This window comes from Python bivittatus, unplaced genomic scaffold, assembly GCF_059951505.1.
Source record: "Python bivittatus isolate LINGU-HERP-01145 unplaced genomic scaffold, Pbiv_v1 ctg000980_np1212, whole genome shotgun sequence".
NCBI lineage: Eukaryota > Metazoa > Chordata > Lepidosauria > Squamata > Pythonidae > Python > Python bivittatus.
Window position 1 is genome coordinate 24438482 of NW_028277125.1, and position 576716 is coordinate 25015197.

General features: G+C 38.8%; 13 protein-coding genes and 1 long non-coding RNA gene across 41 annotated transcripts; 8 read left to right on the top strand and 6 right to left on the bottom strand.

Annotated features, from left to right (window-relative positions):
• Positions 1-26145: 26145 nt before the first annotated feature.
• Positions 26146-51483, bottom strand: LOC148213558 (uncharacterized). 2 transcript variants are annotated; one of them, XR_015794399.1, is made up of 5 exons: positions 51418-51483; positions 41236-41283; positions 38864-38937; positions 35457-35488; positions 26146-35129 (listed from the first exon to the last, which is right to left on the bottom strand). It is a non-coding gene; the product is annotated as an uncharacterized LOC148213558 (long non-coding RNA). The 2 variants fall into 2 exon arrangements; XR_015794398.1 differs by having other exon boundaries at positions 26146-38937.
• Positions 51484-88277: 36794 nt separating this feature from the next.
• LOC103063271 (uncharacterized) lies at positions 88278-110154 on the bottom strand. Of its 2 annotated transcripts, XM_088132056.1 has the most exons (3): positions 109752-110154; positions 90066-90172; positions 88278-88553 (listed from the first exon to the last, which is right to left on the bottom strand). In XM_088132056.1, the coding sequence occupies exons 1-3, from the start codon at positions 110152-110154 to the stop codon at positions 88536-88538; spliced, it is 528 nt and encodes a 175-aa protein (XP_087988182.1). In that variant the 3' UTR covers positions 88278-88535. The 2 variants fall into 2 exon arrangements, 1 of the variants encoding a protein (XP_087988182.1); XR_003085071.2 differs by lacking the exons at positions 90066-90172; positions 109752-110154 and adding an exon at positions 109450-109723 and having other exon boundaries at positions 88424-88553.
• Positions 110004-117333, top strand: PFN2 (profilin 2). The gene is given in 4 exon segments (XM_007431489.4): positions 110004-110499; positions 113434-113626; positions 115322-115405; positions 115408-117333. Coding segments are annotated over 4 exon segments (447 nt in total). The 5' UTR covers positions 110004-110367; the 3' UTR covers positions 115446-117333.
• Positions 117334-121237: 3904 nt separating this feature from the next.
• RNF13 (ring finger protein 13) lies at positions 121238-195018 on the bottom strand. Of its 4 annotated transcripts, XM_088132396.1 has the most exons (11): positions 194883-194998; positions 188311-188907; positions 168701-168827; positions 164544-164624; positions 153720-153845; positions 149496-149583; positions 145433-145523; positions 144795-144900; positions 139573-139666; positions 125910-125990; positions 121238-124696 (listed from the first exon to the last, which is right to left on the bottom strand). In XM_088132396.1, exons 3-11 carry the CDS (start codon positions 168812-168814, stop codon positions 124302-124304), a joined length of 1176 nt encoding a protein of 391 aa, XP_087988522.1. In that variant the 5' UTR covers positions 168815-168827; positions 188311-188907; positions 194883-194998; the 3' UTR covers positions 121238-124301. The 4 variants fall into 4 exon arrangements, with proteins under 4 accessions (XP_087988522.1, XP_087988521.1, XP_087988523.1 ...); XM_088132395.1 differs by lacking the exon at positions 188311-188907 and having other exon boundaries at positions 194883-195018; XM_088132397.1 differs by lacking the exons at positions 168701-168827; positions 188311-188907 and having other exon boundaries at positions 194883-194917.
• Positions 195019-195076: 58 nt separating this feature from the next.
• On the top strand, positions 195077-218755 carry ANKUB1 (ankyrin repeat and ubiquitin domain containing 1). 2 transcript variants are annotated; one of them, XM_007437519.4, is made up of 7 exons: positions 195077-195192; positions 201762-202024; positions 205208-205351; positions 210534-210750; positions 211382-211496; positions 214344-215276; positions 217779-218754. In XM_007437519.4, the coding sequence occupies exons 2-7, from the start codon at positions 201935-201937 to the stop codon at positions 217861-217863; spliced, it is 1584 nt and encodes a 527-aa protein (XP_007437581.1). In that variant the 5' UTR covers positions 195077-195192; positions 201762-201934; the 3' UTR covers positions 217864-218754. The 2 variants fall into 2 exon arrangements, with proteins under 2 accessions (XP_007437581.1, XP_087988519.1); XM_088132393.1 differs by lacking the exons at positions 195077-195192; positions 201762-202024 and having other exon boundaries at positions 205213-205351; positions 210538-210750; positions 217779-218755.
• Positions 218756-223762: 5007 nt separating this feature from the next.
• COMMD2 (COMM domain containing 2) lies at positions 223763-232910 on the top strand. Of its 3 annotated transcripts, none has more exons than XM_088132081.1 (5): positions 223763-223980; positions 227742-227819; positions 229897-229979; positions 230428-230526; positions 232215-232910. In XM_088132081.1, exons 1-5 carry the CDS (start codon positions 223914-223916, stop codon positions 232410-232412), a joined length of 525 nt encoding a protein of 174 aa, XP_087988207.1. In that variant the 5' UTR covers positions 223763-223913; the 3' UTR covers positions 232413-232910. The 3 variants fall into 3 exon arrangements, with proteins under 3 accessions (XP_087988207.1, XP_025028538.1, XP_007437582.1); XM_007437520.4 differs by having other exon boundaries at positions 223773-223980; positions 230353-230526; XM_025172770.2 differs by lacking the exon at positions 227742-227819 and having other exon boundaries at positions 223768-223980; positions 230353-230526.
• A 1959-nt stretch (positions 232911-234869) lies between these two features.
• WWTR1 (WW domain containing transcription regulator 1) lies at positions 234870-334572 on the top strand. The gene is made up of 6 exons (XM_088132255.1): positions 234870-236209; positions 293341-293477; positions 307575-307780; positions 323507-323640; positions 324835-324947; positions 329488-334572. The coding sequence occupies exons 1-6, from the start codon at positions 235785-235787 to the stop codon at positions 329670-329672; spliced, it is 1200 nt and encodes a 399-aa protein (XP_087988381.1). The 5' UTR covers positions 234870-235784; the 3' UTR covers positions 329673-334572.
• Positions 334573-335146: 574 nt separating this feature from the next.
• TM4SF4 (transmembrane 4 L six family member 4) lies at positions 335147-360631 on the bottom strand. Of its 3 annotated transcripts, XM_088132257.1 has the most exons (6): positions 360497-360631; positions 358758-358847; positions 353695-353784; positions 351700-351845; positions 349915-350104; positions 335147-335296 (listed from the first exon to the last, which is right to left on the bottom strand). In XM_088132257.1, the coding sequence occupies exons 2-6, from the start codon at positions 358794-358796 to the stop codon at positions 335162-335164; spliced, it is 600 nt and encodes a 199-aa protein (XP_087988383.1). In that variant the 5' UTR covers positions 358797-358847; positions 360497-360631; the 3' UTR covers positions 335147-335161. The 3 variants fall into 3 exon arrangements, with proteins under 3 accessions (XP_087988383.1, XP_025031515.2, XP_007442367.1); XM_025175747.2 differs by lacking the exons at positions 358758-358847; positions 360497-360631 and adding an exon at positions 354436-355670; XM_007442305.4 differs by lacking the exons at positions 335147-335296; positions 358758-358847; positions 360497-360631 and adding exons at positions 346297-346386; positions 354436-355490.
• Positions 360632-360745: 114 nt separating this feature from the next.
• Positions 360746-413688, top strand: LOC103065035 (uncharacterized). Of its 14 annotated transcripts, none has more exons than XR_015794435.1 (14): positions 360867-360984; positions 363366-363490; positions 363607-363760; positions 369412-369565; positions 370310-370516; positions 376680-376832; positions 383461-383548; positions 386130-386301; positions 388338-388500; positions 391564-391734; positions 392730-392814; positions 407038-407163; positions 408045-408246; positions 413554-413685. XR_015794435.1 is itself a non-coding variant. In XM_088132249.1 (12 exons), the coding sequence occupies exons 2-12, from the start codon at positions 363394-363396 to the stop codon at positions 399357-399359; spliced, it is 1677 nt and encodes a 558-aa protein (XP_087988375.1). In that variant the 5' UTR covers positions 360746-360874; positions 363366-363393; the 3' UTR covers positions 399360-400666. The 14 variants fall into 14 exon arrangements, 7 of the variants coding, with proteins under 7 accessions (XP_087988375.1, XP_087988378.1, XP_087988374.1 ...); XR_015794436.1 differs by lacking the exon at positions 413554-413685 and adding an exon at positions 413188-413316; XR_015794437.1 differs by lacking the exon at positions 408045-408246 and having other exon boundaries at positions 413554-413688.
• TM4SF18 (transmembrane 4 L six family member 18) lies at positions 413325-421918 on the top strand. Of its 2 annotated transcripts, none has more exons than XM_007441000.4 (5): positions 413325-413502; positions 415637-415726; positions 417106-417248; positions 417595-417775; positions 420204-421918. In XM_007441000.4, the coding sequence occupies exons 1-5, from the start codon at positions 413326-413328 to the stop codon at positions 420216-420218; spliced, it is 606 nt and encodes a 201-aa protein (XP_007441062.1). In that variant the 5' UTR covers position 413325; the 3' UTR covers positions 420219-421918. The 2 variants fall into 2 exon arrangements, with proteins under 2 accessions (XP_007441062.1, XP_087988384.1); XM_088132258.1 differs by having other exon boundaries at positions 417732-417775.
• Positions 421919-421986: 68 nt separating this feature from the next.
• Positions 421987-456371, top strand: CP (ceruloplasmin). The gene is made up of 19 exons (XM_088132246.1): positions 421987-422174; positions 430204-430448; positions 431220-431432; positions 432135-432308; positions 432832-433086; positions 436200-436365; positions 441754-441893; positions 442558-442698; positions 442858-443069; positions 444588-444738; positions 447614-447826; positions 448667-448871; positions 449110-449249; positions 450472-450600; positions 451707-451813; positions 452895-453111; positions 454336-454475; positions 455222-455385; positions 456215-456371. The coding sequence occupies exons 1-19, from the start codon at positions 422020-422022 to the stop codon at positions 456240-456242; spliced, it is 3195 nt and encodes a 1064-aa protein (XP_087988372.1). The 5' UTR covers positions 421987-422019; the 3' UTR covers positions 456243-456371.
• An 89-nt stretch (positions 456372-456460) lies between these two features.
• Positions 456461-484431, bottom strand: HPS3 (HPS3 biogenesis of lysosomal organelles complex 2 subunit 1). 2 transcript variants are annotated; one of them, XM_007437406.3, is made up of 17 exons: positions 484139-484431; positions 480903-481403; positions 480136-480310; positions 476606-476694; positions 474902-475094; positions 473875-473956; positions 471078-471232; positions 470773-470881; positions 470492-470673; positions 469146-469320; positions 467363-467593; positions 465669-465854; positions 464299-464487; positions 462938-463045; positions 459177-459383; positions 457879-457969; positions 456461-457603 (listed from the first exon to the last, which is right to left on the bottom strand). In XM_007437406.3, exons 1-17 carry the CDS (start codon positions 484347-484349, stop codon positions 457479-457481), a joined length of 3009 nt encoding a protein of 1002 aa, XP_007437468.1. In that variant the 5' UTR covers positions 484350-484431; the 3' UTR covers positions 456461-457478. The 2 variants fall into 2 exon arrangements, with proteins under 2 accessions (XP_007437468.1, XP_025028474.1); XM_025172706.2 differs by having other exon boundaries at positions 464278-464487.
• A 1302-nt stretch (positions 484432-485733) lies between these two features.
• On the top strand, positions 485734-511732 carry HLTF (helicase like transcription factor). The gene is made up of 24 exons (XM_007437407.4): positions 485734-485888; positions 487186-487381; positions 487970-488136; positions 490330-490463; positions 490579-490676; positions 491286-491360; positions 491718-491909; positions 492065-492157; positions 492646-492679; positions 492922-493012; positions 494688-494764; positions 494849-494893; positions 496145-496239; positions 497972-498115; positions 498911-499049; positions 500309-500444; positions 500705-500884; positions 502783-502907; positions 503172-503344; positions 504687-504806; positions 506359-506471; positions 506706-506886; positions 509173-509253; positions 509864-511732. The coding sequence occupies exons 1-24, from the start codon at positions 485758-485760 to the stop codon at positions 510005-510007; spliced, it is 2964 nt and encodes a 987-aa protein (XP_007437469.2). The 5' UTR covers positions 485734-485757; the 3' UTR covers positions 510008-511732.
• Positions 511733-512029: 297 nt separating this feature from the next.
• GYG1 (glycogenin 1) lies at positions 512030-534886 on the bottom strand. 3 transcript variants are annotated; one of them, XM_007437410.3, is made up of 8 exons: positions 534756-534886; positions 528934-529069; positions 526520-526694; positions 525821-525983; positions 520357-520483; positions 514832-515051; positions 513066-513116; positions 512030-512839 (listed from the first exon to the last, which is right to left on the bottom strand). In XM_007437410.3, the coding sequence occupies exons 1-8, from the start codon at positions 534760-534762 to the stop codon at positions 512657-512659; spliced, it is 1062 nt and encodes a 353-aa protein (XP_007437472.1). In that variant the 5' UTR covers positions 534763-534886; the 3' UTR covers positions 512030-512656. The 3 variants fall into 3 exon arrangements, with proteins under 3 accessions (XP_007437472.1, XP_025028472.1, XP_025028473.1); XM_025172704.2 differs by lacking the exon at positions 534756-534886 and adding an exon at positions 533736-533942; XM_025172705.2 differs by lacking the exons at positions 513066-513116; positions 534756-534886 and adding an exon at positions 533736-533932.
• Between the last annotated feature and the right edge of the window lie 41830 nt (positions 534887-576716).

A 576716-nucleotide genomic window follows, 5' to 3' on the forward strand; every position in this document is an offset into this window, starting at 1 on the left:
CAGTTCCAGGAGTTGAAGTCCACACATCTTAAAGTTGCCAAGGTTGAGAAACACTGGTCTACAGAGACATCTGCAGCTCTTCTCTGAGGCAGAATACTAGATTGGATGGTCTTTGAGGACTGGATAACCTTTGATTATATTCTTACACACTAACAAAATCTATGGGATTGTGAATTATATGGTAAGGCAGAATCTGTCTATGTTTGAGGTGTCCCTAGGCATCATTATTTCATTTTCCCATAATGCCCTAGAATTATGTTATGTCAAAAGCATATTGCAAAAAATCAAAGCAATGGCTAGACTCAGCTTTTTATACTAAGCCAAATATTTTTAAAGTAGGTCACCGTAGACGCTGTCATGAAAGTCCTCACAAGTACCCAAGAATGTCTCATGTTGATGCCAGCCCAACTCCAGGAAGCTCCCAATGATTTCCCAATATCATTCTGTCTCAGCTCATGCTTGAGATGTATGGGCTTCAATCCCATAATTCTTAGCAATGGACGTCCATGTATGACAATTCCAGGAGTTGAACTGTACACATCCAGGTGCTCAACTTGAAAGAGGCTGCCCTATATTATCTATGTTGCCCACTTATTCAGTGTATATTATTCTCCAGCATGATGATGTCCAAATATGTTGGACTATAATTCCCATAATTCCCAGGTTTTCTGGCTGCTACTAGCTGAATTGCTCTAACGTTTGAAAAGCCCAGAGCAAGAAAAAAGGTCCAAGCAAGACATCAAACAAAAGGAAGTTGGAGAGTTAATACAGAAGGTTCCAAAAATTCATGCAACAAGAGAACATCAAGTCCAAATATAGGGAAGCAAACTTGGAATGAGATGAACAAAGAAGCAAACGCATAAGACTAGACAGCTGCATGATTCCGATCACCAGCTATTAAGATTTTTGTTATTGACTCAATTATTCTGTTCTTCTCAATCCATACATAATAATTAACCAAATACTTAATTAAAAGATCACTAGATATTTAAAGGAGCTTTTTCCACTATATATATATATAATGTGTATTATATTTATATATATATATATATATATATATATATATTGTATCATATGAATGCTTCCATTACCACTTTTCTTCTCCCCGATTAAACATTCCTTTGCATGAATTTTTGACTACATGGGACATGTGGTCACCATATCTTTGTGTCTCACAGTAAGAGGATGGAGCATGCAGAGAGGAATAAAAAAAAGAAAATCAAAGTGGGTGGGAGGGAAGATTGTGACGCAGAAGCCTCTGCTGATTCTCTCTAGTCTCTGCTATAAAGCAAAAGAAAAAAGAAAAAAATCATTGGCATTTTTCAGTTCTGTTTATTGAATTAATGATATTTTCTGCCGACTGGATTTCTTTGACTGGTTAAATAATCTGACGCCTCTTTTTCAAGCAAACGTCCATAGCATTCTCCAGTGCTGTATCATGGAATGCCTCAAAATATCTTCTTACTAGTGTTCACCACAAAGGAAGGCTTTAAATCTAAAACAGAAAAAACCTCAACCCTGCTGAGATCCAGTGATACAGAAGCCAACACAGGGTATATTTCTAACAAAGGGTGTGTGTGTGTGTGTGTGTGTGTGTGTTTGTGTGTGTGCATGTGTGTTTTAAAGAGTGAGAGAAAAGCATTTTCAATCTTGGTTAGTGTTTCCAAAACTGATAATTTCATAGAAAAGTAGACTGACTTTTATATTTTTAGCACAGATGTCAGTACTGATTCATCTATTTAGTGTGTGACAGATTTATTCAAGAAACCAGACGTTTTGAAAAAGTGTGTATAATTGTTTTAGGTTTCATTTAAAAGAAAAAAAATGTGGTTGCAGGGGAATCCTTGACAACATAATTGCACTGTACACCCTAAGCAATTTCTCAGCTGCACCCACTATAGCAACATCCAAGAGCAGAGTCATGGGCACACCCAACTTCAGCTTTTCTTTGTATGAGAAGCAGCCAAACATAAAGTGTGCATGACAGGATCATCTGAACTTTGCAAATGGAGGAGGGGAGCTTCTTTTCTTGAGCTACTGGAAGAGACAAATAAAAAATAAGAAATGTACAGCAGAGACGCTAGATTGGTCAGCCACCAAGAAGGGAAAAAAAGGTAGATAAAGGAATGTAGATTTTAGAATTCAGGCACTTTTTTTATACCAGCTTTTCAAACCTATTGTCCTCCAAATATATATACATACATACATACATACATACATACACCTATTAGTTGGATCTGATGGGAGTTATAGTCCAATATTCTGGATGGCATCAGATTGAATAAGACCACCCTATGCTATCAGGGAATCACTTACAGTAATTTTTCCCACTCTGGTATCTCCCACAAATATTGGGGTTAGAACTGTCAGAATGTCCAGGCCAGAATGGTCCCTGGCTAAGTTGTTTGAGGAATTTATTTATTTTTATTTATATATCCTATGTATATAGCCACCCACCTCACAGAACATGACTCTGGGTGGCGTACAATATCATAATAAAAACTAACAATTAACAAACATTCTACAAAGAAGACCACCAATGGGGATTACTAGTAACAGAATAGCAGAGAGAGTTATTACTAAAGGCAATACAGCCATCTCACTAATTCACCACTTCCTTGAGGTCCCCAAACCTGATGACACAACCACGTTTTAAGGGACTTCCAGAGGGATGCCAGGGACAGGTCCAGTCTCACCTTAGGGAGAATGATGTTCCACAGGGCAGGTGCCATGGCAGAAAAGGCCATCTCCTGGGTCCCACCAGATGTAACTCCTTCGTAGATGGGACCTGTAGCATACCCCTTCTGTCAGACTTAATGGAATGGGCATATGTAATTGGGTGGAGGTGATCCCTCAGATAACCCAGCCCCATAGCATGAAGGGCTTTAAAGGTCAAAATCAGCACCTTGAGTTGGAGCCGGAAGTAAACTGGCAACCAATGCAGCTCATGGAGCAGAGGTGTAACATGTGCCATTCTAAAGGCACACATAACTGCCCAGGAATAACAGTCTTAACACAGCTGGAGGACAGCATTTTGAGAAAAGCTGACTTACATAGAGGCCCTTTCCACACACAACAGCCATATCAGTCTGAGATGAGTGACACCACTCTGTTTCCCTGTGATGTCATGGTGGCTGTCTATGTCCTGGGCATCTGAGCCAATAAGCTTTTGACTCGCTTTCTGCTATGTAAGAAATGTGCAGACAGTTTTGCAGAGTGGATGGGTGGGGAAGGTTAGTGTCAGGGCTTCATCATGGACACAGCAATACAGCTCTCCCTAGCAATATAAATATGTACAGTTAAGCAAAAGAAGATTCAGGAACAAGGCTCAGATAAGTTGCTTTCATGAACAATATATGAAAAGAACTTTTACAACAATAAAGATCAGCAAATGCAGAATCTAAGATTTTAGCCCTATTGTTATGTCATCACCGGGATTTAAATCTGGTGTCTCTTTTTCCTGCCCTTACATGGTAAGAGGCTTTTTGCTTTCCATTTGTCAGCTTTGGATGTTGATGGCACCTACACAGTGTTTTAATAATGATCTGATCTGATCTTGGACTCTTTTCTTCTAGCCTTACCATCTTTCAGCCCTCATAGTTACAGCAGGAACTCTTGCCTTGTTCAACTTCCCATCTCCCAGAATGGCCCCACTCCACTGCAGCTAAGCCCCTTTGATGCCTCATCATCATTTCCCTTTCTTTTGTCTTCACTCATTGCAAGGGGTGGCTTTCAACTTCCCCTGCACAATGCCTTTTCTTTCTTTCCCCCTCTCTTTTTTTTATTGTGAAAAGCAAATGTGGGAAGAGAAGAATGGGTACCAAATCAACTCATGGCCATTTTTCGCATCCTTGTAGCTGGAGGAAGCACAGGCTGGCTCCATAGGAAGATGAAAGGTAGCAGTAGGGATACTTGTGCAGCAGCAAATTGTTGCTGAATAGTAAGCAGTATTGCTAGTAGCTGTTTGTCAGTGCCCAGAGAACTTTAGTGGCCTGTTATTTGCTGTTCTGCATTGCAAATCAATAATCAGAAATCAGCCCAGCCAGAGTATGTGATCTAAAAACTCAAGAATGGGCTTCAAATATATATTGCTGCTTCATGCTTGGTTCTTAAGTATGACCAAGTTGGCAGTGATGTACAGTCCTTGGAGCATTCCTTCCTAAGTTCCAGGTTTATTAAATATATAGCCATGCTATTATGTAAGGAATCCACAGATCAAGATTCAAGATAATCAAGTTAGTTTTCACTGAGTCTTTCCCAGATTGATGCCTTCAGGTGTGTTAGTTTCAGACAATTCAGACTTTGGCTTGAACTCTAAGAATTATAGACCCACACTTTTATGCTATGCTAGGTTGGGGAAGGATGAATTAAAAGCTTCCTGAGAAATTACTGCAGCACTTCTGATGGAAACCAAGACAGAAAGAACAATGCACCAGAAGCAATCTGGGTACTTCCAGGAGAGAAGAACTAGAAACGGATCAATTCATAACACTTTATAATATTACAAAACATTTTAAAATAAATGTAGAAAAAATAATGCACTTTATGATTATATGAACCTCTCATTGAGGGATGCAATAGGATATAATCCCACCAATTCATGGAATGGGGAAATGGCCACACCTTAGCTCTATCCCTCCACATCAGAGGCCTATGTTTAAATTTTTTCATGTAATGAGGAACACAGGAAAAGCTACCCTCCCAATATTATGAAAACTGTATTCTCACAGTCTCAGTGGAGAAGGGAAGCTGCATGTTTTTCTTCCACGTATCCCTTATGCCTCTGGATTCATCATAAACTGTGTGTTACACCACTACATTATACTGGCTCCCTGCAAGCTTTCCTGTCTGATGCAGTAGAGGGGCATGTCCTGTGGCCCTGGAGCCACAAGCAATTGTCCTAAAACCTTGGGTATGGTGCCCCTCCGTCAAACACGGCGGCCAACTTGTAATTTTTAATATGGCAAAGGATAATATAATTAAATAAAAAGAGGAAATGGAGGAAAACACTACTCAATAAGTCTATTTTTATTTTAATTACACGTTAATATAATCTAAATTAAATAAATTTAGAGCCAACTGTGGTCTTCTGTCCCCTGCCCTCCCCCGATGTTATGAATCCCTGTTTTTAAATTATTCCTTCACTTATTTTAGATTCAGTCTTTTCTGTAGGTGAAAATATAATACATCTAACAAAACTTCACATTGGTTACATGGTTAATTCTTTTATCTACAAAAAGTTTGGGTATAGAGAAGCCCCAATCTAAAATAAGTAAATGCTTTGCCTAGTAACAAAACTCTGTTTTTTCTTTTAGCTGCAGGGGGAAAATCATCCTTAAAGCAAAGAGACAGTGTATTTATCAAGATGGCCTAGCCCTTCCCAACAGGATCATTTCTCTTGGACAGGAATAAAGCAAAATGAAGGGCAATGGAGCTCAAGGACATCCAAGTGTTTTGAAGAAAATTCTATTCCAAGGGCGACTACTTTGTCACAGGCAGCATCAGGCCAGTCTCCATATCGATGGTGCAAGGCTCAGACACCCTGCCAAGAACACGACCTCATCTTACTTCTTTCATCAGCCCAAATAGTCATCAGGAGATCTCTTGCAAAGAACAGCCTTCAAACTATCTTATAAAAACAGCAGCAGTCATCAGCAATCTGATAAAAGTAATGGCCTCATCCAAAAAACCCAGCAAAAATGCAATAGCTGGATGGAAGCCAGCTGTTATCCCCACCTCACTCAAGTCCAAACATGCTTGGAAGTTAAAGCCGGTAGGTTTCAAAGGAACTTGCCTTCAAATAGATGTGATTATAGGCACATCTTTGGTCCCCCTGATCTCATGTCAGTTTGGTTCTATTAAAAACTAAGCATGCCGGCTTAATGAACTGAAGAATTGGGCTATAAAGTATCTTTTTAATACTTTGTCATAGGCAGTTTCTTCATTCCTGTGTTAAATGGGATTTTAAAAGGAGGTTGGCTGAAATAATACCATAAAAGTTAGAGAGCTGCATTGTCATATATAGGATTGGATCAGATATGGCCAATTCCTAGTTTGAACATCCTGGCCCCATCACCCACTTACCTGCCTAGTGAATAAGGACCAATTCATGGCATTGCTAGTCCTGGACCTCACAGCACAGGTCCATAGATGTAGAAGGCACATGGCGTTGAACAACAGGAGGATAAAAGTAGTCTTGATCGATATGGCATTGTTTTCTTAGTCTGGTCTGCCTTATAGGGCTGACAGTAGTCCCAAACTGATGTGCCTAGGGTAGCTGATCTATCTTGGAATACAATTGCATGGCCCACCACTGCAATATTGGCTGAGTGCTACATGATATTCCAGCTATTCTGTTACTCAGTGCATACACTATGTGTACCTGCAACAATTCATGTGGTGGAAGAAAGGAAAGAATTGGTCTACAGATTGCAAATACTCAGATCAGAATAAGTAGCAAGCACCTGGCCTGATGTTAGGTGCCCCAGCACAGGCCAGCCACTGTCATCTGATCAGCTTGGAACATAACAGAGAAGAAGGCAAGCCACGTGTGTGTGTGTGTGTATTCATTCATTCATTCATTCATTCATTCATTCATTCATTCATTCATTCATTCCATTTATATCCTGCTGAAATCCACTCTTGGCAATTTATATGATATAAAGGAATTTAAAACATAAGAAGTATCCAAATGAAAACAGTTAAAAATGAACACAAGCATTCAAATATGCAATAAAAGCCAAGAGTAACGAGATAGAAGATTAGAATGCCTTCTGGAAGAGTTTGGTCTTGAGGATCCTTCAGAATCTTATCAGGGAAGAGGCCAGTCTGATGACTACCAGGAGACTATTCCAGAACCAAAAGGCAGGGCCTCTTAGCTTCAGCTCCCTTTGCTTCCTCAAAGTGGGGATCTGATGAATAGGTCCTCCTGAGATGCTCTCGTAGGTTGGTCCAATTCTGGTTGGAGCAAGTGGTCCTGCAGATAGTCAGGTCCCAAGCCATAAATGGCTTTATGGGCCAAAACCATCCCTTTAAATTGCCCCCCAAAGTCAATCCTGAGACCATGCAAGGCCTGTTACTTAGGTATAATGAACACACAGTGTTGGATGTCGGTTAGTACTGACGTTTTCAAACTTTTTCAGGCCAGGATCCTTGATACAGAGGCAAAGCTCTAATAATAGAAAATTGGCTGTTATTTTATTCCTTTGTTTCTTTGTTTCCTTTTAGTCTTTCATGGAATCCCATCAGGTTCTCTTGGGCTCCGTTGAAAATAGTTTGAGAAACTCTGAGTTAGCAGATTGCCTGCTACCTTCTGTACTAACCATCAGCTTCCAGGTGGTCTTTAAGGGCAGACCAATGCAGATTGCATTGCAGCAATCTAGCCAAACTCATGAACCTTATGCTCCCATTCTTGCTGTGGTCCCAGTTTTGCTCCTTTTGATAATGGCTAATGTTGCTATGCTTTCTTTGGGATTATTTTTTTAGGATTTCAGAATGCATGAGAGATAATAGCATGAACAGGGAAACAGCCAAGTGACAGTAAGGAAGAAAAAATAATTTGAACAGAGCCTATCCACACATGTAAGAGACGTAAAAGGTAGGAAAACAACAGTAACCACCAATACCGCAGTAGCTAAGATGTTGGGTTGAAGACTGAGGAGACCCAGGTTGGATTGAGGAAACCCACCCTCAGCCTCATTGGGTATCTTTGGGCCAATCATTTTCTCTCAGATCAACCTACCCGACAGGGTTATTGCGAGGAGGAAAACATTCTGTGTATAACACTTTTAGCTCCTGGAGGAAAGGCAAAATATAATTTTCAGATAAATAAAGTTATGTAGGGTGATCATAACCAAGATTTAGCTTCAAAGAGAAGGAGGAATTTAACGGTTAAGGAAATGGATTCTTTAAAGTATTTGATAATTTTAGGACCTTGGATGGCTTTAAAGGGGATTAGACAAATTCATGTAGGAGAAGTCTGGGAGCACTTTTTCAGACTAACACATTTTATTAAAAGGCATAAGCGTTAATGAGTGACAGCTCACTTCAGATGCATCTGATAAAGTCAGCTGTAGTCTGAAAAGGTGCTACCAGACTCCCTGACTTTTCTACCATAGATGAATGGTTCTCCTAGAACAGTGTTTCTCAACCTCGACAACTTTAAGATGGGTGGACTTCAACTCCCAGAATTTCCCAGCCAACAGTACCTACCTTCAAGATCAGAGTCAGTATACCTGTGAAATATAACTTAGGGCAAATCCACACTTCCAACTTTCCCTAATGTGAGCCACCCACTATCTCTGGAAGGTAAGAATTCATGATGCTGTCTTCCAACCATCCTCAATCCACCACTATTACAATCACCACCCATGTTTTCTGGCTTCAGTATGGTTTTTTGTCTTCTGCTTCTTCAACACACGCTATCAGTTTGCATGCTATGCTTCAATTCTTTGTCAGCTCTCCCCCCACATCCAATTGGTTACTGCAACTCCTGTGGCCCATGGTGGGATCACCCCCTCCCCTTCGGTCACTGGTCTCCACTGTTTTCTGTTTTGTTTTTTAAATGGGAGTCACCTGTGGAATGTTGAAAAGCGGATTTCTGTTGTTTCGGTTTTTTTACAAGTTCATTGATGCTGCAAGGATGGACCTCCTTTTGTTTTTGGAAGTTCATTGATAGAACAGCAAAACAAGGGGCCTATGAGAGGGGAATTCTTTTTAAACCAGGTGAAATTGACAAGAATTTCTTCTTCCTGCCCAAGTGACAGACAAGAAGTGATAAAACTGGTGTTTGGGGGGTTTATATTTAATGAGTCAGGAGCGGTAAAAAAACGGGAATCCATAAATCAGAGGTTGGGGTAAACATGGCCCAGACGGAGCACCAGGTCATCACTGTTGCCAAAGCAAAGGAAAGGGTTGAAATCCAATAAAGGGTTTCTTAAGCCAGCTTCATTTCCAGATGGTTCTTGCATAGCAAAGAAGCAGCTGAAGACGCAGTGCTGCAGGAAAGCCCTAACAGTTGCTGGGGATCTCAGCAGGATAGGGCTAGTGAATCTTGCTTGTGAATTTTCTGTAGGAATTTGCTTAATCTGCTGGATTAACTAGGCCTTTGTTCTGATGCTGTGTTTATATTATTCACTGGAAAGGATCTTATGAAATCATTTATCCAGTTAGAGATCATTCAGGACAGCCCGTAAGTCACTGCTAAGGAAAGAGTTTGGGGTGTAAAGCACTTTGTGTCTTTTTATGTGCAACTCTTGGTTATTAAATTGCCCAAGGGTCTAGGGGAATAATCTAACAAATGTTTGCCAGCCTCATGTGACTAGTTATAGCAATACCGCGTTCTCTCTCTCTCTCACACACACACACACACACACACACTCCAGAAGACATAACTACATACTGTACATTTCTGAGAATGATTCCAATGTGAAGGATCTAAAAATTCAGATATTTAATCAACAAAGTTACAGAATCAGAAATTCTATAGCAGTAGTTCTGAGACACTTAAAACACAAGATCTCTGTTTTGCAAATATATACTTCTGATCTTTTTTAACTAGCTCAAGCTAATGTTATATTTAAATATTCTCCCCTTCTCTGAAACTGATACATGCTACATTAACAGCTTGAGATACTATCTGGAAAGATTCCATTTTTAAGATCAGCTGCACCCTGAACTGAGCAAGCCTCCAGCATGCTACTATAGCTTAATTCAGATATCACATTAGCAATACTTAACTCTAGTCCAAATTAGGTTTAGAGAGCTGAAAGCATGCCACCAACTTATATTTCTTCCCACCAACCAGCATTTCGTCCCTTTCCCACTTATCAGTTTGCTGAATTATACTTTTTTTTGTCATCCCAACTGATCCAACTATGGTATATCCTATGAACGACAACAATAGTTCCAGTTGGGCTTTATTCTATTGGATGAGGGCAAAGGATGCACACCATCTGCTCTGAATGTTACACAAAGCTATCATTAGATAGACTGGGAAAAGGATAATTTTTTGTGGCCCCTAGAAGTGGCATAATTTCCCACTTAATGGAGTTATGGCCACAATAGTTTGTCCAATAAGTTTACCATAGACAAAATAACTCAAAGAAAATTCTCCCTAGCCCATGAGAAAGATAGTATCTTGGATCCCATCATTTTGTATCACTGCCATTGCCCACTATGATAAGTGTACTCCAGAAGCATTGAGTGCACCTCTCATCACCAAATGATTGCCCAGAGACCTAGTGAAAAAATTAAGGATGTAAAGTTAGGTCACATTTCCAGTTCTCCTAACTACTTGAGTCTATGAACCATTTTACACAATGCAGGGAAAAAACCCTAGACATTGAATCATGTAGATAAATAATAACTGATTAGTACAGTTTCCACAATGCTAGATTAATCTGCACTGTTTGTATTCTTAAAATGGATGAAGGGATAAAAGCATGCATATTTGTACAACATAAATTGCCTGGTCATTTTTTTATGGATGGGTTCACAAGTCATCTCAAGCTTTTTGTTCCCAAGAAGGAATATGCTTACCAATATAATACCTGCTAGGTATCCCCCCCCCCTTTTAATTAAGAGTCCCTCCTTGTGGGGAAGTTGGGCGGTGATATAAATTTGATTTATAATATATATATATATATATACACACACACATATATATGGACTTGTGTGTGTATGTGTGTGAGTGTAATGAATGGGCAGCTAATAGGTATTTTCAGCCTTAACCATAACCTGTCTTTCCAATGGGGTGGGGGGAACTCTGCATAATCTCAGTAGCATTCTTAGAAAATAACTTGGTAGATGGCTACAACCTGGTGCTTTGTTTGCCCACAGACATCAACGTGTTTTATAACTGGCCACATCCACAGTTTGCCATAAGTTGCTCTCAAACTTTCACATACTTACTAGTGCACAAGATGGGGGACCACTGCACTAAGTAAATGTATGTTTGTTGAATTACCTACAACTGGCTGGGTTTTCAACAGAGACAGTTTAAGTGGACAGCAACAAATCCAGCTGTGCTCAGCCCTTGAAAAGAAGCCCACCCCACCCCACCCCAAGAAGAGCTCTTCCCGCATGTGCCTTCTCCCTTCTGCTGCCACCTCCCATCTCCTCCACCTGCCCTGGCCCATTTTCTCTGTTCCTGGTGAGCTAGCAATGGCACCTGCTCCCGCCTCTTCCCTGTCCAACCCAAATGCAGCGGAGAGAAGCTGAGCAAGGGGCAGCGAGGGATTATGGCAGTGGCTGCTGCAGAGATGGAGAAAAAAGTCCTCTGCTCTGGCAGGCAGCCATCTCACAAGGGACATGAAGCAGGCATGCTGTCTGCCTATTGGAAGTCCAGACAGTTTCCCAAGGCCCACTGCACCTAGGGCCATGAGTAGGGTGGTCATCCCAGACCTCCAGAGTTATGCTCACTTCTTGTCTGCTTTTTTCCTCTGCTTTGCTTCTGTCTCCTCCTGAGTGATGTGGGGTGGGATATAGCTTCTCTTTCCTGCCATCTAGCAGTTACCTGGATTCTGCAACCCAGATCTGGGACCTTAGTAAAAACAACTCCAAATCCCTTTGTCATTGCCATTAAAGTCTTCATCCCCTTCCAACATCTTCCTAAATCACTGCTGCCCAATATAGTGCTTGCTTGCTTTAGCTGGGCAGCTAAATTGACTTGAATTGTGAGTTTTAAGAAATGGATGTGGATCAAAAGTTATGAGTCAGTGAGATTCCTGTTCCTGAATAGTTCTGAGAGCAGCATGAAACTGCTGAATCATCTCTTCAAAACTGGGTAAGCTCAACTAGGCAATTTCATAAATCAGGAAAAAAGCTCATATCACTTGTACCCCCTTTCTCAAGAATATCATTAAGTAGGACTCAGGGCTAATTGCATGTATATGTTCCACACTTTCTTTTTTCCCCATTCTGAAGTCACTCACCCAATTATTTATTCCAGATCCTTAGACACAGTTATTTTTCTCATTAGCTCTGTTTCCCTAATTTTTACTTGTGTACTGGAAGTCTGGGAAAGTGAGAAAACGTACTGCATAATTTTGAGGTTTTTGTGAAAGGCACACGATCAATGTATTTTAGATCTTTGCATGATGCCCATTCCTAAAACCAGAAAACTAGCTGAAGACAGCAAATATGCCAAGATTTTGTTTGACTTTTAGAGCATGGTATATATTAAACATAGTGTCATTTCATTTCAATTTATTTCAAGGCTAGGTGAAAGAGTGTAATGATATATAAATTCTCTTTCGGGTCTAGCTTCACTCTTGGTGACTTCATGGACCCATCCATGCACTTTTCTTGGCATGATGTAGAAGTGGTTTGCTATTGCCTTCTTCTGGAATGTTTTTTCGACTTCCAAATCTAGATTGCAACCCTGATATTCCCTAAAGTCTCCCATCTAAGTATTAACCAGGTTCAACCCTGGTTAACCAGCCCAGACAAGATCAACCAGATGTTGCCACATGCTGTAGATAATCTATATCTATAACCCAACATGGAATTGCCATTTTGTGTATATTCAATAGAATGGCCAAATCAGTCATTTTGGTTTTCCTCTGTTTCTCCACGTAAACTACAGTATAAGCGATGGCCTATTTTCATGAATATATGCATTTAGAGCAGACTTTCTTTATAGATATTAGAGAATTAGATTGCAACTACAGCAAACTATTAATTTCAAAGGATAGCCATCTTCCAGGTTGTTTGTGGATTGTTTTGAAAATGTTGAGCTTTATTGTATTCAAATATAAACCAATCATGTCCAGTAAAGACTGAATCAGCTCTGCCTGAATAGAAACTGAGAAAGTAACTATGAATTTGCTCTCTGTACAAAATACAGAGAGGAGGGTACGGTGAGTCAGAGAGCAGTGACAATTCAGCATATGATTCAACTTAGCCCTTGCTGTTCTTTGATCCTGCACAAATTAAAAATGCAACTGTGACTCCTACAGGAGGCAGAAATTCTCAATCAAAAAGAGTACGATCTGCTCAGGCCTGCCACCTCTCTGTGTGTAAATAAAGGCAGAGTCTAAAGAGAAGAACTTGCTTTCTGCCAGCAAAACAGGAATTCACCCTCTACTTCTTCCCACTTATTCTTGAGCAGAGAGATGGAATAGAGCAGCATCTGGATCCCTGTCTCCTCTCCTGTATCTGGTCCTCACTTCATCTATTGATAGGAAGGACGTGGCTCTCAAAAACACATTGATGGTCACCAACTGCAGGTCATGCTCACCCTTTCTTGACATCTATATTGCAGAAACACATGCATTACGTAGTGAATTTCTACAGCATTTCTAGAGTACAGAGTGGTTTAAAATGCATAAATCCTCTATATATTCTGCAATGGCAGCCCTCTGTTAATCATGTTTTGATCATGTGGAAAGTAAAGCAAAGAGATAGGAACATGCACAAGTCAAACCAATACTTACCTGGCTCAGCTTCATTCAAAACAGACTTCCTCTTTCCCCAGGCAGAAGATGTAAGGTCTTATAAATCAAACATGGGCAGACTTTGGGCTGGTAGGACTGACTTTATTTTGTCCTATAGTGCAGCCGGTTAAAATGGTGATGGGGCTAAGGGCCCTTCCCTCTTTGTACGTAACCATGGCACAAACATGTCTGGCAACATGCATCTGTTGTCTTAACATGTTGAAGTAGTTTTCCCCTTTAAGCAGGCAACAAGCCGTGGCACTTTTGCTATGTGGCCATTGATTGTTGTCCCAGTCCAGTGATGTCTAGGGAGGTGGGATCAGCCTGACACCAAATAGCCACTTTAGGGTAGTGAGGGCATGGCCTTTCCCTCTGGCCCTTGGGCACAAATGTTTTCCATAGATGTCTTCAAAGGGTTCTGACAATCAGCTGGACAGTGGTACTATTCTGGAATAGCACCATTCCAGAACAGAGCTAAAGCCCTGTCCAACTAACAGCCAGGGTCCCATTGAATGCACCTGTGCAAAACACTTGCACAAAACCAGAGCACGTTTTGACAGAGGTTAAACCCATCTCTCAAAACTCACCTCCTCCTTAGCTTCATCCGCATTCTGTGCTAAAAAGAGCGATTGGTCCATGATTTCAAACAGTGTGGTTAAGGAAGGAGGAAAGCCAAGCTGAGGGAATCCCTGTTTTCACTGTGCCCTGTACATTATAAACAAGGACAGCGTCATTTGCTGGCATTGTGCCTGCAGTCGGAATCATCAGTAGAGGCAGCAAATTTTATGCTGATATCATTTTCTGTTAGCTCAAAGACTGGAAAGTTGCACTTTCATTCAGTTGTAAGGAAAGATATTTGAGTCATGTGCAAAATTGGGGTTCAGGGGATGAACTTAATTGCCTATTGTGCCCTGTGAGAAATACACAAAAATTGCCTACATGTGCAAATATATCTACTGGGGCTGTGCAGACTTCAAAAATTATTAGGAACATTGCTTTGGACTTTGCATGAGCATAGCACTTCTCTGCTATTTATTAAAGCACCACAAGCTTGAAAAATAGATACTGCTGCTTTAATGAATACACTCAGTAATCCAACTCTTAAAGCAGCAGCACCTTTTTTTCCAGACATACTTCTTCCAATCATGTTCAAAATATGCATACCTTGATAACTGTGTCTGAGTTGCTACAAATCAAGGGTTGCAATTCTGACCCATATAGCTGCACAAAGACCCAGGAAAAACTGTTTTCAAAAAGATACAGCGTAACTGAGAGTTAAATAGCAACGGCAAGAGAACTGTTTTAATGTGCAATTTGACTTGGTATTGTTAAACTCCTGGGAACTACTATGGATCAATTGTATATCCACCAATAGATCTACCTTTTGCCCAAGGAACTCTTTTCAAAGACAGATATTTGATACCTGCCTTCCTGAAGTTTATACAGAGTTGCTTATATAACTCATCCTTAGCATATTTGGATAGTATCTTAGATTTTAAAAAAGCTGGAAGCTGCATCTCAGAAATGTGTAAATAAAATGACATTTATGCAAACCTTTGCAGACCTCTGCACAGCCAAGAGGAGAGAATAGAGGGCCAACAGGGTCAATCTTTTTACCAAGCGTTCCTAACAGTAGGAACCAAAGAGGAGAATGCTACTTGCTAAAAGAAGGGCTTTTGCAACAAAGAAGCTGTTTGGCAGCCTTTCATATCTAACTGTAAGAGAAGCTCATATGCATAGCGCACAATAGCCAAGGCATTGTCTGCTGTTTTTTGTGCATGGACCAATTTCCTTTGGATCCTGCTGACACAGCTGTGATATTACTGTGAATGGGGTCAAAACCTGGCATGGCAACACCACTGAGTCACATTGAATGTGTCACTATATTTAGCCAAAAGAAGCCCTGCAATCCATAGCATACCAATTGCCTAACAGATGGAAAAAGTTGGAGTATTTGTCAAGTGCATCAAATTACATGCTACCCTAGATCTTATTTTCCAAACCTTATTGCGTCAGCTCCCACTGAAACCCAAAAGGTATCCCCTAACAGAAACATTTGGAAGGATCAGCACATTCTACACGCACACGCACACACACACACACAAGGTTTTATATGTGTGTGTGTGTGTATAAGTGTGTGCATGTGTATTTAATAATAATAATAATAAAAATAATAATAATTTATTAAATTTATATACTGCCCAACTCCCAGTGACTCTGGACATTTTATGTGCATGTCATGTGGTCTACTAATGTCTAGATCTACGGTTAGGTACACACACACACACACACACACACATATATATATATGTACATACATACATATACACTTACATGTACACAAAATATCTACTTTCGAAATGAATATATTAAGTTTTAACATAAGATGTTCTTACAGCTCCTAATATTCATGATTTTTAAAAATAGCATCCAAAACAGAACTGCCAGCTAAATTATCCACAAACATAGCTTTGCTTTCAGTGTGCAAGAAGAAAAGTTCTTTGTTGCTACCTTGAACTGTTGACAAGAGAAGGAAATATTAATGTGGACAATTTCTCAGAATAAATGAATATTTCTCTGTTGCTGTCTCTCTCAGACACAGAAGACTTTCAAATGATAAATCAAAGGCCTAACTGTATAATTGCGCTGAAAGATGAGGCTGAAAGTCTATCCTCTATTAAAGTGACTATTTACATATGGCTTATCCCAAATGGAAGATTCATGCAGAACTAATTAACCAAAACCATTCTATATTTTAAGACATGTAAAACTTAAGAGAGTCAGTTGTACAGATTGTGAATCAGGATCTGTTGAAGTACTTGGTTTTGATCTTATCATGAAATAAAACATTACAAGTGATCTGCCTGATTGTACCTAAATTGTGTATAGCATTTTCATTTGCAGATGCAACTGCTTGGGATATTATAGTGGGGAGGGAAAGCTGTCTCTAACTCTTCTTATTGTTGTTATAAGTAAAACTCTCCTTAACGTTAATTTCAGATACATCCTAGCACCCAAAGGATGCTATTACAGTTTAGTTGATTTAAAACAATATTTTAAATTATTTTTAAAATAAGAATTTCTAAAAGAATTAAGAAGGTATAAAAAATTGAATGCAGATAATCTTTCTGCTTTGCACAGTACCTCTAGTTGTTATTAAATTATTTCTAAATTGATTTTATAACCTCAGAGCTTTCCCAACCAATGTATAATATTTAAAAATACAATTATACAACAAAAAACTATCACTCAAACAAAAATCTTATTTTCAGTATTTCAGAAAGGACATCATACTGCATATGAAAATAGTAGTCCTTGTCTGCTAATACTATGTGTAACTGATAATCAGAGGCAAGTAACTTCCAAATTTGGACATTTAGGTTCATATAACTATCAAAGCCATTGATACAACTTTATGAATTTGTTTTTTTCTCTCTTTCCTTTGAGTCAAAATTGATCCCTGCTGGCTTCATATCTCTACCAGATCATGGTAATAATATAGAAGTTGGCCATTGCTTTCTTCCAGAATCTTTTTTCCAATTTCCTAGTCTAGCCTATAGCCCACCTATCTCCTGGTGGTCTTCTGTCCAAGTATTAAACAGCGCTAACCCTGCTTAACTTTTCAAGATCAGCCAAGTTCAAATACTGCTGCCTAAATTCTAAAACTATCTTTCTTTAATTTTTTTACTTTTCATTTCACCTTTCAAAGCATTACAATTAACATTTCTTTTTTTAAAAAAAACCTGAATAAATTGTGGTATTAAATAGCAATGTAATATTAGTATTTGATAAAAACTGTGTAGTTTAAAAAAGAAACCTAATCTGTTACATATTTTTAAGAGCTATAAGGTAAAGAGGAAGAAAAATTAAAATCCTATACTAAACTACCTTTAAAAAAAGGAGGAAAAAATATAGGAAATGTGGGAAATGAAAAAAAGAGCTACAAACCAAGCTAGAAAGTCAAAATAAAAAAGCAAAATGCCTAAACACCATATACCCACACACACATGTATACACACACAGAATATATACTCAAATTCACACAGACATGCACATATATAGCCTTAAAAATAAAAGATAATCAAACTATAAAAATGACATAACTTGTTTTAATTTTTTCAGTGTTGTAATCCAATTTTTAAGCAATTAATGAAACCTAGAATCATATTTGGTCTTACCTCGCTGCTCGTACAAAATCCTAAAACTATCCCCAGAGATACAGTTATTTTAAACATGGATTATATTCTCTCTAGGATAGAGCCTTCTTTAGATGGTATTAAAAATGTAGCATATTTTCTGAGCTGTATTAGGACTATTTCTGATCATTCTCTTCAGCAGAAAGATCCTCAATATGCGTAAATAAATTAGCAAAGTTTGGCCCACTTTTAATTAAAAGTAATCCAAAGCAAAGCATATGGAAACAAATGTGACAATACACTCAACGTTCAAAGTTAAAATCCTACAAAATTACAGAAGTAAAAAACCTAAAACAGAGACACCCAATAAAGGGTACAGCACCATCAGTTTAGCTAATAATGTGGGCAAACTGGTGAGTCTATATTTGATGCCAAAAGCTAACTCAATTCAGCACCAACCACAGAGGGACAGAAGAGGAATTCCACCATTGAGGTCAAGAAGCCAACAACCATTTGTAGGAAAATCATGGACTGAACCATAACATGGGAAAATCATGTATTTGCAGTGCAGATACATACAGAAGAATGTATTTGTATGGGGTGGTTTCTTTGTGGGGGTGGAATGGTTTTGTAGGTGTTGTTTTTGATGTTTTTCACCCCTGTACAGATATTGTAAGGTTGAATGGATATTATGCAGCCGGACAGGTTGTCTAAAACTTTTCACAACTGAATACTTCCAAATTTAAACAAGGTCAAGGCAATTCCAGCAAATACAGGAGACACTTTCTGCCAAGTGTACAATGCCTTAATGGCATATTTCTCCTATGAGAGTAAGTCTGGAACTTCCTTTATTGATTCTCCTCTATTTATATAGACTGAAATTATAAGTCCTCTTACTTCATATTAGGAACCAAGCAACAGCATCTAAGCCATGTTGCTCAACTTTGGCAACTTTAAGATGTGTGGACTTCAACTCCCAGAATTCCCCAGCCAGCCATGCTGGGTGGGAATTCTGGGAGTTGAAGTCCACACATCTTAAAGTGGCCAAGGTTCAGAAACACTGATCTAAGCATACCTCCTATTTGCACATCCAGTGTCCTCACTTCTTATAAACTATGGACCTGGATTCCAATTTCATAAAGTCTTCTGTGAAGTTCAGGATATAACAACATTTCCATGTCACTTTGATTTTCCTTGCAAGGAGGTCACTGGGACATATATTGGTCTTTGATAGTATTTCAACAGATTTCAGGATTTGGCAGTACTTGTAAGGTGGCAGCATGTGGTTAGTATGGTATCAGAAGCTAACCAGAATCAAATATGGTTAGTGTTTGGATGGGAGACTACCAGAGAATATGAAATTTGTAGGCTAGTCTGGGAAAGTGAAGAAAAATATCCCCAAAGAGGTAATGGCAAACCACTCCTGTATCCTCTAAAGAAAGTTGCACATACAGTACAAGAAGCTGAGCTTGATCTGAAGATTTATTATTATTATTATTATTATTATTATTATTATTATTATTATTATTAAAATTAAATCAGAGCACTAGTGAAGAACCATCACTCTGCTCCCACAACATTAATACTATGCTCCACCCAGGAGACCCTCTCCAAGCTTCCCTTTTTCTTTGAAAGTAATTTCAAAAGCTACTTTTCTTTCACAAAATTAAATTAGAATTAATAGGAAAATGTTTAGAAGAATTTCTCCACCCAACACTGCTTTAACTTTAACACAAGATAATGGGGACTCTTGGAAAGTTAATTAGGCTTCCACCTAATCTCTTTTTCAGCCTGTTCACTTAAAGGCATCCCATAAGCCAACTTTCCTTCCTGCAATTTAAATCCATCGCTTCTCCTTCCAACCAGAGCGGTCAAGGCAAACAAACGACCCTTGTCCTCTTTATTGCAACCTTTCAGAACTGGTCAGGAATCAGGTTTCCCATCCCACAGGAAATTCCACACTCCTGACCTGAATTACGTTTTTTGTTCTAAATCAGGAAGAAAACTTGACGTGCCTGCTTTGCAAAAGAATCTCCCCTCCTCCCCGCAATGCCCCACCACCACCACCAGAGAAATTCACTGCAGGCAAGTTTGCCGAACCCCAAAGCAACATTTTCATGTCCATGCTGGCCCAGAATACTGTGAATATTCTCAGATTTCTATTAATGTGGATTTTTTGTCAGTCAAAATGCAGCTCCAGTGGAAAATTCTGGAGGTGGTGTTGGATGGTGAGGTGGGGAGGAGACGGTTTCTTTCCTGTCAAAACATTGTCATTCTAGGAAAATTATTTAAGTTGTGCAATACCTTTTCAAAGAATTTCCTGCCTGGCCTCAGTTGTACACCAAGAGGATTCAATTCTGTACTGATAACAACTAACACTCAAGAAAAATATGCTAAAAGCCACCATCAACTGGCTTAGATACCAGATGCCCAAGGACAGCTGATTCTCATATGTTTTCATTCACACAGGAGTTCTGAAGGCCAACTGTCTCTGTAGTATCTGCCCAGACTGACATCATTGTTATACCAGCCGTTCCTGACCAGATGTGTGTGTGTGTGTGTGTGTGTGTACACAAATGTGCACATTGTATGCAACTATATTTCCTCTGTTTTCTTTCTTCCTTTTGCAATGCATTTACCTTTTAGAGTTCTGCAGTCCTTTATATTCTATCTCTAAATGGTACTTCAGAGGTCATGGGAGCACAAAAGGAGCCCCTGCGTGCATTGCCATGAAGGAACTGCATCTTTTCTCGGTGGAAAAGTCACAGGCAGCAGATAATTTTGGGCTAGTGAGACAAATAATTAGACTGGATTTCAGGCAACTGATTGTTTTGGGTGCTAAAATGTTCTGGATTTTTTTCAGGAAGTTTCATTTACCTTTTTTCCTTGGGAGTTAAAATTTATCTAAGAACAAGCCAAATAATGCTTTATTTTGTCATCATAACATTTATGCACCATTTTACTGTCTATGCAGATTGTATCAGATTAACAAAACTGAACCATGATTGTATTTTCCAAACTATTTCAAAATGTCATGTATAGTACCTTGGGGTTCTTTTTACAGCAAGCTTTGGAGATATTTAACCACAACTTACGTGACTCTGTGCCTGATAAGAACCGCTCTGCAGGTCTGAAGGCTCTCCATCATTCAACCAGGTCAAAACCTGGTAAGGGCATGGCCCTGAGATCAGCTACATTCCTTCCCCACTGCCTCTTTTTTTTTAAGCAAATAGCCTGATGAAGAGTCCTTGACTCTCAAAAACTTGCAGTGATTTTATGGACCTTCACTTGGCTTAATAAAAACATGGTTTTATACATTGCGATGCATTGTTCGCGTATTAAGGGTTTCTCAGAAATCAGTAGCTGCAAAGAAGCTTCCTTATCCATTGCTCCTGATCTTCTCTTTGCAAGGCCCAGTTCTATGAGAATCTTAAATGGACATGCATCCTCAGTGCAGATCAGGCTGTGTGCCGATTCAGACAACCTAGAATCTTGTAGAGGATAAGGATATCTACTATAGGGCTGAAAAACCTTCGACCTCTTGGCCTAATTTCAATGGCCGTCTTCAAAAGATCAGTTTAGATAAGCAATATTTGTCCTTCTTGCCTGGTGAGTTACTTGAGAGAGATAAGAAGGTGTTAAAGAAAAGTGGGGGTGGGAGTGGGGAAGAGGAGAGAGCAGAAGGTCAAAAGGAGAAAAATTGTCAGAGAGAATGGTACCCGCTCACAACTGTGGCTCTGACCCCACCTATATCTTGCTTCAAAATGCCCACCACATGGCCCCAGCAGTAGTTCCCAGCTCTTGGTGCCTTCAGTCCCACCAATACTCTGTCAAAGAACCTAGAGCCTTCCAAAACAGGAACAAAAAGCCCACTTTTTTCCTGGAAAGAACATATATACGTTTAGTGGGATGCTATTATTACACTGGCAGTTAAAGGATGGATTGTTATAAAAATAGGAAATTTTATTTGACAATAATTTCGTCCTCAAATAATGAGTGAGTGCTAACTGTGGTTGAAGCCTTGCTGCAACCGTAGAAGCAATCTTCTGTGCCCAAACCAAAACCCACATCCCAGTAATAAGAACTAGAGACTGGAAAATGTCATTTTACTTTGATTCCTATGTCCAAACCTTTCAGATGCTGCTCCAGTCCTGGACCCTTAAGAAATGCATTACTAAGCAGCTTGCTTTGCTTTGGCTGCTCTGCCTTCTTTTCTTTCCTGAGGTCCTCTCGTTTCCCAGTTTGGGGGTGGGAATGGCATTCCCTGTGGGCTGCTTCTATATCCTACCAAAAAAATAATAGCCCACAGCAAATTATCCCTGGGAGAATGGAGCTTCCAGTATAAAACCAGTTACCCATCTCTGTTCTTTACTTTCCAATCCATGTCCAGTTTACTGAAATGAACTATTAGAAAGGAAAGCTAGGTTAATAGTTGTCCATCCACAATTATCTGGAGAACAGACTGTGCAGACACATAAGTCACCTGACTACAGGTTTCTCCACAATGGTGAACTGTATTCTCTTTCTGCTAAAATTACAGTAATTATGTCTAAATTTATTTCTGTGCATATGAATCAACCCGTGCACATACTGTATTGTGCAAGATGCATTCCTTTTTTATTCATTTCAACCCAATGGAATGTTGGAAAGAAGGAATGTAAAGTGAAGTTGCTCAGGATTCTGGCTGTGTCTCTGCTGGCTGGCAGTGAGTCCACCAGCAGGGTAACTCTCTGAAAACAGAACCAAATAGGACCAAATCTGATGCAGAAGAAGGAGGAGGCAGAAAAAAATCAAGTTTGAAAGTGGACTGGATCCAACTGGGCTAGAGAGAAAAACATACCAGAAAAAATGTCCCCAATACATGGGAAATACAAACATTTCTCCATGGGAAATGCAGTTGGGCATCAGCTTGGGAAGTGGACAACTCTGCCATTCTAAGCCCTTCCCTCCTCCCTCCTGTCATGTGACCGTACATCCTGGGTATCCCGAGACTCCTAATGCATATATGCAGACAGATACAGAAACCACAGGAAGGGGGAGCTAAATCACAGCTACAGATGCAATCCTCCCCAGATTATACCCTACACAGGAGTACCACATACGTACCCGCTTTGATTAGACCCTCACATAATTGTATATGCACACTCGGACACATACAGCCAACACCTGCAAACACACCTTCATTTGTCCCTGGGGAGAACACGCAGGGATGTACACACACATGCACATACATGATATAATGCTACTTTGTTACACAGAAGAAAATACAGACTTCTCTTATGACCACTCCTGGTAAAGAGGCTGGAAAGAATGCCTAAAGCCATGCTCTGCCTGCTTTCACAACTTTTTTTAAAACTCTGGGTATATTTTCTTTAGGATCGCAAGGTAATCAGCCATTTCTAACCTTGCATGGAAACCCCAGGAAAATGTTCAAAATTCCATCTCATGTCCTGAGCAGATAAATTCATTCATGGAATGGAAATGTTTCTTTCATGTCAAAAATTTTCCAACTATTGGACTGGTCATAGATAACTGAATAAAAGAACATATAAATGAAAATCAGCGGTCAGCCAATATTTATTTATTTAGTGCCTTTAAGACAGTATCAGCTCCTGGAGACTGCCTGGACTAGACCCTGCCATTTTCTTGGCAAGATTTATGGAAGTGGTTTGCCACTGCCTCCTTCCTAGAGCTGAGAGAGAGTGACTGGCCCAAGGTCACCCAGCTGGCTTTGTGCCTAAGACAGGACTAGAACTCCCAGTCTCCTGGTTTTTAGCATGATGCCTTAACCACTACACCAAACTGGCTTTAAGCACCCAATATTATAGAAATTAAAAATATTGAAATACTGAACAAACATTAAATCAACATTACATACATACTGAGTACAATGGTAGCCATGGATAATATATTATTACGTAATGAGAGATTATATTTTAATGCTTAAAAGCTAGTTTTTCTGGTTCCAGAAAGGCTTTTTAAAAATTCTTGCTCCGTATTTCAAATATGTATAACTTAATGCAGGTCAATGCATTTATAAGTATAAGGTGCAAAATTATGAAATATTCAAATTACGTTTGGACAATGCACCCATAAACATTTATTTCTTGTAAACAGTTAAGACTTTAGCTCTTTTATTATGCTATCTCACATGTCACACAAAACTATTTTAAAATGTGACTCTAAATCATAGTAAAAACTTGAAAAAGATTCCACCATAATTATTCATTTTACAAAATGATTTATTACTGTCACACTAACTGAAGCCAAATCTTCAAGTCCAGAATTTTAACTTATGACTAGCAAATAAATTTAAAGATTTTCCTGCTGTAAAACTGCAGGATTTTTCCTATCTGTTTTCCATTTTCAGAGCCAAAGTGCAGGCTGATTTCTTATTTAATCATTCTAAATTCACCCTCCATTGTTAATTTGAATAATTAATTTTGCTTGGATTTATCTCGCCTTTTCCCAATACCGCATAATGTTGCAAAAGTTTTGATGAAGGCAATTCTGCATTGTGGATATTTTTCCCTCCCCCCACCCCACCCCCTAGAATCTTACACTTCCTTTCAAAACTGCACTTCTCTTCTGAGAGGAGCAAGAAAAGGACATGAAGATATTGCATCTGGGGACTACCCAAAATGAAACCTTTTACAGCCAGAAAAATGCACCATTTCCCAGATAGCATATTCACACTGTTAGGTTATGCAGCCAAAGTAGTGGTGGTCTGAGGTTCAGAATTTCCATCCATCTATGACATCAGAGCAGTTAAGCCAATCACTTGTAGAGAATCACTATTATTACCCCAATCATTACATTTCTTAGAATTTACCTAATATTCTACTTTGGAAAAAAATTGTGTCAATAAGTCATATATTGCTTTGTTTAAAATTGCATGTATTTGGAGACCGAATACTTGTCTTCCATTCTATCAGAACACATAGGCAGCCAAAGTTTTGAAAGGAATATGTTTGAAACATTTATAATATATATCTGAATCTCCTTGACTTATACATGTGGACTATTATGTTTCATCCCTTTTTTTAGAGGGTGGGTTTTTTTGTTTTGTTTCATTTGTTTTCAAATACTCCTAACTTTCTATATCTTCAGCCATTATTCTATAATGCTTTAGTTCTTCTTAAAATTCTTGGTTATTTGCAAAGCTTCTTCTTTGCCCAAGTATTAGTATTATCCTTACAACTTACATATGTGTGATATTACTTTATCTTGGCTAACACTTACCTTCAGACAAAATACTGCCATCTTTGAGACAAGGCAACAAATCTAGTAGCTTATCTACTCCTGCTGCTCAAGACAAATGATTCTTTGTAGAGTCCTCGGCCTTTTGAGAAGGAATTATCAATGCTCCCTCTAGTGGAAATTACAGAGTGAAACTATGCACATTCTATCCAAAGAAAGAAATCAGACCAGATATGTAATACCTTTACTTTTTAAATAGCATAGATGAACATTTGTGGGCAGGGTAGCTCTACCCTTTAGACAGTGAATGTATCTGCAGACATTAGGTGCCTGGCAGGAAAAGTTAGCCTGGGAACATGGAGTTGGGTTGGATTCTGATTTCATGGATAATACTTGCCATCTTAACTTGTCCCCAGAAATAATCTGTAGCAGCTCCAACAATAATGCTGTAATCTGTGATCCATCCAGTCATCTTATCCGTTTCCTTCTTCTACTTTCTCATCCTTGCTAAACATAGTCATTTCTGAAATCCCTCAGCCACATGCCAAAAGCATGTGAGTTTCTGCTTGCCTCATGAGAACAGTCAGTCAGTCCAGTTTGGTCCAGAGTCAAACGACTGATATTCTTAGTATCTATCTAAGAATATAAGAATTTGAAAGTATCTATCTTCTTTCCCAAGATTCAGCTTTCATAGTGAGGCATTACAAGGGACAGCATGGCTTTCACTATTTTAATGTTCACTGAAAAAAACAGCCTTCATTATCTTTGCTAAGTTTGCATGCTTTCCTGCCTAGAATTATTCTCCTCTGTCCTTCCCAGCACACTGTCCATCCAGAGGCCAAGAAAACAAAACTTAACTTCTTTGTCGATTGATGTTATCTTTTCTTAATATTTAATGTTAACCCTGAGTTTTCACTTTTCATTTATACATTCATAATTAACTTTTCTAAGTCTTTTGCTTAACTAAATGGTGTCAAAACCCCTAGGCAATTTTCCTCAGTTTTCACAATGTCTCTTACAGTATATCTTTCCATAGCTCCTCTGGTTCTCTTTTGTGCAGGGTTAGTGTACTAAATTAGTTCCCTACATGGCTCTTATATTCTGACCACAGGTCTTCCAGATCAATTCGTGATAGCATACCTACTCTCTTTAATTTTCTAAGATCAATCTATATATTTGATATCAGTTATGGTCTATCCCACAATTTGCACCTGGAAGAATCTGGATTACGCTTCTATATCTTCAGTATTCTCTTATGTAGTCAGTTTATTTTTTTATAGTAATTTTATTAAAAATTACAATTACAATGATAAAAACTAATACAAACTAAATAAAAGGAAAAAAAAGAAATAGAAAAAATAGAAAGTGCAAAATAGAAAAAAATAGAAAGAAAAATAGAAAAGAAAGAAAATATAAGAATATAGTAAAGAAAAAGAAATATATAAAGAAATGACTTCCCCCTTCATCAGAACAAGTATAAACAATTTTAGTAACTTATCACCTTCTCTTAAAATACAACAAATGATCTCTTCTTCCCATATCACATCTCTTATCTATAAACAAATCCTTAAAGCCTTGTCATTTCAGTCCTGGTCAGCAAAAGTCCTTAAAGGGTTACCAGAAATAACAACATATCTATTTTAACCTTGATCAAATAAACCAACTTTATATTTCTTCCTTTTACTTTTAACAATCTGGATCTTTAGTCCCTTCAAATAATGTCCTAGAACTTGATTTCTTTTCATTTTTTCTTTGTTCCTTCTCACAAAATTCTTCAAAGCTTTAACAAGCCTCTTTTGTAAATCTAGTATAAGAAAATTATCCAGGTCACTCTCTTGCTTTGTTATTTGTATTTCCCTTTTTATTATTAAGACATCAACTGGTTTCTTTTGTATAACATCTTTTTCCATGACGTAGCCTGTCATTTTTAAATCTACTTTCAGATCAATCTCAATCTTGTCAGGTAAAACTTGTTCCTCTTCCATAATATTTTTTAAACACAGTCTAGCAATAGAGGCAGACATTCTTAAAATTAACTTCTGGGTCCATTATTCAAAAATATCCTTCAATATGTCCAATGTTAATTTTCTTTTTTGCTTCATTCTGTATTTATAAGTTGATTTTTTAAAAATATTTTTTATCCTGCCTTTATTATTTTTATAAATATCTCAAGATGGCAAACATACCTAATACTCCTTTCTCCTCCTATTTTCCCCATAACAACAACCCTGTGAGGTGAGCTGGGCTGAAAGAGAGTGACCGGCCCAAGGTCACCCAGCCGGCTTTCATGCCTAAGGTGGGATTAGAACTCTCAGTCTCCTGGTTTCTAGCCTTACTAGACTTTTAATTGTAATCTTTAATTCCTTCTAGTTCCCTCTAGTGCCCAATTTTTAAAGTCTTACCTTTGTTTTTTATCTTTAAAGTCTTATCTTAAAAAGAATTCAAAACAAAAACATTTTCCCATGGGAAGGATTCTTTATAATTAATTCCTAAATCTTATTTCAAATTTATTTGGACATTTGGTCTGTTTGCAATTTTCTAAAATTAAAGTTTTAATTGGCCTTTTGCTGTTTATTCAAAAAAAAAAAAAAGATTTTTTTAAAGTCCTTAAACTTGTACTTAAAACTTCTTGCACTAAGGATTGAAGGAAATTCACCCACTGCTGTAAAACTTGTCAATCCAAAGGTTCCTATAGCTGAAAAGCAGTTAACAAGCAATTTCCAAAAGGAACTATGCAAACCCTGTGTCCTTTCAAAGGTGCTGACCATGGTTTGAGCAAGATGGCTATTCCCTTGTCTCTCAGTGCTCTAAACCTGCCAGCGACCACTGTCTTGCTGTCTCCTTGGGAGGAGCAACTGTCTGGAACACTTGTGGGTGATCTCAAGTCCTCTCCTTGTCCAGAGGAATTATGGAAGAGCCGGTCTACTTGCTGGCTCTTCATTCTACTGCAATCATCAGCTCCGTTTTTCGTGGAGCCATCTTCAGTCTGCCATTTCTTCCCTGCAAATCCCATGTAGACAGTTTAATTCTGATGTGCATCCAGTGATGTTCATGTCTAGAGACTGCATTTATGTTAATTGATAGATTTTAACAATAAAGATTTTTCTTTGAAAAAATCTATTATCTTAGCTCCTGCATGATTGTATTTAGCCAATCCAACTTCCTGTGATTCTTCCATTTGTCCCAACATTTACATTCCAATCCCCCATAAGCAGTACTTCATTCTTTCTTGAACCTGCATTGAGCAATCCTTGCAATTTGCTGTAGAATTCTTCAGGGTCTCCCAGTATTGAATCTGTAGTAGGTAGATCTTTAAATATTTGCATTAAGGCCCTGATTAGGGTATGTGTTTAGATGTGTTTACACAGGTCAAATGCTGAAAAAGATACGTCTTTCACAATCCATCCTGGTCAAGACCTCTGCTCCCTCCTCCCCCCTTCACAGTTATCTCTGGCAGATAGTGCCCTGGATGCAATTTAGACTCAGCTTTTCCATTTTTCATACTGCCCAAAGAATAGTTGGTGTCTTTTAAGATATTTTTTCAACCACTCTTGCCAAGACACACTAGTCCACACATAGAAGCTGTTTGGGCTGGCAACGGAAGAGCATCTTTCTCTGCCTTTAAGAGCACCAAGCTTTGCAAGCTTTGGGCAAAAGCAGGCCATGTGATGTATATAGATCCCCCTCCAAAGCTGAGGGTAGTCAAGTGATACTCCCAGTCTTCACTACCTGAGGTAGCTATCCTACTCTGCATAATAATAGAACCAGCCTTGCAGGTATTTATAAATCAGGATTGTAAACATTTGTATGCATCATAACTAGGAGGAATGTGGAATAAAACTAGCCATTTCCGTTTGAATGTGTGCTCCTTTCTGGAGTTTTGTTTTTTTTTTTTGCTATATAATGCTGCTGTTTGGGCTAAATGGTTGAGTTTGGTGATTCTGGGAAAAAGCAAATTCAGAATTACATAAGCAAAATAAGTACATATTTCCTCAATCAAAAGTTTACTATGATTCCAGACATATGGAAGAGGCACTTTTCCAGAAGCAACATGTTTAGCCAGCTCATGGATTTTATTCACTCCTTTGTAAGATTTCTATTCCACTTTTTCTTCAGGAGCTCAAGGTGGTATACAGTACATGATACTCCTTCCTTCTATTTGTCCCTGCAGCAGCAACCTGAGCTGAGATTCTGATCCAAAGTCACTCCATGAGTTCATGTGATTGAGAGTGGACTTGAACCTGAATCTCTGTGGTCCCAATCCTGCACCTTAAGCACCATACCACATTGATACCAAGGCTTAGCTATCAGTTTCCAAACCATTTTAGAAGCACTGTTTGCCAGATGTATTGAAAATAGCCCATATCTGTGGACAAAATAGTGCTTCTCCACCCAGAACAACCTGGACAATATTTCTTCAGGAAATGCAAAGGCTACATTTATGCAAGTTTAAAGTAGGTCAATGCCCCTTTTTTGGGTTCCCCAAATGCATTGGTCCATAAGATAATTATTCTGGGTTTACACAGCACACTAGGCCACGAAACTGAACGAGATTAAAGATGAACTAAACTAAAAGTGTGAACATAGCTATTAGGTTTAACTGGCTTGGTTAAACCCATGGGGTGAACATGGACAAAAAGTACTTTCATATGTACTTTTTATTTAGCTAAAACAAGTGCTAAGAAGAAAGCACTTTATTTCACCTTTGCTGTAGATTAAAACTTGTAGAGGCCCCAGATGCCCTGGTGACCCCCATGAGTCAGCTGATTCAGAGTAGAAGGCCATTGGACTGTGCCAGCTGTCTTTCAACCAAAGGAGATTAACAGCATTTACTCAGGTCCCATAAATAGCTAGCTTGGCATGAACACTTCCTGCCCCAGTTCAACTAGCAATTCTGATTTTCAGTAGGCATCTTGATTACAACGTGATCAGCAGTGATGGGTGCTAAAATCCCTGTAAGACAAGCTGGCCCCCCAGAGTGGGTTTTGTGAACAAAGCCTTGGCTTGCTCTAGGATGATAAATAGTGACTACATTACATCACAAACTTAAAACTGTATACATAACGGGCGCAAACTGCATCACTAATTGTACGTATGTTGCAGGACTGGCTTCACAATTTCTCTAATAGGAAGAAACAATGTGTAATTGGAAAATTGGGTAATCCACTCAGAACAAAGAACTAAAGCTGATCAGTATGTAACTGTATCATGCCCTGTTTGTGAATAATGCTGCTATAGTGCAACCCTATGAGTGCCTCTTCAAAACAATGGCTCCTAAAATCAAATGAGATTTATGCCCAGCGTGATTAGGATTGCAACCCTAGGCATTAAAGAAGATGAATCTGGTAATGTGTGAGTCTGAAGGAAAGTTATATAGTTTTAGCCCTATTTGCGGGGGAGGGGGAGGGGGATTATTAATTTTGGCATATCATACCCATCACAGTCTGCAATTTTGTTGGAATGTACAGCTCAGTTTTGCAAATTCCTCCCTGACTGAAAGTTGCTTCACACGATATCAGTCTTGGGAGTTACTTTTCTGCTACTAATGTTGAAAAATGTACATCAGCTGCCTATTTCTGAAGGGTAACAGGGTGGGAACAGTGGAAAGCCTGTCTTGAGATACTTGCATACTGCAGCTTCTTGCCATTCCCAGGGTGGGGAATAGTACAGGTTTAATCTGCTCCTGTTAGGAAGTCTGAAATGCTTGACAAATGCACTGAAGGTATAATTTCATCTGGGACCTGTTGGAAACAGTGGAAACGAATCAGAGTTCTTTTCATTCAGCCACCAATAAATTAACTATCTACAGCTGCTCAGATATTTCAGCTCAAACTGAAGAAGTCTGAACATATGTTTTCCCATGAACATTCAAGAGGGACTGGGATGTGGATTCTGTAACTCTGAAACATTGTTTAAAATGGAACTGCATATATTTTGGTAATTTAGAAAGTGTCAGTCAAATTGTCAGAAGTCACATCCCCCTGACCTATCAACCTATGCTTCATATGACCTTCATACTGCAATATTTATTGTGTTCCATTACACAATAATGTCTTGGAAAGTCAACTTGTAGTTCTAGATAGTGCAACTAATGTCATATCTGAGAATTAAGGTAATAAAGTCTACAAAGGTGCTGCAAAGCCTTTGTCAGCTGTATGGCTTCTACAAATGTTGATCCAAAGTAATCCAAGTTTGTAATTTTTTTTTTTTTTTTTTAGCACAAGCCTGCTGGTTGCATTGTGTATTACAGTTGAACCCCAAAGGCATTTTCAGTTATCGCCTTCTGGTTTGAAGGCAGAGTTTAGAATTGGGCTAGTGCTGGATATTCAAGCTCATCTGGAATCAAACTACAATTCCAGGTAGGACTGGAATTCCAGAACAAAGAACTGGAAGAAACTCAGGGAAGATCCTTAGTGGAATTAATTCAGAAAGAGAGTTGTCTGTGTGATAGAAAGACTCAGAGACAACAAAAGAAAACTACAGCAAGGCCAGACCATGGCTCTTGTCTATTAAAAAGAAAGCCTTAGCCTGACCAGGGGATATTTATTGCTTTATATAAAGCTTTGCTTTAAAAGTCTGTCATGTTAAGAGAAGGAAACTCCTGCCTACAGGAAAGAGAGAGCCAGAAGGAAAAAGAAAGAAGGAGTTGCAGAAGGAGGCCTGATGCCGAAAGTAAGAAAAATGACCTTGACAGAGATATGCAAGCTCTGTTGCCAAGGTAACAAGAGGTAAAACATTCTTTAAGTCCAGAACATCCAAATAATGTTTGGAAGAAGCTCAGATACAGCCCCCACCACCCAATTCACTGAACTATGAGGAGGAGGAGGAGGAGGAGGAAGAGGTACAGCAAAATTGATTTCTGGGTCTGCTCACTAATGCATTGCAATGAAGTCAAAGTTTCACTGTATGTAACTAATATATTTATCATTAAAAGTGTAAGTAATGGAGCACTTTAGACAAAGAATCATGGCTGTCTTGGTTTATGAGTACTTCTACAAGGATTGTACCTGGTTTGCATTACAGTTATATTTTTACTACCTCATTCCTAACAAACAGGATAACTTTGGGCAATTATAAAATAAAGCCAAATTTAATAAAAGGAAGTTATTATTCTAAATAATAATGGGGGTTACATCTGAAAAAACAACTTTTCGTGCTCATTTCTCAGGCAACCAGAAGTTGTCCTGTTAATTTATTCCTAAGTGCAGAAGTTTCCAGAATCCTGTTGTTCATATGAAGTAAAATAAATAGTCTTCCTGAATTTTTCCTTTACTCAACAAGCCTGAGTTTGTCAGCAGAAATTAATTTTAATGTAGAAAAACTCTACTCCACACAAAGAGCAGCCAGTTAAGGGATAAAAGTACACCTTCAGTAAATTTAACCTGCAACCTACTCAAATGGCAAAAAATTAGTAAAAATATCAATTATAGACCCATGTGGTAAAACCTCACATCTTTTGGTGCTGCTAATGCATCTGATGAATCACTGGTTTGGCTCATGAATAATCTTAAAGCAGGTTTTATCTTACCTAATTGTGGTTTGCTTGAATACTTGACATTCCATGGGATGTTATTCCCATCCCATGGAAATAACAAATGAGAGAGAGAGAGAATGAGCTTGAGTACTGATAAGATTCTGGCTTCATTCAGACATAACAAACTTATATCCATTGTTTTTGTGCTCCATCCAAGCTTTGTATTAATCACTAGAGGTACAAGGGAAGACCTGATTTAAAAAAGGGAAGGGAACAACCCAAGGATTGATCAAGCAAAGTCTGATTCCTTTGCTTGCCTACAAGATGGAATCTTAAAACAGAAATAAAAGGATGGCAAACATAAAATATATCCCATCTTAGCATTATGCATGCATGCATGCATGCACTCAATCGACCCCTATTCCAGCTCCCTCAGACTGGGAATCTAAATCCCACACATCTGGAGAGCATCAGATTGGAGATCATCAGGTTAATTCACACTTTTCTGTTTCCTTTTGATCCACCTCAGTTTAGGTGACAACACATTTTACAAATGAGGCCACTTGGCCTTACTTTATAGTGTATATATATATATAGCAGGCAAAGAATACAACATATAGCTGTGAACATCTGGACAACTGCTAGACAGCAGCAAAGGGATACAGAAAACTCTTTCCTGCCATCTAGTCTAAAGGTCCCACAGATATTTGCAGCCCAGATATTATACAACTACAGTGGTGGGTTTTTCCCTCCCCCAACTCAGACTGTGTTAAAAAAAATTCACAGCAGCAGGATATGAAAGCAGGTGCTAGAAATTTGCTAAAGAAAAGTTGCCGTTAACAAAAACATTTGGAGGATTTAAAAAAAGCGTCTACTCTTGACCACGTGCTTAACAGAAAAGAATAAGCCATGGGTGTGGGAGGTGTCAGGACTGAAACTTACTCTGAATTCCAGCAAGGCAGTAAATCTGGATTGCCTATTTCAAGCTGCAAGCAAAAGTTCATAGGATGGGATTTTATTTGGAAAAACACACAAATCAATCAAGTCCCTGCATCTGTATTGCAAAAATTGGGCAGTAAAATTATATCATAGTCATCTTCTTAACAGTGTCATGTCCTCTGCTTGCAGGCATCATTTTCTAGGAGGGAGTATTTAGGCACAGCGAAGCCTTACCTGAAGTGATACAATCCAGACACAGTTTGCTGCTTCTGGGTGGACCAGGCCCAAACCTTGGATTGCTTACTTCTGACATTTCCACAAGGAGCTTGACTCTGCTTCTGGAGCCATGCTGTGCCCGTGATCCCATTGCATCAGCACGTCAGTTTCTTGCCAGCTCAGCTGCAGCCTAGTTCTAATTGCAAAATGGAAGCTAGCCCCTGAAGGCCTTGGCAGTGGGAGGACTTCCCATTGGCAGAAACTCCTGCCAATCCCTACATCTCCACTCCTTAACCCTTTTCCCCAACAGTTGCTAAGCTGACATAGCACCTTAATGTCCTCACACCAAGCTTTGCAGCAGCTTTTCAGTTACTGATTTTTTTTTTTATTTGCAAAACCAAATGTAGTAGAAGGCATGGCAGGGATGAAGAATGGGACCTTGACTGAAAACCATTTGTTTCACTTCCTTATTGATGAGCTGTAGGGTTGGTTGGCTGGTTCTGGCTAGTTTATCCTGAATTCTCACAGTGGCTCAAGTGGACATAATTGCAGACTGTTTTGACATGGGTTCCATGGATTTAGAGAGTGTTAGGAAGTAGGATATACTTCAGCTCCCCTGAAGATCTCAAAGGCCTGGTGGTGCCTAACAGGAGAAAAGCTCTAGCAAATGCTTGGGCCCAAAGTCATTACCAGTATTACTGACTGATCCAGTTGTTTGATTTATACTTTGCCTTTCTGCCCTAGTTGAGCAGTCATTAGGCAACTAAATAAAATTTAAAAACAAAACTATAAAAAGTTTAAAGCACAAATAAAATTAACAATAACATAAGAATACTAAATTAGTTTAACAGTTAAAGACCAGTGAAAGAGATGTTCTAAGAGAGAGTGGGCCAAGTACAATTCCCAAGGGAGTTGTATTCTGTAGCTTGGGAGCAGTGCAGAAAGCCTTTTCCTGCATGCCAGAGAGGTGAGCTCTGACAATGGGGACATCGCTAAAAGTGTCTCTCCTGCAGATCTTAACAACATGACAGTTTCAAAACAGGAAGGGATGCCCCCAGATAGGAAGTCCCTAAGCATTACAGAGCTTTAAAGATCAACACTAACACCTTGCAGCCAGTGCAGATCTTCCAGGCCTTAAATTTCCTGCTCTGGTTAGCAGTAACTCCAACTTTTAGACATTTTTCAGAATTGTCCCATGTACAGTGTATAGATAGATTTTCAGGTCTTCCAATGGTGCACCCATCACCACTATAACTGAGTTCATCCACCTTACTGCTGGTCATCCTCTTCTGTTTCCTTCTACTTTTCCCAGCATTAGAACTAGGTCTTTGCATAATGTGTTCAAAGTAGGATAATTTGAGCCTGGTTATTTGTGCTTCTAGTGAGAACTCTGGATTGGGTTGTTCGATGATCCATTTGTTTTTGTTTTTGTTTTTTCCCCTTAGGAGTCTTCTCCAACACCAAAGTTCAAAGGAGTCCTATCCTGCTTCTTTAAAGTCCACCTTTCGCTTCCTTAGAATGTCACAGGGAATACCATGGCTTGCATGATTCTGATCTTTGTAGGTATACACACATCATGGCATTTGAGTATCTTTTCCAAGGCCTTCATGGATGTTCTATCAAGTACTAGTCCGTGGCATATTTCTTGACTGCTTGTTCCTTTATTGTTCAAATGTACTGAATAGGATTTATGAAAAATTATTTTTTGGTAAAGTTGCCCATGGTTACCTGGAAAACAGTGTGCAGAATTCAATAAATGCATAAAGAAATGGGGGAAATGCAATAGAGAGTAACATTAGTAATTGTGATGGAATGTATCTATGAGGAGGAAACTGATGTGGGAGATCAAGGCTATCAGGAAGGGGGGTGCATTCCAGGAGGGGAAAGGAAAGAAAAGAAAACATAGTCTGCAGGGGGAGCGTGGGAAGAGTAAGAGGTTCAGGGTAGCCACTCCCTAGAATCTCCCAGGGTATATCCACTAGTTGCTATAGTATAGATTTAGTTTGGCAAGATTCTGTCAGTAAGGTGTAAGCAAATAAAGGAACTATACTCAACTGGACTGTTTCTTCGTTGTTCTTGGGCTGGGCCTGACAGTAATACACAGTTTAAAAAAATACACCAGAGTAAGTAAACAAAATCAGTTGCTTTTTTTTTTTTACAGGTTCCACATTTTTAAACAGCCTCTCCCCATAACACCATATAGCTGCTCCAGCAGCACTACGACGACCTTGGTCAGAACAAAGGACAATGTCCATCAAACTGCTTAATGAGCCATCAGCTGCTTTGCTCCAACAAGGGTTTATGAACTTGGAAGTTGAAACTTATACCCAAAGCTAAAATTACACACCAGTCTCTCTTGGAAAGTTTTTCAAAAATCTAATATGAAATCCTTCATCGAAGCAACTTAATCTGTTGGCTATAAAGAGAGCCATTTGATAGGAATTGGCATGCCATTGACTATCACACTGATTACCAAACTATATGATTCTAAATATAGACTTAGCCCAACACTATTGTCAAGTTTATTTCCTTCCTCCAAAGGCCAAAGTTGCTTAAAGAGAAGCAAGTTTCCTGTTTCTCTTTGTCACCATTTTCTCATCTGGTTCTTGCAGCTGTTGGAGATTAAAGGGCAACACAGATTGGTTTATGAAACACAATTAGGCAGTCAATTCACTGTAGTGTGGCCATAGAGGCTGGCTGAAAAGGAGGATTTTGTGAATTGAACCGAACAGCAGAGAAGTAGGAAAGTTTTGTTAAGAAAATCCTGGAAATTAGCACTGCTTGCTTATAAAGACTAGCATAGCCCAGTAAAGAGACATATCAGAGTTAATTGCAATAACCTGAGTTTAATTGAATCAGGAAGGCTTTTCTGGGTATATGCAAGGCTGATCAAAGCATATTTAACTTGTATTGTTTTCCACAGAAAATTTAAACAGGCACTTAACATTCTTCTACCACACAGCAATGAATGCAGAACTTTAACTAAATCATGACTTCATATATGTACTACATAAGTGCCCATCATTACAATAAACAAAAGGATGAAAAGAGACACACACCAGCTGTTAGAATCCACACGGGATAATAACTCACAAGGAAACCTCTTCAGATTCCATGTGGAATCTGTCAGTTTAGAAGCCACAAGTGATGATTTCCAGCTGTGATGTCAGAATATTGGGTACAGGACCAAGTCCAGTAGTCTGGAGGATTTCCAAATTTAGCAATGATTTGCCTTTTCAAAAATTGTGTCCTAATTTGTTCCCCTCCTTTGCAGCCAGTCTAATCACTTTCAAAAGTTAAAAGAAAAAGAGCTACAAAGTGTCCAGTGTTACTGTTTTCCAACAGTAGAGATAAACAGTGTGCAGGACATCGGTTAACAGAGAGTTAGAAAGAGGGGATTGGAAGGAAAGAATATTGGTGTGCACTGCTCAGAAAAGTGCAGGCATGCTTTCAGAGAGCATACAGTCAGGATATTCATCAATCTGTTAGTCTGTTACAGCAACAACAGAAATATCTTGTTTCACTCTGTAGGGTTTTTTTTTTTTAGATTTTTTAAATCCCGCCTTTATTATTTTTTATAAATAACTCAAGGCGGTGAGCAAACCTAGCAGTCCTTACTCCTCCTATTTTCCCCACAACAACAACCTTGTGAGGTGAGTTGGGCTGCACATTGTAGATCATCAAGTTATAGGTCAGTGATTGCCTTATATGGGTGACACATTTTTCTGCAACTGGATTGAGGATTCTGATTTATAAGAACCCATTGGTCTTATGTCTTTACAATACTTATGTCCCACTTTTCAACTAAAAATAGTAGAAAGGGTTCTACTAAAAAAAATAGGGCTTAAAAAAGGGAAATCAAAATAATCAGATCTCTAGAAGTGCTGCTCCAGTATTAACCAACTGAATTTTTCAATTGGTGTGAGCACAACTTCCTGAACAGCTTAATATACACTTTTTAAAGAAGTTCAGAAAATTGGTTTTGTTTTTTTTCTGCCTGATTAGGAATTTGATCTAGTGTATCCTGTTTGGGCCTCAAACTGCTGCTGTGGCTTCCTTGAGCTTGGAATTTGTATGGCTAGCTATTCCACAATGACTCATGTGGAAGGAATGAATCTCATCTATACTCTGTTCATCTTCTCTGTGTCACAAGTGAAACTCGAATCTCGAGCACTCTGTCTGCTCTATAAGGGGTCGAGTCTGTGCTTGATTTTTATCGGAATCTACTTGAGCTGTCTGGACAGTATACAATGTAATTCTGAGGCCAGCCAAAGGTCTAAATCCAGACCACCATGTCAGTTCTATATAGCATGACATATAACTGTGTTAACTGATTCCCACCAATTTTTGTATTCCTCAACTTCACTTTGATCCAGCTTTACCCCACCCCACACCCAACTTTTTTTTTTTTTCATCTGCAGAACTCATGACTGTCCTACACTGCATGATTTTTCTCTGGCATGCTTTCTAAGAAGCTTTCTAGGAAAAGCAGAATGCATGATGATGCAGCCACTTTGCTGTTAAATGTAAAAAAGGAACATAGAAGTGTCACATTCACATGATTTGCTTGTGGACTACACAGAAGCATCTGTGTAGATGATCCCATTGTGGATCATCTTAACTGCATCTAACATTTGAAAGGAAGGCAAGGGCCATGGAGAACATGATGTTGATACAAAATGTACAGGATACTCCCTCTCTCTCTCATACACATACAGATACACATACATGCATGTGTTGTGTCAGGATTTTTTAATGTTTTTTTCTGGAATCTTTGAAAGGAAGCTGGGGGGGGGTCTTCTTTTTCTCCTTTCAAAATTATATTAGGCTATTTTAGAGCTTACACCAGTGAATTGCATGTTTCTCATCTCACAATAGCAGGAAGTTACTTCTAATTGTTGGCAGTGGGGGCTGAAGGAAGCTCCGGTGATAGACAGGGTATCATATGGGGATTGCCCATCCCTGAACAACAACCAAAAAACGAAGAAGCCTTTCACTGGTATGTGTGGGAACTTCACACAGCCTGTTGTTCTGCCAGTGGGGCTATATTTATGTTTCCTATGCACTATGAACTTCCAAATGGGCTTGAATTGCAGCCTTAATTATTTGTAATAATCGTCAGGATGGAAAATCCATGAGATTATGGACAGCAGTTACATGCATCCAACATTTTAGAGGTAGATAATGAATTGTCTGCATTCTCTAAAACTGGTGCTCTTGTAGCTAATTGCAATTTAATCCATCTCTTAATCCATGATGGCATTGAGGTGTGAAAGATCTCTAGTAGGTCAAATGCCACAAAGATACAGTTTTCATCCACTCAGATATTATATTTTTGGAAGAAGCAATTCAAACATTAAGTTGTTATCAAGTGCTAGTTCAGATTCTTTGATGTGAGCATAAAACTTAGGCATATTTGTTCAGTATAGCCACTAGGCTGAAATCAGTACTGTATGCAGTACCTTTAGGTAGCTGCTACATGATGATGATGACGATGATCTCATCTTCCTTTCTACCCACAGGCCACTCTAGTCAGCTAACAATGAAAAACATATACACAGTTAAAATCTGATAAAAAGACATAAAATCACTATTAAAACTGAATGGGCCTGATTGAATGTAGAAAAGAAGAAGAAGAAGAGGTCTATCACATATACATGGCTAAAAAGGATGGTCTGAAGAGCTTTTGTAAAAGTGGAGCACAGCTCTTGAAAAAGTGCACTCCATATTTTGAAGAAAACCAGACTTCTTTTCCACTTTAATATTTTTCCTAGATAGTTGCGAGAAGGAGCTTTTTTAATTTCCGACAAGGCTGCAGAAAGATGCTAACTCAGAACATTGTGGAAATTTAAAATAAAGCCCCAGCTGTGTGATGCTCTCCTGTTGCCTATTATCATCAGCTCCGTGGGTGGCTGAAGAAAAACTAACACCTGAGGCAGGAAGATTTGCCACCCCTCTACTGATTCCCCCTATTCTCTCCTTAGCACCTTCCCTGGTTGTAGCAGTATTGCAACTTACTGTTTCCTAACCAGCTGACCATATGCCATTTATGCATCACCTGAGAAGGTGTCCTCAGAATAATACATTATGGGATGGCCCAGTGGTAATCTCACAGTGCATTGTCTGAAATTAGGGAAGAAGGCAGGGAGTGCTTCATCTTCCTCCTATCAGACATGGTTTTGAATTCCTCCTTTGCAACTTCCACGCTACATAACCAAAGAGAGATGGAGCTGGAAGAAAAAAGGATTCTTTTGATCTGATTTTTAAAAGCCTACCTCTCAAGAACCACCAAAGTTGGGTACTTTCTTTGCTTTTTCTCCAGAACCCCCCCCCCCGAAAATTACAGTTTATCTTATAATATGATATGATTGTCATATTACAATATTATAATTTTATATTATTATATTTTTATCTTACAATATGATAGTAACAGAAGTGTTTTTTTTTAAAGAAATCTAAATAAGGAATTACCCATCTGCAAACCCAGATTTAATTTTGTGCCAGAAATATCTTTTGTTGCATATTGCTATAAAAGCAGAATCATAAATATCTTGCTTATTAAAAGTGAACAGGTTTTGTTATGCTTTTTAATTCTTTACAATGGCAGGCAAGGATGCCAGACTTCAGAACCTTATCAGATTCATATGAATTTTTCATTCTTTTTATTCCTTTCTGGGCAAATATTCCAAGAATATTATCTTCAGTTAGATACAGTTCATGTAGCATGAACTTCCTCCCACAGGACAAGATCTTCTCAGAGGTGGCTGCTGTGAAATCCTGCATGGATACTACAATCTTATCTTTGCACAGGCGTTTCTTGAGAAATGTTTTAACTCAAAAAACAACAATGGTACAATGTTTTTGAAAGCATCTCCATGATTCATCAATCATCCAACAGATGTCATCATCTCTATGAATTTTTGCCCAAAACCAATGGGAATTGCCTCCATGGTGAAGATCTGAAAGCAATTAAATCCTCTTGATGCTACACGCAGGTGAGAAGCACATGATCTTTTTGTTACCAGGAAACTGCTGAAGGAAGCAAACGGTCTCTGATTTAAAGCAGTTGTTCTGCCACTGCATCTTAATTCAATACTTGGCACTTAAAATTCATAATATAACAATACAAATATATGCAAGAGTTGACTATATGTAAAACTAATTACTATATTAAGGGCTCTTAAGTTAGAAATATATCATGAATCAGATAATGCATTGATTTTTCACATTTGAATTTCATTGAATTAACATAATTGAGATAATTTTAATGTATTTTGACTATTTTGATGTTATAATAATCAAAATACATTTATATACGTGCAGGTTGTTATGCTTGTCCTCCTCCACATATATCTATTCCTACTTGGTGACTTCTTTGGAGTCCCTGGACTATAATTCCCATGATTCTCAAAATATAATCATGGGAGTTATAGTAGGACATATTTGGAGAGCAATAGGTAGTTATCTATAGCTATATTTATATCTTTATATAATCAGTAGACAAGACTAAAGCCTGCAGCCAAAGATCTACTTGATTAAGAGGCAGCTAAGTTCAAATCTTCTTGGCTCTTTGCAAACCAGCTCCCCAGCTCACAGCTCCTTAACCCTCAAGGCACATAAAATTCTACTACACCATCAGATGGAACTCTTACCTATGCTTCAGAAGTTTCTTATACCAAACAGCATCCTCTACATTTAGTGGCATTGGGGGTGGGGGGAGAGGGAGGTGTCAAAAAAGTCAAGATGATGGTCAGGACTGTGCTGCTGAACCCCCAGCCCCACCTCCGTTTATTTGCATTGCAGATTACAGACAACCCAGTCTGGTTTTACTAACCTTCCACCTTATTTAGAGTAGATTTCTTGATGACTGATATCTCTCCATCTGCAGTAGGTACATTAGAAAACATTTTAACATTATGACAAGGAATTGGAAAAAAGTTTAACTATGTGACATAAGTAAATAAAAGCAGTATTACTAGTTAATACAATAGAATTGGTTTGACATAATACCTCCAGGAATTCATTCAGGAATATAATACACCTATTTTAAAAGAGCACCAAATGTTTAAGAAGAGCTAAATTAAGTATAGGATTACAGCCTCTCCAAACTGATGCCTTCTAGATGAATTGAATTATACTATTTATTATATTTTTAAACTTTCCAGCAAACTTTCAAAGAGTTTTGGTACAACTGTATACCACTTCTAATATCTGATGGGATCCAGTTTGGATATCAGTCAAATGCTCCATCTAAAACAGTAATTTGATGCTGACATAATAAACTGGCCATATGTTTTTCCTTTCCTCCTTTTTGCCCCTGGATTTTTCATTATCTTGCCTGATGAAGAGTTCTTAGAAATCTGAATGCTAGCATTCCAAAGCTACTATTGTCATAATAAAGATATAGCCTTAGTACAACATTGGGTTTTTCCTTGGTCAACATGGTAGCTTGTCTGTAACTTGGGAAATATCAAATTTAGCTATTCAACCGAGATCCTATTCAGGACAAGAAGGACTTTCTATCACATATGTTGAGTTTGTAATTTCGGAGCACGTAGCTCCTAATAACCAACTTCTATTGATTCTTTTAATCTAGTGCAATTTCCTAAATGATACCCAGCTTTTTTATAAATATTGCCTTGCTGACCTGGGATGAGAGCTAACCAGGAACTTCTAATGTTACAGGTTGGATTGGGAAGTTTAAAAAAAATTACAAAGGGAGGCAATGGTCCCCCACTTCAGTATTGCTGTCAAGAAGACTTTATAATCTTGTTCATGAAATCGCCAAGCTGGACTTAAAGAAGGCTTTAACTTAACACTCTATACCTCCAAATCTGTACCTGATAAGATTCAATTTGCATACCTGTAGATTATTCCCATGTTCCACCTTATACTGTGATTTGATGCAGGTGTGACATAAATACCAGCCTCAATATGGATTTGGGTTTTATTTTGTTTTTACCTCCTGGGGAGGACAGCTGCTTTTGCTTTTAATTATTTCACATAATTTTCATGGGAAGTGGTTCAAGCCTCCAATATTATTATCTTTTTTCCCCTTAAAATAAGATTTGGCAGCTTGATGATTTGAACCATCAATTTGCATTTGCTTTGCCCTCACTGAGCACTAGATGGCACTCAGTTTTCATCTTTCCCCTGTCCAGTGGTTCATGGGACTAATTATGATGCCAACACCGGCTACTGCTGGTCTCTGTTCTACTTGTCTAGTAAAGAACTGAATCCCCAGGCTGTCAGCCTGACATCTTCCATGTCACCACATTCATTATATATTCCAAAATATTCCAAAGAAAAGCGACTGATCCATATTCCAAAGAAAAGCAACTGATCCAGAAAATACTCTGGTATATATCTTCTGGTTGTATGCATTCCTGATGGCTCTGTGATATGAAGTAATGGCTTGAGGGAACAAATTACTGATCTTCATTTGGTTTGCCAGTTCTGAGCATATCTCCACAGGACTGTGGATTCCTATAACTGAGAAGAATTGAGAAATGAGAAGACCAATCAACTGCTTTATTCAGCTAGGATAGCTAGGGACCCACCTTACTGAAGCAGTAAATATGTGTTGCTCTTTAACAAGTATTACTATTGGGCATTAGTTGACTCTGTGTCTTAAGGAGATCTTGCAGTGTGCTCTTGGCTTCAGTATTTCAAAGCAAAGGTCATTTATTTACAGATAACTTTGCTGTATATATGTATAAACAGGGCAGCTAAAATCAGTTCATGGGCATCCACCAGGGTGCGGGGGGGGGAGAAGAGTGAGTGACAAAACGTGTAGCATGACACAAATCAACTTCAATCCTTGCTTCAGATATCAGGATACAAGTACGTGGAGCTGGGATTTGCCTTATGATGACATTGTGTGCATGTTGTCATGTCTCTGTCATCATGGCCTGCTATGGATGCCACTGTATCAAACTGGTAAAATATAACAATTATACCAAAAATCAGTTTAAACTTTCCACAAGAAAGGTGGGCCTGCTCTGGGTTCCATCTATTAAACAGTGCCATCTGGTGGGATGCAGGAAAGGGGCCTTCTAGATGGCAGTTCCATTTGGAACACCTATTCTTGAGAGTCACTTGGCTCCAACCCTTGGACATGGGTCTGGAGGCTGGGTAAGCCTGTTGATGTGACTTTTCTTAGTATGCTATCATTGTATGGCTTGTGTTAGATTGTTCTTGGTGCCATTATGTTGTTATTGTGTTGTTGTTGATATTAATATTATTATTATTATTTGCATTATATTTCTGTTGGTTTTTAATCCTACATTTGCAGCCCAGAGTCACAACTACATGATGGGTGGCTACATAAATTGATATAATTAATGGATGGATGGATGGATGGATGGATGGATGGATGGATGGATGGATGAATGAATGAATGAATGAATGAATGAATGAATGAATGAATGAATGAATGAATGTAGAACTGTTAGCCCTGCAAGGTAGTCCAGACAAGAAGTACAACCAGGAGTACTAGCTCTATCTTTATAGTAAGATTAAATTAACAGAATCTTGCAAGACTGAAAATATTTCTTCCCTCCTTTCCTTTTATTCTCCAGAAAACTAGGGAGGGTCTCTTCTGAAACGTTTCTCATGCCATCCCCACTTTTGTGAGCTGAGACATCTTTTACATGCCGGTTGTCCCGTCTGCCTCTTGCAGGTGGATGTATGATGTTATAATGCATGTACAAAAGGAGCACCATACATGTTGCAAAAGTGCTTTCATCAGTCCAGCTCCCCCCTCGCCTTTCCCTGGGGACTGCTATATCAAGCTCTTACAAGCCAGCAAGCCATTAAGAAAATCATCAAAATATAAGCAAAAAATAATCAAACTGGTCACAAAGCACATCAATTGCCAATTACACAAAGTAATTGTAATTAATAATAAATTGAATTAATGATAAATTTATTGAGCCTAGGGGCAAATCAAACAATTTACCCCTAGGCTCAATAAAAGACACACAATCGTGTACAGCAACAACAAAAGCAAAGAAATAAGAGCAACCCATGAAAATCTGCTAATTAGGCTAATTCATCAATCAGCTGTAGGAGCAGCAATTAAGATTCCAGTATTTATACCAAAATTAATGGTGAAATATATTGTTCTTACGCAACACAGAACAGTGTGGTCAATATGTCTGAAATCCCAGTTTGTGACTTAGAACATTCTATAATGAAGACATGCATGTTTGGGCTAAGGTGGCAGGGATTCGTACCTGTTAGTCCACACATTATATGCACACGGAGACATATGCACCATGCCAAGGAGAATACTGATTTTTCTTTCAGTGCAAATCATGAATGTGTAGCCCTTAACTGAGATCAAGACTGTGATGAGAAGGTGATCATTACCTAGTTCAGTCCCTCATTTATATATTCTCTACTAGCTTGCTCAGCGCATGAATGGGGTCAGACCTAGATTCATGACGCTTTGAATGAATTACATATTCTCAGGTACTCTTGAAAGGGCAGTTCTTCTTTGTGGCCATTGTACTAATCACACTTTTTTATTTGCTTATGTGCTCAATATTCAGGGAGAAGTGAATTTAAAAGACTGAGAAAATAACACAGTGTTTATCTCATGTCTGAAACTTAGAAGAGAGAGGTCTCCACTGGAGACAGCTATGTGAAATGACCACTTCACTTAGAGTAGGCAGCAATTAAAGAATTTCCTCAGCCTTAGAGAAATTGTTGATCTCCAACTATATTGAGATTGCAACTGGCAGAACTCCCCAGCCATTTTTAATTGTTTACCAGCGATTGATTTTACTGAATTACATTATTGCAGTTTTGATTATGGTAAAACATTATGAGGTTTTTAACAAAATGAAAAGTGGGACATATTTTAAATTAATAGCAACAGTATTTGATTCTGTGGACAATATTCCTAATACATAGGGCCAGCACCCTGTTGTCCATCCATATATCTTCCACAGACAAGAAAAGATTTTTTTTTTTAAGGGTTCATTAGATGAACACAGAATGGGTATTAATTTAACCCAGGTACTTTGGCAGTTGGTCAAGCAATTTTAAAACTGATGAGTTATGCAACATATAGCCTATGCTCAGCTTAGCTGAGCTACTTCATATAACATCCAAAGTGAGAGAAGGCCTTCATTGAGAGTGGTTGTGAAAGCTCTCCTATGCTTCTGCTGAGCATATCTGTAACTCTATGGAAACACCCAAACAATTAGAAGGAGATCGTGTAAACTTCCCCAACCTGGTGTCTCCACATGTGTTGGTCTACAACTTTTCTGATCCCCATCCAGCACGTTGATAATTATGGGACTATAGTGTAGCACCTTAGAAAAGTTGGAAGAATGGAGAAAATTGGAAGAGTAACTAGAACTTGCATTACTTTTCTTGCAGAAATACTTCCTAAAAGTCCCTTGTGGAGATTTTTCTGCTACACTTGTGTTTTTTTTCCACAGAATACATTTCAGGGGGCAGGGGGAACCAGCAGGTAAATGGGCCTCCATTACTCTTTCTAATCTTCAGGGAAGGAAGAATAAAAACATGGTTCTGTCCATCCCAAACTGCACTCCCATCCCCATTGAAAGAAATTTTTATTCACAGAGCTTACTGCCCACAAATTTCATTAAATATGAGTTTAATTTTTGACACATTGTGACCATCATTTTTCTTATACAGGTAGGTTGCAATTAATGCAAGTTCAAATAGGGTGAAATCTGATTTAGTGCGATTTATAAATTGATACCAGGTTGTGTTTAACGTGAGCCAGAATTCAGTTAGTGCAAGGCTAGCACGTGCATGGCTGAGGCTAGGGCGTGCGCAGTTGCTGTTGGAATTTCAGACGTGAATTGTCGTTAAATGGAGAAAAAATGGAGAAAAGGAAAGCTCAAAAAAGAAGAGTTATTTTGAAGAACTACAGCAGAATAAAGGAGATGGCAGGTACACTTTGAATATGGGTTTATCCTCTTTTACTATTACACAGTATTTCATTAATAAATATATATATATATATATAAACTTTTATGTTTAAACATTTTATTTGCCTATTGAATAGCTGGAACCAATTACCCTATTTTCCATAGACATATCACTTTGAATAGTCCAAATTCTAAAAATGTCACCATTTCATGGGATTCATTAACCATATTAATTGAGACTTACCTGTATTCTTAAGGAGGAAGCAACCGGTGTTGGTGGATTTAGAAAGTTGGATGTGTGATTACAGACAAATTCATGGAAGATATACACACACATACACATACCACCTCCAGGTGTGTGAGTGTATACATATATAGTGTTGGTGGATTTAGGAAGTTGGATGTGTGATTACAGGCAAATTCATGGAAGATGCACACACACACACACACTAACTCCAGGTGTGTGTGTGTGTATGCTTGTAATAATGGCTATATACTACCTCCCAGTCCAAAGGCTGGAAAAGTGAGGTAAAACCTGTTCCAAATCCATCCATCCTTAGAGCCACACAGAGGCAGTGTTAATGCATGCAAGCATGCACAGTTCTAGTAGAATATGGCTACTCTACTTAACCCCACTAGGTGTCTCCATAGGAGTCATTTGGATTGCTTGCGATATGCAGAATGACCTGGGCTGAAGCGTCCGCAGGAAGAAAGGTGGTGTGGTCTTAGACACTGGAATCACCACTTCTAAGAGTGGCTTTGAACTCTGCTTTTCCTCCACTCCAGCAGCATTGCTGTGCTGCATTCTCATTCCTTAAGTTAGCCCCTAAACTAAAAATAAGTGCAAAATGAATCTTTCAAACTTAACCTTTTAAAATCATTCTGAATCAAAATGATTTTTAAAAGCCTATTTCTCTCATCTCCAGTATAAAGAGTGGGTTGCCTTCCATACTCTCATTTTAAGGAGCATTTTAAATTAAGGTGTTTTAAAGTAAAACAGTCTAGATTTTTACATTTCCACTCTGAGGCCAATTTTTAAACAACTTGCTCAACCCCAGAGGATACATCACAACCACTTTCCAGATCTCCATCTCATTTAATTTTGTCAAAGATCTACCTGATGGAACACAAGCATGAAAGTCAAATGATTTATGTTTATACAAAAGGTTCTATAGGAAATTGCTTGCACAAGCAAGCCCTGAAATGCTTCACATTTCCAGTCTAATGTTAAATAATTAGAGCCCTCAAGGAGCTAGATACTTATTATTCCAGTGCACCGAGTAGGAATGCCACCCAAGAAGTGAGGATACATTCCTGAAATAAATTGTGCCAACCCATTTGTTCCTGCTATTTTTAGGACTGGAAGTCCTCTGGGTTTTCATTCACTCTTAGAAGTTGGATCTTTGAAAAGCCATTTGCAAAAGCCAGAGAGAAATCCTTGCACTGCAGTGTGATAAGCACAGACCCCCCTGCTAGGCTGAAGCCACGTGGGTGGTTCAAGTTGCTATTAGTAAGAAAGACAGAAGCTATTTACAAGCTAATGCCAAGGTGATCAGTGTCACCCAGAAGAGTAAATGGCAAGCTAAAAAAAGTATCCCATATCAAAGTAATAAGGGAAGGCTTTATCCTGTTCACCTTTTGATTTCAGAAATCTCTTTATAGCAGGAGTTTGAGCATAATCTGAACAGATGATAAATCTGCTGTAAGGAAGGAGGCAGAGGCTCATATGAAATTGTGCAAGTCATAGCCTTTTTGTGTTTCTTGTCCTTTCATCATTCCAACATCTTATTTGATATTTATCATACAAGTGGGTTGCCTTTCCCTGACTCACAATGACAGTCATACAGGGTGGGGCAATCCAGTGCCTTTGGCTTGTGGAAAATGAGAATGAAGGGGTCGGGTATCATCATTTCCCGCCTTTCCTTCAGTTGATGAGGGAGGTTGGACCAAGAGAGAAAAATAGACTCAGAGTAACTCACTGAAGCTGGGCTGCAACCTGGGTGTCCCCCATTCCCTAACCACTACATCACACTGAATATGTTAAAATAGCCATTCTGAAGAATGGAGAGAGGGGAGGTGTAGCCTAGTTGAAATTCCATATTTTTCAGTCCTTGGGAGGAGATCAGAAAAGTCAGATGACAGCCTCAATCACACATGTAAAAAAAAAAGGGCAGGACTTCTCATGGTTGCGGCTGCCATCTTGTCTTTCTTAACCTTCCCCCATACATCCCTGATATTTTTCATAATACAGTAGTTCATTCATTTGGTTCAAAGTCTGAGGGATAGGCCAAGATTAGAACCAACATCAAAAGAAGGTCCAGCCTGGCATTTTGGTTTTCTTTGCTTTGTTTTAAAGCTCTTAAAACAGCCATGGCAGTGATGGGAAAAGTTCAATCATTTCTCTCCCCACAAACCATGTCCACAACTCACTTCTTCCTCTGAAGCTACTATTTGTACTGGAAAAAATAAACCTAACAAACCAAATGGAGACTACATCCCACCCTCCCACCCCCACTCTTTTGGATATGACCAAGGTCAAACCCAATTCATCTCTGCCTAATCCCATTGGGCCCAAATTGACCTTCCCTGCCCCAGACAAAGCCCCCAGCAATCCCAACAAAACCAAAGAATAGAAGCCTCCTCACCAGCTCACAGCACAGCCCAAGGGCAACCATTACAAGGGAATTGCAATCTAAAAAAACCACAATGTGCTATCTCCAATCTGTTGATGACCTCAACGTTCTACCTCCTTCAACAACGGGCTTCCTCAGCAATGCTGCCCTCCTGAAAGGCCCATTTTGCCTAACAATCAAACTCACCCCAAGTATACTGACAAGGATCTGCCTAGCTTGCCCAAACTGGCCAGCAAATCAGAACTCTAGGATTTCCCACCTTGGAGCCCTCAACGTCTATAAAAATCTTTGCTTTTCATTGTTCAGGGTCCCTCTTTCTTGTAAAGCAGGCACCCAACAATAAATGTGGTTCTTCTCAGTATTGTGCTCCTTACTTTGGCAAAATTCCATGACAGTTAATAACTCCATGGAACAAAAAGTACAGGCCTGTTTTTGTTTTGTTTTTTTGTGGAACAAATAATCATTAACAACTTTGTGAGAGGGAAGAGTTAAATACCCTCCCTCAGCCCTGCTGCCCCATTCCAGTCCAGAAGGAGGCATCATGATTTCTTTTGTTTTCTTTTGATATATTTTCAAGGGATCTTCCCATCATATCTGGATAGTCAGGAGATTAGTTAACTACATTTTACAACTAAGGTGAGGAAGAATGGAGAGAAATAAAACCCCATGCCTACATATCTCCATGAGTTTATGGCTGTCAACCCAGCATATGCTAAAAAGTTAGCTGTTTCAGATGTACTATGAACGATGATTCACCCTTTCTTCCTCTGTAGAGCTGTTCATCCTGATACCAAATGCTGACAAGGGATAATGCCTTGAGATCAGCTTGAAGACAAATTGCCAGAAAAAAGGCAGAAAGGAAAACTCGCTAGAAATTAGAGGCTGAGTGCATTCTCCAGCTCTTCTCTCTGCTGAAACCAACTGCCTTCTGTTGGCTTGGTTGGTGCAAACCTGGCCAGTTAAAATCTCATTGCTGCAAGTATAGAACATGCTGAGCTTGGTTAGTTTAATATTGGTTAGGTTTTTTGGCCCAGCATCTTCTGCAAACTGAGACTGCTTGGGCAGTGTATGGAGTGTGCAAACACAGAACATGGGCTATTTCAGTAAGTGGTGTGTGTAATGTGGAACCTTCCAACACATTGGATCATGGTTTATTCAAGGGACGGGTATAAATGTTCATGGCCAGGGCTGCATTTGATCTTTAGACAATATGCAAGGGGATCCACAATGAAAAGAGATGGGTAGAGAGAAATGAAACATGGTTAATGTACTTATTTCCCATGTAGTCAATAATTTCACTTTCTGTCTTAGTAACATTTATGATCCAGTGGCAACTTTTGGAAGGACTCTGGGTCTTATCCGTTGCTTTCAGAGCCAAATGAAGCCACCTACAGCCCCAATTTTCCCAGCCATCTTTAGCAATGGCAAATATTGGACTAGAGAACTTTTGAGTACAAAGTTTGACACCCGGTTTTTGCAGGGTTAGGGAGGGGTTAAGAGTTTGGAGGCCACAAACTTTCCTATCTAGTCAGGGCACAAACATTCTTGTTTTGTAAATGCTGTTTTAGATTATGAGAGCAATGTAAGAATTTAGAGCTCAGGACTGGGATAGCTCTTTCTTCCACATACCTTACTTTTTAAATTTTTTATTTTTCATTATTTGCAAAACACACATATACAAGAAGACAGAAAGAAATAAGAATATATGTGTGTGTTTTATGGTATATTATACAATTAAATTCTGAACATTGAAATCAGTTTATTTAAAAATAAGAAAAGTTGCATATTAAGCATATAAACAGGATATATAGTGTAAATTTCTAATCTTCCAAAATGAATTAGGGCAATAAAATTTTTGTTCAAAAATAAGAGAGGTGTTTCTCAAACATTTATATAATCAACTAAAAATGCATGTCTCTCCAGCATTGTAGTATTCCTTTTTTGCACAATCTGTTTTCATATCAATCAATATTTCCCTTCTGCTCTTGTTAATTTCTAATAGCTGGTTTATAATTCTAAAGAACATAAACATTAATAAAACTGATGAGTCTTTCAGAATAAAATAAATAAGTGAAGATAACTTTCATCCAAAAATAAATCACTAGAGTAACAACAACATATGAATCCATGTTTTACTTTGAGCCATACTTCAGTCATTAATTGAACCTACCAATTTATTCCTTAAAAGATTCACACATATCCATTTGATGTAAAATAATGTTTAAGTTGAACTAATTGTTATTTTAATTCTATAGAAATGTAACATATAGATTCCAAAACAGTTTTCCACTGATGTTCATGTACTGGTGAGAAATTTATGCGAAAAAGGACCTCCGGAGCATACACAACCCACAATTTGTGGGCTGATTGGTTGATTACCTCTTGATTACAGTTCAAGGGTCCCTGAATAAACCATAGTCTGTTTTACAGCAGCAAACTACAATTTGAAACCATGAGTTATTTTCAACTTACTGTATGCATCTCTAGCATAGCATGATACACAGATGGAGATGCGATATTTGTTTGTGGTTATTCCTGACTTCTTTTGATGCTTCCTGTAATCAAACCCAGCAGGAAAAGAATAGTCTTAAAAGAAGGCAAAATTAATATGGAAAAGGCTAAATAACCACACAGTTCAACATACTAGCTGGGATTCATACATTGCATTAAGCCCTAGTTACTTCAGTCAAGGTTTGTATACCACCTGGAGTCCCTTGGGATTCAGTAAATCAATAAGCCTAATAAATCAATAAATAATTTACAACTGATTAATTCACACATAATACCAAACTGTAAAGCATAGTTTATAAACCATAATAGCTGGGTTCACATTTTGCCTGAAGCCAAAAAAAAAAAAAAACCCAACAAGCAAACCCCATTATGTATTAGGATGTTGTGTGAACCATACTAGTTTTATATGCACTGTGTATATTCATTTTCAAGGATGAGAACTTTCATGGTGCCAGAACTTACTTAGTATTCTATTCCTTTGGAAAAAGGTTATATGGTGCTACTGCGATATAAATTGGATTTGCCCATAGAACCAGGTCAGGAGTTCTCTGCTCTCCATCAGATTGCTGAAGTAACTCAAACCACTATATGATTTGTTGCAGAAAGTGAAGTTAAATAATAAAAATGGAAGAAAGGATTTAAATAAATAATCTGGGACATGAAATCTAAATCCTGGGTGCTGCCAAAAAAAAGGTCACATATATTTACTAATCTCAGCAATCAATGAATTGGTATAATGATGAAATAACATACATTGAAAAAAAATTAATTAATCCTTCAAATTTGCAAACCTTCCCAAACAGAATACATTATTTCTAAGAAACCCTGGGGCTGCTAACATCACCCCCTCCACAATGTTCTTTATTGTACTCTTAGCCCCCCCCAAAAAAATCATTTCCCTAATCTGTTCTCTCGGTCCTAAACCATTTCACTGATTTTGAGTGAATGATCAAAGATCCTTAGAATTGTAACGTAAGGAGAACACACACCAATATAAATATTACTCTTTCAAAACATTAAGAACATAAGATCAGCCTTGCTGGATCTGGTCAATGGCCCATTTCATCTTTGATTGTTGTCATACAATGGCTAAACAAAATGGGAAACTCAGAAGATTGAATCAGAAGGCAATAGGTCTTCATTATAGCTTCCCAGGAATGGATAATTAAGGTGGGCTGCTTGTGATTCAGGAGGTCACATAAGGCCTTCAAGACTAGCAACTTTTATTTAGCCCACTTTTCAAATTTACCTAAATCGGTGACCTTCACTACATTAAATGATAGCAAATTCGACATTTTAATTACAGCATTTTACATTACTTCAGATTTCCCAGTGAAAGGCAGGTGAGGACCACAGTTGGCTGTATAGAAGGGGCAGAGATCAGCATAGGCACATCTGGACATTTCATGATGGTAATGCTGAAACTTTCCATGTAAGACCTGAAATTGGAGCAATGGAGACATTTGCCCTTAGTCATCCTAGCAGACAGAAATACTGAGTTGATGAGAGGAATGTGACACTTTGCCAGCCTATCATGTTTCCTAAAAATGAAATGCCTCATAAGGCACCACTAGGTGACTCATGCTCAGGAACAGTTGCTAGTGATTTTGGGGAGTGACCCAGTGCCCTCAGAAGCCATGCATGGATATATAAACGATTCATCCACAATGCTGTATTCCCCCACCCAAGAAGGTCTCCATGACATTTTTCATGCTATCTTGGTCTGACACTGCATGTTATTTTTTCTGAAGTGTCCCATTCTTCTAGTTCTCTGGTATTGTTTTATAACATTTAGGGACACACATGTCTTCTAAATAAAGAACATTTGTCATTGAACCACAGAGTCAGGTGCTCAGCAAAGTACCAGAATAACACTGTAGGGGATTTTGTCATGAATACTGAGACAGGCAGCTCAAATGTGTTTTAGATCAAAGCCAAGAGAGCAGAGCCAAAGTATTGTTTGTCTTCCAATAATAACTGTCTACAAAACAAAGAAATAAACAAGATATGAAAGTCAGATATTCTCTTATAGGAATCAGGGAACCCACCTTATATGGAATCAGACCATTGGACCCTTCTACTCCAGTTCTGCTGATTTTTCAGCCCTATCTGGAGATGCCAGGGATCAAAACTGGTATCTTCTCTATGCTAAGCATGTGGTCTATGATTGATTTATGTCTCTTCTCTTATAACTCTAAGGGCAAGAAGTGAAAGCTAGAATTGCTGTCAGGAGCACCAAGTTGTATAAAATTGTATTTTAATCAATATTCATAGCTGGATTTAATGTGTCTTTTCTTTTTCTACAATATACATCTTTTATCTTTCTACCGGGAGAATGGTTTCATTCCAGCTGAACTCTGTAAACTAAGGTCCATAATTCTGGGACCTACTTATGTTCCCTAACACCTAGCTTGTGGCTATTATTGCTTTAAAACAAAACATTAACAGAAACGTTACATTCAATATCTAGATGCAACATTCCAGCTAACATGATTTTGTATATCAATAATTATTCTGAAAGAAGAGAAAGCTCTTTTAAAAAGTGAACAGAATGCACCTCTCTGTAAATTCTAGAAATTAAAATTGAGGGGGAAATGGTAAAATGATCAGATAATCCGGATTTCCCCACTCCAAAGAGAAATTTGCACAAGGTGGAATTCATCCCTAATAAAATCTTTCATTGCATAATTTAGGCGGCTTCGGGTGTTTGATGTAGGTACAAGGGTCACTCTGCTCTCCTTAGATATGCTCCTTTAGGCTTTAAAGGAGTGATGTGCAATGCGTTGTCACGGAAACTGACATAGAGACAGACCAAAGTTGTCAAGCCAGCCCAAGTTGCATTTGAAGTACAACTTGATCCTTTATTTATTTAAAACATTTGTATAGCTGCCCATCTTAAACCAAACTCTGGGCACTTTACAACCAAGAATAAAACAACATATACATAATAAAACCAAACACAATAAAACCAATAACCATATGCACCCTAAAGCCATTTTGGAGAAAGCATTCATTCTTATGCAGAGGCATATGGTGGGCCCTTGGCCCAATTATTGGTAGTTCTCATTTAGCAAATGCCTCATTTAGCAACCATTCGCAATTATGATGGTGATGAAAAAGTAACTTCACAACCAGTCCTCGCAATTATGACCTTTGCAGGTCTGTAAAGCAAAGGAAAGCTGAAGTAAGATCATAAGCACATTCGCGGTTTCACTTAGCAACCACTTCGCTTAATGACTGAGTTGCTGGTCCCAATTGTGGTCACTAAACGAGGACTACTTGTACAATTTTAAAAGTTAGTAAAATTTTGCCACTTAAGGTCTCCTTTGCACATTCCATGTAGAAAATATGCTTTCATTGAAACACTGTTCAGATATGAAGGGGGTTGCTCCCTGGTAAGCCTTAGCTGTGGTATGTGAAGGAATTATTTTCTGAGGAGATTTTGCAGCACTAGCATTATGATTGTCCCTTCTGCTTCTCCTGGATAGTTAATATAGGTCTTCAGGTCAGTCTGAAAATTGTGACTAAGCAACAGATAAGGTTTCCTTTGAAGGCCATTTGGAAATTATGGCACTGGTACAAAAATGACAGACTGAGAAGTTGTGTGGGTTTTTTAGAGAATATCCTTTCATTTATAAGCCATCTTCACTGGTTGGTGCAACTGGTAGGTAGATCCTTTTCAAATAGTTGAAAAAAAAGGTAGGAAAGGAGTATTCCCATATTTGTTGCTACTTCCTTACTTTGTACTTATTCCTTCAAACTAGAAACTTTGGGAGGTTTTGCAAGAGAAAAGCAAAAAGCAGTTAAAACCTGTTCACTTCTCTTCTCTACTGTCTAGGTTCCATTTTCTCCCTGCTGCTTTTCATCTCCTCAGTGTTGACATAAGTTCCTAGACTCTTGTTTGCTGTCAAGTCTCTAATTCAGTCATCAGAGAGAAGTGCAATATACCAATGATCTAATTTTCCAAAGCTCTGGATATCTAAAGTTGAATTTACTTTTGGAATAAACATATAATTTGGGACCAGTGTTATTTCTCACTACCAAAGGTCATTGAAGCAAAGTTCCTTAAAATTATTCTTTTTCTGAAGATTTTGTTTTTGAATTTTGCTCATCTCATGGTACATTTTGAAGATGGCGCTTAGTCCTCTGATTTCAGTCAGCTAACTTAGGTTTTCTTTCTTTCTTTCTTTCTTTCTTTCTTTCTTTCTTTCTTTCTTTCTTTCTTTATTTTTCTTCCTTCCTTACTTCCTTCCTTCCTTCCTTCCTTCCTTCCTTCCTTCCTTCCTTCCTTCCTTCCTTCCTTCCTTCCTTCCTTCCTTCCTTCCTTCCTTCCTTCCTGTTTTATACTTTTCCCCATTGTTATGCATCTGAAAGTAGTTCACAATGAATAAAACAAAATATAAATAATATAAATGAAACAATATAAAACCATATAAAATACTTAAATTTTAAATTTAAGGGAAAGAACAAAATAATATAAAGCAAAATAAATATATAGCATTCATACTGAGAATGCCTGAATGAAGAAATGGGACTTTAAAGTGTGCCTAAAAGATATAATTATATGTAAGTATATGTTGTGAATTTTAGGAGGGAAAACATTCCTGACTGAAGGCATCACCACTGAGAAGGCTTCCCTGCGAGTAACAAGAGGATGATAGCCTCTGTTTGTCATATACAGGATGACCTACCCAAATAATCTTAGCAATCAACTCAGAATGTGATCTATCAGTTATTCCAGCTTGGAATTTTGGGGAGGTTTATACAACATGAGCAAAACTTGAACCTGGCTTGGTAGCTAATTGATAGCCAGAGCCATTGCATCAGCAAAGGTGTAATATGTGTATGCTTAGGTGCCCTACTAAACTAACTGGCTGCCATATTCTGCACCAACTGAAGCCTCAGTATCAAGCACAGCCCATATAGAGGACATTATAGTAGTCTTTGTAGTAGTAGGTGTCATAGTAGTAAACTTTATTACCATCATTGACCAATTCAAAAGCAAAAATAAAACAAATTCTGAGACAGCATTTAAAACCATAGTAAATAATAATAATTATAAAATGGATGTGGTCAAAGTATGGCGTATTTTACAAATAGCAAAACAAAACTTAGCCATGTTCAGATAAATAAAATCACATTGATCAGACAGTAACAACTGTAAATAAAATGGATCCAGGTGGTCTAGAGATCTGACTAGATGGGGAGTTGTTAGTTGCAACCAGGTATCTTTATAGTAAGAGCAATATAGCAGAATAAGGGTTAATGTTTCAGGAACTGCTTTACCACAGGGGCAAAGTCTTTGTTTGAATGGGATACCCCATACTTTTCCTGCAAAAACAGCTATTGGAAGGACATTAAATCTTACATTACTGTAATCTAAATACGGTGTTAACCTTCAGTTGTATAAACACAACCCTCTCATACACCTTGCCCCCAAAAGGAGAAATTTGGTAATGTGTGCATATACCCCTCCCAAATCCATCCAATTAGCTCCACTCAGGTAGCTGGAGTAAGGCAATATGGGTAGGAATCAAGAAAGCATATAGTAGGCGAAACAACCATAAGCATTTTATTCACATTCTCAAGCGTGATGTATCCAAATGGTTAAAATACAAGATTTAGAATCCAATTGCGTCCAAAGGAGACTATTAAGTCCATAGAGAAATATTTGGACTTGACTTTTCTGGGTTTTCATTCTATAATTATAAACACCAGTATCCATAAAGAAATACAAAATGAAATAGCTATTACAGAGATGATCATCTTTCTTCTTTCTTCCCACTCACTTTGGCCAATTCTCTGGCCTTTCAGGGATATATATGCAGGAGGTTCAGTGTTACCAAAAGACAAGGTCTAATTAGAATGTAACAAAATTAAGTAATTCCTAATTCCAAGAACCCAGATACTCAGAGATTCTCTTTAGCTGTAATAAGAGCTATTTATGATCCAAATGATTTGTTTGCTTTAGTGGTCTCATCATGCAGGTTAGGTAGTAGCTTACTCTTCAAGAGAAAGAACAGAAAGCCCCCCAAATCCAGCAGGATTTGTTCACCACAGATAATATGTATTACCCGTTGAAAATGGAGGTGGTGATGCAGTCCAGTTTATAATTACCATCTGTTCCACAGTTCATATTAATGGAGAAAGTGTAAATTTAAGATATAAGAATAAGTTTTTCAAGAAGGATACATATTACATCTGTATTTCATGGTATACGGTTTATTCCTTACTTCATTTTCCTCTTATGTTTTAACCTTTTCTACCCACCATTGTCATTCTTTGGGTATTTTTATTGGTTCCATTTTTTTCTCCCATAATTTCCTATTTCAAGTTCACTTGCCCCTTAATATCCTCCACATGGCTAGATGGAAGTTCTTCTGCCCTGCAACAGAAAGTTACTAGATCATGCATTAGCTACAGTTTACAACAGTCATGTCAGATATATAATTACACAGTGATGATAGACAATACAGAATATGGTTTAAAAGTTATGACAAAATATAGAAAATCCATTTTTAGATTAGACATTTTACCCACAGTGAACATTGTGTTTTCTTCTGACATATACCATGAACCCATTTTGGATAATATGGAGTTAAATTGTTAAAATCCCACATCCAATCCTATCATGGTTGCAGAAAGGCCAAATATCTATTCTTCAGGACTGCATGCAGAGAATCCTTGCCTGCACTGTCATAGCCTAAAATAGTTGAAGCACCACATTGCAGACCTCAGTAATGACTGCTAGGAGACAATCAATAAGAGGTTGCTTCATGTCACTTTCAATACCTTATTTGCTCTCACACTCTGAGTAATTTGCAGCCTTTGACATTTGCTTTCAAAAGCTTCTCTTTTCATTCTTTTCTTTTTATTGAACAAAACCTAAAAAAAGACAGAGTGAAAAAGAAAAAGAAAACAGGAAAAAGCAAATAAAAGACAATAGAAATGTCTCTATTATGGATAGATTTTAATATAGAAATATAGACATAATACATATGTGGTCTTAAGAAAAGGCACAGACTTTTAAAATAAATTCAACAGTTTATTCATTCAATAGTTTTATTCAGAATGACACATGTACAGATGAAGGTAAACTATCTGGAAAAACAATGTTAATATGAGTAATCAATTGTGAAAAAATATAAATAAATCCTTTATTATAGGTTTTTCTTGTCTTAATTTTTCTGTTAGAGCAATTTCCCCACACATTTAAATTCCCCTGGGCTAATGAATTTTTTATTTTTATATTTTTGCAGTGTTGTGTAATAACAAAACTGGCAGCTAACTAAATTAAATCAATTTCTTAGTTGTGTAATTTGAATGCCTTGGGAAATATGGACAAGATTCATTGCAAAAGATTATTGGACGATCCTCCCAATTTCTTAAAAACGTTACGAGCAAAATAACTCATAATTGGTCATTACCACCAAGGAGAGTAATATGTACCAATTTGTTTACATCCACACCAACACAATCAAGACTGAAATTTAGATGGTATAACATCATGATCAATTCCTGGTAACCTGTTGAAACAAATTTAAATGGATTTCTATGCCACAAGAGTTGTCAAATCTCAAATCATTCTCCCCAAACATGAAACATTTAATATGAATTTTACATATTACTGTCAAGATTCCCATGTTTTTAAATGAAGTAGATGTACAAAATTCATGTACATCTACATAGATGTTCATATATGAAATTTTTTTTATGACGTTTCTTGAAGCAGCTCTTTGCAGCTGCCTTTGTCACATTGCTATTCTTATGCCTGCTAGGCATGTTGGTATTCCTGGTCCCTCACTTTGGGTACTTAATAAAACTCATAAAACTCTAAAAACTAAAACATCAAACAATATAACTGCAAGATGAGGATAAAAGGAGTGGGTTAAAAGATAAGTTAATAGATCTAACTATCTAACTAACTAACCTAACTATTATCCTAATAGTCCACAAAAGCATGAGGAGCTTAGGTGAAGAGCTGCGTCTTCTATGTCATCTTGGCTCCTTCCCCATTCATATATGAAAGATATAAGGTCTAGATAGTTTATGAAGGGACAGTTGAATTTGACTCAACCAGATTGGAACTTTGTGATCTAACCTTTTGCAAAGCATCTTCAACAGTAACAATTACATAATTATTACATCTCTAATTCTATTTGCTCACTATGTTTTGAGATAGGAGATATTAACTCCTCAATGTCAGGGAGTAGTAGTGTGCAAAGCATTTAAATCTGAACTCTTTTGAATTTGAAATGGCCTGTTTCAAGTTTGAAACAGTTGTTTTGAGTTCAGAACTGCTATTCAACATTTGAAATGGACTAATTTGACTATTTTGAAAGTGTTTTGAGATTGAAAAAAAAAATGTTTTGAATTCAAAACAATGTTTTGAGAGCAAAATATTATTAAAATTACTGAAACAACCTGTTCTGAATGTAGAATATCTGTTTCAAAATCAAAACAACTGTTTGGAATTTAAAATGGGATGTTTTGCAGTTTCTTATAAGGAGAAAGATATCACTGTAACTCTAACGGTGCCAATTCAGTTTGTATTCATTACACCCAAATTTATTACATAAATTCCTAATTATATGATATGGCTAAAACCCATCATGTTTATCTTTATAGTGTGTGATGTGTCTAATCCTAGGTTTTTAATAGTTATATATAAATTAAGATAAAAAAATCATTGCAATATATAAAGCAATAAGCAACAGAATTGAGAGTATTGGAAACAAATTAAGTTTTAGACAGTCATTTTAAATACAGCTATTTTACCAAAAACAATATACAGAGGGGATGCTGTGATGGTTCTAAGTTCGAGGACCAGTTGTAAAGCTACTTTTTCAGCATTTTTGTAAGTTTGTACAGTCACTAAACAGGGCAGTCATTAACCAAAGACTACATGTAATGAAAGATATTGTGACTTAAATAACATTTTAATCTTGTATACAAGAGGGTTATAATTATGCTTTCTGACCGGTGCCAATTCTTTGTCATTATTATGTCTAAATATCTGTATCTGACTCAGCCAATATGGGAATCTTTATTTGATATAGGAATAATCAGAAGTTGAATTTGTATCCAAAAGTCAAAATTTTTTGCAGTTAATTTTGCAATTAAATCATTGACATAGATACAGTATTAACTTTTACATCAAAACCAGTCAGACCTGGTGCTTTACCAACTGATCTTTTACAATTTAATTAAGATAATATTTATGCTCATTAATTAATTTTGTGAGTTTAGAGTTTATTAAATAGTCTGTGATCTCACCATTCTCAAGATAATTGGATATATATATGCAGTGAAATATTCTATAGATCCTTTTTCATATCTTTTTTCTTGGTCAATGAGATCAGATTTTTGTCAATTATTACTAGTAGTAAACTCCCTTCCCCCTCAATTTTCTTTTCTTACAACAGCACCTAATATTTTAAAAGACTGATTTCCAAATTCATAGTACCTATGTTCCGATATTTTCTGTTCATGTCTTCACTGTTCAGGGCTAATAACTACTTATGTTTTATATTTAAAGCAGCAAAACTGCAGCATTTCCAATCTGAGTTTAGGCTGTAACTTTAAAAATAACTTTTTTTTTTTTTGCTTTTTAATCTTTGCTTCTTATAAATTTAACACTTTCATTATTTCTAATTCTAGCTTTCACGGCATCTTATACAGTACAAGGTTCAGATGTTGCTTGATTATTACTTTAAAAGTAATGTTGTATTTCTTTTGAAATGGATATCAAGTCCTTTGTTATTATCTATTTAATACTAAAAGAGACAACAATTGGTTATTACAGTTCAGAAATTGTTATTGTTCCTGTTGTGCATTTTTCCTTTTGTTTGTGAAACCAGCTGAAATATGATTGTGTTCATTTCTAAGAAACACTGTATTTTCCCTACATTATCATTAGATTTTTCAATATAAAGGGGAGGAGACAAATGGCTTTCTTCATCTTGGGAATCAAAATGATTGTGGATGGGCAAACGGGTTGTGCAATACCCTGGGAGGAAAATTAAATGGGAGCAAGAAAATCCTTAGGAAAAATATAGCCACGGAAGTAGAGGCTTGGTATTTTTCTTAAGAGTTTCCAACTTCTGATCAATTAAGCCTCTAGGTCAGAATCTAACCTGGAATTCTCCAGAAGCACCGATCTACACCTCACATAATACTAAAATCATGGTAGTATCAGCTGTGAACCATAGAAGTTGAACTCAGAATATCTGGAGGATGGGAAAGTTCCTCTAGGTCAAATCTACTTACGATCAATACTTAGCACCAGTCCAAACATGATTTAGGTGCCAGTAGCGGGGTGAGCTCCTCCCCAGTTCCTGTAAACCCAACAGTTTGAAAATTCACGTGAGTAGATAAATGGGTACTCTCCTTCCGGTGGGAGGAAAAATGCTGGCGGCACCTTGCAAAAAAGGAGTCGGGAGCAGTTGCCGGTAAGCGCGAAAAACCGTGCGCGTCCGAAAAAGGGCGCGAAGCAACAGAAACCCCGCCTCCTGTGCTCGCCAGCTGGGCTCTGCCCTAGGAAGGAGGCCATGGCAAACCACTTCCGAAACAACTGCCTTGAAAACTGCAAGGACTCGTCCAAGCAGTCACTGCAGAGTCGGTAACGACTGAGCGCAGATTAAAAAAAAAAAAAAAACTTAGGCTGATTTCACACAACATTCTTAACTGGGTCAGTAAAGCATGCAGCATATTATATCAACCTCCAAACTAGTCTGTCCTGGGGTAAGAGCAGTGTACTACATGAAAACTGTAGAGGGGAACTGTGAGTCTAACTCCTCTGCTCAAGTCACCTGTTTTAAGTGAACCAAAAACCCAGACCCAGGACCCAAGCTCCAAAGAAACAGGACAGAGGTGTAGAAAGACTGAAAATAAAAACATTCATGCTAAGACCTACAGCTGTAGAGTATAACTCCCAGACATTGATTGGGAACATATTTAGCCTTGTATCTTCTTATTTGATGGAGCATGCAAAGGACTGACGCTAGGGAACATCAGTAGGCATAAAGAAAAGACAGAAACATCTTGTTAGAAAGTTTTCTGAACACAGAAAGATGAAATGGAAAGAAACTGAGGGTGGGGAGGTGAAACCGAGGGCACTAGCACACCACATTACCTTCAGTATTCATTGACCTAATTTGACATATACCATAAAGCAGGGTTCCTCAACCTTGGCAACTTTAAGACAGGTGGACTTCAACTCCCAGAATTCCCCAGCCAGCCTTGCTGGCTAGGGAATTCTGGGAGTTGAAGTCCACCTGTCTTAAAGTTGCCAAGGTTGAGGAACCCTGCCATAAAGGTATTGGTGAAAAAAAAACACAGAGACTTGGAGAACAGCTTAAAAAAAATTAAAAAGAGAAACACGGTGGCCTAATTTCTTCCAGAAAGCATGATGTTGAACCAAAAACTCAGACCCACGAGCCAAGCTCCAAAGAAACAGGACAGAGGTGTAGAAAGACTGAAAATAAAAACATTCAAGAGTCAAAAGGCAGCCAACGTGGATACCAAATGGCCACAGTTTGCACAACCTTGCAGAACACCCGCAGAAAACCTTGATTTGATTCCCCGTCAAAGGGAAACTCTGAAACTTTCCTTTGCAACAAATGTAATTCATTCTGAAATACTATATGCTTGTGTTCCATTACTAAGAGCAGGACTTTTTGTACATCTCTGAGTAATAAGCGCTGGAATTCTTCACAACAGAGAAATATTCTCTCCTTCCTCCCCCTTCACATCCCAGGTTGTCTTTTGATTTCTTTGACCTTGTATTTTGCTACATTCATAAAATGCGAAGAGAGAGGAGAACACAGAAAAGAAACCAACTTTCACACAAGAAATGTGCGCAAATTTCACACATGTGCACACAAGAAGAAAAGCCACTGTGCAGATGACCTGTTTCTAATTTTAAAAAATGTTTATTATATTTATTTTAAAAAACAATAACATCCAAAAAGACAATATTATACAGCAAAATAGCAAAACAAAACAAAAAACCAACCCTTTAATAAAGTGACTAAATCTTCAGTAGGGATACAGGAGACATTCATTTAGTTAACATTTGAATTTGTCTAATTTTGCTTTTTCAAACCAACAAATGCATTGTAAATTATCAACATTTGCAGTTTTCTAATTCTGCAATGCAGTTTGCCAACAATAAAAAGTATATTTGGGAAAGTCTGTGTAAATGTATATATTTATAAAAATGCATCATAAATTATTTGTTAAATCTGTGTCAGGAAGATTGCAAACAAAATTGCATATATTTGGAAATATATACTGTATACCAAGATTATATAAATTATATTGAGATCTTTAAAACAATCTGGTTTGACAATCTAATTTGATATAGTCCTAAAAATGAGAAACAGTAGAAAACAAATTCATATTCAGAAAAAAATAGGTTGAAAGAAACTGACAAATTCACCTATTTCTAAACAACAACCCTTTCAATAAGCCCTACTAACTTCAGATCTCTTGCATGTGCAGAAAGAGGAAAAGAAACCATTGAAGGAATTATGATTAAGCATGCCATGTGAATAAAGGAGCAAAGGAATGTAACAAAGAAAGAAAGATGGATGAAAGGATAAGGTATAATTAGAATATACAATGACATTAAATTGCAAAGCCTTAATACCACTGAACATCTAGGATTTTTTTCCCAAATGAAAGTACTTTTATTTCCTTCTGCTATGATAAAATGCAAGTTATTCTTGCTATCATAAGAACAACATTCAGCTTTCATCCCAAAGAAGTAGCCAAACATCTTTTACAACAAAGATCTCCTGAGGCCTCAGCAAGAATTTTTCTGACTGCTTGCTATAATGGATTAAACCTGGAATTCTTTGCATGCCATTGAGTTATGAGCCTCCTTCCTATTTTTAGTAACAAAGTTGGCAAGCAATGCATTTTGTAAAATAATGCTTTTTGCATTATTTCATTGGATCTCCAGCTGACATTTTTGTGATTACCTGTGAATTAACATAATTCCCCTTCCCACTTTGGCTTTCATATCCAAATTATACATACTTTATTATTCCATTTGCCAAGAAAGCCATTATTGCATTTGGTTTAAAAAATGGAAAGCTTTATCAAGAAGGTTTTCCCCGTTGTTTATGAAATAGTTTTCCTAGGAGCTGTATAAAGTTCTAAAATGTTGAAACTGATATTGTATCATTTTACCAATTACGTTGGTTTCATTTTTCCCTAACATCTTTTAGCATAATATACGGTATAGCCCTGATTCAATGCTATTACTCGTACAGCTGAGTATTATTGTTTAATTCTTTTGGTTTTGGTCTTCCAGTTGTAGACTTACTTCCCTCTGTTTTAATTCTAGATTAATTCTGTCCAATCCCAAGGGACTGGAACAAGATGGAGCTTGCAGACGTTCTTGCTGGCTGATCTATGCACCATTTCCCTGTGATGTGAGTATGCATAGATCTAGGGCAAATTGTCACACTAAGGAGGGAGGTAAATCACAGCACTCCAGATGCACCACAAAACAACAGCTAGACAGTTACAGACATCCCCACACATGCAATTCAAAGAATCAGTCAGAGCTTATATAAAGCAGAGCTGAATTACCTGCAAGACAGATGAAGTGGAAAAGCATTCTTTTTCTTTTTGGCTGTTGCAGTTGCTTATGTTTTTTAAAAAAAATCTAATTACTTTGCTCATATGCTCAGGGTGTGGGTTAGCTTGACATTTTAAGGACAGAGAGATTTTGTGTACTAAGAAGAAGCACTCCATGTCTGGGGTGACCAGATGTCTATGGGAACAATTGGGGTTTTTTTTCCTTTCAGATTTCTGTCCAAATGTTTGAGTTAACATCATGAGCCAATGCACAGTGTGGGACAATGTTTTATACTTGGCAATACTTTGGTAGTACTTTGTGGGGTTAACCGTACACTAATACAGAAAAATTCAGGAATAAGCATCAAAGATTTGGGAGATTTAAAACGCTCTGGAATATTTTTGGATGGATACAGTTAGGTGCTGAGATTGAATTGAGGAATTCTACTACATTATCAGGATAGGTCACTCTAGGCAGTTCCCCACTGATGAAATGAAGTGCTATCTACCCATCTTTGAACTAGTAGAAACTACATCAACATGAAATTGACTGTCCCCATTGCTGATCCCTGTTCTCCTCCTCCTATATTTTCATAAACAACACATGATGAGCAAAGTGATTGTTCGATCCCATTGTAAGCCAGCATAAAAAAATCTGCCCATCATGGCACTGGAACATAAATGGGGCATGTCCGGTTACAGATCTTTGTTTACCACCTCTAGCCTCTCCCCTGAGCCCATCCTCCTCCTACTTCTTTCATAACTCAAGCTGAATAAAGTTAAAGAAGAAAAAGCTGAAGTCTCAAAAGGAGCTGAATCATTTGTAAGACTATTGGAGATGGGCTTGTCCTGTTATTTCAGAGTTACACGAATTCAGCCTGTTACGCAATTTCTGCCTGTTGCACTTTTTCAGTGTTATGCCATCTCACTGTTACGTCGTTTCAGAGTTACACTATCCCACAATTACAGTACAAGAAAACCTTAACTTGACTAGCTCCCATTTAGCCACCTTGGATATAACAGACAAAATTTCCATCTGGACTTCCACCTAAAATAGCAGACATGCCCACTGCATCTGAAATAGCCTGGACAAGATGATGTGACTGAAATAATTTGGTATTTAATGGACACTCTGGAAGAATGGAACCCCTTCCCCCCTAAATGAGCTACTAAACTGAGGTCTTACTGTACCATTTTTATGAATTTCATTATTTTTTCTTTACAAAATTTCATTATTAAAAGCAATCTCAAAGCCGGGCAAATGTCATATATTTTACAATGTAATGTAGCATATTAACCGAATAACAAATCGAGAAGGAATACTCTGAGACACAATTAATAACAGATTCTCAGGCACCATTTCTATCCATTGCAAGTGGTATTTGATTTTTATGTAGACATTTCTCATGCAACCCCCAATGGCTGGACTTTCTCATTAAGTGCTACATTTTCTTCTGGCAAACCTATCTGTTGTTACCTAGAAACATCAGAGTAATGGAGGATGGTGCAACCTGGGAAAGATGAGCTGAACTGGGTCTCCTTACTAGGCGTCCAAAGGGAGCCATCCATCAGCATTACTGCCTGGGACTCCCAACTTCTAATTGCTTCCGTAAATTAGACTGGCTCAGGCTACCGGCATCTAAGTGTTTGGTCTGCAGCACAGCAGCTCATGGGGGGAGAAGTTAATTTAGCACCAGAGACCATACCTATCTAATTCATTAAGGATCAGATTTTGTAAAATTAAGTGCCTCTCTGGCATGAGACAATGGGAAGCAAGATAAGGCTAATTAATATCACATAAATTCACCCATTATGCACTAGAGTTGGTTTCAACATACCTGGAAGAAGATTCTACCAGCTGACATCTTTCCATCTCAGGCTGACACAAAAATATGGAAAGATTCATATTTCAGTTTCAAAGTTGTGCCTTCTAGGAAAGGATGTTAGTTCTGAGTAACTCAGTTAGAAACAATTTCACCCTTATTCCATCAGCATTGCTGTATTTGTACTTGATACTAAATGTTCTTAAATTTAAGAGGCAAGGGAATAACTGACACAAGTTTAGCAATCAGCCCTAATAGTATTCATATATCAGACAGTTCAATTCCTTTTATTGGAAATCTCCAATTAAGAAATCTGCCAAAGAAGCAAAAATCTAGACCCATTTCAGGTTTCAGGCTGGGATTTAGTACCAAGAGTTTTGGTTGCACTTGTAGATGATCCATGACAGAGCTGGGATGGAGGCGGTTTCCATCCTTGTGCTCCTTGATCTCTCGGTGGCTTTCAGTACCGTCGACCACAGTATCCTTCTGAGCTGGCTCTGTGGGCTGGGGATAGGGAACACCATTTTAGGGTGGTTCTCTTCCTTTCTCTGGGGCCAGTTGCAGTTGGTGCTGGTTGGGGGGGATTGTTCCCTATGCACGTCCTTTGTGGGGGGCTGCTGGGTTCTAATCTCTCTCCCCTCCTATTCAACATCTACATGAAATTCCAGGCCAGGAATTCCTTTGCACAGCTTCATCTGGTCCACCAATTGTGCCCTTTCCTAGACTGGAAGCCCCTTCACACAGTCACTCATGGCCTGGTCACCTCACAGCTTGACCACTGCAACATGTTCCACATGGGGCTCCCCTTGAAAACCACCCAGAAACTTCAACGGGTCCAGAATGCAATAGCACAAGCAGTGATGGGCATCCTTGCTATGCCCGCTTAACACCTTTGCTTTGTGAGCTGCACTATTGCCAGTTTGCTTCCAGGTGCAATTGAAGGTGCTGGTCATTACCTATAAAGCCCTACATGGCATATGGCCTGGCTACTTGAGGGACCACCTGTCTCCCATATCTGCCTAGCCGATTTGATCTGGCAGGGTTGGCACACTCTGGGTTCCTTTGATTAAACAATGCCATTTATTGGGACCCTGGAAGTTTGTCGTCTCTGTCACAGCACCTGCCGTTTGGAATGAGGTCCCCCCTGAGATCTGAGGGGGTCCTCCCTGCTGCTGTTTTAGATGGCCCTGAGGAACCGGCCTTTCGCTCAGGCCTTTGGCTAGGATGGGTGTAACCTCTTCCTAGGAGTAGGTGTGTTCTGTTGCTGCTCAAGTGGGTTTTTTGCCATCTTTTGTTCCTGTTTTTATTACTGTATTGGTTTTTTTGGGGGGGGTCTGTGTTGGGAGTTGGGCAATGTACAAATTTAATAAATGAATAATAAATAAATAAGCAATCAAGCAAGCAAACTTCATCGTCCTGAGTTTCCTATTTTCTCTCTTTTTCTTTTTTAATGGAAGTGATAGGCTATTTGGGATGAAATCCTTCTACTGCAGGTGACTAGAAAATGATGAAAGACTGTACCACTGGATTCCCCCCCCCGCCTCCTACCACTTCCTGCCAGTTCCTTAGCCCATTTCAACTTATCTTCCCCTGCCCCCTTGAGAGACTCTGTGTGTGTGTGTGTGTGTGTGAGAGAGAGAGAGAGAGAAAGAGAGAGAGAGAGAGAGATGATCTGTTCAGAGAGAGAGAGAGAGAGAGAGAGAGAGAGAGAGAGATGATCCAGAGAGAGAGAGAGATGATCTGTTCAGAGAGAGAGAGAGAGAGATGATCTGTTCAGCTATTTGCCAGACTCAGATTTTCAGTCACAAGTATAGACTGTATGTCATGTGGTGGCAGGACGGCAGACAGTGTCTACCTTCTCTATTCTGCCAAAGGCTCACTGTCTGCAGATTTGATCTGTGAAAGTTGCCACTGCCTGAAGGGAGCCTTTGCTTACCTCCACCAATCTACTGATATATTTGTAAATAAATCAAATATAAGAATGCCATGTTGTAACTTCTCACCATTAATGGAAATGAGCATGGCTTGCTTATAGTCCATTATTTAAAATCCATCTTTCTCAAAGTCACCAATTATTAGAACCTGCAGCAGACTATAAACTTGGCATCCTGAAAAATAAAGAATGATCTGACAGAAGCAGAAGCTTTCTTTAAATTAAATATTGACACTGTTAATACAACAATATATCATTCTGGATTATATGATCTCATTTTCTAAGTATTTCTTCTTGCCTCTCAGCCCACAATGTGCCAAATATAGAATCTAGCAGCACAGAAAATTAGGAAGCTTTTATAATTAAAGTTTAGAAAGCACCTATCTGGGATCTTGGAAGGTAGGTGGAAGAAAGATTTATACCAAGGCTCTTTAAATAGGCAGGAGGATAAAAATGAGGTTTTTTTAAATCTTGCATAAGCACTGCTTAATAATAATAATAATAATAATAATAATAATAATAATAATAATAATAATAATAGGCAGCCTGATAATTTACATTTTCTGACATTATTCTAATTTGGAGCAGACTGTACATTTGACCAAGCTTAAGTCTTCCATGTTCAGAGAAGAAGAAGAGGAAGAGAAGGATATAGATTTACTTCAGGAGCTTTTATAGGGAGTTCAAAGCATTTGTAACTGATCCTATACATCCCATACATAGGCAGTGGTGGTGAATACTCTGGTGCACTATTCTAACTACATAAATTATTGTATTATTCAACTGATTTCTATAAAATGGGCAAGATTCCTTTCCATCTATGGGAAACTTATGATCCAAGAAATGATTTATTCAGGCAATGAACATCCTCCACACCTTCTTTCAGCTACACATTTCGTCCTCTGTCCTCCTTTTTCTGCCATTCCACACCCTTCCTATCCAGCCTTCTCTTTTCATATTTAGCATGCTTAGTTCTGAGATCTTGCATCTATTAGATTTGGTTGGTTATTTCCCTGAAATAGATTTTCCTACTTATTCAAACTTTGGAATTCTCAAGAATCTACCAGTATTGCCCTACACAATTGTTGACATTTCCCCTGGAGAAGTGGAAATTTCTTACGTCATAATAGCCCCATTAAATTATTTAATCCTTAATAAGTAAGCTAGGGGTTATCACCACATCTTTAAGCAGTTACTAGACTTCGTAAGAAAATTTTACTTTGTTTTTCTTTAATCTACTGCTGATCAGTTTAGTTAGATGAGTCCAAGCTCTAGTATTGAAAGGGGTAATAATGTTCACTCTCACTGTAGCATTTACAATTTTAATTTTGAACCATATCCAATCTGTATACACTGCCATCTTGCCCTGATGACCAATCCCTTTACGAACTTTGATCATTTAACACACCACCTATTCACATAGTGCAGTGTTGTCCAAACTTGGCCACTTTAAGATGAGTGGATTTCAACTCCTAGAATTCCCCAGCCAGCTGGCTGGGGAATTCTGGGAGTTGAAGTCCACTCATCTTAAAGTGGCCAAGTTTGGACAACACTGACATAGTGGCTGGCTAAGTCCTCCAGTTTTTAAATCCAGTATTATGGGAATAATGGATTGCAATGATAAAGGCAAAAATATGCAGGCTATCAATAACCAAATGGGCAGAGTTCACAGAGGGTTACTGCAATTCTTTGCCCCCCCACCCCCAGCTGGGCTCTGGATTTGAACAGGTCCTTGAGCAAATTGTCCCCAATACTTTTCCTCCATACCCGTGGGCTGTTGATTGTAGCTTACTTGGTACAGTGGTAGACAACTATAACATTCCTAAGGAATGTTGCTCCGGTCTAGAACATTGTGGGAAATTCTGTCGGTCGGTCTCTCTCTCTCACACACAAATACCTACCCACAAACTTTCATAACAACAGCCATTCTAAAATATTAGTACAGTGGTACCTTGGGTTATGAACACCTCTGCTTACGAACTTTTCGGGTTATGACCAGCTCTGGCCGCAAAAATTTACCTCAGTTTGCGAACTCCACCTCGGGGTACGAACCGGATCCGCGGCCATTTTCCGCCGTGACACGTGGTCCGCGGCCATTTTTCCGCCCGTGCCACGTGGTCCGCGGCCATTTTTCCGCCCGTGCCACGTGGTCCGCGGCCATTTTCCACCGTGCCACTTGGTCCGCGGCCCTTTTTCCGCCCGTGCCATGTGGTCCGCGGCCATTTTTCCGCCCGTGCCACGTGGTCCGCGGCCATTTTCCGCCCGTGCCACATGGTCCGCGGCCATTTTTCCGCCCGTGCCACGTGGTCCGCGGCCCTTTTTCCGCCCTGCCGCGCGGTCCGCGGCCGTTTTTCCGCCCTGCCACGTGTTCCGCGCCCGTTTTTCCGCCCTTGACGCGTGGTCCGCGGACGCCGGAATGGATTAACGGTAATTACATTGAACCTTATGGGAAATTTTGCTTCGGGTTGCGAACAAATCGGGTTGCGACCAGAGTCACGGAACGGATTAAATTCGTAACCCGAGGTACCACTGTATCTTAATTTGGATTTTTGGCAAGTAAGCATAAAGCAGGAACTTTCTTTCTCTTCTAGTTTTTGGTTCTGTTTAGGGGTTGTTGTTTTTTCAATGGAACTTGGGGACAGGCTGTTTCCCCACTTGTGTCACACATCTTCCTAAGGTTTATTGGCCTTAACAGGTCCTGTAAGGGGAATGCTGGCTTGGCAGCTTCACATCTCCCTCTCAGGCAGTAGCTAAAGCAAAACCAGCAGTAAACTGGTTAAATTTTTCTCTGTTTCTCCCTTTTCTTCCCCACATTTCATGGTGTGAAAAGCACCATGCTGTTTAGGTTTTTGAAAATGTTTCTTCCTCTGTTATGTTAAGGAGGGCAGAAAGGATTTTGAGTGGGTGTGACGTTCTGCAGCAACTTGGGGCAAGAAATAATTTTTGCTCCTTGTTCTCATCATGCAAGGTTTTGATGGCAGTGAAAACAATTACAGGACATTTTCAAATTGCTTTTGAGAAGTAAAAACACTGACTGTGGAAGTGTTTTCTGCTTGTTGATGTCAATAGTCTTAAAACAGTTCTGTGCTGAGGTAACATTGATATTTTGGTTACCACAGAATTCCCCCATCAACATCATCTGAACCATTGAACTGAAAGGAATTCAAGGTCATCTAGCCCACTCCTGCCAATGCAGGAAATCCATTGGTGTGACATTGCTAAGTGCCCCTCTGGTCTCTTCTTCAAAATCTCTAATGAAGGAGATTCCGCCACCTTTCAAGCCTGTCTGCCCCACTGTCATCAACAGCTCCTGCTGTCAGGCTGTGTCTGAAATCTGAACGCTTTGATTTGGACCAAGTTATTCCTTGTTTCCTCCTTCAGGCATTCTGATGCTAAAATAAACAAGGACAGTGACAACCAGCAAAGTATTGGCAGTGAAAAAGTGTAACTTAATACTTGCATAGCAGCTGACGCCAATCAAAAAGTACAAAAAGTCCAGCCCAGACTTTTGTTACAGAATATTTTTCCTGAAGTGTAAAAGCAAGAGAGGAGAGGGAGGGGAAAAAAAAGTGGGGGGGGAGGGGAGAAAATGATTCCATGCTTATTTTAGGATATCACTGAATGCAACAATAAGTGTTCATGTATTTTGTCCCTTTAAAACACAATCCTAAAGAGGGAGAAAGGTTGCCGAAGTGGAAGGGATGTGAGACACTGTTGTTGCACAAGTAATTACCTAAAGCTAAAAGTAATAAAATGTGGAATATGTCATATGACAGAATCATAACACTTAAGGGAACTCTATGGAGCACACCAACTCTCTTCCTTTTGTATTCTGCTATAACGTAACAGTTGTCTTGTTCCAAATCAGTCATTGATCCATCTAGCCCTGTAATGTAGCATGTAGTAATGACTGGCAGCAGCTCTCCTGAATTTCAGGCAAGAATTTTCTAGTCCTACCTGGAGAGGATATAGGTTGCACCTGGGATCCTGCAATCAAATGATATGCTTTCCATTTGGCTAAGGCCTCTTCCAGTGAGGGAGACCCAACACCTCTCCAAGGCTTATCTCAGAATGGACAGGAATGAAGATCCTGATTTGTTTAATTTAGCAGTACCAAAAGCTCATTTACTTTGTTCCAGGGGTAGGAACTGGAGTAATCCCCTCTCTGAATGGCATGGCTAAGAAAGCTTGAAATAAGAAGAGGGCACCACTGTTTATCTCTGGAGCAGCTGACCTTGCTTTTCCCCCAGGCTGCTGAAAAGGTGAATCTGTTGCAGGCAAAGCTGCAATGTATTTTCTGACTCGGTGCATTATGTTGAGTTACATGTCCTCCAGGATGAGGGTAAATTATAAGATAATGCAAATAATATAATAAGTCCAAGAAGGACAGAATAGGAGGACATTGCCATAGGAGAGATCAACAAAACTCACACTTTTATCCACAACTGTTAAACTGATAATGGTCATTGAAGCAATCAACTATATAAACATGGTTGGCACAGTATAGCATTATAGAATCATAAAGCTGAAATAAGCCAACTGCCTGCTCAGTGTATGAATCCAAATTAAGTTATGATCATTTGTTCAATTTTGTTTGCAATTTGGGTGAAATCCAGTTACTCTAGTATGCAAACCTGGATTATGTCCTAATATGTTGTGTGAACTCAACCCAAAATTTTAGAGGTCTACCAATCTCCAATCTTCCCTTTTTAAGGAAAGGTTGTTGGACTACAGTTAGAGAGAGCTCTGGATGAAACAGATTATCTGGACCATTTTCAATCAGGATTGAGGCCTAGGTGTGAGGCCAAACTGCATTAGTCATTCTTGTTGGTGACCTTTGGCAGGACCAGGGTACAGGGAGTATGACTATTCTGGTTCTCTCAGTGCTTTTCAATACCATTAACCATGATATCCTTCTGTACTCGCTATAAGTGTTAGGAGACAGGATAATGTTTTCAGTTATTTTCCTCCTTCCTAAATGGCCAGTTCCAGTTGGGGATGGCAAGTGGGGAGAGGTCAAATCTTTTGGCACTCCATTATGGTACACTACAGGGTTCAGTCTCCCTCACTGTTTAATGCCTGCATGAAGCCTCTCAAAAAGGTCATCTGCTGGCATGGGATGGAGTGCTATGAATATGCTGATAATACCCGGTTATATAACTTTGCCCCAAGCTGGACAGGAGATATGGTGGAATCTTGACTTGGTACTTGGCAGGTTTAGGATCTGGATGAGGAAAAATAGGTTTAGACTGACTCCTACCATGACATAGTAGCTATGGCTTCGGATGCTATCTGAATCCAGAGATTGTTTTATTTTGACTCTGAATGAGGTAACACTTCCCCAGATGGAGCTGGACTGCTACTTGAGGGTTCTCCTAGACTCATAGGTGCCAGCACATGTATCTTTTGTGCTAGTTGCAGCCTTTCCTGCATCAGGAGGCTTTAGTCAGTCATTCATGCCCTTATCTCCTAATGGTGGGATTACTGCAATGTGTTCTACATGGACTGCCCTTGAAGACCATCTAAAAGCTTCAGCTGGCATAATATGCAGCAACCTGAGTAGATGAGTGTACCAAGATTTGCCTCTGCACCACCACTATTACAGAAGCTGCACTGCCTGCTTCCAGGTGCAATTCAAGGTGCTAGCTATCACCTGTAAAACTCTATATGGCTCAGGGCCTAGATAACTTTATGATTGCTTTATGACAAACTTTATTGAATCTAATAAGAACTGAGAGAGGGATTGCTGACAGTCCCACCACTGAGGAAACGTCCTCTTTAAGGACCCTGGACTCAAGCCTTCGAAGTGACGGTCCCTTCTTTTGGAACAGCTTATTTCTAGATATCCAGACCACTTCCTCCTTAATACTTTCAGAGAACCATAACAACTTGCCTCCTCAGAAAGGCATTTGGGATATGACCATGCTACTCCAAATGGTGGCCTATTAGACTGATTGGTTATGACTGTATTAGTTAAATTTTATTTTTAAACTTCTGGTATTAATACCATAATCCACTCAGAGCACCTGGAAATGGATCAGCCTATGTTGTATGTATGTATGTATGTAAGTATAAATAAATAAATTCCAGCTGGTTGTAATTTATTCAATAAACCACTGTTAATGAAACTATGGCTTAGAATTTCTTATTAGAGCAAATAAAAAGCAAATTATCAACTGTACTATGGGGAAAAAAGCACGGCAGTGATAGAAGCTTGAGAGAAATGGAATTGGTCAATTAATTAGGTTTGATTTTTGATTTGTGGTCTGGTTGCTAAGATTCCTATGGAAGGATGCAATTACTGGGGGGAAAAACGTGGATCAAGACCTGTTAGTTACACTGTTAATCCCCCCAATTTGATATGTCCAAGGAAATGGTTAATCACATTGCAAAGAAAAAATGTATCCTGGCACTTCAAGCATTTATTAGGTGTAATTTAAAATGAATACAGACAGTTTGGAATGCCTGAGTGCTTCAGTGCCTGCTGAACAGATGATTTACCCTTTTAGATTGACTTTGTGGTGTGGGATCCAACTGTTTTTAAAAATTCTGAAGTAGCCATTGCTTCGTATGAACAAAAGAAGAATATGTCTCCCCTTGCCTTTGAAGGAGAACATCTTTTTCTGAACTGACAACAAATATGCTTTTAAACCAGTATCCTGTCTTCAACAGGAGCTAGCTGAATTTCCTATTCCAATAAAGGAAATTATTTCTTCTGATCCAGAATCCTGTGAAAAGAAAGTCACCTGTACATAATTCTCTCATGTCCCATTGGCTGTGTTTAATTGAATTTAATTACTGTACGATAGCAGCAACTGATGTGAAATAATGAACCTATATACAGGACTCAGTTCTCCATTGAAAAGCTGCTCTGTTTAGGAGAATTTTCAGGATCCATATTTTCAATGTGAAAAAAAACAAACAAACCACTGCATAGTTGACTATCAGAAAGTTCAAGGATTATCTTTGAGCCATCAACAATCTTAATGCACTTGAAAAGCCTGGTGTGAGGGTAAAATGAATGAAAGAAGGATGACATGAATATCTAACACTGATCACGTAACTGGCTCACTCCCAATCTAAGGTTGTTTTGATGCAGGATGATTTCCTGGTGGTCCTGTGAATGCAAATTGGAATGGGTGAAATAATCACTCAAAAGGGAATTTCCCTTGCTACTGTGCATGGTTGACCCAGCACAATTCTCTTTGTGTCCCTATCTTCTTTATTACTGGTGGCATCAGTTAACTTGGTCATCTCACCTCTCATTCCTCACATTATGTGATTCATAAAGAAGCACCAGTCCCAGCCAAGCTCTTGGAGGATGGATTTTCTTCTATCTTCCATTGGAAAAAAAAAAAAGGCTACTTACGTTTAATCCTTAATCAGTTACTGATTCATGAATTGTCTACCCTGAGTATTACATCAGTTATTAGTGATTGTTGTACAGTATCTAAAGTATTACAATAGCAGAATTTACTTCCATGACAGCATATCCCCATTAGTTCTCTTTTCTTGATGCATCTGTTCACGCAGGTTTTTGAAAGGCAATGAAACCTGCAAAAACTGTGAGTTGGGATGATAGGTAGATGGAAGTACATATAACTGGGAAAACATATACAGTCTACTGTTATGTTTATATACTGCATTAAGTTATAATGCAAGGCTTTGGAGGACAGAAAAGCCGGATACAAATAATCAGCAAAACTATCATAGCATTTTTAAAAATTTTGCTTAACAGGTACTTATTCAATAAACCATAGTTATAATAACCATGGCTTAGTAGCTTAGTACAGTGTGTGAACCCAGTCAATATGTTTGCTGGAGGAATTATATGCATTATGTGCTCCACTAGCATGAATAATAATAACAACAACAACAACCATCAAACAACAACATCTGCCTATTCCAGGTCCTTGGGAAGGACTTGATAAGTGGATAAAAATGCCAAATCCAGTCTAACCATCTGGCTGACTGTGCAACCAACAATAATAATACTGAAGAGACCAAACTGGCTTACAAGAAAGACCAAATGAAGAACAGAAAAGAGACCAATCTCTTTTCTATTTGGTCAGCACCAGATGAAGATGAACTATATGGTTTTTCGTTGAAACATCTGATTGGTCTGCACCCACACACTGCCACGCAATTTAACAACATACTGCAAGGAGGTGAAATTGAAGATTGGTTAACATCTGGCAAAACCTACATGATAATGAAAGATCCAACAAAAGGGGCAGCACCAGGCAATTACAGGCCAATTACCTGGTTGCCAACAACTTTCAAATTGCTAACTGGTGTGGTAGCTGATGCAGTCCAACAGCACCTAGTTGAAAACAAGCTCTTTACATCTGAGTAGGAAAGAGAAAGGAAAGTGCCCAAACAGCAGAAGGACAAAAGATCAGCTCCTATTTGACAAGATGATTTTGGAAAACTGCAAGAGAAGGAAGACCAACTTGAATGTAGCTTGGATTAATTACAAGAAGGCATTTGACACCCTACCACAAGACGGGATAATCAAGTGCCTAGAAATAATAGAAGTCAGTAGAAACATCAGAAGCTTTGTGCAAAGATCAGTGGTGCAATGGAAGATACAGTTGCTGGTCAATGGTGATAGACTGGGAGAGATTAACATCAAGAGAGGGATTTTTCAAGGAGACTCACTATCACCACTACTGTTTGTCATTGCATTGATTCCTCTGTCAACAATACTGAACAAGTCAGGCCATGGCTATCAAACATCAAAAACATCTGCCAGGCTACCCCACCTACTTTACGTGGACGATCTGAAGCTATATGGAAAACCACCATCTGAAATAGAATCACTGCTCAATGCTGTCTGAATATACAGCCAAGATATTGCAATGAAGTCTGGACTAGACAAATGTGCCACTCTTACCATCAACAGGGGAAAAGTAGTTAAAACTGAAGGAATCAAGACGCCCTATGGAAATAACATCAAGAGTCTGGATGAAGATCACTACAAATATCTGGGCATCCTTCAAGCTGACAACATCAGGCACACTGAAGTAAAGAAGAAGGTTAGTAGTGAACACATCAGAAGAGTGAAGAAGATCTTAAAAGTCCAAACTCAGTGGAGGAAATACCATCAAGGCAATTAACACCTGGGCAATTTCAGTCATTACATACACAGCTAGAATAGTGGACTGGACTCAAGCAGAACTAGAAGCTCTGGATGGGAAGACCAGAAAAATAATGACAAGGAATCATGCCCTTCATCCATGCAGCAATGTTGACAGACTCTACTTACCAAGGAGCATAGACGAGCATGGAATGTTGCAAGTACACGAGACAGTTGAAGAAGAAAAAAGGGCATTAGAAGAATATCTGAAGGACAGTGAAGAAAATGCACTGAAGCTAGTACACCATGAAGGCTTACTGAATACTAAAGAGACCAAACTGGCCTGCAAGAAAGACCAAATGAAAAATAGAAAAGAGACATGGCAAGGCAAAGTATTACATAGTCAGTACACAAAAAAACTAGCAGGCAAAGCAGATAACAAGAAGACCTGGCAATGGCTAGGAGCAGGAAAGTTAAAGAAAGAGACAGAGGGGCTAATTCTGGCTGCACAAGACCAAGCCTTAAGAACAAATGCATACAAAGCCAGAATTGAGAAGACAGCAACAGACAGCAAATGCTGCCTCTGCAAAGAAGCTGAAGAAACAGTGGACCACACAGCACAGACTGACTACAAACAGCAGCATGACAAAGTAGCAACAATAGTGCATTGGAATATCTGCAAGAAATACCATTTGCCTGCAAGCAAGAACTGGTGGGACCACAAAAACAGACAAAGTAATAGAGAATGAAGAAGCTAAAGTGCTCTAGGACTTTAGAATTCAAACAGACAAACACCTGCCACATATCAACAATTGTTAAGTCTGGGGTGTTAAGAAAAACAAAAAAGTCTGGATAGTGGACATTGCAACACCTGGAGATACCAGAAGAGAAAGAACTGCAGAAAATCTCAAAATATAAAGATATGCAAATAGAAATAGATAGATAGTCATTACTGTGGCAAAAGAAAGTATAGATAGTACCAATAGTAATAGGTGCCTTGGGTGCAATCCCAAAACATCTGGAGCACCACTTGAACACCATCAGCACTGACAAAATCATCACCAGTCAATTGCAAAAGCTTACATCCTGCGATACCTTTAACACCACCAAACAACATCTGCCTATTCCATGTCCTTGGGAAGGACTCAATAGGTAGATAAAAATGCCAAATCCAGTCTAAACAACTGGCTATGTGACCAACAATAATAATAGCTTTAACACCATCAAACATCTGCCTATCCCAGGTCCTTGGGAAGGACTCAATAGATGGAGAAAAAAGCCAAATCCAGTCTAAACATCTGACTGTGTGACCAACAATAATAATTATATCCAACCTTTAAAATATATTTTTGGTCAACTCAAGGTGGTGAACATACCTAATACTTTCCCAACAACCCAGTCAGGTGGTTGGGCTGAGAGTGAGTGACTGGCCAAAGTCACCCACCCAGCTTTTGTGTCTAAGGGAGGCCTAAAACTCACAGTCTCCTGATTTCTAGGCCAGCACCGCGTGCAATTGCACATGACTAGAAGCCCAATTATAAGCATTTTATTCAAAGATATTGGGGACAATACATGCAAAAGCTTATTAGCCAATAGTTATAATCCTTATCCCCCTTCTATATATAGGCAAAAGATTTTAGCAATGAAAATATCTTCAGATTAAGAGGTAGAAGAGCAGTGTATGACTTGGCCTCTTGAAATTGGAATGGCTAGTTTTGCCTATGAAATATACCCTCTGCAGTAGCCCAGAATAGTACCTGACAGCCCTCAATTCCTGCTTTCTCCTGTAAACTATAGTCTATAATTTTATGTGTCACAATTTTAAGATGTAACAGTGAAGTGTTACTGCTAGCTAAAGCAAAGCTTCCCATAATTTATCTCACTACAGGTTTAGATAGGTTTAGCTCAATTAACCTCACTAGGGTTCTCACAGACTTATACTGGAGTGGGAGTTAAAATCAATCCCAGCATGTTTCACTAGAGAATGAAGTTAGCAATGTTCCAACAGGGACAATGGAAGAAAGGATCTCAAAGAAAACTTTCTCCTTAATAAAAAAAACATTGTTCCCACACAGTGAACCACTTTAAATAACAAGCAGCCAAGTCAGTGCTCTTTGGATCAAGAGAACTTACCTATTAAACAAAACAGTGAAGATCTACTCTCCTTTATTTGCTCTTTGACCAAGGAACAAAAGATGTGGATAATCTTTTTTGGATAAACAAACTATACAAGAGCTTTTGGATAAAAATATTCAATGGGAATAAAAGATTAAAAGTTGGAGCCAGAGGAAACTGTTCATAAGCTAATCAACAGGATCAAATAAGAAATAAATATTCCATAATGAAACCTCTCTGATTTAGGGGGAAAAGTATTTAAAGGTTTATTTATAGCAGGACTATATTCATCAGATACTGCCTTTTTTACACTGAAATGCAAAGATACGGGGGGCTTCATTTGCCATGAACTATTAAGAGCACTGGACATCAGCAAAAAAGGGGGGAAAAGGGTGTTGTTCATGATGTCTACCTGCTAATTTAATTGACAGGCATTCACGGCATCAATGATGGTATCTCCTTGGAGAGTGCTGTTCAGGAATAGGACAAAGTGCCTCAGAAAATGATGGGCTGTTCTTTGCTGGAGGTGTTTATATAGAAGCAAGACAGTGAAGATGTGCAAAACATTCTGTTTTATTTAGTCCAAAATGGGCCATTCAATCTATTTCTAGTATTCTGGAAGTGGTCCAACTTCAAAATAGGCTGATGCAACTCACTGGACTACCTCAGGTTATAACCCTTCCAAAACACTTACACCGGGTTAGAAAGGCCTGTTACTTGGTTGAAACATTTTATGATTTTGCACATTCCTACTAAGCATGTTGGAAGATGTTTGTAGGGCATCCTAAACTACAGGTCTTGCGTTGAACAAGGAAGTGATCTAAATTAGGGGGGACAAACTTTGGTGGCCAGGGGCTGCATTTAATATTTGCAGAAGGCTACCCTGGGTGACATAATGATGCATTGCAGGAAAAGCATAGATACCTAATACCCTACCAATATATATAACTTTGGAATTCGCTATGAGAGATATGGTGCTGGCTGCCAGCTTGGCTGACTTCAGAAAAGGGTTGGACCAATTCATGGAAGTCATGGGGTTCAATTGCTATTAGCCTTGATGGCACTGTGCCTGCTCTGAAGGCCATCTGCTGGGAAATTAGTGGGCATCCTTTTACAGTTGGTTGGTCATTGTGAGAACAGGCTACTGGACTAGATGGGCCACAAGGCCAATCCATCAGGGTACTGCTTACTGTTAATATATTATTGCAAATATCTGAATTTGCTGTAAAACATTTGTGTCAAATATATGGGGAAAATTGGAGAAGACCGAAATGTGTCTTGTCAAATTGGTTAAAGAAGAAAAAAGTTGGAAATATTATTACAGCTATTAAAAATGAAGAAAAGACATAGACCTTCTTTTAAATTTTTATTGAAACCAAATTGACAATCTGTGAATGAATCTCATGAAGTTACAGTATATAAGCTTTTTTAAAATTATTGTTGCCAAAACTGATTTCCTACAATTAGATTTTTTTTACAGCAAATACTAATAGTCCCTTTACTGTTGATGAAATTTTTAAAATATTATCTTAACTTTGATTAATGGTAAAGTATGAAGACTTGATGGATTTCCTGTAGAATGTTATATTTTCTGAAGCACTTGTTCTTAAACTTTATGACTTACATAAAATACCCTCCTCCAAAATACTATCTTTATCATTTAATGAAGCCCTCTATTACAGTTATGTCAAAACCAGATAAAGATCTTACAATTATAAACCTCTCTGATTAATGTAAATATCAAAATCCTAACATTTCTTTTAGCAAACAGATGGCAAAAGGTGGTTATCTTTGGTGGTCAAGAATGATCAAATTGGTTTTGTTAAAAATAGCCATGGATCAGACAATATTTGTCTTGTAGATCTGTTTGAATAACATAAAAGGGGCTCAGGCTACAGTTTTATCAGTGGAGACTTAAAAAGCTTTTCGCAAAATGTATAGACAATATATCTGTTTAGTAATCTAGTTAAATTTGGATTTCCTGAAGAATATATAAACTAGATCTGGATTTTATATGCAGTTCCTACATACAAAGTGAAAGATATGCTTTCAGCCACATTTCCACTTAAAAGGCACCAGGCAAGGATACCCACTTTTGATTTTTAATAATCATTTAGAACCCCTAACTTCTAATGATGATGATGATATATTAAACTTGTATGTCTACTATTAGACAATATTACAATATTCATTATCTAGGATTTGCCTCTTCTAAAATAGAATATATACAATGTAGTATATTCAGTTTTTATTGAGGAAAAAAAGTCTACAGTACTGTCATAATGATGCATGAGGATCAAAACAAAGTTATGACCAGGAGGAGGGATTTTGTGAAACTTCTGTTCAGACCATTTGCAATGAAGTTGAGTCTCTTAAATAACTTTCTTTACAAACAAGTTCAAATGAAATTCAACGGACTTGTTTTGCTGTGATTGTATTTGCCTTCAGGCTATGAAAGACTGTTTAGATTTCTTCACTGATAAAAGCCTCAGAAATCACCCACGTTTCAACTCTTGCTTTGCAGAAATCTCGTTTGAATACCTTCTATTTGTAGGAAATGGTTATGTCTGTGGTTTCATGAGCATTCCAGAGCGTGTATTAATGCATACCAATGTTTCTTCTCACAAACTATATCAGGTAATATCTGCATCAGTTTTTCCCATCAGGACTGAACTTCATGCCACATTCATTTAGTGCAGCCCTTCCCAACCCAACATCCTCTGAATGTGCTGAGACTTCAATTCTAAGAATTATTGGCCAAAATGGTCAAAGGCAGTCCAAAATATCTGGAAAGTGTCAAGACTGAGGACAGCTGGTCAGTTTTGGACACCACAAATGTCAAAATTATCACAGCTTGCTCAATTATAGGCACCTGACTCGGTAAAATTAGGTGGACTCAGTAACGTGAGCTAGAACACTGCATTATCATGCCAATATTTTGGGATGAACAGCACAGATATCTCCAGCCTAGCAACCAGTCATTATGCTCTATGGAGATGAGGGTATTATAGTCTGACTCCCTCCCTCACACTATCTTGATGTAATGAGAGAGTTGAGTAGCCCCAATGACCCTGAGTGATGCTGGTGGGAATGTGAACTCCTAGTAGGATCATCTTTAGCTTCAAAAGGGAAGTTAAGAATAATCCACAATAAGGTAAGAGCAGGTAGGGCTCTGCAGCTGTTAGAGAAGTCAACCCATCTAGGAAAAGGCACTCCAAAATCAAACTTGGAAAGAATGCAATGACAAAACACTATGGCAATTAGATGACTTTGACATCTAACAATGAAAAATCCTGGTAGGAAGGTACTTTGCTGGAAAAAGAATGTCTGCAACAGCAAGAAAGGATATAATACTATTAATGGGTAATTGGAACCCAAGAGTTGGAGAAATGGAGGAATCTGGAATTGCTGGAAGCTTTGGATTGGGTAAATATAGGAAACAGATTATGTTTCTAAAGATAATTATTTGTTTATTGCTAAGATTGATTCCAGCAATATAAATGCAGACTATAAAGGGACATCACTAGATAGTCAACCCTGGAATCAAGTCAGCTGCATAAAAGAAATGGAAAATAGAGAATTGCAATCCAGAGTACAGTTCGTGAAACATTAGAAAATTGAAGAGAGTAGGATTGCCAATAAGATACAACAGAACAGTGAGAATATAAAATCAATGTAAGGAACAGATTTAGGATGCTTAAGTTAATGCAAAAGGCAACCTGAGCAGCCATGGGGAGAGGTAGGAGACATCATGAAAATCAAAGGAGAAAAAAGAATCTCAAAATTTCAGAGAGGAAAAGATCCAAGTGGCTTTGGAACAAGTAATTAGGATGGTCAGGGAAAAATGGAAGATGAAAGCTTTGCAATGTAAGAACATATGGTGACTGAATGCAATCACTGTCAGTGTCAAAGAAGGACTAGGAATGATATCTCAAAAATGTAAAAAAAATGAGGAATAAGAAAAATCCAATATTTTAAAGATCAGAAAAATCACAGAAAATTTGCTGTAAAATAATCATACTCGAGAAGAATCATGGAAGAGATATGATATAGACAAGTGAGATTAGAAGAAAATGGAAAGACTAGTTAAACCCTTTACAAATTAGGTTTGTAAATACATATAAAAACACATTTGCAGAGAGAAATGATTACTCAGAAACGGATTCTTCTACAAAGTAATATGCAACAGGCAACAGACAAGCAGTCAACTAGGAAGGCACCAGGCACAGATGAAATGCCCATAGAACTATTTATAGCTGTAGCAGAGGAGACAGTTAAAATCCTGACAAACATTAAAAATATGAATTCTATGGCCTGGAGATTGGAAAAGACTGGTGTGTATATATACTTATGCCAAGAAAGAGAGAGACAGGAAAATGTACAAATTACTGAACCATTAAACTAATTCCTAATGCAACGGAATTAATAGGTATGATTAATTCCTCGTGCATAAATAATACTTACAGAGAGGAATGCCAAATGAACAGGAAGGTTCTAGAAAAGACAGAGATACATAAGATCAGGTATTTAACATAAGGGGGATAATGAAGAGGCAAGAGAATACAAGAAGGAGCTTTATCTTTGTTTCACTGACCACACAAGGCCTCTGACTTTCAGCAGGGAGTTTTATTTTCTTCGGCTTTAAATACACATAAAGATGGATGGCGTTCTGAAGAAGTAAAGAGATTAATCCTAGAAAGGCAATGACAAACTTAGGCAAGATCATGAACATTTCTATGTCAACAAATACCACTTTTTAAAAATCATTCTGCTCTAAAAGCTGGACATTGACAAAGAGCCAGAGAATGATGCCTTTGAATTATGGATTTGGAGACAGTTATTATGAGGACTATGGAGTGCAAGAAGAATGATAAATCAGCCCTTGACCATATAAAGACTGACTGCTCCCTTGAGGCAATGATCAGCAAGCAGAAACTCCCACATTAAATGTGATACAGGCAAATGAACTTGGAAAAAAACGATGATACTTAGTAAGGTCTATTTATTTATTTACTTGCTTACTTACAAGCCTTAACTGACTTCAGGCAGCATACATCTCTTCAAATCCAAAGTCAAAAATTAAAACTAGGATCATATATTATAATGGCTGACAAAAATATAGGTAGCGTTCGGCTTAAGTCCATTCATTCAGCGACCATTCAAAATTACGCTGAAAAAGATGGATGTATGACCGGTCCTTGAGGTTTCGGCCATTGCAGCACCCCATGGTCACGTGATCACGATCCAGGCACTTGGGTGCCCGGCTCGTGATGATGACATAGCAGGGAGCCACAGTCGCATTTTCTGCTGGCTTCCCACAAGGAAAGTCAATGGGGAAGCTGGCAGGGAAGGTTGCAAGTCGCTCTGGTTAGGTTGCTCCTGCCTGCAGCACACCCATATGCAGCCTCCAGTGGCTCTCCCAGGCCCTCTCTAGCCTCCCCACCCCCCTGCAGCACCCCTGCATGCCTTACCTGGGATTCCCACCGCTTCCCGCTTAACAACCCACATGACTTGGGGTTATGATGGCAACTGGGACTGCCAGGATTGCCATCACTAAGCGACACAGTCAGGTGACAAAGTGCTTTATGACCGCATTGCTTAGTGACAGCAATTCCGGTCCCAATTATTGTCATAACCTGAGGACTACCTATAGAGGGAACAAAGAGATTACTCCAAAGTCTTTTGAAGAACAAAGAGTTATTGCTAAAGACAGACCAAGATAGTTAGCATTTGTCAACAAAGTCATTAATCCGGACTCAGTGGTACCTAGCCTACCATGCAGAGAAACCAGTTTGGGAAAAGGCTATCTAAAGTATTGTATAAAGGAAGTGGTGGATTTCAAAATAATGTAAACTGTAATGCAGCAGTATTTTGAAGCCAGATACTAATTCCTTTTTCTTCCTTCCCTACCCCTCATTCCTCCTGGGTTGCGCATTTAGATAGTAAGCTTCAAGGCGAGGACTACCCTGGTTTTAAATAAAACAAACAAACTGTAAACTGCTTTGGGAAAGTGAATAAACGCTTCAAATAAATATTAAGAAGTTCTTAAATCCCTGCTCCTTGCTGGACTGTCCTTTTTAAAATAAAGCAGCTATGGATGATCAGAGAAGAATACTTTCAACAAAATTTTATAGCATTTTTTCAATTTAGCCTTCCAGCCATGTCTCCTTTCAGAATGCAATAAGCTATTAGGTGCAAAAATGTATTTCATTTTTTTGTTTCTTGAGTTTTTTCCCCACTTGCAGCCAACGTTTTATAACTTATGTTCATCTTAATTTTCTTTGGGCTGTTTTTCTGATTGGGGTGGAGTGAGATGGGATTATCATTAGGCTGAGTCATTTTTCATTTTTATATTTCTGCAAACCTTGAGGGTATCTAAATCAAGTGATGCCTCCCATTTGTTTTTCAGTAGCCTATTTTGGCTTGTTCCTGAGGAATTCATAAACTCTGCTGGCTACTGACGCAATTAACAGTATGCCATCTGCATTATTCATATGTCTGGAAATGACTTATAAGACATTACTCTGACAGTTAGACAAACTTTTCATGTGCCTCCTTTTATGATATCAGAATTTTTTTAAAAAAATCTGTGCTCCAGGCCATAGACTTCCAATTCTTTATTGCAAAACTAACTTGATTAACTTCAAACAGAGTTTCAGGTTATGCGGTTTGAGGGTGGAGCCCCAGATTGCATTATTTTTAACAGGGGAAAGTTCAGCTGAAATGCTGGCTGTAACTTTTTTATAAATGTATTTTGTATTGCTGTACATGGACTGTTATCTGCAAATGGAGACCTGAATGGACTTGGGACTATATCTAGATTTGCCACAAGCAAAATCTCTCTAGCCAAGGCCTCATTTACTAATCAGCTGACTCACAGGAGTATAAAATGAATAGGTTATTTCATCAACAGATAAGTGAAAGCTGGGATCCACCCAGCCCAAGATTTAGGACTATTACAAGCCAAGGAAATGCAGCTTCAACAATCACACAGCACAAGGTTAAGTGTACTTCATAATAGCAGGATCTCACAACGAGCTAAAATTCTGCTCTAAATACATGCTTTACAATAATCATGGCATGTGAATGATCAGGACTTCTAGTATACTTCTCTAATTAGTCTATAACTATGACTGTAGATGGAAACCACAACTTATACATGATGACCAGTTTTGGAAGTTTGTATCTTAAAATGAGGTTGGAGAACATGTAGACTGTAAGCTGTTAATAACTACCTCTCTCCCATCCTGCCTCCCCAGCAGCACCAGGCCAACATGTCCAGTGGTAAGTGATAGCTGGGGGTATAATTTGGCCAGAGAGTTCCCACCTGCTCTGAAACAAAGCTCACGAAGCGTATCAGGAAATGGTATCTTTTGCAGATTTCTATCTTTAAGAAACGATGCCTTTCAGGGTAGCTCCAGAATTCCTCACTGTACCACATCTTCATGATGCTGTTCACCAGACCCCTCAAGATGCTATCATTCAGTCATATTTTTCACAAATGCAATGTGTGCATGGTTATGTTTATATGTATTGTTTAATTTCTTAATTCAACATCTTTATTTTTTATTATTTAAATGTTTCCTACTGTAACCAAGAATGAAAAACAATAGTATGAACATTCTATAAATAAAATAAATATACCTGCAATAAATAAAACTTTTAGGGGTAAGTAAGTGACATTTCTCTACAGGAATAATTTTCTTAGAAGCTGGACATAACAATGGGAGAAGATCAATTTCTCTTGCTATCAGTGTTCTTCTGATCACAGGTTTGATTATTGCTATCACAAAGACCACAGCAACTCATCTCTGATAGTCTATTTTCAAAGTATGAAAGACTTGAAGATATAGTAGAGAACAAATAAACTTAGGACAGGGATCACTGAAAAACCATCCACAAAGAACTGAACATTCTCAGTGACTAGAGAATCCTGAATGGTAAAAGTGGTCCTGGATTACTAAAATGCTATACAGTCATATTTAAATGCAACTAATTGTTGCAGAGCCCACTGGTAACATCTTGTTCCATCCCGAAGATGATTTTTTTTGTTGTTTATCTTTTATACCCTACTGCTCAGTCTTAAATCTTGCTGCGTCAGCATCAAATCCAGCCTGCCCATATGTTCAAGAAACAAGATCCAAATACCAGTACTGCAGGCGTATTATAAGGTTGCCATAGGGACATGCGAAACCTAGAACCTAAGAGGCAGGCATTTCATAGTTACTCTCAATAAAAAAATCTGAAAAGCATAATGTTAAAAATTAAATCAGAAAAAATACAAAGTTCAAAGGTTTTATTCTGTGTAAAATATGAGCAAAGCAAGAATTGAATTGGATTAATAATTAGGCATCAACAACAATTCTTACAACCCTGAAATTATTACACAATGATTTACTGTATTTATATATCACATTCACAGAAAGGTCAACATGCAGACAGATACAACATCATTTCAAACGAGAGATTTCTTATCACTTGCTTTGACAAGTACAGTACATCTTGAAATTCTAAGATATGTTGTTCTTCTGTCAGGTTCTCAGTAAAAGAAAAAAATCTAAAAGAGAAGCAAAAAAGAAGCAACGTGAGATGACTGCCATTTAATGGTACATGCTTAACACTGTCAGCAAATTTGTCACAGCAGTGTGTTTCACACAGGTTTGGGGTGGGACAAGTTACCTCTTTTCTTTACTTGCTTGTTACCACTTTTCTTTAGGTGTAAACAAGCAATCAGGAGATCTGGATTTTATCTCCAGGTTAAAATGTAAGCTCCTGGAAGAGTGTTCAGTTGATCAGACAGCTGCAGTGCTGAAGGACACTGCCAGCAGCAGGCAAGTAGGCGAAGCAGGAAAAAGGTCACAAAAATCTTCCCCAGGGTTCTCCTTCCCTCCTACTTGCAGCAACGAGAAGGATACTTCCAGAACACAGCCACACAGCCTGGAAGACCCACACCAGCCATCGAGAAGGATACTGTTTTAGCCAAACAATGGATTTAAATTTCCCTTGGAGGAATGGACAAAATTGGGGAGGGGGCAACATCACTGCAATCTCATGCCCTTCCACTGTCACCATCCCTTTTGGGGGCTTTCCAAGACTAGGATTCCTGAACCTTGATTTTGCCAGCAGCAGAAGCTGGCAGGAAGGTGCTGACTCCATAGTAGGTTCTCTGCCTTTGTTTGGGAACGTTTGCAGAGTCAGACAACACCAAGGGCCTTTGGGACAATGTTCCAGCAGCCATCGATGGTGTTTTTCAAGGAGCTGTAGCTATCTTTCCATAAGATAACAAAAATGACCTCTCAAAAATGTAAAAGTTTCTAGTAGACTATTTCACATTCATCTGAGACTAAACTGTTATCAGGTTTAATAGAACATATTTCTGATTAGGCACATGCAAAAAAATACTGCAAAGAGGAAAATAATGTACTCTAAATGCACCTTAACGGTATGAGATAGTGTTTAAGAGCCACCTAATACAGACATACCTCAGCAACTTTGGACATTTGGAAATACAGAGTAAACAAGAAGGATTGTCATTTTAGTTCCTGCATTCTGTGTGTCATTCTCTAACAGTGTTCCTCAACCTTGGCAGCTTGAAGATATGTGGACTGCATGGCTGGCTGGGGAATTCTGGGAGTTGAAGTCCACACATCTTCAAGCTGCCAAGGTTGAGAAACACTGCTCTAACATACCCGAAACAAACCAACTCAACACCTTATGCAGAGAGCTGCATAAACTGCATTAGAAGCACTCAAATTTCACCACATGGAGGGTGGGAGAATGAAATGTTAAAGTAGAATGCAGAGGATATACATTTCACATCCTTGCTATTATCTCTTTGAATATCTGAAGATTGGAACTACCTTTAGAAAGCTTTGGTTAATATCTAACCAGCATGTGCCTTCTTGTAACTCAAGACCAGTATACCATATCCCAAATTCTGAGACAGCACAGAATGGCTCTTGACCTCCTTCTGACATCCCTTCAGGTATTTTAAGACTATAATATCCCTCCTCATTCTTCTCAAGGCTAAACATACTCAGTTCCCATAATCTCTCTTTGTTGGACTTACATTTCCAGTCTCTTGATCATCCTCAGAGTCATTCTTTGCACTTGTTCCATTTCTCTGAATTCTTAAAGTGGGGTGCTCAAAACTGAGCACAGAACATAAGTCTGAATCTGATCAATGCAAAAAGAATGAACTATTCACTTCCAGTGATCTTGAAAGTTTATTGTTGAATCCTAAAATTGCATCTGCCATTTTTGGTGCCGTATTACACAGTTGATTCATATTGTGAGCCATTACAGGTAGTTCACGGGTTATGATGGCAGTTGGGACTGGAATTTCTGTTGCTAAGCAACACGGTCATAAAGCGTGATGTCACATGATCACATTGCTTAGCGACGGCAATCCCAGCAGTCCCCATTGCTGTCGTTAAGTGATGATTCCGGGTCAGTAAGCGAGGACCTCATGTAACCGCGACCTGGGACTTCCTGCCAGCTTCTAACAGGCAAAGTCAATGGGGTAGCCAGCAGGAAGTTGCAAATGTCGATCATAAGCTTTTCCTTAGGCGGCTCGCAAGCAGGCCGGCAGGTGCGTGAGTGCTACAGAGTGTGGGCAGGTGGGGGGGGTGCTGCGGCATGGTGGGAGTGCAGGTGGGTGGGTGCTGTGGCATCAGTGCAGGCAGGTGAGGGGTGGGTGCTACAGCCCACAGTGGGCCCGGAAGGGTTGCTGTCTGCCTGGGGCCTGCACTCACTATGCCACCTAGGAGCTCTGTGGAGAAAAAGCGGTGGGAGGAGTGACTTACTAGAGCAACTTGGGACCCTCCTGTCGGCTTCCTCATTCACTTTGCTTTTGGGAAGCTGGCAGGGAAGGTCAGAAATGGCAATCACATGACTGTGGAACTGTCAGGCCCAGCCCAAGAACAATGATGAAACAGTCCAGTTGAGTATAGTTCCTTTATTTGCTTACACCTTATAGACAGAACCTTGCCAAACTAAATCTGTACTGCAGCAACTAGTGGATATACCATGAGATTCTAGGGAGTGGCAACCCTGAATCTCTTATTCTTCCCACACTTCCCCTGCAGACTGTGTTGTCTTTTGTCTCCTTTCCCCTGCTGGAATGCACCCCCCCTTCCTGATAGCCTTGATCTCCCACATCACTCTCCTTCTCGTAGATACATCACAGGAACGCTGCAACTGTCGTAAGTGCGGGCCAGTTGCCAAGTGCCTGAATCACGATGATGTGACCGCAGGGATGGTGTGATGGTAGCAACTTCATGGACTGCTTGTAAGTCACCATCATTCAGCGCCATTTTAACTTTGAATGGTTGCTGAACAAGTGGTCGTAACTCAAGGACTACCTGTACAATTCCAAAACTTCCAAGACACCAATTATAATATTGTCTTCTAATTAAACAATTGGTTCATCTAGCTCAATGTTGCCTATGTTGCATATCACTGGCTCCCTTGTGTCTCATCATCATCTTAATGTCAAAATCTGAATTTTCTACATGCAAAGCTTATGAGCAACCACTCAATCTCATTGCCATTTCTGCTTTACTTCCAGCACCAAACAGGACTGTGATAGGGCCACAGGCAACCAACCCAAATTACACTCACACATATTGGGCAAACTGTATACATTTAGAAGTCTATGGGATTCTTACATATCAATCAGCAGCAGCAGCACAATACCACCACTTTGGTAAAGAAAATACTACCCATAAGCAAAGTATACTTAGGAGAGTAATTAAATGTGGATAATTAAAATGAGTACAGTATCAAGAAGTTGACACTTGAATTTGAAACTTTCTCAGTAATTTTTGTTAACATGAACATTAGAAAAAGAGAGTATTTAATTTTCCCTAGGGGTCCTCAGTCATTCCCTCCCCCTGCCCCACTCCCAAACACACACTGTTAGAAAAAAGCACCAGTAATAAAGATCTTATTTCTTTGATGGATGAAATCTTTCTGTAAGAAAACCTGAGATAGTATAAAAGGCTTTCAGAAATAATTTGTCTTGCAATAATAACAAAATTGGGTCTCCCTCACTCAGAATTGTCAGCACTGACTGAAAACTTTCCAAGGCTTCATAAAGCCCAACCCCAAAATTTTGATTACTGATTGCTTCTGCCACCTTCTGCTTGTCAAACACACATTCCACTACTGAGTTAAATCCTGTAAAATACAGATATGCAAAAGGCACATATTCCAGAGCAACTCCTTTTAGGAGGACCATTTGCGTCCATGCAAATGCAACCGATGTCTTCCAAGGTACAGCAGGCAGATTATAACAGGTGGCAGACTGGCTTGTCTGCAGACGTAAACCTGTCTGCCACCTATCTGGCTTTGGAAGAACAAAACGTCTGACAAAAATATGTATGGGCTCTTCCCATTTCCTCATCAGCAGAACAGTCTGTCATAAGCAAACAGGCTAGTGTTTTCCCAAGTCATTTTCAAGTGATCTGTTTATCTTTTACGAAACTGAACTGCACAAAATAAGTTATGATTGTTCATGCTTATGAGAATGGATACCAGAAGGAAACAGAACTCCCTAACAGAGTTCATGTAGAACTTTCCTTTGTATAATAACCTTGTGCATCTGCTGTTTGACCAAACACCTTCCAATCAGTACCGTACAGATGTCTTCCCTCTGTAATGGGCTACTGGTGCAAGCAATTAAAGGAACACTTCTATTTGCATATATTTCTTGTTTCCCTAGATTATTTGCTTTGCCATCAAGCTGGAAGTAGAACATTTAAAAGACCTGCCTTGAGCATTTCCTCTTGTTGATTAAAAGGTGACTTACAAGACCGATGCTGCAATCCTCTACACATTTATCCAGAAATAAGCCCCCACTCAACACGGTATTCCTGGATAAGCATGCATAGGATTATACCAGAGTCCCTACTGAACCTAATAAAAATCATTTCCAAACAAGTTTGCATATGATTGGTTTTAACAACAGCTAAGAGAAGAAAATTAATTCCGAAAGAACTTAACCACATAACGCATTGCTGATTCAGGCAGTCGCTGTAAACAGAACCATGGAGACACTCTTTATTATGGAGTTCTTCTGGCCAGAGAAGAATATTCCTTGTGGTTTCGAGGATTTATTTACAGGCTAGACTTTAACCATTTAATAGGATGGGAAAGCAAAAGAAAGAAACAGAGCACTTCATCAGACTGTGCATTCAATACCCAAGGGATCTGAACCATGGGTATAAGTGGGCTAGAGTTTCATCCCATGAAATTCTGTGCAACAATATATCTCTGCTCACTTTACTATCCTCTTCCCACCCCTGCTGCCAAAGGCAGTCAGAGATAACACTGATTAAGCAGTATTAAGCATCTGAGTAGCCATAAAAACTTATTACTGCTGTTGTTCTTTAAGCTAAATGAGGTTTGGGAATACTGACTGATTACAGATGAATTGTTGGTTTCAGCAAGACTGAGCGGAACTGCATTAGCCATGGTAATAAATGTAATGATATGCAAAGCTGCCTCCAATACCCCTTTAATTCTCAACTTCAAGAAGAAATTCGGATTGGAAATTGGCGTTATCTTTGTTAAATAACATTTAATTGCACATGCAAGAAAAGCTGTCCAAGCCTTGCATTCACACTAATGTATCATTTGAGCAGACGGATATGGGGAGAACAATGCAGCTAGTTACGAAATTATAAACTAAGCTGGAATATCAAGAAATCTCTGGAGTATTTAATTTCAGTTATACCATTTGTTGGCCAAAGAAATCAAGCTGTTCAGACAAAAGACAAATGCATGCTCTATTTATTTGTCCGTAGGACCACAGAGCAGGCTATTGAAAGGCACACTAAGCAAGTCTGAAGTTATCTCTAGGAAACTGCTGTTCACTAACAACCTATCATGGGAAACTTCTGAAGCATCTCTTCATACATTTGCCAAACTTCTGCTCTCTAGACATGTTGGACCACAACTTGCCTGATCGTTGTTCATGCTGGCTGGAGAAGTTTATAGCCCAATGCATTTTAAGTATAACAAATTGGAGGTCAATATATTTCTCCTGCACTTTATAATGAGAAATGAAAAGATAAATGTGAAGGTTATGTTATTATCCTTAAGCCTTATTTCTTTCTAACCTACTGCTATTTGTTGTTCATATCTCAACAATAATGAGATCAAGAAACATGGATAATTCTTGCTTTTAAAAAAAGAGAAGGCATCTAAACTCAAACATCTGGGGGGGATGAAGAGAGGTACATATAAATCTAACACTATAATAGAGCAGTCATTTCAAATCTGGGTGCAGTCCATGTGTGAACGTCTGCTGCCAGAATCTCCAACCAGCAGATCCACTACTGAGAATTCTGAAAACTGAACACCACACATTTGGAAGATGTTCAGGTTGGGGAAAGCTGTAATGCTATGTTTTGAATTACCTTGGTTTCCACAAAAAGATCACCCAGCTATGTGAGTCAAGGCAACAGATATTCTATAGTAATATTGGCTCAGTTGTATTGTGAAGTGAATGTTGACCAAGGCTCTGTTTCATTTTCAATACATTTGCAGCTCCATAAGTTTCAACAAGGTTGCTGGGAGAGAAATGGCAACAGGACACGACCTACGAACATAGCTTTGCATAGTACACATATAATACTGCTCAAATATATATTATTTAAAACAAGCTATCAAAGACCTGGAAAGGAGCTTATTTTCTCCTTCCCTACTATGCTGACTGATTTGACTGATTCAAACAGCCATGAAATATTTTGCAAATACTGTAAAACACCTATTTGAGTTAAAAAAGGGAATTTACCATATGACATATTTGATGGTGCATATATCCTACCGTACAATAGCTAATCTACTAGCTCAAGCACTCATTCTGCTAACGTGCTAGCATGTCTATGGCAATCATGGCATGAATTTTCCTACATTCACATTTGCCTTTCACCAACCTGGTACAGTCCATAAGAGCTGGGATTATAATTTTCAGAATTCCTAGCCAAGGATCAGGCAGATTAGGAACTCTGGTCTCTGTAGCACCAAGACATCAGGGAAGGCTGCCTAATTATGATATACCGGCATGTTGTGATCAAGAGGGCATCTTCCCAAGCCTGTCAACATTATCATCCTAAAACACTGGTTTGGTAACACACTGTATTTCATTAAATAACCAGATTAATTTGGCATTAGCTTTCCCTACAACATAAATTAAACATTAATGTTTACTTAAACTTTTAATAAGCATACTACTTTACTTTTATCTCATGCTCATGGTTCCTAGTACTGACTTGGTTGAGAAAACCACAGGCAGCACATGGCACTCAGCACCTGTCCTTGTTAGTAGGCTGCTGGAACAGCCTTTCTTGTTGAGTGGTGTGAGAGCCTATTTGCATCTTGACCACATGTCCGAATATGAATTACCAATAAGATGAGAAACAGGCAGCGGGACAATTTCAGAATATGCACCAGCTGCCAAGTCATTATCCATGAGAAATCTGGCCTTTGATTTTTTTTTTTTTGGCTTTTTAAAAATCCCGCCTTTATTGTTTTTATAAATAACTCAAGGCGATGGACATACCTAATACTCCTCCCTCCTATTTTCTCCACAACCACCACCCTGTGAGGTGAGCTGGGCTGAAAGAGTGTGACTGGCCCAAAGTCACCCAGCCAGCTTTCGTGCCTAAGGTGGGACTAGATCTCAGAGTCTCCTGGTTTCTAGCCTGGCACCTTAACCACTAGACCAAACTGGCTCTCTATTAATAATTTATTTATTAATTATTAATATTATTATTAAAAATAATTAATAAATTCAATTTAACCTGATCACTCACTACTTTGTGTGCATATATTTTCATCCAAGACAACAGAGCTTCAGAAGTAATTGAAATGTGACTTCTCCCTTGAAGAAGCAGAATGAAAACTGATGTCTTTATTCAGGACACAATTCTATATTTGTAGTCTAATCCCTAATTTGATTCTTGTACATACTTTCATAGGGTCAGGAAAGGTTTGGCACATACTAGATGCACTACATTGTAATGACAAAACACAGTTTCTTTTAATAAGCATGAATACTTTCTTTTCAATGTCTCTTGCTCATCGGGGTAGAAGACTGTTTAGATGAAAACTATATCTTGCCACAAGCCAGGAATAGAAGTTTCTATTCTCCTCATGTATGGTGAAAGAAAAGTATAAAAAGAAGCAAAGCAAGCTATATTTTATTTTATAATTAAATGCACCACAGCACAAAACCTCTCCTTAGTATTATAAACTATATGAAGAGCTTGACTTGCGCATTTACAGGTAGTCCTTGTCTAGTGACCTCATTAAACTGCCTCGTTTAGTGACTGCTAGCAGTTACGACGGTGATGAAAAGGTAACTTTGCATGTCTGTAATGCAAAGGGAAACTGAAGTAAGATCATAAGCACAGTTGCGGTTTCACTGTGTGACCACTTTGCTTAATCACTGAGTTGCTGGTCCCAACGGTGGTTGTTAAATGAGGACTACCTGTATAATACAGTTCTTATTCAGAACAATAACTATCAGCTCTGCTCCCATCAGTTTTCAGAGTGAAGATTTCAAACTAGTGTAATAGGATGACTGAAGCAAAGTCATTTGAAGAATGCAATATATTTGCTTTTTATAAAGTTTGGTCCGAATCAGATAATTTTCTCTTTTGGATTCTGCTTCCGGTCCTAACGTAACAGCCTTTAATTATGGAATTAGAAGCACAGAATCATCCTGAATAGTTACAATGTTCTTAATTGTTAATTCTTGCATGAGATAACTACCACTTCAAAGTAAAACCACAGTGAAAGCAAAAATGTGTACAATCCGTTAAATCTACTTCAACTATCATGGTTTGAAAACCACTTGTGGTAAACAATATATAGGAAATAGGAAATAGTGTGGTCTAGGAGTATCAGATGCTACACCACAAACTGATGTAGGAAATGAGGTAAAACTGAAAGCACGTTGGCTTCCACACAAGGGTGGAAAATCCCGTCTATGAACCTTATGCCATCTGGCTTTTCAAAGTTCAAGGATGTATTAATATTCTCATAATGTTAACTGTTTTTTTAATTTTAACTCAGTAAATGCTGGGCTTCAAACTGACATGGGAGGCCTGATTCCATGGAAGGAAAACTGTGATGATAAAAATAGGGAATCAAGAAAAAGAAAAAAAAATTGGATTACATTCTGACTTAAATTCATGGGTATTTTTAACAGGTTTGTTCATCTCAGACCAGCTCAGGTACAGTTCATATACATTTTAGCATCATCATCTTACTGTACTGTTATGATTTCTAAAAAATCAATATTTAAGGCAAGAAAATTATTGATTTCCCCCCATTCCACCTTGATGTTAGATACCCTGGCCCCAGAACTCTGTAAGTTATGCATGTCCCAGAGGGTAGAATAAATTTCACCTTTTAAATATATGTTTACATTGACTTCCATTGCAGAAACAGAAAACAAAAATTTCAATCATTCTAGTCCTTTTCTTAATTTATCTCTCCCAGCCACAAAGAACGGTAACTATAAATACTGTTAAGTATTATAAATATTTAATATCTAAAATTCATGGCAAAGAACTGGAACTTTAATGCCAGCATAATTTTAAAAGATATTGCTCTTATTTGCAGAATTTACAAGGACAATCCAAAGGAAATACAGACAGTTCTAGTTGATAATACCATGCCATCCATCCAGTACAGCTAAATCAGATGGCTTTACTTTCTACAACTTACATTTTTTAAGAACCATAATTTTATTCCATTCAATTTCTACAGCCAATCTAACAAAATGCCAGCAGGAAAATTGGCATATTTAGGAATGGTTTTCTTCTAAGCTACATATTTTTATGTGCAATTTGATTTATTATACATGGTTTTGCAAGCATTTCTCTAATATATGCATGCATTTTTGTGCTCACTTTTTAAGTGGAAAACTGTGATGCAAAATAAGGAATAAATGAGAAAACTGGAGATGAATTAGGTTTTATTTCATGCAGTTATCCAGAATGTGCAAATTTCTCCCCAATCTAATTAAAACACAACAAAGCACCACACAAACTTACACATTAAAAGTACAAAGCAAAAAAGAGAAGGTTCTAATTCTAATGTACTCAGTCTTATTATTTCAGCCTCCATTATAGAGGGGACTCAAAAAACAACATTCCCAGGCTGAAATCATAAAGAAGCTTGCAGGAACTTCAATCATTAGGAATCCTACCCCAATTCATTTAATGCACAATTGCAATAATGATACGTTATTTGCTTCTTAGTTCAAATACATCCTGAATAAGCAATTTCTCCATTTGCTTTAACTTGGCTGGTGAAGCAGCCAAGAGCCTGGTGATGAGATTCACAATAACTACTTTGGCTACAGTGACCGAGTTCACACATTACAGACAGTCCTCGATTTACGCCCACAATTGGGACTGGAACTTCCCTTGCTAAGCAATGTGGTCATTAAATGAGTCACACCCAATTTTATGACCTTTTGCCATGGTCGTTAAGCGAATCGTCATAGTTGTTAAGTGAATCATGTGGTTGTTAAGTGAATCTAGCTTCCTGCATTAACTTTGCTTGCTGGAAGCCCCCTGGGAAGGTCACAAATGGCAATCACATGACCCCAGGACACCGCAACTGTTGTAAATACATGCCAGTTGCCAAGTGCCCGAATTTTGATCATGTGACCACGGGGATGCTGCAATAGTCATAAGTATGAGGATCAGTCTTAAGTCACTTTTTTCAGCACTGTCACAATGACGAACGGTCGTTTTAGATACCCATCATCTACCAGTGTCTATGATGATGCAAAATAGGCAGCACTTACTTTGATTTTTGATAAACCATGTAACATTATGTGAGAACTCAGATAATGTGTAACTCCTTGGTAGTCTCAAGTCCCCAGTGACCTCTGAGAAGGATGAATATCATCCACATCTCTCCCTCTGGGCTTCCGGGAAACTTACATCTTAGAAGACAAGCATATCAACTTCTCTACAGATTTTTTGTTTGTCCAAGTATCAGTGAAATTGACAAGAGTTTCCCACAAACCTGAGTTTCAACAAGAGACCAGAATTTGAGGAGTCTGTAAAATGGATAAAGTTGCCAACAGACGCCCATAGTCAGGGATACAGGAACAATCTTTTGTCTGCTAATAAATACCAAATGATATTATTACACAAGGAAGAAAGACAAAAATGCATGGAATCCTTTGAAAAAGGATTAAATTTGTGCTTCACAGAGCACACATCTGTTCATAGCACAAAAAAATGTATGGAGACTGAAAGAGTTGAAAAGTCACCATCCTTCAGAATCTTCAGTTTTTTATACACTTGAAACTAGTCCATTTCAACATCCAGAACTGCTATCTGGATTGGCATGCTTTTGTCTTCCTTCACCATCCCACTTTTCTGCTGTAAGCCTAGGAAAAAAGGCTGACTTGTCTTAGGTTAATAATAATCGCCATGATATAGATCTGAGAAACAGCTACCTTTAGAATACTGTGTACAGTTCCACCTATCCTTCAGGCATATGTGCTTGAATACATCCATACGTCCTTGTATGAATTCATATAACAGAAAGCCAACCAGAGAAAAATAAAGATGTTGGGGAGGGCTTTTCTTAATATAGCTAACTGGAAACATGACAATTATTAAACTGTACACAGATCAGATAGAGAAAAGTTATAATACTAACAACTTGACAAGCAGTAAGATTATTTTCACACAATATATTAATTTAGGGAAACAAACATGTTGACAACCACTTGCTTTGATGGCTTTAAAAAAGATTAGATTATACAAAGCCCTAATTCTCACAGAGAAGTCTAGGAATGTTTCATCACAGAATGATCAAACCAGAAAGGGCTTAGAATGGAATTTGGGAGTTAGAATGGAACATTACAAAACATAACTTTTGCATAGTCCTGCTTAATCAGCAAGTGAGGGTTATGATCAAATGCTTTAACATGAAAAAAAAACCCTTCAATGTAGAAAACTGAAGTTTGCATATACAGTAACATCAATCCACACTTCAGAGTTGCAAGGACATATGGCAGTCATTTTGTGCTGACTGGCCAAAGCGAACACCATTTATGATTAAGCATAGCTTATTGTATTTCTTGAATCCTAAACATCTTAAGTATTTTTTTTCCAAGAAACCAAGGTTTGTTTCCCAAACTGTTAAGAATAACTGTGGCTTTGTTACATTTGAATGACACATAAAAGCACAATAAAAAACAGAAGTGAATACTTCTGAGGCTGTTGTTGGGTTTTTTGCAACCATACCAAAGGATAAAGTGGAAAAGTCTGATATGAAAGTTTGCAGTGGTTTGTTTTATAACCCTTAACCACTATTCAGCATTATGTGCAAACAAATTCCTATTTTAGGGAGAAGAATTCTAGTTTAACAGCTTGATGCATATTACAGTAACTGCACCAGAACAATCTTTGTATGCAAGCTCTTCAGTTGTTGAAAAGCATCAATCTTCCCAACCAATAGGCATAAAACATTAGAGGGGAGAAAAGCACAGAGTTACGAAGGTATTAACAATATCTGCTTTTGAGCCATCTCCACAGTTAATTGCTCTCAATAATTGGGAGGGGAAAGAGCAAGGAAAATTATACTGGATTTTGCTCTGAGACCAAACTGTTTTTTAAGTAGAATGTAAGTAAGTAAGAATGGAACACATTCCAACAAAAAGGCACGATCAGGACAAAGTAGTGGGTGGAATCAGGCAAAAACTAAATTGATTAATTTTAAATAGTTATGTTGTTTAATTTAAATAAGTGCAGTTAACATGATTATTCCCCACGTAGTAAGCAACTGTCCTTTTTTTGTTCCCTTAAAAATCACAATTAGATGACCATTTCTGAAGGATGTATTTCTGAGCTAATGAGACTGTTCATGGGAAAGAGAGAAACTATCTTCTCTAGCTTCTGTTGAGTCCTTGGGATGAAATAACATATGTATCTTAGAAGTGGGCCTAAGCTTTTGGCAGGAATCTTGAACAGTAGCTCTCTTCACTGCAACGTTTTCTTACAGATTCTGTTCTGGTGGCAGATGCTACATGTAATCAAATGATGGTGTCCACAGCCTCTAATGCTTTTCATCAACATACCGAAAGTACTGTTGCACCATTGTAACATAAGATCCTCCCCTTCTGAACAACCATGTAATATCATGATGCATATCCAAAGGGGAGGAGAAGGTTGCATCAGTGCAACACTGTTTTTGTCACTGCCCCCCCCCAACACTCCTGCGGACTCCTCTGGCCCGGATTCGTGCAGTACAAACTGGGCCAAATAACAAAACGTTCATAATGACATAATGACACAATGCCACAACTTGCAAACTTGCACCTGACTTTGCAATGCATGTACTTAATTGTGGTATTTGGATGATGATGTCATGGGTGTGGTCATTTTTATGTCACTGCAGCTTGTTTTGGCTACTTTTGTTTTACCAAAGATTAATTTGTACAAACCTTGGGATTCTCCACAAGCCTGCCGATTCCACATTATGCATGTGGCTGATCAAAGACAGAAATATAGCATGTGCTATTCACAGATATGAATATATTACTGAATGTCAAAATAACCGCACAGTAGCCAGGATCTGACTATTATGAATTTCAATGTCCACTTCACGCATGCCTAGAATAAGGCTGTAAATCACGTGGTGGAAGAAATCACAGTGAATATCTGCATGTTACCTTGCCTTGTTTTTCTCTTATCTCTCAAGGAGAAATAGCCACAGAGGAAAGATTAACTGGAGGCGTTATAATGCTGGATTAATGTTGTTGTGAAACAGACACAGACTACAGGGAAATACTGAGATGTGTTTAAGCAAACGGGCATAGGCAAAATTATATGAAAAGAATATGTGTGGGGGGGAGAGAGAATGAATGAGAATGAGAATGAGCAGACATTTCTGTGTATTTTTAACTTTACTGGCCAATTTAAAATATCTAAAATTGTTTTCCTATCCTGGATGTAATGGCATCATATTATTGAATGAAAAGCAGTAACCTAAAACAATTCTTCAATTTCCTGAATTCCTGTGAGTTACCATCCCTCCCTTGACTGCTGCGATCTGTTGCTCTCTTCCAACCCCTTCTAAAAATGTCTTAGGGAAATCAGCAGAGAAACACATAACAATGTCTCCAATTAGCACACTTACGCAGTATAACATTCAAGTTAGCAGAACAGGTACAAAGCCTTAACTTAATGACATTTTATGTAAAGTCCATTGTACTATATTGTATTATGTATTTTGAATTTTATCTCCTGCCTCACACACTGAGTTTGGCTTTCTCTTTGAAGCCAGCTTTGAAAGCGCTCGTGTCTATCTGTCTCTACATCTCTTGTAGACAAACAGTTTTAGGCTCTCACTTCTAGGCTGCGCTTTATTTCTCCTTAATTTATCTGAAAAGCACAGTTGAAAAAGCATGTTTTTTGTTAAAAGTTACTGGAACATTTTTGGATTTTAAAAGATATACAACATGGACAGACTTCAACTACAATTAAAGCTCTAAAACATTTTCTTTTTGTTTTAGTGAGCCCAAAATAACCACACCCAGTGCCTCTAACGATGACAAACATAGCTGAGATGTGGCCACAGATCAAAGTTATATCAACCTACTCCTGAGGTATAACTTTTCAAAAGCACTGATGAAATAATTACATTCATGTGTACAGTTAGAAATAAACTTTGGAGCACTGTTACTAATCCTCTCTCTGTACATACCAACTTACTGTATTTTTGCTGAATTTTAATTTTTTTTATTGGACTACTCCAGCCTGTTAGGTTTAACCTAAAGTTTTTGTTTTTTTTTAAGTAATTTAACTTTCTTTTCCTTCTCTTTCCTGCTGTTCCCTGAGATTTGGTAAGTCCTTGGGCAGCAATGTCAAATATATTCCTGGACTGGCCTCCTCCTCTATGGCTAGTAGGCTTTTAGTTTCTTACCAGCTCCACTACAAGCCATGATATGTACTTTTTAGATATTTCCTATCTGCTTCCAGGAAAGGAGAGGGAAAAATTAGAAATTGGTGTTGTTCCAACTACTTGGCAAAAGACAAACAGTAAGACCCTTTCCAAATGACTGTTTTGTGGCCTGTTTGAATTTTCTTTTGTTAAATTTTATGCTGACAAAAAAGGCAAGGCTTATAAGACTCAACCACTGGTCTGCCCACATAACTTCCACAGGGCTAAATGCTTTGTGCTGTCCCTGTTCTATAGCTACTTTTCTAAAATCGGTGCCTTTCAGATGTTGTTGATCTAGAACTCCTTTCAACGTTCTGGTGAGGAATTCTGGAAACTGTCGCATATATCTGGATGGCACTAGATTAGGAAAAAAGCCTTAAGGCCATCTACAGAAGCCGTCCTCCTGAGTATTCCCTCATTCTGGAGCGGTACTATTTGAGAAAATTCCTTCTGAATATGGAACAGTTTCTTCTCAAGAAATTCCAACTGACACCCCAAACTGTTTTCTTTCTTCTTAAGAGAAATCCTAGCCCTTCACCACTTTCCTGTTTCCACCATTATCACTTGAATGAATTTCAAGTTTTCATTTTCAGCTTTGCAATAGTAGTTTTATTGACCTGGTTTTGAACTGCTGTGCTTTACGTATTTGCATTTTACTGTATTGCTTATGACTGAATGATCCCGAGGCAAGCTGTTCACAAGCATCTTATAGATATTGCATTGTACTATCTGTACATTCCAATAAGCCGTAATTCAGTTTGCTCAATTCTGGCTTAAAATATCGGGTGAACCCAGCCATTGTGAATTATTCAACAAATCACAGCTTAAACTAACCATGGCTTAGTACAGTGTGTATTCAGGTAAAACGCTGGATCTTATAGCTCAATAATTCCTACCGAAAACAGTTCTTCAGGAATCTGACAACAGTCTTTCTGAATTCTACTTGGAAATGCCAAGGACGGAACCTGGGACCCGAAGCCTCTTCTTCTTCAGGCAATGTGTACAGGTTCCTGACAAAGGAGTACAGTGGTACCTCGGGTTACGAATTTAATCCGTTCTGTGACTCTGGTCGCAACCCGATTTGTTCGTAACCCGAAGCAAAATTTCCCATAAGGTTCAATGTAATTACCGTTAATCCGTTCTGGCGTCCGCGGACCACGCGTCAAGGGCGGAAAAACGGCTGCGGACCGTGCAGCAGGGCGGAAAAATGGCCGCGGACCACGTGTCACGGTGGAAAATGGCCGCGGATCCGGTTCGTACCCCGAGGCGGAGTTCGCAAACCAAGGTAAATTTTTGCGGCCAGAGCTGGTCGTAACCCGAAAAGTTCGTAAGCGGAGGCGTTCGTAACCCGAGGTACCACTGTACAAGGAAGCACTACATTCACATGCACGGCCTGTGTAATTCTCCAGCCCCCTTTCTCTGTGCTATGCAAGTTATTCATATTCTCGAGCTGTATCCCAACATGGTGTTCAAAGGTACCAAATATGTTGTTAGAGGCTTCCAGGTTCCCTACTCCACTCGATGCTTTTAAGTAAATAAAACTACAATGAAATTAGCCTGCTGCAAAACAAAGCAATAGTCTACAAAACCAACTTTATTTCCAATACTACTTTTGGGTCTTGCAGGGCAACTATGCTAGTACTTTGCTGGCAGCTGTGCCCATCTTGCTGGTGGACACCAGGACATGCTCTCAGAATTCCAAATACAGCCACCCTTTTTGGAGGATTGTAAGCAACTTGCATGGCATTTTGCTGGAGCACTAGATGAAGATATATGAAGAACATTTATTGAAATGCTTCTTAGCGCAATGTGTTTAAGCAGGTAATAAGTAATCTATCACATTTATTTTGTCTGTTAATTAAACAGAAGCTATTAACATGACACTTCAAAATAGCTATCATTTATGTAAGACATTTATAGTTTCAAAGCACTCCATGTCTATTATCTTAGTGATTCTTAAAACAACCTTCTAAACTATGTGACTATTGCCTCCATATGGCAGATTGGTGAGGGAGGATGAGGCCTCCCAGATCACATACTTCTCTAGCATGTAACACAAAGAACAGTATAATTATACAAATTGCTCTGTAATTGGCAGCTGTGTCCTTTCTTTTTGGACAAGGGAGTAGGTCTAGCGGCTACGAGCATTTTATCCAATGCTACATCAGAGCAGAAAAGAGAGTTTGTCACATCCCCCATCACCAATTGCTACAGTTGATAAGATTACTGGTGGTACACTCTGCATAGCACCAAACTCTCTGCTTTGCCACAGCACAGGATCAAGCATCAATAATGCTGATTATTGGAAAGGTTCAGAGGAAGACCCATGTTTAAATGCAGAAGGGGCCCAGGTTGCATCTGTGGCATCTTTAAATAGCGAGATAAAAAGTATTCTGTGTTAAATTCCAGAAACCTGCCAATCTAGTAATATAATAGTGATTTAAATGAACCAACAGTCGGACTCCATCTTTCTTTCTCAAGGCTCTCAATCAAAATTATACAGCTTTACCTAGGACTAGCTATTAGATCTGGGCTGCAAAAACCCAGACAACCTCCAGATAGAAGCAACAAGTTTTCTCTGTGCTGCTACCTGAGGGCAGCCCAGACCTAGTAGCCCTACTCGTATCTATATCTTACCTCTGATCATTTCTCAAACAGTAATCTTCTAAATGCTTGCTTCCATGAGCAGTACTGAGAACTAGTGCTTACACGAATAAAACATAGTAATTAAAAAGAAAAAAACCCTATACTTGGCATGCTAATGTGTGTAAAACAGCCTTAACACTTAAAAAGAAAAAAACCCCAATGTTTGGGAAACATAGCAAAGGAAGAACCAGGTAAATAAACTCCAAACAGTCACAATAATAAGACTTCCAGTCCAAACAGAATCCAAAATCTGATGTAGGGACATGTATATTAATAAGACACCCCCCCCCCCAGTAGCACCCATTGTACTTTCTGTTCTAATACCTCTCTTCTTTCAAACTGCTTCCCATTATCTTTTAAAAAACGCTGGTGTATCGTGCTTTTATATGTCATGTGTAGCTTGCATCTCAGAATGGATGATGCAAAGTCCACGGTTCAAATTTTATCTCAGCCATGCATTTAACCAATGGCTTCAGTGGCAAGTTAATGATTCACAGCCATATGTAACTTCCTTCTTAGATTTTGTTTTGTTTCTTCGGCTAGGGAGCAATACCTAAGTGACCTTGGTGAATCTCAAAATGCCAAGCAGAACTGGAACCAGAGGGCAAAGATGTCCACAGGATCTGCTGTATTTGTCAAAATGATGAAAGTTAGTGTCAACTGCAAGCGCTGGCTCTTTTGTAAGTCCCAAATGGGCAGGGCTTTTGGCACACCAGTACAAAACTGGGAAGATGAAAAAGCATCCCAGAAGGGGCTAACCACTCCAACAGGGCTGCCAAGAAAACTAAGTGCCTGTGCCCATGGTCGCCAGGCTTGACTCAAAAAAGCCTTAACCTGCCAGCTCTTCAAGGTAGGCCAGGTCAGGAAAGAGACAAAAGTTCTTTCTCACTCCTTCCCGTCTTTCCAATCTAAGCCAGTGTTTTTGTAATTACTGTTGCATACCTTCTTAAAAGCTATCTCCATATTACATTTTTCTTTGTTTTTATCTAGGTTGATATGTGAATGCAGCCATTATAGCAGCCTTTCTCAAATGGCCCTCTGTGAGAGGTCACTAGGGGTTTCACAAGACAGCATGATTAGGGGTGGGGAAGCATCTTTTTTTTCTAACACTGTGTAATGCTAGTGCTCAGTGTGGTGGGAATGTTTATGCATCACAACCGAGCTGCCAGCCTGCCTCTTTGCTGCGGCTGTAAATGTTGTTTCAGCCCCACTAGATAGACCAGACCATGAAATCAATTCTACAGGAAGGGTAAAACTATTCTTATTGAGGTTGGCTATAATACAGAATCTAAGTCTGATTGTGCAGCCCCTCCTTCTCACAGTTCAGCAAATTAGGGAGGTGTCTGCCTAAGCCGCTTCCAAATGTTATCTGGACATACTGGACTTAAAAAAATGCTTTAGCCCTTTTTGCCTAGGCAACAACTTCTGCATATCTCCACCAAGGTCATCTTTCTTACTCTCTACACATTGTAAAATGTGGATTATGTAGAAGTGAATTGTTAAGTTTTTGCATTTTTTGGTGATTTTTATGCAGGGGTTCCTTGAGACCTGAAAATTATTTCAAAGGTTCCTTCAAGGTAAAAAGGTTGAGAAAGGATGCATTATAATATAGCATTACTTGTGAACCACACTATAGGTAGCTCAATCAGTCATGTTTTTAGAAACTCTGGATTTGAATTGTTCTTGCCTACATCTGGGACTAAGTACCAGTCTCATCCCGTTTTCTACTTTTTGAGGCTCATGTTATCATTTCTGCTGTCATTTAGCCCAGAACTTCCACTGGATTCTTACAGGTCACTGAGCCATAAATTTAATGTAGTATTTCTGCACCGCTGTTATGTTATTATTAAACTGTTTTAAATTATCTTTTATGTAGACTTTAATGATATGTTACAGTTGTAGCATTCCTGTGAACTACTAAATGTATTAAAGAGTGATATGCAAAAAAAGTGCTATAAATATGAACCTCTCTGAGCACTGAAATCCACTATGTAAGTGGTACTATTGTTACTGACTCAGGGGAATATGATGATTTAAGTTTATGAATAAGAAATGGTTGACCTAACTAAAGTAAAACTAACTATAGTAGCTGAAATCGAAGGGATATTTGCAGGAAAGAGCCAGTGTAGGTTTACTTACATACTAGTCCACACCTTGAAAGTACTAAGTTAGAAAAATTAACACTGGGAAATTCATTGGTCATTTTGGGGCATAGGATCCCTATCTCATCTATGCTTTCATGAGCTCTTTATGTACCAGTTTAATTTCTAATGTTGCATAAAAATCTACTGTGTGAGGAAACATTGCACAAAACACAGCATAGATAGCAAATTATTCATGTATTTTTCTATAGGTTCTTCCTTCTTGAAAAACACTTGGGGAGGAAGGGAGGAATAGCTCAAAATAGCTGCTTGAGACAGAATATCCAAGTTGAACCCTTTGTTTTTACCACCTGCATAGTAGTAAAAACAAATAAATAAAAGGATAGTCTTTAATGCCTGAATTTGCTATATAGGGTGAGTCAACTCCCACTTCCTAATAACAGGATTGGCCTTGGGAGACAATCCTCAATGTTTCTAAGTGAGAGGCAACAGCTAGAAATTATAGCCTATGAAGTTAGTCTTAGGTGAAAGCCTTACATGCCACTCTTTTGGTTTAAATGGTCTGTGGTTCTCACTAAGTTATCAGCCTAATAAAGACTGAGGCCTAGATGTAATCTTAATTAATTCCAATGGGATGTATTTCCAGCCAAGCTTTAAAACCACAATTTACTTAAGTACAAAGTATTTAAGTTTCACAGAGGAATCTAGCATTCTTTCACAATCAATTGTGCAAATGCTCTGAGGAAAGTTGGTATGACAGAAAAACAAATCTACAAATGATTTTTCTTACTTTAATAAGAAACGGAAGATGAAAAAACACATTAATCTGGGATAAATCAACAGATGTTATCCTGCAAATATATACAACTTCTGTTAATTGGGGGGGTCATACTGTGGAGGGGGCCAAGACTCATTTTTAGATGGGATTTCAAGAGTTTTAAGGGATGATATGGGAGCCTTAAGCCTCCCTAAGCCTTATGGCACCCATTTTGGCTCTTGTACTTCCAAATGTAAAAAGGGTACCACAATGTTGACCCCACCTACTCTGGGGCCCACAAAAGGAATGGTGGCAGGACATGTGCGGTCTTCTGACTACCCTTCTGGCAACCCTGAGATATATAAAACAAATCCATCTATATTTTCCCATTTTATAGGGATCCAGAATTCTGGTTTGGTTCCTGAAGGCTGAAGAGTTTAAGCAGCAACAGATAAACAATCCAGGCTTTCTCTCTCATTAGAGATTCCCCATTTATTTATGAAGGAAAGTTAAGAAAGTAAACAAATCTCAGAATTCATGAAGCATGCTCTTCGGTTATCTCCTGCTATTACTGGCTATTAAGAATAATCATCTAGGGATTCTGGCTGTTGACAGTTTCTCATTTATAAACAACTTATTTTGGGAGCAATCTCCTTCGAAGCCTTTCAAAGAGAAATTCACATTGGGATCCTTCAGCCTGCAAGTCAACACACCCTTACTTGGAACTAAGAGCCTCACCTAAAGTTGAACAACTTGTTTCATAAATCAATTAATTTCAAGTCAATATGCTTTTTACAGAATTAATACGAACAACAAAGAGATTTAGAAAACAAAGATAGCCAAGCTTAAACATCGGGTTTTTGCATCATCCTAACCAGCGTGTCCACGGAAAGCGCCGCTGAATTCAAAAAAATTCCTATGCAAACATCCACAATATTGCACTCTCAGTAATTACTCACTGTTCTACTTGGATTTAAGATCTGCGCTTTCCCCCCAATGCTTAGTCAGAGCTGCTCTAACAGCTGCAAGCCTGCAGAAAAACCTCCACTGCCACACGGAAAACTCCGCAAGAATCTAACTTTGGCCGTGCAGCTGTCAAAGGGCAACGAAGCTCTTACGAGACCACAACCAACTTCAAACAGCGCTGAAAGGGAGGAGGAGCGCTGCACAGCAAAGCCTGAGATCAAAGCTGATCCAGGTAGAGTTCCACCCCCGAAGCGACACAAGCGGCCACCCCACCTTTTCCTCCCGGCCACGTTACCCTCGCTCAGTTGCTCTGCAGCTGCCACGAATCCTCGCCCGCAGGAGCGGCCACCGCGCCGACAGCGCCAGCCGGGGTCCAGCAATCCCCTCCCCACTAATAATACCAACGCGACTGCTCCTTCTCCTCTCCCGCGCGCTCGGCACAGCGTATCCCTCCGCTCAAGACCGAGCGTTCGGAAGCGGCGGCGGCGGAGGGATCCTCGCGAGCGCAGGCTCCGCGGTACGGCAAAGAGCGAGCGGCAGCCCGCACTCTTTCGGCTGCTCTCCCCCTTCCCCGTGCATCTCCCCCTCCTGCGCCTCCCGACGCCGTTCCTTGCTGCGGGGCCGGTTGGGCGCTGCCTGGTGGCCTCGGCTCCGGCTCTCTGTGGGAAACGGCCATTAAAAAGCGGGCGGACGGCCATCGCGGCAGTCGCCAGCGCCTCAGGTGGACCCACCCCCTCGGTCCCCTCCCCCGCTCCCTGCCTCGCCGCCTCCCCGCCGCCGCGCAGAGAAGCTGTCCGCTGCGGGGCTGCTCGCTCCGGCTGCCACCTCCGTCCCCCCTGCTCGCCCACCCGCCCGCCTGCCTCTGCCGCCGAGCCCCGGCTTCCGCCCCCCCGTCCCCCCACCCACCGAAGATGGCAGGCTGGCAGAGCTACGTGGATAACCTGATGTGCGATGGCTGCTGCCAGGAGGCCGCCATTGTCGGCTACTGTGACGCCAAGTACGTCTGGGCAGCGACGGCCGGGGGCATCTTTCACAGCATTACGGTAAGGGACAGCCAGCGGCGCCCGGGAAGAAGGGAGGGGAGCCCTCCCGGAGGGGCGGAGGGGAAGAAGGGGAAGGAAGCGAGCCCGAAATTTGGGAAGGGGGACCGGGGGCCTTCCCCAGAGATGCGGGGCTACGATCACCGCGTCTCATTGGGGAGCGAGAGCCCGGCTCCGCGGGCGGGTGGGACGGCTGCAACGGAGCCGGAGCTGCGGAGGGCTCCCGATCCCGCGAAGCCCGGCGGGGCAGCCTCCCGTCTCCTCGCTCTTCCACGCGTTCCCGCAGCACCGCCCGCCGAGAGGCTCGCCCTCCCTTCCCGCCGCCGGGCCGGGGTGGGAAGGGCCGCCCGCTGCCCCGTCCAGCGCTTCCCTTTCTCTGCCTCCGCTCCCCTCCCCCGCGCTGTCCTTAAAGAAATCCTTGGAAAGTGGCGAGGGAAGAGGCGGGGGGCGGGGAGTTCCCTCGTGGAAGGGTTTTGCTCCCGGCCGCGGCGTCAGCCTCTTCCCGCGGAAAGACATCGCCCGAGAGAGCCGGTGGGGTGAAGGTGTGAACGGGAGGCGAGTCCCTCTCCTCCCTCCCCCGCCCGGCTCACGGGCTTTAAGGAGAAGGCTCCTCGGGGAAGAAAGCAGCCCGCGAGAGCTGGGCCCTGGAGGGGGGCGCCTTTCTTTGCCGGGATCCGTTTCCCAAGTCGTGACTCAAGGCGGGGGATAAAGGGCCCCAGACTGGGAGGCGGGGGAAGGCTGCCGATGGAGGCGTCGGGGTTTAGCCCCAGATTTCAGGTGCACGTGGGGCCAGGTGGAGGTAGAAATGCCCCGATCTTTGTGGGGGGACCATTTTCTACGCTAGGGTGCGGGAGCTGCTTTACTACCAGCATTGGACTAAGTCATGCCCGGCAATAGAGCGGGAGGAGGAACAGGGAAAAGGCCGGGCCCTGGAAAGGGCGGGCGCGCGCGCGGATGATTCAGGGGGAGTTTAGCGTAGGAATCCCTTAGTCTGCTTCGCGCTCTTGGAGAGGGATTTGCGAATGCAGCGTAGGAGGCTTTTGTGAATCCGTTCCTCGCCAGTTGCTCCAGGTTTTTTCGCCTCCAAGATGGCGCATTGCCGCTGATTTTTTTTTTAACCCCTCCTTTTCTCACTCCTCTCCCAAGATATTAATCACCTCGGTTCCTGCACTGCAGTCTTCGTTTTCTGGCCCCTTCCTACACTCTCTCTACCCCATCCTGGCTTTCGGACTTATTCTAAAGTGCCCTGGCCCATCGAAGTAGAGCTGATAAAGAAGAGGGATGATCCCTCTAAGAAGGTTCCATATTGTGTGTTGACCAGCCGGTGTTTGCAGGCTGAAGTACTGCAATTAATTTTTGACATTATATAAGTGTTTGTATACATAATCTTCGTCTTTTCTTGCCAATGCATTTGATGTGCAATTTGGTATTGCATTACAGTCCTGATAATGGCTGACTTTTCTTCTCCAGAATGCCATTTTGGCTAGCTGCTTGCCTGTCTTTGCAGGCATATTCTGAATTGAAAAACAGACTGTACAATATTGAAAGACCTTTTCCCCCCTTTTGTTAATAATCTGTTCTTAGAATACCGAGAGTTCTGCTCTAGGTACCAGTAATGTTAGGATGAGGCTTAAACGTTGCCTTATCTGCAGCAGGTATAGGATGGGTTAAAAAAGCAGTGCCCTTGGTGGCTGCTGAGCTAGTCTTTCTCTAGTGTTGAGATGGTAATCATGATAGGTAGACTCCTGGCCTGCACTTGGGAATGACTAGGGCCTGCTATGACTCTGCAGTTCCATTGGAAGGATACGCCTTCCAGTGGAAAAACTCTTCCAGTGGAAAAACGTGTGGGGAACACATTTTCTCCCTGCGCTGCCTCTTCCTATTGTTATTCCGTGTACTGTTTGAACAAAACACTGGATTTGGCTTAGAGAAAAAAAGGCTGATTTGTAAGCAGCCTGCTGCTTCTATTTCCAGCTGTTAAAAAAGGCTGTATTTGTTGCTTCATTTTCCTCCTGCTTGTATAGCTTTGTATAACTATCCAGTTCCTGAGAGTTCTGAAAGCCTATCCATTATTGTCTGTGAACAATCTCAGTAGCCTTGGAGTTGCTGAAATACATTATGTTTGGGAAAGAACAGAAATTCACAGTACCTTACATTTGAGAAACCTGGTTTAAGAATCCCTAAAGCTCCCAAAAAACTCTAGATCTAAATAATTAAGGATATTCTGCATTTTGTCCCTGTTCAGTATTTAATATATACTATTTATGCCTTAAAGGTCTAATTACATTATACATAAGAGAGAAGGCTTGTGGTCAGCATAAAGCTGTTAATGGTTTAGTTCACCTTCTGTGTCTCTGATATATGCTTAGTCTAAAGGTAGCGCCTGTTCATATATACTTGCCTTGATTTTTTTTTTAAAAAATAGTCCCTAACCTGAATATTATTCTGTTAGCACTCAGAATTACTTTATTCAAGTTACACAGTAGACTTCCAAGCAAAAATGTATGACTTGAACCCCAAGAGTTTGTTATCTCCCATGAAAGGCTTGGATGCAACCTTAGAGCCCCTCCAAAAGTTGGCATCAACTTGTGATTTTTAAAGTGACTAAAGAGGAGAATTATTGAAAACACATCATACATTAAGTAAATTTAATTTAAAATTATTTAAAATTATGTTTCATTTATTTAAATTTTTGTTCTGGGCTCACTTACTTTTCAGAGTGCACCTCTTGGCGTGCGACTCAAAATCAAAGTGTGCTTTCTGCCTAGAAAAGACTGTGTACCCTATAGTTAAAAGAAAACCCCTTGAATTCAGATTTCCCACTTTATTTTAGATTGCTGGGGCAGGTGCTATTAGATCATATGCAATCCCTGCATAGGTTCTTCAGTGTACAGCATGAAAGATTCAACTAAAATTCTGGATTTCTCTCTTTGACAGCCTATAGAAATAGATATGATTGTAGGAAAAGACCGCGAGGGTTTTTTTACCAACGGTCTGACTCTTGGTGCAAAGAAGTGTTCTGTGATCAGAGATAGCCTGTATGTGGATGGTGACTGTACAATGGACATCAGGACAAAGAGCCAAGGTGGCGAACCAACATATAATGTTGCTGTAGGCAGAGCTGGACGAGGTAAGCTTTCACTTCCAGTACTGTTTGATTGGCTGTCTTGTTAAATAGTAGAAAATACACAGGCAATAAATAACTCCAGTTTATGTCCAATAAAATTTGTTCATAAAACTGTTTTGTCCACACTGTTGTGCAAGGTTCACACTATTAAGGCTAGATGTCCAGAATGTAAATGGGTTGGCTAAATTAATTACTTTCAAAAACACAACCTAAATTTTTAATTTTGGGGTATAAGCATGTGGCATTGGAGGGCAAGGGCATCCTGAACCATCTAACTACTCATTTAAATAGTTCACAGACTTTTACTAAGCTCACATGTATTCTATTAAATCATTTTCTGAATTTGGAGTAGGTATTACTTTTGGCTTCAGAGTTCAAAAAGCCAGTCCAAACACTTCTGTTGATTATATTTCTAACATAAATAAATGTATACTGAAAGATATGTTTACTGTTTATTCACTACATTTATATCCTGACATCTCTGGAAGTTCAAGATTCAGAGGATGGGTGTCCTACTTTTCCCCCCCAATAACAGTCCTCTAGGGTAGGATACGCTGAGAGAGCAACTGGCTAATTGTCACTCACTCTCAGATGTGGACTTGAATATGGTTCACTCAGATACAAGTCCAGCATCTAACCAACTTTAAGACTTTATGTATACACTTTGCAGAAGAAGTAAAGTAATTTCTACATGGACACTCATTTGCAGTGAGAACATAGGGTTATCTTGAGAACAGAATTACTATATATTTTAGTGACATCTGCTGGCATACAGGAGAACATACATACAAATATATTTCTAAATATTTCAGAACTATGTAATTCTAAGTTACAGTGGTACCTCGGGATACGAACTTAATGCGTTCTGTGACTCTGGGCGTATCCCGAGTTGGTCGTAACCCGACGCAAATTTCCCCATAGGGTTCAATGTAAATCCGGTTAATCCATTCCACCCTCCGAATTTGGTCGCACCCCGAAGCAAATTTTCCCATAAGGTTCAATGTAATTACCGTTAATCCATTCTGGCATCCGCGGACGACGTGTCAGGGGCGGGAGAACGGCCGGGTGCCACGTGGCGCGGTGGGAGAACGGCCGGGCGCGGCGCGAGAACAGCGTGGCGCAAGAACGGCCAGGCGCGGCGGAAGAACGGCCGGGCGTGCTGCGGCGGGAAAACAGCCGCGGACCACGTGTCCGGGGGGAAAAATGACCGTACCCTGAGGTGGAGTTCGCACATTGAGGTAAATTTTTGTGGCCAGAGCTGGTCGTAACCCAAAAAGTTCGTTAGAAGAGGCGTTCATATCCCAAGGTACCACTGTACTTTTATCGTGCAAACAGTTCTGAACATGTTTGAATCAACTGGTTTGCCATAAAAAGTTTATTGTCATTATTTCAGCTATAATTCCATGTCATGTATATGCTGCTTTATTTATTTGCAAGATAATTCCTGAGGTTTCCTATCCCAGAAGATATCTTATGAAATATTAGACACTGAGCAGACATTAGAAAGTTTATCTGTCTGCAAACATTATTTCTTATTAAAACTTTGATTTTGGAAAAGAAATGTTCAAAACAAAGAATCCTATGTAAATGATTGTTCTAATGTGAAATGTCTGAATATTCTTATTACAGTGCTTAATTAAAATTTGGAATAATTTCTTTCTAACACACTTTTTTTGTAATTTTTCTCTTCTCTTTCAGTCTTGGTCTTTGTAATGGGCAAAGAAGGGGTCCATGGAGGCGGATTGAATAAGAAGGCATACTCAATGGCAAAATACTTGAGAGACTCTGGGTTCTAGTTGCTAGGCAGACTGTTAAGTATTAGGGAAAATTGCTATTAAACTTTCCTGACAGTAAACTACATTGTGGAAACTTTATTAGCAATGCAGGGTGATGGGGAATGAACCTGTGTCTCCTTTGTATCCCTCTGTTGGTGGGGAAAGGTGTTATTCTTTCTTTATTTCTGTTCATCCTTGTTTCCTTGTGTACTCCAGCATTGGTTATGGTTATGGGAAAGAGATACTGTCCAAAGAGGGACACTCAATAAGAAAGCTAATGAACTGGCTTTATACCTGCAGAGGTTTGATGTCTAAGCAACCTCTCCCCATTCACATAGCAACTCTCATCACAACCCTCTTGTGTTCTCCGTACTACCAGCCTATAGATGGCAATTTATTTACACATCTTTTCCCTAATGTCATGGCTTCAGTTACTCTTTTTGTTGATATGTTAATCACTGTTGTATCCATATTCTGTATCTGGCACCATCTATTGCAAACAGATGATATGCATGATACATTGAAGCCTTGGGAAGAAAATCATGCTAAGTCCAGACTTTGCTTTGTCTTAGCGATTAATGTGACATTGAGAACTGAACCAATTTAAATGAAGTGAAATAAAGGTGCCGATTGTACAATCAAGATTGATCAATGCCTCTTTAGCACTTTGAGCATTTACACAGCTCATTAGTCTTCCTTTGTAGAGCATGGTTGGGAGGGGTAAAGTGCATGCATATCTCTACTTTCTTCCCCCTTGTCCTCATCCACTTCTTTTTTGTTTCTTTGCTTCCATCTTCTATCTATAAATACATTTTTTAAATACAGTGCCTGGTTTGTTTAACCAATTTGCTGCTTGAAAGCTGTTAAAATTGTTGCTCTAGTTTTGTTGTTGCTCTTCTGTGTAGACTTGCAAACTTCATGATGTCTGAAGCACATCCTGCTTTTAAAAGGGTAACTGCAAAACTATGAAAAGGTGCCGATGCACTTCTCCCATCACCTAACCACCATCACCATCTTGAATGAATCCCCAGGGACATTCCATCACCACAATAGCTCAGGCACGTAACTTTTTTTGCCAGCTCCTGTTCTGTAGTTGAACTGTAAAAAGGCTGCCATCATGGACTTTAGATATCCCAGTGTAACCATCTGGAGTGTGTCCAGTTTCATTTTTTTTCATAGGACCAATTTTGATTTGCAGCTTGGGTTTTATATGATACTGCAGTGTCAATGTCAGCAAACTGCCACCTTTGGTTATACAGGTAGCACCTTGACTGACATCAGTCTGTTGGAACATTGACAGAGAAATTAAGACATGCTGCTTTGATACCAGTATATGTTTTGAAGGTTGGTAGTTTTAAAATAAAACAGTCCAGATAAATACCATTTCAAATCTAATTTTCATTTGGCCTGTCATGCCCTAGCTGCAGAAATTGTGAAGTAAATTGCCTTGTGCACTAGTCATCTGAAACATGTGTAACCAAATTGTCAGTTTGAGCACGGTACTAACATGTTTGTCCATTTAAAAGAGAACTACAGAACTCTCTATACAAAAGAGAAAATGAGAGATGGTCTTGGTTGGAATAACTGAGTTGGCTGTCTTGTGATAAATTTTTAATATGTATTCTGTGCCATACTAATGTTTAAAAAAATTGATCTGTTGCTATTGTGAGATGGATTTTAACTACAAGAATGGCTTCTTCTGAATGGCACTACTTTAGGGACACTCTAGTATTTGCTTCTATTGTTTGAGCCTTGTTGATAATGTACAGACTTAAACAAATTCTTGTTGCTGATTTGTTCATTTATTTCCCTGCACTTTGTTACATCTGGGATACAGTCTAACTCATCTGATTTAATATGCATTTCAAAAAATGCCATAACTATTAAACACCTTGTTTACAGACAGATGAAATAAATTTATTCCAACCAAATAAAGTAAGAGTTAGTGTGTTATGTGGCTTTTTTTCTCTTCATTACCCTTGTGGTGACATATCTACCCCATCAATTAAAATGCTGTGTACGTTCCTGGGCCTTGGCTCACATTTTAGAGCTACTCATTGGTCATAATGGCAATGACAGAATTTTGAATTTAGCATTGTAAAGATTACCTGGGCATCTTAGCTTTCAGCAATAAAACTTGAGGTAGACTTACACCAATAAGGCTTGAATTCTGTAAGGGAACTGCTTTGCAACAAAACCAGTAGCTTGCAACTGTTTTTAAAAAGCTTATATTACTGTTCAAGATTTCCAACTGCAGGTATGGTACTCACATTCTATTCCTGTCCAAAGGATGCTATTCTTGACATAAAATTCTACTAATTTTCTTCTTTTTTCCTTAAATTGCTTAAACAAGTAGTGTTCCAATTTTTGTTACACAAGAGTTAAAGTTTGGGGAGGAGAATAAAAACTACACGCGGTCATATAATTAGATAAGCTGTTGAAAAATTGGCTCTATTCCAGTGTTTCTAGTTTTCAGCCACTGATCCATCCTTGTGAACCAGTGATCAGGGTGCATACAGGGAGGCATGTCAGCTGATAGCGTGCATGAGGAAGTGATAGCAAGTGGGTACTTGCCAGTTAATGGTATTCAATGTATGTGGCTGAAGTAGTGAACAGGCTCTAGTATGTGAATGTGCGAAGACTACAGCAGGCCACTTGGTGGATTTCTGTATTAATGTGATAATTGTTACCCTTTTCCAGAACAGAGAACCACTAAAACTGTTTTTTTTTAGCCTTGGACTGAAAATGGCATTTTATGATTCAAGATTGCTATGTTATAATCCAAGATTTGTAGTCTATGGAATACTGAATTATGTGTTAAAGATGGTCTAGGAAAATTGCCATAACATTCTGGAAGTAGTCCTAGAATTAGGAGTTTTTAATAGAGTAATATTTGATGTTCATTCATGAAGTTGTTTGCTGCTGCCTCCCTCTTAGATTTTTTTTAAACTTCTCAGACTAGCTTACAGCCCTAATATTTTCTCCTCATCTCTCTCCCATCCCAATAGTAACCAGGATCAAGATCAGCTACATGGTGTCACTAAACTGGGTTTGTATAGTAAAAAGTCCAACCATCATTTCTGTTTTTAGATTCATGTGCCTTATAACTGGCGTAACTTGAAAAACTACTCTTGTTTCCAGTTCAAATTTTCCCTCCATTGATTCCACTGAGAAAATAGCTCCATCTCCACTGCTTACTGTTTGGGGATCCAGGGATGGGATAGATGATCTTTAATTTGTCCCTGTCATGCAACCTTCAGTTCTTACTGCTCGTTGGGCACCCACAGCATTGGAGTTTCTTGCTCCCAATCAAGGGAAGACCTTCACTACATACTTCCCCTTTGCTGAAATGGAAAGCCTATATCCCAGAAATAACTAGGATCACACCCATAATTTTTAAAAAAATTATCTTCTTTGAAGAGAAAGGGAGATGAACTTTTACTCTGACACATTCCAGCCTGTATTTATGGGCTGTTTGTCCTACATGTGGCAGCCATAATGACTCAATTTATCCTCAAGAATATTAGTTCTTAAAATTCTGCTTGTCATTTCAAGATAGAGGTTTTTAGAAGCAAGTTGTTCCAAATATTGTGAAATTTGTATCTCTGGTCAGTTTAGCTTAGGTATAATACTTATGCAATATACTGTAGATTTTTTTTAAAAAAGATGTGGGCTATTTTTGTAACCATTTCAAGCATCTTGAACACTTGGCTTTGCTACTAACAGAATACATGTCCTATGCTTACGCTAAATTTTTCTATTAAGGTCAGTATAAATTTAATTACCATGCAATCCTGTTGAGTTTAAGCGAGTAATTCCTTTTCTCTGAAGGTTCTTTAGTAAATATCACATTTTTCAGCAGGTTTGGGAGGGAGAAGTAATTTGTATTCAATATTATGCCAATGTTGCTTTTGCTTTGCATTGAACTGAAACTCTCATTAAGCCAGTTTGATCAATCAGAAAATAGTTGCTAGATATTCAAATGTAGAACTATCACTGCATCTTGATTAGTATAGCCGCACTCTGAAGTTTACATTTTTGTTCTGAAAACTCTCACTATTCAGCTTCAGTGGAAGACCTTGGTTTCTAGCATTATCACTCTTCCAATGTTTTATGCAATCCCAACTACCACCTCTCAATTTTTACTGATTTCTGGTAAGTAACTTGGTGGCTTTAAGATTAGTTATATTACAATTAGAGATGATTCCAAGTATTGCGGTAATACAGGGATGGACAGTCCATGGACCACGTACAGCCTGATATTGTATACGTTTTCAAAATAAGGAGTGGGAATAGGAGGAGGAGACCCAAACACTCTAAATCATATTAAAGATATTTAAGAAATGGAATTTGATAATGAAGCTCAAGCTCAGATACTTTGGTCACCTAATGCGAAGAGAGGACTCTTTGGAAAAGACCCTGATGCTGGGAAAGATTGAAAGCAAAAGGAGAAGAGGACGGCAGAGTATGAGATGGTTAGCATCACTGAAGCAATGAGCATGAAACTGAGCAAACTCAGGGAGGCAGTGAAGGACAGGAAGGCCTGGTGCAATATGGTTCATGGGGTCACGAAGAGTCGGACACGACTCAACAACAAGAAATGGAATGGCAGCTACTTCCTAGAGACTTCCCACTCCCATCTTTAAACTCCTCAAAAGACAAAAATAGGGCTTTACCCTTTCAGTGATGGAAAGCATTCTGTAGTTCACCAGGCAACATATGGCTATGCACCATTGCTCAAAGTCCTTTTATTTTTCAAGGCAAAACAATAATCCATTAGGCCTCATAATCTAAAAGCTGTCTAAAGTTTGGTGTAACTGATTTTAATTCAGTAAATCACTTTGGAATACAGCTGTTCTCTACCATCCCCTCTCCAGTCCTTTATTGCCTTCTTGAATAAAACCAAACTGTTTCCACCAGACATCATGCTGTATTTCACAAGGCAGTTCTATAAATGTGCTATACTGTTATTTTTATGTCTAATAGCTACAGGATTACCTCTCCTTTCCCACTAAAATATTGTACTAACCGTGTAAATAATGTCTTTTTCATTTTTTCCCTTAATTTCATACAGTGACTAGTTCTTTTTAAAGTATTCACACACTATGGATAAATGATCTATGCTTTGAAGCCCCTTTATATCCATGGATGATAGAATAGTTTAACTCTGTACAAATACATATAGGTATCTGTGGAGTCCTCAGTGCTCTCTGAGCTTGGTTGTTTGCTTGCAGATGTTTGATTATTCAACTAGGTAACATCATCAGTGCTAGTGTGTGGTTTGCTCCTTGCTTATATACAGTAGCTTGCCCTGCCCATGTTGGTGAGGGTGTGGTTTTCTCCTTGGTAGTTCCTTGATTAGGGTTTTGTTTTCTGCTTGATAGTTTGTTTGGGGTTAATCCCTGTTTATCTGTAATGGAATGGAATTATGAAGGCCAGACTCAGGGAGATAAACATTTTCTTAGCTCGCCAGAACAGCGTGGGAGGAACAAGAGGATGAGACTGGCACCTCCCTCAGGAATTCACACTGTTGTGGCTGGATGACTTTGGGAGCTGGGGTTTTAGCCTGGGAAGATTCTTGCTAGAGGTTGTAGCTAATAAATATAGCTGGACTGAATTGGCATTGTCTCTTGGAGTTCCTTGGGCTAGGCCTGACATCAATCTTCTCAGACTCAAACCCTAGCTCCCAAAGTCATCCAGCCACAACAGCGTGAATTCCTCAGGGAGGTGCCAGTCTCATCCTCTTTGCTAAGAAAATGTTTATCTCCCTGAGCCTGGCCTTCATAATTCCATTCCATCACATTATCTGGGTGTAAGCTGCTGGTCTTTTTGTTTCCTTCTTAACTTTTTTATTATCTCTTGAATGGTATGTAAACGTGGTTTATCTCTGTCTAATGATGGCTGATTTGTCTGAATGCCAGGCTTCCAGGAATTCCTTAGTGTTTTTGGATTTAGCTTGGTCTAGGATGCTCAGTTTCCCAGTTGAAACTATGACTGAGTCTGTCCATATGTTGTGAGATTAAGGAGTTTTCATCTTGTCTTCTGGTTGCTAGTTGGTATTCATGGATGCACTCTGCTAGTCTTCTAGGAAACAAAAAGACCAGAACACATCCTCTCCAGCAGCCTACACCCACATAAGCAGATTAACACCGGACAAACAATCAAGCAGAAAACAAAACCCTAATCAAGGAACTACCAAGGAGAAAGCCACACCCCCATCAACACTGGCAGGGCAAGCTGCTGTATATAAACAGGCAGCAAACCCCACACTCACTAGCACTGATGATGTTACCTAGTTGGGTAATGAAACATCTGCAAGCAAACAATTAAGCTCAGAGAGCACCAAGAACTCCACAGTTCAACCCTAAATTACATATATTCTCTTCTATTGGAACATAAAGGTATCTGTCAGTTGGATGAAAACTTGACTGCCAACTTCACTCTCTCGCCTAAGAATGCTGGGATGCCTCAGGATTCCAAGCAGCTTGTCAAACAGTAATTTTGAAGTCAATGCCTGCCATGTTCTTCAAGTAAACAATATTGTTCTTTTTTTTTTTTTTTTAACTTTTTAGGATGAATATTTGACAGTTCATTGAAAACAAAAACATCAAGTTTAAGAGCCATAAATTCAACAGAGGAACTGTTTTGTTTCAGACAAATGGCAAAGCACAGACTAGTAAAAAAGTGATGAACGGCTACCGAACTGTTTACAAAGGAAAAAAGTCATCTTCATTAATTTTCTTCAGAGGGTGAATTGAAGAGCTTGCAAAACAGTTGCCTCAATAAATTAAGAATATGTATTTGCTCATTCTAAAGTTGTCTCTGCTCATAGGCAATACATAAATGCTGTTGCACATTTAAAAAATGAACTTTAAAGATTTCAATCCAATCTTTAGATAATATCTCACTAATATCAATAGGGATACTGTGAAATTAAAGAATTGTAGGCTTCAGTTAGTATGTTAGCATATATACATATACTAGCAGAATACTGGTACACACACAAGCACACGCACAAAGGGAAGGAGCCATAATACAATACATTTATGATCCTCCAGTCAGATATAACCATTTTTACAACTTAACTGCAATTCATCCACCAGAAACACTTTCTTTTCAATGCTGATGGACAGATATATTGTCAGTATCAGCACTTCCTAAATCAGCAGCCCCTTCCTTAGGACAAGGTACAGTATTTAAAAGTATGATGAAGCATAGGAGCCACTCATGCTGAAGAGTCACAGTGAAGGATTCTTTGTTAATTGTACAAACCCTAATGTGAAAGCTGAAGTAATTTATAAACAGTTTGTGTTTTTCTTCCTCTTCTTGTTCGCTTTCTTGAACCTATTTAGCACATTAGGCTAAACTATCTGAGCAGCTTTGGCTATATGTGAAAGAGAAGATAGTGCTTACTTATTCAGAGAGGCTTCCAAAGGAAGCCATAATAAGACTTTATCCTGAAATATATTTGCTGCAATGAAGGTTAATACATATGGAAAACTCAATATAAGTTTTCAGGTCTGTGGCTGAACCGAACTGCATTCAGTAAACTAATATGTTGCACGCAAAAGCTTCCCACTATCATGCTAGTTAACAGGTCCCACTCAGACGCAGCTTCTTCCATAAAGTATTTATTTATTATTTTCCAATAAAAAAAGCATGGTAAGAGCTGCTAATTGAAATTTCTGGAAATCTGCTGCCTTAAACACCAGTAGTGCAGGAAAGGGTATTATCATTTTATGAAGGATAAAGGAATTTACATAGTCTGTCTTAATGCAGATCCACATATACTGGCAAAATGGCTATTAAAGTGGAAAATTGTTTATTAACATCTTTTCAAACTTTCCTGTACAAGGCCATATAAAAAAAATCTCTGTATTTTGACTATACAGAAGCATGGCTACTTTTTTTTTTTTTTACATAGTTACACTTCTATATAATTAAGTTCTTTTCATGATACACTGTAAGTAGAATCCTGTTAGATAGCTATGAGCACTCATTTTCAAATTAAATACTTAGTTTGATTTCTTTATGTGCATAGTTTTAGCAAGCTAATGTAGTTTCAATGTTCTTATATACCTCCTTTGTGAATCTGTACTGCACACAAAATGGTTTCCAAATATGGCATACACAAAATTAAATGCTCTAGTAGGTGATGTGCTCTGAGGTGGTCTTTATGCATTGGTCCCAATCTCCGTCTGAAGAAAGCTGAGCATTAGCAAAGTGTGCCAATGAACGTGGGGTTATCCTGTTTATTTCCTTAGAGATGGGTTAAGCTAAGTCATGTTGAGATTTCTTTACCTGGTCCTTGCAAGCACAATAGGATAATGGAAAAGGCAGTCAAATTCCTTCTCCATAGAGCTCAAAGCCCCAATTCCTCTTTGTTGGGAAATACTCTTGACAGATGAATACAGAACAAGCATATCTTGTTCTTTAAAAGGTGCTGGTTCTTCTAGGGGAAGCCTTCAAAGACGTACACCCATGCATGTTTTTGGTTGGCTGGATATTTAGGGTAGTACTTACCATACATTTAATAAATAACTCTGAATAATTCACTGCTTACTTACACCCTTGTAGCAGGGAAAATACATGTACTGTCCTGGTTCAACTTCATTTTAACAAGATGCTGATGTAACCTCTTTTGGGGGGGTGCATTATATCTAGTGATGGAAACCCCGTTACTACCATCGTGAAGTCCCGTTAAAATGCTTGTCTTCAAAAGACAAATTGAATGAACAACAGAAAAGAAACCTGTAATGAGATTAAACTATATAGAATGCTATATGAACAGTAGCTTCTAGTGAAGCAGTGGAAGGGTTGCAATGCACTTCTCTTATGTACAGGTACATAAGATTAGAGGTCTCTGGGGAGAGGAGTTCATATAACACTGCTCATTTTGCAGTTCAAACTGTATCTGCTGCTCTGTAATCCTGTTCATCACTGGGCTGTAGCTGGACTATTACACTTTCTTCAGTCACTCCATTCTCTGCATCACTACTGTCAATATCTTCATTTTCTTCTTCTTCTTCCTCCTCCTCCTCCTCCTCTTCCTCCTCATAGTCTGAAGACTCAGTCATATTTGGATGAGAGTAAGACTCTGATAATGCACCAAAGGACTGAGTGCTAACTGAAGCAATTGGCCTGAGCAAAGGGGTATTCTCTGAGACTTCGTTCTCCTCCTGACTACTGTCTGTTTCAGAATCGGAATCTCCCTGAGAAGGGACCACTTTCTGTTTACAGACAGGACATGTTTTCTTTGTTTTAGTCAGCCAAGGATCCACACATTTGCAATGATAGGCTGCCAGGAAAAAAAAGAGGCGGGGGGGAGAGAGAGAGAGAGAGAGATTTAAAGGAGTCTGGGGAAATGGGCAGTTATAGGCAGCGTGGGGGGTAATTTTACATGTATGTTTTATGATAATACACATATCTGCCCCACCCAACTTCATACCATTTTTTCTATAGAAGCTAGTTCACTTCTGAAGAAATCATAGATGCTACTTGTAGTGTTTTTAAAAGAAGTGCTTGCTGCTTAGACGTTATCCTCTATGGCAGAGCAGTAGCCAATGAAATGTCACTGCTGAATTTAAGAAATGTGAAATGATGTTGGTCCCTTTGAATATTCTTGCATTTTTAGGTGATAGTGGAAAACATCTATTATTATAGTGCCTACAACCCTAAGATGCAGTACAAAAAATAAAAATGAAACTGGTCCTACCTAATTCTGTAATCAAACACCATATACTAATTTATATGTGAACTTCAGCTATTATGAGAAATTAAGCTCAACAAAAGTTGGTGTTTGTGGAAAGCTATAAAAGTGGAATTTACAGATAGTGAACCACACAGAATCCACTACAGCAAATTATTTAGCTGCAAGCAATGTCAGATTTTAGCTGCCAGCAAGCCACTGATCTATACTTTCAAATAACACACATGACCTGGATCTCCTTGGATTATCATTTCACAATGCAAACTGGAAATAGCATAATTGAGTTTTGAAAAGGTAACAAATGCTGACCTGCTGTATCAAAGTCTAATTAGTCCAGCCATTCTGTTAATTCTTTTTAGAAGTTACAAACTGTCAGCCAGTACATATTTTAGAAATATGAATTTAGATGCAGCCATATCATTATTTAACACTTAAAATGTCACCTGTTTCAATCCAAATACTAAGATCAAACCCACCAGCTAGATGATACTGATAACGCTGTCAAAATTCATACAAACATAGGAATAAGTTTCTTCTCTCCTACTCCCCACTCCCCTATTTTATTATATTCTAAATGGTTCTTGAAATAACAGTAATACATCATTATATGTCTTTGACTAAGATGGCTGGAAATTCTGGGAGATGTAATCAATTCTGGAGGACCCAGGCTTACTAGTTTAGTCTAATAAAAAGAACTGCATTTACAAATATACAACATTTGGTTCCTTATGTATAACAAGCAAAATCCTTGTTTCCCTCACCAAAGCAAGAATTCAATAAGTAATCAAATGTAATGACTTACCATGAGAACAAGGAAGAATTCTGAGTTTATCTCCATCCTCGTATTCATCCAGACAAATGGCACAAACATCATACTCATCTCCTGAAGCAGAGAGGTTTTGAATGAAAGAGGCAGTACAGAAACAGAAATAAAAAGAATCCATGCACTGTAGAAATTTCTTCTGAATGCTTCTAGGTGGCTGTTTGAGATCTAAAGCATTATAAGTAATGTGAGTCACCCGGCTGGACTAGAACTTACAGTCTCCTGGATTCTAGCTCAGTGCCTTCAACCACTACATCAAACTGGCTCTCTTATACAGAATATTACCATTTAAATAGTTATACTAAGAATTCAGAACATCTGCTATGGAAAAGCTATAGCTTAATGGAAGAGAATGCTTTATAACAGTTCCTATGACCAATCCTTGCATCTTCTGATGGTTTTAGATTAAGATCTGTGTCTGAAAACCTGAACTGCTGCCAGTTTAAAAGTTGCACTAGATGCACTAAGAAGGAACAATTATAATAACATGCACAGTTGTAATTATTTTAAAACTTGCCATATCTAGACATAAATGAGAGCCGCCCAGCTCAGGTGGTGCTCGTAGCCAACACTCACTGATCCTGAAAGCTAAGCAGGATCAGACCTGGTTAGTACTTGGATAGGATACTCCAGAAAATCATAAGACTGTAGGCCAGACTTGGAAATTGAAAAAAACATCCAAAAAGGCATCTATATATACTCTATATTGTTCTCCAAAAAAGCAAAACAGATATGCCACGTAGTCCCCTTGAGTAGAGTGTACTTCAAAAATCTTTATGTAATAGCCTCCTTTTGCCTTATTTAAATGTTTAGCTGGTTTGTGCTGTTTCATATTACTGTAACTGCTCCCGGATGTTAAAATGCTTCCTATGAACCCAGCCAATTGCACAAATGACAGGAGTATCTTACAATTTTATAGGATTCTAATTCTGTACTAGGATGGCAGCTTCAATACAAGAGTAAATGTAGCACTTTTGGTGAAACATGTTTCAGGGTATATGTAATACCAATAAAACAGCTATGTGCAATTCCTTACACCAAAGCTGTCTTTTCCTAGTGGGCAGCTGCAAAAGCCCAGGAAAGACTAAGTGCCAAAGTGTTTAGAGCACCATCAAAGTACATTTACTCTTCAAAAATAAATATGCAGCTAAAATAACAGTATTTGCTGGCTTAAAACAGGTGCTTCAAGTCAGTTTTTTGACTCCTGGCAACTGCCTGGATAAGTCCCTGCAGTTTTCTTAGCAAGGTTTTTCAGAAGTGGTTTGCCATTGCCTCCTTTCTAGGACTGAGAAAAAAGGACTGGCCCAAGGTCACCCAGCTGGCTTTGCACCTAAGGCAGGACTAGAACTAAACAGTCTTCTGGTTTCTAGCCTGATGCCTTAATCAGTACACCAAACTGGCTATTTCTCCCTATATTTAGGCAGAAAATAAACCCCTTCCCCAAAGAACTGATTTTTGTGGGGAAATGAGGCATAGAATTGAATAGTCCAAAAGAAGGTACATATGTAGGGTGAGAATCTAAGGGGAAACATTCCATATTCTTCATGCTGTGGCCTAAGATCCTGGTCAAATTTCCAAACCATTCCAAATAAGGTATATAGAGTACTCCAGTCTTTAGGGCACTAAAATGAGACACTATTGTCAGATTTGACTTCAGAAGGTACCGATACAGCTGGCACCAACAAAGGGCCACTGCCATCCTCAGTATTGTTCCTCTAACAGAGTTTAGGGTCATCCAAAAGTGTATGAAATTTCATTATCTGGTCAGCTAAGTGACTTTGACAAGGGAGTAAAATGTGTGGCTTTTGAATTTGCAGTTGTCATTAAGTCAGGAGGCTGAGCTAACCATACAGAAAACAGACACATGATTCAAAATGGTATTGACAGGTTGGAACAATGAGCTGAAACTGATGTGAGCTTTAACAGAGCTACAAAAATTAAAAATTGAAAGCAGACTACAGTTGCATTCGTGAATTGGGCGACCATATAAACTGATTTAATAAATAAATGAATTAAATGAATAAATATAGCATGGGGTCTTGACTTGCCAGTACAGGTAGTCCTCACTTAATGACCACTCATTCAGCAGCCATTTGAACTTATAATGGCACTGGACAAGTGGTACTTATGACCGGTCCTCAAAGTTCCAGCTTTCGCAGCATCCCGCGGTCATGTGATTGCCATTTGCGACCTTCACTTCTGGCTTTTGTCAAGCAGTCAATGGGGAAGCCAACAGGAGGTTGCAAATGGCAACCATGTGATTCACGCTTAACAATGTCGTGGGATTTGCTTAACAGTGACAACCAGGAGTGCTGGAATTGCCATCATTATGCAGCGCAGTCATATGATGTCACGCTTTATGACTGCGTCACTTAGTGATGGAAATTCTGGTCCCAATTACCCCTTGTTAACTGAGGTCTACCTGTAAACATGAAAAGGATTTGGGATATTCTAAATAGAATATAAGGTGAATATGATATTAATTTTATCATTAATTAGTGCAATCATAGGCTGTATTTCATGGGAAATAGTTATTCAACTGTATTTTGCTAATCAGGCTTCAGTTAGAGAAATTATGTCAAATTTATGACATTGTAAGAAAGATACTGATAAACTGAAACATGTCCACAAAGAGGAGGAACAGCCTGGAAACCAAGCCCAATGAAGATTCTCGGAAAGTTGAGGTTAAGTCCAGATATCTTATCTCTAAGATGCTAATTTGCTTTTGTTGTTCCAGAGGACAGGACTAGAATCAGCGGGTGGAAATTGCAATGAAACAGATCTAGCAAAACATTAGGATGCACTTCATAACAGTAAGAACTACTGTGTTAAAGAGGAAGAGACCCTCAACTAATGATGCTAAAGAGTTGTAATCAGAGGCTGGGTAGCTATTTGTCAATGATGCTATAGAGTGAGTGGTCTGATTATTAATATATTTTCATCCCACCAAAGCACAGCAGAAACCATAGTGCAAGTTCAGATATAGAAAAAAGGTTCACCAAAATTACTGCTGATAACAATGCAAGCCTATCCTCAAACTCTTTCTCATCCTAAATACTAACAAAGCTTTAGTTCCCTTCTTTCATTACTGTGACACAACTGTCAGGACATTTCCCTGTTCCACCCCCCAGTAAAGCTAGTTTTTATACCAGATACAAGTAGTCTCTGTGTTGCCAAGATACAGCCTAGAACCTGTTGGCTGAGATTTAAAGCAAAAATTCAGTTGGGAGATGAAAGAATCTCTCTCTTTTTCTAAAAAGTTTCACTAATTAGTCTCATCTGAATGCAAAGAATGGCAAAAAGTTTGCAGGCAATCAGAAGTTCATAGCTGAAAGGAAATGAAGGAATGCCTAACACCAAGATCATACTCCTCCAAAGCTGCCATCCAAATATGAACAGAAAAGGCATAAAAAGTTAACCCTTCAGTATCAATGGAGTTTGAGCAGCTGTAATTGGTGCTAATGGATTTTGCATTGATGCCCTGGGAAATTTTATCTTCAATAAACAGCAATTCTGATTCCTCTCTTGCCAAATATGACAAAGAGCTAATTCTGAACTAGATTTTCTAAGGTACAACTTCTATGCCAGGAACCACAGGGATTATGTAGGCTTGCTTTGTTTAGATGCTGTCGTTCTCATAGCAATGCCTTTGATTAAAGAAGCTTAAAATCCTTTTTGTGTTCTATTTTTCCACAATCACATTGTTTTCCTCTAGGAAGTTAGTATACACAACTTTACAAGCAACTTAGTTGATATTTTAGCATTAACAACTGAGCTAAACTATTAATGGGAGAGTAATTCTGCCCTGATGCTTCTGAATTAAAACTGTTGGAAAAAAACTAAAGACTTGTTTTTCAGATTAAGTAGAAACCACCTTGCAAATACTGTGAAGTGGCAAGAAATCTGCCTAACTATGCATAAGAGAAAAAAATGCCTCACGGAGCATAAGCAATTAAGTCCATAAGCATCCAACAAATCACATTAAGGTTATAAAATTATTCCAGTATTATTCTTGTAGCTCCTTTTACATATAATGTAATCAATGGACTTTTACAGTAAGTATAAGCTGCGTTTCACACATTAATGTGAACATTTTAATTGGGAATTTATATTTCTAAGCTGGGAATGGTAGAAATGTGCAACTAATGCCAAATGTGCGAACTAAACCTTTGGTTTAATACAACAGAAATCAAGCTATGTCGGAACTAGAGTTTTACAAAACCTTTTGTGAGTTAGCCCTGGAATTTGTTAATGCTGAAACATAAATTGTAAGTGGTACACGTAAACACTTAAGGAGTTATATAGCTCCCATGTTTCAGGTAATTATATATGTAAAGTAATAATAGTATCTGCTCTGCCCTTCTAAGTCAGATAAATTGAAGAATTATAATGTATACCAGTGTTTCTCAACCTTGGCAACTGTAAGATGTGTGGACTTCAACTCCCAGAATTCCCCAACCAACAGTTGAAGTCCACACATCTTAAAGTTGCCACTGGTGTAGACTATATAACTATTACTTGAAAAACAATTACCACCATGTTATTAGAATGTTTGTTTCAGGGGATTTCAAAGAAGTCATTCTGAAAACAGGAGTCCAAAGCAGTTCAACCATACATTGTTTCACACAAAATAATTCCTTCAAGGGCCCTGCACTTAGATCACAACCTGCATATTTCAAACACTTTGAGCACCGAACAAAGATGATTCTTTTGTTACAGAGCACTCCCGGACTGCTGCTTGAAGGGTTCAGTACAGCAGTATGACTGGTGGCCTCTCTTCCTCTTACAACTGGAGCATTATCTTTCCAGTTTTCCTGCCTGGACCAGGACAGGAACCGGGAACCAGTTACGGCCCTACTGCTACTGGTTTAGGCTGGGTAGGGTCATCTGAAAGGTAGGGATTTGGAGCAAAGCAGCAGGCAACAAGAGTCACTGCGGGAGATTTTCTACAGCTCATGACTATCAGAAAAAGATCTAGGCAGAAGAAGTTTTCACCACTGTCCTCTCATATCTTGTTTTTCAAATAAGCCTCCTTTTGAGGTTGACAGCCATCTCCCTCAAATAAAGCCTTGGGGGAATTAATTCTTATAATTAGGTGTTGTAGGTATACTGGTACTGATAATGATTATACTACTGTTTCTAGATATGCACATATATCTAGATACAGGTAGTCCTCATTTAGCGACCACAAATGGGACTGGCAACTTGGTTGTTAAGTGAAGTGATTGCTAAGTAAAAAATCATGTGACTGCGACCGTGCTTACAATTTTATACAGGACGTGTACTAACTGACTATAATGGTGAACACATGGCTGAGAGAGAGACGCTGCAAAGGTCATAAATGCAGGCATTGGTTGCAAAGCTACTTTTTCATCACTGTCATAACTGTGAACAGTCACTGTCCAAGGCAGTCACTAAGTGAGGACTATGTGTATGCACATTGCTTAATAGGGCCCCTTTTTCTACAAGGCTCACTTTTTCCCAACCATCCACAGTTTAAGACCAGCTAAACACATCCAAACATTTCTTTCTTATAAAAATCTCACTCAAACAAGCCATGTCTGAAAGAGGTAGCCCAATTATAGAAAGGGGGCTAAGTGAGAAAGAAGGCTAGATCAAAGTCTGCTAGTAAAGAGAGGGAGAGGAAGATTGCTGCAAGGAGCTTGATCTGAATAACATGTTTGTTTCTCCTGCAGCAACACTGGTGCCACCAACTGGAATTCTGGCGAGGCTGTGCCAGGGAGCAGTGCCAGGGAGGGACTCTTTCCCTGGCATATAACAAAGAGGTGGCAATGTTGATTCTTTAGCAAATCAGTTTGCTATTAGCAAAGCAAAGGCAAGGACCCAGAGGAGGAGTGTCCTCTTCTGAATCTGAACATTTTGCCAGTCGCTGTGACTCATAGAATCCAGGAGAGTGCCCACTACCAAAGTAGGCACACTTGAAGCTTGTGAGCAGTTGTGATATGTGAGCATTTCAAACTTGAACTTGAGAACACATATTATGTAGTTCCTTGCCTACAACTATTGCTCAAAACAGGGGAACAGGAAGATGCCCAACCTTTTCAGTAACAGCCCACATACTCTGAAACAGGTTCCCTCTGTCTGGACAAATCTTTCTTGCATTTCTCAAGACTGAAGAGCATCCTGTTTCAACATGCCTTTGAAACAGGACTGTGGGTGAGCATCCGTTATTCTTGTGCTATTTAATATAGTTTTACTGAAGCTCTGTTATTGTTTGGGTTTTTTTCTTTTGTGACTTTTACCACCTTGTACACTACCAGAATCCAGAAACTGCAGCTACATACAAGTATCAATCAATCAGTCAATCAATCAGTGCTCTTATCACACTAACAACCTTGAACTTTATATTTGTGCAAAACATTCCGTAATTCAAACCAAGTTTTTATTGTATGTGTTATCTAAATCAACAAGTGAACAATAAACTAACTTTCTCACATTTCATTAATTTTTCCATGACACTGAAGAACAAAAATATTGTCTTCCTCTCTTTTGGCTAGCATAAAGCTTCAATGTTCATCCTAATTGTTGCTCATTATCACCTCTGATTCTCTTTTGAGTAGAAGTCTGCCAAACACCTTCCTTGGCACATGTAAGAAACTAATCCCCCTGTACTTTTTGCATTTCATCCTGCTATCCTTCCATAACAGCATTCTTCCAGTTGTCAAGCACAAGTGCTACGAGAGTTATTTCTCATATTGATAAAAGGAATGAATTACCAAAACAAAAAGCAGATGCAGTTTGTTCCATCCTCACAACAAAGGCAATTCACCTCTCCTCTACGCTAAAAAAGTGGGATAAAAGTAATAAGAATTTTGCCTTCATAGGGCCCCTATTTACAGGTGTATTATTTGAAAGCAGAGTATTTTTAACCTTTCTTTTAATAAATACCATTAATCAGAGCTATTAGATTTTCATTCCTTGGATTACCTACTTCCAGTCCAGACTAGAAAGAGGGAAGTCTGACAGATGCAGACTTCATACACACATTAAACAAGTTGTATACCTACTCTATAACCAAACCACATTGATATTTTAACATTTCTCCAGTTACATCATCTATACCAACATCTTTACTGTTTTTAAACATTCTCACAGCATTTATGTGTTTCATCATTATAACCATTATGATATACAGTATAATATAATAAAATATTATATAAACACAGATATTGTTTCATCAGTCCCCACTCTGCTGTTGTTTAGAAGAGCCGTGAAAACCTGGTTCATTTAAAAAAAATCTAAGAAGGAAAGAAAAAGACCAGAACACATCCTCTCCAGCAGCCAATACCCAGATAAGCAAGGATTAACACCAGAGATCAAGACACCAGAGATTAACACCAGAAATCAAGCGGAAAACAAAACCCTAATCAAGGAACTACCAAGGAGAAAATCATACCCCCATCAACACTGGCAGGGCTAGTTACTGTATATAAACAGGGAGCAAACCCCACCCTTACTTGCACTGATGATGTTACCTAGTCGGGTATGAAACATCTGCAAGCAAACAACCAAGCTCAGAGAGCACCAAGAACTCCATAAAATGGTCCCTTTCAACTTTATGATTCTATGATTGCCTTAAGGTTGTCCATAGGAAGATTCAAGTGGAACCCAAACTTGGATTTTGTCAGTCTGCCTGGCATTTCACAAATATTCATCAGCAGCAGCATTTGGTGCAGTGGGCTTTCCTATCTCTGACAACCCTCAAACATTCAGTGTTCTTGGCTCCAAAAATCTATAGCTAGACACTTCCCTTTTCATGCAATGAAAATGGATAATAAAATTAAAGCAGTATGACTTCCAGTGCAGTAAGATTTACAAGTGATTCTTGGGACTGGACTTACACAGAAATACATCAAACAGTGGAGTCCTTGGGGTTCTCTGAGCTTGGTTCTTTTCTTGCAAACATTTCATTACCTGGCTAGGTAACATCTTCAGTGCTGGAATGGGATGGGGTTTGCTCTCTGTTTATATACTGTGGCATGCCCTGGCAGTGTTGGTGGGGGTTTTGTTTTGTTCCTCTGGTAGTTCCTTGATTAGGGTATTGTTCACTACTTGATTGTGTGCCTGGTGGTAACCTCTGCTTCAAAGGAACAAAACAAAACCCCCACCCCCACCAACACTGCCAGGGCATACCACAGTATATAAACAGAGAGCAAACCCCATCCCCATTCCGGCACTGAAGATGTTACCTAGCCGGGTAATGAAATATTTGCAAGAAAAGAACCAAGCTCAGAGAACCCCAAGGACTCCACAGTTCAACCCTGAGCTACACATATTCGCCTCTACTGATACATCAAACAAAATCCAGAAGAAGTTAGTTGTAACTAAGTACAATTAAAAACAATGGAGTGCAGAAAGTACCTTACAACTAACCTAGCATGTAATATGAAAACTAAGAAACATTCACCCTCAGTTCAAAATCTCCTTCAAACCTTGAAAGGTTGGTAATATGAGGCTAGTTCTACTGCCAATTCTACTATTATGCACCACCAAAATGAAAAGCTCTGTTCTACAGACTCCATCAATAATGGATTCAATATAACACTCACCCTTGATCAAATATTTATTACTCTTCCAGCTGTCTGTAGCTCAAAACAATAATCTGGCAGTGATTTTGAATTCAAATGGATTGGATGTTACACGTTAGATGTTGTATATTGGAAAGTCCATGTATAATTAACAAGTATTAGCAATTATTAAAAATAATTTCAAATAAAAATACAATTCAATAATTTACAAATCTCCAAGAAAAAAGCTTTCTTAGTTTGTATCCTGGGATTTTCAACTGGCACACAGTTTTATACAGCCAGCTGATGTGTAAATGGAAACACCTAACCCAACAGCTTACAGGTGCCTGAAAGGAGCATCTTGGCAAGAACAGCTATTCCCCCCCCCCCGCCTCAAATTTGATCCAGTCAGTTACAGTGGAAGAGAAGGAAGAGGTAACTCTTTCTGAAAGTCACTTTTATAATGGAATTATATCATTCCAAATCTACACCAAAGGAACCCACAAGTACCCCCAAATGCCAAGGAAAAGGGTTTAGAGTTCTCTATCTGTACAAACAGTTATGATCTCTTGAGTTGCCCTGGGAGTAAGGAATTAGATCTGGTGTAGGGGCTGTATCTAGCCATCCATTTACTTGGACAACCAAATGAAAATGGGGGAGGGGCAAGACCTCAAGGAAGGAGGCCACACTCTGCATGGCTCCTTCCTCTGGTGTTACTGACTCTATATGAGAAAGCTTTTGTCCACGTCAGGTGAAGTGGGGAGCATCTATCTCCTTGTTTTGTCTTGTACAGGCAAAAGCAATCCTTGCAGGACCAAATTAAGAGCAAGCGCTAGTCCTATCTTACTCTACAGTGAGGAAAGGGCAAGGTAGCCATAGCAAGCTTCCTTCCCAGGTAGTCCAAGTGGTACCCCTACAAGAGCAGCTTTGCTCATAGTCAGCTGCTCCGCAATTGTCTCCTTTTCAGCAGCCAAGGCAGCAACCCCAAAAAGGCTGATTAGACAGAGTAGTTAATTACAACTTGGTGAGAAAGATTCTTCAGTTGTCTGGGATGATTTCCTTCTTTATAACATGAAACAAATTGCCTCAACTAAATAGTAAACATTTGTAGAGAAAACTACCCAAACTTGCACTACAAAATATACAATTACAGAAGGAAGCTATAACATGCAAATTACTCCTATTTATGGGGTTGCTTCTATTAAAGGTAATCAAGTAAAGGCTAGAGGAATGAATGGATATGAATATATATAATTTATATTTATAAAAATAATATATAAATAAAATACCAAAGTTTTGAATGGGGCTAACTCCAGATTTTGAAGCTGGCTTGGCATAGAGCCCTGAAGTGGCCCCTATGCCAATTACTTTCCCCTTAGTGTCTGGGTGCGATGGCTCTAATTTATGTCCACTTTGTAGAGACAGAAAGGTAGACTTATCTCCAAAGAACATCAAGAGAGGGACTTCTCTGTTAAGTGCCAAAGGCTCCATTTTAACCGCCCACTACATTGAAAGTAACAGCATGGTAGCTCTCTAAAACAGGACCTGAATTAGCAGTGTAAGAAGTCAGCAAGCAGCATCTGTTTAAAAGTTTGATAACATGGGGTCTAGGGACATTTTTCAACTTAATGTTTCAATGAAACAAACAACTCATGATTACTTTAAACAGATACAAATTTTTATCTCACTAGTGCACTATAAACCAGGATAGTCTCTGTGTGCGTATATATCCTATAAATTCAATGCAATGTAAGATACATATTTAATACAAGAGCAAAGTAATACTTGTTCTTTGTAATGAATGGACAGCTAAGCTCCCTCCTACATTTACTGACAGGCAGATGTATTGGAATTTCAACCCACATTCATTCATTGCAGACACAATTTCATCCGTATGAAGAACAATTTGCATGCCCTGCACCACATATAAAGTTAGATTACCAACCCCCTCCCTTTCTGACAGAAGGGAAATGGTTTTGTTCTTTTGAGGACTGCAGGCAGTTCTCCAGACAGAAGGACACAAGCAAAAACTTGGGTAACAGGGCTAGGAAAGGTTGTTCCTGAGCCTCTGATAATGCATTGTAATCTATAAGAAGCTCAGAAAAAGCCACAAAAAGGAGGAGACTGTAGCTGCAGAGATAAGATCTTTCCAGGAAACAGGTAACAACAGAGCTGCTGGAATGGGCGACTATAACAATTTTAAACAGACACACAAATAACAACAGATTATTCTTGGTCACACAGTCAGCCAGACATTTAGACTGGATTTGACATTTTTATCCATTTTCAAGTCCTTCCCAAGGACCTGGGATAGGCAACTGTTGTTATTTGACGATGTTAAAGGTATTGTCGCAGGATGTAAGCTGTTCCAAGTAAAGCTGCCTTTTGCAATTGACTGATGGTGATTTTGTCAATGCCAATGGTATTCAAGTGGTGCTCCAGATGTTTTGGGATTGCACCTAAGGCGCCTATTACTATTGGTACTCTCTTTGCTTTGTTTGCCACAGTTGTTCTACTTCTATTTGCAGGTCTTTGAATTTTGTGATTTTCTCCAGTTCTTTCTCTTCTCTTCTGCTGCCTCCAGGTATTGCAATGTCCACTATCCAGACTACTACTACTACTACTACTTCTTCTTCTTCTCCTGTCTTTTTTATACATAACTCAAGGTGGCGAACATACCTAATACTCCTGCCTCCTATTTTCCCCACATCAACCCTGTGAGGTGGGTTGGGCTGAGAGCATGACTGGCCCAAAGTCACCCAGCTGACTTTCATGCCTAAGGGAGGCCTAGAACTCAGTCTCCTGGTTTCTAGGCCAGCAACTTAACCACTACACCAAACTGGCTTCATGACTAAGAGCTAGTATTATTGCATAAAATTACTTTGACTGTGTGTGTGATTTAATCTAATTTATTGTCTTTGATGTAAATTTTCTCTATGCAAGCTCAGTGATTGTGCATCTTAGACAAAAGACCAACACAATTTTATGGTTAGCTTAAGAGTCTTACGGTTGCCAGTCTACTTTTCTATTGGAAGTTCTGTTGAGATGCTGCCTATATTTTCAAAGCCTGTGTTTTCCTCCATTTAGATGTAGCTACGTAAAGTTAAAAGGAATACTAACGTTCCCTCCTTTTAAAAAAGAAGTTTGATTCTGTTTATCTTTTGTATGATTAGTCTCCTCACATATCAAGAAGAGCTGATTTCCCTAGGAAACCATGCCTACAGGGCCAGAAGGTGGTGTTATGCCATTTATTTTCTTTTTATCATTTTTTTCCCCCTTTTACTTGTGCCCAGGTGATGGGAGCCCTATCTCTTTTACACGCTGGGTCATTTGGAGGACACGAGGTAAAGGCATCGCCCTGGAAGAAGGGAAGTGGCAACGAGAACCACCAAGCTGCCACACTGATGCAGGAACTGGAGCTAGGATGTGTAAACCCAGAGATGTTCTGTGAGGAAGGGTTTGAGAATTCCAGCTTTTCACCCTCTGGGCTCAGTCCTGCTGCTACATTTATGTATTTTTTTTTCTCTTAATTAGTTTCCATCAAAAAAGGAAATGGAATTAACCTTAGTCTGCTTCATAGTCCTTTACAGTCCATTTTAAGCCCTAATGAAACAAAACTATTCAGCAAAGATCACTCAACTTTGTACAGTTAAATCTCATTAATTATTTTAGGAGAAATTACCTTTGCAGATCATGCCAAATGAACTTTTCAACCAAACATCTGCTTTGCAGTAGTTCTACTGACAATATCATCAATAATGCAAGATGGTTATCAAGGGCAAACAATATGCAGGCTAGAGCTTTGCCATGAATCCATAACATGTCCTGCATAGTTCTTCTGTTGAGAGTGGCGTTATGCAGTTACTCAGCTGTTTATAAGCTACAACAAATGACCCACTGAATTATGCCAAGCTGTAAAGCAAAACACCTCCAAAACTAACATCTCCACTCCCCCCCCCCCCCGAACAGTACATACTGATTCTGGAGAAAAAGTTACAAGATTGTACCTAATGAATGCAAAATACAACGGGAAAATTCAGTTCAAGCACGTGTCAAAGGAAAGACCCTATTCAGCTTTTTTAATGACTGATTTCTGACAATTTAATATAGACTTTCTCAATACGATGTCCTTCAGATACGTGGAAGCATATTCTTTGAACTGGCATACTAGCTGGAAATTCTGCAAATTAGAATCCCAAACAGCTGTCAAGACACTGGGGGAAAACAGATACAGTGTTTACAGCAAGAGTAAACTCCTTTTGTCTCTTTTTGACAGCAAACATTAAAAGTTTGATGTCCTGAGCTGAATATTTAGAAGTCATCATTCTGTACTTGAAATATAAAAGAGCCACTTTATTTCTTCTAAGAGTTGTTACTGCATGATTGCTGACAAATAACTGCTTTTGTAAGCTATTTATATGATCCATAAACTGTAGTACGACAGGGCTCACTGAATTAGACTGTCATAACCCATGGAATAAAGAAAAAAACCATGATCTCCTTTATTGAAATTACTATATTTATCAGAATTGGCCATTTTTATATTTTATTTGTAGTACCTTTATAGCATGCTTTGTTATGTCATGGAATTACGTTCTAAGTAATTATTAAAAAGACTGAGTCAACTCCAGTAATACATCAATTGACTCATTAGTTTATAAATCATAAATTCAGATTACTAGCAGATCTTCAAACTGGCTACAAAGGAATATTTTCTCTCCTGTTAGTTGATGGTTTAAATGGAAAGCTTCCCACTGGAAGATGATAGACCATTTTTGCTGATTTGTGCCTCTCCCAACTGCCCACCAAAATGCTTCTTCCCATATGACTTCTACAGAGCAGTTTTTAGTTGAGGAAGTTGGGCCAGGAGGCTGAAAGGGGCAATCATGTCCTCCATTCCTCCAGTATAGGTTCTACTCTTGTCTACTCTAGACCTCAGCCAGGAACTCTGCATCCCAATCATATATTCTGAATCAAAGCTGTCCATGTCTGAAAGCATTATAGAGTTTGTCAGTGTGTGAAACACTATCCAGTTGTTTTCTGCAGCTCTAACATAGCATTTAAAACTAGCCAGGGTAGAGATTATTTAAAAAGTTCTAAAACATTCCACTTACCTTTCTTGAACTTATGTATTGGAAGCTTCTTAAGCTGATCTTTTTGAAGGCGATTCCTTCTTGCTCTATGTCTGTCCTGAACAAATTTTGTTATCTTGAAAGACAGAGATAAATAAAATAGGAAAAGTATGAATTGGTAGAAAAATGATTTTATTATAGTTTCAGTAGTAAGTTTTAATGAAGATTTTATAGTTTTATTGTTCTGTGAACCTATATAAACTGCAAAGAGTGGGTGGTATGCAAATAGGATACATACAAATATGGCAAGCAGATTTAGCTGGTTACTGCCCAGCAACTCTTCTATACTAAAGGCCAGTTATTCCTTTTGGGTCCTTGCACAATACTCTTTTCTTACAGTTATGTTCCAGGGCCATGATCCCATGTTGAAACTGGATGCGTTTCTACTCTATGTGTGCAGAAAACCTCCACTATGCACTTTCATGGATCCCCTTGCTGTCAGGATGCTTAAATGAGTGCAAACAGACTGCAAGCCATGTGTCCTAATTGCTCCCTGGCAGCTAAGACAGACACGTTTGCCACACTCCTTCCCGTCATGAGCAATCGTCCTCTCTCTTACTGCCCCCATCTTCTCTCCATATGAAACTACCTGTGCTCCATCCCAATCTACAGTTTCTGCATCTAACAGTGTGGATAAGATACAACCACATCTCTTGAATTCTATCACAGATGTGCTCTGAAAAGCAAAAAAGCCTCCTACCTATCATTCCTATATGAGGAAGTAAACTTACATCAGAATTTGTTTTCTCCTATACTTGCACTTATTCCTTCATGGAGTCTGTCAATAGTTCTTTCTTCATTAATAGTCAAATCACTTAACTTTTAGACACTGTAGACATTTTTCAAGGTCAGGTTTCTTGTGATCATCACTCTACAGCTCAAAGAGTGAATAAAATCTGTGTCCTAAGAGAAGATTTTTCTTACCTTCAGGTCCATTCTAGTATGCTAATATTGAAGCCAGATACTTCAGTCTTACTTACAGTAGTTTCATAATCCCATATAAATCAGTACTGATACTTATACTGATTAGGTTTTCCTAATCTTTCTGTGCTTCTATAACAGTCATTTTATGCTTCTGCATTCTATGTGGTTTGGAAGAAATGTTTTCCACAAGGCTCCTCTGTTATTTAAACCAAAAAAGAATTACTAGTTTCACAGAACAGGGCATAAAACAGCACCCCACAAGTTGAAGGAAACCAAGAACTACTTTGAAGAAGAGGAGCACTATGGTGATCAGTGTTTCCTGCTGAGAGAAACAAAAGCTGCAATATGGAAGACCTGGTATGACTTTGGGGGAGGCGCTTCCAAGTTCCTGTATCCAGGACTGACAGACAGCTCCCAAGACTCTTTAAACCACTGATAAGTACCCCTTCCTACTGATAGGATATAACTTATTTAAAAGGAACAGGCACAACAGAAAGGAAGGGGATATTGCACTGTGCATAAGTAAACCATATGCTTGCACCGAAATTCATGAATTGGAACACAGAAATCCTGTTGAAAATATTTGGCTAGGAACAGGAGGAGTGAAAAACAAAAATGTTACCATTGTGCCTAGACAAGTAGAAGACATTTGAAGAACTTTCTGGTCAGATGGCTAAACTTTCAAACAAGCATGTGAAATATAACTTTAACAAGAATCAGAGTTGCAATAAATTCCTGTCCTCTCTAGCCTCTAACTTCATTTGTCAGAAGACAGCAGCAGCATGGGTTCTGTTATGCTGGACCTAATCCTTACCAACAGAGAGAAATTAATTGAAGAAATGGAAGTGATTGGAATCTTTATTATTATCTGTGAGTTTCTAGTATCAAGGGAAGGAAGATAACAAAAGAATCAGACTTGAATACAGGTAGTCCTTGACCTACAACCATTCGTTAGCAACTGTTTGAAGTTACAACGGCACTGAACTTACAACTGGTCCTTGGAGTTCCGGCCATCCCAGCCCACCTGTGGTCATGTGATTGTGATCTGGGCACTTGGCAACTGGTTTGTGCTTACGACTGATTGCAGCACCCCACGATCACGTGATCACCATTTGCAACCTTTCCTGTAGCCAGAAGCTGGACATCTGTCTGGCCAAAATGTTTTGGCAATTGTGAACAGGGAGTTGGACTAAATGAACTCTGAGGTACTTCCTCCAGCTGTGATTCTGATCCTTAGGCTTTTGCCAGATGAACAGTATAAACTATAAATCTTTAATGCCAACAGGAACATCGCCCTATACTGATTACAGTCAAAAGAATTTGAATGCTACTGAAAGGAATTTATACTGATACATTTACAGTGACGTTAACTCCTTTACCACTAACCAAGAAAGCTAGATTCACACAAAGTCTCATTAGCCAAGCTTACTGCAAGGAAGAGGAGATTTTATTACAGAATCTTGGAAAGTGACATATGTGTACTTAGTCCTCACCCCACCCTACCCCAAATCAGTAAGTGCTTTACTGTTCCTTGGTGCCTTTGTTCCTCTTTCCGCTTCTCTTTTTATTTAAGCTAGCCATTTATAAGAAATGAACAGAATGTCCACCTAGTTTTGTTTTGCAGTGTTTTGCAAACAGTCATTCTCACTTCCATGCTGAATGTATGTAATGGAAAATCCCATTACAACTGAATTCAAAGGAATTTACACCATTCAAAAGAATTTCTTCTAGCATTACCAATTAGATGTCAGGGTGTGAGTCCATGATTTGCTGTCATTTCTCCTGTCAAGTTGGGTACCTGCCCTACTGCTTAATATTAAATTTACCAATCATTCAAATGTAAGATGCAGAAAATTCAAAAAGAAATACAGATTGCCTATCTATAACCAATTCTTTGAGCAGTTATCTGTGCATTCACACAATTTGCTGAACTTTCCCCACTGTAGGAGCCTGGTTTTGGGGAATGCTGTGGCAGTCTTTGAACTATACCAGCAATTGGCTACAATCATTCAGAGCTCACGGAAGATTTTTTTCAAGAGATGGTTGCACAATCACTTCCTGTACTGTAGTTGAGACTAGCGGCTCTCATACAGAAATAGATTTAAGTATTGAGGATTAGACTCTGAAAAGCTAAACCAATCACTGATGTAAAGATATAGGGATGACCAAAAGCATAAACCATAAATAAACAAGAAATGCAAATCCTTCTGCAGGGGAGTTTACATTTTGCTATGTTTATTTAGTTTCTGAAGTACTGTCCTATATGTTTACCCTGGGTTATTTTTTAGATATGAAAGTAAAATTTATTCCCAGGGAAAAACATCCTTCCCAGTTCAACTTTGTGTGGCCAGTATTGCTTTAATAAATTTGTGGCACACCAAAAATTATCTTTTACTCTAAGTATTAGCTATTTTTTTCACTTGTTTATATGAAATAAATTTATTAATTATCACAAAAAATGCTCCTCCCAATTATAAAAAAGAAACTTCTTAACAAAAGTCTGAGGTGCTTTTTTTGCATAATAAAACCCTTGTACTACAAATACATTTATCTGCAGTTATATAGTTTTCTTAACCTGAAACATAAAAGTTATTTTAACCTATTTAATTTGCTTTTATAACCTACTATGATATTCAATATCTAGTCTACCCCAATAACTAAAACAAACAATAAAGAAGAAATGTGACAAAAACTACATATGCCATCAAGAAGCCCCAAGCGTATTTTAATTAATTAAAAAAATTAATTACACTAATTCTAATTAAGGGTTTCAAGGAAGCAACTAGGGCAGCTTCTGTTTGCAGAGTTATACACAGAAAACTTTTAAGATGCACAAGGTATTACTTTAAACTAGTTGCCTAACTGCACTATGAAAAGGTTAATTTACAGGTGCAGATTAATTTGAAGTGTGGTTATGGAAAAATAGATCACATAAACAAGGCCCTATTGTAGATAAATTACATAAAATGTGCAGCAGTTTTTTAGAACTTTTCAATTTGGTTTTTTAAATTACTGCATTGTTTTAACACATAAGCGAAATTCAAGAAGTCCACTGCGTATTGCTTGAAAGATATGTACTGCCCTATTTAAAGAGATTTTAAACTCAGTTCTAAAAATACATTGTTTCTTCACAGTCCTATGGAAAAGGCCTCTTCTTGGAAGTGAGATTAATTCCATCAATAATAGTCTTCTGCAAGCTAGTTATTCTGGGGGTCTTTGGGGTGACTTTGTCAAGGCTTTGATATGTAAGTCTATTTTCAACTTTAATTTACTATCAATATCTTATTGTTGAATTGTATTTGTATCTGTGAATTACCCAGAGTCATGAGAAGTGGCACTATAGCAGATAGTTAGGTAAGATAGATATTATCCATCGTTAAAGCAAATTTACCAAATCATAGTTGCACATGCTATCTCCAATCAGTAACCTAAAAAAAATTAACTGGATGGGGAAAGGTTTAGGTGCCTTCCCCTGGTACAGATGATAGTATGTGGGGAATGCACTTACTGGCACTATTTTGCTAAACCCCACTTCCTCCTCTTTAAATCTGCCAACAGAAAATGAATAAATCTATGGTTTCAAATATAGTTGTCATTCACTCTAAACTTGGAATTTCAATTTCCAGAGAGTGAGCAACTTATTCCTGTATATATGCAAATTCAACTGCCAGGAATTTTCCTTAACTTGTAAAAGCTCATACATTATTGTTGCTTCATTGTCATAGCTGTTTATTTACCACTTTTAATTGAACTCTGTTTGTTTGTTTAGAAAACTGTGCATTGCTTCTGGCCTGCTGGGACCCCCACGCATACAGAAGCTGCAACCTTACTCTTGGGCGCTCTTTTTTGTTTCCGTACAGATAAACACTTAAAACCTATAGAGGATATAGATAAATATGAAAAGAGCTTTTTTTGGAAAGAAGACACCGGTAAGCTTCCTAATTCACTTCAACAGGTAGGGAAAGTTCAGTTTTTAAGTATTTGCCCATGAAACTTTGTATGGGGCATGCATGAGCATTTAAGTTCATATTAAAGTAAATATAAATACTATCCATAAAGAAGCTCTTCTTAAAGTGATACATCCACGGAGACCTCAACTGGAGTGATAAACCAAACAGCTTTTTAAAGCCGTGCTAAAGATTCTAATGTACAGTTTACATAATGCCACCAATATATCTCATGGTTAAAGAAATGCCCTAACAAATAAACATTAGAACAAACTGACTTCAGCAATAAAAATTTTGTGTTTATGCGTGTAGAGAAAATATAAACATACCTACCATGAATATAACTATAAGGATGAGACAGATTCCCACAATAATTAAGAATGGGATTAGATAATACTCCAAAGGAAGGCTGAACTCTGGGATCAGCACAATATGGCCTCTATGAAAGAAAGGAAAGACAATTTATTATTATACCCAAGAAAAATTACACAGAGAAGAATATCTGTAATATTGCATATAATGGAAAGAAATCTTGAAATACTTCATTTTTTCTTTCTGCTAAGCCACTTGATTGTTATATTTGGTTGTCTATTTTCTTTGAAGTTTTAAATTTACAGAGATGATATCTAGGGACACTTCTACACTGTATACATTCACATGTATTGCCCATAAAAGCCAGCGTATTTTTTAAATAAAATCCTATAACTTTAGGTGGTGGCTAGGATAAAAACCTTGTATAAATCTGTCTAAAATTTGAACACTCATATCTACAAGTTTCATCCAATTCCTCAAGAAAATATAAGGGTTTGAAATTTCGCCTATTATAATAATTGGGGAAGATACTTAAGGCTTTGGCAATCTCAGCAACAAAAGCTAGGCAAAACGTAATGTTATCCTTACACTCAAAGTGAATATTTCTTTCTGTATACCACCACAGTAAACATAAAGTTTGTGATGTATCTTGTACATACCCTTTGTCATAGGTAAATTCTTCTTTAAGAGATTTAGCGGATGTTTCACCAATGAAAACTGATGGAATGTCAATCTTCTTTAAAATATCAACTGTTTAAAGAAAGAAAAGATGACAACTACTAATATACAGGAGTAACATCTTGGAATACTTCTTAACAGTTGCTGAACTTAAGTACATCACTGTTCTAAGCCATTTTAATACAGAAAATTAAATTGTAAATATGGGATACACTTAAATAGTTTTGCCTATCTAGGCACAATTCATTTTTGTTTTTTGAACCTGGTAAATCATAGATTAAGAAGCCCTATTAAAGCAATTCCTACAGGTATCCATGATTGAAGAGACAGAATATTTTTAAAAATGAAGAAACTATAAGGCAATATTTACATCTGTATTTATAATACAAATAGTTTTATCTGTATTTAGGGAATTCTAACTGTAGTGCCAAATTACATTCTCTAATGTGAATCTGCATTATTCTCTTTTTCAGAATGTCTCCCCGTTTCCTTTTTAAACCCTTAACTCAGACAACCCTCCCTCCCTTCCTCCTCCTTTTTTTTTTTCTTTCTTTCTCAAATGGTTCATTTCTATCTTTCATAGATTTTCATGTGTATCTATTTTGGGTGTGAAGAAGAATAGGGTTGGACAGGGGAATGAGTAAGATGCTTAAGTTTTGTGTGCTTTCTGTTTGCCTCCCAAATCTGTCAAAGATCACCCTCAGAGCAGGAAAAAGAATCTATTTCCCTTTATACGTATTATAACAGATTTCAAAGTGGTGTATAAAGATAAAACAGCACCATCAGCAGTAAAACAGAATAAATGTTTATCAAGTATAGCAAAGATTTAAATATCAGTCAGCAACAATGAAATCTTGAAATTAAATCCAATTAAAATGTGTAAGCAAATAAAAATTTGACCTGGTACTGAAAACAATACAATACTGATGCAAGATTAACATCACTTGAAATGACATTCCAGAATTTTATAGAAGTGACTAATCCTCAGTATTTGTTATCAAAAAAGCGTTCTCTGCAGGACTTTTTCACATTAAAAGTAAATTTTTAATATTTTGTAATACACAAAATCACTTGTAAAGTATGTACATCCACTTTGAGATACAGTGGGCCAAAAAAGTATTTAGTCAGCCACCAATTGTGCAAGTTCTCCCACTTAAAAAGATGAGAGAGGCCTGTAATTTCCATCATAGGTATACCTCAACTATGAGAGACAAAATGGGGGGGGGGGGAATCCAGAAAATCACATTGTCTGATTTTTAAAGAATTTATTTGCAAATCATGGTGGAAAATAAGTATTTGGTCAATATCAAAAGTTCATCTCAATACTTTGTTATATATCCTTTGTTGGCAATGACAGAGGTCAAACGTTTTCTGTAAGTCTTCACAAGGTTTTCACACACTGTTGCTGGTATTTTGGCCCATTCCTCCATGCAGATCTCCTCTAGAGCAGTGATGTTTTGGGGCTGTCGCTGGGCAACACGGACTTTCAACTCCCTCCAAAGGTTTTCCATGGGGTTGAGATCTGGAGACTGGCTAGGCCACTCCAGGACCTTGAAATGCTTCTTACGAAGCCACTCCTTCGTTGCCCGGGCGGTGTGTTTGGGATCATTGTCATGCTGAAAGACCCAGCCACGTTTCATCTTCAATGCCCTTGCTGATGGAAGGAGGTGTTCACTCAAAATCTCACGATACATGGCCCCATTCATTCTTTCCTTTACACGGATCAGTCGTCCTGGTCCCTTTGCAGAAAAACAGCCCCAAAGCATGATGTTTCCACCCCCATGCTTCACAGTAGGTATGGTGTTCTTTGGATGCAACTCAGCATTCTCTCTCCTCCAAACATGAGGAGTTGAGTTTAGACCAAAACATTCTACTTTGGTTTCATCTGACCATATGACATTCTCCCAGTCCCCTTCTGGATCATCCAAATGCTCTCTAGCAAACTTCAGATGGGCCCGGACATGTACTGGCTTAAGCAGGGGCACACATCTGGCACTGCAGGATTTGAGTCCCTGGCAGCATAGTGTGTTACTGATGGTAGCCTTTGTTACTTTGGTCCCAGCTCTCTGCAGGTCATTCACTAGGTCCCCCCGTGTGGTTCTGGGATTTTTGCTCACCGTCCTTGTGATCATTTTGACCCCACGGGGTGAGATCTTGCATGGAGCCCCAGATTGAGGGAGATTATCAGTGGTCTTGTATGTCTTCCACTTTCTAATTATTGCTCCCACAGTTGATTTCTTCACACCAAGCTGCTTGCCTATTGCAGATTCAGTCTTCCCAGCCTGGTGCAGGTCTACAATTTTGTTTCTGGTGTCCTTCAACAGCTCTTTGGTCTTGGCCATAGTGGAGTTTGGAGTGTGACTGTTTGAGGTTGTGGACAGGTGTCTTTTATACTGATAACAAGGTCAAACAGGTGCCATTACTACAGGTAACGAGTGGAGGACAGAGGAGCCTCTTAAAGAAGTAGTTACAGGTCTGTGAGAGTCAGACATCTTGCTTGTTTGTAGGTGACCAAATACTTATTTTCCACCATGATTTGCAAATAAATTCTTTAAAAATCAGACAATGTGATTTTTCTGGATTTTTTTCCCCATTTTGTCTCTCATAGTTGAGGTATACCTATGATGAAAATTACAGGCCTCTCTCATCTTTTTAAGTGGGAGAACTTGCACAATTGGTGGCTGACTAAATACTTTTTTGCCCCACTGTAGTACTTTGGAACTCCATAATCAATTGAGCACTGCAGTGGATCCTGGACTCTGAAAAATAACTACAGCAAAATCTCAATTCAGCAAATCCCCATTAAGCAGCCTTTGGACAACAGACCAAATTTCTCTCTGGATACCCACATGAAATAATGGACAGGTCCACTGCATCTGAAATAATCTGGATGATGCATTTACATTAATGTTTATCTTAATTCACATTATTTGTGTAATAATGTCACTGTGTGAATGATATAAATTATGTTATTTCCGATTCTAGAGTTCTAATCCAGCCTTAGGCACAAAGCCATCTGGGTAATGTTGGGCTAGAAAAGTAGAATTTAGAGGCACCAGGTCATCTCACAGTAAGGTCATCTCACGTTCTTATCAAATGCTACATTCTGGCTGTAAAGATCATGCTATAACTTACATTGCTTTTGTAGTTCTAATATAAGATTTCAGAGGGTATATAGCCTGTAACCTTTTGAGCTTCGGGGCTTTTCTGCATCCCTTTGGTGAAATGCCCAGCAATCTCTGTAGTTTTGTATGCCAAGAAAATATACTTTCTTGCAAGTATCTCCAAGCATGTTGGTTCCTTACTTAAGTAGCCATTTTTCCCACAACCTTTGATCTGTCCTAGTGTTTGACAGATTTTCAAATGAATCCCAGTTACACTTTTTTGTTTTTGGAAGTGTGATTGCTTTATGTTAGATCTCATACAAGTAATCCCTGGTTAATGACCACTCATTCAGTGATCATTTGAACTTACAACGGTGCTGAATGAGTGATACTTATGACCAGTCCTCAAAGTTCCAGTGGTCGCAGTGCCCCTGCAGTCATGTGATTGCGATCTGGGTGCTTGGTAACTGGCCTGGATTTCTGATTGTTGCAGCAGCCCAGAGTCACGTGATCATAATTTGTGACCTTTCCTGCCAGCTTCCCACAAAGTCAATAGGGAAGCCGTCAGGAAGTTGGAAGTCATGGTCACATGAGGTCCTTGCTTAATGACTCAAAGGGATTTGCTTAATGACAGTATCCATGGATTGCAGGAACTGCTGTAGCTAAGCAGTGCAGTCACGTGACATTGTGCTTTATGACCGCAATGCTTAGTGACAGAAATTCCAGTCCCATTTACTGTTGTTAAGCAAGGACTCTTGTATTCCCAGCCTAAAAGATATAATAACATCTTTGTGTACTTGGCATAATACATCTGATTCTTATTAAAGCAGAAAAATCTATTTTGTTGGAATTCTTATATTGAGAACAAAAAGATGATATTCCATCACCACTGAGCAACAGAATAGTTTTCAAACAGGAGAGAATTAATACCTGTACTTACTGTCTTGAGATCCCATGCTAATGAGGTCATCAGAGTCAACATTGTGAACAATTGCTGCTTTATATCCAGCTTTCTGTGCATTCAAAACCTGCATGCCAAATGCACTTGTTAATAAGTACTAGTTAGAAATACGACATTATTCACTCCTGCCACCCACAGATACTTTGTAAAAGTATTATCAACTTGAACTAACTTCTCATTTTATTTGTGTATTGTTCTGATAATTTGCAAACTGTACAAAAGAAAGTGGCTGTTACATATTTGCCTTTTTGCCAGCCTCCTGACAAAGAATCTGGATACTGGAACTCTGGTAAACGTAGCACCACTGAGGACAATACTCCCCCCATTTACTTATGCTTATATGCAGGAACACCACTGAAACCTCCTTTTGCCCCAAGGGACTTCAGTGTGTTCTATAAAGGACAAGTTAGCTGTTTCCAACACATCAGTCTTTTTACTTTACAGTTTAATCCAGAATGTAACAGGATCCTCTGAGAATTAAACCTGATTGTGGTTCTACAGTCCCACCCCGAGTTCTCTTGATCAGGCTCAATATTGGAAGAAAACAAATTTCACAGATTTTAAGAAGTCTGCTATGAAGTGTTGGATCCAGAGTAGGAATAACTTCATTCTTCAGATGAAAAAAAAGGCTGAAGGCCTATACATGCCACCCCTGAAGACAACCACTAAGCAGTGATAGGAAAATGGGTTTAAACCAGAAGTCTACAGAAAAATGCAGTCTCTCAGTACTTTGATCACAACCTGAATACTTCCATAGTTAATGCTATATACCCAATGCTGTTTGTTTAAAATTTTCACTGATTCATCCACAAACATACTCTCACAATGTAATAAGCTGCTTTAATGGACAACCAAACCTCATAATATCTGTTCGGAGGTTTGGTCTGACTTTAATGGGAGAGAAACTCAGACAAGTTTGTATAAGATAGCAACCACTCAGATAATTCTGTAAAATTACAGATATTGCACAGTTTCAGTTCACAGTTTTCATATGCCTGGATGCTGCTCTTAAACAAATGGAAGGAGTCAAGAGCTCCATTTGAAAGCATAATACTACAGGAGTTATCTGATTGATGGCTTGTTCCAGAAATATTTCAAGCAACTTTTTTTGTTGTTGTTTAGTCGTTAAGTCGTGTCCGACTCTTCGTGACCCCATGAACCATATTGCGCCAGGCCTTCCGGTCCTTCACTGCCTCCCTGAGTTTGCTCAGTTTCATGCTCATTGCTTCAGTGATGCTACCTAACCATCTCATACTCTGCCGTCCACTTCTCCTTTGCCTTCAATCTTTCCCAGCATCAGGGTCTTCTCCAAAGAGATCTCTCTTCGCATTAGGTGACCAAAGTATCTGAGCTTGAGCTTCATTATCGATCTTACCAATGTGCTTTTAAAATCATATGTAAATTTGAGAGGGAGAAGGTCAAGTTAGCTAAAAGTCCATAAAGATAACCAGTAAACGGGTCATTTATGTTTATATAATTTTACCTAGAAGTAAATCTGAGCAATTCTAAGTATTCCTATACAGGATTTAGTATGTTTCTAGGCAATACTTTCTTGAGCTCTCCCCCCATGCATGCCATTTCTTTTAGTACTTGATTTAAGGCAGTATTACTCATCATGCAGCAAAAACGTATAGAAGGAATTGTGCTTGCTCAAGTCTCTCAACTTGTTATCAGCAGTCTGTAAAAAGCCCAAGGGTCACTCTGCTAGTTTCAAAAGGCAATATGAGATGGCCAATATATTTATGTATATATTTGCTCAGTGTTGCAGAAGCAAGGAGGGAAGGCCTACGCTCCTAAATCTCAAAAGTAAGGTCTGCTATAGGACAGGGAATGTGCAAAACTTTCCCAAACATGTTTACTCAAATATAAGTCTTATCAAGCAGTTCAGTAAGCTTTATTCCCCAGTAACTATGTCTATTTTGGATAATTACTATAATACACTAGATTACTGCAGAGATATTGAAGATAAAAATTATCTTCAAAATTTTCATTCACAAATTTTCATAGACTGTATAACATGTTATTTATTACACACAGTTTCATAAATAAGTACAACAGGTTATTTAACATTTGACTACCATGCTGTTTACTTTCTCCTTCTCAATAATCATTCCATTAGATCCACAGAGTCTCTGAATACAGCCTACAAGGCTGCTGCCCACATTAGGCTAAGTCAGAGCTTAAAAGTCCTATACTGATACAACCATTAGACTTGCTCCTTCTTCCACTGTGGTCAGCTGGGAGAATTATTTTAGCAGAGTTAATTTCAGTATTCAAGAAAAAATTGCTTGCACATAGCAATTGCAATTTAAAACAGATTATGAATAGGTAAACTACCAATGTTTGCAGCTTGGGAAGTGGTCAGAATTTATTTCAAACTATACTATCTGATTTGTATGCAACAAGCCAACATCTCTAGAAAATAAAACTAAGCTATGTCAAAATTCTTCTAGCCATGGCAATTCATTGCAACTCAAGCACATTCTCCTGGGTTTAGCATTATTTACACAAATATATCTTTATTGGGGAAAAGTATGGTATTCATAAGAATATTCAGAATTGTTCCCCTCTAGCAGTCAGATGTAGTTACAATCCTGAATGCAATTAACATATGTGTAAACAGCAGACATAGGGGAAGACAACTGACTTCTCCAAAGATGCTGTTCTGCATTTGTAGAGTTAAGCTCTCCTCCATCTTACCCCCAAGCTGCTTAGAATTCCTGAGAGCTGCTATTTAAATAAAAACAAGACAAAAAAACACTTTTAATTATGCTCATACAAACATGCTCAGTATGGCACCCTGTTAACTGTGGTGGGAGGACCCACTTACGCTCTTTTTGCATTCCACTTTTCTAGCAACATTACCATTCATCTACCAACTTCCTATTATATAAGCACTGCTCTGAAATATGTGAGTGGCATCCAGAAAGGAGGTGCATAGTAGGAAGCAGGCAAGGCACCCTTGATCATATGAACACACTATCGTGCACCTAAGCTTTACAACACTTGCCACTTCTTTCTTTTATCCTTGCTTTAGATCATAAACCACAGCAACAGATTTTGTCCAAACCACAGCTCTGGGTGTTAGGAATTGTGATATACTTGGAAGTGTTTAGAAAAATCAGGATTAAACCATAATTTCAGATCCTGGGTTATTTTCACTTGGGATGAGAAAATATAGATAGGGAAAAGGAAAATAAGCCTAGGACTGGCAAAGTGTATAATTTTAAGCCTACATCACCTTCACCATCTCTGATCACTAATCCCAGAAGACCCTGAGCATGCTCAGCATGTACCAGCTGTTTTGGATTCTATCTTAAATTATATATATATTTTAAGTACAACTTGTGAGTTCCCCAAGCTATCCTATTTCTAGACAGCTGCATTTTACTGTCCTGCGTGATATGGGACTTCCATGACTTATGAGCACAAGCTTTCAAGTTCTCCAAACTGCTTAATCAGATGTAATGGCAAAAAAAAGGAGACCAGGAAGTAGTACAAAATTAACACATACAAGGACAGTTTAAATTCTATCTCAAGAAGACCTAAAGAATGAATCGCTAGCATTCTGGAACAAAGCACTAGTGGCAACCCTTCAACTTCTGAAAATATAAAAACTAGTTATTGTCAACTCTACTAAAGCATATAGATTGCTGGTAACCACAAGAAAAAAGAAGTCCCCAAGCCCTGCAATATTCAAATATTGTATATTAAGTGGTGGCAGAAGGAAGCCTTCAGAAAAAGAGTTTCCTGCCATGATGTTTGACATACTATATAAGCAAATTGCCATAAACAGAAGAAATTGGTGGATAGTCCCAAAATCATTTAAATTAGAAGTAGGCAACGTTTTTTGGGCTGGGGGGGCACATTTAACATTTTCTGGCAGCTTGAAGAAATTACGTCTGGAGAAAAATACAAAGAAGGGGATTTTTTTTTTCTTTTCTGGGTGGGTTTCTGTGTATTTTAAATTACATTAAGCCTATTATAGTTTTCAAGATGTTATCTGTCTCAAAATGATGAGACATAGTTCCAAAAATCTTCAGCAACAGTAATAAAAAATTTGGGGGGCCACAACTTGTCCAAATTTGATTTATGCATATGGACTCAACAGCATGACTCTTTTCAAGCAGCATATTTAAATATAATTTTGAAGCTTCAGAAACTTCACACATTTCTGAATTGTATAAATGAAAGGTTACTTACCTTTATATCAAAATTGCAATCAAGTCTTCTGATTAATACAATGAATTCATGGGATGAGTTATCCTTCAGAGGTGGAGGAATTATAGGCTCACAAGCATTCTCAGGTTTTGAATTTATTAGAAAGCCCTGAAAACCATTTTCAAAAGATACGATCAGCACTTTGGCACAACATGGGAGAATTAACAGAAGATACAGCTTCTTCAAGTAGGCACCAACAGGTGAAGCATGCATGCCCAGGGTCCCTCCAAGGCACTTTTTCCATTTTGGACCTAAATAACTACATATCACTATAACCCTTAAACCTAAGTTTATAAAAATCCAATCAATCAATCAATAAATTACAAAGGTTTATATACAGACCCAATCTCACAGTTCTGGTGGGTTTTGCAGCATTAAAAAAAATGTAATATAGTCAACAGGAAAGTAAACTGAATCTTAAAACAGTAGTGCAGGTCCCACAGCCATTCCTATCTGAATAAAATAATGTTGATGGCATTGTAGAAAGCCAATGACATTTCTCTCCAGAGAAGATGTTCCAAAGCATTGAGGCTGCCCTGAAGAAAGACTGCTGTTAAATATAAGCCCACCCTCCATCCCCCTCAATCAGGCTAATAACCTTAAGCAGCAACTCACCTGATTACAACTCACAGGGCAGGAAAAACCATTTTGAAGGAGATGGTCCCTCCAATTACCCATTGCTGCATCACATAAGAGCTTTGGAATTCTTTGGATTAGGGTTGGGATCTTATAGATAACCAGTGCAGTAACCAAAGAGTAAGCGTTACACTGTAAATGCTTGGTTGCTGCAGCCTGTGTTAATTGTAGCATCTCAGTTTCCTTCAATGGCAACCTCATTTAGAGTGTATTGCAGAAATGGAAATATACAGCAATGAGGGTGTGAATAACTGTCATCAGGACTTCATGGTCCAAGGGCAGGACCTGTCGCTGGACAAAGGCTCCCCCTACCACTGCTGCAGCAGGAGCCACAAGTCAAGGAGGACTTACTCTTGGGAGGGAGCATGACCCAGAGCTATCACTGGAACTGAATTAGAGCTAAAGAGTTCCTGAAAGACAGTACATCTATCTTGCTAGGGTTTAATCTGAGCTGGTTTTACCCCATCCATTCCCTCCCAGGGTCCAAGCACCAGCTCAACCCCTCCACATCTCCAGCCTGGCCTGGCCCGTGATGTATAACTGAATATCATCAACATATTGATAAATTAATAAAATTAACATGTTATACTAATATATGTGGAATCTAAAATACATCAGCCAAATATAAGCAGCATAAGAAAATAACACAAACATAGTTATCTCATTCAAAATATCTGTATTAGCTTTATTTCACAGAAGTTGTTATGGTACCCTCTAGTGGATAGTTTTAGGTGGTTAGCTGGCATTAGCTTCAAAAAAAAAAAAAAAGCAGTGGGCTCTGGCTCATTATATCATGGAATTTCAGCTCTTGGGAGATAGTTTCTTATAGCCTGACTCAGCTTGGAAAGAGAGCAGCAGAAATGGAGAAAGCCATCTGGCAGGTTTGTTGTGATTCTCTGTACTCTCCGATGAGAAAGAGAAAATTGTGCTGGAAGGAGAACCAGTATTCTTGTATAGCTGCCTTCATAGTGCTATCAGTTACAGGATGTTCATCATCCAAACCATCATGGCCAGGAAAGTGCCCTTGCAACACTTGGGATTCTCCAAATAAGCACTAAATTTATTTAATCTCTTGTATCAGTTGCTGGGAGGGGATGTTCTTCTAAAAATTCCTTTCCCCTTTTTATGAGAAAAGACTCATGCAGCACAATGGAAGAGAACACATTCTATCTGGTTTTGTGGAACTACATCAACATTTTAAAATCTAAATTACAAAGCTTCTAATACAAAACATGGCAATTAGCTTCATAAACTGAAGCTAATTGCCATGTTTCATATTAGAAAACATGATTGCCTATTTTAAATTCTTCCCTTTGGGGCTAAAATATGACAGAAGTTTAAAATTGTTAATGAGGCAGTTATGTCATCATTCTATCAGCCTTCTTTGCCAGGTAAGGAAGAAATCAGAATCCTAGTATCCTAAAGTCCAACACCTATTAAAATATTAATCAAATGTCAAAATGCAACGTAACTTATGATGACAACTTGTCAAGTATAACTGATTTATGCTTCCAACTCTACTTCACGTGGCATTGATCCAGCAAAGCACTTAAGTATGCACTTAGCTTTAAATATACAGACAGGCTATAAAAGCTAAAATTTAAAGTTAAGCATATGTTAAAGAGTTTTGTTGGAGCCTGCCAATTTTATAGTATTGAGTACATTTTCATTAATGCATTTTCCAACTACTTTCATCATGAGCAGAATAATAAGAATTTTATTTAGTCTTCATTTTAAATATACCTCTTGAGAAGGGAAAAACATAGAGAACGTCTTTCCCTCTCGGGATCTTTGTCCCTAGTGGGCACAATCACCAGAGAAGACAACAGTATACAGTGCAACAATTACATAGGTTTATTGAATCAAAGCTTAAATACAATGGTCCCTTTAGTACAATTCTCAATTCCAGCACAGCTAATTAGAAGTACACATCACTGATTAATATATGGTATTTCCAACTAAAATAAGCAAAGGAGTTACTAAAAGTAATAATCAGATAGTTACCAAAAGTTTCCTTGCAGCTCTTTGATTCCAGATAGATTTCCCAGTATGAAAAAGGCAGCGAAAGCAGGAACAGATAAAAAGCAGCAAATAGCTATCTATAGAATAGAGAAGTTCTTACACACTACACACAAATACACACTTCATTCTTTTCCCAGCATATACCCAGATCTCTTCATCTCCTATTTTATATTCCAAAAATTTGGACTGATCAGCTGTTTTTACCAATTTTGTCATGCAATGCTATTAGAAGACAACCTGGGGATGGGTCTAGCTGTTCTTGGTCAGTTTTTGATCATGGAAGCTTATGTCCTGACTCGTGGAACTTTTATTCCATAGGCATATTTTGATCTTCTCCTGGTCTTTGGCACATCATTGTTTTAATTATCGCATGCTGTGGTACTTCCATGCACCTGTGCATTCTGATGGACTGCATGTACTTCTATAGACAGAATATGCATAATATAGTTCATAAATCTCATTATTTCATCATGATAATTAGAAAGGGTCATTTGCTGAGCGAGGATGCAAACAGATTGCATTCTGTTCAAGCATGGGGTTCTCTTTGGTTCAGCTAGCCCTTGGTTCCTGTGCATCCAAAGTCCCCTGATAACAACCAGATACTAACATTCATTTGAATCAACTTTCAGTTTGTAACCACAACTACCACCCCCTTTTCCAAGCAAGCCTTTAAAATCTGTATTGATTTTTCAAATTATCTTCTCTCTAGGAATTCATTCCTCAACAAGTTTCATTCTTTTTTTCCATTCCCTGAAGTGTGCTTTCAACTATTATTGTAAGCACTATTTTCCTATTAAGAATTTATGCCCAAATTTGCTTTTTTCTTCATCCTGTCCCACTGCCTGTTTTATTTGTTTTGCCTTTGAGTTAAAAGACTATAAGAGGAGCTTCTATTTATTGACTTAGTAACTTTGGGGGTTTTTTTTGCCTGAACAGCTAAATTAAACCATGTTAGAATTATTTCTCAAAATAAGTCTAACTACTTACACAAGATTCATCCCTTCCTCCTCTATGCAAATAAAGAATTTTCCTTAAATTATTAATGTGAAAGGTAGCTATTATGGATCAACATAGCTGGAATTGAAATAAATAGAAAGTAAATACAATAAGGATGGTCTTGTTTAACCATTCAAGTCTGACTGATCAGAACCAGACATGGTCATACAACAAATCAATTCAATTACTTCTCCAGAGACATCTGCTCCACATCAGGGGTCCATATGCATTCCAGTGTTCATGTGGGTCTGTTCTATGACTTTGCTCAACTGTAGAAAGGCTATATACACCACAGATTCTTAATCTTTTTATGCCATGAATTCCTTTGATGGTCTGGTGAAACCTACAGACCCGTTTTCAGAAAAATGTATTTATATGCATATGATAAAATACATACAGTACAGATTATATTACAAAGGAAACCAATTTTTTCAGATGCAGTTATCAAAATATTAACGACTTAAATGAATATTTAAGTACAAAAAAACCTTTAAAATGTAAATTGTGTTTACCATTATCAATTACATGCTTTCAGAGAAAGAGGTATTTTATACAAACAAGTGTATTCTGGTTTTGCATTTTTAGGGCATAATTTTAATAGCAAAATGTGTTAAAGTTAACACACATTTTTGGAGTCTAAACACCATAAAGTACCTTGTTGCTTATATTCATTATTGAATGAAAAGCTAAATTTCAATTAGAGAATAAGGAAAATAAAATTGTAATTTTTTTTTCTATCCAAGTTCATGGGTCCTCATGGGGGGGGTCTGTGGACTCCAGGTTAAAAACCCCTGATTTGGACAAAAGATTTCTTTACAGATACAAAAACATTAATGGCATGGAAGTGCCATAAACATTCCTTTTCCACAAGGAATCACTGAAGTGGAAACATGGTATAAAATCCCAATTTTATGAATGCATGTTGTGTTCACTGGTACATAAAAAATATTCACATCAATGCTTCCAAAATGAAGTGTCTTCCAATTGCATAAAAAATTTCAGGGTAACACCTTTTTATAGAAGTATATGCCTAGAGCCAATCTACCATATATTCAGAAATCCTGCTACTCCATAAGCACAATACCGAGGAGAGAGCTGTTTAATTGATTAGCGCGTGTAAAATAAAATGTTCTGTGGCAAAGCTAAATAAAGGTTAGCATTTAGGCACAAAGTGTACACTCCCAGCTGTCCACTAGATAATTTCAAAATATATTACTTTTTTTAACTTGTATGATTCTTCTTTCCATACTACTCTACAGTACATTTTTCCACATTACTTAGAACATATAACTTTCTGTCACCTTTCTAATTGTGAAGACATGGGATTCAGCTCCTGTCAGATACTACAGTTCAAATTTGCCTGCCCTTTAAATTTATTTAATTATACCCCCATATTTTGCAACTGTTTAATTATTCTGTTGCTTCCAATTCTTCATGAAACGATGGACATCAGTTTACCAGGATTGCCTATCAATAAGTGCTTCTTTCAATTCTTATAAGCTCAATAACAGTATTTTGCCATTTTGTTTTCTGTCAACCTTTTTACCTACTGTTTCTGATTCTACAAGCATTGGGGTCTTCTCCAGTTACTCTTGTCTTCATGGTATATGTCCAAAATACTTAACCGTTATCTTCAGCTCCTGGTGAACTCTGTAGCTTTATCTAATATTGAATTATTTGTTCTTCTTGCAGTCCAAGGTATTCTCAATTTTCTCCAGTACCACAATTCAAAGGCATCATTTTTTTCTTTGTTCATCCTTTCTGATAAACTAGCTTTCAAAGCATATGTTACATTTAGAAAAACCACAGCCTTGACAAAATGTATCTTTATTGTTGGTGTGATGTCTTTGCACTTTAGTATTTTGTCTAGATTTGCTACAGCAGATGTCACTATTTCATGGATACCCCTGCGAATTTTTGAGCCTAAGAAGATAAAGTCTGTTACTACTTCAGCTTCCTTACTGTCTATGCACACTGGGCTGGCATTGCTTGTTGAAAGACTCTTTTCTTAAGAAATATTGACCAGGCAGACTGGCTTTTGTACTCCTTTACCTTCAATACGAGATTCCTTAAAACTTCCTCACTTCCAGCAATCAAAGTGGCATCATCGGCATATGTGAAGTTGCTGACGTTTCTCCCAGCAACCTTAATTCCAGTTTCTATTTCTTCTTCTTGGGCATTTGTCATGATATATTCCGCATATAAATTAATTAAATAAAACTACAGTATACAACCTTGGCATATTCCTTTCCCAATCTTGAACCACTTCATATTCCCTTCTAATAGTTATTTCCTGGTGATCATATAAATTATTCCACAGGTAGATGAGGTAATCCAGTACACCTTATTTTTAAGGGCTATCCACAATTTGTTATGGTTTATAGAGTTAAAAGCATTTATATAGTTAATAAAGTAAAAATTAGATGTATTTTGGAACTCCCTTGCCTTTTCCATTATCCAACAAGTGTTTGCAATGTAATAATCAAATGCTTCTGCCTCTTCTGAATCCAAATTATACATCTGGTAGCTCTCTTTCTGTGTATGCTAAAGCCTGGATAAGAAAAAATTGAGCATTTTCTTACTGCCACATGAGATAAATGCAATTATTCCATAGTTTGAGCATTTTTTAACACTGCTCTTTTTAATACTGGATTAAAAACTGACTTTTTCCATACCACAGCTGGCAACAGCTGGGTTTTCCATACTGGTTTACAAGCAGCAAGTAGCATTTTAAGCATATCATCTTCTAAGCTTTAAACAGTTTGGCTGTTTTTTCATCAACTTTCACAATTCATTGTTAGCAATATTTCCTGCGGTCCATTTAATTTCATTTTCCAGATCCCTGGCTCTAGTTCAAAAATCAAACCTTCATGTACATCAACAATCTAGAGATCCTCTCATACAATTTTTTCATATATTCCTACTATCTCTTCTTTATATCTTTTTTCTTCAGTAGATTTTTTATCTTCTTTGCCTTTTTTTATGCTCTTCTTTGCATGAAATTTTCCTTGACTTATGTAATTTTCTTAAATAACTTGCCCTTCCAGATCAATTGTTATCCTCAATTTCTCTGCATTGCTTATTTAGATATACCTCCTTGCCTCTTGCTCGTCTCTGAAACTTGTTTAGTTTGGCAAATTTTTCACTATCACCTTTTGCTTTCTACCTTTTGCCAACTCTTTTCAATATACTGGCAAACAGACAGTTCGTCTTCTTTTGCTTTTTTCCATTCAAAGTATTTTTGTTTGTTTCATCTTTAATGATGTCATGAATTTCAAACATAGTTCTTCAAGCACTCTATCAAGTCTAAATCTATTCACCTTCATTGCATTACCATAAAGAATACTAATAAATTTTTTATCTTCTTGGTCTGATTATTTTGTCTGTTTTCTTTAGTTTAAATTGTAATTTTGCAAGAACTATTTCATGATCCAAACCACAGTCAGCCCCAGGCCTTATTTTCATGACTGAATAGAGCTCCTCCATCCTGGCTTGCAGAGTACATACTTAATTTGATTTCAGTATTGTCCATCCTGTAACAAATGCACTCATCCTGTTGACTTCTAGAAGAAAAAAATTACTATAATACTCTGCTAAAACTTGACAAAACACTGTTAGTCTGTGTTTTATTTCATACTTAGAGATTAAATTTTCCTATTAATGCAGATGCTATTTGATCCCAATTTCAGCATTCCATTCTTCTATAATTAATATAGGATCATTTTGGGATGTTTTTGCTGATTCCTAGAATGTCAATGGTGAACCCTGATGCTTCTGCTCTGACATTGTTTGTCTTGACTCATAGTTCTGACCAGCAGCTGCATGTTCTTTTGGTGTTAATCCAGGCACATAATTCCTACTTGTCCTCTGTTCTTCCTAGTTGAAGACTTTCTCATAGAATACTCACTGAATACCTTCTAACCTATGGGGCTCATCTTCCAGTATTACACTGACATTGTCCTGGCTGTGAATATTTATTTGGTTTTCTTGACAGAATTTTGGAGTAGGTTCCCGTTCCTTTTCTAATGGATTATATTCTATCTGATCCATTTTCTATGACTGGCCTATCATGGATACCCTTCTGAAATTATACACTCCTAATGGTATAGCTCAGTGTCATTGAGATATGCAAGCTCTTTCATTGCTACAAGGTAATGTTCCATGGTTGATTGACTGTGTGCCATCTAGCTGTTTTTGATTCTAGTCACCACACAGATAGATTTTCTCCATGAACATTTCTCATGTTCCATGAGGGGGCCTATATTTTAATTTCTTTTAAAAACTACCATTAGAGCAGTGTACAATAATTCCAGCAGCTTTTTGATAAATGTTAACAACGTTTTTACAGCATTAGCAGAAGTACAATCTGATGTTCACAACTAATATATACTGTATTTACCTTAAGATACTAACTGGCCAATTTTCTTGCAATTACTGTAGAAGACAGGTGACAAAGATCTCAGTCAATACCGAAAGAAACCAAAACGTTCTCAAAATACATCATTCTACAAATATAGATACAACATAGGGCAACTTCCTTTTGATTCTCGCATTAACTATTATTGCATATTAAGACCTATAAAGAAACAAATGCTGTGAAAACAAGTATAGAGTTTTGACTGCACAGTGGCAATTTAGATAACAGAATCCTCGAACTGTTTATTCTAAGAAATACTGCCTTTCTAACTGTTATCAAAGTAACTTAGTAGTGTAGCCAGCATTACTGTTCTACTCAAACCAAGAGAAAAATATGTGCAACAGAAGACTATATGTAGACCTTGACTTACGACAATTGAGACAGCAATTTCCATCACTAAGTGATGTGGTCGTAAAGCACTACTTTACAAAGGGTGCACGGGTTGCACAGGTAGTTGGTGTGGCACAAGCTCAGAGGGGCTGGGGAGGTGCATGGGTGGGAGAGACTTACTACACTGACTTTCTGGGTGAGCTGGCAGGGAAGGTTGCAAATGGAGATCACGTGATCGCGAGGTGCTTGGCAACCAGCTGTAAGTGCAAATGGGTTGCCAAGCATGCAGATTGTGCTCACGTGACTGCGGGGCAATGTGATGGCCGTAACTTTGAGGACCAGTCAAAGTCCCTTCATTCAGCACCGTTGTAACTTTGAACAGTCACTGAATGAATGGTCGTAAGTCAAGGACTACCTGTAAATGCATGATTTGTTCTCATAGCTGGGAACAAGGTATTTCATAGGAATATCAGCAGAATATATATCAACCCAATGTTCAATACAGCCTTGGATACACTGCACAGGAGCCTAAGAGTTACCTTAATCAACAGAACTACATGTAGAACCTAGTTTCTGATTTTAAAAGTATTCATGTAAAAGATTGTAACAGACATCATGTTATGAAAGACCCTTCTATAGCTGGAACAGTTAAAATTCTCATTCACAAAGACAAGGTGATTTAATCTTGGAGATCAGGGGACACTAGAGAAAATTATAAAACATACATGGGCTTATTATTTTCTAATTTTCTACAATGACTTGCATTCAAAGCAACAATCCAGTCAGAGAATCAAAATTTAACAGAAAGATGCTGAAGCTGTTCATTAATTAGAGATCTAATAGAATAGTTAAGATTAAGAGATGATGCACTCAGCTACAGTTGGATTACGTTACTGTCACTACCAGCCCAAGAACAACAAGGATACAACCCAGCCAAGTTCAGTTCTTTATCGCTTACATCATATAGACAGAATCTTGCCAGACTAAATCTGTACTAAGCTAACCAAATAGATATATACTGGGAGATTCTAGGGAATGGCTATTCTAAGTCTCTTACTCTTCCCACACTCCTGCTCTGGACTGTGTTGCCTCTTTTCTCCCCCGCTTCCCTTCCTGGAATGCACTCCCTCCTTCTTGCCAACCTGGCTCTCAACTGCATTCCATCACACCACCTCTCCCTTTATAGATACATTCCATCACAGTTAGTTTCCCCAAAGCACTCAATTAGAGTTTTAGAATGCAAGAACTTAGTATTTGTTTAAACAAGAATTCTCTACTTTCTCTTTCAGTAGCAGATGACAGTTTGTATACTCAGTAAGCTACCACTGGGGTAAAACAGTCAGTACAGTGTTCCAGACTCAGTGAATCAAGCTCCAAGAAGTAGTTGGGATTCAAGAACATTTCAAATTTACATTTACAGCGATATCTTCTCACACTGAGCACAGGGTTAGATTCAACAGCCTAAATTAGCCATTTCAATTTTATGTTTTTAATTTTGGCTACAGTTTTGGAAAGAAAAAGATGAGACATTAGATTCTTCAACAAGAAAATCCTAAATTCATGACTCTATTGCAGTGGGAAAATGGTGTTAGGATAGACAAGTATCCCCTTCCCAAATACACTTTCTCAAGGAAATAAAACTTTCTCATCCATAAAACATTTAGACATGAATCAAATCAAGTCAAATCTTTATTATGGTCATAGACCAGCATACTTTAAACATGAAAGAATGTTAGTTAAGAAACTAAGGGATAGTAAAAGCACTGAGAAGGACAGCAGAAGATAACACCTAGAGGAAGCACCATACCAACAATAACTTTTCTTAAAGAAAAGTTATTATTTAACTCAATAAATCATTGTATTTTCAGTGCTGCCCTTATTACCTCACAACCCTAACCTCATTAACATGCACATGCTGAAATAATCCAATCAATTATTCTCCTGCACTAATTAAATGTATATGGTAATTTGCAAACTCTATAAAGAGTTTGCATCCTTGCTCCTTTTTCAGATTAGCCTTGCTGAGTCCAGTATCATAATAAAAACAATCTATATTTCAATGGAATTGTGCTCTAATCTCCAGTTTAAAACAAAATCTTGGGGACATTTGGGAAAGGAATTTTTCTTACACTGTTTTGAGAGTAAATGTCCAGGATCAAACTGTAATTAATATATCCATCCTCATACATGCTGTGTGACTGAATGAACTGAATGTCATAAATTTTTGTGCTTATATCAATAACTGTTCAAAGCATAGCCAAAACAAATTTGTAACAGTTAACGCTGGCCAATAAATCACAATTTGTTTAAATTTACATTGAGTCATAAAATGCCATATATTAATGTGTATGTGTTTGTGTGTTCTAATTCCATTCCATAATCTGTTTCAAATCATTACTTCTTACCTTCAAACCTTCTGTAGGCAATCTGTAACCAAATCTTGCTGGTAAGTCATCAAATGTCTGTGTGGCATTTTCAAAATTAAACTATAATGCACAAGAAACACAAAAACATGTAACATGTATTAAATTGCAGAATTAGCCATATAAAATATTATCACATAATTGTGCAGTAAAATACAAATAGCATACTCTTGAGTTTAGCAACAGATTTCTTAAAATACATTTTTTTTCATGTTGTGCTCCAAGGACTAAAAAACAAAGCCCAGCAGCTGCTATCACTATCAGAATTCCCATAATTCCTTCATTAATCTTCAATTTCAACTTTTACATAAAGTTTCTCTCAAGTCAAGGTCAACTCCGTGGATTTTTTTTAAATTAAAATTTTATTTAGCAATAATACAGTGTATATAGAAAGAGATAGATGCTCATTTCCCTCTTTTAAAAAGTACATAAACGGTAGTCTGTGCTTGCTTTATTATTAGTCTTATTATAATAGAGTGGTACCTCGGGTCACGAACGCTTCTGTTCACGAACAATTCGGTTCATGAACAGCACCGTTCGCAAAATTTTGTTTCCATTCGCGAACTCCGCATCGGGTGACGAACAGGATCTGCGGCCATTTTCCCTGCCGTGACACGTGGTCGTGGCTTCCTGTAGGGAGGGGGACTCTCCCTCCAAACAATAACCGCCTCCCCACCCGCCTTCCTGTCCTCCACGCCAGAAGTCGCCTCAAACAAGGTTAGCGTTCTCTCTCTTCATACCGTACTGTACTGTACCTTGTTTCATATTTTTGTGGTTTAAAAAAAAAATACATATGGTTCAGAACGGATTAACCGTATTTACATTGAACCTTATGGGAAAATTTGATTTGGTTGGCAACCAAAATCGGTTGGCGACCAAATTCATAGGGGTCAGAATGGATTAACCGTATTTACATTGAACCTTATAGGAAAATTTGATTCGGGTCGCAACCAATTTAGGTCGCGACCAGAGTCGCAGAATGAATTAAGTTCGTGAACCGAGGTACCACTGTACTTTCATTTTATTTAAAACAAAGTTGTAATTCAAAAAAGATATTATCTATGGATGAACAAGTAATTACTAAAGTTGTACAATTATTAATCAATGTAGCATTAGTAAAAGATACCAAGCAGAGTAAATTAAGTTTTTTGTATATATACATATATAAAAGTATAATTTTTTAAGTCTGATGCCAAAATCTCCACTATATTATTGTTTATAAGTGTTTAAAAAGAGAAAGGGAAAAAAACCCCCAAAAGTAATATAGGTAAATATTTAATTTCTGACTTTGTGCTCTAACCAATTTATAGTACTTGCTGGTGTAAGCTTTAAAAACCATACTCTATATGTTTGTTTTTACCTTGCTGCATGTGAGAATGTATCTTAATAAATTATGGTTATTTTTATTAATGTGTCCTGGAATTATACCTAATTAAAAAATAAGTGGTTTCATTTCAAATTTGATCCCTAAAATTCTCTGAATAATGTTATATATCTCTGTCTTTTGTTGTTTTTTTTACATGTCCACCACGTATGATAAAATGTTTCATGGCATTCTAGGTTTATTGCTCTATGATTTTGGCAATTATTGATAGAGTTGTATACCATCTGTAAAAAATTTATACCAGTTCTCTCTCAAACTATAGCCTGGAGTGGATTTTATAAATTTCTTCCATGGTTCTTCCCACTGCTATATTGAGACTGTTTCTTTGAAGTTTTGCATTCAATTTATCATACATGTTTTTATTTGTTCTGTCTCCATATCATATCTAAGTAGCAGTTTATACATATGTCCTAATAAGTGGTCTTGATTCTATATAAGCATTTTAAATTCCGTCATTTTTCTTAAAGTCCCTCCCTCATTTTTGAGGTCAGATTTATTCTTCCAACAATTTGAAAATATATCCACCATGGTATATTCTGGCCTTCATTAAGTAGTTCTTGCTGTGTCTTCAATCTATTAATGGGGTCTGGGTGGACCACATTTGCATGTGTGATTACGCTTTTGTTACTGTAATTGTCTTCAGCATTAAAAACATTTAGGGGAGAGGGTAATGGTGAAATTGTTGGGCTTACTGTTCTTCTCATGGAGTTCCATACTTTTATCAAGCTTTGTCTTTTTAGGTTTTGATCCTCTTTTGTGCCCCTATGCCATAAGTATCTGTGGAGCCCATTAGCTAGGCCAGCTGCTTTCAATATTGACGTTCTACTATTCAGGGCCTTAATTCATTCTGTTAACCATGACAAACAGCTTTCTCTGTGATACATTTTGAAATTTGGAACAGCAAGGCCTCCTCTATCTTTTGAGTCTTGTAAAATTTTAACTTTGACTCCATGGAATTTTCTAAACAATACAGAAGTATCTTGCCATAATCTTCTAGGGTGGTTTTTTCTCCTTGACTTCCCAGCCTATAGCACTAGGATTTCATAATAGTTTCTATCCATATATTAACAATTCCACCCAATTTTTTTGACAACCATCCAAGTTTTTTTAGGTCCTATCATTTGTTATGACAGCTTTTACCCAGCTCAGAAAGAAGGGTTGGCAGGAAAGAATATAACTAAACCATATTCACAATGAGCTTAATTCTGTACAAGTATTTCAAACTCCTTTAATTCCTTACACATTCTCCATATAAAAACTTTTACTGGAACATTCTGTTTCGAGTAAACATACAAGCACAAAATGAAAACTCTTGTGGGACCTTAGACTAGCCCACCAAAAACTATACTATACCAAAATTGTTAGTTTAAGATGCCACAAGACTCTCCTGATTTTGCTGCAATTTTCAATTGCCACAGAGATCATTACAAAGTACAAATCAAGAAACTTCTAATTTTGAAATTTTGAAATAGTCCAAATACAAAATGTTCTTTGCCTTCATTTATTAAGACTGATGTTTAAACCGAATCCATGCATAATTGTAGAGAATGTAAATTAGTTTCCTTTTAGGGAGGTCAGAGTTACAAAGTGTCAGAAAGGCAGAAAATCTCAACATTTAAAAATTCAGTTAACTTATTGCTTGTTTTCTTTCTACTGCACCCAACAAAAGTGAATTAACAATCATATAAAAGATACTTAAATTTTATATATCACTTTTTCAATATGAAACTTAAACTAGAACAAGTTAAAATATTACACTACAGTGCACTTACAGCAGTATTATCAGCAGAGAATAACTGAGAGATGGAGAGAAATCAAAGCACATTTTTTTGTAGAGAAATGTAGAAGACTTTTTATTAAGTAGAAATTTCTCTACTAAGACTTGGCTTACTTGGCAGGCATTGAAAAAGCAAAGCACAGAACAGAGCAACAGAGAATCTTCTGGGATAAGAGAAATTGGAGAAAAAGACTTCCACAGAGGTTACTAAGTAAGGTATCGGCACACACGCTGACCCACAGACTGCTCTCTGTGAGGCTCTCCAACTCACTGTTCATATACCATAGGTTTGTTGTAAGTTACAATTAAGTTAGTGCTTTTAAGACTTAAGTTGGGAGAAGATGGAAGAGAATCAATTTATGGGAAAAAAGTGGATGGTTTGAACAAAAATATTTTTGTTTTTTCTGTGGATAAGTTTGCCAGCTGTAAGCAAACACAGTTTCTGCTTTGCTCCAGCAGCAAACAGCCCCTCAAAAACATTTTGCAAAACCTGTATTTGGCCATTGATTTAAAACAGCCTGTGCATCTGTGAAATAAGACTTCAGAAAAACAAATTGGACTGAGGGCCACACTGACCTTTGAATAACATATTAGGACTGTATTCTAAATGGGGTAAAGCCATTCTGCAAACGTGGAAGCCACATCAGATTAGAAAGATGGACACAGGATTTTAATTTTTTTATGAACACAAGAAGGACAAAGGCTCATAAAAGGAAAAGCAAGAAGATGGGAAAGAGAAAGCTGGAAAGACAAGGGAGGGAATAGCAATATAAAGGGTTACTGCTTGAGCGGGAAGCAAGATGAGAGAATAAGGCAGTGGACGTTGCAGTTGGGTGAAATAGTGCAGATCAGTAGGAAATGTCAGTTAGGATATGTGCTATAAGAATTCAGCCATAGGATCTAATATGCACGTAGGTTTAAAGGTTGAGTACCATTTCTGAAGAATATTTTACACAATAAAATTCTTATCAAACTTACCGCTAAGATATCAGCCTCTACGGGCAATAGGTTTAAAAAAGCAAACAGCTGAACTGTGAGAATAGTGTAAATCTGAGTGGCAGACAACATTAACATTCCTATTGATAGCAGCATCTTAATGAAATTCCTAAAAAAAAACAAAACAAAACAGAAAAGAGAATCAGGATATGCAAAAAGCATTCACACCCTGATCTAATTGAAACATGTAGCCACAAATGTGTATTAAATGGTTTGGGATTATCCAATTATAACCACAAGTTATGAAAGCAAACGAAATATTCAATTGTTAAATAAATAATACACAGTCTAACAAGCTATTGACAAGGAATATTTTAAGCAGCATATGGTGACTGAAATTTAAAGGTAAAAAAAGAAGCTATTTTATTATGTTACTAATAGTATCATAAGAACACCTATCCTTTATAGGCATAGAAGTGCGATTGTATTAGGTGGAATCTATCACAAATGAGAAAGTGCAGTATAGGTAGTCCTCGTTTAGTGACTATTTGCAATTATAACAATGATGAAAAAGTAACTTTATAATCAATCCTCGCATTTACAACCTTCACAGGTCTGTAAAGCAAAGGAAAGCTGAATAAGATCATAAGCACAGTCACGATTTCACTTAGCAACCGCTTTGCTTAATGACCAAGTTCTGGTCTCAATTATAGTCGCTAAATGAGGACTACCTGCATGTTACTATCCCTGAATTATAAGGAACATTTGATCACAGATTTTGTAAAGGCTAAGGTTGGCAAGGTGGAAACCAATGGTTTCCAGGCCAGAGATAGGTTAATTAGCCAAGCGTGCAGGAACTGCTCAGCTCCAAGACCACCAAGTACAACACCAAGAATCAGTTAATTCATGAAGGTAGGAGGAAGAAGCCTGAGTTTAAATCCCTGAAGGTATGAAAGTCCTTTACATTTTTGCACGGGCAGTGGGCAATCATGTGTTGCATATGGCTTTGTCTGCAATAAGTATTCTAATCTAGTCAAGATGTATTTATTTTACAAATTTACATGGCTACCAATCTTAATTAAATAACTTTGTGTGGCTAACAAGGAATAAAAACAAAAACATACACATACACATATACATTAAAACAGCAAAAATAACAATAAAAGACTCCAAGTAAAATAATCAACTCTTCAATCAACGCAGAGCAAAACACATATATTGGTTTCCACTATCATCATGGCTCCCTTTTTAAGGACATCCAAAAAGCCAACAGAGCTGAAGCCTGAACCTCGGGATTGGGGATGAGGGCTGTTCCACAAGGCAGACACTGCAACAGAGAGGACACACCTCTTAGGTCCTATAAAATAATATTGTTTCATAGGATCTGGAGCATGGCCATCTTTCTAAATCAGCTGGGATAGGCAGAAACAGGCAGTCCCTTGATTATCCTAGCCCTGTGCTTTAAAAGTAACAACCAGTATGTTGAATTGCACCTGAAAAACTATTGAAAGCGAGAGCAGTTCACATAGCAGTGGTGTTACATGGACATAACATGATGTACCCAAGATGGGTGACACCACCATATTCTGGATGAACTGCAGCTTCCAAATGCTTTGCAAGGGCAGCCCCATACAGAGTTCACTGCAACAGTCCAACTGGGAAGTGATTAAAGTGACTAAGGCATGAGTGACCATGAGCAGAATCTCTCAATCCAGGAACAGGCACAACTGGTACACAACATGGATTTGGGCAAAGGCCCTGTTGGCCATGGCCAGTTTGGTCTGGGAGAGGGGTACTATATCTGGACTTAACAATAGACACTCTCCAGAAATGCAGGGGAGGGACACTAAACCCTATCTCTGTGAAGGTCATCTTCCTTACTCTCTACAGTAAGGTTAAGTCAGAGCCTGTTCTTCCCCATCCAGATCATCACAGCCTCCGGGCACTGAATGGCCTAAGGGAGAGATATATAACTAAGTATCATCAGCATACTGATGACACTTAATCCCTTGCCTGCAGATGATCTCACCTAGCAGCTTCACGTGGATATTAAATAGGAGTAGGGAAAAAGTTGAGCCCTGAGACAGCCAGAGGCTTATGGCTAAATCTCTCCCCCACATCACCAACTGAAACCTGCCCCCAAGGAACGAGAACTGCTGAAGAACAGCACATCCCACTCCAAACCCCCAAGCCAATTAGAAGGATACCAAGACCAACTGTATCAAAAGCTGCCGAAAGATCAAGAATGACTATGACACAGACACCAATCTCATCCCGAGCTTGCTAGAAGTCATCCACAAGTGTGATCAATGGTGTATTGATAATATAGCAGCCTGAAATGGGTACAGATAATCTGTTTCCTCCAGGGCCCTTTGGAGCTGCAAGTCCACCATATTTTCAACAACCTTCCCCAGAAAGGGAATGTTGGAGATCAGACAAAAGTATCCAGTACCATTGGATCCAGCAATGGCTTGTTGGGGAGAGGGTGAACTACCACTTCCTTCAAAGCAGGTGGCAGCATCCTCTCCTACAAAGAGGCATTCTCTACCACCTGGATCCAATGACATCAATTCCCAGGGCCATAGCCACTGTTTTAGCAACCACCTAACACACCATCCTGAAGCTTTTCTCCCCCAAAAGAGGGCAGTCAGTTGCACGTGTACTCCTAAGGAAGATTCTGGATCTCCCTCAAGGCACTCTTGTTGCTTATTTTAGGAAGAAGTGGGGTTACCCTCAATCTCTGTTAAAATTCACCTTGCTAAGGTATTAGAAGAAATTAGAAGGCTTCCAATATCCCCACTTATTTACACTCTGTTTCTTGCATTATATGAGTGGAAGTCAATGGACCAAACTCTTATGCCCTATCCTATAATTATATTCCCTGCCCCTTTGGGGCAACTTAATCCTGGAGCAGTGAAAACATTACAGATATACTTTTTAAATGGGATCCCTGTAGAGATGCTATTGTGGTACAATATCAATTTTTTCATCTTGGTATCACCATTATTAGAAAAATAGAAGCCTCTCTCAGTATCTGGTCAAATCACTACTGCTTCACCGAGGAAAGCTTTTATATCTCTTTGTTTTCAGACCATGCCCACCATATACCTTGAGGAGAAATTTTGCAAATGTGCAGTGGAACAGTGCCTCTGCCACTGAGGTGTTGGGCATTGTCCTATCTATGATAAAATTAGGAGGAAAATATTGATGATAAACAAAATTAAGGGGTCAGATCCTGAAGAACTGAACTACCTTCTTGCAGATATGATTTCAACTATTAGCAATCAAGTTGCTACTCTCACCACGTTCTTTTTTAAACACAGAAATAAACTTTTAAACTCTTAATTTTATTGTTGGTTCCCCCTTAACTCAATTCTCTTGTGACCAAAGGTCATAACAATATTTCAAAGGATAAAAAAGAAAGAAATACCACCACCACCACCACCACCACCACCAACAACAACAACAAAAAGCATCCAAGAGAACAATGAACTTATTGATACTTGATATCTCTGTAGGATTTAACCAATAAGGAAAGACATAAAACAAAAATGGCAGGACTCAAACTCCAAAGGACCCTGTCTACTTCTTTAGGACCAACTCCCCCAGACAACTGAAGACTAACCTCAGTCAATTCCACAGGATCTACAAAGCTAGAATCCAAGTCCAAGAGAATCCAAGCAATTTTATCTAATATAAGCCAAGAATAACCCTCACAATGAGTCACCCAATACAAGGCACTGGCTGGCTATCAGTGCAGCAATAAGAGAGGAGAAACAAGTTGTTTTGCCACAAGGTAATCCCTAATAAATGCTCTTACCTGTACCCAGCTGGATCTGCTTTTCATCTTCTTCTAGTGATGCTCAAATGTCTCTTGCTGCTACTGAATGCAAGGTTGATAATATATACCTAGTCAACCCTTTCACACCCTTATCACAGACTGACTTTACATTCAGTTGCAGCATCTGGAAACCTGCTCCAATGACCAGGCCTTGGGACCAAGCGCAGGAGCTGGAATGTAGCACAGTACCAAGCATTGAGGCCACCTTCTCTGAGAGCACATACTCATTTCCCGCCATATCTCTCTGCTTGTCATCACCATGATGTCACTGCCTGCTCACTCCCCCCTCATCACCCGCAATTTTTGCCTCCCTTTCCACGTCAAACAGCTCCATCTTCTACTAGAAACCACACTCCACCAAACTGATGGACCAATTCAAGCACCAAGAGTGCTTCTGCAAAGCATTCAGCACCCAATCAACAAGCCATACAACCCCCTGCCTATTTATTCATCACACCCATAGAGTACAGAGATAACCTTGAAGAAGAAATCCAAGAACTATTAAGTAAATGACAACTCAGTCCTGGGAAAGATGAGGTGAGAAACAAACTGAAGGTAAACCGACCTTGATTCTGCTTCATGTAAAGGGAAACAGGAATACTCTGGGAGTTTTTCAAGATTCTGTTATTATACCCTATAATAATAAAGTAGAGCTCCTAACTAGCTCTGACCAATACCACCTTCACCAACCATCCATGACATATGAAAATCAGTTTTAGCAACAAGGAGCCTGCCAGCAACCACTTAATCTTGGTGTCATGTTTAAAAGAGAGCAAGAGAGAGGGATGTGTCTACATTTCTTCTCCCAAGACAAGCCAAGATGTTGATCTAAGCCATAAAGTACTAGACCTTGTTTTACTGCCTATCCCAGGTTGGAAAACCTGACAAGTTGATTTAGATACAGCCTAGATCCCATACCCTTTAGTCCCATAGGCATATCAGGAATTCTGAAAAGTTAACGTGGGCATACTTACAAAATGGCTATTAAGTGTGATTAGTCACAAAAGATCCACCTGCCCAAAGGCAAGCTGGTGAGAATGCTCTCAAGTCTCTGCCTTATTAATATTTTGTTTTTTTAGGCAGACAGACACACAGAAATAAACACTAGGCTACAGAAATTCAGAGAGGCTGTTGAAAATTAAGGTAGTGCTAAAGACCATAGCTTTGCTCTTGATATTTAAAATACTGTTTAAAGAGAGAGAGAGAGAGAGAGAGAGAGAGAGAGAGAGAGAGAGAGAGAGAGAGAGAGAGAGAGAGAGAGAGAGAGAGAGAGAGAGAGAACTCCATTAGTATTATAGGTAATCGTTGACTTACAGTGGCAATTAGGACTGGAATTTCTGTCACTAAGTGATGCAACTGTAAAGCACAATCACATCGCTTAGCAACAGCAATCCCTGCATTCCTGGTTGCCGTCATTAACCGAATCCCATGGTCATTAGGTGAGGCAACTTCCTGCCAGCTTCCCACAACCAAAGCCAGTGGGGAAGCCACCAGGGAGTTGCAAGTCCCAAGCCAGCAGGCAGGTGGGGAGGGAGCGAGGGGGTGCATGGGAGGCATGGCAGGGGTGTGGGGGAGGTGCAGCGAGGTTTGGGGTGTGGGAGACATGAGGTGAGGGTTGGGGAGGGTGCATGGGGTGCAAGGGGGTGCACAAGAGATGAGCCACGGGTCGGGGAGGATATGTAAAGTGCAGAGCAGGCCAGGAAGGGTGTGCAAAAGGCATGGCATGGGTTGGAGAGATGTGCAAGGGTGTGGCGTGGGTTGGAAAGGGTGTGCGAGGGTGAGCAAGAGGTGCAGTGCGGATCAGGAGGGTGTGCACGGATATAAGGGGGTGCATGAGAGGTGCAGTAAGGGTGGGGGAGACATATCCCAGCGACTTGTGACCTTCCCTGCCAGCTTCCCCATTGACTTTCTGGGGAAGCTGGCAGGGAAGGTTGCAAATGGCAATCACATGATCCTGAGGTGTTGCAACCGGTTTTAAGTGCTGGGACAGCCGGAACTCTGAGGACCAGTCATAACCACCATTTGTTTAGCACCATCATAACTTCGAATGGTCACTGAACAAATGGTCATAGGTCGAGGACTACCTGCATTTTATGAAAGAACGGCAGGAAATCTATGGAGCTCCACAGAACGTGTTCATGGCCATACTAGTACCCAAAAGAAACACCATGGAGTCTCTGCTGTTAAAATGACACAAAGACAATAACCATATATATACAGGTAGTCCTCAGTTACTGACTACAATTGGGATCAGCAACCCCGTTGTTAGGTGGCATGGTTGTTACGTACGTCACGTGACCACACCGACTTATGACATCAGTTCCAGCTGCGGTTAAGTGAACCACCCGCGATTAAGTGTGGCATCACATGACCATGACTCGCAACTTGTGTTTGTCTTTTTATAAATTTTAATTATGTATTTATTTGTTTTAATTTGATGTAAACTGTCCAGAGTCCCCCATTGTGGGGAGATGGGCAGGGATAAGTCTATGTATAAATAAAAATAAAAAAAATAAACTTCCTACCAGCTTCCCCACTGACTTTGCTTGTTGGAAGCCAGCTGTGAAGGTCACAAATGGAAATCATGTGACCACAGGACCCTGCGACTGTTGTAAATGCACACCGGTTACTAAGCACTCAAATTGTGATCATGTGACCACGGAGACGCTGCAATGGCCTCAACTTTGAGGACCGAACGTAAGTATTGTTTTTTCAGTGCCATCATAACTTTGAACAGTCACTGAATGAGTGGTCGATAAGCAAGGGTTACCTGTATACAAAACTGCAATATGACTGAGCATATATACCTCTATAATCAATAGAAAACAGAGCGAAATATATTTTTAAAAATAGAATCCAACAAGTCAGACTTTCAACAGAATGTTGCTGCATAGAGTCAAGTTAAGAGTTCTGGCACTGAATACTACTTTTTTCCTGCAAGCTGTAGGGAAGGATAGGGATTTATTTTGGGGAAATAATTCACTTTCTTTCCCTTAGGATTTTTTTTCCCTAGAAGATTTTTGTTAGATCAGCAAAACTTAATTAAACCTTAATGTTCTAATCTTATTAAGATTTTCTTCATTTGCATGGGTGGTATTGCCACTTTGGCTACATAAACAATGGCACTCACAACTGAATTTTTGAAACTGACAGTATAGCTCTGTGTGTGTGTGTGTGTGTGTGTGTGTGTGTGTGTATTGATTTGCTCAATGATCCATTTGTTTGTTTTTTCAGCTGACCACGGTATTCTCAGGAGTCTTCTCCAACTCAAGTTCAAAAGCGTCAATACTCTTCCTATCCTGCTTCTTCAAAGTCCAACTTTCATTTCTCTAGAGTGTCACATGAAATACTATGGCTTGCACTATTCTGATCTTTGTAGGTATAGACACATCATGGTATCTGAATATCTGTTCCAAGGTCTTCAAAGTACCAAGTGCTACTCTCCAGTGTATTTCTTGTTCCTTTACTGTAAATGGTTGATCCTAAAAGGCAGAAGCTATCCACTACTTCAATATCTTCATTATCAGTTCTAAGGTTGCTGGTTGTACCTGTTGTCATTAATTTGGTGGTTTCAATTTAAAAAAATATTAAATGTGCTTAGTATGATCTGAAGACAAAATTAATTCAACAAAATGTTTTTCAGATTTACTGAATTCTCCACTGGATATTTCAAAATTATCATTCTTCCTGTATTCTATTTGGAGGTACAATAGTATATATGACTTGGTCTTGTTCATTAGTAGTTCCTTTTTGACTAGACATCAGTGCTATTGTAAACCATGTTCTTGGGAAGAAGTTTAGGTTTAAGTATCCTCCAGCTCTGAAATCTGTTTATTTATGAGGAGCTTTGCACATACCTGGAAAGACATGTGCAATAGGAATGCAGTATTTCTCAACCTCAGCAACTTTAAGATGTATGGACTTCAACTCCCAGAATTCCCCAGTGAGCATGCTAGCTGGGGATTCTGGGAGTTGAAGTCCACACATTAAAGTTGCTAAGGTTGAGAAACAATGCTCTGATGGATGGCTTAATTAAATTTGTCAACTCTCAGCATTTTAATTGGCTCTTTATCAAAGAAAAGGACAAACTGGGCAATATTCTGTGTGGACTTAATAGTGGCATTAACTATTACGCTTGCACTATAGAAAAAATAATTCTACAAAATTTGGTTTTTTCTTCTTTTTCTTCTACTTTTTTTACTTTCTTTTCCTCCCATTTACATTAGTTGGTTGTTTTATTTAGGCTTTTTATATATAATTTATTTGGAACTGTTTAAAAGATGGAAGGTTTTTTTTACTCATAGTTTTTAAGAAAACAATAACAATTATTATAAAAATGTCCTGTATATTTTATTTCCATCATATACTTGTAGTGGAAGGCTTGTGGGAGGAGGATACTGGAATGGAGGATCAAGGTTATCAGGAGGGAGGGGGAGCATTCCTGAGCAAGCGCTTCTTCAGCCCGCAGCAGGACCGTGAGAAGGTGAAGAAGATAAGGCTGGCCCCTCCCTAGAGTCTCACGGAGTATAACCACTAGTTGCTTTATCGTAGGTTTAGTCTGGTGAGATTCTGTCTATTAGGTGCAAGCTAATAAACGAACTATACTGGACTGGACTGCCTCACTGTTGTTCTTGGGTCTGACAATACTGTTCTTACTGCATTCAGCAGCCTATCTTCACATTCACAGAAAACAATCTATAATTCAAACTATTCACCTACTGTACATATTTGAACATTTCACCAGATACACCATACTTTAAAATTTCTCCAATTACACTATCTACCTTTGCAGCTATATATCATTTTTCAACATCTTCACAAGATTTCTGACTTTTTTCTCTTGGATATTAACTTTACAGCATTCACTTCAATTCCATTCTTCCACATATCAGTGTCATTCCCATATAATCTCTAAAACACTCCTTTCACCATTCTCTTACTTCAGTTTCATTCCACATCATTTTTATTTTTGATTCCATTCATTCTGCTGGAGGCCCTAACCAAAACCTGCTCTTTGCTCTCTTTAACTACATTCTTTGCAACAGCCTTTTTTCTCTATAACCACGTTATGCAGTTCTTTCTCTCATCCTCATTTTATGCAGCAATAATTCTTTTATCTTTTTTTATCCACAACCTCCTGCACTTTGTTATTCTAGCAAACATCCTTTTTCGTATTTCCAAGTAGTTTATCTGCACATGCTTCTGTGGCACTCTAACAGAATTCTTTTCACTGTTCCAAGCAACTTCCCATCCTTGTTCTTTATATCAATTTTTCATTCACTGTACAGGTAGTCCTCGGTTAATGACCATTCATTAACGATCATTCAGCAATCATTCAAACTTACGACAGCACTGAACAAGTGGTACTTACTGTCAGGTTCGGTCAGCACGGGGCTTCGGGGAAGCTCGCAGCCAGACCACGCGAACTCCACCGGCGGTAGCTAGCGAGGAAAAGAGGAACTGAAAGCGCCGCTAATTAATGGGCCACCTGCGCCCAGCCAAACAGGAAAACCGCAGCGGAAGCTTTAACTATACACTGATAACGGCGTGAGCCAACAATGAACGGGGCCGCAGGCAGCGAAACAAGATCGCCGCGCAGCACAGAACCCTCGGGCTTGCACGTAACGGGGAGGGACCAACCCAAGCCGGAGGGGACTGCCAATCAAGGACAATGGACCCTGACCGAACCTGCCATCATGGACAATCCAGAGGGATTATTGGGGGGCCGATAATCCGCAGCGGTAACGCGATCGCGGGGCGGAAAAAAGCGCGGGAAGGGGGGAATATAACGAGTGATGCAATTGTACCAAGCCAGTCCTGGCTTTGCTTGTGACTGCTACGTTACGCATGAGTAAACCTCTTTTGTGAACCACACGTGTCACGGGAGTTTCTCTGTCGAACGGGGCAAACCTTACATAAAGCCAGGACTCACCGTTAGCGCTGCCCGGTACCACCGAGGAGCGTTTCCCTTTCTAATACAGGCATGACCAGCGACGAGGAATCCGTGGGTCAGCTGGAGTACGAGGAACCCAGGCTTGAGGAGAGACAGTCAGAGCCACCCGGGAGCAATGGGACAGCGGCCAGGGCCGGGTACCCTCCAACCGAGCGGTGGTCGATGTGCGTGAACCAAGGGCCAGACAGCTCAGGCATCACGATGACCCGGGGTTCGGGGCCCCGGAACCGCGAGTGGGACGAGAAGCTCGCCCAACTAGAGGAGAGGGTCGAGCGGCGCCTAGACGCCGTGGAGGCGATGCTCCAGACCTTGCTACAGAGAGTGGGACCATCGGCAGTGAGCGATGGCACGAGCAACAGGGGTGGCAGTCCGGCACCCCAGCCGGCACCGCCCACGATGCCCTGGTCGGTGGACCGACGGGCGGCGGACGCCCTGAGACTTCGAGGCATCACCGGGAAGTTCTCAGGGGACCCTGAACAGCTGCCGCACTTTTTGATGCACGTCAGGGGTTTTATGCAAAGGAGTGGTCACTTATTCGCTAGGGACAAGGATAGAGTATCCTACGTGGCCGAGCTGTTAGACGGCCAAGCGGCTAGCTGGGTGATCGGACTATACGACGCCAACGCGGCGGAACTGCGGAGTTTCCCGGACTTCATGCAGGCGCTCCGGGACAGATTCGAGGACACATTGAGCGCCAAGCGGGCTGAGGACGACATCCTGCAGTTCAGACAGCGGGACAAGTCGGTATCGGAGTACGCCCTGGAGTTCCGGAGGTTGGTAGAGAAGCTCACGGACTGGCCGGAGTCCCTGAGGGTGAAGTATTTTAAGAGGGGGCTCAATCCAGAGATCCTGGAGCGGGCACTGGGACGGGATGACCCGTCCACAGTGAAAGATTGGATCTGGCTGGCTGGAACAGCGGAATCGGCGTGGCGGCAGATTCAACAAAGCGCGAGGCGACGGGACCAGACGAGGGACCGGCCGAGGGAGAGACCCCCAGAGGAAAGGCGGAGCAGTCGGCGGCAGTCCACCGGGGGGCGAGAGGCGACCAGAACCCCGAACCTGTGCTTCCGGTGCGGAGGCAGAGGCCACCGAGTGGCGCAGTGCCTGACGGAGCGGGAAGGAGCCTCACCACGGCCCGAAGTCAAGCCCCTGCGTCCTACCGGGAAAAGGGCCGGCGACCGACTGCGGAAGAGTGCAGTGGCGGCGGTGACCGAAAGAGGACGGAGGGGGTGGTCGACCCCGGAGACGGTGTCCTCCGGAGAGGACTCGGAGCTGGCGGGAAACGAGGCGCGCTCACACTGAACGGCGTCCCAGTGCGAGCAGGGGAACCGAGGCGTGCGGACCCAATCGGGGATGAGGACTGCCCTCCGTTCCGGGTGAGGATACACATCCGGGGGGTGAGATCCGGAGGGGAGGCACAGCTGCGGGCGCTGCTGGATTCAGGCTGCACCCACTGCCTGATGCACCCAGCTGTGGTCTTGGGACTTGGACTACAGCTGAGGCGCCTCCGGGAGCCCATTGCATTCAGCCAGCTAGACGGCACGCTGGCGGGGGGGGCAGCTCAGTATTACACCGAGCCGGTCCAAATGACGATCGGGAGCCACCGGGAAGAACTAAGATTTGTGGTGGTCCCGGTGGCCGACTACGCGGTGGTGCTCGGCTTAGCGTGGCTGCGGCGACGGAACCCACGGGTCGACTGGACGGCGGAGGCAGTGTGATTCGGGGTCGACAGGCCGGCGGAGTGCGAGAGCAGAGGGGACCGGGCCGTGGCAACGGGCGCGACCGCAACCACAGACAGGCAAGTGGAGGATCCGAGGCACAGGGAGGCGAGGCGAGAGCAGACGGAGCTCGAGACCCGGGCGGCAACAGGAGGAACAGCAGCGCCAGAACCCCGGAGACTCGCAACGATCCCGAGGCGTGGGGAGGCAGCGGCGACTGGCGGAACAACTGCAAAACGAGAGACAGAGTCCGGGGAACCCACGACGAGCGGCGGAATCCCGAGGCAATATCGAGACCTGGCGGCGGCGTTCGGGGAGAAGGAGTCCGACCAGCTCCCTCCACACCAACCCAGTGATTGCGCCATCGAGTTAGAGCCAGGGGCAACGCTGCCCAAACCGAAAATGTACTCCCTGTCAATGAGGGAGATGGAGGCTCTGCGGGAGTTCATAGACAAGAACCTAGCGCGGGGATTCATCCAACCCGCGAAGTCACCATTAGCGGCCCCGGTACTATTCCGGGAGAAGAAGGATGGCTCGCTCCGGATGTGCGTGGACTACCGGGGGCTGAACGCAATCAGCACCGAGTACAAATACCCCCTCCCCCTGATGAAGGACTTAATGTCGCACCTATCTAAGGGGAGGGTGTTCACAAAACTGGACTTGCGCGAAGCTTACTTTAGGGTCAGGATCCGCGCTAAAGATGAGTGGAAAACGGCGTTCAACACGCCGCTCGGAAGCTACCAGTTTTCCGTGATGCCGTTCGGATTAAAAGGGGCCCCGGGGGTGTTTATGCAGCTAATAAACGAGCTGCTGCACGACCTACTCTACCGGGGCGTCCTGGTCTACCTGGACGACATCCTGATCTACACCGAAACCCTGGCGGAGCACGTGAGCCTGGTGCGCACGGTGCTCCAGAGACTGCTGAAGGCGCAGCTGTACGCAAAGCTATCAAAATGCAAGTTTCATCGGGAGCAGCTAGACTACCTCGGCTACCAGATATCCAGTCGGGGAATTGAGATGGACCCGGCGAAAGTAAAGGATGTTCTGGGCTGGGAAGTGCCGCGAACCCGGAGGCAACTTCAAAGCTTCTTGGGGTTTGCGAACTTCTACAGACAGTTTATCCCGAACTTCGCCCAAATCGCCCTTCCCCTAACAGACTTGCTAAAAACCAAGGGCACTGGAAAACCCCCCAAGCCCAGCATGACACTTGCGTGGACTGCAGAATGCCAGGGGGCATTTGAGGAGCTAAAACAGCGGTTCACAGCGGAGCCGATCCTGTGCCATCCCGACCCAGATAGGCGGTTTATCATCCAAGTAGATGCGTCAAACGTGGCAACGGGGGCGGTCCTGCTCCAGCCCAGTCCGGAGGGGGCCATTCACCCATGCGCCTACGCCTCCCGCAAATTCACAGAGACAGAGAGAAGGTGGATGGTGTGGGAGAAAGAGGCGTACGCCGTCAAGTGGGCGCTAGCCACGTGGAGGCATCTATTGGAGGGGGCAGCTGAACCATTCGAGGTGTGGACAGACCACAAGAACCTCGAGGCCCTGAAGGCCCCGCGTAAGCTATCCCCCAAACAGGCGCGGTGGTCCCAATACTTCGGGAGGTTCAGGTTCACCCTAAAACACATCCCCAGGAAGCGCAACTTCCTAGCAGACGGGTTGTCTTGCATGCCCTAGCACGCCAGCCTACGAGAGGAGATCGTGGACTCCATCATCCCTGCCAGCAGGCTGGCTGCAAAGGCGGTGACCCGGAGCCAGACCAAGGGGGAGCGACGGGACACGGCGCCTGAGGTAAAGCAAGGGTTCGCAGAGGCAGCGGAGCGGGACGCTTGGCTCAAGCAAAACTGAGAAGCGCTAACCAGCCAAGAGGGTTTGTGGTGGCACGAAGGGAAGTTGTACGTGCCCGAGGGGTGCCGACGGGAGGTCATGGAAAGAGCCCACGACAGCCGGAACGCGGGGCATTACGGCTTCGTGAAGACGCTCCACTTAATTCGGTGGCAGTTCTGGTGGCCAACGCTCTGGAAGTTTGTGGAGGCATACTCGGGGGGTTGCCCGGTGTGCGCGACGGCGAAAGGGGCCAAAGGCAAGCCTAGGGGGTTACTCCAGTCAGTAGCGGAACCCGACGGCCCATGGCAAGAGATCGCCATGGACTTCATAGTAGAGCTCCCGGAGAGTAAGGGGAAGACTGCCATTTGGGTGGTTACGGACTTATTCTCTAAACAAGCGCACTTTGTAGCATGCCGGCGAGTCCCCACGGCAGAGAGGTTGGCGAGGCTGTTCGTGCAACATATTTACCAGCTGCACAGCGTGCCCCGACGGGTCGTCAGCGATCGGGGTGGCAACTTCATCGCGCGGTTCTGGAGGGAGTTCCTGAAGCGGGTGGGGACAAAGCAAGCCCTTTCCTCCGCAGCGCATCCGCAGACGGACGGAGCCACGGAACGCCTGAACGGGGGGCTCGAACAGTACCTGCGCTGCTACGTGGGGCACCAACAGGACGATTGGGCGGAGCTACTGCCATTCACGGAAGTAGCATACAATAACGCTGTCCACAAGAGCACCGGCTTTTCCCCATTCAAAGTAGCCACCGGGAGAGACTTCGTCCCCATGCCGGAGTTGCCTCAGCCGGAATCCCAAATCAACTCCCTGGACGCCTGGTTCACCCAAATCGACGCCACCCGGCGAGCGGCGCACGCGGCATTGCAAAGAGCCAAAGTCAGTTACAAAAAACACGCGGACCGCAAGAGACTCCCCGAGGGGCAGTGGAAAGTGGGGGACCAGGTGTATTTGTCAACCAAAAACCTAAAGACGCACCAGACATCGAAAAAACTCAGCCCGAGGTTTGTGGGGCCGTTCCCCATTGCAGAGGTCATCAATCCAGTAACCGTCAGGCTGACGCTCCCGAAAAGCCTTGGGAAGATCCACCCAGTGTTCCATTGCAGCCTGCTAAAGCTGCACCAGCCGGGGAACGCCTGGCACAAGGCAGAGGGGGTGCCACCACCCATCATGGTCGGTGGGGAGCAGCATTTCGAGATCAACCAGATACTGGACGCCAGGAGGCACAAGGGGCAGGTCCAGCTCCTAGTGCAATGGAAACATTTTCCCAAGTCCCACAGCGAATGGGTAAGCAAAACCCACATAAGAGCGCCGGACCTAGTGCGGGACTTTTACAATAAATACCCCGGGAAACCGAAATAAAGTCGGGGGGGGAGTTGTCATCAGGGGGGCGGTATGTCAGGTTCGGTCAGCACGGGGCTTCGGGGAAGCTCGCAGCCAGACCACGCGAACTCCACCGGCGGTAGCTAGCGAGGAAAAGAGGAACTGAAAGCGCCACTAATTAATGGGCCACCTGCGCCCAGCCAAACAGGAAAACCGCAGCGGAAGCTTTAACTATACACTGATAATGGCGCGAGCCAACAATGAACGGGGCCGCAGGCAGCGAAACAAGATCGCCGCGCAGCACAGAACCCTCGGGCTTGCACGTAACGGGGAGGGACCAACCCAAGCCGGAGGGGACTGCCAATCAAGGACAATGGTCCCTGACCGAACCTGCCATCATGGACAATCCAGAGGGATTATTGGGGGGCCGATAATCCGCAGCGGTAACGCGATCGCGGGGCGGAAAAAAGCGCGGGAAGGGGGGAATATAACGAGTGATGCAATTGTACCAAGCCAGTCCTGGCTTTGCTTGTGACTGCTACGTTACGCATGAGTAAACCTCTTTTGTGAACCACACGTGTCACGGGAGTTTCTCTGTTGAACGGGACAAACCTTACACTTACAACCAGTCCTCAAAGTTCCGGCAGTCAAAGCATCCCCGCAGACATGTGATCGCAATTTCTGTTGCAGCATTCTGCAGTCATGTGACCACAATTTGTGACTTTCCCTGCCAGCTTCCCACAAGCAAAGTCAATGGGAAGCTGGCAAGAAGTCAGAAGCTGCGGTCATGTGAGGTTCTCGCTTAACAACCCATGCTGATTCACTTAATGACAGTAACGGGGGACTGCTGGAACTGCCATACACTAAGCAGAGCAGTCATGTGACATTTATGACTGCATCACTTAGCAATGGAAATTCTGTTCCAATTACCATTGTTAAGCGAGGATTACCTGTATTGGGAGATTAATCTACTAATACTTTTTCATATGAGACTTTCTCTTCCTCCAGTGCCTTTCCTTTCATTCAAGTTTCTTGTACTTTGTTCCATGTCCATGTTTTCCTAAGATCTACTCTTGATACTACTTAATACTGATCTGTCCCATATATAAAACCTTTTATTAGCACCTTTGCACTCTTCTCTAATGCACTCAATCTTTCATCATAATCAAATCAATTGTACTTTTTAATTTATTAGTTTTGCAGGTATATAAAAGAAAACTTATGTTAAAAGCACGTATTTGAAATAAACCTTTTTCTAAGCAGTATTAGTCTTTGAACAAGTACCATTCCTTTTCTAAATTCCCTTGTCTCATTCCCACCATTCATATTATTTATGTCACCTAACAGAATTATTTTTTCCCAGATTGCATTCATTCAGAATGATACCCCTCACACCCCACACATCCCTGTTTTTTCCATTATCACCACTCACTGGTGTCAACATGCACATATAATGCAAAGCCATAATGTAGTCTGGCTTTACCTTATTATGTTGTGTTAATTTACTTATTTAATAACTTAATGGGTGAGACTACAGATAAGTCTATAGTTAATCTTACTTAATTTGTACAATACAGTGAACATAAATTAACCATACTATTTCAGTTGGTGTAAGACATTGTACCACAAATTGACAACTACAATGTGAATCAAGTCAGTTGTGTTTTACTCAATAAATCATTGATAAACCAAACATGTCTATGTTTGTAAGACATTCTTCTTAGGAAAGTGAATCTACAGCAGTAAAAACATAGTGAGTAAACTGACAACTTATTTTTTATGACAATTAAATTTACTGTGGCCATGTTTTAAGTGTTTATTCTCATTATATAGTGCTTTCTAAAATAACTTTTGTATTCAGGATGATACTTTTAAAATTCAAGCACCATGTTATGCTTTATATCAGATGCTAAGCAGAAAGAATGCATGTCTTGAGGTTACTGGACCCAGAATGGAAATGTATACTCAAGAGTAAAAAAAAAAAAAAAAAAAAAAGTAACTCCTCAGATATCTTACATACATCAACAACAGAACGATCTTTATCAACCTGCTATTCAAGTTACCTTGTAAAACAAGAATCCTGCATTTCAACCACACCTTTCTGATTTAGGCTAGGCTATTTCTAAGTTACCTAGCAAGCAGATAACAAAATATGATGGGTTTTGCTTTAGAGAAGGATTGCACTGAATTGGTAAGTCTTGAATCCTAGACCTGGGGATACTTTAAAATTGTCAACTTTACAATGATTTTGATCATATTAGAAATATACTTCTCCAGAAAACTCAGATGTCTCAAGTCAAGTGTCTCACGTGACACAGGTTCCAATACTTTGTAATTTCCCCTGATTTAGCTCCTTATATAAAATTAGGCATATTGGCCAGACTTGTATTGCTTTTCTATCTGTATCCTACTCTATCCATCAGAGAAATTTCCAGATTAGAACTTTCTTCTTTGCCAATAAAGGATAATTCTCCTGCACTATATTCAGCTAGATCTGAGAACTGAACGCTTAGGTCAAGAATCAAACATTTAGGGGCTTCCGGTGGAGGAATCATGGCGGACGTTTCTTCCAGCTGAAGCTGGAGTGCTAAATGCAGTATATTCAGTGTCTCAAGAATTTTTTCTGAGACACGAAGCATTCTCCGGGCAAGGAGAAGCCATTGAATTGTGCCTCGCATCTTCCGGACAGCTATACCGTATCGATCGAATGTGGATCACGAACAAACGGTGAGCAAACGGCTGGGAAGCGGGCAGATCAGCTTGTCGGTGCTGTGTTTAAAACCTCTTCAAAGAGACATTACTTCTGACCACCTCACCTCTAAAATCACTTTTGCTGTAAGTTACTTAAAGAATTTAAAGAGGCTATCTCCACTATAGAAATATTCCTTCTCTTGGTTGGATTTTCATTATTTTTTGGGACTTTTAAAGTGCGCTGTATTGGATTTGAAGGATTGAAATAAGAGCATGCAATCTGGAAGTTTTAATGTTTTGTAGGAAGTTTTTTACACTTTTAGGAGACTATTTTTATCTATGTTTTACTTTTGCTTTTAAAAAGGAAGATTTTTATATAAATATTTTTTCGTGGAATCGAGAATGATCTATTTTTAGACGCTGTGGGAAAATTTTGGTTTGGGGATTTTCTTAAGTTATGATTAGCTGCAGATTTGACCCTCCCTTGCTTTGTTGCTAGCTGTGAGAAAGTTTTGGTCTGCTGATTTTTCTAAGTTGTGATTGGTTGCTGATTTGACCCCTCCCTCATCTTGCTGTTTGTTGAAATTATCCAGTTATGTTTGCATTTGGGAAATATTACTTTTGGCCACAAGAGGGAGCGAAAGTATTAAATCGGAAACTATGGAAAGGAAGAAACAGTTTTTCTTTTCTCCTGTTTTAAATTTTTAAGTAAGGGGGGAAAGAAGAAGAAATAGAAATAATGGCCACCAGAAAGCATATAAGGTGTGGGACTGGTGAACTTGACTGGATGAAAGGTATGTTTGAAGAATATACTCTTAAAATCACACAAATCATTATCCAAAGTGTTAACCAAATATTTAAGATTTGCTGATTTTGACAAAAGGCTTGACCAAAAATTGGAAAAAATTGAAAAGGAACTGGAAGAAGGAAACAAAAAAGTTAATGACAGAGTTGATTCGCTGGAAAGTGAAAGGGACAAAGAGTTGGATAATGCTGCATTACTGGAATTGAGAGACAAAGAATTTTGTTTAAGGTCCAGGGAAATTCCTGAGATTAGAGAAGAAAACTTAATAGATATGATTGATGAAATAGAGAAAATTCTTCGCATAAATTCTAAGAATGCAATTGTATATGGTAAACCAAGAGATGTGTTGGTCTTCCAATTACACTCTGATTCTAAATTTAACACTGAAAATGTGGATATAACTGTGCCTAAAGGAAGGGAAAGGATTATGTTGTTTTGACAAATGTTTTGAAAAAGAATAAAATTCTTTTTCATTGGGAAAAATTAGAAGGGATAGGGTGAACTAAATTTTAAAATAAAAGAATAGTTAGAAGGGTTTATATGTTATTGGTTTACTTATATGCAACTGTTTAAATGTTTTAAATTAGATAAAAACAATCATAGATTTGTTAATGAAATAATTTACTTTGAGATGCAACTTTGTATAAGTGATGAATATGGTATTGTTAAAATGTATAAGATGTTGTTATAGATGAATCTGGAAGATGAACAAGTCAAGAAAGATGGAAGGACCTACAAACACCTACAGCGGAAGAATGGACTATTAAACTAATGGACTTGGCTCAAATGGAGAAACTAACAGCATTAATAAGAGATAATATTGTTTCTAAATTTGTCTCCTCATGGCAACCCTTCTTAGATTACATGCTTATATGGGGAAAAAAATGAAAGTTTTGATTGTGGGTTTTAATAATTAGGTGGTTTGTGTTGATAGAAATCATGTGAATTTGGATTAATTAGTGATAAGAGATTAACTTTTTTTTAATCTGTATTTATATCTGTTTGGGAGATAGTCCGAAGTCACTTTCCGTTTCATCTTTCTATCTATTTTCACCATTTTAGTTTTTGTCTTTTTTCTTTTAGTTCTATTTTCTATCTTTACCGTATTCTGTTTTGTTTTTGACTGTACTTTGTAATATAATATAATAAAGTTCTTATTAAAAAAAAAGAATCAAATATTTAGTTGATTCGTTTCAGTAACGTATCAAAAGCAGCACTCAGGTACATTGTAATGATCATGCACCAAACTGAAACATTAGTTCTGTTGTCTGTAGATACTGCCCAGATATGAAGCTTTGTTATTCAGGAAGGGAGTCTGGATTTGTGAGATGACTTTTCAGAGAAGACACTTCTCTGTTTTATGGGTTTGGGGATTGTAAGGATAGATGGAATAGAAGAATGTCATAAATGATGACAAATATGTATTATGAATAATTTCCTAAAGATAAGAACAGTCAATCAGGGAAGAATCATGAAATGGTAAGTTACCTTTCACTGGAGATCTTCAGACTGAAAGTAGAAGGCTGTTTGCCCGAAATGCTTTAGCAGATCCTGCACTGAGAAAGGGGTTCGGTGAGATGATTTGTAAAGCCCTTTTCAATTAGAAGATTCTAAGAGAGAAAAGTCTGAAGAGTCCAACTGCAGAGTTGGAAGGAGGTCAGGTATAAGTGACTGGGGGAGGGGATGTTGGAATACAGAAACAAAGGAGGAGTTGCAACTAATCCAACATGGAGTTGTTGACAGAGCTAGGCTATCCCCAGACAACCATGGTGTCAGTGAAACATAGCACAGTTGGTGTTAGATCCCCCTTGAATAACAACTGTTCAAGAGTGGAAGAGAATGGTAGCTACCATTCTCAGGCAACCACAAGCAAGACAAGGGCGATGGTGGAGACTATTTGGAAAAATGATAGAATCTGAATCTTGCCCAAACGTGGTGAGAGGTGAAAGTTGAGATGAAGAGGGAAGGACATATGGCACGAACAATGAAGGCCAGGGCAAAAGTGAATTGGCAGTTGGGAATTGCTTCAGTGCAGGATTTTGGAGGTCATCTTGATAGTCGTGTCTGGAAACAGTGACCGTGAAGCTGAAAGAGTAGAAGAATGGACTAAGCTAGCAAATATCACAATAATACCATTTTTATGCATAATTTGGTGGTGATGGAAGTCATAGATCTGATGTGTGTAACTAAGATCTGGTTGGACAATGATGGGGATGTACTCCTGTCACAGCTATGTCCTTCCAAGTTTTAGGTACTGCAGCAAGTATAACATCAAGGCTGGGAACGAATCACTGCAATCATTCAAGAGACTTTGCAGTGAACTGCAAGATGCCAGAAAGTAACTAAATGCAAGTGCCTGTATAGGCAGCCCTTACTTTCCAACCACTTGTTCAACGACCATTTGAAGTTACAATGGTGCTGAAGAAAATGAGATTTATGACCGGTCCTCAAAGTTCCAGCTGCCCCATCACCCCTGCAGTCACATGATCACAATCTGGGCACTTGGCAACCAGCTTGCACTTACAATGGTTGCAGCATCCTGCGGTCACAAGATCATCATTTGTGACCTTCCCTGCTCGGTTCCCACAAGCAAAGTCAATGGGGAAGCCAGCAAGGAAGGTCACAAGTCTCTACGGTAAGTCATTCACACCCTCCCCTGCCTAGCAGCAGCCACCCCTAGCTCTGTGACACTCACGCTACCTTACCTGATTGCTGACCTGCTTGCAAGCCACCTGGGACTTGCTTAACGACCTGTGATCCTAGCTTACCAACGGCAATGGGAAGTGCCAGGATTGCCATCGCTAAGTGATGTGGTCATGTGACATAGCGCTTTATGAACGCATCACTTAGCAACAGAAATTCCAGATCCAATTACCATCATTAACCAAGGACTACTTGCATGTGAAGATGGGACACAGATACAAGCCAAGGTTGTTCCTGGTGTGCCAACTACCCTGCTGCTCAACAGCCCTCAGTGAGATCTTTGACTCATCTTGGGGCTGACGTTGGAGAACCTGAAATTTGGTTTGGGGAGACTAGAACTTCCATAACTTGGGGCAGAGAACTGGATCAACTAGAGATTTCACAGCCGCCATGGCAACTATGGGCTTGTCTCAGATAATTTCAGCCCCAAATCATAAAACTGGGCATATGTTAGAACTCCTTTTTAGTCTAGAGTAGATGAAATGATCCGAATATAGAAGCTACTAACATCTGTTTTCTGCTGTGATCAGATCACTTCCTAGTAAAACTGCAAATCATGTGTATCTTGGATCTCTGCAAGGGTATGGGATCTATTGGGATGGTCCATTTCAGACATTTAATTGATCCCAATTATTTTATGGGCTCACTTGGGCATTTTCTTGATGATTTGGTGAGCAGTTCTATCTTGCACCTGGTTGAACTCTAGTACAAGAAGAAAACCATGGTACTTGATGAGTCTCCTCCTATAAGGCCTCTTCCCAATTGCTGATCCTAGGAAACTTCCCAGTTTTCAAAGGCAGTATGGGAGATGAAGCAAGCGAACAGATACCTAGAGTGAAAATGGCAGAACACTCATGAATATGACCAAACCAGCCACAAGCTCATATTTGAGCCTATACAGTAGCAATGAAACCAGCAAAAAATGTATACACTTCTCTACAGAATATGAAGATTCCTAAACCCTTTTGGGAAAAGACAGGCAATACAAAATGCCTACAATATTTCTGCAGGTAAAATTACTCATATTCATTGATATCTGATCTGATGGGGGATGTCCAACAATGTTATTTAGGATTCTTCTGAGCTTGTGGAGCAAGAGAATGTGGAGGCCTCTCTAGTTGAGGCCTGACACCTTGCTTCTCCTGGCTCCTTTGGACAGCTTGGCAGGATATGGGTAGCTAAATTTAAGAGGCAATAAACACCCTTTTGAGGGAGTGTATGATGCCACTTGCTTTCAATTCCAACCTTCCTTTCTGTGAAAATTAGGTTTCACATGGTCAGAAAAAACAACCTGATATCAGACCTGTCCATCACCAAAAGGCCTCTCTCCTCCTGTACACCCTAAAACTCGCCCTGGTTTACAGAATAGCTAAGGGAGATGAAATGGATGAAGAGAGCACCACTGAATGATAATGAGAAAGCAACCCAACTGAGCACAACTTAAGGCTGATATTAGGGCCCAAGTCCTGGCAGTAAGGACAGCAAAACATCAGTATTTCTCCACCTTTATTGCACTTGCAGATAGCCGACTGGCAGCCTTGTTTAAGGTCATCCGGACCCTGTTGGGGAGAGAGGGCTCAGATTTGCTCCAAGTTGGACTCTAGGAGACACTGTGTGGGAAAAGCTGCAGGGTCACTGTCAAGGAAAAGCTAGGCACGCGTCAGATAAAGTTGCTCAGATTTGCTCCAAGTTGGACTCTAGCCTTGAAGCAGGTCCTATGGAGATGACTGCTCAGTCTGGCAGGAACCTGATCCTATTAGTCCTGATGTAGTGGACAGGGTTGTTGGGACTTGGTCAGCCACCTGTATTTTAGAACTATGTGCCACCTGGTTGGTCAAGGCTTCCCAGGAGGTGATATGTGGCTGGGTTATGGCAGTGGTGAATTTGACCTTGAGACAGCGGGTAGTTCTGCTGTCCTCTAGAGAGACTCACTCCTCAATAAGCCATTGCTAGACCCAACTATGCTAAACAATTTTAATCCGGCCTCCAACCTACCCTTCTTAGGAAAGGTTGTTGAGAAGGCGGGTGTGTGGCAGCTCCAGAGAATGCTGGAGGAAGCAGATTATCTGGACCTTTTCAGTCAGGATGCAGGCCTGGGACCAAGACAGCACTGATTGCGCTTGTGGATCAATGACCTCTGGAGTGAGACGGGGATACTGTGTCCATCCTTGCACTTCTTGACATCTCAGCAGCCTGCAATACCATCCATCATAGTATCCTTCTGAATCATCTTCAGGGGCTGATTCTAGTCAGTACTGATAGGGGAAGCATCATTTCCCTAATTATGTCTACCCATCCCATCATTTCTGGCAGGAGGGGTATGCTACAGGTCCGGTCTATTAAAGAGTGCCATCTGATGGGACCCAGGAAGAAAGTCTTTTCTGTTGTGCTGCTTGCTCTTTGGAACATCATCCCCCCAGAGATTAGCTTAGCTCCAACCCATAGCCTTTCAGATGGCTTTAAAGACTTGGTTATGCCAGGATATATATAGCTAAATTTACAAGACAATAAACACACTTTTGAGGGAGTGAATGATGTCACCTGCTTTGCAAGAGGCAGTGGTACCACCTCTCTTGGAGAGATCAACCTCTGCCCTGTTTCAACCTTCCTTTTGTGAAAATGAGGTTTCACGTGATCAGAGAAAAACAACCTGATATCAGACCTGCCCATTACCAAGAGAGCCACCTAGCTTAGATGAGGGAAACTGGCACAAATATTTGAACACAGACAAGTAGCTTGGTGAAATGATTAAAATACTACATTAGAAATTGGGGGAGTAGGAATTCTAGTTCTCTTTTAGGCATGGAAGCTGGCCAGATGATTTTGGGCCACCTCACACGGTTGTTGTTATGGGAAAAATAGGAGGAGGGACCACTGTGTGCACCATCTTGCGTTGTACAAAATAAAGGTGGGTAGGAATCTAGTAATTAAACAAGCACTGATTACATTAAAAACAGGATTCACATTTGATATACAACAATAACTGGAATGCTTCTGTAATGGCTTCTTAGCTTTTCTACAATAAACTACTTATCAGAAGTTTCAGGATTCTTGTGTATGCCTGTCTAATTGGTACCAATCCAGCCTCCCAGAAGAAACCTAACATCTTCTTAGGACTGTTGAAAAGATTATTTTCTTTCCTAAACCATTTAAATTCAAGGGGATTATTACAAGATTTATTAATGTTCAAGAACTACCACCTAAGTTTACTAATGCTTATTCTCCACCTTTGTTTTTCCTTTTTTGTAATACATTGTATTGTTCTTCCATGAGTCAACACTCTTGTTTTTGATATGCATATATTGCTTAGTAAATATTAACCACTTTATAAATAATATCAAATCCTATTGTAAATCAATCTGCAAAAGCAAATAATATTTCCAGCATCCACGGCTGACAAATGTTATCACAAACACACATCTAAGTGTAAGGAGAAAATTTGCAATGTAGACAGTATCTTTTATGTGCAGAATCAGACGGTGAGATTCCTACATTTTATGACAATGAAATGCCAGTATTATCACATACATACACACAAATATAAGGCTACTGAATCTGCCTAATGAGCTAGGAAGTTAATAGTATCTTATTAGGCAAGGGAAGGAGAGATGCAAGAATGTTCAAGACGTCAATAATCACCAGCACAAACAATAATTGTTTTAACATATCTACACTGATAGTATATCACCATGATAATGTGCAAAAAGAAATGGACTTCTGAAGCATTTCTTAAAGGGATATAGGCCCATACACAAAGTACAATGTTACTTTCATCTACTCCATAGTCATAGCAATCTAATTCAATATTTACAGGATTGTAGCTTTAGTTGTAAAATCCACCCCATTTCAATGGTGACAAAAATTGAATATAAATTATCCCAATACATTGTGAAACTTTGTTTAACTTTCAATTTACCCATTCATCTAATCCTGAGCAGCAAAAAAACCCCCCGCATAATTCTTAAAGGATGCCCAGGCTTTACCAAATTTCTAAGCTTGGTTCCTGATAGGTAGAAAACCTTAAACTGAAAACTCTTCTCTTTCTTTTCTGCCTGAATGTTATATTGAAAACAATATTACTACAGTTCGGGAACAATTTCAATTTCTTTTGAAAAAGCACATGAAAGAAGGCAACCACTCACTTTTTGGCCCCAGGTTATTTATTAATAATCTATGGGTCAAAACTATGAGACATAGAGACAGAACACAGAAACTGACTTTCAGTACAATCACATCAGAAGTATACCCCAAGATTTGATAGCATTTGAACTCTCCAACCCTTCTCCTTGGCCAAAAAAGTCATTGGCCACTGGAGCTCAACAATCTGAAGGCACCAGGTTGGGGAAAGCTGCATCACAGATTGCTCCAGGGATAAAATTAATTTGAGATCTCCCAAGAATATTAACTTCAAACTTTTGTACGTCAGTTTATATTTCTGGAACTACTCAAACCTTTATCTCGCATAAACACACAGAGAAATGATTGTGGCCTCAAAGGCCACTCCCTTATTTGAAAACCTACATGAAACTTTAGAAGCAAATAACTGAACAGCTACATAACGATATCCAAAGTGTACTGGATTTTTTTACTCGCTCTTGACTCAACGTGGCCAAAGTTGGAGAAGAGACCGAGGCAACCCATACCAGCTGCCCCAACTAAGCTCCTCACAAAGTGGCTGTGAATGATCTGCTTTGACTTTCAACGCGCTGTTGAAGAGCGTGCATAAACTATCCTGCGCCTGCTAAGCCCAATAGAGGGCCCTAAAAAAAGTCATGTCATCACAAACATTCACTGCATCACAAAGACACCAGAATCACACCGGCAACCGTGTTCAACTTCTGCTCGTTGGAAAAATAAGCGAGAATCCACCCGCGCGTGGGGAAACTTCAGCAACCCCAAACGGAGCGATTTCGAGGTTCCTCATCCAAGGCGCTGCGGGAATTATTTTGGGACGGAACTCGCGGGCTCGTATCCACGCGGGGCTCGTGGTTCTCCACGAGGACCCACCTAAACCACAACATGAGGAAGCAAAGAAAGACGAAAACAAGCAGAAGAAGTCAAGCGAAAGTTACCCAGCCGGTTTCTTCGGAGATAACAGCCCTAAACCGCCCTCACTCCTTTTAATCGTGCACAACCTAAACCGTGCAGCAGAAGCTCCAGCGCTTGGAAGGACGAACAAGGAAGAAGAGGAACCCACGGCGGGGGAGAAGAGGCAATCAAATCACGCCCTGGAAGGCAGCAGATTCCCCGCCTCACCCAACGAATAACCCCACACGCTCAATCGCAGGCCAGTTCCGGGAGGAAACCCAGGCGCGCCCACGGCCCCAAAGCCCCAGGCCGGAAGGAAGGACCCTTACCGAAAAGGGGGACAATTCCAGGCCAGAGGAAGGACCGCAGGGTAGCTCAGCCAGAAGCCATAATCAAACCCTCCCTCGGTCCGTCAGCAAGCTAGCCCGACAGCTGCAGAAGTCCCACCTCCGTTCGCGGGCCAGCCCGCGCATAGGCACAGAGGACCAAGCGGATGGCCTGGATTGGCTTTCTCTGCCTGTCACTCACAAACTGGTGTTTGCGCACGGCTGCTCGCACGTGACGATTACTGGGTGGGGTGGGGCTTGAGTGAAGCAGCCACCTCCCGCGGGATGCTGGATTGGCAAAGAGAGGAGGGAGGTAAGGATAAATGAAGGATGGGGAGGAAATTAGGGTTAATTGCAGGTGTCTTGGAATCTGTTGTTTCCTCTGTGTCAGAATTTAATTCGGGAGTACAACGATAATGAACGCGATTTTTTTTTTCTTATTGAAGGCAATGACTGTGCTCACAGATTGTGCTAAACGGTAGCTTAATCCTAATTTACTGAGTAAAGTGTAATTGGTAGAATTCATGCAAATATTAAACTATAAGCCGAAGTTGAGAAGCAAGAATTAATGAGTGTAGCACTGTGTACCGTGCTTACACAGCATGCACAGCTGTGATTGACTGAATCATGTTTTATTTGTTTGTCTTTGTTTCTTTCTTTGGTCAGGGTTCGCTTAATGCACCTAGCTATAAACAAACCACAGGGGCTGGCTTTGGACAACATAATAAGTCAACATAGAATAGGTTCATATATCAGGCTAAGACATACTTGGTTTTATTAAATAATAAAATGATGTAAATCATTAACAAGCCATCATTAATTAAATAAAGTATAATTAGCTATGTTTACACAGTAAAAGTTCTCCATCATAGATTATGAATTGTAGTGGCTGAGTTCATATTGCACTAAATCATAGTAAGGATTCTGCATATTGCATCATATACTCTCAGCTATTATAATTGATTGTTTCATATAATGTTCTGTATTAGTAAATACTGTAAGAGTTTTAACAGTATGCCTTCTTGAACATATAGGGTTTCTTTTTCTTTTTCTTTTTTTTTGGGTCTTCAATATTAAGCAATTCCCCCTCCCAGCATATTTTAAGAGTCATGCTTTTATATGAGAAAGAATGGCATAGATTATAGACATTTTCTAGAAAGTAAGCCTAGTTACAAGGAGTTTACTAATAAACAGTTTCCTTCCCAAATCTGATACCTTCCGTTAAACAATAATTCCATAATTTTATCACAAACTAGGAGTTGAAGTCCTTCAAGTCTGGAGAGCGCCAGGTCAGGAAAGGTTAGCTTTGGAGATAATGAAATTCATTATAATGATTAAAATAAAATATACCTTAAGGGGAAAAAGATCGATATAATACAGTATTAGTAGAAAACAGAAGCAGTCATTATTTTGTGGATTATTAATTTTCCATTGAATTAGTTGTCTAAGTAACATTTAATGTTTGCTCTGCAATTATTTCATACAGTATTTAATTCAGTTCTGTTCCATGTTTCTAGTGCAAATATCTCATCCAGATAATCATAACAACAACAATATCAAAATGCACACGTGCTAAAGCCATTATAAATTGTGCAATTTCTTGATATTCCTGTCAGGAATTAATTATAAGAACAATCTATTAAGGTGTCATTGCTAGTCTGAGCCATGAAAGATGTTGCTTGCCTTTTACAAAATTTGGGGCACAGGCCCCTTAGGACACAACATTGCACAAAACATGCATATGTTAATGTCAATTAGACTGACTGGAATGTATTTAATGTCACAGAAGGCTGGCAAACTAATTCATTTCTCATCATGAGATACAACATAACAACTTGTTCAACTTAAATCTGCCCTACAAAGGGAAGTAACATACCATCTGTTTTCTTACTTCTGTTAGTTGTGTACTTGTTTTATGAAAAAAGAAATGGCTGTCAAGAAAAATAGACATTTTCTGTAAACTAGTATCCCAAGAAATATTAGACTGCCTACATATTCTTTCCTTTCCTAGCTTTCAATAGTAATTTTATTAAACATTACAATTAAAAAGATAAAAACTAATACAAATGAAGAAAAAGAAAAGAAAAAACAGAAAAAACAGAAGTGAAAAAATAAAAAATAGAAAAATAGAAAAGAAAGAAAAAATAAGGATATAGTAAAGAAAAAGAAAAATATATAAAGAAATGACTTCGCCTTTCATCACAAGTAGTATAAACAATTTTAGTAACTTATCATCTTCTCTTAAATACAACAAATGATCTCTTCTTCCCATATCCCTTCTCTTATCAATAAATAAATCCTTAAAGCCTTGTCGTTCAGTCCTGGTCAGCAAAAGTCCTTAAAGGGTTATCAGAAATAACAACGTATCTATTTTAACCTTGATCAAATAAACCAACTTTATATTCCTTTTATTTTTAAGAATCTTGATCTTTGATCCCTTCAAATAATGTCCTAGAACTTGATTTTTTTTTTCATTTTTTCTTTGTCCCTTCTCACAATTTTTTTCAAACTTTAACAAGTCTCTTTTGTAAATCCAATATAGGAAAGTTATCCAGGTCACTCTTTTGGTTTGTAATTTTTACAAACTTTTAATTATTAGGACATCAACCAGTTTCATTTGTATATCCAATGCAGCATCTTTTTCCATATTATTCTTGTAGCCTGTCATTTTTAAATCCACTTTCAGATCAGTATCAGTCTTGTCAGATAAAACTTGTTCCTCTTCCATAATATCTTGTAAACACAGTCTTATCTATAGAGGCATAGACTCTTAAAATTAACTTCTGGGTCCATTGTTCACAAATACCCTTCAATACTTCCAATGATAAGTATTTTGCTCCATTCTGTATTAGCAAGTCAAATTTAAGTGTTCTTCTCCTTTAATTGTAATCTTTAATTCCTTCTGGTTCCTTCTAGTGTCCAACCTTCAAAGTCCTATCCTATCATATTTCTTTTTTTTTTTTTTAAGAATTCAAAACAACATTATTTTCTCATGGGAAGGATTCTTATAATTAACTCCAAAATCTTATTTCAAAACCATCTGGACCCATAGTCCATTTGTAACTTTCCAAAATCAACATTCTAATCACCCTTTTTCTGTTTATTCAAAAAAAAAATTGTTTAAGTTCTTAAACTTGAATTTAAAATTTCTTTTGCTAAAGAATTGAAGGATACTCAGCTGGTGCTATAAATTGGTTGTTCTGAAGATTCCTAACAGCTGAAAAGCAGTTAACAAGCAATTTCCAAAAGTGATTAGAAAAGGAAGTGTCAGACCCTGTGTCCATAAAGATGCTGACCTCATGTTGGGCAAAGATGGCGTTCCTTTGTCTCCCAGAGCTCTAAACCCACTGGAGATCACTGTCTTGTGGTCTCCTCACAAGAAGCAACTGTCTGGAGCACTTGTGGGTGATCCCAAGTCCTCTCTTTGTCTGGAGAGGAATCCCGAAGAACTGGTCCACTTGCCGGCTTTTCATTCTGCTGTGGTCATTGGCTCCACTCTTAGCAGAGCCATCTTCAGTTCGCCATTTCTTCCCCAGAAGTCATATTCTTTCCTTTCCTGGTGGCAGATTAGCATTCAAGTTTTAGGAATAACTGGTGTCAGCAGGCCATGACAGCCACATGCTGGCTTATACACAAAGCAGGAATGAGGAGTTTATTTTTATAAATAAACTGAGCTTGCAAGAAATAGGATTTTTTATTCTTCCTTAATATTGCATCTCTACTGCTTGATTCATTTTTTCCAACCATTAAAAAATGAAGCAGAAAATGCACAAAAAAATTGCATTGCAAGAGGTTCACTGTCTTTGTTCTCTTTCTTCTTCTCTTTCAGCAACAGATAGAAACTTCTCTTTCAGCAACATTGGTTTGGCTCCTTAAGGAGGCAAATCAGAAGATCAGAGAAGGGATGATTTGGACCAATTCTGACAACACACATTTCAGTGTTTGAAGGCAGGATTTCTATTTTCAGGGAAATCCTTATGACTGCAACCCCACCATCTGCATAGTATCATATTTTACAGGGCTGCTAAAATTCTTGGAGAAGTTTCTCAGGGGCATTCATTGCATTGGATATGGGGAGGAAGTGCTTTTCACTCATGTAAAAGTGCCTCTGGATAGAAATAACTGTATTCAGCACTATGAACACTTATTACTTTGCTATGGCACCTTTATTTTTCTGTTGAGCCAGTTCACACCTCAGTAAGGGGAACTGACCAAAGAATGAGTAGCTATTGGCAACACGTTTTCACTCCCATTTCAAGATAATTTGTCTTCAGTCAACAGGTTCTCTAGGACTGCAGAAATTGTTACTAGTAAGAGTACAGATGGGCAATGCAATGCCCAGAGGCCATATCTAACCAGTGGAAACAACCAATGCAGACTGCCCCAGGTCCCATTTCCCAGTATGGTCCTCAGATAGCCTGCTGATCAAGTAATTAGCAAGCCTAAAAGTACTGCCTGTTGTTGAATGAAGGACTTGTGGTTTCCCTTCAGTAAAAAAAGTTGGAAATTTTTTTTTTAAAAAAAACTTATAACAGGATTTCTTTCATTTTTTTTCTTGGTTGTGATATACTTGGGAAGACTCTATCTCTCGAAAAAGTGGAATGGAAACGCAGTTAAATAAAAATAATTATCTAGTATACAATATGCACGAACCACGTTTTTGCAATCTGTTCCCACTTGTTGTGCAATAAGACCTTCTTAGGATTATTTTCCCAGTTTGGTCACTTACAGGAGTTAGAACAATACAACAAGATCCAAAATGTTCTTTATTTTTTATTAAATTAACCACCACAAAAATATCAATCAAAACAACAAATGTACTTCAACCTGTTCACCAGGAGATTAGAAATGCTTTAAGGAGTTAAAAAAATGATTGTAAGGATTTTTTTCCTAATGCCAATGTTTACAATAAAGCAATACATTCTAATTAGCACTAGAGACACAGCTAAATAATAACTGATTTTTCGTATTTTCCAGTATTTCTTATTTTTTCTTGCCAGCCACCCTTGGTGCATTTCAAAAGCTTTGTTGGTATTTAGCCCAGAGTTTCCGGATATAGTGCTCACAACTATCACTGTGTCTACAGACACTTCCCTGAGCATCTCTCAGGCTTTCCTGTTCCTCAATATTTTAGGGATGATTTTAAAAAGAGATGCACAGAGAGAAACTGGGTTAGTGAAAAGGAAATATGTTTGGTTGTTTTTACTATTTTTTTCCTTATTCCTAATTTTAATTATCTGCCTTCATTCATATTCTAACTATGCAAACAATTTTTGGTGTAAGCTGTTATGTTTGATATCAAGTGAGATGTGTTCTGTGCATTTTTTTTTAATTGCTGCTACTCCATTGAGATGAGCAAGTACTCTCTTGTGGTAGTCATCAAGTGATAAAACAAGCATTGCCAGGTCTGAACAATAAATTCAGCTTATTACAACAAGAGTACCTTAAAGAAGCTTTTTAGTCTTTAGATTTGAAGATGGACAGAAGAGTACAGTATTGTTAAAGTTACTACATTTTGATTCAGCAGATGGAGGCAAAATCTGTACTGGATAAAATTTATTAAAGAGATCATTTTTGAACTAGAAAATAGAGGATTGTGCTTGAATCTGTAAGTGAATTTAATCTCAGGAAAGGGAAAATGCTAGGGTTGTTGAAATATTCTCATTTTCAGTGATTCACTGGAGAAATAAATGCTGCCGATATATACAATGACTGAAAAAATGTTAAAATATGGAGTGGCTGTATGACTTATTTAAGTGTAAGTGAAAATTACATCTGGGTCTGACAGTTGGAAGAATATCATTATTGTTTCCCTATGCAAAGGGAAAAATAAGTGAATGTAAAAAATGAAGCATTAATTTATTTAGTGTACCTGGGAAAGTGTTTGGCTAAAATCTGATTGAAAGACTACAAAAGATGGCAACAAGCAACATTTAGAAAGTGCTTTATACTAGACATTGGTATGCAAGCCATATTTTTGCTCTTTAGCAAGTCACTGGGTAATATATGAATGTGAGAAAGTTCATTGTACATTTTCTGATTCAGAAAAAGCCTGTGGTAAATCGAATAAGCCTGCATTATGGAATGTTTTATGTGAATGTAGAGCTGAAGGTTGATTGGTGAATTCTGTAGAAACAATATGTGATTGAAGTAAAGCATGATGAAAGTAAACAAAATGTTTCATAAATGATTCGGCATTGGGCAGGGAGTAAGAAACTGTTTGATCTCCTATGGGTTGTTGAATGTGTTTATAAATATATATTCTGTCATGGTGCCTGCCCTACAGAACAGCTTCCCACTTGAGAACCAGGAGGCCCCAACTCTCTTGGCCTTCCAGAAAACTGTGAAGACTGGGCTCTTCCCCCAGAATCTGTTTCCTCTTTAGTACACAGGAAAACATTTACCTTTCCTAGAAAACAATAGGAAACGAGAATATAAAATAGTTGTGTATTTCTTTTTTACCCAGCTCTCATTTCACTTGTTTAGATGACACTGAAAATCTCAGGCTGTTGGCTTGTGTATTTCACTAAAAAAGTGCTGTTGGTTTCCAAATTAAGCTGACAAGTCTAGCCACATTAATAGGTTCACAAAGTTGTTATGGTAACATGAGTATGAAGCTTAGATTTCTCTACAGAAAGCTTAAAGACTGTTGTGAACAATTAAGTAAACATATACTAATTTTGGTCAAGATATTTTGACCTTTGATTAAGGCCATTGAGCAAATACTGCTGGTGTGATTGGCTGGGAACAAGCATATACATGCTGAAATCTTGTTTGTACTTGCCTTGGTCAATACATGGTTTGAAAGTTTAATTAGATTTGTAAAGCAAACTTTTTCTTTTCAACTCAGCCTATAATCAAATTCTTCTTATTGTTTCTCAGACTCCATGGGCTGGCTGCTTCAGAGGTTTTTCCAGGCTACATTTTGCTTTTAAAGGAGAAAATGCATGTTTAGACTGATACTTGCAGCACAGAATTAGGATTTTTTTTCACCTCTAATTTGGTAAGATGAGCTTATTAAAGACATTTGAGGATTGTTAATAACATCTTTCAAAATGAGGATATTTATAGCTTTTGAAGGACTCTGTGAATCTTTTGACATTTCATCAGAAAACACTGTGCAAGATGTAAAACTGATGATAAAGGTAAGAGCTTGATCTATCAAATTGCTTCCTTTTTAGAACTTTTGATTTTCTGTCCATGTGAAAAATTAAAATCAGTAATAATATTCACTACCAAAATGAAGACAGATCTCTTTCTCTCAGGCATACACAAAACTTTTCATAAAACAAGGAGCTTTTGTTACTATGCTTGATTTAGGCTTCTTGTTTAAGTTAATATCACCAAGTTATATCAAAGTAGAGTTGCCCCATGACTCCCATCTGAATAGTTATTTTTTAGAAAAACAGCCTTTACCTAATCTGAAATTTCTCTCTCTCTCTCTCTCTCTCTCTCTCTCTCTCTCTCTCCCCACATACATTATACGGGAGGGTTGTTTATTTTGTTTGAGTGAGAGCAGTTGAGTTAGAAAAAACTAAATAACTAGTAACACAAGTTAGATGACTAACATATTTACACAGAATTCATTGGAGTTTATTTGCAGGCTGATGTACATAGGACTTCAGCCTAAGGATTCTTGTGTTTAAGGTTCAGTACTATTCCCTTTAATTGCAGAATACAAACCAGATAGGGAAAGTGTGCAGAACATGACTTTTGGGATATATTTTTTTTCAGCCCCTTAATAATAGCTCTGCTCAGTCATGTGGCAAAGAGGGAAGAGGATTTAGAAAGGAACACCTGGTAGTATTCCGAGCCACTGGCCAACTGTTTCTGTCACAGAAATGCATTGGGGGATTTTTTTCTAATTGTTTTTCTCCACAGCCCCAATCCTGATCTTGCTGATTTCAAACTCAATTGTTCTTTTTTCAGATTCTCTCCCTACTAAATTTTGTCATGTTCTATTCAGTTTTTGCAGAGTTATCTTGCTGATAAGCATACAGTGGGATGAACAAAATCCTGAGTCCCTTGACACAATTTCTTTGCAACATTCTGTTGGGTGGGAAAGAATAGAAAAGTAAAAGATCATCTTTTTCATCATCATAATTTATTATGCCACCATTAAACCCATATCTGTATGATGCTATAAATGAATGTGGCATAGCAAATAGCTACATACAAAGAATATGCACACTCTGCATTCCTTCTGTACTGTACATGTTTACTCCAAAGTATGTCCTATTACATTCAAAGGGATTTATTCCCAATGAAGTAGGTATAAGGGCTGAAACTAGCAAGGAGGGATGGTACACTTCTCAAGCAGGAGAGAATAACTAGGTAAACGTTTCTCAACTGCAGCTGCTTTCCATGGCCTTGAAGAGAATGCCACAGTATCTCTTGACTCCAAAAGGTGGAAGAAAAACAAATCTAGGACTTAAAAACTGGAGCATACAACATATATGTAAAACTTTAACTGCTGTGAATTGCATACTTTCTGTTTGTATATGGCTCTTTTCTTCTCTGCAGTAAAACTACCTATTCAGCGCTCTGTGAAGGCTCCACTGTAGCTGTTTAAAGAGTAGAATTTCCAGAGAACTGAGATTTATTGTTGTGCCTAGGAAACTGTGGGCATAGGATTGCAACTAAAACAACTCAGTCCTATTCAGCTTTCCTTGTAGAGTAGCAGAACCAATTGAGTTAAAGGAAATAAATTAGATTTAAAAATAGAGTGCCTATAAAAAGTTCAGACCATTAACAGCAGCTACTGTTAGTTAGCTACTCCTGGTGCAAGCTACTCCACGCAGAAACAACAGAGTACAGGATCTGGTACTGCATCATCTTCCACTGCAAGTACAATGGGGCCATTCACATTGATTCCAGTGCCAAAGCAGAAATAATTTGTTGTTACTGATTCAGATTTTTAGCTAAATGCTATGTAGGTCTGGAATTGGAAGGATCATTGGAAGGATCGATAATGAAGCTCAAGCTCAGATATTTTGGTCACCTAATGCGAAGAGAGGACTCTTTGGAGAAGACCCTGATGCTGGGAAAGATTGAAGGCAAAAGGAGAAGAGGACGGCAGAGGATGAGATGGTTAGAGAGCATCACTGAAGCAATGAGCATGAAACTGAGCAAACTCAGGGAGGCAGTGAAGGACAGGAAGGCCTGGCGCAATATGGTTCCTGGGGTCACGAAGAGTCGGACACGACTTAACGACTGAACAACAACAAGGTCTGGAATATTATTCAGAGCACTTTGGAGGCAGAGCAGAACTGATAAGCGTATGGGATTCTGGACAGCCATTGCATTCCATTGTAAACAGCTTGTCCAGTTTATCTTGCAGAAGATGTTAAGCTGTCTATTGCAGCATACCTCCCGGCTTGCAGCATAACGTTTATCAAAGGGAATGTAAAAGGCAGTACATGTTAGATCAGGCACTGAAATAACCACCATTAGACTTGATATGAAAAATCCTGTCTCACTGAGTGACTTGAAGCAAACATCTTTGGTTTCATTGTAAACCATTTGGGGCTGCTCTAGGAGGAACAGCAGTATAGAAATAACATTAGATCTTCACCCAACTTATAACCTATAGGCGTTTTGTAAAGCAAGACTAGGGAACCTATCATTACATGTTGCTCAGCTACAACTTTTGGTATCTCTGACCAATAAGTAAAAAATCTATGCATAGTTACCATATGCCTTTGGATGTGCTTGCTCAAGGTACATAGTTCCACAGTATAGTTGCACATGCTGTTTTCATATAAGACTTCTAAAACGTAAACCAGTCCTTAACTATGTAGACATGGTATTGATACTTTCCATTCAATGTGAGAGTCTCTTTTCAGCCTGCTCTGCTTAAATTCTGATTAGTTTTATGGTGGACTGTGACCATGTTCATATTAGTTAGGAACATAGGAAACTACCTTATGCCAAAATAAACCGCTGATTTATCTAGCTTAGTATTTGCATTAGCCTCCCCCAGTCTGTTGGTCTCTGAATGCATTGGACTTCAACTTCTATTTTTCCCATTGAATGCTATCTGGGATAATGGGAATTGAAGTCTAGTGCACTAGGAGAGCAGCAGGTTGGCGAAAACTGATTTACAGTGACTGATAGTTGCTCTCCAAAATTTCAGAAAAGGATTCTCCCACTCTATCTTTTGATGCCAAGGATATAACCTGAACCCTCCATATGTAAACCATAGTCCTGCTATTGAGCTCTTCCCCATAGTTCCTACAATTATGGTTATTGAATGATAACTTGGATATTTACCTTGAAATTTTAGTGTTTGCTGTTTTTTATAAAATAATCTGTTTCTCCTTATTAAGGATTATTTTCATGTTCCACTATCCGAAGACAAGCAAGGCAGGAGATACTTGGAGCTGATATATGCAGGAGCAGTGCTAAAGGACAACTGGGTACTTGCTGATGTAGGCATTACAGTTTCTTCCACAATTAAATGTATCATCAAGGTATGATTTCAAAAAGAAGAAAAAGACTGACTAATTAATACAGAAATCTGAATGCATGCTGTTTTTCTATCTAGTTTATAGAACTTGTGCTAGCATCACTTAACAGTAATCAGAAGAATCTGATCTTCAAATGAAACACAGTAATCTTCAAATAATGAGAGCAAGAATGTATGAAGACAGTGAGAACCCTTAGCCTCACTCTGATTGCAAGGAAATTTTAAAGGTTTTAAAAACCTCTTTCACGTGAACAATTCATAGAGTATGCCATATAATTTAATATTTGATTTTTTCATTAGTTTTTCCCATTTTTCTCCATCAATGTCTGTGGTGCATAGCATGATGCTGTGCCTAATAAGAGAGTGATTGGGAATGGTGGATGGAGGTCTATCTTAGGTTTGATGGTATCGTCAGCAAAAAACATTCTTGGTGGGATCTGATAGACTTTTTTTTTTTTTAGATTTTTTTATCCTGCCTTTATTATTTTTATAAATAACTCAAGGCGATGGACATACCGTATTTTTCTGACTATAAGACGATACTTTTTTCTAAAATCCTTATGCTAAAAATTGAAGGGCGTCTTATTCAAGGAAGTCAGCCGAGGAGAGAACCGCAGGGTTGCAAAACTGCCCATACTTTGTCTCTGCAAACAGGCTTCCTCCTATCACTAGCCTCCAATCACAAGTGAAATAGCTTGACTCTGCAAACAGATTTCCTCCAATCATGAGCCTTATGTAACTGACGTCAGCTAATGCTGAACAAACCAATTAGAGGAATTCTGTTTTTTAGAGACAAGCTATTGGCAGTTTCACTCGTGATTGAATGTAATCAATTATGCAAAAGAGCATGGAAATAGAGCTGCAGAGAGATGGTTTAGACCTCCTCCCACCGAGTGTATCAGGTAAATGTTAACTAATTACTAAATAAAAATCTGTTCTGCACTATCTTTAAAACATTGATTTCTTAATTTTGGGTTGGAAAAGTGGGGGTCGTCTTGTACATGGGGGCGTCTTGTTGACGGAAAAATACGGTACCTAATACTCCTCCCTCCTATTTTCTCCACAATAACAATCCTGTGAGGTGAGCTGGGCTGAGAGAGAGGGACTGGCCCAAAGTTACCCAGCCGGCTTTCATGCCTAAGGCGGGACTTGAACTCACAGTCTCCTGGTTTCTAGCCTGGTGCCTTAACCACTAGACGAAACTGGCTCTCATTTGATGGCAACAGCAAGAATAAATCAGTGCCAAGCAGCCAAAAGTTACTATTTTGATTTTCAAAAATGTTGCACAAACATGGCTCATCCTCACATCTCTCTAAGTGCAGGATGAAGATACCCACTAACTGTTTTTAGAGATTTTTAGAACTGTTCTCATTCCACAGCATGCCCTGCCCACTATGGAGGCAGTTTACATTAATCTTTAGTTTTGATTTCAGAGTAGTATTTTTCCTCTTTTTCTGACCAAGGCTTGCGATATGAACATTCTACAATGCTTTATTAATGATATTGGAGACTGGCCACTTCAGTAGCTGCAACCATGCCCCCTTCCTTCTAGTCCTTGGGGCACTGCCCTCCTGGTTTGGGCTACAGGAAAGATTGGGCGCCTGGCTTCCAAAGAGTCATCTACCACATGTTTTACAAAATGTCTTTTAGCTATCCTGCAAGCTCTTGATATACATGTATCCGGTGTTCTTCTGGAAAAGCATTAAACCCATTTTTAAATATGTGTATAGCAGTCTTTTGAGAGACCTGCATTTAAAAACCAGGATAATGCTTTCTTCATGGAAAGTTGATTTAAACTGGCAAAAAAACCAGATTCTGTCACTTATGGATTGCTGGTTTTGTTCCTTTGTTTTTATATCTATAGTTTTTATTAAGATTTCAGTTACAATAGTAAAATCTAATACAACTAAAAGAAAGGAAAAAAATGGGGAAAAAGTTAAAGGTGTAAAAGAGAAGGAAAAAAGAACATAGAAAATAGAAAAAAGAAAAGTAAGAATATAGCGAAGAGAGAGAAAAGAAATATATAGAGAAGTAACTTCCACCTTCCATCACAAGTATAAACATTTTTGTAACTCTTTACCCCCTCTTAGTTTACTGATTCTGTTCCAAATAAGAATGTTACAGGTTTTCTGCTGCATCTGCCAACAAATAGTTGAGGGGCTGCCTTACTCCCATCATTTCTACCTGTCCCATTTGGTTGGGCAGGAGGGGCACACTCCAGGTCCCATCTACTAGGGATTATCATCTAGCGGGACCCAGGAAGTGTTCCTTTTCTGTAGCTGCCCCTGCTTCCTGGAACACGTACCACCCAAAGCCCCAATTACGCACACCTTTCAGAAAGCCTTTGAAGGCCTGGCTGTTTTCACAGGCATGGGAGTGAGGAAAGTAATTGAGCCCACATTATTGGTGAATGGTGTGTTTGGGAGCCACTTTGTGTTAGTCAGCTGTGAATGGTGTTTTAATTTTTTAAAAATACACGCTGTGTTTATTTTATATTTTGATTTCTATTAGCCGCTTAGAGTCATATTGATGAGATGGGTGGCCATATAAATAAATACATTCTGTTTTTATTACATGGCAAGGATGGCAACTCCATAGGATATTTATGGAGGCTGCTGCGCATGGCCGCTCATGGTCAGCAATGTAGCATTTGCCATTTTGGGATTATTGGGAGATGGGGTGAAATATGTGTCATGTACTTCTGGCCCCAGTAATAGGTTACAGCCAAGGTTGCATTGTAAGGCAAAAAGGAACACACCCAAAACATCTCACAATCTTTCTTCCTCCCCCACAACCAGTCATTCAAACTACCGTATTTTTCCGACAATAAGACGCCCCCATGTACAAGACGACCCCCACTTTTCCAGCCCAAAATTAAAAAATCAATATTTTAAAGATAGTGCAGAACACATTTTTATTTAGTAATTAGTTAACATTGACCTGATACACTCGGTGGGAGGAGGTCCAAACCGTCTCTCTGCAGCTCTATTTCCAGGCTCTTTTGCTTAACTGATTACATTCAAGCACGAGTGAAACTGCAGATAGCTTGTCTCTGCAATCAGCCTTCCTCTAATTGGTTTGTTCAGCATCAGCTGACATCAGTTACATCAGGCTCGTGATTGGAGGAAGTCTGTTTGGGAGACAAGCTATTTCACTCGTGATTGGAGGCTAGCAATAGGAGGAAGCCTCTCTGCAGAAACAAAGTATGGGCAGTTTGGAACCGCGTGATTCTCGGCTGACTTCCTTAAATAAGACACCCTTCAGTTTTTAGGGTAAGGATTTTAGAAAAAAGTATCGTCTTATAGTCGGAAAAATACGGTATTTTTGAACACAGTTCTAAACATAGCCTGGCGGGGTGGAAACTGGACTTACGATGAAGCAAGTCCAAGTGGGAGGGTGACAGAGGGGAGCAAATGATGAAATATGTATCATGACATTACAACACAAATCCCATGATAGTGTGTCTTATGTACTTGTGTCGAACACTGGGAAACCCATACAAAAGGCCAAAGTTTGTATCATGATGTCACAATGCATATTTCATCATTGTTTTGGTTATCATTGCTGTTTGAGCCAAATGTTTATGGGAGGGAACTTTCCTCATGTGCCTTGTGAACTTCCTTCTGCTTCCCCTTATACTGTATCCCTCTGTTGCCCCACCAACCTTCAGCTATTTTTGGACATGGTTTTACTGGTTTTACAGAAGACCAATAGACCAGTGTACAGAAACAATTTGAATGGCAGATTATGAGCATAAAGCACGTTGATGCTTATTATTTTTCACTCAACTTGAAAGGTAGCTAAAGCCTTCATCCTAGGCACTTATACAAGCTTACCCCACCACACACTGAGACTGACTGATGATGTTTTTTCCTACCAGCTGGTGATGCCAGTTGGGAGTCAGACAAAGCCAGGGGAACCCACCAATGACTGCCTTTAAATTGTGTCTCCCTAAAGCTGTAAAGATAGGACCACTTGCAAGTTTTGTTAGGGAGCTGAACTGTCAGAGCAATACAAATTATGCCAGCATATTTTTCTGCCTACTTAAGGACCAGAAGGATACATATAACTTAGGTGGGAGGTAGAACCTTCAGTAAATTGTGACTGTGCAGTGTGAAAATGTCATATGAGTTATGTGCCATAGATGCACATTATTTTTCTAAATGTAAATGGGAAACCTTGCTGTGCTATGGTGTGAATGCTGTTTCACTCCAAATATTTGCTAACAAGTATTTGTAGATAGCCTTTTCTTTTTATGAGGAAGTCTCATTTTCTCTTTGAAGTATAAACAGGGAAGGGAAAGTTTCTGAATGCACTTGCAATTAACTTGAGAATCCAGAAATGCTTGATCCTACCTTGCTTTATTTTCTCAATTCAGGAGTTAGGTAGCCAAAATTATTGTTTTTGCTATGGTATTACTTGGTATGTAGGACATAAAAACAAGGGAAGCATTAGAACTGCTGTCTTCTTCCCAGTCTAGTCAGTGGGGCTTAATTTCTAAATAAGCAGGCAAAAAATTAGAGTGGAAAGGAACTGCATTCATACAAGTTCATTAGTAACTATAGAAGCACATAGCCAAGCCTTTAGATCCCATATGAGAAACAACAGCTTCCATTGCTATACAGTAGCTCTTTTGATTGTGTAAAATATTCTATATGATTTCTGTTTGCATGCTTTTGTGAAGCATGTTAGTAGAATTATTCTCATTCCATAGATGGAATTAAAGCTGAAAAAAATAATGTTCAAATTATCCAAAGACTACCAGAATTGATCTTAGGAGGGCTGTAATTTTAAACCTAATTCTCAGAGCATATACAGCATTTTTCAAGTCTAGGGCTGCATTTGGTCTTTGAATAGCTTGGTGAGGATTACACTTCATAAGGTGGGTAAGGAGAAAAAATGAAAATAAAATTTAATTTAATTTAATTATAGTTAATAACAATTAGTTACTATAACAAATTGTAGGACCAACCTTAGCTACCTTATATATGTGATGGACATTTCTTGCACATAGATTTATAATTGCCTTCTTCAACCCAGTGTCCTCCAGATATTTGGACATAGTGACTAGAAATTTTGGGTGTTGTAGTTCAACAAATCCAAAGGGAACTAAATTATTGAAGGCTTGTCATATACAAAAGGATTTTCTAGTGGAGTACAATCATTATTGTTATTTTTCCCCCCAGGAAGAAGACAAACCAATTTTCTATGTATACAACGCGGTCACTCATGAAAAATTGCCCATAATGGGAAGGATTTATCTTCTTTCATCAGAAGTCTCACAGCTGAAAACTTTGGTGACCTTGAAATGTGGTTTCCCAAGTAGCATTTATTGTCTCAGGACTCCAGAGGGCAGGGAGATGTATGACTGCAATACCCTGAATGATTATCAGTTAGATATAGGTATAAGACTGTTTGCATATTTTATCTGTTTTACTTGATAAATATAAGACCTTCACATCTTGTCTAGGTGACTCTAAATTCTTGTCTAGATGTCTTATCTTAGATGGCTTAGGAGTCACAGTGAATCTAAAGCAACCTATTTCTGATTATACATATACAGAACTACATTGTAAGAAATACTGTATTTACAATTTTACTGAGAGAAAATTAAAAAAAGGTTTTCATATTTGGCAGTGCCATATTACTATGCTGTTCAATCTTCAAATCCTAATACCTGCATGTGGCTGAATATTTTAAAATGTTAGAACACAGGCAACTGATAACAAGCAAATAAAATTGAACATTTTGAAGGAGATTTATAGTTAGATGATTCAGCTATTCTTCAGAGTTAGTGTTGATTCAATTTTACATTGTGTCTCTACTACTATGTGCCCTCTGGGGAAGATGGGCGGCATATAAATTGAACAAATAAATAAATCTTTGTCTAAATCTACACTTCACTTTTCCTGCTGTTGTTCAGCTTCTCTGTTAGTATAGATATTAAAATCTAGTAGTTCAGAAAAGAATGAATGTTATCTTCTAGCTAACAAAGCTAGAAACAAAAATAAATGACAATGTTTTCTGTTGACAGGCACAACTCTTCGTTTGGATGTTTGGAATGGATGGAGAGAATTCCTGACTAGCTGTGTCTTAGGAAACAAACCCAAGATCCAATACTATCTGTCAAAGGAAGAACCAATATTCAAGTATGATGACTCAACATACGCTTTTCAAAATTCAGTTTTATTTTAGATGAGAATGTCTGTTCCAAGAATGCTCATTAAGTGGTGAGAATTGAAGGATAGAGGGAATAGGTGAAAAGAAAGTGAAAGTGAAAATCAAGAAAGTCAAGTCTCTCAGGAATGCTTGGAGATCATTGTATTTTTCTCCAGTTATAAATGTTCTGCTCAAATGTATATTTCATATCAGGAATGGCTCCACAAAAATCCAAGAAGACACCAGATTAGTTAGTAAGAGGAGTTAGAGATACTATTAGACGTAAGAAGTATTCCTTGAAAAATTAAATTCTTGCTCAGATAAAGATAACATACATACATATATACATATACATATGTAAAATTTGGCTTTAAAAATCAGTCAAAAGATGCAAAAACCTACAAACCTTTAAGGAGTATATGACAAAGAATATTGAAGCAAAAGAAAACTTTTAAATACACTTGAAAGGGGAAGTCAGCTAGGGAAGCTGTTTAGCCACTGTACAGTAGGGGAGTTTAATGTATGGTGAAGAAGGATAGGGAAATTACAGGGAAATAGAATAAATTGTTTGCCTCTGTTTTCATTGCTGAGGGCATAGGACAAATACCTGTACCTGGGCTGACTTTTTCAGGATGGGAATCAGAAAAAGGGGGATAAAAAGATGAATTTAAAAGTGTAACTGCTGAATGAAAGATAAATAAATCCTTGGAACCAGATGATATCCAATGGGAAGTTCTTAAAGCATTAAATTGGAAAATTTCTGGTTTCTGGAAAAAAAAGCAACTTTTCTTTAAGGTCAACATACATTTCTATGGACTAAAAAAATCCCATTCTAATTTTAAATTAATTCTGAAGATGGATGTAATTTCTATGCCTTACCTTTCCTACCATTTGGAGTAAAATCTTAGAATGTATTATAGGAAAGAAATTAAACATAGATGAAAGACTTGTTAAAAAGAAACCAATGTAGCTTAGTCTTGTATCACTAATGTTCTAGACTTTTTTCAGGATATCAACAAATAAGTAGACATGCATCATCTAGTAGAGACTGTATATCTGAACATTCAAAAAGCCTTTGACAAAGTTCCTCACCAAAAGAACCTGAAGAAATTGAGCCATTGTTGGATAAGAAAACAATTTCTGGGACTGGTATTTTTTAGTGTTTTAATATATATTATGACATTAGGGATAGGCAGGATGTGGCTTGTGTTTTTTGTTTTCTCTGAATCTTTCTTAAAATACAGTGCCTAAACTGGACATAATTCAGATGGATTATAACCAATGCAGAATTGCTTTTGAAATTGTACTCCTGTTTATACAGCCCAACCCTATCCCTTTTAGCAGTCACATTACTCTGCAGACTCCAATTCAATTTGCAGTCTACTATTCTGAGATCTTTTTTTTACAAATACTATTACCAAGCCAAGTATTTGACATATTATACCTATGCACTTGCTTTTTCCCCCCTAATGAACTACTTTTTATTTGTCTCTCTTACTTTTTTTTCCCTGTTAATGCTAGCCCACTTCTACAACTTATCAAAATAATTTTAAATTGATTGGGTGCTCTGTACTATGAACTCTCCATGCTCAGCCTAGCTCTTAGGGGCAGCTGGGGAATGTGACTGAATTAAGGAGGCTGTTAATGCCTCTTCCAGGGAGAATGAGGCAATAGTATATTTCTTTCTGAAAAAGCTGTCTCTAGATCCAGCCGCATTGGACAATTTCTGCCCAGCCACCAAGCTCTCATTCTGGGAAAACATTGTTGAACAAGCTATAGAGAGTATGGTACAGAGGATCCTAGATGAAACAGATTATCTGGATCTTTCCCAGCCAGGATTCAAGCCTGATGTGGGATGGAAACAATATTGGTTGGTCTGTTGGATTACCTTCATCAGGACTTGATAGTCCCTTTAGATCTCTTAGTAGAATTTGGTATCAACCATATTATACTGTTAAATGCCTGTTTTACAATGGTTCTACTCCTATCTGAGCGAGCAGTCTGCAGTCATGGGGAAGGAGTAATTGAGGCTATGGTTCCTCCAGGGTGCAGTATCACAAAGCTCAGTTCTCTTTCCCTTGCTTTTTAACATTTATATGTAACTGCTTCATGAAGTCATCTATTGGTTTGGAGTGATGCATCCATATGCAGATGATTCTCAATTCTACATTGCCATCCCAGGCCAACCTGGAAATGTTGTGGAAGTCTTGAGTCAATATCAGATAGCTATGAGGGACTGGGTGGGAAGAAACAAGCTCAGATTAAACCCTAGCAAGATGGAGATACTGTTCAAGGTGTAAACATCTAGGCATTCCGGAAATATCAGTACTGGTATAGCTTTATATGAGGTAGCACTCCCCTGAAAGAGCAGTTTCAGGTCTTGGCTTATGCTGGATGAGCAGGGTGAAGCTATGGCCAGGGGAATATTTGCCCAACTTCGACTGATACACCACTACCAGCATTACCTGGACCAGGAAGCCATAGCAATGGTAGCTCATGTACTTATCCACATGTATTTTAACTACTGCAATGTGTTGTACACGGGGATGCCTTTTTGGATCGGATGCTACAATTGGTACAGAGTGCAGCAGCCAGACTGCTAGCAGGTAAAACCCACTATTGCAAGATAACATCTATTTTGCATTTGCTGTATTGGTTACCAGTAGGCTTCCAAAACCATTTCAGAGTGCTGGTTGTTACTCATAAATCACAGTGCTAGGTTACATCAGCAACAACTTTATGTAAATTCATAGTGTCTTCTCTACTGTAATCGTGATTTTGGAAATGACATATCTTTCTTTACATGGCTAATTTATTTTGCACACACTTTCTTTCAGATATCAAAAGAGGGTAGCTCTTTACATGGCAGCCTTTTTTGGACACCTTCAGGTTTCAATCTGGCTCCTGAAAAAGGGAGTGAAGCCCACTGAACCAGTTGGTATACATCCTTATCGTGAATGGTGCCAGGAAGACAATTATCCCAACATCATGAAATGTCCCATTCATGCAGCTGCAGAAGCAGGCCAACTTATGATACTGAAAGCATTTGTTAATTACAGTGCCTTATCCCTTGAATGTCAAAATTCTGCAGGGCAAACTCCACTGCAGCTATGTATCCAGCACAGACATAAGGACTGTGTATTATATTTAGTCACCAAGTTATGGTCAGTGGTTTCTTATCCTACATTCTCTCTGCCCATGAAAATCTACATTAAGTTAAAGCTGTGGCTTCTTAAATCTCAAAATAAGACCAATTCAACCAAGAAGTGCAACCATACAGCAGTCTTCAGAACACGAGTTGGGGATGTTGTTTTTGTGGATGGTTTCACAAAACCAGAAATGACCTCCAGAGGTTTTTGCTCGGCCATAGCCAAACGTGCAAGCAGCAGAGGCTGTACACTGCCGTATTTAAGTAATCAGTTTCAACATGGGCAATCTCTGTGCCGTTTGACAATTTCTGATATGTACCTCAAAGGGGCAAATGTTAGATTACCTCCAGTGGCAGGTGCAAAGAAGAGAGGTAACAGAGACAGACATCGGCAAAAAAGGAACCCTGGAAAGAAGAGCACACAGCTTAGTAGTGAAGAATATATGGACCAAAATATGTGTTTAGCAAGAGTTCCTCTACCTTCTAATTCTGTCATCAAACCAGCTTATTATTATTCCATACCCAATGTTGAGTTTCTGTTAAATCCTTCTCTGGAGTCATTTTCAGAATACTGTGGAAGAACAACAAGAGAGAATGCAATCTACTGCTTAGCCATAGCCAGGTATGTACCTTTATTCAGAAACTACACATTAAGTTGGAAAGCTGCAATTAATTGTCTGCATCAGAATTGTGTCCTTTTTAAATGGACGCTTCCAAAGGTGAAAGAAATAGTCTTTCAACAGTCTTAAAGATTAAAAAATCAAAGAGAAAACTAAAACATTATAACTGATACATGTGCCAGTTTGGTTTTGTTTAGTCCACAAAAGCGTATTTTCTGTCTTGGACTGAGTGAACTGTGTGTGTGTGTGTGTGGCAATGAATTGCTTTAGTTAGTTAGTTGCATTTATTTTATTTTTCATTCATTTATTGAGTGGGCTATCTTTCTCTAAGTTAGAGACCACAACTCACATTCTTGATCTGCCACCAGGCTGCAGAAGACCTTTCAATTCAGTGATGTAGTCAAATATTTTAGTGCAATTTTAGCTTGATTTGGGGATTGGGAAGGTAACTTAAGAATGGAAAAGTTTTGTCTTGCAGAGACGTTATGCTTCCATTCCTAGTCTTAAAGTGGTGCCCTGATCCCAAAATTGACTGAAAATTGTGCAAAAAATTTAGCCATTTGCTGCCAACAGTTGACAGTGTGATCTCACAATGCCTTGGGGCATCAACATCAAGGCCTGTATGTAGGCTGCAGACTACCCAGCCTTGAGCCTTCTTTCTGTGACATGGTATTGAAAATATTTTACAAAATAATGATACAGAGCTCACCATATCACCTGTTTAACCTGGGGCAGAAGTAAAAAACTGGGTATCATTAGCGTATTGATGATACCAGAACCTATGCTGACAGGTGACCTGTCCCAGCAGTTTCATGTAGATATTAAAAAGAAGTGGGGAGAGCTTCATAATTAATCATCACGTATTATTGCCAATTATAATTATGGAGGAGCTGATGATGATGAAAATGCTGAAAATATAAACACTCTCACTGATGAGTAGATACTGCCATCATCTGGCAATAGTAATTTCAGTACAATATAATCACAACCTCAGAAAGTGGGATTCTAGGACAATGCTGAGCAAGTTGATTTTAGCTGATTTGTAGAATCATGAAATACATTTTAAAAAACCTATGAAATAAAGCTAAACAATAGGTAGAAGAAACGGATTGCCCTGTCTTGAAAAAAATGTTTTTGACCCAGCGGCATTAGGCAACATCTCTATCAAGTTTCCAATATTCTCTATTGGGAGAAGATTCTGGAGAAGAGGATAGGGAATCAAATACAGAGGATCCTAAATGAAACAGATTATCTGGGTCTCTTCCAATAAGGATTCAGGCCAGGACATGGGATAGAAACATCATTGGTTGCTCAGCTGGATGACCTTTGTCAGGACAGGAATGGGTGGAGTCCATCCCTTCTAGTTTTAGACCTCTTAGTGGCATTCATTACCACCAGCCATGGAATCCTTCTGAGCTACTTGCAGGGCTGGGAGTGCTGCTTTACAGTGGTTCTGCTCCTACCTGAATGGGGAGCTCCAGTTATTAGTCATGGGGAAGGAATGGTTGACCCCATGATTGATCTCGTGTGAGGATGCTGCAGGGCTTGGCCTTCATCCCACCAATGCTAACTAACCTCTGCATGAAACCACTGGCAGAAGTCATCTGTCAGTCTGGAGTGAGATATCCGCAGAATGCTGATGATACTGAGATGTACACTGCCACCACTGGCCAGACCAGAGATGTTGTGAAGTACTGATCCACCATTTAGTGGAATGGATTAGATGGGGCAAACCATCTAGGTTAATATTAAAATATTAAACATTAAAATGTTAATATTAAATATTAAAACTTAGCAACATGGAGGTAATGTTCACATATGACAACCAACAGGAACCCTCACTTGTTCCTACAGCCCAACCTCATGGACAGGCACTCAGCCTCACTTTGAAGCTATGCTACCAATCCCTGCTAAGTTCTACTAAATGACTGCAGCCACACCATTCTCTCCAGCCTTGGTGCTGGGGCTGCTGAAATCTGGGACTGCAAATCTCTGCATGTTCATCTACTACTTATGGATGAAAGAGGCCTCATTCCACCCAGACCTTGCATTTATTGAAGCACTAGTTAGTGTTAACTTTGTTTTCTTTTGTTTTTTGGTGGCTTGGCGTGTGAAGCCAGCTGACTGGGTTAGTTTACAATTCAGTGCAGTATGTCAACTCCAAAAATACATTAATTTAGCGACCAATGTATTTTTATTTATCTGTTTTACAATACTTATATTATCAGACTCTATGCAGTTCACAATAACCAACTACATTGTTTGAACACAAGCATAAATAAAATAGCATATCACAGAGTGGACTTCTCCCAGATACTTGTCTTTATTTTCAGGACATGTTTTCTATTAATCATGTGTACTGGGGGTCCAGACACAGCATTACTACACTTAACTTTGTAAATGACTGAATAGTCCCGGTGTGCTTGGTTTTGGGTATATGTATAATTAATCGATGCTTTATATGTGGCAGCAAAAGTAACAAATGACTGTGTCTTTTATTGCAGTGCCTTTAAAGAGAAACCTTGGCTGCAACAATTGGACATTGCAAGAACTCTAGCTAGAAAAAGTATATGTAAACCTACATACTAACTCGACTCAAATGAAATAACCCACATACTAGCTAGACTCACAAAAAAGTTTGTGGGAACAATCCAGCCTAGCAAGCAAAGCTGCATTGGGCTACCTTAATACATTTACTGAGGATCCTGAAATCTTCCCTTCTCCACTCCTTACCATTGAAATGCCATTCCTATTCCAAAAGGATTAAGAATAACAAATGGATTTATGTAAATATCAAAAGGTAATATGTAATTTTTGGACATTTGGGAGGACTCCTCTTGGGGACACTTTAAACAGAAACATTTCTAGGCAATCAACGTACTAATTCTTCTGAAGCTCCATCTGAAGAGAGGGATCTGACAGAATTGAAAATGGGACTTTTTATCCTGTCCCCCTCTCCATGCCAACCCTGAGGATGGAGGCCTTGAGAGAGATTGTGGTGGGCAAGGAAGGTTTACTATTCAGAGGAATCCTCTGAATGCTACAGGAAGATTTTAGCTTATACATTATGAGGATGAAAATATTTTGCATGTCAAAAAGTATTGTCTTTGGAGGAGTGGCCTCTCACCATAATTTGAAAAGAAGACTGATTGATAAGTCTGAATTGTACTATATTGCCATTCCCAAATTAGGCCAGATATGATCCTAGTTTATAAAATATATTTGATGGTGCTTTTGAAATGTATTTCTGCCACTTGTTGGAATTCATATGCTTCCTATTTATTAAATCATTATTGAGGTATCTTAATTTAATTATCTTTTTGTGCTAATTTGTTGAGCTGGAGAGCATGGGAGAGCAATTAGTTATAGCGGTTATGTGGGGTGAGGTGAGATATACTGGAACAATATTGCCACAGAGACGGCCATTTCTATGACCTCTTATACCAAGAGAGAAAGGAAAAGACCTCAGAAAATAGTTTAAAAAGTATTATTAAAAATCCAGATAATCTCTACTCCTCAGGCACTGGGCTGATTACATTATTTATTTAGAAGAGTTATATGGCTGGCCATCTTAAATAACTTGTGGTGGCTAACAACCTGTCCCTAGGATACATAGGGTATATTGGGCTCCTCTAATATCCTGGCCCCAATGCCTGAGAGAACAGCCAGGTCTTCATGACTTCCAGAAGGCCAAAAAACTCCATTTTGGACATTGAGTCCCAAAAGAATACAGATAGTTTATATGGGTAGAAGCTTCCACCTGCTACATGCAGGTTCTTTTGACCTCACTGAATGTTGTTCTTAAAGTCAGTTGGTGGAAAAGTGGAAACCTCTCCTCTCTGAATGAAGATGTTCTCCGCCCAAACATGATTTTTGGGACCTCAGCATGTATCTCGCTGTATAGGTAGATGGAATAATTATTATGTTTCAGACTGAGTTCACATGTTGTGTCATGGGGCAGCCCAGGGGTTGGCAACCTTTTTGTGGTCCCACAACAGCCCAGCGTTTTTTCAGCCTGCTTTTTGGGGGGGTAAGGGGTGAAATGGCTGCCTTAAGCCTTGCAGAAGTTTAGATTCTCATTTCACTCATTAAGCCCCTCCCCCTAAACTACCAAGGATCCTGCTGAATATCCCATTGGAAGGATTAAGGGGCCATGTGGATGCCAAGTCTTTCAAAGGCTTAAGGCATCCATTGTGCCCCTCTAATTTCCTCTCCCCAAACCAAGATGAAAATTTGGCCCCATTCTGGTGATATAATGATATCACTAGCCACAGTTCCTTTGGCTCTTGGAGTTTGGAAAATTCCCATCATTTGGTTTTGCTTATTATACTTAAAGTAGGCTGTAAGATCTGTGGATAAGATCTGCAGGCGATATCTGCCAAGTAAAAGGTTCAAAGGCTTACCCAGGAAGCTAAAAGCAACATAAAGAAGTTTTTGGCTATGTCTATAATAAAAGGAAGGGGCTAGGCCCACTGCTAGGAGACAATGGTAGGAAAATAAAAACTGATGGAAAGAGAGCAGAGCTCCTCATCTATTTTGCTTTGGTCTTCTCTCCAAATGGGAACTGTATTCAAACAGACCTAAGGAGAACAATTAACATGACAGAATGGCAAGCCCAGATACGTAAAGGCATAGTTAGGAAGCCGCTGGCTACCATGAATGAATGTAAATCTACAAAACCAAACCAGTTACATTACAGAGTCTTGAAGGAACTTGCAGATGTCATCTTAGAGCCCTTTTCTGTTGTCTCTGAGAAATCATGAAGGATGAATATAATGCCAGAGGATTGGAGAAAGGCAAGAAATCCACTAATAAATGAGGGCTGGAGGTCCACTTATTTAGTTTCAGAGATTCTATATCCTATCCCTTTTTTGCTGCCATTAAACCTAATTAATGAAATTCCATGTGAATTGCTTCCATGGTCATGCATTATTATTTAAGGGTTTGACAGGGCTGACTATGCTATTGTTAGAGGAATGCAGAGCTGGCTGAACAATCGTACCCAAAGTATGCACATCGATGTCTTCTTATCAATGTAAAATTCCTACACTACATTGCTGTTGTTATTTTGTTGATGTTTTAGGTGGTTGTTAGCTACCCACAGTTGCATGACAAGTGGACAGCTGTATGCATTGAATGAATGAATGAATGAATGAATGAATGAATGAATGAATGAATAAGAGTAGGGAGATTCAAATACAGGGGTATAGGATTGGGTAAGACCATACTGGGCAGCATGCGATAAAAGATCCAGGGTGTCAGTGGATCACAAGCTAAACATGAGCCAACAGTGTGATGCCACTGCAAAGGGACAAGTGCTCTCCTGGCATTATACCAACAAAAGGATAGTGTCATTATCAAGGTAACTCAAGGTAACTTCCATGGTCATGCATTATTATTTAAGGGTTTGACAGGGCTGACTATGCTATTGTTAGAGGAATGCAGAGCTGGCTGAACAATCGTACCCAAAGTATGCACATCGATGTTCCTCTCTATCTGCATTGATTAGACTACACCTGGAATACTGTATTCTGTTCTATGTTCATTTTAGGAAGGATATTGACAAATGAGTATGTCCAGAGAAAAACAACTAAGATGATAATGGGGTGGAAGGGAAAACTTACGTAGAACAGTTGTAGGTATTGAGTATTTTAGCCTGGAGAAGACTGCAAGGAAACATGATACCTGTCTTTAGGGAGCTAAATAAGATAGGAACAAATTTTTCAGTTCTGGATGACAGGGCAATAAACAATGCATTTAAAGCACAAGGAAGTACATTTCAGTTAGCCATCGTGAAAACATCCCTAATGATAAGAGCAATTAAACAATGGAACAAATTGCTTTTGGTGCTGGTGAACTGTCTTCTCTGTAAGTGTTTAAACAGGCTGGATAGCTATTGGTCAGGGATGCTGTGGTCACAAATTTCAGCACTGGGCAGGGAGGTGGATTAGATTATTTCTTTTTTAAAAAGGTATATATTGCTACTATAAGTTCAAAAAAAGGAAAAGGAATAATGCTGAAAGAAATATAGATTTTTAAAATAGAGAAGAAAGGGAGAGGGGAAAAATTATGAGCAATAAAATGCAGGTGGATAATTAACAAGGATGTACTATTGGTCAGTTTTGGCACATCTGGGCCAGTATGTCAGAAGTGCAATCAAAATCCTGTTTTATCTAAAACCAGCTCACATTGTTCTAAATAATCTTTTCCTTTTATCTCCTGTTTTTAATGTCTTTTGCTTTTTGTTTGCTTTGTGTAACACTGCTTGCTCCAGAAGGACATCACACAATGGGTTTGTATGTGATACTTTGGTCCGTTTGCTTTTAAGGAGCCTGACCAAGAACACGGCCTCAAGAATTGCTACATACAGGTGAAACTCGAAAAATTAGAATATCGTGCAAATGTTCATTTATGTCAGTAAGGCAACTCAAAAGGTGAAACCAATATATGAGATAGACGCATTACATGCAAAGCCAGATATGTCAAGCCTTACTTTGGTATAATTGTGATGATTATGGCATACAGCTTATGAAAACCCCAAATTCACAATCTCAGAAAATTAGAATAGTGTGAAAAGGTTCAATATTCTAGGCTCAGTGTCCCACTCTAATCAGCTAATGAATCCATAACACCTGCAAAGGGTTCCTGAGCCTTTAAATGGTCTCTCAGGCTGGTTTAGTAGGAATCACAAGCATGGGAAAGACTGCTGACCTGACAGTTGTGCAGAAAACCATCATCGACACCCTCCATAAGGAGGGAAACCCCCAAAAGGTAATTGCAAAAGAAGTTGGATGTTCCCAAAGTGCTGTATCAAAGCACATCAATAGAAGGTTATGTGGAAGAGAAAAGTGTGGTAGAGAAAGGTGCACAAGCAGCAGGGATGACCGCAGCCTGGAGAGGATTGTCAGGAAAAGGCCATTCAAAAGTGTTGGGGACTTTCACAAGGAGTGGACTGAGGCTGGAGTTAGTGCATCAAGAGCCACCACATACAGACGGATCCTGGACATGGGCTTCAAATGTCGTATTCCTCTTGTCAAGCCACTCCTGAACAACAAGCAACATCAGAAGCGTCTTACCTGGGCTACAGAAAAAAAGAACTGGTCTATTGCCCAGTGGTCCAAAGTCCTCTTTTCTGATGAGAGCAACTTTTGCATCTCATTTGGGAACCAAGGACCCAGAGTCTGGAGGAAGAATGGAGAGGCACACAATGCACGATGCTTGAAGTCCAGTGTGAAGTTTCCACAGTCTGTGTTGATTTGGGGAGCCATGTCATCTGCTGGTGTTGGTCCACTGTGCTTCATTAAGTCCAGGGTCAACGCAGCCATCTACCAGGAGATTTTGGAGCACTTCATGCTTCCTTCCACAGACGAGCTTTATGGGGATACTGACTTCATTTTCCAGCAGGACTTGGCACCTGCCCACACTGCCAAAAGTACCAAAACCTGGTTCAATGACCATGGGATTACTGTGCTTGATTGGCCAGCAAACTCACCTGACCTGAACCCCATAGAGAATCTATGGGGCATTGCCAAGAGAAAGATGAGGGACATGAGACCGAACAATGCAGCGGAGCTGAAGGCCGCTATTGAAGCATCCTGGTCTTCCATAACACTTCAGCAGTGCCACAGGCTGATAGCATCCATGCCACGCCGCATTGCGGCAGTCATTGCTGCAAAAGGGGCCCAAACCAAGTACTGAGTACATATGCATGCTTATACTTTGCAGAGGTCCGATATTGTTCTATTTCCAATCCTTGTGTTATTGATGTCATGTAATAATCTAATTTTCTGAGATTGTGAATTTGGGGTTTTCATAAGCTGTACGCCATAATCATCACAATTATACCAAAGTAAGGCTTGACATATCTCGCTTTGCATGTAATGCGTCTATCTCATATATTGGTTTCACCTTTTGAGTTGCCTTACTGACATAAATGAACATTTGCACGATATTCTAATTTTTCAAGTTTCACCTGTACTTTTTTCTCTCTCTCCCTTTTTCTGGAGGGGACGCGCGCGCCTTGGGTCTTTGCAGGTGGCTAGATCCGAACGCGTTACCTCAAAATGTGACTAGTTTGCTGCTTAATCGCGGACCTTGTCATGGGATCTGGAAATCATGATTCATAGCTTCGCGTGGCTATGAACTCAGCTAACTGCGGGGTATTCAGAAAATCTTAGTTTAGTGCTATGGCTATTAGTTTAAGACACTTCCCTGCCCACAAAATGCTGCGCTCCGGTGGGACTTTACATTTTCCGAAGAGGACTCCCTGAGCGAACCTGTTAGTAACAGGTATAGTCATGCTTAATATTAAACCAGCATGGAAATATTTTATTTAAAATTTTTTTTTAATGGTTTTAGATACACATTACAGAAGAGAGCGAACGTGAAAGTTTTTTGCAGGCGGCAGCCGCCGCAGCGCCTCAACGTTGCGTTGGACTGAGCCCGAGCTCAGCGTAAGGACTGGCTCGAAGCTCGCTCGTCTTCAGCGGCAGAAGAATCAGAGCGGGAACGCTTGATGCTGGAGCTGCTTCTCGACGGGGAGCTATCGCAGTGACGCCAGCGGGGAGGGAAATTCTGTCCGGCGGGCAGCGAAGCCGGGAACTCCTGGTTGCGTCGACGGAGGGCGCTAGGCGAGGAAGATGCTGCTGGTGCTGTCGGAGGAGCACAAGGAACATCTGGGCTTCCTTCCCCAAGTGGAGAGCTCAGGTAGGATCGCTTTGAGGGCTTGCTGGGCTGCCTGCCTGCCTGCCTGCCTGCCACTCGCTTCACTTACGGCCTCGCCCACCCTGGGCCTCCGTGGCTCCAGGGACCACGGGCCTTCCTCGCCCCCTCGCTTGCATCCCGCGGTGGGACACGGAAAAGCGCGTGGGGGATGCGCGGAACTAGCCCTGCTACGTTGGGGCCTACACCACTACGCAAGCCTTTGCCTGTTTATTTGGGAATGTTCAGTGGGGAGTATTGGAGTATTTAGGGCTGCGGCCTGGCAGAGCGTCCTGGGTATGTTTGCTCAGCTGAAAATACCCGTTGGATATCCTTAGGGTTTGTTTCCAAGGAAACGGAGATAGGATCTCAATTTGAAAGACAAAAATCAACTCGTGGTTAGTAGGGGTTTTTTTTCAGCATTGCCAGCAAAGATGCTTGTAGCAAATAAATGCATATGCCCAATGAAAATAACTCTCCTCCCCCTGCTTTTGTAGTACTACAATTATTTATTGCAAGTAGGCATAAAAATCCTAATGTGGTTGTTTGCTTGTTGATGCTTAGGGCTGTGGCCTGCTTAAAGCTTCTCTCCATCTTATGTTCGCTTTATTTTCTGGTGTATGCTATGTAGGTTTATGATCACTCTTGACTTTAAGCCTAAAGCAATAATAATAATATAAAGTTATTCTATAATTTGACGTAATTTAATTCTCCAAATTTAACATGAAAGCTATTCTAAGATAGCTTTAGAGCATCTTGCATAGTTTTCAAAGACCAAAAAAACTATACATAATGCAAAAAATAATTGGTTCTGTATATTCAAGATCGAAGTATATTATGTAAAAACATTTTTTAAATGAAGAGCACAGAGACCATAAATCTAAACAAGAAGCAATTCTTGTAATTAATGTCTATTCATGTATCTTAATATGCTTTGTTAAATGTTAACGTACCAATAGAGGCGAATATGTGTAGCTCAGGGTTGAACTGTGGAGTCCTTGGGGTTCTCTGAGCTTGGTTCTTTACTTGCAAACATTTCATTACCCGGCTAGGTAACATCTTCAGTGCTAAAGTGGGTTGGGGTTTGCTCTCTATTTATATACTTTATTTATATATATATATATATATATCAGTATATAAACAGAGCAAACCCCAACCCATTTTAGCACTGAAGATGTTACCTACCCAGGTAATGAAATGTTTGCAAGAAAAGAACCAAGCTCAGAGAACCCCAAGGACTCCACAAATGTTAATGTCTGCAGAAATTCTAAGATGAAAAAAAAATTGTGAAACTTGCAGTTGATCAAAAACTACTTAAGTTGGGAATGACTTTGCCTTAGCTATTTTATTTTGTATTTTACTTTTTTGCAATTAAATATTTTTTAAAGTAAAAAAAAGGTATTTAATTTTATACATTAGTTCACATATTTGGTTAAGTTGTGGTTTGGTTAACCATAATTTTTTTTAAGTAAAGCATAATTAGCTGGCTTCATGTAACAAAAGTCAGAGTTTACAACCTAGAAACTGAGTTTGCACAGCACAGTGGTTGTGTTATATAGTGTGATTAACCAGCATATAGAATTAACCTGTTTGTAGGTTCACACAATACCTTGGAGAATAGAGTAGCCAAATGGGGTGGGTTTGTACAATATACTAAGGGTTACAAAGTAACCCTAACAAAGTTAACACTAATCAAGTTTAGCAAGTTTGTGATTGCCTCTGTGTTGTGTGAACATAGCAGCCTAGTTCACCAGACTGCACAATGACTTAGCATAATGTGAGAACCTAATCATTATTTCAGATAAAATAGATTGATCTTCTAATCCTCATATTGCAGATTAATGTAGCTAGCTTGCAGTTACAAATGTTCTAGCAGAGACAATTCCTGTGTCTGCAATAAACCCAATTTTATTCATGCAACAAATTGGACCAAACTAACCATATGAGCTGAGTTCAGATGACATTCAGTGCGATATTTGGCTCATTTTGGGATTCACCGGACCATGTGAATACATCTGATTTTTGAGCTAGTGACTTTTCAGTTCACATTGGAGTTTAATTATACAGTAATATTATTAGGAAGCACACTGTGGCTGCCACTCCACAAATGCTTCAGAAACTCTCATCACTGCCAAAGCTTCCCCACCCAGGTCCAGTTCATGTGCAGTTTGTATATGTGCAAGGTTGACAGCTCTAACTCTATGTTCAACTGCAGAAACTTGTAGAGGTGAAATAATTTGCAGCTTACTATTCCCTGTACCAACTGGTTGGGTGTTCAGCAATTTGATTACTTGTTTTATGTCCACATGGGATTTATGTCCACATTGGCTAAGGATCTTGTTAGTGGACTGTGTAAAACATTCAGAAGAAGTGCTTTGCAACATACAGGAATGTATGTGAAGCACTTCTTTTTGAACTGCTAAAGCAGCTGTGTGTCTTCATCCCAGTAAAGTGATTCATGTAGAGGCAGCCAAGACCAGTTTATAAAGGTAGCAGTGCAAACATTGCAAACCATATGACTGCTTTAATGTTTCAAAAAGAAGGGATTTGCAAAGCTCCTTTTTTGAATGCTTTGTACAACCATATTTACTATTGCTTTCATTCATTTTTGAATTAAGAGTCTCAACTACCCTTTCTAGATTATAACTGTGGTTATAGATAGAACCAGGTATTCTTTTGGGATAATTAGAATGAATTATAGACGTGTTGCATCTATGTAATATTTGAGCAAAACCAAAACATTTTTTCTTGTTACTTTGCTTATTCTTGTCCTTTTGGGAAGCCACAGAGTAAAAGGAAGGGCAGCATCAATTTTAGATATTGTCTCCCCTACCCTCACAAAACCAAGGGAACAGCTGTCAAAAAGTGGAATTTTTTATTTTTAGTGAGACATCATGATGATGATGATACAATACTTGTATTATAAAGTATGATATAATACTTTCTTCAAGGGAAATAAACCAGAGTTCCTGGATGATATGACAGGGAAAACCAACCACAGACATAGATGCTAAATTGGTTAGCTGTGCCTGTTGACATGCAGTCATGGCACTATTCTCAGTCATGGCAGTATTCTGGCTTATTGTTCCAAGGGAACATGCTCATTTTGTGATCCAAATAGTATGATAGTGTTTTGATAGGTATGTGTCAAATATTTCTAACATAATTTTCTGAGAAATTCTGGTTTTCCCAGGAAAAGCAGTGGTCTTGGGCACATTGCTCTGTTGCTGCTACTTGGCTTTTGCTGCTAGTTAAATAAACCACTATGCATAGCTAGTTTAATGTTATGTACCTGAGCCCTGCCTTATTCCTTAAAACCACCATCAGAAGTCATGGCTTCTTCTTGGATTATGGTTTATTAAGAGAAGGCCAAGGCAGCACATAATACTGAACAAACCACAGATGGTACCATTCAGGTTTATTTAGCTGACAGAAGGAACTACACATAAGTGTTTTTGAGTAGTGTGCATTAGTTTAATGCTTATTCCCAAGTAAGCCAGAATTTTTTAGAACCTGGTTGACTGTTCAGTGGAAAACCTGACAAATAAGGATTACGTTTTATTCTAGTATTTCATAATGTTTTGCTGATTCCTTGTATTTGTCCATTTCTACCCACATTCACTACTTGCTAAATTTCCCTACGTAAATTCAGAAGTAGACTCATAATTTGCTGTGGATGGAGATATGCTGTATTAAGATGGATTACTCTTAAAGGAGAATTTTCTATTTCCCAGTCATAATCTCATTATGGTTCTTCTTTTTTTCAGTTGTCAATGAATTTGGTCGTATTGCTATAGAGTTCTTAAGAAAAGGCACAAACCCCAAAGTCTACGAAGGAGCAGCAAGTAAGAATGAGGGCAGTATGTTTTCATAGGACCTTGTGGCTATAAAAGTAACAGACAGAAATAGACACAGATGTTGATGTAATGGTGTTAGCCCAATAAACAATGATTAATTTGAACCAGGGATGAGATTTGTACCTTGGTCCAAAATAGGTTAATATCATGGATTATAAAAAGTTGTTAAACTAATTCTGCAAGTTGATTGGCATAGGAAACTTTGTTGGAGAAGTTAGGACAAGAAAATACAACTTACTTTGGCTTGAGGGCTTTGTATGGTATGCTAAAGGCCACACTCCAAAAGGTATAGGGTAACTTTATTTTTTCCTTTGATTATTTAATTGTTAAAGCTTTTATTAATTTATTGTTAGGGTTAAGATTTAATTTATCTTTAAATTTTATTGGGGAGAGGAGTAATAGCAGAATTTTCCTTACCATTAGCCATAGCATTTTTTCTTGATCAACAGAGAGAGACTTGTTTCATTGTTAACCCCCTATTGATAAATAGAAGAACTGCAACCTTTTTTTAAGTTCAAAAGAAGTGCAAGTGAAGAAGGGAAATCAGAATAAGCAAGACTTTTTTTGTTTTTTCAAGGGTATAAGGAAACAAAGATTTGCTTGGATTTTTATTTGTTTTAGAGTATGGAGGTTTTTTTCAAGAGGTACATTTTCTCCCTTAAAATTCCCAATATTAAAAAGGGGGGGGGGCAAAACTTTCAGCCTTACCCCAGTTAAGTGGTGTTTTCACCCAATTTCCCATCCACCATCAAAGCACATTCGCTTTGAGTTAAGATATTAATGCTGATGTTAAGCATAGAAGAAAAACCAGTAAGGCACTGAAGGGGGACAGTAAAGTTACAAAGGTCATTTTCAGTTAGAAAAGGCCTGATTACATTCTTGTAAATGAGACTTCTGAGATTACACACATGCAAATGTTTTAAACCTTTTTTAAAAAAATTTATTCAGTATTTTACTAAAGCTGACTAAAAAGGGGTAGATAGCTTAATTTATATATTAGGTGCAGAGGAAGGATTTCAGTTCTCTGTTGAGTTCAGAGGAAAAATGAGGCATTCCATACTTCTTCTATCAGCCTGCTGGCTTGTCTTTGTGCAATTCGTGATTGCTAAATCAGTGCTTAAAATATGAATCTGACTTGATGGTACTGTAAATTACAAATTATCAAAATAAACTCTTAAGCTTCTTTGTAATGTGCTGAAAGCAATTTAGAAAGTAAAAAGTAAATGTTAATGCATGCTTACATCTATAAATTCAGGAAAAAATATTTTCATATAGTTTTGTTTGTAACATTTGTTACTGTGTGGTTTAGAAATGGCGGAGTAAAGCTAGCTTGTAAATGCAAAGCAAAAGGAAGTTCTGAAAACACATAGGTAAAATGAAAGGTATACCTCTGATTAATGTGCTCAAATTCTTTTTTCCAATTTCTTACAAAGTAGGAACCATGTTCAGATATCTTCTTCAGCTGTTGTCAAACCACTGCACTTGAATTGAGATTTCATCAGAACTGGTGCAGCAGTTTCAGAACTAGATTTAAGCTGGCAGTGTATTCTCTGGAAAAAAAAAAAAAAGGGTTCAGCCTTAACATTATATCTCATGTTATGGGAATGTCACATATGGTAAAGTAGCATGTTAGTTTTCCATAGACATGGGATATTTCACATAAGAAAGCATATAGGCATGTTGTTCCCAGTTTGCATTCTAATCAGCAAAGGTCTGCCTTTCTAAGGTCTTCATTCATTTTATTTTCTGATAGTTCATGAAAAATGGGAAATTGTTAGCTTTAGAGGAAAAACATTTATTAAGCTCTGATCTCTAGTAGACTTTCATATGAATTTCAATGGACTGTTACAAGCTAAAGATCTCTTTGTGCCTCTCTTTTCAATCATTGTTAATCATTTACATGCAGAATTCAAGACAGCTTACTTCCTAATAAATATATTTAGCTTTGCAACCCATGCTTATGTTTTCTAGCTATTTGTTATTATAATTAATTATTGTGACTTGTTTCCTTTATTGGCACTATATATGTTCTATTTCTGTGGTGTTTTCTTTTTTCATTTTTTAGGAAAACTTAATGTTAGTAGTGAGACAATTCAGCATGGAGTAGAAGGATTAACATATCTTCTCACTGAGAGCTCAAAACTCATGGTAAGTGGTTACACAAAGAGTTCTATTTAGAGAAATAAGCAGATACTTTAGATTACTTTGTGGAAGAGAATTAAGTGTGCTTCACTTCTACAAAGGCGTGGTGTTTCAGATGAAAGTTTAAACATTCCTCTGGTTTTGGGGCATTTACTATTTAGTTGCTAACTTTTTTCACCAGTTCAGGTTTCATTGACTTTAAGAGCAGTTATTGGTGATCATCTGCATATTTGAAAATCTTTATATGCTGATTTCTGCTGACCAATCATATTTCATAGGAGGAGACATGATCTTTAGAACAAGAAATAGATTTGGAGCAAGGAAGAATGCAATAAAAGCAAATGAAAATTCACACATTCTGCATTTTGCTACTTTTTAGATATCTGAGATAGATTTTCAAGACTCAATACTTGTATTAGGATTTCCTGAAGAATTGAATGTCTTATTACTTCAGCTGTATCTTGACAACAGGAAGGAGATCAGGAATATTCTGAGTGAACTAGCACCAAAGCTTCCTAGTTATCATAATCTTGAATGGAGACTAGATGTACAGGTAAGCATACAAACATTAGTAGATATTCACAGATTTCTCTCAGTTCCAATATGACCTAAATTTGTTTGTTTATTTCAAATTATCAAACATTCGTTCTTTCCAGATGATAAAGATAGCAGTGTTATGAAATCATGCATATTTTGTCATATTATTATTCACAGGAGGGTACTATAAAGTGAAGTAATAATGCTTGTTTTTAATATGTACTTTTAATATTTATTTTATTTAACTGAGTCACTTTTGTGAGATGGGTGGCTATATAAATTTGCTAAATAAATTAATAAACTATGTAAGTTAACCATTTATTCATTAGTACAATGCAACTTGCACCTTCAATCTATTCATATTAAGAAAATGTTCCTGTATATTTCCCATCATTCCCATACTGTTGCATTTACTAGCGCAACAGTATATCCTGCTCCAGGCAAATTATTGGCATTTTATTCAAATTGCATCTTATTTTGTAATAGAAAATTTGGACTATATGTTGGTCATTTTAAATGGTAATGTAATGAATTATTCAAAATGTAGTTTAATTAAACTTTAAAGAAAATTAAAGTTGATCCTAACAAGAATAATAAGTCATGTACACATTCTAGTCTAATAATCAGCCACTAAATTGTTTAGCAGCCCATTCTTGAAATAAGAACTAGGGTAACATATTTGCACACGCATTCCATAAATGTACACACTTGTATGTTTGGTGAGGGGGGATGGACTGCCTAAGAGTGATTGACAGGCCCCTATAGAAGTCTTTCTTACAAAGGTAGTGTAATGTCTTCAAATTCTCCCTCTCATGTTCTTCTGTTGGCTTTATAAAATATGCTGTTTGTCAGCATGGAATAAATTTTGGAACTGATAATCTTGGCTGCCAGACACTTGAGAAAACATTGCTTGTTTTCAGTTTACAGCTTTCATGGGCTGATGTTAGTTTTAGTGAACCATTGTTCACAAATGCCATTTAAAATGTTTGCATTTTATCCTCCTCTTCCTCCCTCCTCCCCAGCTTTTGTGATTGACTGACTGATAATCAAACTTAGATCAACACTAAGTACTATGAAACCTTAATTTGTGTAATTTGTATCAATTTTTATCACATATAACATAAATTGACACAAATCATGTAATTCAAATTTAATGGATATCTGGGTTTAATAGACATCCCCTCCACCCAAATGGGTCATATCTGGATAACCATGACATTTGGATTTTACTTTTTTTGTAAAGTAATTCAGTTGACTTTTTGCTAAATGTCAAAAATGTGTTAGATTCCAGAAAAAGGAATCACAGCATATTCAGGTTGCCTTAGTTATCCATGAAGTTCTGCAGTAACCAAATAACCGCAGAGAATATTGAGACCATGAAAAAACATATTATACAGATGTGCAAAAAACATACTTTACGTCTGCTTTTTTGAGCATACAATGAACAAAAGGATGCCCCAGATAATGATACGTGAAACGCTTTACCATAGATACCTAGTTCTGGTTGAGATTTCCAAACTGCAGTGGATGAATATCAGTAAAACTGGAGTATTCAATAATAATGAAGTAACAGGTGCATGTTGTAATGAACTTATATTTCTGTAAACAATTGCATTATGACTGATGTGAATTAGAAATGCAACTGTTCTTAACTCATCCTCGTATTTGATTTACTATTTTTTTCCCATCTCACAATTTGAATAGCTTGCCAGCAGAAGTCTGAGGCAGCAAATTAAGCCAGCTGTAACTCTGAAGCTACACCTTAATGAGAACGAAAATCAAACGACAAAAGTACTACAAACTGATCCTGCCACGTTGCTCCACCTAATTCAACAACTGGAGCAAGCATTGGGGGAAATGAAAACAAATCGTTGCAGACGAATAGTCCACAACATCAAATAGTGTTTTCGTTACAGCAAATCTGTATCATTATAGGAAGCAGCGCTTCACCCAGTTCATCTGGACCAGTCAGGGCGCTATTCCAAGATCATAAAACAATGCTTACTGGTTGAAGTTGATTGGGTGCTGGGTTGATAATGCTGTCAGACGCAAGTTAGAATAACTCTCATAAACTTTAATCAGAAAAATAGCTGAATATGTGAGCTTTTTCTATTTTATGTATAACATACAACAATGTTTATCGACCAAACTTTTTCTTTTTCTTTTTCCAACCTTTAAGAATAAAGGAATGCATATATTAACATTTTACAGTATATGTCTTTAGACTTCAGACTTGTTTCTTACAGTTACTGTCTTATTCAGGGCAAATTACTGCTCAGTGAAATAGAGTTTTGTCATACCTTAACTGCTAACTGATGTTATTGTGAAAAAGGCAATTACAACCATGCATGCTAAAAATTATTTCATTAAAACAAGGAAGAATGTTTGGTTCACACAAGATATTTTTGTTTGGACATTCCCATGTGCATAAGCTAGGCAGCTGGACTGCTCACTTACAGAAGAAAAAGAAAAAGCAAGTAATGAATCCTTTTAGAAATGATAGTTGTCACTAATATGTATACAATTATGTTATTGGAAACAGTGACTAGTCTCTATGTAAGTGTTCGTTTTTAACATTTGGTATGGTCCCAGTTCTCTGTCTTCTCCAGATACAGGAGAAAAGTTAATAAAGGGGCCTTTGGCTGAGAACTTGGCAAGTACTGGACAGGCTTGAGTTAAATGGATTGATAGTTTGATTTGGGGATTACTGGATATGATGACTACTTCTAGGGTTTAAAGTAGGAGAAAATGTTCCTTTTCTAAGAACGTACAAGGCTTATTCCTCTATGAAATATGTCCAGCCTCTTTCCCCAGCTTCTCACTGCCTTTCCAGGCTATAGTCTTCAGCTTTATTAGCATAAGTCTTCAGTGAAACTTTGTTTTAAAAAAAATAATTTAGTTAAGACAACAGCAATACAATCCTACATAAGTTTACTTGACATTAAGTTCCCCCATGCTCAGTCTTACTCCTAAGGAAATCTGTTAGGGTTGCAATCCTAAAAAATACCAATTGAGTTTAATTCCTGAACTGGAGAAGTTCTAATATTAAAATAATAGCACATTTGTTTTTAACTGGCAGAAGATTTCCCTGTACGGTAATTGTACTGACCATCCTATTACACATCTAACCTATCTCAGTTAAAGACAAATCAATTCTATTTGCTCAGCATGCTAAACTTGGCTAGTTTTAAGCTTGATTAGGGCTTTTTTGTGGTTTAAGCTTACCCATCCAGTAAGCATCATGGCTAGGCAGATATTTAAATCTGGATCTTTCTACTTTAGGCTTAACCAGTATGAGTGCTGAATTAATAGCATTTTTGCTACATTCACATTGGCTCTCATTTAGCAGTTTTATCTTTTTTAAAAAATAGCAGGTTGGTGAGCCAGAAAGTCTTACGTGGATCTTAAAGTACATATGGTGATAGTGATGCTCTTCTGGAAAGATTGAGATGCAGCTTCTAGAATGGAACTAAAGGTTCATTCATACATGGCTCAGATCAACTTGTCTTGTAAGATGCTGCTGAGATTTTTATTCAGCCCTGTCACCTGTAAGAATTGGAAAGCTGAGGAACACTGAATGGGTTGATGGAGAATCTGTGGCCCTGTAGCTGTTGTTTTATTCCAGCTCCCATTGACCAAGTGAGCACAGTCAGCAGGAGGCATAGTTTAATATTTGAAATCTATAGATTTTTCACTCCCAAGCTAAACCTATCCACTATGGATGTTTCTGTGGCTTGATTCACACATTGTGCTAAGCTACAATATGGTTGGTTTGCTTTGGGTTTATGTGTGGTATGAACATGCTATGTTGGCTTTATTTAGTGCCTGCTCAAGGATAGATAGTACTAACCCAGTAACTGCTATGCTGCTTCACTCTTAGCTTGGGAGCAAGATGCAGGCAAAGTGCAATCAAGGAGGGAAACGGGGTGAGTAGAGGACATAGACATGCCACGGAAAACTGCAAGTGGAACTAGGGCCTGTGAATGTTGAAGTAGCTTGGCTTGCAGCACTATCAAACTGCTTTTTCCAACTGAAAACTCTATTGAAGTATGAAAGCCGATTTGGCATCAAACAGCCGATCCAAGTGGAATATCTGGACAGTCGGCTGTTTCAGTCCTAAATCCGTTGCATCCTGGCTGTGGATTACTTCTTAGCGAAAGCCCCAAAAGGAGCGGCTGGAGGAAGCCCTGGCACGCGTTTTGCCTTATTTGTTAGTCATAACCCTGCTCGATTTCCGCCCGAGATTCCCGTAAACTCCCTAAGCCCACCCCCAGGAGGCTCCTGTTGCCCAGCTGAAAAATCCAGCGGGGTCCGGCTCTCTAAAACGAGCTGTGGGAGGGAAAACTGGCAAGTGGGTGTACCGTGTAATCGGACTGGTCCTAGACGCTGAGCTCATGAATAATGCAGCTGCCAAACTTTCTGCGCCGCCCTAACTCTGAGAGTTTTGGGTAAGTTTGTTTAGTATAGTCGATCGCGCGGCCGCCACCGTGGAAGTATCCAGCCCTTCAAGGTCTACGGGATGGGTATGTAAAAGAGAAGAGGGACCACCTACCCTCTGTCCCGCAAGGTCGCTTCTTTGTCCATCCTTTGAGACAGACAAATAATGATAGAAACTGTTTGAGCCTGGCCGCCCTCTGCATGCGCGAGGGGGAAGACGAGGACGTCAGGCCTGGAGCAGAGCGCGGCTGAGATTTCAGGAGAGTGCGGCGTTCTAAATCCGAGCGTTCGCCTCTCGGTGCTCGAAGTCGGAACGGCCATCCCGCGGGATCCCCCTTGCTTCGAGTCCCAGGCCCTCTTTGGAATCCCTCCCTTCCTTTCGTGACAGCCGCGGGAGAAGATCTCGCTCCTTCGTCCTTTAAAGGAGCTGTTTTTTTAGGGGGAGTTGTAGCAGATCTCCGAAGTTCGGAGCGGGAGGGGGGAGTTGCATAACTTTCCTTCGGGGCTTGACTTGGATTTGCTTCAACTGTTCTTGGAGATTCTGCGAGATAAAGATACACTTTGGGGAGGGAGGGGATAACTGCCTTGGATTTTCTGCTTGAGGCCTTTCGAGAACGAGGGGGAGAAAGGTCGAGAGCGCTGTGCTTTGGAAACTTATCGCCGCAGACCGATTCCAGCTCCAGGAACCTCGGAGCGGGGGAGGCTGGAAGTCTGCAAGACAACTTTCGAAGGGGAAATCCTGGCCTGCCGGCTCTGATTCGTTCCTGCTTCCAGACCCCCTTCCTCTCCCCCTTCGCGAGGTCTTGCGGTAAACTTTGGTGGCTCAAGGTAGGAAAAATGAATCCCGCTGCCGTCCCTCCCCCGCCGGGGCAGCAAGTGATCCATGTCACCCAGGATCTGGACACTGATCTAGAGGCTCTCTTCAACTCCGTCATGAACCCCAAGCCCAGTTCGTGGAGAAAAAAGATCCTGCCCGAATCCTTTTTTAAGGAGCCCGATTCGGGATCCCACTCCCGCCAGTCCAGTACCGACTCGGGCAGCCACCCTCCCCGGCTTAGCAACGCTGCCGTTGGGGTCCACCACGTCCGCTCCCACTCTTCGCCAGCTTCCCTGCAGCTGGGCACCGGCGCTGGAGCCACCCCGACTCCGGCTCAACAGCATGCCCACCTCCGGCAGCAGTCCTACGACGTGACGGACGAGCTGCCGCTTCCTCCCGGCTGGGAGATGGCGCTCACGCACACGGGCCAGAGGTACTTCCTCAAGTAAGTAAGAGTGTGCGGCGGAGGGGCGGGCGGGCGAGGTGCTAAGCGGCCGGCCGGTGCATGGCGAAAAGTTGAGGGCGATTGTTGAGTCTGGGAGGGGAGCTGCTTAGAGAGGCCCGGAGGCGACTCCAGGTAGGCCTAGTTGGCACACGAACTTGGAAGGCAGGGGTGCCATGCCCTCTTATTTGAAGGGAGGCCATTTCCTTTCATTGCAAAAACTTCCCAGTATCCAGCCAACTGGCCTGATCTGGAAAAGCTAAGTAGGGTCAGATCTCATTAGTATTTAGATGGGAGACCACTAGAAAATCCTGGGACCGTAGACCAGACGGGGAAGGTTGGAGAAAGCCATGGTAAACCATTTCCATAGCATTGCTAGGACTAGTCCAGAGGCCTGTCCCTGAAGTTAGCAGCAGAGCTCGACTCTTCTCTTTGATGAAAAGGCTTTGCCAAGGAAATTCAGAGAATCCCCTCCCATTTTGAACCTTGTTCGGATGCACCTCTGCCTCTCCTCTGAACAGCGGACGGAATGGTGCTGTTGGGCATCTTGGTTACGTCTAACAAATTGCACAAACTTTTCAAGAAATGTCTTACAGAAGACATTTTGGACTGTATGAAGTGGCTCACTGTAATGAAAGATTTTGCATATGCTCAGAGGAACTTACCTTTTTACTCCATGGTTGGGTTTGCGTAACCAGGCCAGCTAAAGATTTGATGTCGGCATTCTCACAAATTATCAAGCTTGAGAAGTTTTAAACTTGGTTAGGGTTTTTTTTTTTAAGGCTTAATGTGTTGTGTGAACTTAGGCTGTTGGATAAGTTAACAATTCAATACATTGAACAAAAATGGGTTAATTCAGTTACCAAGCTAAACATGTTGTTGAACCCAGCCCGTGTGTATTTTGCCTTTCCTTCCCAGGTTAGTGTACAGAGTCATTCTGCTGTTAGGTATTATTCATTTTTTAAAATGTTTATTATGATCATATCCTGCCTTTTCTCTAAGGAGCTCAAGATGACATTCATTAGATCATCTCTCATTTTATCCTTACAATATCAACCCTATGAGAAAGGTTCAGTTGTGAGAAAATCACTGGCCAGATCACCATGAGGTCCCTGGTTGGGAGGGGACTTGAACACGGGCCTCCCAATCCACTTCACCACACTGCCTCTCCTTAGTATCCAGCTGGTAGCCTGTAAGCTAGCCTAGGATATGAGTTGCTATGGGATTTCAAGTTTGCTCTGTGGCTGAATGAGGATTTGAACCTGAATCTCCTCTGGTTTTACATTTACATTTCTGAGATGTTAATCGTAGTATATTACTCACTCTTCCAAGCTTCACTCAAATGTACTTTATTCCTCAAAATGGCAGGAATTATGTGTGCAGAACTTATGTGAGCAGTGCACCTCTGCCAGAGAGGTCTCCATTGTCCTCATCACCACCCATATATCAGCAATAAACAGAAATATGGTTTACAACAATCACCTTCAAGCCATTACCTATTTTTAGTGTGTTATGATGTTTGTGAAAAGGTGGTATATCAAAGTTAAAAATATATATTCCAGAGCATCATATTTAGTTTTCTAAATAAAGAAATAAAATGGCTACAGAATGTTTACAAACCACAATGGCATGGTTCTTTGGATTTTTCCAAATCAGAATCAGAAGTCAGTGGCCTGATTCATATAACATTCTAAGCCATAAACTATCTTTACAAACTACATCGGAATGGTTTCTATGGATTTTCTAAGTCAGAACCAAACACTGTTATGGCTTAGTATATGTACAAATCTAGGTGTCTTTGGAGTTTTATGTGAACCAGAAAAGGACAGTTTTGCAAATGCATGCTATTCTCAGTCAAGCCAGGAGACCTGGATGGTGTCAGCAGTGACACTGTTGGGCCACTGAAATTCCAAGAGCTTCATGAAGATGCCAAGTCTTTATTCTGGTCCTACAGAAGTGACATGACTACAAGTCATGTATTTTGTTTCCTGCTTTTTCCTGTCCTAGCTACCCCAAATGTCAGAGGAATGGAACAAGATGTTGCTACATGATGCGTGCTTACAGGCCCTGAGTTGTGTCAAGGAAAATTAGTTCTGGAGCTAAAATCTGGTGAGGGTAAGGTGAGGGCTAATTAAGAACTGCCTCCCCAGTACACAGGAATTTAATAATGTTAGCAAAGGTCAGTAAAAGAACTATTGTGTATGTTTGGATTTAGTTTGTAACTAATTTAGAACTATTTTCCATGGTAGGATTTAGTCATGTCTTCACACAAGGAGTCCAGAAGATGGAAGAAATAATAAATAATAACAATAATAAATAAATGTGTGTGAAGTGACAGCTAGAATTGTTTTGAAAATAGAACAGTAGCATTTGTGGATAAGAGTGAATTCTAAAATATGTTTCTCCAAAGAAACTAGAGAAGTGATCAAAGTCAACCTTTGGTGCCCTTACATTAAAGAAAAGGAACTTTAGCAAAGACATGGGTAGGGGGAGGAGGGAGGAAAAACAATTTTTTGATGGACAATGTTTTGTTTCCACAGCTTGTAAAGACCTGTAAGTTGCTTTATGCATTCAGATACAGTAGATACATCTGAACCCATTTTACTGAGACATCAGTAGGGTGTATGTGGTGAAACGGGACTAGACAGATTAAAAGGAACTAGATGGGGATGGCACTACTCAGAAAAAAATAAGTGTAGAATCCAGTGTTCCCCCTTCTCTTGGTAATCTAGTCCAATCAAGCTCGCTCCTTATTTAGAGTGCCAGTGATGCTGAATAAATGCCTCTAGGATGCAGTGCATATAGTGGGACAGTCTGTCCCTAGAGGTCTTCCAGTATTCTCCTAGAACAGTGTTTTCCCAGCCAGCAGAATTGTGGGAGTTGAAGTCCACACATCTTAAAGTTGCTGAGATTGAGAAACACTGCCCTAGAAAATTCTGCTGTTGTAGATTTCCTGCAATCAGAAAATGTGACTATTGCTCTACCATGGAATTTTCCTGTCTCTCCATCTTTTCCCTTTTCCTGATAAGGCAGAATTACTCTGCTTATGTGTTTAAGCCAGTGTTTCTTAACCTTGGCAACTTGAAGCTGTGTGGACTTCAACTCCCAGAATTGGGGATGCTGGCTGGGGAATTCTGGGAGTTGAAGTCCACACGTCTTCAAGTGGCCAAGGTTGAGAAACACTGGCTTAAGCACTTGTACGCTGGCCCTAAATAATTTAGCTGAAGTCACAAATGGACTTGTATACTGCTATTTGCCAAAAGTACCTATATTTGGCTATATCAGAGCGGGCAACCTATTGAGGATTCATTTAAAGTTGTTTGGATGGGCCTGCAATGGTACAATAAGGATATATAACATGGATCTAGGATTTTCTATTTTCCATTATATTGTGGGGAGGAGGGAGTCTTTTTTTTTTTTTTTTAAGTAACTGGAAGCACATTTTAGGGCATATACCACATTTTCTCTGGGATTTTAAATTCAAAATGGCAGCCAACTGTGCTTTTTTTTTTTTTTTTTTGCAGTAGTGGTAGAGAAATTTAGAAGTATAAAAGAAAGTTTAGGCAAAATTGTGTGATAGTGTGGAACATATTTGGTTTTTAAAATATGCATATTTTCTCAATAAAAAGACTGTAAGTCCCCATCTTATATTAAATAAATAAAAACAAAATTGCCAAACTCTACCAGAGACCTTATAGTCAGGGTAGATCAAGGATTCCCATCTTTTTGGACCTCAGAACACGTGGAAAATGTTGTAGGAACTCTTGCACAATGATTACAATGGTGAATGTTCCTGCTCTAAAGTTTCCTATTTCCAAGAAGACAATTGTGAGGGATAAAATCAAAGCAACCTAAATTCAAGGAAACAGATGGCTCTGAATTCAAAAATACAAACTCACGCTGAAACCTAGAGATCTATTCCAGCATAGGAAAAAAGTGCAAACCAAGTGCAAAGCAAAAGTGAGATCTGGGCTCCAAATTGTAAATGACCTATTTGCTCCTAGCCAGCTCACCAAAAATACCATGTTGGTACAAAAGCAAATCGATGATGCTCTAAAAACAATTATGCACAGTTACTTTTACTAATAAAAATATAAAGCCTAAATAAAATACTTTCATTAATAACAGCCCACTATAAGGGAGGGTCTGACAGGCACTAAGAAAAGTATCCAAAAGAATAGTGCTATCATGGGTACCACATTTTGTATCACTACTTTCCCCTAGTGTGCTGCTATTTTTTCCCTAAGTCAGGGTTCCTCAACCTTGGCAACTTTAAGACGGGTGGACTTCAACTCCCAGAATTCCCCAGCTGGAGTTGAAGTCCACCCGTCTTAAAGTTGTCAAGGTTGAGGAACCCTGCCCTAAGTAATATATGTGATATATATAGTAACCAGGCACTTAGACTATTATCAGAAAGACTCAGATTCATATTTTTCCTCAGCCATGAAGGCTCACTGAGAGACTTTGGGTGAGTTAGTCTCTCAGAAAAGCTTTCCTAAAGGGTGTTGGTTGTAGTGATAAAATGTTAGGATGCCATGCATGCCATCTTAAGCTCTTTTTAGAGGCCAGATGGAATATAAATTTAACAAATAATAAGGAATGATATGTGAGATTTGGACCCATCCTAAGCAACAGTCACATCTAGTATTTTCTAGACTTTGAATGCCTTGGTTTGCATGACATTTTGAATATATAAATACAATTATCATGTCCTTCTTCTGACTACAAATAATTAAAATTATAATTAGTTGCATTCTGTCTTGAGAGTAAGGTACACTAAATGAGGTAGGGTTATTGCAGAATGAACATGCATAAAATTGGGTTTAGTGTGGTGTCAACAATGTCCTTCAGGACAAGTTTTGAAAGACATTTACAAGAAAGCAGATATATTTCTTTCCAAAGTCAGGATTTTCTTTTTTTTAAATAATTTTTATTAAAGATTTTTATATAAGTAAAAGATAAACATGAAATTATATAGAGTGAAGTTAAGAAAAAAAGAGAGGTAAAAGATGAAGAAATAGAAAAGACAGTGCAGGTAGGAAAAGAAAAAAGATATACTATAAAGAAGCAACTTCTGATAATCTTTACAGCAGTTACAAATTCATTATCTCTCCTATTCTTTAAAGTTCAAAGTCAGGATTTTCCAAAATTGAAATGGCTGTTAGTAATTGCATGGGAGACCCAGGAAATTCCAAAGCTACAGGCCAGACTGGGAATTCAGAAAAGTACCCCAGAAGATGAGAATAGCAATCCACTTTAATTTTGCCATCAAGAAAATGGTATGGATGTATCTATGTGGCCACCAGGGATTGAGCTCTACTTGAGAGTATCTTAGTTAGTTTTCTAAATATAAACAACAGCAAAAACTTGTGGCACCTTAAAAAATTCATTTCAAATTATTCATTTGCATTCAATGCAGGGTTCAGCAAACTTTATGGCTAACTAGAAAATTGGGAAATTGATATTTTTTCAAGATTTGGGGCTATTTTTAAATCCTATTTCTTGAATATTATATTTGGGGGGAGATTGTGGGTGCAGTGTGGCCATCCCCTGTATTAATGCATTTGTGTACACCATTGCACTAGATGAAAGGTGTTATCCTCTGTAAATAGAACAGTAATATATACAAAGGTGTAGAAAAAGATAATGTAAGCTGTGGAGCCAAACAGCATTAAAATCTACAAAGTACAGCTAATCACTATTTGGTTAAAGCTTACCCATTTGAAGAATTCAGCTATATGTCCCTGTATATTTAAATTCCTGTCAAGTGAGGGTAACATTTATTGCACATGATCAGATACTAGTTCATGACTTGTTAATCATTAAGATGCCATAATGATTTTACTACAGTTGACTTAATGCTACCTCCTGAAAGTTTACTCAGTGTATAATGGAGTATTTGTTGTTGTTCAGTCGTTAAGTCGTGTCCGACTCTTCGTGACCCCATGAACCATATCGTGCCAGGCCTTCCTGTCCTTCACTGCCTCCCTGAGTTTGCTCAGTTTCATGCTCATTGCTTCAGTGATGCTATCTAACCATCTCATCCTCTGCCGTCCTCTTCTCCTTTTGCCTTCAATCTTTCCCAGCATCAGGGTCTTTTCTAAAGAATCCTCTCTTCGCATTAGGTGACCAAAGTATCTGAGCTTGAGCTTCATTATCGATCCTTCCAATGAGCAATCAGGGTTGATTTCCTTTAAGATTGACTGGTTTGACCTCCTAGCAGTCCAGGGGATTCTTAAGAATCTTCTCCAGCACCACAGTTCAAAGGTATCAATTCTTCAGCGCTCAGCCTTTATGGTCCAGCTCTCATAGCCATACATTACTACTGGAATAATGGAGCAAATGGAGACTTAACATCCACCACAGAAACACTGTGAATAACCCAGGGCTGAATTACTGTATTGCCAAAAGTAATAGAGAAATAAACTAATCTTTGAAAAGGCTGGTGAAAACACACTGTATGGGATCTGGAGGTGCTGTTTCATCTCTTGCATATTTATACAGAAGATTGCGTCACTGTATTTAGTGAGGAATTTGGTCACTAATAAGTGTGTTTAGGATTGCAGCCTAAAGTAGCTCCATGCCATTGAAATCAATGGGAAAAAGTTATTGATGAATTAAGTCCCATTAAAATGAGTGGGAACAAAAATGAGCACTTCTATGAATGTCTACTCAAAAGTAAACCCACTGAATTGAAAGGGATTGATTCTCAGATGTGTGAGCGCAAGATTCCAGTAATGGCGGGATCCAACCCACTGGCAAGACACTTAGAAATCAGTTCCATCTTACATTGGGACACTTGTCCTCAAAGTGGTATATATTTCCACTTGAAAATAAATGGAAATAGAGCTGGAAATCTGTAGCTTTGTTTACCAAGGAGCAGCTGTGAGTTATAGAAATCTTAATTTTGCAGGCTAGTTCCTGTGGAAAGTTATTGGTGAGTTCTGTCAGAAACTTAGTTATCCCCAGGATCATCCCTTATTGTAATGGAATATCATATCTTAAAAATGGTGAATAGGTTAACAATAGGACTGTGCTTGTTTATCAGAAACATGGCTCCATTGGAATTGATTGTATTTGACTTCATTAGAAATGTTTATATATTTAAGAAATTGTAAGCAGCTACTTGTGATTTAAAACAAGGCTGTTTTGACATTGGGCTTATCTGATGTTAGTCCAAAATTTGGAATGTTGTTTAGAAGCTGGAACTCTTGATATTCCATCTCATTCCTTATGACCATCTAGACTAGAAGACAACTGGAGAGAGGAAAAACCTCAAGAACCAGCAATCCTTACGAAATAACGGTTAAAAGGGGCTACTTTTTTTCTCAAGGTACTCATCAGAAAGGGGTATCTGACACTGCATATTCTATTTTCTATGGATCCATCCACAGTATATTTCAGTTATTGAATCTGAAAATAGCCTCACCCAGTTGGTTTTTGCTATACTGTAAGTATAAATGTAAAATAACTATAATTTCAAAATGTAATTGAGTTACCCAAATACTGGCACCTGTATGAAAGATGCAAATTAAAATTTGAAGGATGTCTTTTCTACACTATTTTTGCTGTTTTTAGCATACATAGTTTTTAATTTTGCTAATATCAGGGAAGGCAGATGTGGAATGCTGACTTGCTTCTCATCCACTGATGATGTATGCAAATGCTGAGGTTCCAACAGTCATTACAATATGTTTTCATGCTCTTTATGACCATAAAGGCTAGCAACTTTTGTTCTGAGAGTCTCAGGTGAATTCTTTTCCCAGTGCTTTCTTTAGTATGCACTGCTACAGAATTGCAAAACACACAGACAGAAATAGAATTTTTTTGGAGGGAGGAAGTAGAAACAGGAGAACAGAGGTGTCCATTTGCCTGAACAATAGTTCTTAAAGCTGGTGCCCATACTTGGCATCTTCAAGCAGCTACCAGGGCCCAACAATCCCATCAAACTTCTTCAGTACCAATGCTGTGCTCACCCACTGTCCAGTGTCACAGCTGTTGACATCCTTAATATGAGCAACTGGAAGATGCTCTCTGTTTTACATTTCCCACAAAGCCATGTAACATCCAGTGCTACATTAATCCAAGAAATTGTGGGACTTTTAAAAGGCAGATACTTATAGTTGTATCTGGAACTGAGAAAGTAAGGGTGTGTCATGAAACTATTCACGGGCAGTTGGCACGAATGGTATATTTTCATTCTTGGGGAAGCCTCCTCCTTATATTTTCACCAGCTCAAACAAATGTCCAACCTGTGTCATCTAAGCAAGTTCAGTGCAAGATGCTGTAGTGTGTCAGGGAGTATGTGACAACCCTTATGTGAGGTACAACTCTTGTCCCCTCTTTTTTTTTCTACTTTTCTAGAGTATCTTCTTATTATATTTTTCCTATTCTCTGGTCAGCAACAAGAAAGCATGTTCTCGTAGAATTGTACTGTATCTTTATTTTTTTTAATAATTATATGCCATTTTTTATTTTTATGTTTCCCCCCTAAAGCAGATTACATAATAATTTGCAAACTTCTGTCTTAAACTGCTGCTGCCATCATGGGAACTGTTCCTCCTTCTGAATTTGCCAGATGGTTTCTCATGTAAGCCAGCAACCACAGGCAACTTCCATGGTTATATAGTAGTCATGTTAGTAGCTGAAATACAGGGCTTAGCAACTTGCCCGCTATGATGCCCCTGCCACTAAGAATGCAGTCCCAGATTTGCAAAAATGTGTGTACTAGTGTAAGATCAGAATATTTTTGACTCAAGAATAGACTCAAGAAGCTCAGCTTTTGTAGAACACAAGAGTTCCAGTAACTTAATATTTCAGTCTGCACTGCTGATCTCCCAACTATTTGCAAGAATGGCACATTTGGAAATGTCTTTAACAGCAAGGTCTAATCTCAAGACTGCAAGTTCTTCATGATATGTATGACTTTTGTACCATAGTGAACCAAAGCATATTAAGGATACCTGAACTCTGAAATCTGACACATATGCAAACGAAGCAACCATTTTCGCATTAATTTTATCTGCTTTTTCTGATCAAGAAAAGAGTGGGCAATTTACAGGATTAATCTCAGATTGCGGGAAATTCTATCTTCTTCCTCAAGTTGCTTCCTTGAAATACGTCACAGCTAAATGGGCAGATGTGGCTATTTTTTCAAAGTTGCAAGAATCAGTAACTTGTTTTTTGAAAAACAAAAGTGGTTATCTAGATGCTGAAATTAAAATTCTGTGTGTGCAGTTTTGTAAATAAATTGAGAAATTCTTGCTTATTTGCTAATATGTTAGATGATATATGGATAACATTAGATAATTTATAGAGTTGACTAAAAAGACAGGAAATTAGCCTAGTGTGTTCTTGGAAGCAATTCTTATTTACAATTGGGGAACAGATGAATGGCTGTTTACAAGCCTGATACCCAGTATCTATTTCTACTGTTGAAATGCATATTGGAAAATACAGGGCTCTGCCTTGTGCCATGAGTATGCCATAAAATTGTAGCATGCTATATATATTTAGGTATACACATCTCATTATATTATCAGATACTTGGTGCAATGTTATTGTCTATTTCTAAACTGTTCATTTACTTACACTAAGGATACTGTTCTGAGAAACTGCGAAGAAGTTTTGTATAGATTTCCTATATAACTAGAAATAGGTTAATCCCTTCATTCTTTCTTCATTCAGTATAACCTCAACTCCACATTGGCTTTCCTGAGAGTAAGAGCAATTAAGCACTGCATTTGGTGGAATGTTGGTTATAAACAAATACATAAAATGTTGCACTGAAATCAGGATAGCTAATTAACATACAGATAACATAAGAAGCTAGAATTAAAACATTAAAACCCTGATAATTAAAAACTCAAGTGTAACAAGTAATGGCTCCCATCATATTAAAGCCTAACTCAAAAACAAATCAACAGCCCAGACTGTCTGAATAAAAACACTTTTGCCTGCTGGCAGAAGCATAACAGAGAGGTTGCTTGGTTAACTTTTATTGGCAGGAATTCTGTTTCATATTGTTTTTATCCTGAGACCAGCCCAGAAACTGTACGCTGTATACCATAATGTTATATATACACATGCATGTTGTAATGTATATGTGAATATATAAGCACACATATACACATCAAGGCTATTTTTTAAAAAAATACTTCAATCATACTCGATCCCATACGAGAGGGATGTAATTAATCACTTAATATATGGTTCAGAGACAAAACATAAAACTTTTATATGCACATAGAAATTTCTTAGGTCCTCAGATTCCCAGTAGGCTAAAGAAAAGTTGACTTTCTGGTAGATCTAAGTCTTTTCCCCAAAAGCTGATTTTCTGGAAGTTCTGACTACCTCTCCCAATTGTTGTTTAAAGGTCATCTTGATATATCTTGCAAACTAGAAGGGATGCATTGCCTTGGTTGCGTTCAGGTCTTGTACAAACATGTAGTTTCAGCAGGAGTGGTCAAGAATAATAGAACAGAGCAGGCACGAATTCTGCTCTGCTCAGTTTCCTGAAGTCAAGTTGTCCAATGTTTTAACCTGGGCTAATGGTTAAAATGCAGAGAAAAGTATATTTTGTCAGCAAATATATAACGTTGATACTCTTCTTTTGTTTTCTTATTCCATTTACAAAGCTCAAGAAAAATCCAAGAGAAGATATGCAGCGTAATCATATCTATTACTTCTGAGTAAATATCAGATTCACACAAAGCATGACAAGACTTGACAAGACTAAATAAATTGCTTTGTTGCAGACAAGAAAAAGTTGTAGGTAGAAAATCTGTCTTCTGCAGAACATAATAATCAAGCCATGTATATATAGAGAGAGAAAGAGAAAGCAGGCCCCAGGGTTTAAATTCAAAGCTTTTTGTTCCCACCCATTTGAGCCAGTGTACTTTTAGCTATTATTTCCCTGGCCTTCAAAATCAGACTCTTCCATGTTTATATAACAGTTCTGTCTGACTTAAGAATCATTGGTTCCTGCCTCAGGATGGATTAGATTTTGTTGTTAATTATTAAGAATTATCTTGAAGAAGCCAAGCTTAGGTACCTGTGAAGTAAATTCCTGGCAAATCAGATATGATTATTGTCTTTTTCCCCCTATGGTTAATGTAAAACAATAGTGTTAGTGAAATCACTTAGCCTGCAAAAAAAAATAGCATAGACCAGTGGATGTTGGCGTCTCTAATTACTGCATCTTTTTGAGTTCATTTTCAGCTAAACACTTACAAATCATAAGGAAAAAGTTATATTTGGAAACATGCTGATGTCTCTCCAGATGTGGTTTAGGTCAGCCTTCTAATTTAGCACATAACTAGAGTTTAGAGAAACTAAGGTACAACATATAGGATGGTGCCAATTGTGGAAGACTGGTCTAAACTAGAAGGCCCTCTGTGTCTAACAACTTTTCCAAGTAAAAGTACATGAATTTTCAGCCAACATCTGAAAATCTTAATTTGTGCATAAGTGATATTAGACATATAGCATTCAGTATAAAGCTTTAGGCAATGCATAGTCTCTCAAACATAACCCATAAACTGCAGAATAGAGCAGTACTAAATAACCAGGTATGCAGAGATCACCTGATGCAGTTCAGGATCCCAATTTAGAGTTATGGAATCAACAGTGATTTGATCCTATCAGTTTAGAGTGAATCCAAACTACTTTGATGCCTGGATCTGAAACAGTGATGCCTGGATTTGGAAGAAGATTTAGAAAACTGGATCTCCATTCTACCATTGTCTAGCATGAGAACAACGTAATGGCTGTAACATATTTGGTTTTCACCAGAACAGTGACTTATGATGGGATCAAACTTGACAGATTTTGTAGAAAATCATCTATCTATCTATCTATCTATCTATCTATCTATCTATCTATCTATCTATCTATCTATCTATCTATCTATCTCTTTGATGTAATGAAATTCTATAACGGCTGAAGTGACTAGCTTGTGGCCTGATCACCTAGCTATGACAGCTCACAGAATATCATCATGTGGCCATATAGAATAAGAAACTGTGCAACAAGAGAGTGGAGTAACCAAAACCATTTCCGCTTACAAGGCTGCATTGACCAGATATTAGGACCTTCATGCTGAAGAACTTACATAGGTCTTTGGCAGTCAAGCCAGTTAATACCTGGCTCACTGCTGGACCAGAGAGTCCCCATGAAGACAATTTTTCAGTATTCTTGAGATGCAGGAGAAGCAGTTTTCTACTGGCAAGAACTTCTGCTTCATCCTAACAGCCTTCTCAGAGTTCCCATCTTCCTGAAGCAATGACTCCTTGTTGCCTTCCCCCTGTTCTTCAGTGTCGCTCTGAATGGTGGTTTTGTTGCTTCCCCGTGCCTTTTGTTTTCTTTGCTGCAAAAAACAAACAGTGTTGGGAGAATGCAGACCAGGGAGCCAGAGGCAGGTGGGAGGAGGCTGGCTGCCATTTTTTGCAGTTCCCATTGGTCAACTGGGGGAAATAATGGTCAGCTCGGTGGTCAGGATAGAGTTCAGTGAGGAGGGCAGCAATGAGGAAATGCTACAGAAGACATTAGGAATGAAGTTAGTGATGCCATGGAATTACATATAATAAGATTAATATTTCCCATGGACTTTCACTAAATCCAAGAACTAGTATTTACATATATTGCAGTGAAATTGAGCAGACCATGTCCCAGCATTGAATACTGCAAAAGAACCTTGAAAAATCTGTACTTACAGAAATATGGATTGAACAAATATAGTGAGTACCTCACATAATCATGCAATTGTACTTTGTATTTACTTTTCACTTACCCTTAAATAATCATTGATTATGGGTGATTATTAACTTGTCATGTTTACAAGAGATTGAATGGTGGCATTCAAGATTGTGGGTAGGAATTTGATAAGTACTTTATACTGTCTTTGGAATTTCCAGATATATAAAAGGCAATGAATTAGCCACATAGCATATTGTGGTTATAACTTGAAATGAAACAAATTTAAGGAGAGAAAACAAGCACTGAAATATTTTCTGTTACATGAAATTTGTTATGATTTCATTCTTTAATTTGTTCCTCTTCAACTGGCTCACATTTGTATCTAATTACCTAAATTTAGTTGATTTTTGTGAATGAACTTCAGACTCAAATGTTCCAATTCCCTCCTTTTTGTCTTTGAGCAATTCCATAGTTTGCTATGATGTCCTGTTTGGACAAGTGGGTTGGCTTAAACTTAGGTGAAGAGTGAGGAACTGAATCTGGTTTGAGAGCTAGATCCATTTGCTCATCTGCCCTGGTAGGTTGGATGGGATACCACCTGAGATGTCATTAGGTTGTCAATGCACTGCCAGAACTGCTCCATAAACAAAGACATGTTGGAATTCAGAGTCAGTCATGAAAATAAATGCAGAGAGATTCGAGAGTGAAAAAAGGAAGAATGCCTGAACACAATCTATAGTTAAATTGTGCTGATAGCCACCCATTCAGGTGGTTTTAAAACAGTCTGGACAAATTAATACAGGATTGGACAAATTAATATCAGTGATTGCAATGGCACATGACCTGGATATCGGAAGCAACAGTGGAAGAGGTATTGCCCTCTTGCTCATTCATGAGGTTCTTGAATGCATCTGGTTTGCTACTTTGTGGACACAGTAGTGGATTAGATTGACGGTTAGCCTGATTCAGCAAGTCCCTTTTTATGTTTTTATATTCCCCTTTTGGGAAGAACATGGGACAGTTGAAACATAGAAGATCTAGCAGGAACTCCAAATGAGAAAAATCATGGAACAGTTGAAGTAGCTTATTGTATTAGAAGGGTAGTATTTTGCTGAAAATCTCACAAGCTGAAATTCCCCATCACTGCAATGGTCTCCAACCAAGACAAGGAAGCCTAGTTCAAACCATGTCATATACCCCTTAGAAGTGTCCCCGGATCAAGACATTTTGCTATCCCAAGTGATTATGCCCTGCAATTTGATCAATATTGCTATTGTAATGCTATAATATTTTTATTCTGTGTTATTCCAAATGACTACTTGGATTATTTATGCAAAAAGATCAGTGTCACGTGGGAGATGTAAGTCCTCAGACCATTATTTCTTTCTCAAAGTGTCTGCTTGCCCTGAAAATATACAGGCATCTAAAGCAATGATCTACACTGTAAATTGAGTGAATGAGAAAGTTGTGTGTAAGCTCTGCAGTTTGCATACTAGAAAATGCAGCTGTAATCCAAGTATTTCATTTTGTATACATTTTATGACCCTCTCTCATGTAAATATCCTTTTAAGATGCTTCCAGGCACCTGGTCTTAGGGAGTCAGATGCCTCATCTTAGAGAACAATTGACAGGACTTTATAGCAGTTCCATAATTTCCACATGCTGCATATTAAGAGACAACTGGGGTGGATAGGTGCTGTAGAGGATTACTATTATCCATGCTCCTAAGAGTTGCCTTTCCACTGATTAACTCAGCTTGGATGCAGGCAAAGGAATTTCATCTGACCAAAGATGCCTTATTAAAGAATCTGAAGCAGTTCCTAAATAATGGCTCTTCTGTCATTACTTTAAAGCTGCAGTGCTCTGTCAGGGCTTTTCCACATGGGCTCTTTCTCCTGCTCAAGAATCAGCTGTGGACTTCTTTGTTGTGATTCCACCATTTGCATTTTGGCAGCTGAGCATTTGCATTGGTGAAGTTCTGCTGATCTTCGTGAGCTGTCTGTTTTCTCATCAACAGGAATTCTTGCCTTGCTGCGCTTTTCGACTCCCAAGCTGTAGCCGGCATAACATTCTCTTCATAGGTCCTCACATGGGAAATATGGCTTGATGGTTTCATTGGATCCCCTTCACAGCAGCCGCTCAAATGTTTTTGCAGATGGCAAGAGAAATCTATACCACCTGCTAATCTGTGTATAAAAGGATCTCGACTGTTTTAACCTTTTGCAGATTTTTGCAACAGTTTTCATGCTTTCAGTAGTCCAGGGAGCAAAACCAGGATCAAATGTGACAAAAATTCTCTTTTTTCCCCCATTTTCACATCAGTATGGAATATGGCATGCAAACACCAGGCTGCTTATTTTTGTTCATTTGGAACAATTGCTGTGGCAGTGGGGAAATGTTGGCATTTTTTCCTTGTTGTGGTGTGTGGAAGATTTTTTGTGGCTCTAGGATCATGCTGGAAGCTCCAAAGCTCTAAAACTGGGGCCTCAGGTGGCATTCTCATCCATCATTCCAGTGCATAGAAGAGGACTGGAAAGGGAAAGGAGAGTACTACAACTCAAATCTGGCTATAGATTGTGTAAACAAGAGAAATTTGGTTTCTGGGACCATGGTCTGAATTATTTAGTGGATGGACTGCTAGCATGAGGTAGGTTGCCCCTTACAAGGACTGATAAAAATGGGTTTGGCTAAAGTATGGGAAGCTTGATAAGGAGTGCTTTAAGCTGAATCTTATATAGGATGGAATAAAAATCATGAAGTAAGGACTTCAAATAAAGACTATGGCACTGTAGAAACTGGGCATGCGGCCAACATGGAGCTATTAAACCCATCAGAGAAACATGAGGAAGAATAATGGCTCATAACATTCACAGCCTTCATTGTCTACATATTAATACTCAAAGACTGAGAAATAAACAAGAAGGCTCTTGTTCCTTTTTGCCCACCAAAAGTTTTTGGTTGGTTCATGGGGTGAGTTTTATACACCAGTCGATTACCTTCACTTATTTTGGCTGTCTTGCACTTTTTTCCCCCACCAAATGACTAAGGGCCAGGGATATTGATCAATGGCTGGCAGTTACTTTTGCAAATGTATGTGTCTATGCTGTGATCACAATACGGGTATAGCACCAATAAATACAGTATGTCCATGGCAGGCAAAAGCTTTTTGGACATGAGATTTTAAAACTGGTGGGCAAAAAAGGAACAGGAGCTGACAAGAAGAGCCTAAGTTCTTAGTATAGAAAATTAATATGATTTAATGGGTGAAACAGAGATCTGATGGGATAACTCACATGATTGGCATGTAATAAAAGATAAATTACAGGTAGTCCTTGGGTTATGATGGCAGTTGGATTGGAATTTCTGTTGCTAAGTGACACAGTCGTAAAGCACTATGTCACATGACTGTGTCACTTAGCAATGGCAATCCTGGCAATCCCCATTGCTGTCGTTAAGCAAGGATTGTAGATTGTTAAGCAAGGACCTCCTTGCAACGTCCTGCCAGCTTCCAACAAGCAAAGTCAATGGGGTATCCAGCAGGAAGTCTCGAGTCCCGGGTGGCTCACAAGCAGGCCAGCGGGCAGGTAAGTGGCTGCTGCTGGGTGCGCAAGTGAAGAGTGAGAAGGGTGCGCAAGTGGCTAGCATGGTGTGAGTGCAGTGGGGCCAGGGGTGGCTGGTACCGGGTGGGAGAGGGTGCATGAGGGTGCATGGGTGGCCGCAGAGGCAAGGTGCGAGTGCGGCAGAGCCTGGGGTGGCTGGTGCCAAGTGGGGGTGGGTGGGCAGGTGGCTGGTGGGCGGGTGGTGGGCAGGGGGATGCTGCGGGTGCAATAGCCAGGCTCTCCAGGGGAAAAAGCTGTTGCGTAAAGAGGAGCTTTCTGTAAAGAGGAGCTTTAACAATCATTTAAGGATTCCTCAAGGCAGTGAAGCTGTTCCTTAAATGCAGACTTGGCTCCTTATTATCAGATGTTAAGAATAGGTTTTGCCGGCCCTGCAGTTTTCAAGAACCGTGCTTTGTTCTTCTCAGTAGAAAAGCATGGCACAACAAAATCAGGAATTACTGATCACTCAGAAGCATGTGACTATGTTTAACCAAATGGGGATACAGTTTTGTCATTAACGTGCATAGTTTGGGAGTGCAGTTGGAATATATCTTTTTCTCCTGCTGGAAGGACTTCAGGATGGCCTTGAAGGAACGGTGTTGAGTCTTTGAACAGCTGCTTGACAGCTTTGGGAAGTGGATTCAGAGGGGTGATTTGCTCACAAGTAGAGCGCTTTGTTGAAAGGTGTGTTGGCCTGACGCACACTATAGTTAACTTGTGGCCTTCTGTTAAAATCAGGCAAGCAGGTAGATCTAAACTGCATCTACCAGAATGCACACCCAAATAGGATGAGAACAAAAGGTCATTTTGAATGATTATTAAATTTCTTCTCTTAATTATGTTGCTTCAACTTAAAGCAGTAATTGTATACTGAATATGAAGGGGAAGGGGGTTTAACATTCAGAGTCATTTAATATTAGAAGCATAATACTTTACTTTCCTACTCATTTTAATTGTAGCCTTATCCAAATATCCTCTTATATTTATAGATATATGAATATTTCAGTTTAAAAAAGGAGGGGTTGCTGAGTTGGGGGAATTAATATCCATGAATAAACTTCATTTCTCCAAGCCTTAGCTTTTAAAACTCTTATGTCTTACACTTTTTCATAGTCCTGAATTTGTGTCCTATCATGAAACAAATTCAGAGCTATGAAAAAGTACTGCATATATTATTTTGAGCCCTGATAAATACCAGTACTTCAAATGAAAGTCGCAAGGAGATGAGCTGAACTTGAAGGAGGCTATATTTTTATTCCAGCTGGGATGGGCTGAAAATTAAGAAAATGTTTTTAGTTCTAAGAAGGCCCATTTAAGACCCCTTTGACATCATCTTGGTCGACAAGCATCTATTTTGAATCTTGGCATGACAGAGCCCAGAAGGAGCAGATTGTTGTTTAGTCATTAAGTCGTGTCCGACTCTTCGTGACCCCATGAACCATATTGCACCAGGCCTTCCTGTCCTTCACTGCCTCCCTGAGTTTGCTCAGTTTCATCCTCATTGCTTCAGTGATGCTATCTAACCATCTCATCTTCTGCCATCCTCTTCTCCTTTTGCCTTCAATCTTTCCCAGCATCGGGGTCTTCTCCAAAGAGATCTCTCTTCACATTAGGTGACCAAAGTATCTGAGCTTGAGCTTCATTATCGATCCTTCCAATGAGCAATCAGGGTTGATTTCCTTTAAGATTGACTGGTTTGACCTCCTAGCAGTCCAGGGGACTCGCAAGAGTCTTCTCCAGCACCACAGTTCAAAGAAGGAGCAGAAGAGGCCATTTTAAACCAGTGTCTTATGAACTGATTGCCCTGAACTTTTGCAGTTGAGATGATAGATGGTATTTAATGATACTTATTTCCAGTGGACACTTCTTTCCATTGTCTGTTTTGTATTCATAGCCTGCCAAATGTGAGGCTTAAAGTGTAATTACAATGTTCCCTTGAAATGGAAAGCAAAAAGCAGAACAAAAAACCCACAAAAACAATCCAAAAGCAATCCTTAATTCCATTAAAATATAATATTCCTTAGTGGAAGAAGCTCAGAGCAGATAACATGATAGTTTCATTTGCTTGAGAAAAGACAGTGGGCCAACTAGATAATTTAGATTTTTTTTTTTTAAAAAAGAACATGTTAATGTCTGCAAACTTTCAGAAGCTTCCTTTTAAATTTTCAGAAAAAACATATTAATGTTTCTAAACATTTACATGTCCTTTAAGTTAAAAACAATAAAACCTACCAAAATAAGAATAGATAGGTATGGGAATTATTTAATGTAATTTTCCAAATTAATTCACAGTTTTCATCTAAATCTCTAGTATGGCCTATCTGTAAATCTGGTATATTTGTAAAATCTTTCTGAGAGTTATCAGATAAGATGGGTTCCATATTGTACAAAATCATGAGGTATTTTAATCATGCTTCATTGAATAAGCCACAGTTGCTGAGTACTTACTTTACCCTAAGCAACAAAAATCGTGGTTTACAAAACACAGTGACTGAGACCCCATAGTACCCTAGGCGAAACTTGAACAAAATCTCACTGAAGTCCCTGGTGATTCAACAGGCAAAATGGCAGGTGTTTACAAAGCATTCTTTCTGGTAGCAGTTGTTCTCCAACTACAGACATAACAGGCTTTAACTTGTAACCAAGTGCTTTGGAGAACCTGTGTGCATAGGTTGGTATGACATGGTAGTGTGCCAAAGGAGAACCCACATTTCAGACAGATAAATTACATGCTTTGCATACAAAAGACACTACTTCAGTTGAACAGGATGAACAAGCAGCCTGCCCTGAAATGATATGGTCATATGAAAGGATATGAGAATGGTCCACCTCCTGATCTTTAATTTTGGAGGGAGAGGCAGGAAGGGTCATCAAGGAAAAAGTCAAAATATAATATTATTAATATATAACTAATTGTAGAAGAAGTGTGATTGAACATATGAAAGAAAGATGTAACATCTATCAAATAGCTTTGAGCAACAAGATCTACCAGGTGGTTTCTATAAGCCTGTAATGTGTCACTGGTTCAGAAACTCATTAAAAAGATTTCCATCTGAAGGAAATGCAAGTTTCTTTTTAAGGAACTCCAAACTGCTCTCAGATGGTGATAAAAGTGTTTAATCCAAGCTGTATCTAAACACATAGAAGTATCTCTATACTGGTTTACTGTTACATATGTAGTTTTTTATTTCTCTCTCTAGGAAGAAGCAGTGGTACTGTTGGACTTGCTCCCTGTTTGAAATGTGAATTATATTTTGTATGTAGTTAGAAACATGTTTATTTTATCCTGGTTGTCTTACCCATAATTCCTTCACTTTGATTATTGAGGTTATTATAGGACAAGAACTTCTTTGTAGCAGAGATGGATAGAGCACTCTGGAGCTTAGCGTGACTAGCAGATATAAATTGTATGGAAGCAATTTAAGTGGAAGTAAACGTCATATGGGCAGAATTTAAATGTACAGACTTGTGGCATTGATTAATTTCTTTTTTCCTTCTTATTTTTATAGGAAAAGTTAATACCATTTTTCCCCAGTTAGCTTCTTTTAAAGTTATCCGTATGCCTGTGCTTAAAAGTTGCCCAGTAAAATTATTCTTGGCAGGACTTATATTTGTCCCTCAATAAGACTTGAAATCATTAAGAAGAGGTTATTGGGCAGGGTATGTAGGACTTTGAGAAAAAGAGCAAAGAAGAATTTAAAGACTTTCGACCTGGCCATGGGCAATTCTCCCAGAAATCTTGTATAGTTTTAGAGCCTGAGTTAGTTCAAGCATTCATCTTTGTTAGAAATGTTATTTTAATGCTCGTCTATCATTGTAAGACCTGAGCTCTTACTGCAAGTTGGGTTTCATATATGGCTCTTCCCTGATGCAGAGTACCATCTAGATGTATTAGACCTAATGTTATGACTCCACTGGATAGCTTGTCCTCAGAGAAGGGGGAGAAGATGGAGAAGCCCTTAGAAGCTATTGAATGCACAGATCTGGGACCTGGTGCAGGGATTAGGAAAAAACTGTTCTCCACAAGTCCAGCACTTTTGTCTTCAGTCAAAATTATTTGGTACTTTCTATGAACCCACGAGAATGGTGTTGAAATCAAATTGACTATCAAATGGACAAAAGTTGCAGAAGTGCCAGACTGCAGGAAGAGCAACATGGAATTTTGGTCTATTTGGGAGTTGCTCCCAAAAAATCTCGCAATCTAATCTAATCTGTTTGCCTAGATTATTGTGGTAACTCAGCTGTTAAGCCTTTAATTGACCTGGCTAAATATATTGTGTGAATTCACCCATTGTTTCAGCAGTAATCTGTTACTACAGCAAAGCTTTTAGTCCTTTATCTTCAGAGCCATCACCTAAACTTCGCAGCAGCTCATCTGGATTTAACTGATCAAAAGGTCTATTCAGAAATAAAAGTTGAGTCCTATTGTTGCCAAGGAGCTTTCGCTTGTGAACAAGACTTTTCTGCCTTCTGGTTCTGAACTCTGAGCCATTTCCATTGTGCAAAGGCTTTACAGTGCTTCCACGTTTTGGTGAGACTCGACTCTTAGGTCTCTTGGCATAACAGAAGATGATCTAGCCAATGCCTTCTCAGTAGAAGCTGATTCAGAAGTTCTTTGAAGGTTTCTCTTCATGCAAAGTCTTCTCTAAAATGCCATGATAACTGAGGAGCTTGAATTTTGTCAGAAAAGTCTACTCTAATTGCACCACTATTGTGTTATTCTTTCCAGCCATATCAGACTACAGTTCAGACAACATGCTATGCCACAAACAAATCACATTTGACTTAATGCATTGTGTGAACCCAATCTTCTCTAGGAAAGATATCATGGAATCCTACAGGAGATATAAGAGGGTTACAATCTAATGTCAGCTGCTCCAATCTAAGACTGGGTTCATACATCATACTAAGTCATAACATTCTCTATTTTTGACCTAACATGCTACATGAACCTAGCCACTAAGATTTGAAAACTGTAATTTATGATTAAGCGAATAAACAGTTCTGGTTTATACAAGGTATGCTAAGCAAAACATGAATTATACTCTCCTGTCCTGCACGACTTGTTAGGATATAGAAAATCTACCCAATATTACAATCTTCTATGTTAAATGGTACTTGATTTCAAGTAAGTAGGATAAGTAAAATGTCAGAAACAGCTAGGCCTGGAAATAATAAGTTCTTTTGTGCAGAACTCCCACACTAGATTCTGGCCCTGATGGCTTGAAAATGTTGACCTTTGAGTATATGCTAAGATACAGTGCTTCAGAATTGAAACCACGCTGCATTGAGCATACAGAGCTCAATTTTCATTTTTTAGCTTCTGAGGCCTGCTGTGTCTGCATTTTCCATTAGGAATTTTATATAGGTAATTGGACAAAGCCATGCGCTGGATAACGCAGCCCAAGTGGGAAGGAAATATTTTACTTCTATTTGGTTTTAGACCCTTTTAAATGGTTAGGCTGAAGTCCTCGAGGAAAGTTCTGATTTTTAGGTTCCAATCTCATATCCATTTATATTCTGAATATATATAGAATTGTACTAAAAACATATCGGATTGTACTAAAAAAACTGCTCTACATGATAGACTTTCAGACTGTGGTAAAAAGATAAGCACTGCTGCAGGTTTTTTTATTGCAAGAATATTTCTTGTTTGGGTTCCTACTCTGTCCTGTATTCCAGTCCCAAATATCTGATGTTAACAATTTTGTCTAGTTAGTGATGTTTGAGTCACAGTGAATCTACTTGAGTGTCCAGGAGTTTACCTAGCAAAAAATTATCTCATTTGGGTTCTTGGTGTTTTGAGGAAAAATTTAACAATAAACTTTCACCAATAAGTTTTCAAAAAGTTGAAAGCAAGGATTCTGTTTATTGTTGGCTCTTTTAAACAGTAAAATTTAAAATTAGGGAGTCTACATTATTTACACTGTTTAGGACTTTACATTCATGTTTTTATATTACTTTACTGTATACTTTCCTCAAGACATATATTTGGATATTAGATACCTTCTTACCAGCAGTTTATTTCAGTAAGTTCAGAATTATGTCTGAGAATTCCAGTTTAAATGCCATTCTGATCTTTTACACCAAGGTCTTTTTAGAGAATTACACACTCAAGAACCATTCAGGTAATTCAAACCAGAGTCTGTTTTGTATAGGAATATTATATACAATAAGATAGTTGCTGTTGTATGCTATGAAGAGTAGTGCCTTATTGTTCCTCGCTTTAAGTTGGTGTCTGCAGTCCAGGTGCGTGGTACATCTTGAGGGAGTTTTGACCCCGCCCTCACTCATTTATTCACCAGCAACATATTTTAGTCTCCAATATTAAGTATGCCAGCAGGGTATATTGGCCCAGTTTTAGGACAGACTATGCCAAGTAAATAAGCACTTACAGAACAGCAAGAATCAGGTAAATTTCCAAAATGCTGTCACAAAGAAAAACAGTGTGCTAGGAACCACAATTAAATTAAGTTAATATTGCAGGATATTAATATTGCAGGCCAGTATGCTAGACTAAACGTATAGTACTGGATATTAAGCAATGCTGTTTTTAATACCATAGGTTGAGGAGCTCTATTTGTTCAGTATTTTTTCTCTTGGTTGTTTATTTGGACAATTGCAAAATAGTTTAATAATATACAGCCTTACAAGTTACTTGTCTAGACTTTAAAATTTGCTATATCATATTCACATTCCCGTGACAGTGTTGCTCACAGGTATGCTGAAGAACTCCTTGGTAGAAAAAAGAAACTTAGTATGAACTGCAAAAGAATTGGGTTGCTTTAAAAAGAGGAACAGAATGTAATACTCTTTTGTTTAGAATTTTCTTTTACTTTTTTTTTCATGCATGTGCTACATTCAAACCTGTTCCTTGGGATGAGAATCTGCAGTTCTCCAGAATGGTCAATTGTAAGGGCTGCTGTTATGTTAATTTTGGAATATACTGTACATAGACAACTGATTTAGGAGCTCTTTTCTTTCCTACAAGTTTCTTTTCCATAAATAAGTACAGATCATAAATATAGATCGACAAGACATCTAACCCTATTAAATAAACCTTAGCAAATTAAGTTCCAGAACAGTAGCTTTTTTTTTTTCTTGCAACAAATAAACAATAAAGAGCATTGTGGCCCTTTACGGACCCAGCCAAGTTACTAGGTTATAAACTAGTTTTCTCCTATTGGGTGTTGTCCAGATATGTAGGGGTACAACTCCCATCATTCTCAGCCATCTTAGCCAAAGATCATGGTGATTGAGAATTATGTAAAATGTAAACCTGGCAATAGGAAGTAACCTACTGATTTATTTTTATAAACACAAAAAGAAGGATGAGATGTTTTAAATCAATGTGATAATGGCCTTTTTGCAGGTGGGAGCTTCACTTTAAAAGTGACTGATTTTCAGTGACATAGGTTGCAGGAAAAAGGTGTAATTGTGTCACCAGAGAAGATGGGAGTAGGGTGGAATTTTTGGTCAGGCAGAGCTTTTATAGCACTGTTGTGGCTTCCATCTTGAATTATTTGACCATACCCTGCATACACCCCTGAAAGGCTGCATGGGTGTCCATTTTGTTCTCCTTCAGTCAGAAGTCAGCAGTCCATATCCACTGAGTACAAGCAGTATGATTGGACTGTATTTATTTTTAGAAAACTTGTGTGGATTTGCCCCTTAGTTTCATTTTCTAAATATTTTTGTTCTACAACTGTAAATGGAGTTCACCAGCACTTGCTGATATCTCCATCTTATGTTTAATAGTGTAATTCTAATTTTATGTAACTGTTTCTACACTAATCTTAACACAGCCTTCTGCAAAGTAATGCCCTTCAGGTGGGAAGGGATTACAATTTGTAGAATCCAGTAGAAAATATGTAGCTCAGGGTTGAACTGTGGGGTCAACCAAGCTCAGAGAGCACCAAGGACTCCACCATTTCTAGAATTCTTATCCAGATGCCTCTGAAAAGACTAAGATTGTGAATGTTGGCTAATTGTGACCATAAAATAGGAATTCCAATGGTGTCTTCCTAACAAATCTCCCGCTGCCCCAGGACAGCTTCTTATTTTGCAAACCCTGTCCCATCACCGAACTCTTCTTGCTTTTACTATTGCCCTTCTTGTTTAGCAAGACCAACTGACATAGCTTGCAAGACTTGACTTTTTCTAGTCAATGCTATTCTTGCTATTTGTTTACTTTAAAAGATACTGATTTTGCATAAGAAAATTATTAATAATTTTACATTGTTCTATGAATTTCTACAATTCTCATAATGGCCCTACCCCAGTGAGAATGGCATTTGTTCTTCAGTGACCACATTCTCAAAAAATGTAATTTAAAGCAGATTTGCACAGCCTAATCCACCCAGAGCTGGCTGTAGCCCCCAAAAGCCTTGGGTGTGGTCTCAAAGAGGAGAAAAATATTAAACACTTTATTGAAGAATAATCATATTACCTAGATTTAATGTTAATATTCATTGTACATATTTAAATACTTTCATTGTAATTGTAAATAAGTTATATAAAATTAAGACTTTTCCTACTCCTACCTCCCACCTAATAAATCAAGACCACAGGCAGCCCTCAGCCCACAAAAAAATTATGCACATCTGGTTTAAAGTTAAGCTTGTCCATGATAGATACAAGGAAACCAGCTTGCCATGGCAATGTTGCAAATCTTGTGTATTGGTACGGTGAAGAGCTTGTAGCACCTCCAGTCTGTACAGTTGAGTTCTCTGGAATGCTGTTGCCTGTTTCTCCTATATGACTTGTCTTGGCTCAAAACACCAGTCCAGGACCTCTCATTGTATTCCAATTGACCCAGATCTGGAAGCCACAAAGTCTTCTAATAAATGTTAAAGACTTGGTGCTGTGTAATAAAAAACCGTTCAGGTAAATGAGATGTGGGATTATGTCTATAGTTTCTGTTTACCAGATTCCCTGCAATCATCACAGCATTGTAGAAGAATGGTGGAGAGCAAGATTAAAAATGTGCCAACAGCATGTTGAAACAGAGGTGTAGGAATGTGAAGAGTTTAATGGCAGGCAACTAGCTCATACTGTTTTATAATATAAAGGATAGGGTTCCTTCTAGCTGAATGCCCTGTGGGATGCATATGTTGAAGATGGGAAAACAAGATGAGGTCTTCAAAATTCCTCCATTTTGACATTCAATTCTAAGGTTTAAGACCAGATAGTAATATAGGTTTGGGGGACGCAGTGGCGCAGCGGCTTAATGATGCTGAAAGTTGCCGGCCAGAAATGGTCAACACTTCAGCGGTTCGAGCCCAGCTTTCGTGCAGCAGAGTGAGCTCCTGCTTTCTCCCCCAGCTCCTGTCAACCCAGCAGATCGAAAACTTATGTGAGTAGATAAATGGGGACTCTCACTCCAGTGAGAGGAAAAATGCTGGCAGCGCCTTGCAAAAGGAGTCGGGAGCAGTTGCCGGTAGCACGGAAGCCACACATGCCTGAAAAAGGCGCGAAGCAACGGAAAACCCACCACCTGCGCTCACCAGCTGGGCTCTGCTCTAGGAAGGAGGCACTGGCAAACCACTTCCAAAACACCTTGCCTTGAAAACTGCAAGGACTCGTCCAGGCAGTCACCGCAGAGTTGGTAATGACTGAGTGCGGATTAAAAAAAAAAAAAGTAATATAGGTTTAGTGTAGTAGCTAAGATGCTAGGCTAGAAACCAGGAGACTGTGAGTTCTAGGCATGAAAGCCGGCTGGATGACTTTGGGCCAGTCACTGTCTCTCAGCCCAACCCACCTCATAGGAGAGAGCATTAAGGATACATGCCACCTTAATTTGGCCAAAAATAGGCAGGATAAAAATCTAATAAGTAAGAATAAATCTGCTGGAGTGACAGGCTGAATCCTAAAATAAAGTGTTCACATTTTCATAAAATATTTTTGAACTGGATCTCCTGATAGACAAGGTGTTTCCCCTGCTCTTTTTAAAAGAATCATGAAGTACTTGATAAAGCTTATACCAATAATGTGTAATTAATGCCTAGGGTCTATGAGTTAGAAATGTTATATAATTATAACATATTTTATAATATATTTTATAATTGTATTTTATGAATAATTATAAAAATGTAATTGGGTATATGAGGTCTAGAGGATAACATTTTTGATGGGTGGACCAGAATTTCACCAGCAGCTTTGCTGTGCACTTGAAGTTGGGATGAACACAGGCCAAATATCAATTCAAGTTTCAGAAGGGTGGGGAAAATTTCATGAATATAATGCAGTAAACAATAACATCTAAGACTCAACATAGCAATGCCTATCTCTCTAATAACTCTTACAATGTGGTTAGCACAAAGCTATCACTTTATTAAGCAAAAAGTGTGCCTCCTTACTTTCCTAACACACAAAGCCTGTTAATTTATAATAAATTTCATGTAGTTATTAGATTTATAGGCTGCCTACCCTCTTGAGAGCTCAAGGGAACATACATAGCAGTCCTTCCTCCAGTTGTTTAACGGCTCTCTAGGGTTGATTGGGCTGGAGGTGCCTGGTCCTGGGTCTATGTCATTATGCCACACTGACTTATGAAACTTAGAAGAAAGCTTTTCCAGCCAATCTTAAACTTTGAATGTGTTTATGCAAGGAAATGCTCTCATTCCTAGTTACACTCACCAATTAATTAACATGGAGTTTGAAAATGTGAATCTTGGAAACATATTATCCAGATGAACAGATGCCAATGTGGATTTGAAAAATGTGAAGTATTTTACAGCTCCACCTTGTCATCAAATGTGCATTTGCCCCAATATATTACAGCATATTCCATGCCTGTTTATTCTTTCCTAATATTCCTTACAGTTTGTTCTTTCTTATTCTCCTGTTACCAAATTCTCAGAGTTGGTAACTGATAGGCAAAATGACTGAGTTAGGTACTCACATGAAAACTGGGAGAGGAGCATCTGAGTCAGTTGAGCTGGCTCCTTTCTGTTTCACCTACCTAAAATCCTAACTTTTCCAGTTCACCAAAAGAAACAGGTGATTTCATGTGAGTTTGCCACTCTAATCTTAGACAGCTCATGTGGCTGGTCCATATGTACCAATCAGCTATTGCCATAATGACCAAAGCCAGAAAAGGCTGTAATTGCCGGGTTCAACAAAGAGTTTCCTAGATGAAAATTTAAACAGCATAGAATGCCTACAGCTTTGCCATTTTTTATCCATTTTTAAATGAGATCAGTATATTTCTTTTATATATTGGCAGTTGTCAAGAGAGAAAAACTAACCAATTCCAAATGGATGTCTCGCATGGTACGGATATTGTCTCATGCAGATTTCCTCTTTGTATGAGGATGGCTGCTATTATAACAATATTGTTATCAGACTTCTCTCTTTTTATCTGTGAAACACAGATGTCTGATTCATTTTCCTAAGAAAAACAGGATGCTGTAGAGCACCCTGACAATAGCTATTACTGACAGTAATATTTCTAAAGGTACTAAACAATGAGAGAAAAAGTAAGTTAATAATAATATGTAGTGATGAAGTAACCTCTTTTTCCTCTTGCAAGTTTTCCACAAACTTTTTTTCTCCCAATATTTCAATGTATTTATTGAAGTTAAAATTACAAAGGCAAATCAGGAGCAAGCAGTATGTGATTAAAAATGGTGGTGCCTAAGGTGGTTCCATCTCTAAACATCCTGCTTGGTCAGAAGGCACATAAGATAATCTTCTGGACGCTTCTTCCAGTTAGCAAGTTGTTGCTCTATAGTTTGCTACGCTGCTGTGAGAAGATGGTATGTCTATGCACTCTGTAAAAATCTTGACAAGACATTTTTCTGTGATGGAAATAAAATTTCTGTACATTCCCCAACTAACCAATAGCCTTCAACTTCTCTAATATCATAGTGCTGGAGATGTTTCCTAAGTGGGTAATGAAACATCTGCAAATGAAAAACCAAGCTCAGAGAACCCGAATTTCAGTTGGGTTAGGACAGAAATTACAGAGCACTGGAGACAGGGGGTCAAGTTTCTAATGACCAAAGAAATAGAGGATTAAGAAACAAGGAAAGACAGGAAGCAGAAATCTTAACAAAATGGACAATGATCTGAGTTGGGGTGTGTGCAGTGGGGGATCAAAAATGTCAAGATGGCACCCACAACCATATTGTTGGTCCTTTGAGGTAGTCCAGACAGGAAACCAAACCATGAATACTAATGGTACCTTTATTGTAAGGTTACAGTAACAGAATCTTGCGAGTCTGAAAGCATTCCCCCCTCCCCGCCTTTACGTTCCAGAGAACTAGGGATACTCAATTCTGAGTCATTTTCTCCATCCCCATTCCTGCTATGGGCTCAGATTTCTCTTATCAGACCATTGTCTAAGCTGTGGCTCTTTCTCCTGTCTCCCAAGGTTGTTCTCACAGTCCATTACACACATCCATTGAGGCCCTGTCCATTTTTATGTGTATGGCATTTTAAAAAATGGTGAGAACTTTGATCACACCATTGTGGCCCCATCTCGATATTTTTACCCACCCATCCTGAAGATGCCCCTGCTGGAAAAAAAGGAGCTTTAGGGAGACAGAGGAAACAAGGATTGCTGAAAAAATGGTGGCTGGGGGAACCTCCCTAAGAACTCTTTATGCAACCCCTTGTCTTTTCCAAAGGCTTTTCACTTGAAGCATAGGCATTCTGATTCATTGAGTCCTTAGCCTCTTGCTTCCCCAACTTAATGCCCTCCAGATGTGTGAATAACTTCTATCATACCATAGCTAATGGGGCCACCTGGAGAGTATCAGGCAGGAAATGTTGTTCTAAACTTACACATGTACTTTTGGAGGCAAGTGTCAGTGAATTGGGTGGGATTACTTCTGAGTAAATTTATGCATTGGCTAAGGTTGTTGCATGGGGAAAAAAGCATCTAAAATATTGTTGCATTTACCACTTCAAACAAATTGTTGTCTGGGATCCAAAAACCCTCTTATTGTTTTAGTTTTTAAGAGTTTATACGTGTCTAGCTAACATTTGCATGAAGGCAGATTCATTAGGGTAGTCTTACTGGAAAAGCAGCTGCCAATGACATAAATAAATTCAGCTCCCTTTAAGTTAATACTTAGGAAGAATGGCAGCAGAGAAATTGAATCTTTCCAGTTTAAAAAGTTTTGTAGTCTTAGATTTTGTATAAGTGGTTACGATGATGCAAACATTTGGACAACCACTAGATGGCAATAGAAAATATTAACTCGGTGCTGCCATCTAGCAGTTGTTTGCATTTTTGCAACTGTTATGTTGTAGTCCTGGAAGAATACAAAGATTGGTAGAATTCTTGAATCGATAAAAGTTTGTAAATGCTTGCCTATCATGAGTTTTTTGTGCTTAATATACAAAATAGCAGTCATTGAGAAACAGCTGGCTTTGAAGTCTGTTAAAATGCTTCTGCATCTTTGGGCAGCTTCTCAGATTACAGTTCCTACAGGAGGCACAGATGCTGCATTGTTACCTAAAATTTGGATGTTGCACATGTGTTTATATATATTGTTAAGCATCCAAATGCCCATGCATGGATGTGAAGAAATAATGTCACATTTCACCAATGCAGAGCACATGTAATATGCAAAGCAGTCTTTAGATTCTTTTCTTGTGCCAAAATATTTTTAATAAGAAAATGTAGTATTTTTTAAAACAAAGATTAAATAGTAATTTTAAAACAAAACTCTAATCCTAGTTGGGTTGTACTAGTAAATGCAAATCAAAAAATAAAAATTAATGAAATGACAAAACCACTGCTAATGTCCATTTCATTAAACTTACCTTCATAAATGACATTCAGAATGAAACAGAACCAGATGCCTTTATTCCTGGGGATGCCCTACAGAATGCAACTACACTTGTTGACTAACTCAGATTATAAAATTTGTTTTTATGCATATTCACCAAATTTTTAGGACTAATACATGGAGCGAACTCACATCTGCCTCCACCCCCAACTTTTGTGTATTCAGTGGAAGTTGTCCTCAGAACAGCATTCTGTAGAATTCTACATGCTTTTGCCAAGTTTTCATACACATTGCTTAGAATTTCTGCCAAAAAATAAGGACACAGCAAGAGGAATCTTTTCTGTGTTCAGCCTTTACACTTTTGAAGGTGTGAACAAGAGTTCTGTATTTCTTCTTTGAAATGCTTCTGACTCTGTATGGTGTGGAGGTAGAAAAACGTGATATCCAGAGAGAATGCCCTGTCTCTCAGTTCCTTCGATTCCCTTATACAAGGGACAAAGCTGTGTGACCTCTATCTTTCATCAAAGGGCATTGCTGGCATGTGATGGTGTATATGGAGACTAAAATGAAATGCAGTTTTCCCCTTCCCTTATTATCTGCACAGAAACAAAAACCATATGGAGTCTTGATGTGACTTAGTTTGTAAAACTTTCTCTTACAGGCCTGCATAACTTCTGATCTGGAAAGTCAAAATAAAGCCAACTAATCATCTGTTGTGTTCCACCAAGGTCTCAAACGGTATGCTGTCCCTTCCTAGTGTAGTGAAAAACAGAGTGATGTAAAGTTCCTCTTATGCCAAAATACATGGCAAGGGGTTACTTGATCTTGACAGGCCACAAGATGGAATTATTAAACTTGTTGAATCAGATTAGGGAAGATGTCTGGCAGCCTGAAGTTGCAAGTCCTGTTGGAACTGAAGTTAGGCTTTGCCAAGTTATGTGTTGTATTCATGGAAGATTCAACATATTCCACTGAGGCCTCTGATGATTTTGTTTGCTGATATCAGAAAAGGCAGAAAAGCAAAAGCAAAATGAATTTTGGTCTCTATGCTTCAGAATTACATGGTCAGAAGCATTTAGCACTGATCTAAGCATGGGCTAAGCAGCATGAATTATCTCTACAAATATTTAATGTACAGCAAAATTCTAATTTTCCTAAGAACACTTTTTGCCAACACGTGTTGCTCCCAAATTTATTTATTTGCTTCTTTGACATATATCTCAACTTTTCACAGGAGTTCAAGGCAGCCTACATAGTCCTTCTCTGATTTTTCCTCACAACAACAATCCTATGAAGTAGATTGGGCTGAGAAAACAGAATGCAAAAAATACAGTCCCAGACTGCATTTATTATTAGTAGTAGTATTGTTGTTGTTATTAGATTTTTATCCCACATTTATTTATTATTTAGGTCAACTCAAGGTGGCAAACATACCTAACACTCCTGCCTCTTATTTCCCCCACAACAACCACCCTGTGAGGTGAGTGGGCTGAGAGAGAATGATTGGCCCAAAGTCACCCAACTGGCTTTCATTTGGCCCACAAGGACTCCTTTGCTAACCGCCAGAGATTCCCAAGAGTTGGAGGAGCAAAAGTACCTGACTTCAGGTTTTCCATGGGGTGGCAAGGATTTTAAGGGCCTTAAAGCATCCTTTTTACCCCTTAAATCCCCAATCTCACCAAATTGGAATCACTTTGTGACCTGACCCTGCCCAATTTTGGAGTACTTTCTGCAGCAAATTGTACAAAACCTATTGTGGCTGTTAACCCCTAAATAATAGTTTGCTACCTGAAATAAAAATTGTAGCATCCCAAAATGTAAAATGTATGTTTTAAGTTAGGTGAATTATATTCATTTGTGTATTCAATTTGTTGTTTCATTGCCAAGAGGTACTAATGCATTTCAGAAAATTTGGCCAGAGATGCAGCAGTAAATCTTTTCTAGTAATTAATTTTATTTCACAGATATTTGATATCCTCACTTAAAAATTATTAGAATAGAATGTCAATTGTTCTATACCCTTAAGGAGACAACCTAACCCCCCCCCCACATAATATAATGCTGCCAATGTGAAATTAGTTGCAATGTAAGTGCACTTGTGACTTTCTGTCTAGTGTAGGCCACAGCCTTCAGGGCACAGAAATTATGTATATTTCCAAGTCTTAGCAAGCACATAGCTGAAGAAAGACGCTTTCTGTAGTGTTAGGATTACTGACAGAGGGGCACAGTTCTTTAAAAGCTATAGAATTGTTCCTTTGTGTAAAGTCTCCTTTGAGTTGAGCGCGACCCCTGATGACTTCTTGTAGACCTTGGCAACAGTAGAGAAGTGCTATCTATTGCCCTCTTCCAAGATTTTATTTTTCACTTCCCAATCTAGCACACAGTCCTGGGATTTGCTGGTGGCTTCCCATCCAAGTACTGACCAGTCCCAATCCTGCTTAATTTTTTTGTGAAAAATACCTAGAATTTTATAAAGCTTTAGAATGTGTATAGAACTTCTCTATTATCTAAATAATCTACATATCCACCATGAGTATTAATTATACAGTATTGCAGGTTGTGGGTGGACATTGAGGCTAATGTCATCTAATGACAAAAGTGGCCTAAAGAAATCAACAAATACTTGTATTGAAAAAATCAATTTTCTTAAGAGTTCCTTGATAATAATACATGCAACCATGGGGGGAAAAAAGTTAGACTTATTTTTAATGTCTCATTCTACCATCTAATTAGTACCATATCTTTTTTCCATTTAATGGTTGCTTTTAATTTAAAAACTGAAATGATTCAATGAGACCTGTTGACTTTCCTGCTGCTCTTAGCATTATTCTCTTGTGGGTGAAATGCTTCTTGAAGCAACTTCCTTCTGGCTTTAGCCTGAAATTGGCAATCTGATGCCCTCCAGAAGTTTTGGGCACATTCTAGGCAACCCCAACCAGCAGTTAGTGACATGGGAGTATGGGAATCTGTTTGCTTATTTTTTATACTGGCAGAATCATGACTGACTCCTGACAGTTTAGAATATAAGACAACAACAAAATACACTCAAGGGTTAACAATGATAAAACACTGTTATAATAAACTATAAAAACCATGGAGCCAACCCCAAATCACTAATCACCATTAGGCCTTAAACACCTTACAGAAGAGTTCCATCTTCAAGGCCTTCCTGGAAGATGCCAGGTAGGTGCTACCCAAACTTTTGTGCAGAGGCAGTTCTGTAAAACAGGTGGCATCACTGAAAACACTGCCTCCAAACTCCCATCCCTTTTACCTCATGTTGATAGGGAATCATAACCATCTCCATCATTCTAGATGGGTCAGTTCCACTTGGAGGATGTGGTCCTAAAGCGATCTGGGAACCAAGCAATATAGGACAGCACTTTGAATAGTACTCTGAAACCTATCTCCAATTAGCATGTGGGCTACTGCATTCTGCACTATTACAGTTTTCAAGTGGTCTTCAAAGTCAGATGTGTGCAAAGCGCATTGCAATTATCCTGGTGGTGATGAGGGTTTACGTTACCGTTACCAGGGTGTCACACTTCAGATAGGGCCACAGTTGGCACACCAGCTGAAGCTAAGTGACAATAAAGGCTCCACTGGCCATAGTATCTATACATCCATAGTAGCTATGAATCAAGGATAACTCGCAAGTCATGGACTTGCTCCTTCAGGAGAAGTGATACCCTCTCTGGAGTTAAAACTGGAGTCAAAAGAGTACCAGAGAGTTTCCATCTTGCTTGGTATCAACCTCTTTCATCCCATTCAGTCCCCAGACTCCAGATGCCAACTTAAGACTTCCATCAGGTTGGAGGTACAGATATCCAAATTGACAGATAACATTTCAGGATTTCTTGATAACTTCTGATGGTCTAAGGGCTCTAAGTTTTTTTTTATTTACGATAAGGATAGCAAAAGGGTGGCCAAACTTATAAGGGATCTACCAGCATCCTGTTTAGGCCTCCAGAGCTTCCTTCAGCATAGATGGGACCAGAAACATAGGTTTCTTTTGCATCTGGCACTCAGTGGGAAAAATAGGCTTGTTAAACTTTAAAGGTATATTTGTATCAGTATTTCCTGTTAAAAGAAATTCATTTGGCAATATGGGAAAAGGCCTCAGCTTTAGACAGCTTAAATGGCCCAACTGTCTAATTTAGTATTGGGACAGCCTCAGATCTTCCTAAGTCTCATTCTTTTATACTACTTCCTCCCTGATGTTTCGATTTTCTCTGTTTGTAATATCATTCTTCTTTGTTAGAAGAATGTAATTTAGAGATGGGTCATAACCACTGTGTCAAAACTGGCATTGTTTCCTTGTGTCTTTTGTGTAAGTCTTGCCAGCTCTCTGCTCTTTGATTCATAGGCTTGAATTAGGTAAGGCTTGGCATTGGCATTGATTTGCCGTCCTTCTTCAATTGAGGTCAGCTAGCAGCCAGCAGACATTCTCTTTATTTTGGAAAGGTTTCATTTGGGCAAAAGCTTAGCCTTTTAACCAGAGCCTGCCTGTCTTCTGTTTTTGATGGCAAAATACCATGTTTCTCAGCCATTTTCAAGCAGTGACTGTCTGGCAGGATTTCCTGGATACACAGTAGTTTTCAGACTGTGAAAGGCTAGCATTCTGATCTTTACAGATTGGTCTAGTTATTTGCATAGTTTCTTTTTTTCTTATAGGAGAAAGCTCATTGCTGTGGAAGAAGGATGTGTAAACCAAAGAAAAGTAATTAGTTTATTTCAAACCCTTCTCCTTTACTAATCAGCCTTATGTTATTCTATGGGGAATTAGTCCACCAACCCCAGCTTCCTTGTGCCCTTCAGGTATGTTGAACTGCAGCTCCCAGAATCCCAAACCAGCATGGAATTATTGAGAGCATCCTTAATGAGAGCATCATTAAGGTTGTACTATCTTCACCTCCTCTGTTACTGTTTCTCTCACCTCTGATTGGAGGGCAAGCAAATGTAGTATATAGCCTAAGCTACTCCTGTAGGCTGTGTACTTTGGAAGTACATTTTCCTTGAGGTTCTGCAGTTTGTGAACTGACTCCAAGAATTCTTAGCAATGGCCATGTTGGACAAGAAGTTCTTCAAACTGAAATCCATGTGTTGAACCCTTTAAGGTATGCAATCTCAGAAAACAAGAACCACTTGGATTTTTGGAAAAAAATAATTATTGCTAATTGGGTATTGTAACAGAATCTTGAAAGCTAGTCAAAACCATTCTCCAACTCAACTTAGATCTAGCAAAATTATGGTGGTGTTACTTGGCCTCTTTCTCATTCTTCCTCTCTCCCCTGGGTTGAGGTGTCTCTTACACAATGGTCTTGTTTCCTACCCCATTTTCCCAGGGCTTGGTAGACATTCCATCACTTGTATCAGGAGGATATCCAGGTTGGAAAAAACTGTCTTATAAAGGCCTATATAAGCAGATGTCTTAGACTGTAATGCATAGAAATCAGCAGTGCCTTTCTTTTAGTGATGAAGGGGAGAGAGCTGGTGCATTTGTCTCTTCCTCCATTATTTTTTCTAATACCATGAGGAATTAGTACTTCCAAAGAGTTAGTTACATTCTTCTAACAAAGAAGAATGATACAACAATAGATATAATCCAGGCTACTGTTATATCATGCAAAACTGTTTACAGATTGCAGTGCCTGGATTTCCACATCATACAAAACCAAAACCAAAGCACATTACGAGTTAGCATAAAATCAACCCTCCCCCAGTGTGTGGGTATATACATTGGCTAGGGCTAAACTGCATGTTGCTTGAGAAATACTGCTGGCAACAGTAACTTGTTTTCTACTTTACTGAGAAGTAAGTGTGAGAATCAGCATCTGGACTGGGACTCTTAAACAGGGAAGAGAAGATACATTAACCATTTACCTCCCTCTCTGCTTCCAAGTTGAATTTGACTTCTGTACCTTCAAATTGCATTGCCATTTAATTCAGTGTGAATCTGGACTGCAGTAGGAAGCAAAAGTTCTCTTATGCTCATCCTTGGATGCTCATCTGAAACACATTTGCCATGTTTACTTATATTTTTAAGTTTAAACTTAATCTGACTCTGGGGTCATTTTGAAATCTGGGTCTGCATAAGACAAAGTGGCTCAGCAAAGAAGAGGTGTAGCGGGCTTGTAGAAATAAACCCCTGCTTGTAATGTTTTTATTCCACGGAAGTAAAAACATTTGTTAGAGAAGTTAATTCATGAAAGTCCATTGTCCTGACGTTTGGAAACTCTGACTAGAATTGGAAGGAAAAAGGATTTTGTCATTGGAAAGTTTGAGCAGGGCTTTGCACACTTGCAGGAATGGCATCATAGAAGCCTCCAGAGCCTGTTTTGTTGTCCCTCTCGTGACAGTCCTCTTCAGTGATCTACCAAGCACAATAAAAGCTCACCAGGTACATGCCAGGAGAACTCCATTTTCTATTAGATTGCAAAGCCAAGAGGTTCTTCAGCAGTTTATGGCTAGTTTCTTGTTAGAGGGTCCCCATGGTAAAATAATCTGTGGTGACCCTGTGCCAATGGAATCTCCTTGTATTTACTTACTCAGATGTTGGTTCACCTCAGTGGTTGTAACTGAGGGCTTAGTTGGGAGCCCACCATTTTAATTGACTAACAGTGCTTAAAATAGGTGGGCAGCCTTCAGGCTGCACACATCATGCTGGCTGTGAATTACATGCAGTGTTTATGACCTCCCCAGGACCAGAAACTCACACTACCAACATTTGGTGGGAAAATCACCACATGTCAGTAGTGAACTCTGAGAGGTGGATATTTAAAACTGAGAGGGAATGGGAGTTGGAGCAGCAACCAGCAGCTTGGGTATTCACAAGTGATATGCAAGCCCCTTCTATGATTTTTCTGACAGAAAAATAAAGGAGGTGTTCTCAGGGTTAAGCTTTAAATTAAAAGGCACGTTTGACTTCTCTTGATCTCTTCAGTAATTGTTTTGCAAAAACTGATAAAAGGAACTGCACTCTAAACAAGTTACCCTTGAGTTCTGAATGTGGTAGGAATATGGTTTTCATTCACAGGGCTGAGTTCACACATTGTACTCAACCAAAATTTATAATTTTCTATACTGTCCTAACCTGTCATGAGTCAGGGAGTTTACAAAGAAAGCAAACATCAGAGCACATCAGAATTATACACAGTCCAGGTCTACCGCCTATGCCAAAAGCACATCAGAATTGGATGGATGTTACAAGTTTGGAGGTGCAAGCAAAATGGAGGCTCCCTTTTCCTCAAAGGAAAAGGTGTTCTATCACATGGGGGGCTCCCCTAAGAACCTAATGTGGGATAAGAACAGCCCCTCTCAGGAAAAACACATAAGATGAGCCAATTCTGATCAGGAGAGACCAGGCTACAGGTATATGGTACCAAGTCATGCAGGGTTTTTAAAGATTAAAACCAGCACCTAGAATTGGGCTGGGAAGGCTATTGGTAACTCATAATGTGGTACAGTGGTACCTCAGGATACGAACTTAATCTGTTCCGTGACTCTGGTTGCAACTCGAGTTGGTCTCAAGTCGAGGTAAAGTTTCCCATAAGGTTCAATGTAAATCCGGTTAATCCGTTCCGCCCTCCGAATTTGGTCGCAACCCGAGGCAAATTTCCCCATAGGGTTCAATGTAAATCCGGTTAATCCGTTCCACCCTCCGCCCGAATTTGGTCGCAACCCGAGGCAATTTTCTCTTCAGAGCCTTACTCCTGCCAAGCCTGCTCTGCATTTTCTTTGGAGCCATGCTAACACGCATACCAAAAACCTTCACAAAACACCACAAAACACACCACAAGCCTCACCGAACGTCTCCTTGCTACCGTGACCTCGCCCACAGGAAGCCGCGACCACGTGGCAGCAGGGAAAATGGCCGCGGATCCGGTTTGTAAGTCGAGGCGAGTTTGTAACCCGAGGTAAATTTTTCCTGCCGAAGCTGGTCGTAACCCGAAATGTTCGTTAGTAGAGGCGTTCATAACCCGAGGTACCACTGTATATTGATTTTTGGCTTGCTTTTATGTTCTTATCAGGGAAAAGGACTCTCTCCTGCTTTAACACTCTTTAGTTTAGGGAATGATATAGAAGCAACATTGACAAGGGTTGAACTGGGAAATGAAAAAAGAATCCACAGAGGAAAAGGTGATCCCGCTAGATGCCCTTTCCTTTCCTTTCCTTTCCTTTCCTTTCCTTTCCTTTCCTTTCCTTTCCTTTCCTTTCCTTTCCTTTCCTTTCCTTTCCTTTCCTTTCCTTTCCTTTCCTTTCCTTTCCTTTCCTTTCCTTTCCTTTCCTTTCCCCAAATTGCTGAAATTCATTAAAAATATCTTAGAATAAACTTTCCTTCTCTTCCCACTCATAGTTGGAATGTCTTTTTTAAGCTGATGATTGTTAGGACATTTTCATGAATAACCAAGATAAAAAAGGTAAATGCTTTCTCTACCCCCCATAATTATTTTATTCATATTCCAATTTATTATTTTATTTGGAAATATTCTATGTATTCCACTTTAATTGTTAAAAAGCATTCAGGACAATATACCAATATAATACAACTTTAAGTTATAAAATGAACAATACATAATCAAAAGATCTAAGCCACAAGTAAAACCAAATAAAATTATTTTAGACATGCCAACTATGTGGGCAAGCAGAATAAATTTCTTGCAAAATTAAGCAGATATATCATGGCTTTTAACAAATGAATCAACTCATGGCTTTTAAACAAGAGACAATAATGCTTCTTTTAAATGAATTACACAAAATCACTTGGCTATAGAAAGAAAAATAATACACTTCTGTTATATGCATTTAACTTTCCCCACTACAATGCTATACAGTGTAATTCAATTCTGTTTTCCTCCCCCAGCTCTCAAAAATTGGGATTTCATCCAAATGTTTTAAAGTTATCAATAGTACTCTAGGAGTGTTTTGTTTCCATTGTATAACTAGTTTAATGTTTTTAAGTCCCCAGCATATGCTAACAATTAAACAACTAAATCAGTAGGAAGTTTAGAAAGACATTCTTTAAAAACTTATTTTTGTATATATAGACACCATGGAAACTAATTCAGGGAAAAAAGCAATTATTTAAAAGGAGTAATTTTCGTTAGCAATTTGTATAAAATAATAGATGCTAAAGTATGTAAGGTTGTAGTTTCAGGATAAGAAAACTACTGAGCAGTTTATGACATAGTCAAATAGGAATTATGGCATATACCCAGTTTGAAAATGAATTTAAACCATGGGTTAATGTAAGTACTGCACCATTCTCTCTCCACCCCACCCCCATCTCCTCTCCTGGAGCACCAGCCAGAAACATCCATTTTAAATTAGTCACAGTTGTTTAATCCAGATTGTGATGACTGAAAATAAGCCAGTTTCAGAAACTATGGCTTGTAGTTGGCTTGCTTTAACCAAGCATAATCAAGATTAATTACAGTTTTTTCTGGGTTTAATATTGCAACAAGATGTGGTTTAATATTAAATGTAAGCAAAGCCTTCCAAACACTTTATAGTGATGCTAAAAGAATATAAGCATGCAAGCCCAAGGCTTGCTGAGCTTACGACATTAAACCAAAGTTTCATCATAGTATCAGCAAATAAGACATTTTCTTTTTTCTCCTTTAAAGTTAATAAACTATAACAGAGTCTACAAAAAACAACTTCCATCGCATTAAGTAAATATGTACAATGATGTGTGTGGGTTAAAAATGCTATTTTCTTATAAAAGCCATACAGTATACAAGCATATCATTTTTATACTAGCCTATGCTCTTCCAAATTTACTAACATGATATAGGTTTCAGTCGTTTTCCCTTACAGTGGACTGAAGGGATGTGTGCCAACAGAAATGGACCCAAAATGAGGTTAGTGAGAACCAGAGAGAGTAATAATCAGCTTATTGGAATATAAAATGTCTGGAGAGGGAGTTCTAAGAGAACAAAACTCTTCCAGAACACCCAAAGGGGAATATTTGCTGGGAGAGAATGGCTACCTAGAACTCTGAACTGGATCAGTCTTCTTAGGAGCGGGGGATGCATTGCAACATTTGGTTGCAGCTCCAACTTTTATATAAAAACTGGAAAAGATGTGTACGTCTCCTATGCCCTGCAGGAGAAGAGTTACAAGAACTAGAATAAGGTGTAGCAGAAGACTTCCTTGGAGCTAAATGAGTATTTCAGGTTCCAAGATTTTGAAATGCCCCATCCACTTCTAAGGATGCAAAAGAGCTGACAGATCAAAGCAATAATTCATCTAGACCAGCATCCTGTTTCCCTCAGAACTAAACAGATGTCTCCAGGAAATCCTAAATTAACTTTTCCCTATCTGTACCTCGTATATTGCTTTGGAATAGGGAAGTTTCATTTTGCCATGACGACTCAGCACTTCCCCACAGGGCTTCGGCAGTGTTCTTAGACTGACATGACATCTCAATGTTTGCACACCATCTGCATTTACTTCTGTCATGCCTGCAGCAGAGCACAAACTGGAAACATACTGATTTCCAGATTGAGATGCTGAAGCTTGATGGAGCTTGGCTTTGGGCTCTTTTCCCATTGTCAGAACTTCGGGCCCATGTGCTTTTTGCTTTTAGCATTTAGCACTTTTTTATTCTCTTTGCATTGGACAGGGCAATGGTGCCATGGTCACTTGTTGGAGACCCCCCGTTAGTAATCAAGCGATTACCAAATGCCTGAGGAGGCATTGGTTCAGTTCAGATTTTTGTAGGTGTCAGTGCTTCAGGGTTGGTTGCAGTGAAAGCAGACATAGATCAGCTTAAAATATTCTGTAGGTTTAAGGGATGAATCTTCTGATAATATGGAAGTACCCTAAAAGTTCTCTTTTGTCATCATCCAGAGTCATTTTAGTCAGTGATTATTTGCACACACTATGGCAGTGCAGTCACAGAATTAGTCATGCCTTAAAGAAGCACTTTATTTTACTTGATCTGAAATGCTGTTATTTCAGTTTATTATATGTGCAAATACCTTAATTTTAATACTTAAAATTAAAACGCCGAGTGGGTAAGGTCTGGTATGAAACCACATAATGTGTGAAATGGTTTTTCCAGCTTTTACCTCCTTGAAGTGGACATTCACATAGGATATATCAACTTTTGTGTATCTTAGTGAGGATTTAGCACAGGATAAGCTACCTATGAAGACTGGGAGCAGTTTTTCAGAGTAGTTTGTCATACAATATAGTCTCTGCAGTTTAGAAGAAAAAGAAAAATAGCAAATGTTCTGCTTGTTGCACTGCAAGCAGATTGCTGGCTTACATAAGCATAGAGGGTTTTTATTTATTTATTTAGCACATTATAATCCACTTTCCCCTGGAAAAACCACCCCGTGATGGCTAATAATAAATTAAAAAATAACAGTAAAGTCACAATGATTAAGAAGATATATAAAACCACAAATCACAATATAAAAATTTCAAACTTAAAAATATCCAAATAATGGTCTTAAAAATTAGGCTAATAATCTGTAATAAATCCTTTGAAGGTTATCAGGGTTCCTGGTCCATAATCTGCGGGGAAAGCTGCTGTTTCATATAAAACTTTCCTGACACATTGTGCACCTAAGATAATTAACTTTGTAATCAGGGAAAATAAAGCAAAAGAAGATACCCAGTAAGATTTTATAATTATGGTAGTGCATCATGTTCCAGCCACCATAGCTATTTTACAGAGAAAATACATTCAAATGAATCTATTACTGTCTTGATCCTTCCTGGATTAACATGATGGCAATAATAATGAACATGCCAACCAGAGTCTGTGGAGTTGAACAGACAGGTGTGGGATATAAAATGTCTCTGGGGAAGCAGGGGTTATTCTGATGAATGACAGGATTAATTTGATCTGGTCCGAGAGAGGACTTTGAGCTAATGTGGAAACCCCTGCACCTAATCGCTCCAGTCTCAGACTGTTTTCAACAGCTGTCAAGAGTGTGATTGTGAATTACACTCTTATAGATTCTTTTCCATGATCAGATTAAATGAAATGCAGGTATTCTGTTTATGTGCCCACCTCCTCTTTATTTTTACACTAACCATCCCATTTCACACCACTGTTTTTTTAAAACAGATTTCCAAAGAGATAGGCATGAAAGACTGTACAATGCTACAATCTGCATGATCAGATAAAATGGACTGTAATCCACAGAAATTATAGACCAGTTAGTCTAATGTCAGTATTGGACAAGATATCTGAAGAGATTGTCAAGCAAGTAACCATATAACATGATTAAAATTCTATTTATCAGCTTATTTATATGTGCATATCAGAACTGCTTTTACAAACTGTATATAGAAGTTCATCACTTTGTAAATTTGAACTGGTTTTCTTCCTTAAAGGTCTCAAGTCAATTTAAAAGAAGTAGATATATATCAGTGGGAATTCATTGATGGAAGGGAAGAAGCACAATATTTGGTGGTTTAGAATTCTTTCTCATTCATTCAACTAATCAATAGTTTACTAGCTTTTGATTGTCGCAAAGATTAAAAACACAAATGTGGAGGATAATATACAGAAATAAATCTCAGTGACACACAGTTATATTATCCCTATGAAATTCACCACATGGCTTAGTTAATTCCAATAAAAAGTGGTGTCTTTCTTCAAGATCCAAAAATAATTATTTAAAATGAAATAATAAATTTTGAAGCAAAGGTCAGTCAAAGTAAGGTTATTTTTTCCCCAACACCTTGATAACCCAGACAAATAACTTCACAGCAGTACTAATGCTAAAGAGGAAAGGTTGTTTTCTATAAGAAGACACATTAGCCAGTGAACAAACATATGAGCATATAAAACATGAACATATGTTCATATGAACAAACCAACCTTCAGATGTATTTCTGAAGTTGATTTTAATGGTGTTCTCAGTAGATTCTTTTATTGCCTCAGAGAAGCCTGTAAGTGTCACACTGACTTTTTACATTTGTGTTACCTCCATAACTAAACTAGGTCCATTGAGGCAAGTAAACTACTGAATATTTTTGTGGCTAGCAACTTATTTGGAGTGCTGTTTTGTCAAGACTGCCCTAGCCTTCTGATATGGCGACATGTCTTTGTTTGTTGTTCTTTACAAAGCTTTATCCACAGAAGATGTTCAGTCATTCATACCAACCAACTCCCTAGCTCTTAAAGTAGAGAGAAGTTTGCTAACGAGTTAAAGCTAAGCTCTTTGAGCAAGTGTTTAAAATAAGAACTTCTTAGTTGTTAAAGGCATAAAACAGGTATTGCCTGTTCACTTTATCTGTGGCAAGCACCTAACATGTCATTAGGTTTGATAAAGTGAACCATAATTAGGATTTTATCAATTCATCTTTTCTGTCTTGGGGTCACAATACCATGCTGGGGAGAAAAAGGTGCTTCACTCACTGCTGCTCCCACCAGGTTTCTCTGTTATGATTTTACATCACAGTTTCATTTGTATGTCTATTTTTGGTGCAAGCCCAGAGACATGATCTGAATGCTCTATATGTAGTTCAATCTACATAACTTGTCAGGCTGGATTGGTGGAACCTTAATAAAGAATGGCTGGGATAGAAGGCATGCTGATCTCAGTATTATGGAGGAAAATCTGAATGTAAATTTAGCAAGGTGTTTTTTCCTTCATTTTAGGGGTGGGCAACCTGCAGTCATAGAGCTACTGGAATAATTTCTGTCCTCCTTCCCCCAAAGCTGTTAAGAGTTCTCTGTTCTTCCTATAGTCAGCTGTTCCTATAGTCAGAAAGAAGAAAATGGTAGAAGAAAAATGCCTGTCAGAGAGAGTACTTGGGTGTTCTTAATAACTTTTGGCTTGTAGTTCACCTGAGCTCTACCCACCGGGTGACATCCATCCCTGGTGGAGAAAAAAGATGTCTATCTCTTGCTTTAGAGCATGTGTGCGATTTTCAAAATGGGAAGGGCATTTCCCATGGAATACTTTCCAAAGTAGTAGTGTAATTTACAAACATTTTCTAAGCTGGTCTTTCCCAACCTAGGAATTCTGGGAATTGTAGTCCCAGAACATCAACTGAATGTTCTTTTCTTTTCTACATTTTATTTTAGATTTAGAATGGGGAAAAAACATAAGATTCTGATTTAAAAGGATGGATTTAAACCCAGTTTTATTCAATAAATGAATAAGCAAACCACATTCCCTGAGCCACATGAGTTTTGATTTCAGTTTAAAGGCTAATGTCCTTTTACAGTTTGTTAGCAAAATTATTCATATACTTCCTTTGGATTATAGATGAAAATTCCAGTGCATCCAGAGTCATACGAGTTGGCCATGGACAACTATTTTCTTAAGGCTAATCTGCATCACTACTTTGAATGAACTTAATAATAGTTCCTTCTCTCCAATGAACATTACAAGCTATAGTTTTCTCAGATCTTGCAATCACTAATGGAATTTTTATAGAATCTTTCCAGATTACAATTCCCAAAATTATTTATGGAAAATTATGACTATCAAATATCTACAGCAGCAACAACTGGCACCAGCATACTAGGACGTTTGTAGAGGCTCCAGTTTCTAGAAAGGGCCTCTCATCATATTTCTGGATATGCAACCCCCCATTGCAATCCCCACACTGTCTTGGTACAGTGTCACCTCAAGGCACTGTGAAAAATGCTTTGAGGTAAACCCACCAGGATAAAAAGGGATGACTAAAGACCATGTTGTTGAGGATCTTCTTGAAACTGGAGTCAGCTTTGATAATAAAAAGAAATGGTAATGATACTCTTGAGTCAATCTTAACCTCTTGTAGTTATCTGCACACATATATGCAGTTTCTGGATGAGTTTTGTCTAGAGGAATCCCATCCAAGTAATAACAAGGCCTGGCACTAACTTCTGAGCCTAAAGAAGTTTGACCAGGTGCCACCACCTGCTGAGACCACTAATAATTCTGTACATATGCCTTCAACCTGAATTCTTCCTGTAATATATAAATAGAAATGATATATCTGGTTTGTGATGAGATTGAAATACCAAAAAGGAAAAAAAAAGGATGAGACCACTTCTTTAATTTTTCTAGAAAAGTATTTTAATTGTTGCATCACAGCAGATGATACATTGCTTGTCTGTTCTGACAGTCTAGAGTGGGGAATATTATATTTTCCTTCTCTGGAGGTGGGCAATTCTCTATGCAGATTAATAGGCAGAGATTAGCTCCTAAATTGAGTGAGATTAAATGCCTTTCGTAGTCAAGGGTGTGGCCACAAGGCCTGGAGGCCCAAGATCCAGAGCAGGCTAAAGCTTGCCTTGCAAAACTAACACCATTAGCGAACCAGGCAATGCCAGTTCCCTTCTTATCTTAGCAATGGTAGATAAAGTCTTGGGGAAAGGAGAAAACAGCTTGAACTCTGTTGAAGGGGTCAGCACAATGCACCAAATGGAATGAAAGGACTTGGGTTCTAAGGCATGTACAGTTTGTAGTATATCTGTTAACTGATTTCCAGGATGTAGCAAAATAGATATTTCAAGAATTATTTTCTAGAAGAAGCCATTTTTCAAGGCCACTCTTCTTTCCCCACCAACTTCAGTCCCCATTTATAACTCTGCTGCAAATCTCCTATGAATATGTATATATATCCAGTATGTGTTGCAAGGTTTGTTAGAGATTGTAGTGTTGTATATTCATAGTTTTATATGGCTTCTGAGATGTTATGTTTTATGATGTGCAAATGATCATGTGCTTTCCACAGCATGTGATTGGATTCTTTTAATACCTGAAAGACAGACTTTCCTAAAATTGTACAGTATTATTAGTACATTTAAATGTACAGTGTACATCTAAAATCACACACAAGTTCAACATGATAAAATGTGTTGTGCTAGCCTTTCAAGGAAAATTTTAAGTGGCAGCATATTAATTTCTGTTATACACACACATACACACAAGTACAAAGACAAATACCAATATGATAAAATAGAATTTAAAAAAAAACCTAAAACCTATCAAGAAATAAAATAGGAAAAGGGGAGGGAAGGAAAAACTGATGCTTCTTCAGGAGATAGTTTTGAGAGTGGGAAATTATTATTTTATTTAGATAACAATAATACATGATTTTGTATTAATAGATATCACAATGTTTAATAGTAGCTCTGTGGAAATGGTACTGCTTGACCGGATATTCTACAGGACAATGTAAGCTGTCACCCTGCAAAGAGCAGTAAATGACTGAGAACATGTAGGTTGCTGAACCTGATGAATCATCAATTTCCCACATACTCTAAAACTGGCTTTCTTTGATTCAGTTCAGCCATAAAATCCATTCTCTTTTCTGTCCTCCGAACACAAAACTCTGTATTAGAAAAGCTAACATGTACATCTATAATATCCTGCTAAACAAAATATTAGATTTGCAGGTGCATGCATTGTTTATTATTATTATTGATGTATTTAATGTTTTATGCAGCTAGCAAGTTTTCATGTCTGGGTGTCCAGATGACACAATAAAATTAAGTCACAAAATAGAAACGTGTATGTGGATTAATAATTCTTATCCAACCCAACTTTACTATATAGGGATAGAACCATTATACAGTTCAGATGAAATGGCTCACCAAAATTTATGGAGAGAAATTATTTTAATGCAAATAGCAGTAGAGAGGAGAAAAAGGTGAAACATGCAAGATGAAGAGGTTTGAAAAAATTGTTTGCAAAAAAAAATGGGGGGGGCTTGAAATGGCCTGAGCCAAAGATAAATGAAGAATCACTGATGGACTGATAATTGGTGTCAGCAGTTGCTACAGAAGGAAGGCAGGATTTTTTATGCTATTGTTGACTGACTGGGAAACAAAGAGTCTTTCTCTTTCTTGGCAAGAATTCGGTCAAAGTGAAGAGTAAGTCCCCATTTCAAATTTGTGCCATGACTTCAAAAGCGCCGGTGAATATATGTGCTTTTAAAGTGGGAAGCAAATACTCCAAAAGGAAATTTAGCCTCACGCAGGAGTTTAGAGACTGGTTTCAAACTTTCATAACTCTCTAGGCAAGTTCCCCAATCTGTTGTCCCCACTAAATATAAGAGAAGTTGACATCCAATGCAGGATAGAGAAGGCTGGTTTATAAAAGTCCTGTTTTGATAATGAGTCTTTGTGTTTCCCAAAGTTGAGGTGCATGGTGGCTTCCCCCCCGCTTCATTAACGTTTAGTAACGATGCCAGTTACACCTTCTAGGTAGTTCCCACAGTTGGTTGAAGTGCTAAAGAGTCAGACAATATTTTTTTTAAAGAAAGAGAGCATTCTTTCATATAGCTAGTTATAAAATATTCAGCCAAGCAACAGTATAGTTTGATTTCTTATGATTGCTGCTCTTCCCTTTTTCTGCCTGGGTGTGTTGGACATACTAATGATGGCAACCTAGAAATAAATACAATATCTCCATAAATAGGCTGGCAAACCTGGACTATGGGTTAAACTATGATTAAGGAGGAATGCAGTTTGCATCCATGGGTGTAAGTTAGCCTGTATCAGCCATAGCTGTGTGTTATCTTAACAAGGAAGTAAGGAGTTAATTTGTGATCTTATCTGTGGTAACTGTCTCTTCTAGCCTCCAGACATAGAGCCAAGGAGAAGGAACACCCCCCACCCAAAGAAGTTCCTCTAGCCTCTCCCAGCTTAATTTGCACTTCCTGGTGTTGTGTAAGAGTTAAACTGGGGATAAGAGGTGGGGGGGTGGAGTTTTTTCACTTAATTCCTTCCCTCCCTTGACTTTCTATTTTTCTTTCTCAATTAATAGCCAAAGTTCCCTGACTACTGAGCATTCAGCTCAGCCAAGAAATAGGCTCCATTGCACACCCATCACACACACTCAAGCACAGAGCCAAGTCTTCAAGGCCTTACAAAAGGCCAACAGGGACGTTCTAAAAATGTATTGTTTAAACCTGAAGCATCCAACGGAGGCTTTGGTTCATGCAATAAAAGAGGAGGCTAGAGCAGGGTTTTTCAGACTGCATTCCACAGAGCCCTAAGGTTCCACAAAAACTTGATGGGTTTGTGAGAAATGAAGAGCAGGGGAAAAAAACCACCCAAATGCAGCCAATTTTCCATCACTAAAGCTTTGTCTCTTGATCAGGTGTTTCAGGAATTCTTTTTCTTTAACTATCAGATTCTGCAGCCATAAAAAGTCTGAAAACCTCTGGGCTAGAGGTATCAGATACACATAGTCCTCATTTAGCGACCACAGTTGGGGCCAGCAACTTGGTTGTTAAGTGAAGTGGTCGCTAAGTGAAACTGCAACTGTGCTTATGATCTTACTTCAGGTTTCTTTTGCTTTACAGAGCTGCAAAGGTCGACATATGAGGATTGGTCATAAAGTTACTTTTTCATCATTATACCTAAATGGTCGCTAAACAAGGCAGTCACTAAATGAGGACTACAAGTACAGGTTGTAAAAATCCAGACAATCACTAGTTGACAGCAAAGAATCAAGAGTATTCTGTATCCCTTTGCTGTCATGTGGACTTAGGCAGTTCAGTTTTGATAATACTAGTAGAGACACCAATATTGACAATTTCCTCCCCAGCCTCTACACCACCTCCCAGGCTGTTCCAAAGGAACAGATTTGATAGGGCTGCAAGAAGGAAGAGATGCTTGCCATCAGTTGCCTTCCTCCTCATTCTACTACAGGTAGTCCTCAACTTATGATCATTTGTTCAACCGTTCAAAGTTCATTCAGCAACCATTTGAAGAAGGTGACTTATGACCAGTGCCCAAAGTTAGGGCCGTTGCAGTGCCCCTATGGTCATGTGATCAAAATTCAGGCGCTTGGCAGTCTGCCCACACTTAGGACACAGAGGCGCTTCAACTGCCCCCACCTGCCTATCTCCCCATCATCTACGCCCTTCTGCCCCCCTGTTGTCCTGTGCTCCACCGCCCCAGCTGATCTGTTTACCAGACTACAGCCAAATATTAAAATCATCAGATGATCTTCATGGTTGATTAAGAATGTGAACATTGCCCAGCCTGGCCCAAGAGCATGGCACAAAGTGGAGTTTTGGCGTGCTGCTGCTCGGGCTGCTTTTGGCTTTTTTCTTTCTTCGTAGCCAAAGCGTGGCCTGGCCTGGCCCAGCAGCCAGGCTGGGCATGCCTCATCACTAGTGGGAGCAAGAAGATAGCAAAGGTCAGCTGGGGTGGCAGAGCACAAGGTGGCATGAGTCTCAGAATGCAGGGTGGTGAGGGTGGCTGCGGCTGGGGCAGCTGCAGCTTCCCAGGGTGTGGCAAGCAGCCCCAGAGCTGTGTGGTTCTGGGGCTGCTTGCTGCCCCACAAGGCAGGGTGCAGGGTGACCAGAAGGGCAGAGATTGGTGGGGGATAGGTAGGGGGAGTTGGAGGCAGTCCCTTACTTTACTGAGGCTCAGGACTGGGAGGGACCAAGCCCAGAATGGCTTGAATTGGGGTGGGTACTTGCTTAACGACCCGTGGTTCTCGGTTAACAACAGCAACCAGGATTGCCAGGATTGTGGTCATTAAGCAATGAGGTCATGTGACGTCTTGCTTTATGACCACATCACTTAGTGATGGAAATCCTGGTCCCAATTGTGGTCATAAGTCGAGGACTACTGTAATGCAAGGCTTTATGAGATTAAGGAGCCTTCTGTTAATGGAATGATACCATATTTGGATGCAGTTCTGTTGTTATAAACTGCAGGTGATATTCCCTGTTGCAGTAATTTGAGGTTATAATAGTAAATGCCACAAAAGTCTAGTAATGGGTATTCTAAATGTCTGAAAAGATGGTTCATGGACAGTAAATAAATGCTTTGAATCAAAATATAAAAACGAAATATCTCTGTTTTACTGATCTTTCTGTTTTACTGTTTTACTGATCTTACTTACTGTAGCTTTCTTGGCTTATAAAAATACATTTTTCCTCTTCTCTGAGCATAGCTAAAATAGAAGTGCTAATTTTAAGCCAGTCTTAATGTTTAAAAATAAGTTTTCCACCTTATGAAGTCAAGTAGTGTTTGCTAACTACTCACTAACTACTACTAACTTTAAATTCCTTGAACCTGAGCACACTAATAGAAATGCCACAATGAGGCCATCCCTCCACAGAGATTTTCTTGAATGAAATTAAAAAGCTTTCCTTTCACCAGAATGGTACTAGGACAATCTAAGTTTCTAGCTTAAGGCAAGTTGAGCATCTAATGTTTATACAGAACATTCCTGTCTCTCTCTCCCAAATGCAGCTGTAACATTTTAGATCCTAAAAACCCTACATCATTTGAGTAGTTTCACATATTCACTAGATATGTTTAGAATCACAGTTCCATTTATTTTCCTCTTTTGTAATTGAACAACAGTGATCCATTGCTTGTATAGTAGGCATTGCACTGTGTATTTCTGAGGGCTGCACAGAATATGGTGCAAATCTCTTGGAAATAAAAACCTTGTTGATGTAAGTGTGGTCATCTACTGGTTAAGTGCAAAGCCAAATGATGATTTGCATGAAAGAAGAACCACCACAGATCAAAAGCTATAGATAGAGGTTTCATTCACCTGGTAGGACTTCCCAGCAGAAGCAGTTTATGTGCTTAGCAGTGAGTCATTGGGTTGACTAATAGAGAAATGAAATGAAGTTTCTGCATGTGAGATAAAAGAACTACCACTTATTCATTTTCAGATTTTTCACTGCAAAACCCAGGACTAAAAAGTTTGTGTTTGATTTTAAAAGCAGAAGATCTTATAAGTCATATAGCTGCACCAATTGCTAAGCAGAGAAATTTGGAGAAAAACCTGAGAGACCAATGTTCACATTCTTAGTCAACCATGAAGATCATTTGATGATTTTAATATTTGGCTGTAGTTACATAATAGAGCATGCCAAAGGAAAATGCTTTAGCCTAGGGGAATAGGGCACACCTATTTGAAACTGAATAGTGCTGCCGATCAGTAGGAATTAGAGTTCCATGAACTTGGTCTCTTCCAGGTGTTGGGCTCACTCATCCCATTTGGAAGGGACTAGGTTAGGAAAGGCTGGTGTGGACTATCCTAGAGATAGATTAATGATCGGATTTGATATATAGTAGCTTCCTATATTCTAGTCTACAGTTCTATTCAGTTCTGTATAGTACACCTACCCTGAGTAAAATCAGAGGAAGACTCTAACAGTTGGATGGCATTTAGCTGATAAGTCAGGTATTATCAAAAAATGACTGGCTCTTCTTTTTCCTCTCCTTCTCCTTTTTGCTTTTTAAAATAATTGCTGCTGTTTCGTTTCTCAACTGTATTTAAGTTCTTTTTGAAATTACAACTACAGGGGCTTTATTTAAGTTATGAGAATAACTTTTAAATGAATTGTTTGGATTTAGAGAAAAATGGCCTACCTTTAAACTAGAATACTGTCATTTGTTCCAAGTTTGTTTTGCTTGTAAATGTTAATTTTATTGCTATTAGTGATAATTAATACAAATATCAGACTTAATCACCTCTTGTGAGTTCTAATACAGTTATGCCTGACTTTACCAGTATTTGACCAGACAGTCACCCAGACTGTGCCTTGGGGGAGAGGAAGAGAATCCATTGCTTCTACATTCTGGTGCTGGATGAGAGAACTGCGGGCCATGTATCCTGTCCTGTGCTCTTACAATAGGGAGGAGCAACCTGTGATTCTAAAGTTTCTTGCAGCCCCCAGAGTTTCTATTATTGCTGTAATTGGTGGAGCAATTTTCTGCCACCACAAGGGAAGAAAGACATTACAACTATAGCATAATCCCTAAAATAAGATTAACATAATATTAGAAAACAAAGACATTCCTCAAAGCCCTTCCTTAAATCCCACAAGAAGAAAACAGAGACAATTCCAGTCCCTTCCATTTGCATCACAACCCATCCCTTTTGCCCAGGGCTCTTTTAAATGTTAAATACTGCCCTGGGCCACCAGAAGGTTTCGCCCCTCTGCCTTAAGACAGATTTTGGATGGTGGAGAGATAACTCTGGTGTTAAATAGGCACACAGTATCTGTCAGTCCAAGGAAAGGACAACACAATCTCCAGTCTTCCCAGACAGCATAATGTCTTGGGCTGGACCTGCCCAGCCTTGTTTCACTTGTTGTCTTTTATCTACATGCAAATCTAGGCGATGTTTTGTACTCCTTCTCTCCACTTATCTCTCCTTTCAAAAACCAGAAGTGCATCTCACACTTTCATGGCATTGTGCTTTTCCTTTCTTCCTGCACCATCCTTACATGTGAGCTCCACTTTGAGAGTAGGTACTCTGGGGCCTCCTTATTTTGGAGATAGTTGTTATCTAGCTCATAGTTATGAAAGGACAAGAAGCAGATGGCAGGGCTCTCCCTTTAGGGCAGGGCATCTCTGATGGCTACATATGAAGGGATGGAGAACTGGCTGACAAAACAAAGAGGGGGAAAACCAGGCTCTGCAGTTCCTTTCATTCTAATTTGGTGAGCAAGAAAGCAACTGCTACAGCAGGGAGTGTTGTGACAAATGTGTTTCCCAAAAGAGTAGATAACACTTGGTACTGTGATATTTACAGCATGCCAGTAATAGGAGGGAGAATACAACATGGTTGGAAACAATGGGTGCCTATTTCAATGGTAGACTTATTAAAATAAACAACTTCATTTGTTGTCACTGCCGTTTCTTAGAAGAACTCATTGCTTTGTTCATACATAAAAGTAAAGTACCATTTACTTTGAGTCAGAAGCCAGTGTTTTGTGGTCATTTATTAGATGCTCAACTTGCTGCTAACAAAATGGGGATCATATATGTATTTCACAGCTTTTAAAATCATTGTACCTATACATAGTAACAGATAAAGACATGTGTTCCTCACTTTTTGTATTGCTGGGAAAATAAGAGTGTATCAGATCATACCCAATTATATTAGCTGAATTTAGTTCCCACTAAAATCAATGTAAAGTTGATTCCGATATTGATTTCAGTGTGACATAAATTAAAAAATGGAGTCTGAATGTAATCCATGGGCTGGATTCACATGTTACACTAAGCCATAATAAGCAGCCATGGCATATTGTAATGTGATATATGAATTAGATTATAAAGTGGTTCAACTTCTGTTATTTTCTTTGCCACAAAGAAAAAAAAACACTGTCCCAAACTTCTTTTCTCCTTGTATTTTAGTTCTCATCTGTTTAAACTATAGAATCCTATTACTTATGACCCAGGAAATGTGTTTTGATGCCAGTTTATGAACTAGCATCAGAAGCCACAGTTAAGTCTAACTGTGACACTATGTGACACTAGGTTTTTGCACAATCAAGAAGAATTTACTATTAAGAATTATTGGGATTTCATATAAAAATTCTACTTTTACTGATAGGTTAGTGTTATTAGTTGATAATTACGTCTTCCCATGGAAAGAGAAAACCGTATTGTGCAATTTTAATATCTAGTATTCTATTTGCATTTCAATTTGTTTCCATTTGAAATTTCCTGAAGCAATATATTTCAACATTTTTTGATCGCTTCCAGTTTAGTAAATTATATTACATATGTGGGTTATGTACTCTGATTATCAGTTGAGGCTTCTTAAAATGCAAACAATCTAACTACTGTATGCATAGAATTGCTGAGCTGATAAGTCAGATGTACAAAATGGTTAGGTATATTTATTATTACCGGGGGTGGGGATGATTTAAAATTGTGTTTGTTTTTAATACTTAAACTGAAGTGTGTATGCTGTAATGACAAATTGGGGAAATGGATCAACTTTAAAGCTTTTGTTCATTAAGAATGAACATTCAGCACTTTAGAAATATTAACAAAATATCAAATAAAATACAATTCAAGAACTGAGTGTTTAAGTGTTCAATCAGATACTGTATAATGTTTTTTCCTATGGATAGCTTAACCCTACTATTTCCAACCCTTTTAATATGATCTACCAAATGCCTCTGGAAAACTACAAGCAGGACATGAGTGCCTTAATACATTCCTGCCTGTTTTCCTACAAATAGTTCTGGTGGTATGGTGCCTGTGCATCTGAAGGTGGTATGTGGTTACTCTAACTAGGATCAACTTGATTTGATTATGGAGGAAAAGGCTAAGTTAGCAATTATCAAGACATAATGTGACAGTGAATTTCTCATCTTATATTCATGTGGCAAATCTTATTTTTGTCCTCTGTGAATCTTGGACAACCTCACGTTCTATAGGTGTGAGAGAGCTAGAGGGAGAATTTTCTATCTATATTCTTTACTCCATATATGATTTTGTAAATACTGATCATATTCCCCTCATTTTTTTCTCCTTAAGCTAAAATACTTTACATGTTGCTTTCTTTCTTCAGAAAGCATTTTGTCGAGATTCCAGTCTGTCCCTTTTAGCAACTTTTCTACCACTACAATATGTGTTAAACTACAGCTCTCATAATTCCTAACCATCTTGAACAAAAGCTGGAATTATGGGAGTTGTCATCCAGTTTATGTAGAGACATCAAATATGATTCAGGTTGATGGTATAAAACAAAAGAGCTTAGATGTTTAGATAGCAGAGAGTTTAAGGAAAAGAAGAGAAAAAATGTTAAAGAATATAGAAGAGTAACAAGTGCTGGAAAGCAAAAGTAGTCTTGAGATAAACCTTGAAGTCAGGAAATGACTCAGTAGTTGAAAGGGAGGGCAAATGATACAGAAAAGTGAAAGTGCCTTTGAACTAAAGAGTTTGAAAATCTAGGGTAAAGGTGAAGCTAAATTTCCAGTGCTTTTAGAAGTAACATCAGAGTCTGTGGCACTTCATATACTAACACCTTATTATTTAGTATTCATAAGAAATTTTTAAAAGAATCTATTGTAATTTTTTTTTTAAAAAATCCAGTTTCTGTCTGCAAGCTTACAAGTATAAAATGATGAAGAAAAGGAAGAATGCACAAGAAAAATGAAGAGCAATACATTGGATTTGTCATGAAGATCTTTTTTTTTTTTCCTACAGTAGATACAGGGCATTCTGATCTGTCCCTTCATCTTGCTTAGTAGGTAGAGCTAGAAGATTCTGATGATGCTTCCTGTGGGAGGAGATAGCTCCATCCCCAGTTTTGGAATGCTAAGCTAGAAGGAGAACTCAAATAAAGCACACTTGAGAAAGGTAAAAATAAAGAATAGCTATATAGGTACAACTGGTTGCTGAAACTGAATAGGGCCCCCATATCATTGTTAGGGGTTCAGTGCCTGGGTGGGCTGGATGCCTTGTTTCTGATGTAGAAAAAAGACCTTCATAGTAAGTCCAGTGTTATGTTTTCTGCAGTAGAGTCAGAGTTAGGGAATTCTGTAGTGGTATAATATCTGAGTGGGATCTTATGTCTGGAGAGACATAAGCTAATCCTTGCTAGGAACTATTTTCTGAAGTACCTTACTGCCAAAGGATGCTTCAGGCAAGCTTCAGGAGTTAAGCTTATTGATTGATTGATAATGTACCATCAAGTTGTTTTCAACTCCTAGCAACCACATAGATGCTTTATAAAGAAAAACATGGAGGACTGTGTGGTAGCCATACAAATGTCCTCCAGGGGTTTTAGTGCTGAAGGCAGCCAAGGTGGCTACATTTGTAGTGTGGGCTTGTTGTCAGCCTTGTGAGGCAGTCCAGACAGGGAGCACACCCAATGAACTAATTCTACTTTATTGTAAGGTTACATTAACAGAATCTTGCAAGTCTGAAAGTACATTTCTCCCCGCTGTCTTCTGAGACATTTGCCACACCCATATTTAAGATCAACTCACGCAAAGGTTCAAATGGGGCTTAGCCTAGAGCTCGAAGTATTAACTGAAAGTCTCATGTTGGTTATTGGTGGATAATAGTTGGGCTTAGGCAAGAGATACTCTTATGGACCCCTTGATATAAAGATGGATTGAGAGAGACTTATTGTTTCCCATGGGTAGGATTGAGGAGAGAATTGATATTTGTGTGCAGAAGGTACTTGATTGTAGTCCATTATTGAAGCTTGCCTGAAGGAAGTCCAGGATTGAAATGTGGAGGCTGATTGTAATGGTATGTGGGAATGACCTTGGGAGATGGGGAAGAGCCGCAGTCAGGGCAGTGGTCAGATAAGTGCCAACTTAGCCTGCAGAAGGAATGTGGACATGGTAAACATCTCAGAAGGGATCCTTCCTAGGTTCATGGGCTGTAAAAGTGACGGGGCAGAAATGTACTTTCAAGACTTGCAAGATTCTGTTAATGTAATCTTACAATAAAGCAGAGCTCATTCTTCTGGGTGTACTTCTTGTCTAGACTAGCTTGCAAGGCTGACATTGATGTTGGTATGGTTTTGTTTCTTTTGGCTGATCTATATGAGCTCGTGTATGCAAGTGATAGAAGCTCTTCAGGGTGCTAGAATAGAAAGATGGCCTTACTAAATCTCCAGGTGTGTAATTATAACTAGCTGTTACAAGTAGCTAACTACATCTGCACCCAAGTTGGAAGGCAAGATTGGAATTGGAAATGGAATCATTTCTTTCCAGAGAAATTACCATCAGAATTAGAGCTGCTTCTGGAGTGAGTGGAAGGGAGGTATCCCACTATAGAATGCATTTGCTCTGCTGTAGGAAAATAATGTATAAAACAGGTTCAAGGGATATCTAGATATTTGGAGGCAGGATATTCTAAAGAAAAGGATTTGGAAAAGGAGAAAGTAGTAAAAATTGATGAAGAAATTTCAGGCTCTAAGAAGACCAATAATTAATGCAATAAGGGTTAATGCTTTTAAATAAACAGAAAATTAACTTTTGCAGGATTCAGGAATTCTCACATGTCTCAAAAGCTTTGTCCTAGAGATTTCTCCAAAGTTTGCATATTCCTATCTTTGTTTGTAAGACAACATCCAATAATACAGAGACACTCAAATGCAACTGAGTAATTTCAAGAGGCACACTGGTGGCTACTTTGGAGAATAGCCTCGTAGATATGCTGATTTTGTTTATTCCTCTCAAATACAGATATTTAATCAGGTCTGTGGTGGTTTAATATCAGAAGAGTAAACAAATAGCAATTTTGGATAATGATATGTATTAATGTTATGAAGCTAAGAAAAAGTATGGAGGCAGACTGATAGATGGCATAAACAAATGAGCAACATGTAATTAAAATTAGGATTGGAATAATCTTATTAACCCCCAACTTTCTCTTTTGTAGCCATATAGAAAAAATTACAACTTGGCAAGATCCTCGAAAGACTATGACCCAGCCATTGAATCACATGAGCCATCATCCTTCAGCCACTTCCACCCCAGTATCACAGCGATCAATGGCCATGTCGCAACCCAACCTTGGTGAGTAATAGGAAGCTAAAGAGGAACAAGAGTTCCAAATAATTGTGACCTTCTCTTCTAATCTCTTTTATTGACAAACAACACGATTGGTTGATTGTGCATAATGATGTGTAAACTCTGGTATATTCTTCTCTGGGGACTAAGTCCAATAATTAGAGTGGGTCAGAAAATACAGAAGTTTCTTGATGGATATACAAGGTCCCTGTGTAAATTTTTTGGTCCTAGCACATTCTTGATCTTTTAACTGTATCAAATATACTATTTTTTAAAGAAATATTTGTGAATGGCTGATTCACTTACATCTCATCTGGGTGCATCTTGTGGACAGATTTACAAGATTTAAAACAATGATTTGTGCTGTGAAACATGCTGTAGACATTTAGAACATAAAAGAGTCACTGGATGGTAGAACATGTACCATGTGACCTAAATAAAGCAGAAACTTGAATAAATTCCAATCGCCATAGAACAATTTATTGAGTGATACTAAATGGTAATTATGAGCTTGTTTGTTATGATACCCTGGAGGATCAGGATCAATAACATTGTTTGCAACTGAAATTAACTTTCCACCATGATGTGCTTTAATTAGTTATTACACAAAAGTCTATGCATACATTTTATAGCACCTCACAAATGTAGTTAAATAGGCAAAACTCCAAAGAAAGAGACATACTGAAACTTAAACTAAAAATATAGGCTGAGTTTGTATGATACGATAAGCTAGTTTGATTGGTTAGTTTGTTTCATGGAAGTCTAGCTATACTCATTATTAACTGATTACCAAGTGGAAATCCAAATTAACCAGTTTCCAAGAATGGAAAACTAATCTTGAATGCTTCATAAGTAGATTTCCTGTTATTTTGCAGACTTATTAAATATACATTTAAGTAAAGGATGTTGTATTGAGGTTGGGCTAGATAACCCCCAACAACAATTTCAGCTTTAAGATTCCATGAAAAAGGCAATTTTGTTACATGAAGACCCTCTCTTGCTGGGTTTACACATCACCATTATAACATGGTTTGTGTGGTTTTGACTTAGCAAGATATGTGAACCTAACAACTTTGGTTTCTACAAATTTTTATAGTATGTTATGTGTGATCTAAACACTGTAATTCATTCAAACCATGGTTAAAAGACCATTGTTTAAGAGCAATGTGAACTCAACCACTTTTATAGATGAATTTGTTTTTATTTCAAAAGTTAACTTTGTACTCTCTATATTGTAGTTAACTATACTTAAGTGGAACATTTACTTAACTCCAGCTAATCTTAATTCCATGCTTATTTGAAGTAACTCCCATTAATACAACTGGATCTACTTTTGCACAGACATGCATAAAATTGTGCTGCACGGCATTCTTTTAGCATTGTAATTCAAAACTATGGTGAACTAGGATCTGAAATAGGTACATCAATTCTGGCTAAGATGGAATTCAATTAGCTTTAATAGTAATTAACATCTGTAATGGATGCTAATACTAAATTATGATTAAAACTGATAAGGAAAGAGAAGAGGGAAGAAGTACCTAAACATAAAGGCTACCTTTTACTGAGTCTGACTATTGCTCTATGTAGCTCATGTACTTGTAAAGATTGGCAATGACTTTCAAAAATTCTGACAGTCTTTCCCAGGCACAGCTGGCAGTACCAGTAATTTTGCTCTGGACTTGTCCTGAACTATATTTTTTTATGAGTCTGAGTTCCTAATTGCAAATTATATTTTCCAGAACTTTGATAGCACATGTTAGTCCCAAGCATTTAGCACCTTTTTGTAGCCAAAGGAAAAAGAGTGTTTTTGGTTCATATCTGAAGGTTATAAAGCAGATTTTTTTAGACCAGGAGAGCCTGGTCTTCATGAGCCCTGAAACCAGGCCTGCTGACCCAACATCCTGCTAGACAACACAGATGGAATGGAAATTGGATAAGGAGTCAAATCCAATAGTCTGGCAAAAATCTGTTCAAAAGCAGGTTACACCTCTGTCTAAAATGTGGATTGGAAAATGTGCCATGAACAAGATGGAGACTAAAGTTTTTCTAAGTCTCTGTCCTGGTCTGTACTTATGTGTATGTTTACTGTTGTGGTGCTTCCTATTATCAGCTGAAAAAATGTTTTTTTCCTATATGGCTTATCTACTTTTACTTTATTTTTCATCTTGGTTTTGAAGAAAGGGTACAAAAAATCCTTGTAAATGTTTTATTAGCAAAGATATCTGATTAAATAAGTTAAAACAAACATGAATTGAAATTCACAGTTTTTAAAGGAATCAGTTCTGATTTTCCCATCTTTTTTGTGACTACTCTTCATGGCATGCAGCTATGGGTTAAACATTTGCAACACTCCTAGCACAATCATTTGATTTTTTTACTTCTATGCATTACTGAACTAAATTACAAATGCAACATTTCTCACCATTGATGATTCTGGCAGATATATTTCAGCTAGATTTGGAGGATCATAGATTCCCTATCTCTGCTTTATTGGTTATGATGAGAATATATTCTCTAGCTTGTGCAGGCAATGTAGAATCCGTATCAATATTATGCTAGGTCTAGATTGTTTCTTTCTCTTAATATGGTTAGACAGAAGGAATAGATTTCTAAACCACAAAGAGATTTAAGTTTCAATATTCCAGAAGGAGCTTTCCAAATAATAAACAATTTAGTTGTTTTGTTCCTGGTTGTTTGCATTATAAAAGTCCTTAAAGTTCTGCGTTTTTTATTTATGTTTGTAGTGTCCCAGAAGAAGGAGTTATTCCAAAACATACTAAGATTAATAAATGTTTCCTTGTGCACCTGGAGGCCTCCCTATTGTTTTCCCCCTTCAAGAATGAGAGACAAGTTAGATGACACATCAGGGGCATGTATGAAAAGATTTTCTATTTTGCTGTGCTTAATACCAAGAGGTAGCAGGTAATTTTCACTAATGCTGTAGAAGAAAAACATATATCAGCAACAAAGTTAAATACTTGGGCTTGTTTTACAGGTAGATCAGACATTCCCAACATGGCACCTTCTAAATATCTTGGGAGTTGCATAGGAGTTTGCTACACTGAGAAAATGTTGCTGTGAGTTTGGGGGGCAATGCTGATAGCTATGTGGAAAAGGTAACTTTCATATTTGGATTTTAAGAGAAAAGAGGAGTTCATCCTTGACCAAGTGGTTATTATTTCTGTTATTTTTGCTTGTCTTTGTGATGGAGGCACATATCATGTATCTAAAACAGTACATTTTCAGTGTTCTGTAATACAGGTTTCTCCAAGCTGATGAGAAATTATGTACAACTGGAGGGCACAGAGTTGGGAAGGCTGATCTAGAGCTAGGCTAGAGGAATTTGTGGCAGCAAAATGTACCCTTCTAGGGTAAGCATATTTGCTTGAAGTGGTGGATCCCATGTCTTCCAATTTGATTCTTCTTGCAGAGTGAACTAGGGTTCTGCCCTTCGTTCCTATCCTTTTAACTCAGATGTTCTTTCTTTTTGTATTTTTGCACAGTCCCATTACCTTTACCAGGAGTGAAGAATATTTGTTGCATAGGATTGTGAAGTTGCTTTTTATTGCTTTGAAACTTTCTCCTTTGTTAAACACTGTTAGTACTACTACTAACTACTGGGGGACGCGGTGGCACAGCGGCTTAATGACGCTGAAAGTTGCCGGCCAGAAATGGTCGACGCTTCAGCGGTTCGAGTCCAGCCTTCGCGTTAACAGGGTGAGCTCCTGTTTCCTCCCCAGTTCCTGTAAACCCAACAGTTCGAAAACTCACGTGAGTAGATAAATGGGTACTCTCACTCCGGTGGGAGGAAAAATGCTGGCGCGGTGCCTTGCAAAAAAGGAGTCGGGAGCAGTTGCCGGTAAGTGCGAAAAACCGTGCGCGCCCGAAAAGGGCGCGAAACAACAGAAACCCCACCTCCTGCGCTCGCCAGCTGGGCTCTGCTCTAGGAAGGAGGCTCTGGCAAACCACTTCCGAAACAATTGCCTTGAAAACTGCAAGGACTCGTCCAAGCAGTCACTGCAGAGTCGGTAACGACTGAGCGCAGATAAAAAAAAAAAAAACTACTACTACTACTACACTACTTTTAGCAATATAGATCTTTCCAAAATGGCTTGTGTGCAATATCAAAATACATTAAAAAATAAAAATACAGAAATATAAGTTACCAAGATTTTCCCCACAGAGCTGTTGATAACAGATGGCCCTGAGGAGCAATGGAAGATGTTCCAGGTAGAAGATGCTCTGAGGTTTTCTTTCATTTCTTCCTCACTTTTCCCTCTGGAGTGATATTAATCTGAGTGGTATAAATTTCATTATGCACAATACATTTCCTGACTCTGTTATTTTTAAGACATATCTGTAAGGTCTATTCAAGAGTTAGCAACCTTACGTGACAAGGGCTGCAAAATAGCTAGAAAAGGAGAGTTACTGAAACAAAGTGGAATACTTTGGTTTTAGGGACATCTTTGTAATTAATTTCAAGGTAATGATAGAATCCAGATCTTGGGGAAGGTTCCAACATTTTGGGACAAGTGTGCAACCTGCATGCTACCTGCAGCCCCAAATTTGCAATCCCTAAAGTTTCCCCAAATCACATCAGAAAATCTGGAGGCAAAATGGCTAGTTTTCATCGGCTAGTTTTTTTTAACAAACTAATGATTAAAGTGGCTCCATTACACCTTTATAAGCTTTCAGCATTCCCCAAAAAGGCTAAGAGACAGAGGTACTGCTCCACCAAAAGGCTGCCTGCCCTTGTTTTCAAATAACCTTCCCAAACCAGGTGTTCTCCAGATGCATTGTTCTACAACAACTGTCTTCTCTAACCAGCACAGCAGTTGGTCTTGCTATATGCTGAGCAAAGGAACTATAGTCCAACACAGCTGGAGAAAGAAATCCTGGAAATGATAGACCTGGTAGAATTTTTACTTCTTTCCAACTCTAAAAGATCTGGATTTATAAGCTTCCAGGCACAGGAGGACAACATGTCTGTACTTTTCTTCCAGTTGTACTGCTTAGCTTGGTGTTGCTGGCCTCAGAATATTCCCACTTCTGCTACTTTGCCTTTCCTCCTAGCTGGCAATCAGGCAAGAACATAAAGACATGAACACCTCCTTCTGTGCTGCTGAAAAGGGATTCCTGTGTCACCCCCTTCCTGGGATCCTCCCTGCTGGCTGGCTGGACAAGCTGTAGGCCTCATCAGTCTCTGCTAGGCTGTGATTGACAGGAGGCAAATGGAAAAGCTTGTCTGATGTTCAAACTTGACACCAGGCAAGAAGAATCAAGGAAGAAGAGAACAGACTGCTGCCAAGTTGAAAACTCAGCTTGGGAGTCCAAGCTTAGGCCTAATTTTGACTTCTCTCTTTATTAAAATATCTTCTCTGCCTTCCACCCACATAGTCAAACTGGGGCTCTGGGCCATTATTTCTTGGCAGGAGAAAGAGGAATTTGAGACCTGGCACGCCTATGTAAATTGCAGTCGAATGGCTACTTAAAATACAGGTACTTGGAGGAAGGTCCCGTTAATCAGCTCCCTTTTAAAAAATGAAAAAAATCAGTTTATTTATGTCTGTGCTTGTTTATGTGTGCTATAGGGGTTGCAGTGGGCCATTTGGGCTTGGCATTTCTGTTTCTACTTTTTTCCTCTTTCCCCTAAGAAACCCCATAAATAAAAGAGTAAACCTGTATAACAATAAAAGAATCAACTTTTTGTGCCGTGCTGTATTATTGGGGATATAAGCTGGTGATGTTCAGATTCAGATATATTTGTCACATGGCAGAGGTGGGAAAACCCAGGCCAGAGATGGTACTTGCTACAACCTCTGGAGGGGAGATATCCCCCTGCCCAACATCAGCAAATCTTTGCTGCAAAAGCTCTTTCTGTTTCAAATTGTGCTGTGTTATTCAGCACCCTAAAATTAACGGATGGGTACCAGATGGGATTCAAAATAATAATGCAATTTTTATTGGAGAAGCAAATATAATTGATAAAAGAGAAGAAAGTATAAGGCTTATCCAAAAGTGCTTCTGCCTGTTTGAGTAACCATGTATAAGATTGCTCTGTCAGACCACAATTTATCATAAGCAGGAAGCAGGTGAACTGCAGAAGGGTCACTGACTAAAATAGCTTGGCTCCATTACTCCCTGCCTCTCATCCTCCCTCCTTCCCTCTTTCTGTTTCGTGGCCTCCTGACCAACTTATATATGGTTCCATCCAGTCAAAAGGATTTTGTGAGAATTCAAGTAGCTGTCATTACCCTTCCTTAGCCACCCTCTCTCTCTATGTATGTGTGTGTATTTCTCCCAGGATTTAAGCACAAAGGCGCAGAAGTATTGCTAAACTTTAATTATCCAAGAGCCAGGGAGAAATTAGTTCTTGGTAACTACAAGTTTAAATTTTTTCTTTATCGTTATTTTCACACCTGAATGGAAGGCTTTCTACTGACTTAGGACAGTGCAGGATTTTTATTTAATACTTTACAGATTTTTGAACCACTGTGTGCTCTCAACTGGAAAGTAGTATTTTTGCTGACCTTGTTGGAAGACTAATGCTGTTTCTGGGAAGTAAGTGAAACAGGCAGTTCTTTGTTGGCAGGAGCAAAGAGAAAGAGAGAGGAGAGGGAGACAGCTCCCCCCTTCCCTTTCATAATGCCGTGACTAAGTCAGAAGTGTAATGTGGCTGGGTTTTCTTCCTATCTCTGCAAACATATGTTTTTCATCAGACTGCTTTGCATGACACTTGATGCTCTTGAGTTTGCAATGAACTAGACTAGGGATGAAATATATAAATAGGGACTAGTTTGCAACTGACTAGAGATCCTAATAAAACCTGCTGGAGTTTTAACAGCCCACTGCTATCCCAGCGTTGAACTACAATTTCCAGAGTTTATAGCCAGCACTGTTAGAGCAGCTCAGTGTTGTAACTTGCAGAATATAAGAAGCATAAAAACATAGTAATTGATCAGAGTTTATTCCTTTAATAAGCTATTATAATTTATCAGAGTTTATGCCTCATTATAACTATCAGCTCTACAGATTTAGAAGTGTGTTAGAGAAAATCTGATATCATAATCTGTAGACATTTTATGAGAATATGAGTCAGAGAAACACATTATTACAGATAGTGAAGGGTTTTGTAATAATGGCAAATGAAATATTTAGAGGAAAAATACAAATCACTCTTTTCTGAGAGAAAAGGCACCTGGCATCTGGTAATTTCCAGATTTGTTGAATTCTAGCTGGGTGGGAATTACAAGAATTAAAGTCCAACAGTGTGGAGGTCACCAGAATTACATTGGACCCTTTAGTAATGGTTAAGATACTGTTTTCTATTAGATACAGAATATTTCTCCTTGAGTAATAGGGAGTATACCCTTTTTCACTGGCAGATTAGTAGTTAAGATTCAGTTTTAATGTTAGATCAGGACAATCTGAGGCTCCAGAGACATTATGACTCCCAGAGTTCCCCTAAGAAGCCATTGTATGATTCATTGCCATTTTGAAGCAAGATGAAAACTAGAGTGTTAAGCCCTAAATAGGTGTGATACAGGTTTTATTTTAAAGGACTCCTCCCCAAATTCCCCCAAAACTGTGTGGGAACTCCTCCGGAAAATCTTTTCCTTCCAATTTTTACATCAGCATCTTTCCCAGTATGGTCCTCCATCAGTCAATTTTATTTATGGCTAAAAGGCCCAAAAGCAATATGGTCCTCACTCTCTAAAGATATCTTTGTTTGCTCATTTATTTATTTAAAATGTTTATAGCCTGCCCACCAGGGGCACACCTGGGGAGGTCAAAAAGTCAACATGGTGGCTGGAACCACCCAACTGAAGCTCAACTCCTTTTTTACATGCCATCTTTACTTCTTGGACAACCACTCCCCCTTGGACACCCTTCTGCCCACCATCCTATGTTATCTTACAAGGGACTTGTGGCAGCTTCCAGTCACAAACTTCGTTTACTTTGGATTTCATGGAACATGTGATGGCCTAACCGCTTTGATGTCTATTCTTTATGTTTATTCTTTATTTTTAATGTAACTACCTTATCAGATATTTCGTCTATGAGAAATAGTGTGCTGATAGATTTAGAATAAGGGCTGGAAGTGAGAGGATTAGGATTACTGATAGTTTTTCGTGGTGGTGGTGATTTGTTGTATCTCAGAAGATACTTAAGATTCTTTGCCTCATCAGTTGTTTATTATTTATTTATTTATTTATTTAGCATGAGAGTGCTTAAACATAAATGGTTTAGGGAAAGATAACCTTAAATCTGCTACTGAAAACAAATTCCTGGGCTCAACATGAACTGTGCTAAGAGGATACCCATCTTTCTTCATTCTGAGGCAGCCGTTCTCAGCCTAATGCCCTCTGTGACCCCCCCTTCCCAACTCACGACATTCGTCTGTCTTCCTAATGGCCATTAAGTGGCAAAGGTGTAGGATACCTAGCTTGCGACTTGTTTTTTTTTCCTAATATGATTAGCCTCGTATTTTCCTTGCACTAATGTTGCTGCATTATATTTTCCATCCTATGTTGGGGCTTTCTGTTTATTTCCCCTACACTGAAAGGGACAGTTCAAGTTAAATTAAACCATTCTAGACAAAGAGGAAGAAAAAAAACTACAATTGGTGTAATTAATACCAGTGATGTCAGAAACAGGAACTTTAAAGAAATGCTGACACTGCTAAAAAATAATTGGTATAATATACCAACAATATATGATTCAGATATTCATATCATTACAGTATTCACAGATGGCCTGATTTCCACTTACTGCAGCACAAAGCCAAAAACACAGTGGCCATTTGTGGAGGAAAAGGCACTCTTTGTTTAAATGGTATAGACAGATTTCCTAGGACAAGAGTTTGCAAAAAGCCAGCTGTGGATTTTTCTTCCTTTTGCTGTTAATGAAAGCAGAGTAGATTCAGATTAGGTTTCTTGCTTTGAGTTTATTACTGTCTTACTACCTTTGATACATGAAATGTAAGAGAAGAAATAAAAGGACTACAAAGTTTCCTGTATTTTTTTTTCACCAGTCATAAACCACCACCTGTGCCCCTTCATCATGTATTGCTATATTTCCATTCCTTGTTCTCCAACCTGTTAACCCTTGCATTTAAGTTGCTTGTGCGGACATTGTCTAATTTTCCTTTATGAGGTCTGCTCCCAAAAAGTTCTCCTGGCTTTTTCCTCTGACATCTGTAATAGCCTTCAACATAGTGGTCTGGAATCAGATTAGGAATCCACAATCCTTTTCATATCAGGGATCACAGGCCAAAAACTGGGTAGGCCCAGGGCAAAAACTAATTTTTAGTTAATGTAGGACAAGTTTGATTTATAATCAATTCATGAAGCTAATATGAAGGTTCCCCGTATATTTAATAATATAAAAAGTTAACAGGTACCATTCTGCCTTAAACTGCAGCCAGAGGTTGGTCATCCTTAATAGCAAGGTGTCAACTTATCACCACTCTGGGAATCACAGAGACTTTAAATGGATGATGTGCTGACCATAGAGTACAGTGCTTCAGCTTACCAGCTGTGCCCATCTGTACAGGAATAGACTCACCAAAGTGTGTGTGTGTGTGTGTGAGTGTGTGTGTGTGTGAGAGAGAGAGAGAGAGAGATGAGGGGGGGATCCCTCAAGCCCAAAGTCAAATTCAGCCTCTGAAGTCACAGTGAGTCTAGGATTAGGCAGTGAGAAGGGGCAGGAATTTGAGAAAATTTAGACTAGCTGCAACAGAATATTACATTCAGTTTATATGAAATTAAGCTATTAGTACTGAACTATTTTGAGGCAAGCACATTAGCAGATTAGTTCCCCAATTGTGGATATGTTTAGTTAGCACAGAGAGTTATTTGTGTATATAAGGGCCACAATGTCCTCCAAACACTTTCAGTAACATTTAAAATGTTCTGTATGGTGCCGTGCATAAAGTTTGACTTTATGGTTCACAATTTAACTTATTTTCAAAGAAAGGACTAGAATGCTGACTTCTATTTCATTTGCAAAGTGGTGGCCAGGAAAGGGGACGCAATTCAGAAATTTTCATAACCAGTTTAATTCCTTGTTATACACAGCTCACCATATGTAAAATGGCTTTTATCTCATTCTGTGGCTGGGATGAGGGCTTCAAAAGCCATTTGGCTTGTTTTGAAACGGACCATAGTTGGTATTAAGCCATGGTCTTATTCTGGCAAAATGATAAGCTATTAGTGAGGGCCCATCACAATGCTGACATGGCTGTTGAGATTTCACAGCCTCTGAGGGTAACTGCATGGATTGTTTTCTGTTCCATTACTGTAAATGAGATTGTAATCCTAAGTGGGATTGCTCAACTAGCAATCTGTGTGAGGAGTCACACCTCAGTTTTAGATAAGAGAAGATTTGCTGTCTCTGCAAGCAGTGCGTGACACAACCAGAGGTGAAGATATTTTTGTCAAAGTGTTCTCAGCAATTGATGCTGCTGCCCTATCAAAGGATGAACTGGGCTACTGATGATATTCCTGACACAGTTTGATTTATGGAGAGATTTGTGGCATTACCAAAGAAAGAAACAGAACATCTCAAAACTGATATTTCACAGTCAATAGGATTCCATTACATCTTTATAAACGGTCGCTGTGCTTCAAAAGGGTTATATCTGACAGTAAAAATGGTTAACTTTATAAAAGAAGAATGCATAACTGCCAGTTATGGAACTTACTGGAGGAACTGGATAGTCATATGATGATCTGATATACAGTGCTGCTGTGATGTTTATTGGCTGAGGTGAGGTCAGATGTTCCAGAATTATTATGAGCTGAAAGATGAAATGCAGATTTTCACAGACAACAAAGTCAAGCCAAAGGCTGAGGTAAATCATCCAAAGTAGGTTGACAGCCTGGCACTCATGCTATCATTCCCCATTACGTTATACAACTCACCAATCTGGGTTCATATATGTCACTGAAGGAAAATGTACCTATGGCAAGTGGGACTAAAGAATAGCAAATTGAGCTACTTCCCAGCACTGCGGGCACATCAAGCAGATTCAACCACTGAATATGCTGAGAAGTACGTAGACTTACTAAAGAATCTTGAGGAATATTATCAAGATCTAAAGTCCACTTGTTATTGTAGTTGACACAAAAGCCCTGTGCAGCTAATACCTATCACTTGAGGAGTGAGGTGATTAATTGATATCAACCTGAAAAATCAACTATGTGTTGCAACAATGTCAGTCCAGCCAGACACCCAAAACAAGCACAGACTACACATTAAGAGTCATTAAGAGGGTTTCAATCATTTGATTTAAAGTTTCAATAAAATAAATACAATATAAAGCTCCTCTTTCTGCTCAACTTCATTATATTTTTCTCCAATGGCTTTGCCAGAGGTCCTGTCAGCCTTCCCAGGTAAACCAGACAGGAAACATGACTAGATGACCTAATTCTACTTTAATATAAGGCTACATTAACAGAATCTTGCAGATTTATTAACATAAATCTCCCACCCTCCCTATTTACTGCCTGAGTAGTTAGGGCAGGTCCTTCCTAAGTTTCTTTTTCTGGCCATTATTCTGTTGTGGACTCCTTTCTCTTTTATCTGATCGTTCCCTAGGCGGCATCTCTTCCCCCGTCTTACAAGGTCACCCTCACATTCCATCACAGGTCCCGGCCTCCCCATTTTTTGCAGACTGTTCATAGGCCAGCGATGCCCTTGAAGTGGCCAAAGTTTGTATCGCTGTGCTAAGGAAAGAGCAATGGCCTTGGGAGCCATCGTTTCTCTTTTTTCTCTTCCCAAAGGCTGAGGCATGTAATGAACAGGGCAAGGACATTGCAATGTAAAAGAAATGGATTGGGCTGGAATTTTTGGTTTTGTTTCTTTTCTTTTTTTAAAATATGGCTCATGTCTACCCAACGGCTCACACACCTGTTCTGTTTTATTTTGTGCTACAAATCAGAGGTCAGTTGCACCTCAGTTTTTCTATGGTTTGCTGACAAATTCCACTTGCACTATTTCAAGAAAAGCCCTGGGAGGGGTGCATGCATTCCACAGGCCATAGGATGCCTACCCTTTTGATAAGGGAAAAAGGGAAAACTTCTGGAGCCTTCTTCAGACCCGAGAGGGGAGAGGGGAAGAAAGAATGCGGAGAAACGTAGGAACTGTGGCTCGCATATTGATTTAGTGAGATGTGATCACAGCTGTGGCATGATTATTTATTTATTTATAGGATATATAAGGCGGCCCAACCCATAGTTTGTGACTTGGCACAATACTAAAACCAATATAAAAAACCTGACATATGCAAGGCTGGAAATAACAAACCTTCCCTTTCCTAAGAAATGTACAACTGAACATTATCAGCAGGCTGATGATACTTGTCTCTGTGCTGACCGTGACCTCATCCAGCATCTTCATGTAGATGTTAAACAAAGTGGAGAGAGGATAGAGCCCTGAGGCACCCCTCAAAGCAGACACCCCTCTTTCCTCCCACCAGCACTGACTGGAACTAATTCTGGAGAAAGTAGGAGAACCATCGCAACACCATGCCACCTACTCCTAATACCCTGAGCTGGTCCAGAAGGATACCACAGTCAGTGGTGCTGAATGTCCCTGAAAAATCAGTGCCAGGAGGGACACTGTCCCGCTATCCTGAGCACACCACAGGTCATCAAAAAGTGTGACCAATGCTGCATCAGTGTTATATCCCATTCCATAATCTGACTGAAAGGGGTTCAGATGGGGGAGTGTTCTTAAATCATACCCATATACTGTTTCCCTAGGTTTTTTCCCTAATTAAAAAAAAGGGGTTTTTTTTATTATAAACTTGTGATAAATATCAAAGTTCCAGTCCCTTTAATGAACTCACAAAGATTAGTCAGGATTGGTACACATTTTGCTTTGCTGTCAGTTAAGCTTTGGACTTTAATGCTGGCTTGTAAAAATTCCACAACCCGAACAGAGAGAATAGGTACTCTTTGCGCTATGTATGCTTCAAAAATAATTTAGAGGAAGCTCTTGGGATCATGTCCTCGTTCAGTCGTCCGTGCGTGCCTGAAAAAAGATACCACGGAAGTAGATCATAATGTAACTCTTGAAGCTACAACTTTTTTTTTTTCAGGCTAATGCAGAAGCCTAAAAAGGATGAGCTGCTTTAACAAATAGGTGCAGCACTTCCTTGAGGTGGTACTTTGTCATCATTTTCAAAGCATGTGTGGCCCTATATGTACTATGCCTTTAGGACTATCAACAGAATGAGATCTGTCAAACAGGATAATACATTAGAATGTTTTCTGTGCTTAATTGTGCAAAATAAATATACTTGCATTTATCTGTTTGCTTACCTATGCCTAGTTGTGCTCAAGTGATGGGCAGAGAGGTGTACTATTAGGCGTGTTGTCAGGAATAGCAATACATTTGAAGAGGTGGTCTTACCTGTTGTCTTCAAGCAGAATAGAAGTGAACCCCATTTAGACTGCTTCAGTGCATTGTGCATGAAACTGCCTTCAAAAACAACCCAGAATGTTCAACTAGATGAAACTTGGTGCCAAAGATGCATCTGGTAACACAGTCTCATGTTCAAATCACTGCTGTATCCTGTCTTCTTGTACCACTTCCTACCCTCCCCTTAGATTGTTAATAGAAGTCCTGTTCTGAGTGCTTTCATCTCCTGAAATATGGTAGCTACATATTTCAGGAGATGAAAGCACTCAGAACTACTTGATAAAAATGGGCATTGCGTGGTAGACCCATAACATTTAGAAAAATGCAATCTCCAGAATATCCAGCTGGCACCTACAATTATGTTCTTTATGTTTGTTTATAAAAATCTGTATATTGTATTTTATGGTGAGTTTTAGTAAGTTTTAAAAACTGAATATTTAGTTAGTTCTTCCAATTTTATTGCTTATTATGATTTTAAATTCTGCTTGTTTTTAACTGTGGGCATCCTCTGTTATTGTTTAATTTATGAATAGAGATGGGGGGGTTGTTTGGATAATTATTTTTTCTACATTTCTGAGGGCAAATGTTACAGGACAACTGAAATCTTGATTGAATGAATAGACAAATTCAGCATAACTGCATTCTCATAATTTCAAAAATATGCTTGTTCCATAGTAATGAATCACCAGCACCAGCCACAGATGACACCAACTACAACTATATCTCAGCAGAACCACCCTCCCCCAAACCCTCAGGCTGCCTTATTGAACATGCCAAATGCATTGACTTCCCAGCAACAACAGCAGCAGAAGCTGAGGCTTCAGAGGATCCAAATGGAGAGAGAGAGGATTCGCATGCGTCAGGAGGAACTCATGCGTCAGGTATTCCAAAATTTTGGGAAGGTATCTTTTCGTGTAGGTTGCCCAGCACTCCAAGTGAGAGGTCACTGAGTAGGGATTCGCCCCTAACATTGGAAGATTAGCATCTTTTTGTTGTTGTTGTTGTTCAGTTGTTAAGTCGTGTCCGACTCTTCGTGACCCCATGAACCATATTGCGCCAGGCCTTCCTGTCCTTCACTGCCTCCCTGAGTTTGCTCAGTTTCATGGTCATTGCTTCAGTGATGCTATCTAACCATCTCATCCTCTGCCGTCCTCTTCTCCTTTTGCCTTCAATCTTTCCCAGCATCAGGGTCTTTTCCAAAGACTCCTCTCTTCGCATTAGGTGACCAAAGTATCTGAGCTTGAGCTTCATTATCAGTCCTTCCAATGAGCAATCAGGGTTGATTTCCTTTAAGATTGACTGGTTTGACCTCCTAGCAGTCCAGGGGACTCTTAAGAGTCTTCTCCAGCACCACAGTTCAAAGGCATCAATTCTTCGGCGCTCAGCCTTCTTTATGGTCCAGCTCTCACAGCCATACATTACTACTGGAAAAACCATAGCTTTGACTATGCGGATCTTTGTCGGCAAGGTGACATCTCTGCTTTTTAATATGCTATCTAGGCTTGCCATAGCTTTCCTCCCAAGGAGCAAGCGTCTTTTAATTTCATGGCTGCAGTCTCCGTCTGCGGTGATCTTGGAGCCCAAATAAATGAAGTCTGTTACTGCTTCCATTTCTACCCCTTCTATTTGCCAGGAATTGATGGGTCCAGATGCCATGATCTTAGTTTTTTTAATGTTGAGTTTCAAGCCAGCTTTCGCACTCTCCTCTTTCACCCTCATCAAGAGGCTCTTTAGTTCTTCTTCACTTTCTGCCATTAGGGTGGTATCGTCTGCATATCTGAGGTTGTTGATGATTCTCCCTGCAATCTTAATTCCGGCTTGTGATTCTTCCAGCCTGGCATTTCTCATGATGTACTCTGCATATAGGTTAAATAAGCAGGGTGACAGTATACAGCCTTGTCGTACTCCTTTCCCTATTTTGAACCAATCGGTTGTTCCGTGACTGGTTCTAACTGTTGCTTCTTGGCCCGCATAAAGATTTCTCAAGAGACAGGTAAGATGGTCTGGTACCCCCATCTCTTTAAGAATTTGCCACAGTTTGTTGTGATCCACACAATCAAAGGCTTTTGCATAGTCAATGAAGCAGAAGTAGATGTTTTTCTGGAACTCTCGTGCTTTCTCCATGATCCAGCGAATGTTGGCAATTTGATCTCTAGTTCCTCTGCCTCTTCGAAACCCAGCTTGTACATCCGGTAGTTCTCGGTTCACGTACTGCTGAAGCCTAGCTTGTAGGATTTTGAGCATAACCTTGCTAGCATGTGAAATGAGTGCAATTGTGCGATAGTTTGAGCATTCTTTGGCGTTGCCCTTCTTTGGAATTGGAACGTAAACTGACCTTTTCCAATCACGTGGCCACTGTTGCGTTTTCCAAACTTGCTGGCATATTGAGTGCAGCACTTTAACAGCATCATCTTTTAGTATTTTAAATAACTCAGCTGGAATACTGTCATCTCCACTAGCTTTGTTGTTAGCAATGCTTCCTAAGGCCTACTTGACTTCACTCTCTAGGATGTCTGGCTCAAGGTCAGTGACCACACCAGCATGGACATCAGGGACATTAAGATCTTTCTGTATAGTTCTTCTGTGTATTCTTGCCACCTCTTCTTAATCTCTTCTGCTTCTGTTAGGTCCCTGCCTTTTTTGTCCTTTATCATGCCCATCTTTGCACTAAACGTTCCTTTGATATCTCCAATTTTCTTGAAGAGATCTCTAGTCTTCCCCATTCTATTGTTTTCCTCAATTTCATTGCATTGTTCATTTAAGAAGGCCTTCTTATCTCTCCTTGCTATTCTCTGGAAATCTGCATTCAGTTGCTTATATCTTTCCCTTTCACCCTTGCTTTTCACATTCCTTCTTTCCACAGCTATTTGTAATGCCTCATCAGACAGCCATTTTGCTTTCTTGCATTTCTTTTTCCTTGGGATGGTTTTAGTTGCTGCCTCCTGTACAATGTTACAGACCTCCGTCCATAGTTCTTCAGGCACTCTGTCTACCAAATCTAATCCTCTAAATCTATTCATCACCTTCACAAGGAATATGATCTAAGTCATACCTGAGTGGTCTAGTGGTTTTCCCTACATTCTTCAATTTAAGCCTAAATTTTGCAGTAAGAAGCTCATGATCTGAGCCACAGTCAGCTCCTGGTCTTGTTTTTGCTGTCTGTATAGAGCTTCTCCATCTTTGACTGCAAAGTATGTAATCAATCTGGTTTCGGTATTGACCATCTGGTGATGTCATGTGTAGAGTCGTCTCTTGTGTTGTTGGAAAAGAGTGTTTGCTATGATTAGCTTGTTCTCTTGACAGAATTCTATTAGCCTTTGCCCTGCTTCATTTTGTGCTCCAAGGCCAAACTTGCCTGTTATTCCGATTACTCCTTGACTTCCTACTTTAGCATTCCAATCCCCTATGATGAAAAGGACATCTTTTGGTGCTAGTTCTAGAAGGTGTTGTAGGTCTTCATAGAACCGGTCAACTTCAGCTTCTTCGGCATCAGTGGTTGGGGCATAGACTTGGATTACTGTGATGTTGAATGGTTTGCCTTGGATACGCACTGAGATCATTCTGTTGTTTTGAGGTTGTACCCCATTACTGCCTTTCCCACTCTCTTATTGACTATGAGTGCAACTCCATTTCTTCTAAGGGTTTCTTGGCCACAGTAGTAGATATAATGGTCACCTGAATTAAATTCACCCATTCCCATCCATTTCAATTCGCTGATTCCCAAGATGTCGACGTTCAATCTTGTCATCTCATGTTTGACCACATCCAGCTTGCCTTGGTTCATAGATCTTACATTCCAGGTACCTATACAATATTGTTCTTTACAGCATCGGACCTTCTTTTCGCTTCCAGATACATCCACAGCTGAACGTCCTTTTGGCTTTGGCCCAGCCGCTTCACTCTTTCTGGAGCTACTTGGAAATGCCCTCCGCTCTTCCCCAGTAGCATATTGGACACCTTCCGACCTGAGGGGCTCATCTTCCGGTGTCATATCTTTTAGCCTTTTAACATTGTCCATGGGGTTTTCTTGGCAAGGATACTGGAGTGGGTTGCCATTTCCTTCTCCAGTGGACCACATTTTGTCAGAACTCTCTGTCATGACCTGTCCGTCTTGGGTGGCCCTGCACGGTATAGCTCATGGCTTCACTGAGTTACGCAAGCCCCTTCGCCACGACAAGGCAGTGATCCATGAAGGGGAGCATCTTTTTACACAGGGTTAAATCTTACAGTCAGGAGAAATCTTGTGTTCATGTAACTGGTCGCTCTCTTGATCTGACTTCCATCTTTCTTCATGCTGAGAGAGCTCATTTGTCCAAAGCCTAGAAGTACGCTGCAGGAAAATGCATGTCAGTCATCTTCAAAGGAAGGCTTTGTATTCTCAAATCTGTTTCAGCAGCTAACACTTTCAAAGTCTTAGAGGGCACCCTCATGTTCTTCTTACTGAGGCACGAGATGCCTCGCTAGCATTTCTACAAGACATCTTGGGATGTCACCTTTATCTCATCCCCAGCTGATCCAATTCATCTTTAGTTGTTCCAACTCAAAAGTAGACTCTCTTCTCTCAAAACAAATCTTGCCATGAATCTATAATATTCATCAGTGGTGTTAATGGTGGGGCCTTCAGGGCCACTTTAGCTGGTGGAGGCACATCCCTTCTTCTCCTGCATTGTCCTTTGTGATCCTTCTGACTTGGGCTGAAAGAAATACCAGACCCTTATACCTGATCGGCACTTTCTGAAGCACTTGGTTGCTTTGGGGGCTCCTTATAAATACAGATGATCGCTCTTTTGGAAGAATGGTACATCTGTCTTTAAAAAACAGGATTCATACTCTCCTAGATTTGTGCATGCACGTATGTGTGGGGAAATTGACAAGTACCATAGCATCTAGGCAAATGGATGAGAGAAAGTTGTTTCTAGCCAACCTTGTTCTGTTAGTTACTCACTAATTTAGACATGGACATTTTCTTCTAAAGTTTGTAATATAAACCTCACTCCGATACCTTTGACTCTAATGGGGAAAGGAAGAGCCTATATATCTTTAAGTGCAGAAGAATGTGCATATGCCATTTGTATTATATTGTGTTCTCTCACTCTTGTTTTTCTCCCTTTTTAAAAGCAGCCTGCAGGTTTTCACCATTGAAGTTTTCCAGGTAGCCCCTCCCCACCCCACCCCATAACTTTCCCCATTTCATCTTGCAATTCCCTGTCCCACACACATACCTATCAGCCAGTTTTCAGGCAACTTTAAATGCAGGTTTAGCACTGTTCAAAACAAGTACTCTTCTGGAATAGTGCTGTTCTAGATGTGATATTCTTGAATAGCACTAAATCCCTAAAATATATATTTTTTAAATAAAAAGAGGCCTGTGCTTGCATGGAACATGCTTACAGAACACACTTGTGCAAAGCTACAGTAAGGTTTTATAGAAGGCTAAACCTGCTACTTGGGCCAAACTCACCTCCTTCACAGCCCCAGGCAGCTCCACATTCAGAAGAGCAATTGATGGATGTTTTTCACACCAAATGGTGACATTCAGTGGGAGGGCAAGCAAAACTAGAGAATCCACTAGTTACTTTCTTTTAATTTGCCCTATAATAAAACTGAGGGCATCTTCATATCTTGGCCTTGCTACTGAGGCAGAATAGGGCTCAGCAGTGAGAGCAATAGAAGGCATGTTGGCACATATTTTGTCCCTCTCAAGGACTGGATGAAAGCCCTTGAAGGCAGCTGCAAAGAGGAACTCTTAGACTTACATCATTAGCAATTATACTCTGGCTGGAAATTTTTCTCATTGGGTTGTGTATTTTTGCTTAGGTTTTAAGGGTTAGTTTTTATTGTGACTCACATTGTTCAAAACAGATCTGGTGCTTCCTGTACTTGGCTTCAAAGCAAGAACTGTGAACAATTGCAGAGGATGTTTTTCATAGGCTAAAGGAATATTCCACCCTACTGATAATGTACTTTGGTCAATATATTTATCAGCTTCCTCAGAGAAACAATTAGCCAGTTACTCTACTTCCAGCAATGTAGAAGACAGTTCCTAACTTAGTAATATATTTTAATGGAAACAATTCCTTAAAATATTCTGTTTTTTATCAATGCAACTTCTAATCTTAAAAAGGACACAATTAAGGTGATTTATATATGTACACACATGAACGCACACTCTTTCCCAATAACGTATCTCCTCCCCATCACCAGAAGACATTTTAAAAGCACTCCTATGAATCTCTACTGACTAGAATGCAGACTGTTTAAAGGATTGCAGCCTGTAAGCAAAACAGTTTTTGTTTTTTTACTTGGGAGTAAGGCCAGTTGAACTGTACAGATATTATTTCAGACTAAACATATCTAAGTTCAGAATGCAAGACTTCTAAAACAGAGGAAGAGGGGGAAACTGTCAAACCTACAGTGTTACTTTGCCTTTGGGATTTGGGCCTAACCTCCTTCAGCTATTCCAGGATAGCATTTGTTTATACTGTATTTAGTAATACAGTCTCACATTTCTTGGCAGCAAAGCAAATTATGTTTTCTATTTGTGTAATGAGACCAGTTGGTTTATTAATTGTCAGTCAGATGCTCTAGGATGCGACTGAACCCAGCAGGTTATATCAAAGCTTGTGCCTTGAAATCTCCCCCTTCTATTTTTTCTTTGTTGTTTGATTGTTTGTGACTATTTGAAGAGATGAAAACTTTTCATCTCTAAGCCAGTAATAAAACCGAATAACATGATATGAATATAAAATAGTTTTAGTTAGATACTATTCAGATGCAGTATGTAGTATCTTTATTCACAGATGCTTTAAGAACAGGAAGTTTTTCTACCAAAATATTTATAATAATACACATTAGGAGTTCTTATTTAATTGTTACTTTCTATTGCTGAATATATATTAAGGACGCCTGGATTGGAAGGATTGTTTTAAAATGGGAAGAAGAAACATCAATAACTTGTATTATGCTGATTACTCTACTCTCATAGTTGAAAATCCAATGTGCTGGAAGCTTTAGTAATGAAAATCAAGGAGCCACAGAGAAAAAGTGGGATTAAGGTTAAATATAAAGAAGGCTAGTGACAGTGGGTTTAGCAACTAGCCTTAGAATTGACAGTGAAGATACTGAATTGGTGTCTTTTAGGATCAACAATCAACAGTAAAGGAACCAGTGGTGAAGAAATACCACCATAGACTAGCACTTGATAGAGTAATATAGAAGGCATTGGAAAAGATACTCAGATGCCCTGATATGTCTTTATCTACAAAGATCAGAATTGTGCAGGCAATGGTTTTCCCTGTGATACTCTATGGAAATCAAAGGTGGACTTTGAAGAAGCAGTACAGAAAAAATGTTGACATTTTTGAAGTTCAGTATTGGAGGGGACTCTTAAGACTACTATGGATAGCTAAGAAAACAAACAATTGGATCACAGAACAAATCAATACAGAATTCTCATTTGAAGCACAAATGACCAGGCTCAAATTACCATACTTTGGAGACTTAGCTGTCTTGAGATGCTGGGAAAGTTGGAAGGAAAGAAAAGAAGAGGACGACCAGTAACAACGTGGATGGAGTTTATTACAGCAGTGATAGGTGCACCATTGGAAGACTTGAAGGCCCAGGTTGGGAACAGATCCTCCTGAAGGTCTGTTTGTGTGGTCAAATAGAGTCTACACTGACTTGATGGCATATAATCAATCAAAATCACAACCACAGCTTTCCTCATCTTTGGACTAGTTTTTATTTTTACATGATACTTTTATATATTTCAAATAAAATACCAATTTTTTTGTTTTTAAATATAAATTCTCTTCACTGGTCTTCCTTCAGCGTATTGAAAAAAATGGGAAGCCTGATCTTAGTAATAATGAATATGCAGCCAAAAGAGAGTAAGGTAAGGGGTACTTCCAACTTAGCTTCCAGATTTGCCCCCTCCAGACCCTCAGAAGCATTTTTACACCACTCTGTGTGTGTGCTCATCATTGTCATTCTCACAACCTCAGCATTCCTCGTGAGCTGACCAGTGTTTCCACCAGCCAACTGATGAGGGAGAATAAACATTAATGTCTACCAAATGTCTTGCTGCCCAGCCTCACTACTGCCTCACTGTATTGGTTTTTATAGTGAAGGGGGGGGGGAAATCACACAGTTTAATAAGCATGGCAAAATGGTGATGAAGTGCCATGATACCTGGACTTTAGCAGGTAGGTAGAGCCACTCCGTTTATACAAAGTACAATGAAATGAGGATGGAGGGCCATAGTACCTTGACTTCAGCAGAGGATGGAGAGATGAAGAACTGGGAGGTAGGAAAAAAGTGAGAATTCTTGCCAGCGGGAAGCACTCCAACCTTATGAGAACACAGAAGGGTGATGCCAATCCTATATTTTTGCAAATGCTGTATGTGGAGGGGTCCTAATAATTCCTAATGTGTTAGTATGAAACATAAGTAAAAGTGCATAGTATAGCATTTAATATTTTAAATATAACTGGGCTGACAAAGGAACATCCCTATTTGTGACTTCCAATACACTGATATAATATAGCTTTCTCCAGCATGGTATCCTCCAGATATGTTGCTCTCATAATTCCCAGCCCAGTGTCTGAGAATTCTGGGACTTGTAGTTGAAACACATCTGAAAGGCAAGCTGCAATAATGGGTGTATCATTATGACACTTTAGTTGTCCTATTTTAATTTTTTTTAAAAAAACTTAAAATAGATTGCTATTTGCGTACATCAAATGCCTGAAATAACTCCTGTTTGAATATGAGTGGGGATGGGATTTCTGAGAATACTAATTCTGATTTTTGTGAAAATAATTTATATCTTGCTCTTGATACTCCAGGATTGGACAAAACGCTTGGCATCTATATTTAGTAACTCTGCATCAGTTGCTCTATGCAGGTCTCTGCACCTGCTGCCTGAAAGATCCCCTTGTACATCGTGTAAAACTCCAAAGAAACATTGTGATACACAAGCAGATCAATTTGAAAAGATATCTCCTTTGTACTGCTGAGTCCTATGGCCCTGCAGTTGTGGCTGCTAAATATAGCCAGGATTTTAAAAAAGAAACAGTGGTACAATCCTGGCATACAGCCCTTAATCAGTTAGAATTTTTGTGAACTTCCTGTTAGCTCTCTGAATGATACTGAGGCCTGAAAGCATGGAAGAAGGGTATAACTGTTCAAACAATTTCCTAATCCTTTCCTACTTCTGATGTAGCTGTTTTTGTTGTGCTGCTGTTGCTGAAAAATGTTTAAGAAAAAGTTGAGCAAGTGTTTGCACTGGCTGCTAAGCAACTCTAAGTAGGTGAAGAGGGTTTGGGTGAAAAGGAGGACTGTTTTTCTGGCAGGCCCTTCTCAGGCCTATCTGGTTGACAGCAGCTTGGCTTCTCTGTAGAGATTTGCAACTTCTTCAGCAGCCCTGTCCAGAGTGACACTTCCAACACTACACAACCATCTGGAGTTTCTGGGTTATCTTCCTTTTTAGATAAGTGTTTGGAAAATAACCTTTTTTTCTGGCTGCTAAACAAGAGAGCTGGTTTAGTTGTATAAATGAAAATATGAATTGTATTTCACACTCGTATTGATCATTTCAAATTCTTCTCTTTTTCTCCTGTTGATCTGGAAACAGTGAGATTTTATGCCTTTTTGCTCTGAAATATAAAGCTCACTTGTTCGAGGAAGGTTTTTGCTCTAGTTCACTCTTCCCTCAGTCTGATGTTCTTCAAAATTTGGATTTCAATTCCTATAATTGCTTAGAGATGCAGACATTGTTTTCCTCTTAACATTTTATACAGTAAAGTAAGGATTTTCGTATAAGTTCATACAGCACCCAGCATCCTGGGTAAGGAATACCAAAAAAAATATGCAAAGGTTAGACTAATGTTTCTCTTGAGAAACCAAGATAACAGGCTTTGCTTTAAAGGATTTTAAAATGTGTTTGTTAATCCAGATAGGACCCAGATCTTCTGGGCCTGCATAGATGTATCATACAAATTGTTTAGATTGAAAATAAGGCTAGAATTGCCTTACCCAGCATGGTAGCTTCCAAATTTCTTAGACTACATTGTTCATCATTTCCAACCAGTGGAAGTGTGCCAGGCTGGGAAAGGTTACTTATCAGTTTTCTGTGGATCCATCAAGAGAATTGAAAACACTGTTGAGAACGTGTCCCATCAACCATTTCTAGAGCATGTTTCTATCTATGTCTCAGGCTCAGCCCATGGCTGAAGACTGTTTCTGGTGCTTTACTCTGGAAGTGGTGTTTTCCTTCTTATCCCAGCTCAAGTTGTTCCATGCAGGCAAGGTAGGGGAGCATGTAGGGTAGAAGTGACAAGTTCTATGTTGTTGCATCACATTGATGCTTATTGACTCTGCTTATGTATCATGGGACTGCTCACTTTTGTCTGGTCCCTGACCTCTGGTTGGTGGTGTTGGAGTTGCTGATGTCCTGTAGGGATGGGATTCCAGCAAAATGAAAGCCGCGATCATGAATCTTCCACTGCTGTGCAGCACTGCTCAAAGGATAGAAGTGAAAAATGAAATCATATTGTATGAGGTTAGGGCATGCTGTGCGGGCAGCAAGATTTAGGGCAGCGTGATTTACCATCAGCACTGGAAGGGAGGAAAGCACAGGGACAGTTGTGTGGATTTTAGCCTGAGTTATGATGTTCATACTGAATTGTGATTTTCATTCATATTCCTTGGAAAGGTATTTGGGAGTTTTAAAGGGATTCATTGGGTTCTGCTGTATTTTTATTTTTTCATATTTTTTTATTGTATGTAACCATTGGAAGTGCTGTGATTAGGCTGGGATATAAACTTTGCAATAAATAAGTAAATACTTGGAAGTTGCCACTAAAATAGTTGATTGTCATCTATCAGCATGAAGTTGTCTGTCAGCTTTTTATATCTGCTGTAGTTTAGTTCCAGTGCTTCTTTCTCCCACCCTTCCCATGGTTTAATGGACTTTTTGTTCTGGCCTTGAAGCTGGGCACCTGTTTCTTGTTGACATAATTGACATTTTTGCCCTAAGAAACTCCCCAGGTATAGCAGCAGCTGTGCCCTGCTCCCCCCCCCCATTCTGCCCGAGAAAAAAATAGGAGTCAGAGGAGCCCCGAGCTAAAGGAGGAAGCATACATGTATTAGCTTGAATGCTCAGCCTGCTGCCCTACAAGCCACTGGGTCCGCAACTGCCAACATGGATGGCAGAGCATGGCAGATTACATACATCTTGAAATTTCCCTCGTTGGTTTAAGAGGCAAAATAGTGCTTTAACACTGCTACATCTAACCATGACTTAAAGCTTGGATTGGGAATAAGAGGAAGGCAACCTCATGAGGACATGCAGAATAAAAATGTTTGTACCATGGTAAGATGCAAGTGGGGAAAGGCTCTCAGTCAAGACATCCTGAAATAGAATTGATGATGAATGGCAGTGTTCACCTTTGTCATGACATAGTATCAAACTCAGCCAAAGAAACAGAAAGATCAAGGTTAGAGGGGCCTGTAATATGCTTTGAAATGGTGTCATGGGGAATCAAAAGAAGAAAGTACAAGTTAAGTGATGTGCTAATAACAAGAATGTGAGGGAGTGGCTGTCCTAGTAATGAACATGCTCAGATGTTAAGATCTGCAGGGATGGCAGCTACTGAGTGTCCCATGACTGGGAAAGGCTTATTATGTGGGGCAGGGTAGAGGACCGTGTCTCTTGTGGCACCCCAACTATGGAATGCCGTTCCCTTGAAGGATAGCTGATGCCAGCATTAACTATCTTTCAGTATCTGGTAAAAATCTGACTTTTATTGTCACATTTGGAATTAGTGTCCACAACCTGACCATTTTATTTACTATTTGTTTTACTTGGTCATATTTTGCTGTTTGTGGGTTGTAGATAGTAATTATTCTTATGAATATTATTTTTCAAGTACAGGATAGGTATTTTAGGAAACTGTCGTATAGGGAGTCAGATCTGTGGTCCATCCGTCTCAGCAGTACCTACCCTGAGCAGTGGATCCTCTCTAGGATTTCAAGTCAAAGGTCTATCAGAGTTTGAACCTGGGAATTTGTGTGTGCAAAGCAGCTATTATCCTTCCCAAACTAATTTAAGCGGTAACATCCTCTTAAGCAGTAATAAAGAGTTGGTATTAACATTGATTCAATCTGTAGATATTTATATATGTAAATCAAACAAAATTAAAATTAGATAAATCTGAGATGTCATAACTTGGTTTTTCCATTTAGCGATCACACCTGAAACCATGAGGGCTTGAAATGTTATTTTGGTAAAAGGTGGAAGTTTCATGGCCACAGGAGACAGCATCAGCTTCAGTTATCTTGTATTACCACTCATAGAAGTGAGCAATTTGAGAAACTGAGCAATCTAAAGAATACCAAAGGACGGTCTGGATGTTCAGTTGTTGCTGTGCATCACAGCATCCAAGGAACGGAAGTTTAATAAGGGGCGGTGTGAAACTAGACCCTTCCCGCATTCTAAAGGGGCAATTTAGCAGCTGTGCTTGTGCAGCGAGCTATTTCTGCCATCAAGGTTCCAGGAAATGTGTTGGGAGATTTTTAAAATCATTTGGCATGTCGCTTTTTTTTAAGGTTTACATCAAGGGCCTGTGTGCGTGTGCAGAGACAGTGAATAATTTAGCGTACTTCAGCCATTTGAAGCCTGTATACATTTTGGCAGCTTTCACAGAAACCTCTGAAGGAGAAGGCGTTCTGGAGCTGCTGTCACAGCAGGCATTTCAATGCTGTAGCCATGTCACATAGTTGCCTTGATCCTCCCTTTTGTTTCCACTGGCTGTTCTCCCTTTTTTTTCTGTTTTTTTGGTGCTTGTTTTTATTTTATTTTTTACCAAACATGGTGTTCACAGCAACAGCACGAAAGACAACAGGCCACAAAGGCTCCCGAGGTATCAGTGGCTTTATTTGTAAGGAAATGTCAGTGAGCATGTCATGATGGGCTGCGGGAGGCAACCCCTTTGCCAGATGACCTGCTGATCTCAGAAAAGTGATTTGTCTTGTCCTTAGAACTGTCATTTGCCTGGCACTGCAGTAGCGATCTCCAAACATTTCCCATGCAGTTGTCTTTTCTGGCTCGCTCAGAAAAATGTGAAAAATATGAGCTTTTTGAAGCCCTCTGAAACAGCAGCAGGCAAGCATTTGGGCTGGGGGGGGGGGGGCATATTTGGAATTTCCAAGGATTTATTTAAGCATTTATCTCCCACCCAACTCAAACCCTAGGTGACATACAGAAAGAAGACAAAACCATAATCAATACAAAAAATAACATAAATGGCTATTCAATAGATTTATAACCTGCCTTTTATTTTATACAACTCAAGACAGCGTACATACTGCTGTCTCCTCCTATCTTCCCCACAACAACCGCCCTGTGAGATGGGTTGGGCTGAGAGAGGGTGACTGGCCCAGACTCACCCAGCTGGCTTCCATGCCTAAGGGAGGACTAGAACTCTGTTTTCTGGTGGATGCAGCTATAAAATGAATGACATGGAGCACAGCCATGGGGGTCATGCCTTTTCTCAAAATGGCTGGTGCTTTGTTTTCCAGCAAGACCATTTCCTATTGATTTGTTTTTAATGATAAGTTGTTGTTTTTTTAAGTTTGGTAAATGCTGAAGGAAGTGTCATGGGGCACATTGGTGATGGTGGTCATCTTTTCAATAGAGCCAGGGGTCATTGGGGAAACCCTGTGAAAGCATAGGGCCATAAAATATTTCTTTTAAATGGACTTTAAAAAGAAACCAATGCACTAGAATGTGAGTTTGATCTACTCAGCAGTGTATTATGTTTATCTGTCTATCTAAAAAAAATGTACAGCACCCCTCAAAACAGTTTTCCCCGGATAATTTACAGAAATAGTTTTTAGTTTAAAAAACATACTGTGATTAATATTAAAATAACATATATTAATAATGGCTATATCATAATGGAAAAAGGAGGCCTCGTTCAGATTCTTGGAGCATCTCATATGCAAAAAGTGATAAGGAATGGGGCCTTTGAGGAGGTCACTTTGTCTTCCAGTTGAGATCTGCTTATCCCCAAAACTAAATACCTTTCATAAAAGTATAATCTTCTTTTAAAATGCTCAATTCCATGTAGTTTTCTTGGCAAAGTCTGTTTCTGGGTTACCATTGCTTCCGAGATGTTTTTTCATCTTACCAGTCTAGCCCACAGCCTGGGATTTCCTGCGTGTCTCCCGTTTAAGTATTAACTTGTTCGCACCCTGTTTAATTTTTTGAGATCACTGAAGACGGACCTGCTTTATGTCCTAGTTATTTAGGAAGTTCTTTAGTTGAAAAAAAACGACGATGGTTTCATTTAATAAAATAAATAAATAAATACTTAATAAAAGTATAAATGATAGATGCTTTGTATGAAAATATGTTTACTTACTCAGAAAAACCAGAATGTAACATGGAAGGTATAGCGTAGAAAGTATCTACACTTGGGCGGCTAGAAGGTTTGATGGGGAGCGCCCACACCCTTTTGCCTTCTGGTGAATGGGGATTTTTTCACTAGCCATGCTCGCCATGGTGGCCATTTTGTGCCTGAGCAAGCATCTTCCATGATAGCCATTTTGTGAGAGTACCCATGGGAAGCTCTCAAAATGCAAATGTGCCCCCCCCCACTGGCCAAAATGGGGAAATCTTAGGAATAGGTGTTCTTCTTTTATGAATCAGACAAAATCAAGCGGATGTCTTCTGATATTTTGAAAGACTTGGAGCTGAATAAGAGCACGTTAAGTTCATTGGGGCTTACACAGTGGATAATAGCCAAGGACACTGAATGGCTGTATGTTTAAAACTGCAGTATATTTATGTGTTTTTCTTCGAACATTTTGTTTTGGGAAGATGAGTGACAGAAAGGCATTATCTCTGACCTTTTTCCAGCAGAAGTCTCTCTTGTGTTTTCCATAAGGATTGCACCCTTTCATCATTCTTTTTTCCCACAAGGTGTCACTCTCAAGCTACACACAAAAAAGTAATTCTTGGCATTCTCCACATGCTTATCATGAAGTTTTCTATTCCCACTTCATTGTTTGTTGCTATTTTCAGGATAAAATATAGGGAGCAAAAAGCTACATATTAATTATATATACTAACTATTGCCCATCAGTTGTAGCAAGTTGCTAATTCCTGGCTGTGGATTGCAGTTAAGTATGAATGCACTCGGATTCCTCACAGAAATCTGTTGAATCAAGCAGTATATGTAAACATACTTTCTACTTTCTTTTATTATAGTCCAAATCAATAGTTCTAAGAAAGTCATAAAGAGACACCTATCATTTAGATTCAGGACCAATGGTGTATGCATTTTGCATTACTACTTTGGGGCAATCCTTTATAATATTGAAATTCTGGAATGCTGAAAATAAATACAGTGACCTGAATCCAAAATCATCCAAAACCTTTTTGTGTGCTCATGGAGGCATTGTTAGTTTTTCCTCCTGATTGGAACTCTCCTTAGCAGATTCTCCAGCAAATGGGGATGAGTGGGGGGACAACCACAAGGATCTAAATGAATAGGAGTCTGAAAAGCTTCAGTATTCAATGCTGTAAGTCTTCTTTTGGATCCAAGCCCATGATTAGAAATTTCTAATCTTCTAACTTTTCATACTTCCTTTTGAGTAGAGTTTCTTACAAATAACAATCCTGTAGTGTGTATGCTAATTCTAAACGATATAGTTTCTTTCAGATATGAAAGCAATGTTGGTATCTCTGGACTGACTGCAGAGTTCTGTACTTTTTAATCTTGGATAAACTTGTCAGAAACTGATTTTAGGTCTTCCATTGGCCTAGGTTTCTCTGCTTCATATGGTCACAAAGAAAAGGCTGTACATATAAGATAATTTGTTTGCTTCTCTGGACATGACCTAATGAGAAATATTTCCAGGTCAGACTCTGTTCTTGCTTGCAAATTTCCCCTTTCATTTTCCAAACACCTGTTTTTCCCAGGTTTGTTAGCTCTGACTCCTTGTTTTCTGCTTTCCTTTCTTTCATATCATAGGCCTCATGTTCTATCTGTCTAATACATTTCTCCGAACTCCTTTTCCATTCTCCTGGAACCATATGTTCTAATGTTTGACTGATTAAATAAACCCTTTTATTTACAATACATTCTGATATTCCTTCACTTTCCTTGCCTACTATCACTGTTAAAAGCTTATTTTGCATTTCGTATCTTGAATTACTTTTTTTTGCATTAGCTTTTACTGTCTTCCAAAACGTGGCATATTTCACCAAAAGTTTCCTTTTTTTAAAAAAAAGCAGAACATCTAATTAAAAATAATTTCAATTTCACTAGAATTAACATGCATTTATTCTTCAGTCTAATATTTAACATCTAGAAGTTGGCAGGAGGATGATGGAATCTAAAGAATTCTAGAGCGTGTACCTGAATCTCAGAAACAAAATTTGGAATAATAAAAAAGATAGCTGTGATTTACTCAGGAAATAGCAGCTATTGCTAATAAATAAGGGGAATAGAAAGTATATAAGACTCATACCACCTCCAGTACTCTGTTTTTGGCTGCCCATGTACCAGCACTGTCAATATGTTCATTTTTTACTTTAGGAAGCTGATTTGTACAGACAACTTCCCATGGAATCTGAGAACCTTGCCCCAGTTCAGACTGCTGTGAACACACCTAACATGACACAGGACATGAGATCTATTACAAATAATGGGTCAGATCCCTTCCTGAACAGGCAAGTACAGTGTTTGCTCACCAGCCATTTTATGTTCTATAATATAGGCCTCATTTAAAATTTGCTTACCTGTTAAAGCATGTGAGTAGTGTTTTCCACAGTAGCAGTTTTGCTTATAAGTTACAAAAGCTTTAATTGAATATAGCCATTTTATATTTTTAATTCTGATCAATTCTGATCTGATTATTTTTTATTTGCATCTTTAGTGGTATGTAAGAAATTGGCCAAAGATATTTATCATATGGGAACAGGCAGATGAGGCTATAGGCATTTAGCCTGAGAAGGGTTAGATGTCAATTTGTTATCTTATGTATATGCAAGTTCTTTGTATATACTGTATGTATGATTAGGAAAAAAAGAACTTGCATGCTAGATGGCAAATCTTTACATGGGTACTGTTTCTCTGTCCCTGTAAATTTGGATTGACACTGCCATTTGCTTTTAAACGATTGGCATCATTTGACAGTAGAAGGATGGCAACCACTGGTTCCACTCCTTAGCTGAAGTTGTGACTGGGAATCATGTATCCTGCACAATGATTGTAGCTGGTGCCAAGAAGATGGTGTGGGAACAGATGTGGTTGAAAGATGCAGGTCAGCATGCAGTTTTGCCAGTGTTTACTAAGTGTTCTTCAAAGGCTACCAGTGGCAGAGGGAGGATGAGAAGTAGAAGGGAGCAGGGTTGGGTGCTGCAGTTAATTGGATCAGTAGAATTGGAGGATAGAAAATTGGAACCTGAGATAAGTCTAGTAGACCTGGATTAGTACACTGATACCTCATCATGGAGCTTTTTAAAAAAATTATTGGAAGGATCGACTTACGGACCCTGCATGCAAGGCATGTACTGTGTCACTAAGATATGGTCCCACTCCTTGACCTAGGCCTCTCTCCTTTGGGCTTTTTTGAGTTTTCATGATACACTGGCTACCAAATTGCCAGGAGGTCTAAAATGATAATATGGTATTATATTGCATTGTACAAATTTTATTTTAACAAAAGTAAGATTTCCAGTTGCCAAATTCTCTGATAGATGTTTTCAGCCTGTCACAAGGGAATTCACAAAATATTGGAGTACATTGAGATCTATTTAGAGTCCAGAGTTTAGCCATTTGGACTCTATTTTGTAAGCCATTCTGGGGACAGACATCTGATGGGCACAGTCTTGACCGCGGACTCTTCATGTCTCAATTCATAGTGGGCCATACCATTCCAGGGAGCAGAGCACAGACAGTGGCCTAGGCTTAGGATGTTACAGCATACCGACTACACCTGAAGACTTCCTCAGCAATGTAGATGAGATGGACACAGGTATGAACAAGAAGCATATTTTTCTTCTTAACAAAATTATAAACAATATGCTCAGCCAATGACACTTTTATACTTGCCTGAATTACATATTCAATTGCCCAGTTATCCCTAAACTGCACCTTCCAATTTGTGTGAGAATTGTAGTCCCAACATGCTAAGTAGGACTGATATTGCATATGCTTCAGTATGCAACCAAGAAGACCCTGGTTTTAGCCCTCAAGTTTATCTTTACCCCAATTTCCCTCCAATTTTAATCCTAAATTGTACTGAAACTGTGCTCCCTGAACCTTTTTATCCTTCTAAAAGTATCTGTTTGTGTGAGCGTGGGTGTGCAGCCAAGCGTTTGTTTTAGATTTGTGGACAGAATCCCTTTGCCCTCTTCTCTCCCTCCCCCCCGTTTAAATACTATTATCATTAACTACACTAATTCCCTGTTAAGCAGGTGATGGTATTGGTGACTCAAAAGTGAGGAACATATATTTTGCATAGGATCAGAGATTTATTTCTTTTTAGCTGATTAGTCCATGACAGTACTGATCTGAAGGCCTGACTTTAAAATCTGTTCTTCATAAAAGGTGCTCGAGAATAATTTAGAAATCCTTTAGACATCAATAGTGTGATGAGTCTTTAAGATGTGCACTGATAAAGGCATATTTCATAGGCACCTTAGTGAAAAAGGCTACTGCTGGAATTTCGGACTGATTATCATAGAACCCTGACCTTTCTGTGCTGGATGTTCAGAGAAATAGTTCAGACTATTTCTTGGTATGTTTTTCCCTTGCCCATTTCATATTATTAGAACCTGAGATATTTAGGATATTTCAAAAGTAATATTTAGGCAGGGAGTATGTGAAAACTGTACCATCCCTAGTGAAGCATCGGTTAATGAATTAACATCTGTCTGCACTATTACTAGGGATATATTCAACAACTTTACCTCATCCTCCTAGACCATGTTAAATTCCTCTTTGTACCAGATGCAGACAAGGATCTGTCATTTAAAGCAACAGTGGCAAAATACTTCTGGAAGATAAACCCAGTTCTTTAAAAAGAGGCCTTCAGTATTATTATTATTAAAAAGCTGTGAATGACACTAAATGAAGTTTTCACCAGTATTTTAAAAATGTTTAAGGCTGTCCTACTCCACAATGCCTCCAAGCCGTGTGCAGTAAAAACAATAATGAAATACATTTAAAACAAGCAAACAGAAAAACCCCACCCAAATACCATAAGCAAAGCAACCATGCCAACTCTGCCTAATCATACAGACTGGGCAGAAGCCATGAAAGACAGATGTTTCATTAGATAACCAGGCTTTGTGCCATGAGGGGATGCTATAAGCACTGCTGTAAAGCAATAACCAGCACCTTGCATTGCACTCAGAAGCCTGGGTAACCGGTAACCCATGGAGCAAAGGCATTGCATACGTCTGATGAGACACACTTGCCTGTGCTGCTGCAATCTGGACCAGCTGCAGCTTCTGAATAGTTTCGAGGGCAGCTCCATGTAGAGAACATTTTAGTATTCCATGTGTGAGGTGACCAAAGCATGAGTGACTGTCCAGGTAAGGATGTTTATCAGACAAGATGGATTTCTGCAAAGGGCTTCTAAGCCACAGCTGCAACCTTTTCCTTGAGCAGGAGTTGGAAGTCCAAGAAGACCCCCAAATTTTGCTCCAATCTTGAAGGGGAAAGTGTAGTATAGCTGCATATCTTTGGATGTGATAAGATTGTAAAAATAACTAGTTTTTGCCACTCTTATTGCTACAATGCAATCCCTAATATGGGCTCTAACTTGTGTTCAATCAGATTCATAATTTGTCTTCCTCCTATGGCCCTCCAGGCCAGCATTTCTCAACCTTGGCAACTTGAAGATGTGCAGACTTCAAATTCAAGTTGCCAAGATTGAGAGACACTGCTCTCTTTTTGTGTTTCATCTCCTGCAATTCCTCAGAAAACCAAGGAGCACCCTGGTATTGACCTGCAGGGAGAGACCTAAAAAGAGCCATCTGATCTAAAGCCCCCATTACTTGCCCATTCCAGGCCATCATCTGAACCACTTATCAGATCCTTGGGAAAAAAAACAAGCTCCCTCTGGAATCCTGCAAGGTCTATTAGTCATCTGGGGTGGACCTATCTAATAGATCCTACTTCTCTGTGAGAAGGGGCACAACAGGAAGCCAAAAAGCAATCCAAGAGTTACCTGTTCATGGCAGTGGACTAATGGTAATGTCCCCCATCCAGATCATTTCACAGCTGCCTCAAGATAAAAACCAGATCTAGTGTGTGAGCTTAAGTATGTGTCAACATCTCAATTACTTGGTTCAGGTCTGTGATTGCCATGGTGGACTCCTGAGTTGCTCCTGATTCAATGCCACCTAGGTGGAGATTAAGATCTCCAAGGGCTGTAAGCATTGGGGATTCCACCATCAACCTGGTGACAGAATCTAGCAACTCAGACAGAATTTCACTGTACAGCTGTGACTCATACAGCTTTGCAGAGACTTTTAGTGTGTCTTCTTCCTCCTCAGCATCTTCATGGTCAAGGGCTTTTCAGAACTTGTCTCCTAGACTATGGAATCAGTTCCCTAATAGTCTCCAGGCAACAACCAGTTGTTTAGTCCGATGGAAGAAACTGACTAAAGCTTAGGCACATTACAAAATCTTGTTCTTAGCCAGACAGATAACATGTTAACTTTTAATTTTTATAGTTCATGGATTCTTAATTGAATTGTTTTATTGGTAATTTCAGTGGGTATATGATTGTATCTTTAATTGCTTTTGCTATTTTGTAATTGTGAATTGGTTGGTTTTCATTAGGTTGTTATGTTTTTGTCATCTCTGTAATTGTATTGTGTAAGATTTGTATTTACTGGTTTTCTGACTTTCTGAAGTTTTAATTGTTTTGAATTTTCTGTTTGCTCAAAGGTAAGTCATGAGGATGAGGATGAGACATTCTATTGAATATGATACCAAAGAGGGTTATTCACATCCCCGTTTCTTTTTTTTAATGAATAATTTTTATTAAAGGATGTTCCAAAGATTTAAAAAACTACAGAAACATAGAAGAAGAAAGAGAAGAAGAAAGAGATTATGAAAGGGTAAAAGAAAAAGTGAAGAATAACAAAAAAGCAAGAAAAAGAAAGATATCTAAAGAAGCAACTTCCGATCTTCTTTGCAGCAGTTACAAGTATAGCAATTACCATCTCCACCCTCCCATATTGCATCTCATAGTTCTTTCTTCACATAAACAAACCTTTTTAATCAATAAATCCTGAGATTCACATCCTTGTTTCAATCATGAAGTGTCAGTTTGTGAGATTAATACCTGGAACCTGTGCCTATGATAAGTCACCTTTGGATGGGAAGATAAATTTGCATGTGACTGTTCCTCAAAACAAGAATAATTCCGTTGACATAGAAAACTGATGCACTCAAAGAAAGAGTATGCCAGAACCCTCCCTTTAATGTCTCATTTCCTATATAAAGGTACTCACTTTACATAGAGAAACTTTGTTACATGAACCCACCACGAAATTGAAATGGTTAAAACCCCAGAAACCATCTTAATATGGGCTTAGTCTGAGCAAACCTTAAATCTGCCTCTGGAGGTTTTCCATCTAGCCTTTCTTTCTGGCTTCATTATTTGGGTATTGATGGTTTATTTTAGCCGCTACTTTGGGAGACTGTTTAGATTGCAGAGGTGCCCCTTGCACATATTCTCTAGACACATAGCAAAATAAACAAACAGACTTGCAAACAAAGCCTAAAGTGACCAAATGGATTTCCTTGCAAATTGAAACACAGGTATTGGTCTTCATTGAATCATAATGCTTATACTGTAATCTACTTTTTATTTAGCAATTTGAATCTCCCTCTTCTATCTCTCTCTTTCACACATGCACAGAGGACAGTAGAATAAAATACCAGAAAATGAATGCATGGTACTTTTTTAGTTGATCATAACTCTTCATTTGATAGGGAAAAACCTGCAAGGTTGATCATTCCTAGGTCTCTTTCAATAGTACCATGCATTCCTGTGGCAAAACAACACAGACAGCATTCTTGGAACTGTGTGTGTGTGTGCGCACGTGTGTGTGAAACATTGTTTACATGATCAACAAAGCAGTGTCATTCTTACATTGACCAGAATGAACTTTATTTTTAATAGTAGCTGGGTTTGTACAACACACTGAGCAAAATATTTTAGCCTGACATGTGTGAATCCAAGCTGTGTGGTTAGTTAATGGTCCAGGGGGACATGCAAATCTAATAAACCATTAATAAACAATGGATAAGCATGTTGTACAGACAGCCATATAGCACTGCCATATGTCTCAGACCATCAAGTCAAATCAGGTTTCAAAATGTAAAACAACCCTCCACGCCCATCCCAGAAAGTCTGGATTGGGAGATAGGGAACAAAAACATCTAGACATAGCTAACTGAAGTCTGGCCCTTTGGGCCAAGTAATCTCTTATTTGAGAAGCTATTACTTCATTAATTTCTTCTCTCTCTCTCTCTCTGTCTCTCTCTTGCAGGAGATAATGTAGCACAGACTCCCATGAATATCAACTCCCAGCAGACCCGCTTTCCTGACTTCCTTGACTGTCTTCCAGGAACAAATGTTGACCTTGGGACATTAGAGTCCGAAGACCTGATCCCCATCCTTAGTGATGTGGAATCAGTCCTCAACAAAAATGAACCTTTTCTCACCTGGTTGTAACTGATAACCCGACATTTCCTTTCCCTCTAGAATTTAAGGCCAAGTGTCCTCAAGTCCCTCAGCTAACCAGCCTAATCCTTTGCTGACTTTTCCAGCCCCTTTATAAGTCAATGAATCTTGACTGGGATTTCATTGACAATAACTTACGTTTGAATTATATACAAATACAGTATACACACACACCCTATTTTTAAGGAGTAAAATTACTTATAGATATAAATGTAAGTTTTACCTAGACATGTTTTGAGGACACAAAGGGGTTTTTTTGCACCATGTCTGAACTTAATGGTCATCAGTTACACAGTTCAGTGTGTAATTAAGGAAAAGAAAGAGAGAGTTTTGACTGTAAGAAGCTTTAGACTGCAGAAGTTAGCTTGGTTCTGAAAACCTAGCACACAGTCAAATACAGCTCTATGATTATATTTAATGGTCATTGCACCAAATGCTTGTTATTTACATGAGTTTTAAAAATCATTGTTTTAAATAAACTCATGCTGTAGGGGATACAGCATTTTTCTTTTTAATTCCAAGTCAGCCACAGAGCAACTTTTTAAAAACTTGCAAAGCACAAACAGTACGATTGGGACTTTTTCAGTTGCTATGTGGTTTTTTAGTAAGCAGTACTTTCACTTTCAGTAAAAGTGAAATGTTTTAGCTATCGTTTTTTACACTACCACTGCATTATAAAATCAGCCAGGTTGGTACTAATTGCTGCCATTTTTAAACTATATAGAAAACTACAAATGCAATTATATATGTTACATTCTTTTTTTATTTCATTTTAAAGAAGTACACTTTATATGTAGCTGTTTAAAAGACTATTTTACAGTGAATCATAAAAACAATAAACTTTTTGTTGTGTCACATACAAACTGAACAAATATTTAGCAAAACACAATTTCAAAATTCTGGACAAAATGTCACATTATTGAATGCAGTAACAATTTTGTAGAACCTCATTATCTTTTTTCTTTTTAGTTATAATACATTTTGTTGATCAGATTTTACAAGCTAGAAATAAAAGCTTCACTTTATCAGTTAGGTGAAAGCCAACATCTCTTTGTCAGTGTGGCAAAAGTGCTTAACTTCTTAGCAACTTCTTACTTCTGGCATATGGGATAAAAGACTATAGTTGGTATACTCCTAGCTGTATTCATATAAAGATTATTAAATAGCTGATATTTGGGACTGAGAATGCATCAAGGACTGCAAGTGCTCACTTTCCCTGAAATGCAAATGACGTCCTGAAATTCTTAAGTATTTTAAATTGTTTTTATTTATAATCCATGAACATTAAGCTTTTTTATATTGAAAAAAATCATCTTTTTATGAAAGGCATTATAGTTAATAGAAGCCTCTTAATCAGTGATATGCAGAGCAAATAAAGAGGTGAAGCGCATTGCTAAGCTTCAGGTGTAACAATAAACACTTATTACTGTATTATAGAACTGGGCAGTAGACTGGGTTATATGCCCCTTATTTTCCAACTTAGTGAAGAAAAGGCAGATGAAATGAATGTTAGATTGAAGTCAATAAGTTAGGTTGAAGAGTGGCTATGGAGAGAATGCAGATAGCAGTGCGGGAGTATTAAAAAGTCAATTCCAGGGATTACCCCAGTGGATGAATTAAATATCGGTGAACACTATTTTGTGGGAGAATTGTTGCTTGAAGGTGTTTGTTCAGAATGCACCAGGCTAGTTTTCTTTTCACAACTTTTTAATCCTGAGTGATTTAAAAAAACAAAAGCAAAGTTCAATATTTGTGAAGTTCAATATTTGATCCAGAAAATATTTTGTGTTTGTTTTATAAGGGCAGGGGTGGGTAGGCAGACATAAGTAAGTTGATTAGTTTGTTTTAGCAGATTCTTGCACCTACTAGAAAATATTTTCCATCAATGGGCATTCTTTCCCTTTTATTTTAAAGGACTTTTTTTTTCCTTTTGCTTGCTCACTTAACATATAGGATTAATCATTAAGAGAGCAAGAGATTTGTCTTTAAGCAATGTTATTGCATGTTTCCACTATTTACAGATTATCAGCCATAATATGAAAACCAGACACTCCTAAGATGTTTACTATTTTAGCTATGTGAACAAGTTTCTTCTTTCTTGATTTTTTTCTTACCTGCTTAGAAAAAGAGGAAGTTATTAAAGACAGAACCAGATCTCACTTTATTGCACAATCAGTTTTTGTGCTCACTGACAAGCTGGAGAAACACTGCCATAAATCTCTTCACTTAGCATCAGACCACTTGACAATTTCTGGACTTTTGTAGATTTACAGATTTATGACATACATAGTAATATTTGCTGTGGCAGACTTAGCTGGAGTAAATCATCAATAGGCTTCAACAGAAGATAGCTCACTTATTCTAAAGAAGGATCAGATCAAATACATTTATATTTGAATTATCAGTTCCAACATATTTGTGCCCGAGATTGTCTTCCAGCTTGTACAACCAAAAACATCCACCAAAAGAACTCTTCCAAGTTGTGTAAGTGATATAATTTAACCCCTTCTAATTGTTTTTTGGGAAGTAATCTGCATGAATTGGAATTACTTCCATTTAAAGTGGAAGTGGCTTAGAGAAGGAACCAAGCCTCACCCAGGCCCCAGCTGAGTCTAGGAGAGAGTTTAGAGCAGAAAGGAGAGTATTGTCTTAGTCCAATATGACACCAAAGATTGGCAAGGAAGCAAAGTTCAACCTTTAGAGCAGGGATTTCAAACTTTTTCTGGCACCAGAACCAGTTAATTAAAAAAAGTAGACTAATCTTCAGAATCACTAATCAAGAGACACTAGTAATAGAAAATTGGCTTTATTTTAGTGCTTCTGGGGGGGAGGGGTTGCCCATAGTCTCCTACGGAACTCCATCACGTCTTAATGGACCGTAGAGTTCCGCAAAACAGTTTGAAAAACCCTACTCTAGAGAACTGCAGCAAACCTCATTTAGAACCAGCAGATGAGAAAATATATTTTTTCATTCATGAAGGCTGCAATAGTTAGCCTACAAAAATCAAAATGACCATTAAATGGCAGCAAGGAGATACAGAAAACACTATTTTTTGCTGCCATTTAGTGATCTAGATTTTTGCAGTCTAAATCTAGTAACCCTATATTTTTGTAAGTAGAAGAGGCAATTCTGTGCATACTTCCTTGTTATTGCTTGTTATTGGCATCCCCGTGGTAACTCTGGAATTGAAGTAGATAAATAGGTGGTGAACATGGAAAACTTGTGAGAAAATGATACTGTTGTTCTTTTTTTCCTACTCACCATGGTGAAGGTAAATGCTATAAACATAGGGCTACCAGAACAAGGCTTGAAAAATCTGGATGACCACTAGATGCCAGCAAAAGGGCTACCATTTTCTGTATCTTTTGTACCTAGTGGGTTTTTAGAGCCCAGATCTAGTAAATAGAAATAATGCTGAACCATTCTATGGTGTTAAAAAAGCTGCATTATTGCTGGCAGTATGCTTGATTTAAGTTTACAGTGCTCAGCGCAATTACTTTAAGACCTGTTGCACCCAGTGGGAATAGCTTCTGAACAGGTGTGCATAAGTATTTTGACTGGCAAATTTAGAGCCCTGCAGTCTTTTGGGATTATGACTCCCAGAATTCAATCCATGTGACCCATGGAATTCTGGGGGCGATAGATCCAAGCCATATAGAAGGCAGTAGGTGGAGGTAAAACAAGTTTAGAACTATAGTGTAATAAAGATAAATTGAACATGTTAACCTACAAAGGTTTCATACAACTGATGGGAAAAGTCAGCATTAGAACAAAAGGAGCCAATTTTGTTTTGTTTTAACTGCCAGAACTGTTGTTTTTAAGGAGTGAAGCATCTAGTAGTAGAGATTGGGTATGAGGGGGGGTGGGGAGATCCCAATAGTCACAAAAATGGGAGAAGACTGAATGAAACAGTCTGTATTTTGCAAAGCCCTCTTTTCATTTTTTTTAGGGTTGCTTTGCAAACAGTTATTTCTTACTGATCTAATAGTTTTTCACAAAATGTCAGTGCAAGACTATGATTTGTGGCATTTAGTTACTTCATTTTTTATGCTAAGTTACTTTTGTGAACAGTGAAAAATACAGTAGTAGAGCAGTCATGCTGCCAATCAAGGATTTTGAGTTGGGGAAAGGCACACTTAAATCCTGATTATATACAAGTTATGGGATATTGGTAACAACTTGTAATCTTGAGTGAGGGGAAGTTTTGAGGTCCTTGTTTTCCAAACTGGCTTCTAGGGAATTCTGAGGTTTCTTAGAAGTATATTAAGAATTCCAATGTAAAAACAAATTAACTTTCATTAAAGTGAACTTGCCTGTTAATGTGCAGTGAGAAAAGTTGGCATGGTGTCTGGTGACTGTTACTGAACTAAGATTCAGAGACTCAGATCCAGGTTCCCAGTCATTGATGATGTATTCTAAGCATCTAGTCATGTTCTGTTACCTGTCCTATGTCACGAGGTGGTTATGAGAGTAAAGCAAGGAGAGTGCCATATATGCTACCATGAACCCCATGGGAAAAAGATGGGATAAAAATGTCATAGAACAAGGAAACCTTTCCTGCTGCAACAGATGCTGTAGTACTGGCTGTATCGCAGAGTTCATCTTAAGCTTGTGAAAGGGAAAAGTGAGATCCAACAGGCCTGGCCAATGTCTTGTGTTAACAGTGTGTGCACTTGAAAATTATCCCTCTAAACCACTGGAAGGAGTTAATATGCCAAGTGCAAAAGGGTTCCCTGAAGGCAGATGTTTGAAAACTGCTGTATCGGAAGTTAAACAAATTGAAAATAAAGCATTGGAAAAGCAAGTGGTTTTTAGTTTGAGTTGGAGAATTTAAATACCTGTTTTCCGGAAATGGATGGTAAAACAAATATTTCTGTTTTCCTAATACACTACATTCATTTATGTGCTAATACTTTAATACTTTTTTATTTACATCAGTTTGTTATGCTATATGCCATCTTGTGTGAGCATCTGTTTTCAGTGTAGAATAATTTGCATACATATGTGTATGCTTGAAAATCAGAACAAACGGTTATACCCAGAGTTTGTTTCTTTTTTAAAAAACAAAGTATTTCTTTATTATTGTACAAGAAAATAAATAAATAAATAGAAATTGATTTAAACTTTCTGTCCAGTGTGTTGGTTTATAGAATGTTGTTCACTTGTTCCTTGGAGAGAGAGAAATGGGACTCATATCACTGAGTAGAGGCAAAGTGTTGCCACTAAAAAGACAATGGCTATGTTCATGTAACACACTCTGGTAAAAGCTTCAGGGAAGACCCACCCTTTCAGCTTACTCCATTACCAGTACAGGCTATCCACCACTTCTTGAGTGCAGGAAGAGATATTTTCTCCACTCACTCCCAGACCATCACAAATACACCACCCCGCCCCACATGTTTTGAAGCTCCATTTCAAAACTTTTTCTGGCCCAAGTCATCTTAAATCTTACCAAGTGGATAGTCTTCAGTGCTTCCTTCTAATCTAGTAACAGCCTCAACTCCGATTGGCTACAGCATCTGGTCTGCTCCCTTCCCTCCAGGGACTGGTCACTATCCTGTACAGCCATTTTGTCTTGGGATGTCCAGCTTCTATGTTCTCTGGTGGTCAGCATCTGCCTTTTCAAAAATCAGATTGCAGTTGATCCAAGAATGGGCTGTTAAGTCAATTAACTTTCTTTGGCCATTTTTTCTTGCCTCTTGAAGAAGCTTATCACTTACATCTCCCAGTGGGCACCCTTTCAGGTTCTGCCCAGGGTGGAGGAAGCATGCTGCCCTTGATTTCCCATCTTCTCCCCACAGTATAGTAAAGCTTCCCTTCCCTTCCTTTTTTGTCCTTTAAATCTTTAGGTTGTAACATAGGCATGCTGGGATGAAGCTATGCCGTTGCAGTGAATGCTACTTCACTTCTGTGAAGCACAGCCATCAGTTCTTCCTTGCTACGAAGTTTTCATGGACCTACAGTGGAACACAGAACCAAAAGAACACCTATTCCTTTTGCTTTAATCATAACAGCACTGAAGCAACAATGGAATGGAAGTTGAAGTCCACACATTTTAAAGTTCACAAGGTTGAGAAATGCTGCTTTACATTTTAAAATAACCAGTCCAGTACTATGTACAAATGTTTTGAAATTGGCTTGTTTCAATTTGTCATAATTCAGATTAACTATAGTTTATGTTTCAGATGTAAGCCTAAACTCTGCTTAGTTAAAAAAAGGAAACAACAGCTTCTGATTTCAGCTGATGCACATAGGATTCAAACATAGGTTAGCATTGTGTCCAGATAAGGCAGCATCAGGATGTTGCTAAGCATAAAATCAGTAAAAGAACAGCAAGGTTCTTGAATCAAAATACCATATTCTTATATGGACTTGGTTGTCCACTTGGTTTCCACAAGGTTGAGAAACACTGATGTAAACGAAAGCTTTGTAATTCCTCCCAGTTCCACCAAATGAAAAGAAGGGAGGGAGATATTGAATAAGTCTATATCAATAGTTTATGGGTATGCCCAAACTTAAGCCTACAAAAATAAGCAGCTGGTCTTTTTCCTAGCATGAAGATGTAAAGGAGATAGGGGAAAAATCACCTTCACTTCTCTGTATTAAATGCCATCATAGAAAAACAAGGCCTGTAAAGACAAACTTAGCTATTTTATATGTACAGAAAGAACATGCTTAAGAAGCCTATTCTATTATTTTATCTCACCTCCCCTTCTCTCTCAGGAGAAAGTATAGTGGTAAAGGTGTTGGATTTGGGACAGCGAGACCCAGATTCAAGATCCCACTTGACCATGGAGGTCACTGAGTGATGGGGGACCAGTCATTCTCTCTCAGCCTAATTTTTATCTCACAAGGTTGTTGCTGTGAGGATAAAATGAAGCTAACCCTCCAAGCGACACTGAGGTTTCAAAGAAAAGGAGGGATATAAATCAAAATATATAATTAATACAGATAGCCAGTAATATAATAAACTACTAAATGGTTAGCCATATATTTTGGAATCACAATGGCAGCTTATTCTGTTAGTAGAAGCAGGAATAACTAGAAGTATATCCACAGCCCTGCTGGATATATACTGCTAGGGCAAAGATGGGAAAGGAACAACATAATCCTTTTTTTCCCTATTCCAGTTACTTAATATTTCCCTTTCCTGTTGGAACCGATGAAAGGAAAATGTAGGTGTGTTTGCAGACAGGGTGAGCTTCCAAAATGTTCCCCAGCCTGCCTTTTTTTTTTTTTTTTTTTTTGGTGCATTCAAGTCATTATTGACTCCTGGTGACTGCCTGGACAAGTCCCTGCAGTTTTCTTGGCAACATTTTTGGAAGTGATTTGCCATTCCTTCTTCCCAGGGCTGAGAGAGAGGGACTGGCCCAACATCACCCAACTGACGTTGTGTCTAAGGTAGGACTAGAATTCATAGTCTCACAGCTTTTAGCCTGATGCTTTAACCACTACACCAAACTAGCTCTCTTTTTTCTTATACGTCTGCAGTATCAAAGCTCTGCCATTGGAGAGGTGAGGGCCATTGAAGCTTTCAATCAGGCTTCAATCTCTAATTGCTGTGTGCTAAGATTGGTATAAATCTTTGAAGAAGACCAAAATAGATCCCAAAAGACCAACTGCCATAACATGGTGAATTGTTGTCTCACCTGCCATAGATAATGGGAGATGTAGTCCAGCAACATCTGGGGGACCATAGATCCCTCACCATTAGGGTAAATGGTAATGGAATGGCACTTCTGCCAGAGCTATATAAATACAAGGAAAGGAAAAACACTGGCTTCCATCCTGACAGTTGGTTTCTGCTAGGACCCACTGAAATAATTGTGAGTAGTCATGGCTGACCTCTCACTAATCTCAGTGGGAACTAAGTAGAATTTTATCTGGCTCCAACCCATTTGTGTACCCCCCAGAGGATACAGCATAATGTTAGAGTTTAAAATTGTCCTTTGCCACTGGAGGTGGGTCACCAAACAAGCCTTCCATTTTTTCCATTTCTTTTTATAAAACTGAAATAGACACTTACAGAAGTTGTTAGGTGGGAAAAGGCATTTTACTCTTCTAGTTCCTTTGTTTCTACAACAAGCCTTCTACACATGTTGAAAGCAGACCAGTGCAATGGAGCTTGCCCCTGCCACCCAGTTCTCTATCCAAAAATGGAACAGCCTATAAACACTGTATCCCAGGAGTTTAATCTGTGCAGGCTGCAAACTTAAACACAGCAACAACTATTCAAACATATTAAGCAATAAAATACTTCTTAATATTCCCATGTACTTCAACCCATAGAATGGTTTGTATCAGGATACAAGACTACTAGGGCATAGACTCTCCATCAGATTCATTTGAAATGGGAAGGACTGTGCTCTCACAAGTCCTTTCACAGGTTTCCCTCTCTCAAGAAACCAAAAAAAAAAAAAAAATCCCATTATTTGATTTATATGACTATCTCACATACATGACCCTGGGCAGTGCACAACTTTAAAATAATAATACGTAAAATTGCTAAAATAAACCCCAAATAAAACACACAGCTGCCAGAGAATCATAAAAAGCTCTCAACACAGCTGGGACTGTGAACCAAGTCACAAGAGGGCAGTAAATGTCTTCCTCTGCAGCACTTTCAACCAAAACTACTAGATATGATGGCATGTCTGATACTGCTAATGCCCAGACTGCATTTTTGTAGCATTTCCATGCTTTCCATTTACTATTCGCATCATGAACAGTTGTGTTCGGATGACATCAGATCTTGTCAGTCAGTAGATCCAGAGGGCATTATTTATGCCTTTGTGTCAGCAGAGCACAGTCTCAGATGCACAGATCAAATATGGAACAAAGACCTCCAACCGGCCACAAAAGGAAGTGGGGGACTGTCACTATCTACTTCTTGAAAAATGTGCATTTGTTTTGACAATTAAAAATGCATGAAGACCCAATAAAGGTTGTTTCCTGGGCGGATGGGCAGTTTTAAATCAACATGCTAGATCAACCAACAGCATTTTTATTTTCTAGGGGGCATTCTGGTAGGTAAAGGGACCTGAAGGCACCTCTATTACATCAACCTGCCCCACCTGGTCAGGCAGAGAGGGCATGCTGCGGACCCTGTCAGCAAGAGAATGTCAGCTGGCAGGGCCCAGGAGGAGAGCCTTCTCTGCCGTTGCCCCGCCCTGTGGAATATTCTCCCCCCAGAGGTGCGGTGGGCTCCTACCCTCCCAGCTTTCTGGAAAGGATTAAAGACCTGGCTCTGCCAGCTTGCATGGGGCGATAGGAGTTCTAATCGTCCCTGACAATGCTCCCTGAGTTATTTGCCAATTCTCCATTGTTCTTGGAATTTATTTATTAAGATTGTTTTTATATTATTTATGCCTTTGTGTCAGCAGAGCACAGTCTCAGATGCACAGATCAAATATGGAACAAAGACCTCCAACCGGCCACAAAAGGAAGTGGGGGACTGTCACTATCTACTTCTTGAAAAATGTGCATTTGTTTTGACAATTAAAAATGCATGAAGACCCAATAAAGGTTGTTTCCTGGGCGGATGGGCAGTTTTAAATCAACATGCTAGATCAACCAACAGCATTTTTATTTTCTAGGGGGCATTCTGGTAGGTAAAGGGACCTGAAGGCACCTCTATTACATCAACCTGCCCCACCTGGTCAGGCAGAGAGGGCATGCTGCGGACCCTGTCAGCAAGAGAATGTCAGCTGGCAGGGCCCAGGAGGAGAGCCTTCTCTGCCGTTGCCCCGCCCTGTGGAATATTCTCCCCCCAGAGGTGCGGTGGGCTCCTACCCTCCCAGCTTTCTGGAAAGGATTAAAGACCTGGCTCTGCCAGCTTGCATGGGGCGATAGGAGTTCTAATCGTCCCTGACAATGCTCCCTGAGTTATTTGCCAATTCTCCATTGTTCTTGGAATTTATTTATTAAGATTGTTTTTATATTATTTATGCCTTTGTGTCAGCAGAGCACAGTCTCAGATGCACAGATCAAATATGGAACAAAGACCTCCAACTGGCCACAAAATACAATTTATATTGTATTTTAATTGATTTTATCTCTGCTATAAACCGCCCAGAGTCGTTTCAACAAGATGGGTGGTGACAAATTGAATGAATGAATGAATGAATGAATGAATGAATGAATGAATGAATGGCTTCACTTTGCTCAATGTTACATGGGCAAGGGAATCTGGTAGGCAACAAAGGCACAAAGAAGTCCATGAGCACTAGTTACTTAACTGTATCTGAAAAATCCTGAGTTGAATTCAACTCCTAGTCACTACCTGGATATTAGGTCTGTGCACACTTTGAGAATGATTCTAGTACTTATAGAGCAAGCACAACATGCAAATAAACCAAGAAGTGCAAAGTAAAATCCAGTTTCTTTCAAAGCAAGTTCCCTCAGGAGGCTCAAACTTCATTTGCAAGGATAAGAACTATGCAACTTCTGAGTTTATGAATGCTTTGAAATGGAGTCATCTAGAAAGTCTAACTGGCTGTGCTCAGACAACAAAACCAGATCAAGAGCCAGGAAAGAGCTGGCATGATATACAAACACCCAAACCTAGTCAGCATCCAGGTTAGAAAGGATTGGGTTTACTCCAAAACAGCTCAGAGATTAGTTGTGGTTAAACTAACCTACCTCTGTTAGCTATGTCATGTGAACTGGGACAGCAGTAGTTAAACAAGGACTACCTGTAGCCAGGTATGCTAGAGAGGCTAAGAAACCAGGTAGGCCAAGAGATTTTGTTCTCTGAAGTGAAAAATCAGTCCAGAGTTCTCACTTGAGGCATACATTGTCCTACTTTGGACTCATTATACAAAGACCTAACTCTCTGGAGAAGGCTCTAATGCTGGGAAAAGTGGAAAGAAAGAGAAGAGGATGATCAGCAGCAAGGTGGATGGACTCAGTTACAGTGGCAATGGGTACACCGTTGGAAGACCTGAAAGACCAGGTTAGGGATAAACTGTCATGGAGAATATCTGTCTATGTGGTTGCTAGGAGTTGAAAATGACTTGATGGCACATAATCAGTCAATCCTTCCATAAAAAATGTAAACTGGACTTATGGTTGAATTTTTGCCAAATAGGGCACAGGGCAGTCTGCGTGGCACACAGCTCTTTTGTCACACCCTGTGGCTATCATCTACCATCTGCTTCACTTTGCCTAACAATATGACTGGTCCTGGACTGCCTCCATCTATTACTGTAGTTGGTATTGTATGAGGGAGGAGACTCTTAGCAAGAGGGGATCTGCTACTGTAATAGGGAAAGTCTGCGACTCTTAGGAGGCTATTATTATACTGGGGAGGTGGAGATTCTTACAAAGCAAGATATCTATTACATGCTTAACACCTTATTTTGGCTTTTTACACACAGCATTAAATCCATGCAAAATGCATTTGTGAAACAGCCACTTGTAAGTGCGCATACAGACACTATCTATGCAAGTGAAGGCTGGCAGAGTGTGTGTTTGCTTTGAGCTGAAACTCCCATTTCAAAAGTACACAGCAAATATTTTTGTATTAGCTTTGCTGATGAAACATTATTGTGCAGGAACAATTGTAAACAGTTCCCTGCCATTCTAGGGTAACATTTGTCCATTAGTTTAGCACTGAATGATAACTTAAAAGAAGTTATATATAATGTATATATATGGATAGAGATATGAGTGTCTCATGTTGGAAAGGTTGATGTGGCTCTCACAAGGAATGGTTATAAATTTTACTATTCTTTATCTATTTGGATAACACTGGATAAAGTATGAAATCAGAAAAAAATATTGCTTCAGCTATAATAGATTGCCAATTGTCCATATTATAAAAAGAAAAGAAGAAAATGGAAAAGAAAGTCTGTCGGCATAGTATTACTGTTTGGAAGCACTCAGCATATGGCTCAAAGGCGACATTTAGGATTTACAACACTCTGCAATTTGATCTACCAGTTGGCTGAACATCTCTGTTTGATTAAACTCTCTCCGTTGTTCTTTTTTTCCCCCATTTTGACCAAACCTGAAATCTAAGGAAAACTAATTTTCAGGGGTTGAAATAGTGTAACTGTCAAATGTTGTAATGGTGAAATAGCACTACTGTCCATGAAATGGTGTAAGAGGCTGAAATAGTAGAACGCTAAAATAATGGGAACCCCCCCCCCCTTTGCCTCCTAAACAAAGCATGGAAGTAAGTGGAAGTTGGTATTTTATAAATCAGTTTTCTATATCATAGGGTGCATGCCCAAAATCAGGAGAGCACCAATCAGTAGTCAGCCAGGACAGAGGCAGCAAATGGAATCAGTGATGGAGTAGCGAATGTCATGCCCATGTAGTTTCTGCTTGGTCAAGAATTCATAAATAGCACTTTAACTGAATAGTGGGGAAGGGCCTTTAATTGCCACGGGAACTAATTGTTAGAACAACGGTGGGTGGGGGGAAGAACTGTTGGAAAATCAGGCTTTATTTTCCTTCTTCTTTTGAGTTAGAATAATGACATCGAGATGACTGTGCATAAAAGCATAGACTGTGATTTTGAGAAAGACTGAGGACAAACACTGGGTTGAGTTTTGGGCCCTTTAACATTTTTGGGTGCCTCTCTCTAGAGATGGGATATGGAAACAGTGGAGTTTTTGTAATATATTGGCATGATGGAAATGTGTCTTTACTGATGTTCAACCAATATATTCACAAAGAAACAACATGTGTTTATCTTTTAATTATTCATAAAATTAACTTTTTTTCCATTGTTAAAAACAAGTAATAAGCTTTCAGTGATATCCTTACAAAATAAATCAAATCTAACTAGAAGTGCTATACACTTGAAACTTCTCAACATAAAAAGATGTGTGGTATATGTTTTACTAAGTTTTAAATTACATTTAGCTCTTAGCCATGCTGGCTAAGAACTCTAAGAACTGTGGTCCCAATATACTGTATATGGAAGAGCCAAGATTGCCAAGAGCTGCCCTAACATGAATGGCAGTAATAATAAAAGATTTATAGGCAGAATACTAGAAGCCTCTTAACAGAGAATTCTCAGAACCCTTAGCAAACTACACTTTCCCAGATTCTTTAATGAAATACTGAAATCTATACAGTTGTACAATCAATACAAAATTTCTACTGTGATATGTTAGAAGTTTAGAAAATTTATGAAATATAACATGGTAATTCTGTCTACTGATGCCACTGAACTTCTGGTTATCCACATGTTTAGGAATGTTTGCTAGAGCAAGGACTTTGAAACACATGTTTGTTAGTGGTTAGGTAATATTCTCTAGGTGGTGAAATTGTGGAATCAAGCACAGTTAGCTGGGCTGGTCAAAGAAATGGAGCAGGATAAAATAATAATTAAGCTGTGTGTGGCGGAGATGCAAAAGGGGCAATTTTATTTGCTTCAAAATACTGGCCTCATTGAGGAACATAGGTTTTAGTAACAGATACAGGGCCAAGTTAGAACAGTATTCTCAACATGCTAAAATGAGTTTTCCTCCGTCATATGTAGTACCTTTAACCAAGCACATACTTTGTATACACACACAAATTGTATATCTTGCAAAAATTATCCAATTCTCAAATGCACGATGGCAAGCGAGGGTTATGTTCCTGTGATGGATAGGGAGATTAAAGTCATAATGTCATTTGAAATGCAATTGGAAATATGGCCCACTGAAATTAATGGAAAATATTTTAAATAAACTACATTGGACTAAAATGCAATGGCCTTTGACAAGTATTCAAACCAAAGCAGTAGGGTTTGTTTGTTTGTTTTTGCATAAACCTGAATCACAAGCCATAATTATTGGATGTAGCAAATTTACACAAAACAAGACAACTACTTTAATAATTCGCAGTTTTTGTCAGCACAATATTCTTAATTTGAGTCTATACACAGAAATCTTTGGACAAAAAACACAAGCTTGGAGATAGATAATTCCATCAACGTAAGAACAATACTGAAATCAAAACAACAATACAATAGTAGCTGAAGCTGTATTAGTGTATACCCAAAATGCTTGACCAGGATTGCCAGCATATCTGCCCTTCCTCCTACATCTTGAGAATCATCACAAGGCAAAGGAATTAAGCAGCTGAAAGTTCTCAGTTGAGAGCAGAGCCAGACTTAAGTCAGCTTTTCTTATGAGCCAAAAGCAATTCAAACCATCTGGGCCTTTAAGAGAAGAATGGTAGGGTTGGATCAGTACCCATGGCTTCTCATATGATTGGTGAGGCCACCTTTGCCAAATGCTCTTCATGTGTGGCAGTCCAAAACATTAATGCTTCTTTGAGGCTAGTAGACTAGAAGCCATGGCTCTATTTCCAAATGGGGCAAACCAACTTATCTAGTGGGCTAGGCCAAGTGCAAGCAGGAAGCCTACAATTTCTATAATAGCACTCACTGTCCCTTTACCATCTGGCAAGCCAAGATAGGTCATATTTACAGTGTGGAAAGATATGGAACTCAGCATGCTATTTATACCTTAAAAGTAAACCAACATTACTGAAAGAAAAGAAAGGAGGCAGATACTTGAAAGTTGTCAATATTTTAAATGCTAGAACCTCTATTCTGTGGGATGTGTCATACAAGACAGAAAGCAGAACATTTTTTTTTCTGGGAAAAAAGTGCGAGAGGGGGAAGTGAAGCTACACCTTTTGATTTCTGCTTTGTGATCATACGTGGCAACTCTAAATAAAAAATTGCAATAAAGCCTACTTTACCTCTGAACAGGGGTGATCATAGCAGACTTGAAAGAACAAATTAATAGGTAGAGTGGTTGACAGAAAAAGAGCAACTATTTTCTGGAACCTAACATAACAAACATTTGTTAAGCTAAAAGGCCAGGTAGCATGAATTTGCAACCACTGAATCCTCCCTTTCAAGCTACATGGCTAGCAAACCACCCATTCATAGTTTGAGTTAAGCATGCCACCCAAGACCCCTTCAACACTGTGAAGGTTTTCACTCCCTGGATCATCAGAAGCATTGGAAGAGGTGGAGATTATAAAGAGTCAAAGAGAAAGGGGAAAGGGGAAAGAATAAGATGGCAATCACTTGATAGAAAGAAGGGCAGAAGTCATAATTCTACGTGTCTCTTTTCATGTCATTTCATTTTTCTTATTTTCTTATTCTCTATATACTTTTTCCCCTCAGTCTTAATCTTTTTTTCTTAATCTTCTTTTAATTTTATATACTTCTATTGCACTGAAAAATTCTAATTTTAAAGAAAAGCATTGGAAGAGGTGGGGATTAAAAGGAGTCAAAGAGGAAGGGGAAAAAATAAGATGGCTATTACTTGATAGAAAGAAGGGCAGTAATCATAATTCTACATCTTTCTTTTTTAATTTAATTTAATTTAATTTAATTTCATTTAATTTCTTTTGTTTCTGTTTCTTATTTTCCATACACTCTTTTTCCTCAGTCTTAATCTTTTCTTCTTAATCTTCTTTTAATCTTGTATAATTTTATTGTACTGAAAAATTCTAATTAAAAAAAAAGCAGCTTTGGAAGAGGATCACTGATTTAGCTTTCCTTTGGCTGACTTGAAATGCCAGAAACAAGGAGTGAAAATCACTGCAGTAACAAAGATCTCTCGTCCTGACTCCATTCAGAATTAATGAGTGAGGAATCTAGTAGTTTGAAATTTTGCATGCTTGCTTCTCTGATTCCTAAGAGGAGAGAGAAACTGCCTAAGCTTTCATCGCTGTTTCTTAGCAGAAGCTTCAAGCCCCACAAAACTAGCACTTACTTTACCAGAGTCAGTGACCTGTTCAGGAGTAGGGGGGACGGCAAGATTTCCCATTAATGGAGAAATAATTTTACATTGATTTCAATTATACCATCGCTGAGCCAGAAATAAATCAGCTGTCAAACACTGCTGACATTGTAGGAACACAATGATTTGGAGCCATTTCCAGTGACTCAGAATTTATATCTGAAAGACCCCTGAATGCAGGATACAAGCTTCCTCTTAAATCAAGCCTAAAACAAACCATGACTCTATTTTCTGATTTGTTCTAGGCAGACGCAGTCCACGTTATGTATTCATACTACTGCAAAGTTTTAATTCCATTATGGTTTATTATTTTCATATGATCTGCTTTAGAGTAAATGTTCACTTAGAAAATGGAAATATTTCTGTATACTAACACAGTAACATGTAAATACAGCTATAAAGGAGCACAATATTTAACTTCTAGGAACACAAAGTAACAGGCAACTTTTAAAAACAGTAACTGAGGAACCATAGGGAATAGTGGAGGATAAAAAAAGCCTACACAAAGTCTATAAACATTCCAAATGTGAATCTTTATCTCACACTCCTGTAAATTATTATTATTATTCCATTTCTATGACTTATTTCCAACATGGACAATCTTTAAACAAACCAGAGAGAAGTGGTTTAATAATTTTGCCCCTTGAACGGAAGGAACCAAAAGTTGCAACTGGTCTTATCTCAAAGAGTTTGTCTTGGAAAAGAACGTATTATAAAAATAAATATGCTCTAGCCCAACAGGTGCTAAATGTATCAGGAGAAATAAGTACAGGAAGGGAAACGTGGTTCTCCTGTATCATGAGAAAAGACCCCTCATTCTAAACCTGTTTTGTGTAAAAGGCACTTGGCCCATGATATCAAGAGGAAAGTCCAGAAAGGGATTTTCTGTGTTATCACAGCTGATATATTGCAATCATCTTCTTTAAACTGTTCCATCTCCCTAAAGGACAAAGAAAAGCAAATGTTGGCTAATGTTAGTAATAGTTTAACATTTATATAGCATTTGACTGCAGTAAAAAATCCAGGTAAAAATTACCCCATATGCCCAAATTTAGTAGCTCTCCTTGATACCTAAAAGGTGGGTCTGAGGGCCAAATTCGAATAGTCCCAGGGGCCACATTTGAAGAGTGGACCATGGCCAAAGTCAAAGTCAAATAGCTAACCAAAGAAGCAGTATAAAATCTACCCCAAGCAGCAGAAAAATCCAGCATCTTGACAAATTCCAATCTCACTCTAACTTGAATGCAACAAGGAACTGAAACTTGAGTTCTTGTATTACTTCTGATGACTTCTCAATCAGTCTCCAACTGATTGGAGAATCACCGAAAAAGAACCTGCTAGGTTAGCAATTTAAGATTTGAGGAATGCCTCTTTGTACATTCCTCAAATCTTAAATTTTGAGGAATCTTTGAGAATTAGAGTATTAAAATTTGTTCAGGAGGCTCTTCTCTTGTCCTGCCATTAGGAACAGCATATTATGTAGAATTGTGAAAGAGGGACATTTCAGCAGCAGCATTCAAATTGTGGAATTCCTTTCCCTCCTTGCAGACACAGCTGGCACAGCATTATTTGAAAGTGATACTTAATCTGGCTTTTCACCCAAGCATTTGCATGTTGGTGATGGCAACTTAGGAGCCGTGCTTGCAGGACACACTGAATCATAACCTAGCCAAATACATTTTATCCATCATGTTTGGCAAACCCAAATTATGGTTCAGTGCATTGTATGGGTCCAGAAAACTGGAATGAATAGATGAAATAAAAATCCACAGGAAGTATATCATGCACACATAGCCAGTATTTTTATTTTATTCTAGATTTTATGTATTGGGCTTTATTATTTAATACATTGTATTCATTACTTATATTCCACCTCACCTCTTAAAATAGGTTGGGTTATAAATATTCTGATAAATGAATGAATAAAAAAATCATTTGCTGGGAACTTGTTGCACCCAAAAGATATACTTTTTTTCTGATTTTTTTTTTCAATTTCCAGTTTCTACTTCATCTTACAGAAGATGTAATATAAGAAGCAGGATAGGGCCAGGACATTGCAAAGCTCACAGCTTCTGTTTATGATTTACCACTTCGTAAGTATATACTGAGAGTAGGTCTACCTCAATCATCTTGTTATCTAAGGCAAGCCAGCATCTCCCAGCCACTACTCAATGCCATTTATGAGAACTGGAAGTTGAATACGATTTCAGTCATGGTGACAGGAATGTCCTCCACTCCACTCAGGATAGTTTAGAGGGCATGCCCAACCATTCTGTGCTTTTCAGCCTCTGTCAAATGAGGCAGAAGCCTCACTCTGCCTTACAGTAGAGAGCAATCCTGCTCTTCAAACATTTCCTCCTGTTCTCCATTCAGACCCACATATATTCTATGCATCTGCAGTTACATCGTGAAGATATAACACAGATGCATGGTTCCCATCTTTAATTTTTAAGAAGATTTTACAGCTTATACTTGGAAAGCAGTTAGTCAATACTCTATCTCATGAGATCAACATGATCAGGGGTATTTTAATATTCTCTTCACTTCCAAAATGGTTGTGCTGTCAGGCTTCCCAGGTAGACCAGAGAGGAAACACAACCAGGTGAGCTAATTCTACTTTATTGTAAGGCTACATTAACAGAATCTTGCAAGTCTGAAAGTACAAATCTCCCACTGTCTCTTTTACAGCCTGAAAAGTTAGGGAGGGTCCCTTCTGACCTCTTTCTCTACCCATTATGCAGCTGATGGCTATACCCTCACTTATCTGACTTTTCCCTAGGCAGCATCTCTTCGCCCCATTTCTCAAGGTGTTTCTAACATACCATTACATCTACTGAGAATTGTTCCTTGTTTTCTTGATTAGGCTATAGGAAGACTAATTGATCAGGAAAAGACAAATTGCATCTCTCTTCTATTCCATGGGCTCTTCCCCACATTCCAGTAATGTGCTTCCATCCCATCCCAGAGATGGGAGGAAAGTGGAAAACCTTGTCCTCTCAGCAACCCCTTCACCATGCCTTGAAAATGAGGTCAGCAAATTTGCCACCCTCACATGAGGGTAAGGGTGGTGGTTTTGACCACTGCTGTCAGGGGCTGGGAAGGAGGTTCTGTCCATTTTCTGCTGCTGCTTCTTTCCACCACACTCCCCAGGAATGGATCCTCCACCACCTCTCACCACAGCAATCTCAATGTTTCCCAGCAAGCATGGAGGTAAGGGCAGGGATTGATGTGGAAAGAGATGGCAGAGGTTACTGGTGGGAATATCAACCTCACAGATTATGTTTCCACATGGTCAATATTGCTACAGGGGTGAAAAATAAAGAAAAGAGCTCTGATGCTCTTCTTGATCTGGCTTCAGCCTGCTTCAGTGGCAGGATGGCCCAGAGATGGAGACTCTGGTGTGAGGACATGTCCTTAATGACTAGTAAGTAGGCTATCTCAGAACTGGGCCAGGAGGTGCTTTGTGAATTGCCTCTTGGACAGAAGCTCGGTATACAGAAATTAGAAAGAGAAGTTTTGTATGAAATGAGATTAAGCATTACCACATATTAATGGATGCTCAGAATGCCATTAAAATAGAACTATAAGAGGCTAGTTTAAGAGCTAGGAACTGTATATGACTGACAAACTAAATTATGATACAAGTAAATAGTAGGCATATGGACATGCTTTACAGTATCTACTGATTTTGGCTTTTCTCATGTGTATAGATTTGAAATACTCTTTTAAAAAGTCTGATAAATAGCATGTAACAATTCTGCAAAGTTCTGGAAGCAACTCGCTTTTTGCTCAGAACACTTCTATACAACCTAGTATATTACAAGCCACAGGTAAGGCAAAGGGGATTATGTTGTTCAGCTCCAGCTGAAGTACCCTCTCTGAATATAGAATAATAGATTTAAAAGTCTCATTTAGGCCACTGAATCTCATTCTTCTCTGTGGAGGGATAAAAATTAAAATATTACTAAGAGATGGCTGTGCAGCCTCTGGTTGACATACCCAGCGAAGGAGAGACTTTCAGTTCCCTAGATTCCACTGTCAACCTGAATTTACCACTAGACATTCAAAGAAAAACTGCCTTGTATTGTCGAAGGCTTTCATGGCCGGCATACTGGTGTGGGTCTTCTGGGCTGTGTGGCCGTGGTCTTGAAGTTTTGTTTCCTAACGTTTCGCCAGCACCTGTGACCGGCATCTTCAGAGTGCAGGAACACAGACAGGAGCAGTTCTGTCAGAGAACTGCTCCTGTCTGTGCTCCTGCACTCTGAAGATGCCGGTCACAGGTGCTGGCGAAACGTTAGGAAACAAAACTTCAAGACCACGGCCACACAGCCCGGAAGACCCACACCAGCCAAAAACTGCCTTCTTGCAAATTTGTCATAAGTGGTTAAGAAAACACAATAAGCAAACAATAAGCAAATCAACACACAAAATGAGAAGCAGGCATACTGAAATATGGACGTATTCTTACCCCAGAGCACCCACAACATTTACAGTCTCCACAGACAGTTCCAAAGAGACCATTGATTGCCTGAATGGCACACAAGAGCAGTTGAATTCCACTCATTATCAGCAGCAGAGAGAAGAGTGTCAGATTCCAGGGCACAATGGATTCTGGTGACTGGCAACGGTTCCATAAATTATGATCCCCAAGGTAATCCCTGTGGGGGAAAAAAAAGAATAGTTCTCTCTTACAGAAGCCATTGCCTACATTTTATGTTTACTTTGCTAGCTCATGTGTGCCATAATCTAGGGTGGATCTATGCACATCATAAAATAGTATTGATCTAATGGTACCCACTGGGTTCTGTGGGGAATAAAACCGATACCCATTTGAGAAAGGACTAAGCTGTATCTTGCTGGATGTAATGGATTTCCAGAAGCACGTGGGTAGTGAAATACCTCCCTCCCTCTCAACAATTTTTTTTTCAGAAATGTTCCCATACGGTCTGCATGGTTCAGTTTTTTAAAAACTCCTTTGGCTACACTTTTAACAACTTTAAGTTATGAAAGATCTAGTCCAACAAATCTGGAAGGAAAATGACTAGTCAAGGAAGCGCTGCTGGAATGGAACACAACAGGAATTGAAAGTAGGATCCTTCATTGTTAAAGTGTGATGTTCCACTGCCTCAACGATTCATCAGAATGATTTTCTTAATTCACTTATTAATAAGAATTAAATAGTCCGGTAAAGTTTCCAAGGGAGCTAATGAAGGCAAATTAATAGGAATGAATGAATGAATGAATGAATGAATGAATGAATGAATGAATGAATGAATGAATGAATATGCAGCCAGAGCTAATTATGTTCACACGGGTTGCTAGATACAATGACAGGGGACTTGAAGCTATTATCAATAAGAGATAAGAATACTTGGTCTTTGAAAATGATTATATCCCAATATTTCTCACACATTTTGAGGACTGAGCGTAACCCAGTGGTCCACAATACTTGCATAGTACTTTTGTGAGTTCATATGGGAATAAGCATTTCTTCTAAAATTACCTTATTTTGTCAGATCAACAGAACTCAGATAATGATAACTTTCTACCAAATGGTCCTTATTTAGATCTTTAGGAATGATAAATTTCAGGAAAGGTGTTAGCCGTCTATAGTTTTTTCTGTGTTATACTGAAGCTTATACTTTTGCCATTCTATATTTTTTGCTATGGCTTCTTTTCTATATCCAAATAACAAATCAATCCAGAGTTATCACTCAAAGCACAAACAGACTCAAATTATCATATTTTGGACACATTATACAAAGACTTGGGTCTCTTGAGAAGTCTATAATGCTGGGAAAGGTGGAAGGAAAGAGAAGAAGAGGGTGACCAGCAGCAAGGCAGATGGACTCAATTGCAGCAGTGATGGCTGTACTTTTGGAAGTCCTGAAGTGCCAGGTTAGGGGCAGATCATCCTGGAGATGGTCTATGTGGTCACTAAAAGTCAACACTGACTTATGGCACATAATCTTTTCTATACATTCTTATGCATTTTTTTTTAAGTGAGATTACAGCATGCCTTGCCACAGCTATCCCCAACAAGATGCCTTCAGTTTAGGTGGACTACAATTCCCACCCTTCATGAGGAAGCTGTAGCCCCACACATTTGAAGAGCATTGACTGAAAAAGGGGGTCTTTCAGTAACATCAAACACTGTCAATCACGTTGCTACATAATGACTACATAATAATATATAATAATAATAGTAAATAATAACAATAACAATAATAATAATAATGTTAAAATATCTTACCCATTGTTAAATGGATAGGCCCAGTTGCTACTATTGTTGCTATCAATGTTACACTTGGGGCCTTTGTTCAAAGCCACAATTGACACAATAAAACTGTATCCAGCACCCACAATTCCAACTGCTGCAAATATGATAGAAGTAAACATCTGCCAACAACAAGAGAAAAGAAGAGCTCAAACCAATGCCTAAAGTTGGCATATTTACATAATTACCTGGTTTATTTTACCCACAAATGGCATATGAAAAAGGTAAGAAATCACTGTCTCTAAATCTACTGAAATTCCTCAGTTCAAGGACCATATGGTAGGTCATGGCAGATGGCATGAACTCTAAATCTTTAGAAATTAAATTCAGTGGACTAAAGTAGTTGACATGGCCTTATAGAAGGCTGAGCCTTGTGACCTGCTCAAGACCTTAGTCCAGAGCTTTTAACTTTTAATTTGCTTTTAATGAAAGCAACTTTATGTCCCTTTCTCCTGGGGGATATAGCCAAATATTTGGCCCCCTTTATTTCCTGAATCTGATCACTACTTGCCAGTATTTTCAAAAACACTGAAATAATTGTTAAGACAGCTTGCCCAGCTTCCAATGCCTTGAGTGTAACCCACAAAGCCGCATCAAATTTTGCAACTGGATTACAATTTTAAATCTAGCAGAAGAGAGAAATTATTAAGTATAGAGGGAAAAACCATACAAAGTCTAATTATGAATTAACTCATTACAATCTACATTCAATTTAATTAAATCAAGTTTTATCCTGGTCCCAATCCCTTTGGGGCAGTAGCATCGGGGGGAGGGTCAAAAAAAAGACAAGCTATGTCTCTGGAATCTAGCTAGTTAAGAAAAAAAGGCAGCAACTGGAAACCCTTTATAGACTTTTTGTGTGAAACAGAAAAAAATGAACTTATGATTTATGGTTTTGATGATTAGACAAAATAGATTATAGAGAAAAAAGAGTTATGTTGTGACCCTAGAGCAAGAGGTAAATTTATAATTGTACTTATAACTGCTGTAAAGAAGATTGGAAGCTACTTCTTTGTATCTTCTTTCTTTCTTTCTTTCCTATTTTCTTTTAACTTTTTTTTCTTTCTTATACTTTTAGCTCTTTTTTTCTTTTTTCCCTTTTCTTACTCTATATTAGTTTCTATTAGTTTTTATCTTCTTTCTTAAATTTTTTAATAAAATTATATATATATATATATATATAGAGAGAGAGAGAGAGAGAGAGAGAGAGAGAGAGAGAAAGAGAGAAAGAAAGAAAGAAAGAAAGAAAGAAAGAAAGAAAGAAAGAGAAAGGAGAGAGAGAGAGAGAGAGAGAGAAAGAAAGAAAGAAAGAAAGAAAGAAAGAAAGAAAGAAAGAAAGAAAGAAAGAAAGAAAGAAAGAAAGAAAGAAAGAAAGAAAGAGAAAGGAAGGAAGGAAGAAGAAAAGGCAGCAAAATGATCAAGGGGTAGAACGGTGATACATGATAAAATTATGAATGGGATGGGGAAAATGGATAGAGAAAAGTTTTTTAAAAAACCTTTTCCTATAATAATACAACTGAGAATCATCCAACAACTTATTAGCAGGAGATGTGGACTTCTCCCCATCACATCATTGCTTTATGGAATTTGCTGCCGTCCTAGAGCTCTCAAAATACAATACGCATCTTAGAAATCTAAGATTATATATTGCTGTCACTGAATGGAGCCAGGTGAAACCATTGCATTCAAAGAAATTCAAAAGCTTTGCAAAAAAAAAAAAAAAGTTGGGGGGAGGTACACAAACCATTAGGGATTTTGTCAAGAATAGAATCTGGAAAATCAATATGAGTCTATTTTCAGAAGTAAAATCCAAAATGTTTTTTTCTTAAGTATTTCTTTGGGTGGGGTGGGCAAAAATGGAGCCTAGCTAGCAAGATGGTCTTGAACACAGTAATGTTTTTGTGGTGATGAATGGAATATATATTTCCATCTTAATCGTTACTTAGAGGTTCTTATTGCTTCTATACTTACAGCAAATCTCTTTCCACAGTTTTCATTTCCACAGCACCCACAACAATCATTATTTTTAAGACCCAAAAAGACCAAAGCAGGAAACACCATCTGGAGAAAACAGAAAATCACAGTGAGGCATAATCATTCTCTATTTAGTTGCATCTAATCTGGATCCTGCAATGCCATTTCTTTTCTGAAATGTCATCATTGCAACCAGCGGGTTTACTACTGTGTAAGCAACAGGATCATTCTAATCCAATGATGCTGTCCACCAAAGCACAATGAATTGGAAAATGCCACTGAATGCAGCAGGAATTACTTCCAAGTTTAATTGTTAGCATTTGACTGGAAACATCCTAACACACACAAACACAAGGAAAGTCAACCAGTAATATGTTTTACAGAAACATGTTTATACTCATTTCTAATCTGCATTGGCTACTGCTCTAACAAAATAATGCTAGTCTAATAAAGTGTAGTCTGATTCAACAAAACGCTGCTTATATGTTTATTCACCAAGGACATCTAGATATATATGTTGTTTTTACTGCATCATCAGATAAGCATCTGTTTTCTTTATAACAGATTTAATTCATATTCAATTTATATTTTAATTTCAAACCCGCTTATTCAGCAGATTATAATTTAATTCCAATCATAGGTTGTAACAAACTTCTGTATATTGGCAGATGAACTTCTATAAAGCCTGTAAACTCAATATGATAAAAAGAAAAAGAACGGGGTACTTGACGTACTCACCAGTACACCAGAACCCAAAATTCCTCCAAAGTACCAAACTTCATCTGAAATATGGTCGCTGGTTTCAATTGTTCCCCCAGGAAAAAATAACAAAATATTGGCGAGAATGCATAATAGAGCTAGAGGAATGAGAGTAACTCCAAGACACTTGGCACACCCTCCACAACACATATTTCCGAAATTGTACTGCAAACTCCACTAGCGAAGGTAAACCTTTCCTTGGATCTTGATTTTATTTTTAACAAAAGCTTCTTATAGTTTGCCTCAATCCACTTGTGTTTTGGATCCCACTTTCTTTCACAGAGTTCAGTCTGCCAGCAGCCCAAAGCTCTGACAATTTATAAGCCTAACATTGTCATGATCTCATATTTCTGCATCTCTCCCGCCCCAATGAGATTATGTTCGGAACAACCTCTGAATTTGTCATGACAACCAGAAGCTCTGTTAATATTCTACCAGCCTCCCCAAGACAGTCAGTAGTTGGAAGAAGATTATTGTAACTCCCCTTCCCATTGATGGTAGAATATTTGAGCCAGTGAACTCTCTCTCTCATTAGACTGGGAAAAAAGGAAAAGATTTCAGACTCTTATCCACAGTACAAATAAAAATGAATGATTAGTTCATGTACCATTAAATTACTCACTAATTTCACAGAAACCCCCAATATAACCCAGTGTGGGTGGCATACTAATAATTTATTGATCTTTCAAGGAAGAACAAGATAAAAGCTGTAATAGCAAAGAATAATAGGCAGATGACACATGGAAACTGAGTAAGCAGATCAAAGGTTTGTTAGTCATTTTCTCTACATGGTTCAATAAAATTTTTATATTGAAACAGAGGCTGAGAATATGCATACATTTCTTAAATTCTATTTCTAAAGATTAGGACTACGACCCTGTGGAAACTTCATCCTAAGTAAATACAACATGGACAATTTGGTTTATGGTTTCAGGTCATGTATCAAATGTGTGTGTTATGTATGATTTATTCAACAAACCTTATTTAGGCCAACCATGAGTTAACACAATGTATGTATTTCTACTTCTTAATATTACTGGATTCATTCCAGGTTGGGCTGCTGCATGTTTTTTCTTTACTTAATCTGTTAAGATTAATATGTTTTCATATTACCAAAATTTCAGTGGATTTAGCCCCACTTCTTAAGCAACACCACCTGATTTATGCTATAATCAGTTCTTTGTTGGAAAACAATTACAATATTTCTTCAAATTCATCAGTTTCTCAACCTTTCATTTTCTGCTATGTTTGTAGAAAGAATGGAACATTACCATGAAGAGAACATTTCTCATTTTTTTAGATGAAAATATAGCTTGGGAGAAGCAGGGCTAAATTATATTTTGCTTTAAATATAAAATGTGATTAATGGATGATAGCAATATCTGAGCTTGTATCTTGATTTAGTCATATTTACTATCGACACACTGAGCATGTCTACATGATACAGTCATCCAGCTACTTTTTCATTGCTCTAATCTTAAATAACATATCAAAACAAAGTCAATCCTGATTGGCTAGGTAGCAGCAATGTTAGATAGCATCCTAGCTATCTTTGAGGTGGTTGGCCAGCTGCTACTCACTTTTTTTTCTTCCTCCCCAATGTAAAATTGATGTGTTGGCCCAATCAGGATCAGAGAAGGGGGGAGGAGGGAGATGCTGTCCCTGTTATGCCCCCTCTCTTAATGTCTATGAAGATGTGTGGAGAAAAAAATGGGAAGAGAGGCTGCAGCCTAGCAGCCTCTCTGGTCTCCTGACATAATGTCCAGAGGTCAGAAGGAAGAGCTAAGTTCAACTTAATCCTCACTCCTGGAATCTGAAGTAAGTAAATTTATGATGAATCATACATGAAACTGTGATGAGCTACACCTTAATCACAATGGAACCTATCGTGTGGGTTTGTATGCCACACTAGTTTAATAACTCATCCAAGAATGTTAAATGAATTGAGCCATTGAAGCAGTGAGACTTAGTTTCACTGATTTCACCAGATGTTTTAAAATTGGTTAAATGTTGATGTTCTAAATTTTTTTCTAGCTTTTATATTATGCATTTTGGTGAATTAATTCCTCTGGGCACATTACAGGTGAATAATATGTACTTGAAAATCAGAAACATTATCTCTGACAGAAATAACAGCTAAATGACCAATGAGAAGTAATATTTTTTTAAAAAAATTGATTTATTCTTAGTATTCTTAGTATGCCCAATAACTTTGTGCTATAAAGTTTTGGTTCTACTTGCACTTTGTCTGTATTATTATTTCATTTGTGCAAGGCTAAATCTGAAATAATTCCATATACGTCTGTATTCTGCATCTCGAGTGTATTAGTACACTATATGTATCTCCTTATTGGTGGGGTGAATGCAACAGTATATTGACTTGCAAATTAGTCTTTAGGTTAGAGATCCTACTGTTAGGCTTCATCCATTCAGTACTGAAACTAGAAGCTTTGCAAACAGAGATTCGAGGACATATAATATACTCTATTGGAACTGCCAGTTAAACCATTTAAAAAATAAATCTAACAATTGCTAAGAATAAAATACAACCTATATTTATAGGAAAAGCAAGGCTCATTCTTGCCCCTCTTTCTTTCACCAGTGTTAAGTTACAGGCTAAGAGGCTCCTGCTTTGGGACCAGAAAAGAGTTGACCTATCTCTTATTAATGTGACAAGACCATTCTGGTTTCAGGATGTTTGGTTCTGACCTTGCCAGACTTAACTCTCAGACAAACCTTGCATAAAATGTCATGAGTAGACCTGAGATAAACTGAATGTTGCTTGCAGTTATGACATATTGGCCAAAATATGCCAAAAATTATTGGCATTGTCCTTACCATTACCAGGGAATGCTGCACAGGTCATGGATATGACTGAGGCTGGTAACCTAAGCAACTGCTCATCAAAAGTGTTCCATCCTAGGTGCTATGGGAGACATCTCAGCACAAGCTGGGTGCCCAAGGTCACTATTTTTCCTATCTATGTTTACTGCATAACACAAAGAAGGCTGGGCTTTTTAAAATAAGTTCATTGATGGAAGCCACAATCAACCAGCCAACCTCTCCTTCCTCCCTCTCTTCTTGACCAGGTGAAACTGACAAAAAGTTTTGCCCATTTTAATTCTAGTCCCAATGACAGGAAGAATGGTAAAACAATCCATTCATTTCCTCTTTTTAAGCAGTCCCCTGGCAGATGCATCAGATAGGAAGATGCCAAGTATTAGGAGCAGTCAAAGAAGGGGAGATTATACAAATAGTCTACCAGTGAAAACCACATGTCAGAGACCCAAACATGGAAAAGAAACCTATTGGTGCTTGCTTTCCTGGCCAAGTGGAAGGATAAGGAATCATGGAAATCCATCAGTCAGGGCCAGGGTAAGTCTGGTTTGGACAACACACAAGGCCATCCCTGTGGCCAAAGTGGCAGAAGGGACTGAAATGTAAAAAAGTACTTAAGCTGGCTTCATTTCCACTGTTTTATGCATGGAGTCAAGGCACGTAAGGATGTAGTATGGAAAAACCTAGTAAAATTTAGTTCAAGCTTGATTTCTGGTGACTACACAGTCATGGTCATACAGTTATCTTGGCAACAATGTAAAGTAGTTTATCATTGATTTTCTTCAGAGTATTGTTTTCAATACTTGCCCCCCCCCCTTTTTTTAGATCAGATCACACCAGTGTATCTTCTGAATATAGACACAAGTACATATTCATCTGGGAGGACGTATGTGTGCATGTGTTGCGAAGTATATCACAACCAAACAGGATATTTTTACTTATCCGTGTTTTCTACTAAATCCCAAGAATAGAACTTCTGACTTTGGAGAGATTAGTAATTATGTTTATTTTGGCAAAGATAGGAATTTGTGAGTGACCACTGAAAGTTACACACCAGCAACCTGTATTAATAAATTAATGATTCATAAATTAGATCATGCTCCCGTCCCAAGGGAGCAGATGCAGCAATCTGATCTGCTGCTGCAATTTTTTTGTAAAAGATATCTGCAATCCACATTTTGATTGTTGCTTCAAATGTACAGCAAGTGTCCTAAGGTCAGTACATACGTTCATACCTGCAACTAACACATCTGATTAATCCCTGTTATTACGTGATGACACATTTGAATTTATTTATATACTTACTGCCCTTAGATCCCCTCTTTTCTCTAAAGGTACACGGGGGAGGGGTATTCTCTCATTTTATCATCTCAACAATACAGTAACCTAGGAGGTAGATTGGGAGTAAAAATGACTGACTTAAAATCAACCAGTGATCTGCATGATTTAGTGAGGATCTGAACCTGGATCTTGCTGCTCTGACACTGCAGTACACCCCACATCTGAAGTTGATCATTTTGTTGAATCAGAACTGGCTATGCAAAGTCTTCCTCCTTTAAGAAATAAAAAAAGCACACGTACATCAGCAACACAATAAACCTTCTTATAGTGAATATTTATTTATTTTATTCAATTTTGATAGCTGCCCATCTTGCAAAGTGACTCTGGGAACAAACATGATTTTTAAAATATCCATATAAATAACAAGTAACAAAACCAACCAACAACATATAACAAAAAGAAAGCAAAAAATGGGAACTGGGATAAACCCATCAACTACAATTAACAAAACCTCACAGGCTCAACTAACATTCTGACTCCCATGCCTGGGAGATATCAGACCACTGTCTGGTTAGCTCACAAGCATCTACTCTAACGTTCCTCAACCTGGTGCCTTCTGATGCTCCGGACATCATTTCCCATAGCATCCCATCAGGGCCTGACCAAGTCAGAGGAGGACTGGTCTACCTTACCTGGCAGCAAGCCTCTGGAACTGGGCTGGACACACTCTGCATGCAAAACATGTGCTGTCTCACACAGCAGTGTGAAGAACCATGGTCAATCATGTTGAGTTAACCAGACCATTGTTCCTCCTCTGCATAAGGGATACGATCCATGCAACTGATTGTCTTTACCGAAATAGCTCTGAAGAAGGCATTACCATGACTGAAATGCATAAGGCTTGTCATTAATTTTACAAAATACATTTTTTGCTTGTGCCTCTTTCTGCCCTGAATAAGAACAATAAGAGCCCTGGTGCAATGTTCACTGTTGGTTAAGTCCCACATTCCAGCTGGTTAGTTATTTTGTTATAGCACATAGTCAAACAAGCCCTTACTATAGTATCTTAAAGGCTAACGTATTCTTTTATTGGGACCTAAGCTTTTGTGCTCATTTCACTGGATACATGAAGTGCATTCGTTGCAGATACATGCTGAAACACATGTATGAGTGGAAGGGAAGGAGAGCAAAGGTTAAGGTAAACGAAAGCCACAGAATGCAACATTAATACTATTTCTATGCACATATCTTTTACAGCAGTGCTTCTCAACCTTAGCAACTGTAAATGTGTGGACTTCAACTCCCAGAATTCTGGGAGTTGAAGTCCACACATCTTAAAGATGCTAAGGTTGACAAACATTGCTTTACAGTAACTGATAATATGGAGAACCATGCTATCCAGTGTAAAATGCTCTAGGGATGTTGAACTACAACTTTAATCATTCTCAGAGATGGTCCTACTAGCTAGGAAAAGTGAGTGTCTATCACTTCTGAAGCATGGCAAGTTGGGGAAAGACGATGTAGGGGTCAAAAAAATCCATGCCTACTACTGCATATAGATGCCAGACCACAACATTCTTCTACTGCAGAAAATACATTTTGAGGAACTGGGGAAAAATTGCCCCTGGACCTCACATGGAAAGGGAGGTCATAAGAACTATGATTCCATATCAGAAATACTCTAGAGAGATCAATATTTTCCTTTCAAGGCAGTAACATGAATCAGTTAAACTATAATTCTGTTACTTTGATTTTTTGGGGCTTTCCTGCACACCCTTGCTTACAGGGCCACTGGCTAACAATGAGCAAAAACAATGGTGCAAAAATATATTTATTGATGTAAGGTGCAATTAGAAGCAGAGTGATGCAGAATTCTTTTGAAATGGAAATACAGGGAGCCGAATTGCAGACATCCACCCACCTTCGGACTTTTGCAGGATCGGAATGCTAAAAAAACAGCCAGCACGTGCTGTCTGGAGGTCATGCATGTTAAGCACGTCAAATGATTCTGCTCAAATACTTATAGCATAATGGATGGCTCAAATCTGCCTTCCTTAAACAGATAAAAGGCTAAAGCAAAGACTCATTTTGTGACTGACACTTCCCTGGTCAAATACGTCGCAAACGCCGACTGGATGTGCTTAACACCTCATTAGACGCCGTGCCAGAATAGGCGAAGGGGCTGAGGCTCATTTTCCAGATATTCCTGCTTCAAGCGCCAACCTCCGCTCTGCGGCATCCTCGACTCCCAGAGCCAGCAGACAAGACTGGGCAGAGTCGTCACGTGTCCCGCAGTCACGTGAGTACAGCGCAAATACACGTTGCTCAGGTTTCCAGGGGCCTTTTTGTTTTTGTTTTTGTGCCAAGTGCCGCTGTTGCGTCGTGAAGTGGGGGCGTCGCAGCGCGAAGGTAGGAGGAGGTGGACTCTCGTCCTGCTTGAGGAAATGGGGCTTAGCGTTTGCGTCCCGTGGTCGGAGGAGCAAGAGTTGCGTTAGTCAGGTGGAGCTGTGTCGAGCCTCGTCTCCCCTCGACCTGCCTGCATTAGGAGAGGGCCGCCCTTTGCACGTCGGGAACGGAGAGATTCTCGTGGGTGACTTAATCCGCGGACAAGCACCGCCTTCCGAAACGGGGCGCCTTCCTCCAGACGGGTTGGGCTCACGGTCTGCTAGCCAAGCTGAAGAAAGGCGCCTTCATTTCCCAAGCTCTTCCTAGAAAGATGCTTTTTTGTTGTTGATTAAAGTCACCAGCGCGTCTCTCCAAAAAACACGTCGCTGCCCGGGGAGTCCCGACTTCTTTATTTTGACCCCTCCCTGCATTTTAAAAAGGAAGGGCGCCCTTTGAGACATACTAGCCCTAGAGCGGGGTTCTAGAGTGGTCAGTACTGACTCCCAAGGGTCGATCGGACTATCCAAAGGGTTGTTGTTATTTGTAGTACTATAAGTTAAAGTATTTATTAAATTATTTCCATATAATTTATAAATAATTCATACATTATTTTACATAGATAAATGTTTGGGGGTTAATGAACAACCTGAAACTTCATGAAGGGGTCAGTGAGCTGAAGAGTTTGGGGACCCTGCCCTAGAGGCACATACACGTAGCTCTGGGGTAGAGTTAGTTGAAATACACCGGTTGCATTGCAGGAGTTCTCTGAGCTTGGTTTCTCGTTTACAGGTGTTTTCTGCAAGGTGTGAAAAGCAAAGTTCAGAGAACCCTTGCAACCCAATCAGTGTGAGTTTGCAGGGCTTGGTGTATATCTTTGGTGCACAACTGGCTAAGGCAATAAAAGTTCTAAGTGCGTGAAAAATAAAAGACTTCTTCCACCATGTTTCCGTATCCACCAAGTATATTGAAACTTTGAATGGAAGAGCCCACAAAAGCAGAAAGCTTCCAAAAAATCCAAGAACAGGTTGAAAGAGTCAACACATACAGGCATGAATATATATGATCAAAATTCCCTAGCAGCAAGGTAGATTTCATTCAATAGCTAATGGTTGCTGACATTGATAAGTTGTCCAAGCAGGAACAATTTTTCTCTTAATGGAGTCCTGGGTTCCCAAACCCTATAGGGCCTCCTTACCACATCTCAAAGTGAGGTAATTTGTACCTAGGTGGCACCACCCTGTCCCACCTTGGCTTATCTCAACAAGCTAGTTAGGTTTGGATCTGGTTAATACTTGATTAGCAGACAACCAGCAAATTCCAGGATTCTGGACTAGACTAGAAGATGCATGGCAAACCACTTCTGTATTGTTGGACATGTCCATAAAGCCACCAGGAATTACATTACTATTGATCTAAGCACATTATTGCTCATATAGGTGTCATGGAAAATGATGTACATGAACTAATAGCTTGGCCTTCCATTCAATTTCCCTCCCCTTTTACTGGATCCCTGTGGTTCCTTGAAGAAGTTTTTTTTTTTTTTTTGGCCTGAAAAAATGTCTATGTTTGTATGTTGCACTGAACCACAAACAAAATGTGGTTTTGACTACAGTATGGGCCACGGCTTGGTATGATGTTTGAATCCAGCTGAATAGTTCAGTAAACAAGTCTGGCTTAGAATGCAGTGTGAAGCCAGTGTTACAACTTGCTCCAATATCAAGCTATTCAAATGAAAATTCATTCAGTTAATTCAATAAAAACTCACTGTGTTCAAAACCTTCAGTCTGAATTCCATTGGTGCTGGTGTCATTTCAGTCCTGGCACCTCCTTTAATGTCCTCCTGATTTGATATTTTAAATTAGCTAGCAATATAAGAATTTCAGAAAATAGTTGGTTATCACTTAAAAGCTCTTCATGTTATCAGCGCTGGTTATTTGAAGTTACCTGCCTTTTATAGCTTCTGCCATTTCTATACATTTAGACGGAATCAGCATGCTTCAGGTCCCATCAATTAGACAGCATCACCTGATGGAATGTAAGCAGCGGGCCTTCTCAGTCACAACACCTGCTGTCAGGAATTACGTTCTTCCCAAGATTCATATGATCTCCACCTTGACCCTATTGAAATGAGCCCTTAAAACATCCCAAGGCTTTGGGTTAGGGTGGTTGGTAGACCCCTGTGGGATGTTTGTTTTAGTAGTGTTGATGTCCTTTTTCCAGATGTTTGTTTTGTATGATCTCTGAATTATTTTTAATGTTTTCATGTTGTACACCACCCAGAATTGGGACAGAGTCAGGCTGAGTATTAAATTAAAAATGGAAAATATTTGTGGCTTCACATGCCTCTTACTATTTTAAGATTCTGTGTTAACTCTGGCTACTATATTCCTTTCTTTTGTATGCAGATTTCATAGCATCCCCACTTCCAGGAAGATGTCACAGCTTAAATTCTGTTCTCGACGATCCCCAGTGGTTTGCTGTAATGGCTGTGTTGCATCAAGCCAATCTCTTGCCACAAATATTGGCCTTGGTATTTGATTTATTATTCTTTAATGGGTGGAATCTGTAAATTTTGGGAGGATAATGTCTATCATTTCATGTATGGTTCCACTACTGCCATATTCTTAATGAAATTCCTTGTTGCAGATATTTTAAAGATGGGTGGCAATGCTGTAGATGCTGCTGTGGCTGTAGCCGCTGCTTTAAATGTTACCGAACCATTCAGTACAGGCCTAGGTGGAGATTGTTTCTGCCTGTACTATGATGCAAGCACAAAGCAGGTGCGTGGTCTCAATGGAAGGTAAGTTCCAAAAAGACGTATGAGAGCAAATGCTCAAGGAAAGGGCTGGGCTCCATTACCAAGTTCAAGAAGAGAAGTAAAAAACACAAGCGTGCCTAATAAAACTAACGCAAAATAAAGCATGGAAGAGTACACATTGCAGAAGTAAAGCCTCCCAGAAGAACAGATAATAGATTTGAAAAATCTTCACCATCCACAAGAGATATTTGCCTGATACCATTTCCAGTGCGCCTGAAGCCTTGCAATGTAAGGACTTCTCTGCAACAAATTTATTTATTTATTTAACAGACTTTTAGGCCACCTCAGTTGCAATTGAAAATTAAGTGTAAAACAAGAAGAAGGTAAGGCAAATGAAACAAATAATAACATTGCTAAAACCCATGTTGGAGAAAAAGAACACCTGTTGTACATCACATAAATATAAGTTAAAAGCAGGGTAACAAACCACCCTGCCCCAGGGCCTGCTTAAAAAACCCAGTTTTCATAGCCTTTATGAAAAGGGAACAAGGTTGAGGCTTCAGGAGAATGTTGTTCCAGCCATGGAGAAATTTCTTTGTGGTAGAAATATGAATGGAAGGGAAAGAATAGGTGAAGGTGTCCAAGTGGGTTGTGAGAAATGCAGCTGGGCAACTGAGGCTCTGAATAGGCTCTTTGCTCAGAGCCAGTGAATCAGAAGTAGAGAAAAGACTTGAACCCAGGTCTCTTTGAGCCTTGTTGCAATAAGTATTGGGAGAAGATGTCTAGCTGTTGCTTGAAGCGTGGAAAAATGGATGATAGAGAAACAGTACAAATAGTCATTTGAGTGAGCGGGCAAATAAGAATCCAGGTTATTGCAAGTAACACTTCCTAAACCGAAGCACTTTTTCTGAAAGAGGCGGCAGATTTTCTGGACTAAATTTCTCAGAACATTTCAATTTAATGATAGAGATTGGGCTTGCTACAGTTCTCACAAGCTTTCTTGCATATGCAAATAATACTTGCTAACGTTTTGGATTTGTACCTGCAGACTTGTGTGCATAATGTCACTTTAATTTATTTTTAAACTGTCTCTGATAATGATTTTGTGTGTATACAATATTACAATGGACAGAAAGTTTTGGTTTCATTTGGGAAAGTTTTGTTTTTTTAATTTAATTAGAAGGTCGGAATCCAGCTTTGTATCTCATTTCCTTTTTTTTTAGTTCTGAATTTCCTATGTCTGACTTTTACTGAACTTTTTGGAAGTGCAAAGGAATGGCTGTCCTTTTGCTGTTGGGCTTCACTGAATGTGAATAGGAGGGGGCTATAAAAGTCTAGCATCAGGTGGTTTTTGATTCCTTTTCTGTAGTGTAGTCAAAGGGCAAAGAACAGGGTGTGCTGTCACTCATATATCTGATTTCCAAAGATACTCGCCTCCTGGAACGTTTCACAAAGAAACAGGAAACCATTTCAAATACAAATGACTTTTTCCCCCCAGATGTTATACAATGCACACCTGACCAAGCACCATGATGAAAGTATAATTAAAGGAACTTTTCCTATGGAAACTACTTCCTATGATACCGTGCAGTAGTTTGCTATAAAAGCATATTAGGTATATTAAAATAATAACAAGAGACTAATCAGAATTCAAACCTAGAGTTTGATTTAAAAAAAAAAACCCAAGACAAATGCATTAAAAGTTCCAGAGACCCACGTTATATTCATGTATAGCTGGGAAAAAAGGATACTGATACTCCTAAAAACCGGAGACTTGAAGAATCCGTTTTTCTAAAAAGGAAAAGGAAAATAGCAACTACCATGGAATCAAAATAAAGCTGTAGTTGTAGAGAATGTCTACAATTGCTTAAAGCACCTGTAATGATGCATAACAAAATGAGATGCAATATTTTCTGGCAAAATTTCTACTGTTATTAGTTCCGCGAGTGATAGACATATAGAACTATTAATTATTTAAGGTATCGCCAGAATAACCAGGCAACTCTGATTTTATCCCTTTTCCACATGGTTCTCAGGCCATGTTTTAAGAACCTGTATTTCATTTCTGTACCACAAAATACCCAGAGCCACAGGAGAGATTGAAGAGAGAGGATGACACAAACATTATCTCAACAGTTTTTTCTCTTGCCATAGTACAGGTTGGATTCTGCTCAGGTTCACTGGTGAGGAAACATTCTCAGCGGATGCATCTTCTTTCCTATCATTGCATCTGCTTGACAGGAAAATTTCATGTGTTAATACTTATTAAAAACACAGAAGCCTGCCAGTTAAAAGAAAGTATGTATATCTCTGCAAAGTCTAAGTGAAAGGACACTGGAAGTAGCTAGACTTCCACATAATTTTATATCTAAAGATTACAAAATATAGATATTCTTACTGTTATACCAACTCATATACTGTGTTTAGACAACTTATATACATAATAACTCAAAATAATTTATATTGCTAAATGTTTCCTTGAATGGTATCAACATTCCAGATGTATTTTGCATCACTGATGCGAAAAAGAAATGGAGAACCCATTCTGTCAACTGACCATCCCTGATTAGCTAAAAAGGAATTTTTAGCCAACAGTTATGATGTGTCAGGCCCAGCCCAAGAACAATGATGAAACAGTTCAGTCCAGTACAGTTCCTTTATTTGCTTACACCCTCTAGACAGAATCTTGCCAGACTAACTCTACACTATAGCAACTAGTGGATATACCCCGTGATACTCTAGGGAGGGGCTAGTCTAAACCTCTTCTTCTTCTCAAGGTCTTGCTGCAGACTCAGAAGGCAGTTGCATTGTCCCCTTCTCTCCCTCCTGACAGCCTTGATCTCCCATACCAGCCTCCTCCTCGCAGATACCTTCCGTTACATGATGATCACATTCAAAATATTGTAATGGCAGAAAATCTTATATCTGGAAGAGCGCTCCATTCTGTTTAGTTCTTAACTAGAAGCCTTCCAAGGTCTTGATCTAGGGTTCCTGGATCATAGAAACAGGTGTCTTGCAACTATTTTTCTGATGAATATAATACTTAGGGTTTTTCCCACTATTGAATTAAAGTGCTATCCACTCATCCTTGAACTGGAACAAAATAATGCTGATATAAAATTTACTGTCCCCATTGTTAATCCCTTTCTTGCCTCCATTGTATCTGTTCTGCATCACTGCAAGTGATTTGTGAGTATGCCAGTCATTAAAGGCAAAGTGACTGTTTTTGTCTTATGACTATGATTTTCTCCTATGACTTTGCTACTGTCCCCTTTCAGCATGTCACTAGCCTGCCAGGGAAAACATCAAGTACTCAGCACTGCAGCATTAATGGGGATGGTTTGACTTTGGGACCCTGCCTTCTGGTCATTTGGCTGCCTTTCCTCTCATTTCCCAAGTTAAAAAACAAGGTGTAATAAGGAAACTGGAAGATGCCAGGGCAGAAGTAGACTTAGAGAGGATGATGACAGACTCTTCCATGATCATGGAATTAGGTAGGTTCTAGAAACTGGAGCCTAATCATACATATATACCACAGGACAGCCAGTTTCAACAGACTTGGAGAAATACTAGATGGGATCTCATCAGTAGAAATCCTCAAGCCAAAGGGAGTGTGGGAAGGTTGGAAACTTCTCAAAAGCAAGAAACCAGAAAGTTCAGTTACACACCATTCCAATTAGCTGGCTAGGGTAATGAAGGCTGAATTGCTCTGAGTTTCTCACACTTCCCCTGGGCTAAGGTGTCTTTTTGACAACAGTCCTGTTTCCTCCCTGCCAGACATTGAAGCTGGGTGTCTGTTAATCAGGGATGCTGTGGTAGGGATTAACTGCACTAGACAGGGAGATTGAACTAGATACAGTGCTCCCTAAGTTCCATTCCAAACCTTACATACCATCATTCCATAGAGAGGGTTAATGGAAACTGACCAGGGGAGGAAGGAACTGATTGAAGTTGAAGCTGACAAATATTAAGCAACTAACAGATAAACCACAAAGGCCAGTTTAAAATCCCTCATTATTATTTTATGAATATAGCAGTGAGGTAAAATAGGGCTGCTACTTCTAATGGTAAAGATCCTCACTGAGGCCATTTCAGAAGAAGAATGATACAGAATATGCCCTCTTCCCCAAATAAAACAGTGGAAGTCTTTTAGTTTCGAAGTACTATTAATGTGGAACACTTTTAATACATCTCTTCCATCCCAAATAAAATAGTGCAGCTTTGCTCTGTTCTACTGTGTTGGAAGTCTGGAGAAAAGTTGGGGAAGGGGAAGGGGAAAGGTTATGGGTATGAAAGGAAGTCCAGAAACAAAGTGCTAATGGAGAAAGCAAACCCTGGGAGAGAAAGGGCTACAACAGATGCTGGTTTGTGACCAGAGGGAAGAGGGTATATTCATGGCTCCTAACATGTTCAAAACATCTCCAATCGTACCCTTAAGTCACTTGTTCTCGACTCCAAGGAGCTGCCTTTGAAGACCATTTGGAAGCTCCAATTGTTGTAAACTGCAGCAGCCTGCTTGTGAGTTGTTTGTTGCAGTGAGCATGTTATCTTGTGCTGTGGGCCCTGCGCTGGCTTCCAGAAGTATATGGTTTGATGCCTAGGTCACATAAGGGCGGTTTTCTCCAACCAGAATTAATTCACCCAGTTTCTTCTTCCTGGGAAAAACTGCTACTAGTTCCTGCCTTTCATGAGGTGGTGAGAGCTCAGGCCTGGCAATGTTGTTTTTCAGTAACAGCACCTGGCCTCTGGAATATCCTCCCTTAGAAATTAGATTAGCCTCCTCTTTCATTGCTTTTTGAAAACGGAGCTCTTATGAAGAGTGGAGGAAGATGTTTCTTGTTTTGAATATTGCTGTTGCTCCATGTCAAATTTTTCCTTCACTTAATTAAATAGTTTTGTTTACCTTGGACAGTTTAATTATGTTGTATGCTGGGTTTTTTTTTTTAATTGTTGTTAACCACTGGGAGTCCCTGTAGATTAAGCTATATACAAATTTACTGAACAAATAAACATGTAACAAAGGGTTACAGATTTGATCCATCTTGAGGCTGTGGTGGGATAATGCCAGCTGCTGGAGGAAAGTATGACCTTTATATTGGTACAGCTAATGACATTTTTGGCTTCTTTATTCATGGGCTGGGAATGAGATGAGGACAGTACCATGCTGGCAAGGGAGAAGACGGCTCAATGAGATGGGATTGTGCTGGGGCAAACGGCAAGTGGGGATAAGGCTTGAATTAATGAGAGGTTATTTTCCAAGTATGGCCTTTATTAGACAATTATGTATGAATTTCACATGATCAGGCTATTGTATCTTCCATTTGTAACCATCTTCTCCCTTTTTTTTTTTCCTTATCTCAGAACATCTATTAAGGAGGGAAAGACAGAATATCTGCAGATGGACCTTTGAATGGTAACACTAGGACCCGTTGGGAAGCATCTTAAAATGTTGAGAGCAGTGTAATGAAATTAATTGTAGAAGAAGAATTGGTTGAAACAACAAGAGTTTCCAGGAATATGGACTGAAATGTTATAGCCTATTTAAATGGCCTGGAAATCACTTGCATTATTTTGAGTGGTTGTTGCTCAGGGCTCTGCTAAGCTGTCTGTAATGCATCAGTCCTTTTTCTTTTAAAATTGAATAACAGTTGGTTTTTATATGCTTTACATGCAAACGTCTGATTGCTCTGCAGTGGACGGTCTCCACAATCCCTCACCCTTGAGCTGCTAAAAGAATATGGCTTTGATGAAGTGAATCCTCCACCTTTACGACATGCATGTAACATCACAGTCCCTGGTGCTGCTGCTGGATGGTGTGATGCTTTCACATTGTACGGAAGCAAAAAGGTGAAACTCAAGCTTGCTCAAAACACCAGTTAGTGTTGTCGTTTCACAAATACGTTTGTATTTTTTTTTTTAGAGCTGAATTTGCTTTTTCTCTATTTGCACACAATTTCTTCTGCTTGTTTAAGATATGGGGAAGGGCAGGCAAAAGAATAGGCCATTGTCCTCTCTTCTTCCAGTTTTAAAAATAACACTCAGCTTCTCATTGTCGTCCACTGAGATTTTACTAATTTCCTTTATGTTTTCAAAGTAAGATTACGCTCTGCCCATATTTAGATTAGATCTCATACATATGAAACCAAATCGTAGATTTCATACACGTGATTGCATAGGAAGGAAGTAATGCCCTTTGAAATAGATCCTGATAACATTTATTGCCATGAAATATCATGTTAGTTTGAGATTTAGAAGAGGATAATTTGGAGGATCTCTCCAGAAACCTAAACCTTATGAGTTTTAATATTTTATCCCACTGTATTAATTTTCCATCTGTTTGAGAAAGCTGTAAAGCCCAGTTTAATCCTTTATGCTGATTCATAACTCCTCTCAACCCTTACACCTTTTATTGTAGTTCATATAACACACTTAACCAGGTCAGCTGAAGACTAGGTGACTGCATGCACATAGTGTGCTAAGCTTGATTAGTTTTAGCCTTGGCTTATATGATTCACTGTATTGTGGAAATCTTTATAACTGGTGTATTTAATGATGTGTTGATGGATAACAATGCAACATTTCTTGATTCAGCTTTCTATGGAGCAGATTTTGCAACCAGCAATAGAAATGGCTGAGAAGGGCTTTCCAGTATCTGAGATTACTTCTTATCAGTGGAAGCAAGATGCTCATGTTCTTCAGTCACCTGGAAACCAACATGGGAAGGACCTGTTGATCAATGGTGAAGCACCGGAGCATGGCCAAATCTTCCAAAATCCTTTTTTGGCAAACACTTTTAAGGTAAAGAGAGCTGCACTTCAGTGCCTCTGAAGGTTCAGAGCCAATTATGTATTAAATTAGTAGAATCCTGTGATTGTAACAACACACCTTTTGAGTTGTACCGTTGGATCAGCTGTGTCATGTATCATCATGGCATTCATGCAGATTGTTACAGAACAATTGAAATATATTTACTTAGATCATACAGAACACTAAGCCATATTGTGATTGTTTTGGTCTTGCACACTCTGTGAAACCACCTATGAAGGCGTCTCATGTATGAACTAGACCATTATGGCTTGTTCAATAAACCATGGTTAAAATATATTGTAGCATTATATATACATGCAGCCAGTATGAACATGTATGTACCTGCTATTCACATACACTACACATATATTTTATGCATACTCACTCACTAACCCACCAGTGAGTTTATCAGTGGAAATCAGAGATCTTGAGCAGAGTTATTGGGAGGGAGCTCATCTACCTCAGTCCCTGCAATTATTGCACACAATTAGCTTCCCACTGCTACCAACATTAGCCTAATTTTTGGTTGCCTGGAAAAGCAGATATTCTGGATGGTTCTGCAGGCTGTATTTTTTGCAACCAACTTGTGGGTCATCCACAACTAATATACACTGAAGTTGGTTGAAGAGTTTTATGTCTGGAATATATGAATTTCAATGCAACATTGAGAGAATCAGACTCTCAGCATTGTGTGAAACTCATTCTGCACAAGCTTGCAAAGAGCACAACATTAGATTCTAGTGTTTTGGGTACACAGTTTCAATGATGAGTTATCTCTTATCTCTTTCAAACTCTAATTTGAAAAGGATGTTAAATGTCATTTAAGAAGTGATCTTTTAATTATATCTTGAACACAGAGAGGAATCAGAACAGTATTCAGCATAGAATTTGACCCTGACTGACCCACTTCTGCTGCCTGGCTCCTTCTGGGTCTCTTGGTTGGAACCAAGATATATAGTCTTTGAGAAATGTTGAAGGCTGATATTTATCAAAAGAGGAATATTTCATGTGATGCAGGAAAATTAGTGGAGCATGGCAATAATGTACATCAAATTTAATTTTATTTCCACAGCAATTGAATTTGCTTCCTGGCTAACTTAGTTTTGAAAAACGTAAGAGATTAGGAAGCCATGTCTGGATGCTATTCAGCAGCATCTCCCAGTTTCATTTTTTAGCTAATTATAAATCTTAGTATCCTGGTCTGACAGATACTGCTTTTTAACCTAATTCTGAGAGTTATGTAATGTTGAAAAAGCGTTCAGGGATAAATGCCATAGAAATCAATACATGGCGCAGGGTAAAATGTATAGATGGTGTTAGATTGTTTATTTTTTAAACTCTTTTTTGGGCGGGAGAGGCTTATTTGCTTATCCATTTTTCAATGTGCATTCAAGTTATTTTATCAAATGACACATTTATAATTATTTTGTTACTTCCCCCCCATTTCTATGCATCTATATATTCCTTGCATTTAGAGTAATGTGGAACTTTCATCATCAGTTTTACAAGATGAGAATGTTGTTTAATTTAAGAAATATTCAGTCTGTCGGCTGAGAGTTGCTAGCAGAAGAATCTATGGATAACTATATTAATGTGGACAGGAGGAACATGTAGTTGTATGTTTTGCTTGGAATCATATTGTGCAATGTAGGGTTTGGAGTGCAAAATGGGGAAAAAGTAATGCTGTGCACCAAAAACTAGGAAGGTAAAAGAATTCTGCTACAGGTCCTTTTGGAAGCAAATTTTGGTAGTCACCCTCAATCAGATTTTATAGAGACATACATAAGTGCCCTTAAGTACTTAAGTATCTTTCTCTGATCAAGAGACTTTATAGGGGAGAATTTGGATTTGGTCTTGGATCATGAACTTTTACATGTCAGAAGAATAAAAGCAGGGGTTTCTGACACATAAAATTTCCTGGGCAAATTATATTAATAGCTTTGTAACTTAGATAGATGTGTACAAAGCCTCCATGTGTTGCAAATATAAATGCCAAAATTTTAAATATTTTTTAATTTACAGAGAAATTCATCAAATGGGAATACTGCTTTTCATGGACAATAAATAGCTTTTACTAATTCACACATACCTCCTTAAAATTGGACTATTTGTGTATTGATTTGATTTATGCCCCAGCTTTCTACTTAAGTGAGTACTCAAGGCAGCTAAAAAGGAAAATTAGCGAAGTGAATGATGCTAGACTAAAATAATCAGGCCTACAGTTTAACCCTGAGCTATATATATTCTCTTCTATTGGTATTACGTTTGTTTCTAATGCTATATAATATGTGACTGTTGAGAATTAATGTATTAAATGAAACTGTTCACCTATTCAGTTTCCTTAGTTGCTCGTCTCGTCTTATGTCAGAAATGCAGGAACTGGAAGGGAAATAATTATTAATCTAAATTAAAAAAAATTAAAAACTTCAATAAAAATATAGAGTTATATAATTCTTGCCCAATGCTGGGCCACATTGATGGCAAAGGTATTTCTGACCAGCAAGTCATTCTGTGTGCATGTTGCTAATTGCATCTTGTTAATATTTAACAATTCAGTGCCAGGTAGTAATGTACCACATCGTAAATGGGATTCCTATTTGGCTGATTATGTGGAATGATACATGTCTCTGTCTTGGTGGTACCAGGTACCAACAATTTGCCATTCCTTTTGAGTTGCTGAGAGTGACGTGGCTCTTTCTTAGAATTAGGTCAGAAGGCAGGGCAATTTCCTCTTGTGTACATAAGCATCACTTGTGTGGTTTGCCTTTTGAAGCTACTTATATATTGCATGCACTGTAATATTACAGTGACCTTGATAAACAATTATTGTTTTATTGCCCCCCATGAAAAAATGTTGTGAAATTCTTAATCTCAAATGACTATATAAAACTGGTACAGTTGGTATGAAATCCAAATTATTCTAGTCTTACAATTTTGTTTATGGTTCTAGTTCTAGCTTGAAAGAAAAGTACCATAGTTTGCCAGTTCAGAAGAAGCAGGAAAGGATGACTTGTTATAAAATAGGACATTAGCATGACGTACTATAAGATAGGACATTAGGATTCCATGGAATCATGGAAAGGAAGTGGCAGGGATAGAGGGATGTGCTTAAGTGCAAGTCTAATTGGCTTGATACCCAAACATGATTTTCTGTTATACATGAACCAAGTTATTTTTATGGTGTAATTCTCACTTGTTATACCAGCTGGCAGCCTTACTCAGGGATGTCTGCATAAGCAAGGAATCCGCAGTTAGATAAGTTTAGTCTCTTGGCTTATTGTACGCTTTCAGAAAACTGTAACTCTGCAAGTTGGAAACAAATAGTAATAACAAGCTACAGAGAAGATGACTGGGCTGTTTAAGGCCCAATTAACTGCTGAATTGTTCTAAACAGACTATACACTTTATGGCTGGGTTCCCACATTACACCAAGCCATAATATAGTGTATTTGATTTTGGCTTGACTGTGTTATGTAACCTCAGCCACTGTGATTTGTAAACCATGTTTTATGGCTTGTGTGAATCACCTATGGTTAATTTAGTATAACCATAATATAAAACATAATATACTATTCTATGGTATACTACCGTAGTATAAACGAACTATGGTTTAGCATGTCTTAACCCATCTGTGACACTCTCTTAGAAGTCAAAATGTTTTTTATGTTCCTTATAGTACTTGCAATATAGATTGAAAACATTTCTTAGAGAGCCTGCAACAAACTGACACTTTACTGGCAATGGCTGATGAATAAGAGACGTGCAACTTCATGTGATGTCAGAATAGATGCAGTTTCATTCATTTATTTTTGAAAATATGTTTGGTAAGCTACATCTAGACTACATTCTACAGATGGTTTAAATTGCTGTATACAGTGAGATTTCAGTCCTTCACCCCCAAATTTCATGCACATTTATGTAAGAATACCAAAATCTTGCATGGTCTTTCCTGAAATGTTAACAGAATGTTGGTGTTCTCATACTTAAAATCATGTGGGGTCTCATGCAAGAGAACTTTGACATGACATTTAGAGAGCTCATACTATTTTGGCAATTTTTTTCTAATGGTTAAATTTAACTTGGGGGGGGTATTTATATCATCTGGGTATATGTGAATACCTTCCTTCCAAAGCTATTATGATAAGTCAGTCTTATACTAGCATTTTCCAGAAGGATAGCTGTTTCTATATAATGTCTTACTATGTTGACTGAAGGATTCTTTTGCAAGCTGTTGCAGAAGTCTTGATGGGGGGCAGAGTGATGCTTGAAGTTGGCAAATCTTTTGCTTGCATGATTGCTGGTCATACATAGACTGATACAATAACCTTACTGTAGTAGGTCCACTGGCCCAGGTTCTTCTGGTATGTAATGTGTAAGCTACTAAGTGCTATAAACGATCAGAAATTTGTCAAGAGTCGTACTGCTTTTGAAGAGCTCATTACTTGCTAGTTTATTTCAGTACCTGTTGTTATTTCTATACAGGTAGTCCTTGTTTAGTGATTGTCTCAAACAGCAACCATTTGCAGTTACAACAATGATGAAAAAGTAACTTTGTGACCAATGCCTGTATTTAGGACCTTCGCAGCATCTCTCTGTCAGTCATATGCTCTCCATTACAGTCAGTTAGTAAGCTTTGTCCTGTGCCTAACCTGTTTTTTTCTTTTCCCCCCTTGCAGAGTGGAGAGATTGCCTAAACAAGCTATCTCTTCCTGAACTGCTTTTCTCCCTAGCTCATCAAGTCCCTAAAAAGTGCTAGCTGCAAGTTAACAAGCTCAGGTTTGTGACCTTAATTAGTTGATTAGAATCCTCCAGCTGCTGACAGCTGCTGCTTGAACTTGACAAGTCCCTAATAAGTTTCACATTAAAGGCTTTTGTTTGCCCCCTAAGGCAAACAGTCAGTGCTAGCACATTCCTTTCAATGTGCATTCCCCATTGTGTGTCTCCTTACTCTCTTGTAATCCCTTCCTCTCCAATGAATGTAAATACAAACATCAATTCTCTTCTTGCTAATTATCCCAGTGCCAGGGTGAGCATTCTAAAGGGTGGGGGAGTGGGGAAAAAGGGGTATAAGATTTGCTCTTTTACCCTGGCTTCCTCGTGAGTTGAGTTCTGGAAACCTTCCCCACCATTTCTGCTCACCTGGCTGTTTGGGGTCATATCCTTCTGATGCTGTAAAGCAAAGGAAAGCTGAAGTAAAATCATAACCACAGTTGTGGTCAGGTGATTTTTCACTTAGTGACTCCTTTACTTAATGACTTAGTTAATGATCCCTATTTGGTTGCTAAATGAGGACTTCTTGTAGTTATGCACACAATGGATAACAAATGAATGTCTGTTTCTGATTTCAGTTATTCATTACAGTCTTTTAAGGGAAGTCATTTAAACATGCTCAGAATAATGACATCACAAATGCCATTGTTTAATTTCTTACTGCTTTTTGACAAAATGTCATGAAGTTGCATATAAACATTTTTTCAAATCTGTTGTACACTTATGCTTATCCTTATATTGAGGCAAATAAAAAGGAAAAGGGATGCCTTATAGATAGAGTGGCCAATCCAAGGCTTTTACTTTAAACATATGAATTAATGCTTAGGAATGAAGTTGGGTATATCAGAGTTCAGATGGTGAATACCATAGTGCCGCCTCTGATATAATAGGAGGTGCATTGTACTATAAATCAAGATGGTTGGGTTATATCAGCAATATTGATATTGATGCACATATGGAAACAAGTGATATGAATTAATGATATAACCCGAGGGTTTTAATTTAAATTTGGACTGAAATTATTGATTTCAGTTGGGATTATTCCATCTACCCTGTTGGACTGTAACCCAGGACAAACAGTGCTTCTAAATATGAGTTTTTATTCAGATCGCTGATATGCACACCTTTAGCATACCAGACATCTGCAAGCTAAGTGAGTCATCCAGGAAATGGGAAGGCGTAATATCATTTGGGTCACTGCAGAAATACACCAATTAAAAGTAAATTGTATAGATTGTATAGACAGCATAGTAATCTCTACTTTCCATGTTGTATATAACTGAAAGATGCCAAAGAAGCATTATGAAAAGAAGCCATTCAGAAATGCCCTCGAGGACATCACAGTTCTTTTGATTTTGTAATTTAGAGTCTTTTTTCCTCCCAGGAGTTGGCAAAATCTGGCAAAAGAGGGTTCTATGAAGGCCACGTAGCTAAAGCGATTGTGGATGTTATTCAGAGTAATGGTGGAGTAATGGATTTAGGAGACCTGAAAAGTCATGTCACTGAAGAAGTTGAACCTATTGTCACAAATTACAAGGTACGCCAGACTTAAAAAACTAACGTGAAATGCTTTGTGACTTGTGAATCCTTAATCCTAATAGATATAGAGATCTGATTTAATTATAAAGCTGAGGTGGTTGAGTTGTTAGTGCAACTGTAACCACCGGCTCCTCCTTCTGAGCTTGCTCCTTCTAGTGAACAGCTTGTTTTTTGTCATCCGTATGCAGGTACAGGCTGCATCTACCAAGAACTAACTAGAGAACCTGTTTTAGGTTTATGGCTGAATTTTCCAGATAACACACATAACTCAAACCCACCTTTGCTAACTATACTTTCCAGGGTATACAAGTTGGCACATTGGCACTAATCAGGCCCCTATGGTTTAATGTGATAGTTTAATGTGATAATGTGATAAATAGAAGTTTGAGTACTATAGAACCTAGATAGAAGTTTCAGGGGAATATAATGATTACTTCAAGTAACTGAAGTTTTATAAGTCTTCACTGTATTAGATTTCATTCTGAGCCAGAAAAAGATTTTGGTTACATACCCACCACTTCACATTGTGACCTGGGTTCCCAACCTCCACTTTTCTTCTAAACCCCACTTCTTGTGTGTGCTAGAATGAAAGGCTGACATGGCCCTAGGAAATATAATAACAGTGGACCTCCATTCTTCTTTCAGCCATTACTGTCACCAGCAGTAAGTGAAAGTTCAAGTGATGGAATGTAAAGGTGATTGGATGGTATGGAAAGAGCATTGGATGCTTATATGATTCTTCCATGATGAATTTTTCTCAGAAGTTTGAGGAAGTAATTTGGGTTTACTTCTAAAAAAGCAGCAAGTTGTTCTTAGCCTATTTGAATAGTTCCATAAAGTCTTGCAATATTCTATAGCACAGCCTTTACCAACACGATGTTACGCTACTCTAAGGAACAAAAGACCATACAAAACAGCACAAGTACAGTGGAAGCAAGAATGGCTTGCAAGGCTAGAAAGGTATGGAAAAGTATAGTGAATTATGTTGATGTAAACTAGATTTAGTTAGGTTTTCTTTTCTTTTATCTTCTGTCTTTAACTTTTTAGTTTATTATTTCTGACTCTTTTCCATGCTTTGCATAATGAATGGATGCATGTGTACTGTCCAGAAAAACTGAGAGTTGCAAATGAAAGTTGAAGGAATGCTGTAGTAGTAAAATATACTATCAGCTATGGAATATTAGTAAGCTGACAAATCATTGTCACTTTCAACACATAAAGGCATCTTTTTCATGAATATAACATAAACTACATATTCCTTGTATACCTATATATCTGTCTGTCTGTGTTTTATTCCATTACAGGTAGTCCTCATTTAGCGACTGCCTTGTTTAGCAACTGTTCACAGTTATGACAGTGATGAAAAAATAATGTTGCAATCAGTTCTTGCATTTACAACCTTTGCAAGTCTGTAAAGCAAAGGAAAGCTGAAGTAAGGTTGTAAAATTGTGATTTTTCACATAGCAATCGCTTCACTTAACAACTGAGTTGCTGGTCCCAATTGTGGTCACTAAACAAGGACTACCTGTATTCTTGTTATTAATTGTTAAAGATGAAACTCAAAACTTAGTAAAATCACTTAAATTAAATGGGACTTAACTTCAGAAACTACTGAATATGGACCAAAACCAAACATGTAAAAATCAGGAGACTGCTCTGCTTGGTAGTTCCCTTTTTCTTACCTCAGATATTTCCATAAACAAGAATACTTGACTCAGTGTGTTTTTCTCCACACTTCAAAAGAGTTATTTCCAGTCATATAGCCAAGACTAGAAAGAAAAGGAATTTTCCTTGCCAGGTCATTTTTGGGATTTCACTCCAGCCTTTGTTCTATAACCTCTTTTTGGTATTTTTCCCCTTAGCACTATCAATAAATCTTTGGCAAAGAATCATATCCTGCATGAATACAGATCTTGCAAATTAAACTCAGCTTTGATTGTTTCCTGTGCAAATGGGAAATAGAAGATTGGAGATCAAAACTTTCTGTGAAGAGTATCCTGCAACTGATGTAAATGGGGTGATATAAAACAAGTGTCCCTCAAAACTAGCTCCACTACTAATGTACAGTTTTATTCCTCTTTGAAGTTATAAGCTAAATACATATTGGTATGGTTGCATTGCTATCTTAAAGGATTTAAACTTTACATAATGAAGTAATATGCTGTTTTAAATACTTTATCTAATTTTATTGGTTTAATATATAAAAAAGAGAAGAGAGAGAAAAAGAAAAACCATTCTGTCACATGTAGATAATTATTCGGCTTGATTTTTATACACATCATTAAACCCTGACCATATGAAATAATACTTATCAGTCTTTCAATTACACTGATAGAGAGCAAACTCATAAAAGTGAACACATCTTTGTGATACAAGATTATACATCGGGATCATGCTGTCTTTCTACTTTTGGAAAGTAATATTTTTTTGCTGACTCTCACTCCATGTTCAGTAAATCCATAGTTCTACATACAGTATTATTTACAATATATAAATATCACTACCACCAACTCCATCTAGACTCTTGACAGTTTAAAATATATAAGATCCATAAAAATATAAAACATTAACTTATTTTCCCCAAAATTAAGCAACACAGGCCCTGCATCAGGGTGGTTCCTACATTCTTCAAACCTCAAAAGCCTTACAGAAGAGCCCTTTCTTGACTGCCTTCCAAAACATTAACGGATGGTGTCATTTGGATCTCTGGAGGCAAGATGTTCCATAAGAAAGAGGGCATACGGTGATACATTTCAAATTGTCGGTATATAATTCATAAGTACATTCTCACTGATCTTTGTAATATCCATATTAAGAAACCAAACAAGTAGTGGAGCAAGTACGCATAAGGATTGAACTGTGGAGTTCTGGGTGCTCACTGAGCTTGATTGCTTGCAGACGTTTCATTACCCAGCTAGGTAACAGCATCTGTGCAAGGGCCAAGAACTCCACTCAAGGATAAGCAATAACCTCACTCACCAAAAAAAAAAAAGCACAACAGCAGAGCTCATCTATAATAGTGGGACAAATATATAAGATGTGAATAAATGTTCCCTTAACCATTTTAAACTTCCAGCATAATGGAGTTATTTGTCACTCCTTTTTAAACATCCCTGAAGTTTCTAATAAACATAAATATTGTTGAATTAGTTTCACCTTAAAATCGTAAGAAACTCTTAGCTTTTGATTTAATAATATGGAATATTCCAACTGTTTATTCCAGAGTTCTTGCAAATAACTACTCTAATAATTAAGTAATGTTCTTTTAATTGTTTATATGGACTCAACCAAAATATATTCCAGTGCTGATAGTAATTTGGAAGTTTTGGGTGCTGCTAATGCAGGTGGACTAATTGTGAACTCAAAATATGCTTTAATTGAATATATTGCCATTTTTCAAATTTAGGCAATTTGCATTTCTCTTGTAATAACTCAGACGGTTTAAAAGCTTGACTGCCAATAAGTTGATCTAAAGTATAAATATCTCTCATTTCCCATAACATGTTAATCCCTTCTTTCCAATGTTTTAGTTGTTGTATTATGAAGAGAGACCTAGAACTCAGTGACAAACTCATGGCAATATTGAAATTTATAGAGTTATGTCAATAAAATTTAGTACATGTGGTCTAAAACACTAAGGTAAGAATTGAAAGCTTGGACATTTATATTCTTCACGCCCAGTCAGAGGAGTCAAAGGAAACATGTGAATGTAACAATAAAGCAGGGTGTAACTATTTCTCAGGTACTTCCAAATGGATTTTGTAGCAGGCAATCTTGTAGTGTAGTTCATAATGACAACTTTCATATAGCACCCAGATGATGACGCTTGTTATTATTGCTGGTCACATAGTCAGCCAGATGTTTAGACTGGATTTGGCATTTTTATCCGCCTATTGAGTCCTTCCCAAGGACCTGGGATAGGCAGATGTTGTTTGATGGTGTTAAAGGTATTGTTGCAGGATGTAAGCTGTTCCAAGTAAAGCTGCCTTTTGCAATTGATAGTTGGTGATTTTGTCAATGCTGATGGTGTTCAAGGGGTGCTCCAGATGTTTTGGCATTGCACCTAAGGCACCTATTATTATTAGTACTATCTTTGCTTTCTTTTGCCACAGTCTTTCCATTTCTATTTGCAGGTCTTTGTATTTTGTGATTTTCTTCAGTTCTTTCTCTTCTAGTCTGCTGTCTCCAGGTGTTGCAATGTCCACTACCCAGACTTTTTTGTCTTTTTTATCAACAATTGTTAAGTCTGGGGTGTTGTGTGGCAGGTGCTTGTCTGCTTGAATTCTAAAGTCCCAGAGCACTTTAGCTTCTTCATTTTCTATTACTTTGTCTGTTTTGTGGTCCCACCAGTTCTTGCTTGCAGGCAAATGATATTTCTTGCAGATACAGTGGTACCTCGGGATACGAACTTAATCCGTTCCGTGACTCTTGGCATATCCCGAGTTGGTTGTAACCCGACGTAAATTTCCCCATAGGGTTCAATGTAAATCTGGTTAATCTGCTCCGCCCTCCGAATTTGGTCGCACTCCGAAGCAAATTTTCCCATAAGGTTCAATGTAATTACTGTTAATCCGTTCTGGCGTCTGTGGACCACGCCTCAGGAGTGGGAAAATGGCCGGGCATCGCGCGGCAGGGCGGGAAAATGGCCGGGCACCGCGCAGCGGGGTGGGAAAACGGCCGGGCGCTGCGTGGCAGGGTGGGAAAACGGCCAGGCACTGCGCGGCAGGGCGAGAAAATGGCCGCGGACCACATGTTGGGCGGAAAAATGGCCGCGGACCACGTGTCAGGGGTGGAAAAATGGCCATACCCCGAGGCGGAGTTCGCACATCGAGGTAAATTTTTGCGGCCGGAGCTGGTCGTAACCCAAAAAGTTCGTTAGTAGAGGCGTTCGTATCCCGAGGTACCACTGTATTCCAATGCACCATTGTTGCTACTTTGTCATGCCATTATTTGTAGTCAGTTTGTGTGATCTTCTTGCAACAGCTAACTAGGTGGTCCACTGTTTCTTCAGCTTCTTTGCAGAGGCGGCATTTGCTGTCTGTTGCTGTCTTCTCGATTCTGGCTTTGTATGCATTTGTTCTTAAGGTGGTCTTGTGCAGCCAGAATTAGCCCCTCTGTCTCTTTCTTCAAGTTTCCTGCTCCTAGCCATTGCCAGGTCTTGTTGTTATCTGCTTTGCCTGCTAGTTTTTTTGTGTACTGGCCATGTAATACTTTGCCTTGCCATGTCTCTTTTCTGTTCCTCATTTGGTCTTTCTTATAGGCCAGTTTGGTCTCTTTGGTATTCAGTAAGCCTTCATGGTATATTAACTTCAGTGCATCTTCTTCACTGTCCTTCAGATATTCTTCCAATGCCCTTTTTTCTTTTTCAATGTCTGGTGTACTTGCAACATTCCAATCATCATCATCATCATCATCATCATCATCATCATCATCATCATCATCTTATCCTGCCTTTTTTATGTATATAACTCAAGGCAGTGCACATACTTAATATTCCTACCTCCTATTTTTCCCCACAACAACAACCCTGTGAGGTGGGATGGGCTGAGAGAGAGTGACTGGCCCAAGGTCACGTATCCAGGATTCATGCCTACAGGAGGCCTAGAACTCAGTCTCCTGGTTTCTAGGCCAGCAACTTACCCCAGACTGGCTTGTTACAAAGTTATTCTTCATTAAATAAAAGGTGAGATGAGTGATAGTTTGGGAAACTGAATCAAATAAAAGAGATGTACTCAACATTTATGAAGCCCCTTTACAAGTTTCAGAACTCTTCATATTACAAAAGGAAAGTAATGGTAGTTTCTCAGTGTTTTGGCAGGTGTGTGAATCTGATTATTCAGCTCTTGCTCATGGGTATCAAATAACCTGCAAGCAGTTCAGAGTGTGACAGCTGTGTTGGCTACCCAGTATACTACAAGAAACCATGATGCCAAAAAACTCACATAAGAAAAAGAAATGCTTATATACCTGATTATTAGCAAAGGTGTGCCAGGTTCTTCAGTCATGCCCAAAACAGTATCTTTTAAACCCAGGCATAGTATGTTAGGACCACAAAGAATAAAGAATCATGTGTTTAAAAGAGGATCAAGCACTTATAGGTTAATGAAAAATGTATTATTAATAGCTGTGCCTTGACCCAACCTCTCTGTTTTTGAAAGTCATTACTTAACTGTTTTTTAAATGTATCTTCCTAGAAGTTGTCAGAATCTACTAGAAAGATGCATTTCATTGTTAACTGTCCTTCTTGTGTCCATAGGATCTTCAGAAATGTTTTCAAAAAATATCTGAGAAACTCTTTATTGATGATTATTATAAGCAACTATTTAATTGATACAAGCATATAATCGGTTTGGAATTTAAATACATGCTGCATTGATGCATATATATGTTGTTTAAAAGTTAACAATGTTTATTTGATGTTATCTGCGTTTAGCCAACAATGCATGTTTGATTATATTTACTTATGAAGAATAGGTAACACATGTTAAATGTTAACATATGCTACTTATTCTTAGCTGAAAAATAAATAAGGAAAGATTTTCCTATAGGATAGTATCAGAGTCTTGGGAAAAGTTTTTCTTTATTTTATTGATGGTCAATATTAAATAGTGTCACTTGTTTTTTAGGGCATGAATATTTGGGAAATTCCTCCAAATGGGCAAGGAATCACAACTTTACTAGCGCTGAATATTTTAGAAAATTTCAGTATGAAAGGTATGATCTGCTTCTAATTTGTGTGTACTTGTTGTTTCTTGAAAATGATAAAAACATTAAATAGGGAGGTTTCTACTTTAGGAAAAGAAGAGGAAAAAAGCCTTCTGTCAAACTGACTTTATATTGAATGCAGGACCACTGACAGTGAGACTTATTTAACAGACATTTATATGACCACGCAAAAGATTGACAACATTTTGCTATGTCTGCAAGTCTAATAGCTATTGGCTTAAAACAATAGAAGCCACACAGGGTTATAGACTAAGCTGAGAAATTGGAGGGAAAAATTGAGAAAAGGCAGTAGCAAATTGCTTCTGTGTTGTTGCCAAGGAAACAAGTTTAACATGTGTATGTAGTTCTCCGGAATCACTCAAGCATAATTTGAGGGAGACTTTATTTATATAAATCATAGTACAGTATTGTTCATACAAACATAGAAATACCCATACACATCAATTAATACAGGAGGTAATTAAGCTTTTTTAGAAATAAAAATAAAAATAATATTTTTATATTATAAAAATCCCTAATCACATAACTCCCATCCCCTTGCAGTAAATTTAAAAGAAACTTGGATGTTTCTGATTTTATAATTTTTAAATATTTTTTTCCTGAAGATGCCAAAATGTATTTTGAGTGTATGAAGAATTCTTTGCCCTCACTTTGGCATAGTGGAATTAAATACTATATAAAGGAGTTCCCAAGAGAGTTCTTTCTGTTAGACATGAATTTGTTCAGATTACATTTTGGACTATGCCAGTGGAATATTGGAGTGGTAAATGTTTTAATTGCCCAATAAATTATAGTCTGTATTGTAAAAACGTAATTTAATATTTTTAGCTTTATATGAATATTTATCTTATTTATCACATTTTAATAAACCTTGGAATAGTAATGAATGGAAGTAATTATTTCATCTCAGAACACTTATTACTAATTAAGAATATGGCATGCTGTTAAGTAATAACAGTCTTCAGCCCTGCTCTAGGACTCTTATTTGATGTATTAATTCTTATAAGTGCCTCAGTTTTCATATAGAGACATACCTGCAGGATTCCAGCCTCTTTTTACAGCCTTTACTATCTCTCTCCGTGTTTTTGAAGGAGGAATTTCCTTCAAAAACTTTCCATTGCAAGACATATATCTTTTCTGATGCCCTCTAAAAGGAACAGATACTTCCTGGTATTTCAAAGCTCTTCCACCATTGCAAAGCTTTTCTTGTAGATCAAATATTGGTCATTGTAGTGCTAAAAGCTAGAGACATTGTAGCTATATATGTAAAATTACTTCCATAAACAATAACCAAAAAGATAATTCTTGATACAGACATGTAGCATAACCTGCTTTATGTACACCTTCCAGCTCTCCAGGGTACAACTGTAATCTAGCCACCTATTCTGATGATCCAGATGATGATAGAATTAGAATTCTAAAATGCTGCTTGCTGAGAATGTGTTGGTGAGGCCACTGGCGAATTTTCCTATGGCTAAAAAGAATACCTGTAAAATCACAGACTTAGGTTTGCTAGCCTGAAGTATTGGCTTTTTGAAGCATATCAGTGGCTTTGGAATGAACATTACTATGATGAAACATTGTTTAAAAGCCTGCCAAATGCCATCTTGAAAACCCTGTCTTTTTTACAGTGGAGATTAGCTTTTATGGATAGATTTTATGATTTTATTAATGTCTTATCTCATACATTGTAAGCCAGCTGGAATCAGAAGAGCAGGTGGCATATACATTTTGGTATATAAATACATAAACAGACACATGAAGAGGCCTAAATAAATAAATAAAGCCAAAATACAAAAGGCAAGCGGATGGGAATGAGGAGGAAGATCCATGAGAGTCAGGGATAAAGGAAGTATATTAGGATGACCGTGGAAGAGAATGGAGCAGAAGAAGAATGGGATTTTTCTCCTATGCTGCCCCATACGTTTGTTTTGATTTCTCAGAGATATATTTTTCCAGCCAAAGTTTGGACTTGGCTTTTGAATGGTATGATGGTAGGGCCAGAAGAAGAAAGGAGTGGACCTGGGACAAAAACTAAATTTAATTCATATTTAAATTTAATTAAAATTAAATTAATTACATATACTTAATATGATTACTTCTCATAAAATCCATGTTTTTCCCTTTTGTCAGTTTTTATTTTTCCCTATAATTTAGTGGCAATCTATGGAGATGCTCTGGTGGTGGTGGGGCGCATCCAAAGCTCTTAGGGATCATCACCATCATCATCATCATCATCAAATTTATATGCTGCCCAACCCCCAGTAACTCTTGAACAATTTATAAATTGTTAAAAGCATGTAAAAATAAGAAAATCCAAAACAAAACAAAAAGGAACAAAGATAGCATTGATAACAAACCTAGATGGGGAGAAAGAAAAAGAAGAAAAGGAGCTTCAATCACACTCAACAAAGGCCTGGGTGATGAGCATCTCTGGTACAGAAAATAATATATGAATGAATTCAGTGTTTTAACTTGTTCATCAGCAGTGAGTATACAGTTATACTTCTATGTATGTGAAGGATATTATGAATTGCAAACAATAATTTGTGTTGGCTTTCTTCTGTAGACCTGGACCATAATTCTACACATTACCTGCACATTTTAATTGAAGCTTTCAAGCTGAGCTTTGCTGATAGTTTCTGGTTTTGTGCTGATCCAGATAAAGGAACAGTACCTAAAGCACACCTCCTTTCTAAATCTTATGCCAGAGACCGTTCAAAGCTAATCAATTTACAGAGGTATGCTGCCTTTGCTGTTTGCTTTTATGAATAAGTGCCTTTGTGGTCCTGAAATACCAAGCGACACTACTATGTTACTATTACTGGCTTCAGCTTTCTTTTAAAATTATGTTAATGTTTACCAGCTACTCCAGTTGCTTGGTTATGCCCAATATTGACATTTTTCTCCGAACTGCATGCCGCTATGAAGGTTGCAAATGGCGATCACATGACTGCAGGGTGCTGTGACGGTCATAAATACCAGCTGATTGTGAAGTGCCCAAATCTCGATCACATGACTGCAAGGACACTGTGACGGTCATAAGTGTGAGGACCGGTCATAAAGTTACTTCTTTAGCATTGTCATAACTTCAAACGGTCGCTAAACAAGGCAGTCGTTAAGCAAAGACTACCTTTATACCTATGATATTTCTACATTGCTTAGTATATCAAATACAGAGATTTTATCAGATAAATTATTGTAGGAAAACTAGATGAAATTTATGAAGAAATGAGTATATGCATCTGGGCTGGGCAAAGGAGAGGACAGAGAGTAATGTGAAGCAAATAAGTGTGCCTGATTAGCACACCCAATTTAAAGAATGACAAGATGCTGCAGACTAACTACTCTCTTAATAAAAGTCTTCTGTTCAGGTTCCAGCCAACCACTTCGTCTAAGTAAAAAAGCCCATTACTCCACTCATCCTCAGTTTTTCTTTTCCAGTTGACCTGTGGTGTCTGTAGGGAGGGGTTGAAATAGGCAAGATGTTGGTCACCATGACATGATCAAAACCTATCCTTTTTTACAGCACTGTGCAATGTTGATGCAGATACAGAAGAAGTAGGAATTGGATTCATGCTGCTATAGCCACCAACTTGCCTGTTTTGCCTCTCCTCCCCCCCCCCTCGCAGATTGCTGCAATTGACATTTTGCAGTCACACTCTTTGGATTTCGTGTGGAGGGATTGCCCTCTTAAGTTGCTTGTTTTCAAAATGCACATTTTAATGTCTGAAAGTTTCTAGATTTTCCCCAAGTCTGCAAATTCTTAATGTTTCTGAGAGATCATATTATGGCTTTATATGGCATTCACTGCTTGAGTTTGTTGTTGTGGGAATGTTGCCTAACAAAATATACCTGGAGAACACTTTGTCAAAATGGGGAAAAAGTAAATTTATATTTCTATCATATTTTGTTAAAAAGTGCTCGCTGTTAGTAATTTCAGCATAAGGAATTTAGTCAAGTGTTGAATTTACCATTATGCTAGAACATTTTCAATTGTCAGACTGGCCATGATGCCAGAATGCATCTTGAAAATCCCAAGGATCAGTCTGTTAAAAATACCAGTATTGTGTACTTTAGATAAAATGTTTGCTTAATCTTGGCAGTGCTATGTTTGGGATTAACCTCCCAGTGGAAACATTTCTAAAAAAAATCCAGTTGTTACCTGTTCACAGGAGACTTTGATCAGTTCCTATGTCACTTTGTTTCAACTTTCTAAAGTACACATTGCAGCAAATAAATCGTTAAAAGTTTCCTTAGTATAGCCATTGTATTTTTTTTTTAATGCTTTATTGCCCTGCTCCAGGATGTCTCTACATGTTTGGGGTTCCCACACCAATTTTCTGCAAAAAATTAATAAAATAGGAGGTGCATGATACCTCCATTTTTTGTTTTTAAATAGTCTCAAAACAGAAAAAAAGTTGGGCAAAAAATCATGGTCCCATCTCATCTTGTAGTTGTAGCAGTTTTATTTATAACTCTTTTACTCACTTATAACTGAGACTAGAATAAAACAATTGAAGCAACAGTATATTACCGTTATTTGCAAACGTTTTTGTGGGTTTTGGCTACAAGAACTACATAGAAAGGGGTCCCTAGTCATAGACCCTGGCCCAATATAAATAGATGGCTTCCTCAAATAAGCAAATTTCCCATAGATTCTAGGAAGAACAGAAATTGAGGATTAGGCCGCCAACTAAAATTCAGCCCTCATCACTCTGTAAACACTGCAAACAGTGCCAATGTTTTAAAGTTTCTGCTTTTTTTCCCCCACCAGAGCAACTGCCAAATATAGTCATGGAAATCCCTTCCCAGTGGGGGGTGACACAGTTTATTTTAGTGTGGTGGATGCCGAAGGCAATGCCTGCTCTTTCATTAACAGCCTCTATAAAGGATTTGGTGCAGGGCTGGTGCCAGATGGCTGTGGATTTACACTGCAAGTAAGAAAGTATTTTTCAGCATTAAGAATGTGTGTTTGGTGAGATGATTGTTTTAATATTAGCTTTTCAGTGTGGTGTGTTGCTAATTCACATCAGGATTGGTTTGAAATTGTTCCTAATTCAGGTGTAGCCATTTTAAATTCTTTTAACTTTTTTTAAAAACAAAGGTTAGTTGGCTACCCAGCCAAACTCAAGGCTTTAGCCTCATCTGTATGTACAAGAATTCCTCTGGGCCCTTGAAAGGCATTCTAAGGAAATAAAAATGTAAGCCAGTGCTTTGCCTGGAAATATGTTCATCTGCCAAGAAAACAAACCACCACAAAAGCCAAAGTAAGGTGGTAGGTAAAGGAGTGCTTTAGACTTGGCCATATCCAATATGGCACCCATTAAACTTCTTCCCAATGGTTGCCATGTCGTGAGTATGCCAATGATACCCTCTCAGAATTCTAAATATACCTTTTAGCTCCAAGGTGTGACCTATCTCTGAGACTATGAAACATTTATTTTGTGTCAAGTTGAATTCTAGGAAGAGTGTTTCCTACACTTCTGTGGAGGTTTATAGAATAGTTTTAAAAGGCATGTTTATTTAGAATTAAAGAGATATCAGTTGCATCCTGGGTGCTAAATGCAGCTGACACTGGGTGGCAAGGGAAAACCAACAGTATAAGCAAGAGTTAAAAGATCAGGAGAATAGGCCACTCTAACATAAAATTGTGATGTGGCCTACCAAACACAACCCAGTGAAGAGTTTCACTTTGTTTGTTTGTTTATATTCATTTCATTTATTTATTTCATTTATATGCAGCCCATCTCCCCCAGAGGGTGAGTATGGATATTTTCACAGAAAAAGCCCACATTCTGGTAGCGCATTTACTGAATCTCACATAACAAGGAAGGGCCTGTGTCTAAGGGCTTTTTTTCATGGGTACGTTCAAGTGTAGTCTCCAATCCTTCAGTAGGCAGAAAAATGGACTGGGATAATTTATGCAGCCCAATGGCCAAGTTCTATCCCATCTCAGGAACAAGGCTTGTGAGTGGTCCTGTCCCTCGAGCTTTACAGCAGGACAGTTTAAGGCCAACAATTGGTAGATTCCTGCAGTTTATGTCTCCTCCCACCCAGTATCAGCAGATGACAGGAAAAACCACTTTTGTTTACTGCCCTTAAAAGTGTGATGGGGAAGGCATTGGCAAGAGTGGATGGGATGGAACCTGTAGTCACCTTCTGGTTGCCCAAGTGAATGGTTGCCAATAAGGAAAAGCTCCATGCCAGTAACCTGCCACGATATCAGCCCTCTTCTACATGTGGGCTATTTCTGACCATGGATCTATTGGTCTTCTGGAAGATTGGTAGACTTGTGTTCAAAAAATAGCACCTGATGAGAGGTTGCTGCTGTCAGGCCTACCCCAAGGAACTCCAGGAGACCATGTAGATTCAGTTCAGCAATGTTTACTAGCTACAACCTCTGGCAAGAATCTTCCCAGACTGAAACCTCAGTTCCCAAAGTCAGCCAGTCAAAACAGTGAATTCCTCAGGGAGGTGCCAGCCTCATCCTCTTATCTCTTCCTTGCCCCTCAGGAGACGAAAGAGCATGTTTCCCTCCCTGAGTTTGGCCTTCATAATTCCATTCCGTCACAGCTGCGGTAGAAGAGAGCAATCCTCTATCCCATCAACCTATCAGCTGGGCTATTTTTGGACAGAGGTTTACCATTATTTCAGAAATTCGACAGACTGGTAGGATGGTTTAGTGGTCTTCCTGTTACTTGGGCTAGAAGAGAAAGTTGATAGAACTCTTGTCAGTTTCATCCCGATAATCAAATATCCCTAATGGATAGGTGCTTCAAGGAAGGACAGTGCTGACACCAAACAGCTATAATCAGCAGCATCTAGAAATATCCCATTGGATACCGAAAATGTCCTTAGAGTAGGCAAAATGGCACTGCCTCCCTCCCAAAGGAAGGAAGACAGTTTAAAGCATGGCCATGCAAAACTCTTTGGCAGCAGAAGCAGCAGAAGACATTCAATGCACTCATTTGGGGCAGAACCAGCAATACATCTCTTCCAAGTTTAATTGACCAGTAGCTCTTTGTCTAGTGGTCTTTTCAAAGATCACTGCAAATGTGTTTAATAACAGTCTAAAGGTCTTTCAGGAGACTGATGTATCAGTGCCTATATGGAGCCCATGAAATGCTGAATGACACTTTGCAGAGCATGAGTCAGGCATTATGCAGGCAAATGCTTCCATGGAATATCTGGTTTCTCCTGCAACCTAAGCCAACATATCCATGGAGGGCAGTGATAGTAACGAGAGAGTAGGGGGCATAACCTCAGCAACCTAAACTGGCCAATAGGATGCCAGCCCCCCACCATGTCATCACTAAGGACGTGATGGAGGCATTGTAGATTGCATACTAAGACTTCCGTTGGGAAAAGACAAAAATACTGCTTTCGAACTGGAATAGTTAAGGATGAGTTTAGGCTGCTTTCATGGTGGACTGGGGATGAGACAAAGGCTGCATCGTGAGTATGTGTCCTTTAACAATAATTAGTATGGCATCTCTAAGCAACAGTTAATGGGCCCTGCAGAAGAGCATTAAGAAAACAGGAGAGGTTACAATTTTGCATCATTTGTGATATGTAAAATGGAAATAATTCCCCATCTCTGCATCTTACTCAATATCTATTTCAAAGCTTCAGGAAAATCATTTAAAGTAGAGAAATGGCAGATCTGGAAGGTTTCCTTCTCCATTTTAAATTTCTCTTACTCACTGAACTCTTTTCAAAAAATGTGTTGAAATATTATCACAGATAATAGCAGGTAATATGCTCAGTCCAATGACTCAGGACAGATCAGGGATCGTTTCATCTCCATTTGAATGCTATATATTTTATACAAATATTTTTATTATCGTCAATCAACTGATTGCTGCTCTTTTTGCAATATCTATAGTTTTGCTTTGATTTTTCATTATCACCAGTATTCTTGAATAATGTAAATAACTAGGATTCAACTACGTGGGTTCCTTTATCTGTCTGTGACGTTTACTGCACTGATTTATCTCTAGAACAGAGGAGCCGGTTTTTCACTACAGCACGATCATCCAAACTGCCTGGCCCCTCGGAAGCGGCCCTATCACACAATTATACCTGCTCTGGCCACTGCTGCTGATTCAGGAGAACTTTTGTGTTCCTTTGGAGTAATGGGAGGATTCATGCAACCACAAGGTCAGGTGCAAGTAAGTATCTGTTCTTTCTGGGTGTAATTTATAAGTCTTCAGAAGATCTTTTGCAGTTTGAAGCTTACATGATTGGATATAATATATGCTTTTGAGTAAATTTGAAATTTGGGGAACATTTCATGGGCATTCTCACAAAATGACTGCTAGGAAAGTCACAAAACAACGAAATCGGCGAATGGGTGGGATTGCTCCCCACCATCCTTACTTCCCCAGGATGGTTTCTTCTATCTCTACTTCCATTTATAACTTACCTTTTTTCCTGGAAGGTGGGCATACATCCCAAAAACTCCTGCAGCTGCCTACTATTTTTATTTAAAAATAATGTTTGAAGAGGTCTATATCAGATCTAGAGGCATTCATGAAGTGTGTATATGTGTGTGTGTGTGTGTGTGTGTGTTTATTTAATGTGTTGTTTGAGATTGGGATTCTACCTTGTATCAGTAGAATGATACAGTAGATTGGGATTCTACCTTGTATCAGTCGGTAAACAGACTTTCTGTTTATTTTTTAATAGAGTTTAAAAAATAAAATCAGGTGATCATACAGCATATATTATATAGTTTGCCTTCAATAAGTATTAAATTATCTTGATAGTGATTTTGTGAGCATAATAAAAATGTGTCTGTATCTGTGTGTATCCATTCAATTGTGTCCGATTCTTGGAGACTGCCTGGACAAGTCCTGCAGTTTTCTTGGCAAGGCTTTTCAGAAGTGGTTTGCCATGGCCTCCTTCCTAGGGCTGAGAGAGAATGACTGGATCAAGGTCAGCCAGCTGGCTTTGTGCCTAGGTGGGAGTAGAACTCAAGGTCTCCTGGTTTCTAGCTTGATGCCTTAACCACGACACCAAACTGGCTTTCAAAAATGTATATAGCAACATAGAAAAAATATATTTATTATACAACAATATTGCCTAGATTGTTGGTGTTTTATGAATGGATAACTCCCTCGTGATAATCCAGGTTTGCATTTCCCTCTTGTATATGTTCCTATAGGTACTGCTGAATATGTTTGAATTTGGAAAGAATCCACAAGAGGCTTTGGATGCATCTCGGTTTTATATGGAGTATAGCAAAAAAAGTAAGACTCTAAAATGGAGGTTATGTTCCATGTATCTGAATAGGCTGGAAGAAATCTAAAGTAGTTGTCGTGTGCTTGTTTAAAGAGGAGTACTGAGTGTATTGACACAGTGCTCCAGATGCAGAGAAGATCTTGCTGATTAAAATTTAATAGCCCAGGTTTGGATAGGAATAAGAATTCTACCTTAATCAAATTCAGAGATGGATTCAATTTGTTCTTTTTCTCCCAGTTACACCAGCAAAGAAATAAGGCCCACACAGTCTGCTGTATGTTGAAATCAGTACAGTTTGCCTAATGGCGTTTCGTACCCTATGTTGCATTTGGTTTCTTTTTATTACTTTGTTTTTCCCTTTGGTTTATTTCATTTGTCTGATTTTGTTTTGCTGTTGCTCTTGGGCAAATGGTTGCAGTAGATGTACTTCACACAGAGGAACAGTCATGCAAGAAGTGACAAATGGAAAGCTGGGATTTCTGATGTTCCCCCCTCACAAATAGGTTTACTTCTGATTATGTAGTTTAGTTTCTGTATGCTACTTCCAGAGAGCCAGTTTGGTGTAGTGGTTAAGGTACCAGGCTAGAAACTGGGAGGCCTTGAGTTCTACTCCCACCTTCGACATGAAGCCAGCTGGATGTCCTTGAGCCAGTCACTCTCTCTGAGCCCTAGGAAGGAGGCAATTACAAACTACTTCCAAAATTTTGCCAAGAAGACTGCAGGGACTTGTCTGTTGCCAGGAGTCAAAAACAGACTCAAAGGGACAACCCCCCCCCAATTCCTACAGTGAGCAGAAATTGATCAAAAGGTCAATTTTGCTTTAGATACTGCCCCATTGATCCCAGATGTGTTGAGTATATAAATACATGGTTGTCTGTTGCAGCAAATCACAGAGTTGGAAGGATCATTTAGATCATGGAGTCCAATCCCTCACTCAGAGGAAAAATCCAAAATGAAGCATTTCAGACACATGGCTGTCTAGGCTCCACTTGACTATATCCAAAAAAGGGGAGCCCATCCTGAAGGAAAGGTGGAACATAAATTTCACACGGACACATACATATGTATATAGGGGTGTGCATGTGTGTCTGTACACACACATACATAGTGATGTGCTAGTAAATATTTACAGTGGGGCAAAAAAGTATTTAGTCAGCCACCAATTGTGCAAGTTCTCCCACTTAAAAAGATGAGAGAGGCCTGTAATTTTCATCATAGGTATACCTCAACTACGAGAGACAAAATGGGGGAAAAAATCCAGAAAATCACATTGTCTGATTTTTAAAAAATTTATTTGCAAATCATGGTGGAAAATAAGTAATTGGTCAATATCAAAAGTTCATCTCAATACTTTGTTATATATCCTTTGTTGGCAATGACAGAGGTCAAACGTTTTCTGTAAGTCTTCACAAGATTTTCACACACTGTTGCTGGTATTTTGGCCCATTCCTCCATGCAGATCTCCTCTAGAGCAGTGATGTTTTGGGGCTGTCGCTGGGCAACACAGGCTTTCAACTCCCTCCAAAGGTTTTCCATGGGGTTGAGATCTAGAGACTGGCTAGGCCACTCCAGGACCTTGAAATGCTTCTTACGAAGCCACTCCTTCGTTGCCCGGGCGGTGTGTTTGGGATCATTGTCATGCTGAAAGACCCAGCCACGTTTCATCTTCAATGCCCTTGCTGATGGAAGGAGGTGTTCACTCAAAATCTCACGATACATGGCCCCATTCATTCTTTCCTTTACATGGATCAGTCGTCCTGGTCCCTTTGCAGAAAAACAGCCCCAAAGCATGATGTTTCCACCCCCATGCTTCACAGTAGGTATGGTGTTCTTTGAATGCAACTCAGCATTCTCTCTCCTCCAAACAGGACGAGTTGAGGTTAGACCAAAACATTCTATTTTGGTTTCATCTGACCATATGACATTCTCCCAATCCTCTTCTGGATCATCCAAATGCTCTCTAGCAAACTTCAGACAGGCCCGGACATGTACTGGCTTAAGCAGGGGGACACATCTGGCACTGCAGGATTTGAGTCCCTGGCGGCGTAGTGTGTTACTGATGGTAGCCTTTGTTACTTTGGTCCCAGCTCTCTGCAGGTCATTCACTAGGTCCCCCCGTGTGGTTCTGGGATTTTTGCTCACCGTTCTTGTGATCATTTTGACCCCACGGGTGAGATCTTGCGTGGAGCCCCAGATCGAGGGAGATTATCAGTGGTCTTGTATGTCTTCCATTTTCTAATTATTGCTCCCCCAGTTGATTTCTTCACACCAAGCTGCTTGCCTATTGCAGATTCAGTCTTCCCAGCCTGGTGCAGGTCTACAGTTTTGTTTCTGGTGTCCTTCAACAGCTCTTTGGTCTTGGCCATAGTGGAATTTGGAGTGTGACTGTTTGAGGTTGTGGACAGGTGTCTTTTATACTGATAACAAGGTTAAACAGGTGCCATTACTACAGGTAACGAGTGGAGGACAGAGGAGCCTCTTAAAGAAGTAGTTACAGGTCTGTGAGAGCCAGACATCTTGCTTGTTTGTAGGTGACCAAATACTTATTTTCCACCATAATTTGCAAATAAATTCTTTAAAAATCAGACAATGTGATTTTCTGGATTTTTTTTCTCATTTTGTCTCTCATAGTTGAGGTATACCTATCATGAAAATTACAGGCCTCTCTCATCTTTTTAAGTGGGAGAACTTGCACAATTGGTGGCTGACTAAATACTTTTTTGCCCCACTGTAGGAACCAATGCAGCTGGCTCCATTTCCACCACTGCATTGAACCACTAGCCATGGAACAGGTTTTCAGCACACTAGGCATAGCAGCTCAGTTCTCAATCAGATTTTCAGAAAATTTAACAATCACCTCTCATGAGTCAGTACAAGCTGGCTCCAGTATACCACACTCTCTCTTTGTATATATGTATATATTCATATATCTTTCTGTATCAACAATATATAGGTACATAATTTTAAAATGTCACAGGACCTATGTCTTGTATTTATCTTAGTTGAAAGGTACTTAGCTGGATCATCTACTTAGACCTATTGCCCTAAGGCAGAATGAGACATAGGTTTACTTAGAAGCAAATTTCAATAGTCCTTCAGGCAAGCATTAGCAGCTAATTGCACAGGATTGCGCTGCTACAGCAGCCTCCCTTAACCTGGTGACCTTGGGGATCTTGATCCTTTGTTGACACTAGGTTTGTAAAAGCTGCTTGAAAGCATCTCTCTTCATCCAACAACTTCTTTAGAACCAACTTGGACGAAGATCTCTGTTGCTGAATTTCACTTTTGGTAGGAAGCTCTTAAAACATAACCTCAGCATTCCTCTAGCCTTCCTCATCTGCCTGACTGAAGCATAAGGGGTGAAAATGAATAGGAAGGAAAGTCATACATATATGCAATGTAGCAGTTAAATGTTGAGCTTGGATCAGGGATATCCCAATTCAAGTCCCCACATGGTTGTGAAACTCACTGGTGATTTTGGACCTATCACTCTCTCTCAACCCATCCCACTTCATAGGTTTGTTCTTACAGGGACAAAATTAGTAGAGACAGCCCTTCATCCCCTAACCCCATCCTGTACATATCTTACCCTGAGCATCTTAGCCATTTTACTAGGATTTAGGGTTAATGTACACAGAAAAATTGCAGGAAAGACAACAAATAAAATAAAAATCTGTTCATCTTTAAAGCTCCATACATTCAGTGCAAAGGTGTGGCTGGTGTCACAACAAAAGCTATGTAAAAGTAATTGAATAAAAAAAATCCCCTCTCACCCCCATGGGTGGTATGTGTTTTCCTCAATTTCAGGTCCTCTACCAGAAGCCTGGAAGTTTGAAGGTTCTGCGCAGTATCTTAGTTGTTCCTAGCACTGCACTCTGTCCATCTTCTGGACAGAGAACTCTTACATATACAGTCAGGTCCAGAAATATTGGGACATCGACACAATTCTAACATCTTTGGCTCTATACACCACCACAATGGATTTGGAATGAAATAAACACAATGTGCTTTAACTGCAGACTGTCAGCTTTAATTTGAGGGTATGTACATCCAACTCAGGTGAATGGTATAGGAATTACAAGAGTTTCCATATGTGCCTCCCACTTGTTAAGGGACCAAAAGTAATGGGACAGAATAATAATCATAAATCAAACTTTCCCTTTTTAATACTTGGTTGCAAATCCGTTGCAGTCAATCACAGCCTGAAGCCTGGAACGCATAGACATCACCAGACGCTGGGTTTCATCCCTGGTGATGCTCTGCCAGGCCTCTACTGCAACTGTCTTCAGTTCCTGCTTGTTCTTGGGGCATTTTCCCTTCAGTTTTGTCTTCAGCAAGTGAAATGCATGCTCAATGGGATTCAGGTCAGGTGATTGACTTGGCCATTGCATAACAGTCCACTTCGGTCCCTTCAAAAACTCTTCGGTTGCTTGTGCAGTATGCTTTGGGTCATTGTCCATCTGTACTGTGAAGCACCGTCCAATGAGTTCTGCAGCGTTTGGCTGAATGTGAGCAGATAATATTGCCCGAAACACTGCAGAATTCGTCCTGCTGCTTTTGTCAGCAGTCACATCATCAATAGATACAAGAGAACCAGTTCCATTGGCAGCCATACATGCCCACGCCATGACACTACCACCACCATGCTTCACTGATGAGGTGGTATGCTTAGGATCATGAGCAGTTCCTTTCCTTCTCCATACTCTTCTCTTCCCATCACTCTGGTACAAGTTGATCTTGGTCTCATCTGTCCATAGGATGTTGTTCCAGAACTGTGAAGACTTTTTTAGATGTCGTTTAGCAAACTCTAATCTGGCCTTCCTGTTTTTGAGGCTCACCAATGGTTTACATCTTGTGGTGAACCCTCTGTATTCACTCTGGTGAAGTCTTCTTTTGATTGTTGACTTTGACACACATACACCTACCTCCTGGAGAGTGTTCTTGATCTGGCCAACTGTTGTGAAGGGTGTTTTCTTCACCAGGGAAAGGATTCTTCGGTCATCCACCACAGTTGTTTTCCGTTGTCTCCCGGGTCTTTTGGTGTTGCTGAGCTCACCGGTGCATTCCTTCTTTTTGAGAATGTTCCAAACAGTTGTTTTGGCTACGCCTAATGTTCTTGCTATCTCTCTGATGGGTTTGTTTTGTTTCTTCAGCCTAATGATGGCTTGCTTCACTGATAGTGACAGCTCTTTGGATCTCATCTTGAGAGTTGACAGCAACAGATTCCACATGCAAATAGCACACTTGAAATGAACTCTGGACCTTTTATTTGCAAATTGTAATTGGGGTACTGAGGGAATATCACACACCTGGCCATGGAACAGCTGAGAAGCCAATTGTCCCATTACTTTTGGTCCCTTAACAAGTGGGAGGCACATATGCAAACTGTTGTAATTCCTACACTGTTCACCTGAGTTGGATGTACATACCCTCAAATTAAAGCTGACAGTCTGCAGTTAAGGCACATTGTGTTTGTCTCATTCCAGATCCATTGTGGTGGTGTATAGAGCCAAAGATGTTAGAATTGTGTCGATGTCCCAATATTTCTGGACCTGACTGTATATGCCTTTGAGTCAGTGTTGACTCCTGGACAAGTCTCTGCAGTTATCTTGGCAAGATTTTCAGAAGTGGCTTGCCATTGCCTGCTTTCTAGGGCTCAGAGAGAGTGACTGGCCCAAAGTCACCCAGCTGGCTGTGTGCTTAAGACAGGACTAGAACTCTTGGTCTCCCAGTTTCTAGCCTGGTGCCTTAACAATTACACCAAACCAGCTCTCAAATTTGAATATATATTCTAGTTTAATTTAATTAATTAAATGCAGTAAATATTATTTTGGTGTATTTCATCATGTTTTCCTGATGTCACATTAAATATTATAGTTCAGCAGCAGGGAGGCTGTATCCATAAAGTGTATGGTCATGCGTAGCCCTGGGGCCACAGATTGCGTATATATTTGACAAAATAATATAGAGAAGCCATACAGAATGCCCAGCATTGGTACCTTGTTTTCCTCCCTCAGTTCTAAAGAGGATGAAGGGTTGTAAAGAGGATGAAGATGTAGCATCCTTCTTAGCTGCAGAGTTATAGCTGTCATTCAATAACTTTAAAGAAGTTACTTAAAAGTGTTCCTATTCAGACTTGCTTCCCTATTCCTGTGAGGATGGGTGAGAATATTGTATTTCCCTTTTTTGGGATCATGCTTAAGTCCTGAAAAGTAATATTTTAGCCTTGGGGTCAGATGGTATTTATAAAATAATTGGACATTTGTTCAGTATTGCAAATCTGCAAATAAAATCCTGAATGCTGTTCTTTTAATCATTAGATGCGTGGCAGGTGTTCTTGGAAGATGGCATTCCTCAAAACATAACAGATGATTTGAGAGCCATGGGTCATAATGTCATGGAACCTGTACTTGGCTATGCCAGGAGCATGTTTGGACGTGGTCAAATTATCACCAAAGGAGAATGGTGGAGAGAAAAAGCCCTCTCTTCTTCTTACAATGTACTCTGGGCTGGATCTGATCCTCGAGCTGATGGTTGTGCATTGGGATACTAGTGTGGAAGGAAAAAATGGCTAGGTTAAATGGATAAAATTAAATTCCGAAGTGTCACAACGTGATGATATATTAGAAGACGGAGCAGGGGAGGTCAACATCTGTTTGATCTAGTACCATAATTTGATGATAACAGTCCATGCTTTGCAGGGAGAAATCCCAGGTTCAGTCATTTCATTTATTTGCCTGTGACTTAGGAAAGTGAGACCCATCTGCCACTCAGATAAGAGAACACTGGTTAGACAATACACTTGGCTGCTTTTTTCTTGTAATGCTTAATCATGGCGTATTATACAAGCCAGATATTAGGAGAAGAGAAAAGTAATCCTGATTTGTTTGACCAATTCTTGGTTTGTTTCCTCCATGTTTTTTCTGCCAATACTGAGAGAAGTAAGTGCAACACAAAACAAAACCAGAAGTAAGTCAGGGTTCCAAGTTTAAAAGACCTGTCTTAAAATCAAGACCTGTAGATCGGTAAATCACGTTATCCTATTATTTGTTGCAAAAATCATTTATTTTTTATTTTTTGAGATGTGTTACTTATGCATCATTTTAAAAACAAGATTTAGTGTTTTGTATAAGCTGAGTAACTGGAAGGTATGTGATTACATCCTTACGAACTTTTTTTAGTCACAATAATATAAAATATTTTTGTTGACACTTGTTTGTTCTTTATAACAAACATTAAAGATTTAAACAACTGAGGAGCACAGGTCATTTCTTTCTTAGCCTTTTCAGAAATCATTTGTACAATGCATGTTATTTGTATGTCTTATCAACTACTGTTATTGCATTTTGAGACGATGTTGGTATTTGGATTTTTATGCAACACTTCTTTATAAAGTAAATATAAATGATCTAATCAGCAAAAAGAGATATCCACAAAAAGGATTTGTTTCTCAGAATAATATTTCTGAATTCACTTTAATGAATGTTCTAGTATGACATGTCATGTAAGAAAGACACAAACAATTAAAAAATGAACAGATAGCAAGCAGTCTTAAATTTTGCGTTTTGCTTAGTGTTCAGGAATGCTATGTATCTGCAGGAATATGGTTTTTTAATATATTTTAATATGTTTTAATATGCATTTTTAATATTTTTTTCTTTAGCTCTTTTGTGATAAAGAGAATTTATTATTGAAAGTGAGAGAAATGCTAAATTCTCATGGGTACGCGTAGATCTCCTCAAATCCCAGTCTCTGCAATGTTTATTACTGCATATAATGTGCATTTCATATTGAATCACATTTATTAGAGTTCTGCTGTTATGCAGGAAGGTTAATTTAAAACATTGGCTTTGGTTTTAACTTCCCTTTGGTGAACAGAGCAGAGTTCATAGAACAGGGCTTTCCTGTCACTCTGCTCTGTTGATCTCCTGGAGGATGGGTGATATTTAGAAACAGTGTGTTAAACTACAGAAGGGGAGGGTGGGGCGGGGGACTTGGCAAAAATCCTGTGGTGAATAGAAGCTTTGGACCTATGACATTCATACTTAACTTATTTTAATAATACTGGGCTCATCAATAATGCACTTATTGCAAATACTGAAGCAACAAGATTTAGGCGTTAAATAGGAAAATAAGTTATTATTTTATTTTTATTTTATTTATTAAACCAATTTATATAGCTACCCATCTACCAAAAGGAACTCTGGGGTGGTGAACAAAATCAAAACACAATACATTAAGAATAACAATTTAGAACAATAAACTGGGTTACCGCCTCAATAAAAACTTACATCTATCCGTCAACCACCCCGTGCCAGCTCTGTCAGCATCCTGGCTGCAGTGCCAGGGGAAAAGCCGGGTCTTCACTGCTTTCCTGAAGGCCAACAGGGCTGGGGCCATCTGAATCTCGGGGGGGGAGGCTGTTCCATAAGGCACGCTTCCAAGGCTCCAGCAAACAACACTGCCTCACCAAGGGGACCCAGGACGTGCCCACCCTGCCAAATCTAGTAGGAAGGGCAGAAACCATCAGGGATAGGCAGTCTTGCAAGTAACCTGGCACCATGCTGTGAGGGTTCTTTGTTTTCCAGGGACCAGACACACCACAGCGTAGCAAATCTGTACAAAATGCTTTATTGCAGCACACACCTTCCCCAACAACAGATTACTGCTCTCCACCCATCTAGGACCTGCAAGGTGGTGATGTCATGTAAATATTTATATATATTTTTTAATTTTATATTTTGAATTTAGACACCTCACAAGGAAATGACTCTGGGTGGTTTACAATAAAACAACAAATAAATATTAATTAAAATACAATAAATACAGTATAAAAATACAGTAAAACCAAACATATACATAAATAATATGTCTTTTACACCCAGTCCTTTAATACTTAGTTCAAGCAAAAGTCTATAAAATGTATAAAGTCTGTATAAATATATAAAGTTTGTAAAGTCTGTAGAGTGACACAGAACTTTTAAGTCTTTTCCTAATTTTGTTGCAGTATTGAGATAAGTGCTGCTTCAGTGTGCTTGTTCCTCTTTTGGTTGCTCCTGAGCTCCCAGCAAAACTCCAAGCTCCAGGCAGGACTCCCACCAAGATAAGCCGCTCACCACAACCTGTGGTCTTGGTAGATGAATACTAGTCCTTTTGCCTGCTTGTAATAGCCATAGAAATAGACATCGCCTCCACTTCCCCGTATGTAGGCTGTTTGCTTGTCACGTTTCCTCGTATGCACACACCCTTTACACAGACCTTCTCTTCCACTCTGTCTTAATGTTTGCTTTTCTAAGCTAAGATCTTGGGTGGGATTGAGGCTGCTTCTGGACCTTGTCGCATCCTTGAAAACACCAGGGTGTGGCTCATTATCACAGGCAACTGGAAAGCTGGCCTGGATGCTTGTGAGTAGTCAGGGAAACAAGGGAAATGGGGCATGATGTGTTTTTGCCTGGCTGCAGCTTACCTTTCCAAAACACAGGCAGTAACTCCAACTTCACTCCCTCACACATGCCATCTACGGCTTTAAAAGTGACAACTAGCACCTTAAATTGCACCCAGAAACCCACTGGGAACTAGTGCAGCTCACACAGCAGTGGTGTTATGTTACCAATAAACTTTAATTCTTATTCGCTTTAGTTGCAGAATCGTTAACAGTAAACCAGGCAAATCTGGGCTTTGCATAAGGTAAAATAACAAAATAAAATATTCATTTATAGATGAAGAACATACACCCAAATTCAGGGCAGGTTAGCAAATTTTTATTTTATTGCCCTGTACTGAAAGCTGACCTATTTGATGAAGTGATGGGTGCCAGTGCTGGCAAATCTGAATTCTTTGTGGTCAAAGTGTTCCATGTCATGATTTTGCCAAACCTTGAAGCAACACTGCCCATTTAATTTGATAGTTTCTGAATAAATATAATAAGGCTATTCTTTTTGCTCCATGTCCATGTCCCTCTGAAGTGATCTCCTGAAATTTCTTGAAATGATCTTCATGCCACAGAGAAGAGGGCAGAATGGCTACATTTTTTTTAGTAAAGTTAGCCCCCTGTAGTTAGCCTCCTATATGAGCCACAAATAAAATAAGAACAAGAAATGCCCACAATTTGGTTTATACAAACTGACGATCAGTAGTCTGAGATGGTATGGCCTTTTGCCCTTCAAGTCACCAATGGATATTGCAAATCCAGGCTTGGATCCAGTAATTCACATTTTATACCCTAACTTCACTATTCTGTAAAGGATAATGTTTCAGTATATGGGTCCAGAAAGGATTTTATAAATTCTACATCTTGATTTCATTTCTGTATACAGGAAGATAGCAATCATTGTAAGAACGTCCCTGGGGTATGTGTGTTGGGGTTTGATCAGAACAAATGTCTGAGCTCCAGTTAAAATGCAGATCTGAAGTTTTAGATTAGGTTTATTTATATGGAATTATATTTCACTTTAAGAAGTATAAGGCATTATGGGCTTTTGTTCCCATGATGTGCTACTTGTTTTGTTTCTTTTGATTATGTGTCATCAAGATGTTTTCGACTCTTAGTGACCACATAGATAGATTATCTCTTTCAAGTCTCCCAATGGTACACTCATCCCCCTGTAACTGAGTCCATCCACCTTGCTGCTGGTTATCCTCTTTTCTTTCCTTCCACCTTTCCCATCATTAGAGCCTTTTCCAGAGAGCTGGGTCTTCGCATAATGTGTCTGAAGTAGGATTATTTGAGCCTGGTCATCTGTGCCTCAAGTGAGAACTCTGGGTTGATTTCCTTGATGATCCATTGGTTTGGTTTGTTTCTATGTGCTGCTAAATTTGTTAGTAGCTAATTGATCTTCCATCTATGCTATGCCCAAATGTGGGCAACTTTCTCATCCCCTATAAATTTACTGAGTTGTAAAACAGGCTGGGTGCCCTCTGTTGTCACAAAGGCAGAATGAGCTTTACAAAACAGGAAGCCATTGCTGGGTCTGCAACAATATGCTCAATTTCAGCATGGATCCATGTTTTCAAGAGACAAAAATTGTAGGAGCTCTAGTGAGAATTGTGCATTTCCATTGGAATTATATTCCAGTTGAAAATGATCACTTAACTGAGTGGATTTTATCTGGCTTTCTCTCCTGCTCTTCATTTTATCATATAATATATCTAACATTTGCTGCAGATCATTCAGGGTATCAGCCAGCAACCCAGTATCACCTGCATACAACAATACACGAGTATTCATGCCCTCAACCATCACAACTCTACTGTAACCACAGGCATCCCTTATGCATTTATCTATAAGTAGCTTTCTATTTGTTCTCATACATGTTTTCCTTTACTTACCTACTCTTACTGCAGTCAGCAACCAACCTTCAACGCCATATAGAACATTCCCATAATTGAAGCCTAATCATGTTGTTATGCACTTTCTCTAAATCAACTCACACTCAGTAAAAATGCACATTCATATCAGTGAGGTTATTAATCTATCAATATGTAAACCTCAATCACTATTACTATAATCACTAATAGGTGCTTTTTCTTGGTTTATGCTCTCATTTGGCAGTATTGCAATCACAATCAGAATATTTCAGTTGTAAAACAGGTTGGGTGCCCTCTGTTGTCACAGAAGCAGAATGAGCTTTACAAAACAGGAAGCCATTGCTGGGTCTGCAACAATATGCTCAATTTCAGTACAAATTCATGTTTTCAGAAGATAAAAATTTTAGAAGCTCTAGTGAGAATTGTGCATTTTCATTTGGATTATATCTTCCAATGGAAAATAATCACTTAAGAGTCTAATTTCAGACAAATAAAATTAGTCTGCAGTTCTGGGGATGTCAGTGCTTCTGTTTACCTGATGTCCTTTAGTTTTTAATTGTTCAAAGTGAAGAGAGATATAATAGCATAATTTGTATAGTATCTCCTAAACCCTTCAGTGAAATGTGCTAGAGTCTACAACTTCTGTAAATCATGCTAATTAATACAGATTGGATATATGTATTTTTTTAACTATTATTCCCTGTCAGAAGAGGATAATCCCTTATTTGTATGTAAAGTGTTGACTGGCTCTCTTCTCCTTTGCTTAGGTGGTATTGAATCAGACCTGATCTTCCTTACAGATTTTTTAACCATTTAATAGCATTAGCTTTTATAATTATAATTTAATTTTCATTTAATTTCATTTAAAATACTGCATGTGTTCACACATGAAATACAGAACTAGAAATTCCGGCCCAATGGTTTCTACAGAACTCCTTTCTTAAGCAGGAACAACTAAACTAACTAGGAACTTCTCAAGGTAGGAAAGCTTTAAATTGCTTCTGAACATGGATTCTAGACTTATCTATTCTTTAACAAACCAGTTTGTAGCTACAGCTTGATTTATAGATCCTGGCTTCTCAGAAGAGCAATAAGCCAAGAATTGGATTAAAATGAAAGCTAAATCTTTGTCCATACTACAAAACAACTGTAAAATGTACTGTATTTGGATTTTGGGTTAACATGTTACATGAATCCAACTACTGTTATCCACTTACTATGATTTGGGATTTAGTTTTTTGGACAAATCCAGTCAACTATAGTGAAATTAATAAATTATGTTAAACAAACTGAAGCTTGGAGCAAGGGAGCTTGAGCAGAATGCACCAGCAAAGGCAAGATTTTTAAGAATTCTGATTCCCCAGTTTTTGTAATCCTTTTTGGAGAGAATTATTATTTCAGCTGTAAAGTTTGAAAATTAAAATATCTAGGACAAGGGAATGGACTACTGGGTTCAGCTGGGATAAAAAGCACAAGTTTATTATTACTAAACAGGGCCAAGGATAGTTTTGCAGTAGGATGTCCTGGTCAATTGTTCTGATGATAACTATTTCATTTATTTTATGTAACTTTGCTTTATGTAATCAAATAAAGCCAGTTCTAAAGTCTAGACATCAGTGTATACTGAAAGAGGATGTTACTGAACAGAGCTGACGAAGGAAGTTCTCACCAGTTTGATATTCAGCTGGATAGGATGCAAACTTCCCCTTTAGAATAAAAACGGGAGTTTTTAACCTCTGACTTAACTGCATCAAAGCCAAAATGCTATCACTTAAAATCCTGCTTAATCTGATAACATTGGAAGGGGAAGGATATTGTTGTGTTTTGAAGGAAATCATGAAGGCCAACATCTACATAACTTGGGAGGAATTCCCCCCCCCCCCATATTATTGTACCCTTGGTGAAAGATGAAGTATTGCTTAGCCTCCTTAAAAGCAATGCCTTTCAAACTAATGATGCAGTCCTGTGAACGGAAAGGAGCAGATTCCATGAAATATGTTTACATTTTAGCAATATAGGAGGTGTTTTTTTCACACAGCGTTCCATGGTCATTAAGCAAGACATCACATGACCGTGATTTGCAATTTTACTGCTGGCTTCTCCATTGACCCTGCTTGTCAAAAGCTGGCTGGGAAGCATGCAAACGGCAATTATGTGACCGTGGGGACACTGTGATGGTTGTACATGTCAGGACTGGCCGTCAAATTACTTTTTCAGTGCCCTTGTAACATAAAACGGTCGCTAAACAGGGCAGTCATTAAGTGAGAACTACCTGTATATATTTACTCTGGCAGAGGGTCAGGAAAGACTAGCTTTCAGTTTAGTAGAATGATAAGCCAGTTTTCTTCTTCCACAGCTACGCATTAACTTTTGCAGTTGGTTCTATAAGTACTCTACTCCTTGAATGGCCATGTTTGCCTCTGTGCCTAGAACCAGAGAACATTGTTACATGGAATATGATCCTTTTCTCTAGTCTACTTATCTTAAGTGGGTTTGTATTAATTCTTTGCACCATTCAAGTAATAATTGGCTGAACTGGAGGTGCGTGGACTGCATGTTCACAGAGAGGTGGGTATGGTTAAAAGGTTTTCCAAAATGTCCTCCAAGAAGAGATAGAAAAAATCAAGAAGGTGGCCACAACCATGGGTTCAGACACCCAGAAAAGCAGAGGTGTCCACAGGGGGAGTCAAAAAAAGTCAAGATGGTAGCCACAATCATGCAATCAAAGCCCTGCCTCTTTTAGTGTGCATCATGGACATGAAGAAAGGGCGAGGCCCATGGGGTTGTGGCCTCCTTCTTGACTTTTTCGATCCTTTCTTGGGGGGCACGCGTGCAGGAAAGTATGGGAAATCCTGGCCTCAGAGACGTGTGAAGTGGTGCCCTGTACCTGATGCTCTATTCCCTCTCTGCATCTCCTCCTCCAGTAAGTTGCAACTCCAGTTCATAATGGGTAGCAGTCATTCTCCTGCACACATCAAAGGCCCAGAAATGACACCGGCTCTTCCTGTATAAGAATGATCAAGAAAGAGCATGGAACAGAAGGACTGAAGGTATGGGAGACACGTGAAAGGAAATGGGAGGATAAATTATGGGGGTGGCACTCAAATGCAACTACAATTTATTGAAGACCTCCATTTGGTGTTCTTTGTTTCTTTGGAAGTCTTTCACACAAATTCCTTTTCCTTTCAAAACCAAAGCACAATTCATGTAACCAGGGTGCACGGTCCCTCCAATCACAGTCATGCTGTAAGCACTCATTTGGCTCCCATGTGTCTTGAAAAGATGTTACAAGTGAATAAATAAAACATTTTCTCCCTAGTGGCTTGTAGCATCTTGTAATATAATCCATCATGGAGGCAATATAAAACCTCTCCTGATTATTAATATATTGGTTTGGTGATGGTTGCATGTCTCTAAACATCACTGTAAGTCAGTACCCTAAGTCAAAATCATGGGTTTTTAAGGTTCTTAATTTCTTCAGAGAGCCAGTTTGGTGTAGTGGTTAAGGCACCAGGCTAGAAACTGGGAGACCTTGGGACAGTCACTTTCTCTCAGCCCTAGGAAGGAGGCAATGGCAAGTCACTTCCAAGAACCATGCCAAGAAAACTGCAGGGAATTGTTGAGGTGGTCACCAGGAGTAAAGACTGACTCAAAGGCACATCCTGCCTAAAATCAGAAGATAAAATAAATTCTATTTAGTTTGCGTCAGCACCCTTCCCCGTACCTCAACATACCTTTCTATTCCTACAAACTATCCTTGCTTCCATCAGACACTGATTCATATAGTGCTTTTTGTTCTTTAGCTTTTATACCTCAGACCTAAACTTTAAGGAACCTTTATTTTTATCTATTAAAGTTGTGTGTGTGTGTGTGTGTAGATAACATATTAGGATAACATTGAAATGCATCTATCTATCTGTCTCGGCCAAAGTGGTTCCAGTGGTGGTAGGACCACTCGGGCCGTGACTCCTCAGCTGGGAGAGGGGCTCCAACAGACCCTAGGAGCAACATCAGAGCTCTCTGTCCAGAAGAGTGCAGTGCTAGGAACAGCCAAGATACTGCGCAGAACCCTCAAACTCCCAGGCCTCTGGCAGAGGACCCAAGATTGAGGAAGACACATACCACCCAGAGGGGTGAGAGGGGATTTTTAAAATATCTATCTATCTATCTATCTATCTATCTATCTATCTATCTATCTATCTATCTATCTATCTATCTATCTAATAAACTACAAATCCTGCATTCTTTGGGAAAGCAATTTAATTTAAACAAGCACAGTACATTTCTCCTCTATACCTGCCCTTTGTCTTTCATGGGAGCTGAATATTATCATTAAGATAGAGTAGCACCAAGTCTGAAATAGTATTTTAGTTGTGACAAATTTCTTTTGGATTCCTACATGAACAGAGTCCTATTTTTCATTTAATATTTATTCAGGCTAATTATTTCTAGAATATTTCAAAATAAGTATTTTAATCTGGCAAATGAATTGAAGTTAATTAAATCTGTTTTAGTTAGCCAAAAGGTTAATCAACCCACTTGGTAAACAAAGTCCTCTGGGAAAGTAGTAGTTTACTGGAATATATTGAAATCCTTGCAACATTCTGATATATATTTGAGTAAATGACATTATTATTTGCTAGATGTCCATCAAATAATCCAGTATTGTTTATTTATTTATTTATCTATCTATTTCCTCAGCGAGGGAGAATAAGACTCCTCACTTCATCGCTCTTGCTGTTTTTTAACTTTCTTTTTTATGTTTTATTGATTTTATTGTATTTTCTTTGTTTGAATGTTGTGAGTTGCCCAGGGAGACATACAATTTAAATAATAATAATAATAATAATTATTATTATTATTATTATTATTATTATTATTATTATACCAGTAAAGAAGTTTCTTTTTTTAACGTTCTCTGATCACTTTTACCTACTACATTCCATTTTAAGATGTGAAAAATCAGCATAGAACCTGTGTTGTACTTAGGTATTGGCTTTATTTACCAGATATATTTAACTGAATATTAAATATTTAACCAGCCTCAATATGTCAAAAAAATCCCAAACACCAGGCGTTTCAAGATAGAATGAAGTCATTTGCCTTCCTTCCCTGTCACCAAGGTTAATTATTGGACATTTTGGGTTAACCTAGTCTTGACCTGTTGCTCAGATCTAGGTAGGAAAGTTAATTTGAGGTTAACCCTTACTTCCAGCACCCAGAACAGAAGTGCCACAGTTCTGGGTTATATGTATATATTGGTTATATATATTGTAAGGGGGTGGGACAAACATCTTTTTCTCTCACTTATACTCCAAATACGTACTGTGGATTTTAAAAAAAATATAAACTTCCATTTTTAAGTTGCAAACATTCACTGTTGCAAAATATTACAGTGCTAGCCAACTTACAATTAGCAGCTTGGTTAGAAAAGAAAATTTGTAGAATTTATAAAAGAAAATTCAGTGTTCCATATAATAAGATAGTACAATACTAGTCTGCTACAAATAGAATGATTCCACCCAGTATCTCAGAGCTGAAATGCACTGAAGTCTTAGCTTACACTCTGGAGTTGTGCTACTTCTACAATGACCCTGACCTCTTGGCTATCTTGTAATTAAATGCATGCATACATACCCCATTTCTCTTCACTGAAATGTTCTTCAACTTTGAAATAAATTTCAAAGGCCACTCTCTTTTTTCATAAATTGAATAAGGGAAGGAAATAGGAAGTGCACTTCTTGATAAAGTGATCTGGGTAGATTGCTTGTTCACCTAGTCCAATGTTGACCATCTTGACAGTAGAAATTTAGAAAATTTCCCATTACCTGCTATGTGATCCTTTTAACTGGAGATGCCAAGGGTTTTACCTGAACCAATCTGCATCATTAAGCTTTAATCTGTCTCTATGGAGACCTTTAGTGGGTAAGCATCCTTCCTGGCTTCTCAAACGTCACTTAAATCCCAAGGAAAGTATTCAGGAGAAAGCGCTCCCATATACCTTTTCCAGATTAGGAAATGTGGGTAGCCCTAGAGGCTTCAGACTGGTAAAAATTATTGTTTCTTGTATCACAGGAAGCAATCACCAGCAGCAGTAGCACCCCCAATTTTTAATAAAATAAGCTTAAAAATAAAAATACCACTGAGAGAAATTCAAAATAAATTCTCACTCAGAGAATAAGGCAGAAAAGAGAAATTTCTTTTGCAAGGGAAGATAATGTCAGAGCAATTCCACAGCAATTTGGCCCAGCATTATTCAGTGGATTATTCATATTGTGCTATGACATTTTTGATTATATGATGATGGATCAGGTGGCAGGAATCCCGCCTTATCTTGTTCCTTATCAGTCTTTGCTTCTTGTTACAAAACTGAAGCAGGATTCAGTTTCTAAGTTCTAGTTTCTTATTTTGTTTTTCATCCATGATTAAGGTAGACTTGGTGTTTTTGTTTTTAGAGCATGCTTATATATTAGCAGGAGATCCCAAATAAAGAAAGAGTCACTTTACAATTGGTAAAGAAACGAGATAAGCACAGAGAGAGATGTGGTATCCTTAATGGTGTAAAAACATTGTAGACACATTCCTTGAAAGGCCACATAGTTTTGATATACAACTTATGCCAAAGGTCTCATTGTTATCCTAACAAGCTGTTCCTGTACTATGGAGTCCTTCCACTGAAGATGTTACCTAGTCGGGTAATGAAACATCTGCAAGAAAACATCCAAGCTCAGAGAACACCAAAAACTCCACAGTTCAATCCTGAGCTACATATATTCTCTTCTATTGTTCCTGTATTTTACTGCGGAAGGAAGCAAGATAAGACTATGCCTCAAATCTACTGCCTCCTCTCAAGGCATTAACTCTATAATTGATTAATCACTAGCAAGCACAAACTGGCACAGTAAAGAAAATTTTATTCTTGAAGGTGCTACAAGAGAGAGACAACAAAATACACATTGTATTAATATACAGTATTTGTATATGTAATATGATTATTGATTCAATCTGAATTATTCTTCCAATTCTCCACAATATGGAACAAGTTCCTTGGAGCAAGATCTGTATAATGGTGGAATCGTACACATGTGAGTTGTCCATCTCTAGATGCTTAAAGAAGAAGCTGGACAACTACCTTTCATGGGTGGTTAACTTGATTTTCCTGCACATTGCAGTGGGTGGGATCTGATGATCCTTGTGATGCCTTCCCACTCTACAGTTCTATGAGTCTAGGATTCATTGGTACAGCAGTATCAATAACATACATTAAAACATATTGTCCTTTGAGATGAAGGATGCTTCTGAACGAGACTTTTGTGCAATTGTCATTATGAAAATGGAATTTTATGGGATGGGAATAGAAGAGAGATTTATTTATAACCCTCATATGGTTTCTTTCCTTCCTTCCTTCCTTCCTTCCTTCCTTCCTTCCTTCCTTCCTTCCTTCCTTCCTTCCTTCCATCCATCCATCCATCCATCCATCCATCCATCCATCCATCACAGAGGAAAACGCAAAAAAGAATACACAGTGTCTGATTGACTGTTCACTGTGCACTATCTGAAAGATCCCAAAGACAATGCTGGGACATTTGGAAGAGGCAGTCTCATGATCATTGGGAGAAGGGTTTATATTCTTATAAAAAGCACACTTCTGGTGCAAATACGTATAAACTTTAGTCCTCTGGAAATTTGGATACATTTTAAATTTATTTTTACATCACTGCCTCCAGATAAAGAAGTCATGCTGTTCTGCCCCAAGTGCTTTCTTATTATGTTACACAAGTCACTCTAACCCTTTTTAGCTCTTCTTGCTTGCCTATTATTAATCGCTCCATTCATTTTAATGGCTGTAATTATCTACAATACAGCCACTTAAATCCTAAAGTGCATAGCCTAACCTATGTGCTACCTAATCTAAAGAGATCCCAGAGTTTTCTGTAAGGACCAGTCATACCAGAAGTCCTCCCATGGAAAGTGTGACCACTAAGCATCAGCAGTCTGTGAGGGCAGCTAAAACCCACAACTATTTCTCATCATCATTCCTGATAACCATTATCTTTTTCTGCTGAAAAGATTGCTTGCATTGCTACTATTCCATGAGATAATCCCCTTCAGCTTGTTCTTGCTATCATTGAATCATAGAACTGTAGAGCTGGAAGAGACAAGGACTCACAGTTATTTACCCACCCACAGTTTACAGAAAAGCCAATTAAGCCATCCATCAGAGGTGGCTCTCTAGTCTTTTAAAAATCTTTAGAGATGAAGAACCCATAACCTCCCTATGTAGACTATTCCACTGTTGTACAGATCTTATCGCCAGGAAGATTTTCCTTATATTTAAACAAAAACTAGGTAGCTGCAATTTATACCCATTATTTCTGGTCCTAGTGTTCGTCGCCATGCAAAATAGTTCTTGACCATCTTCTGTATCTTCCTTTATATAACTGAATACGGCTAACATGTCTCCCCTATGTCTTTTTTTCTCCAGACTGAACATCCCAAGTTTCTTCAGCCTATGAAACAATAAACTTGTGAGCCGCCCAGAGTCACCTGTTGGGGGAGATGGGCAGCATACAAGTTTAACAATAAATAAATAAATTAAATAAATAAACTTACTCTGGGCTATGTGAAACCATGGAATAGTACCAAGTTAAGCATCCTTTTAAATGGGATTCAAATACATTCTCATGAGCATAGTACATGTTGGATTTGGGTTCCTTCCTCATCTAGTGCCAGTGTATAAATTTCCAAGTAAGGTTCCAAGCCTAAGTTTGGATGGGTACATCTCAATTAAATGCTAACCTGATTACATGCTGCTATGTAGACGAAAAGCAGTCAGTCACTACTTCCTGATTACACACACAATCCATTCTTACTTTTTCCTTTCAGATGAATTCTGTCTTCCTAAGATTGATTGAGGGGTCTGAGTAGAACCATAGGGAATTCCCTTTAGAAACAAAGTTCTTCAGAGGAACGCCCACCCCACCCCACCCCATTCCACTTCTCAGGATAAGACAAGAATCCAGCCAGTGCTATTTCTCTATTGTTCTACCAACAGCAATACTTTTATTTACCAGGCACTGGACTTGTCAGACGAGAAACATATCCCAGCAACCGATTCTTATAAATGCAAAATGACTCCATTCAGCCAAGAAAGCAAGAGCTTTTGAACACTTGGGAAAGAATTTATCCACTGCTTTCTCTGCTCTTTTGACATGGGCTTACAAAAGTGCAGCGGCTGTTTGAGTTGCCTGTTGATCCCCCTGGCACTGTGGAGTATTGTTATAAATATTCTTCTATATTTTCCTGATGGGAAGTCTTCATATGCCTCCAGCAATAATCTCACCAACTATGTCTGGTATTTTGAAGGAATCTGTTTCTCAGGTATTATGGTAAGTATGGCTTCTCTGGTTTGCTAAATACATCTTTCATTTTCTCCACAGGACTGTTTGATCTTGAAATGGTAGATGGTCCAGGAGGGGACAGAATCAAAATAATAACTTTATTTTAGAAGCAGTACATTTACTCAAAAGCCAAACACAACATTTCAGTAGCTGAGTGTTTTAAAGTTGATAGAGGTAATTTTTAAAGTAACTTGGCTATTTGTTTTCCTGACAAATGGTTTAAATATATTTACATAGGTCATTATATTGATTTGTATGATTGATCTAATGATGGTTGTGGACTTGGATTAACAATAATTCTTACTAATATATACATGCAAAACAAATGAAATGTAGTTGGAATGAAGTCCCACTAACATTATACCTTCATTCATTCTTTTATTTCAAAAAGCTTCTATCCTAATTTCCTATTATGAAGACATACTTCAAAAAGCTTTGACCTGTGGAATTAAAGTATATATTGGTGTTTCACAATGATGATATTCCAAAACTATTGAACTCAGTATGACCGAGTTTTGCTTAAAAAAATACAAAAATTGGCTCTATGTTGAATTCCAGTGGGAGTTTGTGGTAACCAGTGTTTGGCTTGCTTTCAGAATTAATATACTGGAGTCTGCTATCCACAATTAGTATCCTTTAAGTCAGCTGCAAGACTGATTGGATACTCAAGACATGCTCAAGAATGTCTGCACTTGATATCTAAGTAACAAAATTCCCTTATGTCTAATTTTTAGTTGCATGAATGCAGTTGTGAGCCTTAACAAGAAAAAAGAAAAGGATTGAGGAAGCCTGGGGAAAACCTGTGCGCATTATAAATGAAAGAAATCCTGATTGCCTCTTCCATAAAATCTGTGTTTGAGGCAGAGTAATTGCACAATAAAGATTTTGTCTAAAAGCCCCTTCCTTAGTATTTCTTCACATGGTGCTGAATCCTGACATTCACGTGGGTTCCACAACTACTTTCCAAGTGAAAATAAGAAATGCACATAAAAAAGGAATATGAATATTTCTTAAATATTCCAGCACCTGCCACTGTTGGAGTGCCAAGACATTGTATTAACTTGTAACTAGCACATAGTTACGGTAATATGTTACATAGCCATTAGCCCTAGTCTAATGCTTCTATATATGCTTTTGAGCACCCATGAAGATCTTACCTATGTGGGCTTCCCAACTTACTTTACTGAAAGAAACAATGCAAAGGATTGCTTTATTTGCTCCTTGGTCTATCTAAAGTGAGTTACAAAATACTTTTTCTTAGGTGCAAGATGGTCCTTTGGGATATGTCAGTTTCTTCAAAAGCAAGGCCATCTTTTGATCATGCCATCCTAGAACCTGTAACCTTCCAGGTATCCAGACTACAATTCCCAGCATCCTAGCCAGAATATGAAATGGTGGAGAATGCTTGGATTTGTAGTTCGGCAACAACTTGACAGCTAGAGATTTCCAGTAGATTCTTTGCCTCTAAACTGATACATTTAGAGGGCTTTTTTTCTGTAAATGTAATACAAATGCAAAGTATCTGATAGTTTTGATATCAGGAAGGGTGGTTTATCCATTTCCTTGGTAACCATGACTGGAACAAAGACCAAGCTTTTGCTCCAGTGTATAGGAAACATGGAAAAAAGCCCCATTGATACCAGTTCTATTACGTCTAGACCACCAATGCAAATTAGAGTATTTCCTGTTGGGAATATCCATCGTTTTGTGTTTCTGTCTTGCTATTTGTATGGGTGTCTTTGAAAAGCTAACATTATACATTTTATATTTTAAAACCCTTTTCATCATATGGTAAGGGAAGCACAAGCAATCTATGCCACATTCAAAAGATGAAACTATTGGCAGTGTTTAATGTTCATGCATAAATTCTACCTGTATAATCACGCTTGACTATGAGGAACATAAAGACAACCCTAAGTTGCATATATTTTCCTTCTGAAAATATTTCTGAATAATGCATTTCTGACATGACTTGGCTCTGTGCTTTCAGTGAAATTTGATGCAAGGTAGCTACTCAACTTCATGCATTATCTAATCAGAATGATATCAGTTTCTGGAAGCATGATTTTGTGAGTTCAATGTTATTAGACTCAACTTCTGTGCTTTCCCTACTGTCTTCCAGATTCTTATGCTGGCAGCACTTTTGGTAATTCTGGACCGGGACACCTTTTATAAATGCTTCCAAAGTGAAAGTTGCACCAGAACATATAGGGTGAGTATCTGTTTGCAAATGTAGCATTTTTGCTTTAAAAAGACCTTCCTTCCTGCTTTGACTCTTCTGACCCACTGGCTGCTGTTTCCTTCCTTATTCTGTGATGGAGATAAAAAAAGAGAGAGGCCTTTATTTCTTATCTCTGCAGCAAATCTGCAAAGGCCAGCAGACAAGAACAGGAAAAAAGCTAGCCACCATTCTGAAATAGACGGACTTCCCCAGTGTTTTTATACCAGAATCAACAGAGATAACTTTAGAATTGTTGCCAAATATTTCTTCCCTACTTCTATCTCTCTATTAGGCACTGTTCTGCAGCCTCATGCTCTGCAAATCTGTTGAACCAATTAGTGTAATTCTGAGTAGTCTCAGGGAGGAAGCAACACAAAGATGCCTGTTTGGCCTGTCATCATATTTTAAATGAACAATTAATATTTTCCCTAATTCCACATTTTGGCTCAGCCTTAGCAGTACAAATCCCTAAAGCTATCTCCACAACAGTCACACTGTCTTCCTCCCAAGAAGCATGAATTAATATTGTCCTTTCTGTCACCTTTTGTCACATGAAGAGCTTAGCTCTACAGTATGAGATCTACATGGTCTTCAGAGTTTAAGGATCTGTTTGGGTGTTTTATGAGAGGTCAACTTTGGCATATCCCATTAAAAATAATCCAGCCTACTTCATATGGAATGACATATTTGCTTAATGACATGCAAAGTAAGTGGGGAGAATAAGATTTTGTAAAGATAAGAACGTGAACCACAATTAATTTTTAAAAAGAGAACTGATGCCTTGCAGTGGCTTAAGAACTTATTCTGAGAAACTGATTCAAATCTGCTACGAACTCACCTACATGGCTATGGGTCATATTTGCCAATATCATTGGGCAACATAGATGGCAACATAGATGTCATGATTTTGGGTATAATAAATAAGAGTATTTTTTAATTATTATTTTTTTAAGGTGTTCTGCTTTGCAGCATGACAACTTCTCATTCTTTAAAAAAAATCAAATGGCTTTTAAAAAAATAGAGAGCCAGTGGTAAAGGGAGACTGGTGAGCACAAGGGAGACTGCTGTGAGCACATGTACCACTGAGGCTCTCAGGCAGGATGCTCGTGACTTCCCGTCTTGCCTAACCACAGGACACAACCATAAATCTGCCAGCTATGTTCTCTGATTAGATAAGGAGAGATGCAGCATGCATTCTGCGAGTGGACAGCATGCTAAGCTCTAGACCAGCAATAGCTATTTTCCCAGCTCTACTGCCTTGTACACTTGAGCAAAGGATAAGATATAACTAAGGTCGTAGATAGTTCACTCCCTGTAATGATGGAATCCTTTCACTCCCTCTCACTGTGCTTCTTCTTCTTTTAATGCAGCGTTTCATTTCTGTTGTGCTTTCCCTACTAGGGATTGCATTCTCTGGCTACAGTTTGATCATATCTGCTTTGGGCTTAGTGCAAGGCCCATACTGCAAAACCTCAGCTGGCTGGGAATATGCCTTCAAAGATACTGCAGGCAGGTAAGAAACAGGCTTATCTGTGGGGCCAACTTTAGATATGTTGATGTCCTAGACCAAATATTAAAATGATATCCCCTCATGGCCAATTGGTGTGGCTCCCTGGCCTTGCAAGGTGCTGGGCTTGGGACTGCTTCTCCTTTCTATTTTCAAAACTGATTCATTCACCCAAGCCCATTTCCAGATTCTTAGACCTCCCTGCATTCATCTCTAGAACTCTGATAGATGGATGGACAAAGAGTCCTTGGGCTGATAACTCTGTGGGGTAGGACCACCTGACAGGCCTTTTACCTGCAATCATAGTAATAATACACTTCCATTTTCTTTATGCCACTGTTTCCCCTGATAGCTACCTCATGGATCATACTTCCTGGTCCCAATGCACTGAGCCTGCTTATGTAGTGGAGTGGAACATCATTTTGTTTTCTATTCTGATAGTTCTTAGCGGCCTCCAAATCTTGATCTGCTTTCTGAAAATAATTGCAGAATTAAAGCAAATCCTGTGTGGAAATTATCCTGTCTTTGTTCAGGTAAGAGAACAATTTCCACAAAGTTTTCTTTTTATCTACCATAACTGTTTATGCTATTTTTACTCTTCCATATGTTATAAGACTGTATCTTCTTCTACTTAGGCTTTAATAGAGTCTATAGATAGCTGAGAGGACCAGCATCTTCAGCTTTTCCTCCCTACACTTTGCATTCTAACGCAGCTTTCCCAGCCTTGGCATCTTCAGATATGTGGACTTTAATTCCCAGAATTCCCAGTTAGCATGTATATTGCAGAGAATTCTGGGACTTAACATCTCTACTCATGGGGGGGGGGATCCAGTTTATGAAAGATGTCCTAAAAGATTTAGACCTACAGAAAATATAGAAGGCAGCATACATAGGATTCTTCCATTTATAAAGTTCATTCTAATAACTAACAAAAGGCATTAGCTAAATTCATGCCTTTTTCCCCCACTGGGACTTGCTGAACAAACCATAATGACTTGGTACACACATGCTAATCCATAATGGGTAGAATTATATATATAATTTTCCTTTTTTAGTATTGTTTTAATGCTGGATGTATTTGTGTTTTAGATATATTTTTTAGATATAGTTTTTAATGTTTTTTGTAAGTCGCCCAGAGTCCCCTATTGTGGGGGAGATGGGTGGGGGAGAAATCCAACAAATAAAAAATAAAAATAAAATATATTATGCTAAACCAAAAACAAATAAGTTACAGTTTCTTATTTTATGTGAGCCCAACCAAAGATAAGGCAAAATGTTTCATAATCCTAGCTTACTATAAATGAACTGCTTAGCACTGAGAGAGAGAGAGAGAGAACCAAACAAACTATGAAAGTTCCTTCCATAGTACCTTCATCATGACATACGAGTCCGAATCTCTGGTTTGCCTCTCCTAAATTAGCCAGAAATTGGAAGACCAGAACAATTCATGGTTTCTGATTCAGGTGTGAGTTTCTAGATCACATTATTTGGTAAGCAAAGTACAGAAGGAGCTTCCACGGTTTGTTTACCCATTTCTGCTGGCAGACAGAGCAGGCGTGAGTAAGCACTATTCTTTATACTAAATCTGTATTGTTTATAATTCTGGTCTATGTTAATGTACAAATGCAATTTTTGGACAATTTTAAAAGATGGAAAAAGTACTGGGGGAAAAAAATGGGAGGATTACAAATGGGAATTCAGTGAAATGCCTGTAAAATTCTGTGAACAAGGCAGGATAATTGCACAATAGAAGCTTAATCTGGAGGGGTCCATAATCCACATACAGAAGCTATGATCCTGTCACAGACTTAACTGGATCAATGGGAGAGGAGTTAATTTGTTGTAGGTACACCCCCCCCAAAAAAGTCCCTTGCACCTTGTCAACTAATCCCCCAGATGGCAAATTCACTCCCAAACCTAGATTATCAAAGGGTTAAACTAATTCTACCCAGACAACCAAATTGTGAGAATACTAAAGTCCTTACTAATTACCCCACTTTGCCTCCAAGGCAAGAGGGTAGCCAGAAAGAGCAGCTGAAGAAACAGGAAGCCTCTCCATTACCAAAACCAAGCCTTGGCTGCTAAGGCCACACTTTTTGCAGCGCTGTCTGACTGCAGCTGCCCAGCCATAATTATTTATTTATTAAATTTATATGCTGCCTTTCCTTCAAGAGAACATGGGGAATCTCCCTTTATTTAACCTCACAGAAGCAACCCTGTGGCTGAAAAACAGTTTGGGGCCCAAATGTGCATAGCTAGGAATGGACTTGAGGTTACACCTCCCCACTCCTTGTCCACTATCTTATCACTACACCAGTCTGGCTCACACTTACGGCTTTTTGCTGACGAGTTAAGAAGAGAGCTAACAGTTGTGGGCTGCAAAGCTTTAAACACCCACTAGATGGCATGCGTATCTTTTGCTGCCCAATTAAAAAAAGGAGCTAGTGACGGGATGAAGCTTTGCTGATACTACACTACTATGAAGACTCATGGGGTGTCAGGCACTTCTTGGAGAAAGCAGGTATGAACTCTTTGTTCTCAAAATTATGACTTTTGACCCAGTATTCATATATTGCTAGAACTACTGATACATATTTTTTTAAAAAAAACTTGATTCAGTCAGTGATCAATTGAGGCTTTTGGGTTGTGGGCCAATGTGAATTCACAAGGAGATATTGATGTGCTCAGTGGAATCAGTTATCTTGACTGCAGTAGTTTGGATATAAATATATTTATTTATTTCAATGTATATGGCTTGCCCATCTCAACATCTTGACTCTGGGCTGCTAACAACAGTTAAAAACACACAATATTATAACAATCTCACAATAAATACAAATCAGCAGCCGAGGTAAAAAAAAAAAAAATACCACAGCTGTCAGCACAATCAACCCACAAGCCCTGCGATGCATCCTAGAACCACGCTCATTAAAATCTTGTAACTTTCTGTTCTTTTTACAGCCTGCACTGGTCTAACCATCTTGAGGAATGACTCCAACATGACTCCATCATATCCCTGAGCATACATTTTGATATTAATTTTTAAATAGATTCTTCTGTTTCTGTGTTACACAAGAAGGAATACCAATGTTTTTCAAACATATTATTTATGATGCTCCAGATGCTTCAGCTCAAGTGTGCAGTTTTTGGATAGTCCGTTTTTCTTGTTGCCTGTTCACATACCTTTTCCCTCCCTTGCATTTGTTATGTATTTAAATTGTGAGCCCCTTGAAAAATGATGGATCTTTTGTTTTTACATAATGTAAATCACTTGCATATCATAGATACTACATGAATAAATATTTAGTTCATTGGGTGGTCACATTATTGTGAACAACAGCAATAGACACCTTCTTAGTGAGGTGATAAACTTATATCTGGACTACACCATTTTGGATCACAAATGGGATTTTGCATGATTAAATGCACAACTGAATAAAAACTTCCCTCTGCATAGATGTTGGGAGAAATGTCATAATCTGAGATGAGATTTGGGGAATGTCTTTCGTGTGCAGAAACCCATAAGACCAGTCTTACCCAATGCTGGTTCACCCATTGACCAAGAAGAATTGAGTGGTTCCCTAATTTGCCTTAATGAAATACAGTTATATATTTGCTTTGGATACTTGCCCACAGGGATTATCCTTAATAAAATAAAATAAAATAAAATAAAGTAAAGTACTAACTTAAGAAACGTTGCACCTCTTCACATCCTTGTGATCTCATACTGTCTTTTATTTTCAACTGCCATTTTATTTCTGGCTCAGCTGCAATGTTTCAGGAATCACTGAAAAGGCTCCCTTTGCATCTGTAGTACTGAAGCTCTGCAGAAGTTACTGATCAGATCATTTCTCCACTGGTGATAGCTTGCCTTTTTACCTGCTCCAAAGAAATTATTGCTGTTGTGTGATAATTGGGTCAGAAAATAAAAAGCGGATAAAGTTGCTCAAGAACCCGTTTACTTCTAATAAAAGTCTACTTGAATTGGATGGGTACATTTTAACTAACAAAAACATAACATAATTGTGATCATGCTGAAGTTAATTTTTGGTTTCTGCTAATCATCAGCCTTGTAAATGTCAGCTTTTGAAGAGAATGGCAGAAGAAACTGAACAGGTTGGGATTAGTGAAACAAACAAAACAAATCTTCAGATTGCATTGTAGAGCTTTTAGGGTAATGTTGCACAATTTGTCCCAGTTATCAATTAAGACATGCATGACCAAGCAACCAAGCATTCAGGAAGAAGTATTTTAATAATATTCACAAGTAATGCCAGTCTTGTCTGAAATTTGTTAATATTGCATTGATATATTAACTGCATAGAATTTTGGACATTGTCCTCCAGTTTAATGCTCAAATATAACATTCCCCATGTTGTGAAATGTGGGAAATTTCAGCTTTACTGTATCAAATAGAAGAAACAGGAGAAGCTTGATGTCCTGTTGGGAAACTCCAAAGCATTTCACCATAGCAGGGACTCTTTTTAATCTTTTAAAATCCTTTTAAGAACATTTTCCAAATTCACATATTGAGATCTAAAACCTGATTTGCATTTGAACAAGATTAACTGTAATAAAAATGTTTTTTGCTGTTGCTTCAAATAATCCATGAGTTGCCCTAAGAGTTATTGCCACCAAATCTGGCAGTGTGTGTTTAAACAAGACTTATGCAACATTCCAGGCTGTTGAGCTAAGTAAAAGCTTGCAAAGGGGAAATACTGAAGATATATAAAGAAGGTGTTCCTGGGTGAGTCCATTGTACTAAACAGCCTAGAAGATGAAGCTGTCTGTGCTAAGCCACTTGTTGGCTTATTACTTATTCCAAGTCTCTGCAATAACCAGAGAATACTACATTGGAATTAGAGAAGTTGATTGGAATTACGCACCAGGGACAAAGAACATCTTATCTGGGAAGCCCTTTTCAGAAGAAGAGTAAGTCTCACCTTGTATTAATTGGGTTCATATTAAGTTTTCGCTTTTTTAGTATGAACTGCTTACTTGTTATTTCTAGTAAGCAATATTCTGATTATCACTGGATGCAAAGAAGGCTAGGTGCCCAATATTTATACCAGCCATGCAGAAGAGACATTTCAGCCAGAGAACATGACTTGCAGAACACGTTTTGCCTGCCAAAACGTTACCTCACATAACACTAAAGGAATTGGGCCCTTGCCTCTCTCTGTGCCTGCTGTTCATGCCATGTTTTTTCTTTGTAGGGTGTATGTGATTATAAAGGGAACTTTACTTTTGTTTGTATCATATATAATGCAGATTTACTTGTACAAAACAGAAGATGACCTAATTATAGATTAATGTTCATGTATTGGGAGTGGGAGGAAGAAGGGCTTTCTGCTAACTGGATCAAAAACTGAAACTAGATCAGCCCAAATATTCTGACCAGGAGGTGGCATAAGAGAAAGGAAATTATCCAAGAACAGTGTAAATATGATTATCCTAATCTATTTGGAGGTATTTCATTTTACTGCTTAGGGGTGGAATCAGTAACTTTTTCAGGCATTGCAATGCATTTATTTGAATGTTCTTCCATGAGATATTACTTGAAAACACCAAGGTTTCAGCCATTTTATTATTTTTTTAATTTCATTTTGGGGGTTCTGCAAGTGCTTTCTCTCAAGGTCATGGGCATTCTAGGAGCAATGGTCATGGCACTGCTGATCCTTGATTCTAGGGTTTTCACATGGGGAGGTTCTTGTGGTAATAATTAACAGCTGTGGTGAAACTATTCAATCTTTCATTCCTCAGTGTTCTTAATAAACAGACACAGAGTGGTAGGAAGACACAGGAAGAATATGGATGGAAAACAGCTGTAAAATGCCTGGAACAAAGCAGAGCAATTGTAGAATGTATATAAATGAGAAGTTTGGTACTGTAGTACAACTAAAAGCTCTACTACTTGGTATCGTATTTAAAGATGATGTAGAAAGCTGGAGTAGACTAGGCTGGGATAGACTAGGCTAGATTTTTTTTAAAAAGAAAAGAAAGCTGAGCATTCAGGCAGATATTTTTGATGTTCCAGAGGAAGATTGCCCCCAAGTGTTCTCACGTGGCCATAATACTGGGCGTGTTTTCCCTGGTGATTTCTTCTTCCTTAGTCTGTTTCCTTTCCTCTTCCCAAAAGGAACTGAGAGACAGCCTGCAAGCAGGTCTTTGTAAGACTCTGAGAACTTGGGGACAGGATGTGTATGTGCACCCCCCCACGCATTAGTATATGTTTTTTTCTCCACTGAAGTCAATTACCCAGTCATCATGACTGTGCAGAGAAAGTTGAAGTGCTGAAATAAAAAAAATATTTTTATAGCTCAGATCTGTAGTCCTAGCAAGAGCAATACATGTATGAAGAATGCCTGAAAAACATAATGTAACAAAAGTTAGGCAACAGTGACTAGAAATATAGATCAGATGTTTAGTGCTATTGTATGTGGGCTGTTGTCTTCAGTCTCTGACAAAAGTTAGAATTGCTGGGTTAGATTCCTTGTTGGTGAAAAGTCACTGAGGATGGTTAAATTACATGATGAATAGGCTTAGTTTGTATTTCATGTTTAACCTCCATTTAAATGCTTCAGCCCTCAGGAATCTTAGTAATAATGTAGGTTTATTTTTAAATGAAAGCCATTATTTTTGCAGAGAAAAAGAAGGAAAAGATCACAGTGCCCATGTCAACAGGAAATCATACAATTAAATATGAATTATTTGTACAGTTCTAGCAAGTCCATACATGCATCTCCAATTGAATTTGTCTCCTACAAAGCTTCCTGAAAAACAAGCTTGTACATGATTATTTGTAACAATACTGGTTTGCCTTTAAAATTGTACAGCCCTCTGAATTAGTCAAGACTTTGAAGCAACTCATTGGCTAACTGTGAGTGAATCAAATCTTCCAGACTGTCCCAAGCTTGCTGGGAATCAAACAGTGAAATGACATAAAACCTAAATGCTGAGAGGTGTGGACTTGTTGAACAGAGACAGAAGTTACTGACTCTGATAGACTAAGAAGTTATCCTTGGAAGGCCATACAGGAAACAAGAAGACTCCGAAAGGCGAGTCTAGTGATGAAGGTGACAGAATACGACAGTGTTCATTGTTCACATCAATAACAACAGAGCTCGTCTACCCACCTGACCACATGCCTGGGGAAACAGTGAGATCTTCAATGCATTGTGAAAAGCTAATGATCACTCAGATTTTTGCAGACTAAATATGATATTCCCAGAGAAAACTTTATTCTTACTATAAAGGCAGTCTTGTTCTGATATACAGAATGAACTATAATCACATCTACAAATACTTTGGATGGAGACATTTTAAGACATGAAATGCTGGTATGAAGTGGGTAGTATATTCTCTGTTGTGAGGAATGAATCTGTCAAAAGAAGCAAAAATAGCTGTGTGTAAGTGGGCAATTCTGGTCACCTTGTTATATAAAAGTGAAGAGTTGGGTATTTCAGGAAACACAGAAGTAAGCTAAATGCAGTGGGAATGGCATGCTTAAGACGTTTTCCCAATTTCAATAGAGCAAGCTATCTATCATGGATAACAAAATTAATAAAATTTCCTAATAGTAGAATATGAGGATTATCTTGGCTATCTGGCAAATAAAATTGCTCAGATTTGCTCTGCCTTTGACTCTGACTGGGCAGGAGTGCCTGGGACACAGTCTGGTGGTGTGATCTGGGATGAGTTGAGCCAGTGACACTCTGTCAGTCCTTCTAGGTAAACCAGACAGGAAACACAACCAGATGAGCGAATTCTATTTTATTGTTAGGCAATGTTAACAGAATCTTGCAAGTCTGAAAGTACAAATCTCCTGCCCTCCCTGATCAGTTGAGGTGGTCCTTTCTAAGTTTCTTTCTCTGCCCATTACTCAGTTGTGGGCTTTTCTCCCTTTTATCTGATCATTCCCTAGGCAGCATCTCTTCCCCTGATCTTCCAAGGTCATTCTCACATTCTGTTACACTCTCTGTGCTGTCACCGGCTCAACTTTACTGGATCTGGATCGCTACTGGGTCGTGAAAGCAGCCAAGGAAGTAAGCTGCAGTTGGGCCCATGCTGAAGTGTTGGCCTCTTTGACAGAGTGGGCGGTGCCCCCAGCCTTGAAAGAGGTAATGGTATGCTGCCTCCTCAAGAAGCCATTCTTGGACCCAACAGTCTTAGATAACCATCAACCAGTGACCAACCTTCCCTTTCTGGGGAAGGTTGTTGGTCTGCAGGTGATGAGAACCCTGGAGGAAATAGATTATCTAGACTCATTTCAGTCAGTTTCAGACAAGGATTTAGTATTGGGACAGCTTTGGTTGCACTTGTAGATGACCTATGGTGGAGTGGGGATGGTGGTGGTGCATCCATCCATGTGCTGCTTGATCTCTCTGCAATTTGTAAACTGCCCAGAGTTGCTGGGAGTTGGATGACATGTATCTTTTAATAACAATAATAAACTAGAGAAGGAGCAGGCTTAGCCAATGGACTTCACAAATATTTATGATACAAGGAAATAAAAGAAGATAAGAATTTGAAGGAACATAAGAGAAAGTCTGTTAATAATTTGAAATTCCTTAAAAGCAAGGATAAATCCAACATCTTCACCACTAGCATAACTTTTTATTTCAAAGATAATTGCAGTAATAAAGATCTGTATGCAGTACATATGCCAGCATTATACATCTGGACTCAAGAAATAGACTGAAGATACAAGAATTGCATAATAAAGGAAGGAATCTATTATGGTTAATAGCAGATACCTGGAAAATAACTGGAAAAATGAAGAGCAATCTTAAAGAACGAGGGACCCTGAGAAACTTGACAAAATTGGAAATACTTATACAGAATCAAGATAATTATTAGGTATATTTAAAAATTGTATTTAAATATGGTATGGAGACAGAAAAAATAAACAATAGTATGATAAAATGGATGCAAAATTTCAAAGAAGCAATAACAGTGGAACAATGGGAAATCTATGGAAACAATCAATAAAATTTACACCAAGCTACAATCTGAGGGAAACTGATATAAAATGTTCTATGGATTGCCCAAATTGTAATGGTATGTGGGAATGACCTTGGGAGACAGGGCAACGAGGCATAACCAAGGGAACAGTCATATAAAAGGCAGCTGAGCCCACAGCAGGAATGTAGGCAGGGCAAGAGGTTCAGAAGAGACCCTCCCTAGTTTTTAGGCTGTAAAGGGGATGGGGGTAGAGAAGCACTTTCAAATTTGCAGGATTCTTTTTTTTTCCCCAAATCATTTTGTTAAGTATTATAAATGAAAAAAAATAAAAGCCAATATAGGCTACAAAAAATACAAACAGAAAAATACAAAAGTGTGAAAAAAAAAGAAGGAAGGAAGGAAGGAAGAAAGAAAGAGAGAAAGAAAGAGAGAAAGAAAGAGAAAGAAAGAAAGTTCCCCCTTCATCCCAGAAAGGGCATATCACTATCTCTAAATGTAACATAATCACTCTTCACCCCATATCTCATCTATTGAATTAAAAAAACAAAAAAAATCCAAATGCTTCATCAGTTGTTCTTTGTCAGCAAAAGTCCAGTAAGAGCAAACAGATGTGACTGTTTTTCTCCTTTAGCTCTGGTCAGATAAGCCAACCTTGTATTCCTTCCTTGAGTTTTTAAAAATATCTTTTAACCCCTTCAAAAAAAGAAGTTAACTACTGTGAGCAAAGATGTTCCTCCCTTGACTCCCAGCCACTCGACCCACAGGCAAACCACAACACAACTATTCCTATGGTTTATTCATGAGAAACAGCTGTGAAGAGTCATGTGAGCTATCAAAGATCTCTCCTTCATCTGGAGAGCATTTCAGCGGCAAGGATCCTGCATGCCATGTTGTGATCCCGTCTCACTCCAAAAAGGGATGTTTAGCCTCGCCATGGCTCTCAACCAGAAGTCAGACTTGCAAGATTCTGTTAATGTAACCTTACAGTAAAGTAGAATTAGCTCATCTGGTCATGTTTCCTGTCTGGTCTACCTCGTAAGGCTGACACCAATGGATAAATCATACAATAAGAAATGTTGGAAATACCACAACAAAGAAAGAACATTTTACTATATGTGGTGATCATGCAAGAAGATTCAAAAGTACTGGAAAGAAATACACCAAAACATTCAGAAAATTCTGAAAATAAAATTTGAATTAAAACTACAAATATTTTATTAGGTATGATTCTAGAGAATATAAATGAAAATCATCATAATTTATTAAGATTTATGCTGACAGAGGCTGGAATCAATCTGGCATAACATTGGAAAAGAGAACCCTTGCCACCAATACAGGATTGGGAGACTAAAATTGAAGAATATGCAGCAATGGAAAAATTGATCATAAAATTCCCCTCTCACCCTTCTGCCCTGAGTGTTCCTATCACCACTGGGACCACATTGGCCTCCCCCCCCCCCATTTATTTAGTGGACTTGTCCCCGCCCATCTCCCCACAATGGGGGACTCTGGGTGGCTTACATCAAATTAAAATCATAAATACATGATTAAAAGTTATTAAAAAATCTACTTTCCACATCTTCTCTAGTTCTTCCTTCAGGCCCTGGTACTCCTCCAGCTTCTTATACTCCTTCTTCCTGATGTTGCTGTCACCTGGCACCACTACATCTAACATTACCACTGTCTTCTGATCCTTGTCCACTACTACAATGTCTGGTTGATTGGCCAGTGCCTGCCTGTCTGCTGGATCTGGAAGTCCCACAGGATCTTAGCCTCTGTATGTGTGTGTGTGTGTGTGTGTGTGTATACAAACACACACACACACACACACACACACACAGCAGAAATCTAACCAAATTCAAGCAGGAATTGCTACTTTATATATAACATATCATAAAGCAAGTCAAGCTAAGTTACCTAGAGTATGTTTTTTGAACAAAAAGAGAAACTGTTTAAAAAATAATAACAATAACAATAAACATTATCCAAATAGAAATTACTAATAAAGTCCAAAGTAAAGTATAAAAATATTCAAGTAGCAATTATTGGCTGGGAAAAAAAAAGAGGGGAGGGGAGAAAGAAAGAGAGGGGTGCTACCAAAATATCCTTTTTGCATTTTTAATTTAGTTTGTTTCGCTTTTTAAAAAACATTTTTTCAAAATGTTTAATCTATGTATATATATGATGGAATGGAATTATGAAAGCCAGGCTCAGGGAGATAAGCATTTTCTTAGCTCGCGGCAGGAGCGTGGGAACTACAAGAGGATGAGACTGGCACCTCCCTGAGGAATTCACACTGTTGTGGCTGGCTGACTTAGGACCTGGGGTTTCAGTCTGGGAAGATTCTTGCTAGAGGTTGTAGCTAATAAACATAGCTGAACTGATTTTGCATTGTCTCTTGGAGTTCCTTGGGCTAGGCCTGACAATATGTACCTTTTTCCTTTCTCTTTGTTTTTACTTTATTTGTTTACATGTTTTGATTAAGCAATAAAAAGAAGAGCTGTTAAGAAAACCCCAGAAATTTCAATAGATTTTTAGGTTACATCTTTTTCAACAAGAAATACTAATTTAGAAATGATCTCATTCCATTCATATAGTTGGAGATGTAGTGAAATTAATGCTTTGTTTAAATATATTGTTCAATTTGCGAAGGAAATTATTACATGTATTAACTCAGCTTTGAGATTTAATATTTTCAGATATTTATATTCTTTTGTTGTTTATCTCTGCCATGTGCAAATTGACATGTGGACAAAGAAAAGTTATTTTCTGTACCTTAAAACCAAAAGCATTGGAAGGCAAATATACAGCTTCAACTGTTCTGTGGTCTGCAGAATTAATTAATATAGATTAGCTATGGATGATGGTAATGAATCATGGCTTCCTTTTATTGATGTATGTATGTCTGTGTGGATATATGCCCTATATGTTTTTGTTTATTTTTAAAGCCTTTCCCCCTTCTTTTATAATTTTGTGTTTTTTTTCCCTTTGTTTTTTATATTTAGTTAATAAAAAAAGAGAAGTTTATGACATGAAAGAAGAAGAGATAGCCAAATGAGTGGGTTTGGAATGAATGTGGATTTGTAAAAGTGAATGATCAATATGGAAGATTATCATCCAGGTGGTTCAGGCATATAGAGAGAATGAATGAGGATCAAATTACAAAACACATAAATGAAAGAAGAGTGACTAGGTCAAGAGAAAGGGGAAGAATGAAAAATGCTGGTTGAGGAGTTGAAGTCCACACATCTTCTGGGAGTTGAAGTCCATACATCTTAAAGTTGCCAAGTTTGAAAAACACTGTCTTAATTCCTTTGACTTACTATTTTTAACTCTGTGTTAGCATAACATATTCTGAAGGGAACAGTACAATTGATCTTATGTGTGGGTGGGTATTTATATATAGTGGTTATAGTGTTTGGGAAAAAGTAAAAAATCAGAGTAGGCAGAATGATACAGACCATTTGGGGCCATCTTTCTTTGGCTCTTTCAAGGCATCATGTTGATATTCCAGAGAACCTGCAAGAAATTTTCCTGCTAGAGAAAATTCTGCCAGAGCAAACAGTAGGGATGGTGTTTCAGAGCTGATGGATGAATCAGCAGTGACAACAGTCATTGTTGTTCAGTTAGATTAGTGTTGTGCGAACTTGGCCAGTTAGATGGGCATGGTGGTACAGGACAATATATGGACAAAGAGCAAATGGGCAGTCATGTTCTGACAACCTCTCCACCTGTTTGTATGTAGCCTTTGGGGGAAAAAATAACAAAAGGAAATATTTATGCAACCATATTTGATCTGAGACAATAATATTTGCTCTGTTAGCTTATTCATAGGAATCATCATTGTTAATTGCCTAGCACCCGCTCTGAAGATCTCCTGATGTGTTGGATCACAACTCTCAAAATTCCATCCAGCAAGCTGTAGACAACTATTGTAAATAATACATCATTTTAAAAGACTTGGGTTGATATAATTGTTTGTATGTTTCTCTTTCAGGGAAGCTAGTGTCTTTCTACAACAAGGCCCAGATCGGATAGGAAGCACATATAAAAAAGCTGTGTACACACAATACACAGATAACTCATACAGTCATGCTGTGGAAAAACCACCTTGGCTGGGCTTCCTGGGGCCAGTTCTCAAAGCAGAAGTTGGGGACTCCTTTGTCATCCACTTAAAAAATTTTGCTACTAGAGCTTATAGTCTCCATCCCCACGGTGTCAAATACACAAAAGAAAACGAAGGTAAGATTTATGTGTTCTTTTAACAAGACTTCTGGCAGCTGAGTTTATCATTCCTTTTGAAAAAAATAGCACAAATTATGTGTTCTATCCTGAGGAATGCACTTATTTATAGTCATCAGACCTCCATATATCAGTTCAACATTTACATCGCTTGGATTTATATGACGACTTTGGATGTTCAACTGAATGCCTATGGTGGAGTAAGTAACATTGAGATAGCCAGTTCCACTTCAGCCCTGGGGTTTGATCTTATCTCCTTATAACTGTATGAGTGTAGAGCTTTCATTATAATCCAAAACAGTGTTTTGTTTAGTGCATTTTAATACTGTTAATGTTCTAATGTTCATACATAATCCATGAGAGGAATGTGTCAACCCATTCTAATGGTTATTCATAAATAAGTCAGGATGGGCCTATTCCCATGACCCCATGTGAATCTTGTACAGTGAAAGTCTAAATAATGTTTAGTTGTTTTACAGTAATTTTTGCTTTTCTGTTTCCATCTATGGCCAACTTGGAAGAAGAAAAAAATCATACCAAATGCTTTTGCTTGATTTAAATATGTCTTTCTATGCCTACAAACATTCATATATAGGTATATGAGAGGATATATCTTATGCACATGCACATGCATATAAGAATTCTTTCTGAGATGTTACAGGTATTATTTAAAATCACAATTACTGTAGGACATACTAAGAAGCAGCACAAAAAAAGTGTAATCAAACGAAATGACTACGTAACATGTGTAATATTTCTTATACTTCTTAGGAGCTTTCTATCCTGATAATACTGAACATTCACAAAAGAAAGATGATGCTGTGCAGCCAGGAGAGCAGTACGTTTATAAGTGGGATGTAACTGAAGATCATGGTCCAGCAGAAGGAGATAGTAACTGCTTGACTAGGATCTATCATTCTCATATAGATGCTCCAAAGGATGTTGCTTCTGGACTTATTGGAGCTTTGGTCACTTGCAGAAAAGGTAAAAGATATGACAATAGAGTCACAGAATCATAGAGTTAGGAATTTGAGCCAATGCATCCATTATCCTGTTTGGTGCAAGAATCCAAATTAAATGTCTCAGGCAGGGCTGGCTAGCCTCTGCTTGAACACCACTAATGAAGAGGAGCTCAACTTCTCTCTTGTTAGCTGGTGACAGAGAGCTGTTGCCATTTTGATTCTAACAAATGAGAGACAAGGCATTCTCTGTTCACCTACAATGACTGTGCCACTCAAAATTTCTTTGAAGTTTCAAATGGAATTTCTGTAAAATACATAAACTGTAAAGAAGAACTATATTCTTGTCATTTTTCATTGTGTGTAATGATTAAAGGTATAAGAATTCAAGAATTCTTTGGTCTGCATTGACTTTCTACTGTATATCCTATTCACCCATGACCAAGAAATGAAATTCAAAAAGTTGGAGTTTTATAAATGGCAACCATTGGCTTTCCCGTGTATACAGTACTTACCTCATCTAGCGTAATGATGGACCTTTTTAAATGCAGTGTTCTGTTACCTTGCACCCTCTAGATCTGTTAGGAGTACAACTGCCAATGATGATGCCAGTTGGGGGATTCTAGGAGTTATTTTCAAGATGTGCAGATGGCATCAGGTTGAAGAAAACTGTTTAATCATCATTTTAGTTGGCAAAAAGTCTTAAAAAGCGTTATTTTCCCTTAAGGCACTCTGCAGAATGGAAAAGATAAAGATGTTGACCGTGAGTTTGTCTTGATGTTCTCTGTGATGGATGAAAATTTCAGCTGGTATTTAGATGAGAATATTAAGAAACACTGTTCTGAACCTGACAAAGTTGACAAAGAGAATGAAGACTTCCAAGAAAGCAATAAAATGCACTGTAAGAGCATCTTCCAGAACATGTTTTGTCCTTTTAAGAACTTTGTTTGCATGAATATTCACACTAAGCCTGATGGGTAACAGAGAAACTGCGGTTTCTGCAGTTTTTCCACAACACCGTTCAATTCATGAACATGGAGCCATACTTTTGTGATAGGGAATAATTTTGCATTGCTCCACAAGTTTCTGCACAATGTCTCCACATGTAAACAGCTCTTCATTTCTGCAGATGTTTCTTTTATGATATCTCTTAAAGCTAAGCAGGTATAGCTCTGACTGGTGGGTAAATGGGAGTTTGTTGAAATGCCACTCTTGTAAGTTATAAAATATAAATACAAGATGTACATATTATCCCCCACCATTGATAAAAACAAATTTAAGACATCATTTCTATCCAGAGAAAGGTTTTCAGGCACAACATTTTGTTTAATTTCACCAGCCATGATTGATATTAAAGGTTTGTTAGAGCCAATACCAGTGATTTTTTAAATTTCTCTCTCTCTCTCTCTCTCTCTCTCTCAAAGCAATCAATGGATATATGTATGGGTATCTTCCCAATATCACAATGTGCACAGAAGAGAAAGTGAAATGGTATCTTTTTGGCATTGGCAATGAAGCGGATATCCATTCTATTTATTTTCATGGGCAAATATTGACCGAAAGGAAGCATCGTGTCAACACAATCAGCCTCTTCCCAGCTACCTTTGTGGATGCTCTTATGGTGCCCAAGAATGATGGTGAATGGTTGCTTAGCTGCCAAGTCAATGATCATATAGAAGGTATAAAATAAATGGCCGTCTCCTGTTTTCCTGATGGAGAGTTCCACACAGCTCTGAGCTAATTTGAAAGCAGCTTCAGATTTCTGTGATCTCACTGGTTTCAACAACTGAGCACATTTATTTCCAGATCCTTCCTGTAGTGTTTCCCTTTTTGCCTCAACTCATGGTCTTTCAATTTGGAAAGGTGGAGTAGAATGACAGCTATTATTTTTATTATTGTTGTTGTTATTATCATCATCATCTCACCTTCTTTTATATATTCTGGTCAACTCAAGGTGGTGAACATACCTAATCCTCCTGCCTCCTATTTTCCTCACAACAACAACATTGTGAGGTGGATTGGGCTGAAAGAGATTGACTGGCTGAAAGTCACCCAGCTGGCTTTCATGTCTATGGGAGGCCTCAAACTCTCAGTCTCCTGGTTTTGAGCTCCTCTTTGTAGTAGCTGCTAGGATGAATGAACATTTCATAATGTAAAGGTGACGATGGTGATGGGATGAAAGCTACTTATTTTATTCTCCTTTAGCATGGACTAAGAGGAGGTTTTGTTATTGTAGGATCTGAAGCAGCTTTGTTGGGGAAGCTCAATTATTTTTGTTACTTGTTCACAGCATTTTCAGGTTTGAAGATTTAAAAATGAACATAAATCATCTTCAAACTGCTTTTGAGGGATTCGGAAATAGAAGTGTGCCGGGGGTATAGAAATGTCCTATATCCAATAATTATCATAAATTATCAACATAATTAAGCATTTTACTACAGCTTACAATGCAGTTTTCTTCTGAAAGAGCATTATTCATGAAGGCAAGGATAGATGGTAGGATTTCACTTTTTATCCCCATTAATAACAAAGAACATGTTAGTCATATTACTGGCATAAATCCCATGGAATTCACGGCAACCAGAGAGCCTAGCCTGAGTTGAACTTTAAATGTTCTAAATACATTTGACCTGTTTATGGAGAGGATATATAATTGACAGCAAATATTAGCCAGTTTGGTGGCTAATACATGGGTGTATCCATCCACTAATACAACAAAAATCATATAAATCATATATAGTTATATAGCAGTTTGGTTCATGGATTAAACCTCATTTTTCTTAAATCACATCCAGTGTGTTTTATAAATTATTTTAACCCTACATCCACCCTCTCCCAGTTTATCCAGACTTAAAATCACTATGTTTTGTTTACCTTGCTTACTGAAAATTAATAGCAGCTAAGAGGCTGTGGGGAGGCACACCAAGAGTTTTGGGGAGAGTTTGTGCACTGATGCCTCGATGAGTGCAGAAAAGGAGTAAGAAATAGTAAAGTATGAGATAAGACATAGCAAAGGATATACCGCAAGATAACACCAATATCTATCTATACACAATAACTAGATGACACCAGTTTTTAACTTTCTGATGTGTTAGCCCTTTCATTTCATAATTAAACTTAAATCTTCACTTCCCCATATGTTTTCATTAACTCATTTCCACAAGATCATCTTCATTCGGATTGGTTACATCCTTTCCCTTTTGCTTGATTTTACAGACCCATGACACATCTCTTTTCCTTCCTTTCTTTTCATTTGTTAACTCACACTCTTTAGCATTTACTGCTTTTACATTTCAAGTCACAATCTTCATGGTCCTGGTCCTGATCATTACATGTCATGTGACTTCATGTCATGGTCATTACAGATCAATCCAAACAGACTGACAGATTACAGATGGATCCAAACAGATTGACCTCCATGGTCTATCATGGGTATAGTCAATCAAGACTTTCACATAATGCTTTTTAGTAAGATGAGGAAGGTATGAACTAGTTAGCAGCTTTGGTAGCACACATGCCACCTGCAGTCTTTGGTGCTACAGGTGGGAGTGTGCACATTGTGTGTGCCTTCAAGTCAGTGTTGATTCCTGGCAACTGCCTAGCCTAATTCCTGCATTTTACTTGGCAATGTTTTTTCTGAAGTGGTTTGCCATTGCCTTCTTCCTAGGGCTGTGAGACAGTGACTGGCCCAAAATTACCCAGCTGGCTTTGTGCCTAAGGTGGGACTAGAACTCACAGTTTCCATGTTTTCCTGGTACCTTAATCACTACCCCAAACTGGTTCTCATATTTTGATTAATGAAACTTCATTCAATCTAAATCTTGATCCATCTTTTTGCACATGAAAAGTAAAACAAAAACAAGAACTTAAAAAAGTATGCTGAATGCATTGGTTGTAGAAAATGGTGCTTCTTACAATCAAATCAAGGATTATTTGGAAATAACTCAAATTATATTCAGCAATGGCTTAATCATACATAAAAATGCAAGCCTTGCAGCTGAATTGACTGAGTCATTGATAAATAGATTGGGACTATGAACGAATCATGGAAATTAAAAACATTGTTATCAAGCAAATGTGAAAACTGACAGAGTATTATGCGATAATCAAGACTTACCATGGATAGTAAGAGTTGGATAACATGCCTTGAAAGAGTAAGGTAAGAGCTTTTTCTATTTCTGATCTGAAGAATCCAGAGACTGAACCAGATAGAGATAGATAGATAGATAGATAGATAGATAGATAGATAGATAGATAGATAGATAGAGACAGACAGACAGACAGACAGACAGACAGACAGACAGACAGACAGACACACAGACACACAGACACACAGACACACAGATAATACATGAACTCTGGTTTTCTGCAGTATAAATAGATAATTCAAAGTCACTTCCTAACCACAATAATGTCATAATGATGGAACATACAGTATGTCATGCCATCTCAGTGTAAGTTCCTCCCATTCATACTTGTATCATGGATCACATGCAAATACAGAAGAGGTGGAGTTGTGTTGCAACATTGCCATCTTAACACTTCTTTGGATGCCTTTGATCAAAGAACCTTCTGTAAGTGAATTATTTCTTGTCTGAAGTGTTCCTCAAACTCTGCCTAAGGGTTTCATTGTCTAGATGTTATGGAATGAAAATTATTCCTGCCTTATACCTGCTTGGTTTGTGAGTTGCTTGTTGGTATGTATTTTTCTTTGGTTAAATTTCTTAGTCTATGGACTTCTTGATGGGAGAGAGCTTACACAATCAGTGATCTTTGTCTTCCTTTTCTTTAGGTGGCATGCAGGCCATTTTTAAGGTGAAAAATTGTAAAGGCCATTCTCCTCCTTTCAAGAACATCATTACCATAAGAAATTATTACATTGCAGCAGTGGAAGAAGAATGGAACTATGCCCCATCTGGAAAAAATTATTTCACGGGAGAACCCTTAATTCAAGATGAGTAAGTGCTGATTTTTAAACAAGTGAACTGGCAGCCATACCATTTTGTATAAATTGTGTTGCCAGCACTTACTAACATCCTTATCTTACCACACCACACCAGACCATACCACACCATATCTATGCATTCAGAAATGTTAGTCCTGGCATCAGCTCCTGGTATACTAATAGCAGAGGGAACCTTGTGCTTGAACTGACATTATGAGGCTCTTTTTATTTTCCTGTAATGATTGCAGTGAGGCTGTCAGACCTTAGTAGAATTTGGCCTTTGCTATGTGGCCATAGGACTGCCAGTATATTGATGATAGTCCTGGCTGTATTATGTGTTTTGGGGCTGGCTGGTGTTTTGCTGGAAGAAACTATGGGACAGTGCTTCATAAATCATGGTCTGTGGTTAAGGCTAGCTCAGAATCCTGGAACAGGGATACTATTGAGATTGCCAGGTGGTTCCAGTGATTCTGTAATTGATGAAGACTGTCTGATAGGTTCTCCTGTATATTGTGCAAAATTAGAATGGCAATTCTTAACTACTTTTGGAATGCTGTTACTGCCAGTTCTGCTATGGCTACGGTGACCATACATCCTTTTTTTAAAAGGTCAGTCCTTTATTTTAGAAATCTGTCCTTTAGATTTATTTATTTTTCAAAAACTCACTTCTGTACTTTATTTTGGTCATTTAACTTTTACAATACAAATGGTGCCATTTAATACACAGTCTTTCACATTTGTGTGAAAAATACAGAAATTGAATTGTCTTTTCAAAATAAATTTATATATACCATTCGATTTTAGATATTTTTATTAGAATATGTGATTTTGGTTTTCCTCTTGATTTTTCCTTTGTAAAGCAAAGTTATAAAAATAAACAATTAAAAAAAATCCTTATGAACCTCTTTTGGATTTGCCCCCTTTTCAGGTTTGTCCTTTTTTTTTTTCTAAGAAATTATAGTCACCATAGCTATAGCCAAGATACCTCAGCAGGGATACCTCAAATATTCAGCTGCCCTGTTTGGGAGGGGAAGGGAAGGGGGCAGTAGAGCTGGAAGCAGAAGGGAAGACTATCTGTGCATTTGTGAATACATAGGTGTGGTGTGGTGTGGTAAGGTAAGGCAAGGTAAGATACAGCTATGTGAGAAATATTGTTTTGAGGAGGAGGCAACCATTGTGAAGTGTCCCCACAGCACCCACTTTGAGGCAATGACCACATGTTTTTTCCCCCCCAAATTTCAAATGTTTCTATAGGATTAGAGAACACATTCTAACCACATTGCCACACTGGCTGTTCATATAATTTGTACTAAACTACCCCCCCCCTTTTCTTCAATTGGATAATATCTAGATGTATTGAACTCTCATTTCATGAGCTGGAGATCATTGGAGCTGTAATCCAATGTATGTATCTAGTTAGGTGTTTTGCCAATTGTCAAAGCCGTGGCCAGGTGCAAGATAAGTGGTTCTTGTAGTTCTTTTAGATCCAGAGACAATGAACACACCACTAGGTAAGGAGATGTTAAGCTTTATTGTTAACTCTAGCAAACAGATTTAAACAGGAATATAGGAATTAGCAGATAGCATTAAACAGAAATACAAAGGCATAATATAAAAGCATAACATATCAAGCAAGATGATAAAATTCTTCCCTACTGTCGGGAACTACCATAAGGCAACAGTGGAGAGACCCCAAGATGGCTTAGATAACAGAGCCCCTAGTCCTAAAACCTGTGTCCTTGCTCCAAATTCCAGGGGCAATGCCAGGGCTTTTTATTAAAGTCTAGCACTGCAATCCCGTCACTCTGTTTTGCAGTCAGGGGCTTTGAACGTGAGCTTGACCGGATGTTATATCTGCTCATCAAAAGATTCCAGAGCCGGGGAACCGTGTATATATATTCCCCGTATATTCCCCGTGTATGTATGTATGTATGTATGTGTGTATGTTTACACACAGTTTACAGAAAGGATAAAATCAATTAAAATACAATATAATATAATACAATATAAAAGAAGTCTTAATAAATAGATTCCAAGAATTGGTGGAATTGGCAAGTAGCTCAGGGAGCGTCATCAGGGCACCAGCCACCCCCAGGATCGGCCAGAGCTCCCATTGTGCCACACAAGCTGGCAGAGCCAGGCCTTTAGCCCTTTCTGGAAAGCTGGGAGGGCAGGGGCCTACCGCACCTCTGGGGGGAGAATATTCCAAAGGGTGGGGGCAATGGCAGAGAAGGCTCTCCTCCTGGGCCCCGCCAGCTGACATTCTCTCACTGACAGGGTTCACAACATGCCCTCTCTGCTTGACTGGGTGGGACAGGTTGATATGATAGGGGTGAGATGGGGGGTTTTGCTCCCCCACCCCCACTTCTAAATAAAAGTGAAAAACAAGTCAGCTAAACATTATTACAATTCAAAGTGAGATTTCTTAATATGTACAGGAGAAATCAAATTATGTCACTTAAACTCCTCGAAATAACAATGGTCTTCTGCATTGCTACTACATTAAGGTATCTAGTTAGGGTAAGATTCTTAACTCCTATATTTACAGTATTAACTGTATACAGAATCCTTATACAGTATTTAACTATAAATGAAAAACCCAGATTCTCCTATAGATTTAGCCCTGTAATCTTTTTCTTCATACAATAATTAGCACTGCAGGCTTCCTGACTTGAATTAGCCCTCTATAATTTGTAAGGGGACTAAATATCCTACTGACTCCAATGGAAGCTTTTTTTTCATTGGAAATAGCAAACATGGCAAAGAAGAGAGGAAATGCAATTCTGGTTTGGAGGAAAGGATTAAAGTCCATTCCCCATATATAGTTATTTAATCTAGGTGATGGGTAACTTTTTTTTTCTATTCCCATCCCACAGTCCTCAACTAAACCCTCATTCTTGGTCATGTGACCCAGAGCTGAGCATATGCAGCCCTTGTCCCTGTGCTTCTCATTGCACACATACTCACAAATGCACACAGACACAACCCAAGGAAGTAGCAGAAACGCAGAGAGACAGATACAAGTGTTACACACAAGAAAATACAGTTTCCACCTATGGCCACTTTTCACTCAAAGAGAATTCCAGAAGCCCGGCTATACAGCGTGTTATTCTTTATCAATAGAGGGAGCTAAAACACCGAAGAGGAGTCTCAATGTCACAGTGCCCTCTACTGATGAAGAAAAAAAGCTGCATCTTATTTGGTGTAAAGATACAATGTTGCTATCACCAACTCCCCCCCCCATGTAAAAAAAAATTAAAAATGAAGAAATCAAACAATAACAAAATTGAAACCTATTTTAGTTCTGTTTGATATGGCCTTTAATGCTGACAGAAATTGTATATTCCTGGCGAAAAATGGATCATCTCAACTCTGATTTAAAGCATCTACAGAATTAAGAAATCAGTTTGGTTTAGCTCATTGTCCTTCTTGGTAATATATTCAACTTAAGTATTTGTTATATGGTTTATTTGGTACAAATGCAAATGCTATTTCTGAAGTTATGTTGTAATAGGAGATTCTGGAGGAATTCTTTGTGACTTTTAAGCCAGTATCCCTTCTTTATAGGAAATTGAAGGAACCAATAGAAGACAATATATGTAGCTCAGGGTTGAACTGTAGAGTCCTTGGGGCTCTCTGAGCTTGGCTGTTTTCTTGCAAACGTTTCATTACCCAGCTAGGTAACATCTTCAGTGCTAGAATGGAATGGGGTTTGCTCTCTGTTTATATACAGTGGCATGCCCTGCCAGTGTTGGTGTTTGTATGTGTGTGTGTGTGTGTGTGTTGTTTTTTCCTCTGGTAGTTCCTTGATTAGGGCATTGTTTACTGCTTGATTGTATGTCTGGTGATCATCTTGGTGTTAATCTCTGCTTATCTGGATGATGGTTGCTGGTGAGGAGATATTCTGGTCTTTTGTTTCCATTTTATTGTCTCTTTTGAATAGTATGTAGATTCTGTTTATCTCTATGTGCCTGTTGATGGCTGCCTTGTCTGAATACCTAGCTTCCAGGAATCCCCTCACATTTTTGGATAAATCAGACACGGTACTGATATTCAGACAAGGCACATAGAGATAAACAACATCTACACACTATTCAAAAGAGACAATAGAGCTGAGTTAATGAAACGTTTGTCAGAAAGCAACCAACCTTAGAGAACCCCAAGGACTTCACAAATTGAAGGAAGTTGATTAAATTGATATTAATTATTTATATGACCTTTAGAATAATGAGCTTGATGCCCTGTTATAGTACATGAAGGAAAGGATACATAAAACAACATCCAGTTAGTTCCCTGTGAGCTTAAAATGAAGTTATTACAGCAACAACAAAATTGTCTCATATAGATTGGATGCCTCAGAAAATCTCCAGTAGGTGTTGGTTACAATCAATTTCCTGTTGGAGATGCAACTTAAGAGTTGGAACATTAACCCACATAGTTTGGTCTTGCCCTATTATTGTTGCATTTTAGGCTGATATGAATAGGATTGTTAATATTTCTCTGCCTGCATTTTAAGGATGCTGTGTTCTTCTTGGCTGTATCTCAGTAATTGGAATGTATTAAAATTTCAAGGTGTAGATTTTTGGTATACGGGGCCTAGCTAAAGATTTATTATATACAACACTGGAAGGAGAAACCTGCACCAGATTTGCTGGTGGTGATGTATGCTATCATTATCTGGATTAGTTTTTCTTTTTGCTTTTTTTTTTAGGAAAGGGGAAAAGAAAAAGAAATAGATGGTAAAAGTTGAATTGATCTATTTCTGACATAATTTTCAGGCCTGTTTTTGTTTCCTATTTTCTATTGCTATGCATATCAGTGTTATGGTTATTTATTTATTTATATTTCAAATTTAGTCATTGGCTATCTCCCTCGAAGAGGAACTCTGGGCAGTTTACAATCAAAACAAGAATAAATACTAATTAAAATGCAATAAAACAGTGTTCTTAAATAAATAATGTATTCCAAAGAATAGATGGTAAATGAAAAGTTATTAGTCTACAGGAGCCACTTCAGGGTACTAACCACCCCCAGGATTGGTTACCCCTCCTCCCACCCCACACGAGTTGGCAGAGCCAGGTCTTCACCCCTTTCCGGAAGGCCGGGAGAGTGGGAGCCCGCCTCATCTCTGGGGGGAGAGTGTTCCATAGAGCAAGGGAAACAGCAGAGAAAGCTCTCTTCCTGGGCCCCACCAGTCGACCTTATAATAATCCTTTCATACTGCTGTGTATATCTGTACTTTTTTATTAGTTTGAATATTAACATTCATTAAAAAAAAAGTTCTTGAGAAAAAACACAAAGGGAGGGAAGGAGTCCATATTATCTATTTACTGCCATGTGAAATACCTTTCTTTCTGTTGCTATTGAATACAAATTTTGAAATGCTTTTTTTTTTACTTAGGGATTCCAAGGTATTTTTTGAAAAAGGCAAAAACAGAATTGGTGGAACTTATAAAAAAGCTCGGTTTTTTCAGTATACCAGTGATAGCTTTATTACGCGCCTTTTCAGGTCTCATACTGAGAAGCATCTTGGACTTCTGGGTAAGTCTATCTTATAATTTTGTGATTTGCAATTTACATGAGCTGTAAAACAATACTGTGAATTATGACAATATGCATCTTGCAGAAATCTATGAAGTTTATTTTTTGAAAATGACCAAAGATGCAGGGTGGACCTGTACAAATGCTATGATAGTAGGAGCTGTTAGAATAGTAGGAATTATGTCAATAGAAATCCTGCAAGGCTCAGCAAAATATTTATAGGTTATGTTGCACTGACATTAAGTGCATCCTTGCCAATGTGCTGGGTGTTTGAAGCACAAGTGGAAAATGGAACATGCTTAATATTCTCACCTAAAATTAATTTAAAAAAAAATTAGGAAGCTACCTACCTAGGTAGCTAGTTCAGCAGGTAGGTGGATAGATATATAGTCTCCTTTGGGTTCAGCTAGTTTTCTGGTGACCCTACAGATGTGCCCATGTAATTTCTGTGGCAACAATTCCAAAGTGTTTTGTCTTATCTTCTTCCAGAATGATTTTTTTTTTTAACTTCACAGTTTTGGCTACAGGCTGGAGATTTCCCAGGAGTCTCCCACTGAACTACTAACCAGATCCAACCCTGTTTAACTTTTTGAAATCAGTCATGGACAGCTAGGACCAGTCACAACCAATAAGAATGAAGGTTGATTATCTTTCTTTTAACTAGGACCTATCATCAGAGCAGAAGTTGGCGACACTATTCACGTAGTCTTCTTCAACAATGCAAGTCACCCGTTCAGCATTCAGCCACATGGCTTGAGCTATAGCAAGAGCAATGAGGGTGCTTTCTACAACACTCTATTTGGAGGTAAATGCATGTATGTTAATATATCTCTGTAAGTGTGATGTTAATTAAAAAAAATCAACCAAATGTCTTGGCATATTTCAATTGGTGGAGGATTGGTGACTTCAATTTCAATTCAATTCAATCCAATTCAACTTCATTTCAATTATGAACATACTGCAGGTATTCCAAGTCCAGCCTCACATGTGAATCCTGGAGAGAAATTCATCTATGAGTGGGAAGTGCCAGAAACTGTGGGCCCTACTCCAGAAGATCCAGATTGTCTAACTCTGCTATATTATTCAGCTTCAGATCCAATCAGAGACACCAATTCTGGCCTGGTGGGCCCACTCTTGGTGTGCAGGAAAGGTGCAATGCCTTTTCCATGGAAACCGGTAATGACAGAACTAAAATCACCAGTCCATTCCAGCTATCCTCCTCCCCCTCCTGAACCATGCTAATGAAAAGGGCCCTGGTAAAAGAGTTGTATTTTATAGGACATATTTGCTGTATATATTCATTTATGTTGTAAATTGTGTATGCTGTCTTGCTAAACAAATGCTCTTCACCAAGCAGCTTGCAACCATTTAAAAAGTGTGTAGTACTGGGGTGCTTCTTCATCACTATGACTTCCATCTTCTAGCATGCTTTATCTGGCTAATATGGGACAATTTGTTGGACAACTTTAGAATAGAGCAGGCATGCATGTCACATAAACATCCAGCTAGTGGCCCAAAAGAGTTTTAATCAAACTTCTTGGTTTATACTCCTCTTGAGTCTGCAAAAACAAGAGGCTTGCCATGCACCCAGCAGAATGTTCTTTTTTCTGCACACTGGGGAAAATATTACATAGGCTTTGCGATATTTCATCCCAGGATGGCTTTCTGAAGTTGTCCCATGTTGGTGTATTTATTGCACTAATGAAATTTTTGCTGTTTGATCCACATAATTGAATCCCACTGGTAAAATTGACCTTATCTTGCTGAGTTTGCCTAATGAATTCATTTGTAGGAGTTAATCATCAGTAAAATGTCTGGATAGTCCAAGTTTGCAGCCACAGGAATGCCATTAAAATCATCCAGTGGATATAGCAAACATTGGGCCAGAAAGAGGCTCTAATAGTAGACCCAGGCAGTGCTATTCCTATGAAATTGCCCTTTGTTGACCTAAAAAGTTTAAAACTTTTTAGATTAGAAATTGTATATTTTAAAATTAGCTTATACATGCATCAAAATCTCTAACTGACATGTTACTGACAAAGGCATTATTGTTTTAAGTAATTAACCAACTCTCTGATCTCCAGAAGAAAATGGCATAATTTCAGAACAATAATAAGTTAATGAAGACCCCAGTATGGGTCTTGAATAAAATATCTCCAAAAGGGATAAAGCTGCACAATTGCTGCTTTCCCAACATGCAGGCAAAGGGCTCTTTTCATTAGGAACGGAACACCCAAATAGATAAAAAATAGACTAAGAGAATTATGCGTTTTCTTACTGTGTCTCTTCCTGGCTAGGAAAACCCATTCAGATCTTGAAATGAACCCTCATTGATTCTTTTACTGTAGCAATACCCTAATCTTTCCCCAACTTTTTAAATATCATTTTTGAAATATACATTTGAAAATTTTCTGACTTACTAAAATAATTCTTGGCTGATTATTTTTAAAGATGCTAAGATCAGCTATAGCTATACCTACCGTAAAACTGTTCTTATTGAAGCTGAGCTGTCTCCATTTATCATATAGGTTATACCACATGAGGTTGTTACTCATTCAAGAAGCTTCTAAGTATTTATAATTCTATGCAAACATGTCTTTTCGGTTGCATAATAAGCATAATATTGTTATAACAGATAACCCCGTTTTACTGATACTTGAATTTTCTTCTTTTTCTATTTTCTGTTCCTCATAGCAAAATGTAGACAAGGAATTCTTCCTTCTTGCAACAGTATTTGATGAAAATCTGAGTTGGTATTTAGATGATAATATTAATAAATTTATAGAAAACCCTGAAGGAGTTGATAAAGAAGATGAGGATTTTCAAGAGTCCAATAAGATGCATTGTAAGAGTTTGTGTTTTGTTATGTTGGTTGAATATAATAAATTAGTCATCTTTTGTTTTTAACTGTATTCTCACAGTGAGCTGAAAGAATGGAGGAATGCACATATAATGGCATTTATTTCTCTAGAAGACTTCCCACTAGTTTTGCAAGTGGTAGGACTGAAAGGTCAGATAAATGGAGAAGTTATAGAGATGTACAAGTAAACAATCTAATTAGATCATCATGGTTTTCACTGAACAGATATTTTAAAATAACATAACAAAAATGAGTGCTTTGCGTAGAAGCCCTAGTTAAGATTTGGTAACTAGAACTTAGCATACTCAAAACCTCAACCCCAAAGTTATGAAAGAAGTCTATGAAGATTGAATATACCCAGTGGGCACAAGATGCAGGCCAGCTGTTCAAGAAACAGGAAAAAAAAAAAGATTTGAGCAATGAGAATGAAATTTCATAGCTGGAATTTTGAACAGGAGTATTTTAACTGGTAGCCTTTTACTGTAGGGCCCTATTTGATACAGCACTTTATTATTATTTTTTTTACAAAAAAAGAAAGAAATGTTTAATTCTTCTATGGACCAGATTTCCAGTCATTGTTAGTAACACAGCCTAATTATGTTATTCTTTAATTGACATTTTGCACTTTTTCCAGGAAACTCAGAAATTTTGCATATAGTTCATTGGGTGTTATTACATTTTTCTTTCTCAGACAAAGGCCTGAATGTTATCTCATTCACTCCCACAATAATTTACACCAGGGAAAGGTTTTGCAGATTGGATACAAATAAAACTAAAATTACCATATCTGGACTGTAAAAATTCAGTTGACTACTAGATAGCAGCAAGGTGTTAAAGTTTGGTGTGGGTCTTCCGGGCTGTGTGGCCGTGGTCTTGAAGTTTTGTTTCCTAACGTTTCGCCAGCACCTGTGACCGGCATCTTCAGAGTGCAGGAGCACAGACAGGAGCAGTTCTCTCTGTGCCCAGGGTGATGTGACCCTTTTTGTGGGTATTTATAGAGATCTGAGTGGGGGGGAAGGAAGGGGGGGGAGATTGGGGGTATGTGGGTGGGGTTGGGTTACTGAGTGGCTGCTTGTTTTGGTGTCAGAATCTGTGTGTATCTTCCTGGGGATTAGGCAGGGTTTTTCTTCTATTGAATTGTTAACGAGGGGCTGCTGGGGGTGATTAGCAAGTTCATTGTGTGAACTGTTCACATGTCCTGGTGGTTGAGCTGAGTTCTTTGACCTTTTGCAGGCTGTATTTTTCAGGATTGGTAGCCAGGTTTTGTTGATTTTTAGACTCTCCTCTTTTTTATTGAAGCTATGCTGGTGTTTGTGAATCTCAATGGCTTCCCGGTATAGCCTGGTATAGTGGCTGTTGGTGTTGTCCAGTATCTCTGTGTTTTCAAATAGGATTTTGTGTCCAGTGTGCTTGACAGCATGTTCAGCTACTGCAGATTTTTCTGGTTGCTGTAGTCTGCAGTGTCTTTCATGTTCTTTTATCCTGGTATGGATGCTGCGTTTTGTGGTCCCGATGTATACTTGCCCACAACTGCATGGTATGCGATATACTCCTGTGGCGGTGAGGGGATCCCTTTTGTCTTTTGCTGATTTTAGCACTTCTTGTACTTTTCTGGTGGGTCTGAAGATTGTTTGGAAATTGTGCTTTTCCATGAGTTTTCCCATGCGGTCTGTGACCCCTTTGATATAGGGCAGAAATACTTTGTTGGTGGGTGGCTGTTTTTCTTCTTCAGTCGCATGTTGCTTTCTTGGTTTGATGGCTCTTTTTATTTCATTCTTGGAGTAGCCATTTGCTTGTAGGACCCAATTAAGGTGGTTAAGTTCAGAGTTTAGGAATTGGGTTTCGCAGATCCGATTGGCACGATCCATGAGGGTTTTGATAGTGCCTCTTTTCTGACGTGGGTGGTGGTTGGAGTTTTTGTGTAGGTAACGGTCTGTGTGGGTGGGTTTTCTGTAGACTTTGTGTCCTAATTTGAGGTCTGGTTTGCGTATGACCAACGTGTCTAGAAATGGAAGTTGGCCGTCCACTTCTTTTTCCATGGTGAATTGTATATTGGGGTGGACGCTGTTTAGGTGGTTCAGGAACTTCTCTAGGTCTTCTTCATCCTGACTCCAAATTGCGAAGGTGTCATCCACAAATCGGAACCAGACTGTGGGGTAATGGGTGCGGTTTCTAAAGCCTGTTTTAGGCTGCACTCTGCACTCTGCACTCTGCACTCTGAAGATGCCGGTCACAGGTGCTGGCGAAACGTTAGGAAACAAAACTTCAGGACCACGGCCACACAGCCCGGAAGACCCACACCAGCCATCGTATGCCGGCCGTGAAAGCCTTCGACAATACATTGTTAAAGTTTGCTTTGTTGTCGACTAGGGATCCTCCAGATTTTTGGAGCTAATAAAACAGCATAGATTCATATATAGATGCTACATGCTTGCTTAGCTCCCACTAACAAAGGACGCCTCATTTTGGGATAAAGCTACATAAACCTGAGCAACCTATGTTATTAAATGTCCCAGATACATAGATTTAGGAAATGATTTTCTTTGCTTTTGATGGCTTCTGTATGTTTCTAAAACAAAACAGCAGGTGTCTCCCACCTTTTTTAGGTCATTAGATGTATCTGAACATTTGGCAGCATGTTATGGGCACTTAGAGGGGTTGCTGTGGTAGGTGTGGCCAATCACAAAACTTCCCTATACCAGAAGACAAAAAAATAAAAATACTGACTGCAGCTATCTGTAATTTTATTTCCTGTTGGGGACCTGGTGATAGAGCATCATGTACTTTAGATGTAGTTGTCTGTTTTGTTAGTTGGATAACATGTGTAATCTTTTTGTTAATTTGCATGCTTCTTTTGCAGCTATAAATGGATATATGTACGGGAATCAGAAAGGCCTTGAGATGTGTCGTGGAGAGATCGTTTCCTGGCATTTGATGGGCTTGGGATCTGAAGTTGACATTCATGGAATATATTTTTCAGGAAATACTTTGGTGATTAAAGGGACGAGGAAGGATACAGTTAATCTTTTCCCGCATACCTCTGCCACAGCTGTTATGAAGCCTGACTCAGAAGGTGAACAACAAAATCACATTTACTATTTATAAAAATCCTCTCTAGGTATTATTGCAGTGGGTCCAAATGTACATATTTTACTAGGTTTTTCCAAATGTGGAATGCGCAATTTCCAAATCATAAATCTGATTCTATGTTTCTGTCCTCTTCCACTCTTAATCCATAATCCAAGATTGTATTTCAATTGAAAAACTTATTTTCATGAGCCATTTTGTGAGATCCCCTGGTATATTGCATCTCCACAAGCCCTATACACTGTTACCAGAGTCTACTATGTAGCTGAAAAAAAGAACATTATATTTGAGTATATGCAATGTCTTCGTAAAATATGAATTATGGCTTGTGGCAGGGGGAGGGGGAGGGGCACTAGCAAACTTAAATATTTTATAAAAGATAACCTCTATTATCCTGTTGTTAAAGCAGCAGAAGAAATCCAGGAAGTAGTTTGATGCACACTAGGACCCACTGAACTGGTTTGGAATTGGTTTCTTGAGAAACTTCAAGTGTGTTATGAGGAAATATTATTCTGATTCTTTCTTTGTCAAACATGACAAAGAGACAGCTATCTTGTTGTGAGTCAAAGGGCCCTAGAACTACAGAATGACATTCCACTGCCTCATTTATATCTTGATACTACACCAGCCTGCCACCCTCTGGGGGTATGACAGATGCAACTCCCCAAATTCTCAGCTATCGTAGGTGCCAGATGGTGAAGACTGATCTGTTGGTTTGGAAATGGTACTATAATGCAGGTTAGATATTGCATCTTTTAGATGTGCCTAAGTTTGCCTTTTTCTTATTTGCTTGTTTCATCTAGTTGCTTCCTATTTCTTTCTCCAGGTATTTTTGAAGTGGCCTGCCTCACAACAGATCATTACACAGGTGGTATGAGACAGACATATCAAGTAAAGAGGTGTGGTTCTTCAGCAAAAGATGAGCAATACACTCATCAGAAGACCTACTACATTGCAGCCATAGAGCTCGAATGGGACTATTCCCCTAACAGGACATGGGAGCAAGAGAGGCATCAGTTCCATGATGAGAGGTAAGACAGCACTAATGAAAATAAAACCTTAGAAAACTCTCTCTTGTATGATGTATCCAAATTTGTATGGGAACAAGGAGTTGGGTCTTCTGCTGCGATGTGGTGCAATGGCAGCACTTATATCCTTCTATATGAGGCTTTTACTATGGAGTGGTAACCCTGCCTTTCTCATGAAATTTTTTTGGGTGCACAACTGTGTGTGTGGATATGTGAATCGTGGCTTCATTTTTTCCTCTAGTCCAGGAAATCCATTCTTAAACAAGGAAGATAAATTCATTGGGTCAAAATACAAGAAAGTGGTTTATCGGGAATATACTGACCAAACATTCAGCACCCTTAAAGAACGGAATGAAGAGGAGGAGCATTTGGCAATCCTAGGTATTGGCTTCAAGAGCTTCAGTAAAGATCTGGAGCTTTACATTACAATGTATCATATTTTATAGTGCAATCTTCAAAACAACCATTCATGGGAATATCTTGTGCTGACTGAAGCATAGTTTTAGGGAGTGATTTCAGGATTAAACCAATGGGTCAAGCCAGAAGCTTTGCAATGTCTACATGGAAACTTTTTACTTATGTATTTGTTTGTGTATCATGTCACCTTCTGTGTTGCATCTAATAGACTCTAATCAGCTTACAAAGTCAATGAATGAACAGCAGTGTGCTGTTGTCATATGTGCAAAGATTTCTCCATTCGGGTCTACTTGCTTACCTATGCTGATATAGTTATGAATAAATATCCCCTTGTGAACTTTGTGTAAATTCCAAACACATAGATGGCCTAATCAAGCAATACCAGTGTGCATGAAAATCTTGATTAAATTTCATGTCAACCAAGGCTGCTACTGAAGCGAACAAGGCAGATCTGCTTCACTTGAAGCTGAGCATACTTCATCTAGGTCCTGAAAAAACAGTTGGCTCAGTTTGCATATAATGCTAAACCATAAACCAAGTCAGGCTCTGGTGTTCTGAAGAAACCAGATTCTCTACCTAGTTTCAACTAAGTACCATTTTTTCGTATGTCCCAAGAACATCACATAGCTGGCTAATTTAAATTATGGCTGTCTATGGTACCTATGGATATTTACCTTCATACCTTGAAGGCTTCTTGCCTCTTCAGATTTCTTCTGTGATTGTCCATGGCAGACATTTTATGTCTCCCCAATAGTGTCCACATGGTCTCAAAATTCTAAATCTACTAATTCAAAGCAAACTAAGGTCCAAATGTCATTTCCAATGGCTGCATACAGTAGTTTTAAGTAACCATAATTCATGTTTTGGAATGTAATGTCTAGCTATGGTTAAATGTAACTAGGAAGGTCAACACAGGATGGGAAGTATGTGAGCCTCAAACTAATCCAGTAGTTTTGCACTATGAGAAACCAGATTAAGTCTTAGTTTATTGTTATGCTGTGCCTGATCCAGGACTATGACTTGTAGTTGGCTTTAAGGTTACTATTTAAAACTTTCTTGATCCAGGAAAAGTTCAGCTTGCCTTCATGTAAATCCATTCAATTCTGATGTCTGAAATATTTGTATAGCTTTATACTTCCCTTTTACTTTATTTTTGTATTACATGTTTATTTTTACCTCTCCAAAGGTCCTCTGCTTCTTACAAATGTTGGAGATAGAATTAGAATTATTTTCAAGAACATGGCCTTTAGGCCTTATTCTATCCATGCACAAGGAGTGAAAACTGATTCTCCAGCTATAACAGAAACAAGTCCAGGTAATTTATCATGTCAGTCCTGAGTTGATAATAAAAAAGAAGAAATAGATGTTGAAAAGGTTAAATCACCTTTAAATTGATCTAGGCTCCTTGTGACTTGGTGCATATGTCCATATTTTCTGAACGACAGTATAAAATAGTTTGCCATTGCCTTCTTCCAGAATGTTTTTTTTTAACTCCTCACTCTAGCCTATGTTTTTTGATGGTCTGTAATCAAAGAACTAATCAAGTTCAACCCTTGGTTAATTATAATTCAACTTACATTCAATTAAAAGACTATAGTTATATAATTCTGCCAATTCCATTTTAGCACCAATTGTAATGGTTTATAAGTGCTTGGATTTGGAATTTAGCAAGTTTCCAGGGAAAGGAAATTATACTTTTTTTGCATTCTATTTGCATACGTAAATACAAAATGCATGAGGCAAACGTTAATGATATTCCATGGTGCTTTTCCTTGATGTGTACTCAAAAGCATGGATCTGATTATTTTGTTACTGTTGCTATTTGAAAGGGAAAAATAGTATCCACAATCATATCATTTTTGATGCGCTATATGTATACTTCAAGACAATTCCAACCACCTATTCAGGAGAAATTGTCACATGAATTCAATGGGATTTCATCCCAGTTAGGGCTGCAGGACCACACTCTTTATGATAAAAATAAATGAAAAATGGTACACCTTTAATGTACTAGTCTCCTGAAATTACTAAATCAGAGGATTTGGATTTAGTTTTAGAAAATTAGGTTTGAAGAAATAGTTTAAAATTTGTGATAGCGGATAGGGGCAGCACAGAAAGAGGAAGGGAAACGGTACCCAATCCATCCTGTTTTGCATGAGAGAGGAAACTCAAGAAAAAAATATACACAGTAAAACAGAAGGCACCTGCTTCTTTTATTTTGCTTATATTGCAAAGCTTCTTTTCTCCCCGGCATAAGATTGCAAAATTCATCCAAAAAGCATTTCCATTTTTTAAATTTAATTGATTAGAAAGGATCAAAAACCTCACCGTGAGTTGGGCAGCCATATAAATTGCTTTAATAAACAAACAAACAAACGGCTACAAAAAGAAACTCATGTCCATAATGTATGTTTCATTCAGGTGCAACACAGGAGTATATCTGGGAAATCCCAATGAGATCTGGTCCTGAGGAAGGGGATTCTGCTTGTATTCCCTGGGCATATTATTCCACTGTGGATAGAGTTAAGGTAAACTCATAGTGACTGCGGTCAAAGTTCTCCTCTTTTCTGGGCAGATAATATTCCTAAAGCAGCTCAGGTACATTAACAAATACAACATTCTGTAATTTTGTAGTAACTGGAAGAATGACAAAGGGAGCTAGACTGGCCTTGTACATCTCATTGATTCTGCAGTGGAAATGTTTCTTTTTTTTTAAAGGAGAGATAGGGACTCTGCTGATGACTCTATTCTGATAGCTGAAAATGTAAATGATCTGCAAGCTGTAATAATGCAAGCCAAGGTGCACAGTGAAAAAATAGGACTACAGTTAGAGATCAAACTAATGACATCAGGTATAGTAACTGACCTTAGAAATAAATCCAGAGTGCTCACTCGGGGTACAATGACTAGGCTCAAATGATCATATCTAGCTCCCTTGAGAAGTCCTTTATGCTGAGAAAAGTGGAAGGAAAGAGGACAACCAGTGTCAAGGTGGATGGACTCAATTACAGTGGTAATAGGTACACCATTAGGACCTCTGAAGGGCATGGTTGGGGATAAGAGAAAGTCTATCTATGTGGTTGCTGAAAGTCGACACCCATTGATGGCACATAATCAATCAGGGATTCTGTGGGTGTTTAGAAATTGTTGGACTGCATCATTCTTCACTACTAGCCATGGTTGTTGGGACAGTTCACAACCAGAGTTTACCAAGCGTCTAGGGAAATACTGGTTCTGCTGTTTGTGAGAGAACTCTTACTTTGGAATCTACATTTGGTAATCAAATATACTCGAACTTTTTAGGAGGCAGAATGAACTGTCACAAATTACGTTGGCAAAAAGCAACCCTAATTTATATTTAAAATGAATGTTAAAAGGTTGGATCCAAAGTCAATCACATATAGGTTCCCTAAAATCAATGAGAACCTCTGTGTGTGTGTATGCATGTGTGTGACTATTTAATCATTGCCTTTTTCTCAGATACAAAGTTTTATGGTTTGCCCTAGGCTCCTTATAAAGGACCAATGCTTCCTCAGATATTAACCACTTCCTTTCATGCATACTGCCCTAGTGATGATACTAGGTGATTATTTTTATTTCTGGTTTCAGGACATCAATAGTGGATTAATAGGGACACTTGTTGTCTGTCGCAAGGAAGTTAATCGTGTAATTCCAGAGTCCAAAATTCTGCAGTTTGCTCTTCTTTTTATGGTGATTGATGAAAATGAATCCTGGTACTTGGATGAAAATATCAAGATATATTCTGCCAATCCAGGAGATGTAAACAAGGAAGATGAGGAATTCATTGAAAGCAATAAAATGCACGGTAAGCTTGTATATGGAATTTCAGTATTTTGGAATGAGAGTTATCTCACATCAGTTAAAGTGGCATTGTATAATGCATGAATGGGCAGAAATGCTTTTTCATGTCTTGTTTCACACACACACCTTTAGCAGAGGAAAGCTGCAGTATTTGTAAGATTGTGATACAGAACAGATAGATTGATCCTGTTGAGCCTGAGGAAGTGGACAGGGTTCTTGTTGCTGTTAGTTCAGCCATCTCTGTAATAGATCCATGCCCCTCCTGGCTGGTCAAGCCTGCCTGGGAAAGGATATGTGACTGGGTCTGGGAGGTGGTTAATTCTTCTTTGAAGGAGGGGGTAGTTCCACTGGCTTTTAAGGACACGGTGGTGTGCCCCCTTCTCAAGGAGCCATCACTCAACCCAACCACTCTAGACAGTTTTTGTCCAATTTCTAACCTTCCCTTTTTAGGGAAGGTTGCAGAGAAAATGGTTGCACTGCAGCTTCAAAGGACTCTGGATGGAACAGCTTATCTAGACCCATTTTAGTCAGGATTCAGGCTGGAGTATGGGATGGAGATGGCACTGATCATGCTCTTGGATGACCTCTGGTGGGATGGGGTAGTGCATCCATTCTAGCTCTTCTTGACCTCTGAGTGGCTTTCAATATCATTGATCATGGTAACCTTCTGGACTGGGTCTGGAAGTTGGGGGTGGGCTGCTATGTATTTTTAATTTTTTACTGTAATTTTTTTATTTTTAAAATTTTGTTCACCACCCAAAGTGACTTGGTGAGCTGGGTGGCCATACAAATTGAATGAATGAATGAATGAATGAATATCTTAAGGTAGTCCTTTCCTCTCTCCTACAAAAAGCAACTTAACAAACAGGTCCTGCCAACTTTGCTCCATTGGCAACTGAGGTGCACATAAACATTTTGGTGCCAACTATACTAATCTCAGCCTGTTAGCATCAGAGGCATAATTGTGCAATTTAATATAGTAAGGATAAAGCATTGATTCTTGAATGCACATCATGAGGACTGTCCAAGGCCAATAGAGGGACTACCTTAGATAGCTCCAATCTCTGAGCTCAATTTGAGTTAGCAGACCACCAGTAATTCTCTTGGGCAATTATCTTTGTTAAGCTTCTGATGAGGTTTGGTGTTTGTACTAAATTTATTAGACAGACAGGAAGCTCAATAACTGGACAATCAACAGAACTTTTATAACAAATATTTCTTTCCTTAGCCATTAATGGAAGAGTGTTTGGAAACTTGAATGGTCTTACAATGCATATTGGAGATAAAGTAAACTGGTACTTGTTAGGAATGGGGAATGAAGTCGATATGCACACAGCACATTTCCATGGCCATAGCTTCAATTACAAGGTAAAAAAAAAAAGAATTGTATTCTTATTTTTAAAGATAAAATAAAAAGAAGGTACATATTTAGTTAACAGGAAAGCAGTGCACAGGATCAACTGAACACAAAAAACTTTGTGAAGTCAGATAACTTAGCCTAAGTCTGCCCATTTTGGCTGCCCATAGCTTTAAGTTTCCAGCTAGAGAACTGACTGGGAATTGAAGCCAGGACTTTTTCCCTTAATTATACATTTCTCTCTACTCCCTTAGTGATTTTCGCAGAGGAGCAAAACATAGTCTATTTCATTTGCCTGGAAAGGATGTATGATTTTAGTAAGTGCCCTAACATCCATAGGTTTACATCCTTGCAAATCTGGAAATTGTTACAGGCCAGGCCTTTGTACACTGATTCAGTTGAAAGCAACTTTTGACAAATGGATGAAAAATAGCAACAGGGCCACAGTCCACTCTAGTATTCTCCCAACAACTGCTTCATCTGCAGTGTTATTCCTCCCTTGAGGACAGAACAGGTTTTACTTTGGTCCACTTTCAACTGTCTAACATTAATAGGCTTTAAGCTGTAATTGAAGATCCATAATCATAAATGTTTAGTTCAAGTGTTTTTTTTCCAGTTTTCTTAAGTTAGAAAGTGCTTATATGTTAAGATATTTAAAATTTTATGATGCTCTCTATTCATTTTATTGCATTCTTCCAATTAATTAATATTAGAAGAATTACACAAATATATGGTGGTTGTTTTTTCTCTCCAAAAGTACAATAGAACTTTCCGGGGAGATGTCTATGATCTTTTCCCTGGGACGTTTCAAACTGTTGAGATGTCTCCAAAATATCCTGGGACCTGGCTACTGCATTGCCATGTGACTGACCACATCCATGCTGGCATGGAAACGACTTACTCTGTGCTCCCAAATCAAAGGTAAATGTTAATTTGCTTCAAAGGAAGGAGAAAAACTCTGACATGCAACAGGTTTTTCCACCATGATTCAGGCTTTGAAATTCATCTCCTAGAATCTCTATGTTGTTCAGCCAATGTTGTGCCAGACAGGTACTTTGAGGGTTGGTCTAAGACATCAAGGTGGCTAGGAAAAGTTGACTCATAAGATGGCCAATGACAGAAACCGTAATTTTATTTATCTCACTTTTTTTCTAGACTCCCTGAATTTTATTCCCCATGCCAAGCTATGGAATCAAATGGGGCTTTAACTTGTGGGTCTCTAGTCCAAGTCCAACACTTTAACCATTAATCACTTTAACCCTCACCTCTCTAATGAAGGTGTATGTTTATTGTTTCCATTGGCATTCTGGAATGGAGTGTAACTCTGAAAATAAGCAATACAAATCTAGTACTCCAGCATTAAGCTCACTAGTTAAACTGGTGCCTGCAAATGAATAGATGTCTTCTCTCTGGGCCTATCCACGAAACCAGGTTTCAGAGACTATACCATATGTATGAAACCCGGTATTCACCAGGAGTTTTGGACTACAGCTGTTATAGTTCTTAGCCATGCTCACTGGGTTTTATGGGATAAAGTATTTGGAATATACCAGTTTGCCTAGTTTTAGCATAGACAATTGCTTTTAGAGCAGCTAGTTTCTTAGAATCTAGCCCTTGCAATATGAATTAAAAGGGGAAAAATTAAGAACCATACCTACTTTTGACTATATTAAGCATATTAAAGTATGTATTAACTAAAACTAAATGTTCTTTTGAAAGCCCATTAAACTTCACTTTCTATCCTTTACAGCAGTGACATCAGACAAACGACAGTATGAGCTTCAGCTGAAATATCAAATTGGAAAAATGATTCTATGGTGATAAGATGAGCTATGCGATTCCAAGTACTGACAGATTTTTAAAATCCCTGATCATGATTAAAATAAAACTAGTAGAATGCTTTTGTATGCAATGTCTATCTTAGTTATGATCGGTAGGGATTTTAATTTTCTAGAAAGGCCTATTCTATTTCTAATTTCACAACTTTTCTGTTAGCTTTCTAGCTCAATTAGTTTTCTGTTAAAAAAAATTAAACTAGCCTTGAAGATTCTTCAGATGTTAATATAAATATGACAAAATGAGGTCTGAGTCGTATTATAACTGCAGAGATGGGAGAAATTAAAGGCAGATAATGTAACAACCTTTGTAATTATTAATGTTGGGACTTTGTGATACTTGGTAGGCCAACTTTATAAATTGCCTCCATAATCTGGTTTCAGATCTAATTCAGTTATAGAAATTACCCGAAGAAACTCATTGTTTGAAGCACAAATAGGCTGCATGGAGCCAATCTGCTGAAACTTCTGGATCTTGTTACAATTCTTGTGGAATTGCTCTTGTTTCTCTGCCCCAGCAGCCGTAAGAAACAAATATTCCTACCGAATTCTAATAAGTTAAACATTACAAATGTTGCTTAGAAAAAAAAATCTGAATGACAATCACACTAAATATTTACTTGGAAAGAATACCTAGGCCCCATCGCAACTATGTGATTTCTGTTCAGCTCAAATGTACCACCAGCAGTTTAGAGTGGTGAAACTTTTCTAAAGCAGCAGGGATAAGATGACGACCCTTATCAAAGGTGCTATGACTGAGGGAGAACAGGGGTGAAAGCTTTGGCCCAGCTATCACTTGTTTGAGGGACAAGATTTACTTTTATACAGGCTTAATGCACCTATTCCACTTTGTCTCTTACCAAAATAATCTAGAGTCATTGCTGCTTTTTTGCAGTGCTGTTTGGGAAGCTTCAAAGTTAATAAGGAACAGGCTGGAAGGGTGTGTGTGTGTGTGTGCGTGCGTGCAGATGACGTCTCCTCTATCTGTTTAGCTGTACTGCTACCCCAGATCAGACGACAGCAATTAAACCCTCCTTTTCCCACATACATGGGAATATGCCAGGAGTGTGCAGTATTTCAAGCTTTAAGTTGGTAGTTGAACTATGAGGTTGTGTTCATTTGAGTACTTTGCTCCCTACGAGACCAATCCAAGATAGCGGATTCTTCTTACGCTTACGCTTAGGTCACCAATCTTCTGCTGCACCGAAGCAAGTGTGGCAAGAAGAATGCTGCATTTCCATCTTCAGGTAAAACATTAAGGAAGTCTCTCAAGTCCAGTGCCATGGCAATGACAGATAATGTTTCTGGATAAAAAAAAAGATACAAACACTGTGTTTAAAACTCCTGAGTATCTCCACCAATTCTTAATGTACGTAAGCAAACACTGCTCCTTTAAGATTGTTGCTTTGTGCAAAAATCTGTGCATCTAACAAAAATGTGTGATCTGCACTGAATCCAGTTTTTCAATTTAGTCACTAAAGTGTAAACACTCCACGACATCCACCTGAGAGTGAAAGGCTATTCTATGTACTGCAAAACCTCGACATTTCTGCTATGCTATAAAGACACATTTTCTTACCTCGCAGAGATGTCAGAAATACAAGGTAGTTATCACCAACATGTCTAGTTCGTTTGCAGAGTTCAGGAAGAAGTTTGTTCCACCATAAAGCCTAAACCAGTCAGAAAACAAGATCCAGAGAGAAAATCAAGAGAGTTATGGCTGAAGGAATCCAACTTTTCTGCTGTTGCTGCTGCTTATAGTTACTTATACAAGCATGGCAGTGGGCATGTTAAATAGCAAACCTTTAAATATGCCAGACTTTCTGTTCCTGTTTTCAAGATGTGATTTGTTCAGGAGAGGTTCAACATCTATCAACCAATGAAGTAGGGTGTGAGCTCCCTCTAGTGCCATTCAAAGGAGAGTACAGGTCAAGGGAGCTACCTCCAATGGCCTGTGTGAACCCCCGCACATTCAATTTCTGAATATTATTTATGAAAAACAGCAAAATAAAAATAATAAACAAAAGCCAAAGAAACATTCTACATAAAAGGTGAGTTACAGGGTGGCACAGTGGTAAAACTAGGATTGCGGAGACACAAATTCAAATCCCTGCTAAGTATGAAACTCACTGGGTGAAGTCAGGGTAGTTATTCTGAGGTCCTGAAAAGACAGTGTATATATAAATGGAATAAATAAAATTATATTGCCCCACTTTAATTCTAGAGCTAAAAATGTCAGTGGGCGTTGCCTAGACTAGCCTTTTCCAATCTGATGGCCTGCTGGCTCTGCTGGCAAAAAACTTTTGACTATGGACTCAAAGCAACTGAGGTTGGGCAAGGCTGGACCATACAAGTCTTCCTGCTGATTCTTAAAATGCACATACAGGATTAGTATTCCAATATATTTCCAAACACATACTTGTATGACCTATCTTCAGCATAACCTACATATGTAGTTACTGTTAAGATACTGTTGCACAAGTGATACCACCAGCAAGTATCAGGACATAGGTTATATTCCAGGAGAACATGATTACTTTACAGTATAAAATATGATAAATGTCTGGCTGGGGAAACTGCACTGAGAAAACAATAAAAAAATATTTTATAGTCTTCAAGATTTTGCACCATGTGTTCTGGTAAGTATGCCAATTTCACCTTCCTAACAAAACAGACCTTTAGCACTTCTCACGTTCAGTCTAACGGGCTAACTTTGCTCAGAGTTTTAAAACCATTGACTAGATATGGTAGATAACATATGAGGAACTGATGTACTAAAATTATCCTGTATTAAACTGCAATGGTTTGGATTTTAGGAGAATGCTGGGGGGGCGGGGAGGGGGAGAATGAAAGATAGCTATGATTATTTATGCTTACCTGATGTTCATCCTTCAGCTCATGCTGGGCATAAGGTATGACTGCTTCAGGGCACATGTCCAGAAGTTTGTCAATAGCTGTTTCATACTGCCCTAAACGTGTATCACAAAGAACATGTATGCTCAGACCAGAAATAGAATTTTCTGGAATATCCTTCAGATATGGGAGAATGGAAGATATTCTGAAGGATGAACTACATAAGAGAGACTGAAAGAAAGAACAGGAAGGACAGACATATTAGGTTTGGAATGTGACACCAAAATGAAAAACATTTGAGCCACATATCTTGATATGAATTTTTTGAACCAACTTAGCATTTAAAAAGTTACAGCTCTCACTGAGGTAGGGTTTTCACCTTTAAGAACTGCAAGACAGCACAGAATATTGAAGCGACTGCACTTCTGAATTTGACTTGTTTATGTTAAGCCTTCATTTGGCTTTGCTATTTGATACTATCCTATAAAAATACAGCCAGCAATAACTGCTTTGCCCACTCTAGAACAATTTTCCATGTTTAATACTAGGATATTTTCACATTGATCCAAAGTGTTACATCCTCTGAATGATCCCAATGGGTGGAAGGGGTGGTTTCACACTTTCAGGACAGAGTGGTTAAGATAGAAGTTTTTGAAGACTGTGATGAAGGAAAAACACCAGCCTCCATGTGAGTAAGCCACAGCACCACACTTTGAATGTCTACAGACTCAGTGCTGCTCTGAATAAAGGGCAGGTGTGAGGGTTGGAGAAGAAGGATAAGGGAGACAGCAGATGCCAGAGGACAAAGAGAATCCTGCAGAGAAAGCACCTGCTGGATTACCCTTACAAGGCCTGTATAAACAAACTCCCCCACCCTTCTATGCTGCCTGGTTGGGAAGCTTGTTGCCGAGGCAGAGAAGACAGCTGGTTCCTTATGCTAGAAAGCCTTGCTCAGAGGGAAGGAAGGGGTCAGAGACTACTCAAGTAAGGAGTTGTTCATATGGCCATCACTGAGGTTGGAAGGTGTTACTGCAGGAGAACAAGCCTCAGATTGCTGCTGCCAGATCCATTGATGTCCTTGGTTATTTTATTCTGAGTGTTATTCTTATTTCTGATCTGGACTGCTAAGGCTCCAAAGAATCTGTTTCTGTTGTTAACTGCTGTCCCTGAGTGCTCAAGAGATTGGGGAGAGTAAACTTCAGCAGCTTCTCCACAACTTGGAGAGTCCAGTGTTAGCTAGTCAGCTTCCCACCTCTCTGCCTACAAAGGCCTCTGCCACACTGGTGTCCTATGGTCAGAAAACTTCTAGAGCAGTGTTTCTCAACCATGGCAACTTGAAGATGTGTGGACATCAACTCCCAGAATTTGCTGGGGAATTCTGGTAGTTGAAGTCCACACATCTTCAAATTGTCAAGTTTGAGAAACACTGCTCTAGAGAGTTCTTGTACTGCAGCTACTGCCCCTTGCTTCCTTCATCTCTCTCTTTCTCTCCCCATCCGAGCTCCAGAAGAAATTTAATTACCCTTCCAGGTCACAGTTATTGTATAATGACTTGCATATTTGGAACACAGACATTCTTTTGGATAAATTCTACATGACAGCCTTATCTTTAAACAATCACAGAAGGAATGACAGCCATTAAGGAATTCACTGTAGATGAGAAATCAGGATAGCTCTCAGTCAGTTAAACATTTCTTTAAAGGCTCATAACAGTGGTAGGTATTTTAGTGTCCATGTATACCTTTGAAAAGTGGAAACATTGCTATAAACCCAGTTCCTCTGAACAACTACTATTTAACATGGATGTGCACAAACCAGAAATAATGCGATTCAAAATAAGCCCTTTGGGCTGCAAAAAATCTGGGCAACCACTAGACAACAACAAAGGGATACCAAAAAAGTTATCCCTCTCCACTGCCGTCTAGGAGTCATTTGGATTTTTGCAGCTCAGACCTGGTAACCTTAGAGTTCTTTCAATTTAGGACAATCATTTGTCCTTGGGATGTAGGCATTTTAATTGCAAGGAATTAAGGAGGAGAAAGAGGCTGGCTCTGCAGGTTTTATCATTTGCAGTCAACCAGCTCCTCCAGGGCAGGAGGACATTCTGTCAGTCCACTAAGGGAACATTTTTTAAAAGTTTAAAAATAAACTTCTAAATCTAGTATGTCTGTGCTGAAACCTAACACTGAGATACTCAGAAACATGGACTTCCACCATCCATCCCAATATTCAAAGGTTCACCTACTACTTTATCCCCCTATCCTGACTGACTGCCTAAAAACAAAGAAAGAAAGGAGTTGCAATACTTTTTTCCTGGTATAATGAACATTAGTGTAGGAATGACCAAGGTTCTGCCCAGGAGTCAGCTCCACCCTGGAAAACACCCAAAAAGCCCCATCTCTGCCTGATTGCCAGCATTTACATCCTCGGCAATACCCAGAACAAAAGAGTAATCATGAGTTATGCACATTTTTGCTCAGCAAAACAACTCTTATTTTACATTTGAAGTCCTAAAGAGGCAGAAGAGCTGCAGCAAATTGGTCAAACCAGTAAGTTCAGGCATGAAGCAAAATGTATAGTGAACTGCATCAACAAAGCACAAGAGCATGAAAACAGTGGATACAACCATGAAAAGTGTCTGCCCACCTCGCTAAGCTTAGCAGGCCAACCGGCATAGAGGTCTTTGCATTTTTCAATGCACTCTGAAGCCTCCACAAACATAAGGCCCAACAGAGTGCAATGATGAATGAACAACAAATACATCATCATCATCATCATCGGAAAAAAACTACAAAAGAGACAATCAAACCATTGCAAGCCATAAGAACTTTTCTGGGGAAAAATATTTGTTGATGATAGCTTGCTGAGTTTCACTCTCAGCCCAGGAGTTGCTAAAGGATGGGAGTGCCTGAATGATGTAAATGTCAACACCTGTCCCTCTGCCTGTATGGAGAAGAACATCTCCTTTCTCAACCTGGCCCGCTATGAGGCTAGCTAGTACACCATTGCTGCTTCAGGAGGAATGGGCAAGGCACTAGAATCAAGTGTTAAAGTAGCTCCCTTCCCCTGAAGTGTAAGTCTTGGCACTGCCCTCCCTCTAACCAGTCTAGCTTTTCTAGCCATGGCTTATTCATCAGGGTTTTTAGGGTGGGGGAGAAATAATTCAGAAAATGTAGCTAGTTCCGAGCAATCTCTTCCTCTCTGAGTCAAGAACAGTTAAACCCAGAATGGCAACCTCTGTGCCATGTGCACCATGAACATTTGCTGTTTTGTTCCCAAACTCCAACCAGGTCACCCACTTATCCTGCTTAGCCCAGCCTGTACTGGCCAGAGACAAACATTCCAAAGATAACAACCTAGTTTCAACAGACAACATATCTTCTAATCATACCAGCTAGAACAGAATGGAACATCTGAAACAGAATGGAACATTTGAAACCCAGAACTGTGTTTTGGTCTGTATCTGAAGTAAAGCACTCCCATTTTGGTCGATGTCTGAAAAAAAACATCCAAACGCCCGTTTCAGTTCAGGCAGGGACCATCCAAAACCAGCTGTTCTGCGTGCAGAATGCATGAAATGTTTGACATATCCCTATTTATTAAAGAATAGAGGAAGCTTATTATCACTTAAACATCACTGGTAACTCTTCATTCTGTAAGTTTGTCTACAAGATGAGCGCAATTGGCCTATACTTGGCAGAGGTTAGAGGGCTCCCAGGAGTATTGGCATAATCCTAAGTATCAGAGAGACCGCGTGCCTGTAATTTTGTAATTTTTGTAATTACTTGTAATTTTGAAAGGTCATCACATGAATTCCAGTCAGGAGGAGGTACTAACGACATCATGAATATAATCCAAGAAAAAATAAGTCCGTAATCACTGCAGGAATTTATCTGAAAGAACAAAATAAAAGGTATTTTAAAAAACAAAGAAAGTCATTTGCACTGCAAGCATGTTTACATTAAGCTTTCTAGTCTCATTTAACATTTACTGCAAAGGTAGTCATCTTTACTTTGTTAAAAAAAATAGTTATAATCAGCTACCATTTGATGCTGCACAGTCAGCCCATTTTCTTAAGAAATGCAAAGCCTTTGATAATTAGACATTTTTAAACTGTGCATTTAGACAGGTAAATAAGTTTCACTACAGTATCAGCTCTCTAAGTATTCTTTATTGCCAATCAGTATTTGTGGATTTAATATATCATTTTTTCTCAAATTAAACTGTGCAGAGAGTTTTACAATCCAATTTCCCCTTGCTAAATTAGCAAAATCACAAGATTGCCCATGGTATATATCAATCACCAATACAGCTGGGAGCAGACGATAGGAAAACAGGAAAATCCAAACCAGCAATTCATGTATCCTCTAGCAACATTTTTTAAAATAAAATTTCCTATCAAAATCTGGTTCCAATTTTCTCTCCAAACTATACAGAATTAACTTGGTACATAGCCGTCTTGGAAAAGTGGGTAGATTATAAGGCCACATGACTACAAGCCATGGAACCAAGACAATTATCATGTAGCATACCAGAAATCAAGACTGTAGTTTTTATTTTTTAAATATTTTTATTTTTTTCCATTTCTGTAGGGCACAAGAAAAAGTGGGTTTGCTTTTAATAGGTATCATTTATATAAAGTGTTCCTCACAAACAGTAGGTTTAATTCACTGTTAAGTACTGAAGCTCTGTGGAGGTCACTTTCCTACGACTTTACTGTACAAAACACAAAACTTAGCTTGAAGAAAAGGTCCATCATTAATCCCAATTGGAATGATCTTTTGGTATACAGAGGGCTGGTTAAGCACTAACACAAGACATTTATGAAGAGCTCTTTATGTTCTACATTATACATCTGTGCAAGTTCACATATTTCACTAAGTCAGGATTAGCAGATCTGGGCTGCAAAAATTACCATCAACAGATAGCAGCAGAGTAATTTTTTTAAATCATATTTCTCTGCTCCCAGCTAGTGGTTATGTAGATTTTGCAGACTAGATCTGGTAGCTTTAACCTGGTTTGATTTGGTTTGTAATATGAATTCTACCCACTGGGGTTTATTCCATAAAATGGTTTCAAGTCTTGGCTTAGCATGATGTGTAAATTAAGTCTCTGTCTTCCCTACCCATGTCCCACAGTACTTTACCAAATCTTCAGTGGTTTTTAGAGGCTCAGTGTCAGGAAGCTGTTTCCTAGATACTCTCCAAATATACTGTGTAGCAAGTTTAAAATGCAACTTCTGTGCTACTTCTTCCTGAGTACATGCCACAAGCAGAGCTTCCCAGAAGTCTACCAAGAGCTGGGGAACAGCATCTTCATCTTCACCACACAGCATCTGCATTCGAGAAATATAAAAAGAAGGGATCACTTACAAAAGAAGATTTAGCTGTTAAAAATTATCATAAGGTACCAGTCCTGTGAGGTGTATGAGTTCTCCTTTAAAAGTACCAACATACGCTCGTGTTTGGAAACATGGTGATAGTTCCAGGTCCATGTTTACTGGACACAAGGTAGAACAAAACTAAGTGGACCCAGGAGCTAGTTTATAAAATGTGCTTTTCTGTACAAGATATAAATTATATGTACCAATTAGGTCACTGATGCACCTGAAAAGGATCACCAAGACTGCAGTAATTTTTTCTAGCCAGTTAGTCATCATCCATTTTTCCAATGGCTGGGTTTACATATTAAGCTATATCAGCAGTTGGCTACCTGCAGCATCAGGGTTGCGTGTGACAACTAAACCCATTTTCTGTGACTCTGCGGAGCCTTCTCCAACCACAATATTTAGTGCAACTGCTGAAAATTACAGACACAGTTTTCCACGAGGAGACATATAAAAAAAATGGAATGTTCCAAGTTCTTAAAGAGCCGTAAGAGTATTACAAGAAAAAATCTGGGAAGTGATGGAAAATCCCAGCCTTGCTATAAATGTGAAGTGATCATGCCCACTTTACACTCTTCTCCACTGCAGCTCTTCTCCCCTCAAAAGCTGGTGAAGTCACTGGCCATCAAAGGTTGTTCTCTCCAGATTTCAATCACAGTTTGTTTTAAATATGTCTAAGCTGTAATTGGTGGGTACGTACTTCACTTTAACTCCAACCCCAAACAAATGTCACTTTGATTTATTGATATGCATGAATCAAACAATTACATTCAACTATAAACACAAAACTAGGAAAGAATCAATATTGTTTGCCAGAAAAAAAAATTCACACTTAGAACTGATATTGCTTCATTATCTCTGATGCTATGCCAATTTTTCCCATTAAAAGTAATGGTACAAATTGTTTGAAAGCCATGCTTTTCAATGACAGCAATTCAGATCAACCTTTGGTTATATTCATTACCTGTTAAATGAATTAGGCTATTGAATTCTTTATACTTCTGTTTCAGTTTAGAAGAAAAATGACTCCAACTTTTATATATCCTTTAATTATGAAGTCTACGGACTGGAAACTGAACTATTTTGGTAGATCTTAACTATAAAATGGGCAAAAATGCTGGACAACAAACCTTAATATAAGTGCCTGCTTCTTCAAGTTCCATTTTATTATTCTCATGTAAAGCCAATAGTGAAGCTAGGAGAAATCCAGGTCTGGTCTCTTTAAGGTACAAAGCAAGTTCAGTCAGGACTATTTGTCCTTTAATGTGCTGTTTTAGAAGTCTTGGCTCTCCAATAAAACCACATACCAACTTCATCTGCGGACAAAAGACAAGATCTAGTTGGTGGATTTTACCCAATTTTTGAATGGTAGCTAATTCAATTTTTTTTTGAACTTTGACAAAAGAAACAGCAAAAATATATGCCTAGATCATATTTATTTCTAAAGACCAGGATGCAGACGGTATTCCTAGTGTTAATGGATATTACATGCTAAACAAGCTATGGGATTCAATGTTTCATTGCTCTCCTTCTTTGCAGCATAAGTTTTTCCTAACAGATCAAACCATGATACACACTGTACTGAGTGATGTTTTAATCATGGTTTACTGTATAAGCCATGACTGACTGGGTTTATACACATAAAGCTGAAAACATTAAATACATTTTGGCTTAAGGTTAACTCAGTCACCAGCAATAGCTGTAAATGTGGCTATCAAGTTCATCCTCAGTCCAGGACCTAAAAACTGGAGAATTAAAAACTGATTTGCAATTAATATATTAATTATCTGCAAATATCTCCACTAGGAATAGTTCTTACTGGAAAGGAGGTGAAGAATGACGGTTCTCAGTTCCTGCTCCCCATTACTAACCATGGTTGAGTGTAAAGTTAGAAATACATGTACCACCTCTCTGAGCCTCAGCATTGTGTGATGGGACAAAAACATGTTTAATCCCACAGACAATATTTTGCCAATAAAATGTAGAAAATATTATGCATTGAAGTGCAGCATAAGTTGCCTTGAGAAATAATGCCAATGAGATTGTCACAAAAAGATGCTGTTCCACGTGGAGGTACACAATTGCTTTCTGACACTTAAAACATCCATACCCAACCTGGTACTCTGGTGTGGTGGCTTACAACTATAAAGGCGATTTTGGTCTGGAGTTATAGGATTTACAGTCCAAGACATCTGGAGGTCATTAGACTGGGGAAAGCTAACATAAATGTGAGAAATGCAAACAGGGGAAGGATATTATATTCATCTGAAAGATGCTGTAACTAGAGCATAAACTCATCTATCAAAACTTTTGTTCTGCAATGTAACTTCTATCCTTATTCTCTAACAATATGAATTGCAAAAAGAATATATTTAAAAGGAACTAGAACAGCCATTTACACTCCCCTCTTGAAAAGAAGGAATCATTCATTCAAGCTTAGGGCAGAATGCCAAGACAATCCTTTCTCTCCCCTTCCTGTTTGCCATAGGCAGGAGAATGGAGCCTACCTCATGAATGCTAAGGACAGTGGCCCACTTAGAATGGTGTGCTCTGACTGGCAGCAGCTATACAGGAATTAGCTGCAATAGTGATCTTTTCCCATCATCTGAGATACTAGGGACTAGGACCTCCAGTCTGCAGATGGGAGCTCTGCTCCTGTACCTCTGTTCTTCTCCAAACCAGTGAACAGACTGAAAGGTCTGCAGGGGGGAAAAGCTTCAGGGAAGATCTAGTTGCAACTGGCAAACATTACTTTTCGACGAATGTTGGTTCACCAATTATCTCTACTGTACTGTAATGATATGTATCCACCAATGATCTATACCTCTGCTTGGCTGTCCAGCTCCCTTTTACAGCCATTCTGATCCCCCCTTTTCAGAGCCACAGAAGCCTTGGCCAATGTCACCAGAACAGATGGCACCACCTTTTCTATCAATTCCAGATATTCCATTGCCATTTCAAGGCATACTTTTTTCATGCAAGGACTGCAGAGGACATGTGGTATCTGGTTTGGCTCAGCAAGGTGGAATATCTGAAGCACTTTTGCAGCCAAGTCCTAATAATTCAAAGAGATATATTAATCAAGTCCTTGTCATGCTCTTATTTATAGTACAAGACATGAATGTAATTAGCTGTTATCAAAATCCCCAAAAGATCATAATAAAGCAGCAAAAATGATCTGAAATAGCTCATGAGAGAACTGGATAGCATGACCCCAAATCATGAAATGCTCATAATTTGCAACAGTTCTTTCAAGATCCAACTTTTCCCATGTAGTCACTTGGGCAAAATAGGTAGTCTTTGGGGGAACCTATTAGGAATTTGAGAGCGTGTGGTGGCTGCGTTCACATAATAGTTGTCAAAGGAGAATTGCAGATTCACAGAATGGCTACTATGATAAGCGTGGCCAATTACAGCCATTTACCAGAATATAAACTAGCTTCCTGGGAAGTCTTCTACTACACCAGTGGAAAGTCTTGCTAGGGTGGGAGAGGAAACACTCTCAAAGGCATCCCTGATAATTGTCAGCCCTTCAGGGTAGGTCAAGTGATCAGGAAATAGACTGCTCAAGAATGATTGGAACGCTATTGCTAGAGAGTATACTAACAGAATCTTGAAAGCTTGACAAGCTTTTCCCTCCCTCTTATACTCAAGAGAATTAAGGCAGAGTTGGTTTAAGTTTTTTTCTCAGGTTTCCTTCTTGTCCTGGGCTTAAATCATGTTTTTGTAACTGCTGTTGCCTAGTTTCTCCAAGGTCATCTCCATGGTTCCTTACAAATAAATGCTAGAGGCTGGAGCTGTACTGCACATAGCATTACAGTTTCCCGCTAAATGTTTTGTATTAAAACAATATTATAAAAGGTCAGGTGGGGCAGGGAATTGGATGGGCACCAACAGAGATGGATAGGGGTATCTTAGTGACTGTGGGCATAACACTGTCTACCATACATTATTTTTTCAGTCATAGATGGTAGTGTGCTAAGCCTCCAGACTTTTGATAGTTAATATTTATTCATTTCTCAAGGTTCATATTCATTCATTTCTCAGGGTTTCCTCAATAATTCTCCCAGCTGGCTTATGTAATTTCTGTTTTATATATGGATTATTTATTTATTTTTGGTGCCAAGTCAGTCCTGATTCCTGGCGACTGCCTGGACTAGTCCCTGCAGTTTTCTTGGCAAGATTTTGAAAGTGGTTTGCTATTGCCTGCTTCCTAGGGCTGAGAGAGAGGGACTGGCCCAAGATCACCCATCTGTTTTTTGTGCCTAAGGCAGGACTAGAACTCACAGTCTCCCAGTTTCTAGCTCAGTGCCTTAACCACTACATCAAACTGGTTCTCTTTTATATATGGGACAGGGGAACTAAAGCTTCTCAGTTTATAACAGCAAATCTATTTATTGATTAAGGCTGCAATCCTGCATCCACTTCCACTTACCAAAGATTAAGTTCAACAGGACTTATTTCTGAGAAAATGTTGCAGTTACAATTTCCCTGCCATATTTATTTAACATTCTGGTGGTTGACAATAACAGAAGTTCATCCTACTAATTTTCTTAAGTGCTTGATTTACAGTTGACTAGGACAACCAAAGAAATCCATCATCTTACTTCACTTAGCTCTTCATCTATATCTTCATCAAAGGAATGCTGCAAGTAGAATATAAAGCCTTTTTCATACTTGTGTGTTTTATCTTCAAATGTTATTCGTTTCAGAATGTCAGATATGGAAAGGCCAGACATCTTATAGTAAGGGAGTGCAAGATGGAAGTCTTTGGTGTCAAACCTGAAAGCGCAGAAGTCACCAAAAAAGAAAGAAATTAAAATCCTATTTAACTGCACAGTACTTTAGTAAAATAAGCATCTCTATGCATAGGTATGTAAAATTAGAGTTTGTCTTACAGTATTCTTGTGCTGGAACTACAGACACACTGCCAATAGGTCAGGTTTATTTTCCAAAAAGAGAACACGATCTTTTTCATAAATATGGCTGTAATTTACCCCACTGGAGATAGTTTTATGGTGCACTCAAAAAAACAGGAAGGGTCATTAATTCCTACAAAAATAATTTTCTGAGGTAATTTAAAGGTTAGACTTTTCCAACCTGCTCATCCCCCCCCCCCCCCCAATTGCTAAATAGCCATGCTAGCTGGAAATTCTGGAAACTGTAATTCAAACACCTCCGGATGATACCAGGTTATAGAAAATAGCTTACAAAATATTCAGTTCAACTATTAGGCTGGCAAATTTCAGACATCATACTCCTTCTCCACAAACTCAACACATGCTATTAAGTTAGACAAGATACAGACCAAAGTACAAAATAAAGAAGAGAGCCAGAAGAAGAGAACCAGGGAAGAGGATGAAAGCAAAACCCATGCTAGGTTAACTATGAAGCTCCTTAAGTTCTGTGTATATTGTTCTGACATGTAAGAGAAGACTCCTTTCAACAAGGATGTGGGCAGTTGAAAGTAGAACTTCAAGCTGCTTCTTGATCATATCCTATATAAAGCAGACCAAAAGGTGGAGACTGGAAGACTGATTGGAAAGCCCTTTATTTTTCAAGACATTATCCATTCTTCAAATGAATGTGATTATAACAACCACTTTCTGCTATCATTAAGGATTATGGAACTTGTAGTCCAAACCAGTTTGAGTCTTCCATATATATACCATGGATATATATGTGATAATATATACATATCCTGGGCTGATCCACTCTCCTTTATTTGTTTTAGCTAAGCTGAAGGCACAGGGGGTTACTTTATCTTCCTTAAGACAAGACCACAGTGCCAATCTGATTCAAAGCTGGCCTGTAAGGCTTTAGTCTGCTTTAGTCTGTATCTTGTCTAACTTACAGGTTTTCAAGAAGACATGTCTCTAGTGAAGTTTCTAGCATGATTCCTTCCCTGTGATAAGATCTGAGTAAAAATTCTTCTTGCGCAAGAGATCCAAACCTGCTGTAACAGTCTCCAAGAAGAGCACAACTTTCATGGAATGCTGCTAGGAGATCTTCCTTCTTCTCCAAATCTTTCAGATCAGGATCCATTAAAGCTGTTCTGACTAGTAAGTGAGCCTCACTTAAAAGATGTATACAACTCTCTGTTCTTACATTTTCATAAGTCTTGCTGTATTCTACCTAAAGCAGAAAAAGGGGTCACTTTCAGGTTTATGTTAGGCCACAGTAAATTATCTTATTCCTATAAGTCTATAAAATAAATGCAGAACAGTACATTACCATTTCTCTGTAGAGCTGGAGAGTTGAAGTTGTGTTCACAATATATAAATTCCATCCAGGTTCAGATTCTGGGGCAACCTTGGGTTTAATGTTATCAGCCTTTCGGTAACTGAAAGGATACATATGCACTAGTGATTTTTTTAATTTACAACTATAATAATTTTTTCAGCTATTTCAGAATTCTTTCAATAGCAATGGAAAGGCAAGAGTACATGTTCCAGATGATCTGTCGCTGAGTGAATTCCCTCTGGCCCAGAAACATCAAAACCTTGCCTCCACCCAAATCTTGGAACCTTTATACTTACAGAAGTCTTCGTGAAAGTGTTTTTTTCTCTAGAATGTCCTCAGAATCTGCTTTTGTCAAAATTATGACATGGTGTTTGAAGTGAGAGATGGCTTTCAGCCCTATAAAAAGCTGCATCCTCAAGGTACAGACATCGAGAGACACAGGTGGACAAGCCTGTGAAGAGACAGTGTAGCTTTACATTATTCCATCTTCAAACTCTCTAGAACAGACAGTGGATCACGTGGCACCCTCCAGCACCCATTTGTGTCCCCAGAGGCCTCCCAGGTTGGCCAGAAGCTCAATCCATTCATCTGATCCTTAAAATTTGCTCCAAGAGTCACTGGAAATCAGGTGTTGTACTAAATAAATGAATAAAAAATTCTCCCCAAACCAGGTAATAAAATCAGGCTGAAGTTCATTATTTTAAGATATCTTAAACCTCTGGAGGCTGCTAATAATAGCTTTATGAGGTATGATATACAACTCTTATTACACTATACATATTTACAAAGACATTTTGGTTCATTTCATTTTCCGATTAATTCACAATTTGGAATTTTCATTTTTGAACACTATTCAGGCATCATTAAATTAGGAGTACTCCTGAACACTCCTAATAAAAATGCCATCCGATGTAGCTGGAATGATATCCAGACATCTGTGTTCCCAGAGATGTCTACTGGGGAAAATTCCTAATAGGGCTTAAGTTACTTTTCACTGAACTACCTACTCAAGATAACTTTCTTGATGAGATACTGACAGCTCAAATTTCTCAAATATGCTGATGAAGTTAGGATTTTTCTGTTGAAATGTGTATCACTTTATGTTAACTTTGATATTTTTGTGCCCATTTTAGAACTCTTCACAATCTGTTTTCATATTAATCATGAAATAATTTTGTACGATCAGTATACTAGGCTACCCACAGCTGGCCAATGGTGCCTCTATGAAGCCCTCTCCTTGGACATCTGGAGCATGTCAACTGGGTTGGGATAGAGACCTGAGCTCTTACTTGAAACAGCCTAACAACAAAAACAACATCTTTTATAGCCTTGCTCTTCCCTTTCACAACTACCTCATCTGGATCTCTGGACCCTGCCCTGATCCTAAACTACAGGTAGTTCTTGACTTACAACCATTTGTTTAGTGACTGTTCAAAGTTACGAAGGCGCTGGAAAAAGTGACTTATGACCGGTCCTTGCACTTACGACTGTTGCAGCATCCCCATGGTCACGTGATCAAAATTCAGGTGCTTGACAACCAGCATGTATTTATGACGGTTGCAGCATCCTGGGGTCACCTAATCGCTAATAGCCGGCTTCCAACAAGCAAAATCAATGGGAAGCTGTATGATTACTTAACGACCATGTGATTCGCTTAACAACCATGGCGATTCGCTTAACGACTGCCACAAAAAATGTTGTAAAATCAGGTGCAGTAATGTGATGCCTTGCTTAACTACTGCACCACTTAATGACAAATTTTCCGGTCCCTATTGTGGCCATAAGTCAAGGACTACCTGTAGATTCTACAACTACAACTAACCCTTTGGGTTTAATAGTACTGTCTTTGCTATTTTCAACCCTGGACTGGATTTTGACAGTCCTTGCTATATTCCTTCTGCTTGACTGTCCTCTCTGGGTTAATGATCCTAAAACATGACACATGTGTTTTATTGTTTGGTCTTTTTTTATGTGTATTGTAAGCCACCCAGTGTTTTGGAAGTCAGACAATATCCATGTCACTTTTCTCCCCACTGCCCTCTGGAATACCTTCCCCCAATATACATTCTGGCCATGTTTAAAATAGTCTTGAAAACCTGACTATTTCCCCAGGCCTTGGGTCAGAATGGGTGGCAGGTCCTGTGTGTTTGTTTTTTAATTGCTGTCTTTCTTCTGGCATTTGTTTTTTTTTTTTAATTGTGTTTTATGCCACTGTATGCCACTCAGAGTTATTGTAGAGTTGGTTAGCCTTACAGCTTTCCACATAAACAAAACAAACAAATCTGTGCTGTGCCACTGAGCAGTGTTCCTTGGCTCTTTCTCCATCCAGTCTCCTATCCCCCGTGTTCTTTTGCTCCCCACTGCCTGAGTATCTGCATCAGTGTTTATCTGAGCACGTGCATCCATGCAGATATGTGCACAAATGTTCGTTTCTGTTGAGTGTTTGGAATTTGTTTTTGTATAATTGCTTGAATGTCTGTGTCTAAACATGCTTATGCATTGAACTACAATTCAGTGTTCCCATCCTCCTTGCTAGATGACATTACCCACTCTGCGGTACAGCCACCTACATGCCTCCTCAAAACATGTGGAACTCTCCTGTTTTATATGCTTGTACCCAGTATTACCACTCAGTTTAGGATTTCCCAGCTGGCTCATTCGCCACAGCCCTCTGCTCTACAGCACTTCCAAACTATGCCAACCAATGAAAGCTCCAGCTGAACAACAGGGGTAAGCCATCTGAGGTCCTGTGGCTGCCTGAAGCCCTGAATCACTGTTGTTTTAACAGCCCCCAGAGCCCCCTCTAATACAATGGCTGAAAACCAGCAGCTTTTTCCCATCACAAAACACATAAAATCTATACTTAATCCAAAACCTCTTTCCAAACTCAGTAAACCAGAACAACCCTGGCTTTGTCCAGAGGTATGGCATAGCTTCTCCTTGGATCCTTGCCCTGCTCACCATGGCTCTTGCTCCTCCAACGAAATGTTAAATGAGGCCAACAGCTCCCAAAAGGTTGCCTACCTCAGCATCACAATTAAGGACATGTGGGCTCTGGAAAACAAAGCTAATCTCAGAAGTGAATCAGAGCACCTTTAATGTTGTATCGATGTAGGGGTCTTGGTCCCGAGCTGCTGCTGCACTGCATCTTACTGTAAAGCACTGCAGGTTGTTGCTAGGGGGGAAAAATAAAGAGGAATTAGGCTGGCATACATCCACCAGTCCTTCGCCAATGTGTTACCTTCCAGATATGTTGGAACTACAACTCCTAAAAGGCTATGCAAGCAGGAGAATTCTAAGAGTTGACTCCCAATGCTTATAGAGAGTATCAGTTGAAGAAATCTATACCTTGGTTATTAGTGTGTATCAATGAAAAAACAAAACAAAAAAAACCCTACACTGTGAAATATACAGGACTTGTTTGAACCAATCAGCTAGAGATAGTGCCAGATTCCAGCTATATTCCTTCAGATATGGCCAGGAGAACCATTTCAATGATCCCATCTTGGAGCTGCAAATCATAAGCGCTTCATATCAATGAAGAGGAGTTAATTAGGATCTCTAGGGAATAAGAATAATGGCTAAAAGGTCTGTGTTGCCACAGAACATTCTATATAGAAGCCATGAAATGTGATGCACAGGCTTGGTTAATTTAAGCTTAACAGTAAAAAATCCTGTTAAGTTTTGTGCAAACTGCCAATCTGGTTGCTATGGTTTGCAAACAATAATATATGGCTTAGTGCCATCCAGCCAATCCAGTTTGTTCAACAAATTACAGTTAAATATTGGCTTAGCCAGGATCTATACTTTGGTATAATTCTTAAAAACAAAAGATTTAACCTATTACATTTTTACTGCTGGCTATCGAGAGAAGGATTTTCTCAAGTAAAACCTCTTCTTTCCTTTCCAACAGCAAATTCCTGCCCCATCTCATGCTACACTGTGTGGAATTTTGTCCTACATATCTGGTGGAACCAAAAATAAAGTTTGCTCTGTTATCAATACACCTCCTAGGCCAGCTCTGCTCAAACTTTGCAGCCCATTTCTCCAGACAGGGCTTGAATCACTGGTGGAATATTTTGGACCTTAATGAAGGACAACGGACAATGAAATGTGATACCTTGTAATGACATGCAGGAACTGGGGTGTAAGAACTGCCTGCTGGGATCTTTCTGAATAGTGGTATGTAGAAATCAGCTCCACTAAGTTATTGATCGTGTAGAGGTATGCCACATGTGGCAGGGAGAAAAAGCAAAACAAACTCAGCAATTCTTGTTCAGCTGTATTTCCTTTCTTGGCTGTGACAGAAGTCTCTAGATGAAAGAAGAGAAAAGACCATCTAGCACCAGATACTAGGTAAGAATTCCAACCTTTAAGCCCTTCTCTCAATCTGACAACTTTAGAAGTTCTAAATTACATGAACTATGGAGGTCTAGCTGTTCTAACTTGGGATGGTGATGACAGTGATGATGATTTATTGTATGGCCACCCATCTCATCCAAGCGACTCTGGATGATGCATTGTAGCTCAACGCACAAAGAAAGCATCAAAATGAAGAAGGAAGTTATGTGCTAACAACAAGCTTTCTGTAAGAGCCAATTCATCTATAGCAAAAATGGTGCCATCCACACACCAGAGAGAAATATCAGAAGGCTTAAGGAGTCTGAAGTTTACAGAAATACAAAAGCCAAACAAATCTGTGGGAAAACCCCAAAGGCAGGGGAAAAAATTCCTTGCATTAGGGGAAAAAAACCTAACGAGGATTGAGCATGTTTGGTGGACCCAGAATTCTGAACTTCTGATGGGGAGAAAATAAAGGCAAGAGGAAACATAATAGGAGTATTCTGGAAGAAGAAGCAATGACTGGCTGACCAGCTTCTTCAAACACTTCATGGTACAACAGTTTGTTGCAGAGCTTTCTTACATGCTCTAAACCCCAGCTGAACTGGAACAAAATTACAAGTAGTAACATTAGGATATCAAAACTAGATTAACATTTGTACCATATGAAGCAGGAGATGGTTTGTGGGCTGTGTACAAGAGCCCTGCAATTTTAATAGTTGAAAAAAAATAATAATCCAGGAATGGAAAGTACAGTGCTAAGCCTCTGCATATCCTGGAAGACTAACATGCGCATGGCATACAATGAAGACATTGTTTTGGAAAGACCATATTTGAGATTCCATTGCAAAATACCAAAGTGTCAGGGCAAAGATTTTCAGCTCAGATCTTACACTGATGAACTTGGCAGTAAACCCAGATGTTCCAGAGGAACTGGAGTTCTGATCACTAGAATTTGCCTCTAATTAGGATGCAAAGAGTGGACAAAATTGATATCAGCCCTGAATATAACACAGACTGTTTTTACAAAGTCTCTTCTCATAATCAATAGGTACTTCTCTCATTCCTTCCCAACTTCGTTACATCACATTACAGCTTGTAACTCAAATGAAAAACCCAATTTAAAAAAATCATTGAAAAATGCAATTCAAAACAGACCTGTTATTTTTTTTTAAAGTACTGTAACTTCTAAAAGCTTTCCACTGAATTTATATAAATCTCTAAATTGCCACAGTATTCCAAAGATCTATGATTCTGAAATTCTCACAAAGCAATTAAAGCTATTTAAAAGTAATATGACTCTGACCCAAATTCTTAGGTCACTGAAATTAAAATTTGCTATCAATATACGGTTTCAATACATATATTCAAACATTTCCCTATTATAAGCTCTAGCTTTGTCTATCACACAGTAATCTTATGTTGGAAACAGGATGTCTTTTTCCACATCTTCCATTATGATATTGTACATTCATAAATGTACCTGCTTCATATATTGGTAGCAGCTGAAGAGAGTGCAGCTTGGCATCTTCAGGAGAGAAAGGAAATGAGGATACATCAAGAGCAAAACGCCTACAAAGAAAGGCAACAAATGAAAAGATGCTAAGCCAGCAACCTGTTCTCTACTTTTATGGCAAGACCTGGGAAATCCCGCAAATTTGCTCTTTCATACTGCACTGGAAGCTGGTCAGGTCAGAAGCAACACCCAATTTAAGCAGGGTGCAGTAGAAGCAGTTAAGATCTCTGTGCACTAGCAAACATGTACATAAGACTCACTAGTCTTGCAATACGAGTGTTCCTTAACAGTTCTAACAATTTGCATTTTTTGGCTAAAATAACTTAAAACTGGCACATAAGATGTTGTAAGTGTTCCTGCTGTTTCTCTGGTGAATTACTTAACATGGAAACCAAATGAATGGCTTACATAGTTTCGACCAGTAAAAGGGTCCAATACAAATACTAGTAAATACTTATTACAGTTTTTTTACCAATCAGAAAGATACATTAATTACAATAAATCCTATAATGTTAGTTCACAACTTAACAAATGCTCTGATTAATTTTTCTTTCTGTTTTATTAGAAAGACTTTCAGTACCCGCATGACTTATATATCACTAATTACCAATGACTGCAAAAAGCCCTGTTCTACTTCCCAAATCTGACATTTCAGATTGGGATTATTATTTATTATTTATTTATTAAATTTGTATGCCGTCCATCTCCCCCAGTGGGGGACTCTGGGTGGCTTGCAATGAAAGTACAACCCACAAACAGTTAAAAAATAAATACCATTAATTAATTAAATTAATTACTTAATTAAAAAATCAAACTACAAAAACAAGCCCTATACATAAATAACTAAAAACATTCAAGATGATGGGGGAGTAAAATCAATCACCTCACAAGCCCCCAGGCCATCTGGCATAGCCAAGATTTCACGCTCTTCCTGAAGGCCATGAGAGTGGGGGTACAGCGCACCTCGGGTGGGGGTAATGGCAAAAAAGGCCCTCTTCCTAGATCCCACCAGTCAAACTTCCTTGACTGGTGAGGTCTGCAACATGCCCCTTCTGCCGGACCGAGTGGGATGGGCTGATATAACAGGGGCGAGACGGCTCCTCAGATAACCTGGTCCAGTGCCATGAAGGGCTTTAAAGGTGATGACTAACACCTTGAATTGGACCAGGAAGCAAACCGGCAACCAATGCAGCTCGCGTAACAGTGGTGTTATATGGGCCCAGTGGTGTTATATGGGTGTTATTAAGTTGCTCACGCTCTCTATAATGAACATATTACTGCGACAATACCCTCCCAGACCCCAAGCTTAACTCTTTGAAGATAGGGGAAGGAAGAAAGAGCTCATGGATAATATATTTATCCAATGATTAAGGTACTAAGTCATTATCTTCACAAAAATGTTAAGCTGAGCTCATGCTTGTGCATATGAGATCATATGTCTTGGTTATGATGTACTTCCTTTATGGCAGGCTTTGACATAACAGAAGGTGCTGTGCCAGTCCTTAAAATGGCTTAACTCTAGGTGCATTCAGACTCTTAACTCTGACACTGTAGCTGCATCTGGATTATGCAGAGACTTGCAGAATAAGTCTGAATAGGTGTAATATTTTCAAGTTCAAATTAAAATAAGAATATTTAAGAACATAAGAATGGGCTAGTCATGCAGCTTTTGTTCTAACAGTCTATACAAAAAGTAAACTTAACCTTGACTGCTACTGACTTCACAGACAAAGCCATGCACTTTTCTTGGCAATTGAATGGAAACTGATCGCCAATGAAGCCTTCAGGGATGTCTGTTCTATGGAGATTTTGGTGCTCTGAGCTTGCTCATAGACATTTCATTACCCAACTAGGTAACATCTAGCTGGGTAATGAAACATATTCAAGCAAACATCATGGTGCTGATGAAGTTACCTAGTTAGATAATGAAACATCTGCAAGCAAATAAAGAAGCTCAGAGAGCACCAAGAACTCCACAGTTCAGCCCTGAGCTATATAATATTCTCTTCTATTGTTTGTTCAATTCCCCAGTACAGCCCTAGTATTCCACGATAATCTCCCATTCAAATACTGACCAGATCTAACCCTGATTAGCTTCTGAGCCCAGAAAAGATCAGCCTGGTGCTTCCACCTGCTGAGGCCGTAGCCTATACAGCTGTACATATTTTGATTCTTTATACATGCTGCATATTCAATCCTTTCTCTGAAGTGTCATGAAGTTTCTCCACAGGACCATTCCATAGTTTGATGAGGAATCTAATTCTAATCAGTCTAGCCTCTAGCCCTGGCATTTCTTCCCCAATTGTGTCCTGGGCAGCAAGGAAAACAGAAGGATTAGAAGGCAAATCCATTTTCTAACAACTTTAATAATTTAATTGTAAATCTACTGCTTGTAATTTATGAGACGTGGAACAAAAATCAGCTGACTTGGATACTATGCCCACATTATAATTTAGCATGCTGAACTAACTGAGTGTATCTTAGGTTTCTGCTCTTCTCCTCCACCAATGAGAAAGAGTTTTAAAATGTTAGCTTTCATTAATTGCATCTGTCAAAAATAGGTCCCTTCCATTAAGAAACCGAAAAGTAGTTTCTACTTATTGTTGCATAGGATAACAGGGAAGGGTAGAATACACAAGCCAGCGTCTCATATGGATCATCAATATAGCGCTAAACAACTGATCTGTTTCTGAAAATGGTGGATGCTGGTACTTTATGTAAATTATGAAGCTATTTGCCATCACCCAATCAATATACATATATCATCATATTAGCCAGTATTAGCTGCTGGAGAAAGACACATAAAATGCTACATTTTCAAAGCATGTATAAAACATAGCAGCACTATGTAGCAGAGAGGAAATCATGCCACCAGAATAACCAATTTGTAGGGAATGCTTGCTGTTTCATCATAACTAGGTGGAAAGCAGTATACATGGTGGGTCCTGCCCTAACAGCTATAGATGTCTGAAGAGAGGGACAGGTTAATATAGACAGAGATGATTCTAAGATAGCCTATTTATCCATAGCTTGATGCAAGAATATTTTATTTATGTTGTTTTGGATGGCCCCTCCTGGGATTTTAATTGGACCATGGATGTTTTGTTTTATATTTTATGTAGGATGCTGGCAGTAATTTCATTGTAGTAGGTAGTAATTAGAGGTGAATATCCACACACGGTGCTAGGGATGGTTTGCTTAGTTTTAGCTTACTGTAAGCTGTAAACTTAGCCACAGTGCTTTGGGGCTGAGCATGTTATGTGAACCAGGTCACTAAGTTTTGCTTGACAAATTTTTGTTAAAATGAACCAGATGTGTGGATCCAATCAACTGGTAATATCAGATGATGACATTTGTTGCTTTGATTTGGATACTATAGGGCAAAGGGAAGCCTTCCATTCCAGAAGGGAACCACTGTTAATATTCTGCATACTGTAAGCACAATACATACTTACAAAATCTAATCTTTATTACTGATAAACAGCATGTTTTATTACCTGTACAGGACATATTGCACTTGGACATGTGGATCTTCACCAGATAAGCTAATTGACTCTGGAATAATAGATATCTCACTCTTGCTACTTTCTTCCCCAAGGAGTTCCACGGGCTGCTGACAGAAAACAAACCCATCTGACTCCGACTGAGCTTGATCAACTTCCTCTGTTATACCTTTAGTAAATGGAAGAGAATGTCAGTATACAATATCTTCAATTCTCAAGGCAACTAGAACTTATTAGAAGAAACGTTATCAGCTTAAACCTTCTGTAGGTGGTCCTTGCTTACCGACTGTAATTGGGATTGGGAACTCTGTCGCTAAGAGAGGCAGTCGTAAAGCCTGAAATCATGTGACCGTGCCGACTTACAATGGCAGTTATGGCAGTTTCAACTGCTGTTGTTAGGTGAATCCTACGTGGTTGCAGTGTCCCACGGTCACGTGATTGCCATTTGCGACCTCCTGCCAGCTTCTCCATTGACTCTGCTTGTCAGAAGCTGGCAGTAAACATGGGATGCTGCGATGTTTTAATTGCGAGCCAGTTGCCAAGTGTCTGAATTGCAACCATGTGACCGCAGGGACACTGTGACGGCCGCAACTATGAGGACTGGTCGTAAGTCCCCTTGTTCAGCATTGTCGTAACTTCAAACAGTCACTGAATGAGTAGCTGTTGAATGATGACTAACCGTATCTTGGTTTCCCCAAGACCTGAAAAATTGAGCTTGGGAGCCCCAGCCTTGATCTGGGTATTTTAAATATCATACTGACCTTCGTCAATGAGTGTTTCAGGTCCTACAGATTCACAGGTATGCTGTTCGCTCTTACCAGCCAAAGTTATTTTCTCCCCAGTTGGAAGCTTGAATACAAGGACTTCTAGTTCTGCTGTTACAGCAACATACCCTGCACAAAATGCAACCTCCACTGGGGTGAACTTGTCCATGTGCAAAATTAAGGAACGTTCAAAGTCCAGCACTTTCACATCCTCATTCACAACTAAATGCTTCAAGTGGAATAATATCAACTTATTTTTGCAGCCAACCAGTAGGTCTCCTGATAAAGGGCAACAGGAGAAACACGTGGGAGGATCAGAAAGAGGAATTTCTATGATTGACATTTGGTCTTTAGAAGTCTCAGTACAGAAAGCTTCTGGGTTATGACCCTGTATCCGCACCCAAACACGTGAGCTGCCAGAGGACATGCATCTCCAGTTTATGTAAACTCGTAAGAAGAGGGTGCTGCTCTTCTCCTCAAGGGTGGCCACATAATCTCCTGAAAAGCAAAAGTTGATTTGAAAAAAACAGGGCAAAAAAGTAAACGCCACAGTGAAACAAAGGAATGTGTATAATTAAACTATAATTTAATGTGAACAAAGTTTAACTCTTGAATTAGTTGGAAATTCCCTTAAAAGATCATGCCAAATAAATAACAGTGCCATAAGACTCTGCATATTGTATTTATCATAATGAATTAGGAGACTTAATGTTGCAATCCCCTGATTTACCACATGGGGATTATGTGACATTAGACTGGGAAAGACTTGCATTTTATGTGTCTTTTTGCAGTTGCAATTAACATCTATATTTGATTTAAATACTTCCAACAAGTAGCTGGTCAAAATTTAAGGAGCTTCTTTATTCATTACAGAGATTTAATCTTGCATTAACAGAAAAGTATTCAGTGTCACTCGAGTTTTCTTGAATTCGTAATCAGCACAGCCCACCTTGATTTCATATAAACAGGAATGCATCTGTACGCTCTCTCCCAACCAGCTGAGGCTACTGGAATTCAGAGAATTGTAGTCCAGCATGTCCAGAAGACACAGATTAGGGCAGGACGCTGAGGAGCTATCAGAGTTTAAAAAGCCTGTTTAATTATTTTATTGTTACGTGGTTCTTTAACTAGATCCTTATATTTATTGTGCTGTCTAAACCCAAAACAGCCATCAGTGCACTGATGATTCCTCACTCCATGCTGTATGACCTGACCCAGTGGCCTCACATAGATGTTTAACAGGCGAGAGAACTGAGCCTTGTGGGACCTCCCCTCCCCTATCAAAACTGATTGGAACCAGCCCCAGAGAAAGGAAGAAATTCAGCACAATACAGTACTGTCCACTCCCAGTCCCTGGAGCCTATCCAGAGGGATACCATGATGGAAAGCAGCCGAGACGTCGAGAAGAGTAAGGGTGGATGCACCACCCTCATCCTGCTCCATTCAGAGGTCACTGACAAGCGCAATCAACGCCATTTTGGTCTCATAACCAGGTCTGAATTCTGATTTAAAAGAGTCAGGACAATCTGTTTCCTCCAGGATTATTCAGAGTTGCTGCTTGACCACCTTCTCTACAATCTTTCCCGAAAAGGAAAGATTGAAAACTGGATGAAAATTGTCTGGTACTGTAAGGTCCAGCGATGGCTTGAGGAGAGGGCCACCTACTGCCTCTTTAAGAGACAGCAGGACAACCCCATCTCTCCAGGAAGGATTAACCATCGCCAGGACCCAACTACATGTCACCTCCAGGGAGGCCTTGGCCAAATGGTGTTCATGGGAACTAGTAATTGTAATTAAAAGATTTTCAGAGTTTAAATGTTTTCTACAAACTGAAAATGGTGGCTGTTGGGTAATACAGTAAGTCTTAAATTCTGGTTAAAGAACTGCAATGTGGATAAAACAGTGACACACTCTAATCAGGCTTTTGGGCTTAGCTTATCATGCAAGCACAGCCAGAATCCATTTTGCATATGAATGTTGGTATATTAACATGCAAGGATATGGACAATTAAAAGCTATATGATGAAATACATGTGAATATATTTATAATTCTGATAAAAGGCATCCATTATTTTAAAATACATATAAGTTCTGCTTACAACAGGCACAAACGGTGGGGCTCTTTGCTAAGGAAGGGTAGGAATTTCTGTCCTAATTTACTTGCTGCTTGTGTTCCTTTAAACTTTTTCTGTGACACAATTAACTGACTAAAAATGGAAAAACAAATAATAGGTTGTAAAACAAATATTCTGGCAACCTAACTTAAAATATTCTGTCGGAGGCTCCTAAACATATTTAATCCCTAGTAACTGACCTTAGAACTGCAATCATCCTAATCTTTTTCTGTTCAAGGGCTCTGCACAGCAATTCTAAAGTATCTTTGATTTAGAAGTGCCACCAACATCAGTGGACTTAAATCATATACTCTTACGGTACCATAAAAGAATGTTTGTGAATTGCTAATAAACAAATATTTATATCTCCTAGAAAACTAGAATAAGAAGCCTAGAATTGCAAACCTCTTAAGAACAGTTAATAGGAAAACCCTAGATACCTATAGTTTAATTTCAGTGTAGGCAATTTGGGTGGCATTTCAGTGTGTTGACTGATTTTGTTTTGTTTTTTTTAACAGGGATTCTAATCAAAGTTTGACCACAGAACAGCGCTTCTCAACCATAGCAACTTTAAGATGTGTGGACTTCAACTCCCAGAATTCCCCAGCCTAGAATTCCCGGCTGGCTAGGGAATTCTGGGAGTTGAAGTCCACACATCTTAGAGTGGCCGTGGTTGAGAAACACTTCTAGCATCATCTTTGTTTCCAAGCCTGCCTCTGAACATCTAATGAGCCCCAGAAGCTCGTTTATAAGTGTCTCCGCCTTCCCGGAAAAAGTACCAAGGTAGGAAGGAGAATAAGAAGGGGTGGCAGTTAACACACTGGAAATCAGTGTAACGGGTTAGATGCCTTCTCGCTGGCCCTATTCTATAAAGGATCAAGGGCCCCGAGCAATCATTTCACAGGAGTGCCCACCAGGGCAAAACGTTCACGAAAAGTGAAAACGTTCCCAAAATTCCGACTGTGCCCACCGGGACAAAAAGCCTGGCTCCGCATGATGCATGAACCAGTCTTCGCTTAGGAGGGAAGCGTCCGCTCTTTCGAGAAGGCAGCACGTGCAGGGAACCGCCTGCGCTCCGTCCGACTCCGTTCTGGATCCCCAAGCCCCGTTCGCGCTTACCCACTTCGCCATACGCCATGCACAGCACTCGGCCCAGGGTACTGAAAGAGCCCAGCGGCTCGCCGAGTTCCGCAAACACTTCCATCTTGCAGGCGCCGGGGCCGCAGGCCACCAGCAGCACGTCGCGGCCGCAGCAGAAGAGCGCCGGTTCCTGCTTCAGAGGAACAACCTGCTGCGAGCCGAACGGGTGCAAGTTGTAGACCTGCACCATGGCTCCAGCTCGCCCAGGCTCCGGATCCGAACTCAGCCGCCTCCCGCGCAACTCTCGCCGCGATCGCTGCTGCAAGACTGCCGCTTCCGCAGAGGGCGCCGCCCCGCGCCGGTCAGCTGGAAGGAGGCGCCAGCAGAGCCCCGGGTCGCAGCGCCGCTTCCCAGAAGGGCAGCCCCCTGCTCGAAGCCATTTATAGCGGGGGCAGGGTTAAGGCTGCCGCTTGCAAAGGTCTGCCTCCTCCCCTGAAGGTAAAGCACCTTCTCAGTAGACTGGGGCAGGATTGCGCGCTATCCTCTCCACCAGAGAGAGGCGTTGCCAGCCCAATCTTGCTGTCTGCCCGGGGAAATCCCTTGCTGTCTGCCTGGTTCCTAAGGTTATTTTGCTTGGGGTCGGGACTGCGCTTATTTAACAGAGGAAAAGCACTTTAGACGTGCACAGAGGGCTCATATTCATGCACTCTGGAGGGATTCTTTAAATATCTATGGAACATGCATTTGCATAGAAGTCACTGTTCAGTGGGATCGTTGCATCCCATGAAGGGGACCCCACCGTCTCCTTGGGTAATCGATTCTACTGTCGTAATTAGGTTTTCATAAATTGCCCTGGAGCAATTCAACTCTTACAATTATTTTTAATCGCTGGGTAAGGAATGTCAGAACAACCATGGTAACACGAATAACCAGCTTCTTTTTCTAGAATTTGTCTACTTTCCTATTATATATATATATATATATATATATATATATATATATATATGGAATAAATACTATATTATTTATAATTATTATAAAACGATTGTACAAACATGGGGCCTGACGCCTTGTGTAGCAGAATTTTAATCGTGATGTTTATAGTGTTCTTGCCTATCCTTACTTTGTAAGCCGCCGAGAGTCATAGTTTTTTTTTTTTCTTCCTAGCGTTTTCCCGCAGATGCAGAGTCCACTTTTTCAGGCTGAGAGTGACTGGCCCAAAGTCACCCAGCCGGCTTTCAAGCCTAAGGTGGGACTAGAACTCAGTCTCCTGCTTTCTAGCCTGGTGCCTTAAGCACTAGACCAAACTGGCTTTCCAAGGGTCCTGTGACAAACGAACAGTCAAGACACATGCATTTTTATATCTTTGGGCACTTAATGTTTGCACGCCTCCTCTGCTGTATCAGAAATTCGAACTGCTCATTTGTTAATTAGCAATAGGCCAGGTCCATACAGCACATTGGTCCCCAGTACGTTAATGAGCGTTAAAGCAGCCAATAGACGCGTGGCAGACGGAGATCAGAGAACCCGAGTGCGAAGTGGCGTATGTAGGTCGAACTGTGGGAACTGTCTCTTTGTTCCTTATTGGTTCAAACATCTGGAGAAGATCTCGGCGATTGGAGGCTGCGGCCGTGCGTTCGGCCAATGAGGATGCGCAGATGCTCTCTGGCACAGCTAAGGTGGCGGGCGGTTTTTGCCGCTCTTCGTCTGCCGTCGCGGCGGCGTTGAGGCGATCGGGGCTGCGGCGGCCGGAGCCGCGGGTTGCCGTGATGGCTTGGAAGTTCCTGAGGTGGGTATGGGGCCTGATATCCGGAGATGGGCTACCAGGCATGTAACGAAGCGAAACCTTTAGTCCGGGTTGGCTCTTCCGTGGCGAACGAGGCTCCGGTGAGGCCTTGAACCGAAGCCGGGGGTTGGGGGGCCGTGTTCCACTCTGGAAGTAGCGGTGTTCTTGCTCTTGCGCTCTGCTTTTTGGCTGTTTCGCTTTTTTCGGATTTGTGAACTCACCCATTGTGGTTGATAAGTAAATTATGGCTAAACATATTATTACAACAGGAAGGTGGGGATGACTGTTGTTGGACGTTCTCGCTTCGCTTGGGGCTTTGAAGCTGGCTCCCCCCAGCCACAGCCTCCACCTGCCTATTTTGCCGTCACTGGGAGTCTGGAAGAGTTAGCACCAAAGCAGACAGAAGCAGATGGTTTCCGGACAAACAGCAGTTCCATTTTGCCTGGGTTCAACTTCAGCTTCTTTCTCCCCATCCAGATGCTCACAGCTGGATGGAGATGTATACCTGAGTGTTATCATCACTCCAGATCAATGCATTATTTTTCCCAGCAGGTTTTTTTTTCTTTATAACTTTGTTTTCTTTTCTTTTTCTTTCTTTGCACCTTTTTTCGCTTATTACTTTTCTTTATTTTTTCCCCAAAATTTTTATTTTTATTCTCTTAAAAATTTCTATAACAATAACAACAACATCTGTCTGTCTCTCTGTCCATCCATCCATCTATCCATCCATCCGTCCATCCTTCCTCTTCTTGCCTGGAAGTCCCTGGTGGTCTCCCATCAAAGTAAAAATGCGGCCTTTTTTTTAAAAAAAAAAAATTCAATTGTGACCGATTCTTGGAGAGTGCCTGGACAGGTCCCTACAGTTTTCTTGGCAAGGTTTTTCAGCAGTGGTTTACCGTTGCCTCCTTCCTAGGACTGAGAGAAAGTGACTGGCCCAGGGTCACGCAGCTGGCTTTGTGCCTAGGCAGGACTAGAATTCATGGTCTCCCAGTTTCTAGCCTGATGCCTTAACCACTACTCCAAACTGGCTCCTAACTTTGCTTAGCTGCTAAAACCAGGCAACACCAGCCACCTGATGAGACACTAGAAGAAAGATATGTTCTAATTACTAATTTAATTATCTAATAATGAGGATTAATTTGGGGGGGGGTTGCTTGGTAATGGACTGTTTGATGAATAAGATAGCAAAGTTATTGTGCTTGCTTTTAAAAAGTTCTCAAATTCAAACATTGAAGACCTAAAATAACTTCCTACTTAAAATTTGTTTTATCTTTCACCCTGCCCTTTTTTTTTTCTATAGAGACTTCTCGTGGGAATTGGATCCTGCTTTGTATGGAGACAGACATTACAATGTTTTTACCCGTGAATTTTATCCCAGCATAGAAGATCTTATGGGAACTATTGTTACTTCAGGGACTGATGAGGATATAGATTCAGCTATATTATTTGGAACTTTGCGAGGAACCGTAGTTGGTTTACGGTATTATACTGGTGTGGTAAGTTCAGGAGGATGAGAACTGGTGATACTAAGATCTAGCTTGTTAAGAGGTAAAAATTACTATGTTTTAGAGTTCTTAATATCATGAAACACTGGATCAGTTCATGGGCCATGCAAAGCTATGGTATAATTTGTTTGATTTGGGTTTAGTGTATTGTATGAAGGCAGCAAATATGGCTTGCAATTTATGATACAGTATGCCATGCAAAGTCAATAGTGATTAAGCTATAGCTATAGTTAATGTGTGAACCAAATTTGTGTGCTTATTATCAGTAATTGTCCGATAAAATGTTCAGATAATTCCCATCTTAGCATGCAAGTAATATCAAGAAAATCAGCTGTCACTTCAGATGCTTATAGTAGTCTATAAGTCCTGAGTAATTAAAACTGCTTCCCCAGTACCATCAACCCATGAAGTAAGATGAGCTTGATCCCACAAATTAAGTTGGCTGACAGAGAATGGCCAAGAGAAGGGCCTTTTGGATAGAATCCATTATTTAAAGGTAAAACTGTTTTGGTTAAACTTGTTTTAGAATAGTTTCTCAGGCCTTTGTGAATGGTTTAATTGCAAATGTTAATTTTGCAGGTCAATAATAATGAAATGGTGGCTCTCCAGCGAGAACCTAATAATCCATATGATAAGAATGCTGTAAAAGTAAACAATGTGAACGGTGATCAGGTAGGCCATATAAAAAAAGAACTGGCAGCTTGCTTGGCTTATATCATGGACAACAACTTGGCAGTGGTGGAAGGGTAAGTATTTGCTCCAAGTACCATTTTTCCCATAAATAAAGTAATGTTCTTGATCGGCAATCGAGCAATTAAACTTGGTAAAACAGAAAAGAAGTTTGTTATTGTTTCAGTAATGGAATCCTTATTGCATCTCTAAACTAATTAATAGTTTAAACTTGGATATTTATGATCAGCAGTGTACTTTCTAAATGAATGATAAATTTTCAGTTTATGCTAGCTGTTGGTTTATATTATCATTCTGTACATGTTTACTTAGAAGTCCTATTTATTTATTTAGCTGAGCAGTGTACTCTTAAGAAAATATATACAGTGGTACCTCTAGTTACGAACAACCCCTCCTTACGAATTTTTCGAGATACGACCAGCTCTGGCCCCAAAAATTTACCTCGACATGCGAACTCCGCCTCTACTTATGAACCGGATCTGCGGCCATTTTCCCTGCTGCCACGCGGTCGCGGCTTCCTGTGGGCGAGATCGCGGTAGCAAGGAGACGTTCGGTGAGGCTTGTGGTGTGTTTTGTGGCGTTTGGAAGGTTTTTGTGGCGTTTGGAAGGTTTTTGAGGTTTAAAAATAAAATGCATATGTTTCAGAAATGTTTAGCCGTATTTACATTGAACCTTATGGGGGAAATTTACCTCGGGGTGCGACCAAATTCGGAGGGCGGATTAGCTGTATTTACATTGAACCTTATGGGGAAATTTGCCTCATGGTGCGACCAAATTCGGAGGGCGGAACGGATTAACCGTATTTACATTGAACCTTATGGGAAACTTTACCTCGACTTGAGACCAACTCGAGTTGCAACCAGAGTCACGGAATGGATTAAGTTTGTAACTAGAGGTACCACTGTATAGTTTTTTAGCTTTGGAGGCTCTCATGATAAAATATGTTCATGTGGCATAATAAAACGTGATCACATCAGTGAAGTTTGTGATTATATATTAATACGCTTTATACATTCTACCTATTTAACATTGCAGAAGTAATGTTAGGGATTAAAGACAAGATTTATTTCCTTTTAATGTTTGTGTTGTCTTTTGCTTACCTCTCCATTTCATTGATTTTGTCACTGAATTCTGTTCAGGATTATATTTTTGTATAACTTCAAAGAATTCAACTTATGTCTGTAAAATACTTCAAAAGGGCACAGAATTCAGTGACAAAATCAATGGAAGGATTTATTATTTATTTATTTATTGCTTGCTTGCTTGCATCAATTTATATAGCTGCCCATCTCACCACAGGCGACTCTGGGCAGCATACAACAAAACTAAAAACAGTAAAATACATTAAAAATATATAAAACAAAATAAATCAAAGAATAAAAGGAAGTTAAAAATAAGGGAGCCACTTCACTAATTCCCTCGTCCCCTGGAGTCCCCAGGCCTGCTGGCATAACCAAGTCTTAAGGGACCTCCAGAAGCTCAACAATGACGAGGCTAGTCTCACCTCAGGAGGGAGAAGATATATCCTATCTTTTGTTCAGGAGTTCAAGGTGACATACATAGCACTCCTTCCTCCATTTTTCCATTTTGCATGGAAGTTTGTTATCTATAGATACATCCTACTTTTAAAATTCTCTCAATTTTTAAAATAGCAGTTTTTCCTTTTGTCTGTTAATTCCTTTCCCATTATTAACTGAGTTTTTCTGCACTACCCTGGGAATACTGGCTGGAATTGTATATCATTTGTTTTTTGGGAATAACCTTAAATATCAAACTAGAATGACATAATCTGGGTTCCAGTAGCCAGTCAGGAATGAAGCTTGCTGATAACTTTGCGCTAGTCACTATTTCTCGGCCTATTCCATTACACTTGAGAGAATAAAAGAGGAACATAAGGGGGAATAACTATGTGTACTAGAGCTGTGCAAATCCTTTGAAAGAAGTGTTTTGGAACATGCAGGAACATGCACAAAGCGTCTCTTCAGAGTGTTAAAGCAGGCATAGTTGCTTCTGAATGTGTGTATACACACAATAAAGAGCAGCTGCTAAAGCTGCTGTGGAAATCTAGAAAGAAACATGGTGTTTAAAGATAACAGTTTAAAAAGTGTTTTGTACATGCTCCCACATACCTTGAAGCACGTCATCTGAATGATTTGCATAGCCCTAATGTGTGTTTTACTAAGCTCTTTCTACAGAGGGAAAGGCATACGTGTAATATAATACCATTGCTTTTTTTTTTTTCCTCTTAGGGTTGTCCCTTATGGAGCAAATAATGCTTTCACTATGCCAGTGCAGTTGAGTTTTTGGGGAAAAGAAGAGAATAAGCAAGTGGTTCTAGAGAGACTAAAAATGCATGGATTAAAGTTAGCTTCTCCAGGAAAGTGTAAGTTAAAACTCATTTTATCATTAATATGAAGGGCTTTCTCATGTAAATAGAAAGAAGCTAAAGATAATGTCCAAACATTTATTTGTCCTCTTTTTTTTTTAATGGCATTTAGCTTCAGAGTTTGGTTTTGGGAGCGGCTGGAAATCTGGCAAAGGTAGAACAAGTTACAGTGCTCCAAGCCATGGTGCTATCCAAATGACAACTGAACAGGTATCACTGCTCATATTTGTTGTAAGAATCTGAGTTGCTGTGTGTGGCTTTGTAGATCTCTGTGTTAGAAGGAGTAGGACAGGGCATGTCAAGTCCACTGGCTGCAAGCTCTCTGTCTCATTTCCCTTTCTTTCTTTGAGCAATGAAAGGCACAGAATAGTCACACCAAATTGCTCTGTGCCTGCCTGTATATGGAGAAAACAATGTTGGCAGTCAATCAGCAAGTGAATAGAGTTAGGTCCAGGGTGGTGGGGTCTAGCTTGCTCCGATCAGGAACATCGGAGCCCCCGGTAATGGTCAAGTGTGTCTGTCTGGCCTTTGGCCTGAAAAAATTTCCCCAGTAGATTCCCTAGTAAATTACACAGTCTTTAGTATGAGAAAACTGCCCATTTTAATTAATTGTTTTCCTTACCTTGGTCACACCTTAACATATAAAGTGAAATAGCACTGTATAATATAGGTATATTAATTTGTAATTTAAATGCTTCTTTTATCAGCTTTAAAATACAAAGATGTTGAAGAATGTGTTTGATGTGTGCATTCTATTGTGTCAAGTAATAAAATAAGCTAGATATAATAGGTTTATTTGTATATTGTCCTACACTGTAGCTTAAAACTGAATTTGACAAACTTTTTGAAGATCTGAAAGAAGATAATAAGACCTGTGAAATGGAAGCAGCAATGGTATGTATTTTAAGTAAGTCACAGTGGTTAATGTTATATTGAATAAGCCACTTTGGGGTTTTTTTTGGTGCCTTCTGGTCAGTCTTGACTCCTAGCGACTGCCTAGACTAGTGCCTGAGTTTTCTTGGCAAGATTTTTGGAAGTGGTTTGCCTTTGCTTTCTTCCTAGGGTTAAGAGAAAGTGACTGGCCCATTACTTTGTTGCAAATGAATGAAATTATTTATTAATAATTAATTAGTTGCAAATATATAAGTTAAACGTAGGTGAAAAGGTAGAAAATAACAGTGAAAAAATGAACAGCTGCAAGTTGTAGCTTTGCGCTGAAGAAATACTTAAAATAGAATCTTGATTTTCTAGGCTGTTTCAACTCCATTACTGCCACATCAGAAGCAAGCTTTAGCTTGGATGATTTTGCGAGAGAACAATAAGGATCTGCCTCCATTTTGGGAAGAGCGAGATGACTACTTCTATAATACAATTACAAATTTTGCTGAAAAAAACAGACCAGAGAATGTTCTTGGAGGAATATTGGCAGATGATATGGGACTGGTAACTACTTTGCATGGGAGTGTGGCTAGTAATCTGTCAGAGATACTTTAATCTGGATTCTTCTGCTGTGCAGGGGTTGGACTCAGTGGCCTGAACAGTTGCTTCCAACTCTGATTCTATGAAAAAATGCTAACCAATTATTTAATGTATTTTAGGGCAAAACGCTTAGTATGATTGCAGTAATTCTTACCAACTTTCATAATGGGAAACCTCTGCCTCTTGAAAAGAGAACTGATCAACTGGAAGAGGTGAGATATTTATATTTTCTATCATTCTGTTAAGAATTTAAGTCAAAATTAATCCAGATATTTAAAGCAAGAGAAATAGAACAATCTTACATCAAATGTGTGACATTTTTTATTTTTAGTTACAAGATATTGAATTTATTTTTTTGACTTCTTTGAGCTGTTTGGACTTTTTTTTTGAGGTCTCCCCTTAATGTTTTGGTGGCTGACATTTTAAAACATACAAAATGACAGAATAAAAACTGAAATAAATCAATGTAGAAATGTTATCTTGATTAGCAAAATATTTGGCAGTTTTTTAGTGTGAGGCTAAAAATATGGATCTCTTCTGCCCAAGTTAAGATAACATATCCTGTGAAGATTTTACACTATGTGCCACTTCTTTTAAATACATTTCAAATGTTTTTAGAAATAACTAATAATTATATGTAGAATTTAAGGTATATTAATTGGTTTTACTTACAATTAATATTTGCTTCTGTTTCTTTTAGAAATACATCCCTACTGCAAAAAACAATTTAAAAGGTAATTTGGTCAAAATATATACTGATTTGAGGACATTTATTTCAATTTCACCTCAGTAGACCCATGTGAAGTTAACATGTGGATTGAGTCTCATTGAAATCAGTGAGATTAAAGCATGACCTTGTCTGGATCAAATTCATTAGCAATTAATTAGAGAAAATTTTTTTGCATTAAATACCTTTGTTGTTCTCCAATAGCTTTACTTCTAAGACAAAAACATTTTTTAAAAATTTTCTCATAAGCATCCAAGTGTGGCTTGCAGCTGAATGCTTCCAATTCAAAAGAGGAAAGTGACTCTCTTCCCTCGCAATCTTCCAGGTCCTGTCTGAAAAGGTAGAACTCTTTCCTTTCTATTAAGGAACATGCATGCTTTGAAAAGTATTCAAAAGTGCTTTGGATATTTCATAATTCTGGGCTTCAAGTCCCAGAATTCCACAGCCAACATGGCCATTGATGAGAATTCTGGGAGCTGAAGTCTACACACCTGGAAAGTGCTAATGTTGGGAAACAATGCACTGAAGGAACCTGATTTTTTCAGTGTTCTGGGAAAGTCTGAAAAAGAGTTGCTGTTCTGAGGAACCAATTCCTTAAAGTCCAGGTGACTCTAAAAGCAGCAGCATGTTTTCCCCCACTTCAGACTTGCCCAGAAGCCTGAAAAAATTGGGTTCCTGATGTGGACAATCTCTAAATTTATCCTGAATCACTGAAGAAGGAATATAATGCAAAAAAAAAAAAAAAAAACCCTAGTAAATATGAAATACGTAAAATATCTTTATTTTAGAAGATGAAACATACTCATGGTGAAAAATCCTGGCCAGCTTGTTCAGAGTTTGCCTTGTGAACCAACATGATAAGCTCTTAGTTATTCAGGCGGGTATTTGGATGTTAGTCAACTGAAATGAAGTTTTTAGGTTAGCTTAAAAATATGGCTAATATTCAGGATTACAATATTTATTTTTTTTAATTAGAATTCTTCCAAGAACATTCTTCTACTTTCATATTTTCATCTAATTTCTGAACTGAAGACTCTGGTTATGTATTATGTGTTTATGTATTTAATATATTGGATTTTGAGGCTGCCTGACTCCAAAAAGACTCTGGGCAGCTTATAATGTTTAAAGGAATGCAGAATTTAAAAAGGAAAATGACTGCCTGTGCTAAACCACATAAATAACAACCAGAAGAAAATTGTCAGGGGCTCCACAAACACTCTAACCCCAGCCTGGGAACAGAGCCAGGTCTTGAGAGACTTCCGGAACATTTAAAGGGTGGAAGCTGTATGTATCCCTAGAGGAATGCTGTTCCAGAGGGCAGATGCTGCAACAGTGCCAGAAATCTTCATACTGCTTGTGTTTTAAATCTTGGACTAAACAGTTTTGAAGAAATCCTTAGCACTTGAGTTCTCTTTTCCCTGTGAAAATTACTTGTGAATTATCTCCTTCTCAAACATGTGCACAAAAGGACTTGGCTATGTTTCATGACATATGTTGTGCAAATCTGGCCTATATGATTAGCTTATGATTCAATGTGATATGTTAATTCAGGAAATTGGATTAATGGAGTAAGCCATGGGTTAAGTTAATCATGAGTAAGTGTGTGGTGCAAACATACCCAATGGATTCATACAAATCCTGATTTGTTTTGATCATGACTTGTACCTAAAATAAGTTTGTCTGGGCAACTTGTTGCCTTCTGGGTATTGGTGAATTACAGCTCAGAGCATCCTTTCCATTGTTTTGTACTATTGGGACTACTGGAATTTAAAGTTCAGCAATATCAGGCAGCCACATACTACAGAGACTACTTTTTGTTGTAAAATGGGTAGAAATGTCCAGTTGTTGGGGGTTTGTTCCACAGCTCTCAATTCTGAACCCAAAGAGTGGCTTGCAAGATTGTTGTAGCCAACACTGCTTTATAGGTTGAACAAGTAAAATTGCTGGCTTAAATGATTGGATATGAACATACAGAATATTCTTTTTCTCCCCCCTCCCCCATTTCTGTGTTTTAGAATTATGGAGAAGAAACCACAGTACACAATAAGCAGTGACACAGAACCTGAGCAGCAAATTGCACAAAAATTAAAAAGTGAGTTAGAGTTATTTTTGATTGTTTTATTTTCTTAGTATCTTTTACAATTTGCTTATTGTGATAACACTTTTTATTTCCCAGCTAAAGAAAAAAAAACGAAGCCAGCAGCAAGGAAAAGAAAACTAGGTAAAGATACGTTCTATTTCTTTTCTCCCAATTCCTTAGAAAACAATGATCTGGTAATACTATCCGAAGATACTTTTTAAAACTAAAATGATTTATTATTGTGGGTAGATATAAGTGACTTTAATATTAGATTAAATAGTATGTATGTATGTATCCCGAAGGTCGTGCTGACTGCTTACTTACAAGTGGATTTGTTGAATTTAATTTAATAATAATTTAATCAATTAACAGCTTTACCCATAATTACAAATCATGACCCAGAACAAGGTTTCTTACTTCAGTTATGATTCTGCATGCTTAGTCAGACAGAAAAGTTAACCACAGTTTAATTCCTTCTTCCAGTTTTCAGACATACAGTGTAGCCATTTGTACCCCAGTATCTGACTGCTCTTAGCAAAATTGCATTCTACAGATGGTGTCCTTTGCTTTCTTCCATCTGTTATATAGTGATTTTGGGCATCACTGGCTGGGGAGTAGGGATCCAGACAGACAGCCGGAGCATCCAGCTGGGGCTCACCATAGCAATGACTGACTGATTGTTAGCCTGAATCATAGTGCAATGTGTGAATCTAGCTACTGCATGTTATAGCTGTAGCTTCTATATAAATGATGTGTAGATTGTATATAGCTTCTTCAAAACACAACCCTAATATTTCCGGGGTAGGATAATAAGATATGTGAATCAACTAGCTTATTTAGCCATTGAAACAGGAAGAGTCCTTACCTAGGCTGAATAATCTTTAAGCTATAAATGATGTCTTTTAGTTCTTTTTTTATTGTATTTATATCAGTAAAGGTGAACAATTTCCAAGTTGTCTTTTGTTTAAACCACTTGTTTAAATGACTTGTTTAAACAAAACTAAAATTCTCAGAGACACTTTTTTATAAGTGCATGTAAATCTTTGATTTTAGACTTACATTATCTTGACTTCAGTTTCTTCTGATATTGAAAATTAAGCAAAAAAATATCCAAATCTGAAAACTACTAAATTATTTTCATAGTGTATAACACAGGGTGAATGGCTTCATTTTATATTTCTTTAGAATCCCAGTGGGTAGGACTGGGATTCTAAAGAATACAGGTAACAGGTATTTAGACTTGGATCAGTAGAATTATTGACGATATGCCTGGAGTAGGAATACCTTCTTACACGCATGTAGTTGTTCCTTAGCCAAATAACACTAAATGGACTATACATAAGTCTTGTAACACATTCAAATTAGTAATTGTGTGTTTTCCTTTTCTCCAAGATGATGCTCCTGTGCAACCAAAGAAAAATGAAGTTGATAAGAATGTTAGAGGAACACTGATTATTTGTCCACTTTCTGTCCTAAGTAACTGGATTGTAGGTTTATAATTTACACAGTTTGTACTTACTAATGTTTATGGACTATAACTCTGAAATGAATCAATTTTTTTCTACTGAACACTTGCTTTTTTAAAAATTCTTTTTCAACCAGGATTTTGCTTGGAGAAGGTAATATGCCCATTACAGCCTCTCATGCTGTACTGTAAAGTATACTAGTCCTTGGGGCAACATTTTGGAAGTAATGGAGGTTTATAGTGGGTAGCAGAAATCAGTGAAAACAGAACTTTTAGCTTCATCAAGGGCTCTTTCTGCTAGTACAAAATATAAAGACATGGCCCAGTAAAATACAGGTAGTCCCTGGGTTAAGAACACCTGGTTTATGGATGACCTATAGTTAGGAACAGAGCTTATTGTAGCAAAATTTGAGTTAAATACACAATGGTTCAAGTTCATTACACAATACTACTTATACAGTATTATACAATAATACTGGTTTACATACAAATTCGACTTAGGGACAGACCTTGGGAACGGAATTTGTTCTTAAACTGGGGACTATCTGTAATGACCAGGGTATTCAGCATATTTCTGTATCTGGCAGTCGGAAGAGAATTTATGCTCTTATAATTTGGGGCCTATAATCTTTTTCAGCTCTCCTGTTAACAACCCCAACCAATGGAGAAAGTACCGGAAAGATGAATAACTCAGAGAAGAGCTCATACTCACATAGACTTGATGTAGAGGTGCAAAATAGTACATGGTGAAGCATTAGCATTGGAACAGATGACTTACAAGTCTATCGTTATTTTATTAAGTTCATTTATTAAGTTTTTTTAGCTAGAAAGATAAAGATGCTATTCAGACAAGCCTAATACCTGGTGACTACATGGACACCATTGAATAGTTTTCTTCAGTGGTTCAGAAATGGTTTTCCATTTCTTTTTTCTGGGAAGTTTTTAGCTTCCTAGTATAGCCCATGACTCTGGAATTCCCTGGTGGTGTCTCATTCTGGTAATAAACCCAACCATGCTTAGTTTCCAAGTCCAGACAAGGCTAATCAGGTGCTACCATGTCGTGAAATTATTTGTGAATGGTGGGTATTGGTTTATAGTGCCAAGTTAAATTATAGCTCCGGTTGTAATATAGTGAGTACTTGGTCAGCTGCAAAGGACACACTGTAATTTTTTAAGTCCACGCGCTTTCCAGTTTGGTGTAGTGGTTAAGATGCTGGCCTAGAAACCAGGAGACTGAGTTCTAGTCCTGCTTTAGGCATGAAAGCTGGCTGGGTGACTTTGGCTCAATCACTCTGTCTCAGTCCAGCCTACCTCACAGGGTTGTAGTGGGGAAAACGAGGCAGTATTATGTATGTTCACCGCCTTGAGTTATATGTAAAAAAGGCAGGATAAAATGATGATGATGATGATGATAATGCAGTTTCCACTTACACCAAAGCAACTAAAGCTCTTAATCCCTACACCTGGAAGAAGGGTACAAGGATTTTTTAAAATTCTTTTCTTCAGTACAAGGCCTGAGGGATAATCACGAACTTCATGTATCTTAAAACTAGTGTAACTGCATTTCCTGTGAAATCATAACTGAAGAAACAACTGACAGTAAATAAATCTGTGTTAGTTGAATAGTTACCATTTTATAACCTATTTTTTTGTACCAGGAAACTTAACGTAGGAAGGATTAGAGCAGAATTTGCAGACTGTAAGATTTATGGCACAATCAATTAATTGTACTTTTTGATCAATTCTCATCTTAGGAACAGCTTGAACAACATGTTGATCCAAATATTCAGCTGAACACTTACGTTTACTATGGCTCAGAACGCAGCAAAGATCTGACAGTACTTTCCAAGCAGGATATTGTCTTAACAACGTACAATGTTTTAGCTACTGACTATGGGGTAAGTATAGTGAAAAATTCTCACAGTTTTTTCTTTAGGAAGAAGAAAGGAGTAATATAAAATCCATACAAATTAGACTTTTGTTCACATGAATCTACTTTAGTGCTTTTTAAAACCACTCTGAGAAGCTTCATAGTGTTACTTTATTCTTTGTATCCTTCATGTGTTATTGTTTGGCATTAAGAAGTAGGTCATAGCCTTTCTTTTAATACAGCTGTTTCACACCTGACTTCCAGATTGTATCTAATATTGTATGTGTTGATCCTACCTCCTTCTTAAAGGACTGAGGATAACCTGATAGAGCTTATAAAAGAAGTAATGCCTTCTTCATACAGAGCTTGATTCCAGTGGACTTCATGTTGTTTTCTTGGCAGCAGTATGGAATTGATTTGCCATTGCCTTCTTTCATGTATTCCCTGGAGTTTGTCCATCCAAATATTAAATCAGGCCTGACCCTGTTTAACCTCTGGGCCCAGGCAAGGTCAGTCAACTGCTACTGTCTGCTGATATTGACAATTATAGGGATGGCACAGAACTGATCTAAACACTGAATCCAGCTGCTAACACTCCACTGTGAGAATTTTTTTTATAGCAGTGAAAAGACCTTTAAACATGCCAGGTTCCCCTATTCCACTTTGTAAATTCATAAACATTCTTGTAATGAAGTTGTCAAAGGCAAAATAGTTTCTTGTCTATGTGCGTGTGTGTGTGTTTTAACAAAAAGAGTCACCCCAAAATGCTTGTTCAACATTTTAATTATTTCAGATACTAAAATGGCTAATATATTTTTCCCAGACCAGAGGTAACAGTCCTTTACATAAATTAAAGTGGCTGAGAGTTGTGTTGGATGAAGGACATACAGTACGAAATCCAAATGCTCAACAGACAAAAGCTGTCCTAGATCTAAATGCACAAAGAAGATGGATTTTGACAGGTATTTATGCTGTAGATTCAATATTGCAGAATGTACCAGGTTTGGGACAGTTGCTTTAACAGAATGCCGCATCCTCCTAAACATTGTTCATTGTCCTCCTTTTAGTAATCCATATATACAAATATGATGACTGTCAAGATTCAGTAGTCCTTCAATTCAGTCTTGTATTTAAATATTCTTGCTTGTTTGATTTAGGACTGTCATAATAATGAATGGATAAGGACATTTTTATTATATTAAATATTAAATTCACATTAATTTGAAAACAACAGTACAACTACATGAGCAAATTACTAATGCATTTTAAGTAAAAAAATATTAAGATTTATTTTTGATTAAAATTATTCTGAGTTGAATATCCTATATCTGGCTATGGATGTTTAATAAGTGAAGTAAAGAAAATAACAAGATTATTGTATTTCATAGCAGTTACTGCCTTTAAAAATAAATTTCTAATTGATGAAATAAGATTGCCAAGATCCATTGTCAGACTCTGTTGAGGCAAGCAACATTTTATTTTTATTTTATTTATTAGATTTATATGCTGCTTATCTCCCCCAATATTGATGTACTTTCTCAACTTTCCATATGTCGTTAAGTGCCTGTGTCTTAGATATACACCCACTCCTTGTTTAGCAACTACCTCAGTGAGCGACTATTTGCAAATATGACAGTAAGAAACAGTAATTAAACAATCATCTTCTGACCAATGTGTGTATTTATGATCAAATTTCGTGTGCCTGACAACAACACACACTGGAGTGAGAGTAATGCTGACATAGCTGTATGAGAGAGCTTTATCTGAATGTGTCAGCCTTGCAAGTTTGAAAGTACATTTTTCCCCTGTTGCCTTTACAGCCCAAGACACTAGGGAGGGTCCCTTCTGAGATATTTGCTTAGCCCACATTCCTTCTGCAAGCTAAACTGTATCTTATCTGACTGTTGCCCTGGCTGTAGCTCTTCCCCCAGTTCTTTCCCACATACCATTACAGAATGAGATGGCAGCAACCAGTAATCTTCCCAGCGTCTCTCTCCCTCCCTCCCTCCCTCCCTCCCTCCCTCTCTCTCTCTGCCATATGTTCACTTAGCAACCATTTCACTTAATGACTTGGTTGTTGGAATGGAACTTGGTTGGTAAACAAGGAGTGGTTGTATGAGGTACTTTTTTGCCAAACGAACTTTCATGCTTATTTTATCTAAACTGAGTAAGCATGTTGTACAGCATATTTTGTTCTATTTTGTACCTGTCCTTGTTTTAGGCACACCCATTCAGAATTCTTTAAAGGACTTGTGGTCTCTCCTTTCCTTCTTAAAGTTGAAGCCTTTTACAGACAGAGCATGGTGGCACAGAACAATCCAGCGGCCTGTCACTATGGGAGATGAAAGAGGGCTTAAGTATAAACTGCATCTAATACATTCTGGATATTCTATAAACACCAGTACAGTACATATATAAACTAGTACTTTCAACATTTAAAATATTCTTTAAAAATCCTTTAAGTATTGAAATCTTCAGTATTAGACAACATTTAGAAACTATGCTAGCTTTGAAATTGTATGTATGCGATTGATACTATAGATTGTTTTGTGACTATTTCCATATTTTTATATCTGATATTATGGATTGTTTTGTGAATATTTCCATATTTTCCTAGACGTTTACAATCCCTGATTAAGAGCATTACTCTTCGAAGAACTAAAACAAGCAAAGTTAACGGAAAGCCAGTTTTGAAGCTCCCAGAACGCAAAGTATTTATTCAGCATATTACACTTACAGATGAAGAGAGCGTCATCTATCACTCTGTGAAAAATGAGAGTAAAGCTGCTATAAGCAGGTAAATAGTGCCAGCTGGTGGAGTAAAACAAGTAAAGTAAAATGAGAGCAAAGCTGCTATAAGCAGGTGAATAGTGGAAAAAATACATTCCATTAGCCACATTAATTCTGATTTATGAAAAATGGATTGCATCAAGAATGACATTTGTGTAAAAGCTAATCTGTTAGGAGAAATATTGCTAATATGATTAATAAATGATGACCAGATTAACATAAACTATGGAGCATATAGCAACATCCATTCATTCTAATCAATTGTTGCATGGGTGTAGTTTTATACAAAGTATTCTCAAAATATGACAGTAGGTTTAGCCAGGTAGTTCCTGATAGGATATAATTGTTCATACAAATGTGGTTGAGTGCTAGAGAATTTCAGTTGCATGTGAAAGTAATACTCATACTGTCGGGCAGAGTGATAATCACAAACACTCCTGTTTGTGCAAAGCGCAGCAAAAACTCCAGGAAAATATTAGCCATGAAAGCAAACACATTGCAATGTCCATTTCTTGTTTCCCAAAGAAATCCAGTCAGAAAATATATACTAACTGGTGTTTAATGATAAAAATGCAAAATTCCATAAAATGCAAATATCATACAAAATATAAAGAAAAACACATCTTCCCATGTAATGTAGCATCCAAGACTTATTAGCAACACAAGCTTAAAATCTCTAGCTACAAACTCTTAGAGAAGAGGTACACTACTTGGTACTTTGTTACAACTACGTAGCCCATAAAACCTACATAGTGGCTAACACTAAAACAACGAACAACTACTCAGAGAGGCTGCACATTTTCCTCTCCTTGTATTATAGCTCTATGCCACCCCCACTGGGTAACTAGCATACACACACCAAAAGGTGGCAGTAAATAGCACAATACACAACTCACAATAACAGGTGTTTTTCACATGATCTCTGTAGTCAAAATATTATTTGTTATTGTTGTAAAGATAATGGGATGAATCCTTTCCCATGAGAATGAAAATCCTGACACATACACTTGTACCAGGATTGTTGGTGTCCAGAAACACAGGCTATCAATCATTCAAGACAATTTCCATTTATTAGTACAATTAATAGTATCTTGTTTTTAGTTGCAGCTATTGGTTAGAATAGAAATATAATTGCCATTACTGTTCAGTGCATGCATGAGAACCAGTATGGTGCAGTGGTTAAGGTACTGGACTAGGAGTGAGGAGACTCAGGTTCTAGTCTTGCCTTAGGTATGGAAGCCAGTCGGGTGACTGGCCAAGTCACTTCGTCTCTGCCCAAATCAGCATCAGGCTCCTATGATAATCTGACTGAAAAGCAAACCCCTCATCTCATCATGCAGTGATAGCTTTGCTATGTGAACTAGTGATGGCACTGCAAAATAAGTAGACCCTGAAATCAAGTGGGACAAACACTAAGAACTTTTGTTCAAAACATAAAATAAATTGCATTCAGTATATTTATTGTGCAGCACTGCGGTTCTGTTTGTGAGTGAATATTGCATACTTTAGTTAGGCTGTGAATCAGTATTTTTCAATTTTATAATGTTCTCTGTTGTCCAAAAATGTCATGCATGTGCCCATGTATTTCAGCTGTTCGCTGGTACTAAAGCAGAATTGTAAGTTCTATTACATTTATGTCCGTTATGAAAGGTAAAGCAAAACGGAATCTAAAAAATGAAGCACAGTTTATATTGAGTGACTTAGATTGGTCTGCACTTAGAGGTAAAACCATAGGTTTCTTAATATGGATGTAATGGGAAAGGACTTGTTTTAAGATGTGAGAGCAGGTGAAAGAAATGAGAAAATACGTGGTTTACTGGATCAAAATTATTGCATTGGAATTGTGTTAGAATTTGGAAGATTCTATGATAATACTTTTGTTTTAATGTCAAAATTATTCTTTAGGTATTTTGCTGAGGGAAATATCTTGGCCCACTATGCAGACGTTCTTGGTGCTTTGCTCAGATTGAGACAATTGTGCTGTCACCCGTGGCTCTGTCCCAATATATCTCCATCCAGTTCTGTGGAAAGTTAGTACCTTTTAACAATTCAGTAGACATGAAATCCAGATATTTCTTTTATTTAGCTATTATATAATAGAGTGGTACTTTGTACTGCATATATATTAGGGCTGTGCATTTCTTCAGTTTCAGTTCAGGCCCTTTGATTTGGGAATCAGATAAGACTGCTGACAAATGCAGAATTCCAAAGCACTTTTTTGGAAATGAATCTGAAGTGCTGCACAGTCCTGTTATATATACATAGCTAGCAAACTCTATCTTTTTAATGCATAGGTACTTCTGAAGAACTCCATGACAGATTAATACAGAAGATGAAGTTAGTTCTAAGCTCTGGATCAGATGAAGAATGTGCTATTTGCTTGGATTCACTGGCTTTTCCTGTGATAACGCACTGTGCCCACGTGTTCTGTAAGCCGTGCATCTGTGAAGTCATCCATCGAGAAAAGGTCAGTTATTGCCTTCAGTCAACTGTCATGAATTATTTCAGAGTGATGTGCATTAGTCCTGGGTGAGTGGACAGTACTTCATTCTTTTATTTCATTCTGCTCATACTAGTGTAAACTTTCTCTGATGTCCTCTTAAAGTACCTTCACACTGAACGTAATGTCTCTAGTAACATTTTGCACTTTTTGTCATTTTTATATGCAATAATAAAACAATCATTTTAAATAAATAATGATACAAGTTGAACTAATAAGATATCAGCTGTTTTTAGATTTTATTTAGGTGATTTATCTACAGGTCTATTATATAACTACAGCTCATTCTATACAGTTCATGAATTATATTGGAATTTTTTAAAAAAGCATTCACTACTAGAGCAATTACTGAATCTCTGCACGAATGTGCTCTAAAGCAATGCAACTAAATGTTGCCACTGAGCTAAACTTTCTTAGGAAAAAAAGGTTCTAAAATTTCTATACTTCAGGTTAAAAGTTTGTATAATCTCTTGGAATAGTTGTTTCCTGGGCCAGCACAAATACATATTGGCTCCACCCTTTCTAGTCTGATTAATATTAACACATATTTTTACATTAAGTTTTTTTTTTGGCACTATTTGAAAGTCTAGCTATGTGTAGACATTAATTGCATTCAGAAAAACACACAAGGAGGGAGAAGGATTTAGGCTCTGCTCCTTAACTCTGTTGCCACCCTTCAGGAACTTTTTCTACCCATGTAATACGGAAGATCAGAGTTCTGATCATGGAGGGAAATCTACGAGTAGAAAAAGTTCCTTGCTGCAAACATTATCCCTCAGTGTGTGGAGGGCAATGAGGAGAGGGAGAAAAGATTATCCTCAATCTTGTCACCCAGTTAGCTATACCTCAAAGAGTGCCTTAATAGGACATACTTGTTCTTACAGAGATCGTATATTTAGACTGTGCATGCCCTAAACCAGGGGTCAGTAATTTTTTCAGGCTTAATGTGTCTGAAAATTGTCCTAAATCTTTTAAAAGTTTGACCATTTTTTAATTTTTTAAAAACATTTCATTTTAGCTCAAATTGGGGAGCATCAAGGATTTTTTAGGAGAGTGATAGGGTGACAAATACCTATGAATGCCATGTTTTTTACTTTTGTTCTAAGTTTCTGTTTCAGTGGGATAAAATTAGATTCCAGGTAAAATACTTTCTCAACTTGATTATGCATCCTTTGGGCTAAATTGCATGTTAAAATATTCACATTTTAAAAAAGTATATGCATACAAGCAATTTTTAAATGTAATCATGGCTTCCAGATAAGCAAAAATTTATTTATTTTCAGAATAAATAAATGGTTTTGTTTTTCAGGCAAATGCCAAATGTCCTCTTTGTAGGAAGGAAGTTTCATTAGAACATTTAATAGAATGTCCTTTGGAAGAAACTCATAATGAAAAAAATACTAAACAAGAATGGGTATCTAGTTCAAAGGTAAATTCTGCATTTGATTTTTTTAATATATATATTTGCTACTTCCTAAAACATGTGTTAAAATACATAAAAGTATTGCATTACAAATAGTGCAATATTTGGATAAATTGTTTAGAAACTGCACATTTTGAACCCAGTCAAAACCCAAAGGGCACTTTGAGGTATTTTCTTTTGAGTGATGGTTAAAGAAGGAGCTAGGGAGCATTTACCAGAGGGGGGAAAAAGCCCTTTCAGTATTGGAACAAATTTGAATTGTCAGTCTTGTCGATATGCTTTGAAAGAAAAATGCTAAGTAAACGATTTTCATCAGTGACCATAAACAGTTCCCAAAAGGATGTAGTAGAACCCTGCTGCATAAGCAAGCTGCTATTCAATGTGGCACAAAGGTTGTTGGCATCCATTCAGCCAATTGTGCCAATTCCCTGTCTTTGCCTTGTTATTACTTTGTCTCCTATGCTAGTATGTGGTTGCAAACTTGTTTTTAGCTACAGCCAGTCTGACTCTAGAATTTTGATATCTGGATTCTCTTGATTGAAATGTAATTAAAATTCAAAAGAGGCGATCAATTATGTATCAATTAATTATTAATCATGATGTACCAAATATTCTGTGCATGGGACAGGGTGTTTTGGGTAGGTCATTAAGTTAAGGGGGAGGAGTAGGTTATACCCAAAATGAAAAGACATTTGTTTAATATGTTTTGGTCTATACATGGATACAGGCAAGAGTGGTTCAGGAGGTGGGAATAAGAATGGGAAAAAAAAAGAGGGAGGAAAGGCACTAGGAAAATATGGGGTGGGTGGGACAGTGAGAGAAGTTGTGTTGGGAAATTTGGTGTGGCAGCGGCTTAGAGGAGGGAAGGAAGGTACTGGGAAGATTAAGGTAAGTAGGTAGTATGTGCTATATTGGGACATTGGTGGCAATGATGGCTGTGGGAATGCTGGGATTTTTGGAGTGTTCATTCTTCCTTAACCTGAGTCATGATATAAAAACAGCAGAAAAATAGTATGAAAACTTTAGAAGACCTCCATTGGCTAGTCTGCATGTGTTTCTCTAAGTTAAGGGGGAGGAGTTGGATTTTTGCATTTGGTAGGATATTAAACTTTTAATAGTTTAAAAGGCACCTTCCAACTCTGTGGTACTATGATAAGACATCTGAATAAAAATCAATATGTTTTCAGAATTGAAAATTGCCTGATTTGAGGCTGTAATGTGATTATTACTACTTTTCAAAAACCATTCTATACAGCACTAAAATCATATGAATTAGCTATCTCTCAGGTTTAAGAATCTAGAGCCCTGAAATATAACTACATAAAAGAAACTAGCTTTCTCTCCAGTCTACATAATGTTTCATTATTAATTTGGGATAATTAATGTTCTATTATTTGCCTAAGTGCAAGGACATTTGCATATTTAGGTGTAGAAAATGAAATTATATTAGTCTGGGACATAAGATTCTGAAGATTTACATGGACTTCTTTGTAGTAATGAAAAAGCCAGAAAAAGAGAATTTATTTTAAACATTAAAAAGATTTTTTTTGTCTTTCAGGTCAATGCACTGATCCATGCTTTGACTGAACTAAGAAAACAAAATCCAGCTATTAAGAGTTTAATTGTTTCTCAGTTCACCAAATTTCTGTCTGTAATAGAAACTCCATTAAAGTAAGTAAGAAATATCCTTGAATAAAATAATTCTGAAAAAAATAATTAAAAAAAACCTATCCTGGGGGGTTGGCAGTTGGGCAGCATTTAAATTTAAATAATAATAATATAATAGTAATAATATAATAGTAATAGTAATATGATTTGGAAAAAACTTTAAAATCAAAACTTCATTCCAAGGATCAGAATATAAATGGACTGACTGTTGTACAACATGCTGCTCTTGTTTCTCAGGGAATCTGGGTTTGCCTTCGTTCGTTTAGATGGGTCTATGACCCAGAAACAAAGAGTAGAAGCAATTCATCAGTTCCAAAGCAATGAAACTGGGTCTCCGACTATAATGCTGTTATCACTGAAAGCTGGTGGAGTTGGTTTGAATCTAACAGCAGCTTCCCGGGTATTTTTAATGGATCCTGTAAGTATAAACTTCCTGCTCAATCAGTCTGACATTTAGTATTCCCTGCAACCTATTTCAGATATTTGAGAAGGAATGAGGAATTTGTTTCCAGGCTGCTTCTAGTAGTGGGGAATAAAAGCAACATTTCACCATTGGCTGTGGTGGGATTAAAACCTGAATTATTATCTATATAATATATGTGTGCTCTTTATGTTAATTCTTTGATTAGTAAAACTTTTTCAACTAGAATGCTTGCCACCAACTAACACTGTTAATTGCTTGGAACTGAAATGTAACAAGATGTAATATTCATAAGAATAGGTATTGTGCTATATCTAATAAAACATAAATAGCAAATGTAGCTATTTTTTTAAAAAAATAGTTTTCTGGAGTTCCGGGGGAAAAATGGCAAACTGAAGACAGCTCCTCTAAAAGCTGAAGACCAACGACTGCAGACAAATGAAGAGCCAGCAAGTAGACTGGCTCTTCAGAATTCCTCTCCAGACAAGAAGACTTGAGATCACCCATGTGCTCCAGATGGCTGCTCCTTGTGAGGAGACTGCAAGACAGCTGTCTCCGGCGGGTTTAGAGGTCTGGGAGACGAGGGAAAGCCATTTTGCTCAAACCACGATTGGCGCCTTTCAAAGGACACTGGGTTCGAATACTTCCTTTTCTAATCATTTTCAGTAATTGCTTGTTAACTGCTTTCCAGCTATTAGGAACCTTTGGATCGACAAGTCTGAAAACACTGGGTCAGTTTCCTTATTAAAGGAATTTAAGGAATACTAATTCCTTACTGATTAAAGGAATTCTTTTTTTTTTTGTTGCAATAAACAGCAAAAGGGTGATTAGACTTTGATTTTGGAAAATTACAAATGGACTAAGGGTCCAGATGGATTTGAAATAAGATTTTGGAATTAATCCTTCCTGTGGGAAAATGCTTCTGTTTTGAATTCTCTTAAAAAAACATGATAGGATGGGACTTTGAAGGTTGGACACTAGAGGGAACTAGAAGGAACTAAGATTACAATTAAAGGAGAAGAACACTTAAATTTGACTTACAAATACAGAATGAAGCAAAATATTTTAACATCGGACATATTGAAGGATATTTTTGAACATTGGACCCAGAAGTTAATTTTAAGAGTCTCTGCCTCTATAGATAGATAGTGTTTAAAAGATTTTATGGAAGAGGAACAAGTTTTACCTAACAAGACTGAGACTGATCTGAAAATGGATTTAAAAATGACAGGCTACAAGAATGATATGGAAAAAGATGCTACACTGGACATACAGAAGAAACCGGCTGATGTCTTAATAATTAAAAAGGATATACAAATAACAAACTAAGAGAGCAACCTGGATAATTTTCCTATATTGAATTTACAAGAGGCTTGTTAAAACTTTGAAGAATTTTGTGAGAAGGGACAAAGAAAAAAATGAAAAGAAATCAAGTTCTAGGACATTATTTGAAGGGATTAAAAATCCAGATTGTTAAAAGTAAAAGGAAGGAATATAAAGTTGGTTTATTTCATCAAGGTTAAAATAGATATGTTGTTATCTCTGGTAAGCCTTAATGGACTTTTGCTGATATCAGGGCTGAAATGACAAGGCTTTAAGGATTTGTTTATAGATAAGACATGGGATATGGGAAGAAGAGATCATTTGTTGTATTTTAAGAGAATGTGATAAGTTACTAAAATTGTTTATACTTGTGATGAAGGGGGAAGTGTGATGGAATGTATCTGTGAAGAGAGGGGTGATGTGAGAGAGCAAGGCTATCAGGAACAAGGGAGTGCATTCCAGGAAGGGAAAGGAGACAAAAGACAATACAGTCCATAGGGGGAGTGTGGGAAGCAAAAGAGGTTCAGGATAGCCACTCTGTAGAATCTCTCAGGGTATATCCGCTTGTAGTAGTATAGATTTAGTCTGGTAAGATTCTGTCTGTAAGGTGTAAGCAAATAAAGGAACCTTGCTCAACTGGACTGTTTCATTGTTGCTAGGCTGGGCCTGGCAGGAAGTCGTTTCTTTATATATTTCTTTTCTTTTTCTTTACTATGTTCTTTTTTCTTTTTCTCTTTTCTGCACTTTGTTTTTTCTTTTTATTCTTTTAATTTTTTTAGTTTGTATTAGTTTTTATTGTTGCAATTTTTTAAATAAAAATACGATAAACATTACTTTTCCATCAACAAGCAATTTCTAACGCTATTCTAAAGCAAGATGTAAAATCCTCTTTGTCAGGACTACAGTAATATGTTTTGGAAATCTTAGATATGAATACATATTCCTTTGGGTACAACTTAGGCTTGGAATCCTGCTGCAGAGGACCAGTGCTTTGACAGATGTCACCGACTTGGGCAGAAACAGGATGTTATCATCACCAAGGTGAGCTGATCATTATTTTAACAATCTGTAATAAGAAACTGATGTCCCTTAAATATTGTTTTAAACTCTACCATAGGAATACCTACAATTCTAAGCCAAAGAATTCTGTATAACTGTAATAGGAAACTAGCAGAGAAGTTACGTACCATCTGTCCACTTAGTTCTTCCTATGAAGAATGTGGTATTCCATTAAACAGAGCACACAAGGAGTAGTTGCGGTTGGATGGACAGAGTTTTCATTAGCAGATTAACATTTTTTATTGGGGTTGGATGGAAAAATGAGAAGTAAAAGTTCAGTTCCCCATCCAGTTAGAAATATAAATGTTGAAATGTGTTTCAAAATCTGAAGGAAAAAAAAGCAAAATCTGTTTCAAAATACATTTGCTACATTGCTGCAAGGGGGTATATAAAGCTTTATCTGCAGCTCCAAAAATAACTTGTTCTTTTGAAAACAGCATTTTCTCAATAACAACTAGAATTTGTTTACTTGCTACTTCATATAGCATATCTATATTTTATAATTATTTTTCAGGTGCCTTGAGATAAGTAGCTTTATAGCGGTGGTTTAATTCTTTTTTGTTGCTTTATCTTTTTTTTTAAATCACCCTAGTTCATTGTCAAGAATACTGTGGAAGAAAATATGCTTAAAATCCAGAAGAAGAAGAGGGAACTTGCAGCAGGAGCCTTTGGAACCAAAAAACCTTCTGCTAGTGAAACAAAAATGAATGAAATCAGGACTCTGATGGATATGTAATATAAAATATTGGGACAAGTTCAGCTTTAAAAATAAGGTTGATACATGTTCAGACAGCATAATGGTTAAAAAGAATTAGGTAATTAGAATTAGGTAATAATTCTGAGTTTGAGTTTTTTAAATGTTTTGTTCCAAACAGCAAATGAGGAATCACTAGTATATTTCATTCATACTAGGCAAATGGTCCAGAACAGTAACAAACTCTAGTGTAATTAATTTAGTCTAAATTTTAAGTTACTATATTGACAGCAAAGCTTCATTAGATTTGAATGTATATAGTATATGATCAAAATTATGCTCTTGATTCTTTTTGACCAAATTTCATGTAAACACCTGAGTTGTAAAAATTTTGCCTGGATTATATCTACATTGATTGCAAGTTAACTTTGTAACTTCTGAAGCTTCGCACACTGGAGTTTAATGTTTCTGAGTATGTATTATGTTTTGTATTGGACTATATATTAGCAACTGAATAGAACAAGGCATACAAATAATGTGTATTAGCATAAGAAGAGATGCACATGCCAACTCCGCCCTGTACTTTCCCAAGTTAGTGGAAGCATCTGAAAAAGGATTCAAAGTGTGTTCAACTAAACAGAGAGAGTTAGGTAAAAATATCAGGCTTGTAAACCTCCTTTATGCCTGCATCAGGTTTGTGTTTACTGGAAAATAAGTAATAATTTGAACTGTTTTTCTGCTGTCAACAGTAGCATAAAACTATTACTGTGTATTTCTAGTTTTATTTCTAGGCAAATAAAATGGTTTATCAAGACTTTGGCTGCCCTATTAACTAGAGGCTTATGTTTTTCTGTATTTCTGGGCATAAGTGGTAGATTTTAGGGTTATTCAGGCTTTTGAAAATGGTAAGATTTTACTAGAGTTCAGAAAGATTTAACACCCCCCCCCACCACCACTTCAAGTATATAGGACTAATGTTGAAGACATAAGTTTTCTTCTATCTGTGGATTTTCTCCACACAATTGAAAATTCTGACAAACCAAAGCCCCCGCTGATGTAGAATACCTCCATGGATAAAAGGGCTCTCTGTGGACACTAATTGCAGTGATTCGAATGAATGGGTACCACCTCCCTTAATTCAATATCCCTGGAAGCAGATAGCTTTGTCCATTTTCATAGGCTTGAAGAGTGCACCAATGTTTCCATCTTTAAAAACAATTAGTAACGCACCAGATTCTTTTAGCTTTAAAATCTATGCTGGATACTTTTTTGCAAAATAGTGAAATTGATAAAAGCTGCATCAAAACTCTTCTGTCTTCAGTGTCTTTGATCGCAAAGCATATTCTGCTTTCATTGGATTGTATTTTTATTTTTTCAAAAACTCCTCCCTTTCAAACACTTCAGAAAGTCCCCAGAATTTTTGCTGCTTAACTCTTAGAGGTGGGATATTTTGCTTATTGGCACTTGGCAAATCTAAGATAATTTGGTAATTGGCTATATTATTACTATAGTGAAAGCAAACAAATTTAATCTAGATTAGTAACTTGCCTTTGTTTTCCTCCAGCTTATAAAAGGATGAGAAGTACAAGTCTCCTATCTGGAGACTTAGTACTGTTCTACACATGTACCTTACAAGTAGGTACTTATAATTGATGTAATGCATAATAAAAGGATTGTTTGAATTTCTGTCAAATATTCTAATTACTTAGAATGATAATTATAGTAAGGGTTGGAACAGTGTTTTGAAGTTAAAGTGGGTATGCTTTAAAAGCTATGTAGAAATGCCCAGCCTATTGAGTCAGAACTTCTGACACAACTTTATGACAACATTATCTTCTCTTTTATTCCCTTCCCATCCCAGAAGTGCCACACTGGTGAGCTTTCAACTAATACATACATCCTCTTTGGCCTTAAGTAGAACACGCACATTTAAATAGAAAGCAAACTTATATCTGAACAACTTTTAAGAAAATCCTCAGTGGGATTGATTTGAGAAGTGTGTTGATGTCACAGACTACACATGCTAAGTAAGAGATTTCAAAGGGTCACAGATTTTACTGCCACTTTATGTGTTGGTAAGTTTCATCAATGTTTTTATTTTGTAGTTGAGTGCCATTACAGTTCAAAGATTTACTAGTCCCAGTAATACAGAGAACTGAACAAAAGCATTTGCCATGCTGTAGGCTTGTGCACAGAAATCTGGTCAGAATTACTGAAATGGCTGGAACTGGCAGAAAAGTAACATTACAGTTACCAGGTTGCATGTATGTATGCTATTATTGTAAGGCTCTTTCATTATAGCTGCCTGAATCTCTAGCCATTATTTTAATGTAGCAAGCAGAACATGTTGGCATGTATGTGTGTGAAAGGAAGGAGAGGTAATGCACAGTCCTATAGGTCTAAATAGTATGTTTCAGGCCAGTCCAGTGTCCTGTTCTCAACAAGTTCTTTGCAGGCATATTCACAAATTTTTGAGCAAAAGAAAAAGATCTGGACACATGATTGGCACAAGAATTCATACTTAAAACAGCTTTTGCTCAGTTCTTACCTGCAGTATTACCAACAGCCTTCAGCTGAGCAGTGGCAAAGCTGCTGGCAAACTTAACTGACCCTAGCTGACTTTTCTAGTTGCTACAGCTCTGAAACAAGTCCTTGTATTGCTGATATTTTGGGGAGCAAATACAAGTGCTTTTACTGGAGGTAGGTGTCAAGTTTTCTCTTGATGTTGTCAAAGCTGTCTGCTCCCATGTAGTCAGCCTGGCCTTGCTCCCATCTTTCTTTGCGTTCTTCTGAGGACATAGCTGGTGGTGATGGTAGCGAATGTGGTGCTGCTGCTGAAAGTGACAGGTGGGACACTGCCTCTGTTACCTCTTCCTAGAAAGAAATGAAAGATAAGTGGGAGAGGTACAATTGCACCACTACAAAAAGATGTAAGCATAAAGTAACCAAGCAGAAGGTAGGAAAACCAATGAGATCCCATGCAAAGCAGCAAGCACCATTTACACAATTTAAAGAGCTGTGAATATATAAATTAAAAAAGAAACCAAACATCTAAGTCAATGAGATAGCAGACAGGTAGTTAGGTTTAAGTTCTTCATACCTCTCTACAGAAGCCACAAGAGAAAGCCAGTGAATAGACCAAGCCCGATAGCTGCAAATAGTTCATTAGAAAGTTGAAATACAGACAACAGAAAGCACAGCTCAAGAATAGATCAGTAAGTTCAGTCTCAGAGCTAAAAATTTAATTATTGTGTTTTCTGTATATCAAGCTTAAGTAGTCAATGCTGCATTACTAGTCTGCATGCATGAGAAGCCAGAACCAAGTTCTTTTAACTGGCAAGATACATAAAAACATAAGGCGAGTAAAAAACACATAAATTCTGTGGGCACACTATTGTAAGTTTGCTGTAATACAAATTTCAAGACAGTTGGCACAATACCACCCTTCATTCATTCTCAACTTAGAGACAACAGTTCATAATAGGGAGCAGATGTGCCCCTGCAGGTGTCCCTCCATGGTCTGTTTACTGACTGCAATTTACTAGAAATTTTCTCTTAAGACAAATAACTTGATGCCAAGCACAGCGCGTAGTATGAAGCCTTGATAGGTCTAAGTGCATATTCCAGTCTGAATCAGCATTTAATAACAATGAATGGAACTGTGTCATTGTAAGGTTGCTTTAAAAATGCACAGCTAGGTTTGCCAAGTAGATCTGACATTAAAAAAAAATCCCTAATACTCAAGAGTTAAATGATGTCTGCTGGCATTTAACAGGACTCTGGATTGTACCTAACCTGTGAAGAAATGTAGGACTCATGAATGCTTAGTGGAAATTCTCCAAACCAGCTACATACATTTGCAAAGTGTATGCCAATCCATTGTAATGAACTTGGCATTAATGCCAATCTCATTCAGCTACCTCATAGACTTCTTCAAAGTTCTGCTGGGTTAGGGGGAATATGCAACCATTCTATCTGAGGAAATGTCCAAAAGATGAAGGGTGGGGAGTGCAGAACAACACTTTTTGAAGATTCTGAACTTGCACAAAACCTCTGATCCTATTTTAATTTATGTACCTCCCCTCCTGAAGTGCCTTGGAATTCCATTTGGCATTCATCATATTTTAGCACTAAAATTTATACCAAATTTGTCTATACCAAATTTTTATTGGAAGATACAATTTTAAAAGGTGGCTAGATGATCAGGATGGAAAAAATATCTTTCTGTCTGCGTTCTTTCTTTGCTCCATTACATTTCCTATAAGCTCTGGGAGAAATAATTTTTAGGGACAAATTTCATCAGTGTTTCAAAGAAGTCACTGCTAACTGTTTAGTATGATAGGGAAGCATGATTTGACTGAACTGGAGAGATTCAGGAGATAAGGGCTTGTAAATTTATTTAAGGGATCTCTTTTCCCTTGAACATTGGCCTCTGGAGTTTATACCTTCATCCCTGCTCAATCTTTCTCTGTTGTAGGGTTAAATACTTCTCATATCCCCATTCTTGAAACACTCACTTTAAAAATCTAGTTACTGCTGAAGCCATATATGCAGGCTTGTCACTGTGTTTTGGCTACCCCTTAGTCCCTTAAGGACAGTCTAGAACTACTATTAGTCCCTTAAGGACAGTCTAGAACTATTATTTGGTAGTCTAGTAAGAGATGCAAACGAATGTGCTGCATTTGTGGGGAGCAGACAAGGAAGTGTTGCAGTCCTTATGACTAATCAGGTCACTAGCTAATGCATAGTTGCAAGCTGTTTTGTAGCAATCATGCTAGCTTCAGACCAACTCAATTCCAAGCCAAAAACAAAAAAACCCATCCTTTTCCCACATCAAAATAGAGAGTGTCCATTTATGAGACCTACCGCCTTTATGCCAGTAGCTGTATCTTTGATCACACCATGCTGCTGTAATAATGGTAAGATATTTGTGACAAAAGTGTCCCACCACATATTGAGGAACTCTGGATGAATCATTGTGGGATCTTGAGCATCTTCTTTAACACTTTTTGCTTTGGAGTCATATGTATAATTCCATGGTTTCACTCTGCCCAGAAAGTGCACAACTTTAGCATTCATCCCAAACCTGCCAAAAGAAGAGGTCATCTTCAGATGTGGGTAAAGTCACAGCACCTTAATGCAGGAGTAGATATCTTTATGTATAGCCTGAAAGAATAATTGCTTACTTTTTTTTCATTCTTTTAAAGTCAAATACATTTAAACGCAACATTTTATTTGGATCTGAATTTTTATATTGTCAGTCTATCAGAAAAACACTACTGTATGGCTTTACCATAGCCAGAACCAGTTATGATGCAGAAAGCTGCATCAACGTAATCAAATTCAGTGCCATATTGTTACATCAATTTGCAGGATTAATTCAGCTCGTATTTGTCATGTGAACATCAAGAAGCTACACAGCTACACACTGAAGATTGCTGAAGTTCATTCCTAAGAAGTGATCATTAAGTCCCACCCTGACTTCCAATTTTCACTAGTCTTGATATTGTGAATTGGTATTGATACATGTATTGCTTATTTTTTACAACCAAATGCCTACCACCTACCTGCCAGACTTGACCAGTGTTTCTCAACCTGGGCAGCTTGAAGAAGTGTGGACTTCATGCTGGCGGGGGAATTCTGGGAGTTGAAGTCCACACTTCTTCAAGTTGCCCAGTTGAGAAACACTGCTCTAGAGTCTAGACATTCTCCTTTCCTCATTTATTTATATTATAGAAGGTTTGGCTATACTAGATGTCAACAAACCTTAGTATGTAGCTGTAGGAACATGTTCATGAGTCCCTTTATTAACTGGATAGACAGCATATTAGAGCAATGAGTGTTTGAAACTGAACATGAAAGGAAACCAGTTCTACAAGGTGTCTTAAGCATTGTATGGGAAAAACAAGTTGATTTGGTGTCTTATTTAGTAAGTGAATAAATATTCTAAGCATTGTTAATTGACTCTATTTGTTCCACTCTCACCATCTTTTTTCCCTGTGCAAAAACAAACAAAAAACCCCTAAATAAGTTATTGTAACTTCTTTGGAATTTTACAGAAAGTTTTTTTTAAACTTGGAGTTCACACCTATTTCTATTAAATACATTTTCCATGTTTAAAAGGCATTAGGTGTGACCATAACAAATTTAAGCTCATTCTGGGAGCTGTTGCATTTGGCAGAGTTAATTACCTTGCTCTAATGGCATGCTAGTATCAGGGATGCCACGCTTAACATTTTGGTAGGACAGAGAAACATACCATATATGTCCGTGAGAGTGGCTTTGGGGAAGAAATTTGGGCAGATTTTTGGCTTTTTAACTATGATAAACTATGATTTCAGGGCTTATAGTTGTTCTCTGTTCCGTACTTCAAAGCAGTAGAAAATCCTGCTGTAAAATTTCAACAATCATGCCACCAAGAGCTACAAGACAGGAGCTAAGGACTCCATGTAGTCTAAACAGTATAGGATTCCTTGTAGTACACCTCATGTTACAAGAGGAGTTGCTTGCAATCATAATTACATCACAATTCCATTCACCAAGCCAGATACTCTCTCCACCAGCCACTGAGTACTATGTATTCATTCCAGTTTTTATGAACATCCCAAAATAAGGGCTCTAATTTTAACTTGACAGTATCTCATATGACGCTCAGATCATAAGACACAGTTGAACCTTAACCAATTAAAACAGTGCTTATGTCAGCTTCTCTATTAAACTCGTCATCATTCAATGTTGCCTAGAGACTTGTTCATACAACTGCACACTTGCTTCTGGATGTACCAAGTGGCAAAATTTAAAGAGATTTATTTGGCTTTCCCCGAGATATAAGATAGCCTAATGCCAGCAATTAACAGGAGTTTAGTAGGAAACATGAGTACTCCAGAAATGAACATGCTACCAAGGCAGGTTATATCAGGGAAGGAAGTTAAACATGTGGCCAGTGTCTCTATATTTTGTGGAACCAAGAGCACCCTGAGATTGTGCCATTGTTATTCAAAGATAAAAAAGCCCCTTTTAACTAAAACATGGGACAAAAATGAGAATGATAAAGCATTTGACCTTTGGTCTTAAGGACCCCTTTTCATAAGCATCAGCACTATGGAAGCAAATTTCTCTCCTTAAATAGGCATATACACCGTGGATTTTTTGGCCTTATGAGAGTAGACATCTTCCAAGCCCTCCATCATATCCTAGGAGCTGTCTCTTGGTTCCTTTTTTTTTTTGATAAACTGATCAAATCCCTCAGTCCCAGAAGATCCACTGATGCCTACCTACCACTATCAGCACCAGATTTGCCCACTAAGGATTCAAAGCCTTTTAAGAGATTTGCCCTACAACTTAACCTTCCAACCAGAGCAAAACAAGAGGTCCTGCTGCCTTTATTATTCAGGCTCCAGCCACTCTGAGTTCTTCTCCATAATGACCACTTTTAGGCTTCCATTAGTACTATCCAGTCTTCACCATCTACTCTTCAGGCATGGGAATTATCTAAGAAGGGGAATTCTAGGCAAGCCTCCCTTAAGATCTACTCTTCTGGAGTGTCCTTTTACATCAGAATACCTGAAACTCACTCCTTCCCTTTCAGCTCTCTCAGGATCACCCCAGTCACAGCTCTTATGTCCATTGTGCTTTTGAAAGGTATAACTTACTGCTTTCACTCAGTTTTATTCTATTATTTGCATTTTTAGTGTAGATCATTGGTCCTCAACACTAATCCTTTCACAGTCACAATCAGCAGACTGTATTTTTGGAGAGCTCCAAGAAAAAGAATGAAGCAACCATTCCACAACAATACTCTCTTCTAGCACTGTGACCTAATTGTGCCTTTGGCTTATCACATAAGAGACAGCATTCTCAAATGTCACTTTCTCATCCTCAGAACTCCTCTCTCCTCCAAGATGCTCCTGTGAGACAACTCCACATTTGTGTTTCAGCCTGGCACACCTTAACTTTCTTCTTCTCCTCAATTAGGTGAACATTTGCTGAGGCCACTTGGCTTCAGACTTTGTCCAGTGCTAATGAGTCATGGGTCCAGCCCATGTGTTTCCTAATGAAGCTCACATGATCTCTCTGAACCTGATGATTATGCCTCTTTGGGCTACCTGGCATCTTTGAGATTGTTAACCAATGCTCATGCTACGGACCAAACACTCAACTCTCCTTTGGACGGTCTCAGTTCCTATGGCAAACAAATTGATAAGATGGTATATTCCCTTAGCCCCAAGATTCAATCATCTCAAGAAAAAGAACATCAGTACATCAATTAGTCTAAGAAGCCATTGCTTTGTAACTGATTCCAGCTTCTACCCCAACTTCTCACCATGTTTAGAATCTTTACAAAGCAAAGGAAGCTGCTTATTTCAATATCCACTGCCTATCTCTTGGGGCAGGATCGCAAGGATTACAGCATCAAAAATATTCTGCACCCATGGATAAGGAAGAAAAAAATATCTTGGATGCAAGTTATAAAAAGTATTGTATACAAGTTATACTTTTGAGGCTTCTCTTACTTTGTATTTCCACTTATCAACATACATGGTGAAATACCATCATTTACAATGGTATGGTGAAATACAATAATTTCACCATACATTTCACCATTTATGTGGGAGAAGATATCCCTGGTATCATCTTATTTGCAAGAAGACAAAAGGGAGATCCACATTTTTCAAGCAGTACATTTTGCTAAGCAGAATTAAGCCTGAGTCACCATACAGCTGATTGAAAGGCAGCTAAAATTATGGTGCCTTTCACTGCTTATGTCACCATACTTGGCTCTGCTCCCCTAGACTGGCACTGGAAGCTAAGGCCTGTGAGGAGTAACTGTTCAGCAATAAAACTGATAGGGTTGAGAAGCTTTGCATGCCAATGGAGGCTGCAGCAACCTTATTTCATCCCTTCCTGCTTCCATTCATGGTTTTGTTTGCATCTACCAAAGTTGTGAGTGACCTCAAATCCCTCTATCTCACAGGGAGGACTGAATTCCAAAACCCCTCTGAGAAAAGTACTGCAGGTTATGTTGCTTCCTGGAAACCTTCCAAATGGAAATCCTTTGAGGAACTCACCTGTAAACAGCAGCTTAATCCCATGTGATATCAGGTCCATTGTGTTTGACCTCTTGCATCTGAAAGAGTGAGGCCTGGCTCACTCTACAGTAAAGTATACCCTACAGCCATCTCCTATAGTACTTTTTTTTTTCTAATCTGCATTTCATGAAAAGCCCAGCAGTTCTCTGTTGTCCCTGCTGCTTCCAGCCTGGAGCCATTTCTTTTTCTCATGGCTATTGCTCCAATTCACCTTCCCAGGTGATGACAGAAACTGTATTAGCTTTATCAAGCCAAGGAGTTGAGTGCCTGACAAAGAGACCTCCCCTTCTTTATTTTTAGGGACAAGTACTTCTTTGCCCAGACATTTCCTTCCTTCCAAAGTCAGCCTTGATCTTCCACTTGATTGAGACATCTTGCCTACATTCTCCTAACCCCTTAATCATAGGTTTGTTCTTTGTACAGCTGTCATGCTTTGGCCTTTACTTGGACGATATAGGATAGTTTTGCTTAGATCAATATGTATTCCTTGTTTTCCAATGACCCTTTAAATGGTGTGGTCTTTCCCTTCAGCATTTCTTAAAATGGACAGATGGAGCTTTGCAATTTATTGGCTAAACACCCATGCCCCCTTCTGATCCACACTTACTGTACAAGCAGTCTTCCTTTGGGATATTGCCTTACTGGAGTTGTGCTAGACAACCGCATAGACTCAGCCCTTCATCTTTACACAGCATTGCAGAAAGTTATAACTTTTGGAAGGGCCACCCTCTTTCATCACCTTATGATAATCAGGTCTTCCTCCAGCTTAAAAGCTTGCTACTTTTCCTTATGTGAATCACTGAAAACACAATAAAGAGCTAATTTCTTACCTGTAACTGCAATTCTTTGAACAGTCATCTGTGAATTCATACAATTCCAATGGGGTTCTGTGCAGTGGCATTTCCTGCTGGTGTAAATTCACAGATAACCACTCAAAGAGCTGTAGTTACAGGTAACTAACTACTTCTTTTAAATTTTGCTGGCTTATACAGTACTGCTGACATGGAACAAAGAAATGATAATACATTCCAATATAACCATGGAATCATTCTGAAAAAACTGATACCAGCTAAAGATGGATACAGATAAGTATTACCGATTATAGACACAGTATGAACATGTCGATTGTTTTATTCTCGTTTTGGCTGCCGCAGTCCTTGCCCTGCCATCAAGAGCAAATTGCATAATTCCTCTGACACTATTTCAGTCTGGAAGCAGTAGTGACACAGAATGAATATCAAATCATGCATATTTAATAGATAATTAAGCCTACTATGTCTGTGTGCATAACCATCCACTTACGCTTTAAATGCTGGGAGGTAGGAGTAAATAGAAATACTGCTTAAGTTATAAATAAATGGGAGATGCTTGCTAATATCTGTAGTTGCCCAACTGCTGAAGAAAGTGTTCAACAGTCCCTGGTCCCCACCTGAGAGAGAGAGAGAGAAAGAGAAATGAGTCCAATGAAAAGAATGGTTTAAAAAGCCTTTTAAAAATGAGTTTTACATTTTCTTGGTGTGCTATATATAAAATGAACCCAGAATATCAGAAATGTGTGTGTCTCATCTGAAATATTACTTTGGTAGTTTTGTTGAACAAAAACTAATTAGGACAAACAAGTTTATTAATACAATTTGGTGATGGATGTGATGGTTCTCCGAACATTCATAATTGATTAATTGAAGTGAAGCTGGGTCATCTAATTATTCCAGAAGTATGCATCTGTTTTCATGCCAAATAAAGTTTTTGTTGGTGCAGATCAATCTAAAAATTGCTTTATGATATGTATACCTACTTTCTCAAATAAAAGATACTATTTTTTAAAACCTGCTTAATTTTAAAAATGAAACTATTAGAAGTGATGGATATGCCCAACAGGGATATAAGTGATTTAAACTGAACCTTTCTGACGAATGATTTAAATCAAATCTTTATTGACCACATCTATTTATCAGTTATTTTTCTCAATGAACCACCTGGTCATCTATGTATTGACTTTTCAGCAAGCATCCAAGACTGTTCATGAATTAATATTTAAGGCTTCCAAACTCTTGGCATCTTATCCAGAACACTAGCTTCAGGGAGCTCAGATGGGGTTGCATATATCAATCTACACTTTCAAATTATTTTGCAAGGCAACAGATATCAATAACAATAATCATTCAGGCCAGGGAACCATTTATGTTGCCCAGCTCAGTTTAGCAAAGAAAATGGTGAGCAAGAAAATGACAGCAGCATTTTAGAAGCAGCCTAGCTCCTTGGGTTGATCTAAAAGGATTAAGAATAAGAGCCTTTAATTTAAATATTTTACATAGTTAATTATTCAGTAAGGATTGAGGATTGTGCTACTGATGCAGTCACAGCAAAACCTAGCAGGCCAAATAAGTTTTTGGTTAGCTCTGTTAGAGAGTCAAGATAGAATTTTATTCACATTTGAAAGCAGGTACATTTGATTTATATCATTTTTGCTTTTAAAGGAAAAACACATATCTTATTCATTTCACAAGTCAGAGTAAGATTGGGAACATTGTTTCCACAGTCCTGTGCAGAGAGCTGGAGCGCACTACAATAGCAACTCTTTGAGTACATCTGAAGCTGTCTGTAATTTCAAGTTTGGCAATTCTAGTCGCTGTACCAATTTAAGATTCTGAGTGCAGTGAACATAACATGGAAAAGACCCAAACACTGAACATATTTCTAAGGAAACAGCAGCTCTATTTCTATTTCACACAGCAGAAAGAGTTGTCTGAAATATGTTCTCAGATGTATCATGGTTATTGCCAAAACATACCCCTTGATAATATTTTAAGTGAAATTCAACATGCTTGCATTCTGGGATAAGTTTCAAAACTATCTTATTAGGCATAGCCAGAGAAGGTAATATTAAGATAAGGTAATCAGAGGGAACATAAGCCTTCTATTTGTGTTTTGCTTGAGACAAGAACCATGCAATCTTAATTGTTAATGTAAGCCATCTAGTACCTTTGCCAATTTAACCAGTGCCAATACTCATTAATAAAGCCATATGAAAAAGCAAGAGTTATTTAGGACTCAACTTTTGAATGACAAAAAAGTAATTCAAAAGTAGAGTCCTAAATAACTCTTGCTGTTTCATATGGGGACTTTGTTTTCCATCTTATTTTGCATTCCAAGTTAAAAGAGGCACAAAATAAATCTACTGAAAAGCAACAAAATTTAGGCAACCAAGGACAGCTTCTTGGAAGTTTCTCTTAGCATCTACCTACTAACACAAGCAACTCCTAAAGTTGGAAAGGAGCAGGCTTAGTCCACATAAATGAAGCTTTAGAATGTGGCTGTCCTTACAGAGAGGGAGAGAAAAAGAAACAATTTTCCTGTGGTAAACTGTCTGCAGTGGTGTAACCTAGTTTTCATGTGTATTTTAGCAGAGGGGAGCCAACTTAACAGCATAGGCGTGAATAACACCAAAAATCTGCCCATAAATTGTACATCTAGGCAATGTTTTCATCTCCTTGTACAATTCAATATAGTTCCTCTAAAAAGTGTCTTCCACAACTTTTTCAGTACAAATATACAGTAGATTTACTAGAGATTTCTCCCAGAAGGCATTTCCTCATTAGCAGCAATAACAACCAAGCAAGGAACAAATAAAGATCCTGTGCTACAGAGATAACAAGCCTTTGTCTCATGGATCAGTTAAGGATCACTTCCAAAATACAGAAAAAATACAGAAGGTGATCATTCTGCCTTTATTCAGAAAAACAACATCCTACCTCTCTGCAAGGAGAAACAAGCTCAATGTCCCCTTGAACCAATATTGTATAGATTAACTTTCTGCAATCTGTATCTGCTACTCTCATCAGCCCCAAACAACATGGTCAAGGGTGATGGGAGCTGTAATGGAAACAACACTGGGGAAAGACTACTGTAGCTTTTTTCCTGCAATGCTGTTACTTTCTGTATGTAAAAGATTGTGGCTTAGTTGTGCAGATTAAGAGCCTAAGGAATCATTCTCCTTTAGGCAGAGGATTAACTTAAACAAAAGAGAAACAGGGCAAAATGTTGCAGTACATTCTCACTTTCTATCTGCAATGATCTTGTTCTGGATTCTAGCTGGCCATGCTCTTCTCTAAGGCAATGTTAGCTGCAAAGGATCAAGTAGGCTATTGTTCCTTAAGTGAGCCTTTCTAGTGAGCCCAGAAGAATCTTCATTGGGATTCAGAGGAAGAGAGAAACTGTCTTTTTAAAAACTATGATTTTTATTTTTGTTGCTTTTAACCATTTCAGCAAATGTGCCAACACTCTTGGAAGTTTCAAACACTTTGTTTTCAGTGGTAAATATGCCACCATGCTCTGGCAAAAAGGGTAAGTAGCCATCTTTCCTTGAGTGCTGGACACCTGTACTTGAAAGTTGGGAAGACTGAGATGGCCAAACCACCCCAGGTGCGCTCACAGCTGCTGTCAAACCAGCAACTTGCCCTCCCTGTTCCATTCAGCCATTTGTCCTTGTGTTAGCCAGAAAGATTGATGGGGGATGAGATGATACTCTTTTGAAGGGGTGTTACATGGAAAACCAAGATCTGCTCTTTGCAAAATGTTCCAAATTCAAAATGTTTTAAGTTTGAAATGTCCCAGTTTGAATCTGTAAACTGGTTGCTTTGACCTGACTGAAAGTAGTCAAATCCTGTTCCAACCATTTTGGAAGTGTTCAGAACTTGAAACTAGAGTTATTTGAAATTGGAAACACCTCTGGAGTAGCTGGAACATTTCTGGAAGGTCGGGACAACCCATATGGAGCTTAGCACACACCCTTGCTACTCTTTCATTCTAAAGTTCAGAACCCAGAATTGATGGGCTTAAGGTATAAGAAATCAGATTCTGAACAGATATGGGCTTAAGTTACAAGAAAGCAAATTCTGAATGAGAGGACAACTGGTAACATAACAGATCTAATTATTTAGAGATGCGGCCAGGAGCTCCCCTTTGCTGGGTTATATTCGAGCAATAGCTAGAAGCAAAGGGGCTTATGCACTGATGAGAGAACCAGCCTTGATGACTTATATGGCCTCTTCAAATTCTGATGCTATGAAAGTTCTCCAAGGGCAGCATTCTCCTCTCCTCATCAGGTCTTCCTTTAAGAAAGGTCGGCAGCAGTGCACATGGATACTATTTCCGAATGATTCTTGGTGCATCTTGCAGAACCAAGCTGGGATGTTTCCCTCCTGGAATAAAACTGCCTGACAACAGGTTTGACTTAAGCAGCAAGAACAGCCAACACGTGCACACCCTATCCCCTCATGGTCAGTCCTTTCAGCTTTGTTTTTAGCTTGTAATTCTTCCATTTCTACAAGACAGTAGGTGGTATATTTATTGTTAGTATAGTATAGTATAGTATAGTATAGTATAGTATAGTATAGTATAGTATAGTATAGTATAGTATAGTATAGTATGCTTATGATTTATTTATTTAAAAAAGACTTATACGGTTGCTCATCTTACGTACCATAACCTTGGGCATCTCACAGCAATAAAAACATGAAAACTATAAAAACCATAACCAAAATCTTCTAGCGCCTGAAAGGCAACCCCCCCTCCAAATCTACATACAACTGTACTGGGCTCCAGCCTTGCTCTACCCCAATGCTTAAGGGAAGAGCCACTCCTCAGAGGGGTATTCCACAGGGCAGGGGCTGTGACATAGTTATTCCTGCGTCAGTGGGAAACTTCTGAATCATTCTTACGAATGAAAGATCATGCCAGAAACTGAGTTTTGCAGCATGTCATTTTCCCATTTTTAAAAAGGTTGACAAAAGGTTCTAAAAAAAACTAGATGAGGCAAAGTATGTATAGGATGCCACAGGAAGTCTTGCAAAGAGCACATTAGGACCGCAGAAATATACTGCCCATAATTAAATATAGCATAGCTGTTTCTCAGGATTAAAGCTATAGCTAGTAATGTTCAGTTTGATCAGGTCTAATTTTGGAACTTTAAGACTGAACCTAATTAAACTACTCCATAAACAGGTATCCCATGTGACTGAAGTGCTTGAACATATGATATCCTATCTTCTACATGTTTGCTTTGATCTTAAAAAGCCCACACTAGCTTAGTTCTTATGAATTAGAATGAGTCTTGTGTTTCACACAGATCCAAGAATACTCTGGAGTACTGTCTTGACATACCAAATGAAAGAACAATACAACCCTCTTTCACTGCATTATTTTGCAATTTAGTAAATGCAGAATGTCTTCCAGAAAGACACACTTTCTATCAGATGATTCTTTAATGAACAGACTTTCATAATCCCAAACCATCCAATAGCAGCTATAGTTTAAACAACAATTTGTTTTAATTCTTTTCTTAAATGTTGTCTGTTATCATGTATTTGTCTAACAAAGATAATATGGCTTGAAAAATAATACTGAGTTGTTTTTCTAGAAGAAACAGAACACACTGCCCTATTCAATATACCATTGGGTAACGACTCTTGGTCTGTCAAAAGATAGTTCTATTAAGATTTGCAATTCTTACTGTAATCGTATACACACAGCTGACTTATTGACTGATTATCCACTTCCTTTTTACTCCACTTTTAGGAAATCTTATTAATGTTTCATATGTTAAGGTCCATTGAAATAAATCCCCATCTGCTGAAAGCTTCAGAAGTACAGATCTCCACAAGCATCATGTATCTCCCGCAGATTTGTTTTGAGTCATCTAACATTTACCCAGCCTTAAAAAAAAAAAGCTTTTCCCATCACTGTCTAGATAAAATGAGACACATACCGTCAAAGCTGCCTTTCTCTGTGGCAAGTTGTAACAGTTGATTGAATGTTTCAATGGAAGGCCTATAGACAAAAACTCCTGAATTGAAACAGTCAGGCCAGCCTGGATCTGGTGCTGCAGAAAGTTCTTCTCTTTCAAAAAGTTCATCAATATTTGACAAGACCTAGTATAGAAGAAATGGTTTGCAGGTACAAATTGAGCATTCATCAGCAAAAGGAATGGTCATTTTTTCTAGGGTATTACATTGTTTAGAACCTACTAATGTGGATACAGTTTTTCTGGAAGTAAAGCTAAAGGTACATTTCAATTCTGAATAATCCTGTCTATATGGCAAAGATAAGAGACTAGGCATTCTGGACAATGGATACATTTCTAGGATACCCATGCAGACTGCATTGTATCAGACACCCAAGAATTCCAGTGCAATCTGATTTTCTCCTTAAATCACTGCCTATTTATTGACAGAGCAATTAGATGCTATTAGCATAGAGAAGTAGAAGTGTTTAATGCAACGGACTAAGACATAATTTGCTCTAGCAAAGTATGCATCTGCTACACAAGTTTGAAGTGGTGCAAATCAAAAGCATCTCATTGACTCACTACAGTAAAAGGTAAAATATAAATTACTATTCTCTAACATTAACTGAAATCTTTGAACTAACACAGCTAAAAGGATTATCAGCAGCAAGAAAGACATACCATTGTGTCTGCATCCATAAACACACACTTTGAATACTGTGTTAGTTCCCAGCAATGGAGTTTTGTCAAGGTTACACCAAGTTCAGGCCTTTTCAATAGTGCAAGATGGGCTGAATCACCACTGTCCAAAACGTTCACCAGTTTCACTTCATCAAAGACCTTTTCTAAGACTTTCCTATTGAAAGGAATGGTCATGGTTTACATCAATACTCAATGCCACTCACACTCATTCAATAACTGTCTACACTGTCCCTGGAACCTGTGGGAAAGCAGATTCCTATATCATATTTTTGTAAGAGCCTATAGGAATTTGCTTGAAATAGATTCTCCTGACAGCAACTGTTTATCCCCTGTAGTACATTTCAAACTTAAAGTGTACAGGAATGCAGACTTGAGATAATGCACTTGAAAGGTGGTGGATTAGAAGCACTGACAGGCTCTCAGAGCTATACAAACAGATGGGTCAGAAAGACCTGCACTCTCGATAAGTCAACTGGCTATTTTAAACAAAAGAATCATGGAAGAATAAGCTTTTAGCAATTATGTGATGACTTCTGGGCAGTAGCCAAGTGTATACTAGGGTCGCAGAACATACCCACAGAAAATTGATTAGGTTTAAAAACTGTCAAAAACATTAACAATAACTAATCAATAATAATATATGTCTTGTAATGGACAAAAGCAGCATTCACAAAAGTAGAAAAGGAGCTTACTAAAAAAAGAAAAAAATCTGAGTTCCAGAATAGAGATGCAACAACAGAGCAGGAAGTAGTGGTGGCAGCTCTAAATTTTATCAAGAAAATCTTATCTCATTTTGAAGTTTCTAGTTAGCCAAGTCTACACTAAATAAGAATGACTAAGCATTCCAATTGTGTTTTTGAAGTTTTAAATCTAAAATATTGAATTATTAAATCCCCTCTTAAAATTTAGAGGGTCTAAAAAGCCCTAACAGTGTAGCAGCATCATGTACAGAGTTCTTTTTATAGTACTGCTCTCTTACTCACTGCAAAAGCAGAAGTCCTGGGCAACAGGCAATACGGAAGTACTTCCTCTCTGTAGCAGCTTTACTCCAGATTCTAGAAAGATTTATGCTTGTGCGGGGAGAAGCTAGAAGGCCTACTGCCACATGGTTACAGATCTCTGCTGCTTCCTTTGTAGTTAGATAGGTGACTTTTGTCCAACAGCTTGTCCATGAAGAACATGCTGAGATGCTTAAAATGCTTAATTCTTGAAATTCTAGCATAATTTTTGACTTTGAGGCTTCTCCTGGAATTGAAGAATTTTCTACTACCATTATTGATTTAGACTGGGAGAGAAGAGTAAGTTCTCTGTAAAAGTCCCAGTTATGTAAAATTTTAAACAAATTTAAACACCCCTGCCCCCCATCAAGAAGAGTTATCTTGCATAGCATTCAATAGAGCTACTAGAGGTTTAGCACCCCAAGCCACAAATCCCACTATGCAAATATTCGAGGAAGCTGAAAAATACTGTGAAGTTTCTCATATCCTTAGTATAGCATTCAGAATTCAGGCTATAATTTTATAGGAAAATACTATGATTAATCAAATCCACTAACTCACTAATGCCATCTTAGTTGTCCATATATAGACTTGTATTTTTTTTATAGTAAGAGCAAACAACCTATTGTCTTGTCTTTATAATCACCTCCTAGTTGCTTAAATCTTGGTTCTGCGTTATTTTCAACAACCATTCTTATGAAGCAAAGATTTTTCAACCACATTCAAAGAAGACATTAAAAGGCAACACCACTGCCAGCATACTGATTGTTTGCATATAACCAACTTCTCTCCTCTTCCCCCAGCACAACACCCCTTCTCTTTACCCCAGAATGCTCAAGCAGTCTCTAGAGCAGTGTTTCTCAACCTTGGGAACTTTAAGATGTGTGGACTTCAGCTCCCAGAATTCCCCAGCCAGCCATGTGGCTAGGGAATTCTGGGAGTTGAAGTCCACCTATCTTAAAGTTCCCAAGGTTGAGAAACACTGCTCTAGACAAACCTAAGGTCAAAGGGCCTTCAATGGCAATTTCTAATGAATGTAGAAATAAGAGTCAAGGAAAAAAGCCATAAATATACACATGAATTCACCTACTTAATGATGGCTAGAAAGAAAGAAATGGTTCCAGGCAGGTTCAGGTTTATTACTTCAGAAATAAACTGCTGATCAGCTTTTTCAGTAGGAACTATAAGGCATTGCTTTTTCCATTGAGTGAAAAGAAAAACATTAGCTTAACTACGAAATAACTATTCCTATTTGTCTTAATAAAAGATTATGTCCTAGCTGTGCTCTTAAGGGAAAGTTCACCCAGCTGCATTTTTTCCTACTAGGCTCTCGCTAGACATTCAGTTGCACTTTTTCACTGGGGCTGGATCACCGTAATGGATCAGACAACTTACCTCATTGCATCTGATACATGGGGAGTGATCAATACTGTCAACTTCCTTGTCGTTCTGTAATTCCGTAGTGATGATCCCAGTACAAGTGCCCCTTTTACATAGGAATCATTTGTGGCTAGTGTCACAAAAGACTGGTCTTTAGGAAAAGAGACAAACAGTACACTTCATTAAGATGGAAAAGACCTCCCATTGCCCGTACTGCGTTCTCAGGACCTGTCACTCCATTTTACTCTGGAGTTCTAGAAAGATAGGATTTAATTTTTGGGCAAAAATAATTACTGTATTTATATATCCGAACAACATTTTTTGAGAGATCACAAAGTAAAATACCGCCTTTCTTTGGGCTTCCAAGAAGCCTTTGGCTGGTCAGTCAGCTGGGGAATTCTGGGAGTTGAAGTCCACACATCTTAAAGTTCCCAAGGTTGAGAAACACTGGTCTAGGAACATGACACTGGATTAGGGAAGGGGAAGGTAACCTGGCATTCTCCCACCATCTTTTGGCTTTGGCAATACTTGCTGGGGCTGATAATTATTGCTAGACTAGACCAAATAAAACATTAATATTCCACAGCAATATCTTCTACAGATAGCAAGGATCATTTGTAATTATTTACAAGTATTTATATTATTATCCTGCAAACTGGAAATCTTAAATTCCAGTCAAATTGCTTGAGGCATCCTATGTTTATGTCACTCAACTACAAATTAGAAAACCAGTACTAGAACTGTTAAAGGTGGCAAGCATGTAATATTATTCTCACTGCTAAAACTGTAGTTATACACCAGAATCCGAATGATAGATCATTGCCCAAACGCAGGAGTAGGGATTAATCTTTGATAGTACATAATTCTAATAGTTTTAATTCATTCACATGCAGAGTTTAACTGATATTAAAACTCATGCCTATCTTGATGCAAGAGATGTCTACAATTACCTAACCAATAGCGCTAGACCTTACATGTTGGAAAGTTCTACCTGCAGAGTAGGTCCAAACTTCACTTCTTAAACCCACTGCTAGTAATTTAATCCTAACAAACAAGGAACACTTTTATTTTCTTTCCTGTCTTTCCTGTGCCAATGGACTAATATAGGAATAAACAACAAAATACACAACCTTGAACAGAAAACATTCAAGGGAACATGCTCACCACTACACTATTGGATACAATGTCCCCTTTTGTGCTGTTGTATACATTTGTGTGGGTGAAATGATCAAGCTTAATATCTGGAAATGGGAAACTTCTATTTCAGTGAGGTTACTAGGAAATCTGTTTAGAAATTCAAATTGTGCAAGATACACTAGCTACCACAAGTTTAAACTATATATATCAAGTGGATTTCTAAGTAAATGCATTGTTAACTGCTTTTGTATACTTGCATCATATTCAGTTTAGTGGGTTGCAGTACAAATGGCTCAGACCTATCTAAACATGTGGTACTTGAAATAAAGTTTCTACAAATCCCTTAATTTCTCGCCACTGAACATATTGTCTAAAAGTTTACAGCCAGGGTAGAAAAGCCTGGCCTAGTATACATTGTGTCCTCCTTAGATAATGCCAACATGTTTATACATACCCAATTTTGCCATGTAGTATCAAAATTGTTTTTTTGATCACCTCCAAGTGTGATCAAAGTGTGTGTCCTTAGATGACTACAATAAGCAGACTGATAAACTCAACAGTGTATTTGAATTCCTTACCCATAAAATCATTAGTTGAATACATTACCACCACCACACCCATCCAGCTGTAGTAATTATGTGCCCAGGAATGGATTTGCGGTGTAAAGATTTTTTAATTATTATTATAAGCTTCCATAATTAATGGCTCTGTTGGCTGAACAGAAGAATACTTGAAGACGACACAATAGTGGTAGAGGAAAAATACTTTTTACATGTCTCAGTAATATATCCTCATTGTGAACAGTTAATCTATTTGAGGCAAAGCCTTACAGGCCTTAGCTGTCTACCTAGTGAGTGAGCCATGTTACATCTGGTAATTATTATTAAGAACAATGTAGACAGCATATTTAACTTGGAGATATTTCTGCTCTATCAGTAGCTAGCAACTGAAATATAGACAGAAGGCTCAAACTAGTTGATTCAGTGGTATTACTAGTTGCTTTTTCGGTATTGTAATTCTTGTCCTTTCCACCCGAAAACCTAACCAGAGTTTGTGTTATTAGAGTCTGGACAATGTTCTAATTAAGCCAATGGTAATTTTATTTGCCAATGGAGATGTATTTCTGGCTGCTGAAAGTTAAAGTATGATAAGCTAGCAGTTTTAACCTGTAATTATCATTTAGGAAGGGATAAACAGTAAAGAAATTGCTATTTGTTCCTCACTAAAGAAGTGTAAACTGAATGTGGATTCCAAATAGCTAATGTCTTTAACTTTTTTTTAATTATTCAAGATTTTTTAAAATTTAAAATTTTTTAAAAAATTAATTGTTCAAGAGCTTCATGCAGTTGTATAATGTTTATAAAATGATTTTGTAGAATCAATCAATCATTTTATTTTGGTCAAGGACCAGCATAAAAACAAGAACAAAAACAAAGCAAAACAGAAACAAACATCACCATACAGAAAATATTTATTTTAATTACTATTTATGAAAATAATTTTATAAGTATAAGATATGAAGATGGTTGTTCTACTAATGCCATGATTTAATGCCACCCAGAGTCACTCGACTGTGAGATGGGTGGCTATATAAATATGACAAATAAATATGACGAATAAAATAAAAATGTTTTTAGCTAAATTGGTATCACTCTACAGGATGAATATGGATTAAAATATTATATGATTATGTTAAAATAACAAACCAATAAAGTAATGCAATACAACTACAGATCACTAATATATTTTTGAAGAAAATTTGGTGCAAACACATATTGTATGATATTTGCTGGCATAAATTGAGTGATGGTCAATTGGTCAGATGGATTTATCAGCATACAACAAGTTCACAACTTTATTACAATAGGAAACAGAACATAAGACCCAATGTAATCCAGCAAGCTCTTATATTTCTGAATTTATATTAAAACTGATCTATCAGACCATTTAATATTACTGAGGATCACACATAATCCAAAATATTTTTCCAGTTTAACGTTTCTAATATTCCCAAGGGTTTTTTACTCCAAAGGTAATTAGTAAAATCAGTTTTCCCTTTGAGGAGATGTGGTGTAAGTGGGTTATAGCAAGCTTATCAATAAACATAAGAATATTACCCAAGAGTGTTCATTACTTACATCACTTTATAGTAACACTTACCAGGATACTAAGTTTATTTTTAAGTCTAATTTCTATTTATTGTTATATCCATACACATTTTGGAAAAATCAAGAGACAGTACAATAATTTGTTTTGCTTAAACTCAAGGCTATCTAACATTAACTATTATGGTCACTTGTGCCTTTTGCTACTAGCCTCCAGAGAGAGGCTCCATGTACAATGTCTCAACACACTCTTTTCTCAGCAGATGGCAGCACTTGGTCGACCCTGTCTGGAAAGCAGAGTCAGACCTGATTAGTATGGATGGAAGACCACTGGGTAATTTTATGCCTGTAGGGTACACTGGGATGCCAAAATATAAGCTGGGAGAAGGCAATGTCAACTGCTACTGTATTATGAAAACTACATGGACATGTCCATGAAGCCACCAGAGGCTTTGTTTAATAAAGCACTCTTAAAATTATGCTGCAATTCAGAAAAATGATCAAAGTGCTTAAAAAAATGTTTAAGTCCTGGCACTTGCAGTTAAATGGATTGGGTAGCAATAATGAAAAGGCCACTGCAAAAATTCTACCCAAAGCACACAATACAAGGTTGGATGGATTAATATCCTGACTCAGCACAAGACAGCTTGTATGCCTGAAATCATACAACTCTGGGATGCCTTGACAATACTTGAAATTTATGCATCGAGTATTATCAAGGCCTCCCAGAGTTGCTTCAATCGGCTTATGGCTGGGGCAAGTTAGGGTTAATATTACAGAACAGACTAATGCAAGCAAGACCTCATTCATGAAAATAAAGTAAAATGAGAAATACCTAGCCCTTCACTTATTGAGTTAGTGGACAGGCAGGTGGGAATCTTTACAGCTTGCATGGTTGCAAAGTCTAAAGTCTCAAGATAGGGCTACCTATGGCAGAACAAAGGTACATGTATACTACGTGATATTGCATGTGTATCTACCCAAGGTTCTGAATTGTGTTTCTCCCCAAAGAAATTGCAGAGAAGGTAAAGGCTAAGCCTTTGCAAGACAATCACAAGAACAAAACAGAAAGGATGACACTTGGTGGAAACAAACCCAAGCACCACAGTGAGTAGTTCTCAAATCTTTGGGAATGCATTATTACCCCACTGCTGCCTGAGAATATCCCCATCTACATAACTCCCTGCAGCTGGTATTGTGGTTGGATGGGGCAGGAGTAGAAAATTCTTCTGACTATTTAATTTGCAACAGCAGATTCCTACTTCCAATTCAGTTGTTAGGGCTCCACAATACCACTTGTACCATCATCAACTTGAAATGAATAAGCCAAAGACTTAAATGCATATTATTAAGAATTCACTGTGGCTCTATGGTGGGGTTCCCAACATTTTTGGGCCAATGGACATACTTCAAATTTTGAAAATATGTTCAGGCTGAAGGTTCCCTCAAATTGATATTGTGCTACATTGAGGTAGTGGTGGTGTTAAAGCAACCAACTTAAAAATTAATGTTCTGTAACTGGTTATGTCTCCATGGCAGTCAACAGACACCATGTTCCTTATTATCACTACTTACCTTTGTCATTTTTGGGGAGCAGGTGGACAACCATCCAACTTATTTCTTGATAAAGTTTATGCAGCTGATTTAGAGCCCAGAGATGTTCTGGAGCTCTGCTTGCAGCACATTTTATTGTTTCCAATTAAAATAAATTTATAAAAATGCAGAGAAAACAGGGTGCCTGGTGACATTAAGGAGCGCGTCTCTGAGCACACTGGCATAGGACTACAAACAGAGGTTGCGGTATCTGCAGTACTAGACAAGAAACACAGCTAATTGGCAAACTGTATCCAAGATGGAGCAGATTTATGAATTTCAAACATCTTATCTAGTTTAAAATGGTGCCTCTTCAGTCTAATTAAGTGTATCTTTTATCAGGCCAAAGATGAGAAAGAGAAAAACTGATACATCATCGACCTCCTGCACAGAACCGTAATATTAGCAAGTCCATCTGTGCCGTACGGATCTGCACGAGCCGCACAAACAAGGCTGCCGCTTTAAGCGAAGATGCCCAACGGCACATGTATCTGCGCGCATCATACGCAAATTCGAAGAGTTATAGTTCTCATACCACCACCAATGCTTCTCACCCGCACGTGGCCCAGACACTGCTCTGGAGACCCCAAAGGGGAGGAGAAGGCATACGCTGGCTTGCGCTACCCTGAACGCTACCCCCGGGACAGGCTCACGCGCCAGCCTAAAAATAGGAGCCGCCATGCGTAAAACAGGGCAGCCGAGGTCTCCCGAGGACGAGCGCTCCCGCACGCCGCCTGGCCCAGCGAGCGCGGCTTTCGCTTCCTCCCTCTTACGCAGGACCAGCCGCGCCGGGAACGAGGAAGAAAGTCCCGCAGCTGTTCCGGCTCGTCAGTCACTTGTGGCTAGAAGATAACGGTGGACCCGCGGCAACTGGGCGGGGAGAAAACCCGGAGAGGAAGCCCGGGCGGATGTACCACGCACCCTCCGCAACTGACGACGAAGCCGCCGCGAACGGGACGCGCCGTCAGCCTCCTTCCGGAAAAAAGCGTCATTCGCGCTTACCTGCCATGGTGCCGCTCTTACTCCTACAGCCCACCTCGCGAGAACCCCTGCCCAGGCACTCTCGCTCCCTTTCCGGAGCTCCTCCTCTTATATCGGCCAGGCGGAGCCCAGCAGAAGGGGCGGAGCCCCAGGAGGGGCCAAAAAGGGAATGGCTCCTCGGGGGCGGGCATGCTGCCTGCGGTGCGCTTCGAAAGGCAGCGGCCGGGCGCGGAGGTCTTTCCGTTTGTCGGGCGAGGAGCGGGTTGTGGCGCTTTAAGGCGCACAAGTCGTGCGGAGAGAGCTGCGGTGGAAGATACGCTTTCGCTAGCTAAAGCGGAAAGGGAAAGTGAGGGCTGCATCTTTTTGGAATAAGGTCATCTTAGGCTGGTAGGGAAGATCCGAAATCTCTGGAGAAAGGATGTCTCCCAGGAACTTGCACGCCTGAATGGTACCCGTTGTAAAACACACACACACTGTACAATAGCTGCTCTGAAAAGCTTTGGCCAGGGAAAGCAAGCCTGTAAAGGCAGACAAGTCCTCTGGTAAAGCCTTGTGGACTGACAACTGTATGATGTGCACAATTTTCTCAAATCTGGGATCTACCAGATGAGTTTGACCACAGCTCCCATGATTCCCAGTTACCATGTAAATTGAATGTCCTACAAGCATGGAGGATACTAGTTTGGGAAGGAATCTACTGTTGCAATTTGGTTAAAGAAGACACGATGTATCTTTCCCAGATGAGCAAAGGGTCACAGCTCTTCAGTTTACACATTGTATTAAACCATCATGTAGTTTGTTTGAGTTTAGTTTAAGCCTGTAGTGTGAACCCAAGCCAGTTGTGATATGCCTGTAGTTGTACATACTTTTTAGTTTAATCTGATGTATGAACCCAGTCCTGCTGATATGGATAAAGTCCAAAGTCAAGTTGACGAGACTGACTTTTTAAAAAAGGCTAGATAGCTGTGCTTGTTGAGAGATTGTGGGAATTACAATATGAGATTATTGAGGCTAGGCTGGATGAAACAAGTAATGACAGGGCTGTTTCAAAGCAGCAATTCTCACCTTTTTTTTTTTTTTTTTCTGGAGACAGCTTGAAAAGTTTAGGAAGTCTTGCTGGACCAGCTAATGATAATTTCTTGTTCTATGCATCAGTGCACAACATATTTTATTTCATACACACTCAGACATGTGTATATAGTGAATGTTGGAGTTTAAAGAAGCAGGACAGAAAGAGTATTGATGCTTTTGAACTTTAGTACTGGAAAGACTCCTGAGAATATCTTGGATAGGCAAGGAAACAAATAAATGGATTGTTGAACAAATTAACCCAGAGTTCTTACTTGAAGTACAAATGCCCAGGCTGAAATTATCATACTTTGGGCACATTATATGAAGATCTAGTTCTCTGGAGAAGGCTGTAATTCTGGGAAAGGTAGAAGGAGAGAGAAGTAGACAACTAGCAGCAAGGTGGAAAGACTCAATTATAACAATGATGGGTGCACTGTTAGAAGGACCAGACTGGGGACAGGTCACCATGGAGAAAATCTAACTCTGGTTGCTAAGAGTTGACATTGTTTGGCTCATAATCATCATATATAAACAACTGAAGACTTGCCTTTATACTGCCATGGATGTACTTGTTTTTATGATCAAACATCTAGGAAGTGTTTCTCATATTTTGTTGTCAACTTTCCTCCTGATTCTATAATTTTTTTTTAAAAAAGGAAAACCCTATATTGCATAGACATGTTCTGATCAAAATGGCCTCAGTTCAATTGATCAGAAAACAATGAAAAGGCATAAGCCTGTTTAGACATGCTTAAAGTTTACCTTTTTTTTTTTTCCCCCTTCGTAGTAATGGGATTGCAATTCAGGTTGGGCTCTGTACCCCTTCCAGCCCAGCATAAACTGTTCTGTCTCATGTCTGGTCCCTGGTACTACAGCTTGTAATGGTGTAAAGACTCCTTTGAGTCAAGCTCAACTCCAGTATATGTCCATATAATTTTCTTGCATTCAAGAATGCATAAGCGATATGCTGTTGTCTTCTAGGATAGCTTTTTGATTTCCTAGTTTAGTTTACAACCCTGAGATTTCCTAGTAGTGATCCAAGTCCTAACCTGATCCTGTTTAGATTTTCAAGATCAGCCATGGAGGTTGATGCTGCTACCTGACTGAACATGGCCTATGCAGGATAATTTATTGATATAATTTATTCATATCCCACCTTTCGCTTAACTCAGTGCTCTGTATATTCATGTTATCTTCAGAGCATCAACTTTATGGGGTAGGTTGGGCTGAGAGAGAGACAGTGGTCTGAAGTCACTTGGTGGTCTGATACCTTCACTACTATTACCTTCACACTATATTAGGGTAGGCATTACAATGCTGAAATAGAGCAAGAACACCAGGCTGAAGCATAAAGCTCACTAGATGGTTTGTCTTTCAGTTTTATCTGCTTAGAAGACTGGAGGACAACCAGGTGTATCATTCTGAGCTTCTTAAGAGCTAGATGAATCAAAATTAATTTGCAAGTACAGTGGTACTTCTAGTTACGAACGCCCCTCCTTACGAATTTTTCAAGATACGACCAGCTCCGGCCCCAAAAATTTATCTCTACTTGCGAACTCCGCCTCTACTTACGAACCGGATCCGCGGCCATTCTCCCTGCTGCCACGCGGTCGTGGCTTCCTGTGGGCGAGATCGCGGTAGCAAGGAGACGTACGGTGAGGCTTGTGGTGTGTTTTGTGGCGTTTGGAAGGTTTTTGTGGCGTTTGGAAGGTTTTTGAGGTTTAAAAATAAAATGCATATGTTTCAGAACTGTTTAGCCGTATTTACATTGAATCTTATGGGGGAAATTTACCTCAGGGTGCGACCAAATTTGGAGGGCGGAACAGATTAACCGTATTTACATTGAACCTTATGGGAAACTTTACCTCGACTTGAGACCAACTCGAGTTGCAACCAGAGTCACGGAATGGATTAAGTTCGTAACTAGAGGTACCACTGTATAGTGATTTTTTGTTTGAACATTCTTTAAATTCATTTTTAAAAAAGACCTAAAGGGTTCTGAGCATGGCTGAATTTCTGTTTAGTTTTTTTATGCTTCTCTGTATTTTTAAAGTCTACTTTGTTGGGTTACTTAAAACTTATTAAGAGCAATTTCCTCTTTTCTACTTCCTGAATATTATTTCATAATATCCTTTACTTTCCAATTACCCCCTATGATTAACAGCTGCTTATGAGAAGATTATTTTTTATTTTTCACCATTGATAAGGGGGGGTGGGTAATGGGAAAGAGGGGGAGAAACTCTAAACACTATTCTATTTAGCCCTTGCCGTCAATAAAGCTTAGCAAATGCTTCTTACTAAGCAGCAACTACCACAGCTGCTGTGCTACACGTAAGGACAACAAGGAAGCAGTGTTTTCATTTTGGGTTCTGATGTATGGGTCTAAGGCTATATTGGTGTTAGGGGTGTGTGTGGAGGAGGAGTGGTTATTGCTTCAGAAGCACAACATAATTCTTACCCCATGGATACAAAGAATTAGTTGCACTGGGTCTTTAATTCCTATCCAGTGTTATCCAACTCCACCAGCTTTACTCCTACTTTAGATTAATGGATCATTGAGCTCATTCAATGTAGGGCATGTGATAGTGACACCCCCAGAATTGGAATTTAAGAATACCTCTTTCCAAGACTGTACGCATTATAGATGAGCTTAATGGAATGTTCATTGTACTGGAATTGCTCAGATACCGTGTGGGAAACAATTTATCAGTAACCCTTTTTGTATATTAATAGGAGATGTTTTCAAAAGGCGGTGGACCAGAATATTTGGTCTACAGTATTTGAGTTCATCCATAAGTTTGAGATATGATGTGGTTCCCAAAAAAGCGCTGCTTCTCTTCCCATACCAGCCTGCCTACTCTCTCAGTTTGGTTATAGAGGCCCTTTTCTGGGTCTGAACTGTGGTGGAGGCACATCTAAGAAGAGAAAGGTCTTCTTAGTGGCCAGCCCTAACTCTGGAACTCTTTGCTCAGAGGAGCCAGACTACTACTACTACTATTCCCACATTCGTTCTGTAGGCAATTTAAATTTCAGAAGATGCAATGTCTTGCCTCTGCTTGTTTTATAACTTCTATTTTTTTCAAATGGTGTTTGAGCTTCATTTAAATTTGGCATTGATTTTAAATACAGTAAGCCACTCTGAATGATGGATAAATAAGGAAGAGCATTCTGTTTTTCCTGGGCCACAGTAAATATAGTCCAGCCAAAATGGCTCTCTTGTTTCTTTACAGAAATGTGGGTTGATCCCCACTTTTTTTTGTTTGCTTCTGCTTCTGCCAGCTTACATATGCTTTCAAAGATTTCTTTTCAGGAGCCAATTCTATACTGAACTCCACACTTGTGTGACTGCAGCTGTTAATCATAGTGGATGACTTGAAAGCAGAGGAATCTTTGTTGTCACCACGATAACTTGGCATAGAAGTGTGTAAATTAAAGCCAGTTATACAACCTGCTTTTATACTTGGAGACAGAAACCTTTCCAGTGTTCTGAGTGTATGATCTAAAAGTAACTACAATGAAGGAGGAAAAGGCATGTTGGAAGATGAGAAAAATAAAAGTTTCTGTTCTGAAATGACTGAGGACTTAAATTGGATTTTGCAAGGTGTCATTTCTGTTTCAATTTGGATAGTGTAGAAAGCAACTGGGTAGCATGTTAAACTTCATAGTTTCTCCCAATCAAGCTAAATATCTTGTATCTTTGTTTTATCACTTTAAATAGTCTTAATTAAAAAAAAAAAAAGGAAAACCAACATTCCTTTTCCCTTTCTCTTTTTTTTAAGTAAAGGACTAAAGCTGATTCCTGTATCAAACAGGAGTCCCTTCAAGGGTTCATACTGTCACTATTTACATCTAGGGCTCTCTATGAATTATACAAATATCTTGGAAAAGGGCAAACGAAGAATGCTTCCCACTGGGCCTGTATTGTGCATTCGAGGCCTAATTCATGGAATTTTACAGTGTGGCCTCATATCTTTTTCTCACATGTAAGCATCCCATAATTTGCCATTATCTTTTTTGTCGTTAAGATGGTAAAGTTATATAGTTACTTTTTTATAGTAAATTTAGTAAAAATTACAGTTAAAAAGATAAAAACTAATGCAAACTAAAAGGAAAAGAATAAAAAGGAAAAATAGAAAGTGCAGAAAAGAAAACAATAGAAAAAATAGAAAAGAAGGAAAAAATAAGAATATAGTAAAGAAAAAGAAAAGTAATATATAAAGAAATGACTTTCCCCTTCATCACAAGTATAAACAATTTTAGTAACTTATCATCTTCTCTTAAAATACAACAAATGATCTCTTCATCCCATATCTCATCTCTTCTATAAACAAATCTTTAAAGCCTCGTTGTTCAGTCCTGATCAGCAAAAGTCCACTAAGGGTTACCAGAGATAACATATCTATTTTAACCTTGATCAAATAAACCAACTTTATATTCCTTCCTTTTACCTTTAACCTTGCCTCCTTTAATTGTAATTTTTAGTTTCTTCTGGTTCCCTCTAGTGTCCAACCTTCCAGTCTCATCCTATCATGTTACTTTTTAAGAGAATTCAAAATAAAAGCATTTTGCATGGGAAAGGTTTTTACGATTAATTCCAAAACTTTATTTCAAATCCATCTGAACCCTTAGTCCATTTGTAACTTTCTTAAAAGTTCTAATCACCCTTTTTCTGTTTATTAAAAATATATATTTTTTAAGTCCTTAAATTTGTATTTAAAACTTCTATTGCTAAGAATTGAAGGAAACTCACCCAGTGTTTTCAGGCTTGTTGATCCAAAGGTTCCTAATAGCTGAAAAAAAATTAATAAGCAATATTCAAAAGGAAGTATGTGAACCCTGTGTCCTTTTTGAAGGTGCCAAGTGCGGTTTCAGCAAGATGGTTTTTCCCATGTCTCCCAGAGCTCTAAACCTGCTGGAGACCATTGTCTTGCGGTCTCCTCACAAGAAGCAACTGTATGGAGCATTTGTGGGCAATCTGAAGACCTCTTCTTGTCTGGAGAGGAATTATAAAGAGCCGGTCTACTTGCTGGCTCTTCATTCTGCCGTGGTCATCATCTTTAGTTTGCTGTTTCTTCCCCAGAAATCCATATAGTGACTTTTGATTGCTTGACCTACAAACCATGTGTCTGGAATCATTGCAGGTTAATAGTTAATGATGTGAACTTTTTAAAGGAACCATAATTATGGATCAGAGAAGAATATCAAGGTTTTTTTTTTTTAATTGACTGTGCAGGTAGAATCAAGAATGAATACTACTTTTGGTAGTATGTGCTTTGCTACATTTCAAAGTAGAAGGTGTAAAGTTTAACTCTTTTTTGTTTTGGGATAATTTTCATTATAATAGCTCAGTGACTTCGTTCACATCATCATCATCATCATCATCACCACCACCACCACCACCACCACCCCACCTTTTTAAAAAATATATAAATTGCTATTTGTTTCAAGTGAACGTATTGTAGGTAAAATGTAATAATCAGCATATTGCAGATTTTCTCATACTGTATATCGTTACAAAGTAGAAAAAAATGATGGAGTGATGGTAGCCTAAGACTACACTGTTGAAGGCATTAAAATATAACTTCCTCATGGTATTATGACAGTGAAAATCCTACTGAGCTATTTTGTCAGAGAAAACTTTTTAGTTGTGGTATGGCTTTAAGACTTGCAACATGAAAGATACACATACATGCTATAAAGTGCATTATGACACTATGCACTAGATGTGCCTCTATTAAGCCATGTGTATCTATCATGTTTCTAAATGGAATGCTTTGAAGTGGGGGATTTGAATTTGAATGTTATTTCTCATGTTTGTCATAATAAGCATTCTCAGATAGTCTATCATACAACCACAAATCAGCAAACACAGATCTTCCGTATAAACAACAAATCAAGGTTCAGGAAAATAGCTGTATCAAATTTCTGCCCCCTTTCTGCTATTAGTCATTTGCTGGTTCCTTTAGACTAGATTTTTAAAGATTTGTTTTATCCCACCTTATTATTTTTATAAATAACTCAAGGTGGTAAACATACTTAATACTCTTTCCTCCTCCTATTTTCCCCACAATAACAATCCTGCGAGGTGAGTTGGGCTGAGAGAGAGTTGGGCTAGCAATATCAAGAATAAATGCATTGGCACATTTAGATGGCAATTTGTACTACTTCACTTTCAAATGTATTAAATCAGCATTGTTGTATTTGGGGGCCTTTGTGTCAGGTCTGCTGACTGAACCCTCTGCCCCGAAGGCCTCTCCCACTGAGGCCACTAGATTATTTATGATCTTTCATCCTGGAAGTGGAATGTGATTTCCTTCCAGTCTTTACACTAACATAGGAATCAGCTGTGATTAACCATGGCAATAGAACATTCTCCACTGCTGCACGTTTATATATGAAATTTGGGAACATGCATCTTAAAAGAGACAATAGAGGCAATGTTGCATGCTTTTCAGTTGCTTTTACTTATCTTTCACACACTTTCATAATACTTAAAAAGTTTAAGAAACTTGCTTGACATGACATGCCTGTAAGACCAAAGGTATTTGGTTGTATATTACAGAACAAATGCATCTATCATGCTGGCTTCAGTTCCCTTAAGAATAGTCTCTAGCTTTAAACGTTCTTAATATTTCTGTGGTTCTAATTGTGCAAAATTCCAATAATGATTATATTTGTAAAGGTTTATGTAGGACCTTGGACTAGCCTTACTTATGAGCTATGCAAACGAAGTCAATATGATATCTTGAAGCCGCACAGACTTCTTAGCAAACCTTGGACTTTGATGCCCTGCTCAGAAAGGTCTCAGAGACCCCAAGTGAAAATTCTTTTGATGTGAAATGTGTTCTATAGTTTTTAATTGCGGATGATGCATATCGTGGTTGTAGTTTCAAAAGCAAGATAGCAAACACTTAAAGGTAATACTAAAGGTAGTTCATGAAATGTTAATGAAGGTAATAGTCCTGTTAAGAGAGCATAGGTTCCAGCCTGTATTGTATTAAGCACAATATCAATATGGCTTCTATTCAGGAAGGCTATTTGAGCATATAGAGCTACTCAAGAGCCTTACTTACGTGACAGTCAAGCAGGGAGGCTTTTTGTGCTTTCAGTGAAGAAGGGATTGAGGGGGGAGATTGATCAGCCCTGAAGAAACAGAGGTTATCTTTGGTGTGAACTTTGGATGAATGGACTTCTGACTTATTAATATTTATCATGCTTGTGTTCTATCTTCTCCATAGTAGCTAAATCATCTCATTTTATCCCCACAATAACCTTGTAAAGTAAGTAAGGCTGAGATCAGTAAGTGTGAAGGCCTTGAAAGGCCAAATTATTCTAGTTCAAGTGTCTGCCTATTCCATGATATTGTAATGGCATCAGAGCAAAACTAAACCAATCTAATACTGGAGCTCAGATGGAATCATTCCCAAGATACAGCCTGCTCCAATATACAGTAAAATGTGCATCCTTTTTGAGCAAGACTCAGTGGAAAAAGGCTCTGCTTTTCCGCAGGATACTTACCACCTTCCCAAGCTTCAGTGTTGAACAAGAAGTCCAGAAAGCATCCTTCTGGCTTTTGTTATTAATTGCACTCCACTTTGACTTATTCTTTCTCTGAATCAGCCAACTGAATGGGGTATACGATCAATACGCATGATAATGTACTACAGCGTTGCAGGCAAATGATGCCATAGGTTAGGGACTGAATTGTCTTAAACTCTCTAAGAGATTGACAAAATTCTTAAAGTATCCATTTGAAGAATTTGAAGCCTCTCATTAAATACTCAATATATGATTTGAGGTTCTATTTTACTTGTCTTAGAAAAAAGTTCTTTTGTACTGGTCTTATAGTTAATTAACTTCTGGAGTAGTGAATTTTGAAAGAGATCTTGTTTGCATATTGATCCTAGCTATACTTGTTTATCATGGTTGGCTGAATAAAGCCCAGTTAGCTGAGTTCCAAAACCAAATATTCTGTTCTTTGTAGAAGAATGTACAGGTAATCCTCGACTTATGATCATGTGTTTAACAACCGTTCAAAGTTACAATGGTGCTGAAAAAAGTGATTTACAACCGATCATACTTACAACTTGTTGCAGCATCTCTGTGGTCACGTGATCAAAATTCAGGTGCTTGGCAACCGGCATGTATTTACAATGGTTGCAGTGTCTTGGGGTCATGTGATTGCCATTTGTGACATTTCCAGGGGGCTTCTGACAAGCAAAGTCAATGGGGGAAGCTGGGTTCGCTTAACAACCACAGGAAAAAAGGTCGTAAAATCAGGCATGGCTCACTTAATGACTGCATTGCGTAGCAATGGAAGTCCCAGTCCCAACTGTGCTCGTAAGTTGAGGACTACCTGTAGACCTGGCTTTGGGAATGACAAAAGAATGAATGAACCTTTAAATGGAGTGGGGCGTCAGAAAAGATTACTCAGTCTTGAGATAAAGGAAAGTGTAAGGTGGAATCTCAGAAAACCCTGATTTTTTGTGTGTTTGGTATAAGATGGAGTAGAGAAAAACTCTGCAGGCTGTCAAGATTGATGTTAGCCCTTCAAGGTAGGCAAGATCAAGAATCAGGCACAGTGAGAATTCCAGGAATCTCTTTATTTTTATAGAGTAGAATAACACAGTCCTGAAAGCTGTAATCATTTTCTGAAATTCCTCCTTCTCCATTCCCAAGGCCAGGTCTACATTCTTTCACATATATTGATGGATGGATGGATGGATGATTTGCCATCAAGTTGGTGTCAACTCTTAGTGACCACATAGATAGATTTTCTCTTTCAAGTCTCCCAATGGTGCACTCATAGCCACTGCAACTGAGTCCATTCACCTTGCTGCTGGTCGTCCTCTTCTCTTTCCTTCCACCCTTCTCAGCATTAGAGCACTCTCCAGAGAGCTAGGTCTTTGCATAATGTGTCCAAAGTAGGATAATTTGAGCCTGATCATTTGTGTCTGTACTGAGAACTCTGGATTGATTTGTTTGATGATCCATTTGTTTGTTATCTTGACTGTCCATGGTATTCTCAGGAGTCTTCTCCAACACCAAAGTTCAAATGCATTAATACTCTTCCTATCCTGCTTCTTCAAAGTCCAACTTTCACTTCCATTGAGTGTCACAGGGAATACCATGGCTTGAACAATTCAATCTTTGTAGGCATAGACACATCACGGCATCTGAATATCTTTTTCAAGGCCTTCGTGGCTGGTGTACCAAGTGCTAGTCAGTGGCTTATTTCTTGACTGCTTGTTTCTTTAGTGTTGTTCACATATATGATTTTACTATTTGGGCTACCTGATCTGGTTTGCAAAAGTACAGAAGATGAGTAGATGGCAGCCAAGAGATACAAAAAACGTTGCTATCTAGAGATTAACTGGATTTGGAGCTCAAATCTTGTAGCCTATTTATTATGCATTTATATCTTACCAAGGCATTACAGATGGAATGGAAGTGCAATAGAAGCCTGGCATGAGTGTCACCAGGCCTGAGAAACCCAGCTGAAAAATTCCTGATCAACTGAGTAGTTAATTAATGGCCTTGAAATGTCACTGCTGGGTTTACATGTTGCACTACAGCATGGCTTCTTTTATTTAAGAAAGTAAAGGTGAAACAATATGTACTGGACTGACTTGGAGCTTCTCCATAAATGCATACAAAATACCTTTTAAAGGTAATGGCACTAAATGCATGTTGCTTGCAAAAATGGACTAATTAGGAGAAATCTGTTTTGAGGAATGGATGAGAAATATCCATACTTATTTACAGCCCTGTAGTCAGCCTGAAAGCTTATCGCATGCATATGTGTGTGTGTGTGGGATGGTCTGGGGAAGTTTGACTAACCTTCTGAAGAGAATTTAAAATGAATACGGGCAGAGAAAACCTAGGAGGCAGCATTTACTATGCTTACTTAAAAAAAAAATTAAGTTGGTAATGCCAAGTTCTTCTTTAGGAAATGTTACTTCTCCTAATGTCTCTTATTATTTTTGAGAATAGATTGCAAAGAGAGAACAGATTTGCCCATTTCACTAATCTCAGATATCATTCTTAATTTCCAGTGCTAAGGATAGACAACAGCTAAATCTAAATTTAGGATGCAAATATATCCTTGCTTACTTGGAGTAGGTTCTGTGACATGTGTCAAATTGTAGTGTTAAAAATCAGGATTTTATTACTCAGTGAAATCATCCTCAGCATGATTTAGTAAACAGCAGGTACTACCTACATTTTAAGTTTTTCTGATATTCATGCACCATTTTCACAATATTGTCTCCATTCCTAACACTACATATTTTTGCTGCCACTTTATGTTTTGACAAAAAATCTTGTAATGAAAATGCACGATAAGTCGGTTAGATATGAAAAGGGTACTCTTCATTCTGGCTAAATCATTGCCTCTATAATTCAACAATATTCAGCGGTAATAAAATAATAGATCTACCTGCATTTTCCTTACAGAGAAAAAAATGAAATCAGACAGCATCATCTTTCACTTGTCAGTTACATTAAACCCAACAACTATAACCTGGGAAGCCATAAGGTGTTCATTTTGGTGTGAATAATACAGCAAATTTGTTGTATTTACATTAGGTAGGGGATTGTTCTGTGTTTAACTGTATAAAATCAAGGCTGCTGCTCTGTGTGTATGCACACAACTGAATTCAGGATGATTCAAATGCTCTAATGGAGTATGACAGCATAATTCTACTGCCACTAATGGAACTACACAGATTTGCACTTGGCAAGAACTTGCTCTCAACTTTTCTTTTAGTACCGCTCATTAGTAAAATAGTTTCGGAAAACAAAACTATAGTTTGGAGCCACTTATTTTTATAAGGCAGATGCAAAAGTAACAGAGCTGAAGATAAGTAGTCTGTGGAGGATGTACTGTGTATGTGCTTACTAAAGTCCACATAAAGATTCTTATCTTTACCTTGCACTTTGGTTCTTTGTTTGAAATACTAACAAGCATAGATTGTTCAAAATATTGTATTTGGCTTTTGGTATTCATTTGCAGTAGAAGGACCTGAATGGGCCACATTGGCATCTGATAGTTTACATTTTGCACATTTTGCAAATTTATTTATTTTTAGCTTACGGCACATGTCACCACAGCCTATACAAGTCACTGGTTCTGAATCCTGCCATACAATCTTATTTAAGATAAACTTAATATACATAATTGCTTCCATTATAGAAGAAGGTATGAGTGTTGTTATGCATGCATCAAAAAACTTGATTTGAAAATACACAGAACTCAATTATTGTTAGCCTTTTATACATGTTTCCCCAATCCCAGTCCTGGTATGCTGCTTCATTGTGGCAGGGTGGCGTTTCTGGGAGGAATGAACAAAGCACATTGTGCATGCCAAGAGTGTGTACTTCCAGTAGGGTCATCTACTATCAATCATATTCAGATCTGAAATTGAAAGTTAGCATAATCTCTATGTGCACGGATCCTGCAGGACTCCCTGATTTTCAGAGGAACTCCACACGAAGCAGAATGAGAGACACCTAAAGTGCCACTGGAAGAAAATCCTTTCTTAAGGATTACCTTGTGGCGATAAGAGTGACGAAATGTAATTATTTTCATGCCTCATTGCATTTGTGCAGAGCCAACTTGTGGCCCTGTTTGAGGTGGCCCAGTTGCTTCTGGATAAGGAGGAGCTGGAGATATATTTACAGAGCCGCTGTGAAGATTGTTCTTGGTTGCCATCAGATAAAGTTGCTTGAATTTGATAAAGTTCAACTCTGGCTGTGCAGTCCTATGGAACTGCCTGAGGTGGTTTTGTCTAGTTATCTGTGAAGAGTTGGAGTCAACTGGTCCTGATGAAGTTTTGTATCCCCTTTGGTTTATATCCATGTCCCTCCCTGCTGGTTAAGGCCTCCTGGGAAGAGTCATGTGTCCATGAAGTGGTAAATGATTCTTGAGGGAGGGGGGTGGTGGTTCCTCTGTCTCTGAAAGAAGTGGTAGTCTGTTCTCTCCTTGAGAAGCCATCACTAGATCCATCAGAACTGGACAATTTTCATCCAGTCTCCAAGCTTCCTTTTTTAGGGAAGGTTATTGAGAAAGTATTGAAAGCCAGAGGGCTTGGGAGGTAATGGATTATCTGGACCCTTTTCGGTCAGGTTTCAGGATTTTTTAGAGTACCGAGACACCATTGTTCACATTTATTGATAACCTTTGGCAGGATCAAGATGGGGGTAAGGCATCCATCCCAGCTTTTCTTGATGTCTCTGTGGCTTTTGATACCATTGACCAAAGAATCCTTCTGGGCTGGTAGAGGAGGTTGGGAGTGGAAGGCATAATGGTTCTCTTTTCTTCAGGGCTGGTTCCATTTAGTGTTAGTGTGAGAGAACGAGTTATAGCTCTAGACCCCTGCTTTACCTCAAGCCTCTGCTCTTGCTCCACTCCTATTCAACATCTAAATCTAACTCCTAATCAACATCTAACTGGGTGAGGTCATACATCAACACAAGATAAGGTATGATCAGTATGCCAATGATACCCAACTGTACATCTGTGTTCTGGACTACCCAGGTGTTGTCATCAAGGTCCTTTCCCAGTGCCTGGAGGCTATAGAAATCTGGAAGGGGAAGAACAGGCTTTGACTCAACCCTGGCAAGACTGAGTGGCTATGGGTTTTGAGGTGTCCCAAATCTGAACATTTTCTTTAACTCTGAATGGGGTTGCATCCCCCAGACACAGTTGGTGTACAACTTGGGGATTTCTTGGAGTCATGGCTCTTACTCAAAGAGTCAGTGGCAACTGTGGTCAAGAGGCTCTTTGCAGAAATCTATCTTTTGTGCCAATTGCACTTGTTTATAGATCAAGAGGCCCTGCTGACAATCATTTATGCCTTAAATACTTCCAATTTGGACTATTCCATTGTACGCTACATGGGACGGCCCTTGAAGAATATTTAGAAACTTCAACTGTTCTAGAATGCAGTGGGACAGGAAGTTTGGGGTGCATTATAGATACTCATGTAATATCACTGCTTTGTGAGCTGCATTGACTCTCAGTAAGGCTTCCTGGTACAATTCAAGGTGCTGGTTATCACCTTCATGGCACAGGACCAGGTTTCTTAAAGGATCACCTGTTTCCAAGTGTTTCTGTTCCAACACCAGTGGGCCAACAGAGTGGGCATACTCTGGGTCCTATCTGTGAAACAGTGTGCACCTAATGGGATTCAGGAGGCATGCTTTCTCTGTTGCAGTGATTGCCCTATGGAACAATGTTCCCCCCAAGATCCAGACACCCCTTATTCTATTGGCCTTCTGTAAAGCCTTAAAGGTGTAGCTGTTCCCCCAAGTCTTGGACCAGGATGTTTGATGACCCTGGCTTATGTGATGGTTTGTATGTTCTGAGGGGTTCTGAATCAGATCTTGGCATTGAATTGATTGTTGTTCAGTTTATTTGTGGCATGTTCTTGTTTTTAATTGTTGTTAGCCACCTGGAATCATATGCTGAGATGGGCAGTCAGTCAGTCAGTCAGTCAGTCAGTCAGTCAGTCAGTCAATAAATAAATAAATAAATAAATAAATAGTTTCAAATTTAAATTCTGAAGGAAACATGATTCGATTTAAACCAATCTGAGATTCTCAGAATAAAATTTGAACCATTTTGAGATTCACAGAATAAGTTGAAAATAGAGATGACAGAGTTTAGAGTTTCTGCCAGATAACTTCAAGGGTTTCATCACAATAAATTTTTGAAATATTCTTTGTGCACCTATTTTAAGGCAGAGAGAGGAGAAATGAGGAAAGGACAACTCAGTAGTCTTCAACTTAATAAGAGTCTATAGAGAAGTTGTGCTGAACCAAAGGTGAAAATGTCTTATTCCAGATTAAAAAATAAAGTTGTTCCAAAACTGTCTAAAAATAAGGTCTTATTAAAGATCAAAGAGACCACTCCCTCTGACCACTTGCTTTTCTGAGCTGGTGGCTTGTTGGAGTGGGCAAAGATAGTCTTTTCTGGCAATGTTCTGTTATTGCACTGTTTGTGCAACAATTTTAGAAAAATGTTTGAAAAATATTTGTCCTATACACTGTAGTCTAGCAGGGAGCACACCAAACTGAATCTCCTTGTAATCGAATCACCTCTTTGCATCACATCCTGTTAGGGAGTTTGATCTCAATCCCCTTATTTCAGAAGGCATGAAAAAAGATATTATTGAAAGTAAAGTCTTTCTTAATTTATTTGGCAGGGGGGATTCTAACATTAAATAAGAATAAGAAAAGCTCTGTGATTGAGGATATCTAGTTCAACAATCTGATGGACTCCTAGAGGCCATCCAGATACCATTCCACAAGTTGATGGCATCTTGGTGTGCATCAGATTGAAAAGATAGCATTCTCTCACTCAAGTTTTCCAACAACTGATATCAAGAAGCTGATTGTCTCCACTGCTGGAATTAATTTTGACATCCTGATAAGTAAGCATTGGTTGGCTTATCCTCCATTGATTTGCCTAATTAGGAATTGGTGATAAGGTGAGGGTGGGCACTAATATGTCCTTGGGCACCTTCCTTGTTACACACCAGACTTCCTGCCACATCTGCCATCTTTTTCTAAAGTGAGGCTTTACAAATTGTGAGTCACAGCCCCTTGGAGGGGCCCATTGTGACACAACATCCTTTTCAAGAAATAGAAGAGGTGAAGTGCTCGGGCTACCTGGAGCAGTCATGTAGATTTAGCACCAGGACCCAATATGATGGATCCTCTCCAGAAGAAACCTTGAAAGACAGGGAAAGTGAGGATACACAAGAGTCCCTCACTCTTGGCTTGGATGGCACTCAGGAGAGGATTGGGGCTGTTGCAGGAGTAAAGGCCATCAAAGGACAGCTTTGACTGGGATCCAGCTTTGGCTACAGAAGCCTGTTTTGCTCTTGCACAGCTGGATCACTGGCAGAGTGCAAGCTCTGTTACAGTGTGGTCGGATAGTTTTATTCATGGGGGTGAGGGTGGGGAATCTCACAATTCATTGAATACTGTAGGGCAGTATTTTTCAAACTTGGCAATTTGAAGATGTGTGGACTTCAGCTCCCAGAATTCTGGAAGGTAAGTCTGCACATCTTAAAGGTGCCAAGTTTGAAAAACACTGCTATGGAGATTCACAGCCCCATAGAGTGTGAAAACCATTGCTTTAAAAATGGTAATAATAAAATAAAGAGGATGCAGGCACGCTGCAAAAGAGAGCACCAGTCGCCAGCATCATATTTATCTGCAATAGCTCCTTTGGCTCCCGTGATGGTCCCACTGCTACACCAAGAGTCCCATTACTGGGAAACTGGGAATGCATATATTAGTTTATATGTGTAATTTCTCTTTTTTCTAGTTGTTAAGTGAACTGATTGAAAATGTTATAAAATGTATAACAGGACATGAATACACATACTGGACAAGTTTTTCTTTACTATATCAAAGATGTATGTTTTTATAGGTTTCTTTTCCTTTCTCTCTCTTGTTTTGCACACATATACATGTGTGTACACAGACACAGATATACTCTGTGTGTGTGTTTGTGTGTGTATAGTATCCCACTGGGATGATATCAAGTATTCTGAGGGGCTTTGATTCTTTAAATGACTACTTTAGCATCATTTTGTAAATAGACAAATCTCCAAAAGCATGATTGTGCCCATCACAGCTTTCGAATTTCAAATGGCCCCCAGGCCCCCGAAAATGGGCTACCCTGATCTAATTCCCTTTTAAAACCATTCATGGTGGTGGTCATGATTACATCTTGTGAAACTGTTCCTTGGCTAGCACATTGTGAAATTGTGTTTTCTTTACCTGCCCAGAAATAGCAAGTTTTGCTATTTCAGCATGGTCCTCCAATATATAGGATTTGTTAAAAGCACACTACTGTAACACATTAGGAGGATTCATATTCTGAAAATATCTGCAATGAACACACACTGTAGTGTAACACAGAGACACAAATTCTTCATGCAATGTTGAGAAGAAAGCGTTCGTTCTTCACTGAAGGGTGGAGCAATGAGGCGTATTCTTCCCAAGAGCTTAACTCAGTGCTTCTCTGTCCTCTCAGAAAATATCAAAATAAGTAGATATTTTTACCTGAAGAATGTTTTTCTTGGAAACCTTGAGGATGTCATTGATGCAGTGGTTGTGGTGTATATTTGTGGAGTTTATAGAAAGTGTTTCTTGAGTTACGGCTCTTGGTGGTGCCAAGTTTTTATTTTTATGAAGGAGATGTTTATATTTCCTTAGGGACTTGCTGTTTATGACAGTCCAGGAATGAATTTGGTTTTGTGTCCAAAAATATGTTTATAAATTCACTGATTTTCTGATCCAAGCTGTACATGAATTAGTAGGATTTTGGCAGAAATAATAATGTAGTAATGGGTGTCCAAGGAAGGGAGACAAGTGATGTAACGTGCAGTGTGCTTATGTGGTGCAAATGCTGTCCTTTACAAACTTGAATGTGATACCACAACACAAATATAAAAGGGTGGAGCTTGAACTGTGATGTCATGATGCACAATTTGTCATTTTGGTGTCCCTAGGAGTTAGGAACAGAGATCTCTGAATACGGATTGTAAAATTAATTCCATTTGTTTCATTTTAAGATGGAATCTGTCAGTGGCCTCCTGGGGGGGGGGGGTGTCAGAAAAGTTGAGATGGCAGCCCCAGTAGTGTTATCAAAGCCCTGCCACTTTATATATAGGTGCAATGTCAACACAGTTACAAAAGGGGCATGGCTTTGATGGCATTGTTGCAACTGCCATCTTGACTTTTCTGATTCCCTCCGTGGACACCAGTGGATGCTATGTTATGTTTAGACACAGTAAATTGTGAACCAGCTTCTTAAATGTAGTCCAGAGTCCTCTCTTTCTTCACTTTTAAAGGAGAAGCTTATCTGCATCCCACATGAAGAGCATGTTAAAGACTCTGTCTAAAAACTCATAAAAATACTGCTGTGGGCTTTCGTAGTTTTAAGTGTCCTCCAGGCTCCCTTCTAACTTCTGTGATGCTAACATTAAGGTTTGCAATGGAAATGACCTTATTAGCCCTGGCCAGATGTGACAAATCATATTTCTTTGGGCTAATAATAAGATGTATTAAGTTGTCATGGGAAATAAGTAGATGATTGCCTAAAATGTATTATTATTATCTTCATCACCATTTCAGCACACAATCATTTCTAGCTGGAAAAGCAAGAAGTTTCTACCTGTGTTTACAAAAACACCCATGGCTAATTGAACCATGACTTAGCCAACCTATTTTCTGGATTTGTGAAAGACACTAAACCATAAACTAATCCAACTAGGTTTACAGAACTATAGCTGGCTAGTTTGTGGTTCAATGTGTCACCATAAATACAGTCTGTGTGTGAAAGAAAAATAAATGAGGATATAGCAGTTGAATCTGTCAAAAAACTTGCCTTTTAGACTTTGAAAAGCTAACAGCTCCCTGATGTGGGATCAGTGGACTTGGATATCTGATGAGGTGTTTTAAGCTGAAGCTATTTCAATGTTCAACTTGTGTATTCATAAAGAAATGCAAACACTGTAGCAATCTGGAAGACCACATGATGGCAGCAAAGACATACAGGAAGGTGTAACTCTTTATTGCCATCTGGTGGTTATCCAAGGTATTTCAACCAAGGTATGGTATGCCTAATCATAAACCTCCTATGATGGAAGTTTCATGATTGTGTGGCAATAATACCTATGTGAAGCCTGAATAATTACTCAACATTCAGAGGTATGTGTTTCTAGGTAGATGGATCTTGCTTGAATTTACACAGGTTATATGCATGCCAGAGATTTTAAAAATATCTGTTAATCCTTTGGTGCTCATTTAGGTAGTATTCCTTTTACAATAACTACTCTGTTTCTCTTTCCTTCCCCCCCCCCCCACCTCATCCCTATGTGTTTAAATGCATTTAACTTAAGGATCTGATGAAGTGAGTTGTGGCTCGTGGAATCTTATGCTTTATAATAAAACCTGTCAATCTTAAAAGGTGCTACCAGACTTTTTCTGATTTTTGCATATACATGTGCATGTATGCACACACACATGCACACAAGAGCATCATTGCACAGTGCAGGGAGGTGAGAGGTAGCTTTGCTGGGGAAAAGACCCCTGTAATACAAAGGGATTACCTATTTGGCACCTTAAATATCAAATTAGGTTTCAGTTGGCAGGGAACTTTAGTGAATTATCCTTTCAAAACTGAATCTGCAAATGAAATCTCCAGAGTTACTATGTCCAATGACTGCTTTTGAAACTGATTTGATTATTTGATTTTTTTTTTAATCAATGAGAACATGCACATTTTACCTAATGAAACTGAAAATTGGAATTGCTGTGAGTTGGCAAATTGTTTTGACTGAACCTATTGAACTGACTCAACTTGTCAAATCAGATTTTGGGTGTTTTGCACACCTCCATTAAATGAGAGGAAAGGAGAAGGAGAGTGGGGAGAGAGACTGCATGTAAGCATTCCAGAGCTGTAAAGAGGGACAACATAGTGGAGAAAAGGAAAAAGGAGTGTATTAATAAAGGTGTAAGAAAATTGCAGCAACGACCAGGGGAAAGTCATCATATGCTGGCGTTTGAGAATATTACAGTTCAAATACTGCAATATTAATTTTTTCCTACAACAGCCTTCCCAAAGAGTTAGGTCTATAATTCCCCAAATTTTTACTAGTATGGCCAACATTCTGCTGACTGGGAATTCTGCAAAATATAGTCCTAGCACATCTGAAGCCCAGCAGATTATAGACAGTTGTCCTTCAACATATAATGCTATTTCAATTCCCTAGTGAATATCTAATAGGCTTACATTTCCTTTCTCTATATTAATAAACCAGAGTCTATTTCTTTGTACAAGAAATGGGAGCAGGGACAGGATGACTTACTATATGAAGAAAGAATCAAATATTGATCATTGTAGAATGGCTCACCTTGCTTCTGTGTATTAAGTCTCCAACAGACCTGCAATGGGGCAAAATATATTCCTCATCTCAAATTAAGATGCGAATTTTGCTGGCTGTGCAATACAGACATTCACTGTATCTCTATTACAGAGCTGGCACCAACATCTGGCATTGTTGGGCAACTGCCAGATTCCACTGCAGAATCATATTTCAGGACCCTGTTCCAGATTTCTCTGGCCAGGCATTATGATCTACAGGAAGCTGCATCACTCAGTTTATTATAATGATTTCAGTAAAACCCCACTAGGGCAACTTTTGGAGGGAGACAAAGGCCATACTTGGACTTTGGTGTGCCACAAGCTCCACAGAAGAGAGAAAATTCTTGTTGGTCTTTGACCATCCAACTCTTACCAGAAGGTCACATTTTGTTCCTGTCTACTGCATGAGATGCTTTTGCTGTGTGGCAGTACAGCCTAAAGCACATCTACTTGGCAGGAACATTGGGAGACCCTGAGGTTTTCAAGAATTTATTTGCAGATCCTGAATCATTATTTGACAATGTACTCCTATAATCGATATGTGGATGGAAGCTACAAGCAAACAAGGGTTTGCTTCTCAAAAAAACAATAGTGTGTTCGCCAGCAGCATTCCTAACTTCAGCACACTTTTCCTCCCCTTAAATTATTTTAATTTTTAAGGAACTTTGTCAGCCAAATTGTCAAGATAGTATTGCACCATGTTAGAGAGTCCTGCTGCTGTATAGGTGAACATCAATATAGGTGCATTTTAGGGTTCCTTAACAGCACAAGATGGCATGACTTGCTTTCTTCTGCCTTCTCTTCTCTGATGTCTAAATTCCGGGGCTGTCAGCATGTTCATACATCTGTTGCCCTTCTTGCCTGAGGTCACTGTTACATAATCTGAGCCTTCAGAATAGATCAGGCTACCTTCCAGGAGAAAAAGGGCTACACGCTAAGACAGAGCGACATGCCAATTTCAGAGGAAACCTTTTCCCAAAAGGGGCAATATGAGTGTTTAACAAAGTATAAAAATGGGATGTCCTTTAATAAATGGATGTCTAAGAAGGTCAAGCAATTTCTATTAGAGATTTTTAAAAAAACTGATTTTCCCCTAAAGATGTTTCAAATTAAAACAAAAATCACTTTCACCATAATAGTTAGATCTGTTTGTTGATTGTACAGTACAGGTAATGCTTTCAAATACAGCTCCTCCAAATTCCAAGAAAGGCACTCTGTTATAGAAAAAATCCTATAGCCTTGTAGCATATTAAAGACTATGGGACTTAAGACAATGCTTTGTACTGCACTATTGATTATGTGCCATCAAGATGTTTTTGACTCTTAGCGACCACATAGAATGTCGACTTCAACTCCCAGAATTCCCCCCCCCAGGCTGGGGGGGAATTCTGGGAGTTGGAGTCCATACATCTTAAAGTTCCCAAGGTTGAGAAACACTGCCCTATATCATTTAAAGAATTTTAGAGAGGTGGGGGGAGTTAAGTCATCATAAAACCCACCTGAATTTTCCCACCACTTTTAACCTTTTGATGGGTAGCCCAAGGAGACTCCAACTGGGAACACCCTAACAGATTTATCATGGCTTATCATTTAATTATGTATACATTTATACCCCACCTTTCTTCTTACAGTATATAAACAATCAAGGCATTGTGCAATAATAAAATATCAAAAAATATGATACATAATAGTAAAAATAAATACTAAAACTGATCCAATTAAAATCAAACTTAAAATCAATTAATAGTTAAAATCTTGATAAAACCAATGCATTTTTGCCATTTTTGTAGGTGATTGAAATGGCTGGTCTATAAGCAATTTATCTAGCTTGATGCTGGTGCCCAAGCTCTCAGTGGAGTCTTTACTAATTTAAACCCCAAGCATTATCAATATTACTGGCAGAAGAAGGCTCAGACCGCAATGCAAGAAAATGTAATGGGGCAAAAGGGACTTTATCAAGCTAGCCTAAGCTACATCTAAATGTAACTCAAAAACATTTTCAGGAAACAATGCTCCATCATTAAATAGATACCTAGAGCTCTTCCTCCGAGCCAAGTTAATGTGCTACCCATCCATGCCTGAGACAGAAAACTATACAGCATAGATTCCTATCCTGCTGTAGGCACCCTGTCAACAAACATGATAGTGGCGTCCTTATTTACTGTGTACACATTAAGGACAGATATTGGTAGATTTCCTTATCTTTGTTTCCCTCTTTTTCTACCAGCCATAACTAGAGGATTGGAAAAACATTGCCACCATCACCACTGCCAGCTATTGTTCAGATCTCCAAGCTGAGGGTTAGCTTGGAGAGGTGGTGGTTATAGGAGGAGCAATATAGCTATAGAAGACAGTAACCAGGGCTCAGAGGTAAGCTTGAAGTGTCTAAGAGATGATGCCTGATCCCATTCCAGTGGGTCACCTGATGCCATCACTGGCCAAACATTTAGTCAACTTTGTCAAATTGTACCCAGAGCAAAACTGTCATGGCTTGTTGCCTCCTTAAAGAGGAAGACACTAACACCAAAACAGCTAAGGAGAATTTTGAGCTACCTCAAGTATGGTTTGGGGATGACATGAAGGCAATATACTGAGAAAATGGCAGGGAAAAAAAAGTTGCAATGTCATGCTCGTTCCGTAGTTAGGTTCAATTGGAGAAAGATCTCTATTCTCTTAAAAAGACATTTTCCTATCCATAGACAGTGCCAAAGCACGCGTAGATTCTCTGAGATTTGTTGAATGAGTTCATTTGAAAAATGTTTTGAGACAATTTTGGATGCAGCTTGATTTAGTTCATCAGAATCTCTTTTGGTTCTGATTTATAGGATTTGTTAGGAATTCAGAATGAACTGTACTGACTCTACAACATAATTCATGCATCAAGAGCTGACAAAGAAGTCTTTTTACAGAGGCATCCCCTGGACTGAAGACTTTCATTAATATGACAAAAATAGTGTCATGCCATCATGCTGCAAGTTCTGCATCTTTCATATGTGCAAGCAATATCATGATATATGTAGAAAAGGAGCAGAGCTTGTACTGCAACAGTGCAATGCTTACATTAGACCTCATGGAAACTCTCAGGAGCTGTACATGGTGGATAGATGACTCCATAACATGATATGCACATATATTTTCTCTCATGCATACACACAATACATAAATCCATTTCATGTGCTTATTAAATGAACAAAAACAGTAACAGCTATAATGATCCAACCCCCTCCCCCCATTATCAAATTCACATTTCAGGGTTATACAAATTAAGAGAAACTCAATTTTGTATTATACAGATGGAAGAAGCATTTAGGCCATTAAACCCAACCCCTGTACAGGGCAGGAATCCAATGCCACCATCGCAGACAAGCCTCCACTTGAACATATGCACCTCCTTTCTTTGTCAAAAAAGTTATCTGTCACTGAAGTAAGATTAGTGTAGCAAGTTTTGCTATTGATAATTCCATGCTGACCTGAGAATTACCACATTCCTTTCAGATTACTTTTTGAACTGCTGTACACTGTTCCCTGGTACTGATATCACATACCTGTAACTTGTGGAATCTTCCTTTACATCTTTTTTTAAAGATAGGGACATATTTTGCTTCCTTTAGTCATTTGGACCTCCACCAGTTCTCAAGAAATTCTCAAGGGTAATAAATAAAAGTTCTATCAAACAATCAACTGATTCCTTCAGTACCCTGGAATGCAATATAGCTGTCCCTGGAGATTTAAACTCATTCAAAATAAAAATATGTTCCCTGACCATATTTATGTTGGTTCCATGAGGCCCCTTCATTCTACTCTTCACAATTTTTGGGTGGAACGCATTCTTTTTTTTATTGGAGTAGACTGAAACAAAATAGAAGTTGAGTAGCTCTGCTTTTTCTTTATTACCTGCTCATATTTTGCTGTCTTCAGTGAGCAGCTGGTACACTGCTTCTCCTTTTCTTTGGAACATATTTAAAATTCTTTGTATTCTTTCCAATTTAAGAGAATGCAGGAAAGGGATTATGTAAAGGGGCTCTGTCTGTCAACAAAATAACTCTTCTAAAACTGAATAGAACACAAAACTATATTTTGTGTTGAGGGAGAAGCTTGCTAAAAAAAGATTGAGGATTGAGTCTGAAAATGGGTTGGGTCAGGCCACCAAGCTGGAGAAAAAAACAAAAATCCCTAAATTCCCCCAATGGATTCCCAATGTTTGAGAGAGACAGTTTAGAATGGTGGTGATAGCTCCATTCTAAGCTCTCCTCTCTCCTGGTCAGATGCTTCATGCTTCCCAGTGCACACATATATAAGACCATTGTTGTTATTCCAATGTTGGAAAGAATTCCAGAAGCCAAGTTCTGCATGCTTTCTCTGTCTTGTTATTCTTAGCAACTGCTCATTCTGAATTTTCACTTTGATGACAGTAGCATATTATGGTCAGTTTCCCCAGTTTTTCTACTACTTCAGCTAAGTCTTCCTTATTAATTTGTATCAAGTTAAGGGCAGTTGATCCCGTTGGACTTTTCTCCATCTTCTGAAGGAGAAAGTTGTCAGCAAGATATATCAGGAATTTCTTGGAAGGACCACATAATAGGTGGCTATATAGCTGAATGGTAGGGACAAGTATATGGATCTTGTGGGTGTTTGCAAGCTGCAGAGAGAAAGAAAGTACTGAGAACTGCATGCAATTCACTTTTGCAGGCTTCTTGTCCAGATAGTGATTCAGTTGCTTTCTTAGGGTACTCTCACATAGTGTGCATACTGTTCCACAATCAGTTCTCCATCTGTGTGATCTCTGTTTAGAAAAATCAATGTTTTATTTGAAATACTGTGGTTCTGCAGAAGTTGTGGAAAGCCTTTCTCCCTATTTGCCTTATCACAGAATTCACATTCTAGTTCTGAACCCCCCAGCAAGGTTTTCAAGAGGAAAGGTAGTTTGATGTTTTGCAGCTCCCCCTCATTGAAGTTACTCAGATTAAAAAAACACACACACACACCTAGACAATGCAAACAAGATGTAGCAAGAATGTAAATAGGTGGCCTTACCTTCTAAATGTTGACTTGAGGGGAGGGGACTTGTAGACCCATGCATCTGGAGGACATGGGGAAGGATATTTTATTTTTCTCTGAATTGCTATATGGTTAATTTCAGTAAAAACTGAAATAACATTCTGCTTCTCACAACTTTCTGACTTTAAGTCCAGATTAGATTTCACCAACTTCATCTAGCAAGTTGTGAATGATGAATGGGGTCTTTCTTTTTCTTTAAAAAAACACATCCCTAACTGAGGATTGGTTTAGGGTGTTTGGGACAGAAGTGTTCTTATTCCACTAAAACTGACCATAGAGTATTTTGTTAATCGTCTGTGCAGATCAGCAACAAGGGACAGAACTGTAATGCTGGTAGTAAAAACTTTGCTGCATGTATGAACCTCTGATCTGGGTAAAGAAGCTCTGCCATAGTCATGGCTAAATAATACTGCCAAGTATTGTCTTGTGGAGACATGAACTTTGGTTTTAGATTACTGAGAGCTTATTATTAAGGGACTTTACTTCTTATGAGAATCTTATAAGAAATATTTCTGAGAGATAAATGGGTTTTAGTTACATTTAAAAATTTTCAGTATTGTGGGAGCAAATTATTTTGCACAAAGTCTGAAGACAAGTAACAGTGTATTACACTACAGATTAAAACAATTAAAGGAGAATAGTTGAACAGGTCTGTATGGATCTAAACTGAGCAGCTAGTGCATATAGATGGGTAGTACATAGCAAAACATATATTTTTGTGGAAGCTTAGTTCTAGGCAAAATAAGCCTAGATGGTTTATTTATTTATTTTTTTGTCAAGTGAGTTCTGCAATTGACAAACAGCTACTGCAAAAGCCTTCTTAGGTGACTTTAAGGTTATTAGTGGTGCTTGCACAGATGGTAAATCTAGGCAATAATGAAGGAATATAGCCTGAGATAAGTTGGGCCGAAGCTGTTAAGGTGTCACTACGAAATATGCTGATTTCTTTGAAAGGTAGAACATACATGGAGCTTTCTATTACATTTCCATACATTCTTCCATAGCTAGGTATTTGGCAAATAGTTGATTGAAGAGAAAAATTGAATGCAATTCTTTTTTCCATCTCACAGTGCCACAGTGAGATTTGGTTAAGGATAATGTGATATAAAATCAGTATAGCGTGCCTGCTGATTATATGTAGATGAAGGAAGCAATTCAGCCTTTTCCAGACTGGCACCTTGCAGAAGAGCTTGGATTCCCTGGATGGAAATTCTGGAAGGTGAAGTCCTAGCACATCTGGAGGGCATTAGGTAGAGAGAAAGACTGATGTTATCATTAGATGACAGGACCCATGTTTTTGATGGGTATGGTGCCCCCACCCAAAAGAGGGGTGATATTGAGAATCAAAAGGAAGAAACCAGCAAGGTAGGATTCCCAAGCAGAAACAGGCAATATTCTTCAGGGAGAAAAAATGTCTAAACCAGTGTTTCTCAACCTTGGCAACTTTAAGACGTGCGGACTTCAATTCCCCATACTGGCTGGGGAATTCTGGGAGTTGAAGTCCACATGTAAAGTTGCTAAGGTTGAGAAACACTGGTCTAAACCCTCAAATCAGCCCAATGAGAAATAAACATCTCTAGAAACCTTGGAATCTACCTGTTGGGTATCTGCAATGAAAAACTAGAAAGAAGTGACGGAATGAGGTATCCTAGATGAAGACTCTTTTTTTTTCTGCTTTGCAAATGAGCTGCCTGAATATGTTCCCTGGCAGCAGACTTGGGGGAAAAGTCATGAGCCAAAATGTAAATCAGCATTCCAGGATCAGGAATTCATGGTGGGAGTTAAACCAATACAACTTTTGACTGTACAAATGCTTTCAGCTGGAGCTTGAAAAGGATTATGCACATCATAGGCATTTGGTAGGACTCAAATTAATATCAATTAATAATAATGGGAGGTACTTTAATTGATCTCCCCAAAGTTGCTGAACATTATGGCAGTGCTGTGCAGAGTTGTTTTGCTTTTAAGAATCTATGTGCTTTTAGGAAACTTCTAACAGCCACAATTCTGCAGTCATGTACTCATTCAGTCATTCTGGAGACAGACTATACTCATTAGGCTATATTCTAAATGCTCTACTTTCCTGTATCCAGTGATGGAAACTGGACTCAGTCCATTAGTTGGAACTATTGCAATATAATCTGGAACAAATAGTTTTACTGAAATCTGAAACAGGGAGCTTAAGTTGCAGGCCTACTGCAGGGACATGGGACTAGTCAGATTTCCCCTTGTGAAGCTGGACAAAAGGTCCAGAGAGAGAAACCTGATACTGGATTCCCTTTCTGAATCCCTGGCATGTTGCTCTTGCACTTAGTCATGGCATAATCATTCCCAGTCAACAGCAATTTTCACCCCTGTCCACACAATGAAGGCAATCTTGTTCTCTGCCTAAGAATGAGACAGGCATAAGTCAACCTTTCATCATTATACAACAGCACCCTCAAGGCGTACAAAATTTGTTATGACTGGGAGGCCGCCATATCGCCCTCTTACTTTATGCAGATGGTGCTGTGGTTCTTTCTCAGATGCCAGTGGATTTGAAAAGGGCATGGAGGGAGCTGGCAGAATACGCTAGGTGAGAACACCTTGTCATCAATTATCAAAAACCAAGGACATGTCTTTTGCCAAGAGGCCCAAGTGGCCCTCATGGCATAGACATGGGTACCGAATCGGTCAGGTTACTTGCTTTAAATACCTGGGAGCAGTATTCTGTGCCTCTGGCTCTTCAAAGGCCCATATTGAGTATGCAGCCACAATAGCACAGAGATCCTGAAATGCCATCCTGAAGGTTCTGTGCACTGGGGTGGTGGGGTAGTGGTGATAGTAGCATTTCATACTGGCTGCAGTAAAGCTCTTTCGAGTGAAATTGATGGTGCAGCTACTGTATGGGATGCAGGCAGGACCCACCTCCCCCTATTTTGTCTCTTTAGAATGAGTGCAGTTCAAGTTTCTCAGAGCAGATTTATAACTCCCTTGATGTGTGCCAAATGCCACCCTTCAGCTGGAGATGAGCATGATTAAAGTGGAGGCCAGGGTATATCTTGCCTCCCTAAATCTGTGGCTGAAATTAGTATATAATACTAGAAGATTGGCCCCTCAGTTCTCCAGGACACCTACCTGGGTTTAGGCGGTTAGACTGAAATTAAGCCTCTTTTCCCCTCTGAAACTCCTAGCAATGGGCCATGATAAGGCCCATTAAACAAACAATCCTTGACATACGAATGTCAGGAAGATGTTGGGAAGGTACCAGTTCTTTTGGCCTTGAAGTGGCTCACGTATTCAGTGACTCCCGTGGGGGTACCTCTCACAATTGGAAACAGCGAGCCACAGAAAAGCTTTTATGCTGGCAAGGTGCCAAACAGTAGCCTCCACTGTCCCAGAGGGCAAGTATGAAAAATGCCCAATGGTTGAAAGGCTTTGTCCCTGATACATGGGAGAACATGTCATCCTCCGTTGTCCATTCTGTAGAGATCTAAGGGCTAGGCTTATTCTTCCCCTGATTGTTGGGTACCCTCATGGACTAGACTCAGCCTATGCCCATTTTCTGTTGGAGGGTGATAGTCCCTGCATCACAATGAACATTGCAAGATTTTGTGCAGCTGCTTGTAAAATTCGATAGGCATGTACTGAGTGTAGCACCCATTAAATACATTGGCTTTACGCTGGTTTCTCTCTCATGCTACTCTATCGATTTTAGCCTCATTGTCTTTTAACTTTAATACAGCCACCCAGTTTTTTATTGCTACTTGTATTTTAGCCCACAGTTGAATATTACAAGCCTGGTACTTTTAATGTACCTTAACTCTGACATGGTGAGCAAATGGGATCCATTGTTCTTATTGTTATTGTTTTTATTGTCCTATTTGTACTGACCTAACACTAGATTTGAACTGAAAAAAATCTGTTATGCATCACCTCCATGATGAAATCAAGTGACTAGTAATGGGAGTGATCAGAGGGACACTATTTGATGTTTCAGGCTGATCTGGACACAACTCTGGTATCTGATCAACCTCTTTTATTGCCACTTGCTTTTTAAACAGCTAGACATGCTAATGCATAAAATATTAAGAAAATGATTTAGGATATAACATTGCTGGGGATTTGAAATAGCATAACAGTGGCATGTTGGGTCCACCCCACACATTTGCCTCCAGAAGACATCATAGAGGAACCTGCCAGTTGGCAACTGGTAAATATGCATCAAAAGGGAAAGAAGGGGAATGAAATCTTAAAGTGCTGTCCCTCAAGAAGTGCAGCCAGCAACTTAGCTCTAGCTGTGATTATTATTTTTTTCATACTATATTCAACTTTTATTATGATTGAATGGCATCTTAGAGGAGTGGCAGACCAAAAGTTGACAGATGCCTGCAAGAGTCCTCATGTCCAAGCCATCCATGGGTGAGGAAAGGGGAGGGGGGAGACAAGTGTTGAGATATTGTGAGGCTTATTTCATCATTCTGACAAACCTGTCAGATTCTGAACCTCCTCCCTTCCTGCTGCAGTACAGAGATTGCTGGATATTTTCCCCACCAGTTTGTGACTTCCTAAAGGGGATGGGGGGAGGGGGACAGCAAAGCTGAAGGACTCAACCATTTTCCCCACCATACATTAGACATGCCTAATTTGGACCACCCTATTTTGCAATGACTCAGCACAGAGTTAATGTGGGGCAGCAAATTTCTGTTATAATTTGCTGCCCCCACTAGGGTATAATTTTCTTTTGACTCATGGATGGATGGCTAGCACTTCAATTCACTGGTGGACAAATGTCCTATGGTTGGCTTTAACTGACATGAGAAAGACTTCCAGAGGAGAGTGGCAGAACTTTTGTTTGGGAGCTGAGTATGAGCAACTTTAAAGTCAAAGGATTCTAAGACTTCTGCAACTCTCACTCCCAGATAAGAGTGGAAAGTAACAATTGGTCTCTTATATTTGGGCGACAGTGGCAGAGATTCAGAGCTTTCAGGGTCCTTTGATTCCAAAATAGACCATAGGAAGGTGATGGAAAGTTGCAAGCATCTCTCCCTCTCTTTACTTTTACTCTACTTGCTGGCTCTGCTCAGAATTCCCAAAGAGAAGCATTTTGAGATGGTGGTTTCAATTGGCCTGCCCAAGGTTAGAGGGAAGTGACCAGCTTCTCCATCAGGAACCACTACCCTACCCTAGAAATGCATTAGGTCACATACATTTATCCCTCACAGGTGGTCAGTTTGTATAATAAAGGTGATCTCAGATATAATAATGGATACTCAGTTATTGAATGTATTTTCTCACGGGAATAATTGGATTATTAGTTAACAAATACAAATAATGAGGTTTTATAAGTGGTAGTTGTGTCAGCTTGTTGACAACAAATGAAACTGTGTCTTATAGCATTTTAAAAATAAATTTATGATGGCATGAATGTACATGCCACTTGTGTCCCAGGACAAAGAAAAAGGATTATTTTTGTGGAAATATAGCTGAAGTATTCAAGTACTGTATTTTAAGGCCATAAATTGCATGGGTCCAGTGATCTGTTTTCATAAGAAATATATATTTAAAGCCTACTTCACAGAGAGCTTAACTCCCATCTTCCAATGTTTTCTTACAGTTCAAAATAAGTTTGTTATTTTATAGCAAGGCCCAGCTTCAATGCAGGTGAAGTTCCTGCATTGCTGAGTCTGTTGAGGTGATAAAAGGGTAGGTAAATGGTAAGCAATGGATGGAAAAAGCTGTGATTTTCAGCTGCTCTGACAGACGACTGATGCCTGATTATCCCATATTTTAATAGAGGAGTCACCAAATATATAGTCCCAGCCAGGAATTCCTGCATTTTTCTGTATTTTTCAAGTTATAGCCAGGCTTGGCTAGGCTCCAGGGGATTTTAGGATTTAAATGGATATATAGTGAGTGGTTACAGCTACTGACATGAACAAGATATTCAGGATAGATTCAAAGGGCTGGAGTGGCTGCAGAGCAACACAAATTACTTTGTTTGGGCAGAACAACCAGCTTACCTAGGAAAAGATCTTAAACATAGATCTCTATGGTCTTCATGTTATCTGAGCGTATCTTGGCTTTAAAAATCCAGATATTATAATCAGTCCAGATTAAATGGCAAAATAATGTTTATGAATAAAAACTACACAAGTGTAGAAAAACCCACCAATATCCCTTTGTGTATTTCAACAGAAAACTGTCTTTATGGGAGAAATGTTTAGAGCATGTATCTCAATCATACTCAGTTTTCCAGGTTTTCTCAGCAAGGTGATTTTTGGACCAACAACTTTGTAAAGTGAAATGTCTGAAACCTTCTTCTAAATTGTTTTATGTCATAGGCTCTTAGAGCTGCTGAGAACTGAAGCCATATATGAAATCTTAATCAGATAGAAATGCGAATATTGTAGTATTGGTTTGATGACAGCTAATGAAAATGTATTAGTTGACCAAGCAGGGGCATCCCCATGTGTGTTTGTGCATGTTAAAATGTATTTGTGATGCACATTAAAGATCTTTTCACTGATATTTGGAGAAATCCCAGTGCAGAAAATTTTAATCAGTAATTTAGAGCAGAGGACCCATAGTATTTTTTGGCCTAAGGTCCAATTTTGAATTTTGAGAGAGTATTCTTGGTGGACTCATAAAATGGGTATGATCCATCACAAAACCAATTTTCCAGGAAGCATGCCACAATTAAAAAAAAAAAGATAAAATATTTGAGAACCACAGTGTAAGGTACACATAGGGTCTGAGTTCGGAAAGACAAAAATACTGTTTTGATCCTATATTTTTCTGCCCTCATACCTAGAAAGCAGACTTATGAGTCTTTGAGACACTAAGTTGATCCATAAGCTAGAAATGGTGCTGGTGGTAATGAAGCATCCAAGACCCAACTGTATATTTTTCTCCACAATGCACACAAAAATACTCCAAAGACTCACATTTATGCAAAAGGTTAATTAGTGATAGTAAAAGAGACAGGCAAACTCATAGGCAACATGCAAATTACATGTACATTAAATCCCAAACTGTCCACAAAAAATGAAGGATAATGCACACGTAGCAAAACAAACTGTATATATCTATTCCAGATTTTGCAAAACAGATAAAATATGCATACACCCACATGAAAAACACCTCCCTTGCTTTCTCCTCTTCCAGCCCTACAGGGCTTCTGTCACCTCTACTATCCTCCAGGACATTCCCTACCATCACCATTTATCTTTCTTTCATTTTTTTTTTTCTGGGTAGGTGGTACACTCCAAAGCAAATCAGTGGAGTGCATTTACTTACCATTTTCATTTTCGAAGAAACTCCCTGGGGTTTAGAAGCATGTTTCTAAATTATTATTATTTTAATTTTTAAAAAAAAATCAAGGCGCCTGATGGGCAGTAATAGATAATTCTAAAAGTGTATCACTGCCCAGAGTGCTATGTTAAATATCCCAAGTTAGACTAAGTGATGAGTTGTGAATACCGGAGCTAACTTACTCCATCTGGATATGTTCATAAAAAGCCACGAGGAGATTTCCTGTTTTCTTATACTGTATATTATTCATTCATAACCAGAGCATCAATTTGAGGTAATAATGCCCTCTGCTGGTTTAATATCAGAAATGACAAATAGCAGAGTTATTAAGTAAATTAATAAAGCAAGACTAGGTCTAATCTGGTTTGAGTTTTCTGGGGCTGGAGTGTTGAGAGATTATTAGGCCTTTTGGGGAGGCATAGGATTCCTTGGATGAGGATTAAGTGGGTTTGAAAAATAAAATGAAATGAAAGACCATTTTTTAAAATTCAACTATTACAATTCAAAATAAAACTGTAACTTTTTTTAAAAAGAAAGACTGTTGTACTTAGGCCACTTTATGATCCTTTAAGAGACTTTTAAAACCCCCAATTCCCATTTTTCCCTAACTGTGTTTTATGCTAAAATGTCAGTGAGCAGGATTGCAGAAAGGCCAACTGGATTAAAGTGGGTAACAAATGAAGAGCAACTATCTGCCTGTGCACAGATAAAGGAAGCTGTCTTGGGAAGGGAAGATCCCCATGGAAAGCCCATTCCTTACTCACATGCCTGATGAAAATCTGATATTTGAAGATGAGACGTGTGTGTGTGTGTGTACCAGATTCCCTCAGCACAGTTTCCTGTATCATTGCTCAGCAGGTGAATACCTACATTGGGGTGGAGGCCATGGCAGAGGCAGAGGCAGAAGGACCTAAACATGAAGAATTCTTCAGCAAGCAATTAATGCTAATTCTCCCAACTTCCACAAACTCCAAGAAACTGCTGCTGCTTTTTCCCCTTGCTCGAGAGACAAAACTGGGAAAAAACACTGAACACTGGAATGTTGAAATAGTATGAACTATTTTTTCAACTTCCTACATCCAAAGAACTATGACTGAAGAACTATTTGTTATGATCTGATTTATGCACCACAAAAGCTATGACTTGTTTATCTATGATTTGTGGAATAAACAATTGATAGGATCAAGGGTTAGAACTTGGAAAGGACTTTGGAGATCATTCATCTGCTCAGTGCATGAATCCACCATTACAGTTTCCCCAGTAGACAATAATCTAGCCTGTTTTCACCACAAGTAAATGATGCACACCCTCCTTGCACTTCCCAAGGCAATTTGTTCCATTATTGAACAACTTTTTCATGATATCCAGGACAAATCTAATTCCTTGCAATCTAATCTCATTGTTTTTCATACTATCTTCTGGAACAAGTCTGAACAATTCTGATTCAATTTCTACACAACAGCCCTTCAGATACTTATAGACAGCTATTATGAGTTCATCCAAGACAGTAAGGCAAAATAAAGCAACCACATTAATGCTTAGCACAGCGAGAACTGCCAATCATTACATTACACCTGTCCCCTTCCTTCCTTCCTTCCTTCCTTCCTTCCTTCCTTCCTTCCTTCCTTCCTTCCTTCCTTCCTTCCTTCCTTCCTTCCTTCCTTCCTTCCTTCCTCCCTCCCTCCCTCCCTCCCTCCCTCCCTCCCTCCCTCATAAATGTAATTATTTGTTTCTCAATTTCTCTTCAAATTCCAAATCACTAATGAAACTTTGAGAAAGTTCAGATTCAGTCTGCTTCAAAGGAGTCTCACTTAAGCTACTCCCAAATCTAGCCAAATTGTCCTGTGTGAGTGATTGTGGTTTGCATGTATAAATGCAAAAGAGGGATCAATTAATTTTACACATGGAGTATTATTTTAAAGGAAGTTCATTTTAATCAATTATATAGAGATTGATTAGCTGATTATGTACTTTCAAGTTGGTACCAACTCTTAGTGACCCAATAGACAGACCTTCTCCAGGATGACCTGTCTTCAGTCTGGTCCTCCAGGTTTTCCAAGGGTGCACCTATCATAGCTGTAAAAGAATCCATCCATCTTGCTGCTGGTCATCCTTTCCTCTTTCCTTCCAGTTATCCCACCATTATAGACTTCTCAAGAGAGCTAGGACTTTGTTTGTATAATACGTCCAAAAAAGGATAACTTGAGGCTTGGTCATTTGTGCCTTGAGAATTCTGGATTGATATTTTTTTTTCGGCTATTCATGGTATTCTCAGGAATCTTCTCCAAACACAGCTATCTCTCTATCTCTATCTCTATCTCTATCTCTATCTCTATCTCTATCTCTATCTCTATCTCTATCTCTATCTCTATCTCTATCTCTATCTCTATCTCTATCTCTATCTCTCATCTATCTATATCTCTAATCATCTAATCTATCTGTCATCTAGCTGCCTTCTTGGAAGTGTGCATATTTTGGAATAAACATATTCACACAGATACACAAGTTCTGTCTTACAGACAAATTTATTTGGGATAAAAAGTCTCCTGGATTATCATCTGGGCCTGCCATCTTAAATTTACACACAAACACATGCACACAGTAGATATAGATGATGTAGATATATTCTTTCTCTCTCTTTATACACACACACACACACACACACACACACTATCCACTCTTCCTTTTTGGGGGCAGGATAAACTTAAATTCAAGCTCATCTTCCTTTTTGGTAAATACAGGTAGTCCTCATTTAGCAAATGCCTCATTTAGTGACTGTTCACAGTTACGACAGTGATGAAAAAGTAATTTTATGACCAATCCTTGCATTTATGACCTTTGCAGGTCTGTAAAGCGAAGGAAAGCTGAAGTAAGATCATAAGCACATTTGCAGTTTCACTTAGCAACCACTTTGCTTAATGACCAAGTTGCCTGTCCCAATTGTGGTCACTAAACGAGGACTACCTGAATGTTCTATCCCATACTTTAAAATTATATCATTTTTAAAACAGGATGTAACATTTTACCACAAGGTGTCACTGTTGATTTAGTTATTGAATTAATGGTTATGGAAGAAGAATAAAAATACTATATAAGTCGGTAGTTCCATTATAAATACATTATTTTTTCACAAGTCATAATTGATGGTGAAATTTTGCTTACTGGATGTGCTGATCTCTGAAGCTACACTATACATGATAGCAAAGAAATTATAGATAGTATAAATGTATGATGTGGCCATATTTGGAAAAACTGGTAGAAAAATGGTCACCATACCTCATACTGCAAAGTTGGAAAAAATACAAAATTAATCAACTGGGATGATCTGTGGAGTCGAATAACTCACCTTCAAAGAAAGGCTACATGCATGAATGTGTTTTGTGGGCCTCCAAGTGCAGCTGCTTGGGCCCAAAAGCCTCTCGTGTTTCACATTAGGTTCGCGAGCCGCCATTTAAATTTACCAAAATGCTCTGGAGCAATCCTGTGTTTTTATTTTTATTTTATTTATTCTTTATTTGAAGAGAGCACAGAATATAAAGCAAAGTACCAAGATACAGAACAATAACAAAATTAATCTAAACAATCCATAAAAATAAAAATGATTAAAAACAAACAAACAAGAAACAGAAAAAAAAGGAAAGAGAAAAAGGGAAACAAAAAAAAAATCTGTCTTATATATTAAACTTATACTTGGTCAGTGCTTTACAAAAATACCATATCATATTATATTACAATCAGATACTGTAAGATATGATAACATTTATGCTACAGAAGAAGATATTACTTCATCCTTTGATTAGTAGAAAATATTGTCTTTTCTAGGACAGATACGTTACACAATTCCAAAAGGCCAATCCTTAATATCTGGAGTAATATCACTGTTCCAATTTCACAATATTATCCTTTTAGCTACCCCCCCCCCCAAAAAACCCCCATGGTACAACTATAATTCCAAATAGTTAGCCAGATTCCAGAGCTTTGGTATATAATTCAACACACATTAACATTTAAACATTTCCCCACATATCTACTTATATTAAAGTACTGCCCCAGAAAAATGTTAAGAATTCACAGGACCCATATCATGTGGGTCAATAAACCTTCACACTTTTTACATCTCCAACAGAGAAAAATCTCAGTACATCCTTTGGGGTGTCCAATACACTCTAAATACAGGTTTTTATTTTATGAATCAGCTTTAATCTGAAATCAGTCAATACCATTTTAACATCTTTAAGAACATGAAGCCATTGATGGGGCATTATTGGAGTTTCTAATTCTTTAGTTCATGTTTCATATATCCCAGTAGTATCCACTTTAAAAATATTCTTCAACTTTTGATAAGGAAATGTTATGGACTCCATCAACCACAGCATCTCAGGTGCCTTTCAAGTGGCCAAAGCATCTGGTCTATATTGAGCCATTAAAACATGCTTAAGTTGAAAATACTTCCACAGTTGTGGAATGTAACATTCACGCAGTTACCGCGGGCCTCTCATGAGTGAGGGGAAAGAAGACACCAAACTGATTCTCCTTCGAGGGGGATGAGAGCGCCCAGACCGGAGTCTGGAAACCTCTTTTATTGAGTACATCAGAGGGCAGGGTTAAGCATATCATACGTCACACTACCTAATACAAACTCATAACCATATATGATAATACATGAAACACAAGGGATCATGTGCTCCGATTGAGCACGTGACAAGCTGCAGGGGCTTGCCTCCTGAAATTTGAGGCTTTTCCCCAGGTTGTTGCTGGTACTTTTCCATGCTAGCTTCCTTGTTAGCGTACGACTGATTTTACTAGTCTGTACTAACAGAAATGCCTAGCATGTGATGGGGTGTTATAATGCAACATCTCCTCTGTTTTTATTGTTTTAAAGGGCAGCTTCCTCTTCATCACTGATAAAGGTGAGTTGAGGTTTGCAAAAAGGCTGTTCAGGTGCCACTGGTTCCGTGGTTGGGAGAGGCAGGTATTTATGAGTGCAGACCATATTGACCTGTGCTTCTATGGTACCCAGTCTGTCCTGAAAAAACCTCATAAGCCTATTAAGGACACAAGGACCAACTGTACATGCTATAATTAACAATAATAACGGTCCAGCGAGAGCGCTAACCAAGGTTGTGAGCCACGGGGAGAGATTAAACCATCCCTCAAACCATCCTTGTCGGTCTTCGCGTTCTCGCCTGCGAGCATTCAGGCCCTCTCTCAGTTTGGTCATGGATTCTCGAACAATTCCAGAATGGTCAGCATAGAAGCAGCACTCTTCCTTCAAGGCCACACACACACACTTACCCACGTCCTTCCCAACCAGGCTGCCAGGCACTAGCTAGAGGGACGGAAGCCGCCAAGTCTCACCTATTCCTCCCCTTGGCATCGAGTTAAACAGGAGATGCCACAAAATGGGGCTCACTCATCACCCACTCAGAGCATTACAGGTTTTTTTAGGTATTCTTGCCAATAGGTTTGCTGTCCAGTTGACATGGAAATACAATATTTCCGGAAAACAATTTTAACCCATTGAAAGATTGAGGAAATTAATATAAAGACAAATAATACAAACAGCAAGGTCTGAACAATTTTCCTTCCCCAGGATCCAAAGTCTGGTAACCAAGATGTGAGCCATGACCAGCTCCATCCCTCTGGATCTTGGGAAATGTGAGAGGCTAGAATTTTAAGCTTGGCTAGTTTTGTCTCAATATAGTTCTCGTTGTTGGTTAGGTTGTATGGCACTTTTATTTCCCAAGTTTCAATAAAATGCCAATAAGAAGACTTGAGATGAAACTTCTGATGAATAGCAGATGTAGTTTGATCAAGACACAGCTGGGTGACCCCAATCAACACATTAACAAGAGATGTTGATGGAATCACACCTCACAAAACAAACATCAGAGGCTTTATAGACATTTAAATCTGTAATCAGATAGTACATCCCCTCATACAAGGGATTTTTGGGACGGTCTGAGCAAGTGAAAGGTGGTTCTTAGGAAGGTAAACTTAACTGTAACTTTTTCTTCTGGTTACCAAGGGAATGACATACAAGATTTTTCTTATCTCTTTCTGGAATGTAGGGCCTCACAACTGTTGCAAAAAGCTTGGTACAACAAACAGCTTGTACTTGGCTAATTGCTTATTTGAAAACAATCGGGCATTCAGCAAAGAGATAAGGGGGGAAGAAACCAGTGCTCTTTACAAAACAAAAGCAAGTTAACCCTTTAGAAATAAAATAGAGTGCACTGTTACAGGTATGGTTATACATTATGTGAAGCATATATACTGTATATATATAAAATATATAAAATTGTGTATATATAGAATATAAAATTGTGTATCAAAATAATGCCCTTCAAGGTTAAAACAACAAAGACCTTGAAAGGATTTGCAGCCTTGTCCTGCTCTTAATAGTAGATAGTCAATAGCTACACGGTTTTGGAGGACTGATATCAGTCACTTCTTCATTGGTTACACCTGAAAGATTCAGGGTCATTCTCCTCTGGTTTGTCCATGGTTCAGGTTCTGGAGAAGATCCAAAGTGAAAGAACATTCCTTCCCACAAGTCATTAGTGAAATTCTTTAAAGCAGTAACATCTCTTAATGTCTCTAGGCTGGAGGGTATTCCAAAGAAACAGGTGGATGTGACTCCTCCCATTGTCAAAAGTCACCCTACGCAAAAGCTGAGCTGTTCATAGCTGTTTGTGCCAGTTCTACAAAAAAATTGTTGTTAGAACTGTGCTACAGAGGTTCTAGGCATTGTCCCAGCAGGAGAATTTGGATGTACTGTAGATCTTCATGCTTGGATCCTGTGGATAAAATCAAAAGGGTGGGGGGATAAAAACAAACAAACAAAAAGCAAAGGAAAACAAAGAAAGGGGGGGACAAAAGAGGGAGTAGAAAAGAAAAGTAACCTAGCCTATTTACACAGGTTACACAGGCTTAACTTGGGAGCGGTGCCACCATCTGTTTGTGTCCAGGTACACTAGATGGGGTAAAATTACATCAAGGACTATATGTGGTCCCTTCCATCGTGGTCCCAGGGCTGCTCCTGGTTTTCCTTTTTTCACCATAACTTGATCCCCTGGTTTAATGTAATTTTGGATTCTTTGGAAGCAGCATCAGTTTGTTCTAAGGCTTTAGCTATATCTGTTCTTAGTTCTGCTAGGTTTTTAAGCCATTCGGGATTCCAATTCACATATCCTCCCCTTCCAGCTAGGACTGAAACTTTCTGTTAATTGTTTCAGTTCCTGCTGGAGCAGCAAAAAAGACTGCTCTTTCTCCTTAACTTTCCCTTCACCTTCCTCTTCTGATCCATGCTTTCCTCCCTGACTTCTCTATAACTGCTTCACCCGCTCCTACAAGCCTCTAGTAGGAGCCCCATCCAATCTCTCCATGTTTTCTTTCAGCTTTCGCCACACTTGCACACGCTCCTCTCCATTCCCTACTCTCTGCCCCTGATTACTCCACAAATTCCTATTCCTGCTGTCTCCCCCACTTCTTTCCCACCTATCTCTTATTATTCGCACCTCCCCCACAGTCTTGTCTTTACTTTCCTCTCCAGCATTTCCAACAGCTTTCCTTGCTTCTCGCAGATCTGTTTCCAAAGTGGCCAAGTATAATAGGTATGTTACAAACGCTGCTCCCAGGTTCGGCTTATGGTCACTCACTCACACACTCACAGCCTGTTGAGGCACGCTGATCTTGTCAGCCCCCTTTGCTTTCTACCTGGGTTTCCAGATAGGTGCGGCTGGAGAAGACAGACACACAGCCCTGGTCAACAGCGGGGAAATAATTGGGGAAACACACAAATCACTTCCAACTGAACACTGGGGCACAAGAGGTTCTTTGTAATACACGGAGACCCAGTGAATTTAAAGCAACAGCAAAACTTTACTGGTTGCAAGGTATACCTGCTCTTCCTCATACCTACACTGAGCCTTAAAATGCCCAGGCTTACTACAGTTGAAACAATTTCCAGTGGGGCGTGAAGAAGAAGCAGGAAGTGGCTGATTTTGGTGCATCGCAGCAGCGAGAGCCTCCATTTTTGTGACTCGTGGTGCCAATGATACGACAAGCACATAAAAAGTCAGCAAGAGTAGCTCCGGGGTGAGCAAAAATGGGCTACAAAACCTTTTGACAATCAGCATTTGCATTTTCATAAGCTAGTTTTAATAACAATTCATTACGAGCGTCCTCATTGTCAATCTGATGCTCGATGGCTAATTGGAAACGGCTAAGAAATTCGGAATAATTTTCAGTAGATCCCTGCATGATTTTTGAAAAGGATTGTGTGGGGGTGGCTGAGGAATCATCAACTTTCCGCAATGCAGATACAGCTGCTTGTGAAACCAAGGGAAATGAAGCCCTTGGAGAGTTGATTTGAGCGGCAGCAGTTGTAAAAATTCCTTGTCCCAGCAAGTGATCAATGGTTACATTTGCAGGGAGACCACCCTGCACAATAAGGGCAATTTGTTTTTGATATTCTGACCACCACACAACATACTGAGCAGGAGTTAAAATCATATTACACAGCATTTGCCAATCAGAGATCATCATGTCAGAAGAATTTGCAAGTGTTAAAAACAAGCCCATAGAATAGCGAGATTGTAAACCATAAGTAGTTACAGCAACTTTAATATCCTTTACAACTTTATAAGACAGAGGAGCAAACACTTGGGTAGGAGGGTTATTGGGGTTGTTGGGATCGGGAATATATGAGACAGGGAAGGCAGCACAAGATTGCATATCCTCCAAATCTAATTCCCCTCTAGCACGAGCCTCTATCATGGCGCGTACCAGGGGTCCGGCAGTTGGAGTTGCCGGAGGAGGGAAAAGTCCCTCATCCCTTTCCTTTTGTTGTTAGAGGGAGAGGGGGGGCCGATGGCAAATGGCCCTAAGTTCCTCATCCCTTTCCTTTTGTTGTTAGAGGGAGAGGGGGGGCCGATGGCGAATGGCCCTCATAAAGAGGCGCCGCCATGATTGCAGCAGCAGCCATCCTCGGCTCCACATCGTAAACTTCCAGAGCTTCTAAAAGAATACGGCAGCAGACAATAATTTGCTGTGGAGCTTTTGGTGGCTCATTTAAATACTTCAAGATCTTTCTCCACAATGTAACTTTTGTTGATCCAGTCTCAGGACAGACCGGACATTTGAGCCAAACATATTTTAGCAGTTCAACTAGCCTTTTTTGCTTAATTGGAGGCAATGGGGTGCCTCGATTAGAAAGAATGATGTTAGAAGCCTTGAGAAGGTTTCCAAGTTCGCGGAGGTGTGCAACCTGGGGCTTGGACAACCCGCCTCCCATACTTACGAGGGAACCGACAGGTGGATGGGACGCGTTGAGCCCTTTCTCGGGCGTAAGTACCGGAGGTCTCAGGCAGAGGGAGAATCCTTGAGAAGGTTTCCAAGTTCGCGGAGGTGTGCAACCTGGGGCTTGGATAACCCGCCTCCGATACTTACGAAGGAACCGACAAGCGGCTGGGACGCGTTGAGCCCTTTCTCGGGCGTAAGTACTGGAGGTCTCAGGCGGAGGGCGACGGACGATCACACAGTTATTGGGAATCACGTCGGGGTCACCAGTTGTAACATTCACGCAGTTACCGCGGGCCTCTCACGAGTGA

What these genes read in the sequence shown, in the direction of transcription:
- ANKUB1 (XM_007437519.4), top strand. Translation starts at nt 201,935, where the DNA reads ATGAGGATATTTATAGCTTTTGAAGGACTCTGTGAATCTTTTGACATT. An exon ending in CAATTAAATGTATCATCAAG is followed by an intron (nt 205,352 to 210,533) that starts GTATGATTTCAA and finishes TTTTCCCCCCAG; the next exon opens with GAAGAAGACAAACCAATTTT. An exon ending in TACTGCTTAGCCATAGCCAG is followed by an intron (nt 215,277 to 217,778) that starts GTATGTACCTTT and finishes CTTTTATTGCAG; the next exon opens with TGCCTTTAAAGAGAAACCTT.
- LOC103063271 (XM_088132056.1), bottom strand. Translation starts at nt 110,154, where the DNA reads ATGGCCGTCCGCCCGCTTTTTAATGGCCGTTTCCCACAGAGAGCCGGA. An exon ending in TGCAGAGCAACTGAGCGAGG is followed by an intron (nt 90,173 to 109,751) that starts GTAACGTGGCCG and finishes TGCATTGATCAG; the next exon opens with ATTCAGACTTATGTTCTGTG.
- CP (XM_088132246.1), top strand. Translation starts at nt 422,020, where the DNA reads ATGAAGCTGTCTGTGCTAAGCCACTTGTTGGCTTATTACTTATTCCAA. An exon ending in ATACACAAAAGAAAACGAAG is followed by an intron (nt 430,449 to 431,219) that starts GTAAGATTTATG and finishes TATACTTCTTAG; the next exon opens with GAGCTTTCTATCCTGATAAT. An exon ending in TTTGGTCACTTGCAGAAAAG is followed by an intron (nt 431,433 to 432,134) that starts GTAAAAGATATG and finishes TTTTCCCTTAAG; the next exon opens with GCACTCTGCAGAATGGAAAA.
- WWTR1 (XM_088132255.1), top strand. Translation starts at nt 235,785, where the DNA reads ATGAATCCCGCTGCCGTCCCTCCCCCGCCGGGGCAGCAAGTGATCCAT. An exon ending in GGCCAGAGGTACTTCCTCAA is followed by an intron (nt 236,210 to 293,340) that starts GTAAGTAAGAGT and finishes TCTCTTTTGTAG; the next exon opens with CCATATAGAAAAAATTACAA. An exon ending in AGGAGGAACTCATGCGTCAG is followed by an intron (nt 307,781 to 323,506) that starts GTATTCCAAAAT and finishes TTTTTACTTTAG; the next exon opens with GAAGCTGATTTGTACAGACA.
- TM4SF18 (XM_007441000.4), top strand. Translation starts at nt 413,326, where the DNA reads ATGGGCTTACAAAAGTGCAGCGGCTGTTTGAGTTGCCTGTTGATCCCC. An exon ending in TCTGTTTCTCAGGTATTATG is followed by an intron (nt 413,503 to 415,636) that starts GTAAGTATGGCT and finishes ACTGTCTTCCAG; the next exon opens with ATTCTTATGCTGGCAGCACT. An exon ending in GTTGCACCAGAACATATAGG is followed by an intron (nt 415,727 to 417,105) that starts GTGAGTATCTGT and finishes CTTTTAATGCAG; the next exon opens with CGTTTCATTTCTGTTGTGCT.
- RNF13 (XM_088132395.1), bottom strand. Translation starts at nt 168,814, where the DNA reads ATGCTGCTATCAATAGGAATGTTAATGTTGTCTGCCACTCAGATTTAC. An exon ending in TCCTTATAGTTATATTCATG is followed by an intron (nt 139,667 to 144,794) that starts GTAGGTATGTTT and finishes CTGTCTTTCAAG; the next exon opens with ATAACAAAATTTGTTCAGGA. An exon ending in AATACATAAGTTCAAGAAAG is followed by an intron (nt 125,991 to 139,572) that starts GTAAGTGGAATG and finishes TCTCTGCTTCAG; the next exon opens with GAGATGAGTATGATGTTTGT.
- GYG1 (XM_025172704.2), bottom strand. Translation starts at nt 533,769, where the DNA reads ATGGTTGTCCACCTGCTCCCCAAAAATGACAAAG. An exon ending in GCTCCCCAAAAATGACAAAG is followed by an intron (nt 529,070 to 533,735) that starts GTAAGTAGTGAT and finishes CTTTTCCTAAAG; the next exon opens with ACCAGTCTTTTGTGACACTA. An exon ending in CAGCTACTGGCATAAAGGCG is followed by an intron (nt 513,117 to 514,831) that starts GTAGGTCTCATA and finishes AACTATTTGCAG; the next exon opens with CTATCGGGCTTGGTCTATTC.
- HPS3 (XM_025172706.2), bottom strand. Translation starts at nt 484,349, where the DNA reads ATGGTGCAGGTCTACAACTTGCACCCGTTCGGCTCGCAGCAGGTTGTT. An exon ending in TTCCTGCATGTCATTACAAG is followed by an intron (nt 473,957 to 474,901) that starts GTATCACATTTC and finishes TTTCCCCCCTAG; the next exon opens with CAACAACCTGCAGTGCTTTA. An exon ending in ACATCGATACAACATTAAAG is followed by an intron (nt 471,233 to 473,874) that starts GTGCTCTGATTC and finishes GTCTCTTCACAG; the next exon opens with GCTTGTCCACCTGTGTCTCT.
- COMMD2 (XM_007437520.4), top strand. Translation starts at nt 223,914, where the DNA reads ATGCTGCTGGTGCTGTCGGAGGAGCACAAGGAACATCTGGGCTTCCTT. An exon ending in AGTCTACGAAGGAGCAGCAA is followed by an intron (nt 227,820 to 229,896) that starts GTAAGAATGAGG and finishes TTCATTTTTTAG; the next exon opens with GAAAACTTAATGTTAGTAGT. An exon ending in CTGAGAGCTCAAAACTCATG is followed by an intron (nt 229,980 to 230,352) that starts GTAAGTGGTTAC and finishes GCTACTTTTTAG; the next exon opens with ATATCTGAGATAGATTTTCA.
- HLTF (XM_007437407.4), top strand. Translation starts at nt 485,758, where the DNA reads ATGCTCTCTGGCACAGCTAAGGTGGCGGGCGGTTTTTGCCGCTCTTCG. An exon ending in AGCAAGGAAAAGAAAACTAG is followed by an intron (nt 494,894 to 496,144) that starts GTAAAGATACGT and finishes CTTTTCTCCAAG; the next exon opens with ATGATGCTCCTGTGCAACCA. An exon ending in TTTTAGCTACTGACTATGGG is followed by an intron (nt 498,116 to 498,910) that starts GTAAGTATAGTG and finishes TATTTTTCCCAG; the next exon opens with ACCAGAGGTAACAGTCCTTT.
- TM4SF4 (XM_025175747.2), bottom strand. Translation starts at nt 354,606, where the DNA reads ATGTGTTGTGGAGGGTGTGCCAAGTGTCTTGGAGTTACTCTCATTCCT. An exon ending in ACTGTGGAAAGAGATTTGCT is followed by an intron (nt 351,846 to 353,694) that starts GTAAGTATAGAA and finishes TGTTGTTGGCAG; the next exon opens with ATGTTTACTTCTATCATATT. An exon ending in GCCTATCCATTTAACAATGG is followed by an intron (nt 350,105 to 351,699) that starts GTAAGATATTTT and finishes TTTCCCCCACAG; the next exon opens with GGATTACCTTGGGGATCATA.
- LOC103065035 (XM_088132249.1), top strand. Translation starts at nt 363,394, where the DNA reads ATGTCACAGCTTAAATTCTGTTCTCGACGATCCCCAGTGGTTTGCTGT. An exon ending in AGAAAATTTCAGTATGAAAG is followed by an intron (nt 383,549 to 386,129) that starts GTATGATCTGCT and finishes TTTCTTCTGTAG; the next exon opens with ACCTGGACCATAATTCTACA. An exon ending in AAGCTAATCAATTTACAGAG is followed by an intron (nt 386,302 to 388,337) that starts GTATGCTGCCTT and finishes TTCCCCCACCAG; the next exon opens with AGCAACTGCCAAATATAGTC.